The sequence below is a fragment of the Abramis brama genome (assembly GCF_963993115.1).
Source record: "Abramis brama genome assembly, chromosome: 18".
In the NCBI taxonomy this organism is placed as follows: domain Eukaryota; kingdom Metazoa; phylum Chordata; class Actinopteri; order Cypriniformes; family Leuciscidae; genus Abramis; species Abramis brama.
Window position 1 is genome coordinate 27,437,660 of NC_139980.1, and position 495,107 is coordinate 27,932,766.

The following is a 495,107-nucleotide window of genomic DNA, read 5'->3' on the forward strand; positions in this document are numbered from 1 at the left end:
GGTTTATTTCACGATACGCCCAAACCACACCTATGAATAATGAAGCTACTTCAGACCAACCCATTTTAGATTTGCGCCTGGCGCAAGAGTCATTTATCCCGCCGGGAAAATAGCAACAGCGCCAAGACCCGCCCACAAAGTTACTTGCACTTTGCGCTTTGACACTTGCGTTTCAGATCGTTAAAATAGGGCCCTTAGTGTTTGACTGGTCAACATTCACTGACGGGAAAAAAAGCGGCGAGACGTAAATGTTTTTTTTAATAAGAACTATACTTCGCTCATTAATTGTGGTCAGTTTTCCAAAGAGATCAGTGCATCAATGTCAGTATCAATGTCCTTCAACACAATGTCTGTTTTATGCTGAATACAAGCTTTTCAGAGCCAGACCTCTCTTCCTCTGGCACTCTCCATTGTCATTTTCACTCTCTGGCTTGTGACACTTTTGCGGTCTACTGAGTAGACAATGGTTTTTTTGAGCCATTGTTTGGATCTATTTATAACGCGAGAGAGCGGTGAGAGGCAAACAAGCTCTCAGGTCCCATAGGTATTGCTGTAACCAGTGTTTCCAAAGACGTTTGTGTGCCATAAACCTCTAATTAGGTAATTTGGAATAATGGAATATTGTATTTGTTTTGACTAGTCATCATGAGTTCCCCGTTATTTTGTGGTATTGCATGAAATTAAGAACATGCAGCACTGGGAGATTGTTAAAGAATATAACTTTTTTTGTACAATTTATTTTTATAATCAACAGATATACAGCACACACTGCTATAGGAACCAACTGGCAAAGCTTAAAAAAACAAAACAAAAAAAACTGTAGTCTGCACAGTTGAAAATGTTAAATATGATCTGTCAGACTTGGTGTACAGCATAAAAGCGATGCAGACAGCGTTGCCAGCGCAGGAATGGTTTCACAAGCCAGTGATTTGTTATTATAATGAAATCAGAAATATTCATTACAAATTACCATCGCAATAGGGCTTTTGGCTAGCTGCTTGCCATTTCCATATTTAAATCGGCCATATAAACCTAAATCTTATTGACAGTGCATGACAGAAGTGTGTAATTCGGTCACGTTTGATGAAGAAAAGCTCGATTATTTGAGTTCATGGACTACATCGCTGTCTTTCAGGCATGTACAAAACCCTGGTCCACTTAGAATGAGAGAGGGTGGTTCGCTTTCGGGCACAATGGGCCAAGCCCGTCAGTGCAGTGCACAATTATGCAAAATCAACCAGCTACTTACACGACTCGGGCCTTTATTTGCGTGACCTCAGCGTGTCAGAGCATGCATTGTAGCTTTGCAACCCCACACGTTCCAGAGATGCAAGCAGTGGGGTGCAGGATGCAGAGTCTTGCACATTCCTGTGAGGAACGCAGGATGTGTGGGAAAGACCTTGAGGTTGGATCAGCTGATTCATCCTCATGTTTAATTCTTGGTACAGTTTCCATTTGTACTGGGGGTCTGGCTCCATCACACAGGGTTCAGCTCCATCAGAATATAGAGAGTGGCTGCCGTGACTTCTAAATTGCTTTGATTGTGCTCATGCAAATGCATGTAGGATCCTAAATAAAATGGCCTTTGTATGTTGAATTGAGTTTCAAAGACTCAGTGAGAGATATACCGGGACCACCACCACACTAATCAAAGCGAAAACTGGGGCCTTATAGAGAAAGGCATGAACAAGTCAGTGAGAGGGCTTAACTGATCTCTATTTCTTTTAAGGCATTAGAAACGGCCTTTTTTCACCGTTCGTAAACAAGTCATAGATATTAAGAAGAAAAAAGAGCAGCACCATAAATCAATTTGTGTGCAAATATATTTTCGCAAAATGTTTATTGAGTTTTAGCGTTAATGTGGAATCTTTTCAAATTAGCATCCTTAAATTATACTTTAATTAGTGAGTGAGAGTGTGACAGTGGAAATTAGAGCGTCTCAATGACGCACGAGAATAAGCCGAGGGAGTTCGCCGCTCAAATGAGTGTGAGAATTGTGTGGAGGCTAAGAATGTAATTATGCGTTCCATGAAAAAAAAATGCTTGCGGTGGGTCAGTGATGACTTACTTGTCATTTACTGCAAGAGCTAAAAGATTTCTCAGACAGCACTCTGGGCAACAAATCTGGCTAAATTTACAGTAAAAAAAAAAAAAAAAAAAAAAAAACCTGGCAGCTATAGCCAGTTGTCAAAATTACACTGACAACATCCTACGTCAATGACTAAAAGCTTTGCACCCTAAAATATACTAATTACCAAAATAAGTAGTAAAATAGAAGGCCACAAGATAAAAATGGATTATGAACAATGCCTAAAAACCATATAGTCTGAGCAATGTGTTGAACAAAAAAACTAAATCAGGATACAGGACACTAATGCTATAAACAATAACTAAAATAAAATATCATTAAACTTGATGTGAACATCCTTTTACTGTTTTTCACCATAATTCTTACTTACAGTAATACCGTTTACTGTATTTTACAGTATAATTATTGTCATGATAAACTTAATATAATTTTTTCACCGATTGAGGAAAAATAACTTACAGTTAACCAATTAACTGGACTTTTTTTCTGTAGCATTTTACAGTTTTTCCCTTAAAACAAATACAATTCTGAACATTTTACAGTACATTATTTATTTTAGTATCATTTCTTGAAAAGATAGAACAATGTGTAATTATTGGTTGTAGGCAAAATTCATGGATTTAGTGACATTGCAATTTGGAGAAAGAGCAGAAAGCTCAATGGTTGGACAGCAACCAAGTTTAATTTAAAAAGTCATATATATGTTAAAGAAATGTTTTATTTACTACTAAAATAGACAGAACTGGGAATGTAAAACTTTTTTTTGTTTTTTTGTTTGTTTAAAGATCAGTCCAAGAACAATCTGTAAATTCTATTATCTGCATGTTTAAACCATCAGCACATGAACTGTAAATTGTAAATAAATGATCTTTAACCGCAAAGTTTGCTAAATGTAAACTGCACTAACCACAAAGCCCCCTGTCACTCTGGTGGTTGGCTCATATAACTAATGATCACATGACCGGGGAGCAGGTGAGCATATGCTCCCACCACCTGTTTAATATTTAACAGTGGGAACGAGGACTTTGAGGAAGCCCCATGGCATCTGCAGTGTCTGTGTTTCTGTGGTAACGTGATTGTAAGTGCTTGTTGGAAGGCACAAGGTCCAACACAACACAATTAGGCTGGCTGGCAGCAGAGGAGCGAGCTAATGCTGATTATAATTACGTGTTGATCTCATCGCCTCCTCCTCCATCAACAGGCTCGTTTAAAAACAGATATCCGTTAGGATTGTTTTCACACGGAGTTCCCGAACGAGACTGCAGTGATGATGTTGCACTGGGCATTTCGCTTTTGTCGAACACAAAGACATCACAGTGCTAATTATTCAATATAAGTAATAAAATGTGAAAATCATTCTCTATTCACTGCTAGAAACTAGCAATCTAATGAAACTTTTTTTGTTGTCGTTGCAAGAAACAAGTAATTTTTAATGATTTTTATTATAAATTTTTGTAAGACTTTAGTTTAGGATCCAATTCTCACTTTGTTAGCTTGCAAATTACTTGGATGTTGGCTGTTTATTAGTACTTGTAAAGCACATATTAATGCTTTATTCTGCATGACCTTATTCTGTATCCTTAATCCTATCCCATTCCTAAACTTAACAACTGCCTTATTAACTAAGCAGTAGGAGTTTATTAAGGCAAAATTCGTAGTTAATAGTTATAGTGATAATTATACCCTAATCTAAAGTGTGACCTAAATTGTTTATAACAATGATCTAAAAAATAATTAATAAAAACAAATATCTTTCATAAAAAAGTAATAATATTTTGTATTATATTGTGTCTGTTCATATGTTTCATGCAGACAAATATACATGCAAATTAAACACATTCTAAATAAACTATATATATATATATACATATATATATATATATATATATATATATATAGTTTTACATAAATTTACAAACATCATCAAACTCATACATTTACAGAATAAAACATATGTAAAAAAAATTATATATAGAGAGAGAGAGAGAGAGAGAGAGAGAGAGAGAGACACAGAGAGAGAGAGACAGACAGAGAGAGAGAGAGAGAGAGAGAGAGAGAGAGAGAGGTTTACATTCTAAAATAACACACATCATCAATCATATAGAAGCAAAAACATATTTGTACTGTTCAGTGCCGTACATCTGTAATCATCAACAACTTTTCAGCTCTGAACTGTGCTCAAGTCAAACAAGCATCACATACAGCTGTCTGAGTTTATTTTTCCAAACCACAGATGAAAAGAGTGAGCAACTTTAACAAATTATGGTTCTTCTGCCCAGGAGTGGTGAGTGTGACATGCTTTCATGACATGCCTTCCCTATAAATGTGAGCCAAGTGCCCAACCAGAGACAAAACATCAGCTCTTGGCAGGTTACAAGGCTCTCTGCAGTAAGTACCTGTGGGGGTGAGCGACCAGAGCTGGAGAAAGCTAATGTGAGTCCTTCAGGGAACCTCTGCTTTGAACTGGGGTCCTGCCCACACCAGAGCTTCCTTCGCGGAGAGCTCGGGCTGTGCCAATTTGGCATCCTCCCGCACTCACACTGCTCCGCACTGACAGTTAAATTGATTCTGGCACCGCGTCGTGCCACCTGCAGCTAGCCCTCTCCTCACCCATGCGAGGTCCTGTCAAACCAGTCTACTGTCACAGGCAGTGGTGCACGCTTTTCAAAGAGTTGGCTGCAGATGTTAACTCAAGTGGGAAAACGTTTTTGTTTAAAATTATGATGAGGTTTTTGTTGCCTTGACAGATTCAGATCACAAGATGCTTAAAACGAGTGCAATTTGAGATTAGCTTGACACAAATTTCCAGGCAACTACAAGGGTCTCATAAACTATGTTTCATCCAAAGTTGCGAATTTAACTATAATATAACTATAATATAATATAACTATGAATATTGCATAAAACATTTGCAAATAAAGCACCGATTCAATCCCATGTGTTCAAGAGAACAAAATTGTCTCTTCCTGGGAAACTGGTGCAAAATATCTGTAATAAAAATGGACGTTGCTGCAATTAAAGAAGCCACTGTGTTTCTTTTTTGTGCATCATGCGGACGCCTGGTGTTTGGGACAGGTCTGGGAGATAAATACTCAATGACTTGGTTTCAGTCTGATCAAACCAACATTTGAGATGCTGTGCAACTGGTTAGTCCAGTTATCCATTCAGAAAAGTCATGAGTTTTTGCTGTGCATTGAGGGATTTATTCGGTAAATGTGTTTCCATCATCGTCTTATTGGATAACAACAAATTATTATTCACCTCATATCCCAAATGATGCATATTAGGATATCCCAAGAGGTGGATGGAAACATAGCTATATTGCATTCATTCCAATTCAATCTTTCTCAAAGAACAACAAGATCAAAATAAAATAAGTATTGAAGAGCTTTGAATTGATGGTCTACAGAAGAACTATAAGGTTAATGGATAGACATGCAGAACATCTGCCAGTCAAAGTTCCTGGGTCTGGGAAAGTATTCTCTATGAAAGAAGACCTTCATAAATGTCACATCTCTCTGATTCCCATCACATCTAAAATAAGAAGCATGAGAAGTGATGGATATTGGCTACTTTCATCTTTTCGAACAATACTGAATCTCTGTATGGGAGACAGCCTTCATGCCTTAATTGAATTACCATCATGTTATTGGTCTGTGGGATACTGAATGTGCCATACTATGGCGATTCAGACAGTGGCCAACTTCTCCAACCATTTTCCCATGTCTCGGCGCAAGTGAATTGGCACAGGTCCTCAATGTTTTCCCCCTTAGTAATCAGAATTTTTTTGGTCAAGTTGAATGTGTTGAATGATTGAGTTACTGAACATGTTTTATTTTCTGACCAGGCACCCCATTGGGAGTAGCCCCTTGTCCTCAAGCATACGTTGGGTTACTAATAAGACTAAACGTTCGTGCTGGGATAATAGGCCCTTGACAAGTAGAAAGCATAACAACCACAGCAGTCATTTCCTGATCGGTCTTAAGAGCTCTGGTCTTTGCAGGCCAGCATGTCTGGTTGCTGGGCATTGAGTGAGTTAAAAAAAATTACCCAGATTAATCTACCGTCTACACATTTCTGCCTGTCACTTATCTCTTATCAGAGAGGGGCTGGGTCTTTTCCCTTACAGGTTCACCAGATGAAATAATACTGGAGTGCAGCAGGTTTTGGGTGAGGTGGGAGACAACGAACAAATGACTCTGATTCTATACACAGTCACACTTACTAGCTGGAATCTCACGCACATCTGGTGCAGATATGATATATCTCAGTTATTCGATGCATTTGGAGTGTTCGGATGCTTGAACTTTATGTAATGCATTCTTACAACAATATGGCAAATGTTTAGAAGCACAAAAATATGTGTCTGATTGTGAGCTGTCAAACAACTGACAGCCCCTTCACCCATCTACAGTACCTCCTCACCCCGAGGACTTTAAACAAGGTAAAATATTGAAATTAGAAAAACAAAAATTCAATAAATGTAATTTTTAAAAAACCTCACTGTCATACTAAATATTAGCTACATAATTTTTCCCCTTATGCACGCCAAACACTGCATAAGGAAAAATGTACATAAAAAGATTGATATACATATTTTTTTTAAGAGATAGGGATACAAAATCATAGTTTTTGTGTCCTATAAAAAATAATATATCATATTTTATGTTATAAATAATTTTGTTATATTACTTATTTTTATATAAAATGTAATAATAAACTAATTAGATTTGTAAAATAAGTAAATTAAAGATATAGGGATACAAAGAGGGTGACACTTTCTTAATTTTTGTCTCCTATAAAAAAATTATATAGGCCTACTGTATATATTATATTTTATGTTATATTTTTTAATATTACATTTTTATGCAAAATGAAATATAAAACAAATTACATATTATATATATATATATATATTATTTAGTGCCTTTACTCATCTCGGGATTATTTAAAGATTACTTAAATGCACACAACACAAACATTAAGAAAGCTTTGTGGATTTGTGTCAACTCCTCTGGAGAGCCAGGGATAATTGTGTGTGATCTTATGAATGAGAGTTATTCATTTTACAAACCAAGAGGAAAAATGGTGGGAGGTAAGTCAAACTCTTTTTTTTTTTTTCTTTGCCTAATGAAAATCATCACAAGAGAGGTTGTTTGGAAAGCCAAATGGAAGATAACATATGGTTTAGGCCAGGAATATAACAGTGGATATTTTGTTGTTATTTATGAACTCTAGACATCTATGGGGTCCTATTATGCCCTTTTACGATTTTGTTTTTGGGGTGTACTGGAATATGTTTTCATGCTTGATTTAAAAAAAAAAAACTCATTATTTTTCACATATTTTACATTATTACAGCTCCTCTCTCCCCACAGTCTTTCTCAAACGTGACGTCTAGGTCCTGTTTTGATGAAGCCCTTCCATCCAAAATACGAATTGTGCTGTGATTGGTTAGCTGGCCCAGTGTGTTGTGTTTGGCACAGCTTAGCGCGTGTTCGGGAAACGTTCGGCCCATAACTCCATAACTGCGAGTTCTTCTCTGGTGTAAATGTAAATATTACGGCTGTCGTCAATTTCTAAACCAATTCGAGCCTGATTCAGACCCTGACAATGTTAATAAACAAGAGGACTGTGCAGAATGGATTTCATGCACAGACATTGCAAGCACGGATTTCACAGGACGTTTCAGAGTGGTGTGTTTTTTGTAATTAATACATTATATGATGTTATCCACATTTTAATTGTGATATTTGTCAGAAAACTATAGTAATACAAACAGTAATCGGTAACAAAACCATGGTTAAAATTCCTAAGGAGCAGTGAACCGTCTTACAAAAGCGATAGCTTACAGAAGCAACAGAAAACAAGCTGTTCTCCATAAAATGTGCAGCTCACAGATAAATGTTGGGGTTACAATGTTCAGGAACAGTGTTAAAAATAAATTTTAAACACTGTAAGTTTGTCCGCCTTAAGAAGGCCAAACAAAGGGGTTTTGGAACCGGTGTGGGAAAAAAAGCATCTCTTTGACATTCGCAGCAACTCAACCAAGCCTCGTCCCATTTTTTATGTTATCCGTGGGCGGGGATTATTTAAATGAGTAACATTATGACTTTATAAGCAAACGCAGTGAATTCCAAACAAGCCGTTCGTTGTACTGTAGTTCTTGGAAAGTGGATTCTGTTAAATAAAATATCTCCCTTTGGAGTGTACTTAGAGTATAAAAAAGATCTGCAAGGTTACAGCTCAAACAGCAACATTACACAATAGCTAAAGTTGAAGAACTGGAAAAGCATAATAGGACCCCTTTAAGATTAAGTTAATGTATCTACAGCCTCTGATACCCTGTGTTTATATCTGTAGGCTTTGCTCGTCTCCTTAGCTCTGTGGCTTGAAGACATGAACTATTACATTCTTATGCTGAGGACACACTTAACGACTATAGCTGAAACATTCTAAGACTGAACTGAACACACTTACGGACTGTTTCCAAAGACTGGAGCAGATTTTAAACACGACTGTGAACACCGACTGAACACAACTGTGTCTGACTCTGCGCGTTTGGGCATGATCAGTCAAAAGTATCAAATTAAATTCATAATCGGCCTTACAGTCGTTAAGTGTATCCGGGGCTTTAGGGAAAGGCACTAAACATGTAACAGACAACTGCCTGTACAACAAGGAAACTAATAAGCTAAAGCCAGCAGCCCTTAACCCATTTTTTATACTGATTTTCAGTTGTTAGCTTCATTTTAATAAACATTACAAAAGTTGCGATGAAGAAGAAGTTATGCACCCATGTCGGAGAGCGTAGGTTAACACCTCTCCAATTCAACTCCTTGCTTGCCGAGTCAATGGCCTAACCAACTGGTTTGACCATTCTTTGAAATAAGAAATGGTTCTTGAGCTCTAAATCAGCATGTTAGAATGATTTCTGAAGGATCATGTGACACTGAAGACTAGAATAATGGCTGCTGAAAATTCAGCGTTGCCATCATAGTTGATGATAAATAAAATTTTACAATATATTAAAATAGAAAACAAATATTTTAAATTGTAATAATATTTCACAATATAACCATTTTTACTGTATTTTTGAATCCAATAAAGGCAGACGTTGTGAGCATAAGAGACTTCTTGCAAAAACATAAAAAATCTTACCGACCGCAAACTTTTGAACAGTAGTGCACATATTATAATATTATTTCATATATTAACACATACTACTGAAATAAATATGCACTCTTTTTTTGTGCAGCGTGAAACATGCCATAAACACATTGGTCTATGTACGATGTAGACATCAAGGCAGCTCACTAATCTCAGTGTCCATGAAGGAAGGATATAAAAAAAATCCCTCAACCCACACACACACACACACGTCAAACACTCAAAGTGGTCAAACACTCTAATGTCCCGGTCTCTATGATGTTCAGACACTCACTATCTCTGTGAAGTCCTTCTCTCACACACACAAATGCTCCTGTTTCACACACAACGCTGTGTCTCACACACAGCTCTCCCTTTCTTTAATCTCTCCAACCACCTCCCCCAAAAACACTCCTCAGCACGTACACACTCTGCAGACCTCCCTCAGAGCTTGTACTCATCTCATCTCTGAACTGCATGAAAATAAGTTTGAAAGTAACTGAGAGGGAGAGATGGGAAAGGTGAAAAGAGGATGGAGAGACATGAGACGAGTGGGACTTGAGCTGTGAGAGGCTAGAGAGAAATAACGAGAGATGGAGAGAAAGAGAGAAAAGAGGCAGGGCAACTGCAGGGTTAAGTGTATCTGGTGACGGGAAGAGAGAGAAAGCTGTAGCAATGTCCAGCTCGCAAATGAATTGTTCATTCGAGTAAATCTTTTCAATTAATCAGTTGAACCGGTTCGCATAATCAGTCTGAATGATTCGTTTTAAAAATTAAAAAAGTTTAAAAAAGTAAAAATTATTGCAGTTCTCCTCTGAAAAGTGGTGTTGGTGTTAACTAAAAATAAAACTATAAAAAAAATTGTTTTCGTTAATTAAAATAAAATAAAAAATAAATATTATATGTAAAACTTAAACTTAAAAAACAAATGAAAATTAGACATGCTGCTTTGGCAACTAAGATTAAGTACTCAAACGACTAAAAACAAATAAAAATAAATTAAGGCTAAATAGATTTTTTTTTTTAATAAAAGCTTAATGACAAAAGCGCATAACACGATTACTAAAACTTACACTAACATTAAAAAAATGCAGAAAATATAAAAATAAAAGCTATAGTTCAAAATATGATTAAATGCTATATTATATAAATAATACCAAAATAACTCTGTTTCGAACTTGCCAACTTCCAATCATCCAGGTTAACTACTCACCATGTGACAACTGACTTTCAAACATGTTCATCTTCATCCATGTTTATGAGTCACCCAGTCACTGAACTGTGAACCGCTTCTTTCGGTTTGATTCATAAAGAGAGCCGAGAATGGACGAGTAAGCATGTTGAGTGAAACAAGGATTTGACTGTTGGAACATAACATAAATAATGTATAAAAGAAACCATACTGGAAATATGTTTAAGACGGGAGAGCTGGAGCATTTTCTGAAAGACAGAAAAAATAAATAATGCAAATGCATATGGCTTTATTGGAATGATTAAAGAACCACTGAATTGATTCCTTTGACTCGTTTCATTGTTTCATTGCTCAAAAGATTCGATTAACTGAAATGAATTGAACGTCCCATACAGTGAAAGGGAAAAGTAATGGCTTTCCTCCAGAACTCTCTCCTCCACCCTCTCTCAGGGTTGTTCTCATGGCTCTTTGGCCAGGGAGGGAGAGGAGCATCGCTGACTTTCTCGGCCCCTGTGCACAAACCACAGAGAGCTTTTTGTGATGGAAGCCCACGCCTGTCACTTGCATTCGATCCTCCCGGACACGCTGCAGTGGCGGCCTACCAGGGTCGCCCCCAGGGCACCGATCAGGTGACCTTCCCACCACGTCCACAACTCCTTCAGCAGCAGGAACAACAGCATGTCTCGAGGCAGGCACACACGTATTTAACACACACACACACACACACACGCACACACACACACACACACACACACATCTTCCCTTTGTGGATTACATCCACGTTTAGATACATTAAAGCACACTCACACACACACACACACACACACACACACACACGCACACACACACACATTCTCTTTCCCACGGATACACATTGTTCACTTCTCAAGCCTCATTAATTCAGTACATACAAAAAGTAACAAATAAAAAGTACATTCCTTTCTGAACTTAGGAATTATTTCACATTCAAATAGTACATTTACAGGATTGTCTTTATGTTGCTTCAGTGCTATTTTTTTAAACATGATTTATAAAATTAAGTACTCACCATTTTAAAAATCATGTTTAAAAATAGCACAGAAGCAGGCAATTCCCTGCTGTGCACACCTTCTATCTCCAGGCATCTTATGAGGAGACATTAATATGTCGGAATTACCTTCAATTTGTCCATCTGGGATTCTCACTATCTGGATTGACTTCCTCCCATTCAACTTTGTTCTTGACTTCTATTCTTTGAAACTCTCTCATGCAGTGTGAATGAGTTACATGGACGCACTAGGGCTGAGGAGGGTCCGGCCCAGCCGATGAGCTTTTCGTGATAGGCCCTCTCTGACTCCACAATTATGGACTGTTGATATTGTCATCGTCTCAGATGCTAGTGCTATACAGTTGAAATCTTAAATGATCAAAAAATGACCAAGTTTCTGGAAATGATAACTGCTGGTTCTGGAGGAGAGAATTTCAGCACCTAAAGTGCATATTTTCATGATATTGAACATTTGAGAAACTTAACTGTAGGTCAAAAATGTCAACAACAACAAAAAATAATAAAAAGAAATAATACATTGCAGAAAAAGTGTAATGATCTCTGATGTCTGCAGTGAAATAAATGAGATCATTGAGCTTTGTACTGTTTATCTGTGATCAAATATCATATAAATATTTAGAAAATATGGGGGGAAATGCTGAAATATTAAAAACAGATTTCTGTGTAAAAGTTCTAACCTAAACAGGTTTTGTATAAGAATATGATATTGCCACAACAACACACAGAGACACACCTACCCACCACAAAAGGCCTATTTTAGATTAGCAAAAAAATAAAAATAAAAATGAATTAATTCTGTATGATTTAAAAGAATTTCCCCACAAGGTCAAAATAACCGCATTTTTGTCTTTTTCAGTTTTGTTTTTTTGATCACTTAATCAATGCTAATGTTAATGCTAACTGCATAAAATTTGGCACAGGTGTACATTTTACTATTTCACCACCATTTCCTTTAAAAAAATCTATTTTGCACTAGGTACACAAAATAGTTCCTCTCAGCACCTTTTGGACAAAAATGTCCCCATTGAAACCCATTAAAACTGCAATTTTTGTGCACAGTCCTTATGGAGCACCCCCTATTGGCGATGAAAAGTAATGGCAATAAAATTGGTCTGCACTTGCTTCATAAAACCTACAAGTAAAGTCATTGGGTTCAGATTCACGAGTATGCCTGTAAAAAAAAAAAGTTCTTGCAAAAGGCAGGCTGGTGTTTTGGGGCCAGCACAATGAGTCTGTGTGGCAGTGTGCTCACAGCACTTCCCAGTGTTGTACTGAGAGATCCCCTCACTGATAAACAGTGCCCTCTCCACCCTTACACGTCTCTATCAAGATCTGGAACCGCTGACACTTTAGTACCGTTCCCACATTGGCCTGATGCGTATGCATGCAACGCACTAACACACTCCTCTACCACGTCCTCGCATTCAACATGCCCTTAGGAAATCCAAGGGAAGTTACAGTGCAGGCGGTTAAAGCAATGTACCAATGTAAAAATATCCCTTTGTGTGAATGTTTTATCACATCTTTTGGGTTCCTTTGCATGCATGGTTTATAAGATTGATGGGTTGGACTGCGGTGTTAAATTGTTTTTAGGCTGTTTGCTCATAATACACTCCACTAATTAACATTTGATTAACAGTAACTCACTGCAGTGCAGGCTGTAGTGGAACATTAATCCCCTCGGAAATCTGTGGATAGCAGAGTTTAATACTGGGGAGGTGGTTAGAGTGAAGAACAAGTGAATATTTCATGAGATATATGTCTATTCTGCCGCTGTCAGATCAAACATCAGTCTAAAGATGTAGTGTTCACCCAGAAATGAAAATTCTGTCAGCATTTACTCACCCAAAACTGTACAAGTTTCTTTCTTATGTGGAAAAATAAATGGGAGGAAGTCAAGAGGGTCCAATGTTGTTTTGTATAGACAAAATAGTTAAATAGTTAATATCTTTTTGTGTTCCACAGAAAAAAATAAAGTAATTTATATATAAGTTTGGGGTTGGTGAGATTTGTTAATATTTTTGAAAGTAGTCTCTAATGCTCATAAAGGCTGCATTTAATAAAAAAATCAGTAAAAACAGTAATATTGTGAAATATTATCACAATTTAATCACTCTAATATGCTGCTCAAGAAACATTTCTTTTTTATTTTAAAATTGAAAACAGTTGTGTTGCTTAATATTTTTGTGGAAAGCGATATTTTTATTTTTTCAGGATTCTTTGATGAAGAGAAAGCTCAAGAAAAGCCCTTTTTTGTAACATTTTAAATATCTTTACTGTCAATTTGATCAGTACAACGTACCCTTGCTGAATAACAATCTTACTGGCCCTAAATTTTGAATGGTAGTGTAAATTTAAAGTTTGTCACAGCTTTTTTTTAATTGATAAAATGTTTGACGTTTGAGACTGAACCAAATGAACTACAATCAAATCTACAAACATTACAACATGGAAAAAAAGCTTTAGACCAACATAATAAATAAAGGTCTAAAGATGAGGAAGACCAATAAGTAAGAGTGGCCAAAGCCAGAGAAACATCCTTCTTAAACATCCTAGTCACAAACATGACTCTCATTCCTTAAACCAATGATTTACTGCTGTCATATCAGGGTGGAGAAGTCTGTCTGGAGGGGGAAAAAAGTGTCGCCCTTTCATGAAAAATGGAGATCTGACGGAAACGGTGAGGGCGAGCGAGCAGTGCCATGGGGTTGCCGGTGTGTGTAGTGAGGAAGCTCGGGGGAAAGCCTGCATCTGGTCACTAATGAGCCGCTCACAGGCAGCGGCGTTCTCATCAGCTCTGTTTGTTTTCACAGGCCTCTCTGTGTCCACTCCACGATTGTTTTGCTTGGTAGGCCCTGCCGTCGTTCTCAGGCTCTCGGACTCTTATTTATCAAGCGACTGCCCTGTTTTTTTTTCTTTGCCTCGAATTCATTGGGCTAAATATAATCTCTCCTTCCTTCTCGCCCAGTCACTCGCATTGTGACAGACAGTGGTTTCTCAGCAACATCGGTAAGAAGAGATAGATTGGGGGTGTTTCCCATTGCTTTAACCTTCTCTGGCTGTGGTCCAATGAATGCAACACGAACAGGATGTAGTGCAAACATTCTCTCAAATGCGTGTGTGTGGAAAAGATGCGGTTGCTTTTTAGATGGGATTATTAGGATTAATAGCTCCAAAGTAAAAAAAACTTCCTGAACTGGAACTATGAAGCTATGAGAAGTTTTTTTTTATATAGCCTACATGCATTTTTAAATCATTTTTATTGACAATGACCACAAAAACACCTTTTTGACTATTAAAGTTTGTTTAAAAAATGTAAGTAATACTCCATTTTGTCATAATTGACCTTCATGTTGTTCCAAACCCATAAGACTTTTATCCTTGGCTGTAGTTTTCCATAAAATGCAAGAACATATTTTTGTTTTGCAGTAATCACTTGCCGATTGTGCATTATTCATCACTTAGCTATTTTATTCATCATCTATTCAGCAAAAAAAAAGAAAAAAGTTTTATAATATTTTATGGGGTTCTTTTCAAAAATAATAAAAGTAAAATAAAAATAAAAAAAACAAGTATGAAAAAAAAAGACCTTGGATGGACTGCCTATCTGCCCACTTACATTGTGTGGAAAATAAAAATATTATTTTATTTATAGTATCTCACAAAAGTGAGTACACCCCCCACATTTGTGACCCTGGATCACAAAACCAGTCATAAGTCGCACGGGTATATTTGTGGCAATAGCCAACAATACATTGTATGGGTCAAAATTATCGATTTTTCTTTTATGCCAAAAATCATTAGAATATTAAGTAAAGATCATGTTCCATGAAGATATTTTGTAAATTTCCTACTGTAAATATATAAAACATTTATTTTTGTGAGTGAATGCAGCACAATCGCGAACATAAGTGAACAACTTTAAAGGCAATTTTCTCAATTTTTAAATTTTTTTGCACCCTCATATTACAGATTATCAAATAGTCGTATCTCGGCCAAATATTGCCCCATTCTAACAAACCATACATCAATGGAAAGCTTATTTATTCAGTTTTCAGATGATGTATACATCTCAATTTCAAAAAATGTACCCATGTTACTGGTTTTGTGGTCCAGGGTCATATTTCAGCAATTCGACAATACTATAGAAATGAAACTTGGATTACAAACTTTTGACATGTTCACTTAGGGTGTACTCACTTTTGTTGCCAGTAAGTTGAGTTATTTTCAGAGGACAGTAAATATATACTGCTATACAAGCAGCACATTGACTTCTCCAAAATATATCCAAGTTTTATCTTAATGAATAATACATGTAAATGTGAGGCCTTTGAGAACTCTCCTTTACAATTTAAGTTTCTTTCTGGTCATTGACAGACATGAACTAAGGTCGTCTGTTTTTACAGCTTGAAAATACAACCACATGACTTGTGATCAGTAATCCCTCTTATCGTGGACATGTTGTGACTCCCCCTGCCATAATTCCTGATCAGTGATCCTTAAATGCTAATATTACTTCTGTGCTTTTTTGGTCCTTTATAGAAGTCCCGCACATTTCTGTCCACGGTGAACGATCGAAACGCTCGACCAGCTTAGGGATAAAAGTTGGTCCTCAGACCCCTAAAACCCTCCTGAATGCCCTTTCAGGCAGCCAGCGCGGGGGGTTTGGACTCTGATCCACGCTCCTTTTTTACAAGTACCACCGTTCAAACGTGACAGCAGGCCAGCACTTCAGAAGACTGATTCAAAGGTATGGCCATGGGCCGCTGTTCAATGGGTCCTACCCATCACATGCTCTTTGGCTAAATCATCATGACCTGAGATTTCAACCACTCCGCCACACTCTTTCCCAGGCTTTTCTCCTCGTGCATGCTCTGGTGACAGCCAAACCGCCAGCTAGAACAAACCCCCCACCCTCTTCCTTTTTCTCTTCAAACATTTCCTAACCAGACTCGTTCTATGAAAATACATAACCGATGCGTCCCCAAGAGAAAAGAGGGACCGAAAGAGAAAAAAAGAGACTCCATGTTGCATTATGCAATGGAAAGGGGCCGTCGCTGGGCAGACAGTGGCACTCTGTGTGAGAGAGCGTGGGGCACGGCGGGGCGGCGTGGTGCTGGTGTTGCGCTGGGAACGGGGCGATCTTGGTGAGCCGTGGGAGCGACGGCGAGGAGGACAGGGCTCCTGGCGGCACTGTGCTTCTCTCCCCCGGCCCTTTATCTCTCACGCAGGAGAAGTGGGTCAGCTTTTGGGGCCGAGGTACGGTTACATTTGAGAGCCTCCACTGAATGAGCTCGACTCCCTTGATTACAGGGCAACGTTTCATAACGCAATTTATCAGAAGTGTTACAAAAGATGACATGAGAAACTGACGGGAAATCTTTAGGCCCGCAGTAAGTAATCTGGGAACAGGAGCTGATACGAGATCATTTAGTATCATTTGTGTTCAATGAAAATTATGACAATTTGATGTCCTATAATCTCTTTGGATGTAGTACTATAACAGCAGTGCTAAACACTCACTGTTTGTATCACTCTACATTTCTATCCACTAGCTAGCAACTGTAGCAGAACAAAAATAGACAAAAACGGCCTAAATCAATAATTAACTCACGTTACATTAGTTGCTATTGCTTCGTGGTTATATAGTTTTTGTATAAAAGCAATAAAACGATCTCTCGATGCTGTTGTACTGAATTTCAGACATCTGTGATTACCTGCAGCTCTTTAAAATCTATACAATATTAAAGGGAAAGTTCACCATCAAAAATTCGGTCATTTTTTACCTGTATGCCTTTCTTTCTTTCTCCTGCATGCATAAGATTCAGGACTTTCATTTTTTGGGTGAACTATCCCTATAAGTAAGTGAGTAAGTGAGTGAATGAGCGAGTGACTGATTGACTGACAGACAGACTGATAGACAAAGTAATGGTCCAGAAAATGTCAATGATGTATCTCAATGCGCTTCCTGCAAAATCAAGAGCTAAATATTTTGGCATAAATATCTTAGCATAAAAACAATCTTTCTTGGTATACATTACAGACCAGCCTTAAGTTTAAGTTTAGCTTGGCTAAATATCAAGTCAGCATGTCATTTATGCCAGGCTGCTCTTTTAGGCATCATCGCTGGAGTTAAATTTCAGAGCCAAAATGATTGCATTTCAACATGTTTGTCGTCAAAGAGGACGTAGTGCTACAGCGTTTAAAGCGCGTCAATAATCGATTCCATGGCCGCCAAAGGCTTCACCTCCACTTTAACAAGAAGTGAGCAGAGCGGAGGCACAGACCTCTCACTGTGCATCACCGCCGCAGCCTCTCACAGGCTCTAAATCAAAGCTCAGGAGCCATGAATGACAATGTCCCTTTCTTCAGACTCTTCCCTCTGAGGAAGAAAGGCCTGCGAACCCCCAATGTGATCCCTGAGAGGGAACAGCGTGGCCTCCCCCCCCCCCTTCCCACCGCTGAACTCAGTTTATGGCCGGCTGAGGTTGCTCACTTCAAGGTAGTGTTCTTTTGAACAGTGGCGTTGCCGGGGCTCGTGTTACACCTGCCCCCGCTCTAACCTCTCCTCATTCACACGGCCCTCCGGGACAAGGCCCTTCTCTGTCTGCCTGCCCTGCCGCACAAAGCACCCACAAGCCATCACTGCCAGTGCTGTTTGTTAGCCACCATCACCCCAGCACTGTCCGCTCACACAGTGTGTGACTGTGGTGGAAAGGCCCCCCTGACACCCGGCACAGGCAGCCGGGGGGGATTCCAGATCCAATACCCATCGCCATGGCAATCTACGGAAAAGAAGGTTTATGTTTTATTTATGTAAATGTATACCTTGAAGCACTGTAAGTCGATTTGGATAAAAATCTGCCGAATGAGTCAATGTAAAGCTTTATATATAATGTTCAAATTAACCCAAGGAATTGCTTCTTAAAAGTTTCTGATCCAAATGTCATCCATTTGTTTTTTACATGCTTTACAGCTATAGGAATATATATACACTACTGATCATCAGAAATTGAGATCAGTAAGATTTTTTTAAGTCTCATATGCTTACAAAGGCTGCATATTTGATCAAAAATACAGTAAAAACAGTATTGTGAAATATTATTACAATTTAAAATAACTGTTTTCTATTTAAAGCTGAATTTTCAGCATCATTACTCCAGTCTTCAGTGTCACATGATCCTTCAGAAATCATTATAATATGCTGATTTGATTAAACATTTCTTAATATTATCAATTTTGAAAACAACTGTACTGCACTATTTTTCAGGATTCTTTAATGAACAAAGTTCAAACAACATTCATTTAAAATAAAAATTGTTTTGTTATAATGTTACAGTTAAGGTTAGGGTCTTCACTGTGACTTGAGTAATTAAATGCATCTGTGCTGAATAAAAGTATTAATTTAAAAAATATTTCTCATACTGACCCCAACATTTTGAGCAGTAGTGCATGTGGCAATCAGTTTATTTTAAGTCAATTTAAGACATGCTAATTTGTATTCCTTACAGTATCATTAAAGATTCTGGCCATAATTACTCTGCATATTTATTAGTTATTCTGCAAAGTGATTTAATAAACTCATTACAACAGAAGCACAATAAATAGCAAAGTGTGCTATGAGTTATAGACTACTAAAAGTCTTTTGTATAGATGTTCTTTTAAGGAAAGAAATGGCTGCAGAAATTAGATTTCTGCAAGCATAAAGGATTACTTTCATTGGGAACTGCCCAGAAATATATGATATTATCAAATAATATCCCATTACAGTCACATTTCCAAATAAGACTGATTAATACATACAGGAATATGCCAACGCAACACGTCTTTGGATTTCTAGAAATTTGGATTTCTAAAAACAGAATATTGGTTATTGTAAACAACACTGTAAAAAGTGAATAGTTGGATCAACTTAAAAAATTACTTCAATTGGTAACACCTAAAGAAATTAAGTTTTCTCAACTTAAATTATCACGTTTTATCGTGAAAAACGTGATAATTTAAGTTGAGAAAACTTAATTTCTTTAGGTGTTACCAATTGAAGTAATTTTTTTAAGTTTAGAACTAGTCACTGCTAAAAATGATTTTGTGGTGAAATACGACAGGAAAAACAAAAGTCATTTCTACCTAGAATTTAAAAAACAAAGTAAATTCTATTTTAGTACTCAATTTAAGCTTGTAGATATTAAAACGTAAATATCAACGTTACCAAAATCAATTAACACCTACTCAACTTTCTGATACTAGTGTTCCCATCATGCAGTGGGGTATGCATAATCAATAAGGTTGCATTTTTCACTGTTTTCCAGCTGCATTTACACTGTTTTTATGTTAGGTTTAGTAACTTGCTGTTTTGTGACATCTGGAGTTCATTATACTCAAAATGACCCATTCATACTCAAAAATGATCCAATGAAAGTTACCGTTATTGTGTATTGTGTACCAAGTATTGAGATCTCTGTGCTTGGGAGGGTATTGCATAACTTCTATTATGTAAATATGTTATCTACGCAATTCTAATACAGTATATTTACTTAGATGCCCAAAGTAAAGCTCTTTAAAAGCATGGCTAGATTTAGTGTTTTATTATTTGAGTAAAATGTTCATTAAACACAGTTTAGCCAAATAAATTTGAAGTAAAAATTATTCAACAAACTTTAACCAGCCAAGTTAAAGTAATTTATTTATTTGTCAATTTTAGATTATACGTATTCCACATGTGAAATTGACTTGCACAAGAAAAAAATAAGTAAATTTTACTACAAAAGTTTTTTGTAAAAGTCTACATGGCACACATATTATCAAAATATGGCCAAATTGTGATCAATATAAAAGTTGTGCATGCAGATGAGTTACATTTCTGACCCTTAACAATCTGGCACGTCACTTTCACTTGACTATAAAGCAGTATGTGGTCAGAGCTGCAGAAGTTCTTTGCTCTGTAAACAGAACGGCCCGTGAATCTAATCACAAACACAGACAACACAGCGCTGAGCAGGACGGCCTGTTAAAGTATCAGCGGGGTGCCGAGTGCAGACCTGCCGTCGTCCCCAACACACTCCTGTGAGTGATGCTCTGAAGACCCCACGTGCCCTCTGTAAACATCCCCCTGACGGGCCACTGACGGGACAGCCCCGCATTCTCACGAGAAACCCTTGTCGTATCCCACTCTTCACATCCGAGGCAGTTCACACAACTTCCAGAGAGCTGCAAAATCCCCCAAAAGAGTTCCCAGAGCATTTTTAGCTTCTGTTTCTAATATTAGACCTTCTCTGGTCAACTGAGATCAGAGGTCAGCGGAACGCTTGAAATGTAATACAACCGAATGGTTAAATATAGAGGAAGAGACAATTAGGGAGATGAGCGGTCAGCAGCCCAGTGTCTTTCTGCAGTCAGCAGTGGGTCTATTTTCTGCTGCCAGAAGAAGAGAGGAAGGAACAATGTGTTTCCTGTAAATAAAGAGAGGAGTGCGGCTGTCATTGTTTTGACAACGGAAGCTACGTCGATGTTGTTCTTTTTCTGACACCCGTCACATCTACGTGTGAAAAGAAGTGTTCCCTACTGGCCCAGAGGAGGTCAAGAATCAGAATCATTCGCAAGTTGCAAATGAAGATCTCTACTATGATGAAGTTGAAAACAACACTGGGATGAAGCGGTTCAAATGACATCCGTGAAGCCTCATGTGAAAACTTGTCCTGTCTTGATTTCATTTTCAAAGTGATCTAAATCACAATCACAGTTTCAGTGTTGAAATGATGCAAAGTAATATCTAATGCAAATCGCATCAAACATCCAGAAAGAATCGCAGAGAAATATTGTTATATTTAAGATAAGATTTTATATTTATGCTGAAATTTACACTGTACTGTTAAAAAGATTTGGTTTTTAAATTATTAATATTATATAATAAGGATGTATTAAACTAATCTGGAAAAAAAGTGAAAAGTGAATGTGAAAAATGTATATATTTCAAATAAAAAATGTTCTTTTAAACTTTCTTAAAAGATCCTGAAAAAAAATCATGGTTTCCACAAAAATAGTAATCAGCACAACTGTTTTCAACATTGATAATAAGAAATAAATCAGCAAATCAGCATATTAGAATAATTTCTAAAGGATCATGTGACACTGAAGACTGGAGCAATTATTCACAGGACAAAAATATCGCATAAATGCAAATTTAATCACTTTTTGGTCTAATAAATGCAGCCTTGGTGAGCATAAAAAATAAAATAAAATAAAATAAAAACATGAAGAATTTAATTTACCAACCCTAAACTTTTGAACGGTGAGATTTTATCTGAATTTATCTTATCAATTAACTTCTACGACTTACTTTTCACATCATTTAGTGTGAAAAAATAAGTATTCACCAACACCGAAACTATAATTTTACATATACATTTGTGTTAAGCAGACACACTTTCGCTATAAAACCCTATTTTCTGCATGAGCTAATCAAATCATTTTAAATAGTATTTCATTAAAGCTGATAGCAGGGAAACTTGGAAGACTCCAGGAGTTCTTCACCTCCACTGAATCACTGATCTTAATTTCCCACAATGAGCAAAATATCCACAGCACATCCTTCCTGGTGGATGTTCAAGAAGTGATAACCAGAACACCCACGAGCAGGATGTATTGTCTACAAACCCTCTACAAATAGAGCATACCTCCAGGAAACGGTGTCATGAGAAAAAGCGGTGACATAGGTAGGGGAAGATGACCATCAGAATGAAAGCTATATCTGTCACTACAAGCGCACGCCCCCCAAAAAAGAGACACGTATCCTGTAAATAATGAGTCAGCCGTCTCACGCTCATTTGAATCTTATCACTGCTGTATGAAATTGAAAATGATTGTGGTTAAATCTTAAATCAAAGCTATACCAGAGAAGCATTTCTTAAATCAACCTTGAATCAGTTTTGTAGTCTCTGAGGAATGTGCGTTTGTCAATCCCACTCACTCACTTTAAAGGAAACATTGTAGACAATGCATATGTCAAGGCCAAAACAACTGAGGGAAGAATGATTTTTATAACATTTACAAACAGTCAAAAGATGGTTAAATGATTAAAATTTAAGAAGCACATGATTTCAATCTATTATAAAGTAGCAAATCTTGAATGGATCATGTTTTTCAGGTTTACAGTGATATTTTCCCACAGAAACTTGAAAGAACAAGACTTGATACCGTGTTTGTTTACATTGTAAAGTGAGTTTATATATATATATATATATATATATATATATATATATATATATATATATATATATATATATATAATGACAGTAAAAAAGTATAGACCAACTACATTAGTTAACATGAACTAATAATAAACTGCACGTATACAGCATTTATTAATCTTTGTTAATGTTAATTTCAACATTTACTAATACTTTATTAAAATCTTGTTAACATTAGTTAATGCACTGTGAGCTAACATGAACAAACAATGAACAGCTTTATTTTAATTAACTAACATTAACAAAGATTAACAAATACAGTAACAAATGTATTGCTCATTGTTAGTTCATGTCAGTTAATACATTAACTAATGTTAACTAATGAACCTTATTGTAAAGTGTTCCCAAAATGGTAATAGTAGTTCTTTGGTATATAGGCCTGCCAACCATGGTAGTGAATGATTGCCATATTCATGTTATTTAAAAAGCTATTATCTGTAAATCCCATGGTATATGTCAGAGTAAACCAAATGTTGTATCATGATATGCTTTGATACTTTTTTATTGGTAAAAATTTGATTTAATTCATTAAATTTTATGAAAATATTTATTTAATCATTAAAAAATCAATAAATATTTAAAAAAGATGCACTGAATATGGCTCTATTTTCTTACATATAGAAACGCTTATTTTATTCATAAATTGTAACCTATCTATTGTATGCATAGAATTTATTATTTTTGAAGTACTTACAGATTTTTTTCGACTTGACTCATTGACTTGCTTGTATTCTGTCTCCATCTAGTGGCGGCTGAATGTCACTACTCTCTCAATTTTCTCTATTGGACGCTGTGGTTTTACATCCGGGTCGTTGACGTCGGCACTCGGCATTCTATTGGCTGGTGTAACGGTCAACGGAATGGACAACATGTTACAATTCATGAAATTAGTCGGACAGCTTAAAGTAAGTGAAATTCGTAATAGTACAATGTTTTGCAGATTAACATGTATGCTATATTAACGCTTGCTTGTGTTACAGCGCGTACCACGAACAGGATGGGTGTACAGAAATATCAAACAGCCTGAGAGTGTGTCTGATCATATGTACAGAATGTCAATGATGGCATTAACAATAAAGGACATCAGTATCAATAAAGAAAGGTTTGTATGAGGGGGTCATAAAACCGAGGTTTATTTACATATATGTTGACTATTTACCTTTTAACTAACGTTGATGTTCTTCTGTTTATTTGTGAATGCAGGTTGACAGTTTAATCCACAGCACGCGCTTATTCACATAAGGTTGAGAAACAGATGAACAAAATACTAAGTTAGTTATCCTCCTCGGGTTCTTGTGTTACGATTATAAGTAACTTAGCAACGACGCTGTAACGTGTTTTTCGATAATTTCCATAGAATTGTGTATAAATCTATCCAAACAAACAGATGTGAGAGAAACAAAAGTTTGTGTGGCAACAGTTGCTAAAGCATGATTGGTTACTAGAGACTTTAAGGCGGGGTTTTAGAGAGGAGTCAATTCATTTAAGCATTCATACTTGTGAAGTGTATTGAGATTGATTGACTTTTGTGTAGTTCATTTTGATTCATTCACTATTGTTCGGTTCATTAGACTCATTTATCCTTTGTGAAGTTCATTTAGATTCATTCTCATTAAGTTTTATTCACATTTGTGCAGTGCATTGAGATTCCTTCACATTAGCGCTGTTCATTTAGATTCATTCACACTTGTGTAAATCATCTCATTTACATGTGTTCGATTCATTAGGATTCATTCACACTTGTGCAGCTAATTTTGTTTCAATCACACTCGTTCAATTTATTTCTATATTAATTCATGTACTTATTCATACCAGTCAAAGTTCTAATTAAAAAAACAGTTGAGGCTTATGCATAAATGTTCTAGAAAGCTAATTTCAAGATGTAAAATTTCAAAATGTATAAATATCTTTACAATTCTAGAAGTTTAATAAAAACATTTATTTAAACTAAAAAAACAAAGACAATTATTCTAAAATGTGCAAAGTAAATAATAACGAGCAGTTCATTTAGATGCATTCACATAATTGATCATCTCTTCTCTTCACAGATGCATGAAGCTGGCTTTAGTTCATGACTTGGCTGAGTGTATTGTAGGAGATATTGCTCCTGCAGACAATGTTAGCAAAACAGAGAAGCACAGAAGGGAAAATGTATGATGGTTTTAAGTTTAATTTTACATTTAAAATATTTTGTTTGTGTACACATTAAACATTGAGAATCTTTCTCTTTAGGAGGCAATGGTGCATATCACAGGCCTGTTAGATGATGGCTTACGGAAAGAGATTTACAACTTATGGGAGGTCAGTTAATGATCAAAACAAAACCACAGGACCAAGTTCCTCTTTTCTTTTTTTTTGGTTTAGAATGACATTATAAACTGGACTGCATCCCTCATAGGAGTATGAGGCTCAGTCCAGTCCAGAAGCCAAACTGGTGAAAGAGTTCGACCAGCTGGAGATGATAATACAAGCTCATGAATATGAAGAGTTGGAGGGGAAACCTGGAAGACTCCAGGAGTTCTTCACCTCCACTGAAGGTTTGATCTTGTTTTCTAACTTCTACAAGCTCGGGGGCCGGTTTCACAAAGATAGACTTTGACTATGGCTTAGATATAGTAGATAGTCAGACTTCAGATAGACATCTAAATCAGACCGTTGCACAAAGCACTTAAGACTCTGACTATCTTAAGTAGGACTGCACTGCAATGCATTCTGGGTAAAATAAGATACTTTTCAAAACAAAAAATTCAACCGCTCAGTGCAGTTTACCCCAGCGGAAAATACGGGTTTGTTGGAGGAGTATAACAGTTACAAGGACATTTTACTTGGGAAATTTAGCGGAGAATGTAGTAACAAGAAGAAATGTTTAAATTATGAGCCATTTTCCCTTTTCTTTTGGCTGTTTGTAATGTAACTGATTGTTACTGCTGGTTGCCAAGGTAACATAGAGTCTTAGACCTAAGTTAGCCTGGGGGTAAGATGTCTAATTTTTATGGTCTAAATTAAGTCAGTCTTTATTTTTGTGAAACAGTCTAACTTGCATTAGACTAGTCTATGAGCAAATTTTAGACTTGTCTGACACTATAGACCGGTCTAAAATAGCTTTGTGAAACCGGCCCCAGGATCTAATTATATAAGTAATTCTAAGAAGAGCAAGCAAAGTAAATTGTATTAGATATGCCCAAAAGTGGCTGTTCACTCCTATAAAGAACTGCAAATGAACAAATCGATTCTGTCTCACCACACTCTACAAATATTTGCATATTTTTGAATAGGCCATTTTGCAATAACTTAGTTTTCATACTTGCAATTATTGATTTTAATGCAATACCTTTATATTAGGGGTGTAACGGATTGTAGCTGATCCGTACAGACCCGGCCCCACCGTTCGGCACACATGTGATTCGCAGAGTAATTGCAAAGTTTGACCATCATAAAGTGAAAGTTTATCATTTACATTTTATATTTGTTTTTAAGTCCTGCCAATTGAAACACTCAAGCGATTTTAAACCATTCAAGCACAAGAAGATGACAAAGCAACAAAAGACAAAGAGAAAATTGGCTTTAACAAATATTAATTATATTTAATTTATACACTGAAGACTCTGCAGTGCTATTTTACATTTGATTATTCAATTTCTGTACCTGAATACTACTGTTGGAACTACCTGAAAAGTACTGTTTACTTGAATTTTATTAGTTTGGCTAGTAGATTTTGCTGTGGTATTGAAGTACTTAAGGTGTTCTTTAGTTATATTTGTCTCTCCCCCCCACCCACTTTTGTTTGCTGATCCAAAAAATGATCCGATCAATGACTCAAAAAACACAGTATGATCCGAAACCACGTTTTGTGATGTAATTCACCCCTACTTTATATTGAATATTGCTATTAATCTAAATCAGGGGTGTCAAACTCAATTCGGGCCACATTCCTGCAGAGTTTAGCTTCAACCCTAAATAAACACACATGATCCAGCTACTCAAGTCCTTCGGGATTATTTGAAAACTACAGGTGTGTGTGTTTGAGCAGGTTTGGAACTAAACTCTGTGTAGCACAGAACTTGATTTCACCAAGTGCAACGTTCCTGGATCAGCATCTTTGTTGATCTTAGAACAACATTCCAATCAACCAATCAGATTTAAGGGACAAGTTTACAGTTCAAGTTTAGGCTTACAACCAGGGTTAAGTGCTTCTACATCAGTGTGATTCACCTATAATTTCTAGGGATAACTTTAGCGTAGGGTTAAGTTTAGGGGCAGGGATATGGTTAAAACGGAATGTTGTTCCAGGATGAACGCGCCTAATTCTGCAAAATCAGGACGTGCGAGTTTGGCGCCCCGATCTAGACAGATAGAGACCTTTGTCTTTAGGACATACACTAACTCTTTTGACTGCTATATGACTCAGATGTATTTTCCCCTCTCATCACAGGCAGGTTCCATCACCCAGAGGTGTTGAGTCTGGTGAAGAGTCTGAATGAGGAAAGAGCTCGCCACATCGCTGCCAAAGGAGATAATGCTGCTGAGAAGACCACTGACACAAGCTCTCACACCCTAGCAACACCATGATCTCCATTCCCGTCAGGCAATGAAGCTACCTCCACACGTCTGTGCACAAGAGTGTTTATTTTGTCGAGATATTCTGATTTATCTTATTTCATTGTACAGAAGCATGGTTTGTGGTTGTGTGATGTTCCTGTTTGTTTGAATGTTCTGCAGGACATGGTTTGTTTCCACGGTTGTAATTTTATTAATAGAAATCAACCTTTTTATTAAAATATGAGAATATGAAACTGTTTTTTAACCTTTTGTTTTCTTCTGATCAGTATTTTACTGCCTTCCTGTATTACATTCTTTAATAAAAAGAAGATTTTATGACCACTGAACCTGATTTTACTTTGTTAAACGCATCAAAACACAAGGAAAATGTGAGCAACTCGTCCTGCAATAATTCTTAACAACTTTCAAAATATGTTTGTAAACATAATCAGTTCTACAGTTCTGAAATTTTGACAGAAAAAGTGGAAAGCAAAGAGACAACAAAAAAGTGAATCGAAGGTCTTTACAGAGACTTTGCCACATTTTAATGTCTTAATGATGAGAGAATAGTAAAATGAATCCTCATGTTATGGTTTATGATTTCAGTTCAGTTCACCTTTATTTCATGACTGATGAGCCGGGACTTGGTGACTTTGCAAAAAAACGTTTAATGACTAACGTTATCAATGAACGCAGCTCAACACAACACTTTGAAGAAAGATTTTGGTTATGAAATCCTCTTCCTTAAAACAACGATTGACTTAAATGTCAATGTTAAATATGTAAAGCTGCAACATTTTACACAAATGTATGAAAAAAAAAAAACAGGACATAATAATGCTATACATTTTTGGTCAGTGACAATTATTGTTGCCAATTAATAATTCACACCAGGCATATTAGATAAATTAATAGACTGCAGTAAAACATATATCCTTAATTTGCTGCTTGCATCTGTTATCAGCAAACATGTGCTCTAGTTGTGGGGTATACAGCAGGAAAAGGAGCATTAACAGATTTATGACAGGAAAAAAGCAAGTTAAAATCCATTTAGTTAAACATTCTTTCAAGTACTTCAAGGATTTTCAGCCATTATTTTTGGTCCAGGAAATGTATCATGCTTTGTTGCTGTTAACACAATGTTGAGTTAGTATAAATAATGATAAAGTAACGCAGGACTACACCAAAGGCAGTCTCCTTGAAAAACATACATATTTTGAAGAAAAGTTAAAGAATAAACATGCTCCACTTGGTGGTTTTCCTTCCGTACAAAAATAATAAATATTTTGCACGGATAATTCACCAGCATACATCTGAAGGCATGTGTTACTGTGTCGTGGGCCCCCGGAGCAATTTTCACTGTGGTCTCCAGACCACTAGGAGGCATCATAGTTCCACCTGTAGACCTTTAACATCTTCAGCATGAGCGCTCACCACTCTCAGTTACGTTGTTAGTAGGGGTGTCCTGGGCGCTGGCATGGGCCGCTGATGACAGGACCTCTTCAAAACTGCCAGCACCTCCTGTTCCTCCAACCTTTGACTGCTCACAACACAAAACTCTCATAAAATTGGATAGTGTTGACAACAAGCACAGTGAAGTTGAAAACTCCCAATGATAAGCTGATCAATTATTAACAGCACTGAACTAAGGGACAAACAAAGTTAGTGTTTGACCACTAATAAGGTCATTTTATGTCAGGCTTACCTTAATGTTTGAAACTGTGCTTTCGACTTTCTCCTCAAAGGACTTGAAACTAGGTGAGTTCCTGTGGAATAAAGACAATTTCGTTTTACGCGTTTCACCAAACCTAATCAAACTCTAAACTTGGTCCATTCAAAAGGAGTCCTAACATCCTCTCCAGGTTTTTTGTTGTGTGATGAAAAAGTTGGTACATGCAGGTATTACCATTACAGTTATTTAATGCAACAAAACCACGACGGTATAAATCTGACTGTATAAAACACTCAACCTGTAGTGTACTGTTTTATATATGCATATGATATATGTGGTATCACATTTTTTGATGCTTAAATGCAATAAAAGAAAAAACATGCAAAGCAAGCCGTCACACATATTTACCTCATTGTAGGCATGCTCATTGAATGGCGTATAGAATAGCTGTCCCATGAAAGCATGGCCAAGCAAAAGAGAGGTTCAATCATCATCATGGACAAAGAAATACATTGCAAATAAGACACATCAAATGCTAATAATTGAACAGTTATAATTCTAGTTATATTTAAATTTCACTACATCTATACCACCGTTCAAAAGTTTGGGGTCGTTTAGATTTTTGTAATTCATTCCTGTGATGATAGAGCTGAATTTTCAGCATCATTAATACTCAAGTCTTCGGTGTCACATGATCCTTCATTCTAATATGCTGATTAGCTGCTCAAGAAACATTTATTACTATCATCAATGTTGAAAACAGGTGACTTAATATTTTTATAATATTATTTGAAATATAAATCTTTTGTAACAGTAACAATATAGATGTCTTTACTGTCACTTTGTATCAATTTAATGCATCGGTGCTGAATAAAAGTATTAAATTCTTTCAAAAATAAAAATACTGACCCCAAACTTTTGAACGGTTTTGAACTTTTCAATGGACTATACGTATAACTATCCCATAAAGGCAAAGATTTCTGTTATAGCTATACTGGTAGAAAGCTGCATGTGAACTGGGTAACTGTACAGATAATTTTGCACTTTCTGTTTTCTATGCATAGAAACTAAACCACGTCCTTGATAAAAAAACATCTACTCAAAGCAGGTGGAAGAAAGGGGTTCTGCTATTTATCAAAGAGCATTACATGCATTATTTGTCATAAATAGTTCACAAAGAAAAACAACAGATGCTGACTTAGTAAGTGGGAGACAAAGAAATTGTGACTTTGGATCTACATTGATTTGCTGAAAATTAAAAATAAAATAAGACCCGTCTATAATGCTATGCCATAGTCTCAGACATTGAACCATTTCAGATCTCATATGATCTATTCTAAAGAGTTTATGACTCCACACAATGTTATAATCAATGTTAGGCTGACACTCATTGAAATTTTATTGAAATATTCATATTAACCGCTCAGATATTTGAATACCCCTTCAGACCCGTATTGATTATTTATGGGAGTCCTGTCTTTAAGTCAGATTTAGTTTCTGCACCGTCACTGTTCTCATGCATCATGCAGATGCTAAAAGAAAAGCAGCTATTGCTCATCTCTATCTGGGATCTATGAACACAATATCTTACCCAATGGAATGCGACCTTTGGTGCGCATCAGAGATAGGGAAAGAACATTGTAAATCATTTTTGCTGACAGATTATAGGCCATGCAACATTTGGTCATATGAGACTCAAACCACAACAACTGATTTTGTAAATGAATTTTAATACAGAGGTCACAAAAATGATTTGAACACTTAAGTTACACTTAATGTATGAATACCAAAAAATAATAACTGGTGTTAAGTTCATTTTTGGTCGATGCATGAAGTCAGTTTCCCTCAAGTTCACACTTCATTTTGAACAATTGTTTTGTCATGGGAAACCTTGTGAAATTTTCTGCTTTAAAAGTGTGCATCTAATGCAATGGTATTCATACATTTTTAAGTGTGACTTAAGTGTACTTTTTAGGGCCACTGTATATTAAATTTGCTAATGAACATTAACCATTCCCAATTCTGCTATTTTTGGACTGATGAAGTAGGCTGACCGTAGCACTCAGGACTGCACAACAATAAGATTTATCATTATTTAAACAAAATAAAAAGGTCATTTTTGAAGTAGAAGATATTGATGAAATCCTGAGAAGCAAAAAGCATTACTTGTCATCCAGTGTGAACTGTATCATCATGCGCTCTGCTGCTATAGCTAGGAGCCGATGAGCATGCAAGGCTACACATTGTTCTTTGAATGTTCACTGCAAACATGAGGTAGAAAACCCCCCAGACACATGCAGAGAGACAGCGTCACACACTGGCAACCAAACACACATACCTCATGGGATACAGTACCTGAAGGCCAAACATGCTGAAGTAAAATAAGGTAGGAGGTATTGGATCTACAGTAAAATCAACACTACTTTGCTAAAGTAAATGCAGGAGTGAGTAATAAATTAGAACTGGGCTTCATGCATTGATTTTCAGTATTATATCTCTGCAATTCATTAATGAATAAAATTGTTTTAAAATGCACTAATAAGAGCATACAACATAATGAATATCCTTTAACACTTCTGCAAAAGTTCTTATATTTTATCTATATTTCTGACTTACCTAAACATCCTTAAAACAAGAAACTCTCATTTGATATGCATACATAAGATTATTCGAAAAAAATATAAATGCATAACATATATTCTGACAACAGTTCTATTATAGTACAAAATGTTGCTTCTCAATATCTTGTTTTAAGAATATATATATTAAGAAAACTGGGTAATAAAATTATTTTCTGCAGTGTTTAAGATGGCCATCTTTAAAGCATGACCATTATAAAATAACTCAAACAAACTGTCAACAGTCAATCATTTATCACCCTGTTATAGACTATGACACTTCTGAAAGCATCTATTGTCACAGAAAGTCTCAACCATCCAGGAGCCAGTGAAGAAGAGCTGGTAAATTCTTCATGCCATCACAAGCTCTTATTTCCCTTCCAGCTGGATCTGCCTCCAATCTGGCCCACTGAAAGCTGCTTAAATGAGGCTTACATAACACAAACGTGCCTCTCAATCAGACTGTCCGAGGTAAGCGCCTCAAGACCACTGCCATTTCACTGTGCAACATACACAGCATGTGTGAACTATGTGTTTGTGAGAGATCCCTACAGGAAAAAAAAAAAAAACAGGAAATGACAGGACAGCAGAAAGAGGCAGAGGGGGAAGGGACATTGTACCTAATATCCCCGAACTTCCTGGTGATGGTAGTGCCCAAGTTACTGAAGGCAGTTGAGGTCCGCTGTCCTGCCGTGGTCAGGGTCTCAGATGTCTTTTTGTATCTGCCAGAACAGTACAAAAATAACAAATACTGTCAAATGGAACAAAATATTTCATAAAAATATATATTTCTGAAATCTGATATACCCTTTATAGAAATCCTTCTTTAATCCAGAATCCATTTTTTAAACATTACTGAGTTTAACACAATACATAGTACACAATAAATGACCCCATGTACAAGGTATATATACTCAGCAATAAAAGAAGCATCCCTTTTTCAGGATACTGTAGTTTTAATGAAAATTTTATAAAATCCAAATAAGCTTTACAAATCTTTATTGGAAAGGGTTTAACCAATTTTTTTCATGCTTGTTCAAAGAACCAAAAACAATTATTGCCTTTGGAACAGTCCTTAAGACACTAACGGTTTACAGATAGTAGACAAAGACACAGTTCCAATAGGACATTGGAGACTGGAGAACGAGAACAAACTTTAAACCAAGTAGCTTACAGACACAAAAGGTGCCTTTTCTGAATTATAATCAGGAAGAACTTTACTTCACTTTTTCTGTATGATCTCGTCCAAAACAGGAAGAAATGCTGCTTCAATATAGAGAATACAAGAAGAAAGTCCACAAAGGGAACAGTAGATTAATAATGCTAATTTCACTGAAATTTGGTATCTGAAATTTGGTGTTATAACCTTATATTTTAAGGCAGGGCAGGCCAATACAAAAAATCCTCCTCGTTGAGCCCGGATAAGAGTGAGTGACTTCCTATCCTATGCTTTTTCATAAATGTCTGTTTGAGAGTCCCAATCACATTTTAGACAGCAAGTTAATCTAAACCAGTGTACTGAAGTCACAAAATCCTTTTGACCCAAGAGCTCCTCAACAAAACTCCCACCTTTAATAACATTTTACACATACAGTATCCAAAGTGGCACATTCCGATCAGTCACAAGACAAGACAAAAACTTGCGTTTCTCACATAAAGCTATCTTATGACTTCAGAAGACTATAGTACACAAGTCTGGATTAGTTCTATAGTGACGTTATGTTGTTTAATTGTCATTGTCATGTCGTAAAGAAAAAGTCAAGTGTGAACTGTGCCTAAAAAACCTCTTGTGTTCTATGGAAGACAGAAAGTCATACAGGTTTGGAATGACATGATGCTGAATAAATTATGAAAGAATGTTTATTTTTGGGTGAACTAGTCATGCTACAAGGTACATTTCGCAGCTTAATTATGTGAGGTGAATCACATTGATGACATGCTTTGAATAATAGCACATCTAGACTGACACAAGAACAATCTACTGTAGGAGCTGGAAATCTAGTCAATTGATGAGAGTATGAGTCACTCAGACTAATACAGAAATGATCCAGATCGGTCAGAAGACGCCATCTGATCACTTTGTCCCTCTCAGCCCATGGCAACTGCGACATGAGAAGGGCTTTTCATTTGAGATGCTAGTTACCATGACACTGTAGTAACTTAATGACCAGATGAACATGGGAATATAAACAAAGTCAGACATACTTATTAGCATATAAACGTACCCTTTAATGTTATTCTAACGATTATAATGTTAAACAGTCATACAAAAAAAAAGTTTAAGTGTCAAATAATTAAAGCGTCAATAGCGAAAGTTAATTCTGGAGACATAGAATGTTAGTTTATAGAATTGTTCTATAAGCAAACTTTCTAGCACAGATTTGATTTCCAAAAAATAACAAGTCAATCCACCAGAGCTAATGAGAATGGGCAAAAGAGTCTGCTAAATGAATTAATGTACAATAAATAGCTGTTTTTCTGATATCATAAATTCACATAATCTTTGCTTATGAATTGTTTCTATTCATCATGCTTGTAACCTGAGTATTAATCTGTTTAAAACAGTTTTTTTTATCTGTTTATAAAATCTATGAGAAGTGATTTTTAGTAAGCCTCTACACTATTTCCCTTTCATTGACAATAATAGGCCATTTGATCATGTCTATGTTCAGTGTGTAAGTATAAAGCGAAAGAAGGATGTGCAGGAAGCCTTGTCGCAATGACGTAATTACCGTGCAAATGGGCTGAGTGTCTCAGACAGGCGCTGTTTGTATAATGTGAATTGAAGTAGATATGGATCACATCATAATTGCAATAACCTAAATATACATTGACGCAGGGAAACACAGCAGTTTCAAAATGCTCTTTCAGATTGCAAGTCATTCTCAAGAAGGAAGCATTTTAGTAAAAAACAGGGGTAACACTTTATTTTAAGTTGCATGTTACTACATGTACTTAGTATAGTATTAACAGAAAATGATGCTTAACTACAAGTAAACCCTAATCGTAATATAGGAAATACATGTAGTTAAGTAATATTACTAAGTACATATTTGAGTAAGTACAACATAACTATGTCACCTTAAAATTAAGTGAAACTTTACTACTGACGACTCAGACAGTTCAGAATTGGTTCTCTATTTGTCTCCATTTATCATGCACTTTGATCTTTGAAACTTTGCAGACCTTTTACTTTCACAAAAAGCTACATTATACGAAAGGTAATATCTGAGGAACTACTAGTGTTAAAAATTGTTTTTTTTTGTTTGTTCATTTTGGTCATGTGTCAACCACCACTATTTTCCTCTTGAAAAGTTGCATGCCTCTGTAGTCGCAATAAGCCACAACGAAAGATGACATTAATCACAGGGTTTAGCAAACACTACTGTACTTACGCAGTGCTGGTCTGCATGTCGTACCAGCTCTTGCTGAAGTTCTGTCGTAGTTCACTCAAGGGTGTGATCCCTAGTATCTGTTTCAACTCCAAGTGACGTTTTTCTTTGGAGGCCAGGACTTGTTTCAAAGTAGTGATTTCTTCTTCTAACTGACAGAGGGAAAATAGGTCAAGGTTGGGGGCTGAGAAGCTCTTGTGATGCTCTTCAGATTTATATATAACAGCTAGAAAATGTACAACTGAACAACAAATAATGCAGTTTTAATATGAATTGTCCACTCTTTTTGTCCTTTCTGTCTCACACACAAACTGTGATACAGTTAACGTCAGCCTTACATGGCTTAATGGACTGTGAAGATTCTAGGGGGATCAAATAGCCCAGGGAAAAAAACGGAAAAGCTTAGGTCACATGATTTCCAATCAAGGGTGTATGTTCTGGACGAGATAATGCAGACCGTTTGTGCGGCAACAGCACAGTAAATTTCAGTGACTACAGTACAGTAAACTGGATCACGTGTCAGTACTAACCTAACCCAACCTAACTACACTTTTTCACAGATAAAAGTCATTTTTAAGGGTCAGAACAGGTATAAATACTGTATCTCCTTTGCACTTTTTACATTGAGTCACAACATGCAAAGAAGGAAAATGACAGATCTGCAGGATTTGCATAACGTGCGAGACAATTTCTGCTTGAGCTTTGTGGCCTTTGAGTTCACAGACTAACACTCACTGTAAAAAGTGAACAGTTGGATCAACTTAAAAAAATTACTTCAATTGGTAACACCTAAAGAAATTAAGTTTTCTCAACTTAAATTATCACATTTTATCGTGAAAAACGTGATAATTTAAGTTGAGAAAACTTAATTTCTTTAGGTGTTACCAATTGAAGTAATTTTTTTAAGTTGAACCAACTGTTCAAAGGATAAAACAGTTTTTATCTGTTTCTGTTCATATGTTTCTAAGGATAAAACAGCTCTTAATGTGCCTGCACTGCACCTCATTTTCCTAGTTTACAGCACTAAAACATTGGGGAAAGTACCTTAGTCAGTTCATTCTCCATTTCCTCTCGCTCCTCTTCTGTGACAGTGTTGTTGAGGTCCACCTCTGACACCATGTCCTCATCCACTTCCTTTAGAGGCTCTTTGTCCAACAAACCTGGAAATAAATGTACAAAAATAGAGAAGAACTAATGTTATTGTTAACATGTCTCAGTCACATGTACAAATCTATGAGAACACATTCTTTCACAGACATGATTTCACAGAAATATCTTGTGTAAACTCGATCCACCATTGCTAAAAGGATGACAAAAATCTTAAACCGTTTAGCCAAAAAGTCTCAAACTCATCATTAAAGGATAAGGGTGTAATGAATCAGATTAGCTATGTTTTCCATATATTTATTTATGCCACTCCAACCTGAAAATGTATATGGATTTTCAGCATCATTACTGTCTTTAGTGTCACATGATCATTCAGAAATCATTCTAATATGCTAATTTGCTGCTCAAGAAACATTTCTTATTTTTGGGGATACATTTTTCCCCCAGAAATCTTCAAAGACTAGAAAGTTCAAAATAAATGGCATTTATTTCAAATAAAAAATCTTTTGTTAAATTATAAATGTCTTTACTGTCAATTTTGATCAATTTAATGCATCCTTGCTGAATAAAAAGTATTAATTGCTTTTTTTATTAAATCTTACTGATCCCAAATTTTAAATGGTAGTTCATATATGACTTATTTATAAGTTTTCTGAAACCATACAATAACATGAAAATTTTTTCTTTAGCCCACATGTATTCAAATTGTGAGATTGCATTTAAAATGCTGGATGTAAACACCAAGATGTGAATAAAATTGCCATATTTGCATAAAATTAACTTTTTGGAATGGAATCACTACTTTTTGCTATATGATTTTCCACAAAAAATAAATTCAGAACCTGGATGGAAACAGCTAGTTTAAGGTAAACTAAAACACTTAAATGGCATTTGCCAGTATACAGAATCTACACTTCAGTCAGTGTGACAACAGCAATGAAGCCTTTAAACACATTTAACCATCACCTTCTGTACAGTATGTAATTATCCTGCCTCACCCCTGAATGAAGGTGTATTTTTGCAGTTCTAATGAAAGGTTGTACACAAAAAGACGAAAAGACTGAAAACACCTTGCAAACATGCCACATCAATCATCTGAAGGTAACAGTTATAATAGAGCTTTACATGTTTCCTTTAAATGGTTAGTTCACCCAAAAAAGATTTACTCAGCCCTCATTTCGTCAAACCCGTAAGACTTTCGTTCATCTTGGAAACACAAATGAAGTCCGAGAGCTTTCTGTCCCTCCGTTGACAGCTACGCAACTATAACTTTGTTCATCATATAAAGCGATAAGTGTCTCTTCAGAAAATTTTGGACTAAACCACTCAATTCATATGGATTAGTTTTACATCTCTTTATGAACTTTTTGAAGCACCAAACTCAAAGTGGTAGTTGCGTAGCTGTCAACGGAGGGACAGAAATCTCTCAGATTTCATCAAAAATATCTTCATTTTTGTTCCAAAGATGAACTAACCCTGAACTAACCCTTTAAGATCAGTAGATCACATTATGAATCCTATGAAGTTGTCAACTGATTTACAAAATTATGTCATTTTTACAAGCATCATGGAAGTATGTTTTGAGGCAACAAAAGGCTGATTTCATAATAGCTGACATGCTGACACAGAGACTAGTGACCAAAACAGTAGTATTTTCTCATGCATTTGAGGACTAAAACCTAACTTAGTAAAGTAAAGAGAAGAGGACATGAAAGCAGGAATATGGTTTGATTACCATCACTGAAAGCCCAACCCAGTTCCCCAAAATCCTTTAACTCAGAACACCATTATGCGTATCAGTTTCATTTCAGCATTGCAAGACATGCCTGGCATGGCTTACATAAATAAATATTTTACATTAAGTGTGTTTATTGAAGAGTGAAATTACATTGAAATTAAATTACAAAGTCTTATTTGTAAACTCAAACCCCTTTAAAATTAGACTGTGATTTTTTTTTACAATTCACTTAAAACTGTTCTTTAAAAGAATTATGTTGGAGAATCAAAAACTAAACCTCACAATAGCTAGAAAATGATGAAGCACAAATGCATTTGATATGCCTCCGGTAATGTGAATAAACGTTGAGGTTGTTTTTGTCCAGAAGGAAACAAGAGTCACATCTTGGAGGTCTGGTCAGTCATTACTTGGGAAACTGATTAGAGTGCTGTGGTATGAAACGCGTGATACACTTTCAGAGGCTAATGCAATCAGCAGGTAGAAGAGCAGAACGGTTTTAGCAAAAGAAAAGTGCTCAGGAATGAGATCCCAGATCCATCATTTACACCACACACAATGCCTGTACAGAAGATCATATCTTAAAACTAAAGCAAGATGGTTCAGTGCTTGCTATAAGACATTAACTTCAGACTAAGTATGTTATGCATTTCCACTGTTCTTCAAACTATATTTGCTTTCAGCAGTATAACCTACACTCACCTAAAGGATTATTAGGAACACCATACTAATACTGTGTTTGACCCCCTTTCGCCTTCAGAACTGCCTTAATTCTACGTGGCACTGATTCAACAAGGTGCTGAAAGCATTCTTTAGAAATGTTGGCCCATATTGATAGGATAGCATCTTGCAGTTGATGGAGATTTGTGGGATGCACATCCAGGGCACGAAGCTCCCGTTCCACCACATCCCAAAGATGCTCTATTGGGTTGAGATCTGGTGACTGTGGGGGCCATTTTAGTACAGTGAACTCATTGTCATGTTCAAGAAACCAATTTGAAATGATTCGAGCTTTGTGACATGGTGCATTATCCTGCTGGAAGTAGCCATCAGAGGATGGGTACATGGTGGTCATAAAGGGATGGACATGGTCAGAAACAATGCTCAGGTAGGCCGTGGCATTTAAACGATGCCCAATTGGCACTAAGGGGCCTAAAGTGTGCCAAGAAAACATCCCCCACACCATTACACCACCTCCACCAGCCTGCACAGTGGTAACAAGGCATGATGGATCCATGTTCTCATTCTGTTTACGCCAAATTCTGACTCTACCATCTGAATGTCTCAACAGAAATCGAGACTCATCAGACCAGGCAACATTTTTCCAGTCTTCAACTGTCCAATTTTGGTGAGCTTGTGCAAATTGTAGCCTCTTTTTCCTATTTGTAGTGGAGATGAGTGGTACCCTGTGGGGTCTTCTGCTGTTGTAGCCCATCCGCCTCAAGGCTGTGCGTGTTGTGGCTTCACAAATGCTTTGCTGCATACCTCGGTTGTAACGAGTGGTTATTTCAGTCAAAGTTGCTCTTCTATCAGCTTGAATCAGTCGGCCCATTCTCCTCTGACCTCTAGCATCAACAAGGCATTTTCGCCCACAGGACTGCCGCATACTGGATGTTTTTCCCTTTTCACACCATTCTTTGTAAACCCTAGAAATGGTTGTGCGTGAAAATCCCAGTAACTGAGCAGATTGTGAAATACTCAGACCGGCCCGTCTGGCACCAACAACCATGCCACGCTCAAAATTGCTTAAATCACCTTTCTTTCCCATTCTGACATTCAGTTTGGAGTTCAGGAGATTGTCTTGACCAGGACCACACCCCTAAATGCATTGAAGCAACTGCCATGTGATTGGTTGATTAGATAATTGCATTAATGAGAAATTGAACAGGTGACCAAGACTTTGGTTGAGGATCCAAACACAGCTTTCTTGGGGCAATTCAAAACATAAAACATAAAAAACAAGGTCCAAGAGACAGGCAAACATTGAAATACGGGAAAGCAGGAATAAAGACACGATACGGGTAACTCAGAAACGCAGTGTCACACTAAACAAGACTTTGCAATGAATGCCAGAAAACACAGAGTTTATCAAAATAACCTGTAACCACAAAAATAGATTTTCTCCGCACATATTAACGTGATTATTTGTGATACAATTTTAGTGGTGTTTCATGATTAAATTAAGGAGCCATTTACACGCCCCAATTTTAAACTAAAAACGTAAAACTTTTTATGCCTTTTCGTTCATTTACTGTACAATGACAATAACGTTTTGGGGGCCATTTGAAAATGCAAACTTTTGAATTTGGGTTTCAAAGTGCAAGTTTTTGAAAATGATACTGCTATCATCTCCGTGTAAACTAAAGAAACACAATTTTGTGTAAACGGTGACGTCATGCACATGCGTATTACGTGTTCAGTCTATATGCGTGTAGTGTTTCTTTACAAAGTGATGTCGCCAACTACTGGCCTGGCATGCATAATGCCGTCGTTTTTGCGGACCTGAGTGAACGAAGATAATTTTGACAATAGTGTCGTCTGTACGCAAACAATTCAAAGGAAAAACTTTTCAGTTTTTAGTATATCATTGTCCTGTAAACGTACCCTCAATTAATTAATCAGCATATTATATAATTTAACAAAATGTTTTCATTTGGTAACAGACTTACAAAAAACACCATGGACAAATTAGCTTTGACTGTTTTTTTGTCTGGATATAGCCTATTATAATGGAAAACAGTCTCCAACATAGTGCATGTGTGGCTGACATTTATGAAAATAATCAGTATGACAATTCAGAGACACAACATGTCCTCAAAATGACTTTTTCAGAGGAAAATCACTGATATTAAGATATTAAGAAATGAACGCTAACATGACAGTATACACACAAGCAAACACTATTTGAGACACTGCGTACACCTCTAGGTCTTCAGTCTGTAAGATGCTTTATTTGCTTTTAGATATAATACAATTTTTTATAGATTAAAACTGAGGGTTGGATCTTTGAGCATAACTCATAAGAAAAGCAATTATTTCACAGTTCCACCGCCTCATTGTTCAGGTTGCCTAGTAACTTTCCTGATGCCTTGCATCAACCTCCCAATTATCCCATGAATCAGATTCCCTAAATCTATTTAAGGGTCTGTGTCTCGAATAAGAAGAAGTACAGAGGATCATTTTCACGGTAAATATGTAAAATAATAACCTTTCTATTCCATTGCCTTAATACTGTGTCTACAGACACTGAGTGTAATTCTTTTTGAAGGTTTATTACCTGGAAAACGGAGAACTGCGTGATATTGAATTGCTTTATTCAACAGCACCAAGATGAAATGCGGAGATATCAGATTTAAGCCAAGATCATTTGAAAAAATAATGCTATGATACAAAACAATTCTATTTTAACACCAATTAAAATAATAACATGGCTCCTGCTGAAAACCCCCAGCTAAATCCCCATTCTGATGGCAGCTGGTTATACATGGTTTCTAGATCAACCTTGAATCTAGACTAACTGAAGCTGGGAACCTGGCTGAGCTAGATAACCAAAGACAACTTCAAGTGGTTGGTCATCTTGATCATCTACATAAATCTGTATCTTTTCATTAGAAATCATATACGGAAGAAATCATTCTTTCGAGTTGGTTCTTTTTGAATGAATTGGTTAAATCGGTTAGTTGAAACGGACTACTTGAAAGAACCGATTCGCTGAAATGACTAAAATAACAGTAAAATGCAATAGAGAAGAGATAATCACAGAGAAACCTTCGTGTATTTTCTTTCAGTTCTATTTTTGTCATTAACGGGCCAATCAGAGTTCATCTTTCTCATGTTCTTATGTCTGGGTGAGCAAGCAGAGTCGTGTCATGGTGTTCGGTGTGTCATCTGAGTTACTAAGTGTCCCTTTAGGGCAGTGTGCTCGACGGTTCAGCTTCTTCAAGCTCACTGGACTATGCGCTACTATTCTGTCCAACCCTCTCAGTGTCCTCATTTTCCTTCTTGACTCACAAAGAATCACTTCACTGTCCTCAGAGAAAGATTGCAATGTGTGGAGGAGGAGGCCATTCTTATCCTCATCAGATGAAAAAAACATTACTATCACCCACTGAGAGGAATGAAAGACAACAGCTTTTAAATACAAACCAGAGATGAGTGGGGGAAAAAACAAACAATCTTGGGTAAATCTATGTATAACACTGCTGACAACTGCATAAACCAATGAATGACTCATAATACTCAAGTCATAATACCCATAACCATAATACATAATGTTAATATGCTCAGTTGCCTAATAGAAAGAAAAATATAAATAATAGCCCAAGCCAATAATAACAATTGTTCAGCAAGTTGTGTGAATGACTTTTATATTCATCTTGATTCATCAATGACACAAAAACTATCAATGGAAATCCAAATTCTGAACTTAATGCAAATCTTCAAAAAAGTAAAAATAAAACAACAGCTATATTAAATATTAAATCAATTGCATATATTAGTATGAAGGACTAAAAATGACAGAACTAAAAATAAATAAATAAATAAATAAAAGTAGAAATAAATAAATAAATGCAGAAATAATAGTGAAAATAAATACATTTTGGTAATATAAATGGCTATTTCTGGCTATTTTTTTTTATGTATTTATGTATTTATTTATGCATTTCTATATGTATTTATTTATGTATTTGTACATTTATTTATATATTTATGTATTTATATATTTATTTATTTATATATTTATATATGTATTTATTTCTACATTTATTTATTCCTACATTTATTTATTTCTGTATTTCCACATTTCTACATTTATTTATTTCTGTATTTCCACATTTCTACATTTATTTATTTCTGTATTTCCACATTTCTACATTTATTTTTCCCTGCACATGTATGCTAATTGACCAATGGCTAAGCCACGCCCCCTCCACTCACTCGGACAAACAGTCAACATTCGGTAACAGGCGCTTTGGCAGCTGTCACAGAAGGAGAAATTTCACAGGAGGCAATTGATGATTTTTTGGAGACAGAAAGATTATATATCATCTCGATGTCACCAAAAGGGCCTTAAATATGCATTGGAGGGTTATATTAATAATTTTATTGTTGATAAGGTCGATAAGCTGCAGCTCCAGACAAAGATTTACAGTTCACAGTGTAAACGTAGTTTGGTGCTATTTCGCTTCAAACGCTCGCTTTATACGCGCGTCCTATTCGCTTTGGATTCAAAATGTTCAAGCGTCGAACTAGACGCGATACGCGCGAATTTGACCCTCTATTCGCATTTGGTGTGAGCGCAGAAGAACAGGCTGCGATGTCAGATTGCTCTGCTGGAATGTGTGTGTGTGTCAAGAGAGCGGGAGCGATCATTTTGTTCATACAGGACATAATAACTGCAAAGTGTTTAGCCTACTTATATTTGTGTAAAACACAACATTGTGCTTTTGTCAAACTGTAAACTCTTGTCCAACTGTAACTACAACTGTCACCCAACCAAAATCACACACACACGCAGTTTAAAAGCCAAAATGATCAAGAAAAAACATAAAAACGAATATAAACTGACTAACTGCAATGCATTGCAATGGACGTGGAAGCAGAGAAGGGTTAGCTATGCGTACTATGATTGATTGGCTCATCGCGTTTGGGGGCGTGGCTTAGCCATAGGTCAATTAGCATACATGCGCAGGGAAAAATAAATGTAGAAATGTGGAAATACAGAAATAAATAAATGTAGAAATGTGGAAATACAGAAATAAATAAATGTAGAAATGTGGAAATACAGAAATAAATAAATGTAGGAATAAATAAATGTAGAAATAAATACATATATAAATATATAAATAAATAAATATATAAATAAATGTATAAATACATAAATAAATACATATAGAAATGCATAAATAAATAAATAAATAAATACATGTAAAAATACAGAAATAGCCATTTATATTACCAAAATGTATTTATTTTCACTATTATTTTGGCTTTTTTACTATTATTTTGGCTTTTTTGGTATTTATTTCTACTTTTATTTATTTATTTATTTATTTTTCGTTCATTTTTAGTCCTTCATATATTAGTGTTATAGGCCTATTATTATTATAGTATTTTTTTAAAATGTTTTATTAAAATAATATGTAATAACATTTTAATAATAATATGTATATAGGCTATTAGTTTAATATTATATTTTAAATAAGCTTAATAGTTTTTTTATTAATTACATTTTAGTTTAATATTCAGTAATTTTGTTAAGTGCTTTTGTCATTTTATTTAAAATATATTTTTTTAAATTTTGATTTAATTTATTTTAATTTCAGTCTTAGTAATTTTAGTACTTCAACTTACAAACTTATTTTATTATAGTTAAGACAACATTTCTAATTCTCATAAGTTTTTCATCTAACATGTAATTTATTTTAGCCTTATATCAATTAATGGAAATGACTTTTAATAGTTTTAGTTTTACTTAACATGCTAACTTTCATGGCACTAAACAACAAGTCTTAGAAAAGTGTGACAACTGGAACAAATCCTGCTTTTTTCACAAAATAACTTCAATAATGCAACACAATCTATTCGGAGCTTGAAATAAAGCAGTATAATTTAAGAGCATGGTTTCAGTGAAGAATTGCGTCATTTCTGGCCTTGCCGAAGTAATCTGAGGGATTTCTCTTTAGTGATTATCTGACTGGATTTAATTCCGTCTGACTGCTGCACAGAGACACCACGACAGAGTATTTAGTGACTGGCAGGTTCCAGATGGTGAGGATGCAAAGTGTGTGTAATGGGTAGTTTTATAACTCTAAGCTAAGCTACATCCTTCAGATGAAATTAGATGTTTCTGCGACCTACCTGCATGGAAAGTTTCTCTGTCTTCTGTGGTTCAGCAAATTGAAAATAAGAAGAACAATGCATGAAATGATTCATGAGCTGATGATACACCAAATCAAAACAGATTACATATGGCACTCACATTTCAAAGAACATGCAAACAGGGATATTCAACAATATCATTCAAAAACAAAAATACACAGACATGCAAATCAAACCAATGCTGACTCATTCAAGGAACCTCAACATGACATACATTTGAAGAACAACAAAGGGTCTGTGTCTGTCAATCAAATAATATCACAATTCTAGGGTTTAGCAGTGTCTACAAGTTTTAATATGTGCTAAAGTCTCAGACTATTTCCATCTAAAAGCACCTATGTGAAAAAAGCTGTAGACAACCCATCGGCTCAGAGGTGGAAATGAGTGATCTACACACACACACAGACTACAGAGGTTGGGTTTGTCACATTCACTTTCGTTACATTGCACAGCAAGCTCTTACCCCAGTCTAAAGCTTCAGAAGTCAGTACGCTAGAGTACAGCTCTGTGAAGTACGGTTGGCAAAACAAACAGATATTAAAGGTTGAATACACAAATGAACAATGCAGATGCACTGACTTTACTGAACATGTTGATTTAAATACATTTATTTAAAAAAAATTAAACTACAACTACATAGGCTACTACGAAGACACTGTTTTCAGGGTTGTACTTTGCCATCCTATACTATACTATACTATACTATACTATACTATACTATACTATACTATACTATACTATACTATACTATACTGGGTTCAAAAATACATTTGCTGAATTCAGAACTGCATACTAGTATACTACTTGTACTATTACCATATCTTTCTATGACAGAAATAGTAAGAGTAGTATGCTAGTATGTTTGCAAATTCAGCAACTGGCAACATTTCCAGTTCACAAACTGAACTAATAGGTTATACTTATAATTTACTTGTATTTTGTCAGGTCAAAACTTGTATAAAATACACTATTCCATAAATTACCATTTAATTTAACTTTACTGTACTGTACTACTAAACAACACTGCAAAGCTACGTCAAATTCACATTTATTGTTGTAAATGACTCAGTTTTATTTACTGAAATGATTTCATTTACTATACTATACTACTTTTGTTACTCAGTTAGTTTCTGAATGTTTACTGTAATATACTAAATAGGTTTGCTCATGGAGCACATATCAATGGTCTTGTTGTTACAGGTTATGGTCCTTGACCTCAAACATAGACCGGCCTTTCTCGATTCAGAGCAAAAAAGGACCACAGTATACCAACATGTAAGAAGTCTTATTACATTGAGATAGATTGATTGTATTTATATGACTTTTCATTGCCCAACCCTGCAATTAGAGTTTGTTGCACTACATTGGTGGAGCAACGCAGTACCAGGTGCCAACAGGATGTCTATACTACAGTACTACTGTAGCCTACTTATACAGTTCTGTTTAGTTAAAGGCCAGCCAATTCACTGGTACTCCCACTTGAACATATCTGGTCACAAGATTTCAATTATTTAGCTCAGGACAATCACGTGGAAATGAAATGGAAAGGTCACATGGTTGTCCAGATCAGTGCACCTAAAGCAACATGAGAGGGAGGAGCTCCATCTAATTCTCTCATTTGTTTACGTGTTTTGGCAACAGATCCCTGGAAAAACTTGATCACGTGTCTGACTTAAGCTCATGCACATCATTAGAATGAAGCCTAAATGACTAGAGAAGTATGTACAGATAACTTTTAAGTAGCTGATATTTATATAATAGAGTAGACTACTATTGGGCTAGTTATGTTTTAATCCATTATATGTATTTTTCTGGTATGCAAACTTAAAACCAACAAAACGTGCATCTTTATTTGGATCTACTCAAGTTATTTAAAGATACACAAAGTGAAACTATATTTACAGAAGTAGGCTATTCAAACACATTTCCAGGATTTTCACAGAACATAAGACATGAAAGTGATAGGAAAGTAAGCTCACCCTGTTGTCTGGGCTCCATATCAGCGGTACTGTGCAAATGCAGGTCCAGTACACGCATACACACGCACACTCTCAGTTCAGACAGAAATATCGCGTCCTACACAACCGTTTCACACACGCGTCTGCTGTCAAAACCACACCCATTACCAGGGCAGCTTCAGCCACAGACCAATAGGAGCGGCTCTAATTAGCATATTATGATTTAGTAATAGGGCATATTTCATGGTAAATATCATAGACTGTAAAAAAAAGAATTTTTAAATATACACAAGCGAAAGTTGCTACATAAAGACTACAACTGTTGTCCGATTCCTAAAGCACGTAAACTTGTATCCTTGTGGAAGTTGTAGTCCTTATCTAACAAACTGTTAGCAACATGGACTTTTTGTTTTGTTGTAAAAGACAACAGCTTCAAAATCTAGGTTTGATTGTGTGCAATTTATGTTGTAAATTGTAGAACAAAACCGTTAAATACATTTTATTAACGTCAACCACATACTTTTTACTTTTACTACAATCCAAAATAGCTACTCTTCAAGCGCGAATGAAAATCCAGAGGGAACCCATGGCTCAAAAATGATCTTGCGGGGTTGTAGAGCAACAACCTGCTCAATGTAATTTATAATCAATAATTGGTAAGTTATAAAACAAAACAATGATATTAATAAAACCAAGCTAAATTCGTACAGTCTAATAGGATTTATTTATTATTCTTTTTTTATTATTATTACAAAGGAATGCCAGTTTGGCATGCCAAAATGATGATGTCATGAGTGACACGTGTACCTGAGAAGCAGCAAGGAGTTTACTGTCGGTTAAATTGTCCTTGCGGTCAACAGCGCCATCTCCTGGTTAGACACGGAAAAAATAGGCTGGCCTGAGAATGCAATGGAGATATTATATATAAATAATAATAATAATAATAATAATAATTTAGTACAAAAATAGAATAGAATAGAATAGAATAGAATAGAATAGAATAGAGCAGAACATGCTCAGTTTTTAACTGAAGTACTGCTTGTGCCAAGTTATGCTTAATGATGTATAACGAGCTAATATTTATTGATGTGACTATGGGAGCTTTAAGACAATTATTGTAATAAGGAAGGGTTTAAATTGTAATGAGTCAACTATGGCAAGCCGTTTTAGCTTAAATTGTACCCAGCGTTACTTGTCGTAATTGCATTTTTACTAGTAAGAATTCAATTAGAGAGCTCTACAATTCAATTCTACTAGTAGCAATTACAATTAGAGAGCTCTCTTATTCAATTATTACTAGTAAAAATTACAATTAGAGAGCTCTACAAATGAATTTTTACTAGTCATATGTCTCCATTGACTTCCATTCATTTTTAATTACGGAGCTCTACAACTGAATTGTTACTAGTAAGAATTCCAATTAGAGAGCTCTCTATTTCAATTGTTACTACTAAGAATGCAATTGCAGAGCTCTCTAATTCAATTCTTACTAGTAACAAATCCAATTAGAGAGCTCTCTAATTCAGTTGTTACTAAGAATGCAATTGCAGAGCTCTTTAATTCAATTTCAGAGCTCTGCAATTATACATATCTTTAATTCGTTTTTTTACTAGTAAAAATGCAATTAGAGAGCTCTGTAATTGCATTCTTAGTAAGAATTTAATTAGAGAGCTCTCTAATTGTAATTGTTACTAGTAATAATTGAATTGTAGAGCTCTCTAATTGGAATTCTTACTAGTAACAATTCAATTGTAGAGCTCCATAATTAAAGGAGCTGTATGTAAGAAATGTATTTCAATTAATCATAAAATGGCCCTGATATGTCACTAGACATTAAGAAATCATGTTCATTTCAAATACTTATATCACTGACAACAGTAGTCCGGCCAGGATATTGTCATTTAAAAGTGATTGTTGCAGCCCTCAACTGATGTTGATGTTGTCATGTTGTGTTTTGGCCTAAAGCGCCACCCTCCGCCTATCTACCAATCACAAAGTCAGTTGTGTTTCAGCATCCGGGTTGCCAGCTCTGCTGTAGTTACCACAGCTACGTGTCAGCCTACGTTCCTGCTGGATCCTGCAGCCTATCTGGCAACCTCGAGTCAGGGGGAGGGGGAGGGGATACACCGCTCTACAGTAATTTGAAAGTGATTGCAGTACCAGTTTTGGCCACAATCTTACATACAGCTCCTTTAAAAATGAATGGAAGTCAATGGAGACATATGACTAGTAAAAATTCATTTGTAGAGCTCTCTAATTGGAATTGTTACTAGTAAGAATTGAATAAGAGAGCTCTCTAACTGTAATTGCTACTATAGTAAGAATTGAATTGTAGAGCTCTCAAATTTAATTCTTACTAGTAAAAATGCAATTACGAGGAGTAACGCTGGGTACAATTTATGCTAAAACGGCTTGCCATAGTCAACAGCACTTCAAACATGGATATACAAACACAGAGCAGATGATCCCACAAAATAATAGTGTTAAAATAAAAGTATTTAAATGATGTTATTGCTGTTTGCTAAGCTTCACAAGTGTTGGCAACATACAAAATGTCACTCGAGTATTTTTTTTCTGTTATTTTGACCACTAGATGTCAGACTTGTTAAAAACGACCACTTATAAAGAAGCACAGCAATCAGCCCCAAAATTCACATGAAGATATGGATGATTGTGTTACTATACATGGGCACTTTGCTGGCTTATTATTATTATTAATATTAAAAAGTGCTGGGAGAAAACAATGAGCTATGACTGATATGACGGAGATTTTTATGGTATTTTCTAAATAAATATAACTATTTTTGCCATGTCCTCCCATGGCGTTTATATACAAATAAATGTCTATTTGAAAGAGTTAATAAAAAAATAATTTTTGCATGTATTTGTTAATATATTTTTGACCAACATTGTATAAACCTCCATGGTCTCATGTCATCACCACCACCGTATTTGACTAAAATCCCTGAGCAAAAAATTTAATCAAACTAAATCACATTTGGTCACCAAAGAATAATACATTTAGTACATGAAGAACATTGCAGTCATTACATTTTGTCAAATAAAAAAACATTGCGATAAAATTAGATCCCTTGTATAAAGAAGAAGATCCTTGCCTAGATCACAAACTTTGACTTTTTATAAATTGTAACTATAACCACATTCACATTTAGTCATTTAGCATACACTTCATCCAACAAATGAGAAAGCATCATTAATAAGTCAATAATATTTGCAGCACTAAGTTTCAAGAGTAAGAACTACAATATACCAATGTGAGTCACCCTTTTATTGTATTAACCTGACAGAGATTGATATTCGAGTCTGGTTGAGCAGCTGGTACTGGTGTCAACAGGATGTCAGTCAGTCAGCTGACCTCAGGAAGCAAACCCCTAACAAAGTGCTTAGACAGGCAGGAAATTATTTGACTGGAATGTGCATTATCAGAGACGACCAGCAGGGAGGGACAAAGGAGGAATCCTGAGGAAACTGTGACTCAAGTGACATGTTGTAATCTCTGTTTGCTAATGTTGTCCTCTGTGTCCAGATGGTGATCTTCACATACATGGACAAAAGCTGATATTCTAATGGAATGCTTTAGATGCTCAAAACTGAATGTCAGTATCACTGTGCGGATAAGGGTGTGGGTTCAAACTTTACAAGAGACAATCCTTGACTTGCTGTACTAAAAATCCTTTATTTGGTGTTCCCGGGCAAAAATGACTGCCTTTTAAATAGCTTATACATATTTCATTATGCTGTATTATCACCAAATATTGGATTTAATCTTTCTGTCAACTTGCTTTCTTTCATTAAAATTGACTAATAGACCGTAGGTCTCATTGAGCTGAGCTCATGCACCTCTGTTTTTGGTGCATGAGCAAACAAAACCTGTCCTAATGAAAAAAAAAAAAAAAAAACAAGTGGATGAAAAGATTGGATACAATATTTGGAAATACCAAAGCATAATTAGTTATTTATATAAGCAATTTATATAATACATACATACATACATACTATGTATGTATGTGTATGTGTGTGTGTGTGTGTGTGTGTGTGTATGTATGTGTGTATATATATATATATATGTATATGTATATATATATGTATATGTATCAAATTACAAAAAATGTAAAAAGTACACAAATGATCAAATATTTTTGGAAAGTTGTTACACCCTGTGTGAGCAATGTCAGTTTTAGTCCAATGCCATAACATTAAGTAGCATTTTTTGGAAAAAGAATATCCTCTCCGGGTCAAAATTACCAGATTTTGCCGAGTTAGATGTGTTCTTGGGTCAACATATTTTGTTGATCCTTGATCAACATTCCTGTCTGAAAATTTAACCATAACCATATCCCTACCCTACCCCACCCCTAAACCTAACCCTACCCAAAAGTAATCCCTAAAATCAGAGGGAAATGGGAACACTGATGTAGAAGCACCTAACTGTAAGCCTAAACTGAAAACTTGTCCCTCAAATTGGTTGAAATTGGAATGTTGTTCATTGTTGCACTTGTTGAAATCGGTTTCTTCAGAACCCCAATAAGGGTTAAATGGATAGTTCACCCAAAAATGAAAATTCTGTCATCATTTACTCACTCTCATGTCGACCCAAACCTATATAACTTTCTCTCTTGTATGAATTTGGAACAAAAACATTATTAGACCCCACTGACATTCATTATACGGACAAAAAACATTTTTCAAAATATCTTGTTTTGTGTTCCACAGAAGAAAGTCATACAAGTTTTACAAGTTTTAGTCATGGCATTCCGTAATATCAAAATATGCTTTCAGCCTATCATTGTGAAAGCTAGCCTCCCACACAGGTGACGTTTCTAAACTTAGCTCGCAACAGCTGCACCCAGACCGCATAATGACAGGGACAACAGCTCTATAGATGAGAAAAAGAAGACGGTATTTAACTCCAACATATTGGTCAGACTTGCATATTTTAGCTCGCTGCACATGCAAATCACAGCAGAAAGCTTTCATTCAGCAGAGACCACTGTCACCACACTTCCTTGAGGTAGATAGTCATCTGTAGTAGTGAGATTTTGTCGGGTGATAAACTTGTCAGCTTGTTTTTCTGGCCTTGCAATATGATCTAAAATAAACATTAGAATAGCTTCAGTCACATGATCATTCAGAAATCATTCTAATATGCCGATTTGCTGCTCAAGAAACATTTCTGATTATTATCAATGTTGAAAACAGTTGCGCTGCTTCATATTTTTGTTGGAACTCTGATAAATATTTTTCATGGATGAATAGAAAGTTCAATATAACAGCATTTATTTAAAATAGAAATCTTTTCTAACATTATAAATGTCTTTAGTGTCACTATTTATCGATTTAATGCATCCTTGCTGAATAAAGTATTAATGTCTTTTTTTTAAAAAAATGACTGGAGTGTATCTGTGTAGCACAAGCTTTGCATTATGGAATACATGCAGAGTACTTCTTGCTAACCTTAAGTATGAGCAATCATAATAGTGATACTTTTCTTGGTAAACACCACCAATTAAACGCAAGCGAGACCAAATGTTGGCAGCTCCATTTAATTCGCAATTAAAAATGATAAAGACATATTTGCTGTCTGCAGGCCTGAATTGACTTTCTATATCTGAAAATAAAGTGCAGCAGCAAATGTAACAATGAAAAAAAAAAAAAAATTACAATGTGCATTTTTTTTACAAAGAAAACATGAATGTAACACAGGTGTTGTGCTATAGATTCAGACACATAAGTCAGTATATTTAGGGAATCAAATATTACAGGTGTTTGGAAATCAATCACAGCAGATGTGCTCTCAAAATATACAAAATGAACTCATTCATTCGAGTAAATTTCAATCCCATTGGTAAAAGGCACCGTCTGTGGAGACAAAAATAAAAAAACAACACCACCAGATTGACAGTCAAAGCTTTCAGTTGATAATGTTAGCAAGTTAGCAAAACAGCAGACGTTTAACAAGCTAACATTCTGATTTTGACTAATTTCGGTTATGTCTTCCTCAATATATATGTACAGATAATTCAGTTATCTGCACTGGAGTGATAATATAGCAGATGTGACGAAATTCTCCCTGAGAATATCAGTGGCATTCACTACCAGCCTGAGTGCATCTTCATAACTGATTGTCTCCGAAACCCAATTGATGATACCTGGCAAACACTTATAACCAGTTGAATTAGATGGCATTGCACAGGTTTTGTATAGGGCATTTCCCAAAAGAGTATTAGACCAGCAGGTCTACAAGCATCGCCATGCCTTAATACTCATATTCCTGATATTCCAGCCTGACCATGTTGCTATGGTTACAACCTTTCATGCAATGCATTTCCCTGCACTTTCTGGCTATCCTCCAGATCAGCCTTTGTTTGAGTGTTAAATGGCTAGCTCAAATCAACACGGGACAGACGTTGGAGTTGAAGCTTTACGGGTTGCCTTTTGTTTAAATTTCACTGCATGTAGTGGAGCGAATGTAGCATGTCTAATGGTCACGATTATATATTTGTTGGCATGCTACAGTATTCGGTTTTTGTAACAACAGCATGGGATTGAAACAAACCCAACACATGGGAATGGATTACAGTGGATATGAATCTATAACACTGTGCAATATACAGCAGGGTTGCCTATTGGGCTGATAGTCTCGAGCATTGTGTCGCTCAGTGTCTACGTCTCAGTGTGCAAAGCTAAAATATACTACAAATGAACATCAAAGCGTCCATGGACATTAAATTTGAATGAACATTTCTAAGAATTATACACACTCAATTAGAAAATGTGATGCATCTAACAGTTTGTTCAAGACATGCACTATGCTTCCATGTAGGGTTTGAAAGTCTGAGACCACACTTAAAATCTGGCATTTAAAAAACAACATTATTTCACCATTTCTAGGTCACTAGAACATCTCTAATTCAATTTCTGATATTAATTATGTGAACTCGGTCAGATTTTCTTTAAGCCATTGCAGCAAAAGATGCTCTTTGGATCATTCTCAAATCATGCTGGGTAACATGATCATCAGAATTCACTCAAACAATTTTTTACCCCCTTTGGAATAACATGGACAGATAGAGCGCTGACATTAAGACATTGAATGTGTATTAAAACAATTAAAGGTGAATTCTGACTTAATATTGATTTGATAATAAAACAGGACTACTAAAATACTACTACTAAAATATTCTTAAATTCATGCACATTTTGCAGTTCAGCTTTTCACTGTAATTGTTACGGTGATACATTTAAAAAAAATATATAAATATTTAGTTATTTTCTAACGTAATTTGTAATATATACATTAAAAAAAATATGCAATTATTGGTTTTCTAAGTTTCTAATGTTTTTAAATACATTTTTAGAATTGTTTATATATATATATATATATATATATATATACACACACACACATTATAATATATATATATATATATATATATATATATATATATATACATATACATTTTAAAGACTTATTCAAATATTAGTAAATGATGTATACTTATATACATATATAAACATTTAAAAATATATAAAAATTGGTTTGAAAACAAATGTTAATATTATTTATGTGTATTTATATATATATATGTGTGTGTGTGTGTATGTATGTGTATATATAAATAAATATATATATATATAAATATATATATATATATATATATATTATGTATATACTATACACACACACACAAATTTAAAAATTAAGTTAGAAAACAAATGTTTAAATTACAAATTATACTATCAGCATAACAATTAGAGTGAACTAATTTAAATGTAAATACTAAATTAGACAAAAGCAAAATAGGTATCAGACTTTTGGACCCCAGTGTATTTTGTGTTTGGTTTACAGCTTTAGATTTGTGGACACTTTTACATGACACAGTACTGATTTGCATGACCTGGATGACCTATATGTCTTGGCGTGGAGCTCTGGGTTCCGTGTAATACGGGACCTTTTGTTTTCCACAGTGTAGTAGACAGAAACGTGTTTTGTTGATCATGCAAATTCCAGCGGATGTTGGCACAGCATGAAGGGGAGGGAGGGATCGAGAGGGGATAAAGTGGGACAGACATTAATTCAGCAACTCACCATCATCAAGCACTAAACGCTTACAGATTATAACATCTGATGCACGTCATAAATAGATTAAAGAACAATATAATTCACACTGTGAGGCTCCACTGCATTACGCATCCAGCAGGAAATTATTACGAGTCTAGTTCCATTCCTAAAAATGAACTGAATTCAAATCAGTTTGGGGGCTTATAAATAAAACATTCTAAAACAAAATCTCCTCAATTAGTCTTTGATCACGATGCCAAATACGTCATGTGGAGGAGAGCGTCAATGTGCAATTGAAGATATTCACGAGATGCAACGAACAGGAAAACTGCACGTTGTGATTGTTGTATCTAAGTGGCCAGTGTTTGGTCACTTGGCACCCAGGGCTATTTTGGGGTGTCTGTTTGTGTGTCCAGGTCCTGAGCAGGATGACCGAAGCTGAATCAGCACAGCCAGCGACCCGATCCCTGTGAGCGCTTCCTCCTCCGCTTACAGATGTAGTAGATAGGCAGAGCAAACAAGCCTGAAGAGAGATCAGTCACAACACAGGACAGCTCGGTCACACTGCAACCATCAACAACCATCTTTACAGAAAAATAGAAATAAGTTTGGGATCAGTAAGATTTGTTTTATGTTTTTAAAAGAAGTATCTTATGCTCGCCAAGGCTGCATTTATTTGATCCAAAATTGTGTGAAATATTATTACAATTTAAAATAACTGTTTTCTATTTGTATTCTATCTGTGATGCAAAGCTGAATTTTCAGCATCATTACTCGAGTCTTCAATGTCACGTGATCCTTCAGCATGTATCTGAATAAGAAATCTTTTGTAACATTATAAATCTTTACTGACTTTATCAATTTAATACATCCTTGCTGAATAATTAATTTCTTTCAAAAAATAAATAAATAATGTTTTTACTGACCCCAGACATTTGAATGGTAGTGTATAATGTTACAAAAGCTTTCTATTTCAGATAAATGTTGTTCTTTTGAACTTTCTACTCATTAAAGAATCCTGAAAAATCTACAAAACTGTTTTCAACATTGATAATAATCAGAAATGTTTCTTGAGCAGCAAATCAGCATATCAGAATGATTTCTGAAGGATCATGTGACACTGAAGACTGTAGTAATCACAGGAATAAATTTAATTTTTTGTGCATTTTTTTATTTGCAGATCTTATTACCATTCTATAGTAAAACAATCATTAAATTAAAATCTGCATAAATTAAAGGCAATATTTTAACAAATATTATCAATATGTATCTAAATAATTCATTCCATAATATAAAAATATAAATTTCTTGGGCCATACAGTCTTAAATGATACCCAAATATGGCTAAGTCAGTCCTTACTGCCTGTCCAGCATTTGGAAATTTGAAGGAAAAAATGCTGTATTTCACCAACACTATGTAATATCAAGATTCATATGGCTTAATGTCACAACCATTTGTATATTTTTATTATAGGACTGATTTTGTTAATGAGAATATGGGTGGGAGGGGTGCTTAATTGTCATAAATATAATGATAAAAAAGCAAATATAATTATAAAATCTTATTTAGTGGGATGCAATATAACCCAGAGATGTTCCTGACAGGGTTTATAAGATTCACTAAGGAAGTGTTACACAATCCTTACCTACGACCAAAGCCAGAGCTCCGACGACCACCACGAGGACAATGACCACTGGAGCCACCATCACTTTACTCACTGTGGAATGAGCAACAGAAAAGCATTCAGGCTCACAAAAACAAACACATTTAGAATTCTTATCTACTTCTGGACTAAAGAGAAATGGATGGAGTGCATTTGTCTTTCTGAGCAAGTCACTTGGTTAAAGTGAACCCTGTGGAACAAACACTTGTGTCTGTGATGTATGGATGGTTGGGTATCATATGGTTCACTGGACTAGCCTGAGGACACCACACAAACACTGGCTCATGTAATGTACACACACACAGAGATATGCAAACTAAAAGCAGATCATGGAGCCGGTCATATCTCTGCAACATTTCTAACTGCCGTTATCAGGAGGTTTTAAACTAACATGGTCTGGGTTGTGTAAACTGTTCTTTCAGGTTCTCTAGTTGTGTCAGGACATTTTGTTTTTGTGACAAAAAATCTTTAACATAGAAAGAACTTAAATTAGTTTGCATCCAACTTACTACAAACAGAGCCTCGGACCAGCCGGCGCAGGTGGGGTTTCTCAGGCAGGTAGCGGTACTTGCATCCAAACACACTTAGGTTGGAGGTGTGGTCCCCAAAGAAGCGCAGATGCCTATACCTCTCCCCACAGCGATAACAAAAGTTTGTGTTGCACTGTGTGCAGGTCATGTGATCACAGCCCTCCGTTCTCTGAATGTGAATCTGTTGGTATAGAGAAGAAATAATCTTGGCAATGAGTAATCCATTCACAAAGATGCACCATCCAGCCATCTATTTTGTTTTCTTCTTCCACATATTGGTTACATTTCTAGCCAGATCTAAGAGCTAGTGGCGTAGATTTTCCTGAATCTGGGCCAGTGACTAACAATGTTCAATTAGTGAAAGCCTAAGCTAACAAAATGATAATTATTCCAACAAACAATGCACTTCTTCTTTTTATAGGTTGAGAAACTCGCTCTCATAGGAAAGATCTTAGCTAAGCCCTCAGGTATCTGGCTCAGGTATGAAGGTATGTCAAACGCCCATGTTTTGATGTGTCCTCCAAAGCACATGAATGCAAAGCACCAATGTCTGGATAGAAAACAGCAACGCCTTGTAGAGCTTGTTGATCTCTTGAAATTGTGTCAGTGGAAAGAAAATGGTCTCAAGTGAACTTTAATTTAGGATCACTTTGCCCACACCCCAGTCTTGTGACTTCCTGCAATTCCCTGTTTACTAAGACTGTAATTAGAATTAGACAAGAGGAAAGGAAAAGAAAAACAGTCCTTTTTTACTATCTCAAATGGGAACATTCCGTTTTTACACTGACTGTCTCTGTTTATCCGAACTACGTACCTCCTCTTCTTTTTAAATTAGCCATGTTTTATATTTCTGTAGCAAGTCTACTTGTTTTGTAAGTCAAGTTTCTGGCACTAAAAGTGTGATAGATGGGTTTTAAATTTACATTTTCCAACCAGACAGTTGATGTACCCCATTGACTTCCATAGTAGGAAAAAAAATACTGGAAGTCAATAGGGTCCATCAACCGTTTGGTTACCAACATTCTTTAAAATATCTTCTTTTGTGTTCAGCAGAAGAAAGAAACTCATACAGGTTTGAAACAACTTGAGGGTGCGTAAATGATGACAGAGTGTTCATTTTTAAGTGAACTATTCCTTTAAGGCAATAGCTAACATAAATGATATACAATTCTTTTCAAGAATTTCAAGTTGTATGAATTAACATTAATGTATCAAATGGACATGAATGAATGAACAACAGTATATTTATTAATTAACATTAATCTGGATTAATAATTGCTGTAAAATGATATGATAGTGAAATGATAATGAAATGATAGCCAATACACAACCCCAAACTTTTGAATGGTAGTGTAGGTCATTTGCATATAGTTTTGATAATACTTTACAATAAGGTTCAATTTGTTAACATTAATGTATTGGGTATCATAGATTAACAATGGACAACGGCCAATTTTACACCGAGTTTGGGGTTGTGACACTGAAGACTGAAGTAATGGCTGCTGAAAATTCAGCCATCACAGGAATAAATAACATTTGAAAATAAATATATAAAAAACAGTTTTGTAGAGTTCGTTCATTACCTTGCAGCGTGGGCACTTCTGAGCGTTCCTCTGGCCATGTTCGATGACGCTGGCCCAGTGACGCAACAGTTTGTCTCCTTTATTGTAGTCTCGACACTTCAGGCCTTCATGCCAGGGCGCATGGCATTTAAAACACCAGACAAACTGGCACATTGAGCACTGAATCTGAGGGGGAATATTTAAAGACACAACGAACACAGACAGTTTGCTTACTCAAGAATGTCTTTTACCAAACAAAGTCACTCTAAATCAGAGTTTAGGCACATAACTCCAAACAATGTAAGCTAATTAACTGCAGAAAGGACAAAAACCTAACCTTATACTTGTGTTCAATCTTGGTGGACGTCTGTTGGCTACGACCCTTCAGGGAAGTAAACAGGCTGCACTGGGGACACGGTTTTGTGCTGGAGTCCAGTCTGCTCAGCTCCAAGAAGTACTTGTATTTTGCAAGCTCCTCATTGGTCAGGTGGGGAATCACCAAGCTCTCCCCCAAGTAACCACTGCACTCCGTGATGGGACACACCAAGTGTGCCCGACCCACGTGAACCTTAAAAGAAACCCAAATTTACACATGAGTAAAATGCAAACAACCGTCAGCAACATTAAGGAATATGTCAGGTCAGAGGTCACCCTTCCGCCGGAACCCGAATATTTCTTACAAAACCCCATCACTTCACTTCAGAAGGTATTTATTAGCCCAGTGGAGTCGTATGGATTAATTTTATGATGGATGGAAGAGCTTTTTGGAGCTCTATTCAATGCCATTACAAAGCCGGGGAGAGCCAGGATATTATTTAATATAACTCCGATTGTGTTTGGCTGAAAGAAGAAAGTCATTTATACCTAGAATGGCTTGAGCGTGAGTAAATCATGGGATAATTTACCTTATTGGGTGAACCATTCCTTTAATGCAACGTTAAGCCTTTAGATGACTCCATGTGCAGTTAAATATGTAATCCACCCTGTCTGAAAACGGTTAACTGAACAGTGACGTGTGGACAGTGATTTAGCGTTCTTGGAAATCGCGGGTTTTAATCAGTGATTACAAGCTAGTGCACAAGCAGTAGGAAGTCCAACCAATCTGTGTACACAAGCAACTCAAATAGCCACTGTACAACCAACACGATACCCGAGGTACTTCCAAGTCAATGATCAACGTCACCTTCTCAAACAATCACTGGGCTATGGTAAATTGTGACTGAAGATGGCTCAGGTAGGAAGGTACCCTAGGGGCTCGTTCCTACTAGTTTGCACAGGTTGAATGCGGTATGATTTGTTGATAAATGGATATGTGTTCAATGACCTTTCCCAGTCTCCTGGAGGGTTAAGAGATCTCATGGATCAGTGAGATTCATTTCATTCTCATTGTTCATACTACTGCAGAGCTTTGGTGCATCCCTACAGCTGCAGGACTGTGACTATCGGCACCTCCCCTGCGAGAGGATTACGTCCCCACCCCACCCACCTTTGGGGACGACAGGATTACCGAGCACTTCCATCGCAAACAAATAATCTACTCTCAGCTCTCCTATTTTTATGCTGGGATTTCAAGCACACATTTAGTGGACATTATCTGAGGTGACAATAAAAAGAGATGACGAGATGTCTGAAAATTCGAGCAAGTTTTGGATAGTTACAAATCCGCTGGAATAAAATCTGCCATGATATCTGTAAGCAATGCACTCTGGATCAATCTAGACAAGACTGGATTCCGTCTGTCCCTACATGATGTGAGCATCAGGAAAGGTTGACAACAGTTACCACTTTCATTTTACTACTATACTACCACATTGTACATCCCTAAAATATGGCTATGCTAGATAATCACCCTTGTTCTGTGGAAACTCTTGAGTTAGGGTCAATTGTGTAAGAGTTTCACAGAACAATGGTTACTTTTAGCGATGAATCACAACATTATACAGCAAGTGACTAGTCATTTAGGCTAGATTTAAAAAACATTTTTTTTTAGGGGTGGTAAAGTTTAGTCGCTAGAATCATACACATTCAGCCCTTTGTTTTTTGAGCGTTTTGCCACAAGCGTTGTGTTATTAAGATCGTTTCTGCTGCTCTTCGTCAAGCTGCTTTTGAGTACATAAATGCATCTTTAAAAATCTAAGAAAAACAATCAATTAGGGCAAATTGAACCTGAAATCAACCTAATTATACAGGATACATTTACACACAAGAAGACACACTGAGATTGTTTTCAAAAGTACGTCAAAATCACCTTTGTGAGAACAAGGTGTGTCCCAATTTGCACCATTTTGCAGTATAAATAGTGTGAGTAGTATGTTCACATTAAAAAATTCCAACCAGAAAAAGCGCACTTTCAATACCCGAATGATGCACTTATTTATATGGAAAAAAATAAATAAATGTAGATTGTTGGACACTTCATGCACTCAAACTGTTGCAGATTATTATGTAGCCAAAGGGGAGGGTCTATCAGACTATCAGATGACAAAATACCCATTTAAGCCTCACATACTAGATGGATTAATACATATTGCGTTGTGTAAGTGCATAGTGTATACACTCTATAGCACGTCATTTGGGACACAACTTTAGATTACCTAAGCTCTGCTGGAACAGGCTCGTACTAGTTTAGGGACACTGCTTGAGTCATTTATAAATGACGCACTTGACTAATGCAAAAGATAGTCTTAGTAAACAGCACTAACAATGCTCATGTTGAGACAAGGGCTCTCGTGGCTGATTGTCTGGTGTCTTGTTCTCGCAGCAGGTGAGATTCTGCAAGCAGGGTGTGCTTGGAGTTTACTTTGGGATCCTAATGAGATCTGGCACTCCCATGAGAGCCCTTACCTGAGTACGTGGCACCAACTGGTGACAGCAGTGCTCGCACTCCCCCAGGGCCACCCACCAGTCCTTTTTACACCTGTCAGCCTGCTGCTAATGGGCCGACCATACAGCTAGCACAATAACGGCACTCAGCAGTCACCGCATACGTGAACAATCCTCTCAGTATAGAAAGAGAGTCTGAGTTTCAGCCTGCCATGTCACACGCTGGCATCTTGTATCAACTTTGGCATGTTTTCTGATTGACCAGCACCGCCTCTTGAGGTGGGCTATTTTCTCGGGGAGATAATGGATGTGAAATCGAGTGCAGAATTTAAGCATAAATCAGTTTTCTTAATGGTAAACACCCAGTCAACAGTATGAAAGAAACCAAACTGCTGTGGGAAACACTGAAATTTAGTGAGAGACACTTATCTTTCACATCTAGTTTATATTAGTTAATAATATAATCTAATTTAAACACTAACCAGGTATGGATTAACTTAATCTAGAAGAGCATTCCTATCCTTAGATGACTTTTAAGAAAACTATGCTGCATAAACGCAACACACAGCATGAGAAACCATGCTTATCGGTGAGAGGATGAACACCTCAGGGTGTAAATTGTGTGTCCAAACACTTTCAGTATAGCATCCATAAAAAAAGTAACCAAACATTTTTTTCCATTTCCTCAGCAGATTTCTTGCATCACCTAATTTCAGCACTGGATCATATTTTTAATCTAAGGCCCCATGAATATCAATTACAGTAGGTTGTAGGTAACATTCAGTCTAGCAGAAAGTGTATACAGTTGTTCTGCAAGCCTACAAAGGTCAGTAAAGCCGTCTATACAGTACTCCTAGGAAACATTACAAGATTTGATTGCATATAAAAGATCAAATCTAATGAGGCATATACAATCCAGTACAGTATCAACACTGAACTGACTTCAGCTGAACAACAGTCGAAATGCATAATTTTCCTGATATTACTGTAAAGCTGCTTTGTATAAAGCGCTAGGCTATATAAATAAAGTCGACTTGACTTGACAGCAAGGCAAAAAGTGAAAAGCAGACAGACAGACATTTCCAAAATGTTTAGGCATCACCACTGTGGCTTTTAAATGCTACTTTCACAGTGCAAGAGTAAAGATAAATCAAAGACTTTATTAAAATAAAAAAATAAAGCTCTAACACTATACAACTGCAAAGACAGTTTATGAAAACTGACTGTTGTTGGGCCATTTTCTGTCATTTAGTAGCCTGGGTTTCCCCATGCTGCCTTGAGCGCAGCGTGATTTTATTCACGCTGCTAGGCAGCCTGGATACCATGGACTAGATTTTCCCCTCAAAAAGGGAACCAATCACAGAACGGGGAGGGAGCAGCAAGACGATGACAACGTCTATGCGACACACCGAAGCAGTTTGTTTAAATCTATGGATCCAACATGGCATCAAACGCGAAGTTACCTTTCGATGCAACCTTAGATAGTGTTCTAAGTAGTTTAGAACGCAAGTTTATTTCGTCTTCTTCCTCGTCGAATTTCTGTCGCTCTACGTACGTCATCTGGTGTAATTGAAACGATTGGCTATGAGCTACGTACAGGCGCATTTGATAGACATTCGTAGCGCCCAATAAACGGCTCTGGGCATTCGTAAACCACGCCTCAAATACGAGAAAATGAACATGTGGTTCCCAGACCACGTCTCAATGAGAAGATGTCTGACGTTAGCCAGGCTAGTCATTTAGAGTTTTTGAAAAGAACCATGGTTAAGCTGAGCTCCTGTGCATCAGGGTTGGGCTATTGTATACCTTTATGAATTCTCTATAATTTATGAGTTAAAAGGAATCCACTGACATTCAACAGTCACACCAGAGGAATTTCACTACTGAACTCCAGACGGATCATTACAACATCCCTAAATTATACAAATATTTAATTTGGACTAAATCATCCTCATTTAAATTCAGTATTTTTTTTTTAGATAGCTACAGTGTTTTGGCTTAAAAATTAAAAGTGTTTATTGTATTACAAACCACGAATACACACACACACACACACACGCCCATGCATACATATAAAATATGTATACAGTACACATACGTACATTATATATATACACACACATACACATATACATGGAGGGATCTTGAGAAACATTTAAAAAACAAATATCTGAACTATTTATAACTTGATACATTCATGATGCTGAAAATAATCGATGCTTTTGTACATAGAGCAACAATCAAAAAATAGTGCCGACTAAATCTAAGAAGTCACAGTTTATGCATAATAATGAACAAATCACGTAGCAGCCGATCACAGAAGTCCTAATTTATTGTTGAAGTCTATGTAATTGTTCTAAAAACAGTTTTTGATGGCTGTGGCAGTGCTGCTTCACAGGGAATGAATTTAAAAAGACACAAACTCTCAGAAATAGTCCGTGCCAAACGCTGTCAGCACACTAGACAGCTCTGAGAAGTTGTCTCTTTATTCATCTCCTTTGAAACAACGCAGCTAAAAATATTAACTTCAAAAATCGGAATAAATTAGTAGACTCAGACCCACAAATGACATGTTGGAAGAAATATGGTTATGGTTGGCTATGGTTACATGTTTATAGGCAATTTATTCTTACCTATAAACATGTTATCATACGCATTATTTTTTTATTACATAAATTCATATTCAAAATACAAAACAGTTCTGGATCCTGTTTTTGAGCTTAATTCAAATTCAATTCACCTTAGGAATTTCTGAATTCAATTCTGAATGGCCCACAACACTAGCCTGGCTCCGCCCTCCTGCGTACTTCAGCTCAATTTTATTTCCCTTCAGTACTACGTCTGGGATTGTGGTGTATTCTTTGGTTTTCTCCGGCCAAATTTTTGGCGGCCCAATCAGCGAACAGAGGGAGTGGCTGAGAACGATGACGTTGATGTCGTGCGTTAGTTTGAGTTGTAGGGTTACGTCACGACCAAAGGTTAGCGATTGGTTATGGCAGAGTGACTCTGGGCAGATCCAATAGTTTTAAACTTCAACAGAGTACCCGCCTTCAAGGAAGTTAACGCTTGTCAATGGAGAGTGGCCAGACTCTCTGTACAAATGAAATGTACGAGAGTCTGGTAGAACCAGGCTACCACAACACTAATGAACCTCATTCTTTTCAAAATTACGAGACGGATGTTACCACAGTCATCTTTCTGAAAGTTGTGTTGGCATTATAGAGATATACCATATATTATGACTATCCATGTCTCTTTAAACATAAGTAAGCCACTAATGGACTCAGCAGTACAAGCCAGCATTCTGAAATATTACTCCTAAGAATGAACCAAACGCCCTTGCCATAGGCACCTGACATTTAGACTGGTCGCCCCATTTGCCAAGCCCAACACAAAGGGCTGAAATGAGAAACAGAGGCTCTGTGAAGTTAAATATTAGCTATTTAAATGAGTCTTTTGTAGTGCAGACCTCTTGCCATTTCTTTTCAGTAAAAGTGCACATTAACCGTTCACCCATTCGTTTCATCTGGTTACAAACAATATTCATAGCATTTGAGCTTATCTAAATTGCTTTTGAAATCATGTACACCACAGGCCTTAAAATGATTGCAATAAAAGCAGGATTACAAAAAGATACTGGCAATGTCATCTTCAAAAAATAGGAAAAAGTGCCCAAATGATAACTGAAATCATACAACAAAAGCAGAAACTTAACTCAAACTCAGATGTTAAAGGGATAGTTCACCCAAAAAAGAAAGAAGATATTTCAGATAAATAGATAGTTTCTTCAGGTTTTATAAAGGTATATAAGACCTTTTAAGACCAAAATGTAAGGAATAAAGTGATTGTCACAACGTGATTGTCAATATGTTCTCAAAATGTAAATGTCGAGGGAGAACACAACGAGTTGTATTAGCAACACTTCAAAGTTTCAAAATAAAACTTCTTACCGATCTCCATTACTTATTAATCCATTTGAAAATAAAAATAAAATTTGTTTAAGGTTTGAATACCTGCTCACAACCACTAGAATATGGACATACTGCAAAAAAAGCAAAACCTAGGCCCAGTTTCACAGTTTAGATTAAGCCAGGATCAGACCTTAGTTCAGTTAGGGCATTTAAGTGACATGCCTTAGAAAAAAACATTACTGATGTGCATTTTGAGGCAAAACAATGGCAGTAACATATTTTAAGATATATCAGTGCAAGTTGCTTTCAGTTAAAACAGCTCAAACATGCATCTTAGTCTGGAACTAGGCTTAAGCCGTGTCTGTGAACCGGGAGTTAATGTCCGCCATTTTGTTTCTCAAGTAGCCTAATGTAACTTGATTTAAAAATGTTAAGATGTACTGGAAAGCAAGACAAAAATACTGAGGAAGATATTTATTTTTCATGCAACATTTAATGCCATGACTTTATGAATTTAAGGCTTTTTGATTTCAAAGAAAGTTGCAACTTTTTGTCCATAAAATTAAATTCAATGTGGTTAAAAACAAGACAATCTTTCAAAATAACTTCCTTAGTGTTCTACAGAAGAAAGTAAGTCATACAGGGTTGAAATGGCATACGGGTGAGAAAATGATGGCAGAATTTAAATAAAATAATTTCCATCCATCTAGACATAGGCCTAGCCTGCATATGATTGCACGTCACTTAACTCTTCAGGCCTAAAGCTCACGTAGGCAAAGAGAAAGTTTTCAATCAAAAAGTAGCTGGAACCAGAAACTCGCTATGACGCTGTACACAGTTGTAAAGCTGTCATTGGATACTATTCAAACAGACAGGTTTTACAGGTAGCCTAATCAGTCTTTACAGCAAGACCCTGAAAAGCGAAACACACGCTGCAACAATGGGAGGAGTGGCGATGCATCTGCAAGCGGATATACAAAATACAAAACAAAATTATTTTTGGCAGCATCATCTCATAATTGTGCACTCCAGAACACAGTCTAGGCGTGCAGCTAAACAGGCCAAGTGAGATCACCAAACGCAAGTTACCGCTTGGGCATGAATAAGACAAAACTACACCAATACCGTCAGCCACAAAAGACGGCTATCATTATCACATCAACCTCTGTCTGACCCCCGAGATCATTCACAGGGGCAATAAATCTGATTTGAAAGAAGAGAAGCAACAGGCAAGCCAGCGTTACTCGATTATGTCCACAAGATCCCTCCAGAAGGGCAAATTGTTTCTATGTTGCCAGCAAAACGCACACAGACCTTCCAGCCAACAGTCATGTAATGTAATTAGGGCACAGAGAGGCTGAGCTCAGTGATTAAACAATCAATTACAGCACAAGTTCTTCCTCCCCTCGCCAGAGTCATGACTCACTGCAACGGGGTAGAAAAAAAATCTTCTCTAGACCCTCTTCCTCTTTCTAAGAACCTGATATTAAAGAACTGCGTCCAAACTAGGGATGTGATAAACTATGTAGTAATGTAATGTTTTTGGTTAAGGGTGACATGAAGGTCTTAAAGGGATAGTTCACACAAAAATGAATATCCTTTGATCAATTACTCACCCTTATTGTCATGTCAAAACCTGCATGACTTTCTTTCTTCTATAGAACACAAAAGAAAATCGCTTTTTTTAACATCCATACAATGAAAGTCAACGCTGTAAAAAGCATTTTTCATTGCAAGTCGTCAATAAAACAAAGATCATTGGGGTGTGTTTTACATGAAAATACTATTTCAGATTTTCTACTTTAAAAACCTCATGTTTAATTTAATGTGTAACTAACCGTTTCTTTGCAACTGTTTGTGATATTTACTAGCAATTTCTAAGTGAAAACTTTTATAGTAGCCTAAATCCTACACCATTTCTTTTTTCCAATGAAGCAGTCCTATGTTGTTTGAACCACAACATTCTTCAAAATATCTTCTTTTGTGTTCCACAGAAGAAAGCAATTCATACAGGTTTGGAACAACATAAGGGTGAGTAAACAATGACAAAATTTTTCATTTTGGGTGAACTATACCTTTTACAACTTGGGTTGTATGTTGATGTGATCAGATGCATTTCTTAAAGGATTAGTTAACCCCAAAATGAAAATTTCCTAATAATTTACGAACCCCAATGCCATCCAAGATATCCATGTCTTTCTTTCCTCAGTGGGAGAGAAATTATGTTTTTTGAGGAAAACATTTCTGGATTTTTCGTCTAACAATGGACTTCATTGGTTACCATCAATAGTTCGGATTGAGCTGATCAACAAACGGACAGGGAACTACGTCATCACATTGAAAGGTCGCGCCGGCGCCGGCGGAAGTACCGCCCCACTGTTTACAATGCGACCGTACGTAGGAGGATAGTTCAAATAGTATTGTTTGCTATTATATATATAGTAATAGTATTCAGTGAATATGAATATGAATAGTATATGAATAACATTCTGATGATGAATATGAATAGTAGTTCAAATAGTATTTAATTTTTTTTTAAAAATGACCTATCGTTTCGCTAGATAACAACCTCTTCTTCAGCTGTGATCGCGTACAGCCCGTTTAAACACTTCAAAGACTTTTGAAACTGCATTGATTTGGACTTAAAAACGATGGTAACCAATGAAGTCCATTGTTAGAAGAAAAATCCAGAAATGTTTTCCTCAAAAAACATAATTTCTCTCCCACTGAGGAAAGAAAGACATGGATATCTTGGATGGCATTGGGGTGAGTAAATTATTAGGAAATTTTAATTTTGGGGTGAACTAATCCTTTAAGCCGCCTTTTCACTGTCTGCAATCTTTAGATACAATTGTCGCAATTCTAGTCACACAACACAAGTTGAGATATGCATCATCTCCCTTAAGCAGGCAAAAATCAGCTTAAGGCCCCGGTATACTCATGGCGAAGTTCTTTTTTGTTCTTTGATTGAAGTAAATAAAAGTTTGAAATATGTAACTAGCGGTATTAATTTAAAAATGCAACTTTTCCAAGAGGTTTTTACAATGCAAAACCTAAAGTACACCATGCAAATTAAAGCACCACCATTAACAATTTCAAATTAAAATTGTATGGCTGACTTGCACTGTGACTCCATATTAGTTTAAATATACAGTACAAAACAAGTTGCATATTTTCCAAGTTTCACCAAAGCCCTCACAAGACTCATTTAAGCACATGTTGGTGTGTCAAGCATCTTTGAGGAACTCAGAAATATGGTCATTCTTTTTTTCATATCGCACAGACATGACTGTAGTGTACAGTCACAGTGTTACACAATACGGGCCTCTCTGAAGCAAAGGGAGAACTAATGACAAAGTCTGTGATGATCACATAGGCCAGTCTTGGCAGAACACAGTAAATTCATCACTTCTCTAAAGCAGGACAGGACAGGATGAGAACGTTTTCACAAGCACAATAGAGAACCTCTCCATTAACAAACAAAAACATGCTATAATTAGAAGACAAACAATAAGAAAGAGCAAATATCAGGATGACTGACAGGTGATCATCCACCTTGGTGTACATTAAAGACCATAATATGGTAATCATTCAGTACCATATATCACAGTGTTACCATCACTGCACCAGGGTATAAAGACAGGAAAGCATGTATGAAGATCACAGATTCACAGCTTCAGGAGGCTGTGATTCTCATTACTGGCATGTAGAGGCATATTAGGCACAAACAAAGGGACATCACCGAAAACAAGACTTTTTATTCAATGCTGAAAAGAAAGGATAAATTTGCAATGAAATGGGGTGGATGTGGATACCTGCGAGATGATGTATCTTTTCAGACATTCTTCACAAACGGCCTTTTTGCAACAGTGTAGCGGCATGATTTGTTTGTCATCAAGACAAATGCGACATGTTAACACAACAGATAAACTGCTGTCAGCATTATTGTAAGAGTGGTTTATTCCAGACTCCATCAGGTCAGAGACTGTATAGGGCTCTGGATAGGGATCATGGTCCAATTCTGAATTTGGCAAGTCAGGAGGTAAAACCAGTACATCTGATGATGATGATGATGATGATGTGGTCTCATGATCAGATGTTGTTTTCTCAACAGGTATCCTATAATTATCATTGGCAATACAGTATACAGTGCAGTAAACATGCTCTTTTGATTGGCTGGGATCTTCATCACTCTTGAAATCAATATTATAATCAATATGATGATTCCTATCTGGACTTCCCAATCTTGAGTTGCTCTCCATGTCTTTTTGGAGACTTTTTGTGCTACATTGCATCCTTTCATCATACGTTTCATGATCCACATCGTTCAGTTTGATGCCAAATCCTACTTTCTCCAGGTCTTTGGGATCTTCTGCATCTCTGATAGAACCAAAATTCCTTCTTAAAATATCCACGGCTCTTATGTTTTCCCTCTCGTTATTTTCTTTATTATTGCCTCCCGGTTCATGTTTGTGTTTATGAAATTCCAAAACATCCTTCGAGGACAACGATGATGACACCTTCGCCTCGCTGCTGCGGACATCCTGGCCGAAATCAGTGCTCCGTATCCCGCTGGATACATGGACAGATTCCCCGTCGCGTCCGGTATAACCGGGCATATTTTGCGCGGTGACATTCACACGAACGGAAGAGTCATCTTCCATTCCCGAGCGGTCAACTTTCCATTTGTGCCAAACACGCACGGTCCGGTTTCAAACTCACAAACTAAAAACAGAGCGAGTAACTATTATACCACTTCCGGGTCTGAAATCTCAAATCCTACTACGGCGAAGCGTCGGCTTATGAATATTAATTAGGCCACGGTGACGTTCCTTGGTAACGTCCCAATGGCACACATCTGTCTTATGAATATAAATTAGGCGGCTTTGACGTTGTGTCGTTGTCTTCCAATGGCAAAGACCTTGTTTATAAATATTAATAAATCCTTCAGCATAGTATGATTAATAAATTCACAGCTGGGAATTATGCTACTTTTGTTTAGGCTCAAACAAAAGCTAGGTGAAAACTATTGTATATAACCTATTAAATGCGTCACATCAAGACTGCAGGAAACTTTTGAACCTTCTCATCAAATTATTCTTGATCTTAATAATTACCACTTTGAATGTTTTACTACGTGTTAATACAATTTTGTACTTTTTATGTTTTATTCAGTGGATATTATTTTCTAGCCTATATCTGACTTTTTTTTTTCATTCCCAGTAGCCTATATGAATTCTTGATATCAACAATTAAATTTTCACTAGTTAAAATGCTAGATTTTATTAACAATGCAAATTTGTATATCAGGAATTACATTTCCACTTGCCTATAGTACAAATGTTAATTCTTGATATCATATCAACAATGACGTCATCACTCGCAGAAATATGAATTCATGATATCAAGAATTACATTTCTTTTTTGATATCAATAATAACTTTGTTACTAGTAAAAATATAAATTCCTGATATCAAGAACTCCATTTTTTACTAGCTGAAATATTCATTCTTGACATCTGTTAATGTATTTCAACATGTTACATTTGTTATTTCTGATATCAATAATCAGATATCTAAAATGGCTTAGTAACAATCACATTCATCACAATCACATTCACACTAGAGGGAGGTAGAGCGTAAGGTATAGGCTAAACGAATCTCAATTTGCAAGCTGGTTCTGCTTTGGTGCTTCACATGATAAGAATGCCAGAAAAAGAACCACATAAGGAAATGCTGAGTGTGATGTTTCTTTGGAAAAGTAAAAGGTAAATTAACCCAGTAATAGGTCACAGTGGGAATGTTGTACAATACATGCTGAATCATCATTCTGCCCCACCTTGTTGATCTCCTTTAGGATAAAGAGGCCCCTGGGTCCCTGATGATATTTGCACATTCAAAGCATCTTTAAGCCTTGCAAGGTCAGAAATGAAAGCTTTACACTTCATCCATAAGCAAAAAAAGGATATCAAGTAGTTGCCATTGCTACACTCTAAAAAATGCTTGGTTATTCTAAACCAATTTTTGGTCAAATACGGACAAACCCAAACGTTGGATTAAAAATGCAATTTAAAAATTTAACCCAACGGCTGGGTTTGTCCATATTTGACCCAAACTTGGGTTAAAACAACCCAGCATTTTTTAGAGTGTAATGATGTTAATAATATACAATATATTGTGTGTATCATAACTTTTGCACCATGTTACACATTTTAATTTAATTTTATTGATTGAAATGCTTTGGTAAGCTTATATTATATATATATTTTTTTTACATTATGCAAACACATCAAAACACAAGATGGCCATTCTTTCAAAAAGTGCAACTGTTTCCCAAGATGGCTTTTTAAACGGAGCATGTTAGTCAAATCCTAGTCACTATCATGTGGCAATGTATAAAAGCGTGACACAAACCCGTCATTAATTAATAAATCAAAATCACGGGTGTTAGTCATGCTTAAATGTCCATCTGTTAGGAGGATTATTAAAAAAATTCTAAGGAGTGACCATCTGTTATTATCTGTGATGAATCGAAGAGGGGTCACAATGTCACAGAACGCATTCAAGCACGCATCACACATTCAAAGCAAGCGAATCCTGCTCTACACGGAGGCTCGTTTCAGTTGTTGAAGCACAAACAAGCCCCTCCCTGTCTCTTCCTTGAGTCATCTGTATTCATATTTGCTGCCATTGTAGTGCCTATGTGGATATAAAAGGTTGGATACAAAGGTTGCCTGTGAAATACATGCCATCACAATGCCAGGTGCTTCTGGGTGGTTGCCAGGGTGTTGCTATGCAGTTGCTAAGGTGATTTGACTTTTTTTTAGCATGCTGCTTTGTAGTTGCTAGGGTGTTCTGGGTTGTTGCTATGAGGGTTGTTTGCTGTCTTATATCACTATGATATTCTTTTTTGTGTGTGTGTGCTAATTTTTTCTTCTGCCAAGCAAAATGTTATGTCCGATCTACAAAAACAATAGTACCTCTTTTCAACAAGCTGCACAATTTTAGGTTTAATTCATGTCTGTAGATCCTTTAGAAGTGTCGCTTCAAAGTTTAGGAACAACTCCCAAGCAGTATGAGCAGTAGTAGGCCTGATAGTGATTCTTGCATTATTATTAGCAAGCACCACTGATTGTGACTATAATAATTAAAACTTAATATTTTAATTTTAATCTTAATCATTCCATATTTTGGAACTGTCGGGATGGATTTCGCGGGAATATTACATTATTTGCATACGTACCTTAGTCTCCCGTGCTTGTCACGTGGTGCGTAGAATAGCATGAAGCTAAAAGTGACAATGGATGGATCATTCCAGTTGTGAAACAAAGAAACTGTTACAGTATTTCTGTGTCTATACACTTTGAGCCGAAGGCGAAGCACATCCAAAACAATGGGTTTCACCTAAGCATTACACACAAATTTGTGCGTGACATCTGCGTACAAACGTTTTCAGGAACAAACCATGATTCACCAAAAACTTTGGTAGTAAAATTTATTCTAAATTTACAAAAAAACATTAGGAACAATTGAATCCACTCATAGCCTATCCAAAAAGCAATTTCTCTGTGCAGCCTTATAGGCTAATCTTGTTAAGAAGTTATATTTAATCTTAACACGACTATAATTATAGTATATTATATTATATTAGTTTTATATAAAAATATATAATAAAAAAATCTTAAATAGGCCTATATTTCATCATGTAGCCTAGCCTACGTGAAACAGTAAGAAAAGCTGCTTCAGGCGTGAGGTTTCTCTGAATAATGCAGATAGCCATTAGCCGGCTAATGAGAGGACAGTAAGCTGGGTCTGTATAAAAGGTGTTTATTGTGTTTGAACTGGTTTTGAGAATGACACACCTGGCTTATGGCTTTGCTCGAGTGAGCGGCATATGTTTGCCGAGAGTGACGAAAAGCTGTAAAGAAAAAAATGTGCGGAAATATATGGAGATGGTTTGGGCGTGTTTTATGCAAAAGACTAACCTCGTGTACGCGGCCGCTTATACTCCAAATTTACTAACATTAGAACGAGATTAAAGGTGCTGCATGTAACTTTTTGACAATGCTACAGCCAGTTATTTTTCTTGTGCGTTCCATGTTGGAATGTCTGTGTGATCCCGCCCACTGCCAATTTACCCAATAGTACTTCGACACCCCAGGTTGCCAGTTATCGGAAAACAGCCATGGAAGCCAGCAAACAAACTAGATCAGAGATCGCAGATTACCCGACCTAAAAAAGCCTCGGCATCCATCTAAAAATCTCTATGAACGGGAGCATATTAAAACACGGATAAATCAACTCATCAACTTACAAGTGTGTATCTCCTCGCCTTCCATTGTCAATCGCGCTCGCTCCTGTTGCTTGTCCTCAATTTGGAAACCCGCGTAAACGTTGAGTCTGAGGAGGAGGGGGGGGGGGGGCAACTCTCTCAAATATTTTTAATTTGAACTGCAGTACCTATTTCACACCGCTTGCTGTTAATCTTACATACTGCACCTTTAAGAACAAATTCATGTGCGTATGTGCGTATGTGCGTTGCGGATATTTTTTGTGCGAATTTCTCCTGTGCGCACAATTACTAAATAATAATGAATGAGACCCAATGTTATTCCGCGAAACACATGCAGTTTTATTTTTTTTAACCGCTAGAGGGACAAAACTTACATATTGCAGCTTTGATGATCAAATCATAAGGGAAAACTTCAGAAACTTTGCACAGAGAAACCAAAGCAATTAGATGATTCAGCCCTATAATAAGTCATAGCTCCCATCAATGATGTCAAATATTATGCATCATTATAATGATTCAACTACTTATGGGGTCTGTGGCACAAAGCCCAGACTCAGTGTTTGATGGACAGGTATAAAATGGTAAGGTAATGAGAGGGAAAGCTTATGCCATCAAAAAGTGCAGGGAACAGCTTCAGTGTCAGCAGCATTCTTTGGCAAAATCAGGTCTTTCATCCCTATATATCACCTCCTTCCACAGCACAACCTTTCTCTTCTCTTTAAAACACCATACAGTCTTTGTAAAGAATGGAACGTGGAGATAATTGATTCCCGCTTTGCGCGGTGGGTTTTCCGCACATCATCAATAGCTCTAAACGTTGCGCTTTGCAGATTACGACGTGACCTCCACGTGCAGCTCAAAGCGCAGTACGCATACAGTATCTCAGTCATTTCAATTGATCCCCTCCCTTATTCCTTTAGATTTCTTCACTGGGTCTCTGCTGAAGTGGGAACAAAGTGCTCCAACAAAGCCATATTTTTGTTCTCCTTTTTTTATTCCAAGAAAGGTTTCACTGTCTTAACTAGATGCATTTATTCCAAAATCAGCTTGCAGACTCTCAATTACATTCAAAAGCCCCTTTGAAGAGATTTACCGTAGCTCAGGTAACTGCATCACTGATTAGGGGTGTGTGTGTGTGTATATGCGATCTTTAATCACTTGCTTCCCACTGGGCAATTACACAGCACATGACTGTAAAACAAACAAACGCAGCCTGTTAGCCGTAAGCATTTACACAAGAACAAAAGGCTGTGTGCAGAAGGAACATGCACATCACTGCTGATATTCAGGGATTGTGGTGTATGATTGACAGCGGTTCCTTTTTAAGTTGAAGACAGTCATCATTGACAATGTCAAAGCTACAGTCTGTTGCTAGGCGCAGTCGCTAGGTGCTGTATGACACGTTACTATACTTAGACATTACATAAAAAAGCAAAGAAGTGAAGTAAAAGAGAATAGAAGCAAAATAAAGAGTCGTTAACACAGTCTGGTTTTATTTACAGTCATTTTTTAAAAGAAACAGAAATAGAAAAGGCCTATCTAATCAAAACTCAGCACTGAATCCAATGAAAACAACCTGGAAAACTGTTTAAAGCATCTAGTGTCATTTGTTTTAGAATATCTTAATGAGCATTTAATTAACGAGAATGGTTGAGCTACTCTTACACAGTATATCGTCAAATAAAAGCTATATTTTTGAATTCGTTCAAACCACTTCACAAAGTATTTAAACTAGTTTCTAAATCCATATTTTTTATTTACAGTTTTGGTTAGAGCATTGTCGTTGTGACATCACATACACTCCTGGGTAGAAGCATCATGCAAGATGTTTTGGAGGATATTCATTTTCATTCAGGTTTCTTTCAGCTCAATAATTATGATAGTCAAATTTGATATTTAGCATTGTCAAGTCTTGTTTTACATGATGCAGGGTAAATCTCACATAAGTTTAGACTGTGCCTTGCAAGTATATTGAGAACCAGAACATTTTTTTCTTTTATTTGCTTTAACTTTGCCCTGTTTATTCATTATAATATAGTCTAATCAAGCACCTTGTTGAATCAGGATGTATTTACATATGTCTTAAAAGTCACTCAGCAGCCAGACTGATGCAAGATGCTAATCTTTGAGTAGTTTAGGCAATCACGAACCTCCAAACAACAAAAGTTATAAGGGCGAATCTCTTGAAAACATGTCCAGGTCACATTTCACCCCCAAATCCCCAAAAATAAAATAAAAAATGCTACTAAAACACTTATATATAGATGTATACATTATTACTCCAGTTTCAGTGTGACACGATCCCTCAGAAATCATTCTAATATGCTGATTTATTATCAATGTTGGAAACAGTCGTGCTGCTTATATATATATATATATATATATATATTTTTTTTTTTTTTTTTTTTTTTTTTAAATTTTTTTTTTTCAGGATTCTTTGATGAATAAAAAGTTAAAAAAGAACAGCATTTATTTAAAATAGAAATCTTTTGTTACAATATTTACTACCGTTCAAAAGTTTAGGTTCAGTAATTGTTTTAAATAAATGAATACTTTTATTCAGCAAGGATGTGTTAAACTGATAAAAAGTGATAGTAAATATTTATATTTGGAATAAATGCTGTTCTTTTTAATTTTTTATTCATCAATGAATCTAAAAACAAGTATCATGGTTCCAAAAAAATATTAAGCAGCACAACTGTTTCCAACATTGTATCAAATCAGCATATTAGAATGATTTTTGAAGGATCATGTGACACTGAAGACTGGAGTAATGGCTCACAGAAATAATTATATTTTCGAGTATATTAAAATAGAAAACCATTATTTTAAATTGTAATAATATTTCACAATATTGCCTCGATGAGCATAAGAGACTTCTTTTAAAAACATAAAAAATAGTAATGCTTCCAAACTTTTGACCGGTACTGTAATAATCTTAATGTAATAAATAATATTATAATTTATGATAAATTATAAATTAATTCCACATATTAATACAAACAAAATAAAATCTAGTTTTTTATACAGCAAAATATATTCTCTCTATATTTTGATTTTGGGGATGAAATATAACCTAAATATATACGTTTCTGAAAGGTTTTGTGAGATATACCCATACAGGTTTCCTTTCCTAATGTCATCATTCTTATTGAATCGCATTACCCATTCATACGTCACTCCATATTGAGTCGGATGCACAAAGACTACGGGGAATTATTTGCCAGTGAGTTCTGGAGAGTGGTGCGGCTAAAATATCTTTATTAATTATCAAAGCCACTTAGCTTTGCCAGTGCAGTTCACAAGGGGTTTGATTAAACACAGTTCAGTCAGACCCTCTGTTTATGTACAGCCGTTCTGGGTGAGAGCAGATTGCCATTTATTGGAATGTTCACAGGATGTCATTTTAGGCACTTTCTCTACACCAAACCACAGATATATGTCAACCCCACACAGTTACTAGAATCAGTTCAAGGGAAAAGATAATATACAGTGGAGAAATACATATTTCATCATCCATTATCTGTTAAGGAAGGGGAAAATGCGTTATTCAGCTGTGTTTGGCATGGTAGTTTGACCGAAATGAAGACATTTCACGCTTTCACGCATCATACAAGGGCTACAATATGTGCAGTATTTTAGGCGATTGAAAGTGCAGCACAAAAAGAAACTCGTTCCTTGATATTCATTCAGGAAGCCGGTTACAAAAGAAGCCATACAGCGCAGCTGAATCCAGGGGAAACCTCTCACTTAAAAGTTGGGGAACAATTGCGTTAAGAAATTATTTAGAGAGTCCATATTCTTGGGTTCCTGCTACTACACGAAACAAAAAACGTTTTAACCCCAAGTAGACTCCTTCCACACACCTCCTCGTACATCACATCACTAGAAATACTGCATCTCTACCCCTATCCCCCCTCAATATGTACAAGTATATCGAAAAAGAAAGGCCCACTTACACGGCATAACAAATTATTAGTCTACTAGAAAAGAGTGAACACTGGCACACATGTTAAAAAAGGCTTAAAATAGAAAGAAGTTACAATTGGTTTTCTATCCGTTATCTTGTTAACGAGACTCAACACCGTCTTAAAAAACAACAATATTCACAAGTAACCTTTCGGAGTAAGGACAGTCGCTCTAGGCCAACTGTAACCCCTTCCGAGGTCGGCCTATGTCTAGCTGAAAGATATTAAATACGCAACAGATTTTAACACCTCATGCAAACAAATACGGCTGAATCCAATGGTGACGTCGAACCGAACGTCGAAACTCATAGGTTTTTTTTTTTAGGACTGTCTTTAACTCCAAAAAAAATATGAATCTCTTAGCAGCTACTGATTTGTTTTTTTTGTTTTTCTTAACTGTTCTTGGCACTTTCAAGACGAGTACATCCAGGAGAGAGAAGAAAAACTACTTGGGTTGCAATTAAACACCTAAGGTAATCCCAATGCTTGGAATAACCCTTTGTAAACAACCGGAATAATGACTCTCCACTCCATTTACCATTTGAAGGACTGTAGGACTAGATAACTAATATCATACTGACTGGTTAATGAACATTCTTTAAGGATGGATGGATGGATTCCGTGAAAGTCAGTCGGACACACTGACACTATATCCGTTCGGTCCATTGCACGATTCCAAGTCTTTCTTATTGCAGATCTGTCCGCAGACATCGATGCGATCTGTTCCTCTGTTTTGCACTGCTAATGGCCGAGAGAGAGAGAGAGAGAGAGAGAGAGAGACGAGAGTCTGCTGAGGGGGTTCGGCCACACGAGGGCTCTCTCGAGCTCTGGAGGAGGAAGGGCTGGGCGTAGACAAAGAAAATCCACTCGGTTGCTCGAGTCTTTGAGGTTAAAGCGTCGGTTCCGTGTTCCTCCGACAGTCCGTAAGACACTATCATGTTAAGACATTTACGTAGAAAGACAAGTTCAAACATCAGTTCATCATTTTGACTGGGTGATAAGGCAGTTATCCTTTTACTTTGACCTGTGAGAGAAGAAAACAAGTGTTAAAGACTGTTCTAAACAGCATAAGAAATAATGAAATGCAGTAATAAAACATCAGATTGACTGCTTGATTAAGGTCAGCTGGGTGAAACAAAGCATTTTTGTGCATACAAAATATTTGGGCACTTAAACCACATTAAACATTTATGAATGACACTGCATTAGCTAACAAAAAATCAAACCAAAAGGCATTGCTATTAACAAAACACAGCACATGATTTTGAGTGGCAATTTCATTGTACAGTTTGTGTTTGGTGTATAGCATGCAAACGGGTTCAAAATCAAATCCCATCGTAAATGTTTTTTTTTGAGAATTGGACAGAACTGAATTTGACAGAAAATGATCATGCATTCTATATATTCGATATTTTGAGTGGTATGAGTTGCAGATCTCGACTAGACTGACCAGATTTCGACATTAATGGGTGATTTCTGCCACAGCGTATTAGACAAACACTTCTTTATACACAAAATGTGTGCAACTTCATTTATTAATCAAAGATAAATTTGAAATACAATATTTTTTGGAAAAGTGCTCCCTCAGTTAGAATGGGAATGATGCCTCTGAACCACATCAATACAAAACACTAGATTACAGTGTTAAATAAAGACAAAAAATGGACACTTTCAGGTTGTCAAATGTTAGTGGAAGATGTGATGTAGTACGTATGTGGTTATACCTCGAGCATCATTTGTTTGCAGATGACACTTAATTTTATACTTTGAATCTAAGGCAATTCATACATTAAAGTGCCCCTTTTATGCTTTTTCGGATATTACCTTTCATGTTGTGTGTAATATCAAAGATCAAAGGTTACGATAAACTGAGTTATTGTCTCCTAAAAGAAAGAACCAATTCTGAATTGAATGAAATGAGTTGTCAGTAATTCCTGTCTTACTTCCTGCAAAAACCTATGTAGGTTTCGTTTGTAACAAATTTGCATAATGCCAACCTATGTTCTTCATTGGAAGGAGGAGAGAGACGAATCCTTTATTGAACCGTTTCAGACACTGTGAGAAAATAGGTGAACCTGCAATGTATATTATGAGAAAAGTAAAGTGTTTTTTGACCATGGATGCATCTAAACCTATTGTAGGAGACCTTCAAAACAAAATGAGGAACCTTTAAAATAGCATAATAGGTTAGATCTGTATGTTTAAGTCTCCAAGTATGTTTTAGAGCCACTGTAGACCTATTTGTGTTTTTTTTTTGTTGCATTGTGAGTTCAATTTTTTTCTCTCATGTCATCCTGCCCTTCTAACTAATTATTAGCTGTGACCTTTTCCACTTTTCATTATTCTATTCTTCTCCACACTGCATCTCAAAAAAATACACTAAAAAACAACACACACGCACATGCTTTCACAGGAGCACGCGTAGAAAAACCTCCTCCCCGAAATATCAAAATATGCCATCTGCTTATGGATGGACCTGCCATTCAAAGCACTCCAATGAATTATGGAAAAGTGAGAGTCTGACATTTACAAAGGCAAGAGACTCATGACGTGACAGAATGATTTAGTCAGCCAGCCATGTAATAAATACAAAACATTGGCTGAAAGTGAATATTCAGTGCATTTTCAACAAGACACTTTCACCAAATAAGACTAGGGGAGCACCCGTGGGTACAGAGGGGGTGCGGCTCTTTAAGAGAATAATTAATTTTCTCTGTAGTCTTTCTCTGGATTCGGTGTAATCCTCATTAATCCCAATTTTACAGCATCTGTTCCCAGAAGACGAGGACGGAGTTGCATAAAGCATTGTTACCCATCACTGATCTAAGCCCATGTAATTGCACCTTTCTGCAATATACATTGGTGGCAGAAAATGAAAATGCATGGAATAATGAAGCAGCACCCAAAAATATTTCATAATAACAATTAATTTCACTAATAATAATAACAAATGTATTCCGCTGATCAATTACTTTAGTAACACTTAACAATAAAGTTTTATTCATTAACATTATTTAATGCATTAACATGAAGAGTTATTTTAAATTGCAATAATATTTCACAATATTACAGTTTTTACTGTATTTTTGATCAAATAAATGAGGCCTTGGTGATTTCTTTCAAAAAGTCTTTTGAACAATATGTGGATATAACGTGTTATCGTAATATGATTTTTCTGAATTATTTCGTCACAAGCTTCCACAAGGGAAACCTTAATGTGAATTCTCTAGGGACAAACTATAAGTCTGTATTATTGGTAAATCAACTCCATATGGGGTCTCGTTTCTGATCGCATATCACTGGCAGGATTCCATTCAGATTTTTTCCCTGTGTCTAGACTGTGGCGCTGGGCAGCTCAGCTGAGCCCTTCCTTCCCTGGAGGATGGCGGGGAATGTTCCGGCTGGTATTTTGCCGTCAGTGTCACTTGTGTTCCAAAACTAGTGACAGGCACATTTGGAGCCCCGCCATATGTTTTCACATCAGTTGGGCTGATGTCACCCACAGGCCAAAGACGACTTTAGATGAAGCCATAGGGTGAACTAAAGTTGAAGTTTACATATATATTATTTCAGTTAACATTTATTTTATTTCAAGTTACATATATGGTTTTAAGGGCTGTTTACACGACACCGTTTTCAATTTAAAAAAAATTCAATTTCAATAAAAATCAATTTCTGTTCATTTAGGCGGCCTGAAACCGCAAGCTCTTGAAATCAGGTTTTTGAAAACGATACCGTTATCGTCTCCATGTAAACTACAAAAATGCTAAATTTGTGAAAACTAATGTGCTAAAAACTAAAACGAAAAAAAAGAGCATTCGTATTACGTGTTCAGTCTATAGGGGTGTAGTGTTTCTTTACAAAGTGACATCGCCATCTACTGGCCTGGCAGCAGAATACAGCCATTTTAGTCGTTTTCGTGGATCCTTGTGAACGTTGTCGCCTTTATGCGAAAAAAGCAAAGGAAAAACTTTCCATTTTTAGTACATTGTTGTCGTGTAAACATACCCTTAAGTTTTAGTTAACTATAGTATAACCTTGGCTAAAGATGAAGGGTCTCATCTCAAATCCCAAATACACCCCAAGCTTCCATTAATTGGACAAACAGATAGTCACGCCAGAAAAACATGTCATTGCTTGCTCCTGTCATATGCTGGCTGGTTTAGTTTTGATAGTGCCTATATTTACATTAATGGCCTATTAATGGCTTACTTATAGCTTTCTATCCACATTAAAGACACTTACTTTCTTTAAGAGTTGTTTTTATTTTATTTTATTTTTTTGCGAATGGGTGGCAGACTAGAATATAAATCAGATCTGCTGCATAGTTTTGAAGTATTTCCCTAATTTTCAGTGACTCCCCCAAACCCTCCTTTAGTTCGGTTTGGTCTTCCATCAAAGAGCTGTCTCTATTTAGATAAAAGGCCTAAGCTTTGATCGCATTGCTGTCTCACCTCCTGGCATAATGGAGTGCATTGTGGACATAAAGGCTGACTCTATAGAACACAATCACCAATTGATCAGTGTCAATAAGCCAAATCCTCTTAAATCTCCCAACGATCACCCAGTTCCACCTCTGAGCATTCAACTACTTCCTCATAAACATTTAAGCTGCCAACAGAGACAAAGCAAACAGATCACCCCCCCTAATATTGACCAAAGCTATTGTCCCAGCTAGACTGACAATGATATTATTTCTTAGAGATGTTCCACTAGACATACTCCTAAGGGTTTTGTTTTGCTCCTGATCTGTCACGGACCACCACTTTGTGGAATGTCCAGCATGTCCAACAGAGAGTGTTGTGAACCCAGACACAAACACGTGAGAGCACAACTATGGCTGCCGCACAAAACGGTTGGGTCCTTACATTACTTACATATTCCTGTGGTATTCTAATCTGTAAAAAAGTTATTCAAATAATATATTTTTTTTTTGTTCAGTAAGAAATAAAATTAGGATTTATTAATTCAACAAAATCATGTTTTTTTGATAACATGATATACACTTTTGATTGTTTTATTTGACGTAGATAGATAGATAGATAGATAGATAGATAGATAGATAGATAGATAAAACCATTTGTGGTAGTGATACTTACATGTACATTGGTTGTAGTTGCAAATGCGATGTCTTCTGTGGCCCTTGGTAACCGTATGAATCAAACCCTCCTATAAAGTCAACTAAAGAAAAGAGAGGGAAAGAAATGGGGAAAGAACGAGAGGATTATTTAATGCTTTTTAGGGTTGTCGTTCATTCAAATAAGCACCTTTTGGTTTTGTATCCCGTGTGTGTCAGTGTGATAATCATGTGTAGTGGATGAACAGCGACCGTACCCTCTATGAGACTGATATCTTTGGAGGCCGGCTTGTGGCACGCTGCCGGTCAGATAATATGATAGGCTAACATAAGGCAAGCTGACAGGATTAGCCCCCCGGCCCCTCTGTGAGGGCCCACCAGCTGTTTCAGGCCCTGGAAGACCCGGGTATCTGGGCTTTCCACAAAGATGCAAAGGTAATAAAGTGTGTGATAAAGATCCAGGCTTTGGAAATCCAAGGCTGTTTCCTAGACTAACGAACACAGGAGATAAGCTGTGGAATTAGCAGAGAGCTTCTCTCGTGCATCCCAAACAGAAGGAGAGGGGAAGACTGAAATGATTATCATTCTGATGATAGATTTTAGGGGGCATATACCTACAAATCCCCTAATCCACGTAGGTCTCATTGTTGAATTAGACCTTTGTCCTGATCAGTGTTATCTGGGGACCCGCAGAGGTCAGAAGCTTGTTCTGGTGTTATAATACAGAGCGTTCACTTCAGCGAGACACTGTTAGCATTTTACACTCTCAACATATATATGTTATCTGAACTTGATTGGATTTCATTTCATTAATTCTGTAATTTCTTTAAAATTGATTGACAGTCCTAATACAATATTTAATTTTTTTTTTTAATTGGATCCAATGCAGGATACCAGCTGCGCGTTCTCGCTCTCACATTTTATCTCTCCGACAACTTATAATTTTCACTACTTATTGCGCTTAATCAGTCAAATACACGCAAAATGTCAAAATTAATAATGTCAAAATTCCGGTGTTGGCAAGTATTCACAAACACAGTGTGAATGTAGTAGAAAAAGATGTAACAGTAAACGTGTAACAGTATAATGGGTCCATGCGTCAGGTCTTAAAGTGACAGCATCCTAATATACCTGGTGCCAAATTATGAGATAATATTAAACATATGTAGGCCTATATGGCAGTTTTCCCCATGTCACAAATCCCACAATATCCAAAAGAGACGTTTTTGTGACTTGATTAAATAAATGATTTGATTATGATGAGGAGTACGTTTTAAGCCATGAAACTTGCAAGATGTTTTGATGGTACAAAGACCTATTATATGTCAAACGATCAAGGCAAATTTGATTTCACATGTCATGACCCCTTTAAAATGTAGATTACAGCTGTGATGGCAAAGTTGCCATTACTTCAGTCTTCAGTGTGACTTTTGATCAATCTAATGCAATTTCTGTATCATCTTACTGACCCCAAACTTTTAAATGCTAGGGCATATAAAAAAATTCACAAAATAACATTTCAAATGGAAAACATTTAAACATCCAAACATCCAAAAAATGGAAGAAATTTAAACTACTGTGCGCTGCACTTCAGAACATTCTCATGTTAATGTCCTTTATAAATATATCTGCAGGGGGTAAATGTTAAAATAGATTGCCTTGAGGCAGATATGTGCCCTTAAACAGCTTTTAAAACATTTCCCCTTCCCAATGGAACAAATATCTCAAGTTGTTTTACTGCTGAAATTCCTCCTAGCTAGTCCTGCCAAGATAATGGGAAATGCTGGGATCACTGATCCAGTAATGAAGTAAAAAAACAAAGCGGACAGATCGGGGGTCTATGGGCCGCCTTGAGCTACGGCATTAGCATTCAAAGACATACAACAACCATCTCTCGACCTCAACAAAATGACTCAAATAGCTATTTATTCTGCTTTAAGCGACACATCCCAGAAAGAAGCCATTTCAGTGGCACCGGCGCTGCAGGGAATTAGGCTGAGATGGACGTTTTCTCCTCACAGACTCCATATAGCAAAGCTTTACGAGTTTTATTGTTTTGGCTTCGCCTTTCCAAAGCTTTTTCTCCGACAAAGGCATTTGTAAACCGCACGCGGCGCACAAAGACTATCAGCATGAGTTCCCACCTCCCTGCAACCACAAAGCCTGATTGCATATCCCCAGAAGGAAAGCCTTAACCTAATTTCCTTGTTATAGATGCAAAAAGTGTTTCCCTATAACTTGTGCGCACTGACACTTCCTAATTCTCTCGCTCTTGTTTTTTCGTTCTCTCAGAGGCAGACTCATTTAAATACTGTCCTTTCTTTAAATGGGCCCTGGGACGTTACCCTTGATAGTAGCTGTAATTACGTGCGGACCGTGTTGATTGGTTTGAGCTGTTCATTACCTTTGCGGAGGTGCTTCATGCACTATATTAATTAAAGCCGTAATGGCCAATATGGCTTCCTGATTAGTGTTTCTACATGCCTCAGGGACCAAGCCATCAATATAGTTCACCTGCTTGGAGGATTCAGAGCTTCAACCATTATATTCCTCAGTAGAATCTTCCTATGGCCACCTTTGGAACACTATTGATAAAATCTCAATGGACACTAAAATTGCCATGCAGCCGCGTGTCTTTCATCACAAGCGCTCCGCCAGTCACTCAAACCGCTACCCATGGACTGATTGGGAGAGACTTTCAAGAAGGATTTCCAATTACACAGATGTTCTAGAATCTCTCCTGATCACTGATTGAGGCAATCAGGAACCTCATTGGACACCAGGAGCGCTGCTGAATTAAGTTTGAGGAAGTTAACCGAACAGAGTGGCGGCAGAAGTTTTTGCTAATCTAATGTCAATAAACTGGTTTACGTGAGAGGATGAAATTATTTCGTTTTTGAACACATTGCTTAATTGGAGAGTTTTATTCATAAAGCTGAATAAGGCTGTTGCACATAATCTGCAAATTTCTAGGGATTCTGATTTAAGATGTTTTTTTTCACCACAGGAAGTAGGTGAAGCCTCATCAGCATATTAAATTAATGCTCTGCCAAGACGCTTTAAGCTTGACGTCAACTAGTCACTGATCATGGCCTATAGAGGACACAACAGGATAAGAAATCTTTAAAGTCCACATTTACGCTATGTTTCCAATAGTTAAAATGACAAATAAATGCATACTCCGAGAGTGTTCCACAAGATATGTTTCATTTTACCATATGTTTGATTATACAACCTCATCTGGAACGCACCAACAGCTCAAGGTTCTGGCTTATTTGTTCATTAATGATGTCATCAGCTACTTTAATCACATAAATGTCGACTTGAAGTCATTCAACCCATGATATATATTCTCTGAATACTTTTAGCATGCTATTGAATATGGCAGTGTTAATGTTTTGGGTTTTGATGGACTAGATCTGTTATACTGCTGCAGAGAAAGTATAGACTTGCTACTTCTAATAATAGATACACAGACACACTGCTGTGAGCATGTAAGATAGCAGATCTAGGTAGGTGGAGCTGGGGGAGGTGGAGGGTTTCAAAGGAACTCTGATAGCGCACTACAGGACTAGCTTACAGCAAACAATGAACCATACTATTCAAAGGAACGTAGGATCCAGCAGGAACGTAGGCTGCTACAAGGAGCTTCCAATGGCATGTGACGAGTCCTACACAGTACGTTTTTTTTCTGTTAATTATGTTTATGCTTCATGAGAGATGTTTTGCGAAGTAATTATGAATCGCAAAAATTTACTAATGGCGATTAGCCAAATACAATCGTAAAGATGTACGCTTGTATGTGACAGTACATTGTTAGAACACTAGCTGTTAGTCTAACTTGTAACGGTAGGTATTCGGATTCATAACAAGGTCTTTTAGGTTTCGTAACGTTAGACATTTTTTATCTGACACGTTTGTAGCTGCAGCTGTGGTAACTAGAGCAGAGCTGGCAACCCGAATGCACTACTGACACACTACTGACTTCGTGATTAGTAGATAGGTGGAGGGTGGCGCATCAGGCCAAAACACAACATGACAACATCAACATCAGTTGAGGGTTGCAACTTCACTTTTAAATGACAATATCCTGGCCGGACTACCGTTGTCAGTGATATGAGTATTTGAAATGAACATGATTTCTTAATGTCTAGTGACATATCAGGGCCATTTTATGATTAATTGAAATACATTTCTTACATATGGTTCCTTTAAATGTTGAGCAAGCAATTTCAGAGGCAAATCAGCTTGTGCCATGTGGTAATGATGTGATTGCTTGCAGATTGCATGCAAATGACCTATCAGCCTGCGCCCTCTAGAGTTTCATGACTGAACTATATATATCAGGGGCATGCAGGCCAAATAAGCTCCGAATGCTCTGCATACCCAAGCCATAAATATTTACATGCTAATTAATATAAACACAATAAATTACTTGTTTGGGGTGTACCATAAAGGCCACATTTGTTAGGCATCCTCCTTCTTTGTCCTGTATTTTCAATACATTTTATAATTTCATAAGCAGAGTAATCAGAATCATTAAACTTTACTCTGTATGTGTAATGTTCGATAAATGATAAATGACCACATGATAAAATGTTGGTGATATGTAACTGCCTGACATTTTTTCATCTGCTGAATGATGATAATTTTCTTCAAATCTGCCATTTACTGAGGGTTCAGTGTAAGCAGATCCATAACAGCTTTGGCGCCTATACGCTCGGTTGTTATGTATCATCATCATTGTCCCGCATTCTCATTGGCTTGCTGGCATCTGGGGGATTTCATGCACAAGGAAACCTGTGAAGGGAATCCCTTTTAATCCTTTAATTATTTAATTCCTTTATTATTATTTATTATAATATATTATATTTTATATATATATATATATATATATATATATATATATATATATATATATATATATATATATATATATTAATGTTGGAATCGAATAAATCAAATGAATTCAGCCTTAGTGAGCATAAGAGTCTTCTTTCAAAAGCATACATTCTTTAATGCATTCAAAAGCATAAACAAATGATATATATAATGGATCACGCTCTGGCTTGGACCAACATCCCAATGAACTCATGCATAAAACTCAAATACACACAAATATCCTGAACTAATAGAACATCATGCTACACTGGATGTATTCTGCCACAGGGCTCCCTCTTCGTGATCTTAAAGTGTAGTGAAGGGACTCCGTTTAATGAGAGGCTGGCCCTCCAAATACGGCCATGCTTAATTACATACAAAGTAAAGTTTAATGATTCTGATTACTCTGATTGTGAAATTATAAAATGCATTGAAAATACAGGACAAAGAAGGAGGATGCCTAACAAATAAACAGCCACACACACACTTTTACATGCATCTCTTTCTGTTTTAGTTGCTTGGTGATGTGAGAATGATGAGAAAAGGGGAAAATAAGGATTGCCTCTGCAAGAGAACAACAGTATTGATCTTGTATGCCAGGTTTAGGCTGCATATCCTTTGTTATTGTAGCTATATTCCTCAAAAGGCTCTCCCAAGAAAAAGTTGCAAGCATCTGAAGGCAAAACACAGTAAATGAATAGAGTTTCTTTATTCTGTGGAACACAAATGGGGAAATGTTGCCCACTGTTTTCAATATAATGAAAGTGAAACAACAAAAAAAGCACCATAAAAGTATCATAAAAGTGGTGCATATTCCAAGTCTAATGAAGGTATATGATTTGCATTCTCTTTTTGTGTTCCAAAGAAATAAAGTCATACAGGTTTGGTTACATGCGAGTATAAGTAAATGACCAGAATTTTCATTTTGGGTGAACTATTCCTTTTACATATTATCAATCAGTTCATTGTGATTATTATGCTTTCCAGTCTTTTATCAGGACGGAAGGCGATTAAAGAGAATGATTCATGTGTCTCAGAGTGGCAGTGGCTGCAGTGGTGCTAAGTGTGGTTGTCTGAACATTACAATGGGAACAATTTTATTCCTTACTTTAAAACACAAGGCCACAGGCTGGTCGTTTAGGATCAATAAAAGCAATCTTTTAGATTCTGGAACATCTAAATTCAACTGTTTACTGGGGCATTCAAACTAGGCTAAAGATCTGTCACCAAGAGCAGGAAACAAATATTCCCCTACAATGCTAAGGCGTAAAGTGCATGCTCGATATCTGTGAATATAAAAATCTGATATATATATATATATATATATATATATATATATATATATATATATATATATATATATATATATATCTCATGCATCTTTAGAAGTTTAGGTTTTTAACTAAAAATAAGATTAAACAAGTCATATTAGATGCTTCTTTCAAATGGCAATTTAACAAAAACAATTTTTTTTTTTATATATAAAATGTAATATTTTATTTATTCTTTATTTCTCTCTATATAGTTGTTTTTTACATATTTCTATTTAAATAATCCTTATATTCATTTATATATATATATATATAAATCATTATAATATAATTTTTAAATAATTATAAGGAGGAAGTACTGTACCAACTAGGGGACTAAATGCCACTAGATAAAACAAACTGTAATTTGCACCACTGTCTGTTCAAAATAAATGAAAAGAAACCTAGCGTGAGGTACCGAGGTACGCACCGAACTGAGACTTCTGTGTACCGTTACACCCCTAGTATATATATAATGACATACACACAATGTCATTTTAGATTTCATACATAAAAAAACACACTCATGACTCAGTTATGAAGATATACTCACAGCTGTCCTCCTCTTCTGAAATGAGCTTCACAACATAACAGGCATAGATGAACCCAGCAAGCTGTGAAGAGAACAGAAAACAACACTGATTAGAATAATCAGCCGCACTAATCAATTTCCCTATATTAAGGTTAAGAGTAAGGCAACAAATGGAACTGGAATAATAATGTTTCCCAAACATTCCCAGCACTCCTTTTGCGTTGTTCTGACAGACTGTCTGGAAACTTCAAGTTGATGTTGGATCAAAAATTTAAACTAAAAATTTAAGAAACTAGTGGCTCTTTTCAAGTGTAAGCACAAGAAGAAACATTTCCATATGCTAAAAATAAACTTTTATAATATACACACATTTAAAATGTAAAATATTCTTTCTCAAGAAACTGACCAAAATGATTGAGGAATCGAATAAAATGCTCTTTAGAATGACAAATCATGATTTTACTTTGACAAAACCCAACTTACTCTTTCAACAGAAATACATTAACAAAGGAAATAAAACTGTTTGGCAAATCATTTCACGTGGTAATTAAACCAGAATAAGAACCATGGAAGACCATTAGTAGTTCATTCGGTTAATTAGACATAAAAAAAGATAATTTTTTTTAACAGTAGAGAAAACACGTTTATGTTTTGGTCAAATGAGAGAGAATCTGTATTAAAAACAGGAGAGAACGAAGAGATCAAAGATAGAGGGTGGTAGGCATATTTTCATTGATGAAACAGGTGTTGTATCGGCGAGAGCTTCACATCAAACTGAGACACCGCCACAGGAAATGGGTCTTTAGAGCAATGAGGACAGTGCGAAGCAGAAATGTTGGAGCCTCATCGTCTCTGTCGCTCCAAAACACAGCACTTCTGAATCCTGCAAGCACACGGATGCACAAAGCTCCAATTTTCCTGGCTCTGAATCACTCATCAGCGTCCGTGTTTAATGAAAAAGTCGGTCGGAGGCACACTTGGGACTTGAAGAGGGATAAATGTGAAATGATGATGAAAAGATCGTACGAGAATTTCGAGTACTGTAAACACATTTACTGGTCAAACAAAAGGCTTGGATCTACACGGAGCAGACTCTTTAAAAAGCTCAGGGAGCACAGCTGTGGTTTTTAGAAACCCTCTTCATCAGAGAGCCCTGTTGTTGTGTGTTAAACCCATGATTTTATAGAACTGGACTGATTGGACATCTCTGATCGAATCAAGAGAAATTATAGAGTGGGACAGCTTGAAGTCCATTCGTCTGCACCGCAAAATCAAGGTCTACAAGACCAGCACAAACACAAAGTTTACTTGAGTTTATTCCAAGTAATGAGGTAACCAGTTGCTTTTTAAATTTTAACTACACTTATATGTTACTATTATTTAATAACAAATACACAAAAACCTTTCAGTTCCGTATATGTGGGAAGAAAAAGGTGTAGAAACGTTGTAGGAGTTATTTTAGTATGTGCTGAGCCTAGAAAGTGTGTATCATGAGTCAGTCATATACAGAGCACCATATAGTCTTTCCTTCAGCTGTAGTAAATAAATCTTAGTGCTTCAGTAAAATCCAGTTGAATTCATTACTTATAGTTGTTCATACTTAATAATGATTTAAAATATATAATACTAATTCAGATTATAAATAACTATTGTAATATAATATGGTTAATTGATGTTCAGCAAAGCTGAATTTTCAGCATCATTCCAGGCTTCAGTCACATGATTCTTCAGAAATCATTCTCATATGCTGTTTTGATGCTCAAGAAACATCTTTATATTATTTTCAATGTTGAAAACAGGTGTGCTGCTTAATATTTTTGTGGAAACCGTTCTGATGAAAAGAACAGCATTTATTTTAAAATGATTTTTGTAACAATGTAATGCATCCTTGCTGAATAAAAGTATCAATTTCTTTAAAAAAAAAAAAGAAAAGAAAAAAACCTTACTGACCACAAACCTTTAAAAGGTAGTATATGCTGGGTGGATTAAAACTAGCAATAAAAAAAAACAAAAAACAATCAAAGCACTTCCACTATGGACAAGAGAGACACGTTAATGGTAAGAAAAAGTAACACAAAATAACCTTTTATGAGTACCCCAACATGTTATTTTTAATGTGCCACATGCGCTTAGAGCAAATGTACTTCGACATCCTCCTAAAAAGGCCACCCAGACTTGAGCTTATAATTAAGAGGCTGACCGCCATTTGCTTTTCTACGAGATACAAACTCGTGTCCCCTCAGGGGATGCTCTAGAATGCGACCGTGTTTACAAGAGTGTTTATGTATCGTCATTTCTTATCATTTGAGCAGTTCATTTAACTAAACTCACAGAATAAACTGTCCAGGACTGCATTCCCGGTCCAATCCCTCCAGATAATCACAGTGCGGCGGTAAATGGGAGGATTTAGGATTCCGAGAATACCTCAAGGTCTTGCTCTCATTTACACGGAATAATGTACCACTCCCTCCTCCTTCCCAGCGGCAGTGGAGAGCATGAGGCCACACTCACACACATGCAATCCGTACCCAGACAGGGTCATTTACATAATACCGCACTGCTATGTGAAGGACAAGGGCCCAATGTGCTGTCACCTCGGCTCAGCACGTATTGGACCAGACAGTATTCTGGTTCCCAGTTCCTTGGATACAGCAAGCTGCACGGATGAGGAGACAATGGAGGCGGCTAGCAGCCAGCGTCTGTGTGTTTGTGTGGGGAAAGGGGTGGATTAGGGTTCAACATACACAATGCAGGCTGCTCTTTTGATTACCCGATGCTATCATCTGCCCCATTGAGTTTGCAAAAGATGTAAACCAAATTAGTGGGCTGTAATAAAAATAGTCTGTACTAGCTGTGTGATACAGAGCAGAGCAAAAGACTTGGAATGGAATGGTGGCAAACTGTTTACTCCAATATGGCAAAAAAATAGCATGCTAAATAACAGCATGGCTAAAGGAAATATATAAATAAAATGTAATGTAGAACAAATAATGTAGAACCACAAATATCAAAACATACTTCAAAATGTACTTTTAGACCAGAAAAACATTTCCAATATTAAATTACATTTTGGAACAAATATATATATATATATATATATATTGTACAAAACAAATATATATAATGATATAGAAAATTTGTTTATGTAAATATATTACTACTCAGTGCATACATTACTATACAAAAAGTACTAGACACAATACTCACAATGTAAATGGAAGGTCAAGTAAAGCACACTGCATTGTGGGATACTAGGGGTGTGACGAGACGCTTACTCCACGAGACGAGACGAGACACGAGATTGGGTTCACGAGAACGAGACAAGACGAGATTTTTACACAATTTTTAAGAAATCCTCAATGATGAAATATGTGAATGGAAAATAGTCTTTTATTCAACTGAAAATCACAAAATGCAAAACAATTTATGTGCATTTTGAAATCAACTTGTAATGAATGTTATTTTACTTCTATTTTAATGAATTCTATGCAGTAAAGGACATGCAAACACTGCAAAATGTTTTGCTATAAACTCTACTTCTCCCTGTACGATTTCACATGAGAAATCTAACTCCTTTCCACAAATCGAACATAAAAAAATAAAACAGTATAAATAAAATAAATATAAATAACTGAAATAACACTTTAAATGCAAACAGTAAGTGTGTATCCATAATCAAAGTACTGCTCTCTCAAAACTACAAGTTCAAACAGAAACAATTTTTTTCTTCAAGCATGAAAAAGAGATAAATTAACTAAGATAAGCCTAAGATATGGTCATGTTCTTTTTCAAGAATATAAGCATGTAGACGATTTCTGGCAGCAGTGACCTTTGGGCAGGGCTGCACGATATGTGGAAAAGCTGCGATGTGCGATAACATTGTTTAATATTGCGATGTCGATATGACTTTAAGCTATACTGTTCCCATGTCTTAGTGCTTTAATAGGTTCTTTGCGTGATAGGTCAAATGTTTATTACCTGCCTGGTTCAGATTACACTATTTTAGCGCGATTTTGGCACGATCCGTTTCGTGGAGACTCGTAAAGGACAACGGGCGTCGGGACGCAAGATTCGATCGTTTCATTTCGTATAGTGTGTCATAGTGGGCGACAACGCGTCTGTGATGCTTCACGACATCACGACAGAAAGACTAGCATGTTTAATTTTAACGGTCCTCCACGACGGGTTGAGTGTGAGCGAGAGTGAGAGTGAGAGTGCGGTTACAGTGAGTGTGCGTGTGTGCGCGCGCGAGTGAGCGTGTGTGTGTGTGTGTGTGTGCGCGCGAGTGAGTGAGTGAGCGAGGGACAGTGAGTGTGTGTGTGTGCGGAGTGTGTGTGCGATTGGCCCGGCACACAAATGATTTAAAAGTGGCAGGGGCATCTTCAATACAAATTTCACCCTCACGCTCCATCACGCTGACATCACAACAACTCACCGTACAAAGTTTTTTTTTTTTTTTTTTTTTTAACTCACGAGACAAAGTTTCACCTCGACGAGAAATCTCGTCGCGTTTTAATCTCGCGAGATCTCGTAACACGAGATCTCGTCACACCCCTATGGGATACATATTCCACACACTGTAAAAAGTGATCAGTTGACTTAAAAAAAGTGAGGAATCCCACTGCCTTAAAATTGTCAAGAAAATAAACTACATGCGTAATTGAAAAAATAAAGTTATGTTAACTTGACAATTCCACATAACTTAATTTTTCCAATTACGCATGATGTTTATTTACTTATTCATTTTATGGCAACGGGTTTTTAAGTTAAGTCAACTGATCACTTTTTACAGTGCACTCCACTGTCATCTGGATATTCCATGCATGTAGAGATGAGTAATAATAAGAAATGAGAGTAAGAGTTGAATGATGGTGTGCTACTTTAAACAGCTCTCTCTCTCTCACACACACACACACACACACACACACACACACACACACACACACACACACACACACACACACACACACACACACACACACACACACACACACACACACACACACACACTGTTGTATTGTGTACCCTCTTCCTCTGCCATGTCATTCCCAATAGACAAGACTGAATTTAGATTCTATACATGTGAATAATACATGCAGGGTTTCTAAAGAGGTGCTAAATAATTGAGGATGCATCTGGGAGCAAGGATTGATCTCGATGCAAGCGTCTTAAAGTTGAACCTCACGTACAAGCTTGCTCATTCTTCATCACCTGCAGTTTCGATTAACGAGTTTTAATGTTTAATATGTTTATCTTCAAAGCATGGAGCAACTCGATTCACTTCACATTGAAAAAAGGCTTTAGCACGTTAGGAACGCAAATGTTATTGAAGCTACATCCGCTAAAGACTTACACAGAAACAGGCTGCATGTCTTACATGACACAGAATAGCACAATTTTGTGTGCTTGTTACACTGATTTACATCCTATTACAGTCAGAATAAAGAATTTATCTCCCATATAAGTGCCTCTGAATACATTCATTTATCAAAACAAAAGATAGAAAAACAACAAAAATGAAGTGAATTCTGACTTGACAGGAAATAGCTTGATTGTCTCTTCCAGCACAAGGTCATCTTTGATCAGCCTTGTACATCCTCTAAAGCTTGAAATATTTTGGGTAGTTGTACAAAGCTTACACTGTAAAAAAAATCTGTAGAAATTACAGTATTACTGGCAGCTGCTTGCCAGTAACTTACTGTAGATTTAAATTGATGTTATTTAACTGGCAACAGTTTGTTCAAAGTTAAATGAACATTAAACATTAACAAGTCTTTATCTTTACAGAATAAAACTAAAATAACAGCCTCATGCAAAGTTGCCAGTTAAATAACATCAATTTAAATCTACAGTAAGTTACTGGCAAACAGCTGCATAACTACAGCATTTTTTTTACAGTGTAGCCATTAACATAGAACTAGTTTCCACTGAATGATATCTATAATATTAAAAGAAGTGCAGTGCACTTCAACAAATCATTTCACTATTATCCATTTTCTGCAATTTTATGAAGAAGTGACAAGTCTTTTTCATTCCTCTCTCTAACCCTGAGAATTTAAAGGTCTGTTTTTATTTTTTTGCTGCTGTAATAAAATAAAATAAATGTAAGCTATCCAAAATATTACACACTACAGTTCAAAATTTTTATTCAGCAAGGATGCATTACAGTTTTTCTCAATTGTTTACACACATTTTCTGGTACTTGAGACACAATGACCACAACATGTAACTCATTCACCAACCCCCTGAGCCAATCCTGCTGGAACTACAAGCACAATTCCTGCTTTACACTCAAATTGCAGTTCTAAAACACACCTTTTTCAAAACACTACACACAATTCTCTGCTTTTGGCACAATTTTCATGCAGAAAATCTCTTGTTTTCACAAGGAACACACTGCCATTCAGATACACACACTGACTCATCACATGGGCAAACACCCGTCACACAGTTTTACAATTAGCAATCAGAGCTTTAGCATAAAAGGGCAACCGGTCAGCTCTTCAATGGAGCAATGGATGCCAACATTGGATTTTTTTTTTTTTTTTACTGTAACTGTATACAGTCAATTCTTCTGTTGTTTTGTATGTAGATCACTGTATGTACAACTTTGTGTTGGTTGGGATGTACACTGTGTAAATTTTTTTTGTGGGAAAAATAAAATATATTTGTTACCATGTATTTGTGTGTTCTGAGTATAAAAACAATATTCTCAAATATTTTACAACACACTTATGTATGTACTGTCTGTAGAAAGTGTAACACTGAACAAAAAAAGGCCTAAATCATTATGATGAATGGAGAAGAAGTGTTTTGCATTCATCATAGTGTTTTACACTGAGCACATCAGTGTTCAACTGGTTCTTATAAATGTCTATTCATATGATGGTTTGTGTGTGTCATTTGAAAACAAAATACCATTTTGAGAAGAAATAACATTGTTTTGAATGTAAAGTTTAATTTTGCAGGGGAATTGAGGGGATTTGCCAATTGTGTGTGTTTTTTTTGGATTTGTGTGTAGAGTTCTGAGAATATGAGGCATGCTTTCAGAAAATGTGTGTAAACACTCGAGAAAAACTGTAAATTGATCAAATGACAGTAAGGACTTTTGCATTGTTACAAAAATCTATTTCAAATAAATGCTGTTCTTTTGAACTTTCTGTTCATCAAAACAACCAACTGAACATATTAGAATGATTTCTGAAGGATCATGTGACACTGAAGACTGGAGTAATGATGCTGAAAATTCAGCTTTTATTTTACAATATTACTGTTTTTACTGTAGATCAAATACATGCAGCCTTGGTGAGCATGAGAGACTTATAAAAAGTACAAAATCTTGCAGACCCATCGAAACAAATCTTCGGATGACTGCTGTTCTAGCGTTTCTTCACTTTCATTAAGATCTGTTCTTACAGTCTCCTACATAACCTACTTTCTCTTTCACTTTTTTCTGGGCAGAATAGCTTGGCTTAATCAATTTAGGATGTTGACACAGCATCAGTCAACCCATTTCTGTGGCAATGTGGATGCCTGCTTCAAACTGCGCTCTCGCACTTGGCGGCTTGGACTAATTCACATGTCCTTGACTTCTTCCTCGGGCGCCGAGCCTCTCTCCAGGTGGGCTGCTCACTCCTGGCTTTTATAGACTGCGCTAGTGAGCTACTTAACATGCCAACAACCACCCGTGTTCTGACGCACCAAACGTCTTCTGCAATCTTCCAAGTGCAAACACTTATTCTGAGGCAGTCGGCATTGTGTTTTTTTTTTTTTTTAACACAGCATTCTCAGCACAAATCAAGTGAATGCTTTATACACTCTTTATGAAATGATTTAAATAGACAACCGGTAAGAACGGCCGTGTTCTTGTAAAACGCGGACAGCTGACACAAAGAAATGCTGATTATATTGCCGTTGAGGTCTTTTATAGGGCAAGAGGAGAAGTGATGTGTTTTTTATTACTCATCGTGGTAAAGTCAAACAGTTTTTTCAGTAAATCAACCAACACACAATAACGGTAACAACTTTACAGTAAGGTTTCATTTGTTAACATTAGTTAACCCAACTAACTCAGTACATTTGTTACTGTAACAACATTAATAAAAATACAGCTGTTCATTTCATGTTACTTCACAGTGCATATGTTAACAAATACAACGGTAACACTTTACAATAAGGTTCCTTTATTAAACATTAGTAAATGTATTAACTAACATGAACTAACAATGAGCAATACATTTACTACTGTTTTTGTTAATCTTTGTTAATGTTAGTTAATGAAAATAAAGCTGTTCATTGTTTGTTCATGTTAGTTCACAGTGCATTACCTAATGTTAAAGGGTTAGATTACCCAAAAATGAAAATTCTGTCAGTAATTACTCACCCTCATGTTGTTCCAACCGCGTAAGACCTTCGTTCATCTTCGGAACACAAATTAAGATATTTTTGATGAAATCTGAGTGCTGGATTACTTCTCCATAGGCTGCTAGGTGACCGAAACTTGCTGGCCCAGAAAAGTTATTAAAGAGATCGTTAATATAGTCCAAGTGACTACAGTGGCTCAATCTTAAGTATATCAAGCGACGAAAATACTTTTTGTGCGCAAAAACAAACAAAAATAACGACTTTATTCCACTATTCATTTCCTTCTCTCTGGGCCTCTAGTTGGTTCACGTAGTGTTTTAGCGCAGCGCATCTGTGTTACACGTCACCACGTAGGCTCACTATTGGCCGACGCTGGTCATGTGTGTGATGTGTGTTGACGTGCAACACAGACGCGCTGCGCAAAAACACTACGAGGCCCAGAGAGAAGGAAATGAATAGTGGAATAAAGTCGTTATTTTTGTTTGTTTTTGCGCACAAAAAGTATTCTCGTCGCTTGATAAACTTAAGATTGAGCCACTGTAGTCACTTGGACTATATTAACGATCTCTTTAATAACTTTTCTGGGCCAGCAAGTTTCGGCCACCTAGCAGCCTATGGAGAAGTAATCCAGCACTCAGATTTCATCAAAAATATCTTAATTTATGTTCCGAAGATGAACGAAGGTCTTACGCGGTTGGAACAACATGAGGGTGAGTAATTACTGACAGAATTTTCATTTTTGGGTGAACTAACCCTTTAACAAGATTTTAATAAAGTATTAGTAAATGTTGAAATTAACATTAACAAAGATGAACAAATGCTGTATAAGTGCAGTTCATTATTAGTTCATGTTAACTAATGTAGTTAACTATTGAACCTTATTGTAAAGTGTTACCAATACAACTTTTGATTAGAATTATGTATTAGTAAATGTTGAAAATAACATTAACAAAGATTAATAAATAAATAAATGCAGTTCATTATTAGTCCATGTTAACTAATGTAGTTAACAAATGAAACCTTATTGTAAAGTGTTGCCATAATAATAACTGCAACTCGAAATGAAGGTTAAGGGTTTGTTCAAATCCCTAAGTATTAAACTTCCCTGCATAAATCATCTAATAGAGACAAAGACTCGATCTTTTGACTTGGGCCAGTATAGCAACCACCCGAAACATCATCGCAACACTATTTTATTACAGTTTAATGGTACAGTATTTCACTTGTAAAGTATGTTTGATTGGGTCTTTTGCTCTAGGCTACAGAAATAAAAGACATACCATCTTTGACCTTCAACAAATGCCGAAGGAATAAAATAATGAAATATTCAAAGCCTCATTTACAGTTCAGATCATCTAAAATAAATTTCAGAGCATTTTCAATCTGAGGCACAAACACTAATACTTTGTTAAAAAAAAAACATTTCTGGTTTCAGAAAGTCACTTTTTAACCTAGCGCTGCCTTTTAGTCCTCGATAAGAAAACAATTTCAGTGTTGACCTCCTTAGGCATTGTCCACCTGGCTGTTAATCTGAATTAGATGCAGTACATTAGTGCGGCTAAGGCCACGCTATAGCTCAGAGCTAGCAAAGTGAAGTCTTGTTAGCAATGCTAAATGAACCTTTTTAGCTTTTTAAACACGGCTAAGAACTCCCTTCATTCACCGCCTTGAGTTCTCAACTCCTAAAGAGTCATTTTATAAGAAAAATCATGCGAAGAGGGAAAAGAGGTTTTTAAGAAAGTGTTATGGAGGCACGTGAGATCACTGGGGTCATTTTTATATGAGAAAATATGTACTTTGACATATACTATGATACTGAATGAGTGGTATGGTATTGGCCATAGTATTTATATGGCACTCCAAGGTGCATTAAACACTACAGTCTAGCACAGTCAGATGGCCACTTTAAATAAAAGCTAAACTTACTGTATGGACAAAGCAGACAGTCTTTTTTGCCACAGTGCACATTTTTCCATAGTGCACTTGCATCCAATAAATAATTTCAATTTGCACAGAAATTATTGAAATGATCAATAGGATAAATTAATAAATAAATAAACATTATTTAATATAATATTATTATAATATAGAATATTTAATAAAATTATTCGATATTATTTAATGAAATAAATTAAAATGTTTGCTAAATAAATCAGCTAGAATAGAGTATCACAAACAGAGGTTTCTCAGGCAGGCAAGCTAAATTAATGACCAAGTGAGGCATTTTTTTCACTGTGAATTGATCACCTGACACTGCTTACGCATCAAAACCAAAATCAAAAAATGCAGTCGACCCTCTTCCAAATGTTTTTAGCAATTTCTTCTTCATAAATCACAGATAATAGACTTTAACTCAGTATCTATAGCTGCCAATGTTTTTCTAAAGGGCAACAGTCCGTGAGTCAGTTACACACTAAGAGTTTTCGCTTTGTTGACAATTGGCAGAACTCGCCAGTGTTAGTGGGGAAGGAACACAAAAAAGTGAGTAAAGCCAACACTTTCATCTCAACTGCTTTGATTCCCAAACAACACATCACACCCAATTTTCCACTTTCACAATTGAGCAGGCACTTAGCCAGAGGGGATAAGCTTCTCTATGACACAGTAGCACCCAATGTTCATAGATGAAGCTCTGCTGCTGCTGCACTTCTTGAGAAACACACAACACAGACCTTCATAGACTACAGCGCTCCATAAGCATATTGGTGATCTGCCGCACCGAACCTGACATGGCAGGAGAGGAGCGAATGAAGAAATCACACCTCTGTGTCGCCTATGAACTCTCCAAAGAACGGAGACCAGAAAAAAGCAGTTTTAATCCACCCACAGTAAAGGCCTCTTTCTTGAGATGGATATTATACTGTATGTAAAAAGTCTGACATGCAGCAGGATACAGATCAGCTTTCTCCATTTTACTCTTTGCTATTTGGAATTTTTCTTATTAATAACAAATATGATTCACAATAGCTATGTGTTTCTTTTACAAAGAATCTCACGAATGCATAGATAATAATTTATCCCAAAATTTTAAGAAACAAATTACCAATTTCTTCATTAAAAAACAACTTATTTGTTATTACAGTTTTTCTCAATTGTTTACACACAAATTCTGGTACTTGAGACACAATGACCACAACATGTAACTCATTCACCAACCCCCTGAGCCAATCCTGCTGGAACTACAAGCACAATTCCTGCTTTACACTCAAATTGCAGTTCTAAAACACACTTTTTTCAAAACACTACACACAATTATCTGCTTTTGGCACAATTTTCATGCAGAAAATCTCTTGTTTTCACAAGGAACACACTGCCATTCAAATATGCACACTGACTCATCACATGGGCAAACACCCGTCACACAGTTTTACAATTAGCAATCAGAGCTTTAGCATAAAAGGGCAACAGGTCAGCTCTTCAATGGAGCAATGGATGCCAACATTGGATTTTTTTTTTTTTTTTACTGTAACTGTATACAGTCAATTCTTCTGTTGTTTTGTATGTAGATCACTGTATGTACAACTTTGTGTTGGTTGGGATGTACACTGTGTATATTGTTTTTGTGGGAAAAATAAAATATATTTGTTACCATGTATTTGTGTGTTCTGAGTATAAAAACAATATTCTCAAATATTTTACAACACACTTATGTATGTACTGTCTGTAGAAAGTGTAACACTGAACAAAAAAAGGCCTAAATCATTATGATGAATGGAGAAGAAGTGTTTTCCATTCATCATAGTGTTTTACACTGAGCACATCAGTGTTCAACTGGTTCTTATAAATGTCTGTTCATATGATGGTTTGTGTGTGTCATTTAAAAAAAAAAAAACATTTTGAGAAGAAATAACATTGTTTTGAATGTAAAGTTTCATTTTGCAGGAGAATTGAGGGGTTTTGCCCATTGTGTGTGTGTTTTTGGATTTGTGTGTAGAGTTCTGAGAATATGAGGCATGCTTTCAGAAAATGTGTGTAAACAATCGAGAAAAACTGTAATTAATTAATTAATCAAAGATTCATTAATTACATATAAAATACTTTCAGTAAAACCAACAGGACCAAACAAAATGATATAATAATTAATAAATATAAAGTGTCAATAGACATGTTTCTAAATAACTGTCCATTCACATTAAACTGAGAAACCTGACATGCTACTCAATGCATAAACTGTAGGCTATATTTAACAATTCCTTTGAACAATTAAAATAACTGCACACCTTAGCTTTAGCTTTGTGTACAAACAAACAGTATATCAGGCTGTATAAATAATTCAAAATATAAAATACATATCAGGATTATTTACATTACAATAATGAGAATTGGAGAAGGGGGGTGTACCTTAAATTTAAATTTAACAAAATAATTTATTTCTATTGAATTTGGTGTGAAATATGTAAAAAAAAAAAAAAAAAAGGAAAGATTCATATCAACCCATTAAAAATAAAATGATATAATAACAAATATTAGTGTATCTAAAATAATATATAATATAATATAATATAATATAATATAATATAATATAACATAATATAACAATATAATATAATATAATATAATATAATATAATATAATATAATATAATATAATATAATATAATATAATATAATATAATATAAGTAGGTAACATGCTTCATTCATACTTTGATGGATTTATGCATTTCAGCTCTGGTTTCTTTAATTTTTACTGGCTTCTGCAGAGCTGTTTTTCCTTCACTTGATGGTAATTCATATCGTGGCCCTGAGCTCCCAGCTCCATTGTGCCTGGATTGATTGTCTGCTGTAAAAGCCGACTCTCTAAGTAAAGAGCATAATTGCTCTTTGTTTACAGTAATGAATTCAGACATCTCATTGATCTTGACAAAATAATGTTTGAATACCTGCTCTGCATACCGGTTGCCAAGAGTGCCAAAAGCCTGGAGCACGATGGTGCACGCTTGCTTCGCATTTCCGGTTTTACACTCTGGAAAGTGACAAAAGCGCCGCCAGGAGTGATGCTATTGAGTTGTGACTCAATACAGAATGGCATAAAACACACAAATCATAAAGGCAGCCTCATGAGCTTGTTCAGACAGCAGGAGGAATAATTTGCGAACCGAATGAGACACACGACATAATGCTTGGCAGACCTCAGGCCTCCTGATGTGTTAGCGCTCATATTTTAGAAGGCAAAGATGGGTGGTGGGCAGGTGTCCAGCTGAGATCGAGAGGTCAGGCTTCACTTGGAGCAAAGCCGCAACGACTCACGGATAATTGCTTCAGTGACCTCCCGAAGCCCTCCATCAGTAATGGCAATTTTATAACACGCCAGAAATATTTTCTTTCCTGGTGGAGTATAACTGTGTAAGTGAAAGGTTCTATCCTGACAAACAGAGGAACAGACAAAAGGATTTAAAACTGAAGCCTGCAGGTGGTGGGTTGGTTTATATTGGATGGCGTGGCTACTGGAAGGTACAGAGATGTGATTGCTTGGAAAAAAAACCTTGCAAACGATTATAGTAAATAAATTGCATGTTTGTTTTGTCAGGGCTTTGGAATAATCTCTCTATGTCATAACAGATGCATAGAAAAAAAATCTCTGCCTACTATAACAATGACAGATTTGACAGTTATTTGATTTCAGTCTGGCTTGGTTTGAGTCCAGCCGCTAATACCATATGTTATACGTGTTGAACATTGATCTCGTCCAGACTCTGACAGATTAATGACTTGTATGATGAAGAACCATAAGATCCCTGCCTGTCACTCACCTCAGAGTATTCAGATGAGATAAGCTTCCAAGTAATTTACCAGTTCTCTTTCTTGCTGGCTTTCTCTCTCAATGCTCAAAAGATCAGCTTCAAAGACATTATACGTGTGTGTGTGTGTGTGTATGTGTATACAGCCTCTGGTCAGAATTATTGGCACCCTTGCTAAATATGAACAAAGAAATCTGTCAAAATAAATATGCATTATTAATCCTTTTGACCTTTTTTTAAAAATAAAAAAATAAAATCACAAAAAAAACTTTCATTGAAGTAAACCAAATGAAAATGGGGGAAAATCTCATTATGAATTAAATGTTTTTCTCTAATACATATTGGCCACAATTAATAGCACCTCTTTATTAAATATTTTTTTAAACCTCCTTTTGCCAAGATAGCTCTGAGTTTTCTCCAATTATGCCAGATGAGTTTGGAGAACACCTGACAAGAGATCAGACACCATTCCTCCACACAGTATCTCTCCAGATCCTTCAGATTCCCAAGTCCAAGTTGATGCACTCTTCGGTTTTCTAATAGGGTTCAGGTCTGGAGACTGGCACGGTCATGGCAGAACCTTTACTTTGTGCTCAGTGACCAATGTTTGTGTTGATTTGGATCATTGTCATGATGGAATTTCTCTTTATTTAGTTTCATCAGACCATAGAACCAATTCCGTTTGAAGTTCCAGTAGTGTCTTACAACTGAATATGCTGCAATTCTCCAGCTGTGATCCTTGGAGAGTCTTTAGCCACTCAAACTATCCTCCATTAAGACGAGATAACATGTCCTCTTCTATGTAGATTCGTAGCGTTTCCTGTTTATTGGGACTTCGTAATTATTGCCTTGATGGTGGAAATGGGAATTTTCAATGCTTTAGCTATTTTCTTACAGCCACTTTTTCTGTGAAGCTCAACAATCTTTTGCAGCACATCAGAACTATATTCTGGAGAATGGATAATTTCATGTTCTTAGTCACTCTGGTGTGCTGAAAATTGTAAATATAAAGGGGAATATACTTCAGAGATATTTTACTCATAACAATTTCTATGGGTACCAATAATTGTGGCCAAGTGTATTAGAGAAAAACATTTATTTCATAATGTGACCCCATCCCCCAATCATACACACACTTTCATTTGTTTTACTTGTTGAAGTGATTTTTGAATGAAACAACAAAAGGATACACAATGCAGATTCATTGTCACAGCCTTTTTTGATCATATTTACCAAGGGCGCCAATAATTCTGATCACGGCTGTATACAACTAGCTCTTCTCAGCTGATTCTTGTCAACTTCTTGCTCGTGTGGTGTTTGAGTAATAGGGCTCCGCCATTCAGCCTTGGTCTCCGATTTCTCTGACTTATCAGATGAGATGCTCGGCCACGTCAGCCGCACCGGAGATATCAGACCTCCTGTCACTCAGCCGCGGCCCGCATCGTTACTCACTCCGGCAGAATGACGGAGAAAATAGCAAGACAAGAAAGAGAATGAAAGGGGTCAACAAATGGATAAAAAGAAACAAAAATAGACTTTGAATAAGATCACCGGGGGAGTTCGGCCTAGTGTTGACATTTACGAGAGCTGATGGCAATCGCCTGCTACACTGGCATCTGCCAAGCTGATGATTTGCAGGGCACAACTCATCCTCGCCACCAAATTAAGTCTTGAATCGAAATTGGCTATGGCAATAGGTTTCCACAGAGGTCTTGAGGGATTGGCATGTAATGAGGTCGATTGATTTTCTTTTCCTCCGGGTGTTATGTTTTGTCAAAACAGTTACCTATTCTTCTTTTGGCGCTCTATAAATCGTTCATGGACTGACAGCTTAAGAAAGGTTAGTGTTGTTGTTTCAATATAAATGCAAAGGAATGGTCACATCTGCATAATGGCTAATGGGAGATGGATGCATCCGTATTTAAATGCCCTTTTTACGGAGTTTTAAGATGAAAATGGACTCAATAGTGAGATTAGTTGAACCTTCATGTTGAAAAAAGTCCCCATTGTAAAGTATATTATAAATAAATAAATACATTTAAAGTAATTAGTTTAATAAATAAATAAATACCACATGACTCAGAATGACTGCATCAGGGGTGCGTTTCCCGTACAACGACGTAACTCGCGGCTTAACTACCATAGTACGATGCATCGTTGAAGAAATCAACTAGCTAGTCATGACTGTTTCCCGAAACCGTAGTGTCGCAAAGTGGTGGTTCAACCACGTTGGTTTATGACGTCACGCACGTGGTGGAATAACTTCTTTTAATGAATCTGTTTTGATATAAATTACAGACATGGCATCTGAGGACTATTTCTCCTTTTTTTCAGTTAATTTGCTTTATTTCCAGATTCAATCATAGGCTCGTTCTTATAGTAGAGCACGTTCGCACATGCGCTGTCATGATTCTGCCTTCTAGTCTTTGATTTCCCTGGTCTTGAGGCAGGATCATGACAGACCCATGTTTTATGTTCACACACATGGCCTTTTACTGGGCCATGTGCTTGTGTTGTCTCGTTCCTCGCCCCGCCCCCTTATTATCCTCGTTTAGTCATCATTGCTTTACCCTTGTCACCTGTTTCCCTCATTAGTTTCTCCCTATTTAATCCCCTTGTGTTTGCTGTCCTGTGCTGGTTCATTGTCATTCATTGTGTGAAACAATCCGTGAGTAACCTGTTGAAAGTCTTGTCTAGAAAGAAGAGTTTGATCCTGTCTTAGCTGTTAGTTTTTTGTCTTAGTCTAGTCTTGTCAGTCCAAATTAGTTTATCCTGTCTTGTTTTGCCCCCTCGTGGGTTTTGTTTTCCTGTTTATTCTGTCTAGTTGTATCAATAAACCGTGTATATTGCATACTGTCTGCATTTGGGTTCATCTCCTCCGCATCACCATAACATGCGCACTCTTCAAAAACTGTGCTTTAAATCTCTTGACAAACTAAAAGACGTAAATTACATTTGTATGCATTCTTAATAAAAGACACAGGTTGTACTGAATGTCAGCTTGCTTATTTGGCTCAAGATAAGGATTTATTAAGTCCACATGTCATGCAAACTAGAAACTAGCTTCTAACCACAGGTCGAGAGCTGTCGTTCCAAACACAAAACGTTTCGATGCTGTTTGTGAATGTTCGTTGGAACAATGGATTCGGGAAACACTGACTCGTTGAACTATGCTGATAACGACAGAACTTGCGAACGTAGTTGGCTAACAATGCTTTTGAGAAATGCACCCCTGGATGGTTTAGTAGTCACCCAATAACTGAGTACTCAATTAGTGAGTTTGACTAGTTTATTCAGATTTTGTTAGCTCTACAATTATTTAGCTGCTGTAATTTGAAGGTGGTGAATTTGGGTTTTACAGTCAGCACACTACACGCAACTGTCTTTGCATCCACTTTGAAGCAGCACCTTTCATCCTCTTTAAAGCACCTCTGCTGCACTCAAAGCACATAAATAAGCCCTCAATAAATTTCAGATCAATTACTATAGGGCTCCAAATATTTTTTAAATTTTTGGTCTATCATGTTCTACGAGAGTTGCATTTTTTAAAGTTAAAAACACATCTCAAGACTCCTTTCATTCTGTCTGACTGTTTTTAAACACAAGAACACTGCTAACCAAATATGTCTGATCGGTGTCTTAGCACAGACTAGTTGACCCAGCTCTCTTTATTTCAGGAAAAAAGGGTTAAAATATATAACATGGTAAACAACGAGCCATGTCAGAGCTTGAAAAATTGCCTTTGAGCACATAATCCTTTTAGCCTTTCTGCAATGATTGCATCCAATTTGATTCAGTGTTTTTTTATTTTTTTTTATTTGATGGGACACATATTTCCCTCACAAACCTGGCACTCACCTTTCCTTCATTTTCTTATCATTGTCACACATAGCTCAGAACAATAGGCATCGAAATAAACAGTGGAAGGAGAGACGCGTCTATTCAGCTGTTAAAATGAATGTGTGAGCCTGGGATCCCAATCAGTAATCCTGCGAATGCAGAAAGCAAGCAGTATTAAACTGAGCAAGTATGTCCACCCATGAATCTAGCGCACAGGGAGTTATGCAAATTCTACCACTCAATCAACAGGCTTAATACAAAAAAGTTACATAAAATCCGGAAAAGTGGGGCTATTAATATACGATGCAAATATGATGCAAATAGCTTTAAGCTCATTCATTTAATGTTGCCGTTAATGGACCCTCACTAAACAGTTACAGACTAATTAGGGATATACATTCACAATATATTTGTGAAGATCTTGCTGCCAATATAAAATTAAGCTACATTATTTGCTTTTTATTTAGCCATTAAGTTACATCAATATATTAGTTTTGCCTTCCATGCTTATGTGTGTTAAGAAAGATGTTTTTAATTTGAACTTTAGAAGCCGTAAAAACAGCATCAAATCATTTTCAAATTAGTTCAAACTAACTATTTAAATGAATATCATTTCAAAAGTCTGATTCAGTTGCAAATACATGGCATTTCTCATGTATTGAAATGTTTTAGTAAAGACATATGCAGGTAATATTGCAGTTTAATACTAAATAATGTTTTATGGGTGAATATACATTTTACTTTAATTTCGTGCGTTAAACACTTATTGAATCTACTTGGTAACTGTTTGGTTAAAAATACTTGATTCATTAAATAAAAATACCATAAAAAATGTATAAAAAAATTCAGAAGCCAGAGGTTTGGTAAAATAAATATTTTAAAAATACATATATTTTTTATTTAAACAAATTAATTAGTTAAATTAAATAAAACAAGTTAATAAATGCATTTATTTTACATTAATACAAAAAAATAAAAAATAATAAAACAAAGGAAAACATTCTGCAGCAAACTGATATCAAGATATATTCAATATATTGTTAAAAGGCTACATAATAAAGAGATGTTTTGTCTTATACCTAGCCTTGCGGAGCCTAATGATAACCCTACCATCAATAAGATGATGCACTGTAATTAAACAAAGCTTGATTGATTATGAGTGTCATTGAACATGTTCAAGCTCATCAGTATAGCTGCTGCTAATAGAGGCTTTCATTGACTTGTCTGACTGGACTCACGGCTACAGCTGCCTGTTGAGAACTGCGCAGGTTTGGGACAGGTACACTGTAAAAAAAAAATTACATCCCCAAGTCAAAAATTTCAAGTGACCGATAACATCTAAATTTTTCAATTAGTCTGACGTATTATTTCTCATTGAGCCAATGTTAACAGACTATTGCAACAAGAATTTCACTTGGGCCAATTGAAAAATTTAGATGTTATCGGTCACTTGAAATTTGGGAGGGTTAGAAATTTTTTACAGTGCATTATAACGAAAAGGACGTGACTCAAAATCACCAGCTGTCATAAGTCCTATAAACCCGGCATGACCCAGTCATCTTAGTAGAGGCCTGTTATATTCCTCTGCATGAGAACAGACTGAGGCTTGACACAAACCGGGACTAGCTGAGATTTCTGTTAGCATATGTCATGCCGCACAGTCGTGACAGCTGATGCGGAAGTAACCACCATGGATGAGAATACACCCAGCGCCCACATTGAAGAGATTATCATGAGGTGAAATTTTCATAGTCCACATGCTTAAGATGCTTGAAGCTGCTCACTATCATTACTGTATCGTCTCTGTAATAGAGATGGCATTTAATATTTAAAACATCATGCAAGATGAATAAAAAGCAATTGCATTAGATACTGAAGCTCTCATTGCATGTCCTAGTGAGCTGACTTACTGCCTACCTTCTGAAGCAGCATACTAACCATAAAAGAAGGCTGTGACTTTGTTAAATGGTCACACATGACCATTGCAGAATGCAATTTCAACCGGGGGGAACCCCTATCGTCAAGGTTCTGATGCGTTTTGGACTTTTAGTTTGCATTCATCAGTTTCATGTTTTCTTTGTTCTAGTTTCCCACCTCTACAGTATGTGAGTTTGTCTCTGTGTTTACAGATATGATTAATTATTCATTTAATCTGTGTATTGTTAATTAACCTTATTTGCCTTAGTACTTAAGTTCCAGTGTTGTCATTGTTCAGTTGTCCGGTCTCATTAATGCTACGTTGTGTTTGCTTGCCTGCCTTTTGTTGGAGATACCTCTGGATATTATTAAAGACTGTTTAAACCTAATTCTTCATCTTCATGTGTTTTACTACCAGGTATCGTGACCCCTTTATATACACTATATTGCCAAAAGTTTTGGGACATCTTTACATGCACATGAACTTTAATGACATCCCATTCTTCATCCGTAGGGTTTAATATGGAGTTGGCCCACCCTTTGCAGCCGTAATAGCTTCAACTCTTCTGGGAAGGTTTTCCACAAGGTTTAGGAGTGTGTTTATGGGAAATTTTGACCATTCTTCTAGAAGAACATTTGTGAGGTCAGGCACTGATGTTGGACGAGAAGGCCTGGCTCACAGTCTCTGCTATAATTTATCCCAAAGGTGTTTTATAGGGTTGAGGTCAGGACTCTGTGCAGGCCAGTCAAGTTCCTCCACACCAAACTCGCTCATCCATTTCTTTAAGGGCCTTGCTTTGTGCAGTGGTGTGCAGTCATGTTGAAACAGGAAGGGGACCATCACCAAACTGTTCCCACAAAGTTGGATGTCATTGCTTAAATGTCATTAAGCATTAAGAGTTCCTTTTACTGGAACTAAGGGGCCAAGCCCAACCCCTGAAAAACAACCCCACACCATAATCCCCCCTCCACCAAACATTACACTTGGCACAAAGCAGTCAGGCAAGAACCGTTCTCCTGGCAACCACCAAACCCAGACTCGTCCATCGGATTGCCAGAGAACAGATCTCCACTACTCTAGAGTCCAGTGGCGGTGTGCTTTACACCACTGCATCCGACGGTTTGCATTGCACTTGGTGATGTAAGGCTTGGATGCAGATGCTCGGCCATGGAAACCCATTCCTCAACACACTGTTCTTGAGCTAATCTGAAGGCCACACAAAGTTTGGAGGTCTGTAGCTATTGACTCTGCAGAAAGTTGTTGACTTTTGCGCACGGTGCGCCTCAAAATGCGCTGAGCCCGCTCTGTGATTTTACGTGGCCTCCCACTTCGTGGCTGAGTTGCTGTTGTTCCCAATTGCTTCCACTTTGTTATAATACCACTAACAGTTGAACGAAGGAATATTTAGTAGAGAGGAAATTTCAAGAATGGACTTGTTGCACAGGTGGCAAATGTTATACTTTTGTTCAGCAAGGATGCATTAAATTGATCAAAAATGACAATTAAAAACGTGTATAATAATACAATTATACTTCTATTTCAAATAAATGCAGTTCTTTTGAACTTTCTGTTCATCAAATAATCTTGCCATTTTCTTTATTTATAATATATTTTAAAGAATGTTTGTAACCAAACAGTTTTGGTTCCTATTGACTTCCATTCAATTTTTTTTTTTTTTTTGTCCACAATGGTAACATTCTTCAAAATATCTTCTTATATGTTCCACAAAGGAAAGCAAGTCTTACAGGTTTGGAACAACACAGGGGTAAGAAAATGATGACAGAATTTTAATTTTTGTGAGGACTATCCCTTGAATTCAAATTCAAAAATTGATTTGGAATTTTAAAGATATTCTCAATTAAATTCCAAATGGCAACAAACCCTGAAAAGAGAGCAGGTCTTTTGACTAGACTGTCTATGGGAAGCCCTTCTGGTTACACAGTCTGCTCATGGTCAGGCAGATCCCGGGGCCGTGCGACATCAGTGCTGCTCTGGTGTGCTGGACACAGCTCATTTACTGATGCATCCATGCATACGAGAGCCCCCACTCTCCCCTTCATATCTGTGTCTGTGTGAAAGAGAGAGAGAGAGAGCAGAGGTTTGGCCAACTGCCTGCCAACACTCTCTCCTTCTCTTTCACTGTGAAGGAGAAATCTTCCCAGGAACAGTTCCCAACGGCCCAGAGGTGGACTCTCGAAAAATGAATATATGCCAGACATTCAGCTAAACCTCACAAAGGACTTCTGTGTAGAATGTCAGTTTGACGTATGCTTTTTCGGTACATTAGCATTGCGTACGGCAAAAGGGTTTTGTTTCAGGTGAGTCCAATTTTCTGCATATTACACGAGCGGGTACAAGAGAGCCTCCTCCTCTGTCTACACGCTGGTGGATAGCAACACAACAGACCTCACGAGTACTCAGGGCAGGAGGTGAGGGAGAGAGCATTAATCACAGATGAGAAGTGTTATCCCACCATCGGTGCTCTCTTCCCCTCTTATCCTCTGTCTTTCCCATAATGCACTCACTGCAGGCAGCAGCGGATACAAGTGCGCACTCTGTTTCTTCCCAAGCACCTGAGGAAATGAACACACTCTCCTCTAAAGGACCTCCAAAGTTTGTGTCTGCAGAAGGGTTGTTTAGAAACAAGTTTGAAATCCACTGTGGCATCTTCAAATGAGGAGACATTTCACATGAGTGCTGTCATATAATCCTGATCTTTTCTAGAGATTTAGTCATGGGCCAAAAAAAGAATCTTCTTAAAGATAATAATAAATAAACTTACACAGGTACTGACCATGCACAATGCAATAAATTGGCAGGGAACAACATTTTGTGTGTGCAGGGTAACCCACCTACATACTCATGAAATGGCATTTGCAACCTATTTTACCTATATAACGTATATAACGGTGTGTTATAATATGCTATGGACATTATTTACAATTCTAAAGCGATAGTTTACCCAAAAATAAACCCAACATGTATGATTTTCTATCTTCTGTGGAACAGTTTTTTTTTTTGTCCATACAATGAGGGTATAAACAAAATAAACTTTTTCAAAATATCTTCTTTGGAGTTCCAAAGTCATGTAGGTTTGGAATGACATGAGGGGGTGTGAATGATGACAGAATTTTTATTTTGGGCTAAACTAACACTGTCCGATTGCAAACAGTCCATTTCGATTTCCTCTTGACTTAAACATCAATTAGACATTACTGTTCGGTAAGATTTGTAAAAAAAGTTTTTGAGAGATGTCTCTTTATTTGATCAAACTACAGTAATATTGTGATTTTTTTTTTTTTTTTTTCTATTTGAATGTAATTTAAAAATGCTGTGATGGCAAAGCAAATTTTTCAGCATTATTACTCCAGTCTGCAGTGTCACATGATCCTTCAGAAATCATTCTAATGTGCTGATTTGCTGCTCAAGAAACTATATATTTATATTTTATTAAGAAACTAATATTTTTTGTTGAACCTGTGATACATTTCTTTTTCAGGATGAATATTAAGTTAAAAGGAACAACATTTGTTTGGAATAGAAATCTTTCTGACATTATAAATGCCTCTAATGTCTGACTCCAAACTTTTGAACAATAGTGTAAATGATTGCCTACAATTTTGCTCTTTAATATGCAGAAAGGAATAGCCTATCTGCTCTTCTGCATCACTTGATCATTTATAGAAAATAAACACAGATATTTATATCCATCAATTTAAATCAAAGTTTTCTGCGGGCGGATAAAAGCACGTTGATTACACCAGACGAATAGCGCTGAGATTTATAAATAAAGTGCATTCTATAATAAGCTTCATTTGCATAAAAAAGAGGCGTGTCTGCACTGAACAGAAAGACAAATGACTTAACGACTTCATTTAAATACGTATGCTAGTGCATAAACCACCCGGTCAAGTTGAACTGCAGGTGTTTAGTGAATATTATGCAGGTTTTTGCACTGAAATATCATGCTACATTGGTGAATTCCCCCCACAGAGTGCAAGAGGAAGACAAGGAGAGCAAGAGAACCTGGGATTATCACGAAGCGATCGTTGTACGATTCCGATATTAGCTCACACCACGGGCCTTTCATTATCATACAACTCTACTTAATTACTTTCAGACTGACGCTCCCTTACTGTGTAATGATGCATGCAGCCTTACTAATGTCTGAGATGCTTGTAAATGAATGGTCGAAGGCTCCACATCCATTTCGGCTGGAAGAGAAACCTAATTAACTGAAGGTGCCGCACTGTTGCTCTGACGCGAGAAAACAATGGGAGCAAAGGCGCGTCTAGGAGCCTGCTGCAGGTGCCGTTCGGGAAAAAGAAAAGCACAAAGTGGCTGGTCGGCAGGGAAATGACAGCACTCCCTCCCAGATGCCTCCTCTGTAATCCACATAATTATCTCTGTGTGTGTGAAGATCGAGCTGTCATTACTGTAGTTCACATCTACGGCCTTTCAACAAGCCACATCCATCTCCATATTACTGAATCGAATTAACCCCCAGGTTATTTTCATTAATAAATATGAGATAAGAAATTATTACTTGGACACTTTGTGTTCTGTCAAATGACTGTGTTTTATTGAAACAAAAATGTGCTGATCAATTGTGTTCTTGTCAGCTAGATAAAACGAGAAGTGCGGAGAGGGAGCGAGAGAGCGGTTGTCACCATAGTTAACTGATCAAAGAGGCACTTATTCGCTTTAGGAGAAAATAATGAACGAGTCAATTTTTCAACACCCCGATTCCTATGTGGGGAACAAAGACGATCATTATGTATCTGAAGGCTTGAGGGGATGATTGAAAATGTTGTCTATGCATCCAGACACAACTGGGGAGGGTCTGAAACATAAAGAAACACGTTGTGAGGCGGCAAAACAGCACAGAGTCCAGAGAAAACGCATTATGAACGGCAAGACAAAGACTGTTGAAACACTGCATGATGAAGCTCTTGAAGGACTTACATCTGAGCCCTGACAGTCTTGACAAATGCTTTTGATTCTTGTTAGATTTAAACAGCAAACATTACTGTGTGTAAAGGATAATACACATACAGTCATTATCGTTAAAACTTTTATCACCCTGAAAAAGTTTAGTTTGTGATAAATTATGCTGCCTGAAATACATATATAAAACAGTCCAAAAGTTTGGGGTCAGTATGTTTAAAAAATAAGAGAAAATTATTCAGATGGGAAGCATTAAATTGACCAAAAGTGATAAAGTCATTTAGAATATTTCAAATAAATGCAGTTTTTTTTTAAGAATCCTCAAAAATGGATCACAGTTTCCACAAAATATTAAGCAGCACAACTGCTTTCAACATCGAAAATAATAAGAAATGTGTCATAAGCACCAAATCAGCATATTAGAGTGTTTTCATCATGATCATGCGACACTGAAAACTGGAGTAATGAAGCTGAAAATTCAGCTTTACCATCACAGGAATAAATACATTTTTTAATTCACAATATTACTGTTTTGAGCCAATAAATGCAGCCTTGGTGAGCATAAGAGGTTTATATATATATATATATATATATATTTATTGGCCGATTAATGATAAATGGTATGATAAATGTACGAATGATAAATTACATCAGAATTTTATACTTTTTTTGTCCAAATAAGTTAAATAAAACACTATAAATTAAAAACTATTGTTTTAAATTCTACAAGTGAACTCAGGCATCACAAAAGTACAGCATGAAAATGGATATTCATAGTGAGAATTGTATAATTAGATGACAAAAAAGTCATATAAATGAAATATGGGAAATCATTTTAAACAGCCTGAAAACTAGAGAAAAAGAAACTTCAGTAATCTTGGACCTTCAAGAAACTTGGAGCAATAAACTAAGCTTGTCTCAGGTGGGTTCATGAAATGACCCAAATTGTGACTCTCCGCAGGGACACCATGAACAAAATGCTAGCAATAAACCTCAAGCCTTGATATTGTTTTACAGTCCTTTGAACGGCCCGAGCAGCCAGCGGTGGGACTCAACTCAGCACTTCTGCTGACACAGACATATGTCTTGTCCCTTTCAATGCTTCAGAGAGAGCTTAATTCAATCATTGTCTTATTGATCCTGGCCTACTGTAACAGTTTCTGTGTTTAGAAGTCTAAGCATTATTGAACATGCAATGACTTCAACAGTTTCCTACATAATATCTGACAGCCCCTAACAATATTTCTTATTCCGCATATAAAAGTGTGTGTGACCCATAGGAAAGAAAAATCACTAATGAGATCTCTTTAATATCTCCTAGACAGCAATACAATTAAATGAAGGGAAAATGGTGAATTTCTCAAGCTTTTATTATGAAATAAAAAATATTTCTCATTAAATTCTTCCAAGACCATAAGATTTGAGCTTTTACATTCACATTCATTCTATAGCTCTGTACTCTTTCTGCATGTCAACAACTGTCTCATTTTTAACAATTTTTAATCTTCACTGTTCTAAAATTACCAACAAACCAATTTTTGATTTTCATTGCATACACAGTATATATATTTTTTTTTTAATGGATCAAAAGTGCTTTATCACATCACTCACACAGGCTGGGCAAAGCCATTTATCAGATGAACAGGCGATTTATAACAGGCGAAATTTTTTTACAATAAAATACTATTTCAGTCTATCCTTCAAAATTTCACGTTTAATTAAATGTGTTACTTGCCATTTCTTTGTTATTATTTAATTTGTGAAAATTGTTTCTACGCCATTTCTTGTCAGGTTTAGAGAACGTTCCCATAAAATAAAAGATGTGTTTTCAGATGGCAGTCTGAAATTATGTACTTCATCATAAGGTACAGTAAAAAAAAAAAAAAAAAAAACTGCTAGTGAAATCCCTCACATTTACAGTGAGAGGGTGAAGCTCCCTTGGGAAGCAGGTGTGCTTCAATATTGTCATTTCCACAGCGCCACATTCAGATCTGTTTCATCAACACACATGCCTAATTACATGGCATGTGTGAAGTCACTATAAAACACCTCAGCAGCCTAGGGATCCTCTCATACTTCCTCAAGCAATCTAACAGAGCTTCAGCTCTGTAATTACAAGAAAGCAGACAGAAAAAATTAAATAGGGATTTTTTTATATTTACCTATGTGGGTGTATAGCACCGCACCTAAACCGCACATCTTCCTGCAGTAGAAATCAGACCATCGATAAGGGAATAGACCTTATTCACAGCAGCGCCATCTTTGATTTTTAAGGGGAAGTGAGGGATAGACTTCCATCTTTTCACATTATGTAATGTTTTTGAAGTGTTCTACTGACGAAACACTGCAAAAATGTCTTTCTAAGAAATTTCAGTAGACAAAAAACTCTAGACAACATGAGCTGTGGAAAATGATAAGTGATCTAAGAGCCATTGAAAACATGGTAAGTCTATCCCTCACAGCATCGCTTTCATACCTGTGATGGCGCTGCTCTGAATAAGGTCTATAGCGGGGCCTTACTCTACACCACAAAGCCGCTGAAAGCTCCCACCAGGCGCTCTGTCTGCACAGACAAGCAGCAGCCTTTCTCCTCTGCTATTCGCTATACAATATCTCAACAGGAACATCAGTCATAACAGAGGAAGGTCTATAAATATCGGGGCGAATGGAGCCGATACCTGCCTACAGCTCTTTATGAGACACAGGCGGTCACCATTAAAGTTACTGACCCCCAGACATCATGGCTGATAAGGTACAGTATACCAGTCTCGCAAAGAAACACTCTCGCTTACAGCACGTCACGATACAACTTGAGATATTACGTGCAAAAAGCTTGTTATCAGTAACAAAACATCGTTCACAAATGTTGTCTTTGATTAAAACGTGCAGTGCATTTTGGTAGTTGCCAGTCAGATAACATCATCATCAACACGCCAACTATATTTATTGAAGCATATATATTTGTATTGGTAACTGACATGAAATACTTTTGGGAATTCATGTGGTGTGACATTCCTCAATTCATCTAAAACTATATAAAAAAGATTTGGCTAATTTTTAATAATAATAATAATAATAATAATAATAAGAAGAAGAATAGAATAATAATAACAACAATAATACATTTGTAATTAATTATTATAATTATTATAATATATATAGCCTATATATATATATATATATATATATGTGTGTGTGTGTGTGTGTATCATAATTATATATATATATATATATATATATATATAATATTTAACTGCATTATATTACTATAAATAAAAAAATACATAATATAATTATAATATACAATTAATATTTGTATTTGTATACCATCTTTAATACATTTCAAATGTAGATAATACATAACTGTAGATAAAACAAATGAGCTCATATTAATTGAGAGAGTACATGGGCTATTTGTACTATTTGTATAAAAATGAATTTGTCTCACAGCAGGACCATTACAAATGAAGAAGTGAAGGCAAAAAAGATGTTTAAAAATAATTAATTAATTAAGAGACTCATTAAGGTATATTTCATGAGCTAAAAGGTGGTCAAAAGGTCAAAAACGTAAAAACTGTGGGGGAAAAAATGGTGACCAATTGCAGGACATATATTTTCCCGTATACTGTATGGGATAATAAGGGGCAATACAGTATTTTAACCTAAATTCTTTATGTTGATAACATGATATCATAATTTAGGTGCTGACGATGGTCACCAATTGTCCAGATTTTCACAATTTATGACCACAAATTAGCTCATAAAGTATAAATATTTTGTGTCTCCCAATTAAAATAAAAACGGTATAAAATGTGGACTGTATACATAACAATTACACAAGAATTAGAAACAAATCTTGTTTAAAACAGATGATGTATAGAATGTCATACTGCATGATACTGCAGTTGCTATTTGAAATTTCATGTCAACTACCCATTTAACATCTGTAAATGATACCTTTCCAAGTGAAACACAATATTTCTATAAAAAAAGCAGGCTCTGATATTATTGGTTCACATTTTTCCTTGCCCCGGTGGCCTTGGTTACATCAAAAGAAAACAAATGTCTTTTTGTAAGAAATCGAAGGATATTACAGTTAGATTATGAAAACAAAATAACGTGAACTGATGAATCATGCAGTAAACAGGGTCAAATTTAATTTCATGTTGCGTTGGGGAAAAAAAACATGTTTGAAATTAGATTTCGCTGTATGAGAATGAAAGCTGAGGGAGAGTATTGTACAGGCTTGTAATCAGAGAATTGCTGAATCCACATTGGAGGGGGTTCACTTCACTATTGCATTAGAGACGCTGCTTGTGGAAGGGGGGAGTAGAGGCAGGTGTCGCAAGTAATGGAAGAGATAAAGAATAAAGACTCGAAGGAAGGTAGCATGCTGAGCTCCTATTAACAACCCGCATTCAAGCAATATCAGCACTGGAGCTCGGCCAAATTGCTCGATGCTTCTCATACTCTGAAGCATTTCCTGAACCGATATTTACAGACTTGGTGTAATCAACTGGTTTTCTTTTAAACAGACAAAAACAAATGTACTGCGCCGACGACTGCCAAATTTTCCACACTCTAAAGCAGAGCTTCTCATCCTTGGTAACAGTCAATTATATAGTCTAGCTGTCAGTGTACACTAATATTTAATCGCGGCATTTCACGATCGACCAATCAGAAGAGACATATAACAAAGGACCGTAAATACATATTTAATATCAGAAGCCGCGATCACATGCACAGCAAAAGGAAAGAAAAGCCCTGTAAAGGATTACTCACAGCCAGGATAATCTGCAAGGAACTGTGGGCCACCTCCACATACTGGTACTCCAGCAGGCAGCCGGCGATGCTGATGTAGCGATGGTCCTCCGGGGCCCAGGAGGGAGGAGGGGTCACGGGGGTCACCCTGCACCCCGGGCCGTTCTCCATCCACCAGGTGCGATGCATGGAGATGTTAAAGGTCATAATCAGGTCTGTGTCCTGAAGGAGAGAAAAATGAGTCATAAGAGATGCTATACCAATTTTCAATTGAAATTTTAACACTCTATATGCTTCTGTGTCACCATACAAAAGTAGAATGGCACCAGAGATACGAATATATATTTAGAACAATGCCAAAGATCATCATCCAAGCACTTGCTTTTACGGTAAAGTTAGTCCATTTCCCGGCAATCAAATAATTTTAATTATGTATTCAAGCTTACGAGATGTAATACTCTGAACGCGGACTTATTTAACAATGTAGGTCAAATAACAAGCACTCCGGGATATTTCAATCATGCTAAATCCAGTCCACTCTTGTTTAATGGCGGCTAAGAGAGCGATGGATTTCTCCCCAGTAAGAAACCTTAAATTATAACCAATAGAAATGCATGATTTCATTCATTAGTTTATGTTAAAACGCTCATATATTCTGGCTTGCGATCATGGTAATACTTACACCCATGATTTACAAAGTCAGACTGGAAATAGGATCTCTAGGAGCCAGTGAAGGGTTTGTGTTTTGTTGTATCATTAATCAGTTTCAAGCTTTTAACATTTTGAGGCACAATTATTTAAGTGGCGAGACGTCAAAGAGACTCGCAGAGCAATAACCAGCCAACACATACTTATAAATGTGGCATGAGATTAATTCCACAATCAAGTGGTGAAAGAAATCACATATCTCAAATTCCAAATTCACTTTTGTGTGTCATTTTTCAGCCTTAATGATCCACAAGCTGGCGACTGAAGCGTTTGCAATATCCTGGGTCATTTGAGTGAATGCCAGTTACACAAGCGGAGGACTATTTACCAGGGCTTTGCCTTTGAGTATGCAATGAGAACATATTCAAACAAATCCATCAGTCTTAAGAAACACACGCCAAGCCTAGACACAAAGCAGAAGGAAAGACAGAGCCCTTACTCTAACACCTACAGATGCACAGCTGCATTAATGTGATGCACACGCCGAATGCCCCATGAAATCCCTCTAGAGAGCAGCGATTGTGTATTTTAAAGACAGATTTTAGGTCCTACAAGTGTTGAAGCTTTTCCTCCTGAGGGAAAACAACAACAACAACAACAGCATATAAGAGTATAGTTCTTAAGAAGTGCAAAAAAAGAATAAAATGAGAATTGTGTGACGTTTAATCCATGTCTTTTAGCTTTGAGGTCATCTACATGCTAGTGCACTCCTAAAAACTGACAAAATGGAACTTAAGATTTTTGCATTTGCAGTTAAGTCTTTCTCTTCCATTTTGATGACTCATGTTGCACTAACGGTAACCAGACTCTTGTCCAATCAGTGCTCCAATCATTTGAGATGACTGACCCTTTTCTATCACATAGAAAGGCAGCTATACTGTATGCACTACCAGTCAAAAGTTTTGGGTCAGTAAGATTTTTTATTCTTTTATTCAGCAAGGACACAATCAATTGACAGCCAGAAACATAATCAAATAAATGCTAAACTTTCCATTCATCCACATCCAAAATCCACATCCAGCATATATTTTTTAATGTTTTATTTTGATATGACCCGTCCAAACTTAAATATGTCAAATCTGAAGAAAAAAAAACAACGAACAAAAGGAAATAACTACCAAATATCCATGCTAACAAAAGTGTCTCTTTAGCGTTTATCGAAAACTTGCCTCCAGCGTTTTCTGAGGCAGAGTGAATCATCCGAGGGCCCCAAGTCACAGTCCCCATTATGTTTTCTTAAAGGCCGCTGGAGGATCAATCACTCACCCGCCTCCGTAAATGGCTTCACTGTTTGCCCAGCCAGTGTGGGTGATGTGATAAAGCACTTTTAATCCATTTCAAAACGCACACTAACGGCAGACATTTTTGTTGAAGACTTGCCCAACCTCACACTGCAGTGTCTATCTCAGCGTGAGAATGACATTGGCCGTCTGAAAGGCTCCTGAATTACTCTCCCTGAATAAGCCCTGTTCCTCCTTAGAGGGATGCTTAGCACTTCTCGTTCCGTGGAATACAAACCGAGGCCTCAGTGCACCCTTGCTTCTTATTAAAACATACAAAGAACCTGAATGGTTGGATTGATTTGTTTCCACCAAATCAATACCACTTTTACAGCAGTGCAGGGCAAAGCCTTGTTTGTCTACAGAAACACATGTATCACGCTCCAATGACGGACATAAATAGCCATCATGATGCAAAAAGTGAATCACAGCTTTGACTGAATGCGATATCATCCAAGCACACAAAGTACACAAACGCCTTTGGCTTCAAACTTTTTAAAGGAACTAACTGCTATACAACATATTTAGGGTCTGTATGAAGATTCAAGGGGGTCTCTGGAAAATGTAAGATTTTTTTTTAACAAGATATACTTTAAAAATGTATAATCTTTTTGTACAATTTCAATTTTTTTTAATTTTTTTTCAGTGTGAACAGTCAATATGTTTTATATATATAAAAAAACTTCACATTGTATCACATTGTATTTTTTAATTTATTTAACTTATTTAATTTATTTACTTTTCAATCATTTTGCTTTGGTTTCAGGCTATATTTAAAATAAAAATTATTGTATTATTTTTTAATCAGCATGTTGTCTTTATAAACTGCAATATTAAAGGTTGGGTTTAAGTCGTTTAGACGTGTAAATGCAGTTAGTGTTAATTTCGTCATCAATGACATTTTTTCCCTGATGAAGCGAGGCGATAACAAAAATAAAACCGGTTTTGAATGTCAAAAACTATGATGAACATCTATTGACATTTTCGATTTTGGGAAGAGATCCAGTCAGAACTGATATCCTGCGTGGTGGATGCGCACATTTGAATTGTAACGTGCTTATCAACCCAAGACTAAAATCGTATGCTATTTTTTCGACTAAAAGACTAAATGGCATTTTAGACAAAAGACTGACTTAAAACTAAATAAAAATGTGCTGTTAATTTAACAATGAATGCAGTTAAATGTAGGATAGGCAATGTTTTTATAAACACTTTTTGTTATACTGGTTGAAACTCTTCACATCCTTATAGCAATCAATATGTAGTCTATATATATATATATATATATATATATATATATATATATATATACACTCACCTAAAGGATTATTAGGAACACCTGTTCAATTTCTCATTAATGCAATTATCTAATCAACCAATCACATGGCAGTTGCTTCAATGCATTTAGGGGTGTGGTCCTGGTCAAGACAATCTCCTGAACTCCAAACTGAATGTCAGAATGGGAAAGAAATGTGATTTAAGCAATTTTGAGCGTGGCATGGTTGTTGGTGCCAGACGGGCCCGTCTGAGTATTTCACAATCTGCTCAGTTACTGGGATTTTCATGCACAACCATTTCTAGGGTTTACAAAGAATGGTGTGAAAAGGGAAAAACATCCAGTATGCGGCAGTCCTGTGGGCGAAAATGCCTTGTTGATGCTAGAGGTCAGAGGAGAATGGGCCGACTGATTCAAGTTGATAGAAGAGCAACTTTGACTGAAATAACCACTCGTTACAACCGAGGTATGCAGCAAAGCATTTGTGAAGCCACAACACGCACAACCTTGAGGCGGATGGGCTACAACAGCAGAAGACCCCTCCGGGTACCACTCATCTCCACTACAAATAGGAAAAAGAGGCTACAATTTGCACGAGCTCACCAAAATTGGACAGTTGAAGACTGGAAAAATGTTGCCTGGTCTGATGAGTCTCGATTTCTGTTGAGACATTCAGATGGTAGAGTCAGAATTTGGCGTAAACAGAATGAGAACATGGATCCATCATGCCTTGTTACCACTGTGCAGGCTGGTGGTGGTGGTGTAATGGTGTGGGGGATGTTTTCTTGGCATACTTTAGGCCCCTTAGTGCCAACTGGGCATCGTTTAAATGCCACGGCCTACCTGAGCATTGTTTCTGACCATGTCCATCCCTTTATGACCACCATGTACCCATCCTCTGATGGCTACTTCCAGCAGGATAATGCACCATGTCACAAAGCTCGAATCATTTCAAATTGGTTTCTTGAACATGACAATGAGTTCACTGTACTAAAATGGCCCCCACAGTCACCAGATCTCAACCCAATAGAGCATCTTTGGGATGTGGTGGAACGGGAGCTTCGTGCCCTGGATGTGCATCCCACAAATCTCCATCAACTGCAAGATGCTATCCTATCAATATGGGCCAACATTTCTAAAGAATGCTTTCAGCACCTTGTTGAATCAATGCCACGTAGAATTAAGGCAGTTCTGAAGGCGAAAGGGGGTCAAACACAGTATTAGTATGGTGTTCCTACATATATCTTCTGTTTTCTTTCTTTTGGACTTCTCAGGACCAAAACATGTTCGTCCAATCATTGCATTCTGTCTGAATGCAATAATAGGATGTCCTACCTGCCTGTCAATGTACAGTATGTATTTGCATACCTCCGCGCACCCTGCTTGCGCAGACATCATCAGCGAGTGCCGCAAACAAACACCAGCCACCTTTTACAGTCCCTCCTGAACCAGAACATCATGCTTATGCAGTGTTCATGCCATAACTACCGAAATTAAAAGATGGCAACCTGTGACGTTCTACTATGAGCTATTCTACGTACTACATCCTCAGACTCGAATTTATGAGTTTCTATGCCAACATTATCAACACCGAAAATGAATCTGCAGCAGTCAGGTGGTGCAAGTCAGCGCTCTTTAAGTTTGTAAGTTTATGTTCATTATTTATAATGTTATGAGCTTTGAGACATGAGATAATTTAGTAGCGTCTCTAGTGACGCTTTTCAGACTCTGCTCTGGCTGTTGCATGTTCATGTGTTTTGTAGGAGGCGTGGTTTTGGAGAGCGCTCTGATAGGAGGGTGGGATCTTAAGCTTTCAAAGCTAGCTAGCATCTCCGAAATTGCCAACCCTACCTTTAAATAGTATAAATATATAGCTGCCTTTATATTTTAGAAGGAGGTCCCTTGCAAAGGGTTTATTTATTTGAAGGCCCTTATCATTAAAACAGTTTGAAATGCATAGTCAGACCCAAGATGTGCTGGACAGACATTTTCTTTTTCTTACCACAGAAAGAGAAGGACATGGGCTAAATAAAGGGTGCTTTCACATCTATAGTTCGGTTCATTTGGTCCGGACCAAGGGCGAAAAATGATACATTGTAGCATTTTTCAGGCGTTTTGGTTCCTTTTCACACCACACTGATTGCTCTGGTCCAAATCAGTTTATGAGTTGATAAAACGAACCAAAATGCAGTCACGTGACAGCATCCACATCACTTGTTGGCCAGATGTGTCTTGAACGCATTCCCATAACTGCACTTCAATTGGTCAGAATTAACGTGCAGGAAAATTCCAACAGAACTCCCAGAAGTAATCCGGCAGACAACACACCACTGTTTACTATGGAGAGACGACTGCGTGGGCTGATTGTATCCCTGGTCATATTTTATTATATAGTTTGTCTACACCACTTTAGACAAACAATAATATTTGAGAATGAAGCGATATGCGGCTCGAAAATAATGTGTTAATGTACTGCACGCGGCGAAGGCGCATCGCAAGTCACTTCAGGAGGAGGCGTGCATTAATGTTGCTAAACAGTGACATGCTCATCATCCAAAAAAAATTCCAACGATCCATCAGGTAATGTTGTGCCCTTTCTCTCTTTAAAATTGTTTTTGACAAGTTGGGACATAATGGGCCCTATCTTGCACCCAGCGCAATTGACTTTGTACAGCGACGCATGTATCATTCCTATTTTGCACCCGCGCAAAGCGCGTTTTTCCCTCCACAGAAGCACGTCGCTAAACTAGGGAATGAACTTGCGCTCATTGGGCGGTTCAGCGCAAAAAAGGAGGTGTGTTCCGACGCAAACGTTCCTTCATGCTATTTTGCAAGTTTAGAAAACAATTGCGCCACTAACCAGGAAAAAATTGTTTAAAGTCAGTGGCGCGTTGCGCATGTTATTCATATGCTATTTTAAGGGCGCATGCTTGGCCATAATCAATGAAGCGTGTGCACAACGCGCATACACTTTGATTCTCTCATCTACACAGAAGCAGCAGTTTTCATTTTTGCAAATCATACATTATTACGATAGATAGATAGATAGATAGATAGATAGATAGATAGATAGATAGATAGACAATTTATTATAAAAGCATACATCTAGCTTACACATTTACCCAAATTATCATACGCCTTTTTAACCGAAGTTAATTTGGGTGGGTTTCTCCATCCCCAACCTCCCTGACGAGAGCGTTGCTCTCCTCGGCTGTGAACCGCTCCTGGCGCGCGCCTGGCAAATCCGCCGTTTTGATAGGAATCCGCTTTAGAACAAACGCGCCTGCTCTTAAAGGGAATGTGAGATGACGCTCTGATTGGTTTATTTCACGTTACGCCCAAACCACACCTATGAATAATGAAGCTGCTTCAGACCAACCCATTTTAGATTTGCGCCTGGCGCAAGAGTCATTTATCCCGCCGGGAAACTAGCAACAGCGCCAAGACCCGCCCACAAAGTCACTTGCGCTTTGCGCTTTGACACTTGCGTTTCAGATCGTTAAAATAGGGCCCATGGTCATCAGACCAAATTTCTATCAGGCTCCGCACCTCCTCACAACTCCAAGTTTGTCCGCGAGCTGCCATGCTTAAAGTGCAAACTGTCAACAAACATTTCTCCTCATCCCATAATCACAGCGCAGCTGACTACGGCAACTGGTTTAGTCCAAAAATGCACAGTTCTTTGGCAGTTGGTTCTGTTCAAGGTCGGATCACGTTCTCACCACAAACGAACCGCTCCAGAGTTCGTTTGAAAGTGTACCGAGACCACCTCTTCGAGGAGGTCTCGGTACGCTTGTTTGGTACGCTTTTGGTGCGCACCCGAGTGCGATTGCCGCATTCACACCTGTCCAAACGAACCGCACCAATGGGGAAAACGAACTCTAGTGCAGTTCAACCGAACTAAACGAGGCAGGTGTGAAAGCACCCAAAGTGTACATGTTGCCTCACTCTTCTGCTCTGTTGCTTCCTGTCTCTCTAACAGGTGTAATGAACATCAGCCGAGTGGATAAACGCGATCCATCAGCAGTCAAATAGCAGGACAGACTGCTCAACACATCAGTATTTCAATCTGCAAAGCGGCAGGGGTCCCGCAGACAAACACTCCTCCATTATTCTCCGTGCCAGAGTCACCGCGACAAGACGGCCTGAAAGAAGGCCTGGCAGTGAGGGGTTGTCAGGACAGTGTCTGGAGATGGATGAGACCATATTTCAGTAGGAATTATGGGCCGACGTGCCAGCATGCTTTACAGTGAGTGATGGTGGACAGCGGTAAAGGAAGTAGTTGATGCCCTAGGCCAATCAAAACAAAGAACATACTGTATTTAGGATCCTTTAGCTTGATACTGTCGTGATGTTATGTCTCAAAACAGTAAAACATCCCTATTAATCACCAGAGTGTATATTTTAAATAAATATATATATTTTTTAATGTTTTTGATTAAAAAAAATGTAAACAATGTAAAGGTACACTGTTTTTTTATTTATTTATAACTTTTTTCAAAATTAACCAAATTTAAATAATGAGTCAATACATCATCAATCCTTCTTAGATTAATTTTCAGCATCATTACTCCAGTCTTCAGTGTCATGTGATCCTTCAGAAATCATTCTAAATCGTCGATTTGGAGTTAAAGAAACACAGAAATCTTTTGTAACATTATAAATGTCTTTTGATCAATTTATAGCATCCTTGCTGAATAAAAGTAGTGCATTCTTTATTCTGTATTTATTTATAAAAAACTGAGTGAAGACTGAAAACTAGAAACTTTTTGTAATGATTTATGATATTAAATCAGAGCATGGTGCAACAACGCCAAGGTTGTGGGTTCGATTCTCAGCATGCATTGATAAAATCTGTGCTTTGAATGCAATATAAGTCACTTTGGATAAAAGAGCTTGCCAAATGCATTCATGTAAATGAAAAATGAAAAATGTAAATGTAAAATAAAAAAAGCATTTGCAGTAGTTTCATTGACAGGTTTTACACTGAATCACTGTATATGAAAAGAAAAGAAAGGTGGCATATTTCAGCAGAAAGCTCTATAGTCTGGGTCCATCAACCTCATGCAAGTTCAATATAAAGATTCATGAACATATTCAGATCAAAGGAACAAATCATGATTTCTATTTGTTGACCTACGACTATGCTCGAGCATATTTGTATAGTCATGCTGTGAAATGCAATTCAAGAGAGGCATATTGACTACAGATAAAACCCTGGTGTTCCACTAGAAACAAGAGATTTGATTTACTCAGTGAACAAAGGAACATATACACACTGAGAGAAATTATGACCGTCTGAATGTTCCCTACTGTTTCTAATAAAAACATTTCCGCTGGAACAACATCACCATCACCATTACTAAATCACAGAGGACAGTCAGTGCTTTAGGAAATAAATCAGACATAATATTTGCTGATAATTAGTGTGTGCTAAGGCAATTATATAAAACTTAGAGTTTTTCAACAAAGCCAAAGTTTGCTCCATTTTCTATGCACAAATGAAATAAAATTAAATTAGAAAATAAAATAATGTATTCCATTCAGTGGGAAAAATGATTAATTGCTATATAAGTTTTGATAAAAACAATATGAGGGTAACATAACTTTTATGTATGGGTGATTTAGGCTCAATCCCAATTCACCCCTTGCCCCTACCCCTTGGCCCTACCCCTCCGTTTTGCGCGTTCCCGTGAAGGGGTAGGGTTGTCTCAATTCTCTTTTGGTCAGAGGGGTAGGGGGAAGGGCCAGATAGCCCTTGAAAAAAAGATTTTTTCAAAGGGGTATGAGAAATGTACCTGCATACACCGGCTACAGAGGCAACATGGCTGCCAATAATAATTTTCTTTATGTCACATTCAATCTTGTGTTCATATTTGCGGTCATGTTCTTCAAAGAAACTAAAAATTGCTGAAGTTCGTTAACGATAGTCCCGCAAAATATTTTTATGTCTGATAACTGGTGAATGTAATTGCGGCAGGGAATTGGCTTATTTTTTACCGTACGTCTGCAATGAACGCATTGTTTTCTTGTGGTTATATGTGAACACGATATAAACGAACAGTGCTTACACAGTTTCATGCTTTTTGCAACATGATCAACCAGTCTTATATGTTCTTTATCAAACAGGGACACCTGAGGAAACCCGGAGGCTCATTCGTTTTCACGCTGACAACGAGCAACGTTTCCTGAAGTCCAAAAATACTTAGGCGTCAAAGATATCGTCATCTCCGTTGTTTTCTGCGAACTTCAGAAGAAAAATGCAAAAAAATAGCTGTAACCCACGCAATTGAGATGACAACAGCTGACAACGACATCTTAGTTTGTGATAAACATTGGCGCATCTCCTGTGACGTAGGCGCTAGCGACGACGTATAATGACGTGTAACGGTGTAGTAGTGGTGTCCCATTTCTTAGGGGAATATTTTCACCCCTACGCCTTGCCACTCTGTTTCAAGGGGCAAGGGTAAGGGTTAGGGGTAGGCAAAGGGGTATAAAATAGAATTGGGATTGGGCCTTAATCCTTTAAAGCCAAAGGACCAAGAATGATATGCTTTTCCAATCACCACAGTAAAGGGCCTTGTTTTGAAGTCACACTAGTTTTCTTACACATGCAATTTCTTTATGCTTACAAAACCCAGTGGTCGTGTTGGGATAATTCTCCATCATCAGGGATTGTTTGTTGTCGGAAAGCAATCAGAGGGCGTTTGGAGGGGATCAAGATGGGAAGGCTCGGCCCCAGGATGACTGTCAATCATCTATCCATCAGTAAATGGGTTTCTGCAGGCGAGAGTTACAGCAATATTTCCCTCAGGCTAACACCGTGATATCTGGACTGGGGCAGAACAAAATGAAAGATTAAGACTACCAGGGATAGACTTTATTTATTTATTTAGACAGGCCAAGCCTAGTAGATGTGGTTAAAGTATCAGAAAGTGAGAATTTGAGATGGTTTGTTCTTTTCTTTTTGTTGCGTTGTTTACACAAAGATGATAATAAGCATTACGGACTCCCATAATGCCACATGGCTTCGAGATATCTCAAACGCAGCTAGCATCCAGTGTCAGCATGCTATGAAGTGATGTCACCACATGAGAAGTGGTTCGAAATATTAATGGCTTAATGTCACACGAATGTGAATTGTTCGCCCAAAGAAAGGTACTTAAACGTCTTCGTTGCTCCAGCTATGTTTTATTACCAAGGGAAAAGAAGCAAAAAGTTTATAGTGAACCTGCTGCCTCCTTTTACCCAGTGGTAATCAATTAGCATGGAAATTCACAGTCTCAGTGCATCAAATGTTCAATCTCTGGAAAACTTGGCTAAAATATCCATAACTTGAATATACAATACTCCACCTACAGTATAAGACATGCATATTACAGAATAAGTGACAAGAAGGAGTGATTAAAGAGTGTTTAGGAATGATGAAATAAACTACCTTTAAACAGGGTAAAATACTGTAAGTCACAACAAAAGAAAAGAAAAACACTGCACACGCTCCTATATAATAATAATAATAATAATAATAATAATGATTAAATTAATATATTGATAAATACATACATTTACTTTAATTAATTTAGTTTTATTGTTATTATTATTATTAATGAATGAACAAATTAATAAACTAATAAATATATTGACAAATAATTTACATTTATTATATATATTTTATTATTATTAATTATAATACATAAATAAATAAATAAATTTCCTAAAATAAAAATATATTGATTTAATTCAATGAATTAAATAATTTAGGAAATAAATTAATACAAAAATAGAATACATCTCTTTGGTACGAATCATATTTGAAATAGATGTATATGGCACTTACAGGTTACAGGTGTCTGTTCTTGTTGTTTAAAAGATCAGAAGACATGTTAAACATGACATTTGCTTGGCATACAGATCTCACTCACTCTGCTGACTTCTGGAGTCTCTGTTATTGTCACAGCAATTGCATGACCACAGGACCGGCAGCAGGGTCCAGATCATCACACACACTCTAATTGGCTGTCTTCACAAGGAGGTTTACTCTCGGCAGATTGACACACTGGGAGGTCAGCAATAAATGTAACATAAAAAAATGAAATAGAAGTGTTTAGGTCCATGGACACCAACCCAATATTTGTGTTAATGAAGGCTGGAACTATCATTGGTTAGTGTGGAAGTATGGATGAAAAGCCTGACTCCAGGTAAAATATTGGGCATTGCTGGTTGCAATGCATTTTGGGATTGCCTTATCTGCAAAGTATATAACATTGCTTCTACATGCACGCTTGCAATGTGCACGCTTGCAATGTGCACGCTTGCAATGACTTAAAATGTTGCCTGTGTGGGAAGATTCTGGAACAGAGTCAATAGCGAATAAGTAAGTGTTAGATAGGAAACCTGATTTGTACAGGTACCTGCATCCTGCCAGCACAACAGCTTTCGTGTGTAATGAACATGTGCAAAACCAACTGTGCCACAGCTAAAGCAAAAGGTGCATCATTTTAATCAGCATAATCATCATCACTGAATTCATATTTGTTCTGTTTATATTTGTGCAGTAATTTTTTTTCCAATTTGAATTTGAATTTTTAGCAAAGCACTGCTAGCTTGTTTCCACCATGGAATAAAACAATTGAAAAGATAATTGCTACTTTTTATCTGACTTTTTTCTTGCAATTGACTTGTGTGACTTCAGAACTGCATGATATAAACTCACAATTATGACTTCTTTTCTCAGAATTGTGAGATATAAACTCGCAATTCTGAGAAAAAAAGTATGACTTTTTTTCCCCATCAGAACTGGACTTTATAACTCAGAATAGCGAGTTTATATCTAAGTCAAAAGTCAAAAATGCAAGATATAGACTTGCAATTGCAAGATTAAAACTTTTCTGAGACAAATGATAGTCAAATGAAACTTTATAATTTATTCTATACACTTACTGTCAACAATCAGCATTTTTTTTTTTTGAGAACTATCTGAGACAAAGTGGATAGTTGAAACATAACTGAGACAAATTATCCTGAACTATTTGCTTTTTCATACAATTTTTCAATAGGTCCTCTGAGAAAAAGCCCTTTATGCACCTGTACTGTTGCTAGGCGAAAAACACATACCTCAGATGTCTCTGCTGATGTCACCGTCGGCACTGAGAAACACCTTGTCGAGGAGATTCAGGGCACTGGCTTAGGTTCTAATAAAGCTTCCCATGTAAACAAGGGCCCATCACAAGAATCCACTGTGTTTATGATGGATGGATGGATGCACAACAAACATTTTATGCCAGCGGAAGAGTTTTGTTTGTCCACAAGAGCATGAAATTAGCCTGTTTAGCAGAACTGAATTCATTTGGAGCTCCTAAAATAATAGTGCATGCTGCCATGACGCTCCAAAAGGAGCTGTTGCTAATCGACAGACTTTCTTTTCTCATCCCTCGGAGAGAGATGTTTGGAGTGAAAGCAGATGCATCTGTCACAGACCGAGATGTGACATTTGAAAATGTGCGTTAGCAGATGGAGGATTGTTTATATTTATGAATACTGCAGTGCGATGACTACACATTTAGCACTGGAGTGAAGCACGCCCGCGCCACACGTACAAATGTCAGGGAAAGAGCGTGGCGCCTTCGCTAAAAACGAATCTGAATCCTGGCAGAGCAGCTGAAAGTCAAAAGGTGTAGCTTGGTTATAGCCATTGAAATGTACAAAATGAAAAGATTTAGATGCGGTAGAAGAAGACTGTCTTGAAAAATGGGAGCTTCACATGACACATTTCTTTCGAAACCTGCCTTGTACTACAACAAACAGCTTTCGGTTTCAGTCACAAGGGTTTTTGTGTAAAAACAGAAGCTATGTTTTGGTTTTCAAACAGATATATTTGTGATTTGCTTTGATATACATTAAAAAAGATATATATACAGTACAGTATATGAGACCATATTGTAAAATGTAAGGCTACCCTTTTTTTTAGGAAGTCTCTTATACTCACCAAGGCTGCATTTATTTGATCAATACAGTAAAAATAGTAATATTGTACTGTTTACCATTTCAAATGTAAATTATTCCTGTGATGGCAAGTTGAATTTTCAGCATCATTACTCCAGTCTTTATTGTCACATGATCCTTCAGAAATCATTCAAATATTCTGATTTGCATCGGGTCAGAGTTCACTCTTTGGCCGGAACTAGACTCGCGTACGGTCGTTACCAGAAGCCAGTGATTACAGTTTATAAAGTTATAAATATGGATATATTTTTTACAAAAACACATCACTTTGCTTCAGAAGGCCTTTATTAACCCCCTAGAGCCGTACGGATTACATTTATGATGGATGGATGTGCTTTTTTGGACTTCAAAATCTCATAATAGCGCTTGGAAGAGCCAGGATATTTTTTAACATAACTCCGATTGTGTTTAGCTGAAAGAAGAAACTCATATACACCTAGGATGGCTTGAGGGCAAGTAAATTATGGGATAATTACATTTTTTGGGTGAACTAACCCTTTAATATCAATGTTGAAATCAGTCATAATTCTTAATATTAGTTGTAATACTTTTTTTCAGAATTCTTTGATGAATAAAAAGAATTGAAAAGAACAGCATGTATTGTGAAATGGAAATCTTTTGTAACAATGAAAAAGTAGCTTTTGATCCATTTTAATGCATGATTGTTGAATAGATCTATTAATTTATTTAAAAAAAATCTTACTGACAATCTGACTGGCAGTCATTCTTAAAGATCAGATCAGAATTCGGTACAGTGAGAACAAAGCCTGAGATTCAAACGAAAAAGTACCATGGTATTTTTTGAAGTACCTTGGAATACCATGTTAGTACCATGGCCTATATATCCAAGTATGGAGGTATTAGCCTCTGACACCTGGTCCTCAGCACATTGCGTGAGAGGGATAGAATTGAGACAGAAGAAAGAAAACAGAGAAAACATGAGGGGGGTGGAGGAAGCTTCCAAACCAGTCACCGCTCATCAGTTCCTCGGGCGCTATATTGATCGGCTGAGCAGGCTGGATATTAGACAGGTAATTCACTTTTTAGATAGAAGGCGTAGGGGAGCAAGGGCTGCCCCATTTGTTACCCAGGCTAAGGAAATCATTGATACTGCCACACTGTCAGGGGGACCCCTGCGGAGGACAGTGGTTTGATGAGGTGGGACACTCAGACAGAGAGTCTTCTACATCTCCTCCTGAACTCACATGCAAAATGGATCAAGGTGCACACTTTAGATAGTGTTTAACTAGGGACAATTGAGTTTCTACTACTGTAGAGATGGAAATCGTAATGAATTGAATGATTCCAGCTGAGTACTTTGAGAAAGAAATGCAATTCTTACTGAATTTTCTGCCCTCAGCAATCAGTTACCAAATTTCCAACAGAGCAGAATAGCAAACCAAAAATAAATGTAATTTTTAAAAACAATTCTTTCAAAAAGTGTTTACAGTTTTCAGAGGTGACATAAATATAATTTAATGATTTTGTCTTAAATAAAATACTACACAAACAAAAAATGTAACATCATCCATTCATTAATTCATGTAATTATTTTTTATAATTTTTTTTATTAAAATACGAGAAATATTTAAAAAATGTCAAGCTCGAGTTCGTCCATTTAATGGCAGTGAGTGACCAGCATCAAACTTAAGAAAAAAGAAGTATCACAGAATGGTTCCATGCGACATGTGTTGTATATTCAAAGTGTTCTGGGGGTATATGATAGAGTTTGGTAAAAAACAAAAAAACTAAATTTAATGCCTATTTAATGATTTAATTTTCATTTTAGAGTGAACTATCCCTTTAAATATTCTTCAATGAACCATCAATGCCAATACAGAACCTTTATTTTTAAGCGATTCATTTGGTAATCGGACTACACTGGTTGCGCTGTATGTTTTTGATTCACTAAAATGAACCATCTCACAATAGCGATTCATTCAGGAATCAGGTGCCGCTGCATGTTTTTGACTGGCTAAAAAAGCTGGCTCATAAGAAGGATTTCAGTGTAAAATGGAATACACTGGTGTGACAAAGTTTTTAAATCACTAAAAGGACCGGCTCATTAATGGGATTCATTTGGGAATCGGATTACAGAGGTGGCGCTATCGGTTTATGATTCACTAAAAAGAACCGGCTCAAAAGAGCCATTCGTTCGGGAATTGGATAAGTTGCAGCATCACAGCGCAGATAATCAGCGCATTTACAAAATGCATAGAAAAACAATTAAAAATTGAGTGAGTGTTTTAATATGGTGTTGTGTCTCCAGAAAGAAAGCATTAACGGTATGTTACAGTATTTATTTTCTTCTGTATCAGAACCGGTTCTGTAATGTTTACCTCACTGCAGACTGGAGACTCTAAACACCGCATTTATAACATCAGCCATCAATCACCAAACATGTCTTAAAATGCAGTTTCATCACAGACAACCTCAGGGGAAACATATTTGGTAAATATTAAAACCAACTGAATGAATTACATTTTCATTTCCTTGCATTGTACAGATGAAAACGATACGGACACGGTTTTCAATATCCTTAGCTGTGTGTGCAATACAATAATGTCTGTCCAGGAAAATTGACAATGGTTCATGCATTCATTTCAGTATTGACAATATCAATGTTAGGTAGCAAAACTGTTGTTGTGATGTCTAAATCTGATACATTGTTAGCATATTTATTTACAGATATTTCCAATTACAATGTGACAGGTGCCATTGCATAAGTGCCAGTAAATATATTTGATTCTCAACTGGAAAGTTTTGTACGAGTTTTCCAAAAGTCTTTTCAAAAGAAAACTGGGAAAGAGAGAAAACGAAAAGGGTATTAATAAAAATATATTGCTGATTACATCAGAACTAGATATTTCAAAGCAAGAAAACATTACAGGGCGGCTTTTGTGCCATGATGTAATTTGCACTCCAGTGACATAAATGATAGTCAAAATGAGTTCACTTGAGAGGGAATCACATGTTATTTAGCGAACGATGAAGACGGGACAGAAGCACCTTGTATGTGACACAAGCTTTTTAGGTCATTATTGAGAGCAGACCATGGATGATCAAAACAAAAGAAGGGAGCGAAGATGAAAGCGAAAGAAATCAAAAGCCACTGAGCCTCACATGAAAAATAGGGCAAGTTACAGCAAAACTCTTATCTGCATGTCATTTACACAGCAAATAGGAAGAGAATCATGGGAAATGATGGCGAAGAGGAAGTGGAAGAGAAGATGAGAATGGAAGGAGTGTCCCTCTGAAGTCTGCGACTGCTTTGTGGAGGGCGGACGAAAAAGCGTAGGGGATGAGGGTTATAAATGAGACAAGGGCAAAAGAGAAAGAGCTGAAGATGTGGGTTGTTTCATGGATGATACATGGCACTGGCTGACTAATTGCTGTTGAGCTTTCTCTGTGCTGGCTTCTGATTGGTTGCCCGCCGACATCGAGCGCCCGTCATTAGACAGGTTACACACAGGCCAAAAAGCGAGAGACTTTCGGACACAGCCACCTGTGCCGAGAGCAAATTAAATTCCACACTTCCTTTAACTGGTGCGGCACTTTCCCCTAACAACCCATATGGGTAGATGAGCTGGATGCACGTTGTTGAGGCGTCAGAGACATTATCATGCTTCACTAAAGACAAGCACCATATGCAGTGGTTCTGATTGCACTCGGGCTTTGCTGTGGACTCAAATAGCGGCAAAACAGCTGTTGGGAATTGAAGGGAAAAGCATTAAAGTCACATAGCCTGCGTGCTGAACCAATAACTGACTGCTTTCTGCTTTCTGAATAAACATCAGTGTTTCTTTCTTTTGTTTTTGTTGCAGTGTCAAGGCTCAATCCCGTAATTTGGCCATTTAGGGGGTAAGAACTCAAATGGACCATTAAATGAATGGAAAGATCAACAGAGACAAACAGGGGGAACGTGCAGATGGGAGACAGGGTAATCGAGCAGACAAAAGAAGAAAGGAAGGTACAGACATAAACGTTTTAGTGTTGAGGCAGGTTAAATACGTATCCAAATTGTGTGCTTGCCAGACTCGTATACAGGGAAGACAAGGTATGCCTGTAACACAGGGACAGTTGTAACACTGTCAGTTTAACTACTTAATTTAAAGGACAGGGATGAAATGCTATCAAACAGGGCCACCAGCTTCTGAGGAAAGTCGGTAACACTTTATTTTACATATATTACATGTACTTACCATAGTAATAACAGTAAATGATGCATAATTACATGCAACTAACCCTCAGTCAAATCCTAATCCTACCCTAACCCTATAGTAAGTACATGTAGTTGCTTAATAAAACTAAGAACTTAAATATATAATTGCACTGTAACAATGACACCTTAAAATAAAGTGTAAGCGGAAAGTCTAAAGACGAAAATGAAAAATATGTCATCTGTTGTACATGACCCTTCAAAAGTTTGGTGACAGTAAAACATTTAAAATGTTAGAAAAGATTTCTATAAAAAAAACAACAACAACAACATTGTTTTCAACATTCAGTGCGTTTACATGCACCCTCATAATGCGATTAAAATGGGATTTTGACAATATTGCGATTAAACTTTACCAAACTAATTTTTGACTTAAAAAAAAAAAAACATTAAAAAATCTTTCTGATCCCAGACTTTTAAACTGTATTTGTACTTGACAACAGTTTACACATGCAGCTTATGGATAAGTTGTAGATTTCCAAACAACTTTAATTTGTAGCAGTCAAATGTAAGAAAATGATATCAAAAGTTACAGATATTAAAGCAAACAACCATCTCCTAATCAGTTGCTGGGTTCAAGTTGAGTGGAATTGAGAACCCTAAACAGTCTCCTAGTCACTTAGCGGTGCATCAAAGCCGGCCTTTTATATGATCTAATTGAGGTCAGAATGCTGGGCAAATGAAAAGCATGTGATTTTTGTTTTCCTTTTGCAATGCTCTTCAGAGAGCACTGATGATTGTGGTCCATTGTGCTTTTGACTTTGACCATAATGGCCAGTGGTATTAATAGACATCTGGGGAAAATAAAAGCATGCACAAATGATTAATAATATTTTTTAAAAGAATCTTGAAAGCACTGCCAAAAGCTGATGCTTTTATCTACTACCACTTATTTTCCAAAGACTGAATCCCCAAAGAAGTTCTTGCTCAAGGGCACCGTCAGAAGCAGGAAGTGACATCAGTAATACCTCATCTTGTTCACTTCAATTCCTTTTCAGTATCGGAAAAACACTAACCTTTCAGCTGACAGCCCAGATCATTATCCACTAAGATACCTGTGACACTAGAGTACAATTGGTGAAGAAAAGTCCATTTGAAGAACATTTAGGAAAAACAGTTAGCCACTCAATCATCACACCGTCTTGATGTGTCTAATCTGTTCCAAGACGTTACCACAACTTGTTTTTGACCTTTCAAAGCTAGACACCCAAATGTGAGATCTGTCCTTTCCATCAATGAAATCTCAAATAGCACTCATTATGTGAAGCTGTGTGATTGCTTGACACCAGGCAGACATCTGAACCCGAGGTGGTGACCAGGGGACACCAGAGGGCAAAAGGTCAGCTGGCATCTGTTTCGTAGCTATTAAGTCCCCTCGCCACAAAGAGCTGGCAGATTGGGCAGGTGGGGCTTTCAGTCTGACATGAAATAGAAAATTACATCTTAAACACAAGGTTCAAGCTATAGAAGAAGGAACATCTTCATCCCCTAACTCTCAAGTCTGTGCACGGCTCGTTCTGGAGCAGATGCTTAGATGTGGAAAGTGGGTCAAATAGATATATAGCTTCTCTGGAGGGGCTCTGCTGCCTTTCTGAAGTTTTTCCCCTCCTCGCGGGGCTCAAGAGACGCGGCCGCTATGACAGACTTGTGTGCAAACCTCAGTCTCGAAACGTTGCCGGGGTGCAGCTGGACAACATGGATTGAAATGTCAGGCACTTTTTACAACTAGCCTGCGACCTCTCTCACATGAGATCACTTCCATTACAAGCTGAGATTGTTCAACGTATTTCAATGTAAAATCCGTTCAAATAGCCTTTAAACTTGGCTTTTCAGGTAATCTCCGCCAAGTGTTCTGAATCAACAAATGACATTTACAGTACATCTTAAATCACGCATTCTTTAGCGGAAATTGCATTTTTGGATTAAAATTGCAGACTGCTTTGGCTAAGATATACAATATGTAAATTTCAGTAATAATTTACTATTGACAAACTTTTTTGATAAAAAAATACAGTAAAAATAGTAATATAGTGAAATATTATTAAAGTTTGCGTTCCATTTTAATATATGTTAAAGTGTAATTTATTCCTGTAATGGCACAGCTCAATTTTCAGCATCATTACTCCAGTCTTCAGTCACATGATCCATCATAAATCATTCTAATATGCTGATTTGCTGCTTAAAAAAACATTTCTTATTATTGTCAATGTTGAAAACAGTTGTTGGGGTTTTATATTTTTTTGTGAAAACCGTGAGACATTTTTCTTAGGAGTCTATGATGAATAGAAAGTTCAAAAGACCAGCATTTATTTGAAATATAAATCTTTTTTAACATGATAAATGTCTTTACTGTCACTTTTTATCAATGTACTGCATAATTTCTCAATATAATTATAATTTTTTTCCAAATAAGAATAATTAAAAAAAAAATTACTGACCCCAAACTTTTGAACAAGACTAAAAGTCTGGTTCTAGATGAGTTAATCAATAAAACAAACAAAAAATTATGGTATATGGGGAAATTTTGAAACTTCAACACAAAGTGTGCACATCCAAAGGACAAAACAGCTAAATGAGAGTGCTCAACCACAAAAAAGTTGCAAAAAAAAGAAGACAAAAGTTGGCACACCACAGCTCCAAAATAACACAAACAAATTTATTTATGTTCTCACCACATAGATAGATAATAGAAAATAGGAATCAACCCCAGGGACATAAAAGTATCCATAGTGGAAGAAACACCGAGATCATTTATGCAAATCATTGTATTTATGTTCTCCCACTTTTTGTTTGTTGTTTTTCTTGTCAAAAGGGATCATTAGCAAAGCAAGGCTACAGTATTAATTCACTACCTGGGGGCGACCATTAGCTGTATATGCAAATGCCACGGCAGAAAAGTGAAAACTAAAAAAGGGCTCAATGGTACATGTGGGAAGTAGAATAGTATTACATGTTGTTCTGTAGATGAAGTGTCAGCTCCTTGAAGTGCTGGGCAAAGCCATCGGAGAAACACAGAGTAATCTCTCTCCTGTACTCACACGGCAAGGCTCATCAAAAACCAATAACACCATCTCATCATTAGCCTTCTGTAAGATACACGGCTCACACACCGACTAGGGCTCAACTACGTGCCTCTAGATCTCCCAGGGAGACGGCCGTGTCACACTGACGGAGGCTATGAGAACTACTCTGAAATGCAGCGCCAGCTCCGGAGACTGAATTTATTCCAGCAGCAAAGGGCCTATCTGAAGCAGCTTAAGGTCAAACTAATGCCCACCAGACGCAGAACAAAAGGATTTACAGGCACATGCGCAATCTCGGGAATTACGAGCAGCCGGTCTAATACAGTAGTGCGCGCTGTGCAAATTAAATAAATAATCGCTAAGCACAATCGCATGGTGACACAATCCAGAGCAAAGTTCTGAAATATGTCTTACATATTTCTTCCAAGGGAATGCATAATGTTGTGTAAGGGCATTTTATGTTACTAGGCCGGCAAGGGTTGTTCTAAACCTTAAAAAAATACATGATATTCAACAAACAAAAACGCACAGACACAGCTATAAGCATAAGTATAACATAAAAATGGTAACGGCAATATTATGCAAATTTCAGACACTTGGGAGCAAAATGATATAGTAACAATGAATCATAAGAGAACAGACTCAAGCCGTGAATATCTGATGTTTATGTGTGAGTGTGTTTATATTATATATATATATCAGTCGTGTAAAGACGCCACACTAAAAGATAAATCACTCCATCTGTCTTTTGTATGAATTGCACAGTATTTTTCATATTTAGAAAGCTTTTGTTCTAGATGTGAACAAAGGCCCGGCAAAGCAATACAATGCACATGTTTAATATTCATGATGAAGAGTTAATTATTCAGCTTTCATTTTTATGTAACATATTGAACCTTAAAGCTGTTTTGTACTCCACAAAGCCCTGTGAACACAAATCACATAGCATGTTCATGTTGTAATCTCACTGTAATCTCTAGATCTTGAGGGGAAAAACAGGTTGCCATTTGTAAATAAGATTTTAAAGGTGAACTAAGTAACTTTTTTACCTTAACTGAACAGCTTCGGAGTCATTGGAATGGTTATATTACTTATTTCGGGTTGAATGGTGGTCGTTTCGCACCCCCCTGGTGCCCGTGAGCGGAAAATCCGCACTTGCAAGTTTGAGCCGGCGGGCCGCCGGCCGCCGCGTCAGGAAGTATCGCGTGATATCCGGTCTCGCGATGTAAACAATTGCTTTGCGGCCAAAATAAATCTGCTAAAATGCTGTCATTATTGCGCTCCCTCACGCTGTTCGAACCTGAATGAAGAAGACGTTTTAAAGAATGTCCCATCTGCTTTGATGTCGTTGATCTACTAGCCTCTGGTGTCTGAGAATCGCCAACGAGTTTTTCGACAGTGTTGTCAAATATCTATTCCGAAGCTGTGGGGGGAGCTCTAGAGAGAAACCTGCGAGCAAAAAGCGAGAATACAGCGAAGAAATCCCGAAACTACTGAGCCCTGCTTTAACGCTGTCTCCAAAACAAAAATTAACCTCAGTAAACAAACTCAAAGAAAAGAACATATATTAAAAAGAAAAATATATATTTTAATCATTGGTGGTGCTTGTTTTTATTCAAACCTCTCAAGTGAAGTCACCTTTATTTATGTACAGCTTTATACAACACAGATTGTTTCAAAGCAGCTTTACAGTGATAACATGAAAATGATTCAGTGATTCAGTGATTCAGTGATGCAGCGGGGGGATGCCGCTGGGAAAACCAACAATGCAGGTTTGAGAGGTGGCGCCCCGACAAATCTCGCGAGAATCACAACTTGCTCTACGGCACGCCGTCACATACATCAACAACATATGAAGCAGCCTCTATGGAAGACACTAGCACGCATTTCAGACGTGAATCATGGCGGAGTCGACGAAGAAAACGAAGAAAGCGCGGTCGGAAGAGTGCAGAGACGGCTCTGCGCGAGTGGTATTTACGACAGTAACGTTAAATACAAGTACTCCACAGCGACTCTAGGGGGCGCTGTTTGAGAAAAACAGAAACTGCATAGTGTGCCTTTAAACTTCAGTATTTAACTTGCGCTGTTTGTGCTACACACATGAATGATCCTTCAAACCATGCAGTGTGTTCAGGAAAATTATAATTTTTCGGATCAGCAAAAAGTTCAAACGTTATTAAAGACAAGTGAACAGTCAGCAAAGAATAAGAACAAATGCACTAATTACAAGTAAGATAAATACAAAATAACACAGTAATAAATAAAGTAAGATCTAACAGCAGTATTTAGGTACAGAAATGTAATAAATGCATTTCAAGACTGCTGTCACTTTAAGAGCTAACGCACAGATCCAATATAATCATACACATCCGATTTATTTCTAAACTGTTCACATTTATTTAAGACAAAACAGACTGTTTACGTGAATACTAGCCAAGACAGGCAGTTTGACATAATTTTGTGTGTGTGTGTCCATTCAAGCGCAAGAAGACGCGAAAGACAAAAAAAACGTGCAAATGATAAACTTTCACTCTAAAATCATAGTAACTCCCAATCAACCACACAGAAAATCAGGAATGACATAGCAACACCCTGGTAATGTTTTTCACATGCAATCACTACTCACATTTTCTTTAGAAAAAATAATGAAGATTCTACTGAATGAATCCTGCTGACTCAGCAGTGCTGAGCCTAATGATGAACTTTAATGCGACTAAATTAATTACATAATATGGTTATATTAATCATACCAATTACTTGTAGAAATGCTCTTTTTGTTCACACTGAATTAAACAGTCTTTGCCTAGTTGTCTACAGATTTCTTCTCGACTAGCATCCGTCTGCTCTGATAGATCTGGTCTTTTTTTTATTTTATTTTTTTATAATTGACCTCTGGCTGCATTTTAATTTGACTAATGTCACCAATTATTCTCCTGATTTAATGAAGTTATTTGTGCCAGAAATAAATAATAAAAAAATCCCCCAACTCAAGTCTGTTATCATAATTTGTTAAACTGTATTAATCAAAATGGTCTATAGTCAATTGAGGTAAAAGCTTTTCCGCTCCCAGTTTGGACTGAGGCCCAATTTATGAGTGCCATTTAGGAAAGTGAACGGATCAATAATGGCTGTGAACCGGCGCTTGGGTTCAACATACAGTACCATCTCTAAAGGTACAGGAGTAAACCACAAACTAAAAAAGATAGTGTTAATATAGTCTACTAAATTACTGATGAAAATGTTTGTTAAAGTCTTTTTCATCAACGATAACTGAGATGATAAGGAAAATGAGCATCGCGCAATAATAAAGTATTTTAATCAAGACACTATAAGACAACTATAAATATAATTATATCAATAACTATATTAGCATCCACAGCAATGGACCATAACGTTCTGTTTATTATAAGTGTGCTGCAATTATGTCAATAGCATCTTTAATTGCTGGAGCTCTTTAACGTCAGATCGATTCTGATTGGCTGTCAAAAAATAAATAAAAAATGTTGAAAGTGATTGTCTTTGTCATTACATTATAGTTGTGGTGTGGACTTTTCTATTCTCATAAAATTAGAACTATTAAAACTTTATAGTTATAGTTACAGTTATTCTTTGTGTGAACGGCCCTCAAATTTAAAAATGTTTGGGAAACCCCTTTAAAAACAGTCATTTTATTTGTAATTCCATCTGTTGGTGTTAATGGCACTGAATTGACACACTTCAGCTTTAAACTGGGATTGAGAAAGTATTTTAACATGGGGAAAAAAAACTGCACACATCATCTGTAAGCATACCGAAACAGTCTATAAACCAGAGGCGATGATTTATATGGAGCATGCAAAAGTGTTTATTTCTAATGAGGCAAAGAGGATAGACTGTTAGGTGAAGATGAAAGATGGAACATACAGAGTATGTGGATGTGTGTTTGTCCAGGTGGGCTTTAGGTAGGAGAGCGGGATAGGGACACAGCTCATTAATTGGGAAATGGGACTCCTGGCGATGAGGCTAAGGACATCTGTTCCCCTGACAGGACGTTTGCGGCCAATTCTGCACCACATTGCTTAAGGAAATGTTGTGCTTCACATCAGAAAATTAAATTGATCAAGTCTCTTGGCATTATATGCGTTAAAACGAGTCCAAAACAACATAAATGTGCTATCCCATCTGTTGCACGTTTCATTTGCAGCTAATGCTTAAGGAAGGTTTGAGTGGTATGACATTGTGGTGATTATATAAAGGGTCTTTTGTTAGAGATTTTGCGGTCCATCCATTGACAAATACCACTTTGATGCTTCAAAAAGTTCATAAAGAGATCGTAAAATAATCCAAATGAATTGTGCGGTTTAGACATGATCACTTTATATGATGAACAGATTGAATTTAGGCTTTTATTCACATATAAACATTTATCAAGTCACACTTTAGATGGTAAATGGAAGCTCAAGCATGCTTGCTTGATGTGTGAGAACCAATGAGGTTCATTCTCGTGTGTTACTCCGCACGCTTGAGTTTCCGCAAGAACCAATGAGGTTTGTTTTTTGTGCGTCAAGCAAGTACGTTAAATCAGTTCATCAAACAAAGCGATTGTGTATCTTTAGGAAATTTGGACTAAACCACTCAATTCATTTGGTTTATTTTATCTCTTTATGAACTTTTTAAGTGAAAAGTGGTAGTTGCATGGACTGTCAATGGAGGGATAGAAATCTCTCAGATTTCATTAAAATATCTTCATTTGTGTTTCGAAGATGAACGAAAGTCTTGCGGGTTTGGAACGTAATGAGAGTGAGTAAATTATTAAAAATGTTAACCCTATTAAGTTTTGAACACCTTACAGTGATAAAGAAACATTCATGAATGAGAAAATAAAGAGTGGGACGTGCATAATGTTTCAAGGTTTAGTTATTAGGCACAATAAGCTGTGAAAAAATAACTAAATGCAGTAATGCAATCAATTCTCAATGCAATCCAAATTCAGTTTTCTTTATTGGCTTACTGAGCCTGAATGGTCAAATACACACACAATTATGTCAAAATGCCATGTGGAGCTTCCATGTAAACACAATTGGTTATCATGAAATGAAATTTCTCATTTCATGTAATAAGATTTTGGTCATATTGCCCACCCCTAGTGTAAGGCATGCATTCATTTCCATGTGTTTTATTGTAGTTGATGAACCCCTTAAAGACAACAGCTGTTTGCATAGAAAGAAAACATTTTATGTTCATCAAGTTAGTGTTAAAGTGACCTGGTAAAACAGGCAAATGGAATACGCGAAACTGGCGGGTTTTGTGCGACTGCCATTACGCCCCCTCCCCTAACCCCACTTACATCCAAATTGCTGCCATGGGAGACCTTATGAGAATAATGGTAAAATGGCTACACAATCATGCTACTAACACTGCTGACCTACAAATAATTGGGAAATGAGTTAGCTGGGGGCCTGGAGGGGTGTGTATGTGTGTGTTAGCAAAAGAGTTTGTGGTTTGGTTCATTTCGCTGATCTGAACTGCCTCAAGTATTGTGCATCCCTCCTCCAATCACCTTCTGAGGAGCAGGTGCAAGATGGGAAATGGAGAGCTACCCCCTAACCATATGCCACACACACACACACACACATCGCCCCCCTAAACCTGTCTCTCTGTGATAGGCCAAATGAATAAGCCCCAGAAGCCACAAATGAAGGGCTCTGGTGTGCCTGGCATAGAGATGGAGAACAAGAGGGCGTCTGGGCCATGCTGCACCCTGCAGAGCCAAGTTGGACCCCAAGGCGGTGAGGTCAGCGAGCTTCTATAGGGAGGCAGGGGAGTGTGCCGGGACCATTTGCGCCGCAGACAAAGTGACAGGGGCCGAGCGTATCCAACAAGCCCAACCGGCCGGAAATGACACAAAGGCAAACAATTTGGTTTGCTGCCTGAGTAGCACTGGCGCGCGGCGAGCTGTGCACCCTGTTTTAATGGAATCACAGCCACGCACAAAGAAAGAGAGGGGGGTAAACGCAGAGCCTTTGCTTTCTCGGCCCCTGTCAGGCTTTGAGCTGCTAGATAAAATGAAGCCATAAAAACAAATTTTATGTTTAAAAGGCTGAAAATGAAAAAAATATCACGTTTTGAGTTAGATTATACACAGATTGCATCCACATTAAGAGTATGGTCACTTTAAATCTATGATCTCTTTTTTCATCCATGATAAATTTATAATCTTATATTTAAAAAACAACAATGAGGTATACATGAAGAGTATCATGAGTATTGCATTGCGCACAGATTTACAGTGATCAAGCTGTGGGAATCAAATACTTTCTCATAAAATGAGAACTTTAGAGTCATTTTAGATTCACATCTTTCAAAAAAATTTAACAAAATCTTACTGAAATATTACAGCATTAAAAATCTTATTTGTGTGTATGTGTGTGTGTTTGTGAGTAACTTTAATTTACATTTAATTTTTAGCTTGAGAAGCGTCTCCACCATAAATGGTTAAAAATGGCTTTAAGCATCCATGCTTAAACATACAGTATGTGCTCAAAAGACAATAAAATATCCAGCAAGTCATGCTAACACACCAGTAGCTCCTCACATGAACCCTCAAATCAAATCAACACTTGTTTGCAATCATTCAAAACGGCACGTGCGAATGTTCAATGGTTTTTGTGAATTTTACACGAGGATAAACTTGCTAACAAATAATACAGTGCGTCTAGCCCGAGCCTGTGGGATCGAGAGCAGGTTTAGCCAGAGATCCGCGAACCTGAACCTGGATCATCAATCGCATGGTGTAACGGCTTCTGCTGCTGCTTTTAATTTCCCCAGTGCCTCTGAGTCCTGACTCCGTACCGCTGGAAGGAGTTTCACTTTAAAGTGACAAAGGCATTTACTGAGGGAGAAATAATGCCAGTCGATGCCGGACTCTGAGCCGACCTCTCCGATGGGAGAGAGAGTCATCTCTTTGCAGGAGGATGCAAAGTTCTGATCCAAAGCCTCCGGTGTCAGGATCATTTGCATTTAATTCCAATACCAAAATCCGCTCACAAAGTGGAGGTTTAACCATCAGAGTGTGTTATAGGAAGTCATTAAGCCTGGATCAGAACAGCATGCACATGGCCATACCATGTACCACATATGTATATATATATATATATATATATATATATATATATAACATACTCTCTCTCAAGCTATATAAACATAATATGGCCTGGTTTCACAGACAGGGCTTAGACTAACCCAGGATTAGGCCTTAGTTCGATTAGGACATTTAAGTAGCTTTTATAAATGTGCCGTAGATAAAAAAACAAAACATTACTGGTGTGCATCTTGAGACAAAACCATGACACTGACATATTTTAAGATATGTCAGTGCAAGTTGCTTTCAGTTAAAACAGCTCAAACATGTATTTTAGTCTGGGACTAGGCTTTAGCCTTGTTTGTGAAACCAGGGGTAAATATAATACTCACTGGAACATACTGCTGCTGACACGCTAGCTAAGAGTCAAATGGAGGTTGTGGTGATGAATGCTGTCAGCCTTTCGTTATGAAACATTACCTCATCACCAAGACAAGAGATACGACAAGACAACGAACAGCTCAGATTTCATTCGGTGTACTTTGCTAAATTTATATAACAACCCTTGAATAAGCGATATCCATCTCCTTACATGAACCAAATGAATATCTGGATGTTACGCCAATTATAGGTTTCATTCTACAGATTGAAATCCACTTGCCAGCCCGACAGCAAAATTTTGCGCTGTCAAAGTCAGTTTAAGGAAAAAAAGAGCTAATTTTAACACTGTTTCTCATGAAAATTTCAGGCTGCCAAGTCTCTCATTGATTTCCATGGAATCCATAACAGAGTGGTTGTGCCTAGAATACATCTAACTTTCACACCTAATGTGGCAAAATCACAAAATCAACAGATTTCATATTCAGAACAAAGCACCAACCATCCATAACCCAATGACATAGTGAGCACGTAAGTCATCCGAGTCCACGCTATTGTTATGACAAAGGTAATCAATCACTCCTTTGTGCAATTGGCATTCTGGTGCGGACTGGTGGAAGTATGCAAAGATAATGAATGAGAAGTGTGGAGCACATGTCCCGGCCCCAGGAGAGGAACTGTCACTGAGGGGATGTGATGACGGGCATTTGGGCCCTGCTTGAACGAGGAGGGATCACATGACTTGTCTTGTCTGCACGGCTAAGACGAGAAGTGAGGAGAACAGCTTCTTAATAGACTCAACCGGACAATGATTAAACAAAGAAAACGGTATTAGGACAGATTAATGACTGGACTAGTTGACAGATATTATTAATCATGACTATTTGATGGATGTGGATTGATAAGAATGTTAGTAAGAAAATCTTTACTTTGTAAGTTCGTAGCATTGTACATTGATTAAAAAATCTTAATCAACTGAATTACATGGTATGCAGATGAATTAATTTACAATTAAACACATCAATATTTGCTAAGAAAAGACAGATGAAAGAACAGATAAAAAGGCTTTACAAATTCTAGATCCATTCAAATTCACTGAGCTTATCATTTAATAAATTATGATGAAGACAAAATAAAATAAATAATTATTAAGAAATAACATTTATGGAATCTCTTCTTTTTTTTGGTAATAATATATTTTTATAATAAACATATATAAACATATAATTCATGTGCATTTATTGAAAAACTACACACTACCGTAATACAGTTCAAATGTTTGGGGCTGGTAAGATTACAAGGCTGCATTTATTTGAATAAAAATGCAGAAAAACATTAATATCGTGAAATATTGTTACAATAAAAAAAAAAAACACATTTCTATTTTAATATATGTGACCCGTGCTGGCAAAATGAGTCGCAATGAGCAAATTTTCAAAAATGAGTTATTGTTATTTTCACATTATATAATTTGTTGGAATCAGACAAAAAATGAATGAGCTACACCAGTTTGAAGTCGATAGAGTCAGCAAAGTTTAAAAAAGGTTCCAAAACAAAATCACCAAGCAACCATACCTTAAAATCCCTGGTAATCCCAACTAATTTGGCACACACCAAGTCAAAACCAAATATCTATTGGACAAATGTATATATGTATTCAACTTTATTCCCATGATACCACAATTGTTTGATTAACATTAATGACACAGACAGCCTATATTCTGACCTACTGTACCACATGCATCTAATATAGCCTAATGTTACACATCAGATGTTTTTCCCCAACAGTTAGCCAAACGTTCACTTAACACATAACAGATAATGTTTGCGTGAATACTCGCCAAGACAGATATTTTGAAATACTGTAATTCTATGTACATGTATATATCTGGATTGTGCTCTGAGGCGTCTATGTGCTCACGTGTGTCAGTGTCATGTGTCAGTCAGCGAGAGTAATCGTTTTGTTTACATCAGCATGAGTTTGAAAATCATATTTCATTGGTTCAGATTCATGTCGATATGAATATTCACAAGATTGGAATGTTGCACTTTAAAACGATACCAAACTTGTGCTGAGGGACAGCATTTTTCATGGACCAAGGAAATGGTAATCCTCTCAGAAAACATACAAATAAAGATACTTTTAGATGTTTAATTACTATTTGGAGCAGGGATGGCAAGGGCTGAGAACTAATTTTTGTGAAAACCTCAAATTCTACCAAAATTGAAATGTTTCACTTGTTTTGCCTGTAGCTTGTTATTATACTGTGCGCATTTCGACTTATTTTGCCAGCACGAGTCACATATTTTAAAATGTAGTTTATTCCTGTGATGGCAAAGCTGAATTTTCAGCATCATTGCAGTCTTCAGTGTCACATGATCCTTCAGAAATCATTCTAAATTGCTGGTTTGCTGCTCAAGAAACATTTATTATTATAATCAGTGTTGAAAACAGTTGTGTCATGATGCTTTTTCAGGATTCTTTGATGAATAGAAAGTTCAAAATAACTGCACTTATTTGAAAAAAAAAAAAAAAAAAAATGGTATCAATGTAAACGTCTTTACTGTTACTTTTGATATACATTTAATGCAGCATTATTACTAGACACAGGGGCGGTTCTAAGGTCAGTGGATATTCGGGGCTTTAGCCCAAACTGAAATTGGGTATTTTTATTTAATGGAATTAATTAATTATAAAAGCGATTTAAGGGAATAAAGAAAAAGAAAGGCTTATTGTATTAGTGAAATAATTTTAACTATTTGCAAATAATATTTTATTTTTAATTATGCATGCATTCTCTCTAAATGAATCAAGGAAATTTTAGCATATTTTCAATTCAAAAAGGCAAAAAAAAAAAGTTGAGTAATTTGCGTCACCGGATACTGTCGGTAGTTGAACATTATTTCTATTGTAAAACAGTCAAATATTAAATGTTTATCTACTTACATTTTACCAGGCATTCTTTCACTTCTTTAATCATTTTGACATTGATGAGCTAGACCGCTGAACTTTTAGTCATCCTAACAACAAACAGAGCGGTGCGTAATAGAGTGCATCAGAGCAGCATCAAGAATATCAAATATATTGCAGTGAATCTCTTATTTGCATCTTAAGTTTATTGCCAATAATAATGACAGGTTTGCGAAAGTGTAGAACTCGGTGAGCTCGCGCAAAACACATCTTCAGCGCAGCGACTCATTTAAACACCTCTGATTGGCCGATGCGTTCAACAGACATGTCTGTGATTGGCTACAATACTCAACGCTGCAAAAGCACGTCGTAAGTACCTTTAATGCAAAGGGAAAAATATAAATAAAACTGTAATATGCACTTTTCATGATTAGGTAATCGCGGCTGCTGTAATCTTATTCACATTTGTTTTTCTGATTAATTGTTTTGCTCTATGAGAAAGACAAGGTAACAAAGTATTCAGGGCTTTACTAAAAACATTCGGGGCTTAAGCCCCCTTAGCCCAGCCCTAGCGCCGCCCCTGACAAAAGTGATTTAAGATAGCTAATTTAACCGTAGAGTCTAATGGTCTTTGTCCGAACAGCATTAATTCTGAAGCACTATGGTATCCCTGATTAACCCCATAATGGCCAACTTATATTTATCTATAATCAGCTCAATTGCTCAGCCACTGCCAGTTAATTACACCTCTAAGGACATATTAAGCAAGTAGAAAAACTGAGGCGCTAAAATGACGGCCCACTCATACCGCCTCAGGGAACGTGGAGTCCCAATTTGACGTTCAAATCAAATTTGACTGTATAACAATGATGATTGCAAAATAATGGCCTTGAACCCCCTGGAGAACAGTCCAGGTTTGCTAAACTGCCTCTCAAGCAAGTCGAAAATTGGCACAGACTGCGGTGTGTCTCTCAGTTACTTGATCAAGCATTACAGGCAACTCAATGCTAGTTATTTTTTGGAGCACTGGCTTAATTTAGCCTCAAAAACTGTAATAAGATTTGGTTGAATGTGAGGTGTAGGTGGTCTATCAGAGAGTCTTGGATCATTTCCATACATTTACGCATAGCTTGCTGTAGAATTACTCTCTCTCTCTCTCTCTCTTACCTCATGGCTAAGGCTGTGGAATTAAACTCCTTGGGGATTATTGTTATTTTCCACCCTTGAAATGAATGCAGGAGATGCACAGATGAGGCACACAGCCCGCCACATGCACACACAATGAAGATATTATGCTAATGTATGGCATGTCCATTTCCCATGGAGCTCCTCTCATTTACACAAAATGCCATGTGAAAGAAAGGAAACTGCAGTGATGAATGGGGCAAAGAGACTCTGTGCTGCTTGCTGAGACTTGGTTAACCCAAAAACATAAATATAACATAACATATAACATAAATAGCTGTGTCATGCTAATGAAAGAGAGGTTATAAGCTGAGATGTGTCTGCTCTGCAGTTATCGATTTACTTGCAGCTATATGTTGCTTATCTCTGAACATCTGATCTCCCTTCTTGGAGCTGCAGGCACCACAAGTAAGTTAGCTGGTGTTGTGTTTGATAACGTGTAGCAGAAATGTCTCGGTTACGTACTGTATGTAACCCTCGTTCCCTGAAGGAGGGAACGGAGACATATTCGTACGTTACGACTGGTTGGGATCACGCTTAAGGAGCCTGTCATCTTCGAGTATTATTAAAATGAGCCAATGCACATTGGCGTGCGTGAATTGCATCTAACGTTCCGCCGCGCAGTGCGGGTATAAACACGGAAGCGGATGCACGCACCAGTTGTCTTTCGCTTCGGAGCCGAGCGGAGCCCGGGGTCAGCTGTGGTCCAGCAATAGTGACGTAGTCGTACGTTATGACTGACTGGGATCCCTATTAAAACACCACTAGTGCTGCCACCTTCCAGTGCCTAGACAAAAGCCTCCTGATCCTCCCGCATATTAAGGCGGAGATAGGACAGGGCTTAGGCCAGGAAAGTCACTGCTGTCCCACAAGACCACTGGGAAAGCGTTACCTTTCGTTGGAAGGCAAACGCAGTGGAAGCCACATCCTGCCTGCAGGGAAGTAACATGTGGAGAACAACACATATGGACTGAGCGAATTACCGGGCTGTACAACATATGGAATGTCACTGAGGTGGCTCCAGCCAAAACAGGGGGGAGACGCAACCAGTCAGTGATGGCAGAGCAGGCTCTGCCAAGGGAAGACCAGTGCATACGAGTGGTAGGCCAAGCATCGGGCGCTCCGCTACGTCCAACGCCGAACGGGTGTGGAGGAACTCAACAGGGTTCAGCAAAAGGGGAACTCAACTGAAGAAAAATGGAGCACGTATCCAGTCCATAGGAGGGGAATGACGCAGCAAGCCGACACTACAAACCGGGCTAACAGTGAAGCTGGCTTCATGTGAAGGGAGCCCATGGAAAGCAACCAGCTCGACACATAGGCTATTTTCTAGCGAATGTGCTGGTGTCGCCCTGCCCGCAGCTCTAAAAGATCTGCCAGCGAGGCACTCTGTGTCAATGCCCAGGAAGGAGCTGCAGTCTCTCTTTGGAGGAGCTCACTACCCAGTAGGGCACGGTGCACCTTGGGAAAAACACACCAAGATGATGGCAACCACTATGCAGTGGGCCAACCTCTGCATGGAAACAGCCTTCCTTCTGCTGGTTTCCGTAGCAGACAAGAGCTGGATGAGGTCCTGATGCATTGCATTCTGTCCTGAATAACCGCAAGGCGGAAGGAACAGAGAAAAGCCAGGGCTTCCATCGCGACAGACCGCTCCACTGGAGGGATAGCCTTGTAACCCTGCGCCGCTCCTCCATAGTTTGGGACACGGTGGAGGATTCCAGACGAGCCCTACCGCCTCGGCGGCCCTTTTGAACATAGCTGCCATCTCTGGATCTGGCTCGGGCAGCGCTGGTCTCCCAGAGGGAGGCAGCGGAGCCGAGCCGTCATCTCCAGAGCCAACTCTCCCTCCGATGCTGCGATGGACATCCTGTCCTCTGGAGGGGCCCAGAACGAAACAGCTGGTCGGTCCACTACAGAGGGATCAGCTCGTTCCTCGGGGAGCTCCACCGGTTGCAGTGTGAAGGAGGAGTGAGGGATCCATGGGGCTTTGCCGGGCGGATTACCCCTCACTGTAATCCTCAGATCACCCAGCCCATGCGGCACTCCAACCTTCTTCTGGGAAGTTGGCCCAGAAGAAAGACTAGAGCGGGGCATAGGGGTGGGGACTCCACCTTTGCGAACGAACACTGAGATGGTCATGTTCCCGCAGTGAGAACATGAGTCATCCACGAGAGCTGCTTCAGCGTGATGTAAGTCCAAAAAACGTGATGCATCTATCGTGACCGTCAGAAGGGGACAGAGCCCTACCGCACCCGGAAACGTACGGATGGAATGGCATCTTGAAAAAGACGCGAACACACCCGTGTAGCTCTTTTAGGAAATGGGACCCGTCGCCAGAGCACACAGGGGAACAACCGCGGCAACAGTTTTCAGTGAAGCACTCACCACTTCCGCCCTCAAACCGGCCGACAACAAAACACTCTTATTTAAATGCTGTTAAAACAGCAGTTGAGAGCTTCCATAGCTCGCGATCACCACTGCACACACACTGTAGAAACACCAGCACTGGGAGAGTCTTCCTAGAAGAACACCGACACACTCGCTCGTTGTACACACAACACTCTTCAGAGACATCCGAAAACCGATTGGCTCCGAAGCGAATGACTACGTCGAACGTGAGCGACTGAAAGGGAACTTGGATTAACCCTTTTGGGAAAAACAAACATCTTAGAGCAGTTTGGATCATCTTAAAGGGGTCCTATTATGCTTTTTCACTTTTTCAACAACAGTTAGTGTGAAATGTTGGTGTTTCAGCATAAAAAAGATCTGCAAGGTTACAAAGCTCAAAGTCCACTCCAAAGGGTAGTTCACTTTCCAAGAACTACAACGAACAGGTCGTTTGGACTACAACGTGTTTTTCCGGGCTTTGTGAAGTCATAATGTTACTCATTTAAATAATCCCCGCCCACTGAATACACAAAAAAAGTACGAGGCCTGGTTGAGCTAAGAGATGCTGTTTTTTCCACAACTCATTTGTTTGACTTTCCTAAGGCTGACGAACTTAGAGTGGTAAAATTTATTTTAAACTCTGTTCCTGAACAATATAACGTATAAGCACATTTTATGGAGAACAGCTTCCAGAACCTGAATGCAGAAGCTTCTCCTGAAATGGAGCAGTTTCCACTTTGTCTGGACAATTTGTTGTTTGTGGATCACAACCTGTAAGTATGTCTTATTATCTGTAATTGCGTTTTCTACAGTTCCAATTATAAGTTTTATTTTGTTGCTGATACAAATAAATGGTGTAACATCGTATCTAAAATGTGTAAGTAAAAAAAAACAAAAAAAAACCATATCACTCTGAACCGTCCTGTGAAATCCGTGCTTGCAAAGTCTGTGCATTTCGGATCTATTTAACATGTCCTTAAATAAAAGCATTAAAATTAAATGCAAAATTGTATTGACCCCAAAGTTTTGAACAGTAGTAGCCTATATCAAATTATTTTTTAAAAGTCATATTATAGTATTATATGATTTATTACTTTAATATATTACAAAATATTTCTGGAAATAATTATGACTAAAACCTGCCAAGGTTAGGCTAGTCAGTTTTGCAGAATTTAGAGGGCACTTGTTAGCTGGCCCTCCAGCTAAGCCAGTTAAACCCCAGTTTTGCCGGGTTGGGAGACTAAGTAATCCATTTTAAACCAGCAAGCCACTAGACAGGTTTTTTTTTTTTTTTTCAGCAGTTTAGCTAGTCTAGGCTGCTTTTCTTAAGAGAAAGGGTAAGCAAACATCTGGGAGGGCTCTGGCTAATGACTAGTTTTACTCATCAGTGGGATTTCTATCAAGGGCACTAGTGGACAGGAAGACATATGCACTGGGTTCACAGTAAATGTCAAGCAAGCTACAGCTGCTGGGTCCCAGATGGGTGATCTTTAACTGCTGCCATCTCCATGACCTCACCTGGTAAGGTGCCCTCTGGGGAGTCATGGGCGCCCAGTTTCTATTCCGGACCGAGCAAAGACTGAATATCCAGTGTTCCAGGCCACTGGCATCATCCAAAGGAAAAATGAGTATAGATAGAAGTGAAAAAAGGTACTTGTACAAGTTTGCAGCCTTTGAACCACATAAATAAAAAGGGGAAATTGTGAAAAGGAGAGCTGAAGGATAAAGAGAGAAAGAAACAGAGTTGAAATTCAGTTGCATAATTTAAACTAAGAAAGATCACATAAAAATTTTCAGAATTTTTGCAGTCACTCCTCTCAGAAAACACAGACAGAGAACATTGGAGACAGAAACACACCCATTATACTGAGCGCAAAGCATTATCAAAATAGCTGGAAAACAATACAAAAAGATCCAAAAAGAGTGTGAGACTAAGTCAGCTCCAGCTGAGTTACTATTCATGAGAAGTTCAGCTGAACAAAGAATCTGAAAAACTTGTATGATGGGATTCAAAAATATGTTTGTTTTTTTGTGCAGCTAAGAGGACCGACGGCCACTTGTTTTTAATATTTAAAATACAGTATATGATATAGTTAAAGGGTTAGTTCACCCAAAAATGAAAATTCTGTCAGTAATTACTCACCCTCATGTTTTTCCAACCCCGTAAGACCTTCGTTCATCTTCGGAACACAAATTAAGATATTTTTGATTAAATCTGAGAGCTGGATCACTCCTCCATAGGCTTCTAAGGCATTATAACTTGCTGGCCCAGAAAATGTATTAAAGACATCGTTAATATAGTCCAAGTGACTACAGTGGCTCAATCTTAAGTTTATAAAGTGACGAGAATACTTTTTGTGCACAAAAACCCCCCAAAATAACGACTTTATTCCACTATTAATTTCCTTCTTTCTGGGCCTCGAGTTTTTTCACGTAGTATAACTGCGCAGCGCATCTGTGTTGTACGTCACACGTAGGCTCACTATTGGCTGACGCTGGTCATGTGTGTGATGCGTGTGACATACAACACAGAAGCGCTGCGCAGTTATACTACGTGAAAAAACTCGAGGCCCAGAGAGAAGGAAATGAATAGTGGAATAAAGTCGTTATTTTGGGGTTTTTTTGCGCACAAAGAGTATTATAAGCTTAGATTGAGCCACTGTAGTCACTTGGACTATATTAACGATGTCTTTAATACATTATCTGGGCCAGCAAGTTATAATGCCTTAGAAGCCTATGGAGGAGTGATCCAGCTCTCAGATTTAATCAAAAATATCTTAATTTGTGTTCCGAAGATGAACGAAGGTCTTACGGAGTTGGAACAACATGAGGATGAGTAATTACTGACAGAATTTTCATTTTTGGGTGAACTAACCCTTTAAGCAATATCACACTGTTTTCCCCAAATATCAGCTCAATTGCAAATGTACTGCTGATTTTATACAACAGTTTAATTAACAATAATTTAACATTAACTGACTTACATTTAAGGCACAATATTGTTTTTGCTCTATTTCATCAAAGTCACATCTGAACCGCTGCACATCTCCAAGCAAACACACAGCAGTGATTAATGAATCTGCCTTTTTGAATGACTCGGGTGAGTCAATGATTCAATGACCCATTCATAAAGAAAGTGGCTGTATCCGAAATCGCATACTTCCCTACTACATAGTATACTATACGGAAAACAGTATTTGACAAAAGAAGTGTGTCCGAATTTACAGTACTCATAAAAGAGTATGAGGAAAAAAGTGCGCATGAGATGGACACTTTACTATCCCATGAGGCCATGGGAGAGGATTTATAAATGGAAGTGAAGCGACGTAACTGACGCTGGTAGGTCAAATGATAATGACAACATGGAGGACGTATTACGTCCGGATTACATTCATACTACACACATTCATACTATATATCTTTTTCGTGGCCGTGAAGTATTTATTCAAAATAAGTACCTACTCAAGGGAGTATGTGATTTCAGACACAACCACTCACTTGCTTCATTCCTAAATCAATCAAATGTTTTGAATTAATTGATTGAATGGATGATTCAGTGACATGCCGCCACCTACTGGCTGATTTAGTTTAAATATTACAAATTTGACATAAAAGATGACACATTTAATTAGGTTCCTGACACACCATAAGGTGTAAATAAACCTGGGCAAACACTCTTCCATGACCTTCATCAATACAATTCCCCAGAACAGCTGGAACACATAAATGCAGAACCCTTTCAGCTTAACACGCTTATTACAGCCAAATTATAAACATATGTTAAGAGTCTAGGGGGGGTTAGAGACACTTGTCTCAATGGGGGAGAGCTCAATGTCATTAAGTCTTTATTCTTTGTTCAAATCCCCTAAGACACAAACTGAGCCAGACAAACAGGGAAGCACAATACCAAAGCATAACAAATTAATGAACAACTGACCATGTTTACTGTACATGCAGATTCTGGTATGGCCTTTATCCTGAAAGATAGTTACATGATTCATATCTATTGGAACATTCATGAATACATATACATAAACTGACATGCATATTCTATACCTTATGACAGGGCCGGCCCGCGGCATAGGCGGAATAGGCAAATGCTAGGGGCGCCACTCATCCAGGGGCGCCAGAATGAGTGAACGAGTGAATTTTTTTTTTACTTTTTTTTTATTGTTATTATTATTTTTTATTTTATAATACTATTTTAAAACCATTAATTCGAAATACTACCAAATAAAACAAAAAAAGTCCGACACATCAATCTTCCCCCGCCCAGCGAGTGCTTGAAGTGCGTCAGAAACAGAGCGCGCGCGATCAGTTTGTTGGTAATTTGTTGTGTAGCGTGCGCGACGCCGCATCCAATGTAGACAGCATTGCTTTTGTTTGAGGGCGCTTAACACACTCAGGCCCTGTCCCAAATGGCGCACTTCATGCGGACTTTCGGTCTCGTGGACTTGAATTGCGCGTGCTCGCTGAGTCTACGAGTCCGTAGGCCGTCCCATTCAGCATTTTACCGCTCTGAAGTGTGCTCAGCAGCGCCCCCTTTGTACCCTTGAAGCGGTCTTCCGCGAAGCCCGCATAGAAGCAGGCTCCACGCACTTTAACTACCCAGGAATCCTTGCGAAAGGCCAATCAGACAACAGATGGGAGGAGATTTCACTCACGGATAATTGTTGACATGGCTGAGAAGAAAATATTACGGGTTTTATGACCTAAATGTACATTTTACCAGTTGTTACCTACAGTTTATACAAACATTATGGTCATCGACCAGTGGTTGATGTCTCAAACATAATAATAGCGTGTTTAATAATACGATCGTGTTATGATTCATTAAATAAATAGTACCGAATGTCAGGGCTTTACTGAGTCATATGTAAACATAGTATGAATATTGAAACCTGTAAATTGAAAAAATTATGTTTAAATTATGTTTTAAAATTGTAATCTTAGTTCAAATGGAACATTATGTAGCCTATTATTATGTACAACTGTAAACATCATTTAAATAAGCATGATATATCTATTGTTTAATGCCCAGGTGATATGCACAATATCAAAATATAGAACTGTAAAATTAGGATGTGTAGTTGACATGCAAATAAGACATCGGAGCGCAAAAATGTGATTTCTCCTGTCCAACAACAACCAGGCAGTTATTTCTGGAGTGCCGATCGAGTCTGTCCCAAAAATACCTCTCAATGCGCCCTCGTGGACTCGCGCCAAGGGCCCTATAGGTCTGCACTACATGACGTCACCAAAGTGTGGACTCTGAGGAAGTCCACAAGTCCGGAGTGTGCCATTTGGGACAGGGCCTCAGGCTCGTAGAAACGGGCCTGTCAGCTCGCGCCAGTTCTAGACACGGTGAAAGTTTCCTGATTGTGACGGATGGCCGAATTTACATGACACATTATAAATGAGCATTATAGTCTGTGATAGATACAGTGCCAAAAAGAAGAGAAGAGGATAAAAGGGAATAAAGACAGAGGTAAAGTGATGTAGTGAATGAACAGTTTATCTAGGCTAATTGCATAGGAGTAAGATACTATAATTTCATGGCAGTTATTTTTACCTTAAACTTAATGTTAGCAGTTGTTCTGAGTTCTCCAGAGGCCCCAGACTGTGATTTTGTAACAATCATGTCAGTTTTAAGACGCATTTTTTATTATCACTTTTTTATTAATGTTTTATTGAAGTTTCTTCTGCTCATCAAGCCTGCATTCATTTATTTGATCAGAAATACAGAAAAAAAAATTAATATTGTGATATATTATTACAATTTAAAATAATTGGTTTTCAATTTATTATACTTTAAATTATCATTTATTTCTGTGATGCAAAGCTGAATTTTCAGGATCATTACTCCAGTCTTCAGTGTCACACGTGACGTCCAGTAAATAAAATGATCCTTTAGAAATCATTCTAATATTCTGATTTATTATGAGTGTTGGAAACAGTTCTGCTGCCTAATATATTTGATGAATAAAAGGTTAAAAAGAACTGCATTTATTCAAAATAAAAAAATATTTTCTAATAATATAAATCTTCTTTACTATCACTTTTTTTTAATCAATTTAACACATCCTTGCTGAATAAAAGTATTGATTTATTTCAAAAAAAGAAAGAAAAAAATTACTGACCCCAACTTACTGACCAGTAGTGTATATTGTTGTTACAAAAGATTTCTATTTTTAGATTTTCTATATTTTTTTTACTTTTTATTCATCAAAGTATCCTAAAAAAAGTATCACAGGTTATGAAAAAATATTAAGCAGCAGAACTGTTTCCAAATTTGATAATTAATCATCATATTAGAATGATTTCTAAAGGATCATGTGATAGACTGAAGTAATGATCCTGAAAATTCAGCTTTGCATCACAGAAATAAATGATAATTTAAAGTATAATAAATGCAGGCTTGATGAGCAGAAGAAACTTCTTTCAAAAACATTAAAAATAGTAATGTTTCCAAACTTTTGGCCTGTACTGTATATGGCATTTTTAAAATTGATTTGCCAAAATTAGTAATGATATTTATTTACAGGTTTATTAAAAATAGCAACGTTCACATTAAATCTGTATTGTAAAATGCACTATAAAAGATAATGGGGACTTGACTTGAATGCTAGATGTAATGCTCTTGGTATTTGTGTTTAGGCTGTAATGTGTGTGTGTGTATATATATATATATATATATATATATATATATATATATATATATATATATATATATATATATATACTGTATATATAGGCTAAATAATCATGAACACAATGACGGGGTGAAATGGGCTGTGATGCATGGGGCACCAGGTAAAATCTTGCCTAGGGCAGCAAATTGGTCAGGGCCGGCCCTGCCTTATGATGTATTTCATTATTTTTGGACAGAAACTCAATCATTAATTCTCACGCATTATCATACATCTGTCACAGTTATGTTCAGTTAGTTTGTTTTCATGGACTTTCAGTTTGCTTCATCAGTCACATGTGTTCCTTTGTTTGATTTTCCCAGCAGTCATCAGTTGTCATGGACACTCATCTGATCATCACACCTGTTCATTATCATTTCATTATTTCTGTGTATTTAGTTCCACTGTTTTCAGTCTTTGGTTGTCGGTTGATGTTTGCGTGTTTTATGTGTTTACCCCATGTTTTACACACGCACTGTTAAAACTTTGTAAACTTTGTATTGAATCTTGTCTACCTTCATCTTCATCATCCTCGTCTTGTGACAGATTGACCGGCCAAATATGGATTATGGTGCAAGGTTATGCTGCAGCGATTACCCAAAAGGTTGTTGATGTTTTTGTTTTCACGGAGAGATCTGTCATTTTGGCATCACCTGCCCCTTCGACGACGAGACCCTGAAGTCTTTGTGCTGGATAGGGGTGAACTACCACCAACCCATAGACCTCCCAGACAACTCTGGATTAAAATGGAGGGACGCCATCATCCGGTGTCTGGATAGTGTCTAGCCCGGTCCAGAACACAGCCGGACCACGGAGGAACCGTGTGTGTCCCCCGCAGACGGAGAGCTACCACCCGACGCGACGTGTTAGCCAGAGCCAGAGCCCGAGCGCCTCGTCCCATTGACCTGTCGGCTCTGCCTTGGCTCCTTCCACCTTCTGCTCCACAAGACACCCTCGGCCTTTCGACTCTACCGGGTTTCCTCGTCCCACCGGCTCCCCCTTAGTCAGTCGTCACATCACCTCCGGCCTGGCCTTGCGGATCATCTTCTACGCTACGTTCCTCCACCCCTACGGCTGCAGCGGGCTCCTCCTTCCCTTCGGGTATGCCTCCGTCCTTCATTACACAGGCATCACCTCAGTCCTCGGGTAATAATAATAAAATAATAATTTGTTACATTTATATAGCGCTTTTCTGGGTACTCAAAGCGCTTTACATAGATGGGGGGGATCTCCTCAACCACCACCATTGTGCAGCATCCACCTGGATGATGCGACGGCAGCCATATTGCGCCAGAACGCGCACCACAAACCAGGGTAATCTGGCTCTACTTCAGACGCCCGTCGCCGCGGCATTTCCTAGGCCTCCTGTGCCAGCGATGTCGCAGGCTCTCCGTCTGGGCCCTGGGATCCATCGGCTCCACCTCCCCCGGTCGTCCCCCAGTTGACGTCAGCCTTCACTCCACCTTGGCTCCTCCCTCCCTCTGGGTCTGTGCCTTCAGACGGATACCATCATAGCCGCTGGGGTCTTGTTGTCCGTCTGTCACCATTCCTCCACCGCCTGCCATCACCATCCCTTCGCCATCTCCTGTTACCATCCCTGCTCCATTTCCTCACCCTCCTTCTAAGCATCCTCCTTCTCCTCATCAAGTCGCAAGGTTGCGCCTTCTCGGGAGGGAACATCAAGCAGTTCACAAGATTTTAATATGACCACATTCTGATAAAAATCTGATCATCCTTGTGCATGTAAACACAGTCAGTGTGACAGATCCAGAACATGTGGCACAGTCCTAATGAGTGTATACGCTTCAGGCTTACTGCGTCTGACTGAAGAAAAACAAGAGGGGGTCTAAGAAAACGACTCAGTACTTCTTTCTATATAAAGCAAAAGACAAGACACCAAAGGTGACAAAAAAGCTATGATCTGAGATTGTTTGCTCGTTTTTATCAGTAACATGCAAGCAGAGCTTTAGTCTGCAGTGATTTTTTTTATTTATATTTTTGCATACATCTGTTTAACCCAAGAGTACAAATTTATTTTCATAACTCACATTTCTCTGGTGAAATACTGGACACACATACTTAAGAAGAACTGAGTTGAATGTCAGTTGCAAATCTTTGCTTGTTAACATACTGGATATCTATTTCACAGCAGAGCCTTTGATAAAACTGAAAGGTGCGTCAAAATGATCTTGATCAAACAAAGCTGGATTTCTGTTGTTTCATAGCACTCATTACCAACAGATCCTTTCATTCACCAAATTATCTACATATCAAAACCCCATAATAATTAATTAATAATAATTTAATCATTTCAATTCGATAAATGAAATGCATAAAAAAATCATATATTTCTTCAGGTAGCTAAATGACAATGTTATTTGTCATAATAATGTTTCTTTGATGTTCCTTTCAACACAGTTCTCAAAAAACCCAGATACAAAACATGAGCGTGATCATGTTTAAAATAGCCTGATCTGAAAAACTCCAGCTTTTCCCTGTCTGTTCAGCCTCCAGAGCTTGGAGGTGTTTGACAGAGCCTGTGCAACAGATTTATGGCAAAAATATGAACAGCTGTTGGAGTTTAATTTATTTTTTGCCGCTTGGCTGGCTGCTTTCTTTCTTTGTCCAGTATTGGCCCAACCATGTTCTAGGACTATAGCTAAGGATGTTTTTTTTTTTTTTTTTTTCAAACGATGACGTTAGTAAGTGTTCTATTTCCAGTCATATTTGATATACATTTAAATCTGATTCATTCTGGAAATATAAACTACAAACTACATAATGTATTTTCAATATCAATAAACAAACCATTTAGGAAAAGCCCTCCAGTCAAACGCTTTTCCTGGCACTATACAAATTGCTCAGTGAAAAATTCGACCGATTCACAGAAAATGTGAGGCACAACAGGTAGGCTACTGATATCTTTAATGTTCTATGACAAGAAAATGAAGACATTCCTCAGTGGACACTGCAGAAACCAATAAACCATTCAAGTCTCTTAATACCACATCCAGGGGCGCTTTGGTCAAACCTTCTGCACCGAATAAAAGAAAATGAGGAAAAAATATTATTAGGCCCATATTTCTTCTACCTATTAAGATTAATAAATAAATAAATACTGTTGAGATTTTAGTTTTAATTACAGTTATTTTTGCTGCCTGGAAAGAAAAAAGCAATTCTTCCAAGCAATTGCGAATTAAGCTTGACCTTTAGAACAAGCCCTGGTGTTTCACAGTCAATGAACTAATTGCTCTGCATGTGTAATGGGGCACAGAGAAAAAGAACAGTGGAAGAGCAAGAAAGAGAGAGAAGGAGAGAAATAGTGAGACTTACACAACCAGGCATGCAAACGATCTAACACGTGCGCACACACACACACACACACACACACACAAATCACCTTCAATGAAGGCTGATTACCATTCATTTGTTTAGCACACACTCGATCAGCTAAGATCCCAGAGAAAAGACAAATCACAAATGAGATGCCTTTAATTTCTCGTTTGTTTCTCCTAAACAGCAATGAGATTAAATGGAGAAGTCTGCTTCTCAAATGTGTCTTTTGAGAAAAGAAAGCAGTACTCATTTGCCTCCTCTAGTGTTCGTTTACACGACAATGATGTACTCAGAACGGAAAAGTTTTTCACTTGCGCTTTTCAAGTGATTCACATACAGACGGCACTGTCACAGTGATCCGTGAAAACGACTAAAAACGCTGTATTCTGCTACCAGGCCAGTAGTTGGCGATGTCATTTTGTAAAGAAACACTGCACACCTATGGACAGAACACATAATACATAATGCATAAGCCCCCTAGAGTTTCACAACATCTGTGCTCAGATTTGCAAATATAAAGTCAAAGATTTCAATATTACAATTAAACATTTGTATCAAAATTCTTCCATGACTAAATGATCTGGATTATATTACTCATTTTATAGCACTATAATCTTACACTATTTCAGTAGTTTAAAGAGGAACATCTGAAACAACGTTGATCCTTAAAGGTGAAATGACCAATTTCTGTCAACAGTAGCACCAAATAAAATGACAAAAATAATGACACAAGTTTATTGAATTCTCCCTTCATTTCCTATTGGTCAGCCAAACAAATAACCCCGCCCCAAACTCACATCATTGGTTGAGACAATGTTGCTGTGTTGGGCTATTTTGGATGCTCAAATAACGCCACCTTAAACTACAATAGAGCAATAATTGAGGAATACAATTATTAATTTGGGTATAAACATGGTGTCCAATTCATTGTTGTTGTTAATTAAAACTATTAAGAGTTCTTTTCAGTAATTGAAACAAAGTTGCAATAAAATAAATTAAATATAATAGTACAAGAAAACTTACACTTAATTTTTAAGATAAAAATAAAACTAAATTAAAACTAAATATGAATATTAATAAAACAACTAATCAAAATAATAAATACTATAAAAGAATGTAAATAATACTATACTACATGGTCCAACTAATATGACCATCTGTAATCTTAGCTGGAAGAAATTATACAAACAACATAATTATATAAAAACCCCACCACTCTACAACTGCTGTATACTAGATTAGTTCCATCTCAAACTAATGCATCCATTTGACAAAAAATTAACTCTACAGAATACAAATCAACAATAATTTCATACAGCCACCATAAACGGCACACCGTTAATATAGGTTCAATTAGATCACCTTAATGACACTCCTTGATCCATCCACACACAAAGGTCAACAGCTCCTCTAAAAGCCTCATTCTGAATACTTGTATTAGAATTAAACAATTTAACTAGCCCATTGCAATTTCAGTCACACATCTCTTCAAAAGTTCAAATGCGTGCAAGTATTAAATTTGCTATTAACATTTCACTGTTGAGTGATGGCCGTCCGACGCTGGTCACACCAGAGGATGTTGATCAGCGAGTCTTCTGTGAAACAAAGGATGCCTGGTTGGAGTGAAACAGACGTGAAGGTTTATCAAAGACTCACTTCTACTTTCAGAAGAATAAAGCTTTGAAAAATGTGCAAAGACATCCTTGTGTGATCACCTAATGCCCCTGCATTTTCAACAAAGCACTGTTGCTTTGGAGACACTTGAGTCAAGGTTGAACTACATGCCTGCACTTCCTTCAAGATTAAACTCTGAGAACACAAAGTGATTTTTTACTGCTATGCTCTCTACACCTCTATGGTCTGCAGTGGTGAATGCACATTTCATCATATTACAGCATCTGGAGGAACTACTCTCTGTTCAAATGTTGCCTCCCCAGGGATTCTGATTTATGCAGTTCCTGTTTTTACCACCCAGCTTCCTGGTCCCCATGAGAGGGATGGGTGGCCTGGGGCTTTGATTGCATACTGAGCCTTTGGTGCCTGTTTTGGTCTCAAGCTGCTGACACATCTCACTCTGAGTGGCTGAAAGCATGTTGGGAAATGACAAGTGGTAGACTGCACATCCACTGGTCAAGCCCTGACAAATCACTCCATCCTTTCCTCAACTGATAAAGCATGGCAGGCAGACTTCTCAGCATGCATGACTTTCCAGACTGGTTTATGTTGGTTAGTGCTGTGACTGTAATGGAAATACACTACAAAATTACTAAAGTAAAAACTTGCTAATTGGTTAACTGCAAGATAACATGTAGAGAATTTTTTTAAATCAGTATAAATGAACATTGTATTATAATATTACAAAAATAATTTAAATTTAAATAATAAAAAAAGTATATGAATTACCATAATTTACTGTTTAAATATATAACACTCAAGAAGAAAATTTGTAACTATGATAAAATGTACATTACCATTTACATATTTAGAGTCAGTATTTTAAAAAAAAATATTATTTAGGAAATGAACACTTTTTCAGCAATGATGCATTAAATTGATCCAAAGTTACAATATTTTTTTTTTTAAATATTGATGATATTAATAAATGTTTCTTGAGCCCCAAATGAACATATGAGAATGATTTCTGAAGTATCTTGTAACACTGAAGATGGGAGAAATGACTGCTGAAAAATCAGCTTTGTCATCACACAAATAAGTTACATTTTAAATTATATATTACAACAGAAAACAGTTATTTTAAATTGTAAATTAAATTGTGAAATATTTAAATATTTCACAATATTGCCGTTTTACTATATTTTTTGATTAAAGTAGTTCACTTTATAATGAAAATTAGCCCATGATTTACTCACCCTCAAGCATAGGTGTATATGACTTTCTTCTTTCAGACGAATACGAGCTAGAATTTTACTTTGTAACGTGTTAAATATGAATATTGTTCTTACACAAACTCATCACTTTGCTTCGTAAGGCCTTTATTAACCCACCGGAGCCATTTGGAGTTCATTTATGATGGATGGATGCACTTTTTTGAGCTTCAATCTGTTGGTTGCAATCCACTGCCATTATCAAGCTTGGAAGAGCCAGGTCATTTATTAACATAACTTCGATTGCATTCGTCTGAAAGAAGAATGTCATAAGATGGCTTGAGGGTGAGTAAATCATGGGCTAATTTTCATTTTAAAGTGAACTTCTCCTTTAAATAAATCCAGCCCTGGTGAGCAGAAGAGACTTCTTACAAAATCTTACCAACTTTAAGCAGCTTTACAGTAAATCAATTTTTGAAAAATATGATCCATATGATCCATAAATAAACTATAATCAGATGTGATGAATCAAACCTATTTTTAGTTAATTTTTGCAACAAAAAAAATGTAAGTAAAAATATTTTAGTATAAAATATTTTAATATAAATGTATTTTTAGAAAATAAAGTAAAAATGTAAAGTATGTGCTGGTTAAGCCAGTAAAGAAGCTTGTTGGGTGCACCAGCACAACTATATTTACTTAAAAAGCGATCCAAAATACTGATTAAAGAAAAGAAATTGCAGTGTTGCTCTGAATGTTAAAATTCCTAACGGCTTCAAACAACAACAAAGTATATGCATAACTGTGAATATGATAATACGCATCAGTTTAGTACTCATTTCAATGCTCATTTCATAGTTCAGGTATTCCCAAACAACTGCCAATAGTGCATTGAGTATTATAACTTATGACTCAACCCTGCTGAAATACAACATCTGATTGTCTGTGTGGGTGAATAATGGGAGCGAATTCTTTGCTCTGAGGAGATCTGTGGGTTTTTCAGAGAATTTGTGCGTGCTTGTTTGTTTTGCGCTGAGTGACATTGAGGATGACACGCTTACTTCACAAAGAGCGCAACGGGACCCAAACCGAGGCCCCCTGCCGAGATGTGATTGATGGCAGTAGCTTCCAAAACCACAGAAAAGAATCTTTAATGAACAGACTTTCCCTCAAGATCACTGCCAAACGACGAATAGACATAATGACGAAGTAAACTCGGAGTACTGCAGCAAACAATGAGAACAGTTTGGCTCTCAAAAGCATGTTGATTAGGACGAGTGCTACACCGTGCGAACGGTGGCCCCTTGTGCGAGTGAGGCCAGATCTAAATGTAGTCTCGACAAATGAACTGACAGTGTGGAAAATGGAGTTCTCCATCTCAGACGCGGAGGTAAGACCCCCTGCACACATAGCGAACGTCTGAATGGCGAATTAGTGTCACTCCGATCTTAATGGCACATTGAAAAGGGAACTTTCATTGTCATTTCTAATAACACAGGAAGCCCTTAGAGCTCCATGTTCATCAGAAATAAGATTGGGCTGTCACCCTGTTCTCTCCCTTCACATTAACCCAGAACCGCTCCAAATCCTATGAAGTCTAAATGAGAGCTTTGTGGCTTTTAGTCCATGTGTGTGAACTAAAAATTCAAATTTAGTCTTTCTATTCTTGGAAAATTAACTAAAAATATTGATTACTCATCCAATACTAAATCATGAGTCATCAATTTCTTCCTATTGCACTAGGAAATACACCAATGAAGGAGAGAAAACTGCACTTGTCAAGCCATTATATTTGATATTAAACTATGATGATGGAATTTAAAATCTATTGATTTTTTAGAAGGCCGTATTTCAAAAGAAAATCATTATTTATCATTAAATTTGCGCCCTTGTAGCAACATGTGTCCTAAGGCATAGAGTTCAGAAACAGCAGGGTTCAAATTGCTTCAAGTTATTTAGCACATCATTAGACTAAATTAAATATAATAAAATTTGTAAAACTCAAAATACATGTAAAACTCATGTATTTGAAACATATCAAATACATGCTGTTCTATCACACTTTCTATTCATCAAAGAATCCTGAACAAAATATATCACAGTTTCCACAAAAATATCAAGCAGCGCAACTGTTTTTAACACTGACTATAATAAAAATGTTTCATTAGAATGATTTCCTGAGGGATCATGTGACACTAGTAATGATGCTAAAAATCCAGCTTTGCCATCACAGGAATATGAAGAATTTACTAACTGCATATTCACTTTACTAAACAATACAAGTAACAATATATACATGGGAAAAAAAAAAAACATCTCTATTTTTACCCCAAACAACTCCCCCATTCTCATTAAAATAAGCTTGTGGTTTCCACTTTAAAATCCACTAACAAATAAAGTGAGTATTGTCAAACTCACAGACCATGTCATTTTGTTATCTTATTAGGGAAAATAAGTGTTGTGTTCACAGTGGTGCGTTCTGAGAGGCAAACAATTATCTCTATGAGCTTTACTGTCAGCCAATGAACCGCATTAGAGCGAGCAGCTCGCACAGGTGTAGCCCAAACTCACCTGCGCCCCAAATACCTTCCCAAGCATCTCCTCTCTCCATGGCCAAGTGGCAGTGATATGTCCTGATGGGGAATGATAGCCTTATTGAGCCACTGGATAGGCTCAAAGTCATTTGTTTTGAGAAGCCAGGGCTGACAGGCCCAGCTTTTCCCCACCAGCTCCCAATGAAATTGACTTTATCACTTTCACCCCCTGACAGTTTTTCAGACTTCCAACATTTTACTGAATATGAGGACTCGGAGTATGTTGACAGGCTGGGCATTTTAAGCTGCCTTCTTTGTAAGGGGGAAATAAACCCACGGCGACATAGTTCTATGGATTAAGATGCTGTTATTTTGACAGTTAAATCAACAGCTCCACAGCAACTGTGAAATCCTAATATAATACTTATAAATGCATGCTACCAGGCAAACATGTTAGAAGTTTTTAGAATTTGCATTGGGAAGCTATGGAGAATAACTGTTCAGTGTGGACACTAATGCTCAATACGACTTTTTAATGTTTTTTGAAAGAAGTCTTTTCTGCTAACCAAAAATACAGTAATTATTTTTTATTTTTTTGGTGAAATATCATTACACTTTTAAACAACAAAAGTTTGCTATTTTAATATATTTCAAAATCCTTCAGCATCATTACTCCAGTCTTTAGTATCACATGATCCTTCAGAAATCATTCTGATTTGCTGCTCAAGAAACATTTCTTAATATCAATACTGAAACAGTTGTACTTTATATTCTAGTGGAAACCGTGATACATTTTCTTTCAGGGTTCTTTGATAAATAGAACGTTCAAAAGAACAGCATTTATTTAAAATAGAATAGACTGAGAAGCAAAACTGTGTAAAAAAAATCATATCACAATAATTTTGTATTTTCAGAGAATTTGCCTTCGAGTTTTGTGAAGAATGTTTGACACAGTCTGAACATGACTACTATTTTATCTTTTTCCCTAAAACTTAGTTTTCTTAAAAAAGTTGAGTTTGCATGTATAGACAATGTTAAATAGTCAATATGAATGTCAGGTAGCTCATAATATACAACAGCGTTTACTAAACTAGATCCTAAGCAGCAAGGCAAGCACGCAATCTATCCTCAGGGATGGGGTAGACGATGGGGAGCGTCTTTCGGATTGCAAAGCGCGGTGCAATCTGCAACTCTCTTCTCTCGCCAGACTGTCTGTGTTTGCTTATAAACTAGTGGACTGGATGGATGCTGCTGTGCTATTTGCTTTGGGCACCTCCTCAAAATCTCAGCTGTCACTTTTGCTCAACACCACTATCCTAAAGTAATGGCTCCCAAATCCCATTCCAAACATGCACATGTGGACTTGGAGATAGGGGGGTGGGGTTGTGACAGACAAAAAACTCCTGAATATTCACATTAAGATTGATAAAAATATGTGGATAAACAGGAAATGCTTGCACACATACATTGGGCCCACAACATCAAATGTCAGTCATTCTTTGTATTTTTCCTCATTTCTATTAACCTAACCTACAAAACCACACTACTGTTCAAAAAATGTGGGATTGGTGATATTTTTTAGTTTTTTTTAATTAATCTCTTATGCTCACCAAGGCTGCATTTATTTGTTCAAAAATACTATTACAATTTAAAATAACTGTCTTCTCTTTAAATATATTTTAAAATGTAATTTATCCCTGTGATGCAAAGCTGAATTTTCATCATCATTACTCCAGTCTTCAGTGTCACATGATCCTTCAGAAATCATTTAAAGGGGTGGTAAAACGCCTTTTTTCGAAGGCTTGATTGTGTTTGTGGGGTGCACTGTAACATGTGTTCATGCTTCGTTTTAAAAAAATTCACATTATTTTTCACATATTTAACCATTATTCTACACTGCTCTGTCCCTCCTTGTAAAAACGGTCGGATGATTTCCGCGTTCTATTAAGCCCCCCCCCTTCAAAATCCGCAATGGGCTCAGATTGGTTAGCTGGCCCAGTGTGTTGTGATTCGCTTACCGCCAAGTACACGTTGTTCGGAAACGTCACGCCCCCTTACCTTTACCGGTAGTTTGTGCTTCAGTAAACAACGGCGTCAATATTGCCATACCAGTTTGAGCCCGAATCAGACCCAGAGAATGTTAGTGGAGAGGATCGAGCAGAACCTGTTCAAGAACGGCTGTTAAAGGACGTTTCAGAAAGGTATGTTTTTTTAATACTGCAGATCGCTCTATGACACTGTTACTTTTGTATATTTAGAACGATTGTAGCTAAATATCTGTCGCCTGAACTATTAATCCAATACGAACACTAAACATTGGCTTTACAACAGTAGCCAAATTAAACACAAAACCATGTTTAGCATGCCTGTAGATAAACAATACATAAAAGCTATAATCAAAGAATAATTTACACTGATCACATAAACGACAACACAACAACCACGTACATTCCAAGTTCGCTGGTGATATTAAACAGAAGTTTGTATGTGTTTGTCGGATAAGTATGAATTAACGTTAGCATTTAACAAACTGGTTTGTGGAGCCAAACAGCGTTGTGCTTCGTTTACTTCCTTGCTACAACGTACAATTAACAATACGAACTATTACAGGAAAACACAACGACGAAAAATAAATCATACTTACAGGTTGTGGCCCGTAAACAGTTTCTGTTTTTAAAGTTGGAACTGCTCCATCTTTCAGGACTAGCCGTTGTGCGAATCCTTCATCGGAGGAGGGGTTTATGTAAATATTGGGCTTAGTGATGTCAGCAAGCCCGCAGGAATGTCGTGTAGTCCCTACTGGCCGTTTTTTGTAGTTCTTAGAAATTGATTTCTTTAAAAGCAAATATCTCCCTTTGCTTTAAACTTTGAAAGTTGTAACTTTGCAGATGTTGTTTATGCTCAAACAGCAACATACACACTAACTAAAGTTAGAAAAGTGAAATCGTGTTTTACCACCCCTTTAAATATGCTGATGTGCTGCTCAAGAAACATTTCTTATTATTATCCATGTTGAAAACAGTTGAGCTGCTTAATATTTTTGTGGAATGTTTTTTCAAGATTCTTTGATGAATAGAAAGTTTAAAAGAACAGCACAAGTCCGGATGGCTACTGATTTGGCCTACTATCTTGCTCTAATTATTATTATTTTATATTATTGCCTGCCCAATGTGCCAAAGTGATCATTTCCGAATTCGGCATTTGATAATAAATCGACAATAAATCATGAAACTGTTAGTCTTAACTAGCAACGCTATGATTGGGCTCATGTCCACGTTGCGCCTCAGCTAAACGGTTTTGAACAGAATAATCAATGAAAGAAAGATGTTTTACTATATTTGTATGAATTATAGTTTTGTTAAATCTTGGGTATTTAAGTCATTCTAAGCTTAAAAAAAATTTGATTCCGTGCAAAGAAATTTCAATGAAGTGGTTGTTTTGCAAGAGAGTTCGGTGTGGGTGGTCAGAGTACTGGCAACCTGTGAGAAGTGCCGGTACGCAAGAAAAAAAGATGGTAAGCAACAAATTAAAATATACTTTGAGCACTGTTCACAAAGCTTGTCATAAGGCATTCTGGGACTGCATAAACATGCAACGCTGCCTTAGAATGTGAAGGCAGAACAATTAATTTTGCTATCTTTTGGAACGGTTTCCGCATCAAAAGTGCTCTTAAAATGCTATCGCCGTTGGCAGCTCACTAGGTTTTTGCGATACATGTATGTAGATCTAACGTGCCTATTCCTGCACCTTTACTTCCTACTCATATAAGTAACAGAGCGAGTCTTGACTAATATTGAGTCCTGTGTGACCTAAAAAAATGAGAGACTGGGAATTGTCTCTTGTATTTATCTTCATTTGTTTCTGTGTGATCTAAATCTAATTGCCTGTGCTGGTCTCAACGGATTCTCTGCTGCTTAAACACATTACACCCACATTGATAAATCATGAACTGCACTGTCACAAGGAAATCAATTATGCTAAATAATATCCTATAACTTTTCTAACTAATTAAAGTTGCGTTGATGACTTAGGGAGCGGATTCTGCGAGGCGGATCCACAAACTCCATTTGTTTGCCTCTTCAAGTTCTCTCTGTTCCAAAGGAGAGTGTGAAGACATCAATGATACCGAAGTGACTTTCTTCTCCAGCTGACAACGACTGACAAGATCCCTTGTGGGATGTGAAGCTTTGCGAATTCTCCAGTTAAAAAACGAAGGGGGGCGTCTAACGGCAATGAAGACTCACGGAGAGCCTCTCGAGAGGGTTGTGGAGGCTCTCGATTTTTCCCACAAAGCTGTAGCTGTGACAGGCTGCCAGCCCTTCTGACAACGAGTTTCAGAAAGACACATCAGGACTGCCAATCCAGTGGACCAATAGCACCGAAGCCGCAGCACATCAACTGGCCTTCTCTTTATAGACTTGTTCTGTAAACACTGAAAAGGAACTGGGGCCATATTCACAAAGAATTTTAAGGCTAAAAGTAGCTCCTAACTGGCAAATTTAGGAGCAACTCCTAAAAATAATGGGCGTGTCACTCGTAACTTTAGGACTCCTAAATTTTTTGACTAAGAGTAATTCACAAAGCATTTTAGCCCTAAAAGTAGCACCTAAGCCTGGGACAGCTTAAAAGAAGTCGAGAGGACTCCTAACTCACTAAGACCTATTCACAAACCGCTTTTTGTGGCATTTCACGTTGCGATGTTTTGAAATGCGTATGCGGCGGCTACAGGAGCTTCCAATCGCGAGGGAACAATTTTGCATTGTAGGCATAACTAGGGATGCAATAACGCCACCAACAACAACCAAAACTAGTCTACTCATTGCATGTAAACTAATTGTAACGTTTCATTGTGAATCAAATTAAAATGTTCTTCTCTTTGCAAACGTAGGCAGAGGCATATAGTGACAGGTTCATTCAATAATGTTGCAAAGATATTGCATCAATCCATATGTTTCATTAGGCTACTAGGCTATTTGTTTTGCCTTACTCTTTATTCATTTAGACTATTTATTCAGTTATTCATCATCTTCCGTCCTTCGCACTACTTGTGTAGCGCACGCATTCTCAGACCTGTCACCTGTCACTCATCATCGTAGGGGAGGTGTTTGGAATCATTCCCGCGTTACAATCATCAGCCAATCAAGGTGGTCACTTCAGTCAAGCTCGTGCATGAGTAATGACGTCATCCATAGCAACGAAGACTCACTCTTAGTTTAGGAGTTGTCATTTTTCTTTACTAAGAGTAGGTCTGAAAGGGATTGTGAATAACTTTTAAGAGAAAACTCCTAGCTAAAATCTTTTAGTGCGATTTAGGAGTACTCCTAGTGGTAAGATAAAATGCTTTGTGAATATGGCCCCTGATCACTATAAATAGTTTTAAAGGGTGGTTGATTATGATTTCACTTTTTAAACTTTAGTTAGTGTGTAATGTTGCTGTTTGAGCATAAACAACATCTGTAAAGTTACAACACTCAAAGTTCAAAGCAAAGGGATATAAAAAAAAAAAAATTCCTGGGCCCGTATTCATAAAGATTCTAAGAATCCTCTCAGAAAACTCTTAATTTAGCTTAAAAACTTTTACGTAGGAGTCTTATAGCTTAAGAGCAATTCTGGACCGATCTGAGAGCAACTCTGAGTAAGGAAAAGACAAAAACTTTTATCTTAGTAAGGAGGCGGGGTTGACCCCGTTGCTATGTATGACACTATCTTTTGACGACTGTGATTGGTTGGTTGTCCAAGAAGGGGAAAAAAAGTGATTTTAAGTATAGGGTCTATTCTAAGCCTTCACTTTGAAATTACATGCGTAATTTTTCCTATTTGACCGTTCTCACACACACACACACACACACACACACACACACACACACACACACACACACACACACACACATTATATATATATAAATCCTTTTTTTTATTTACCATGCTGTTAATTTCCTATAAGGTATTTGCTTGGCTTAGAATGATAAAAATTGTTCCACTCTTTCCAATTACACTGATTGCTGGCATGTCTATTTAAGTGGTGGTTTGAATGTTGGTTTTAATGTATCAAACATGGAATTTTCCCAGTTGCCAAATATCGTAATGTAGTGATTACTTTCATTTCAGGCGCTATGGCATTTCTGCGCTGTGTTGGAGATATTAGCGTGTCTCTAAAAAGATCTGTCACAAACATGATCCCTGCACGATCTAATCTATAGCGTCTTATTAACTCACTGTCATCCATTGTCTGCAACACATTTCTTCTCCCTCTTCGTCTTTCTGCCATTTTCTCCTCTGCTAAAGAAACTCTTAAGCCTCTTAAAAGTCCTCGTCCGTGCTCCTAACAATTTTGACCTTAAGACCTGTTTTAAGGGTTAAGATGCTTTCTGAATTACTTTTTTCTTTACTAGGATTTTTTCTTTCATTTTAAGAGTAAACGCCCACATTTCTAAGAATTTTCTTAGAATTTTGTCACTAGGAGCTACTCTTTGCATTAAGATTCTTTATGAATACGGGCCCTGGTCCACTTTTAACACAGAACATAAGGATACCGAACCTAAATGCATAGGGATATGTTCACAACTTGATTGGTCGGCTTTTATGATGTATATTTCGAGACTGAACTTACAGAACATCCAAAACAATGTTGTGTGCTGGGCTAAATGCACTCATTGTATGTGCGTAGCCTACATATGATGGCATTTTGACCAGCTGAGAACTCGTGAAGAGCTTATAAAATGTGTAAAGGAGTCAAAAAAGGGACAGGAATCACACAATGAAGATCTGCTGCAAAGAGATGCGGTTCTGGTGCCTGTACTGAACTGTGATGGGCAACATCGCGACTATGACAAGAAAAAACATTCTGTCCTTCTTAGCATCATGTGTTTGGTTCGTTTACATGTCTTTGGTCCATGTTGCATTCATATTTCATTCGAACTGCACTAGAGTTTGTTTGGTGTGCACCAGGATTTGGATGGCAGCGTTCATACTTATTAAAATGAACATAACAGCACTAACAGAGCAATTGCACCAATCGAAACAAACATGCCAAGTGTGAATACACTTTTTTTTTTAGAAAGTTAAAATGAAAACTGAATATATAAAAATAAAAGATCATTCAAAATATTAAATTACATAATACTAAAATTATACTAAATATACTACATTCTATCAGATTTGGAATGGCATGAGGGTCATGATGACAATTTAATTTTTGGGGGGTAAACTAACCCTTTAAACAAAGCAAGAAGTTAAATATTCATGAAACAAAAAGGTGAGGGAAATTTCAGCATTCGCTTAGCAACATCTCTATTGAAATCTATTGTGATTGGAGTCTCCCGTGAGGAGCAATACTGTATATGTGAGTTGAAGTGACACATTTCAAATCATTCATTTTCAGTAGAGGTTCTATCTATTTTCTATTCTATTCTCACAACAGACAATGGCCTTGTGATATGGTCACTGGATTTAATGAACGATATCCCATGAATGATTCCACTAGACTACATTTCTTTCGATAAATCCTCAACCACATCCCTCTACCGGCCTTTTTTTATTATTTTTTATTTTACTTTCCTCACTTATAATCACAATTAACATCACTAACTGTGGGATTTTTTTTTTTAACTAAGACACAAATGGAATGCAAGGTGCAACTAAATAATATCCAGCAGATACAAGAAATATGTCAATGCAAGGTGAAGGTCGCATGGCCTCCTCATCAAAAAGGACAAAAGTGGAAAAAAAAGAGTTGTACAACAAGGAATCTACCCTAAAATAATCCTCTTTGCTATCCTGATCTTGTATGACTTTACTAATATAAAAACCTTGATGTGTGACACATCGGAACCTGATGGAATGAGAGGCTATAACAGAGAAATGATAGCTGAAGCCGGCGATCCGTCTGACATCTTTGACACCATAGCTTGCAAAGCAGATCTAAAGTGAAATGTTCATTCTGTCATCTGAGATGCTTGATAAGATTGCACGTTAATGACATATCAACCAGAAGACCAGATTGACTGCCAGACATTTCTAGGTGTTTTAGAGATTAAAGGATCAATCTCCATTACAGATCTGTGCCCGAGGAAAGGAGTGCAGACATTTGCGTTTTTATCATCAGTAATACACTACATCATTTCTGTCCACCTTATACCTGAAAACACTTTTTGTGAAAACAATCTTTTGACCAATGATGTCACAGAAATACGCAAAAGCATAGCATAGCACACATATCCTCTGCAGACTAAAGCAGGGTGCACACCGTACGATGTTAGCCATTATTTGGCCGTCTGAGGCAAATTTTGCAAATCCTAAAAGATTCCTCTTATCCTAGGCTAAAATCCGCAGTCTTTGATCGCTAGATTGACATGTTCGCCGACGGTAAATAAATGATCACTGTGATAAAATTTTACCTCAGATGAAATTCTGGCAGTGTCAGAAGATTTGACACACAGTCCTGCAGTGTGACTTCTCCTACGCCAACCGTCAAATCAAATACCAATAGAAGCGCAGAAACTAATGACGCAATTAGTGCGACAACAAGAAACCACCGCTTTCTCCAACCACATCATCTTTTTTTTTTTTTTTTTACATTAACACTAGAGATTTTTTTCTTTGCTAGACATCATTTCAATCGCGCATGTAATGCAGCTCATAGTAACCGAACGTGTCACGGATTAATAATGTAAAACTCTGTATGAGTTTTCGTGCGTGCGCCCGTTTTTTAAATTTTTTTTGTGCTGTCTGACATTAATGACAACTGAGATCCTACAGTGTGACATGGCTTACAATGGGGGTCATGTTCATACATTCTGACAAGCAAAGCGATGGGTTTGTGTAAGAAAAATATCCATATTTAAAACTTTATAAACTACAATCACTGGCTTCCGGCAATGGCCATATGCACATTCTTACAAAAACCCATCGCTTCGCTTCAGAAGGCATGTATCAACTCACTGGGGTCGTATGGATTACTTTTAAGATGGATGGATGTACTTTTTGGAGCTTCAAAACTCCACACTATTCAAAAGGGGAAAATTGAGGGGACACTAAAGGGGACACTATTCAATGCTATTACAAAGCTGGGAAGAGCCAGGATATTATTTATTATAACTCGGCTGAAAGAAGAAAGTCAAATAGACCTAGGATGGCTTGAGGGTGAGTAAATTATGGGATAATTTTCATTTTTGGGTAGCGATAATCTTTGGCCTGCAATTATAGACCGTTGTTACATGACCAGTGGCTTGAAGTGCCTATATAAAAGCTTGCACTGACACTGAACTGACGCAGCTGATGATAAACAGAAATCAAAATAAAAGTAGGGGTCTCCTCTGCTGACGTGGAACCATAAGAGTTTTCAGGATAAAAATCATTATTTTTTTTTATTTTTATTTTTTTTTACATTTTTTTATTTATATATATATAAAAATAAAGAGCTCCATGGATCTAGTAATCAAGTGTATTAAGTTAATTGGGTACAGTATTTGAAACTTTAATACGTAACATATTTGCTCGCTATTTCTACACACATGAATAGACAATGGACTATTTAATAAATTATTATTAGCTGAAATGAAGGAGGCAAAGATGGGAAAATAGAGGGTAGAGGGAAAAACTACTGTATATGCAAGAATGCTAAGATGCTTAGATGGACACATTTGTGAGAAAAATCTGCCTGGACACATTTGTGAAAAAATCAAGCCGAGAGATCTCATAAAAAGCCAAGTGTCACACAATCATAACAGACAGATATGCATTTGTATGCACTAGATTTGGTATTTGTTCAAAGGTTACATGCAATTTGTAGGATGGTTTGTATTTATTTGTGAAGTATTATCTTGGCTCATTTATTTATATTTGTAAAACACAATACATATTTGTTACTCCACTGCATTTTCACTCAAACTGACCTTTGTACTTGCACATTGCTTTCTGTTTGTTTGCGAGTCAAGTTTTCCTTTGCAAACCAGATCGAGTTTGTTTGCGAGTCGAGTTTTCCTTTGCGAAGTAGATTGAGTTTGTTTGCAAAATGCTGGATTTGTTAATTTAATTATGGCACATAATTCGCTCCATATATGTATCCGGTTGCTAAGGTGTTCTGAGTGGTTGTCACTGCGTTGTCATGCAGTTGCTAAGGTGTTCTGAGTGGTCGTTAGTGCGTTTCTATGTGGTTGTGGGGGCATTCTGATTGATTGTTATTGCGTTGCTACGTATGTGGTTGCTAAGGTGTTCTGAGTAGTTGTTATTGTGTTGCTATGCAGTTGCTGGGATGCTCTGAGTGGTTGTTATTGCATTGCTATGCAGTTACTGGGGTGTTCTGTGTGGTTGTCAGTGTGTTGCTACGTATGCAGTTGCTAAGGTGTTCTGAGTGGATGTTGATGCAATGCTATGCGTTTGCTTGTATGTTCTGAATGGTTGTCATTATGTTGCTATGGGGTTGCTGAAGTGTTCTGAGTGATTGTTAATGCATTGACATGCGGTTGCTGGTATCTTGATATCTTACACTCAAAAACAGCTAGATGGAGTGCAACAGGATGGAAAAAAATGAAATTCTTAAAGTTGGCAAGCCATCTTAAAAACAAAACAAATTGATGCACCATCCCTTAACTCTTTCCAAGCCATTGACATTTTTCTGGCAATCCATGTTTTCAGTGTTATATAGGGAGTGCTGTTATGCATCTTCTGAAAGAGTACAGAATCCCCAAATCCAAAATTAAGCGAAGAAGCTTAGAAGATTGCTTACGCACATGTAAGCTACTGCGATCATCAAACATTCAACAGCATTTAAATCAAAACTGCCTAATGTTACCGAATGAAGTGTCGAACCCATAAAGAGATATAGGACTGCCCAACCTTTGGGGGTGTTGATGGACTCGATTTACCCGATCTATGTGTAGCCAAGTCAGTAGGGGGCGCTGCTGAGGGTATCTGTAGAGGGTGTAATTTCCCTTTAAAGGGTTAGTTCACCCAAAAATGAAAATTCTGTCAGTAATTACTCACCCTCATGTTGTTCCAACCGCGTAAGACCTTCGTTCATCTTCGGAAGATAAATTAAGATATTTTTGATGAAATCTGAGTGCTGGATCACTTCTCCATAGGCTGCTAGGTGACCGAAACTTGCTGGCCCAGAAAAGTTATTAAAGAGATCGTTAATATAGTCCAAGTGACTACAGTGGCTTAATCTTAAGTATATCAAGCGACGAGAATACTTTTTGTGCGCAAAAACAAACAAAAATAACGACTTTATTCCACTATTCATTTCCTTCTCTCTGGGCCTCGTAGTGTTTTTGCGCTGCGCGTCTGTGTTGCACGTCAACACGCATCACACACATGACCAGCGTCGGCCAATAGTGAGCCTACGTGGTGACGTGCAACACAGACGCGCTGCGCAAAAACACTACGTGAACCAACTAGAGGCCCAGAGAGAAGGAAATGAATAGTGGAATAAAGTCGTTATTTTTGTTTGTTTTTGCGCACAAAAAGTATTTTCGTCGCTTGATATACTTAAGATTGAGCCACTGTAGTCACTTGGACTATATTAACGATCTCTTTAATAACTTTTCTGGGCCAGCAAGTTTCGGTCACCTAGCAGCCTATGGAGAAGTGATCCAGCACTCAGATTTCATCAAAAATATCTTAATTTGTGTTCCGAAGATGAATGAAGGTCTTACGCGGTTGGAACAACATGAGGGTGAGTAATTACTGACAGAATTTTCATTTTTGGGTGAACTAACCCTTTAAATATGCCATTTCCTATGAGTGGAATGGTTGCGGTGCCTGAATTGTTTGGCATGGTCGCTGGAAGAACAAGCTCTGGTAGGTTTATTTTAATAGTGTTATGAGAAGAGTGTTTTAAGGCTCATTTATGATGTTTTGTGATCATCTTGATGTGTTTTTTTAGTGACTATGTTGATTCAAATGGTCCAGGTGTGTGTAATCAAGTTGTTGTCTTTATGTAGTTGATTTGTTTTGACGTGTGGTCTAAATGCCCTAATGCTGGTAAGGTTTGACTGGATGAGTGGTGGACACTGAGTTACCATTGCAGCACATTGCACGTGAGTGTCTGCATGTTATCAAATCAGGTTGTTTTATTGTAGGAAATGATCAGTGAAATACCCTTTTGTATGTATTAAAACAAATGACTCTATTGTAGAAAAGTTGCTTTACAGGCCCTTACGTTGGCTATGTTGAGCGGGATGAGCGATGGATACGAAAGACTCTTGTACTTCCTGTGGCTTTTGAAATCAAGGCAACTAAGGTATTTATTCTTATTGATGTAATGCTGGAATAGCTAGCATATTTTAACATTGTTGATTTGTATTAAATATATGGACAGTGGTTTCTTGGAACTGTTATGATGTGGTGCTAGTTTTCAATGTTATGTTTAGATATAATAATTAGTTGTTTTAATGAGTGTATTTTTGCTTTATTTACTATTGTCTTTTCTTTGTAGAGTTTGATTTGCCTTGTGCAACTGATCACTGTTTTCCCTGCCTTTATTTATTTATTTTTATTTATGGTTTTGTGATTTATCTTTATTTCTTTGTTTTTCTGGCCCAGACATTAATTGGTTGTATTTATATTTTTCATAAGGTTTATTTTGTGAATTAAAGCTAGGTCATTATTTACATGTTCCATTATTGAAACTAAGGGGGGAAGATACTCACTTTGATTCACCAAGTGTGGTGTGGAAAGAGTTTTGTGTGTAATTGTGCATTAAGTTTGCTGTGTAGGAGATTTGATTTATTTTGGGGTTATTGTATTTTTTTTATTGGTTGTGTATATTTTCTTTTTGAAGTTTTGTCTCCCTCCATAGTTACTTGTATTGCCATCCTGTGCTAAGTAAGTTTGGCCAGCTTTTGAGTGGAATCAAATGAGACCAGAATTCATGCATTTAATAAAAACTATGCTTTGATTTGATCGTTACTTTTGCCTTAAGTTTATTAATTTAATTGGATAGCCTAGCGATAGTGATTTGGGATCTCCTACCCAACCAAAATTGGAGTGGCGTAGTCAAGAGCAGTTACAAGCACCCCTATTGCCCCATCACATATATTTTGATCATCATTCTGGATCTGATCTGAACAAAGCCTTTGACAAATGCGATTTTCTCAGCTTTTTGTTCAAAATGTTGCTTACCTACATTCAAGTGTTGTTAAAAAATGCATGAAGCTAGAATAGTTTTTTCACCCTGTTCTTTTGCTGTATTTAATGTTCAGATATTCACACAACAAAATATTCTGTGGGCCATTAAAGTTTTGTGAAAATGATAAAAAATGCTGGCACTGAGGCAAAGAGTTAAAATATCAAAACTAGAAAAGTACAAAAGGAAAAAAGAAAGAAAGATACTATAAAAATCTAGATAGTTAATCTCACTAGGCAAACTGACCCCAAAACTCAGTCCAAGCCCTGTATCCAGCTCTAGAAAGGATTTTAATGTAGACCCAACTGTGACTCTGAAATACTGATAAAAGAACCAATACATGCCTCTCCTGACCTAATGCTAATGCAGGTTGATGATCTGCAACATATTCCTTAAAAAAAAAGCCACTTTTAAATTCATGAACAACACTTAGTAAAATGCTTACAGAGCTTAGATATAAACAGAAAACACTGATACCCAAGCTGATGGATTATACATTGCAAAAGAAGTACAAAATCAGATGTTACCTTTGAAAGGTCACCCACTTCCAAATAGAAACAGATGATGAAGACATTCCAGGCAACCCACAGCACCAACCAAACCGCATACTGTAAAAGAGACAAGAACATGGTGTTTGAAAGATCCATTTCAACCTCAGACCCCCAATAACCACCTAACCAAATAAACATTTGCATTTGCGTGATTAATTGGCATAAGTGGGATATTTTCTCTGTAATTAATTCTCCGATGCGTGTTCCTTAAAACATTCTGCCTCCACAAATCTAGAATCTGCCAAAGAGGCGATATGGGCAGGCGATGCATTTCACGGTGGAAGCAAGAGCCCTGTGTGGGAGTTTGTGAGGGTGGCTCGTTCCCCGGTTCATGAGTTAACGCTTATCGAAATAGCGGGATGTGATTATAAAACGATGAAACATATTCCCCAGCAAAATTGTAGCCGTCGCAGGGGGGTGTCTCTGAAAATGAAGTAAATTTTTGTTAAATAAACACAGGTCTCATCCCGTTTCACATCATTAGGGAATGCCGCAAACTGCTATTATGTTAAACGAATTTGTTCAAAAGATGAGAGTAGAGCGGAGCGCTGAATTTGCTCATGAGCATTAGCAGCTCGTAGCATGTTTTTACTGATTAAAATGTGAGAGGTATGCCGCGTGAGAACTAAGAGGTCTGTTAGGCAGGCAGTGAAATAACACTTATCTGATCCAATTCAAAGTGAGACAGGTGAGTACAAATGAAATACTGAGCGAGGGGAAATGCAAAATCAATCTGAATTACCTGATGGGACTTGAGCGGAAAAACTCGGCCTTTAACGCTTGAAAATGAGCAGTTAGCGACATGCATTTCGAGTAGCTCCCCAAAAGCGGCTCTAATAGATAAATCAATATGGACTTAGCTTTGATAAAAATGGGCATGTGCAAAGACACTTCAACCTCCTGTTACAGATGTACTACCTCTCTGCTAGGATTGTGCACCATTCAGAAATGAACTAAGAATGCCTGCTAAATTTTAATTCAATGCCTGGATTTACAGTTTTTCTCAGTCGCTTTGGTGCATTTCTCACATCACTATTTACATTTGCACAACAGTTAGTTCAACCTCCACAACATTTAGTCATTTGTGCACATCATAGTAGCAGTTTCTCATTCCTTCCAACAAATTGCAAATGCTTTTGGACATGCATCAATTGCTTTCATACAACTCTCTGCTGTTTTATAACATTATCATTTGCTTATGTCATGTCAGTCAAAATGAACTATACTTGTGAATGCTGAATAGTCATTCCATATAAAACTAATAGTCCTCATTTCATTGCTTGAGTCATTACATACAAAAATGTTGAACTAGTTGTCAAAATCTGTCAAGAAAATTTTACACATTTTTTTTAAAATCTTTTTTTCCCCTGAAAATGTCTCCTAAATTGAACAATTTCTCTCGGGTGAATCTCAGATTTCACTGATGAGGAACGTCTGGATGTGCATGCATGATTACAGTACTATGTATGTTGTATGTTCATGTTTGTTGTAAATAAGGGTGTATTTTTTCTTTTGCACAATGCCGTGAACAAATTAGAATTGCAAAGAGCATATGCAGTAAAAATGTGAAACATACATATTCAGTGTCTTGTACTCAGTTACCTCACTAAATACAGTAATGTGTAACTTTACTGTATTTTTAAAATGGCTGTGCAAATAGTATATAGTGCTGTCTTGAGCATTTTCAGGTAGTGTCACCAAGATCTGACTTTTTTGCATTGGAAAACATTTACAGAGTAAACTGTCATAATGAAAACATGACAAAGCCATTTGACTATCTTGTTCATAAACAATGGTGTCAGGACTTTTCATCTTGATGACACTGACACTTTCATTGACATGAATACTTGCTTTTGAGGAATGAGCTATCCATTCTGAGCAAGTGACACGCTTTTGCAGGTTATCAACTAGGTTTTGCAGTTTGTACTAATTGTTTTGAGAACTGCATTAACTGTTGTGCAAATGTAAATAGTGATGTGAGAAATGCACCAAAGCGACTAAGAAAAACTGTAAACTGAGCTACATCATGCAGAATTTGAATGCAAGAAATTCATATCACTAATTTTTAAAGGGATACTCCACCGTTTTTTCATATTAAACTATGTTATTCCCTTAACTAAGACGAGTTGATACATACCTCTCTCGTCTCAGTGCGTGCACTCAATCGCTCTGTCTTGCGGCAAAACTTTGTTAGCACTTAGCTTAGCCCAGTTCATGCAACAAAACGTTGCGTTTTTCTAAGCGTGTAAAATGGATAACTATATTATATGGCGGAATACCATAGCAAGTGCCTGTAAGCACTTCGACTTGGCGCAGTAATATCTTCACTAGAGGGAGCGGGGGCCGGTGAGAGGATTTTTCACGAGTGAAGATATTACTGCGCCAAGTCGAAGTGCTTACAAGCACTTGCTATGGTATTCCGCCATACAATATAGTTATCCATTTTACACGCTTAGAAAAGCGCAACGTTTTGTTTTGTGTCACCGTCCTAGGTCGAGTTACACTACGCGAGTAACTGTATTTAAATAGGGAAAACGTGGAGGTGTTTGGTAGCTTCTCTGCTTGGCCCATATTGAATGAACTGGGCTAAGCTAAGTGCTAACAAAGTTTTGCCGCAAGACAGAGCGATTGAGTGCACGCACTGAGACGAGAGAGGTATGTATCAACTCGTCTTAGTTAAGGGAATAACATAGTTTAATATGAAAAAACGGTGGAGTATCCCTTTAACTAGAAAAGCAAAGATAGTCAGACTTTGTATGTTGGTGTGTTAAAGTCTCTGTTTTGAAAAATTAAAGTTTTAAAAGCTTTCAACTGTGCAAGTGTTTATGCAGACAGAACTATAGATAGATAGATAGATAGATAGATAGCTAGATAGATAGATAGCTAGATGGCTAGCTTTCTTTTCCTGTCATTCCCATTCAACTCCCTATGGGGTGTGACCAATTCTGTTGAAATCCCAACTCATCAAGATCCTCTCTACCAGTGTTAGGCAAGCTACTCAAAATTATAGCTAGCTAAGATACCAATCCAGCACTCTACCGATAAATTAGCATAGCTATGCTGAAAGCTATTATTTAGAGAAGATAGCTAGTTAGCTACAAGCTACATGTCTTACTACATTTAAGCTACTTCATATTTTTTAATGAGCATGGAATAATATAAATAGTCATATAATTTGATCTAATTCATTTGCTAATTGGTTGGTTTCTCCACAACCAACAAATGGACACCCATTTGATTATAAAAAAATTATATATAATTGTCAGGAAAAATGTAATTTGTAATGTTAAAAATTAGTTTGTCGATGCTACCCAGCAATAAAAAAAAAAAAAAAAAAAAAAAAAAACTTTGATAATGAAAAGCTAAATGACTTAAAAACTAACAATACTGAGAAAAATAGTTAAACTAGTTGTAACAACGCTACTGCTCAACACATCTTAAGTGCAAACAATCCTGGGCAGCCCTTTATTAAGTCTTACACATGATTTGTTGCTGAATCTAGTCATTATGATTTTAAAGCTGACCTTGTACAAGAGGGTTGACTCACTCGGGTCAACCCTTGCAATGTAGCTGTTCTTTATTTACAGATTTGCAGTTATATGCAAAGAATCGTGAGCGCCTCAGGCTAGGGGCAAAGATCAACACATCATGATGGTCTTCCAACTAGAATGTGGTTGATGTATCTCCTGTCTTCCATGCTCTGCTGTATAAGAAGGAGCCTCCTCCGCATGTTAGAGCAGGAGGGGGTCTAGACGGAGCAATTGACTTCAATTAAGTCTCATAATCCTGCTTGATATCTCTAACACGCATTTGAGTTGATCCGGAGGGAGGAGGTTATGAACGCGTTCTTGACGAGGGCTGTTTCAGCCTAACCTTTCCCCACAAACAGAGCGCAACAGACCGTTGAGACTCGGAGACGGGAGGAATTTTGCCATCTTGAAATCTGACGTGTTGTCAGGACATTAGATACAGAAGATGTGGGCATGTAGTGGAACCTCATTTGGCCATTTGCCAGCCACTGGAACGTGCCAAGTTGAATTAGAATAAAAATGTATCTGGCCTGACAGCATCCCCAAAACAGATATAAGCAAGAGTAATGTTCGAATGTGAGCAATTTATCTCTGTAGGAGACTCTCTCTCCATCTCTCTGGCCAGCCACTGCTCCTTGACTGAAAAATTGAGCATTGTTTATTCCAAAGGGAGACACATAACACTAAAAAAGGCAATCTGTTTCATCTCAACTGGGTGACATGGTCCGAGTCACATTTGAGTCAATGACCCGGTCCGTCAGTACATTGATATCTCTCTGTTACACTGGCCAGGGTGTTAAATGTCCGTTGTACCTGACTGTAGAGAAAAGCTGTCACAACATGCGGTCTAATCTCATCCGTGCTGAACAACTGTTTCTTCCACAATACCATATATTAGGTATAACATGCTTGATGGACTGGATACAAAAATAATGAATGCGTAAAACTGTCTAACACCATGTCTACACTGGATGCGAGTGGCCAACATAATCTATTATAATCAGCGATTCTGTCTACACTGGATGCAGCGTGATGCAATGAGTCATCGACTGTAAATTGATGCCCCAGAAATCTTCGCTCCCAGTGTAGACACGGTGTAAGGGTGTTTCACATGATTAATTTGATTCAGAACCAGATGCATTTTCTCCCTTAATTGGTTTGGGCATAACACAGTAATCACTCAAATCTGCACCAAAAAGTTGGACCAAAACTACCATAAGGAATACAAAATAAGAGAAAGAAAGCTACAATAAATCCATTGAGCTTTAGTTATAAAAACATTCTGACCAATGAAGGGACAATTTGCTCACATCTCTGCTGAAAAAACAAATCTTAAAACCAGCCTAAATCAGTTTGCTGGTCTCTCAGGCTGGTCTTTTGCCTTGTTTTACACCGGTTTTGAGCACTTCTCAGCTGGTCAGATGCATCCCCATCACTTTTGCCAGGGTCAATATTGTCCCTATCACTTTTTGAAACATCTCGTGGTATGAATGTACCTAATACAAAAGAAACATCTCCAGTTGATCATCAATTCGTTCGTTTGTGTTAAATAAGAGGTGATCTGGAATGTGTTGTTTTTGAAAACATGCCGAGTTCCCGTTGCCGCTGTTATCAGTGGCAGAAGGCAACAGTGTTCTCCTGGTTGCGGAGACTCTCTATTTGTTCCAGTGAATTCACAAAACATGAAACATGAACATTAAACATAAGTTCTATGTCAATAAATTAAACTCAATGTACTACTGATATTGATTACTGGACATCGTAATGTTAATTTTACGATGTTGTTAATGTTAATTTTAATTGTTATGTTAATTTTGGACAAAAATACAGATTGTGATTTAAAACATCTAAGGATTCCCTCCCTTAGTTTGTTAGGGAATACAGACTGTCCATACTCAATGTGAAACTGCTGCAAACAACAATCAGAACATATTTTGGGCCAGATTTACTAAACAGGGCAAATTATTGTCAGAGTGCAATTCCCATGGGCGGCGCTAGGGAGGGGCTAGCAGGTGCTTCAGCACCCCCAAGAAAGACCAAAGCACCCCGATAGCACCCCCAAAAATAATTTCTGGAAGCAATTATATTCAGGCTGTATTTTACTTTTCTTGTTATTTCGAGATATTAAGTCATTATTTCAACATATCTCATTATTTAGACATAATAAGTAGTTATGCACGCGTGTCACCGGATTTACAAATGCACATCTTGCTTGTTGCACGCACACATATAATGTCGAAATAACAAGATATTATGTTGAAATAACATTATTAATAATAATAAATCTTTAAGAATATTTGATTGAATTCTGAATGTTGTGCTTGTTCAATTTAATAAAATTAAAACTTGAATTGTGATAATTAAAATAATTGAATATTAAATATTGAGTGGCAAAGTTTTGCTTATTAATAGTATTTATATTATGATAAGATGGTTTGCGCTGCTGCAAGCTGTTAGTAAATCTTGCCCTTGATGTTAAAGAGCATATGTGGAGCTGGATTTTGGACCAATGAGATTTCAAAGTGGGTGAGACTAGCCAATAAAACAAGACTGAAACCAAACGACTGTCAAAATGTCCTGTTGCTCATCACGGTTGCAAAATGTTAGGACAAAAACGTATTATGGAACAGATTTGCCTGGCTAGGACTAAAAGTGGGACAGTTTTATGACACCAGTGGTATTAATACAAAAAAATGACAGCATAACCTGCAGGGGTGAAAAAGAATATGTCACAAACAGAATATGAAAATATATGTAAACTCACCATGGTCACATATCGCGGTCTGAACTGTACTGTTCCAAAGAGTCCTAGAATCACTGTGATGATGTGGACAAAGTTTGTGAGGATTGGAGCCCACTGGTATCCAAGGAAATCAAATATCTGTCGCTCCAAGATGCTGATCTGGAAACGAGAAATAGAGGAAAAAGACACTGCTTTACAAAGCAAAAACAAAGACAATATATTGACATACAAGCATTTATTAGCATAAAGGCGTAAACAGATTTTGTTTTATGATGACACTCTGATGCCAGCTGGAAGGCAGGGTGAGATGACGGACCGCCAGGCCACATGTGAGAGCACACAGCCTACAGGAAGCCAGAGGAATACCCCTGCCACACAGGCGATTAATTAGGACAGAGACGTGCCGCTCTCTGGAGTCAAACCCCCACCCTTCCACAAACACCAGAGTTGACTTGGAAATTAAAGCTGGCAAGTCCAGCCTCGCAGCTCTGGGTGCTCCAATCTCAGCCACTGATTGGACATGACACTGATGTCAATACCACAAGCTATGGCACTTCCAAAAGCGGACCAGTACAGGGTCATGGTTTTATCCCCAAAGGACCTACAAGCAGCCAGCCTCATAAAGCTAATGCTAATAGAACCCGTGTCTCCAGCTGCATTCACCAACAGGCACGAGAAGCCTTTAACAACCTCAGATGCTCAAGGTCTTTACTGGAAAGGAAACCAAGCAAAAATCTCACCATTGAATCATCTGCTTTGCCGCATGATGTAACAGAGGAAAGTAATGGGCATAGCTTCAAGATGAAGGTTGTAAATGCAGCCGCTGAAAACACGAATGTCATTGTGACCTCAATAGATTCATTTAACAAACAGCTTCTCAAGTGAACATCAATAGAGGCCTCAGAGGATTCAATAGCAGCATGAATATCAAATGACTTAAAGTTGCACATACATGCTCTATATGAGTGTTTCCTACTGGATGATGTTTTTACAGCGGGGAGACCCTGTTCAACCCTGCAGTCCATCCAGCGGATAAAATATATCAGTTTTTGTGAGAAAAACAATTGAAGATTTACTTCATTATTGGAATTACAAAATGAATCATGGTTAATTTAAAGGGGTCTTTTGACATATAAGGGGCAGTTCACACAGAACACGTTTTCATGACCCCTTTAATATAACAACATTCCTAGTTTCTATTAATAAAACAAAGTTTAAAAAAATCTTAGTCAAAAGGGAACCAATGTCTTAAACTACACGTTGTCATATGAGCAGTAATATTACCAATTTGAGTTTCACAAACAGTTCTTGCTTTGACAGATATGAATAAAAACAAAGTCCCGTGGTTCAGTAAGCGAATCAGAAGTTAATTCAGTAACCGCTCTAGCAGATTTAGTGATTCATTCAGTGAAGCATTTGTAGGACTCACAGCTTATTAAAATATAATTTGCAATGGCGTGTAGATTGCATGACAGTGAAGGAAACACTGTTCTTTGTAATTGAGCAGTAGTTCATGCTATAAATCTATCAACAGTAGACAAAGCTAAGGAGTTCATAAATCCGTGCATCTTGTCCATGCAGTTCTGCCCAGTGAGGACCAGTTTGTGACCCCCCCCCCCTCCACCCCCTGGTCTCCCCAAGGGACGTGTCTTCTTTTGTCTGGGTGTTTCCTTTGAGCTTCTGCTAGCATACATCTGGTGAGCGTGTCTGTCCCAAACACTTAAGTCTTCGATCATAATGAAAGGTATTATCCTGACAACACCAAGCAACACCAGCGCACTTCACACAGCACACGTTTTTTGATTAAGAATCGTCACAGCTCTGGGGTGCAGATGAGATTAGTTTTGTGTCAGAATAAAAGTAGTTCCCTTTCCAAATTCCACCCACTTTATTATTTTTTTTTTTTCCACAATTATGTTTGCCTTCCCATTCAGCCTTCAGTGGCATGGTGTGTTTTTATGAATCATGGCATGTGATTTCCCCCTGCACTAGCTCTTGTTTATTTTCACTGTCCTCCATATTTCCTCTATGAAACAGATGGATGAAAAGACAAATGCATTACCATCTGTTTTCTTAAAGGAATAGTTCATAAAAGAAACTTCTGTCATTATTTACTCACCGTGATTTTGTTCCAAACATATAAACTTTCTGAAACACAAAAGACTGTTTATGAAGAATTATTCTGGTAGCTCTTTTTTATGAAATTACAATGCATGGGAACTCAGGTTTTCAATCTTCTAAAAAGCACACCAAATCACCACTTCAAAACAACTTGTGCACTATATTTCAAGTCACACAATATCATTGTGATGAACAGACCAGAAATTAAGATGTACTGTAACTCGGTTGAAATGTTGACATCTGATCTAGCTCTCCTTTGAACGTTTATAAGAGTTTATGAGAGAAGTAGCGATTTGTAATAAAATCATCAATCAGTCAAATATTTCCAATAAATAGACAGATTTTGTTAGCAAACCCGGTCTGAGTGATTTGTTCATGAATTGGACTGAACAGATTCTCAAGTTCAACTCAATAACCCCATAGAGTCAGAGGGAATAACAGTTCGCTAGAGGGAAAGATTATTAGTAAATAATTACTCAAATCTTAAAAAGAAAATTTCATATGCAGAAAAAGGGACGAGGCCTGATTGACTTGCATTAGTTGTTGAAACTCGCAATTATGGTAAGGGGCGTGACATTTCCAAAACATATTCCAAGCAGTTGACCAATCACAACACACTGGTCTAGTCAACCAATCAGAGCACATTGCACTTTTTCGGAAGGAGGGGTTTCATAGAGGCAAGAACTAAACAGGGGTGCGTTTCCCAAAAGCATCGTTAGTCAACTATGTTCGCAAGTTCTGTCGTTACCAGCATAGTTTAACGAGTCAGTATTTCCTGAAACCATCGTTCAAACGAACATTCGCATGTTTGCATGACATGTGGAATTAATAAATCCTTATCTTGAGCAAAATAAACAAGCTGACATTCAGTACAACCTGTGTCTTTTATTTAGAATACATACAAATGTAATTTGCGTCTTTTAGTTTGTCAAGAGATTTAAAGCATAGTTTTTGAAGAGTGCGCATGTGCGAACGTGCTTTACTATAAGAATAAGCCTATGATTGAATCTGGAAATAAAGCAAAATAACTGAGAAAAATAAGAAATAGTCCTCAGATGCCATGTCTGTAATTTATAGCAAAACATCTAGCATTAATTCGATCTCAAACAGATTCATTAAAAGAAGTTATTACTCCACCACGTGCGTGACGTCATAAACCAACATGGTTAAACGACCACTTTGCGACAATACGGTTTCGGGAAACAGTCGTGACTAGCTAGTTGATTTCTTCAACGATACATCTTAACTATGGTAGTTAAGCAGCGAGTTGTGTCGTTGTTCGGGAAACGCACCCCAGAGCGTTACTGACAGTGTGGGAAGAGAGGTGCTGCAACAATGTAAAATATGTAAACAATAATCAGTTTTTTAACATTCAAGCATGAAACCCTTTTCTAGTAGACCCGTTTTTAAGTCTCATGGTCTAATTTTGATACCTTGAATCGCACTTTTGCTGCTTTTTGATGCATGAAAGCATCAGTTTTCATGATAGCATGGAAAAGAGCGACCAGTACAATTCTTCAAACGTTCTGCTTTTGTGTTCCTGTGAAGAACGATAGTACAAGTTTGAAAAAACTTCAGGATGAATACATAATGACATACAATACAAGAATTTGGGCTGGAGTACTTGTTTAATAGGTTGTTTTCCATTATCCACCCACAAAACTTGAGCCAGAGAGCATGATAGCACCACGTTCGATCCATAATACCTTCATTATCAAAGGCTCTTCCAATGAGCCATGCATCACACCAATTCTCAGAAGCACTGTTCGCCTATTGTTATGCAGCAACTACAAGCACACAGAAAAAAAGAAAAACGATTGATTTACCCGACTCAGTGGTTACATTGCTTTAGTGAAGTCTTAAAACTACCACCATCCCTGAAATCAACTAATAAACCACAATGCCATGGTGTTGAAGGGAGACCATATGTGTAACATTGGCAGTCGGTTTTGATTTCTGTTCTTGTTTGTGTCTGGTTATCTGTTTATTAGTTCAGTTTAGTCTTCCTCTGCCCCAGCCTGTTTGTTTCTATGGTTACATATTGATTAGTTAGTTCTATTCAGGTGTGTCTCGTCATCTTGTTAGCTCTCCGGTTTGTATGTGTATTTAAGCCCAGTGTCTATTTCAGTCTTTGTCAGTTTTAAACATTGTACTATGTTGGTTGTTCCGTTCCCGAGTCTTGTTCTTGAGTCTGTATTTGTGAAGCTTTGAGTTTATTTAATAAAAGACTGCTGCACATGGATCCTGCTTCCTCCTTTGCTTCAACCAACGTGACAATATGTCAGCACAAAATACAATCTGCCCTGTCTGCGAATAGGTTGCAAAATGCAAATATGGCTAATTATGTTATATTCTGTTGTTTGGTGAAAGATGGTGTGTTGACAATGTCTTTTAAAACACGTATTAATGGAACTTTCATTCATAGTTCTCTTCTGTCAGGCTTTTGTAGACACCTGCGCTTATTGACAGAATTCCCAAAAGAGCCCTGGCATTAATATGCATGTCCAATGGGGGAAAAAACCTAAAGGGATTTTATGGGGAGGATGCAAGCTCTTGTCTGAGGTGTGGGCCGGGATCACCATTAATGTGGTCCCTGGGCCCCCTTTCATATAAACAGTGATGTAAACAGCATTGTAGGGCAGCTGTGCTCTGAATGAGATTTATCAAGTCATTTTTATACATGAGAAATTAGATCCATAAATATGAGAAGAAAATCCATTAATGTTCAGAAGATAGGCCTTAAAAGATGAAGTGCAAAATCACTGACTAAACACAACAAAAAAGAGAGCAAACATTCAGTACTTCAGTATGCAAAAAAATCATAACACTCATACTAAGGCTCTAAAATTACATTCAAAGCCACTGAAACACTGATATATAAAACCAATAAAAAGTCTGAGGCCGGTAAAATTTTACACGTTTTTGAAAGAAGTCTCTTATGCTCACCAAGGCTACATTTATTTTATCACAATTACAGAAAATATTGCGAAATATAATTACAATTTAAAATAACTGTTTTCTATTTTAGTATATTTTAAAATGTAATTAATTTCAATGATGACAAAGCTGCATTTTCAGCAGCCGTTAGTGTCACATGATCCTTCAGAAATCATTCTAATATGCTGATTTGCTGCTCAACATATCTTATAATTAGCAATGTTGAATGCAGTAGTGCTGCTTAATATTCTTGTGAAAACCATACTTTGTCTAAGATTCTTTGACTAGATTTTTTTTTGTAACAATGTTAAAGTCTTTATTGTCACTTTTAATCAATTAAATGTATCCTTGCTGAATAAAAATATTAATTTCTTTCAATAGAAAAAATCTTACTGACCACAACTTTTGAACAATGTGTTTTCAAAATTACTACAATTTACATCGACTCATTTGGGAGACACTTATATAACTTGTATGTGGGAATGTACACCAGTATGTCAGAATTGAACCCACGACCTTTCTGGCACCATGCTCTATCAGTTATGAGAACACTTCTTCAAGCCATTAAAGTGGTAAACAACTTACAGTTAGCATAATGAACGGTATTACTTGGTGTAAGAATTGTTTACTACAATTCTAAATATTAATAAATGCAATTATTTATTGAACACACTGCTATTGCTGTAATTTTAGAGAAAAAATAAGCCACTTAAGACCATTAGCTACGTTTTACCACGGTCGAGGGGATTTTTGTCTTGTTTTTTTAAATACCCCTTAACCATGGTAAATTGACAACAAGAAGTGAGAGTGTCAAGCTAAAAGCATCACTAAACCAATTCAGTAATGAATATCGAATGCAAAGGTCAGCGTAATCAATTCCTGTAATGATATTTTCCCTTCCTTATGCGCACATAATGTTTTCTCATGATTATTACTTGGCAGCAGAAGCATCCCATTAGCGATTAGCCTGCTATAGCGCACGCTTTCAGTCTGTGATTGAGATTAAAGTTCATTCTCCCTGTGACAAAGCCGAATCTCATTCTCCCAACCTTGTGCTTTCGCTCGCCTCTCTCCCACTCAGTTTCTCTCTGCCTTTCGTCCCATTTATATATTTCTTTCGGTGCGAAGGGAGACGAGCAGCCTTTAATCAGAAAGACAAAAGCCAATCAATCAGTAGGGGCAGGTTGAATAGATAGCTTCACCCGCATTTAAAAGAGGCTGGCCGAGTTATAGCGTTTCCCAGCATTAGCGCCACAGAGCATTAACTACAGATCGAGCATGGGCTAATGAAGAAAGCTCCCATGAAGCACGGCAGAGGGAAGACGCATCTTGGCCTGCCTCCATTGTCCGTCAGTAATCCAATTTCATCTGCTGCTGCCACCAGTGATTTTAATGTTGCTCTGCAGAGATGAGACTGCAAAAATAACAGCAGAATTTAATGGTTAACTAATCTATGACACATTCACTTGGAGTAAGGCTGGGGGTTTTGAGGTATGGAGACATTTAAAGATTGAGATATTGCAAATTGTATTTACACTAAATGTGAGGTCACCAAGTACAAACCCTCAGTTGGTGTGCTGCGTACTTAGCCTGGCAAGCCAGACCTACATCAAGATGTTAGGTCTGGAAACTCACCATAGACGCGGTTTAATCCGAGGGGCGGGATAAACGGCTGTCTTTCAAATTCCCTCTGCACGCAATAGGACAGCGCTTAAACCAACCAGAGCGTTTTCCCAACAGCGGAGCTTAGTTGATAGATGCAACTCTTGCCATATCTGGCCGGCAAAACGACGAACACATCTTCCTTTTTTTAAGAATGACTTAAGTGCCGTTCTTTGCTCTTTTCTCAAAGAAAAACTTAACTCCAAGTCCTCCAGAGTCGCAGCCAAAGCCGATTCGAAAGACCTTTGTTCTCCATCAGCAGCCGTCATTCTTTGTTTTCAAGTGGCAGCCGTCGCAACTCTGTCGTCATATGTTAAGCCCGCCCCCGCCTACTCTATACACGACGTGATTGGCCTGACCCAATTTAGGTTTTTGCAGCTAGAAGGTCTATTGAGAGTTGCTAGACCCACCTGGCTGCGAAATACATTTTGCTGCCGCTAGGGTGCGTCTAGATTTCTAGGCTACTGCGTACTAGAAATCCTTTGACTATGCAACATCAGAGGAACCAGCCAAACATTACAATGGGCGAGATTGTTCATGAACACAAAATTCAAGAGGTCTTCGCTTCAGGCAGTAAAGAGAGTGACAATTGTTTTTCCAAAAGCACTGTGTCTCATTTACTTAGAAACAGTGTATTTGGATAAAGTGCAACTCAGCACCGCACATAAACCTGCTTCTCTGAATGGACTTTATGTACTACAGAAAAAGACAGATTATGATTGCAAATGAATATGGTGCATTTTCTTAAAGATCTATTTCTTTCAATTGCCTCAAAGAAGATTCTCAGGGCCAACTACTGTAAATAAATAATTAAAAGCTATCAAAGAGCATTTGAAACCACCTACAAACTTATCTTTGTACAGTTATATGAAGAAATCTAAACTACACAATGACAATTAGACACATTCAAGGACCCCTGCTGTTCTCCCCTGTGTTTTATGTACAATGGCCATGTTAATGCAACAATTCAAGTGGGCGTTTCAATGAAATATTCATATATTCTAAATGAAGGAATGAAATCGGCTTTGTTTGAAAATAACTGCATTCTTTCAGGAAGGAAGGAAGGAAGGAAAACCATTATTTCACTTTTTTTTAATGTATTTTAAAATTTAATTTATTCCTGTGATGGCAAAGCTGAATTTTCATCATTAGTCCAGTCTTCAGTGTCACATAATACTTCAGAATTCATTCTAATACGCTGATTAGATCCTCAAGAAACATTTTTTTTTTTAATTATTATTTTCTTTTTTTTAAAGTTTTACTGACCCTAAATGTTTAAAGGATAGTGTATATACACATGGGACCAGACATCAGTTCAATCCTACATTAAATGCAGCATGTTGCTACAATTTACATTTAGAAAGGAAGAAAAAAACATTAATTCATTGTGGTCTAAAAAAAGAAAGAAGGTCATACGGCATTAGAACAACACCAGGGTGAGTAAATGATTACTTCATTTTCATAATAGGGTGAACTATCCCTTTAATTAAAAGGGGGAAATCTATGGTATGGCATGAAAGAGCAAAGGAAGGAAAAAGACTCATGAAGGAATTTCAGCTGGAAGCGTTTTAAATGCAGAATGAAAGAGGTGATGGTAGTTAAGAGCTGTGTTCCTCCACTACTGACTACAGTGACAGGAAGCCATCAGTTTTAGGTGATGTACATCATTATGCACTTCTTTTGTTCCTCTTTAGCTGAGAGCACGGCCTGCGGAGGTGCACAAGAAAGACAAGACAAGATGAATCCAACAGTTCAATGGTTCCAGATAAAAGTATGCAAGTATGATGATTTAATGATGACTTAATGGGGATATCTGGTATAGTTTCAGATACAGTGCTGTTATTATGAAATATAGTGGCATATCCATCATATTCAATGAAAAGGTTTGCACAGGACTCATTATGAAATTTCTATAGAAAAAATCTATCCATCTATCTACTGTATCTTAACATACTTTCAATTATATATGTACATGTACGTGTGTGTGTGTGAATATACACACAATATATATATATTCGCAGAGTTGAAAGAGAGGATATATATATATATATATATTTATCCTCTCTTTCAACTCTACGAATTCAGACCAACTATTCAGGCCCGACTGATTTTCTTTTTTTTTGTTTTTGCATTCCTTTTGAAGGCTTGGAAGAATATTTAAATATGATGTACAGCAAAATATGATATAAATCTCACAAATATCCATTATCACACTAAGCAAACACATTCATGCCTTGAATTTTCATAGTCCATCTCAGGATAAATAAACAAACAACTTCAATTCAAGAGCTTCATTTTATCCTGGAAGACTTCCAGGAAATGGTGCAAAAATAAGCACATCAAGTCCATGGCTTGCACAGAGAGCCAGTAAACCAGTGTAATGAATGGCAACATTTACACGCATCCAGCAAGAGGTTACTGAAAATGCACGAGGTTATTTACATAAATAGAGCTGTCTGAACGTGTTCATTACCACACCGGAGACTTGCTATTCGCACAAATCTAGGCATTCCACGCTAAATGACGCATGTTGGGCATTTGAAGAGTAACTGTGTTGTTTGTAATAGACATTGAGGATGACTTCCAGTGTCAGCATGTAACAGATACAATGATGTGTAGTGGAGGGATTCCGTAGAAGCTGTCAGAATGTGTAGCTAAGCTTGAAAAATGGCATTCATTATCTACTTCACACAATGGGCCGTTTCATATTCTTGGCCTCCTGATCTTTGGCCAGAATCCTCAAAGGTCTAAATGGCAGCAAAAGAAAAGCTCTCTGCTAAAGTAATTGTGCTTTACACCCACAGAGCAAAGAAAAAGAGGCCACGGAGGAAACTGCAGACATTAATATACTTAATTTCACAAACTGAAGATTTTGCTGCAAGACAAACAACTAAAAAATGCCAGAGAACTAGATATATGTTCCTCAAAAAATAAAGTCAAGAACCAACTCAAAAGCCATTTCTCAATATGCGTTCTTGTCTGTAATTGTTTTCTTGTGGACTTGTGAAACGTCCCCATTCGCTGCCCAAGTACTGTTCCAATTCAAAGTTAATCAAGGCAAGTACAGTTCAAATCTCCGGATGTGCTCTTGCTCAGGGCCGGAGTGGGGCCACTTTTCAGCCCGGGAGTTTCAGGCCCAAGACCGGCCCACTTTTTCCTTGGTGGAATTCCAAATTAGCACTTTCTCCAAATTGGATAAATGAAGCAACAGTTCAGCTCTTACTATTGTGTAGTTTGTATTAATATCATGGTTCAACAAATAATGTAAAGGTTAAATAATAATTCACTTAGACTTTATAAGAAGCAATTGCGACTTTATTTCAAGCAATTCTGACTTTATATCTTGCAATTCCGACTTTATAACACACAATTGCGACTTTATTTCACGCAATTGCGACTTTATTTCACGCAATTCTGACTTTATATCTCGCAATTCTGACTTTATAACACGCAATTGCGACTTTATTTCACGCAATTCTGACATTATATCTCGCAATTCTGACATTATTTCTCAGAATTGAGAAATAGATGTAGAGACCAGAGATGTAAACTCACAATTGTGAGATAAAAAGTCGCAATTATCTTTTAAAATGTTTTATTCTGTGGCGGAAACAAGCTTCCATACCTCCTGGTCTCTTCCTCCCATCCATCCTCCCTGACGCATACCGTTACGGAAGGGCCGGCCCAGCTATCGGTAGGCGGTGCCGCAGTAGCCTACCTGAGAAAACGTTTTGAAAAAGACGGGCTATGGACCCAACCAACTCTATAGGAGGGGAGGGGAGGGGAGAACTCCCTCACATGGTACAACCCATGCAGACCCAGGTGTCAGAATGCGGAACGTGTGTAGCCTAAGGTAACTAACGTGACAAATGCGAAAAAAAATAAATAAATCCTCGACCGGCCCAAAAGTGAAGCGGCCCACCGGGAATTCTCCCGATTCTCCCGATTACCCACCCCGGGCCTGCTCTTGCTCCACCCCTTTTATGACTTGCGCAAACTTGAGACAGCCAGGAATCCCAGAATGCATCTCGCACCAACCAGTGAGCATCAATACCACTGTTATTGTCACAAAATGCAGTTTTAAGAGTTTTTCAAACATGAATGTAGTTGTTTAAAGCTCAAACCTGTGGTTTATTTATAAAATTAGTGCCTATTTGAAAATTTGCTCCGACGTTTTCGGAGTCATGAGAATTAGGCGATCAACGGACGATCAGTGCTCATGAACCCAGCCCAGGTTTAAGTGGATTAAACACGGAAGATTAAGTTAAGATATTTTAATTAAAAATATCAAAAAAAGAAACGTATGCATTAAAGAGTCGTTCACAATAAGATCAATAAAATACATTTATAAAACAGATTTTTAATCTCAATCAATCTCAACATAATGTAAATCAGGAAGCAATTTGCCATGAATTACTTTTAACACCCATATTTGAGAGCCTCATTAATACAGACCAGTGAAGAAGAGCCTCTTGTTTGCCACCCTGAGGTTTTCAAGGAACCAAGTGGCGAATGTTAATTTCCTTAGTATGGATGGCTCTAGGGGTGGGAGGAGGAGAGCAACTGAATAAAATTCATCAAGATACAGCAATGTTAATGATGATAATCTATTTTAATATTCGTTTGCATTTAAATGAGGCTGGCGAAAGAGCCATTGCCCGAGGGCCAGAAAGATGATCGAGACTGATACGGGAATAGACCACGCAGTGAACTCAAATGTCAACTGAGCGGGATGGAAACTGCCAGCATGCGGAGAGAGCACACTGTGAGAGCTGCCACAATGGCTTTACTAATAAATATGTAAAATATGAACTAGTCAGGGTACAGTAGGAACTCTAGAGATGCATGGAAATTCAATCTAAATGTCATATATCCTTCAGGTTCTTCTGTACGACCACTGAGGCAATTTTAAAAATAGATCCCTGACATAAAACCTACTGTAGGTGATGCTACATAAATGACACAAATACATTAAATGATTCAGTCCTCACTGTGGCAGTGACCTCCATAGCTACAGGGTAAAAAAGTAACCGTAAGCTGATTTCAGTGAAGAAGCCCTCTAATTGGCTGACCTTAAACTGTCATCAGGCTTCATAATTGCTTGACGCTTTATTTATTTCACTTCTCTCACTGAGTGTGTTTGGGGAAAGTGCCACCGCTCATTTAAGCGATTTTGTCAGAGAAGTGCTGGTAAATAGCAGCATTACCAAATTTCCGTGACTGACAGTTTTTCCCGTTCGTGCCAGTTTCTCAAAAGCCCAAAAGCTCTGCTGCCACAAAGAGCTGGAATCCGCTCATGGAAGTTAATGGGAAATAACAGGTCAGAGAAACCTGTTTTCAGGGCTTTAGAGACCATGAAGTCATGGTGTAACAAACACCAGGGCCAGTTGAGCTTCACACTTTCATCTGCTTTTTGAAAAGTACAAAGATGTTTCATAATGGCAGAGTCAAACGCCCATCAATAAAGTTATCTCGAGATATGATACGCTCCCTGAACTCCCTCAAACCCCACTCTGATATGTTGTTATCTAATACAATAATATTCATACATTTCTAAGTGTGGCTTAAGTGTCCAAATACATTTTGGGGCCACTGTATTAGTGCTCAATTTCTATGTATGCAGTGAAATAAATATTTGCCAATCTCTTAAAATAAACTATTGATTTTGAATACGCCAGGCCAAGCTCATGGGACTGGTGCAAAAATCTTATACTAATATGAGACAGTCTTTGCTTTTACCTTCATCTGAGGCATTATATTCTAATACCAAGGCCAATAAAATAATTTCCACTGTGCTTGTGAAATAAAGCTGTTTTTTTTTTAAATTATGTGCAAATATGCATTTGCTGATTAATAGGCTGCGGAATAGGTGGGGAGATAAAATATTTAGCTAATAATAACACACAACAGCAGCGCTGGCTGACTCATCCACCACATACCGTACATTACAGGGTTGATCAACAATAATAAAACTGTTTAATGGGTGTGTTATTAGTGCTAATCAGGTATTACTGGAGTATACTGAAAAAAAACTTTTCACACAATCTCAGGAACTGAACTCTAATGCTCCCGAAGTGTGACGTCATAAACACACACACACAAACTTTTTTTTTTAATTCGTAAAATACATTACTGTAAATACAAACAAAAAACATACATTTCCTTAGCAACTAAGAGCATGTCCAATATACTTATATAATTAAACATATGGGTAGTTAACTTCTAATATACTACTGGTAAGTTGATATGTCTTACAAGATATTGAGAGACATGGAATGTTTTTACTTTTTAAAATGAAATTTCCACAATGCAGGACCATAAAAATGAACAATGAACAGCCAATGTTAGGTGGGCATGACATCTGAGGCTGAGACTAGCTATTCCCAAGCAACAATGTGACTAACTGATATAAATGACTAAAGCTGCATAAACCAGTTCTGATCTACGATACAACAACAATGTTTGTGGTTCTTCTGGATTCACCCATAAAGCATTGTTTGGGTCAAGAAGTTGAGTGCAGTGGGGCGATGTGAATATTCATTATCATTCATACTTATATAAATCTCCTGTGAAAGTCAGACATGTTAAACAGCCAGGGTATTACTAAGGTCACGTTGCCACAAGCCCACATGCACTCTGATGACAGGCACCCTCTGGGGAAGAACATGTGCTGATGGAGATGGCCTATTCCATTCAGCAGAGAAGGGGGGGTGGGGGGCATCTTCCCACACTGTCACCCATAAAGCACCCCTTACACAACCATCATTCTTTATATAGTATCGGAAACAGTTTCTTCTAGACTGCATGGAGATGAAATGGAGAGAAAATGGGACTCATATTTCTCCAGAGAAAAATGTGTCTCTTCCCCTTCAGAGTGATCTCCAAACTGTGCTCAGACATGACCAAAGTCAATATGAACTCAAACATTTCTCTCAAATTATCTGATACACAGAGTATGACAACACTAGTCTCATTTGTGTCTATTTTTTATTTTAAATTATCAAAGGCAGCTACAGCAGATATAGCATATGGCATAAGATAGGATTTTTATTTATTTAACGTTATCTTATCCCTTAAAAGCATAAATTCAGCCTAACGTCAGTAGGGGAATATGAATGATGAGTCACCCTGTTCTTACAGATTCTCACATAAATGAATGGCAGTCTGAGTGAAAGGTCTTGGTTATGCATCATCTCTTTGTTGTGGCATCTGGGTGTCAATTAAGTAGAGCGTCCCTACTGTTAGGGAAGCATTTCAGAAAGAAGAGGCCGCTACTGTGGTGCTTTGATCCTGAGAATTAGACACACAACAGGCCACAAACAAAGCACAGAAGGTTAGGAATCAGTTATAGACAATCAAATTCCAAACTACACCACCCCTAAAAAAGATCTGTAGTCTGAAGAGAGATCTGGCAACCCTTTCTGCAGTTATTTGAAGACCCAAAAAACTTCCCCTCCACTGCCTTACATTTACATCACAGTCATGACCTGTGATTTGGAATGTTTCAATATAGAGAGCATTTGATTGCAAACATATTTGTATATGCAATGAGAGCAAGATGAATCCTCCAAGTTTTTTCCCAACGAGAAAGTATATTTTAAGTGTGTGCATGTGCTAAAATAAAAGTTAACTTGGTCAACTTTTACACTAATATTCAAAAGTCTGGGGCTGGCTGATAGGGTTTTTTTTTTATTTTTTTTAAGAAGTCTCTTATGCTCATCAGGACAAAACTTAAAACAGCAATATTGTGAAATATTATTACAAAAATTTTAATTTAAAAAGCAATTTATTCCTGTGATGGCAAAGCTGAATTTTCAGCGCCATTACTCCAGTCTTCAGCCTCACGTGATCCTTCAGAAATCATTCTAATATGCTGATTTGGTGCTCAAGAAAAGTTTATTATTATCATCAATGTTGAAAACAGTTCTGCTGCTTAATATTATTGTGGAAGCAGTAATATGCTTTATTTTTCAGGATTATAACATTATAACATTACAAATGTCTTTAGTGTCACTTTTGATCAATTAAATGAATTCTTGCTGAATAAAAATATTAATTTCTTTAAAAAAAAAAATCTTACAGATCCCAAACATTTGAAAAATAGTGTATTAGCATAAATACAGTCTCAAAGCTAGCAAACATGGATTTTGCTGCTCCTTTTTCAATTCATGAGATGAACAAGAAACCTCTGAGACTAGCTTTGACAGAAAGTGACATAGACAGGGCATACAAAGGTTAAAACCTATCTGATATCAAAGCAGAAAAATGTCCCTCGTCATAAAGGAGAGGAGATTATGGTAGCTCATCTCTGATCCCTGTGAACGCCTGGGATTTAGGGGCACCTTTTCCGATGATTCCATGACCTTTTCGAAGAGAGAATTATAAAAAAGCACAATGGATTAAGTGAAACAAGGAGAGAGAAAAAAAATCAAGCAAAGTGGCTGTCGACTTTAATTACGAAAAAGCCCTGAAAATGGGTGGATTTTCCACAAAAGTGCTTTGGGACCCTGGGTCTGAAAATTGCGAAAAAAGTTATATTGTGCCCTGGGGCCCTGGCAAAGTCTCGCTATTGTGTTTTGACTTTGGAAAAGTTAACAGCCTGTTCCTAGGTCAAATATATGGGCAGGAGGATCCAGCAGAGGCTGCTATCGAAACTTCCTGAGGCTTAATGATATCACTCCATTGGGAGAGGAATTGATCGTGTGCGTCGACCACGAGTCCACGGGAGAAACTCACTGATTGCTTGATTCATCAATCATCTGACCCTGTCATCGATCAGGCGGAACATTAAGGCAGCCAGCCGATCCCAATTTTGTCCCTTAAACGCCAAAAAGAATCAAAAGAGAGGCAAAATAATGTGGCTTGAACAGTATCATTCAGCAAACAAGACCATGTTTTCAGGGAAACACACTGACTGGCTGCTATCGGTATTCTGCACAAACAACACAAGGCTATCAGTATACTGCAAATTCCCTCCAAATTCAATAAAAAAGTGGATAGAAAATAAGATGAAGAAATACGGTATTTTCTTTCACCTCCCAAGTAATTTCCTTCAGGTAATGTTAGAGGACAGGACCCATATATCCTTCTCATTTTACTGGGGTACAAGTTGGCGTAAGGTAACACAGAGAGATGAAAACTTAGCGCAGAGTAAACTGATGCCGCTCACAAGTCTCGGCTTTGGTTGCGTTTTAATTACAGCTGCACGGCACTATAAACTTGCCAATCATTGTTGTGTAATTTCATCCATCCAATCATTGTGCAAACTAACATATTCCATTTCCCTTGTTGCTGCAGAGGTATTGTTCATGAGATGATTATGATTACATTAACTATTCACTTAGTTAGAGCCCTTGACCTTTACCAATATAATAAAATCTTTAAAACATAGAATACCAAACCTACAGTTATGGATGACATCAGTGCCAAGGGGTTATCAGCACAACAGTATTGACATATGTAATCTTAACCATCATAATACAACATCACTTTATGCATTTTAAATGACATATCACATACATTATTGTATATATATATATATATATATATATATATATATATATATATATATATATATATATATATGTATGTATATGTGTGTGAATAAAAGCCTAAATCTGTTCATCATATAAAGCAAAATAATTCATATGGATAAGTTTTATGATCTCTTTATGAACTTCTTGAAGCTTGAAGTGGTAGCGCAGATTTCATTAAAAATATCTTAATTTGTGTTTCAAAGATGGACAAAAGTCTAACGGGCTTGGAACGACATGAGGGTGAGTAAATGATGAGATAATTTTTATTTTTGGGTGAACTAACCCTTTAAACAATTCTCATTCTCTGGGATTTCATTTAGCTTGTGGTTAGCCTGATAGCTTAGCGCTAGCTGTGTCATTAGGATGAATGGGAATGCTAACATTCAGCAAAACAACATATCCTTGCTTGGGAAAAATACAGTTTGAGATGGTTTGTTGGTCTTAGCATAGTTTAAGGTTGTCTTTGCTGGTCTCCCAGTCTGACCAAGCTAGTGTTCAACTGGTTGGCTAGCTAGACTTACAGCTGATACTTGCCCAAAACTCCTCTAAAACCAGCAAACCAGACGGGACTCAGAAGCTAAAAAAGACCAGCAAATATATTACCATCACTGCATTTTGGAACCACCGCAGTGAGGGCATCTACTATCAACATGTAAAAGCGAGAAAAAAGATGCAGATTCAAAGAGAGGAATACTCATTATGTTATGCACATAATAAGACTAGCTCTTGAGGAAAGCAAAGTGTGTTGCGGGCGGCCATGCTTTCTCCTGTTGAGCTAGCAAAGCACAGAGATCTGAACGGAGTTATTGCTACTGTGATTTCACCCTCCACGTGTCACAGTGTCAGCTACTTCAACCCACCATGATGAGCTGATTGCTGAATGTGAGCACAGCGCATTACTTTATGAGATTAAATGCATTGCACAGGTCTCTGGATCCTGCTTGCTCTCTTTCCATCCAACCCCTAATCATCTAAAAAGCTTTTGCTTTGCTATCTCAAAAACCCCTGCCTGAGAAAATATGCTCCTATTTCTATAATACACAAAACCTCACTGGCATTTAAATGGAAAAACATAATGCGATCTGAAACAACTAAATCATAAAATCGGCTGCCATTTTCACTGATCTTTCATCCGTCTCAACAGGCGAAACTATCAGCTAATGAAGCTAACAGATTTGATTGGAATCAATAATCTCAGGCAGTGGCGTAATGTTATAATAAGCCACTTGAGAGGGAAATGGCAGTGCTCAAATTGATTTCAGTCCTTAATTTTCTCTCACGCAGACGCAGAGCTTCAAACTAAGTGCCAAGTGAGGACAATTCGAGAATGAGACAGGCTACGGAATATGCCGGACTTGCTGTTTATGTCAGTAGAGAAAGACGACACTCCAACTGTTTGAAATATTTTCTAGTTTCACTGCAAAAAATATATTTAATCAGTATTTTGTCTTATTTTCCAATAAAAATATCTAAACTATCCTTAAAAAAGATCAATTTACTTAAAAAGCAAAATGGTGTAAGATAGTAAGTCTTGTATTCAAAGAATATCTCCTGTATTAAAGGGGTCCTATTATGCCCTTTTACGAAGTCTTGATTTTGTTTTTGGGGTGAATTAGAATGTTTTCATGCTTGATTGTTAAAAAAAACAAAAAAAAAAATTGTTTTCACATATTTTACATTATTACAGCACCTCTCTCCCCAGTCTGGCTGAGGTTAAACCACTAGAGTCACATGGATTACTTGTATGATGCATTTACTACCTTTCTCAGGCTTGGTAGTTACATAGGCTGTCAATGGAAGAACAGAAAGCTCTCAGATTTCATGATAAAAATCTTGTGTGAAGATGAACGGAGGCCTTACGGTTTTGGAACGATATGAGGGTGAGTTATTAATGACATAATTTTCATTTTTGGGGGAACTAACCCTTTAAACAAAACTGTACCAATAGATCTTACACGTATACACAGTACTACTAAAATTCTGCATATATTAGTTTGTTAGTTAGTTCCTACTGATAGTCCAGATGGTGAGGAATGTATTACCAAAACTAAAACTGACAATCACTGTCAAACACTTGCACACACATTTCCCCTCAATCAGCGTCATTTAAATAGCATTAGGGGGTTCGTCATTAGATGAGAACTTCCTCTGCTGTGGTGTGTTTTATTGGCAGGAAAATAGATCAGAATCACTTATGAGGAAAAAGTAACCTTAAAAATGTAAATCATCTCATCTTCCATTCCATTACAAAGGGGAAAACAGGAAAGACAAACAGCGATCAATTCAATTCGGCATGATGCTCTATCAAATATGAAATATATTGGCAAGTTAGCACATCTGTGGCTTTAAAACGTCAGCCAACTCTGTTGAAATCTATAGGAAGTGGCAGCGGAGAGAGGACAGGAAGAGAAGGCCAGCACTGCGCCCGGCACAATTAATTACTGTCAGACATGCATGAAACACGTCTCAGACACATGACCTTGAATGGACCACAGCTGTGCACAGCTAGATAACGTCCATGGCTTCAAGCAGCAGCAAAGTGTACGTGTGCAACCTAAATCTGAAGCCCTCACCAGAGCCACATGAAACACCAGACGCTATTAAGATCGGTACTTCATCAAAAAGGTTTTCATCAAAAGCTGTTTTTGAACGCTCATCTGATCCCATGGAATCACACTCTCGTTAATCATATAACAGCAAAGCCCTGGCGACTGGAGGTCACGCTCCCCAGCGGGGGGCCGAGTGTATGTTAACAACAGAGCTCATTAGGAATGCAAACGTTGAGTTAAATGAGATCCAGGGAAAAATAACCTGTGGCATTCAGTAGTAATCACTAGGGTTGAGATTCAGATCCTGAAAAATAATAAAAAAACCATAACAATAGGACTAATATTCATGTTTTTTATTTCCATCAGCGGTTATCACACAATTGTTAGCAAAAAAACCCCCCGTACATTACTACTGAATATAATTTTATCTAACATTAAAACTCCAGCCAATACTGATAAGTTGATAATTACTGGCAGATATAAAATTCTACAAAGTTTTGTCAAAAAAATACAAAAAACACTACAAATTAAAATGAATCATTTTAGACATCAGCAAAAAATAATATTTTTGAGAATACATTATTAAATGATTAGTGTTTTTTTATTCATTCAAGAGCATTAAATGAGCTAGGTAATCAAAATGTTAGAGGAAATGAGAATGCATGATTAAATATCTAATACTAACCAATAAATAGTCGGTAGCACCAATTAAATATCTAATATAGACCAATACAATAAAATCTCTAATAATATTGATATGATACAGATTTATTGTGCATCCCTAGATTCTACAGTGCGAAACACACACGACCAGTGTTGTCCGATTCACAAGAATAGGTTTTATAAGCAGGTTCATTTCCATAAATCAAAAACACTGGCAAATCATTTTGATAAGGTACTGAACTATTAAGACCCACTTACTGAACTGCAAATGATTCATTTCATATCCAACAACATGAAATGAATTAACAATTGTTATTGTGTTTTGCAAACTTAAGGCATGAGACTTTTTCTAATATTCCACAAAAGTATCATATTAACAGTACTAATAGAATCAAAATGAATATGCAATCAATAAATTCTGATTGTGATTTAAGTTCATTTTGAAGTGCATATAGAGAAAGTATACTGGCCACTGACCAGAATTCCACTCTCCTTCCTTTCTCTCTCTGACATTGCCATCCTATAGTTAATTGTTCGCCTTGACTTTCTTTCTCCTCTACCCTAAGGGCAAACGCCGTTGGCCATCCGACCTGTGAGATAAATAAATAAAATGCATACAAATGATTTCCCGCTCATGAAAACAGACAACTAAATGGTTGATATATGGATTGGTAACTCTTTTATGAGGAGAATGGTGGGCTCAAAATTGAATTCCTGCATGATAAATAGCCTGCATTATCTCCCCTTTGCCCGAAGAAGCCATTGGAGCTACTTAAACAGAGTGGTGATGACACTGGAAAAATGCTCACAGATGGACACCCAGAAGGCTAAAAACATTAGCGTGGTCCACTCCATCAATAAAGCCTGCCCATCTCGGAAGGAAATTGGCCGCTCATGGCTGATCTCCCTTCTTAAAAGCATGGCATAGCAGCAGAATTAAGTGCCCGATACCCTGCTGCAGCGTACTTCAGGGGCAGTGCAACTCGAGACTATCAGTCATTTACATCGGGGGGCATTAATAACGGTGACGGCTGTGCGGGAGGAGAGAGGGCCGCAGCGAACGGTTTGAACTTCCCATGTTTGATTTCTATCTTTGTTGAGTGAAAAAGGAAACGAAGCCTCTGGCACAAGCAAAGAGGAGGAAAAATATCACTCATATATTGCTGATATTTATGAAAGCATAATTTTTACCTAGATAAAAACACAGCTAATGACTCTTCCAGATAATTACTATTTGGGCCTTTTATAGTAAAAAACACCCCCACAAATGAGCCTGGTTTCCATAACCCAAATACAGTCTAGACTCTAGTGAGAGGAAAGCAGCTAATGAGGTGTTTCAGACGTAAAGCTTGTACCGAGGTCATCAATTTTTCAAGTCATTTCTCGGATGTTGCTGGTTCACGGGCAAATGCTAATTTGCTTGTAGAAACAGTTGGGGTGGAAAGGAACATTTCACTTGACTCGCGATTTTCTAATAGCGATGCACGTACTGTACCTGCTCAAATCAGAGAGCAGCATAATACAACTTTTTTAGAAACAACTATTTGGCCTAATATTTAATGTCTGAAAGTGTGAAAGATGTAACAGATAATCCATAGAGCACATTAAACATGTAATAGTGTGCGCTAAACACAATCAACACCAGACAAATCACAGAGCAAACTGAGGGCAATTTAGACCTTATGCACTAGAGAAACAAGCGTACATTAACACAAGCCATGTTCAGATCATCACACATTTATATCATCTTTTGATCATTGCTGTCGAGGAGTAATTAGCTAGTGAAGTGTATTTTCTTATTGTAGAGTTAACGAAAGTTAGCATGAGCATTGTAATGTTTAAAGCGGATGTCATAACAAATGTCAGTAGACCGGGAAGATTTTAAAATGAGCGGTTCATTCATAAATCTGTAAGATCTTAGCTTCATGTTGTGGAAATACAAACCGGAAGACAGAACACAATGAGTGCAGCGCTGAAAAGGGGCGGGGCCACAACTGAAAAACTAAACAAGGAGCAGGTGAATGTAATTAATCAAACAATGGCTACGTTTACATGAAATCAAATAATCCGTTAGTAATCGGATTGACGGCTCAATCGGACGGAAAAGCCTTCATATAAACACCTGAATCGATCCGACTGAGCTTGATCCGAATGAAATTTTGATCCGATTGAAAGGGGTGGTTTATTCCTTTTCTAATCCGATCGAGAGAACATGTAAACACTTGATCGGATTGAAAAACGAAATTGAAAAGACGGCGCATGTGCAATGAAGCTGAAATAGTGTAATGACGAATGATGCGTGGAACGAGCTGTTTCTTTCTGTTGAATAAAGTGTCATATAAATGAGTGTCCCGTCATTCTAAACTTCTCCTTTCACTCAGCGTCTGTGAAGTGGAGCAGGACAACGTCCCACGTACCAGTCCTTCCTTGTTTCGGATTCTCATCCATACACGACATAGACGCAGGGAGGGGCATTTTTACTGCATTATACATATAAGCAGCACGGCACAACGGTTCATATGCTCATTGTCTCCAAATTATGACCAGAATGGATAAATATTAAATCTGCTGTTTAAAACAAATAAAGACCCAATGTAGGAGAATGGTTATTATGTGCAAACAGCAGGAAACTATGTTTTCATAAATATCAGCAATATATGAGTGATATTTTTCCTCCTCTTTGCTTGTGCCAGAGGCTTCGTTTCCTGTTTCACTCAACAAAGATAGAAATCAAACATGGGAAGTTCAAACCGTTTGCTGCAGCCCTCTCTCCTCCCGCACAGCCGTCACCGTTATTAATGCCCCCCGATGTAAATGACTGATAGTCTCGAGTTGGGTCTACCCGTCGTGTATGGATTAAGTTAAGTATATATATATATATATATATATATATATATATACTTAACTTAAAAGATGAATATTTTCATCTTTTTATGGAGGGACAGTGAAAATATGTCACAAAAAACCTACACTGCTGGAGTTAATCATATGGAACCAATTCAATCAAGCTGCAGCACCTTTAAAGTCATGTAATTACCGTAGTAAAGAACTTTAGGGAATAGTAAACACCAAGGTTACATTCGATACCTGGCTGGCACACTCAGTTGTTAGATTTAAGACTGAAACAGATATCCAAGAGCCAAGCTTTGATTCTCTGTGTCAATTAAGAGAAAACACTTGTTGTGATTTTACACAACCTCGAATCACTCAAAATCGCAGGCGTTAACTTGTTGATTTGCATTTAATAACCTCAACCTCTGAGGAGGTGAATGAAAAACCCCAGCTCCTGCAGTCTAAATTAATGAAGATTGATATAATTTGGGGAAAATAATACTCTGTGCATGATGGTGGACCTAATCAGGGTCTGGTGCGTCTATCTGCCTGTCCAGTGTGACAGACTGGTTACACTTCAAATCATCTCGAAGATTGAGGTGGGAAATTGGGTCTTATTTCCCCATATGCTGAAAATAATCAGAGTAATTTCACTCTGACGGCTGGAGCCACAATTGCATGATGAAAAGGGAGATGGATAATAAAAATCAAGCTGTCCCATTCTTGCTCTGGAAAGGGCTGGCGTGTGAGCGCACGAGGTGCTGATTGCCTCCCTGTTGCATCCAGTCTACCCGTGACCTTGGAGCATGTGACCTCCATGTGAACGAAACCGAATAATGACAAAGTTTAATGAAGATAATGAATAATTATAAAAATTATTATGTTTCTGAAATGTAATACCAGTGTACTTCTAACAGAATAATATGTGTTATACTGTGTGTATACTGTATAGACTACCGTTCAAAAGTTTAGGGTCGGTATTTAAAAAAAGAAAGAAAATAAATCAATACTTTTATACAGCAAAAATGCATTAAATTGATTAAAAGTGACAGTAAAGGCATTTATAATATTACAAAATACATTTATTTCAAATAACTGTTTTATTTATTTAACTGTTTTCAGTTTTCACTGTTTTCAACTGTGGTAATAAGAAATGTATCTTGAGCACAAAAATTACAATGATTTCTGAAGGATCATGTGACACTGATAACTGGAGTAATGATTGCTGAACATTTAGCTCTGCCCTAACATAAATAAATGACATTTAAAAAATATGTTCAAACAGAAAACAGTTATTTTACTGTATATTACTGTTTTTACTGTATTTTTGATCAGCCTTGGTAAGAATAAGTGACTTCTTTCATTAATTCAATAATTCAATTCAATGTGAATATTTAAAAGTGTTCATTCATCACACTTGAAATGAACGGTCAAATCGAGTGCACTGCATGCTGTGCACAATACATGCACTAATAGTAGAAATATTAGTATGCTATTTCAAACACAGCCTGTAATAAATCATCTTCGACTAAAGAAGGCTTTTACAAAATGCAGCATAAAATATGATGGCGATTCACAGATTGCCATTTAATTGGATGTGAATTACTAGCATATAAATCAGAAAATAATATGATTCAGCTATATCTACACAACATTTAAATAGATCTTGTTGAGCCGCGGAGGAGGCTGGGATATTTTAATATTGAAGAGAGGTAAAGGACTCTCGAACGGGGATGCTGATGACAGAAAGTCTTTGTATGTACGTCATCATAGCATCCAGTACGCCATGACCCTCTCAGCGGCCAGTGCATCTGGCAGGAGACACTCTATGCTTTTCGTCTAATGCAATTTATCAGCCAATTCCATCCATCTTATATAAGCCCGGCGCTTTAAGTCTCATACTACTTATGATATTGCTATGGAGCTAACACACACACACACAAACACACACACACACACACATCCGCAGTCCGATACGAGAGGCCTGCAACTTCCTCTTCTGTTCTGACGGACCAAAACAAAGAAATAATGGATCCGCAGACGAACGAAGGTAGAATCAAATTAAGAGTCATTCATTATTTTAATGGATGATTTAACTTAGTCAACGTTTTGGTTTCAAAGTGTTTACAGCACCGTGTCCATTGTCGACGAATGGATTTTTCATAATAGCCGGTGAGCAAAGACTGCTGAGTGTCAGTTTGTGTAACAAATCGGTCTGTCTTGAGTAGTCAACCTTGATGAAGTCCAGAACAGGGTCTGATTAGTTTTGAACAGCAAACAGGCAGGGTTTTGACCCAGACGCTACCGTAAAGATTGGACATTAAAATCAGCAGAGCTGAGCATCAACCTTTAGTCGACATGCTCCTTCTGAAACGACAGTAAAAGGTCATGAAATAACGCTAAAATTATGTGTGAACCATCTACAGGTTAAAAGGTGTTACTGACAACACATTTTGCTAGGAAGACGTAACTCAACTATGTCAAATTATAGTTCTGGATGATATTATCAATTCTGCTTGATTGCTCCAATTAGACAATGCATAATTGTAAGATAAAGAATATATTGTGTGTAATACAAAGGATATGGAAGGATCATTCCAGGTTTAGCTCAAGTTAAAGTGTAACTCTCACCAAAATGCAACCTAGGGTCTTTTTGTTAATCTACCCAAGGCAAACTTTCGTTTAAAAGCATAATTAGAATGGAAACGCTTTTAAGTTTGACCGTATTTTCGTTTTCGGTCAAATTGCCTTTTGAATGGGAGTGCTTGGGGCACGACTATGATTTCAAAATCGCTATTTTCAAAACACTAAGAAGGCTCGACACAACATGAAACTTTGCTCGAAGTATCACCAGGGGCTCTACACATGAACTCCAGCATTGAGAACATTGTTTGTATACACAGAGTTTACTAAAAAGAAAGATTTTGAACAACTCACTGTAGCTGTGTCTGCCGGCATTTTGACAGTCAAAAATAGTCGATCTCCGAATGTGAATGAACTGACTCTGAATTTTAGTATTGTTTCTTATATGAGGATACTTTTTTAAAATACAAGGTCAATATTGATAGGGTGAGCAAACGTCCTGTTTTCCCAGGACATGTCCTGTTTTCACGTCCTGTCCTGGCCGTCCTGTCTGTTTTTTATAAAGTGATGAAAATGTCCTGGTTTTCGTTATTTTTCATTGGGCCATTAAGCGTGTACTTTAAATACATGATTGTCTTTGCACACAAAACATATGAAACCGGCTTCGCCCCGTCTTGTTATAATCAGCGCGTTCCTCAATCCGCAGCGGCAAGCAGAGAGCGCGTCAGAATGCAGAAGCCTGTGTGTATGTGTGTGTTCATCTCAGCCTCATTGGTCTGTCACTGCTCCTCAATGTCAGAATATTTGAAATGACCAATCAAATCAAAGTAGGCGGACTTTACGTTCACAGAATTTTAGTAGCGTGACTCGACGCTTCAGTTTACGGTCAAGTGTGAGATAAGATGTAAGTAGCTAACAACGTAAAAAAAAAGGCCAAATGTAAATTCACCGATGATTTACAGAGAAAATTCCCGTGTTTTCGTTTCGGTCGGGATCCGTGTAAAGCAGAATGCATGAATTGCAAAGCTGGCACGTACGTGTCAGTGTCAAATAAAGGTGCTATAGCGACCTAGAAGCCCACATAAAGAAAGTATAGGCTACAAGAGAACATCGAGGATTGAAATAGTTTTTTTACTGAAATAGTGTAGTAGATTTTTTATTTTAGTAGTAGATTTTTAACCTATGCTATGGCCATGAAAAGAAATAGTGTCATGTAAAAGGTGTTAAAAGCTAAACGTTTTTTAAATAGTATTCTATTGTTGCGGGCCAAACATTGAATGGAAAGGATACTAATTTATGTATTAAATGCATAAAATTGTGAATGCATTTGTCAAGTATTTCTTGATGCATTCACCCCAACCACGCCCCTACCCCTTAACCACGCCTCCCCAAACCACACCCCGCCCATCAACCACGTCCCCGTCCTGTTTTCTGAAAACTAAAATATGGTCACCCTAAATAATGATTTTTACTAATGACAAAACAACAAATTATCCGTGAATTTATATGGAACTAAGCTTTAGAGGCTTTCCATCTTTACTCTCCTCCCTGTTACAATGCATTTGGAGATCGACTATTTTTGACTGTCAAAATGCCGGCGGACGGAAACAACAACAGCTACAGTGAGTTGTTCAAAAACTTTCTTTTTAGTAAACTCTGTGTACACAAACAATTTTCTCAATGCTCGAGTTCATGTGTAGAGCCCCTGGTGATACTTGAGCAAAGTTTCATGTTGTGTCGAGCCTTCTTAGTGTTTTAAAAATAGCAATTTCACAACTTTGTTGAGACTAAACTCACAGAAGTCTTTGCACTTAGTACACCTTTCATGTAGAGAGATGGTCTCGCTTACCAAGTGCCTCTTTGACTTGTTTACTCTCTCTCTCTCTCTCTCTCTCTCTCTCTCTCTCTCTCTCTCTCTCTCTTTCTCTCTCACACACACACACACACACACACACACACGGTAATAAAGCAAGTGAGAGATAAATTGTGCAGAGAGATAACAGATCAATCAGTCCTGAAGGCTTGACAGCAAGGGACAGTTTGTCTTATTTCCAGCCACCCTCAAGCAGTCAAGTGCTATCAACTCCTGAGCTGTGCTGAGCTTATCCGGGACGCTCAGAGCTCTGGCTCTCTCTCTCTGATTGTCTCACTCTTCAAGCCTGTCTCAATCTTCCTCATCTATAGTTTCCATCTCCTTTGCACACGTTTCCTTTCTCCCAACTTATTCCCTCTTTCCACCACTTCTGTTTGACCCCCAATCTTCCTTGCTCTTGTTCTACCTCCACCACTTCCTCTCTCTCTCTCTCTCTCTCTCTCTCTCTCTCTACAATCATCACTTTATCTGACCCAATGCTCCTCAAAAAGTACACTATTAATAAAAAAATACTGTAATTATTACTATAAATGCATTATATTGTTTGCGGTGAAAATGTGATTTTTATTAAAACCGTGAAGCATGGAGGTGGAAACATCATTCTTTGGGGATGCTTTTCTGCAAAGGGGACAGGACGACTGCACCGTGTTGAGGGGAGGATGGATGGGGCCATGTATCGCGAGATCTTGGCCAACAACCTCCTTCCCTCAGTTAGAGCATTGAAGATGGGTCGAAGCTGGGTCTTCCAGCATGACAACGACCCGAAACACACAGCCAGGGCAACTAAGGAGTGGCTCCGCAAGAAGCATCTCAAGGTCCTGGAGTGGCCTAGCCAGTCTCCAGACTTGAACCCAATAGAAAATCTTTGGAGGGAGCTGAAAGTCTGTATTGCCCAGTTACAGCCCTGAAACCTGAAGGATCTGGAGAAGGTCTGTATGGAGGAGTGGGCCAAAATCCCTGCTGCAGTGTGTGCAAACCTGGTCAAGAACTACAGGAAACGTATGATCTCTGTAATTGCAAACAAAGGTTTCTGTACCAAATATTAAGTTCTGCTTTTCTGATGTATCAAATACTTATGTCATGCAATAAAATGCAAATTAATTACTTAAAAATCATACAATGTGATTTTCTGGATTTTTGTTTTAGATTCCGTCACTCACAGTTGAAGAGTACCTATGATAAAAATTACAGACTTCTACATGCTTTGTAAGTGGGAAAACCTGCAAAATCGGCAGTGTATCGGCAGTGTATTCTCCCCACTGTATATATATATATATATATATATATATATATAGGGTTGGGCAGTAACGGCATACATGTAACGGCGTTATGTAATCAGGATACAAAAAAACTGGTAACTGTAATTTGTTAGTTACGTCAAAAAATTAATCAGATTACGATTATATTTTGTTAAAAGGGAATACTACCAGGATTACAATGGTTTCATACAAAACTAAATAAATTAGTATTTTGACATAAAAACTCTATATTGACAGCTGATGACTCACATAAGCCACCTACTGGTGCATGCACAAACAACACGTCTCCAGTTGTTAAATACGATGCTGTCCGCGGGGAAAAACGGTTTCATGTCGTGGAAATTTTGCAGGTATTTCCCAGTAACGTTATTCTCAAATACACTGCAGTCAATACATTTCATTTCATATCTGATATGGACAAACTGTAAATCATTAGCTTCGATATTGGACCACTGTTTATGAATAAAACTATTGCAAAATAGGCAATCGGTATTTATATTTCGAATGGAACAATATGACACACATTCAATCGTGTCTGCTCCCGTTTATTGGAGTTCACACGGCTTCACTTATCAGCTTACATTAGTGATTTTGGTTGAGAAGTGTGCGCATTTGGAGAAATATAGATTTATTTAACATGTTTACTTCATATTTCTTTATACAGAATATAATTTCCATTAATTATCCACTGAATTATGCGATCTGATAAGCTTGAAACAGTGTGTTTTCTTTCAGGTACGCACATTATGAGTCAGAAAGTGCTCATTCACATCTAATTATGTGGTCATAACTCCTGCCCTTCTAAATGTTGACGTCCTGTATACTTCCTCGTTCTGCTTTAGGTTTTAACTGAATGAACAGTTTAAATGCACATTTAATATTTCATTAGGTAGCCTATGCCAAATGCTGCCAACATACTACCTGCAATACTAGATACGATTTGCAGTGATTTTTAGAATTGCAATGTATTTTTTAGCTTTCTTTAATGTTAACAAAATTCATTGCATCCGTTCTTATTATATTTGCTTGAGAAAAAAAATGCAAATTTGTATTCTGTATTTTTCTGTTGCAGAAACATTTCTTGTGTAAAAATCTGTCAATGGCAGGGAAGTATCTCACTAATGAAGGAAATAAGTCTCTTATGCTCATGTATTTATTTCATTTAATCAAAAATACAGTAAAAACAGTAAAATTGTGAAATATTATTAGAATATTAAAATAAGTGCTTTCAATTTTAAGATTTTAAAATGTACTTTATTACTGTGATGGCAAAGCTTGAATTTTCAGCAGCCATTACTCCAGTTTACATTGTTGAATAATCCTTCAAAAATCATTCTATGATGATTTGCTGCTTGAGAAACATTTCTTATCATTATCAGTGTTGAAAACAGATGTGCTGCTTAATATTTTTGTGAAAGCTGATACATTTTATCACGTCTTTACTGTTGCTTCTGATCAATTTAATGCATTCTTGCAGAATAAAAGAATTGATTTAAAATCTTTAAATTTGATCAAACAGTTATATCCGCCTAAAGAATGAAAAAAGAAGATGAAAAACAGCAAATTGAACTCTACTTTTTTTGCTACTGTACATTTATGACTTCGTTTTAATTCTATGTAAACAACCGCTTCGCTTGACCTCACAACAACAACATTTTCGGATTTATTTCTTTTGCAGTTCTGTTTCAAATGGGGGGAGATACCCACTGTGAATATCAGAGTATATTTACATGGCCTCCGAGCTATTACTTTAGGAAAAAACTAAAAATTATAACAAAATTGCTTTCTTTTTTTGGCTAAAATATATGTAAGCACTTAGTCTTCACTTATTAAAAAAGTCCCCCAGTGTGTCGCTCTTGTAAATGCAACCTGCATTCACAAGTCCTTGTGGTCTTTTAATCATGTACTCTAAATGCATGATAATTTTCCACCATCAACAGTTTTCTGACAGTCTGACACCACTCACGACCTATAAAATGCCGTAAACGCTAGCGTCCGTAGGCCGTCTAGTAATGAATGTGTCAGAAATTTTGCTACTTAATTACCAGTCATGGAAGACCGGAGGATGTGCTATTGCCAATGAACTCGTTTTGGGGTCTGCTTAGCACAGACGTGTACAGATTACAGAGCGAAACTCTAATGACAATTCACAAGGCGAATGGGAATTTGTCCGGCAAGGAAGGCTTTAGAGAATAGAAGACTATTTAACTCTTTATTTCACCCTGTATAAAATTAGATATAAAAAAAAAAAAAAAAAAAAAAAAAAATCTCACCGTTAAACACCTTCAAATGGTCAATGAACTGATAAAACCTTTGAGCAGCTGCTGTGACCTTTCATTTCATAGGTCAAGCAATTAAATAAATTAAACAGGAAGACAATATTGACCCGCTCCTGTCAAGCCTACCAATGAGGGTCACAAGGGCATCAGCTTCATTCTCATTTTCTGCAATTGCTCATGTCCATGTGACATCGCCCAGGGTCAGCACATATTTCCCATAAGTGAAGACTCTATTAATGTCAAGCCCTAAAATGATGATCGATAATCTACAAGTGCATCCTCAAGAAAACGTTGAGTGATGCTACATTACACAATGACCGTTTAAAATTTGTGGACAGAATCCAATTGTCATCATTTACTCACCCTCCTGTCGTTCCAATGAAATACATTCTAATGCATACAATGAAAGTCTATGGGGTCCAGTGTTGCCCTTCGAAATGTGATCTTTCGTGTACATACAGGTTTGGATCAACATGAGGGTGAGTAAATGATGACAGAATTTTATGATAGCAAACACATGTACCATTATTCAGTTCCATACTGGCTTACACAGCTTAGTTAAGCTTATAGAGAATATAAATACCAGAGAATTATGTTAAACAGGGTAAACAAACACAGCATTGTACACATTCTCATCAAGCAAGTCAGAAAAAAATAAAATAAAAATGCAGTCACACAAGTCTAAGCATATGAAATCACTTCAGATCCTGCAAAAAATATTGACAACAGATATTGATGGCACAAAAATATTGATACTGATGTTTTTTTAAAACAAATTATATAATAAATTTGTAATGAGCCAAAAGCTCCATCTGTAACATTTAAAGGAGATGCTCTACTATTCACAGAATTTGAAATTTGTTGTCTGTAATTTGCTTGTTTTGGGAGTTGTGCAATAAAAACACTGACTTCCTGATCTACAAAAAGCCTAATTTACATAAAAAGTAGGCATGTTTGAGCTTAAAATAACATCAATTTAAATATGAGTGCCTAGATGACCTGGATTGCAGGTGGTTTGCAAATAATAGTGTTTTTACTTAACTGTTTAGCGAATTCACCCCAAAAGCAAGAGACCATAAACCATCCACTGAAACAGCTAATGAAAAGAAGTGTACAATATTTTCTTTGTGACTTATAAAAATTATTTAAAAAAAGTCACACTGAATACAGTAATAACAGAAGACCCCAAATACTACAAAACATCGGTCTTTCTTGGCGTCTACAAACCACCAGTCACTTCAATAGCAGTAACTGACTGCTTTCCGTATCTAGAAACTATGACTGCTTTCCACAAAGGCTACCATTTCTTTTCTTCCTGCTTAGTATTATTAGAAGTGAGGTAAAACACCCAAAGCATCATGAGAAATTCATTATTCGCTCTCACAAACTCTGAGAACTCTGTTGTATGTATGTCCATTTTTCAGCCCAGTAGCGACAGTTGTATCTGCTGACAGGGATGCATACGTCTAATCCTCGACAAACTGGGACAGAATGACAGTGCGGCACTGATGTGTGGCGTCCCTGTGAGTATCCACCCCTGTATTCAACGCTAGAGTCATGTCTTCAACTTCACGAAACTCACTGTCACTCTTGCTGAAACTCCCCACCAGTGGGAAAAATAAAACCAACCATGTCACCTCTGAGACTCAAGATACAACCTTGTGGCTACGCTTGCCACCTCCAAAAACAATTCTTACACTAGTGCATTATCACTATAATAAGGCAGAATAGGTACAAAGGACAAAGGTAAAAATGAATTTATTGATTATGTAATATACTGTATAAACTAAACTGAAGCATTTTGGGAAATTAAGTGCTCTTCCAGCATGGCCCATAAAACAAAAAATGTTTTCTTCTATATAAGAAATTGATGGATTGGTGGACAGATAGATAGATGGATGGATGGATGGATGGATAATATAGCAGAACAATAGAACAATGGATGGATGGACAGATGAACAGAAAGATGATAGAATGTTGGATGGATGGATGGATGGATGGATAATATAGCAGAACAATAGAACAATGGATGGATGGACAGATGAACAGAAAGATGATAGAATGTTGGATGTATGGGTGGATGGACGGATAAAATAACAGAACAATAGAACAATGGATGGACAGACGAACAGAAAGATGATAGAATGTTGGATGGATGGATAAAATAACAGAACAATAGAACAATGGATGGATGGACAGACGATAGAACGATGGATGGATGGATGGATGGATGGATGTACAGACGATAGAATGATGGATAATGGATGGATGATAGAATGAAGGATGGACAGAACGATATAACGATGGATGGATGGATGGATGGATGTACAGATGAAAGAACGATGGATGGATGATAGAATGAAGGACGGATAGAAAGATATAACAATGGATGGATGTACAGACGATATAATGATGGATGGATGGATTGATGTACAGACGATAGAATGATGGATGATGGATGGATGATAGAATGAAGGACGGATAGAACGATATAACGACGGATGGATGTACAGACGATAGAACGATGGAAGATGGATGGATGGATGATAGAAAAGGACAGATAGAACGATGGATGATAGAACGATGGATGGATGTACTGACATTAGAATGATGGATGGATGATGGATGGATGGATGATAGAACGATGGATGCCAGTTAAGCCACAAGGAAACTTTTGGTTTAATACACCTCTAGTGAAGTTCTAGGCTATTAGCAAGTTGAGATCTCAATGTAGCTGGACTCGCTGTAGCGTCAGCAGGACACAAGAGAACAATAATGGCAGCTGACATGCCTGACCTTTCCCATTAAAAGAGCCTGGCTGCCTCCACATCTCATTAGCCAGCTCAGCACCTCGCTCTGTGACTGAACCCAGCAACTTCAGCCACCACTCGTTAATTCATTTATGCTCATTAAACACCTCTCTAGCTCTCGTTTCTGGGGTGTATATATACAAGACATTTGTGTGTGGCTTTTTTTTCTTATTTTACAAACCTGTTTTTCTCCCTCAATCTGTCTTTCTCACGCATATGCACAACAAAATGCGTGTGCGGTTTATCACTGATTATACAAGCTTATGCTGTTCCATGTGACACCTTGGCAGGAAATGAGGGGAATTATTTATGTATATATGCATAGAAATGCAAATGTGCAAACATACATTTAAGACACATAAATCACAAAGAAAACATTAAATAGTTCAGGAGTTGTTTAAGGGGTCATATAATTATCTCAAAAACATCTAAGAAAGTATATTCAAAGGATGCATTACATTGATCAGAAGTGACAGTTAAGACTTTTAGATTGTTAAAAAATATAATCAAATAAATGCTATATTTTTGAACTTTCTATTAATCAAAGAATCTTGAAAAACGCATCATGAATTACACAAAAACATAAATTTTTAATCATTTGGGGCAATCGTCAATTTATACCATTTGGGGCTGCCAAAGTGTTTTTACATTCTATGATTTTATCACATATTGAATATTGTTGTACAAGTTGGACATTGACTGGTATGAACACACTCAAATCAATAGAATCACTCTAAAAAATGCCTTAAAAGTCTTTGATAAAAAGCCAATGTCCTTCCATATTTGTAATATTTTACAAAAACATAATCTATTAAGCCTAGAGAATTTTAATCATTTTAAATATGCCTGTTTTGTTTACAAAGTGTTAAATGGATTAGCCCCACCTCCCATGTCGGACTTCTTTAAACCAAAGACTTACAGTGGTGCCAGGACACGGGCCTCCGCTAGAGGTGACTGTGAGGTGCCTTTCAGAAGAACAGCCTTTGGACAAAATGCTCTGTCTGTGAAGGCATGTAAATTATGGAACAGTATCCCCATCACTGTCAGGGAATGTCCTACATTTCATATATTTAAAACCAAACTCAAAGTGTGGTTTAAAGCAAACCAGTCTTGTGACCATTAAGTGACTCTTCTTTTACTTTGTTTATACTTATTCATTTTTGTCATTTTGTATGTTATAATCTCTGTATTTTTGTAATTTGTCTAGGGACTACGGATGTAAATTAGCCCTGTGGCTATAATCCGGCATGTTTACGTCTGTTTTTGTTGTTTCAATGCAGATGTTCATTAATGTGCATTGTCCCTATCAAATAAATAAATAAATAAAAATAAAATAAATCAGGCAGCACAACCATTTTCAACATTGACATTAATAAGGAATGTTTCTTGAGCACCAAATCAGCACGCAGGTATCCGACGGATGAACCGCTAATATTTGATGTAAAAATTATATTTTAAAATCTATTAAAATAGAACAGTTATTTTTTATTTTAATATTTCACAATATTACTGTACTATGCATAAGAGGCATCTTTCAAAAACATATCTAATCTGACCCCAAACTTTTGAATGGTAGTGTACGTATGTTTTCATCTTACATCTCAAAATATGAAGAAAACGTGTTAAAATGTACCAGATTCTATTTCTAACACATAGACTTGCCTTTTATTGGTGGCATGGACAGTTTAACTTCCTGTCACAGGAGAAAAAGTTCAATCCCAATAAACCTGAGTGTAAAATGGCACGGCATGGCATTTTACGTTTTTTGACGGACAATTTTTTACTATAAAATGAAAAAGGTTGCTTCTTTGAAATCCTCACTCCGCAGATTCTTTCCCAGGGGGGCGACAGACAAGCATCATAAGCATGAGGAAATCCATCATTCCTGACCACTTCCCCCAGTTCTACAAGGTCACTATGTCGAAACAGGCAGTCTATGACACTGGCTCTGTCACCTCCAATGCAATCAGAACTTCCCCACAGCGGCGCACAGCTCACAGGTTTCAAGGAAATTATATTTATGAGTGGCAGACAGCGATTATTTTTTCACTGACACAAAGAACAATGCCACTAAAATCCTAGCAGGCTGACTCACAATCATCGTTTGTTTGAGATTCCTAAGATGGGGCGCTTTGGGTATTACGAAGAGACATCCCCAAGTTACCTAATAAATGATGAAGCAGGTTTATGGAAGAAAAAAATGGGTCAACAGAAAAGCATTTCAAACTGGAAAAAAGATTTGTGAATGTGTAAGGCTACTAGTGTTAAATTACTCTTCCCAGCAGGGCTTGACAGAGTGAGCATTTGGCTCGCATTTGCAGCTAAAAGAGTCTAAATCTGCTAAGGGGTAATAACGGGAACGAATTTGCGACAGATGAATGTAACATTTTTGGCAAGCCAAACATGTTAGTCTTTGAGTAACATGTAATTTATTTAAAGGAAGGTTAGGCAATATCGGAGAGGCTAGCAATAGCAAGCTAGGTTTGAAAGCATAATATCCCACCCTCCCTTCAGAGTGTCCAAAAGACATGAACGCGCAACAGCAGAGTCTGATTACCTCATGTTACCTCATGTCTCAAAGCACAAAACATTACAATAGAATAACAAGCATAAGCTTGTTGTTTTGGTTCAGGAGCAACTGTAAAGGAGCTTATGAACATTTGGACTCAAAACTCCAATAGTTTTATCGCCGATCTCCGCCTCATCCCAGAGATCTCCAGAACATCGGAGGCTGCTCACTCTTCCCGGCCGGGCGGAAGTGCACGCAGACGGCGCCGAGAACGTAAACAAAGGCGGGGTAGGCGCGGAGGGCTACGAGCTAAGCTAAAGCTAACACCACACCGGCTCCCTTTACCCAGCATTTTCCTCGCCAATGTCCGTTCTCTGGCAAACAAAATGGACGAAATACGGCTCTCCATCACTAACAACAGACGGATTATGGACTCAAATGTCATGATTTTCACCGAAACATGGCTAAACAACAGCTGCCCGGACAATGCTATTGAGTTAGCAGGACGCCACACACACCGAGCCGACAGGATAGCAGACGACTCCGGCAAGACCAGAGGTGGAGGTTTGTGCATTTATATCAACAATGCTTGGTGCATAAACTCTGCCACTACCGAGAGTCACTGCTCACCCAATGTGGAGTTTTTAATGGTCAAATGCAGACCTTATTATCTCCCCAGAGAGCTCACTTCCATCATACTCACTGCAGTGTATATCCCCCCGGATGCTAATGCTAAGTTAGCTATGAAAGAACTTTACACAGCCATTAGCAAACACCAAACTAAACACCCTGAGGCTGCTTTTATTGTTGCTGGTGACTTCAACCACTCCAATTTAAAGACAGTCCTTCCCAGATTCCACCAACATGTCTCCTGTCACACCAGAGGAGACAAAACTTTGGACCATGTTTATTCCAACATGTCTGGAGCCTACAAAGCAACACCCCTCCCCCACATTGGACAATCAGACCATCTCTCCCTGTTCCTCACACCTCGGTACTCACCACTCATCCAACGTGTGAAACCCACTGTGAGGACAGTAAAAGTGTGGCCAGAGGGGACAGATGCTGTGCTCCAGGACCGGTTCAAAAACACAGACTGGAATATGTTCATCCACACAGACTTGGACCAGTACGCCACATCTGTACTGGACCACATCTCCTTGACTACACATAGTGTCACCACCCAGAAACAGATCACCATGTACCCCAACCAGAAGCCTTGGATGAACCGAGATGTTCGTCTCCTACTGAAGGCCCGCAATACCGCCTTCAGGTCAGGGGATGCACAGGCTTACAGTGCAGCCAGGGCCAAACTGAAGAGGGGCATCAAAAATGCTAAACACCACTACAAAGGGAAGGTAGAAGAACACTTCTCCAACTCCAATCCCCGACGTATGTGGCAAGGTCTCCAGATCATCACAGACTACAGGACCATCAAACCCTCCCCCGCATCCTCTGATGTCCCCTTCCTCAACGAGCTCAACAACTTCTATGCTCGTTTTGAGCGGGGGAATACAACAACTGCAACTAAGGCAGAGGTGACTCCAGACCACCAACCACTGACTCTCTCCCCCACTGATGTAGGAGCGGTGCTGAGCAGGATTAATGTCCACAAGGCTGCAGGTCCTGATGGCATCCCTGGCCGTGTTCTCAGAGCGTGTTCAGTGGAGCTGGCAGGAGTGCTGACGGAGATATTCAATCTGTCCTTGGCCCATGCTGTGGTACCGGCCTGCTTCAAATCCACCTCCATCGTTCCGATACCCAAAAACTCCAACCCATCAAGCCTCAACGACTACCGCCCGGTAGCCCTCACCCCAATCATCACAAAGTGCTTAGAGCGGCTGGTCCTAGCACACCTCAAATCCTGTCTCCCCCCCACCCTGGACCCCCACCAATTTGCATTCCGTCAGAACAGGAGCACAGAGGATGCAGTCTCCATAGCGCTGCACACTGTCCTCTCACACCTGGACAATAAAAACACCTACGCCAGAATGCTGTTTATAGACTTCAGTTCAGCGTTCAACACAATCATCCCCTCACAACTCATCAGGAAACTCACAGACCTAGGCATCAGTTCCCTCATGTGCAACTGGTTACTGGACTTCCTGACCTGCCGGCCCCAACATGTCCGGCTGGATAACCACTGTTCATCCATCATCACAATGAACACCGGTGTACCACAAGGCTGTGTGATGAGTCCCTTCCTCTACTCCCTCCTCACCCATGACTGCAGACCTGTCGATGGTTCCAACACCATCATTAAGTTTGCAGATGACACCACGGTGATCGGCCTCATTAAAGACAGCAATGAGGCCGCCTACAGGGAGGAGGTGGATCGTCTGGCTGAGTGGTGCGACACCAACAACCTGCTGCTCAACACCGAGAAGACCAAAGAGCTCATCGTGGACTTCAGGAGGAATGCTGACCCACATCCACCCATCCACATCAAGGGGACGGCTGTGGAGCGTGTGAACAGCTTCAAGTTCCTGGGAGTCCACATCTCAGAGGATCTCACCTGGACGACCAGCTGCTCCAAGCTGGTCAAGAAGGCTCACCAGCGCCTCTTCTTCTTGAGGACTCTGAGGAAGAACAACCTGTCCTCAGACATCCTGGTGAACTTCCATCGCTGCACCATCGAGAGCATCCTGACCAACTGTATAACAGTCTGGTATGGGAGCTGCTCTGCCTCGGACCGGAAGGCGTTGCAGAGGGTGGTGAAAGCCGCCCAGCGCATCGCTGGAGCACCACTTCCTTCCATAGAGGACATCTATAGGAAGCGGTGTCTGAGAAGGGCCGGGAAAATCATCAAAGACCCCAGTCACCCAGCACACAGACTCTTCACCCTCCTGCCCTCTGGGAGGCGCTACAGGAGCCTCCGGACTAAGACCACCAGGTACCGGAACAGCTTCTATCCTACAGCTGTCAGACTCTGGAATTCTGCCTCCTGACATCTCACCCACATTAAAACTCATAGACTGAACATACACGCACTCTCACAACCACTGACAACAACCCATAACTGAACATACACACAATGGACAAAAAAAACCCCAGTATCCTCATACACACTCATACACAGTGGCTGGACCACCACTTACAGCCACATGCACTTTAATATTACTACTGTATAAATTATTCATATATATCTTACTGTAAATACTGTATAGACAACCATGCTGTACAATACAATACAATAATTATAGTTCTACAGCTGTTATTAATACTTGCATATTGTATATTTATAGTCTGTTATAGTCTTTTATTTATATCCATACGTATAACCTGTTTATAGCCTGTACATAGCTTGTACACTTACTACAGTTATAGCCTGTATATACTTATAGTTATAGCACTCATAACATTCCTTCATACCGTGTACATTGTAACATATCTAAAATATATCTATATTTTGTAATATATCTATATTCTTGCTAAAGCACTTCTGGATGGATGCAAACTGCATTTCGTTGCTTGTACTTGTGACGTGCAATGACAATAAAGTTGAATTCTATTCTATTCTATTCTAAAAGGCTGTTGCTGTTTGTTAACAGCACTCGGTGACTGTCCACAACTCTGCAGCCTTACGGAACGAGCTGATGTGTGATGTCTGCGCGAGATTGGACGAAAATTCTTTCGAAAACCACTTATATTATTGATTGCTATCAGGATGTGAAAAGAGTTTCAACCAGTATAACAAAAAGTGTCAATAATTTTTTTTTTAGAATTGTAGGAGTAAGCGTCAAGCTTGTTCCTAGACCAGGAGAGTAAGATGCTACATCCCTGTTGAAAAAAAAGCTTTAAAACCAGCCTAAGCTAGTTTGTTGGTCTTAGCTGGTCTCTCTGCCTGGAGAGACTGATATATTGGCTGGTATAAGAGGGTTTTGGGCACTGTCTGCTGGTCAGACTGGGAAACCAGCTTGCCAACCAGCTGAAAGCCAGCTTAAACAAGCTAAAACCAATCGCAAACAGCTTAGGCTGGTTTTAACAGTTTGTAAGATGTAAGATTACTAGGGTCTTAGAGGCAGGACCTGAGTAAAAGTCTCCATTTGATTAAACAACTCAGATAGTAAAGAGATCATAATGCTATCGTTGAGACATACATACAATCTGAAGTAGCGGCCCTACTGTGAGTTTAGTCTTAAATGGATTTCTTAATGTTGTGCTAAATGGTATATCTTTAAAACATAGGCTAGCTCAGCGCCCTAGGGTGTAGCCATTGGGTTTGAAAATTTAAGCACACCTCCTACCAAGCACAGAAGCAGTCATGATGGCTGAAAACAATAATTAAAGAACAGACTACTGTATGAAGAGAGAATCTCAGCATGGCTAACTAGCTGAGCTGTCGACACTAGTGTAAGACTGGAAAAACTGGAAGAGAGTGCAACTCTCTGAGAGAACAAAGGAAATTAACATTTGTACTCACTCTTGTGCACCATTCGAGACGCAAGTCTCACCTCAGAATCATCATAATCTACATCTCTTTCCCTCTTCCCCCATTCCTTCTCTCTCATGCTGAGATCACCAAAATTCACCCAAGAATCTATATGGTTGAATGTAAATAATGATCATACAGTATAATACATGTTTGGTATCATTTGAAATGTCTCAGTGCGACTGGTACAAATGTCTCATTCCCATAGAAGTACACCAAAAGGTAGTAAAGTTCTTAAGAGTTTAGAGATAACTTGCACATAGTATGTCTTCCAGGCAAATGGCATCCTGCTCCCAAAAGGTGTAAACTCTGAATGCAAATTCCCATTGTTAGCAAATGTTTCCATAGCCCCTTTCACACAGCGCATTGATCCCGGGAAATTGCCATAAAATTGCTAGAGTGTCTTCTGTGTGAACGCAAACATGTCCCGGGATTGATGCTCTTAAGAAAGTTTGTGTTCGTCATCAACAAAGAAAGAACGAAAAAATGTGTGCAAACTAGAATGAAGCAGAGACCAGGGACCTAAAGCTGAGATTGTTCGCCAGCTTTGTGGAACAGTATGCGATGCGTTAGTGTACGACCGAATCCTAAAAAAAGGCTTGAGCGTGATTTCTCGAGATCGAAAGCGCAGATCGTTAGTAAACCAAACATGCTGCGTAAAAAAATCCACCAAGTGCACGACTACAATGGAAACAGCAGTAGCGGAAGATTAGACGGGGGCCTTTCTACAACACAATCTGACGTCACGTGTCTTTACAGGATCTTTACGGGATGTGTGTGAACGCACTCACAGATTCTGGAAAATCACTGGCAGTGTGAATGAACCTAAATCAAACGATCCCAGGACAAATCCCGGGACACATTGTCCGTGTATTTTCCGGAATCTCTGTGTGAAAGGGGCTCATGTGTAAGAAGTTTCCATCTATATAAAGAAATGCAACAAGAGGCTCAGCGCGATTTGTAACTCAAATTAGCCCGTGATCTACCTAGTTGCTACAGCCTGTTTATAGCTCAGGAGAGTTAAAAAATTAAATAAGTTTGAACTCCAGCACACCACTATCCGACCTTGGGGACAGCAGGAAGGCGTTGTCAATCGCTGAGTGAAGTCAAAAGCAAAAACTATTAATTTGTCAGTTCCACTTTTCAAGCCAAGCCCAGTGACAAAAATCAGCTTTTTAATTTATCTGGTAAAAAGTGTGCCTAATACAGCTAACATATTCCATAAAGGCTTCTCTTCCTGTGCACCAAGAACATAATTACATTTGCACACTGTAATATGAAGCCATTGGCAATGGCCTGAGGCACATTAAAGCATGTGATTTGCCACCGTGTGCCCTGGCTAACAATGCCTTCAGTCCCCATAACCTGCTTCCATCAAAACCGCCTCATGTGGACACCACACATCTGCTCCTCTCACTCTAATAGCTTTGATGGAACCCTATGTTCCTTTAAGAAGTGAAGGAAATTACGCTGGACTCCAGAGCCCTATGGTGCCACTTACTGTGGCTATCTTCTCTTAACAGACAATAATGTCACCTAAATAGAAAAAATGTGGGCATGTGATTGAATTCTCTATTATCATGAGACATAAAGGTGATTTTGTTTGAAAAAGGATACCAGACCCATTATCCTGTGGACTATCCATCCATCTTACTTTAAAAATTAAATACATCATTCAAAACTTTCAAATAACATTTTACTTACATGTAGCTAAAATTCAAAGTCTGCCCTGAAAAACTTTGCTTTTTCTGAAAAGTTATATAGTAATGAATTTCTTAACATTCATTTGAATTCGAATTCCTTACATTCACATTTAAATGGCAATTCTGCATCCTTTTTAGCTTCAAATGCAATTAAAATTCAAAAATGAACTGGTTAAAAGACCCTAGTTAAAGAGAGCAGGTGTTTCCCAGACAATGTTCAAAATAAAGAAGGATGGCTATATAGTATGTGCAAGATATGGGCTTTGACCCGAACAGATGCGGAACAGCCCATCTCATCAGCGAGAGCGGTTCTTCACCTGAGCCACGATGACAGATCACACGTCAGGACGGCCCTCGCAGGTCCTGCAGCGATGGAGACGTCCTTGACCAGGCATGCCAGTGCAGTGTAAGAAAATCTCTTATCATGTTACGATATGCAGAGGCACAGTCGTAATCAGGCTAAGTGCCATGCTCAGGCGTGAACCCTGCTAAAATGCCATTCCAGGCAATCACCCATAAAACACTTTATGGAAAGTAAAGACCAATCTCACTACTAAGTATCGATCGTAAATTATCGTAACATTTGCAGGCAGTCAGCAGAGCGATATTAACCACTGGAAGTTATCAAAGGGTGTGTGTGGCTGTTCTGCTTGGACATGTTCGCATGTCTTGTAAAGCAGCTGTTGGTATTGTAACCGTCTTCAGATTGGATTACATGTTATCTTCATATTACAGCTACAGCTACATGCAATCATAGTTTAAAGGAACAGTTTGTCCAACAAATAATGATTGGGTCATCATTTACTTTACATCATTAGTTTCGTTCCAAACGAGAATGACTTTATTTCTTGCTTGGTGAAAAATGATGACAGGATCTCCTTAATTTATGAAACTGAAACAGTTCTAAAGCAAACAAGAACTGGACAGCAGTAAGCCTATGTATACGTTGAAGGTAAAGGCAAACAAAGAAACGTTAAACCAAGATTTCAGCTTGGTTAAATATTTATGATTCCTCTGGCATCAAAAAGCACTCACCCTAAAAGCTTTTCTTGTAACAATATGTTCTCAGGAAACAGCCTTTTGGATTACAGGACTGAAAGCTTTAAACAAGAGAGTTAATACATTATCACACAATCACTTTACAAACACATACTGTACCAGTACTACAGTATCATGATGGTATATATGGTCAGCGTATTCGTTAACCCACGAATTTAATTCAATATAATTAACATTTATTTTACACACTTAAAGCATTTTCGTATCGCATATTGAATATCGCATTATTTACCGAGTTATAGCATTTTTCTTCGATATCGTGTAGCCCTAGTACTAAGGGCTATTGCTAAATTAAAATTTTGATCAAATTAATTACATATGCTATGTGAAGCATCAAAGGAATCATAACTATTCACATATATAGTACATATTGGCTGAGAAAGCCAAAACATTTTCCTTCCATATTTAACATAAGCCTATTGCTGACCTACAGTCCACAGCAAAAACATTTCACAATCAAGTCAATCTGCCCAGAGTAGATTTAGACTTAACATCCAAGTCAGTGGGAATGATTAATTGTTTTAATTATTTTATTTTTTATTAAATCACATTACTTTGTTTATAATGAACCACACTAAATGATTGTATCAGATTGACAGGCTTTTGATAGAAAGCAAACAGAAGAAACCCACTTAAAAACTCACTCCGGCTTAAAGGACAATTCCGGTGAAAAATGAACCTAGGGGTAATTAACACATGGTTACCGAGTTGATTGTTCCCTGGGATGCGTTTTCATGAAAATCGAATGTAAAGAGTTTTATCTCTAAAAACAGATTAGCTTATAACGCTAGTATATGGGGCACAGAGTAAGTAAAAGTAAATCGCTAGTTAATGCCACTAACAAGGCTCAAAATAGCCTCACACTAACACGGTAGCATAATGAGGGTCCCTACATGCAAACCGAAGCATTGAGAACTTTGTAAGTGTACAGACAGTTTAATAAGAAGAGACTTTATAAAGACAGTACATTACGCGTTTACAGGCAGGCGTCATCTTGGAAAACAGTCTCGACTAATCGAGTCCCGAACGCCGTGCTAAGTGAGCTGGTCGATAGGAATTACGTTTGTGAAATATAACGTAGCGCGGCATTCGTGACTCGGTTACCATGTGTTAATTACCCCTAGGTTCATTTTTCACCGGAATTGTCCTTTAATCACATTTCACTTCTTTGCTGCAAACAACCAAGGAAGGTGACGCCACAATATCATACACTAAATATATTTTCATCAACTACATTATATGCTCTCTATGACAACAGGTTACAATTGACATGTTAAGCATGAAGCAGGATAAGGCTGTGACCTGAAATGTATTACAGTATATATTTATTTTCTATGCAGATGCACTAGAATGATTATTTCTTTACAAATAGAGCTATTCAAATCATCTGGTGAAATTGTTTTCATATCGCAATATAAATCGCAGAAAAACAAAATAACTGCAATGTAGTTGTTTTTTTTTCAATGTCATGCAGCTCCGTACCTGTGACTGAGAATATAGACAATCACAAACTCTCAGTTTCACTTCAACTACGCTTGAAAACACATACAAAGCTATGTAGCAAAAATGCTTTTATTCACAGCAATTCCACTGCCCTGCCTCGCTTCGTTCTGCTGAAGCACATAAGCGCCTTTGTCTCTATTCCCAAGGGATCACATCCTCTAGGCTCTACCGTTGCAGTCAGGTAAAAAAGCTTCTGCTGTGGCAACAACGCAGAGGATTTATCAGACAGGCGATACAAAAGTGTTGTGGGTATTCATATTTCCAAACAATAACACAAGGGACTGTTTATTATTAGATCAAAAACTATATGCAACCGCATTAGGGAGAAGATGTTCTAACAAAGTTTGCTGAAACACAGCCAAACCGCAAAAGATGATGGCTTCATTCCCAGATGCAAAGTGAGGTAACTTTACCGTAAAACGACTTTCACAAAGTGGCCGGATACAAATTGTGGCCGCACACCGCCTGGAGTGACGGTGAATAATTTGAATGACAGCAGCAATGACAGGCAAGCAGGGAATGGGTATGCTGTCAATTTAACAGTATAATTAATTAATGGAACTGATTACACAGCTTGAATATAACAGCACTCACGAGTCACGAATGTGTTGAAATACTTACAATAAAACATGCATTTAAGATGCAGTGTGGAATTTCTGCAGCACTACTTAAAAAATGTAAAACATGTCAACAAAATGAAATGTTTGTTAAAGGGATAGTTCACCCAAAATGTTTAATTCTGTCATACTCACCCTCATGTTGTTCCAAACTTGCATGAGTTTCTTTCTTCTGTATAACACAAAATAATACATTTTGAAGAATGTTGGTAAGCTGACAGTAGCCATTGACTTCCATTGTATTTTTTTAAGTCAATGGCCACCGTCAACAGTTTACCAACATTCTTCAAAATATATTATTTTGTGTTCAACAGAAGAAAGACATTTTTGGATGAACTATCCCTTTAACAAAAGGTTTTTAGATTTTGTCAATAATAATGAAAGAGATAAATATAAATTCACATCATTAAATGATTTTAAATAAAACTTTGGTAACACTTTACAATGACGTTCATTAGTTAACTTTTTTTAAAGAAAAATCTGATTAGTTTTCACAATCACATGTTGTGTTACATGTTCATACATATTTAAATTAATATATAAAATATTTGAGATATTTTCCTCACCAACTTAATTAGTTTAATTTCAATTAGATGGCATTTTAGTATACATTTCATTAAAATTATTATGACATGGCATAATATAGACTAAATCAATATTGTTAATATTAATTAAAAAAAATACCATACGTTCTAAATAAACTATTAATAAAATACTGTGTATAAATGAATATCGCATCAAAGATTTCTCAACACCAAATAAAATTAATAAAATGAACAAAATTAAAATGCACTCAGTTCATCTTGTAGATAAGCCACTTGAAAAGAAAAATGAATCTAATATTGCTAACTTTCTTATGAGATCTTTCTGATCTTATGCCAAAGATTTTTTTCTAAATCATTTGTATTCTCCGCAACCTGTCCCGAAACAGCCATTAATGTGATTTGTGCACTTTATTATGTGAACGCCTTGGTTGGAAAGGCTTTGCCAAGAACATAAAATGCAAATTCAAATCAAATATATTCAGAAAACAAAACCAGCCAAAAGGCATCATGATACACATAATGTATTTCTTGTACTGTTCTGGGCTTTGACGGGTCAAAAGGGCAACTATGAGGAGTCTGGATCCTCCGTGTTCAGCTACTGGGCAGCATTCCAACATTTATACCTATTGTTGCTAGGAGACATTCCCGCTAATGTTTATGGCTTGCCTCAATCAGATGGGAACCTGGCAAATAGCGTGCAGCCCAGCACAGGTATCATCACTGTAACCTTTTGTGCTCTGAAATCTCACGACTACGAAAGAGGCATCCGGGCCGGGAAAAGAAAGGTTAATTTAATGCCAAAAGGAAAGAGAAACGCCTGAAAAATGTCCTGCAGCAAAGACTTATTCCCACCACACCTTTGCAGCAATTGTGTTTATTGGTTTTGTTAAGCTAGGAATGATTTATAACATTTGAAAAGCCATTAATTCTTTCTGCCTTTTTAGATTTGGATTGTGGTGTGGAGAAGCCAATTCAATTCACTAGCCAAATATCAAGGACTTCTTTTCCCAGAAAGGCAGCTCTTCAGTTGCAGTCACAAAGCCAAAGAGCTTCAGTTGTTCGCTTGTGCTATTCTATCTCTATCCTGCTTCTCAATCCGGCATTCTTTGTTGTCAAATTCATGAAAATATTACCAAACAAATCTATATGATTCAACAGTCCAACTTACGTAACACATCAATGGATTTACACCAAACACGGTGGGAATGGTTTCCAGTCACAGGCTTTTTGCCTGTCCACATGGTGCTTTATTCGCATGTTTTATGCGATATTTAAATTTTGTGCACAAGTTGAATTCGCAACTTGTTTGTGAAACTGATGTCACCATAATAGCCAATTAGAACATATTTCATGTTTAATATTCATGTGAGTTTGATTACAACCAATGATATTTATTGCAAAGGAGGGCTATTTGTAGATTGATTGTGAAGTACTGTAATACAAATCAAGCGATCAACGAAATGTTGCACAAAAATCTATTTACATGAAAAAGAGCTGGCACTTGTCGTTTAATTATGCTGAGGTGTAAGAGAGAAAGTTTACCAAAAAGCATGTTAATGCAGCTTTTAATTAGCAAGTTTAAATTCATGGTGAACAAAAACATGGTAGAGTTATGGCATCAATGCTTTGATAAGACAGAATGTAAATATTTGGATTAATTATGCAAACGGCTTCCGAAACCATCTGTCAGTTTTGGAAAATCAAGGTCAAGTCGCAAAGGCATTGCACAGCAATTTAGAGCAATACTCTGCCAATGTGATTGTTGTGTTTGGCAAAGGATCCGTTTCCATCTGTACGCTAGGAATCCGCTTACTTCTAATCTATAAAAAAAGCAGAGTTGTCGCAGCACTTTTACATGCTTATGGACGAACTCAATCATACACAATACACGGCATTAACCTCAAGAAAATCTACATTTGGCAGATCACCTGCATTCAGGAGGGTAATTAATTTCCAGAACACAAACCTTTCTCCTGCATTCAGCTGATTACGATGAAGGAAAACAACAATTAAACCTTTGTCTTTGTGGTGTTCAAAGAGGAAAAATGACAGCAGACATTCATACCTGTCGGAAAACAAAGCAATTATAGAAATGTGTAGTGCCAGGTGTATAATATTTAGAAATAAACTCAGTTCATGACCTCAAGAACAACAGGTGTCTGTCAGTGTCTGGGAAATATGATATTCGCCAATGAGGAAACAATCTAACAAGTAATTTTTCCCTTTTTTACTATTTACCCATTCTATTTTTACTCCCAAGGTAACATTTGTGTTAAAGTCCGCGTGAACCGTAAGTTGCAAACGTCTTTTCTCCAGTGCTGTGACGTATTTCCCAGTGAAAAGGAATATTGAACAGAGGGCAGGGTTTTACTCTAGCGCTCCTCCTCTCCATCTCTCGCTCATTACAGACTAACGATTTGAGGGGAGTGGTTAAGCGTTTCCCAAACCAATTCTTCAAACCTACGTCATCAGAGAAGGGACGCCATTCCAGACCGGAAGTAACTTTTCAGACTTTGATTAAAGATTACGACGGCAAACAATTTTTTTCTGTGTTTTAACTTGCACGGATTAATTGTTCACCATAAGACTAGTAATATGCGCTAACAAAGTAAATAGGGTCAATTTTGATTTCAGTTGGACTTTAACAATCAATCTTGGGTTTATTTGGCTAAACATGTATATTATAAATTGTAAATTTTCAATGCCTAGTGCATCTATTTCTGTAGTTGAATGGACTTTGATTTAATGTGTTACTTTAGTACAATTAATTATACAAAAATAAATGCATAAAAATGAACACATTTAATCATGGTTCACAAAAATAACTCTTTGAATGAACATAAAAAAATCATGGAAATGATTTCCACATGATTAACTTGCTTTATTTCAGCATTATGCAATTCTGTTATTCCAATTTAATGTACTTATGTTGGGTCAACTTAATTTATTAAGGTTGATTCAACTTATTTACTATGGTTGGACACAGCTTAATTTAATGTCAACATTTGTCAGCCCAACTAATTTACTTAATTTGCATCCAACTTATGTGATTGTTATTTTCATCATCCATTAATATTTCATTTATTTTAGTGACACAGAATTAAATTGATAGACTACAGCTAGCTATTTGCTACACTGAAAAAAATGATTCATTGACTTAGTTGAATTTGCTAAAAAAAATTATGTTAATTGGTTCCACATAATTAATTTTAGCTACATTTAAACAAATGTAAAACTTAGTTCAACGTAATGCATTTGTTAAAATGTAGCTAAAATCAATTGTGTGGAACCACTTACGATAAAAACATTTAGTAAATTCAATGAATTTACTGAAATCATTGAATTTACTAAAAAAAATTATCGTAAGTGGTTCCACACAATTGATTTTAGCTACATTTAAACAAATGCATTAATCTGAACTTAGTTCAACGTAATGCATTTGTTTAAATGTAGCTAAAATCAATTATGTGGATCCAATTAACATAATTTTTTTTAGTAAATTCAACTAGTCAATGAATCATTTTTTTCAGTGTAGCAGTAGCACATATTAGCATCTTAAATGCTAAGATTTACATGCTCCTTCAACCAAGGCAGTTAAAAGTAACTGAATCAGTCCACAGCCAAACAAAATGCTCCACACGTCTCCACAATGGTAACCCACTGTAATTTAAATGGTTCTAATAATTCCAATGTAATTGAACATTACACACAATTACACACTATCAAGTCTTCCCCTTTTCTCATTTTCTCAAAAAAAAAACATAAAATCACTTAATTTTAACATTTATTCTCTCTTAATTCAACCATATGCAAAGCATGCTGGGAACTAACAAGCACTGCCCAGTTTCAGTTAATGCAACACAAATCATTCATGTAATCCAACACAAACAGATTAAGTAACCTTAAATTTTACATATTAAGCAGATTGAACACAAACAAATTAAGTTAGGGCAAAATGGCAGTTGGCGTCGCACTATACTGCCACCCGCTGGATGTAATAATTTTTTACTTAACATAAATGGTTTGTGTTTAGACAACACGTTAGGATTTTATACTGTTAAGTTGAGACATAATTACGTGGACCTTAATAGAAAAAAACATTTCAAGTCAACAAACACAATTATTATAAGTAAACTAAATATAAATATATTATGTAAAGTGCACAACCTTCCTAGTTCATTTTTTTGAGTGACAATTCAACAGGCAACTTGCCAAATCACACTTACTGAAAGCCGACAGTACGAATACGGGCTAACTCCGAATGCATTATGGATTGCTGTGGACTGCAGGCCAATGATAGACAATGAAAATAAACAAACAATATATTGCCTTCTTATGTCTATTCAATTCATCTGTCACAATAACATATTTGAATTATCCTTATTCAAGAGGGCTTTTCTTAGAAAACATTGATATATGTGATTAATTGTGATTAGTTTGATTAATCATCCAATTAACTCAATCAAATAATTTAAATAACAAAGAAACAGGCTTGGGGAATAATATTAATGAGATAATCCAGATAGATTTTTGACTATCAACACTATATCTACTGCATAGTTTTTTTCTGGCCAAGTACTGCCCACTTAGACAGAAAAAAAGTCTTTTGATGAACACGTAGGATTACCAACTGTTGTTGATAAGTGTGTGAAGGGGCAGATAAATATAAAATCGATGCAGCCACAACAACAGACCTGCATACAACAAAGTGGTAAAACGTTCCAATTATGATGCTTCAGTTTCCACAAAAGCTTACAGAGATAAGGAAATTAGAGCAAAATCTGAGAGAAGCACATGGTCAGAACTTCCCTCAAGGACATAACAGATGATAAGGCATGTCTAAAAGAAAACTCTTAAATAATTTTATGTTCCAATGCAATGAACTAGGGGAGCCTCTAAGTGCCATCTGAAATTTTCTTCTAGAATGATCTTTTTTATCAAGCTTGTATATTTAAGTTCAGTAATTTCACTTAAATGACAATTCATAGGTAATTTTCATTGCCATTTAAGTGAAATTACTGAACTTAAATATACAAGCTTGATAAAAATGATCATTCTAGAAGAAAATTTCTGATGGCACTTAGAGGCTTTTGCATCTGAACTCTTCATATATATATATATATATATATCATTATCATGAAATAAATGTACTCATAGCGTTATCCAATTTTGGTCATATTGCCCACTCCTACCATAAACCCTGCAACATTAGCAGCAATCTGCTAACATGTAAACAAATCTTCCTGACTGACAAGTTCTCTTGCGGGCAGCCAATTGGAACGGGCGGATTTCACCAGCTGTATTCATCTTAGTATACATTATGCATCATAGGGAGGCTGTCGGAAGCTGAAGCTAAGAGGACAGTTTGACAATGGTTATCAAGTTCTTCATCAGCCATAATAGAATCAAACTATTTTATCAGATGTCCTTCGTATGAATGCATCTTTGAGCAATATCCATGAACAAATCCCTTGAGTATACAATATTCCTTTCTTTGTTTCCATGTCAGAATGTTGGGCCTCCAGGCCAGACTGTTAGACCACAGGCATTTATACATGCCAGACACAAAAACCACCAGTGAGAGAACTCTCATAAATGCTTTAACTATGGACATTTTATTTGTATTATTGCCTTAGGCAATAAAAACTGCCTGGTGATTTAGCAGAGCTGGGTGCATTATGTGTTTTCTATAGCCATTCCTGGAAGAAATGGGTAACAAAGCTAGAGGAGGAAAGAGCTTGGACAATAACTTTTTTTTCTTTTTTTCATAACTCTGACACTACATGCTGATCTACATGCCATCTTTGGTATAAAACAAAGTTGTCGGAGGAAATTATATCAACCCAGTATACAGTATCTCACAGAAGACCCAGTATATCTCACATAATAAAATGGCTGTATTTTTTCCCCAACTTTCCGTGCCAAATTTTTTTTAGTTTTTAGTTTTCTGGAATAAATGTGCTTAATTGGACAACAGGAACACATACAAAACATTTGCAATACAACAATGTGTTTTAAAACCTTCCAATTGGCATCCCAGAATGAACTATCTCGCAGAATAGTAGCAAACATGGGGGAAAGGGGATTGGAAAAGGTCAGAGAAACAAAAAAGAAAAGAGAGGACAAAAAAGAGCTCAGATCAGTGCACCAATAATAAAAAAAAGTTTTACATCAATCAGCACAAAACCCACCCTAATTCTGAAATATATACAAAACAAAAAGCTCATAAGACAACGGCTACTTAAAAGTAACTTGCTCGCCTATGACATCATCCAGCTCAAACTGTATGCTAATGGCATCATCCCGCTCTAAGAGCCACTTCTGGTCATGAACACTGAGTAAGGTCTGATTAATAGACACCAGGTGGTGACATCAACCACTACAGCTGATTCTTCGGGTTAATGACCTGCGTGATACATTAACCTACACACGTCCAGTTGGATTAGTGTAGTCACGCTTGCCAGTTGTCATGTGATCTATCACGCACGTCTGATTCATCATCATGCCAGCTGGTTGGCATGCCGAGACTGTTACTGCCCACTATCCATTACTGTAACTGAAAGAGTGATTCAAAAGGTGTGATAGAGATAGTCCGGGAAGAGTTTACTCGAGAAACTACTGTTGTTGTACAAACACCAGACTGAAATCATCTTTTTAAATGGGACTGGATTGGAAAACATTAAATGTAGAATTCTAACAGTTAAGCTCTGCAGAAGCAATAAGTAATCATTTTCTGCTTTAGTAGGTCAATGAGACTTGGCTTAGCATCTTAAACTTAAAACTCCTAATTGGCTGTCACGACCCGTGGTAGTGGGAAGATAAGCATAAATGATAGTGGCTCCAGGCTAATGACACAAGCCCTGCCTATATGAGCACCATCATCCCTCCGGTGTAATATAACGAGGCAGGGTTTCCACATATAGCCCTACATTATTTCCACTAAGATTACCCATGGCCACATACATCTTAGTGCCGTATCACTGACCACTTGTCAGGTGGACACTTGGGTTCTTGAGTTCCCGGGTTCACTACAGTATTTGCACAATTACAAGTGACATCTCTATAAAATTACATTGAATAACAAAGCACTGTTCCAGTAACCAATTCAAGTTAAAAACCTCTGAGAGTAATCTGAAAGGTTGTAGGTTCAAACCCCTCTATGAACTTTTACCCTAGGTTAGTCCAATCAGACTGTTCTGAGTCACCAATTCATCTGTTTTTGTTAGAAAGTGATGCTGTAATTTAGTAATTAGTTATGAAAGATCTTGGCTGGTAATCTGAAAGGTTGTAGGTTCGAATCCATAAACTATCACCATCACCGCAGGTAGAAATTACTTAAGCATTATCACTTACCAATTGCATGCCACATATAAATGCCAGCGTGCATCTACCACTGCAACAGCCCATCTTGCCCTCTTTCGAGTCCGTGTTTCCACGTGGGTCGCTGTAACTCCACAAAATGATGCCCAGGCAACGGGTTTAAATGGATCTTTCTTCACTCCAAACGCGATAGACGAATCAAATACGCCCTTCCGATGAAAGCATCCCAAGCACTCCACCGTGTAGGGAGAAGATGTGAAGAAAACTGCATGTGTTTGTTAGAAAAGTAGAATTGAGGTGTAACGCAAAGTCAAAGAGACACGGACAACACTTCCCTAAGTTAGTGGAGAAATAACGGTATCTCCAAATCCAGCACTGAAAGACATGTCAATGTGATCTTCCTCGGGTCCGTGTCTGAGAAAACAAAGCCACCCAGTGTGGTTTACGCTCTCATTGCTCCTCCCTCGCGAGAAAGAAACCGAATTAACACGTTTTAAACAGCTATGACTCGTTTTCTTTCTCTGGAAGTCGCGACGCGCGTGTTTAGTTTTCCAGCAGGAAATCCACGGGAATGGTGATATGAGGACAATAATCCAAGCGCGCGTCCTGCAAGAGCCTTTCAGTGCAGCTCAAACGTATCTTCTCGGATCCCTCAACTACTATTGGTCCCTTCCAGTGTTAACTTGCTCAGTCCGGGTGTAGAGGAGGACAAAGAAGCGGCGCATCTTACACCATCTGACGCTCCAGATTGAATGAAGCGCACGCGGCGCTGTTCTCCGCGGGGATGCGACTCGGTTTGTTTCTCACGCAGCGGCTGGTGCTGATGCTGTAACAGAGCTCAGATGAGGACCTGGACGTCCCTCAATGCACCGGATGAGCTCTCTGCTCCCTCTCTCAGTGGGCGTCAGAGCAACGCGATATGGAAATAATGACTGTGTGGAGTTGGGGTCACTCGTCAAGATGCAGATATATAACGGGCTCGGGCTGTAATTGCTTCAATCGCCCTCAGGAAATTCCAGGTCTGAATTTAAACGGCTCTCTCGGGTTTCAAAGTCTACAATGAAAAAACACGTTCTAGTTAGTAATACAACTATTTGTTTATTAATCTTCCATTACTGTTTCTGAAAGGTTCTTTTGACGAGATAAAAAGTTTATTTTCTACAATAACGTTTTTGCTGATTATGAATGGATTTATATTGCGAAAACGACCTGATCCTGCTTACATGGCTACTAACAAAATAATAATAATAATAATAATAATAATAAGGTAACTTTTTAGTTTAGGGTCCAATTCTCACTATTAACTAGTTGCTCGTTAGCATGCATATTACAAAGATATTGGCTGTTTAGTAATAAAGCACAAATTAATGCCTTATTATACATGGCCATATTCTACATCCCTTAATCTTACCCAATAGCTAAACTGAAAACTCCTTATTACTGCTGATTAATAGTTAGTAAGGTAGTTAAGTAGAAAAAGGACTTTTACTGAGGCAAAAGTCGTAGATTAGTTAATAGCAAGAATTGGACCCTGATCTAAAGTGTGACCAATAATAATACTAATAATATAATAGGAAGACATAAAATATTGATTTGTTTACATTACTTTATAATTTTAGCTGTATTAAGAAAAATGTATAAATTACTTAAGTCTATTAAGAAAAATATTCTACAGCACAGGCTACAAAACAATCGGCTAGCAAACAAACACATGCAACAATATTAATAGTAATAGTCTAATAATGGTAAAGTCTTCCGAGGTTATTATCAAACACAGTCAAAGACATGGAAGTATACCATAGCTTTAATATTTCTGAATGATTTTGAAGAATCAGAATCAGATTGAAGAATCAGAATCAGGAATCAAGTATTCATTAGAGCTGTGTAACAACATGCAATAAATACTTTGCATGCTACTTTATATAATGTATATACACTCTAAGGAGCATAACTGTATCCTACTTTTTAATGCTGGTGCAATGCAATCCCAAACAGTCGACATAAACATAAACATAAACACAAGCCCACACCCACAAAAAAATACACACACAATCAGTCTCTCTATCAATGTTTATGACATGCTTTAATTTTCCCAGCAATCTTGAGTGGCAGTACCATATATTTACATTCCGATTTCCGGAGGTAATGACTGCAAGTGAAATTGCGGACCCTTCCTTCCTGTCATGCGTGACAGTCCTCTCTGGTCCAGTTTAATCTCAGATTCATTTCACTTGTACCAGGCAAACCAACAGAATTAGTGATACTACATTTTGTTTGTGTGAATGTTCCAAGCCACATGACTAAGCATATCTGAGTTTTCCAGCCATCACGTCTCTGCTCTTCGCATTTTCCAAGTTTAAACAATGTCCAAGCAAGCAAACTGTTATAAACAAATCCGGTGGACATGAAAGACATTAGCCTTTCAAGACAAAATTAATAATACTACATAATACATAATTAATTAAATACATTCCAGTCCTCCTGGAATGTATTTAAACATGTCATATATAAATAACCTAGTATTTTTTGCATGCATTTGTTTCTTTGTTCTCTTAAAAGTCATTATAACTCTTTGAGACAAATCTTAGATTCAAAGATTTGAATTTATAACATTCACGTCACAAAATTGTAGTTATCCGCCTGAAAGTGTCACACTGCTTGTATCTGATAGCTTTCTCAAATCTTAATCTAGATTGGGCAAACCATTAAAGAATACGAAATGAAGGAGGACTGTCACATCTGTAGCAGCTGTATGGGGAGATATCGATCCTTTAAAAATTCATGAGCTACTGCAGAGCCCGTGACTTCTATCACTTTAAATTGGATACCAGACTGATGCACTTTCTTGCTTTGTGCTTTAGTGAGGTTGAACTTTGGGTTCTCCTAAATGTTTTATTTGATCTGCTCTTATTCAGTATGCCATCATAGCAACTATAACAGTGAAAAATCAGGATATTATTCTTTCAAAGGTTCCTTTGCACCTTGAACACATTCTCATTGGCAGGCTGAGGATGTTAAAGCTGTATTTCTGAAATAACACAATGGCTATGTCACAGATTTATAAGACTGATACGACAGTCGCTGTGGCTTTGAATGCATTTATAGGCCGACTACACCACAAAACATGTCCCTAGTGTTATGCTAATATACTGTATAGCCTGTTTTCCAAAGCAGTTGTTCCACTGCATCTCATATCTAAATCTCTAGAAACTTTGTAGCAGTTTATATCGCAATATTATCAATTGCTCACAGAGATGGAATTCTTATAAAAGATTTGTGACGTGAATAGATGGTTGCCCTGCTAAATAGATGTTTCTCTGAGTCACAAAAGGTTCAGCTATAAGGGCTAAATGATTTGAACTATATACATTAATTAACACACACACACAAAACTGAATCTATTAACTATTAAAAACATTTCTGTTAATTGAAATAAAGCTGAAAAAATAAAATATTAATATTAATTGAAGACTTAACTAAATTAACTATCAATTAAACCTAAATAGCAATATAAAAAGACATATGCACATAATGAAATTACTACAAATTAAATTAAAATGAAAACTTATAATGTAAAATAAAAGCTAATTCATAATTTCAATAAAACTATAATAAAAGCTAAAATAACACACAAAAAAAAAAAGATCTCTTCTGTGAGATCTCCCATAATTGCAACATTATTTATCTATTTTATCTATTTGTTGTTGTTGTTGTCCTTGTCCAAGAACACCCATTCTGCAGGCTTGTATATTAAGCGACTCTATTTGTCACACACCGCAACTATGTGTATGCGTGACTGCAGTGAGGTACAGTATATTAGATGTAATTGGTAATTAGTTCACAAAGCCAGTGTTAACAAACAGTAGCAGTCCTGCTTTACGCTACCTGTCGGTATGTCTTAATAAGTGTAACACTGAAAGCTGATTACATAAGCTCCAATAATGAGGTGTTCAATAACAGCCTACAGAAGGGCTGTTCAATTAATTTTTTAATAAGCCAATGATTGGCCCCTCTGGGTGTTTCAGTGCCCCCTTGTGGATGTGTGATAATATTTCAGCATGCTTTATTACCAACTGCATTAAATGCTGCCATCTATTATATGTCAGGGCTGTCAAATTTCTATATTATAATATAGTGTGTTGATTATAATAGTTTGATTTTTGATTATAAAATACTTACTTTAAGCTTAATGTGTCCCAACTGGACCAAATCTGCAGGATTCCGCATACTCCTTTCCTTTTTGAAATGTATCAAACATATGCAATTATCCAAATATGCATACAGTAAAATTTGAAATAGCAATGCATGGAGCATAATTAAAAGTTATTTTCATAACATGCACAACAGATGTTCATGTTCACCACCCAAAAAGTATGCTGGCATCAGATAAAGCCATCACACAATGTCTGCTGCTGTGTTAGGGAAAGCGCGGCACTTTTGCAGCTCTCTGTTAGTATTAATCATTTAAACCTGCATTCCAAAGGACCATCAGATATTGATGATAATTTCCTGCCCCCAGCTTGTTTGTTGCTCTGTGACAGACTGTTTGATCAAAGTTTGCAAGTGATGCAAGTTGCTGTTTATATGAAGCAATCCACCGAGCACAAGGGGAGGTGAATAACACTCAAAAGTTAAAGAATAGTTCACCCAAAAATTCTGTCATTGTTCTGAACCAGAACTGTAAGCTTTTTTTTTTAATGCATTTTTTCACCTCTTTCCATAAAACAAAAGATCAAAGTGACGTCAAGCTACAAAAGGAAATCTCTCATAAAGATGGTCCATTTGAATTCCAAGCACAAAAGTTGATTGGACCACTTTTATGATTATTTTTGGGTGATTTTTACAGTGGCCGAGAGAGCTCAGCAAATGAAGAAAACACATGTAAATAGAAAAACACCCGCAAATTAAGAAAACATCTTCATCAGTTTCACAACACACATGTGCTCCAAATACTCACAACACATACAAATACAGAAACGCGCTGCAAATAGCACAGACCACAACGGAAATGTTTCCAGGCGACCCCAATAAGTGACGAACCCGGATGGGACATGCTTATTGGTCAATGTCTACATTTTATTTTATTTTTTACTTTTTTTCTTGCAAAACATACAGAGATGACATGTTTATGACATACAACTTTGTATATACAAAATGTATTAGAGATAACAAAGAGCTGAAAAATAAAAATAAAATAGAAAAAATATAGAGAAAAAGAACATGAGGGTAAGATATTAATCTATACATCAGTAACATTGTACACATTTTTGTAATGTTATGTTTAAATAAGTTTCATAATGTCAGGTCCAAAGATAAGACAGCAATTTTTAAAGTTGAGACACTCACACACAAATAAAGCATATTATAAAAACTTTTTTTGGTATAAAATGTATTTATATGTATTTAACAGCAAAAATAAGACATTTCTGTCCTATGCTGATGCTAAACAGAATCAACGTGCTGCGTTGTCATGGGAACTTCCCAGGTGAAAATAATGAGGAAATTACACGAGTTGGCTGAATCCGAAATCGCCCCCTAAACCCTCATTCACGAATCCCTACGTTAGTCCAGTAATACAGTTCACTTGAAGGAGTGAATGAAAACAAGTGAGTGAATTCGGACAGCCGTTGATCGTACATCGGCTGTACACAGCCGGGTTCGTCACTTATTGGGTTCCCCTGAAAACATTTCCGCTGTGGTCTGTGCTATTTGCAGCGCGTCTCTGTATTTGGTTGTGTTGTGAACTTTTGGAGCGCGTTTCTGTATTTGGTTGTGCTGTATTTGGAGCACATATGTGTTGTAAAACTTATGAAGATGTTTTCTTAATTTGCGGTTGTGTTTTCTTAAGTTGCTGCGCGTTGAGCTCTCTCGGCCACTGTAGGTAGTGATTTTTTAAAAATCCTTTTTGTATAATTTCACGGCAAGAGCCGCACTACAAAATTTGTTCAACTTCTGAGTTCCTTCAGGGAAAAAATAACAACAAATACAGAATTTGGCTAAATATACTGTTAAAAAAATGTTGGATTTACTTTGAAACTTTCACTCAGAAATTACATTTTAAGTTTCAATTTTCTCTCCGAAATTGCTAGTATATTTCATAAATAACTACAAAGAAACAAAGTTAGCCTACATTGAATTAAAAATACATTTTTTAAAGACTGAAATTGTACTTTCTTGTAAAATCTTTTTAAAAAAACATTGTAATGACTACGGTGCCAGTGGACTACGGAAGAGGATTAGGGCCAAGTAATACAAAAAAAAAAAAAAACGAAAAAAAAAAACGAGATTAAAGTCATTATAATGCAAGATTAAAATCACAGTTTTTTGAGAAAAAAAAATGTAAATACAATGTTGAGAATAAAATCATTAAATTGTGATTATGAAGTCGTGTTTTGAGAAATCGTGTATTCGAGAATAAACTTGTTATACTTTGGGAATGAACTTGTGTTTTTGAAGAAAAAAAAAAAAGAAAAAAAAAAAGGCTGGTTTCACCTACATTGAGGTTTTGTGGTTTCCCAGAATACCATAATAAACATTATCAATCTTGTTGATTGTGTGTGGAATATGGACAAACGAGACACTTGAGAAGCAGTGGAGGAACTAGACTTTTATACATGGGGTGGCCATGGTGGCTATTTAGGGGGTGGGGGTCCATAGAACGTGAAAGAATATCATGTGTAATACTTATTTGTTTTCATTGTTTTGACAACATGTAACATTGTATTGTAATAAGCTACCAAAATTGTAGATACCCGTGAAATTTCACAATTATCAATTCCAACTAACTTATACCATAGCAAAAACTACAAGCCTAACTAATATAAATTCAAAACAGTCAGTAATAAATAAGAACAGTGCTAAGAATTAAGTGCTTGAAGTTTTTCAGGTCTAACAGTAATTCAGGTACAGAAATTGTATAATCAAACGTAAAATAACATTGAATAATCTTCACTGTAATTAAATATAGATTAATCCTTGCTAAAGCTACAAAAGTTATTCAGTCAAGATCAGTAAGTGATTTTGTTTCTTTTGTTCTTTGATTAACTTCAATGACAAACAATCATCAATAGTCATCAATAATCAAGGTATACATGCATTAAGTCTAAATTCAATCGCTACTCGCTCAGAAAGTGTGTTGATGGATGGCTGAAACACATGCAGTAGATGCTAATGAATTTAAATGTCAAGATTTACCGACATTGATCTCAAAATCTTAAAAACATAAAACACAAGTTTATGAGTTTATTCTCAACATTTTATTTTGACTTTTTTCTCAAAATTTAACAAGCTTTTTTTCTCAAAACACGACGACTTCATTCTCTAAATGTAATGAGTTTATTCTCATTGCACCCGATTTCATCAGACCTGCATGTTTCATATTAAATTGTAATAAATTAAATTGTATTTCGACTTTTTTATACTGTTAGTTTAAGCTCGCATTATAACCATCTCGAGATGGTTTTATTTTTTTATTGCTTGGCCCTATAATCCTCTTCCGTAAATGACAGAAATGTCATATTTAGGAGATTTATTTCTTTAACAGTCGAGCTGTGAGTCTAAACAACCATAGAGTGGTTCACTCAGTTTACTGCTCATATTTGCAAACACAGCTGACCCATCAGCCCGGACATAACACATTACCACCGAATGAGGCCGTTTTCACAACCTCTGCAATTATCCTACACGTTTAAAGTGTACATTTACAGCCTAGTGTTTCAGCACATTTTCTAACCCGAGGCATCCACGTCTGCTTCTATTGATAGGTGCCAGCAAGCTCTGCTAGCTGCCGGTGAACTTGAGAGAGAGATTGGTTGAACTTTCATTGTGACACTCTTAGTGGCGCCTTTTAGCGGAGTGCTTTGAAAATGAATGAATGCCAGGAGAGCGTCTGCAATGCAGTGCTTTTAATTGATGGTACGGTCTCTGAACAAAGAAAGTGTGGTAGGCATGCGGCTCCATTCAGGTGTCCGGCGTACTTTGCTTGAATGGGAATCAGTGATGCATTGGGCTGCCCATCTCAGCACTTTAATATGGGATGTTGCAGACCTGTCAACTCTAATTACACATGAACACATCCAACGGTATTGGGCCGCATTCAATTCTGAGGGATATATTGCCAAAGAGCATGTCGCGTGGCCAAATCTTTATACAACTCAAATAATATTGTGGACTTTACAATGATGGAACGCTTGCAATTTAGCCAGCAGGAGCAATCCCGGATGAGTCACTATCAATATCCGGCTAGCTTTTAGGATGGGATTTTATGGATTGGTGCCGTGGACGAGACCAGCATAACTAGGGTTTACCCAGAGAAAGGCAAAAAAATGTTGTACTTTCTTATATTAAAATGGTCTTTTCTTCTATTGTCCTGCTCTATGATTATGCTCTATGCTCAGTAGTATCAAAACACTTTACACATTGCATTTGCACATCTGTAAATATACATTTTATTTTCATTGTCACTTATTTAACAAACTGGCTTTGGTTTCTGTTATTTGTGCATTATTCTGTGTATTTATTCTTGACACATTTTCACATTGTTTTTATTTTGCTGTTGTTTATTTTGCTGAGATTTGAGAGTTTTTTTTTTGTCAACATCAATAAAACTCGTCATACTTTGCATTTGCTTGGTTTCTGTGTTGTTCTTTTTTTATTATTATACATTTCACAATATATGAATATTATTTCTGGCTCAGTTTTGGGGATTATATTATATTTCGGGCATAATATTGGTCCAGTTGTGAGTGAGTTTTGGGGTAAAGGTGGTGGCAGTTTGGCTCATTTCTGGCTGACATCTGGGGAATCTGGCACTGTTGTGGGCCAGTCATGGCTGATTTCAGGGGACATGGAAGAAGATGTGGGTGAGTTTTGGTCTGCCTCCAGCATGGATCTGGTTTACTTTCGGCAAGTAGCTTTTGGGCCAATCTTGGGCTGTAATTCCATGTGTCTGGGCCAAACTCGCAGCCAAAATTCAACCAGATTAGGTTCAATAACAATTTGCTATCTGGGTTAAATTAAATTCACTTGTATGAATTCTTAAAGGGGTCATATAATGGTGAACATGCACTTTTACAAGTTGATTGTACTAAAATGTGTGTTGGCAGTGCCTGTACACAACCATCATAAAATGATAAAAATCCATCCAGTGTTTTTTTTTAAATCTTCTTATATGTTTTCCCCTCTCTCAAATCAAGCCGTTCGATTTTGTAACGTCACAAAATCGACGCCCCTCCCACGATTGTTGATTGACAGCAGCGTTTCAACACAGACCCGCCCTCGCTTGTGAGCGAGCTATCAATCATAGTCCACGCGGTCATTGTTGATACGCTGGAGCACTGTCATGATGAGAATGGCGTCTTGTGGTGTTCTGTTCTTGGGTGTAATAAGGAACACAGCAGTCATTTTGATGTTCCTAAATCCGAACCGCTGAAGACGCAGTGGCTGAGTTTGTTTTCAAAGGGAATATTCCCCACGATCAACAGCAATGCTTTCATGTTTGCGCGAATCATTTCACACACCAGACTGCTTTACAAACGAGGGTCAGTATAAAGCTGGTTTTGCTAAGAAGCTGCTCCTGAAAAAAGGATCGGTACCAACTATTCGTGTTCCTGCTGAACCTCCAGAAGAAGAAGTGAGTGTAACGTTTTATTAACCTTTATATTAATATTTATATTAATCTTTGCAAATCGCTTGCTGCACGCTTCACGATGAATGCGGCTTGAATGCGGTTTACACTCAGGGTACATTACGGCATGTTTTCTGTGTACGACGTTCTCAATATAATTCATAATCCCACGTTTATAATGAACAACGCGTTATGGTTATTGTGTTATTATTAAAAACGGTGTACGCACAGAACAGAGGAGATAGGTCTGACTGCAGAACTGCAGAACCATACGTCATAGCAGTGTGAGGACGACAGCGCCAGCCTAACAGTCTGATGCCGGAACCGCATACCATACATATCCACCTTACATATACCATACCTAAACCTACCCATCTCCACCCCCTGACCCCTAAACCCACCCCTAAACCTACCCATCTCCACCCCCTGACCCCTAAACCTACCCATCTCCACCCCTTAGATGCTTTTACCCCGCCCACTTCTGGCATCAGACTGTTAGGCTGGCGCTGTCATCCTCACACTGCTATGAAGTATGGTTCTGCGGTTCTGCAGTTGGTTAATATTGAAACAGAGGGGCGGGGTGAGCAAAGCTCATTATCATTTAAAGACACATGCACTTAAACGGCGTGCTGAAAACAGAGCTGTTTTTGACCAGGTAAAATGAGTGTTTTCTTACAATACTAATGAGAATTTTTAATTAAAGTATATTACAAACTTTTAATTTAGACCCTAAAGAATCATATTAGCTTGTACAAAAATGGCATTATATGACCCCTTTAAGGAAATTAATAAATGGGTTCACTCACATAAAAATGGCATTTAGCACACTTGCTCCTGACTTGTTGAGCTGTGGGTGATGATGGTTTAAGTCTCACCGATGTTTTATCTGATGTTTTTCACTGCGTTGTGTTAGACCAGCCTTATGTTTTATCATTAGAACGTATAATGGTTGGTAATTTAAGGAGTGAGGTACCGTACAGCATCTCTTGGACCCTTACCAATTTGCCTATAATAATGGCGGGGGTGCCTTAATCACAACGGTACACTCTATCTTAAAGCACCTTGAAAATCCATCAGGTTATGTTCGATTATTATTTATGGACTTCAGCTCTGCATTTAATTGTATTCTTCCTCAGACAATGTTATGTAAATTACAACAGATGGAAGTGAACCCCTTCATTATTAGATGGTATGGTTCTTTTCTGACAGACAGGAAGCAGCAGGTAAGAGTCAACTCTACTCTTCTGATACTCTGAACATAAGTACAGGTGCCCCTCAAGACTGTGTAAGCTCTCCATTACTTTTTATAATATACACAAATGATTGCCGAAATATCAATAATAACCACATTATTAAATTTTCAGATAATACAGCCATACTTAGTCTACTTACAAAAAATTCTGGCATTTCTATTTATAAACAGGAGATAGAGGAGGTAGTGATGGTGCAATAGGCATAACTTGCTCCTTAATGTAAATAAAACCAAATAAATGATTTTTGACCCCAGGTCTATAGGAGATCACAGCACACTTCAAATTGAAGGTGTACTCTTTGATCAGGTAACAACATATAAGTATTTAGGTATTGGATTGTCAGTTGCAGTGGTCCCATCAAGTGTATGTTTGCTGAAAGATATGTCAGCGTCTATATTTCTTAAGACGACTTAGAGTTCATGGAGTGGACAAGGATATCATGTTACTGTTTTACAAGGCAGCCATTGAATCTATTGTTTGGTATGGTATTGTGGCTTGGTTTGGTAAACTGTCCGTTAAATTAAAATCACGTCTCCAAAAATGTATAAAAAGGGCTGGGAAAATAATTGGCCAAATGCCACCTACTCTTCAGGAGCTTTTCGAGGAGGCGGTGAGGAAACAGGGTTTCAAAATCACCAACGACCCAAAGCACGTCCTGTTTAGTGAGTATGAGCTGATGCATTCAGGCAGAAGGTACAGGACAGGTTACCAAACTGCAAGCTTAACAGGTATAAATTCTCATTTGTGCCACTTTCAATCAAATTAATGAATAATAACAGATAAGGTGTGTGTGTGTGTATCTTATCTTTATTCATTAAAAAAGTCCAAAGCTCCATTTAAATTTTTCATAACATAGTTCATTTTGAATTTTACTTTTAAATCTAATACACACAAAAATATAAATTCATAAAGGCCTCTATTTTGTTCACGTCAACTACTGTACTGTATGTTAATATTCAAGAAACAAATTCACTGTAATTTATTTTTAAAGGACAAAACCATTACAAGGAGAGAGTAAAGCTTATCCCACTGTGTTGAAGAAATAACTTACCCCAAAAAGTGACAAATTAAAAGTCATCATTTACTCGCCTCATGTCGTTCCAAAACATTCATGCTGTTATTTTTCGGTGGAACACAAGTAGAAATTTCGAAGTGTTCACATAACTCTTTCCACACAACATTTCAAAATGACCATGTCAGTCTCTGAAAAACACAAAAAGTACCATAAATGTAGGGGCTTCCCCTAGAACATATCTTTTGAGATATATATGCCAATTTTGAATGAGTTGTTAAAACAGTGTTCTCTGATTAATGAGTACAATTTTGATCCACAACAAATTACACACAAACATGAATTTTAAATTCATGGTGTGCTTTTAAAATTTCAGTTGATTGTATGTTGCTACATTTCACATTATTGTGGTAGGCTATTTGTAGTCCTTGTCAGTAAGAAAAAAAGAGTCATTGCTCAGCAAGGATGCATTTATTTAATCAAAAATATAGTAAAAACTGCAATATTGTGAAACAACTGTTCTCTTTTTAATATATTTTAAGATTTAATTTATTTATGTGATGGCAAAGCTGTGTCACATGGTCCTTCAGAAATCCTTCTAATATGCTGATTTGTTGCTCAAGAAACATTTCTTATTGAAACAGTTGTGCTGCTTAATATCTTTATAGAAACCATGATTATTTTTTGTTCAGGATTCTCTTGTAAAATTATAAATGTATTTACTTTTACATGCAGCCTCTCTGAATGAAATGAACTCATTTAAAAAAAAAAAAAATTGACTCACTGACCCAGACTTTCAAATGGTAAAAAATCTGTTTTTGATAACAATGGCTTTAAAATTAACAATGTATGAGGAATGACTTGGTGTAATATATTGTTATAAAACATAATGAGAGTTTTCAATTAATGTTAACCACACACATACCTTATTTAACTTGAAAACTCCTAAGCTAAAACCCATTCAAAATCTAGAACTGTTGTGGGAAAAAAAAGAGAGATCCTTATTTGTACATCACATTAATATGAATTATATGATCGCATAAATACCCGCCATTAAACGCAAAGCTTAGTTTGCTGTGTGTTACTCATATTCTTACTTGTTTATGGCTTTGTTGTTGCTACAGCAAGCATCCAGATGGCCGGTTGGAAGTGACAAGACTAAATTATGATTGGGTTTGGCATGGCATAACAGGGGTTTGATGCTCTCATAACATCCATAACACCCCTCCCATGTGAAACACAATGACAGAACCCATTAGGCCTATTTTTTTCTCCCCAAATTCCTGTTCTCCAAAAGCATTTGAATCAGGGCCTGACCTCTCCTCCCATTATGGCCATTTAGCGCTGCTTGCTATTGCACTCCAGGCAGACTGTCTTTAAGTATTAATGACTTCATCAGCATTTCTTTTAAATTACCCATTAAGATGCAGTTCTGTCCAATCCTTTACTGCTGGGTCTGCTTCCTCTCACCAACAGCTACAGATCTCTTCATATGAGGAGGAACAAAACCTGACGTCTATTAGGGAGACGAACGCTTCTTTAAGTCTGTGCCTGTGCTGACGGATTATTTCCCAATGAAGCGGCCCAAATGTCTATCATGCCAGGTTAGTAATGCTAGTTTTACTGTACCTTAAATAAGACTAAATGATTTGGAGATCATTGTCAGAGAGTTGTTTCATTTGACATTAGCTAACTGTAAAATCATTGGGTGTCAGACAGGGAATGCTATAAAAGTATATAGCTTTTATATTTTGGTTTTATAGATAAGTTTATGCATCACATTTTCGCTCCGCAACCTGCTGGTTTATTGCTTTCCTTTTTCCAGAACCCACATCTGTATGGCTCACAAAAAGTCATTTCTTTTTCTAAATTAGTTTTTAAATCATTCACGGTGGGAAAGAATTTCTCTACTTTGCATTATTTTTCATCATTATAGGCTCATCGGCTCTATATTTCTTCCTTTTTTTGTTGCTTCCTTTTTGTCTTTTATTTCACAGACAGTGAAATGTGAAATAAATAAAAAAGACTGAGATGATATAAGAAAAAAATCTGCATTATCTTTCATAAAGCTTTTTGAAGAAACACTTCAATTTTGGTCAAGTCAGTATGGTCTGTATTCTCTAAGAGACTGGAAATTTTAAATGTATATTTATCTACTAAAATATTCTTTGTAAACTTCTCCTTTTTTATTTTTTATTTTCAAATTTAAAATTACACTAGCAAATTACTACAACATACGCTGTGGCACTGGCTCAACCAATGGTGTGAGTTTGGGGGTGGGACTAACAGCATGGGTGGGTGTGTTCTGTAATATATTTTTGTATGCATGTCAAGTCACCTTTATTTATATAGCGCTTTTTACAATACAGATTGTTTCAAAGCAGCTTTACATTGATAACAGGAAACTAATGCTAAGTTTGTTTTGGCTGTACAGTGTTCAGTGTTGATTCATCTCTGTTGTAAAAAAGTTATTAATTTAGGTCATTTATCTATACAGAAGCTCTGGAGAAAACAGTGATTTCATTGTCCAGCTCAGTTTAGTTCTGTAATACAATGGTGTCAATGCAGGCAGTTCAGTAATATTGTTGAAAATTAAGTGGCAATAACTGGGGGGGCAATAAACAAACAGTACATGATTATGATTCAGGCTGCATTACAGGTCAGAAGTCAGATTGAATCGGAACATTCAAAATATTTATCCAGTTCCCTCTGCAACATACACAGCACGAAACAAACAGATCAAATGTTCGATTGCGCGAGTTGGTCTTTTTCAAAAGCATACAACACTACCAGTGTAGTCTCATGGGTTGGTTCTTTTTAGTGAATCAAAAACATAGCCTACAGCAAAACTTTTCCCTGAATATTTATTCCTTACAAAAACAAAAATAATAGTTAATGAAATGGTTAAGAAACTGGAATCGTTAAGAGGAATCATAACCAAAACCATTAAATTATTCCCAATTCCCACCCCTAAAATCTAAAAAGGTTTCTGTATCTGCTCTTAATAATATATTGGTTGCTTTGCTTATTTAATGCAATAACTTATGTAGCTTCCACTTTTAGCGTGACGTTCAGTGCACCGCTGATGGAATTGTCTGCAAAACACAATGTTTTTTTTTCTCGCCTTTGCACCATAGATAGAGATAAAGATAGTTTATTCAGACCCTTGGCAAAGTCTTGTCTCAATTCAAGGACTTGAGAAGCTATTCAGGGAGGCAGCATTTAGATGTAAATCTGGATGATATAAAACCCCGCTATTGTGAGATAAGGAGGTCACAGATGTCATCACAGTGTCTTTTATGTGATAGCTGTTCAGAGACGACGAGCTAGGATTGAACCCTGAGGTGACAGCGGTGCACTAAACAGGACAGAATGTGTCTGCGTCAACCTTCTCCGAGAGTTGGCACCGCACGCGCACACAAACACACACGTGCGTACAGAAAAACACCCATGATTCGCATCACGATGCCAGTCATTTTTCCTCCTCATTGCACCCGATTTCATCAGACCTGCATGTTTCATATTGACCTGCAAAAGGGTTGAGAAGGGATGCAAGATTGTACTCCAGCACAGGGGTATTCCAATAAAATAAAAAATAAAAAAGGTATAATAGTTCAACTCGATCTCACGGCAATTCATACAAATTTTACGAGGTTCGTATGAATGACCTACCTCTGACCCCGTAAGAATTCGTATGAATGAACTACCTTTGACCCCGCCCCTAAACCTACCCATCACTGGGCTTTAGACAAATCGTATGAATTCGTTTGAGTGAGGTTGTACGAATTTGTTCGAATTAGACACCTTTTACTCACTCATACGAATTGATTGTGAGATAACATTGAATAATTAACACTTTTAGTGGTATAAGTATAAGGGATAATGTACACCCAGCCGGTTGTTATCTCAGAATAAACCCCCCACAGGGTGATGAGGATGATCTTGCATCAGCCTGAAGGGGGTTTATTCTGAGATAACAACCGGTTGGATGTACATTATCCCGCTTATTACATGGCTACTTGCCACGCAAGTACATAATTAGACACAAAATATTGATCTGAGTTTAAATATTTTATTAGATTTTTAAACGCAAAGTTGAGAGAGCAGTTGCTAGCGCGGCAAGTTCAAACTAGACGGACATTTAAGAGATATAGTATACAGTCATACCACTTATAACACAGCATTTCGCCAGATAAATAATTATGGAGATAGGAGATATTGATTTCAGATTAAACTGTTTTAAAACTGTTTGTATCTTATAATCCAATAGTGTACAAAACAATAGTCACAAAATGGCAGCTGCTGCGTTTGAATGAAACAAGAGAGAGCGAGTCCACGATACTGGATGGCATAATTAAAAAACTGCACACAAAATATTGATTTCACTTTTATTTTTAATATTTCATTAGCTCACCAAATGCAAAACTTCCACAAAGAAAATCCTTTCCTAGGAAGCAAACAGCGCTGCTGACTTCAGTAACGCGGATGAGCCTGTGTTATCTTTTTTCAGTGGTTGTTATCTGGGAATAACATACCACTGTATGACGCGATTGACCAATCAGAATCAAGTATTCCACAGAGCCGTGTAATAATGTTATATACAGGTGAACACCTCTAGCATCACCAAACAGAATAGCAAAAATCATTTATATAAAAATAATTGCTATTTATTATGATATTGTGTACTTAGCTAGCAGTTAATTAGTTAGTTAGTCCCTACCCCAAAATGGTATTTTAATTGTGAAAAAATACAACAAATTCCTCAACATTGCACCCAAACTTAGCTTTAAAAATGTAAGAATTTAACAAAAAATTTAGTTATGTAGCTTTTAGTCTACATGTATTAGCTTTGATGTCATCTAAATGCTAGAATACTCCAAGAAGTTGACTAAACAGTCTTTTAGCAGCTAGATATACATTTTTCTGCAAAAACAGAAAAAAACAAAACAAAAAAATACTTCATGTTTCAATAGCAAATACCTCAACACAAGAAAGAAAACTGTGCTCATTAAGCAATTTTATACAATCTTTAAACATGGAAAGCGTGGTTATATTCTGACATCTCATGCTCTTCCCTATTCCCTGTAATTCAGGGAAGGTAGAGCTGAAATAATAAAATGCAATTTGCTCTTTAAAGGTCAGCTTTCTAAATGTTCCATTTGCACAGTTTATGAAAAAGGGATTGCTTGATTTGCATGAATATTTAACAAGCCACCGTAAACAGCTTACAGACTCACTTTCTTAAATGCATCCATTTACAATACTTATGTACCTCAATCTTAGCCACATTAAAGAGATCTCTGTACAGTACATCATGTTTTTAAAGTATAATATGAAATAGTTAACTATGCAAATGAGCAGAAAATGGTGCTAAAATGGATCAAAATATACATTTCAGAGGTGTGTTGTGTGTATGCGTGTGTGGTTGCCTTCCGCACTCTCACTCGATGACAGCCTGGCTCCTCTTCAGGGGTAACACCCCTGGCCTAAAAAGGCAAAACATAATGCCGTTGCTGCCGGGGACTCTAAGAATAAACCACACAGTCCAGTCACAGATAAGGTTACCTTGAAACCCGTCCTCCCTTCTCTCCCGTGTTTCCTGACCCACACACATCATGGGTTGGTAACAAACATAAGGACAACCTAGGGCTTGATTTGCTCTTTTGACAGCATAGTCTTGTTTTTTCCCTTCCTGCTGGTACTTGGTACCAGTTGGAAGTGTATAGTTTTTTTTTTCCTGTCACTTTAAGCAACAGGTGCCTTTTGGCTTCCTTGTAGGGGGCCCTGGCACAAATCCAAGTTTTATCGGAACTCCAACAGGAAAGGCACAGAGAGACATTGTGGTGCTTTCGATCGGAAAACTATTCTGGACTGGGGAATTGACTCTTGAGATTGTGTTCAGCCTGTTAGTGCATGAGAGAGATGGAAGGTACTGTCAACTTCATTTTCCGGTTACATTTCTAAGTGCATTTAACAATAAGAAGGTGGAAGTCAAGTAAATGTTACTGTACTGCATGTGACAAACTATGCTACTAACAGTATACAGTCAAGTACCTCAAGTTAACTTAGTCTCTTAGTCAAGTTAACCGTATTTTAGATGGCAGCCATCTGCTTTGAAGGGGAATTTTGCAGCCGAAAGCTGCTAAAAATACACCATATCATATGGCTCTATGGGAATCTGTACTCCTTTGAAGCAGGCCTGTGATCTTAGCACAGCTTTTATAAGGTTTTAAGGCAGTCATCAACTGAAATAATCAGCTAGAGAGAAAATATATTTAAAAGAATTGTTCACCTATGATAATTAATTTACATTTCAAATGATTAATGAGCTCGTTTAAACTTCTGTCGTTCCTAACCCATATTATTTTCTGTTTTCTGTGGCACACAAAAGGAGAAATTTTGAATACTGTGCCAGTCACTCTTTTTCATGCAACTGAAGCTTCAAAAAGGACACAAATGCACCATAAAAGTGGTCCATGCATATATAACAGGACTTCTGAATTCGCTGCAACCAGTTTATTGAGTCAGTGAGTTCGACTGAAGAATCAGACTTGTTCGCTTCATGAATAAATAACTCACTGAAAAGCTTTGACACAATAGACTGATTCATTTACAAACAGACAATCGCTGCTTCTCTCAAGAACAGCAGATGTCATGATTATCAGTGAATATCAAGTTTCACAGTTATCTTATGACTTTTAAAGACTTGGAATTACAATAAGTCATGTGGACCACTTGTATGGCTCCGGAAAAGTCCACATTGAAAGCTTAAGGTTTCAGTGTCTCTCAGTATATTTTCTTTGATAGTTGATGTCATTTAGATTTAGAAGTGCTTTTCTAAACACACTGAAATCCTGTCAGCTTCCAAACACACACAAAAAGAAACTTATTCAAAAAGTTTAAAACCTTTTTGAAGTCACTATTAGTGACTTGAGAAAAAAACTATTATTGACGTCAAGGGCCTGCATAAATGAGCCCCAGTCTTGCGTGAAATGGCTTAGTGTGGCAAAGACTTAAAAGTAAATTTGATATACTTATTAAACTGTGAAATGTCTCCCAGATCAGCCTGAATAAATCACATTTAAAGTGACACTTGAGGGAATAGCAGTGCAGAGTGTTTTTTATCCTGACTTCATTGTCTCAACAGCTTTCATTTACTAACCTGGGATTAGTTGCCATGGATATCAACACACGGATCTGAGGAGGACAAGGTTTTATATTAAAATAAGCAATGCAAAAAGGGCTATCTCTTTCCGCCACTGTTCGGTTTACAGCGCGGTGAGTTTTGAAGTGGCATTTGTGCACCGTGTTGCCATGGAAGATTTATCCTAAGCCTTTGGTGTACACAATCTGCGATCTTATGTTTCTGTACAATCAGATACTGAAGCTTGGAGACAATCTGCAGGGGCAAAATCATGATAACATACAGAAAGATGCACCAAAACTCCAAACTAGCTAAGCATAGGGTGTCTACAGAAAGCTTCTTGAGTCAGCATTTGGATGGGATGTCTAATCCTAAGTTTGACCACTGGGACCGATGTGAAGAGATGCAACAGGTGGTCTTAGTGGACACTTTCAGCGTGTGACATCTGTATCAGACCCCCACATGCATAGACACGTCATTATGTGCAAGCCAAGAGTAGAGATAGCAGAAAACACTGCTTGTGTGAGCAACAGGACCAACATAAACAAGAACCACAAACCCGATCTCGGCTCAGATTCACAATGGATCATCCACAAATACATTTCTGTAAACACAATCACAACTGCTTGCGCAAGAATCAATCATTACTATGACTTAAGTCAACAAAATTGGCAAAGATCAATAAAGGGGTCTTGTAAAAGCAGCAGCGTGTAAAAAGGTTACATGTGGCGCATGTTTAGACTCTCTGTGCAGAAATTCAGACTGAGCTGCCGCAAGAATTTATATCCATTTAGAAAAGAGGCTTTTAAGGGGGCTCCGGCCAACAGATGACACAGCGCCAGCATTCCTCATGCAGCCTTGGAGATGTTTTAACGATGAAACATTGCCATTGCAGATTTGTGCACTATCTAAAGACAGCAAGTTCAATTCAATCTCTCTCCCAGGCAATGAATTGATGAAGACAAAAAGCAAACATTCATCTGCTGTCCAGCTGTCTTTGTTCTTACATCCTGTCTACACTGAGTTTTATTAACAACTTTCATCCAGCATTTGTTATACGATATCCCAAAAAGTAAAATATATGTATCAAAAGAAAATGGGTTTTTGTCCATATTATGAAAGTCAATGAGAAAGTCAAGTTCCAGATAGGAGAACTATATGAAATTAATCTTTTTATTGTATATTGTAGGTCTTCTGTTCTTCCAACAAAGTGATTGTCACTTCAAATCAAGGCAAAAATTGATACACTCATGAATACACAAACTGTAGGAAAACTCTTTTTATCTTTGGCTCAACTCTTCCTTTAAATTTCATGGTAGCTAGCTGGTTTGATATTGTTCCAATGTGATCAACCAGCTCTACCCATCATGGACTCCAAAACAACCAAGATGTCAATCCCTCCAGTGACTACTATGAAAACAGGACCTTGTTTTTGCTATAAATGACCAGCTCGAACCAGTTTGAAACCATTTAGAATGTTTTTTTATGGGTTAACCTGTTTTGTACAGCAAAGATCTTGTTTGCACTTATACATTTCTAAAGCTCTATCTGTCCCTACAGCGCGGTCCTCCACCACCACGACTACCATAGTCGAGACCAAAAATGACGTGAGTGCACATCCAGTACGTTCATCCAAGCGCACCATGACTGATGACCTGTACAGCACGTTCAGCTCACCCATGGCCTGGATCCTCGTGCTGGCTCTCATCATAACATGGTCAGCCGTGGCCATCATCATGTTTGACCTGCTCGACACCAAGGATCTTGAAGGTAGGTCTATCTCTCTTATCTTTGTCTAATTCCCTCCGATGGAGAGTTATTTTGGTACAGTTGTCCTGAAGGGTAGGTTGGGCGCAGCAGTCGATTATTACGTAGGCTATCTGATTGGGGGCTTTATAACAGCACATTCACTTTAACTCTTGGTAAAAACAGGACCCAGATGAAGCGTAATTGGGTGCTTGGATGAGCTTTTACAATGTGATAAAGCTCAGAGCTTGTTTTCTGGCTGGAAGTTTATCAGCAGTGCCACAGGGCAAACTTGTGAGGCTTCTAAGAGCGGGAGGGAGGGATATTGACTGGATCCTGATAGCATTGACAGTGACAAAGATAGATAGGGTGTCCCGTTGGCGGGCTGCTATCAGCCACCGCTGCATTCACGCAGAGTGCTGAAAAAGTCCTTGTAGGACACCGTTTTACCTTGTATTACCACCTGATGATACATTAGAGTCCATTGTTGATGCAAGGAAGATGATAGAATGGTTGTGTTTGGTGCTGAATTGCTTGAAGTTGCAGTCATTTGTTTCTCAGTGTGATTCAGTAATTTTCAACAATTTTGAACTCCTTCAACCGTTTAAAAAATTGTCATTGTTTAGAAGGATTTATCACTGTCATTGAGATCACATCACAACTCATTCACAATTCATTCCATCAAAAGCTCTAGAACACAAACACATTAACCCATTTTTGAAAGTATTTCAAAATGGAAACATTAGACTTTCATTTCATGTAGTTCACTACATGAAACACACCACCCCACACTATAGGTGTCACATTTACATTTAATTATTTCTAATAAGTTTCCCTCCTTTTTCCACCCTGTCCATCATCATGTGTCATCCTGTTGCCATCCAATAAAAAGCCCATACATTATACTGTGACGACCCCTGTTTACCACCTGGTAAAGACTCTCTGCCTGCAGTTCAGTGCTAATGCCTGTTTGTGTGTGTGCGTGTGTTTTTCCTGCATGCAAACAGGGAGCAACTGTCACTATCATCTCAAACATTCATTCAGACATGCAAATATACTGAACAATCTAATATGCCTGTCATGAACACGACATCACTTCCTCTAGACTGTCATGCATTCCATTCAGAGTGACACTCCACCTTTGATTTTATCATAATGACAAAGTGAATTGTGGAGCTAAGTTCACTTTGAAAGCAGATCGCACAATGCTTTGTGGTAATAAAAAAAAAGTGATTGCTTCAGATTTTAGACACCTGATCAAATTTTACATTCGTTTCAATCACCTCCAGAAAAAGCCAATCTCCTTTGGAGTGCTTGTATTAGAAAATGCACAACTGCGTTATTAATATTTCTCTATACACTGCAAAGAAGCATTCTTATCTTGCTTTCCATTAGTATATAAATAATTGATCTAAAACGAGATCAATTTACTTTACGCAACATTACATAATGTATCTTGAATTTTTCTAAACCACTGGCAAAGAGTTCTCCTGTTATGAGATATAAATAAAAATATGAGAAATAATATAAGATATATTATTTTTTAAATCTCAATACTAAATTCTGCTTCAAGTACAATAATCTCGTTTTAATATTTAGATATTTAAATGAAAAATACAACTTTTTCCTTTAAGGAAAAATAATTAGAGGAAAAGATTATTAACAGTGTGGAAAAATAAAAAGGTGTTGTGTCAACAGAATGTAAGAGTTCGTCTTTCATAATGCATAAAATAATGGTTTATTTTGGTCTCGAAATGAAACACATTTGCTTTGCAAAATAACACATTTGCTTTACATTCAATGTGAAACTAATTTAAGCTCAAGAGACAAATAAAAGCTTCTCTATTGTGATTTAGATTTAAATTCAGACCTGATATCATGGTATGGGCTGATATAATACAGTATGGCATCATCAAAAACCTTGCGGAACTGATTTTCAGCAAAAATATATTGAACTTTTTAATTCAAACAGCAAACTGTATATTTTTTGTGAGACTTTAAACCATAATTTTATTCGAGCCAGCATGACATCAATAAGCTTTGTGCCAATTGCTCCCTTCCACCCTGTGATGATATCCAACATTCATGAGTTGACGTCTACTTTCCGATATTGCTTTCAATAAGCCTCAAATTATTCAATCAATTAATTTTATTCTAACATCGATAACTATGCTTTGAAAGCACTGTAGCTTGACTTAGTTTATTAACTGTGTGGTATTGAACGGCAACTCCTCCTTGCCATGCAGAATGATTTGATTCTTCTTTTCATTAAATGCATTGAGTAAAACAATGATATTTCACCTGTAGAATATTAATGCAGTATTCTATGTTGCAGATTTCTCATGTTCTTTTCAGGAGAAGGAATATATACTTTAATTTCCCTCTCAATGCACAGCTAAGCCTGGAGAAATGGCCTCGTAGGCTACGCGATGCGGAATCACGGGGAGGAAGTTGGCACTTTGGCCCATCTTAACACAGCCTTGCATTTACAGAGTCTTTACCATTTGACTTCAGGTGGTCTATAACAGTGGTTCTCAACTGGTTTTGCTTATGAACCCATTTTTTTGCAATGAACAGTCCAAAACAGTAATAAAACTGTCTATCCTACAAAACTAAACAGAAATATCCATAACAAAAAAGTTAACTAATAGATTTATTTTACCTTGTGTGGCTAAATTTCAATGGGTTTTTGAGAATGAAGGGATGTTATGCAGCCTTTCCATGTTGCCATCCATCTTTGTTTTGCTAGCAAGTCCCACCAGTTGAGAGCCACTGTTCTACAAAACAATAAAGAGAACATGTATTTCCACTAATTACATTGAATGGCAAGAGTATTGTGATGACAATAAAGGTTTTTTTTTTTTTTATAGGTATAAGATATATCAGAACGAATCTGCCACTGCCTCAGATGGCAGGATTATGTCACATACAAAAATCAACACGTTGTGTAAACATACACATATGATTGGTAACACACTGTAATTCCCTTTACTGTTGGTGAGCTGTGGTCATGAAAAGAAGAGTAGAGCGCAGAGGACTGTGCAATGAAAGTGAAGGGTGAGGCTCTGCTTACTTTCAAGACAGGATTCAAAGACCGTGTTCCCCAGTGCCATGACTGAGATTCTCTGTTGGGAATGATCCCCCTCATGCCTGAGTTTCTAAGATGTGGAATAGTGTCCTCTTTTTGCACTGGAGCCTCAGTCACATGACTGGTCTATGCAACAGTATAAGTCTAAGAACAACATATAGGTGGTGCACATACTCACTTTCTAAGAAACTGCATCAGAGCTCCCCAGAACATATAAAATAAAATTAAAAGTACACAATATTGGTAAAACTAATGTTTGTCTATTATAGCACTTGTAATTGACTGTGATTATGCCAAGTAGGGCATGTTCCTTGATCATATTTCCTAGTTGGTCACAGAGCAACAATCAACCTACCATTTCCCATTCAGGAACATGTCCTACTTGGCAAAATCACAGTCACCATATCATAACCATGAAAAACTGCAGAGCTCGATTTGCAGCTATGCAGAATAATGTCATGTATAATGAGCAAATATATGATTTTTTTTCCACCAAATGACATTCCTGTAAAAAAAAGAAGAAAAAAAAAGAAGTTCTTGTTCAGTATTTTTTCCAATCTCATTTCCCAATATTTTTTATACCCAATTGGATAAATATTATTTTTCAGTATTATTTCTGCATATCTAAACACAAAACACAGTTTGCCAAAGGGGTAAGGACAATGAGAGTAATTCAATAAATATTCATTGGAAGAAGGAAAAAAAATCTGCAATTTTGCTTCTCATGTACATTTATCTTATTTTAATAATGATTAGACAAAAAAAAAAAAAAAAAAACAGATTAAGAAAATGATTTTCTGCATTGATATGAACAGCAACCATTTTACTGTATCACAGATAAGACTGAACCAGCACATTATCACTTATGCAAACAAATAACCATATAATTAAAGTACACACCTAATTGAACATATAAAAACTGCATTGAACTCTCTGTAATTTGTCCTCAAGATATACAATTCAAATTCATTGTGTATTTAGTTAAGCATTCATCTGTATGGTTTTCTGTCCCTTATATTGATTTCAAAGGCTTAGCTGCACTGCCCTGAGGAAAATGTCTATTGTTCCAGATATCTTTTATATCTTAGGAGATTTATTGGAGTTATCTGTTATAGAGACATCAACTTTGTCTCTGATTTTTTTTCTCCTTAAGAGAAATAAAAATGGAAACATGATACAGAAACAACGTATTATGGATATATAGCACATCTCAGATTATTGGTCATGTTTTGATTAGGTATGTTGGCAAAAATCTGGAGGTGTCACATTTGAGATTATTGGGTCTTTCTCTAAATAGAAACATATAAGCAGAAGACATAAGCAAACGTTTCCATTTGCTCTCCTTTTAAACTCATTTTCTGTCTAGAAATACAGAATTAAACAAAACTTATTTGTATTTTTCCTTTCCTACAAGTTTACACGTCACACTCAAGCTCCCAAAAATGTAAAATATTGTCAGTTTTGAGAGTGAAAGCTTATGTAGAATTTCCATAAAGTAGGTTCAAAAGTTAATCAAACAAATGTCACTGAATTCATCAGTATTGCATTAGCATCTCTGTGTAAAGGAGATGTCACAATTACGTTACGGGGCCTGAATTTCAATGCAGCCAGAAGCAGACATGAGAATAGAGTGTGACAATTTAATTTGCTATAATAAATGCTAAACATACAGACCACAATACAGTGACTTACGTAACACATTCACACTATCCTGCTTCTTGTACCAGTTGTTTTTTTCTCTCTTAAAATGTGAATGTTTGCAGTTTCATTTTCACTGTGCCATGGATTAATATGATGTCTCTTTTCAAACCTTCCCTGTGATTTTGTGCTAAGAGTGATTGTGTTTTGTTTATAATGGTGGCTAAATGAGCCTGTTTATCCTGCCTACAGTTCTGAGCATGCTCAGTGAGGGTGACCCAATGAGAGTGTGTGTACAGTATGTGTGTTGCTATCACACACCTCTGCTTCTGTGTCTCTCATCCTAACAGGACCTCAGCCACACCGTGTCAGGAAAACATTAAAGGAAACAGGCAGCCTTAGAGGCAAGCCATCTTATTACATCTTACGCATACAAGCAGCGATTGTGTAGTGACCAACAAATTTGAAAGAGTTATCTAAATTAATAAGCCACAGTTTTAAAAATGTGACTAGAAAAATGTCACTGTAAATGTAATTTCCTCATCCTGAATGGCATCTTCAAGCAGCATTTTTAAGGGATGCAACCCCTTTTCAATGTCAAGGTGACAAGATCTTTAAAGGTGATGCGAGTCTTTTTGTTTAACTTAAAATATAGACTCATTCCCAATTTAATTTGTAAAAAGATCTTTGACCTGTTTACGGTCACTCACATTTTTGAGTTTAGATCTGAACTATGACTATATGGTTGGTTTCTTTGTGGCAGATTATTGCAAAAGTACTTCAAAAAAAGGTATAGAAGTTTACCATAGAAGCAAATGTACACGACTAAACAATTTTTATTTTATACAAAATATATATTTGACAAAATAATTTGGACTCTAAAATTGCTGGAACATCAAAGACATATGTATAATCAACTTGTGTTCCAAATTTACAAAAATTGGTTTGGTACCTAATTTATGATGATTACTAAAATAAGCGCTTCAAGTGTCCCGTTACTGGGATTTAAGAAATCACCCACTTTACCTTTAATTAAGAAAATGTTAGTAAATTATTATAATAATAATAATATTATCTATCACAATTCGATATACCGTTTTGTGCTAATTAACATAATGAAATATGGTTATGCAAGTCATTATCGACCTAATAGGCTTTTTAGATTTACAACATTTTGCAACCAAAACAGCTTTACTGCCCATCTAATGTAGGCTACCTTTACAAGCTAACTTTAACACATGCAGATTATAATAGTTGACCACCAGAATATTTTATAATCATATACTAATTTATTCTAACAGGAAAAGTGAACATCAGGGTGTTTAGAGGCTATAATAGAGGTCTGATGAGTCTGGAGTCTGTGCATGCAGTCACGTCACCTCTGCATAATGGCTTCTGGTAAAATGGCTTTGACTCGGGTCATGCTGTTCACCTGCTGATAACTGCAGACAGACAGGCACTACATGATGATGTGTGAAATACGATGAGTATTCCTGTCGACGGGCAGTGGAAAGCAGGGAATAACCCCAAACTTATCCAAAATGGAAACAAGTTTAACTGACTTGGCAATGGCATTTATATTTGTAGATCCATATATGCGCCTGTCTTTTTGTATGACATGTGGGTGTTAAATCCTTTTCGATGCCGAGTTTGAAATCATCAGATCTTGTCTTGTTATTGAAGATGTCATTCCGGTTCAATAGTACACTGATTATCTGAAAACAAGATAAGCATACAGTACATGGCCAAAAGTATGTGAACACCTGCTTCTAATGAAATGGTTTGGATTGCAGCTACATCATTACTGGAAAAAGCATAAATTGTGGGTTTTCAAACTTTCTGAGACCAAGGACCCTAAAAATAATGATCTAATACTAATGAGGAACCCCGTTCCAAAAATATATGATCTAAAAACCCTTTTGTGAAAGGAAAATGATAGCATGATATAATAAAGGTACATCTTGCCTCCAGAATTAAATCATTGTCTTTTATACTGTCATTAAAAACAATATGTGACAGTATAAACAATATAATGGCAGTATAAACGGCAAATACGAAAACAAGTGTATATGGCTCAAAACATAATACTATAAAACAAGTGCAGTATACAATTTTAGTTTTGAAAACAATAATATAATGAGTTAAAGTGTATCTTTTTCTTCCCACTATGATATATAAAGCTGATATAAGAAATATTTTTTTCACAAGAATATATGCAGACTTGCTTACTGTTAAAAAAAAATACTGTCAATAATATATAAAACTCATGATTGCTTGTCTAAGCAGAATGAAAAAGTAATAATGTCAAATTCAAACAACAACAACTCCCAATTAAATGTTCATGATTTTAAAACGTTTGAGCAGATAATGATGTGGTGTTCAAGTGTTCAGGTATTACATACTTTCGGCCATATATATAGCTTTTGAGCTGGATTTTACACAGATAAAGATTTTGAGTTGCTTATAGAGCATTGACAAACAGACTGATAGTTTAGAAGTTTTTGCTGTTGTTATTAGAGCTGGTTAAATGGCTGTAAGTGAATGTACAGTTTGATGAGTGTATGGAAATATGTCTCAAGATGCCCTGTCTAAAACATGCTCTTAGGGGGTATTCACCACATCAGCCCTGATCCTATGAAGGCGGTGAACGAAGCAATGGATGACACTACCGATTGGATAACGTCAATCTTGACTTTTATGACTAATTTGATAGCACCAGAAGAAGAGGAGGATGAAGGTATATAAACTTGTTGTAGCCTTTCTTTCACAATAGCAGCATGATTACACAAAGTGTTTATTGTAATATCAACAACATCTCAGAAACCACAGACTAACCCACAGCGATTTGATCTGACGAGCCATGTGTACTAATAGGACTTATTAGAAATTTGAGCTGGCTTTTATTGGTCACGTTTTCCCCCTTCTGCAACCTGGTTTAAACCTGGTTTATTGAAGAATAGCATGGATCAAATTGGTGTAAATATTTAGTTTCAAGCAATCTATATTCTGACATAATATTACAAGGTCTGCTAGAAAATTCTAAATGGTGTGTCATAACCAGAAATATTAAAGGAATGGGTCACTATTTTACAGCTTTACTCTCCAAAGAAGAGTTTTGAGAAAGAGGACGAGGAATTTCTACCAGGAACTGTCTGCCACATGTGTGATTCTACAAAATAACAATAAAAACCAAACAAAACAGTATCACATCTCTGTCATTAATCTCGCACATCAAATCTTCTTGGTTTCTTCTGATAATAACCTCAAGTTATGTTAAGTTAAGTTGATTCACAAAGACATATACATAATATGCAGTAACATTTATCCAAGGCAACTTGCAAATGAGAATACAAGGATAAGCAATTGATTGAAAGGGGACAATACAAGTAATGCTACTGTACAGAATTTAATTTGAGTACTAGAAGAGTATAGAATATATAATATAATATATAAAGGCTAGTTGGCTGGAGATGTTTTTTGTTTTTGAATATGAGAAAAATCTAATTCAATATTAATTCTAGGAAAGCAAGTCTTAATGTCTTGCAATTATTTTATTTCTAAAGTAACTTTAAGTTAAGAATTTCTCTAAATATTGTTTTACTGGTAAACAAGACAGCAATACTGATTAAGAAAATTATGTTTGCAGTTTAGTGCAAGAGAACAGATGATGAATCTCAGAAAAAAAAGAGAAGCAAAACAACATGAGACATCTTAATCTCCTCTCTGTAATTTTGGAAGCTAATGAGTCATTGTGGTCTCATTGAGGCCAGCTCATATGGCCCTGTCTTTAACCACAGATGCACTTAGAAAGGTCACAAGAAATGTTTATTAGGTGCTCTATCTCGTCTCCTTTTTATCCTGATTTTGTATCAAGTTTAGTCTAGTAAATTCTCTTTAACTTCCATGACTTCCATGACCTTGAAAATGTATCACATCTGTTACTACACTATCCAGGTTAACAAACAAAACTGCCGTTAAAACTGACACTTTTAATAAAGGCAAATATAAGCCTATTTGCTTTAATCTTCAAGCAAAATCTCCAAAGATAAATAAGGCCTATGAAGATTAAATAAGACCTATGAAATAATGAATCTGACCACAGACCACTGTAATCAATTAGGAAACCTATAACACCAGAAGACTCATTATACAAGAGTTTTAAAGGGATACTCTACCGTTTTTTCATATTAAACTATGTTATTCCCTTAACTAAGACGAGTTGATACATACCTCTCTCGTCTCAGTGCGTGCACTTAATCGCTCTAGCGCGCGGTGACACTTTGAAAGCACTTAGCTTACCCCAGTATATTCTATATCTAGCAGCAATGAATTTAGAAGTGACCAAACACATCAACGTTTTCCCTATTTAAAAACAGTTACACGAGTAGTTATACGACCAAGTATGGTGACACAAAATAAAACGTGGCGCTTTTCTAAGCGGGTTAAAAAGGATAACTATAATGTATGGCGTAATAGCACTTTTGGAAGTACTTCGACTGGCGCAGTAAAAAGTCACGCCTGATCCTCTTCCTCTCACTTCTGTCAATAGTGGAAAGAGGATCAGGCTTGATTTTTTACTGCGCCAGTCGAAGTACTTCCAAAAGTGCTATTCCGCCATACATTATAGTTATCCTTTTTAACCCGCTTAGAAAAGCGCCACGTTTTATTTTGTGTCACCATAATTGGTCGTATAACTACTCGTGTAACTGTTTTTAAATAGGGAAAACGTTGATGTGTTTGGTCACTTCTAAATTCATTGCTGCTAGATACCACTGAATATACTGGGGTAAGCTAAGTGCTTTCAAAGTGTCACCGCGCGCTAGAGCGATTGAGTGCACGCACTGAGATGAGAACTCGTCTTAGATAAGGGAATAACATAGTTTAATATGAAACAGTAGAGTATCCCTTTAAGATCTACATAATTCACATTACTACATTAGTAGTATTTAGCATTGAGCTGCGCACAAACGTTTGAAATCATCAGAAATACATTTTTATAGAGCTGTCAGAAAACAAATGAAGTACACATATGCACAGTGAACACATTCAGATGCATCAATAAAGAGAGCTCAAAACAAAGAGAGGCACAAAAGTGACATTGCCAAGATTGTTGAACCAATAACACGCTTGGCTAAGATTCTTCATAAGTCACCTTGAGGTGCTCTGAATAAATGCATGTGGACTGACTGCCACATTGCTTCAATACCTCCAGTTATAAATGAATGATTTCAGATAAATACATAACATACCAACAGAATAATCTCAGCAAAACAAAAACATTGCAAGTACACAAGGTATACAAACTGATCACAATACTAATATATATATAGTATTGTGATCAGTTTGTATACCTTGTGTACTTGCAATGTTTTTGTTTTATAATATATATATATATATATATATATATATATATATATATATATATATATATATATATATATATATATATATATAGGTCATATGGGTCATTCTTGGGATTCAGTAATATTTCATTCTGGATTTTTTTACATATAATTATTTTTCTAAATATCCCACATCATTAGGCACATCAAACCTCCAACAATTCATATTTTCCCACCTCAGGCATTAAAGACCTTTAATTATTTTCAGTTTTAAATTTTTCCCCTGATTTAACTTTTATTCTATTCTATTATTCAATTTAGATGTTTAATTAAAACCACAATTTTATTGTGTTAACTATTTATTCCTCAAAAGAATAGTTGAGAATAGTGTGACAGGGTCGAAGACTATAATTGGTTTAAAGGGAGACATTGCCTTCAAATTTATATTTTAAATTGGACCTCTATCTCATATTGTGCCCTTCCTTCTGGGTCAATATCTGCATGCACAACACAGTCTTTCTGCTGCTGATGTGGCTGCCATTTCTGACATAGGATGCTTATCAATGGTTAAGTGGACACAATACATCAAATATTCTAAATTATGATTTTAAATCATGATTTTGTTAAGTATATCTTTACTGAAACCATGACTATTTTATATTTTTTATTACATTTATTCATAAATGAAGTAAAACACTCAACCCTGTCACAAATGTTGAACCCAGAAACAATAAATACATATACATGACAGGGTTTTTTGCTCTAAATGGCCACTGCTCCTCTTGTAGTGTAGGAGAGTATGCCATAAATGGCAGTAATGAAATAAGAACATTGTATGGAATAAAATAAAATCTTAATTTTATGTGATGGGGTTGAGTTGTTAAGCTTAACAGTACCCTCCCTGACCATAATACGACTAAAAAATATGAATAAAAAGTATGATACATACCATCTTCTGCACCATGGTTAAAGAGACCTGAATGATGTCATTTCTGATAAATGATGTCACATATGGGTTGAATCTAAATTATTATAGGCTGAGAATGGTTGGCATGACAGGGTTAAGTTCAGACTGACAGACATAACTTTATAGTCTTTTTTTATTCTTTTTTTAATCTTAATTTTCATTTCTTTTTAAAAAAAAATATATTTTTCACAAGAAAGTAACACAAATAAATACTTACAATACTTCCCAAAATTATATACACTATGAAAATTTTGAAAAGTACAAATTCAGTGAATTAACTCAGGGACATGACAAAAAATAATGTTTATACGATAGAAATAAGACATAATTTTATGATAAAAAGTATTTAAATGCAATAATTATTTAATTCCTTATAAATGGACATAGGTGAAGCACCACTGAAATTTTACCGAATCCCAGGAATGACCCATAATAAATATAGGAATGACCCATAATATATATATATATATATATATATATATATATATATATATATATATATATATATATATATATATACAGTACAGGTCAAAAGGGTACAGGTTTGGAAACATTATGATTTTTTTTATATTTTTGAAAGAAGTCTCTAATGCTTATCAAGGCTGCGTTTATTTGATCAAAAATACAGAAAAAACCCCCCAGTAATATTGTGAAATATTATTACAACTTAAAATAATAGTTTTCTATTTGAATATACTTTAAAAAAATAATTTATTCCTGTGATGCAAAGCTGAATTTTCAGCATCATTACTCCAGTCTTCAGTGTCATATGTGACATCCAGTCTATCACATGATCCTTTAGAAATCATTCTAATATTCTGATTTATTATGAGTGTTGGAAACAGTTCTGCTGCCTAATATATTTGATGAATAAAAGGTTAAAAAGAACTGCATTTATTCAAAATTAAAAAAAATTCTAATAATATAAATCTTCTTTACTATCACTTTTTATCAATTTAACACATCCTTGCTGAATAAAAGTATTGATTTATTTCAAAAAAAGAAAGAAAAAAATTACTGACCCCAAATTACTGACCAGTAGTGTATATTGTTGTTGCAAAAGATTTCTATTTTTAAAACATTTTCTTCTTTTTTACTTTTTATTCATCAAAGTATCCTAAAAAAGTATCACAGGTTATGAAAAAATATTAAGCAGCAGAACTGTTTCCAACTTTGATAATGAATCATCATATTAGAATGATTTCTAAAGGATCATGTGATAGACTGAAGTAATGATCCTGAAAATTCAGCTTTGCATCACAGAAATAAATGATAATTTAAAGTATAATAAATTGAAAACCAATTATTTTAAATTGTAATAATATATCACAATATTACTTTTTTTCTGTATTTTTGATCAAATAAATGCAGGCTTGATGAGCAGAAGAAACTTCTTTCAAAAACATTAAAAATAGTAATGTTTCCAAACTTTTGACCTGTACTGTATATATATATATATATATATATATATATATATATATATATATATATACACATAAACATATATATACATATACATACATACATACATACATACATACATACATATATATAACATTGAATTTTCAGGATCATTACTCCAGTCTATCACATGATCCTTTAGAAATCATTATAATATGATGATTCATTATCAAAGTTGGAAACAGTTCTGCTGCTTAATATTTTTTCATAACCTGTGATACTTTTTTAGGATACTTTGATGAATAAAAAGTAAAAAAAAGAAAAAAAGAAGAAAATGTTTTAATATGATGATTCATTATCAAAGTTGGATTAATATTTTATCATAACCTGTGATACTTTTTTAGGATACTTTGATGAATAAAAAAAGAAAAAAAAGAAAAAAAAAAAAAGAAAAGCAAATGTTTTAAAAATATAAATCTTTTGTAACAACAATATACACTACTGGTCAGTAATTTTTTTTCTTTCTTTTTTTTTAAATAAATCAATACTTTTATTCAGCAAGGATGTGTTAAATTGATAAAAAGTGATAGTAAAGAAGATTTATATTATTAGAATTTGTATTTTTATTTTGAATAAATGCAGTTCTTTTTAACCTTTTATTCATCAAATATGTTAGGCAGCAGAACTGTTTCCAACACTCATAATAAATCAGAATATTAGAATGATTTCTAAAGGATCATGTGATAGACTGGATGTCACATACTGTATGACACTGAAGACTGGAGTAATGATGCCGAGTCGTTCACAAGCAGCACGTGCAGATGTTGAACTTCATAAAATCCTTTGCATCGCTAGCAAACGATAGAAATGTATGTATTTCGAGGTTTTCTTTCAAAGGTCTGTAAGTAGGCTAAATATTAATTTAATACGACACTCTTTTGTCTCTCTGTGCAGTGACTTTAGTATTTCGTCAATGTTGATGTCGCAAGGAACCGCTCCAAACGATGTAGTGCGTGAGTGAACTGAATGATTCACTCTGGTTTTTTAAACCCTCCGAACGATTCATTGATAAGAACCGATTCAGATGCGTGAATCATTTGAGAATTGGGCCTCGCTAGTTTCGATTCGAAACTGACAGAAAATACCGAACACATACATATTGTGAGGGAAAATATTTCTCAGACAAAAAATTATCAATAAAATATTAGAAGAGTTTAGATGCACTGTGATTTAAGCCTAACTGTTGAATTTAGTCCCTATGAGATCAAAATTGAAGTAGCCTAGCTATTCTGTTATTTTTGCATTTAGTATGAATATGTGAGCCTTACTGTTATCTATAAGCTAGTGTGCTCCAAAACAATGACAAAATTCGCATTTATGATGAAAATAAATAAATAAACAAATAAATACATACATACATACATGAGGGTAAAGCATTGAAGTGTACAAATAAACAAAATAGTAAGTGTACTAAGTAGCCTACAAACACAATTCTATTGGGCTACATACTGTATAGCCTGGATGATGATGACGTAAAAGTGGAATATTCTGTGCCTAGGATGGTAAAAAGCATATGAATAGGAACCTATTAAGACCTATTATATCCTACATGAATACATTATTATTGTGAGTGAGATACACCATGTTTATGGAATTCCAAACAAACCATTGCCATTTTATCATACTGAATTAACCTTTAATGTTTTTGACAAATGTCACAGCAAGGGATAAAAAATAAAAATAAAATGTTTAATGTAAAAACTGTAGTAGAAAAATGACTCTATGGCTTGAATTACATTGTTCACACCACACAAGAATTTGAATTAGAAAGACAAGAAGAGGAATTCACTGAATTGCAATTAAACAGGTGATGCATTCTGGGAAATAAGTGTTCTTCCGCCTATATATTTATTTATCAAATACAGTGAAATATATAAACTACATGCACATTTTAAACTATGTGGCATTTCAATTGTCAATCTTTAATGTTGTATAATCTTATTTACTAGATTTGATAGTACTGTATACAGTAATGGGAATTTATGAACATATCAAAAACTTACTTTCATAATCATTTCTGGAAATGAAAAATGTAATTTCAATCATGAAAAATATTACTCAGCTCTCTATACAAAATCACCAATATGCTCTGCTTTTCATTTGAGCACCAAAGGATGTATTTACAGATCACACTGGAATAAAACAGGCTCGCCAGATCAATTCGCTCAGCAGACAAACAAGCTGATTAATTAAACATTCTAATTGCACACATGTAAATGCATCATCGGGCATAAAGGTGGCTTCACATGCCGAATAATTTTGAACCTGTTTGTCGCATGCAAATTAAATGTGTAAAAAGTGTGAAATACAAAGATTACAACACTTCTGTGTGTGTGTGTGTGTGTGTGTGTGTGTGTTTGTGTGTGTTTACTGATGTTGACATGCCCTTTTTTTATAGAAGATCTTAGAGGCCAGGAATAAAGTGCTGTGGACTGCAGACAAGCCTTTTCCCTTCTCTGATCCACATTTATAATTTATTCAACCCTCATCAATGTTTCAAAAGATCTATTTTGTAGGTTCTTCTCTAACACTGTCTTCTGTATTCCTTCCTCCTCCGCCAATTTAGGTGATCGTCATTTTGTGAAGAAAAAAGGTTAGTAGCCTATCATTCTCTGTGCTCCTTCACTTTGAACATGCACACATAAGATATGCATCATTTTAAAAGGTGCACTAAAATTCTATTTTAATTGTTTGACATAAATAAATGAATAGTGTTTAAAATCAACATGCGATGAAGAATCCCGTCATATCTGTTAGGGTAGGATTATATACCAAGCGTTTTGCACATCTTAAACATGATCTGACCTTGTGAGGTGTACTTTCTTCTTCATGGTTTTCTGAAGCATTTATTCTCAATTTAAAGTGGACTACGACAGCACTTTAAGGGTGTCAAGTGGTGTTTGGCATAAATAATGATATTCAGACAGTTGTTTTGAGAATTGATACATTACTGCTGAACTAAATAAATATGCAAATCTCCTCGCAAAACACTTCTCACATTAGGTTTGTGGGACTTTCAGCTGTTAATTGAGGAAGTATTAGGGGCAATATTTGAAGAGCAAATCATTAGTTGCCTGAAAGGGTGAATCTTTTGTCAGGTTGTTAAATTTTTTAAAGCCTCACAAAATGTATTAGGCTACAAATTGGGTTCTTGCAAAGCAGTGTACCTTGTCATTGATGATATTAAATAGATAGTTCACTCAAAAAATGAAAATGTTGTTCCGAACCCCTAAGGTTTTCAATCTTCTGTCGAGCACTACAGAATTTTGATAACACTCTTTTCCATTCAGTGCAAAGTGAATGGTGACCATTGGCAATAAGTGTCAAAAATGATTTAAAAAATCCCTAAAAAGCATGTAACAATGTATTGAAATTGTGCTATTTACTATGTTACAGTCTTTAATGTGCCAAATTTGAATATGCACATCAAATCGCACAAATGTGATATGTGAAGAGGAAGATATGAATATGTACACTTTTATGATACTTTTATGGTGCTTTTTTGGTGTCATTTTTGGAGCTTGACAGCCTGTGGGCACCATTAAAGGGAAAATTCTGTCATTAATTACTCACCCTATGAAGATCAAATGAAGATCTTTTTTATGAAATCTGAGAGCTTTTTGTCCCTCCATTGACAGCCTACCACTTTGAGGCTTCAAAAAGTTAAGAGATTGTAAAACTAATCCATATGAATTGAGTGGTTTAGTCCAAATTTTCTGAAGATACTCGATTGCTTTATATGATGAACAGATTTAATTTAGGCTTTTATTCTCATATAAACATTGATCAGAAAACATAAACAAAGCTAAACCAGACCTGCTTGACCTCATTGGTTCTTGTGGAAGCTCAAATGTGCTGCGAAACACAAGATAAACACATTGGTTCCTTTTCAGTCGCTCACGTTCAACGTAGTCGACGTATCGACTGATTTGGATCACGCTTAGGGAGCCTGTCATCTTCGAGTATTGATAAAACGAGCCAATTCACACCTTGGCGTGCAAACTTTGCATCCTCGCTTCGCCCCGCAACGCACCACTTGTTTTTCACTTCGGAGCCGATCGGTCTTCATGACGGTTTCTCTGAAGAGTGTTGATTCATTCAACGAGTCGGTGCTTTTTCTGGAAGTCTCTCCTGGTGCTGGTGGTTCTACAGCGCGAGTGCAGTGGTGGTCGCGAGCCTTCTCAGCTCTCAACTGCTGTTTTAACAGCATTCCTTTTTGTGTTTGTTTGTCTGACGGCCGGTTGAGGGCGCAGAAAGTGAGTGCATCACTGGTACAGGCTGCACCATTCCTGTCAGTGTTGCCTGGATCATTCCCCTGTGTGCTCCGGCACTGGTGAGAGTTTTTCATTTCCTGAAAGAGCAACACGGGTGCGTTTGCGTCTTTTTTAAGATGTCATTCCACCCGTGCGTTTCTGGATGTGGTCGTTCCCTGTTCCCCTCTGACGGTCACATTAGTTGCATCACGTGTTTGGGATTACAGCATGCTGAAGCAGCTTTTGTGAATAGTTCATGTTCAAGACTCACTTTCGTCCGCGAAGGTGGAGTCCACATTACCACGCACCACCCTCGGATGCCGTGTGGGATGGGTGATCAGAGGATCATAGTGATGGCTTCCCCGCCCAGTAACCAATCTCTGTGGGCCCCTCACTTATCTATCACACCGCAGCCGGTGGAGCCCCCCGTTGAGCGTGCTGGTCCCTCTGTAATGCCGATTGCAGCATCGGAGAGTGAGCTGCCCTCTGGAGATGATGACTCGGATGCGTTATCTCCCTCTGGGAGTGTAACGTTGCCTGAGCCAGATCCAGAAATGTCAGCTATGCTGAAACGGGCCGCCGAGGCTGTCGGGCTAGCGTGGAATCCTCCACCGTCTCGGTTGGATGATTGGTTTCTCGGGGCGGGGAGGGCCGCGCTGGTTCTTAGCCCGCCGCCCCAGTGCCTTTCTTTCCCGAAGTGCATGGAGAGCTTACCAGGTCGTGGACGGCACCTTTCTCTGCCTGAGTAGCTCAGTACCCTTGGCGGAGGAGTGGTGAAGGGTTACAAGGCTATTCCTCCAGTGGAGCGGTCTGTTGCGGCACACCTGTGTCCGGCGGCCGCTGCCTCTTGGACGGGGGATCCTCGTCTCCCCTCTAAGACCTGTGAGTTCTCGTCCGTTCTTACAGGCAGAGCTTACAAAGCCTGTGGGCAAGCCGCTTCCTCTTCGCATGCCATTGCATTTTCTTCCGAGAAGACCCCCCAAATGTGTTCGATCACTCCGTGCTTTCTTTCCTGCAAGATGGGTTGGAGTGAGGGCTGTCTCTCTCCACCCTCAAAGTGTATGTTGCTATATTTGCGCACATCATGATGTAGTGGATGGAAATCCATGGGAAAGCACGACTTGATCGTCAGATTCCTGAGGGGAGCGAGGAGACTGAATCCGCCTTGCGCCCCCTCTATACCCTCTTGGGACTTATCTCTGGTGCTACCGCACTGCAGAGACCTCCCTTTGAGCCTGCAGGCAGCTGAGTTCTATCTTTAAAAACAGTTCTCCTGCTTGCTTGGCCTCTATCAAGAGGGTAGGGGACTTTCGCATTTCGGTCGACGAATTGGGCCTGGAATCCGGGCCGGCTAACTCTGACTTTATCCTGAGACTCCGGCCTGGATATGTGCCCAAGGTTCCTACCTCTCCCCTTAAAAGGGACCAGGTGGTGAACCTGTAAGCGCAAGACCCAGCCCTGGCTTTTTTCTGTCCTGTCCGCTCCTGCGGTTAACGTGGACAGAACGCAAAGCCTCAGGACCTCAGTCCAACTCCTGTTACGGAGACCAGCAGAAGGGAAAGGCTGTCTCCAAGCAGAGGTTGGCCCACTGAGAAAAACAAAAAGATAGTGGACACCATTGTCTTGGCGTATCAATCCCAAGATGCACCATGCCCCTCTGGGTTGCGAGCCCACTCCTCTAAAATGAGAGTGTAGCTTCTCCTTGGGCGTTGGCACAGGGTGCTTCGCTGACAGATGTTTGTAGAGCTTTGGGTTGAGCGACACCAAACATGTTCGCTAGAAAAATAGCCTATGTGTCGAGCCGTTTGTTTCCCATGTGCTCCCTTCACATGAAGCCAGTTACACTGTGAGCCCGGTTCAAAGTGTTGGCTTGCTGCGCCATTCCCCTCCTATGGACCAGATACGTGCACAATTTTTGCTCCAGTAGAGTTCCTCTTAGCCGAACCCTGTCGAGTTCCTCCACACCCTTCGGCAACGGACGTGGCTCAGCGTCCGATGCCAGGCCTAGCACTCGTATGCACTGGTGGAACCTGTGCTAGGCTGGGCCCATATGTTGTGATCTGGCGACCCCTATATGTGTATTCTTCCACAGTACGGCTCCCTGCGGCAAGCCTGTGTCTTTCCCTTGGAAGAGCCCCCTCTGCCGTCATTGACCGGTGTGTCTCCCCTCAGTGACATCCCATATGTTGCACTGCCCAGTAACGCCCAGTCCATATGTATATCCTCCACATGTATACCTCCCTACGGGCAGGATGTGGCTTCCGCAGCATTTTCCTTTCCAATGAAAGGGCACGCTTTCCCAGTGTTAACAAGTCTGACTGAGTGGGTCTTGCGGAACAGCAGTGACTTCCCTGGCCTAAGCCCTGTCCTATCTCTGCCTCAATAATGCGGGGGGATCAGGAGACTTTTGTCTAGGCACTAGAAGGTGGCAGCACTAGTGGCGTTTTAATAGGGATCTCAATCAGTTGATACGTCGACTACGTTGAACGTGAACGACTGAAAGGGAACGTCTCGGTAACGTATGTAACCCTCGTTCCCTGAATGAGGGAACGGAGACATAGTCCCGTCGCCACTATTGCTGGACCACCGCTGACTCCGGGCTCTGCTCGGCTCCTCAGCGAAAAACAAGTGGTGCGTGCATCCACTTCCATATTTATAACCGCATTGCAACCGTGGATGCAAAGCTTGCACGCCAAAATATGTGCATTGGCTCGTTTTATCAATACTCGAAGATGACAGGCTCCCTAAGCATGATCCTAATCAGTCGATATGTCGACTATGTCTCCATTCCCTCCTTCAGGGAACGAGGGTTACATACGTAACTGAGAAGTTCTATCAAGGTAACATAACATGCTTAAGCTTCTGTTGGTTTAATAAATGTTTATATGTGAATAAAAGCCTAATTTCAATCTGTTCATAGCATAAAGCTATCCGATTGTGTCTCTTCAGACAATTTTGGACTAAACCACTCATGGTGAGTAAATGATGAAAGAATTTTAATTTTGGGTTAACTATCCTTTATACTGTTAGTTAGTATCATGTGTTAAAGTATGCCAAAACAGCATCATGATGAAGAAGCAGCTGACAAGGGTGCCTAAGATATACTTAGATATTTGTCTAAATTTTCACCATTGTGCTGCATATACAACATCATTTTTTATTTTATTTTTACCATGCATTAAACCTCACATTAACCAACTAACTTAATCACAGTTGTTCTTATATTCTTATGGTCTGTGTATCTCTCCTCTAGGAGAATTCCTGCCACCAAGAAAAAAAGGTCTGTGTCTTGAAGAGAGCTTGATGAGATTGCATTCATTAGAGAATACACAACCCATCAGCATAACAGATGACAGTTTGCTTGAGTCTGTAATTAACACATTTATATTAAAGTTGCATTAAGAGGGCAAGCATTAGAGTATTTTATGGAGAATGGGCATTATGCTGTCATTGATTGCATTTGGAGCCATGCATTCATAATAATTTCCCTTTGTGTTCACACACCCTAATTATGCTCCCCATGCTAATCAGTGTTCCATAAAGCTGCATGTATTTGTCTATTAACATCTTCATGAAATTATCATTAAGCTGGTAATGGTAAGCTCTAAATGGTAAAGCTATTGCAGAAAGCATCTAAACACCATTATCAGTTTCAGCAAATGCAAATGTTTGTGAATAAAAATAGTCCCACATATGTGTAATAAAAGTCTGAATTTGATTATATGGGCAACACATTTGCTGTCATTTGTCATATTAACACTAAAGGGAACTCTGCAAGCCACATAAATTGGTGTGCCCCTGTTTTGCTTTAAAGGTACAGTCCATAATTGTTGACACAGGGACACCTAAGAGACCAGGAAATTAGATGTGTGCTCCTAAGACATATAGGCAGTGTCACTGGAGGAGATTTATAAACCAAGTATTGTTCTTATGATGATGCTATATGCCCCGTTGTGGCACGGTAATTTAAGACACTGTGAACTTCCCTTTTACAATTATTTTTATTGTACACTGTTTAAAGTACCTTCTTAAAGACCCCATGATATGTATTAATGAATGCTTACAGTTTTTCCTATGGTAACAGTAAATTAGGGTGGGACACACTTTTAAAAACCAATAGAGTGATGTATTTTTTTAGGTCAAAGCCTGAAAACAAGTTTTAGCATTTTAGCACTTCCAATTCCAATTCCAAAAAGTCTGAAATAAGGTGTCTGGTTAACACAAGCTCAAGATATTTGTCAGTGTTTATTATGCATGCTTAACCGGTCCTACTCGACCCACTTCGAGCTGGATTCGAACCGGGGTCTCTGGCGTGGGAGGAAGGTGCGATAATAAGGATGTTACAGACCGCAGTCTCTAGCGTGCCTCTTGAGGCAAGGGGAGTGAGGTTTACACGCACAGCTCTTACTTGCCTACGTCCGTTACACAGGATTCATCCATGCACATCTTTTTATATACTCATGTTCCATGGTAATATCTGTAAATCGAAAAAATAAGCTCCCCCTCCGCCTTTCAACAACATCTCTTCTTTAATGAGGATTTAATGCACAGCTGGATAATAAAACCTCCCCTTCCGCAACCTGACAATCACATAAAATCGCAGCAGTTTGCAAACAACAATGCAATGATCCAATCAAATACTGATCGACAAAACCAAGTCTTGCCTTACTTTTTTTTTCTTGTTCAAAAAGCCATTTCCCTTGGTCACCATTGGGAAGAAAAGACAGTCACGATATCTGTTTCATTCCGACTTTAACAGACATTGACTAATGGTGCGGTCACATTAGTAACATTTCAAAGGTCCATTGTTTATTATCAATAGTGTAGTGATATGTGAAGCACAGCTCACACAGAAGTCACTTTCAAACCAATTAACTTTCTTGGTTTGTGACCAACTTGAAACCCTAACAAAATATGCATGGGGAAATCTTTCGCCCTCACATGAAATTCAGTCGTGTGGATTCCATTTGATACTTGTTTTTGGTTCAATAATTTTCCAAACAACAGTAAATGCAACCGAACCTTAAAAGCCACAAAAGTTTGGACAATTTGTTATTCTGACAATATATTGTACCATTAAGAGGCCTAATCAAGCTATGAGCAATATGCAGAGCTCCTTTGTGCATCAACAGTTGTACTAAAAAAAACAAAAAAACTAAGGAACCTATTCGTTTGCATGTCTCCTAAGTATTCAACTATCTAATAGCATACTACTAAAGGGATGCTGTCACAGTAAAATACATAATATGCATAATATATCTGATTATATGTTATGCACTGGATTGTGTATGTCTAGCCAAAATTATTTTGAATCTGTCTCATCCTGTGGGGTTTGAACCCCACACTCTCTACAGCTTCACTGACATTTCTGACAACCTAATGATATAGTTGCAGAGATACGGGCCAAGGAGATCTTAGAAGAGGAAGGGGAGTACGAGGAGGAAGAGGAGGAGGAGGAAGAAGATGAGATGGCTGCTGACGAAGAGGTTGAGGTGGAAGAAGAAGAAAAGGATGATGAAGAAGAAGTAGAAGAAGAAGATGGTGAGGAGATTGAGGAGGAGGAAGACGAATCTGCTGAAGAAGAGGAAGATGAAGAGGAGGAAGCAGCAGAGGAGGCTGAAGAAAAGGAGAAAGAAGAAGCTGATGCTGAGGAGGAAGAGGTAGATGAAGAGGAGGAAGCAGCAGCAGAGGAGGCTGTGGAGGAGAAGAAGGGAAAGGAAGAGGAGGCTGAAGAAAAGGAGAAAGAAGAAGCTGATGCTGAGGAGGAAGAGGAAGATGAAGAGGAGGAAGCAGCAGCAGAGGAGGCTGTGGAGGAAGAGGAGGAGGAGGGAAAGGATGAGGAGGCTGAAGAAAAGGATGAAGTGGAAGCTGATGAGGAGGAGGAAGAGGAAGAGGAGGAAGCAGCAACAGAGGAGCCTGACGAGGAAGAGGAAGGAAAAAAAGCAGAGGCTGAAGAAAAGGAGAAAGAGGAAGCTGATGCTGAGGAGGAAGAAGAACATGAAGAGGATGCTGCTGCTGCTTCTGCTGCTCCCGAAAAGGAAGATGCTTCCATCCCTGCCGAACTAGATGAGGAGAAAGATGAAGCTGCAGAACTTGTCACCTCTAAAGAAGATGAGGCAGCTGAAGATGATGATGAGGAGGACAGAACTGATGCAGATGAAAAGGTTCCTACTGCATCACTAGATGATCAGGATGATGAATCGAGCAAAGCAGAAGAGGAGGATGACGATGGCACCATAGATGATCTAAAATCTGATGCTGAAATCCTCCCACCTTTGCCCACAGAAGAGCAAGACGATGATGTTGAAGTTGTAGCTGATGATTCCTCCTCTAAAGATATCAAAGAAGCAGAAGATGCTCTTGAGGTTGGGGAGGCTGGCCATGAAGAACCACCTCAGGAAGAAGATGATAAAGAAGAATTAGCCGAGCCAGCCCTTAAATTGCCTCCTACTACAGACGATGACAATACTGATGATGACCAAAAAGATGACCAAAGTGAGGAGAAAGATGATGACGATGATGTCCAGGAGGCTGATATCCCCATTGTGCTTGGTATCATAGCAGATGCTGGTGTTACAGTCACTGATGTTGAAGCTCAGGAAATTGGTGAGGAACCTATACTTAAAGTTGATGGTGATGCAGAGATATTAACACCCATAGAGGAGAGTGCTGCTAAAGCTGACGACGCAGTAGCTGATATAGCTGGCTCACAAGATGGCTTAAGCGCTACTGATATCCCATCTGATGACCACGATGATAAGATAGCTAAAGAACTAGCTGACGATCACGGTGAGGGTGTTAAAGACAGTCTTAAAGATGAGACTGGTGTTGGGCTGAAAGACGCTGACTCTGAAAAAGATATAACAAGTGAAGGTGAGGGTGTTACTGAGGAGCCTGAGCTAGCTGATGATGTTGCAGATAAGGAGGAGCAGGAGGCAGAGGGAAAAGAGGAGGGAGATGAACAGATAAGTGGTGAGGATGATGATGGTATTATAGTAACAGCACCTGTAGTTAGTTCCGAACCAGGTGGAGATGACACAACAGTGATGGCTGATGAAGATGATGGCTCTTCACCTGAGAAAGGTACCAAAAATATTTTTAGTTATTGACTCCGAAAGGTTTGTTTGCTTTTCAAAAATGTGTTCATGGCAAAATGACAGATAATGTTGCAGCCAGTGATTTTAGGGTTGGGAACTGAGATAAAAAAAAATATGGTTTATAATGTTTTGTTTCTGTAGTTTTCACACATGCATTTGGATGCAGTCGGAACACCATACTAAAATACTCTGACAGTTGAACTGAACTTTTTCACTGGCACTGCAGCATCATTACTGAATCTACATTGCAAAACAAACAGCGCGACCAATGTAGTTTGATTCCCAAAAGAATCACTTCGAGCTGGTTCTTGTTAGTGAATCAAAAAACACCCAGCACAACCAGTGCAGTCCGTTTCCCGAACAAATGACTCTCTTTTCAGTCGACTCTTTTTAGTGAATTTATTTTTAGTACGTTTTGTCATTAGAATTTTATAAAAAAAATAATGAATGAAATTTGTTTACACATTTTTGTTTGTTTAGTATTGTATTGATTTTAACATATTTAAGGCAAAATTAATATAATATTAATAAAAATTATTTAAAAACCTTTCAAATAAACAAAGTTTGTTTAAACACCTTTTTCAAAAACTGTTTTAAATCATTTGTTTTATATCATTGGGCAGTAACATTGCATTTCCCAACATCACATTCTTTACAAGTACTAAAAGAATACTTGATGGAACCATTAAGGAACCATAATCATTAGCAAAAAATTCTCTAGAATTTTTTATGATTCCCATCGCTAATTGTTATATCAGTCTGCAACCCTGTAAAAGTGATCAGTTGACTTAGCTTTAAAAAAAAATATGGAAACCTGTTGCCTTCAAATTATTAAGTAAATAAACCATGCATGATTGAAAAAAGTAAGTTATGTGGAATTGTCAAGTTCATGTAAATAAATTTTTTTTAATTATGCATGAAGGCTTACTTAATTTTAAGGCAATGGGTTTCCCCACTTTTTTAAGTTAAGTCAACTGATCACTTTTTACTAATTTTGCTTTTTTTAACCAAAGGTTTGCACAATTTTAGCCAAAAACAATAATCATTTAGACGTCACTTTGCTGTCACACAAAAATAGTTTAGTCTAAGTTTGCTACCATACATATCCAAATACGCTGGTAGGAAAGGACCCCATTTGAGTTCTAATTGAATTGAAGTCTAATTCATGCTGGGTGGATCAAAGAACAACACCTGGTGTATTGCTGTTCAGCTGCCAGTGAAACGGTTAGAATCCATGAGAGACTGCTTTCATGTGAGCTGTCACCAAGCGGTTGTCCTGAAAGAGGTCATTCAAGGGTATCAAAGTTCTAGATGATCAAGGAAAAAATGGGAAACTACGCTAAATGAAGGTCAAAATTGGTTACCGAGGCTTAAATGAGTAGTTAAGAATAGTGGTCATAGTCATTGTCTTATAGTAGCGCATAAAGAAATTAATTGGTAAGCTTAGATAATGTATACCGCTTATGCTTTTTACTAATGGTCGTTAAAATAGGGCTGCTTGACTTTACCCTGCTAACCTAATTTAGCTGATTTGATAATTCTCTCTGCGCAAAGCTAAACCAACTGTTCCAGTTCTTAACTCGCTACTGATGTTGCTAATGAATTTTGAAGGATCAGCCTCAATACAATAATTGAAAAAAATGTTCTGTATGTAAATTAAATCTGATTATATCTCTTTGTAAAACACTAATGCAATCTACCCAACAACAAAGGGAAAATCTTAGCTGCGCCAAAATTGCTTGGCAGAGTTCAAGAATAATAGGTCAAATGAAAATAAATTGTTATCCATTGAGGCCTCTGCTGACTTTGTCATGTGTATAACTCATCTATACAACAGCTTCTGAAGCCAAAGAGGATGTGGACATGGAAGAAACGGTTCAAGGTATAGTCTGTTTTCAAAATGCTCAGTATGAAAAGCATCTCACTAGTAAATGTTGAAAGTAGAAATTTCTGTTTTATCACATTAATTGAATTTTAATGGTTACTAAAGGCTTTAAAGTCTTGATAGATTCGAAATAAAATCATGAAGACTTCTTGTGATCTATCTGGCAAGCCTTATAAATATGTTTTCTTTTCTTTCAAAGGCATAACAACCCTGGAAGAAGAGGAAAAAGATGAAAAGGAAGAAAGCGCAGACGAAGTGGAAATTGCAGAAAAAGCGCTAGAACCAGAACCGGTCCCTAAAGGTAACAAACATGGCAACAGTTTGCTTGCATGAAGCATACAAAATGAACCAGAATTAAAATGAGAAAATTCTGCCAACACTAATAAGCTAAAAGGTTATTGACTGTGGAAGAGTGGGGTTCTATACAACATGCAGAGGTCTGATGGTGGTGGATGAGGGGAGAAGAGGGCATGAGTGTGTGTGTGTGTGGCAAGAGATGTGAGGGTTGAGAAGACCCTTAGGACTCAAACTTTGATCTCCAAAGACTTTCTGATGGCTCATTTTTCCATCTACTACACAACAGTAGGATCAATAGGATGATGCTGGTGTGTGTCTACTAGTTTGGTTAAAAGACGCATTTTGCAACTGAACTTATAACTTATAACAAAAAACCTATTTATCTGTTATTTTAATACATTCACATTTATTAATTTAGCAGATGCTTTTATGCAAAACACTTACAAATGAGGAATACAACAAGCAAAGAGGAAATCTTAAAGCTACACTGTGTAAGATTTTCTCCCATCTAGCAGTGAAATTGTATATGACTACCAAATGAATATTACTTTCTAGCCCCTCCCATTCCAAGGGCGTTTTAACTCCTACGGTGGCCGTATTATTCCAAGATTAACATGGCTTCCAGTTCGACTTCGTCCATGAGTGTTCCTTCGAGTGATGAGTTTACTTTAGAAAACTATTACAAATTGCATTTAGTTATTTAGTCAGTTAACATGTAGGTTATGACCTCTATATAAAACGAATAATAGTTTTACGTTTTCGTTATTTTGGTACCATTTCATTGCTAACATCAGCTAGGTTCCCAAACGAATGCAAGATAATCTTAGTAAAGTATCATTGCTATCGTTATTCTGTATATTGTACGAGATTAATTGTTTAAGGCAATGTTTACAGCGTAGGCTACATAATTTCCTCCATGAGCGAGTAATCTCCCCCTCGCATTCGTCACGGTGCCACTGAGTGTAAAAGTACGAAAGGCGAAGCTTGAATTTCCAGGTATGTCCCTCTTTGGCTAATGTATTTTCAGGATGGAGGAGCAACATGGCTGCCGTCATTCGAGCGACTCACTCGTATGTATTCTGAATGGCAGATTCTACGCTTACAGTGGAAGTAATTACACATAATTATAATTTTGAAAGAACAAAGTGTTTTTTGCTAAGAATCAACTTAAAAAATTACACTTTAAAGAGGTCATAAACTTGAGAAGTGCTAGTAATACAAACTAAAGTTTAAGTAATACAAAGTTTATTTATTCAAAATAATTATTTCAATTATATTATATGCCTATGTAACCTAAAATACTCTTTGGCATAATTTTTCTATTTACCTCAACAGTTTTTCTGCATATGTGAGGTCCTCAAAAGGGAAGGAAGAAAAAAAAAGGTTAAGGTAGCGTCAGCTTCTAGAGTTATTTGGCTGAACACCATGAAATCATAAATAATGCACTAAAAGTGTAAAAAGGTATAACCTTGGCCATGTTAAAATTAACATTAAATAAAAGCAGAAAGAGCACAAGGGTCATTTTGTTCTAGTGAGATGCATTCCTCCCTTTCCAATTATTCCTGCTATTTGATTTATTGATATGGTGTTGAACTACAATTTTTCTGAATTCCTCCGGTGGGCAAAAGATCTTACTGGGTATCAGATTAAAATCTGGAGAGGAGATTGGGGATAAAGCAATGTGTGTATTGCAGGATGGAAATCTAATCCCGTGCTGAGACAATGTATGACACAGCAGTATCGCAGACTCAGAGCTGAGATGAGTTCAGAGCACTGCTAGTTCTTCTGTCTGGGAACAGGAGAATGAGGTGTACTTGGATGTACCTGCAGAGACAACAGTGGAACACGGCGAGACTGAGCCTACACTGCACTATATACAGTGAGGAAAATAAGTATTTGAACACCCTGCTATTTGCAAGTTCTCCCACTTAGAAATCATGGAGGGGTCTGAAATTGTCATCGTAGGTGCATGTCCACTGTGAGAGACATAATCTAAAAAAGAAAATCCAGAAATCACAATGTATGATTTTTTAACTATTTATTTGTATGATATAGCTGCAAATAAGTATTTGAACACCTGAGAAAATCAATGTTAATATTTGGTACAGTAGCCTTTGTTTGCAATTACAGAGGTCAAACGTTTCCTGTAGTTTTTCACCAGGTTTGCACACACTGCAGGAGGGATTTTGGCCCACTCCTCCACACAGATCTTCTCTAGATCAGTCAGGTTTCTGGGCTGTCGCTGAGAAACACGGAGTTTGAGCTCCCTCCAAAGATTCTCTATTGGGTTTAGGTCTGGAGACTGGCTAGGCCACGCCAGAACCTTGATATGCTTCTTACAGAGCCACTCCTTGGTTATCCTGGCTGTGTGCTTCGGGTCATTGTCATGTTGGAAGACCCAGCCTCGACCCATCTTCAATGCTCTAACTGAGGGAAGGAGGTTGTTCCCCAAAATCTCGCAATACATGGCCCCGGTCATCCTCTCCTTAATACAGTGCAGTCGCCCTGTCCCATGTGCAGAAAAACACCCCCAAAGCATGATGCTACCACCCCCATGCTTCACAGTAGGGATGGTGTTCTTGGGATGGTACTCATCATTCTTCTTCCTCCAAACACGTTTAGTGGAATTATGACCAAAAAGTTCTATTTTGGTCTCATCTGACCACATGACTTTCTCCCATGACTCCTCTGGATCATCCAAATGGTCATTGGCAAACTTAAGACGGGCCTTGACATGTGCCGGTTTAAGCAGGGGAACCTTCCGTGCCATGCATGATTTCAAACCATGACGTCTTAGTGTATTACCAACAGTAACCTTGGAAACGGTGGTCCCAGCTCTTTTCAGGTCATTGACCAGCTCCTCCCGTGTAGTTCTGGGCTGATTTCTCACCTTTCTTAGGATCATTGAGACCCCACGAGGTGAGATCTTGCATGGAGCCCAAGTCCGAGGGAGATTGACAGTCATGTTTAGCTTCTTCCATTTTCTAATGATTGCTCCAACAGTGGACCTTTTTTCACCAAGCTGCTTGGCAATTTCCCCGTAGCCCTTTCCAGCCTTGTGGAGGTGTACAATTTTGTCTCTAGTGTCTTTGGTCTTGGCCATGTTAGTAGTTGGATTCTTACTGATTGTATGGGGTGGACAGGTGTCTTTATCCAGCTAACGACCTCAAACAGGTGCATCTAATTTAGGATAATAAATGGAGTGGAGGTGGACATTTTAAAGGCAGACTAACAGGTCTTTGAGGGTCAGAATTCTAGCTGATAGACAGGTGTTCAAATACTTATTTGCAGCTGTATCATACAAATAAATAGTTTAAAAAAAAATTTTTTTTTAGATTATGTCTCTCACAGTGGACATGCACCTACGATGACAGTTTCAGACCTCTCCATGATTTCCAAGTGGGAGAACTTGCAAAATAGCAGGGTGTTCAAATACTTATTTTCCTCACTGTATGAAGTTCCGGTACTGGTACTTGTACAGAGAGTTTCAAATACATTTGGTTAAGTAGAAAAGGTCATTATGTTATCAATTCAAGAACACTCAAGCAACCTGGGCTGGACACCCAACCCTGTCCACCCAACCCTGTCCACAACCAAGTGTAGCATTGAATGTGGGCAGGCATTTTTTGACATCACAAAAGGTACTTATGATTTATGGGGATTAAAAAAAAGGAGTGGATGGATTTTTATCATTATAGGGTGGTTGTGTACACAGACTGCCAACACACATTTATGTTCAAACACCATGAAAGTGAATTTTGCAACTGGTTTGGGGAAAACTCACACTTGGATGTAGGCTTGGATGTCCATCGCAGGCTGCAGCGAGATGCTTCTCAGCTTGTTTTGTCCATTAGATCGAAAGATCTGAAAAAAAAAAACATACATTTACCCACCCATAGACCCTCCCCTCCAAGAAATCAGGACAGAAGTGGTTGAAAGGACAAAAGAGACAGATTAAAACACCTGGTGTAAACGGGTATGTATCTGCCTCATCTACGTGATCCGAGCGACCAAAACCAGGTGTAAACAGTGCATTGTTCAGGTCGGATTTGTTGCAGGGGCATTGCTAGGTGGTTGCTGGTGGTATACTGTAACTATAAGCAATTGTTAACCGTATATTTGTAATTAAACTTTTAGACAAGGTTTTGTCAAGACAACAATCAAAGTTTGTCTTGACCAACTTTACTTTTCTAGTTAAATATATTCAAAAGTTTGTTTTTAACCTACAGTGATTTCACAGCAACATACTGATTTATATTCAATCTCCTGCTGTTTGTGCAATGAACATTAAAAATGTATGTCAAGTCTGTGGGCATTTATACATGCTGAATTTAATATGGCTTATGCAGATCTCAAGTTGACCACTGCTTTTATGAAGTGAAATTAATAACACTACGACCAATCACAACAAGCCCCATACGCTTAGCTACCAGTGGAGCTAACTGGTAGATTAGACTCTTGCCGTATCCGGTCGGCAAAACAGCAAAAACGCCCTTCTTGCAAAGGAACGATTCCAGTGCCGTCTTCTGTTCCTCTTTTAGATAAAAAGCCAAGTCTAACTCGTTCATTGTAGCGGCCAAAACCGTTTCAAACAACTGGTGTTCATCCATAGCCATCTTGCAATGTTTACTAATGAGCTCTCCTCTGGCCCGCCTATATCAGATAACCTGATGTGATTGGTGCAGCTCGGCTACAAGGGCATAGTTAATGAGCATCATTACTCAACGTCAGAGTAAACTCGCTGAGCAAATTCAACTTGTGCTCTCACGAGAACTCTGGATTTCCAGGGTAGGTTAGGACTATGTTTTTGGAAGGAATTTTGTTCAAAGATCAACAAAAGATGTTGATCCAGAAACAATTCTTACTTGGCAAAATCACGGTGACCACCTTTGCTCTTAGGTAGGATATATATTAAATAATAGATCTGTTACTAAACTCCAGCTGTTGAAGGTGATAGAAAAAACAAACACAATTTCAGCTATGCTTTCATTAAACTTCCACAGCTACATCCCTGATCACCTCGCGTGTTGGTATAAAGTATTTTATATTATTTTTAATTCACTATTATTCAGTAAATTGGTGGCAGCAATATGATAAAATTGTAATATGTTTAAGGTGCACTGTGTGTGCACCTTTGGCCCCATCATAAAAATAAAAATAATTATTTGGGAGTCTTAAAAATAGGGTTTTGTCCCGCTGATCTGTTTTATTGACAAGTTTAACTCACTTGTTTTTGACTTTAGTACTTTAGTTCTTTAAAATGTTGTGCTCCAAAGAAAATTACAGCAATAACATCACCCCCATTCCATTTACTGCAGAGAGGAGGCCAGAAAAAAATGAGAATCTCTGCCCTGCCTGCAGGCAAGCAGCAGATACTCTGTCATTCCTCTATCAAGAACATCATTAGATATGTTTCACACAACAAAATAAATCCCTGCTGAGAGAAAGAAGCCTGCTGGTAGGGGAGCGAGAGCAAAAACGTGGAACTTGAAGAGATCCATTTTGACCCATGGGGTTGAACAGTCTTCACAAAAAGCACAAACAAAGTACAAAAAAGATCTGAACATCAAAGTTTGCGCGCGTGTGTGTGTGTGTGTGTGTGTAAGCAAGTCTGTGTCTTTTGTCTTTCTATTTTCTTTCTGGACTATAAGACTCACCTTTTGTTTTGTTGGTTTTATTTCTTAAAACAGCTGAGGAAGTGAAGGAAAAAGAAGCAGAGGAACCTGTGGCAAAGGCTGAAAAAGAAGGTCGGTACACAATTACAGTGTAAGTGCTGCTATTTTCTTTAAATGGGGAAACATTATATATATGTATATTATATACTGTATATGCAGGGCCTAAAATTAACACTCGCCAAGCGCCGGTAACATTTTTTAGGAATTCTAAAAATACAATGTTGTGAGAACATGAACAATATTTTATTTTATTTTATTTTATTTTATTTTATTTTATTTTATTTTATTTTATTTTATTTTATTTTATTTTATTATTTTATTTTATTTTATTTTATTTTATTTTATTTTATTTTATTCTATTCTATTCTATTCTATTCTTGTAAACTGTACTCATTTTCACCTCCAGCTTGCTTGCGCAGAAAATAATGACAGTGACTTTAAATACACATGGAGCAGCACTAAACCAGTGCAGATAATGCCTGGTTACACTATATGAAGTTTCAATGGCAAATCAAAGTCATAGGGATAATATCCTATCTTCCAACTTCCAATGCCCCTGCTGATCTTAATCAGTCAGGAGTAAATGCATTTTATTAGCTAATAAACTTCTGCACCAAAGGTCAGTGAGAAAACAAAGGAAGAAAGAATGCATGCTGTTTTAATAACACAGATCATGTATTCGGCTGCAGGGTCGACTGATATCAAAAATGGCATTTGCATTTTAGGTTAAAGGCATTTTGAACGACACCTCCCTGTAATTCCCCGCGAGCATGTAAGCAACACAATCAAAACCGGCTTTTTGAATTTCAATTATTATTCAAAGAGACTTCTTGGAATTCTTGCAGCTGCTAAAAACATTTCCCTGCTTCTCAGCCATTTGCCATTCTTGTTAATCTCTGTTTGTTGGCGGGGTTGTCAACCTGTTTTTATTTTTAGCTGGCTTCCTTCTTGTTGTAATAATCCAATCTCTTTACTGATGCGGTGGCATTTAATCATAAAATGTCACATTAATTCTGACAAATTTATGCAATCCAAACTTATAATGAAGGTGTCATATTTGTATCTTGTGATTTACTACCACCACTTTAAAAATTAATTTTAGTAATAACATTTTGATTTATGGACATAAAATCTGGCATTGGTCTCTGATGGCATAAGCATATTATGGGTTTTAAAGATAATGACATCCATATTTTAAGCTGTAAAAGACATTTATCTCTGTGTTTAGCTGCCAATGTGATCTTTATCATCCTGTGTTGATTTAAACAAGGCTAATCTAATACATCGCTCATTAGACTCTCTTTATTTTAACAGTTTTTCAAAAAAAAAAAAGTCATTTACATCATAATCATTTTTGTATTTAATGGATTTTTGCAATTGATTTGGTTTCGGTATTGACAAGTCTGCCTGTTCTAGCAAAAAAAAAAAAAAAACACAATAACGTCACAGCCGATGATTCATATGAACCAAAGATGGCTAAAATAGGCAGGAAATGAAATGATCACTGTAGTCTATGTCGACAGGACACTCACTATTTTGCATTTGTTTGAATCCAGACAAACAAAAAGAGCCCTCTACATGTCCTTGTATGCATTCAGTAATACATAAAGATCCTCAAAAAGCCCAAGACACTAAACCAAAGGAAGAAAAAGGTATTTGGTATTGACTTGCAAGGTCAATATCATGCATGTTGTTTTAAAATATAAAAAGAAAAAGCATGGGCATATTTTCAACTTTCTGCATAACAGTGCCATTTTATAGCAAATCACACTGGCCATGTCTAAAGCATAGATCTAGTCAGAGACATGCCAATATCTTTGTTCTAACAAATTTTGTGAGCTCTTCATGCAAAAACAACTGACCAAGATGATATTTAGTATTTTGCACATGAAATAAATCGCATGCTTAAAATATAATCATTGATTGGTGAATGATGTGTACCTAAAATCATATATACATCAGTGTTATAGTAGTGGCTGAAGAGGTGGGTGTACTGTGAATTGATCAAGATAACATGCATGCATACACACGGAACAAGGATTGTAAATTATGCGTTTGTGCACATCTGGACCATATGGGTAATTTCTGTATCAGCAGATACAGAAAATCATATTTGAATTAGTTAACTTTAGATATATTTGCTCTTAATGACCCTAACTCCTTACTGTAAACTCATCATACTGCTTTCTACTAAAAGTATTTATTTTTACAATAAAATATGGATGATATATAAAAATGAATTTTCTTGTATATGCTCTCTCTGTATGTGGAACACATTTGTCTTATATTATGTTATTTAGTAAGCAGACAAATGTGTCCACTCAGAGTCGCCATCTAGTGGGATGAATTAAAGCTCTGCAGTAACTCGTCCTTTTTATCCGTTTTTCCTCCAGCTGAACCTGATAAAGTGAAGAAAAGAGGTACTTTTATTCCAGAAAAGACTTTGAATGCAGCTATTATAACTGCTTGTAATACATTTACTGACCACTTCAAGAAGCTAACAATAGATACTTTTAATGTATGTCTTCAAGTATTCAGAATTATGATTGGCCTTGTTCGTATAGGTATATTGATAGTACTTGATAGTATATTGAATAAAACAGTATAGAGCAGTTTAAGTAGAACTGAGTAGCTTTTCCAGTAGCAATTTAGACATTATTAAGTTTGTAAGTATGAGGCCACAGACTTTTAAACAACAGTTCTATGAACATAAATGAATATAAGGTAGCCTACTGTAACGTGTATTGTAGATACAATATGATCTGTTAGATTGTCTATTTTTGCTCATCTAGCTTAGTTCGACTTTCAAAGCATAGTAAATCAATGAAAAATATAACCCATGATCTCCTCTATGACCTATAATAATATAGCAATCTATTTTAGAGGACATCACTGAGGATCTTATATCAGTAAAATAGCTGGATTTTTTTCTCACTTCCAATAACTTTGACAAACACAATAGTGCCCCCTGGTGCATATCTGTTAATCTAGATTTTATTTTTTTTTAAATCAAAACCCCAACACTTAGGTATACTTCAGGATTCTTGACAGAGTATTTCAGCTCTAGTGTGATAATAATATATTGCAATATTAATCATGGCTACTGATCAATCCGGCAAATGCTTTTTTACAAGAACACTCTTTAGGACAGTGTGATTGATTCAGACATCAAGTTTAACACAGTTTTAATCTTCTCTCTCTCTCTCTCTCTCTCTCTCTCTCTCTCTCTCTCTCTCTCTCTCTCTCTCTCTCTCTCTCTCTCTCTCTCTAAACAAAGCCATCTGGTTTGATTCATGTCTGACTCATGTCACAGCTAAAATAGTCAGCCTTGAACGCAGGAGTAGGCCTATGTGATGCATTGTTTTGTTTGTTTAAAGCTGGTTAAGCTCAAGCAGGCAACTGTCGATTTCTACAGTAAACTGCTTGCTTTAGCAGCACAACTCAACAAGCATGTGCAAAAATATGAACTTGAAGTAATTAGACTAATATATTGATAAAGCATATTTACTGTATGTATGCTTGAAAAGATCAACTTGTTCTGTTAAGTTAGCAAAATGGATAAAAGAGGCTAATCAATAAGGCAATAAACTATTAAAAAGCAGAGCCAACAGCATTATGGGACATTTAAAAAAATCCAAATTTTCAATTCAATGCTTTTGATGCAATGTTCCCACAAACTCGGTAAAGACTTTGTGAAATAGGGAAAGTTTGAAAACGTATTTTTAGCTTAGCAAATTTGTAGGAACACATTTGGAGATACTGATATATGTTTGGAGAGATACTGATATGTTTTGATCAGGAAGCAACATTTTTTTTTCTTTTTTTTTTTTTTTTCTTACCAGACGTTGAGACCAAGAGAAAGGAGCCACTGCTTAAACAGAGAAAAGGTGCAGTATATGAGCTCTCACTCAGATCAAAATAATAAAAAACACACTTATATTCAATAGAGACGTGGAGTTTGTTTGTGGAAGAATATTGCACTAAAGGCTTTTTCCTTTCACCTCCTCACTATTTGCTCACCAGAAACAGAGGCTCCAAGAACAAGACTAGAGAAAGCAAAGAAAGGTAGCACAATGTGTTCCTGCTTTTATCATCATGCACTGAAAGATTTGTTTCAAATATTTTGTTATAATAGCCATGAATATTTAAGACTTGACATAATATTTGCTCTCTGGTCCACAGCTCCAAAAGCAAAGGCAGTGGCTGCCAGCATACTCAAAAAGAGAAGTAAGCTCACATGGATCTGATCATACTTATTTAAAGTGATTGTTCACCCTTAAATAAAAGGTCTGTCATTATATAGTCACCCTTATGTTGCACCAAACCTGTGTGACTTTCTTTCTTCCGTGGAACACAAAATATTTTGCTGAATGTTCACAGGCTCTTTTCCATAGATAAGAACGTAGGCCAGTAAGAGCTGTGCATGTAAACCTCACTCCCCTGGCCTCAAGAAGAGAGCTAGTGACTGATGCTAGCAGCTGCGGTATTGAGTGTCCTTGTTAGCTTGCCCGCCTCCCTAGCTGGAGACCACAGTTCGAATCCCGTTTAGGGGTGCGTTTCATGTACAACGACGTAACTCGCTGCTTTACTACAATAGTACGATACATCGTTGAAGAAATCAACTAGCTAGTCACGACTGTTTCCCAAAACTGTTTTGTCGCAAATTGGTCGTTCAACCACTTTGGTTAATGATGTTACGCAGGTGGTGGAGTAATAACTACTTTTAATGAATCTGTTTGAGATTGAATTAATGCTAGATGTTTTGCTATAAATTACAGACATTGCATCTGAGAAATATTTCTAATTTTACTTAGTTATTTTGCTCTATTTCCAGATTCAATCATAGGCTCGTTCTTACGCTCTAGAGCACGAACGCACATGCGCACTCTTCAACAACGACACGTTAAATCACTTGACAAACTAAAAGACGTAAATGACATTTGTATGTATTCTAAATAAAAGATACAGATTGTACTGAATGTCAGCTTGCTTATTTGGCTCAAGATTTGGATTTATTGAGTCCACATGTCATGCAAACAAGAAACTATGCTTCTAACCACAGGTCCAGAGCTGTTTACGAATGTACGTTAGACTCGCTGAACAATGCTGATAACAACGGAACTTGCGACGTAAGTTGGCTAACGATGTTTTCGGGAAACACACCCCAGAGCAGGTCGAGTAGGACTGGTTACATTTGGTGCTGTGACCCAGATGGGAGTGAGGTTTAGGGGGGCAGGTGTAACTGTCGTAGGCCAGTAAGAGCTGTGCGAGTAAACCTCACTCCCTTGAGCTCAACTGACACTACAGCTGCGGTCTTTAGCGTCCTTGTTAGCACGCCCGCCTCCCTCGCCGGAGACCACAGTTTGAACCATAGTGACCCAGATGGGTTCGAATATAGTAAAAAGTGTTCACGTCCTAAACTTGGAATTTTCTGCGAGCAGCGACTTGTACCACATGACTGCTGAACCACCTGACCGGCCACTGCAGATTCATTTTGGTGTTGATAGTGTTAGTTGACTCGTTGAAAATAGTAATTGCCAGGGCATGTATGGGGCGCCTTTTGTAAAGCGGCTCACGCTGAAAATAACAGCAACATTTTGTCACATTTAGCTTCAAACAATGTTTAAAAAACTGGTATGAATTTTTGACGGTCACTTTTTAGCACATTTACAACAATATTTGTCAACTTATTTTAAATAGTTAAATCTAAATATTAAATGTTACACCTAAATGTTAAATCTAAATTATAATCTAAATCTAAATGTTAAATCTAAATATTAAATCTAAATCTAAATGTTAAATTTAAATATTAAATCTAAATCTAAATGTTGAATCTAAATGTTAAATCTAAATCTAAATGTTAAATCTAAATATTAAATCTAAATCTAAATGTTAAATTTAAATATTAAATCTAAATCTAAATGTTAAATTTAAATATTAAATCTAAATCTAAATGTTGAATCTAAATGTTAAATCTAAATCTAAATGTTAAATTTAAATATAAAATCTAAATCTAAATGTTAAATTTAAATATTAAATCTAAATCTAAATGTTAAATCTAAATCTAAATGTTAAATCTAAATGTTAAATCTAAATCTAAATGTTGAATCTAAATGTTAAATCTAAATCTAAATGTTGAATCTAAATGTTTCAGGTGAAACTAAATATTTAACTAATATGCAAATTTAGATTTGATAAATGATAAACATTTAGATTCAACATTTAGATTTAACATTTAGATTCAACATTTAGATTTAGATTTAACATTTAGATTTATATTTAAATTTAACATTTAGATTTAACATTTAGATTTAACATTTAGATTTAGATTTAATATTTAGATTTAACATTTAGATTTAGATTTAGATTTAACATTTAGATTTAGATTTAGATTTAACATTTAGATTTAGATTTAGCATTTAGATTTAACATTTAACATTTAGGTGTAACATTTAATATTTAGATTTAACTATTTAAAATATCTCTAAGCTGACAAATATTGTTGTAAATGTGCTAAAAAGTGACCGTCAAAATTTCATACCAGTTTTTTAAACATTGTTTGAAGCTAAATGTGACAAAATGTTGCTGTTATTCTCAGCGTGAGCCGCTTTACAAACGGCGCCCCATAGGCATGAACGTTATGGTTATTACAACACCTTTACTTTACGGAGAGCTTACGACCTACTAGCTACGTTCTATAGTGCTGTCGAATAAAGTACAGAGTTAGTTACGAAGTAGCTAGTAGTTACTAAGCCTCTGGTGTGGACTTTACGTTACAATTTAAGTAACAACTTACGAATGGCTGGTGCAAACCTACCAGGTCACCATTCATTTTCATTGTATGGAAAAGAGCAGCATGAATATCCTGCTTAACATCTCCTTTGTGTTCTACAGAAGAAAGAAAATCAAAATCAAGTTTTGATCAACCATGAGAATTTTTGGGTGATCTCTTTTAAGTTGATGGCAAATGTTAAAATTCCGTTTGATCTAAAGATATGACAGCAGTGCTTTCCCTTCTCCTAATAACAGGATCTAGAGCCTCAAAGGACGCGGAAGTGTCAGCTGCTCCAGCTCCGATACAGGAGCGTGAGTGCAACTCAAAGCCTTGTGACTTTTTAATATTACAACGTGTTACATTCTCGTAATGCAAAAAGACAGCAGCAATAACACGCAATATACAGTCAGTCTATTGTAACTCTGAATCTTTCTTTTCACAACCCCTTAAAACAGTTCCTATGTGCCGACCAACACCTGTGTACTGCCCAGCGCCCCCTGGCTGGTATGGTGAGTATTGCAGTCACCTATGATTACTGTAACTTAATGAACTTTAACATAAAAGACCTTTAAAAATAATATAAGCATCCTTAAATACCCTGAAATTCACTTTATCCTTTATCTTACAGTGCATCATATAGTTACAAGTAGCCCATTACCACCATCGGCTTTTCCAGGTATTCAAGACTTTGTTAATTCAAATGCATTCATCAAAATAGTTGACATCTGTTTTTACTAACTAAATTATGTGGCTGTCAAATGCCTAAAAATGCTGCCAGTTTCAGTATGTTCAATAGTTCAGTATGCTTAATACATCACTGCCTTATACAAGCTTTTTTAACATTACATTTTTCACTGTATTTTTCAGAATCAGAAGTTCCATTTTTAACAACTCATCAAGCTCCTACTGTAGTGAAAGGTGTTGATATCATAATATTTCTGAATTTTAATTCTATATTTGCCATTTGTCAATTTTGTTAAATCTGATTTAATGTTTCCTTTGCTTTAGAACCGGAAGCTACTAAGGCAAAACCAAAAAAAGACACTCAAAAGAAAGGTATAGTAGTAATTTGTCTTGATTTAGTGCCTGTAGTAAATATGTAGTATTTTTTTCCAGTTACATTGACATGTAAAAAGACCTGAAGCAAGTAATAACCTCTGACCTCCAATTTCAGAACCAGCTGCACCAAAAGAAAAAGCCAAAGCAACTAAGAAGGGTGAGAACTTGTTTAAAATGAAATGGAGACGATGCTTTACTCAATGTTTGCCATCTATCTATCTATCTATCTATCTATCTATCTATCTATCTATCTATCTATCTATCTATCTATCTATCTATCTATCTATCTATCCATCCATCCATCCATCCGAATCTGTGCATTTATATTTGTTTTTGTACATTTGTACTGTATGTGTTCAAGAGCCCACAGTTACTAAAGACAACGTAAAACCTTCAGTGGCAAAGAAAAGTAAGGACAATAGAAAAATGATGGCTAAATTTCCATTTTAGATCTACTTTCATACTAAATAAATCATTTTTTATGACTTAGGGCCAACAGTTGTGAAGGAGAAGCCTAAAAGGACAGGTAATTATGGTTCAGGAACTGACTTACAGTAGCAGTAGTTTTATATTAATGAACCATAACTTATAATTTCCTCTTTTACAGAGCGAGTGATCACAAAAGAAAAGGCAAAACCTACCTCTACTAAGAAAGGTAGATTTTTCAACTTTATTGTATATAATGTAAAATTACATTTATATTATCATAAATTTAAATGCAGTTCATAAAAAAAGATCCTGCGCAATACTACGGTGACCGGGAGGGGACATGTTCGGTTCGGCCACGCGATGTAAAGCCATGGCCTCGAGATCATATGTTGAGGGAACGATATATTTTTCTCGTGGCCATGACTTCATATTTTGAGAGAACGACATCTATTTCTCGTGGCCACGAGTTATGTTGAGGGTACCACACTGGTCAATACTGTAACCATATACAGCAGTCGGAGATGGAGATAACTGATGAAATAACATTTTACTTTGAATTAGGAATGTCATATAAAGATATAGCGCGGTTTCTGGCATTAAGACATGGGTACATATTAAGTGAAAGACACCTGAAGCCCATTCTTAAGTTGAATGGGCTTTTTCGTCAGAAATTTGCTAGCTTGAATGAAATACTCGGGTCACGAATAAAGTCCCGTTTAAGGCAATAAACAAAAACAAATTATGAGAAACTTAATTATGACGTTCCCACGAGTTTATATGTTGTGGCCACGACAAAACTAAGTGAACCGAACATGTCCCCTCCCGGTCACTGTACTACACAGATGCTTTATTAAATGGAGTATAAATAGAGTTGTCAGGCTATCTTAAAAACAATTACCACCAATCTGGCTGCTAAACATACAGGAATCATAAATCCTAAATCTTTATTACATCCTGTTCTTACTATAGAGCCAGCAGTAACAAAGAAGGCAAAAGTTACAACAACCAAATACAAAGGTAACCTCACATACTTATACAGTACAAACAAAAAATACATATTCATATTAATAGCTTAAACGTGAAATGTTTCATACTCAAAAAAACTCTCATAATGTTATGAAAGAAGGAAGAAGTCTTAATCCTTGTGTTATTATCTTGTATTAGCTCATTTAATACTCACAGAAAGAGGTTTAACTGTGTCATAAACTTGGTGTTTATAAATTGGTAACAGTTATAAATATTTCAGACTGGATGATATTTGTCTCGCTTCTATAGGCAGGTGTCTGTTAGCTGCCCCATGGCAATGTCATAAACTGTTCTGCTCAGCTTTTTTTTTAAAGTGTTGGACATGAAGACAGAACCTCAGAGTTTTGCTGAGTGAATAGTTGAATTCTGAAAAAAAAATATTTTTGTTTTGTTTTCCAGTACAAATATCTTAAAACAAGAAAGAAAAAAAAAGAAAAAAAAATTGGGTATGAAAATGTAATATTGTTTTGCCTATGAATTAAGTTTATTTTTCTGTCTCATTTGCATATTTCTCTCTATCTCTTTCTCTTTTTTCTTTTTTTTTCTTAATTTCCATAGATTTTTCAGAAAACAAACCTTAATATCTTCTGCCATTTTGCTTCTCAAGTAAATGTATCTTGATTTAGGAATAGTTAGATATTTGTACTGGAAAATAAAACAAAAGAAAATCAGTTTTTGCAGTGTAAGATGTGAAGATGGGCATTGATAAATACTACTTTTATTTCATAATACATCCTATAAATCTATACTTGTTTGTGTCTCTACATGGGAAGAAGAGAAAGCTGTAAAGCAAGTGAAGCCCACTGCAGAGGGTGAGTTATTTTATTGTAAAGTATTAGGTGATGCTTGCTTAAAGATTTTTAATTTAGCTCATATTTAACCCTCTAATACTGCATATTCAACTATTAAAGTCATCCAACATTGTTAGTGCTGCTTACATTAATTGACTTGTTGAAAAGATTGGCCTTATTATTTGTGCATGGATGTTAAAATGAGCAAAAAAATCAGTCTTGAAGGAGGGACACAAGCGTTATCATTGAAAATGTCTTAGTAACCATGTGGGAGAATTAGCAATTACCTTGTGCTTAAAGGTCCCATTCCATGGATTATTTTTATTATTTTATCATGTTTCCAGGGGTGCCCTTATAATGTTAGTATGTTTTTTAGATCAAAAATTGTTATAATTTAGAAATAAAAGGCATATTTCCTAGCCTGATTTCATTCCCTGGTTTGAACACTCTGTTTGAAGGGGCGTGTCTGCTGTGAGACTTCAGTGTAAACGCCCACTGCTGTGATTGGCTGACATGCTTGCATATGAAATATCTGGCATTACATGTGGAACTATCTGGAAAACTTTTACTATTACAGCTATTATACGTTTTTACTATTACAACTATCGGGATTAACGAATCGTGAGAAGTTTTTTAAGTATTTAGATCTATTTCAATTACATAAAAAATTGCAGTGAGCGTTGAGCAGATGACAGCCTGTTGATCGCGTGAAAAAAGATCTTATCATTGCAACGCAGTTTCTGCACTCACTAATGATTTCACCAATGCAAACATGAGGCATATAAATACAGTAAGAGCTTCGTTGTGCAGTGTAACAGCGTCATTTATTTCATAACGAGTTTTGGCAAGTGTCCAGATAAACTCGCGCTGTGTGATTGATTGACAGCTTGGACGATTGGAAAGGGATTGTTCTTTGATCGCTTTCTGTATATTAATCACAGTTTAAGTAAGATTATTTTCATCCTACTAAGAGAAACGATGTTAAGTTGATCGCTACTTCCATATTAAATCACTACTTACCGCTTGCTGGAATATAGTTGAAATTGCCCCCTTCGTCAGTATGAAACGCTGAGAGAAGCCTGCTTGATATTATCCCAGGTTAGAAAAACAGTCCGTGGTGAAATGGACAGAGCAAACTAACAACTTCGAATTAAACTTTTGCGGTATCCGATTATAGATAAACATCAACCGTCTGTTGACATTTCGCCATCAATACGCCTGTGTTCCTGTGGGCGGAGGTTAGTCTAAACACGGTTCTGGTGATGTCACTAATGAAGGAAGTAGAGGGGTGTAGTCCAATCGAGCCGTTTTTTGTAGTCAACTTCTGTTAAATAAAATATCTCGCTTGGCATTGAACTTTGAGCGTTATAATTTTACAGATATTATTTATACTCTAACAACAACATTACACACTAACTAAACTTTGAAACATGGAATCGCATGCAACGGGACCTTTAAAACACTCAAAACACCTTAGCAATTGCATAACAATGCCTTGACAACCAGCAACAAGACACTGGCATTTTATTCAGAAAATGTAAACATTTAATTAATAATATATTGTTGGGATATTTAGAATATCCTACCTGTTTTTCTTTTTTAATAAAATGTTTATTATAAACTTAATTGTTGTCTCGCTCTGAATGTGTTGAAGACACAAGTTTGTTTGAATGGATATTTCAATCAATAATCCTGCAAAGAACATCTACATTTAGTGAATGATTTTGTTCATCCTGAGAGATAGGTCACTACATTTTAGATTGCTAATGGACTCTTTAGAATTATTACGTGCAAAGCTTATCGACTTCTTGACAGGAAACCAGTATTTAATGTTTATGTGCTTTCAACTTCTTTAGTACATTGATGTCGTGCAAGGACTAACACATAAAATCCTGCAAGAGCTGGCAAATCGACAAGAGTCCAGACTAAAAGTAAAAGTAAAAGTGATAAAACACTTTAAAATAGCGTTTACTGCAAAAACAAAACAAAATCAACTCACTTAAATGAAAGGTTTAAGTATAAATGGTGCCAAAATGACAACCTTCAATGATAAGTGCATGTATGTACTGTATATACACATGCGCACGCACACACACACACACACACACACATTTACATTGTTGTATGTACTATATTGTATAGCATCAATGTAATTTGTTTATGTTTGATCATTAGTCAAGAAGAAGGCCACATCAACACCAAAAGCCAAACAAGCCATTAAAGAAGTTGTTGTGGGTAAGTTTTAATGACTATTTTTAACATTGCATTTGCATTATAAAAAAGCCCAAAAGACGTCTCTGTAATATAATAATAAAAATTATTTTCATGGCTAATAAACCTAAAACTGGATCCATAGAAGGTTTATGTAGAGTTATATTATTGTCTGCTATCAGGATAAAAAAGGCATGCATGACATAATATTGAGGAATTGTTTTTATATTAATTTCCCAATGGATGCGTTGTGTTCACCAGTACGTTTTATTTGCTTTTGTAAAAGCACAGAGAACTTACTGCATAGATGATTGTAAGATGGATCAAGGAAACAAAAAAAACCCTTAGACTCCAGTTGGCATAAGAAAATTGGATCTGTCAAGTAATATAACTTCAGATGAAGTCATGACAGAATTTCTCTATTTTTATGACAGGAGGTGTACCTTACAAGTTCTGCTTCATGACTATATAATCACTTAACTGAGCATGTTTTCCTGACACATTAATAATAGAAATAACTGATTTTAAACTTGATTAAAAGACGTATGCACACTTGAAGTGCAATTATGAAGGTGTTACATTGTAAATGTGTAAATGAAAAAACACATGATAGATAATGTGATGAGCATTATTCTCCTTCACCTCCAGAAAAACCTGTTCCAGCCGAGAAGAAAACATCTGAAGAAACCCAAGGTATGAAGCAGACATGGCTCTGTTTCAAAAACTAGTATGCTTACTATGTACACAGCATTTAAAAGGGACAAGTCAACCAAAAATAAAAATTCTGTCATTATTTATTCACCCTGATGTCATGTCATCTGAGTTTAACTCAAGAATTGGAAACCGGCTTTGTGAAGTGGATCAGCCATGTAATTTGTAAGATCTGACTTAAAATAATGATTTCTACGGCAGTTAACTCATAAATTTGTGATTTTTAAATATTTACAGAAAACGAGAGTTCATTTTACACAAACTATCCCTTTAAAAATGAAAGCAGTGAAATAGAGAAAGCAATTACATAATCCATTATGAGAAGCCCAGTGGAAATGTGGATTATAAACGAATTTAATTCAGTACTGAGAAGTGCTAAAAATATTTTATTTATTTATTTGTATCCTTTTAACCCTTAAATGCATGAATGTTTCGCCAATCATTCTTACGTATTTGGGTCTTTAGCGACCCGGATCTACAGTGCAATGCATAAGTGAATACACCCATGCTAAAGTTGACTAAAAAGAGGAATAAAAAATCATATTTTGGAAATTGAACTTAATGCCTTAATTAAAAAAATTAGGAAAAATCCAACCTTTAAGGACACCAATTTTCTTTGTGAATGAATAATGTATCGTAAATAAATAAATGTTCTTCCTTAAAATACATGGTGCATAAGTGAGTACACCCCTATGTTAAATTCCCATAGAGGCAGGCAGATTTTTATTTTTAAGTATTTTTTTAAAAAAAAATTTAGGATACTATGCATCCTGATAAAGTTCCCTTGGCCTTTGGAATTAAAATAGCCCCACATCATCACATAGCCTTCACCATACCTAGAGATTGGCATGGGGTACTTTCCATAAGATCATCTCTCAATGCAAATCAAACTAGCTTTTAGGCTAACTGAAATAAAATCATGCCAATCTCTAGGTATGGTGAAAGCTATGTGATGATGTGGGGCTATTTTAATTCCAAAGGCCAAGGGAACTTTATCAGGATGCATAGTATCCTAAAAAAAAATAAAAAAAAATACTTAAAAATAAAAATCTGCCTGCCTCTATGGGAATTTAACATAGGGGTGTACTCACTTATGCACCATGTATTTTAAGGAAGAACATTTATTTATTTACGATACATTATTCATTCACAAAGAAAATTGGTGTCCTTAAAGGTTGGATTTTTCCTAATTTTTTAAATTAAGGCATTAAGTTCAATTTCCAAAATATGATTTTTTATTCCTCTTTTTAGTCAACTTTAGCATGGGTGTATTCACTTATGCATTGCACTGTAGATCTAACACGGATGGATCTCTACCTGTCGCAATAATACACAACTCTCCTGATATTAGAGTAACAATTACAGAAGAATAAAATAAAGTATATTTTGTTACCTTTTGGAGCTTGGAAGGGTTCATTTTGAGCAAAAGTTTTATACAATCATCACTGTCCTCGTCAGAGCTTATTTCCCAGTACATTCAGCATCTGGCTCATATTTGCGATCTCAAACATATTCTCAAATCTATCATTTTCAGCATCTTCAAAATCAATTTTGATCGCTGACAGCTTCTTCACCAGATCCATCAAGAGATAGTGACACTAATATTTGATTGCGTTCAGTACTTGCTATGCAGTAAATCGCTGAGCCATTTCAAGTTTGCCTGATGATACTTCCTATTCTTTTGTTTTCTGCCTGCAGTAACTATGAGTGAAATGTCACTTCATCATTGTGTATCAGACATTGCACTTATCAAATATTCAATTGTTGTGCAGAAAAAATATACTTACACTGTTACACACCTCGAGTCGTTCCCAACCCTATACAATTTGTACAAAAAATGTATGGGAAAACAGGCATTCTTTTATAATTTTGTTCTTGTTATATTGTTTATAATGAATTAATTGAGGAATACTAAGAAGGTTGATGTCTAAAGTTAAAAAATGAATGAGGAGGAGGGTAGTGAATGACGTCCTGGGTCACTAAAGACCCGAAGTATGCATTTAAGGGTTAAAAGTATTGCATTGTAAGCTTAGCACTGTTAACGGCAAACATTGTTGTGAGCAGTTTGTAAATCAGTTCCATGTGGAGTGCTTTTTGTGTGGCGTGGAGTTCAAAATCAGTCACTTCTGAGGTTCTATTTCATTTAGAATGCTCCCTAGTAAGGCAGCGAGACATCTCTCTATTTTTTTGGAACAGAGCCCATGTGTTGCCATCATTTTCAGGTTAATCTTTGCTAACCATAATTCTGTCCTCAAATTTCTGTCTTCAGACAAACCAGCTGAGGCACCAGCAAGTAAGTTCCAATGTTTTCTGACGTCCATGAGGTGTGGAGAAGTATTGCGTGAAGCTTGAGATTAAATTTAGCCTGAGTGCTTCGCATAGTGCTGTACCTAATCATTCCAGATGTCAAAAGCAATAATCAAATGCATGCATTTGTGTAAGCAGTTTGAAACATCTGCAGACTACATTTAGAAATGCATTGTTCAGCATACATAGTGATCATGCGTACCTGCATATTGTAGAACTTGGGAGAACTTCAAAAACTTCCAGGCGACATTAAGGTACAATTCCTTATTCACCAAATGTATTAACATCACAGTTTCAATAACTGAGCCACAGTACACATTGTTACTATTCTAGGTTGTCCCACTTAAACCAAAGGGATTAAACTATTTTTAAACAGCATTAGTGAAATTACAAATTAAATTTAGCTATTAATACACTAATGCTGCTTGCTGGTTGGCCCTGTGTGAACTCCTAATGTCACTCTTTCACTAACTCCTGCCTAACACAAATCGCTTGACTTGCTCGTTAGAGACTCAAGGTCAGATTTAATAACCGTTGTGTCAAATTATTTCAGTGAAAACCCTGGGTCTTATTCACAAACCACTTGCCGTCCAATTTAATAAAGCACTATTCACTGCAAAAAATAATAATTTAATCAGTAAATATTTGTCTTATTTTTCTGTAAAAATAGTTAAGCATCCTTAAAGGAATAGTTCACTTAAAAATGAAGATTCTGTCATCATTTCCTCACCCTCAAGTTGTTTCAAACCTGTTTGAATTTCTTTCTTCTGCTGAACACAAAGAAACATATTTTGAAGAATGTTGGTAACCAAACAGTTGATGGACTGCACTGACTTCCATAGTAGTAAATAAATTACTATGGAAGTCAATGGGGTTCATCGACATTCTTCAAAATATCTTCCTTTGTGTTCAGCAGAAGAAAGAAATTCATACAGGTTTGAAACAACTTGAGGGTGATGATTTTTATCTATTTACAGATTCTTTCTTTATTTAATGCAACATGAAGTGGCAAATAAAGTCAAGTCGCCTTTATTTAGTGCTTTATACAATGCAGATTGTTTCAAAGCAGTGATAAATAGAGAAATAACAATCAATTACTACGTTTACATGCAGCCAATAACCCGTTCAAAACCGGAATATTAGCAATAACCCGGTCGCGCATGGCCATGTAAACACTGGCAAAAACCCGAATATGCTCATATCTCGGTTTTTAAAAACCCGAAAATGATCCCTGGGGTACCCCTTTTCTAACCCGAATATTTGGTCATGTAAACGCGTATCGGCATATCCCCATCAAAAGGAACATTGATTTGTGTTCTGCGCATGTTCTATTCGCAAGGAATCTTGGTCTTTTGAGTAGAGATGGCGCATACAAAAACCCGCGTGCAGTATACCGGAAGTAAACAAGAAGTAGAGATAAACACTAGTCAATTTAGTGTTGATTTAGTTTGTTTTTGAAACACATTTTGAAAAAAGAGAATCAGCTATAAGGCAGCCCTGCTGTCAATTCAGTTCAAGTTTAGTTCTCATCCAATCAAATCAATAATGTTACTGAATTTTAATCCCCACGGTTTGTGAATACCCACAAATGCAACATTTGTGTTATTTCAGTGCCACTTACTTGCAACTACTCTTCAGATGGACATTTCTTACAGTTATAGTTCACCAAGGAATTCTCTTTAATGTAAAAATGTGTTTCTCCTTGGGAAATCTCAGGATTTTTGAGGATATGTAATCCCACCAAGGTCTCAAGTGTCTTTTTTTATTCGCAAGCCTGGTTTTCATCCATTTAAAGTAACTTTTGAAGGTCGCCATTACTTTCAAATTCAAGTCTCCAACTCTGCCTCAATGGGTGTTCGCAGATATCTTGGTCTACTGCTTGTAAAAATTATTCCTTTGAGAACTGAGCTTTATCATGTCACCATATAACAAACCTGAAAACGAAATGCCACATTAACAGATATTCTATCCTTAACTGAAAGTATTTGCCATGTCATTTAAAGATTTGCTACAGCAGCACTTGTTATATGTTGAAATGAGTAAATTTTTCTGCAATTTTTCTCTCTAACAACTAATTAGAAGAGCTGAAAGTGGAGGAAAATGTCACGGAGGGCAAAAAGCCAGGTAAATGAATCTAATTCCACACCATACATTGCAATCGTCCACTGTAACAGAGTTTTAGAAACAGTGCAATAATATGTTACATTGAAATATGGAATTTTACATAGCATGTAACCTGTTGCCGGACAAACATCAAGCACAACTTCAACTGAATAGAGATGCTTTATTATAACTGAATAGCTTCAGTTATTGCTTTATATTCTGTTTATCAGTGGGTGTAATGCATTACACCCAACATGCACTACTGTAATTGAATTACTTTTCCCTTAGAAAAGTCAAGTAAGAGAAATTGGTCTCTTAATTGTTCTGTCATTTAGTTACCATTACTTCTGATGTTGCATTGAATACTTCATAGACTATAGAACAATACAAACAATAAAAGAGCAGTTTCATGTCTATCTTTGTAAAGTTCAACTGGTCGAAGTTGAAATGGGATTTAGAGGGTAATTAATTAGTAGTAAGTAATGCAATACTTTTTAAAGAGTAATTAGTACAGTAATCTAATTACACTGTTCAAGATGTAATGTTGTAGTTGCACATATTTTAACTTGAATTTTCCAATTGATTGTGTGTGTGTGTATATATATATATATATATATATATATATATATATATATATATATATATATATATACGGTTCGTGTGTATGTGTATGTTTTGAACTGTTCAGTGTTTTATGTATTTAGTTGTTGTTTTTTGCACATGACAACTGAGAATCACTTGTTCTTTGTGTTACAGGCAAGATACCGTACTTCCAGTGTGTTTTAATGAGCACAAAATCCAGCCAATATCCACTGCGGCCCATGTCCCCTGCTATGAGTCCAGCTATTAACCCCAGCATGATGAGAGCCATGATGGAGCAGAGGGCCGCGTTACTGCAGCAGAAAGCCCGTGCAGCTGGACAGTAATAGTCCGGCTCTGGCAGGTGTAAACTGCTTATGAACCGCTGTAAATACACAGTGCTGCTGAGCTCTCAAGAGCTATTCACCTAAACCATCACAGAGACTAAATAACAAATGGAGGTCACTGGTTTTTCAATGGACGCTCTCCATTCCTCCATAAGTGGCTTTTGAATCTAATCACAGTTTCACAATTTTGACAAAAATGAATATGCAATTACTTCAAAGAAATATAAATAAATTATAATGTACGTTTTGAAATATATTTAATGTCAAAGAAATGTTACTGGGTAGATAAATTTATTTATTTATTTATTTGAGATCTTAAAACAGCTGTTTACATTTGTTGCAGGGAAGATTCTGCTGGGTTTTTTTTTTTCACATTGTAAATAAGACTACTCAGCAGCTAAACAAATTTAGAAGTGGTTAAATAATTTAAGTGTTCCTTTAAATATTCAGATATTTATTTTTTTATATCAGAGTATATGATCTCATTACGGAAAGGAATACTGCAGCACACATTCACTTAGGGCCTTATCTTTTGGCGCAGGCCATTTCCTTTGGCTCACTGGTAATAAGATTATGCGTAGTATGTCTGGGTTCTACCAGGGTCTGGGATCTTTCTGCATTTGTATGCATGGCCATTAGAAAAAAGAAGGACGCCATTTGGACCGAATCCGATTTCTATCTTAACCAATGAAAAGAGCATACATCCTTATAGAATTGAAAGAGACATTAAGAAATTAAGGCACACAAAAGCCTCTAAATAATGAAAGGCTTTCATTTTACTTGACTGAGACTTTTTTTTAGTATCGCTTTAGTTAATTGAAACCCCCTATTGGGGTTATTAGATTTATGGTAGTGAATTCAATAGTGGAATATGTATAATATAACTTTTCATGTACAGGTAAAACCCAAAGCAATTGTGCTATACTTGTGTATATAAAGTATACCGAAAATTCAGTGTTTTACAGTATTTGTCCACCCTGCAATCGTTTTCTCTATTTTTCCTACATTGATCAGTGGTCTTCAATGTTTTTCAAACCGATTGACCCTTTTGTGGATACACAATGTATAAAATCAATTGTATTTTAAGCTTGGCCTAAAATATGCCATTTTAATGCATTTACATTCTTTGTTTTGTTGCTTCATGGATAAGCCATTAAGTAATTATTATTAAGAATATAATATTAGTAATAATTATTGGTAACACTTTACAATAAGGTTTCATTAGTTAACATGAACTAACAATAAACAATACTTCTACAGCATTTATTAATCTTAATGTTAATTTCTACAATTACTAATACATTTTTAAGATCAAAAGTTGCATCTGTTTACATTATTTAATTCACTGTGAACTAAAATGAACATGAATATTTTTTATTAACTAACATTAACAAAGGTTAATAAATTCTGTAAGAATAAATTGCTTATTGTTTGCTCATGTTAGTTAATACATTATGTTAACAAATGAGACCTTATTGTAAAGTGTTACTGAATTATTTGTAATCATTATTGGGATTATTGTATGTTATTTTAAGATTTTTAATGTGGGTTGGACAATTAAATATTTAACTTAGTTTTGCTTACCAGTAAAAAATTACTTTCTAACTTAGTGTTTCTGTGTTGTTTTCCAGTACAAATATCTAAACGTTCTTAAATCAAGATGTATTTACTTAAGAAGCTAAATTACTTGATATTAAGTCTTGGTTTTTTTTGTGTTTTTTTTAAATGAGTGGCAAATAAAGTAAATTCATGCTTAAACCAAGAAACAAAAAAATCTGCCAATGGGGTCAGAAAAACAATCTTGTTTTCACTTTGAATTAAGTTTATTTTTCTGACCCCATTTGCAGATATTTTCTTATTTTTTACTCTTTTTGAACTCAGAAAACAAAATATCTTGAGTCCTTTTGTTTCTCAAATAAATATATCTTGAGTTAAGAATGTTTCGATTTTTGTGCTGAAAAACAAGACAAAAATACAGAGTATACACGCCTGTTGAAGACCCCTTCCCTAGGTAGTCATCAAACAGTGTGTGGATTAACTGTAAAGTACAATAGTATATTATTTGACTTTACTTTGACCAACAGTGATTTTCAAGATGTTAATCTGAAGTCACTGTCCATTCTCAGAGGCATCTTGTTCTTGTAACATTTTGCTCCGAGCTTGATTCAAACCAACGTTTCCGGCATGAGAGGCGGGCGCGCTAACAAGGATACTAAAGACCGCAGCCTCTAGCGTGCCTCTTGAGGCCAGGGGAGTGAGGTTTACTTGCACAGCTTTTACTAGTGGCTCCGTTACACACACCTCCCTAAACCTCACTTCCCTCAGGGTCACGGCACCAACGTAACCCCTACGCACCGCTCCAAACTGGATTTGAACTGCCGTCTCTGGCATGGGAGGTGGGCGCGCTAACAAGGACACTAAAGACCATAGCCTTTTGAGGCCAGGGGAGTGAGGTTTACATGCCCATCTCTTACTAGCCTGCCTATGTTACACTCACCTCCCTAAACCTCACTTCCATCTGGGTCACGGCACCAACGTTACCCCTCCGGTTCTACTCGCACCGTTCCGAAAAGGATTCGAACCGGCGAGTGCACTAACAAGGACGCTAAAGACCGTAGCCTCTAGTATCAGTCGCAACACTCTAAAAAATGCTGGGTTGTTTCAACCCATGTTTGGGTCAAATATGGACAAACCCAACCATTGGGTTTAAAAATGTAATTAAAAAAATGTAAACCAACGGTTGGGTTTGTGCACCACAAGAGGAGTGTAGTTCTCTTCTTGAGCCCAGGGGAGTGAGGTTTAGTCGCACAGGTCCTACTAGCTGGCCTCCATTACATGGGTCTGACAATTTCAACCTGAAATACTTTGTCTTATTCAAGAACACACTGGCGTGTGACATTTATTTTCAGTCATTTAGGGATCGGCAAGACCTAAAATACTGTATGTCCTTGAATGTCTTCTCATAATCAACAGCAGTGAAACAAATAAAAATGACAAGAACAAGAGTGAACAGCTGGCTGATTTTTGAGTGCCGCTGTGCATACGGTCATAGAAAGACTGCATAATGTTAGTACTGTATGTAGTGATCGCAGCAGAAGGCTGTTTCTCTTTAATCAGGACATAGTGAGACAGTTAGCTGTAACTGCCTGACTTTGAACATAGAAGTAGGCCGCAGAAGTAATCTCACTTCGAAGTTACAGCATGCAGCTTCCTGCAGAGAGGACGTCAACTGTACTGTTGATATTCCTAATATATATATATATATATATATATATATATATATATATATATATACACACAATGCAAATATTGATGACCCTGAAAAACATGTATAAAATGGGACACCATTTTTGTCTGACATTGAGAAAAATCACTGTCTTAGCTTAAATGAGAGACAGTTTACAGTGAAAACGCAATGTTTACGAGGTGGAACCTCAATTGTTGATTCTCAGAAGGCTTTGAGCTCCATAGATGTATAAAATCCAAGTGTGGGGCTAAACATTTTATTTTGAGAGGTGACAGAAGTTGTTCTTAAAGTTTTTGAATGTGTTTGGTATTTGCATGACTCCTGAGAATATTGCACATGTCAGTTTCTGATGTGTTCAATTAGCTTGTTACACTGAATTTCAATGGAGGCTGCTAAATGATCTTTCTTTCATAAGACTTGCGCTGATTACATTAGGTTGGGCACCTATAACTTGTCAGCCTTATAAGCTAAATTATGTTTAGCTTATAAAATGATTGATCACCTTTTTCACAAAGTAGTAGGATTTTGTGGTTTGATTTATTGGTTTTACTAGGGCATGTCAGATTGCTCCATTATTTGTCATCACGTCGCAGAGACCTAATTCAGTTCTATGGTAAACTGTCATGTTCTTATGAATGTTGAATAAGATCTGTCAGTAGAACCAAAGGAAATTTTGACTAAATCAATGTTTTGTTTTGTTTTTTTATTCACATATTGCTGAATTCTATGTTGGAGTGGTCAAAATTCTGGTAATAAAGCAATTTCTTTGTGCAAACTTGTCTGTGACAGAATGTCTTTTTTCGTGTACTTATTAAATTGGGTGAAAAAAAATAATATTTATTTTGGAAAATGAATGTCAAGCCAAGTGTGTGAAAGCAATTATAAATAAAAGCTGCCTGTATAATTCAGTCTATTGAGGTTTTGTTATGAATGTAACGTCAAAGTTGAGTGCATGTTTCTTCTTAATTGTTTTACCCCCCAATGCTGTTTTTGACAAATTCATGTTCTACACAAAAATCTATATATTTAATATATCCATACACTGTTGTGGAAATGTGTGCAGTCAGCAAACAAATGGAAGCTAAATATGTTTCATTTACTGAGTACTGACTTACAGTAGCTGAAATGCGTTATCCCAATACTTTTTGTTCACAGTTCAGGGACCTTGGCCTTCTAAACTTTGATACAAACCTTTTGTTTTCCCAGAACGCTGCTGCTGGTGAAACCACAGCTAGCTAATATGAGCTTGACTTTTTGGTCTTAAAAAATGTTAAAAGGTAAGGGACCTTTCACAACAAAAACCAAGGAATCAAATCCACACAGAAGAAAGCCAAGGGCACACCAGGATATGATGAACAACTTTTTTGAAACATTAGCAAGCATTAACTTGTAGCCTGTACCTTTCAGCATAGCCACAACATAGGCTGAATTCAGAACAACATACTAGCATGCATACATGGCAGGTAGTATGAGTAAATAGTAAGAGTTAGTATGCTATTCGGAATTGAGCCTCTGTTTCCAAATACCTTTTAAAAAGTACTACACTGTAAAATGTAATTAGTTGACCTTACTTAAAAAAAAGTATGCAAACTCGTTGCCTCAAAAAAAATAAGCAAAGTAATCTTAAGATTAGTGAGTTAGAAAAGCTTGTTTATTTTAAGTGTGCTGTGCAGTACTAAATCAAGTAGTACCACTAGCATGTTTTTTTATGTTCATGTAACTTAATAGCCATGCTTAGTGTTAACTTAATTTTTTCATTTTGTGTGGATTGCTTGATATAAATTTAACCCCACTTAGAATTACTAAATACCTACAACTTAACACTTTTAGTTCTGCTCACTCATTTTTCAACTTAAATTAAAGAAACCAATTTCTGAGTTAGGTTTACTTTATTAATTATAGCAGCACTGTCCTTGTACAGCATAATATTTAGAATTTCTTAAAAGTTTCCATTACATAAAAAAATATATATTTTTTTGTTTTATTTAGTTTTTAGACACATTGACATCAAGAATCAGCCTGTGAATCTCAACAATGGTGACAATTATAAAGCATGTTGCAGTGCATTCTGGGTGCAACCAATCAAAACTCATTCATGGCTCCCATCATGCATTGCTGCATGAATAAATAATGAGCTTATGATCAGAGGTGATCTGTTTGTCACCATTGCTGAGATTCATACGCTAATTCTTGATGTCTGTGTGTGCCTACATAAAAAAAAAAAAATTGAAGTTTTTTTTATTATTATTATTTATTTTATTATTTGGATTTCATTGAAATGGCTAAAAACATTATGCTGTACAAGGACAGTGCTGCTATAATTAATAAAGTAAACCTAACTCAGAAATTGGGCTCTATATGAGTTCAGTAAATCAGGTCAAATGATTGTGAAATAACGATTATGTTAAAACACAACCAACACCATCATATCACCTTTTCTATTTGTTCATCTGGCTGTTACAACTCAGGTACAGCAGCCAAACAAAATCTAAAATTAATGATATAAGGGTCAAGAGCCCAACTAAAACACACACTGATCACCATAATGGTGGCTTAAAATTACGGTTTTCTCCTTCAGCCAATAGTAGCTATTCAAGGGCGGGTCTTGGCGTGGCCATATATCGCCGTCTAGCAGGACTGATCTGCGCATGCCCACAGGTCATAAACTTACTTTTTCTAAATGAATCCAGCTCAAGTAGACTGAGCTGGTAAGATTTTTCAACCTCAAAGTACAAGTAACTTACTAAAAGCGAGTGTTAATAGCAGGTTGAAAAAAAATGATTAAGGTCAATTTACTATTTTTAATTAAATACCATGTTTGCATTTACAGGCTGCATACAGTACATAGACTGCACAGTATTCAGCAATTCTAGTATTCCAAGTAGTCTTTTTTAAATGTTTATGCTCTTTGCTCATCTCTTAAATGCACAGTATATAAGTTTCGCCACTAGAGGTCGCTTATTCAAAACAATAACAAAAGCGTAGCTTGATGACTACGTGAATGAGCATGGAATTCACGTTCATTGATGACGAGCAAATGTATTAAAGTTTTAATAACGTTTCTGTGGTATGAGAGACTGGGATATTTTACGTTCGTAACTTATTGTTACAGTTTCGTTTGATCACTTAAATTCACATTATTTTATTTTATTCTAATAAAACAGCCGTAAGTGCTGAATATCTACTCATACATATCATTTTATCGGTGGCTAGTATGAGACACGTGTTGCAAATTGCAGGAAGCTAGAACAATATTAGAACATATTAATAAATGGCATGCAGTTCATTTTAAAATATATTGTATGGTGGAGAAAAGGCTGTATTACTGTTAACTACAAATAAAGCTCTTTCTGATTTTGCTGTGTTAGCCACTTGACAGAATGGTGTCTCTGAGGCATGGTACAAACATGTTTCTCGCAGTAGGAAACGAGATTCAAACAGTAAGTCTAACCGTGTTGAGCTATATAGCCTAACAATGATTAGTTTTATGTCAAACGTTAAAAAAACACATAATATATTAAAGCGTCTTTGGTGTTTCCATGGTTTGTACAAAAGTAAAACTGTAAATCGAGGTTAATGCGGATATGGCGTCATTGATAGGCGACGCAGTGACAAGGGCCGTTACACTGGTTAAAATCAGGGGGCCAATGTTTCGGAAAAAACTGAAGCTTCCCCGGGCGCCACCATTGATTAGCAGACCATCACCTGCTGTTAGCATTCCATTGACTCCCATACATTTTGGCATCACTTTGACAGCAAATAACTTTACATCTGAGGCGTTTAAAGACTCCATTTGTCCATTATTTATTTCTAAAGAAACATGTATAAAAGGCTCCGTTACCTTGTATCTTACGTTATGGCCCCGTAGAAGCAGTTTTTGTAAAAATAGGCTAACGACTGCGTCATAACCACGCGACTCTCTGTCGCACAGTAGAGAGATTACCGTATGGACAGGAGGAGAAGCTTGCGGGCAATCGGGGGGACGTGGAGGCAAAATGACAAAATAATTCATCAGAATACTTAGCAAAAGTTGCTCCTGCTCCTAGCTCATGGACACCTCCTACTCACACTCTCCGTCTCTGCAAGTTTCGGAAGGGAAAGATTCAGATTTCTCTTGGCACAGCTACTAGAAGACAGACGGGTTGCTCACGTCACATCTACGTTGTCAAGCTCAGTTTGAGTCTGCGCAGTACGGTCAGCCATCAGGAAGTGAGAGCTTCTAGTTGACTTCACTTTTCTCCGTTGAATCCAATGGGGTCGCTGTGTCCATTTCCTTTACTGTATGGTTAAAATAGCAGATTTTTTTCTGGATTAAAACAATATTGGACACATTTGGGATCAAGTACACAAGTCAACAAAACATATAAAATTGTTATTGTGGTTTTTGGATATTTTAATGCAAAAATCATACATATTGTGCATTTAAGATATGTTATCAACTGTAAATAAACATCTTGGAGATTCACAGAAAGACAGGAGATTCATACCAGCAATTCAGAGCTGATTCTTATAATATTACAACACTGTTGTCTGGATACCCTTGGTAAGTCCATTCATATTTTTAATTGAATCTAATCTGTTTAGGAGAAGCTGGTGAATAAATTCTTACTTTGCCGCTGTAATTCCCTCTATGCCCTCTTCGAGCCCACATCTGTTGAGAGCAACATAAAACGAGTCCACTATTTTAAGCTGAATTCTCTATGGCTGGCTGCCTGGCTATAAAAAAATACACAATCTAAGCCAAGGTTCTGGATTCTAGGCCTCAGTCTGGATAAGTAGTGTGGCTCAAGCAGGTCACATCAGCTTATGAGCAAAGATAACTGGGTCAGCCAGAAAACTATGATCGCAATGTGCTCCATTCTCTGAGCAACTCTATATAAATAATACAGAGAGAGAGGTGGGACTTCTTTTTTCTGTAGTATATGAAAACCAAAGCATTATTGAGGTACACCCATAATATACAGTATGCATAAGTATGTATATTCACACATCTGCCTTCCAATAATATATATATATATATATTTAAATTTATTTTTAGAATTTCTAATTTTCAGCATCACTACTCCAGTCATCAGTGTCAAATGATCCTTCAGGAAACATTCTAATGTGCTGATTTAGTGCTCAAAAACTTTTCTTATTATTATCAAAGTTGAAAACAGTTGTGCTGTGTAATATTTTTGTGGAAACACAAGTACATTTTTTCCCAGGAATAGGAAGTTCAAAACTTCTACATTTTTTAAATCTTTTTTTTTTTTTGTAACAATTGCCTTTACTGTCGGTTTTGATCAATTTCATGCTTCATTGCTAAATAAAACTATTTATTTTACTTAATATTTAAATATTAAATTATTTGAAAAAAATCTTTATGCTTTTTTATTATTATTATTTTAAAGTTCTTATTGCTAAGTAAAAGCAACTTAGCTTTAGTAAAATCCCACAACCTTAAGCTAAATCGGCTTTGTTTAAATGAACAGGTCCATCCTGATATTGGCAATCACTTTTAGTGTGCCTGAAAGAGAAAGCAACTTCATCAACAGGCATGTAATGTTCAACCAAAAACTCATCCTCAAGTTGTTGCTGCTCCTTAAATTGGCTTAGGAATAGATTATTTTAACACACATGAATGTTTATTTAGTTTGTCATTCATCATGCATGCATGAACATCCATGACTCACAAACACCCTACTGTTCCATGAAACCAAGCACTCTCCCTCTATCATGAGCAGCAAAGGTTCCTCGAGGCAGGATCAGTGCTTCTTCTCCATTTAAAATAAGCCGGTTTAGACGAGGGCAAACTCTCCAATATGGAAACTGCTGTCTCGAGAAGACAGCGTGACTGTGAATCTCATATTAGCACTGGCATCCCATGGTCTCGGAAGACAATAAAAGCCCTGGAGATAAATAGGTCTGCACATCCTTACTGAGGAGCGAGCGACTCCTTGCTGGAAGTAAGGCGATGCATGCAGACAGTGACAGTAATATGTTCAGCAGACGTACGACATGGTCTTAAATATAACAAATGCTTTTTAATTAGACTCTCCACTGCAGTATATGACATGCACGTGGTCATCAGAGAGCCTCAGCCTGATTGCACACTTAAGGTGGCGTGAGGTATAGTCTGATGACACCCTCGATAAATAATGCAGGAGGCCAGTGGTTTTGTGCTGCGTTTGTACAGGAGGGCTCAGGGTGTGTCCACAGTAGACCGAGTCAGCAGATGCTCTGAGTGGGCGGCACAGAGTGAGATCAGGACAACAGAAAGATTTTGGCACCAGATTTGTGCACCCTCAGCAAACAAACTGTCCCTTCAGGGTGTTAACGCCGGATCCAAACTTATAGCTGCATGCACACATAAGATGAAAAGGCTTTTTGGATTGTAAGAGCATTTCCTACCTGAACTGAAACCATGTTTATGTGCTCGATGTGTGGTTGTGATACCTCAAATCATGTGACTTGTTGTGGAGAGTTGTGCTTTTACTTTTCTAAGTGACTGAGATTTTCTCCTGGTGAATGATAAATGAACAAAAAAAAATATTTCTGTTATGTTAGGCTGCAGTTTGCAACAGGCTATAGCCTATACACAGATAAAAAAAATATCTGTCTCTTATGGAAGCTTATTTCTGTCACAGAATAAAAAAAGAAAAAGGTAATTGTGACTTTTTATCTCAAAACTCTGACCTTTTCTCACAATTGCGAGTTTACATCTCACAATTCGGACTTTTTTATCTCAGAATTGCGTGATATAAAGTCGCAATTGCGAGTTATAAAGTCAGAATTGTGAGATGAAAACTCGCAATTGTGAGATAAAAAGTCACAATTATCTGTTCAAATGTTTTATTCTGTGGCGGAAACAAGCTTCCATACCTATGCTCAGCAAAGCTGCATTTATTTGATAAAAAAATACAGTAAAACCGTATTGTGAAATATAATTACAATTTAAAATATAATAATATCTAATTCATAGATTTCAAAATGTAATTTATTCCTGTGATCCAGTGTCATGATCCTTCAGAAATCATTCCAACATGCTGATTTGGTGCTCAAGAAACATTTCTTAATATTATCAATGATATATCTTTGATAGGCCTGACGTTAAATGACCAAGTAAGTAAAATTAACAGAAAAAAAGCACGCTGAATTCAAAGACAGAAAGCAATCAATATGTATATCAATATTTATTGGCTGCTTTCGCAGTTTAGTTTCAGTTACATAATTTATCTCAGCATTTTGAAAGGACATATACACATATTTACTTCCATTCAACATGTTCCTTTAAACCACATGTGTTCTGCATGATAATACCTCTACTGCATGGGCTTCTCAGCACTAACACCCTATTATACAATCAAAGTGAAATGGAAAAGATAAGCCAACAATCAAAGAAATACCGAATGCATTGTTCCTGGAGTCTTTAGAAAAGCAGGGAATAATTGTTGTTTTCCTTGACCCAGGGTTGCTTTGGTTGTAATGGCAATATATACGTATCGATAGAAAGCAAGGCTAGAAAAATGGAGACAATTTGATCAACATTCCGATTGCCTAAAATACAAACAAGGCTGTTCATAATGCAGCATGACCAAAAAACATATACAGGAATACAAATAAATTCAAGGTGTATTAAAATACTGATCATGGCATTAACACAGCTCTACTAAATACTGTATACTGAAACAATTTACACCATCGTTTGATTCATTTCTGCTCACTATATCTGAACATCCTCCCATTATTCAGTAAATGTAATAATGACTCCTCCTAATGGCATTCTCTGAACCCAAAGTAGTATGACATCACTCTCTGAGAAATACATTCAGATTCAAAACAGCCAATTTTCAACTTTTTGTCTTCCCTGTTCCTGTTCAGGGTGAAACAGCAATGTGTTTAGAAAGAGTTTTTGCTCCTCGAGATGTTAGAAACCCAGTATAGTCATGACAGTGGGCAGACTTTAGTTTTAGCAAATACAAACTCAAGATCGTCTCCCTTAACACAAGTTACAAAATATAAAAAGTAATAATCTGGACTGTTAACCTGCTTGTTGCTGTGAAGAGGAAAAGTCTAGTATAAATGTAAGTGGAACAGACTGTATGTAGTGTCCGAAGCTACAGATGAAAAAAAAAAATAATAATCTATGCTTTTTTTTTCCTTTTGCTTGTATAAACACTGAAACATACATAATTAATGTATTAACAGCATTTAAAATATAACTAGTATAAACAATTTTAGAGATGTTTATGAATACTGAATACATGGAATTAATAGGCTGATTGTATTGTGCATAATAATAATAAATAATATTGCCAAATAATAGATATAATATAAGATATGTAGCATTATATATAGCATTACCTTATAGCATTTTGAGCTTCCCTCATACTTGAAATATTGAAAAAAAATATATATATATTTTTCATATTTTGCTGGTTTAATCAAACTACGTGTATATATATATATATATATATATATATATATATATATATGCAGATCATATATAGCCTAACTAAAACATTAAGGATCCATAAAGATATATATACTGTATATATATATATATATATATATATACGTAGATCGTATATAAATAAAACATTAAGGATCCATAAAGATTTGTATGTTTCTAAAGCTGCGCATACGTAAAAACGTGTATGTTTTAGATGCTATCAATGCGTCTATATTGTATGTTTCAGCATCTATCTAAATGTACAAAATGAATGTATAAAGACTTCATATGAATACTTGTGGATTGTTATGAAATAAGAAAATAAAAACAGGACCAAACTGAGCCACTGTACAGAAGCTGTGCCCACATAACTTTACATTTTATACCACACAAAAGAGTAAGATAAAAACAGTTTTTTCTAAATTTGACTCTTTAGCTATTTAGACGTTTTGATGATATCGTAAATTTGATCTGGGAAGTAGCATTCGCTCAAAATCAGTGAGGATGTGTAATTATTTGCTTCCATGGAGAAAAATCTGGAAGATTTGTGTGTAGTTTATATTTTAAATGTACATTGTAAATTAATATTGCCCTTGTTCCTTACACAAACACAGAAAGAAAAAATCTCTGAAATCAAATGGTGACATGATCTGTGTTTCGCCCAAATTCACTGGTTTAGGCTTGAAACTAAACTGCTGTAAAATCCTATTGCCAAAAAGACTAATGACAACACAGCATTCCATTAAACAGCTGAGTAATTTAGAGTAAACTATTTTCACACAATCTAAACCATAAACTGACCATACCATGATAAGCACGTGGAAGCATGCATTAGCATGTGTCACTGTACAACACCTTGTTTATGGCTCTGTGTAAACCGCTGTGTTAGTGTTTTATCTTTGTTATTGAAAGCTGAATAATTTAGGCCTTGTCCACACTAATACTTTTCGTTTGAAAGTGCGTGAAAATCGAGGCTTTCAAAACCAATGACACATTTTTAGTTTGATGGCATTGTTAAATTTGTCAAACTTCAGATTGTATTTATTCAAATTGCAGCAAAAGGTGGAAAGTAAACAAACGCCTGACATGACGCATGTCGAAGCGATTTACTCATGAGAAGTTCGCTGTAAAAAAAAAGTTGAGGCCTTAAATTTAAGTACAATCAACTACTGTTTAATGATGTTTAAGTCATTTCAACTTAAATTACATTAAACTGACTTAAAAAATTAGTTGAATTTTGTACAATTGCTTTACTTATTTTGATGAGTTAAAGCAATTTAAAAACATATGTTGTCGACTTACTGATCACATTTTTTTACAGTGTACATGCACATACTGTAAGTCACTTTTGGAAAACTTTTGGAAAACACTACTGTGGACGGAGATCGTTTTTTAAATGAAAAATTTTCAAATGTAACTGGATTAGTGTAGACGTAGCCTTAATTAATACCTTAAAGGGATAGTGCAGCCAAAAATGAGAATTTTGTCTTGGTTTACTCACCCTTGTGTTGTTCCAAACTCGTATGATGACAAATCTTGCTTCAAATGGTGCTCTCCTTTCATTTTTCAAAGGAAAAATTTCAACATAAGGGTTTGGAATGACAGAAGGGTGAGTAAATAAACAGAGAATACAAATTTTTGGGTGAACTATTCCTTAATTCTGAAGTTAGAAAGATGGCAAAGACGGTACTTTGTTGTATTGTATCTGGTCCTTGGTGTGATGCCTTGGAAAACAACTTAACACGGAAATGGTTATGAAATAAAGCGTTATTCCACGGATATACGACATAGTGTAAACAACAAGGCCATCAGTGAAGAATCAGCTAGCCTACTAATGTGACTCAACCCCTCTGGGATATAAGAATACTAAATCGATAACACAGCTTAATTTGTGGTAAAATAATATTAGCAAACACTTGTTAGAAAAATCCGTAAAGGGGTATTTGCTGTGAAACACTGAAACCTGGACAAACTATGGTGTTTTCTTTAATGGAAGTAGCATATCTCTGTCTGACGCTGTCAACAGCTATGCATTCCTTTCGAAATACTCCTGAGCGACTCTTGATTTTTGGGTATTATGGTGAGTTCAAGTCCTTCTGGGAAGTTGGCATTTACGAGTTGGGAAGTCGCAATGTCAGGTGCGTTCAAGTCACTTTTGTCGGAGCAAGATGGCAGTGCACCTTCTCTTAATTAACTACAGCAATGTTTTTAAACTGTATTTCTAGAAAATGTTAGCTTATTCTGTTATAAATAAAAAGCTTGACAATGTAACTGCTAAATACTTATAGGCCTAAGTATTGTTCTAAGTATCTGAGTATTGGTATTCTGCCACATTTCTCACTGATGCCCCCAACTCGTAAACTCGGGGCCCCACTCGTATTTACGACTTTGTGGTGGCGTTACATTAAAAAGCAGAACACATCTCATGCACATTATTTGTCCTTCATTTTCTATAAGTAAAGAAACCTTACTGTATTTTTGTCTGGTTAAATAGGTACACTATCATCTTGCTCTAACGAAAGTGATATGAACGCACCTGACTTTGTTACGACGACTCGTAAATACGAACTTCCCAGGAGGACTACGCACCGCTATAAATGTTGAAAACCCCAAAGCTTGTGAATCTTTATAAGCATGATTATCCATCCTACAGTACCATGTTCTACATAATAACCACGAGAAGCACACACAGGATATTCACAGCCGTCTTTACAGGTTCATGTCACAATTACTCAATCCCTCAATCTCACGTCTAGAACTGAAGTGTATTTACAGATTTGAATTGGCACTTGACAATTACATACGGTCGTCCGCCGTTAGCTCTTTGCTTCAAAAATATCACTTTAACTGGCAGCTCTGCAGTGTTCCTGGAGGCTGTTTGTGTGTTCTTTCGCTTCTTAACATCTCCTTTCTTTGTACATTTTTTTTTCTGCCGATATAGGAACAAGGTGCACTCCTCCCTAGCATATGGGTCTTGACGTTTACTCGTTGCCTGGGAAATTAAGAGCCTTTAGTCCAGCGAAAGCAGCGGCTGCATGTTCTCTTCTTCGCTTTTCACTTTTTCTGGTCGCTTTAGGACACCTGGCTCCACCACGGACTGGGACCTGCGGGTATAAATAAAATATGAATGCCATCTCGGGAACTGGATTTCGAGATGCACAACCGAGAAATAAAAAATTCTGAGTGCATTGAAAATCTAAGCTAGAAAATAAATTAAACCTGGAAATAAACTTTAAAAATTTGAATAATATAAAATGTTATTTATTAATTATTTATTGTATTTATAATTTTTATTGGATTATTATTATAAAGTGCTGCTGACAATAAAACAAATGTGCATACAATTTGATAATATATGATAATATAATAATGGAGAAAAGTTAAATAATAAAAAATTTAAGTAAATAATATAATTATATAAATAATATAAAAAAGTATATATATATATATATATATATATATATATATATATATATGTATATGTATATGTATATGTATATATATATATATATATATGTATATGTATATATATATATATATATATAACCTTAGACATTTGGACCCCAGTGAAACATTTAAGCACACACACAGAGCACTACAAACTCAGTGGTACAAATTAATGATGCATTGTGCATGTCACAATCATTTAAAGTGAAGGATGTGTAATGGAACATGTCATCTTAGTACACTGTGTTGGCCTACTTTTGATTTAGCTCTTTCGTAGAGACATAAGAAGCTTTGAGGACAGCGCGCTGTCGTTCATGCACAGATCTGGGGCACTTTCCTCTGACGGACGCATTTATGTACTCTATGAACCCTGACTGTATTCACACAATTGTGAGATCTAACAAAAGAAATCAGTTTGCAATGCATTTACCTTCAGAATTGTGATATATTTGATGTACTGAATATTAAGAATGAAATAATGTAGGACAGGGTGATTCCATTGGGATTTGAGTGGATTGTGAAAAGTAGGCTATGATCTTTTAGAGGTAACATACAGCCAGTCATTATCATATTTAAATGATATAGTCCTTCAATTAAAGAAGTAAATAATTCTAATTTTTATGTTGACTTTAAAAGTTATATTGTTATAAGTTGCCTTTTTTTGTGTGCAATTCCACACATGAAATACACCACCTGACAGACATCACTGAAATAGGTGTCTTGAAAAATTCCACCTGTCTCAGCAAACAGCAAACAGCACAAAAAATAAGCTTTTGGGAAACTCTGAAATCAGTAACAGCACCTTTAACCAATCATAACATATTCGGTTACTAACGTAACCTTGGTTCCCTGAGAGTAGGGAACGAGCATTGCCTAGCTATACGCAGTGGGGAAACTCCTTTCCTCGAGAATATTGAAGCCTAAATTTAAAACGCAGTGCAGCTGCTGCACAGCAAGCACTATCAAAGCGTCTAGCTCACCGATTGGCTGTGCTGCAGCAACTGCACATCCTATGGCGAAGCAGCTCTGACGCGTGAACCAATGAGACCCAAGCGTGTCAGAGCCCGCCAGAATGGGTGTGGCAAAGCCCACCATAAAATCAGGTTAAATTGACTGAAGCAAAAGACACCTGACAGATTGCAATAGAGTGGCAGGCTACGCAACACTCGTTCCCTACTCTCAGGGAGCCAAGGTTATGTTAGTAACCGAGAACGGTCACTTCGTATTGCGTAGCTATACGCAGTGGGGACGCAATGTAAAACGCTGCACTATAGCAACTGACTCCGTCATGAACTGGAGCCTAGGGCATAAGCCCGAGATTCACAGTACAACATGAGCCACTAATAAAGGTTCCCAAAAGGGAAAGTCAAACGGGGCCTTATGACATAATAGGCAGGCAGGAGCCTCTAGGGGCCAAACTTGCTCCATATGAACACTTTACTTACAGGATAAATTGTGCTTATGACAGTAATTTGTGTAAGACTGAAAAAAGGCCAGACTACTGTCAGGCCAGACTCGTTAAACTGAGAGAACCCGAGCTTGTAAGCAGGGTACCTCCAAATTATAAAATCTGACAAACGTGGAGGGCGAGGACCAACCGGCCGCTGCACATATGTCTTCAATTAGTACACCACTAGACCAGGCCCATGAAGAGGCCATTCCCCTAGTGGAATGGGCTCGAGTGCCTATGGGACATTCCTGACCCAGAGAGGCATAAGCCAGAGAGATGGCCTCCACTATCCATCTGGATAATCTCTGCTTCAAGACCGGTAAACCCTTGGTGCGGCCACCGAAGCACACAAAGAGCTGTTTTGACTGCCTGAACGGTGCAGAACGCTCCTCCCCATCGTTTCCCAAGGGGGGAAGAGCTGATAACATGATAACCTGCGCTCTGAACGGTGTTGAGAGCACCTTGGGTACATAGCCATGCCTCGGCTTGAGAGTGACTCTAGAGTCACCAATCCCAAACTCCAGGCAGGAAGGGCTCATGGAGAGCGCCTGCAAATCGCCTACTCGCTTAACTGATGCCAAGGCCAACAGAAGGGCAGTTTTCAGCAAAAGAGGCTTTAGGTCAGCCGACTGAAGTGGCTTTAATGGACCTTGGAGAGGTCCCAAGCTGGCACAGAAGGGGGCCGAGGGGGGTTCATCCTCCTGGCTCCTTTGAGAAAGCGAACAACGAGCTTGGTTTTCCCTAGCGATTGGCCAGCCACAGGGGTGTGGTAGGCCGCCACGTACACCTTGAGCATGGAGGGGGAGCGTCCCGTGTCCAAAAGCTCTTGAAGGAAAAAGAGTACGACTGGTACCTCACATGAATAGAATTCGAGGTTCCTAGCTGCGCACCAGCTGGAGAACACTGACCATTTCAGGCCGTATAGGTGCCTCGTAGAGGGCGCTCTAGCCTCAGTAATCGTATCTAGGACTCTCTCTGGGAGGTCCCAGTATACCCGTTGAGGGGCCACACATGGAGGGCCCACAGGTCTGGACGAGGGTGCCAAATCGTCCTGTTCGCCTGTGTTACGTCTCCCTCTTAGAGATGTCTAGGGTTAATAGGGTAAGTAACATATAAGTATTGAATTTAAATAAAAAAAAAGAAACCAGGTTCAGTTACTGATAGTTGTAATGATGTGTTATAATGATTCAGACAGAAACAGATATTCTCAAACGATTTTTAGTAATTCATAATAATAATAATAATACACCCGATTGCTTTACAGTGTCCATGTGAGTAAATAAATATTTACAAAATATACAAGTAACATCAATTGAACAAAAACACAGAACACATAAGAGGAGGACAACGAGCGGTGCTAAATCAAAGAAATAAACATAACAAAACAAACTATCTTAACCCTCTTATTACTACTAATCTAACAAAGAAATAAAACACGAAAATAAATCTTCGGCCAACGGATAGCCAACTAAACTACACTAGCTAACAAAACATAAGTACATGAGGTAGCACCCGCTCCTTACCTGATGTATTAAACAAACAAACTCTAACGTGTTGTACAGTGTAGGTCACGTGACATACTGCTATTCCTCCTCTCTGCGTCTGGAGAGATCGCGGACAGCAGTTCACATATCAAAATAATCAAATAATACAAACTTAGGAAAACATAAATAAGAAAGCAATCGAGGAGGCTAGTAACAACACAACACAAATCAAACAAGAAGAAACACACCCCTCTCTTCCTCTCGTCACTTCCAGCTTCTTATAGAAGGAGAGTACTGATTGGCTCCTTCAGGAGAGAACGTCATTGGCTTGTTAAATCATGATTGACATGAAGTTGAACCAATCGAAGTGGACCTAAAAATAAAGGACAGCTCAGAAGAAACAGGAAGGGAAGGTAAAAGAAAACAACCAAAACGATGCAGACGTAACAGCCTGCATGAGGAGGTCCTTCCTCATAGGTACAGAGGGGGGCTACAAGAAGGACTGAGCATCTGCTCCTTCTGATCCGCTCTGACCTGAGGCAACATTGAGACGGGAGGGAACGCATAAAGCGGGCGCATCCCTGTTCTTTGAGAAGAACATTGGGCAGTGAGTGTTGTTCTCTGAAGCAAAGAGGTTGACTGTGTGCAGCCCTCAGAGAGAGCAGGTTGACTCATGCCCAAAGGAGGAGGTTTCTGGCCATGCCATACAGGTTGCCTGACCTGAGGCCACCCTGGCAATTTATGTAGGACACCACCAACATGTTGTCCGTTCGGACTAAGACGTGGTGTCCCCTCCGATCTGGCAGAAACACTTTGAGAGCTAAACAAACCGCTCTAATTTCGAGGCAGTTGATATGTAGTCTCTTCTCCGGGCTTGACCAGAGGCTCGACCTAGGTTGGAGGCATCCGTGAATATCACCTTCCTCCTGGGGGCCACACCCATGGTCACCCTTCCAAGGAGCCAGAGCTCTAATGCAGCCGTGGTTCACTCTGATGAGCAGGCGCCCTGAGCGCCATGCATTAGACCAGCACACGGCGTTTGAGCCAAAGTTATAGGGGGCGCATATGCAGTAAACCCAATTGGAGTACTGACGATGCTGCGGCCATAAGGCCCAAAACCGCTCGCTGGGAGGGGCGCTGGTCCGCCTGAGTAAACAGGGCCGGCGAAGGGGATTGTGATGGAGAATACGAGGCACACGGGGACGTGGCCGGCGTGGGCTCGCTTACAACCATGCGCTCGGGCTGCCATTGGCTGCGCCGTTTCTTCTTCCGTGGCTCGAGGAGGGCTGGAAAAGGAAGAGATGGTAGAGTGGTGTCGCCGTCTTCTTTGAAGAGAGCTAACCGCGTCCGCAGTGTGAAGATGGGCATGCTTTCGCAGTGAGAGCAGCCGCCGGCAGAGAGTGCAGCTTCCACGTGGGCAGCTCCCAGGCACGAGACGCACTCCGAGTGCCCGTCCATCTCGTGCAGAAGGGATCCGCATGAGGTGCAGGGAGAGTGAGGCATTTGGAACAACACTCATGCTCTCTGAAAATTTGCACAGCTGTGAGTCGCGATGGCGAGCACACAGCGCAGTAAAAGGATATAGCATGTCCCCGGATGGCCACAGGAGAACAGCGACAGAAGAGAAGCGGCTTCCTGACGAGAAGAAGGCGCTTGTCTGCTGAGGTAATGCTCGTTCCAGCTGAAAGGCTTGATTCGACAGCGAAGGCTTCGTGATGAGGCAGAGACGTGAAGGTCGCTGAAGGAGATTAAATCTGATTTTATGGTGAAATGGTGAGCTTTTATAGCTATAAGCCACACCCATTCTGGCGGGCTCTGAAGCGCTTGAGTCTCATTGGTTCACGCGTCAGAAGTTTTTCTTAACTTGGAAAAAGTTAAGAAAAATAAAGAATTAATGTGTTCTTGAAAGAAACGCGATTCATCCAATCACTGATTGTGCTGCAGTGACAGACACCCCTGAGAGCCAATAGTGGTGGCGCATTTCAATCGCGCTGGCGCCGCTGTCAGCATGAGCAGGGGAGAGATTGAGTCAGATGAGAACAGATCAGATGAGACAGCAGCACGGAGCATTTCTCCAGAAACTCTTTGCACTAAACGATAATCATAATCTAACGAGATAATAATAAGTGAATATGTGATGCAGTCTCGGTTTGGTGAGTGAAATTTGTTATCATATGAAAGATTTGTCAATTTCAGAAATAATTTGATATGAGCTTAGTTGAGGAGGGCTAAAGCTACCACGTGTAACAATGCTCATTGTATCATGAGTTGAGACAAAGAGTGATTTATGTGTGTCTTTGTGTTTAAAAACTGTCGAAAAGTTAGATTAATGTGTCATTTGAGATGTGCATGTATATGATTTGTTATGGAAATGTTGAATCAGAAATTAATTATTGTGTTTGCAAGGCTGGGTTTTCTTGTTGTCTGTTTTTTTCCTACAGTATGTGAACGTGATCGGCAAGTGTATCCTGTTTTGTGCCATAAATGATCCTTTGGAGATGAATCGTCTGCCTAATGGATGCAAGTAAATGTGCACAAATGGCAAGCTGACCTTCCCTGGAAATCCAGCGTTCTCGCAAGAGCACAATTTGAATTTGCTCAACGAGTTACTCTGGCATTGAGTAATGATGCTCATTAACTATGCCCCTGTAGCCGAGCTGCACCAATCACATTGGTGTATCTGATATAGGCGGGCCAGAGCTAAATAGAAGACGACAGCACTAGTGACAGCGCAGTTACGACAGTGATTGGTCATTATCCAATTGCGTGCAGTGAGATTTTAAAATGCATGCTTGGAGCTAAACAGATGAGGACAGCGCTAGTGACAGTGCAATCACGACAGCGATTGGTTGTAGTGTTATCTAATTGCGTGCAGTGAGATTTTCAAATGCATGCTTGGTAACACCCCTCGAGTTGGGCGATTTTCATTACTCAATGCCAGACCCTTAATCTTTCAGATTTGGGTCTGGATTTCCAGGCTAGAGCTGACCAGTGCCCATGGACTGTTTTCCCTTTGAACCGTAATTTGAAATCATCAACTGGTAGGATATTTCCAATTTTCTTTTGTTTTCGGACTCAAAGGACTTTGATTCGATTTGTGGAATTGATTGATTTTTGCTTCTGAAATGGAGAGACTTTGTTTTTTGTACTTGAACTGATCGAGAGAACTTTGAACAACTCTTTAAACTGAATCATTTGATTCACAAACTCTGATCTTGAGTTGTTTGATTCATGAACTTTGTTCAACTGAATCAATTCATCTTTCCAGCATTTCCAATTCATATTGTTGAACATACTGCTTACTGGTTTATTTAAAAGGTGGTTTATTGCAAGGAATTTTGAATCGCATTGTGTTTTGAGTCAAATCCAATATCTGATTACATTTCTTTTTGTACATTTGGGTTATTGAAAGTATTATTTTGTTTTATTGTTGTAAGTTACTTGGGTCAAAGTGAAAGAAACAGACACAGTACTGAGTTTGAGAGTTTTCTTTCTTCACAAATTGTATGAAACTGTGGAACTTCACCAAACTGAATCGAAGCTTTTAGGCTGTTGAATCACCCATCCTCAAAGAAACAACAAGAGTCGGTGATGTCTGTTTTGATTTACTGACTGTTATAAATTGTTCATATTTGTCATTCATCTTTCTGAAACAAACCACGAAGAGAACTATTTTCTTTATCAATATAATTTTCTCTTTGAATCAGAACAAAATTGTGTCGACTAGGCCCTACCGAATATTATAACTGGGTGTAGCACGTCAAGTCACGTTGCACGCTACATGCTACACAGACATTCCTGGACTCACATTCCTTCTCAGCACAATATGGTAGTGGAAATTTAAAGCACTCAAAGTAAATACTACAATACCGTTGCTTGATTCATCACTGACTGGAAGTAGAAATGTAATGATGCATTTTGTTTGCATGAATCTGACAAGTTCACAACAGTTCTCATTGGTCAGTACAGTCAAATTAAATGCTTATCTCGAATACACATTGTCTTGAGCTATAAAAAAACTGGTATATATATGTAAAATGTATATATATGTGTGTGTGTGTGTGTCTGTGTGTGTGTCTCTGTGTATGTATATGTATTTGTGTATATAGTCAATAACACATGTACTAGGGACGTGGTTTAGCATCATTCATTTCTATTTGGATAATAAAGAGAAACGTAAAATACTGGGGTCTTTTTAGAAAGAAAAAAATGCTCAAAATGCTTTTTTGCACTTCAAAAAAAAGAAAAAAAGAAAAAGAAAAAGAAATTACCTTTGAGTTGAATATGTTCAGTTGAATGCTATGCTCACAACCAATTCAGTGATGAAAGGTTATGGTTAATCACACATCTAAATGTTTATGTGTGAAGTCATTTTCTGCAGTTTTGAAAAGGGGTAAAAAAAAATTATGAAATTCAGACTAATGGGATCATTTCTCACTACAGTAAACCAAAGCCCCAATATATGACCAGTATCCATTAAACTGCATAGCTGGAAATGAAGAGCTATATATAGATCATCACCAGTGAACTGTTCCCACAGCTAAACATGATGAATTATGTTAATAATATAACACTAGAGAATAATGAGTGCAGGATTCCACTGTAGTTGTACACAGATGTGTTATGTGCGGACTTGGAGGTTTCGTTTAATAGCCAAAGCTGTTAAAGTAACTGTTCTTTGATCTTAGCAGTGGAAGAACATCTAAGACATACTTTCCCCCAAATGCTGCGCCCCCCGGATGCTTTGGCATAATTCAAACACTACAAACAGTTGCTTCAAATATGAGCGCAAAGTAAGCCATTGTGATCTAGGCTATATTTGGTAGCCAACGTCTCTCTGCACACATACAGTCCCAGCTGCAGCAAGAAAAGATTAAATGTTTGCCACTGGTAAACCTCCATCATGTGTTTTTGCTTGCATACATAGGCAATGCATCATTTAGCACAGCAACTTCACTCCCTCGTGCTGATTTCATGACCCAGTAAGTCAAGACACCTCACCCTTTCTCGATCAGTCAAACGATGCACAACAAGAGTTCCTAAAGTCGCCCGGTCAATCACCGACTGTAACTTCTCCAAAAATGCTAATTTTATCAAAAAGAGCTGTGTTTAATCATAAAGCCAGGGAGTCGGTTGCTAAGCACTGTAACCAAGAAGAAACAGACAGTATGCTGCTAAAATTTAAGAAACACTGTAGCTTCTTTACACCTCTAGCAAAGCTGCTTATTTTTGTTATCCAGAGCAATTCTCTTGATAATTCCACTTGAGTGAAGACTGCGAGCAAGCAAATGCTGTTTCCATGGCAAGCGACCAAATTATTTCATTAAACAATCATAACAGAAATAAACAACAGACATAATATGGCCAGTGCGGTGACATCACATGCTTGTTTTGGAGAGCACCAGTGTTGTTATTGTTAACTAGCCTGGCTCCGCCCTCCTACGTACTTCCGCTCAATTTTCATTTTCCTTCAGTACTCCGTCTGGATTTGCGGTATATTCGTGGGTTTTCTCCGGCCAAATTTTTACCGGTCCAATCAGCAAACAGAGGGAGTGGCTGAGAACGGTGACGCTGAGGTCGTGCGCTAGTTTGAGCTGTAGGGTTACGTAACGACCAAACGTTAGCGATTGGTTATGGCAGATCCAGAGTGGCTCTGGGCAGATCCAATAGTTTTAAACTTCAACAGAGTACCCGCCTTCAAGGAAGTTAACGCTTGTCAATGGAGAGTGGCCAGTCTCTCTGTACAAATGAAATGTACGAGAGTCTGGCAGGACCAGGCTAATTGTTAACTAATAATAACATTAAAACTATTCAAAAAATTATTTATATTATTTGAAATAAGACTGAAAATATACTTAAACTTTACTTATTAATATACTTATTAACTTTCAAAAAGAAAAATAAAGTTGAAGTTGAAGTGCTAAAATTACTAAAACTAAAATTAGAAACAAAACACCCATTACCATATCTGAATTTCCAACCCGATCTCACAGCAATTTGATTATTCAATTATTTAATACGTTTTATTAAATGAATTGAATTAATGAATAAAAGAATTGTCGTGAGATCGGGTTGGAAATTTTTTTTGTTTAATGGTAATGGGTTGTTTTGTTTCCAACACCCTTTGTAAGCGGTATCACAACAGACTGGGCCATCTGAACAATCAGAGCAGAGTATGCTCTCGGGAAGGAGGGGTTTAGAGAGACGAATTCTTTATCAAACCGTTTAAGACACTGTGAGAAAAGAGGTGATGCTGCAATGTATATTATGAGAATATTTGGCCTTGGATACATGTAAAACTTTTGTAGGAGACCTCCAAAACAAAATTGGGACCCTTTAAGATAGCATAATAGAGGCACTTTAATATTTTGAATGAGCTTTTATCTTTTTATTTTTATTTTATTTTAATTTTTTGTAATTTTGTTACGTACTTTTGTAATTTTCTTTAATTCTTTTTCTTTTTATTTAGCTTTAATTTATTTTCATTTTTAGTAATTTTAGCACTTCAACTTTATTTTTTGTCTAAAGGTGCAATGTGTAATATTTCTGAGGATCTATTGACAGAAATGCAATATAAGATCCATAACTATGTTTTCAGTGGTGTATAAAGACCTTACTTAATGAACCGTTTTATTACCTTAGAATGAGTCATTTATATCTACATAAACGCGGGCACCCCCTTCTATGAAGGTCGACATATTGTGACATCATGTTTCTACCGTAGCCGACAGCGAACAAACAGTGCCGTGTTTCGTCACTAACTTGAATGAGAAGTAGCAGAAGACGCAGCAGAATACTCAGGTTGTCCCTGACTCTGCAAACGTGGAGAAAAACATGCTGTCTGAACGACGCCTCGGACATCGTAACGTTAGCTATTTCCCCTTACCTAGCTGCTTTGATGCTCTTATACATAGCTCTTATACTAACTAGCATGGAAACAAGCTATGGTAAAGTCAGTGAATAAAAGACTAACACAATGATGAACAAGTAAAAATAACAATCGCAATAACGTGGTTTTACTGAATAATTAAGTAAATATAATTTAATATAAAATATAATATAAAGAAACCTCATTGCTTGACTTGCTACTCTCTGCTGACTCAGACTCAGACGGCGACATCTTTCGATCCTACGTCGGCCACCGTAGCTTCTCCTTCGAGTTTGCAAATCGAGGGATAGGCCGTGAGTGACTGACTGTTTGCAATTCGCAAATCTCACCACTAGATGCCGCTAAAAATTACACACTGCACCTTTAATAAGTAAAGTTTAAGTATATTTTCAGTCTTATTTCAAATACCGTAAATTATTTAATATCAATTATTAAATACCATTACGACCTCACTCGTACGAATTCGTACTATTCTTGCTAAATCGAACATATTTTACGAGTTGCCCAATTCGTATGAATTCGTACGAATTACCTACACCTGACCCCGTCCCTAAACCTACCCATCATGTGGGTTTAGACAAATCGTACGAATGTGTATGAATTAGCCACCCTTTACTCACTCGTAAATTCGTACGATTGTCGTGACATAGTGTTGGAATTTCAGCTCCAAAGGCTTCCTCGGTGCTTGATACACAGTGATACGAACAGTAACAATGGCGTCTTTCCAATTCCAATGCCTCATCCTTTAGAAGTGCGTGCAAAGTAGATTTGCTTTCTCAGTGCAGAAAACAGCAACTTCTCCTCATGTCGACAACACGGACCAAACTCTTCCAGGCCTCTGCTACAACTACAGTGTTTGAGGGTCATAGTAGACGTTGTTCATGCAAATTTGTTACAAACCATTTGTATACAAACTGGAATTACTGACAACTCGTTTCAGACAGTTCAGAATTGGTTCTTTTTTCTATTAGGAGACAATTACTCAATTTATTGTGCACTTTGATTTTTGTGATCAACAAAAACACATCTTCGAGATGATCTAGCGGTTAACACATATGCTCTGAAATTGAGTCATGGTGCTTGTGCAGGCGGTGCAAGTTTTAATGCGGTGATTTTGCCCTCACCATTATTTATTGTCCTCTTTTTCCACTATATTTGCAAAAACTTAAATAAAGATGGCAACAGGCAAAAAAAAAAATGAGATAAACTTAAATAAAAAGTAAAAACTGGAAAAATTACAAGAACAAACCTTTTCATGGTTTTGGGGGATAGATCTTTCTCCAGGTCTTTGACAGACAAGGTATAGGATTCGGGGCAGTAGTCCGTCTCCTCGTCATACGCGTGGTCAAGCAAAGTCCTGGCCCAGGTGCCCATGTCGTAAGGAGGCAACATGCCACCCAGCTCAGACGGCAGAATCTCAGGTAAGATCAGCTGGTGCAAGCTGTTCAGATTGTTTCCATGCATGAAAATCTAAATACACAACATAAGAAATATTGTTATTTGCCTGGTTATGTTTTCATACTAACTGTAAGCTGCAGCATTTACTGTTTATCGGTCAGTGTTGCACTTATTTCTATGGCATTACACTGTGCATTTTGTTGCACTGGCCTGTATGAATATGAAAAGCCTATAGTTTAATGTTTACATAAAAAGAACAGCTATGTGATATAAGTGACTAAAGAAAAAACGAAAAACTATAAAAATTAATAATAATTTCTCTCACCCTTTTTCTTGTTTTGTCCTTGAGGAAAGGCCGGATGACTGTGTACAGAGCATGGATGTACCAAGGTTGGTTGACAAAATGAATCCCTCCAAACCTGGCTGGGAAGCTATCCTGTGGGAAATAAATAAATTATATGTATATATAATTATAAAACATTATATTATTATTTAAATATTTTTTTTAATCGAATTTTATTTAATACAATTAAACTGATTCACCTATGCAGTAGAACAAATCAGTTATTTTATGTAAACAAATATGCACATTTTGTAATTCCTAGCATTTGTGAGGAGAAAACAAAATCAGATTTTGTGACACCAATGACTGCCTCTACACCATACAACCTCATACTTTTCCAAATAGAAGATGGTTCACATGAGAGTTACTGATGTTCATTTAAAGTACCTTGAAGTCGTTCACGATTCCACAGAGGATTACACCAAAAAGTGGGCATAATTCCTATTTCTCCTGATATCACACTACTGAAGTTGATACATACTTTGCTGTTCACTAATCTGCCCTGAACAGTAATCCATATTCATAAAGCTGACTGCAAGGGTTCCGGAAAGCTTCATAATGATGCTGTCTTTCGCTAAGCTCACAAAAACCAAGTCTTAAGAAAAAATGACGGTAAAAGACTTCCAAGTCTAGGTTACAGGGTTTAAATTTGAATCAGATAAGTTATGAGAAAAAAGTATCTTATGCTCACCAAGGCTGCATTTATTTGATCATACATACAGTACAAACAGTAATATTGTGAAATATTATTACAATTTAATAAGTTTTCTCTTTGACTATATTTCAAAATGTAAATGGCTGAATTTTTGCATTATTACAGCAGTCTTCAGTGTCACATGATCCTTCAGAAATCAATCAATAAGATTTTTGATAATTGAAAATTAAAGAGAACATATACACTCATTTTAGAGTGCTCTTCTTTCAACAAACAGCCAAATATCGACATTTCTCTTCAATTAGTAACTTAAGTCCTAACATTTGCTGCTAAAATAAAATAAAAATCTTAAAACATATGCAATTTTTTAATTTAGTGTACTTGACCACATCATGGCCTTGTTTAATGCTTCTCATTGACTCTCAAATCATAACAGAACTGTATTGTTGGCGCCACTGGCGTAACGCTAATGGTGGACAGCTGCAAGTAAAAGTAAGCAGGCCGTATAGACACCAAGGCCCTCAGGCCAGCGTCCGGCAGCAGACCACAGGCTTGTGGGCGTTAGATCTGGCACTGGATCTGACACAGAGGCAGGTGATGGTGAAAAGCGCATGGTGATTGGCCAGCGCTTCAGAGGAGGGGCTATGAGGCATTTGCCAGCAGGTGTCAGCACATACGATGATATCTCTGCTCTGGGACCTGCTGCTACCGAGTGAGATAAAGGTCTTAGCTGCATTAAACATGAAGAGCTAAACTCTGGTGTGAGCTTGTGGAACCTGATTGATCTGTGTCCCTGCAGTGTGACAGTGGGAGGAGACAGAGGGAAACGGGGGAGGGGAAGCTGCCACAATGCTCTTTTTCCTGGATTCCAGAATTTAGAATTCACATGATCTGATCCTGTGATGCTGAAAAAGCTTTGTTAAAGGCACACTATGCAAGATTTGTACCTTAATATAACAGCTTTGAAATCATTTAGATGGTAAACAAACTCGTAGTAGGGCGAATCATCCCGATAGCAAAGCGGGGGGGGGGGGACGCCGCTGGCAAAACCAGCAATGCAAGTTTGAAAGGTGGCGCCCTGACAAATCTCGCGAGAATCACAACTTGTTTTACGGCACGACGTCACATACATCAACAACATATGTAGCAGCCTCTATGGAAGACACTAGCACGCATTTCAGACATGAATCATGGCAGAGTCGACGAAGAAAACGGAAGAAAACGCGGTCGGAAGAGTGCAGAGACAGCTCTGCGTGAGTGGTATTTACGACAGTAACGTTAAATACAAGTACTCCACAGCGACTCTAGGGGGCGCTGTTTGAGAAAAACGGAAACTGCATAGTGTGCCTTTAAAGTCCCCCTGTAGTCAATAATTGTATCCCTTAAAACTCATCTTTGATCACCAAAATGGCATATTTACACATTTTTCCTGTGATTTTTATTATTTTATTCATGCCTTAAAATAGCTTGAATGTAACTCTACACCCTTACTTGCTCAGGTAAGATGACATATAATTAGGACAGCCTTCTTTGCTCACTTTCGCTTTTATTCTTGTGCACTGACTCATTCGCTAAGCTAAACAGCCAATCAGAGTTCTCTCTCTCACCAACGGCGCAGACGGACGGCGATTCAACATTCTCAATCGGCCATACCCCTGACGATGTCCATCTAGCGTTGACCGTGTAGAACAAACCACAAAAACTGGGCCAACCAACGCTCAACAACAGTCAGACGTTGGCTGATGGCTGTTGAAGTTATTGAAAACTGTCTCTGTGTAAACAACAAAAACGCGAATCCCTGAAAACAATGATGTCATGCACATGCATATTACGTGTTCAGTCTATAGCGTTTCATCGCCATCTACTGGCCTGGCAGCAGAATACAGCATTTTTAGTCATTTTCATGGATCCGTGTGTACGGGGATCGTTTTGACAATGCTGTCGTCTGTACGCGGAAAACTCAAAGGAAAAGCTTCTCCATTTTAAGCATATTGTTGTCATGTTCTAGAAACACACTAAGGTGAGTAAATGATAATATAATTTTCATTTTTGAGTTAACGATCCATTTAAAACCAGCAGGTTTGCTAAACAAACATGCAAAACAAAAAAGTGGTAGCGGTAAATGGAAATCTGGATGCTTACAAAGCAAATCAATTAAACATAATAATTATAATTAAAATACATGAGTGAAACCATGCTACACTAAGCCAGTGACAAAACATTAAATGAAGTAACTGAAGTCGCTAATTTTTGTTAATGTCAAGGCTTTTTTAATGAACTACTCAAAAATATAACAGACTCTTTGGGAGTGATACAGGTTTATGCATAATTTTCCTGTTTTGGTCAAGTGATGCACTCAAATGGATTGTTGAAAAAGGTTTTAGTTTGCTTGTATTAGCTTGAATACAAATCCATCAAGCACCTAACATAGATTCTGGCAGCATGTCAGATTGACTAGAATGGAGTTAAGCCAGGATAATTGCTCTTAAAAGTGCCTCATTGTACAATCAGGAACCATTTAAAACATCTGCAATGTTAAATAATAACCAGTTTTAAACAGCGCTGCTAAATTACAGTTTATAAAGAATGGATTTGCTTTATGGGGTTGTTTTTAGTCTCTGTATAAGCTGATGGACCGCTGATGTCATCTGTACATTTTGTTTCAGTGGCTTGACATGAAACATTCCTCTCTTTTCTTGTCAGGAGCCACTGATGATGCACAACTGAACTCCAGCAAGGTAATTGAAGAAAAAAAAAAATCCATTTGTTGTAGTCCTTTTGAAAGACGTAGCCTGAGGAAAAGCTAGTATTTTATCATTGTCCCTAACCAAATAATACATACCGTTCCAGTCAGAGTCAGTGAGCTGTCCTAGTTTCAGTGACAGGATTCTTGGATAAGAAACCTGATTTCTAAGAGCCTTTAGAAGAGAAAAACCATGGTTTCTTTACCCTTTACTTTTTGTCTATCAGCATTAAGTGATTATCAGCATTAAGTCTATCAGCATTTACAGTTAACATCCCGTTAGCAATACTTAGACAAATCAACCATAACTGAGCAAACCAGCAATACGAAGCTTCACACTCCGACACATGCCATTGCTCAAGTCAATAATTGGAGCTCTACAGGAGACATTTTATCTACACTTGCCAGATCCAGCCCACTGAGCGTAGCCACGCAAGCCCGGTAACACAAAGATGAAGCTCTACTCACTAGCTGTCAGCTCTGCTACAGATCAGAACAGTCCCGTTATAGTGCAATAAACAGAGCGCGACCATAACTGTGCCACTTTGCAGAGAGCAAAACAATTAGTCTAACTCTAGTCCTGCAGGCCCAGATATGTCTAGTGCCGTTTCCCAGATAAGCAAGACGCGTACAAGCTTTGCTTTCAGGGAGGCAACGGATCTTAGCATCCAGATGAGCCAGTCTGGTGTGAGGGATGCAAACCCATTCCATGTGCAAGTTGCTCTGTTGATTAAATAGGGACTAAGATGTTCCCTGGATCACGCTTCCCTGTGATTGCTTATGGGACATAGGCTGCATGGCACTATAAATATTGTACAAACCTCATGCCCTGCCCTAGCCTAGAAATCTAGACGCACCCTAGTGGCAGCAAATTTTATTTCGCAGCCAGAGTGGTCTAGCAACTCTCCGTTGGCTTTCGAGCTGGAAAAAACAAACTCTAGTCAGCCCAATCACATCGTGTATAGAGTCGGCGGGCGGGCTTAACATAATGACGACAGAGTGGCGATGGTTCCCTGCTACTTGAAAACAAAGAATGGCTGCTGCTGCTGGCGAACAGCGGTCTTTCGAATCGTCTTTGGCCGCGACTCTGGAGGACTTGGAGTTAAGATTTTATTTGAGAAAAGAACAAAGAACGGCACTTCAGTCATTCTTAAAAAAGGAATAGATACAGAAAAAGTTGAATCTAACTAGCTCCGCTGGTGGTTGGATGTAGTGCTATCCTATTGCGTGCAGAGGGAATTTGAAAGAAACCGTTTATCCCGCCCCTCGGATTGAACACTAAAAGAAGATATTTTCGAAACTAAATAGGTTCCAAACAAATTTTTTGAGTTAAAGGTTTGGATGACATGAGGGTGAGTAAATGGTGACAGAAATTATGTTTTTATTAACAAAGTTCGGGAGGAGCACGTTCAGATAATTAACACGAGTGGAGAGCACTCAACAATCAATGATAAGAGGTGCATATATATTCAGCACCTCAATTCATCTCACCTCAATTCGTTGACAGTTTAGCAGCATCCCTCCACCACCCCTTCTCCACACTTCTAGTCCTAACAATTTACATACGGGGTGGGGGGTGGGGGAGACTCTGGGTTCGGGCTGAACTCCGATTACGCATTAAACTTTCCTCCCTCTAATTGTATGTAAGTGTGAACACGTGAATTGTAATTTTGGGTGAACTATCCCTTTAAGAGAAGTTACATTCTATAATACGGCTTTTGAGGGAGATACAAAAGAGAGATTACTTGTGGCGAAGGTGTAATGCTGCTTTAAATCCATCTGTTGTAACGAGTTCAGTCGCCTCTTTCTTTAATGATGGGGAGAAGTACTTCAATCAACAAGACATAAAGGATTCGGCTGTTTCTAGAAGGCTAAATTAGATCCTTCTGCCTATTAAACATTAGTTCAATACCACAGATATATTGCAAGATTTTATATTGGTGTCTATTTACACCAAGTGCAAATGTAAATTACAACTCTCTTTGATGATCTACTTTCATATAAGCCAGGGACACACTTAACGGCCGATTATGAATGTAATTTGATACTTATGACTGATCATGCCCAAACGCACAGAGTCAGAGACAGTTGCGTTCAGTTGGTGTTCACAGTCGTGTTTAAAATCTGCCCCAGTCATTGGAAACAGTCCGTAAGTTCAGTTGAGTCTTATGATGTTTCAGCTAGTCGTTAAGTGTGTCCCTGGCAATAGGGGAGAAAGGGGCTAGTTGTCACAAACTATATCTCAGTACCTATGAGGTTTTGAGTCAACAGTCAATACATTAGAAATATTTTTTTATAAATGTAGTTCTCAAAAACAAAAAAGTACAAACGTGATGTTTTTGCTATATTTGTTGGGTAACGCAATGTAGATGCATGCATTTTCTGTAAAGCTGCTGTGAAACGATACGTATTATAAAAAGCGCTATACAAATAAATGTAAATTGAATTGAACTAACAAGTTATTACAATAAAACCTTGCAATAGGGGTATATTGTCACAAAAGGTCAAGTTATGAGCAATGAACTGTATATGGCAAAAACAGTGAAAACTAGCTACGGTTTTACTGTATTACTGAAGAAATGTTCTGAAAGATATTTTTCATTCAAAGTCATGGCGTTTACTAAACTAAATTGCATACATACACACAACAAATAAAATAAAATCATTGCTTATACTGCAGCTGATATCAGTCCCAGACAAGCAATAAATAAAAAAACTTACAGCACAAGAAATAAACACTATTAATACCCCCCAAAATAGCACATAATAGCACAGAAATAGCTAATAAAATGTATTATTATTTTTAATAAAATAAAATCAATAATTATACTGCGTTAATTTTAAGGTTAACTTTATTTTAAGGTTTACTTTATTTCAAGTGTTAAAGTGCTAAATACACTTATAATTATTATAAGTTAAAATAATTACATTCCTGTAATATTATTTAACAACATACTATAGGGTAAGTATAGGATTAGGATTTGGTTGAGAGTTAGTTAATTATGCATCATTTACAGTTATTACTATGGTAAGTACATGTAACATATGGAACAAGGACACTGTAAAAATAAAGTGTTACCTTATACTCCAACTGACATCAGTCCCAGACAAGCAATAAAACAATGACCTTTTAATGGGAATGCAATGCAACAATGTGATGCATGTCAGTCTGTCAGTACAATGAACTTCCTGTGCTTTTTAAGATGCACTTTAGGTGCCATACATAGAAACACACATACGGACACGGTGTCTGAGTGACATGAGTGCGTGTCTCTCTGTGAGCACAGCCCATCTGGAGGGTCCATAGCATGGCGGTTAGACAGGTTGCCAGGGAAACTCGGCATGGGGTGGGCTGGGGAAGATTGGCCCATTGTGATTGGCTGCCAAGCGTGGGTTATTTCTCAAGACTAAGAGAGACAAAAGGCATGTCCAAAGCAAAGAAGCAAACAACAGAGGCTGAAACAACAAAGCACTGCTCCAGGAAAGCCAGGACCACTTTCTCTCACTTCTATTCGACTCGGGAGTATGTTGCTGTCTATTGATTTTGCTAAGAACAGCCATTTTCTGCACATCAAGTGCTCATTTCTGAGCCACCATTTGCTAGGAAACATATATGATAGATGGCTCTACTGCAAACCAACAATAAAAGCATACTACCTCAAAGAACAGACAATGATCACTGCCTGCAAACCATGAGGTTTTCTAGGAAGAATCCATTAGTTCTGTTTTAACCTTGCAAAACATACATACAGTTTCTGGCACAAAAAGTACATTTAAAAGCAACAGATTCTAGCTCATCAAATGGACTCTGCAGAAAGAAAAAATGAGCAGAGACCATAAGGGACTTGTGTTCGAACTTCGTACTTAGTACTTTCTCCTATTCCTTCAGTCTATGACCTTCCCTTCTGTTTCTGTCACTCTCTCTCTCTTTCATGTGTTCACTCACTGGTATGACAATATGCTAAAACACCAAAAAGCTTACAAAAAAGGTTTTAATGCTTCATTACGTTGATGATTGAGACAGACAGATGTCCATATGAACAATGGCATCAGACTGATGTAACGCTTTACATGACCCTGCACTTTCGGGTCGGAGAGCTGTGCGCTTTTCCCGCGGGCTCTAAACGTCATGTTTAATGACTCAATGTACATACTGTTGGTCTGTCACTGTCAAATAGAACCATAGGGCGTCACACCACTCATTCTAGCATTCTCTCAGTCATTTTCTGACCTAAAAGTGTTTGGGAAACGCTATCAGCATATACTTCTGTTCAAAAGTTTGGGGTCGGTTAGATTTTCTTAATGTTTTTGAAAGAAGTCTCTTATGCTCACCAAAAAATTTGACCACTTTTTATCAACCCAATGAGCACAGCCGTATTGTGCCATCAGCACATTTCACGGCGCGGTTTCTCGACCTTCACTGAGGATGCGTTAAAGCGGACATATAAGACAGTGATATTAGAGATATACTGCCCTAACGTAAGCCATTTCCTTTTCTTCATAGTAAAATGGCAATGACGTACATTAGTTAAAGTATACATAATCTGGAAATTGTAATGCGTGAGCACGGAAAAAACGTTTTTTGTGCGCACGGGAATGTTTCTCATGTGCATGCAAAAGTCTGTATATATTTTTTTATTTTTGCAAAGGTCCCTTAAGGGGCTCCGTAGAACATATTTTAAGATGTAATTCATACTTGTGGTGGAAAAGCTGAATTTTCGGCATCATTACTCCAGTCGTCAGTGTCATATGATCCTTCAGAAATCATTATAATATGCTGATTTGGTGCTCAAGAAATTTATTCTTATTATTTTTTTTAATTTCTTATTATTATCAAAATTGAAAATGGTTGTGCTACTTAAAAGTTTGGTGGAAGCCATGATACATTTGTCTTTCAGGATTGTTTGATGAATAGAAAGTTCAAAATAAAAGCAATTATTTGAAATATATATATTATATTAAAATCTTGTACTGTTACTTTTGATCAATTTAATGCATCCTTGCTGAATAAAATTATTAACATCTTTCAGAAACAAAAAAATAAATAAAGGCAGCGGTTATTTGCACGTGCAACTAGCAATAGATGTTATTTACACTAAGTAAAAATTGCAGAATTTCTTAGCGATAGCTGCTATTTACACTTTAAATAGCAATAGATTCTATTTACACTAAGTGAAAATAGCGATAGATTCTAATTACACCATGTAAAATTAGCAATATTTTCTTTGCAATAAGTGAAAATAGTAGTTAGATGCTATTTATACTAGTAAATAGTATAAATACTGGCAGATACTATTTGCACCTCAGTGTTGTACATTAAATGGTATGCAATAATAACATGGATTGTAAATTATTATATCTATTAAAATTATTAAATGGATGCCGCCTTATTGGAACAATAAAGCTCTCCCTTCACCTACCCCTAACCAATAAACACTTTATTATTAAACACATGTTAGACACTTTATTTCCACTTTTCAAATATTTTCTTTATTTTATTGAAAATAAATGCCGTTCCGATCTGATATGTGATGGGAAAAGGTAGTAGAGCGAGTTCGGATAAAGGTGAATTTGAACTCGGATCGATTTGCGTCAAAACTTTCTGCCACACGCCTTACAATTCAGCATCTTACATAATTTTGCCTGGCCCAACCAGACGCCAGTGGGCGGAGTTAGTGTAAATAGCCTCTGCCAACAAAATAGTCTAAATAGACAGTTTCCGAAAAAGGAAATCGTAATAACTTCAAACTTCTGAATAGTAGTGTATATAAATGCATGCATTCATCAAGTCGATCCTTATAACTTTTTATGCATGCAAATTGGATCAAAAATGCTAAAAATCTGAATTCCTGTAAATATTTACACATGTAAGAGATGACTTCTGCTGACAAGCTAGCTGCTGAGCACTCTTTTGAACTGTAACTAATTAGCTGGGGCTCTTTTCCCTCAATCTACGCTATTGTTTCCCTTTCAAACGGCTACAAAAGCGATGTCCCACTCGATGTGAACAGCACATTGTGGATGCAAGATGCTAATGGCGACGATCAATTATTCACCGGCTAATCTGTCTGAAGAGGCACTGGAATGTGGAATAGGCTCATCATGCACCCGCATTAATATTCAGTCAACAGGCCTCACTCTGCACTGCCTACACGTCATATTAGACCCAAGCCCTCCTCAAAGAAGTGATGTCTAAATGAGAGCTTTCAAGAGGCTGCTGCTTCTAGAAATGTCTATGCGCAGATTATCTCTTGTTAAATGCACAGTGACCATTTTTCTAGCACAATGAACGATTGCTGCTCAGTTCAGTGATGTTAAAATAGTGTAACTAGATTTGTTAATTTTATGCAATGTGAGTGTCCATCCAAAACACACCACCAGTGTTGTGGGTGGTTGTCAGGGTGTTGCTATGCGGTTGCTGAGGTCTCTATGATATCTGTTGCTTAAATTGCTCAGCTCCTCTCAATGTAAGTATGGGACAGTTTTGCTAATCTTATCATATCCTTTATGATGTGTTTGTGTCATTTTGACACGGAGAGGATTTTCGTTTTCCCTAAAATGTTAGTTGATGTTATTACATTGGACTAAAAATTACTGACCTCGCTCACAAAGTGTATAACTACCTCCCAAAATGGTTTGGATTTTTTGTACTTTTGTGATATTTTGTGATCTCTCTTTTTGTCCATACAATGAAAGTCATTGGGGTCCAAAATAACACTGGACCCCACTGACTATAACTGAATGGACTAAAACACTGAGCCATTTCCTACAATATCTTCTTTTATGTTCCACAGAAGAATGAAAGTCATACAGGTTTGGAACGGCATGAGGGCGAGAAAATGATGACTATCCTTTTAAGTGTTTGTTTGAATCCTTAAACCTATGAGCAATTATAATAGAAATGCTTACCCTAGCGAACACCACTAATTAATGTTAAAACTGTGCTGTACTTCATTACAATGAAAGGGACTGGATCTCAAACCGATGCATACTAATAAAAAAGACTTGAATAACAACTCCTAAGCAAACTGGTTCTCAATGCATTGCCTCCTGCTGTTGTACAACCTTATAAACTACTTTTGAGTTGGGTAAATTAAACACAATACTCATTCTTGGTTTCTATGCAGATCGTGTTCCCTTGCATTAGATGATTGGGTCAGCTCCCGTTCATGTTACTCACAAAGAGAATAACAAATGTTTGACAGAAGATTCCTCTACAAGCACCTGTTCAGCCTCACACATGCAGAATTCCCCTAAGCAATTTGTATTAGTTATATCTGATGCATGCTTCATACACATTACATATTTAATACCATAATACATTGCTTCAAAGAACATCGACTGAACCATTTAGATGCATGAAGGAATTCTTTTGGAACATCTATGTTGATTCTCTATATAAACATAGATTAAAAACAAACAGTTGTGTTACCTGCAGGCCCTCAATTGCCAATCTCAGCATGCTTGGAGTTAGCTTGGAAGCTTGCTTGAAAGTGAAGTTACTCCAGTCAATGATCAAGACAAATCCATTTACTTGTAGCTCGGGGTCTTCTATCATCGCCTCCAGAGAAAGTAAAATAGCTCGCAGAATATCCACAAAAGTGTACCTACAGATAAGCACAAGATTGGTATTTAAACTTCTAGAGGGCATAAGCACATCATATATACAATGCTTGAATACATGTAGTAAATCAGGGGTGACCCTAGTTCTCATCACACATTGTTCCTGTGAGAGGATGCCAAGAGCCCTGCCATCCAAGGCAATGGTGCCACTGGCATGGATTCAAAGGCTGTTTGATATGGACTCGAGCACTATGTACTCTTCAGTCTAAAGAGGTGAGACTCCGACAGTTAACGCCATGATTTATTACAACATTAAAACAAAATCTGGAGAAATACATGTACATATATCTTTTAAGTAATCTTAATTTCGTGCACAGTGCATAAACTAATGAATGCATATACAGTGGTCCCAAAAAGGTGACACTATTAAATATGCATGCATGTGACTGCATTACATACAAAATATGTATGATTTAAGTGTCCAAAGATTGTTGAGCCCACTGATGGAGAGTGCTTTACTAAACTCTTGGTTTTGGGCCATAAATTCATGCTGAGTTCAATGGATGAATAAAAATGATTTCATTTGGAACTTTAGGTCACATTTAAGCTCACACACTAGTATACATGTTACAGTATATACACACAACCTCACTCTTAGAAGAAAAGGTGCTTCATATATATAATATTTTAGGGGTTGCCATCATGGGATTATCTTATGAATTTAGTTAATTTATTTTGTTTTAATTCGTTTTTTGAAATGTAATTCAATTTTATGAATTAAACATTGTAAACATACTTTAAACAAGCAATCATTTATACAATTTTCCTTATATAAACTATAAAGTGTTCTTTAAAATTTAGTCAAGAAACCTAGGGTTCTATTTTAAAACCATATTGAACTTTTTTTTCTAAGAGTGGATAGTTAAGGATAGAATGAATCCCTTGATTACACTGCAAGAAATGTATTTATTTAATTAAATAATTTGACATTTATTAGATCATCCAAAGGTCACTTACAGTGCACTTATTGCATGGACAGTGTCCCTGGAGTAACCTGAGATGAAGAGCATTACTCAAGGGCATATTGATGATAGATTAACCCTTGTTGAGTCTGAAGTCTCAGCCAAGCCTATATAGGTCGCTAACCACTAAAATAAAGCATCATAAATGAGGCTAGGCTATATATAGGTTTTTAATTAATAAATGCAACAAAACAAAAGAAAACTCTTACTTGCCAAGTGAAAGTCAGCAAGTTGTACTGTACATGCAGGTAGCCATTTTGACGTGCCAAGAGACCAGAGACCCTTAGACTGTATGAGACTCATGAATGTATGTCAAGGTCATTACATTTTATTATTATTATTATTATTATTATTAGATGATGCATTTTGAGAGAGTTACTGTCTGTTCTTTAAAATAGAAGATAACAGTAAATATTCCAAAGGTACTTGGTGCATCCATATTTAATTTATGTTAATACTACAAATAAAAAACACAATGACATATATGAAGGACAGTCATGTAGAATATTGGGTCGGGTCAAAGGTCATCACCCATTATGGCTTGGATGGACATTGGAACATCAAACCCTCAGTGGTTAAAATATCTCTTAAAGATCTACATATATATTTGATGTAGAAAATGGTATAAATTTTCTTAAAAAATTTATGAAAACAACATTACATTTCTAAAAACCAGGTATGTGTTTTAAAGATTTTCTTGTCAACATCTAAGACATCCTTATTTGTCACTACAAATAGTAATATGTAACATGGCCACTGTGATTTACACTGTTACTGTACCTTTAACTTTAACTTAACATCATGCTCTAGTGAATGACAGAAGACTGATGCTGAAAAGACAGCTCAGACAGAGCGTGTCATTACCCACAATTAGCCAAAATCCAATAGCACCTTACCTGCTCTGATCCCAGTTTGCCGCGAAAAGAACCAGAATCTTCCTCCCGTATCTATCCAAATTGGACAGAACTCCAGGAAATCCATCCTTCAGAGCCTGCTTGATCCCAGGATCGGTGGCCTTCAGGTTCTTGAACATATCTAGGTTCTGTTGCCGGTACTCAAAGTACTGGGCCAGGAGGCGGAAGGCCTCGAAATGGTTAAATTTCCGGGCTCTGAGAAAGCGCAGGATGAAAGCATCGTCTGTCCTGAGAAAGCCAATGTCTGGACGGGTGATGATCATGTCCCTCACCTCCTGTATGTCCTGATGTAAAGTGTCGGGGTTCTCCTTTAACTCCACCTTGGCTTTCTCCAGGGTTTCTGGAGACAGGCCTGCCTGTAAATGAGTCATTGTCCTTGCAATGGACCAAGGCTGACTATACTGTACTATATACTACACTGAATATGCCCTAAGTAATTGTTTATGAAAATGCCAATCATAAAGATCCCTGTCACTGCAGTGCTTTCAAATAAAAACCTGACTTTGGAGATGGTCCTGAGTGTAGCTATGACACTGATAGTTCACCTCATACACTCTATAGTCCTTATGAGTTCACCTGTATCGTGGGTTTTTGATGCTTGTCCTGCAACATAAATTCACATACATTCATTTGGTCGTGCTCATCGATACGTCTATGGCTTAAGCAGGCTGAAATCGTCTTAGTTTGAATGATCAAATCTGAGGCATTGACTCGACCACAAAATCCGTTCATTCATTCCATCCCACCCCAAAAGCATCTAAGAACGAGCATCACGGTTAAAAGCGCTGCTCTATCCTAGCATCGTCAAGCGGGCAGGCAATGCGGCACCCTGCAGCATCTCTTGTCATGAGTCTCCATTTATCGCGCATTTCAAATGTTGCCGTGAATTGGAGTCCGAGCATCATCACGACCCCTCAGCGCTCCGTTTTCATCATATTCGTCCTTCGGAGGAGACGATATGGTGTCGGTCCAGGTCCGTATGGTTCCGGTGATGTGGTGGATGGTTTACGTCAATGCTGCTTCTGCTGTTGCTTCGCTTTGTTGCTGATGAGAGTGACTTCAAGCATCGCTCCGGTGATACAGTCTGTCCGTCATCACATGGCGGAGGAGGGGAGAGCGCTCGCTCGCTCTGTATCCTCTCGAGACTCACTAAATAAAGGTTTGGACATGTTTTGGCACTTACCAGATTTATTTTGTTTCACATAGTTGTTGGTGTATTTTTTTTCCTTGAAAAAAAGTACAACAACAGTATTATTATTAATAATAATAATAATAATAATAAATGATCGTCAATTTATTGATTTTTTTTTTACTGTCGTTATGTTGTTGTTTGGGGATGGCATATCTTAAATTTTGAATAGGCCTATATTAATATTATATAAATATGATGACAAATACAAAGATGCATTTTATAATAATGTAAATAAAAATATTTAATGACAACAGCAACCAATATTATTAATAATAAATTATAATCTATTTATTTGTTATTAATAAAAAATAATGATAATAACGTATTATTATTCTTATTCAAACCAATAATACACTGCACTAAACTGCTGATGTCACTAATGTCAGGTTAGTCGAGTCATACAATACAGTCGCTTTATACAATATAGATTGTTTCAAAGCAGCTTTACAGTGATAACAGGAAAATTGGGCATTTTAAGTTAAGTGTTGATTCAGTTCTGTCATTTTTTTTTAATTTTTTTTTTATGATGTCATCGTCCAGCTCAGTTCAGTTCTCATACAACAGTGTCAGTACAGTCCTATCAATAATATGGTTGAATATTAAAGGGATAGTTCACCCAAAAATGAAAATTCTATCATTGTTTACTCACCCTCAAGTTGTTCCAAACCTGTATGAGTTTCTTTGTTCTACTGAACACAAAGGAAGATATTTGGGAGAATGTTTGTGACCAAACAGATCTCGGTCCCCATTGACTACCATAGTATATATTTTTCCTACTATGGTAGTCAATGGGGACCGAGATCTGTTGATTACAAACATTCTTCCAAATATCTTCCTTTGTGTTCAGCAGAACAAAGAAACTCATACAGGTTTGGAACAACTTGAGGGTGAGTAAACAATGATAGAATTTTCATTTTTGGGTGAACTATCCCTTTAACAATATCCACAGGCAACAGTGGCAAAGAACCTAAACTCCATCAGGTGAAAGAATGGAGAAAAAAACTTTGGAGAAACCAGGCTCAGGAATAAGGAACAAGAAAACAGTTGCTCAATAATCAAATCAAAGTTAAATTCTTTTGTAAAGCATCTTTAAAAAGAAAATAGTGTCATTGTTCAGCTGAGGTTATTTCAATGTTGATTCAGTTCTGTTCAATAACTGTGTAAAGTTCATCAAATAAGAAATGTTCAATTCAGCTATAAAGCAGCTCTGTAGAAAACAGTGATGTCATCGTCCAGCTCAGTTCAGCTATCACCCAGTAGTGTCAGTGCAGTCAAATCAGTAATATTGCTGAAGATTATGTGTCACAAACTCTATCATATAATACTCATACTCTATCTCTAAACATATAAAAATATGTTTTATGTGGTAACATTTAACTAGTATTATCAAATACTTAATCTCAATCTTAATCAAACTGAAAATGTTAGTTCACTTTATTTTTGTGAAGGAAGGGCATTGTGCTTAAGAGGTATTGCCTATGGGTCAAGCACAAGGCTTTGTATTTAAATTAGATGCAGGCTAATTAGGTGTTTGTTGTGATGCCATCAAATTCACAAATGCAGTTGCAAGCAGAATTGCACAGGTTAAACTAGCTGCAGCCAAAGCAGTGAATCAAATCATATTAACCATCGGAATAATAAAACGCATTCAGAAACAGAAGTCGAGCCTTTAAGCTATATGTGACCATCCACTAGTTCAGGCCTGCAAAGCACTCAGTCGGGCTAAAACACATGCATACAAACACATGTTAAATTGAAATGCACACACCACTGAGGACACGCATATGCACATATGGTCAAACAAAAGCATGCACACACACTTACAGGCAAGTACTTGACTGAACGCAATCAAAGCCCTCAAGTACCATCTGTGATGATGCAGTCTCTTTCTATTCTGAGTGGACTGATTCTGTAATAAGGCTGTTTTTATGGATTCTGATGAATTATCCTTAAAATATGAATGCAAATTAAGTCTTTTCAAAGACCATACCTTACACTTTTCAGTTAGGCTGCATATTTTCTGATATCTACCTTTTAGAAGAATATTTACCGTAAAACATTTAATCTATTTCCCTTCTGGTTTATATATTGCCACTAAGATCAGTTGATAGATATATAAATACTGTATATAAACATTCTCATATTTGAGAGACAGACCCTCTGAGAGACATTTAAAACATCGTAAAAAAATGCTTAACATTAAAACATCAGGTCGATCACATAATCAATAGACAGACAGACAGACAGACAGATAGATAGACAGACAGGTAGATAGATATTATAAAGGCTATAATGAGAGTCAGTGGTGACTGATTCTGGATCAGGCATTGTGTTGAGATTATGAAAGTCATACAGCTGGTGCTGGTGGGTGGGGACAGGCAGGCGGGACAGGATAATGTCACGTGATCAGGTGGGGGGAGGGCCGAAGGGCCGGGGGACGGTCACAGCTGAGCATGGAGGGGGAAGGGCTCCCTAGGGACGCTAGATGGAGGGATGATAATTACATTCAGCACTCTGGGAGATGTGGAGGAAATCAAATGAATGGACCTGCTTGCATTTGAAATTACCTTTGTTGCAAAAGAGCAGCTGTCACTTAAAATGGGTCTGCGGCCTTTTTGCCTTTCCTTGGACCGGCTTGATGCCGTTCCTGAAGTAGATAAGGGGTTATGTCACTATTTCGAAAAGACAATGCAATGTTTCACTGAGCCTGAATGCTAAATATTTTTTGCATTATACGATGTTTATCTCAAAGAACACAGCATGCATTTAATGCAAATATTTCTCTAAAAAGCTCTTAAGTAACAGGTGAAAAAAAAAAAAAAAAGATGTTAATATCTCCCACCAGCAAGACATTAACACGGGTGAATTCTCCTTGGGTGAGTCTCAATCAGCTCCCTATTCAGTAGTCTCAGGGCACTGATCAGGGACTCTGACATTTTAAGGGCTGTTTCAATTGCAAAATCTTTTTCGGTGCACTGACAAGTACCTGTTGTTATGATTATTTAAGAGATGATGCAGCATATTATAAGGTTGTTTATAAGAGAGTATGCATATATAATGCATTAAAGGGATACTCCACTTTTTTTGGAAATAGGCTCATTTTACAACTCCCCCAGAGTTAAACAGTTGAGTTTTACCGTTTTCGATATGGTACGAGCCATGGTACGGCAGCAAAGTTTCTTGATTATTACGCAGGAATGAGAGTAGTTCCTAGCCATATCAGCCTAGAAAATCGCAACTTTTCATTTTCCGTCGGAAAAATATCGAAACTCTTTGGTCATTTTTTTGAGAGAGATGCTAATGGTCTTGTCCGATTCAATGATCTATGCTAAGCTATGCTAAAAGTGGTACCGCCAGACCCGGAGATCGGCTCAATGGATTCGGTAAAACTCAACTGTTTAACTCTGGGGGAGTTGTAAAATAAGCCTATTTCCAAAAAAAAGTGGAGTATCCCTTTAAGAATAGCTTATGGCTTCAGAGAAAGTGTTACCAATTTTTACTCTAACAGAATTAATGATCTTGTATAACCCATTTGTTCAAAATTATTTAATCCAACAGAAACCTCTGCAACACTGAAGGTCAATGCCAGGTTAAATGTGAAATGGTATTTGAAATTAAAGTGTCATTCAAAAGGTATTATCCAACACATTTAGAAACAAGGCTTGTGAAACAAGTATTTATAGTATTCAGTGGGGTTAGGCCATGAGATAATGCTTCAAATGATTTGAAGAAATACTTTGAGAATCTCTGTAACATAGGTAGGGGCATGGGAGAAAAACACTGGCAATGTCCAAGAGCTTATCTCGTGCAGGCCAGATGGTGAGTGCATGTGCCCTCAGTCCGTAACTCTCCGTAACACATAAACAATGATTCAACTCTACGACAATTCACACTCATACTAATTGCAATCCTCTTTTAATTAAAGGGTTAGTCAAATTATTCTCATCGCTTGATAAACTTATGGTTGAGCCACTGTAGTCACTTGGACTATTGAAACATTGCCTTTACTAACTTTCTTGGCCGGCAAGTTTCAATTACAGAGAAGCCTATGGAGGAGTGAGACAGCTCTCAGATTTAATCAAAAATATCTTAATTTGTGTTCCGAAGATGAATGAAAGTCTTACGGGGTTGGAACAACATGAGGGTGAGTAATTACTGACAAAATTTTAATTTTTGGGTGAACTAACCCTTTAAGTTGATAACAAACATTTGTCACTGCCTCAATTATATGAACTACTGTAGGCCTATGTCAGATATGACAGTTTCCCAACCCTATTCCTGGAGTCACACTAAGAGAACACATTTTGGATGTCTCCCTTATCTGACCCATTCATTTCAGGCAGTCTTAAATCACCCCCTATACCCTTAAATAGGGCACTATTTGAGGGGACAGCCATTTGTAGAGGTGACTTCAACAATAGTGGATACTATTCTCATTCAATCCCATAATGCACCACAATAATAAGTGTACAACAGATGTACACTCAACGGCTAGAGAATACGCATAATGCACTGTAATAAGGGTAGTGCCGAATTAAATCCTGCGTCTTGCCAGAAGATGGCGCTCAAAGCTGAATCATCCGTCCATTCATTTTCCAAACAGCTGGTCCAATGTGGGTACAGAGTAATATCATACAGGTATACATTTTTTTAACTGATTATTAAATTGTTTAATTAAGGTTTATACATGCTAGTTTCATGACAGAGTTCAAGATAAATCCTTTCATTACAACTGGAGTTGCTAGTTTGCTAAGTTTCAAATGATTATTAAACAGCAAGCACAAACTATGCAAAAGTAGCAGCCATTCCGTGTCCGAATTCACTCACTCGTTTTCATTCACTCCTTCAAGTGGACTATATTAGTGGAGGAATGTAGGGAATAGTGATTGATGGTATAGGGGGCGATTTTGAACACAGCTTTGGAGTCTCTTCTAAAGGGCTGATGAGATGAATCAGTTGTGTTTGAGAATGAGTTCGTGAAAGTGTAGTGTTTTGGTGTGCCTCCAGGAACAGGGTTGGAAAACACTGAGCTATGAGATAGTGGATGGGTAAACTGATGCACTGCTGGGAGCAGCATGACTAGCTCTGAAATATTTTGCCTTTGTTTATCCAGACAGTGATTTAAATGGCTTGAAGTGCACTTTTGTTACTAGAATTTTCTAAGCATTTGGTACAATTATATTTTGAGGGGGCAATACATTACAGTCCTAGGCCATGACCCCTGGCATAACCCGTCATAAATTACACACCAGATGGTAATCTGCCTCTTAGCAGTGGCATGAGCCATTCCTCCGAAGAGTGACATCTGGGCAGACATACACAGCGTTGTATGGTGAGACTAGTTCAATTATACACTTGTGATAAATAGACTGTAAAAACCTGGTCTTGATCCAAAACGCCTATTATATGTTGACAAATAATGTCATGTTTAATTATTGGATGCATTTGTGGAGTTTATTTCCCCAGTGTGGCTTTAGTCTTTGTGTGGTTTAAAAAAAAAGATATTCAGTATCACCTTAATGAATTCCCCTGTATAAATATGCTATAGACCAGCATTGGGCAACATTCAGAATTTATGATGCCCTCGTCCCACCGGATGATGAACTGGAAAGACAGAAGGGGGAATTTATAGAAGCGCGATTCAATTCAAAGAAATTTATAATTTAATTAGTCTTACACAAGTTTTCTGACAAAACATAAATAATTATACATTTAATTTATACTAATTTAGACACACTGATTAAACACATGTCTAGCATTATTGTCAAAACAATTAACCCAGCAATTAAAACAGATTTTAATTTTGCCATACAGCTAAACATTTTCTTATTTGCTTCACTTTGTTTTACATTGAACTGGCAACTTACAGACCCATTTCAAATTTGCCATTTATGTCTAAAATATACTTGTCTGCTCAATTGTGCTCATTAAAAGAATGATCTCAATGAAAAATCTAAGTCAGTATTGAGGCCCCATCATAGCACAGAAATATGCATGGAAAAATTACAAATGACTTACTTCTAGCTTCTGACCAAGGCTGCGTTTACTTAATCTTAGAGCGTTAGATGCTATAGACCATGACATACGGGGGTGGAAAACAGTAAAAGCAAATGTCTTTGTCCATTTTAGTAAAAGCAAATGACTTTGTTCATTTTCACATATCTTGGATTATTTTCAATCCTACTACAAACTTGCACTGGTATTCAGGGACTGGCATTAAGGTGGTTTAGATTGTACCTATCTGACTATTACCATTTTGTTTATTTAAACAGGGAATTATCCAAGTTAACGTCAGTATGGAGTGCCCCAAGGGTCTGTTTTAGGCTCTGCTATTTTCAGGTATATATTTCATCACGACCAAATGAAATCTCTAAATTATCCAAGTTGACAGATTGTGTTAAAGATAGAATACATTGGATGTTTTTCTTATTACATTCAGATATTAAATTGGACCAAAAACCTGTACACAGAATCTTTTAGAATACAATTTACAAGAATGGACTATTACTTTATACAGCAAGATGAATAATTTGCAGTCTGTTCTACATATATCCATATGCTGTAGCTCATAATGTAACTCAGACACAGATCTCAGATTTCTTGAGTATAGCATGACATCATAATGTCACTGGATGTACAAAACTAGTAGTTTATTGACATGGTATTTCTAACTGTACTGTACAAAAAAAGATTTTAAAAGTTGTAAATAAAACAAAGGTTATTGCAGTATGTTGTACAAGAAAATACTATTTCGTTTTTTCTACTTAAAAATGTCATGTTTCATTCAATGTGTTACTTGTAAATTCTTTGTTAAAATAAAGTAAAAATGTTTCAAAGTAAATCCTTGACCAATTTTTTTTTCAGTGTAATAACTTGCATGATTATTGTCTACTTGACCAGATGATGGCAGTATTGTGCTACAACTGTGGATTAACATTAGATGTGGCCAACAAATAGAAATACCTTCACTTTGTATTTGCTCCATGAGTCAGCTGTCATTCCTATATGTCATTAAACAAATCTGTAAAACTCACAATGCACCTCTTCATTCTTTAACAAGACAATAACATTGTAGACATAAACAAAGTATAGGCCTACTTTACGATACTGCTAATCATGTTACATTTGAGGGGTACAACAGTATTTTTGTTACATTCCTGAGGGGTACAGGAATTACATTGAGAATTGTAATTGAGAATTACAGAGAACAGGCTGTCAGGTAATAAAATAAGGGAGTGTAATGAGTCAAACTGCCTCTTAATATCAGCGTAACCTTCAGCTTTAGATCACCTCTGGAGAAAGTGGTGAATGCAGAACTGACCATGTGGAATAAGCCACCATCACTGTAACCCACAGCTCTGCTATGATCAGAGAGGTCCTGCCCTTGTCTGCTTGCGTTTACGGTTAAAATGATGGTCTATCACATCACATCTGAGACGTCAACACAGCAAAACTGTCTGTAGAAGTTTTCATATAGTTTAAATGCCACAAAGCCATAATAGGACTGTAAAACAATTGGTGTATTTCAATACCAATATTTTACATTAAATTGTGGCAAAATACTAGTTTAACTGGACACAAAGCCTTTGACGTCAACAACCAAAGATATGGGAACTGATCAAATTTTGGATTTACAACCCACCAGTCGAAAACCACTGTTTTTTATTTCATAAATATTCCATTTAATCCCAGTACATGCTTTATATTCAGAGTTGATTTAACTCTTGACTTTTGAAGACTTATTATTTCAACATTTCATGTCAGACGGATTCCTTTTTGCTCAGCTTTGCTTTCTTGTACATTGTATAAAGTCAGCATCTCTGAAGGTCTAATGAAGACTTTGTTGCAGTTCTATTCTTTGCCAGAATGCCTTTCTGCAGTCAAAAGCATTAAATCAGGGTGAGTCTTCCATGGGCATCGGTTGACACTGATGTCACAGCCAAAGTGAAAGGCCATTGGCTGCAGAGACACTGGCATGTTCTTGCCTCACAAAGATATAAGAACAATCAGCTTAGGATTCAATAAAGTTTGAAACCCTACTGATGCCTTCATATGGATTAATAAGCGAAGAAATGCCACTCAAGCATGAAACCAAAGGAAAGCCGCAGTTGGGTGTGCTTCCCTGCTTTCACTGAAGTAAGTTTCCCCCTCCCTCTTCCAAACACCCTCATTTTGTAAGGGAATTACACAATCATAGGCTTTTCCCAAAATGACATTGTGCCTGGCTCAATGCCCTTCATACTTATTAGTGGCACCACACCACAGCCAGGAGCTAACAACTACACAAAAAACCTTAGGAACTGCATAGCAACACCCTAGCAACACATTAGCATCATGATGGTAAGTTTAATACTATTTTCAGGGGGAAAAAAACTTAATCTGTAAAAAAAAAATTTTTTTTAAATGTCACCACAACCTGACTTAAATAGTCTGAGAGAAATAAAATAAATAATTATAAATCAAATCAATAGAGTTCAGAGGGCAGAACTCCATATGATTAGAAGAAATGCCTTCAAATGTGTAAAACTGCCTTCAAAATAATTTTACAAAATATTATACAATTTATACACACTCACCGGCCACTTTTGCCTTCAGAACTGCTTTACTTTTTTGTGGCACAGATTTAACAAGGTGCTGGAAACATTCCTCATGCTGCACATCCATGATGTGAATCTCCCGCTCCAGCTCATCCCAAAGGTGCTCTACTGGATTGAGATCTGGTGACTCTGGAGTGTAGTGAACTCACCGTCATGTTCAAGAAACCAGTTTGTTCAGTTCAGTTTATTTATAAAGCACATTTTAAAACGGCCACTGGCTGACCAAAGTGCTGTACACAGAAAATAAAGCTAATAAAAATTAATAACACGACTAATAATAAACAGTTTAAAACAGATCAATCATTGTAAGCTAAAAGCAACAGAAAATAAATAAGTTTTGAGACATGACTTGAACTCAGACAGAGAGGAAGTCGATCTTATATGAAGTGGGAGCTTGTTCCACAGTGTGGGGCCAGCCACTTCAAATGCTCGGTCTCCCCTTGATTTTAGCCGGTTTTTAGGTATCTGAAGAAGAAGTTTCGTTTCAGATCTAAGACTTCTAGTGGGAGAATAAAAATGGAGTAAGTCAGATAGATAAGGAGGTGCTAAATCATTTAGAGATTTATACACCAGTATTAAAATTTTATATTCAATTCTAAAATTTATCGGTAGCCAATGAAGGGATCTCAAAAGTGGGGTGGAATGGTCAAATTTCCTCTTTCCCTTTAGGAATCTCGCCACAGCGTTTTGAACAATCTGTAAGCGGGCTGTTTGGGACTTTTAGGGACAAAGTAATAAGAGCATGGATCGCAGTCTCCAACGAGAGCTTAGGGAGATACAATTTTATTTTCGCTATAGAGTGAAGATAGAAAAAGCTAGATCTAAGCTAGGCAAGCCAAGCTTTTACCTCCTCAAGACACGCTTGTCAGACTTTCTAGAGCACTGTTATTTTTCTTAGACAAAGGCATATCAATATGCATGTCATCAGCATAACAGTAAAATGAGACATTGTGTTACCTAAAAATAGAACCCAGAGGAAGAAGATAAGAAAATAAGACAGGAGCTAAGACAGAAACCTGAGGCACACCGCAAGATAAAGTTCGGAGGGAAGAGGAGAAACATCCCATTTTTACAGAAAAAACTTTAGAGATGATTTGAGCTTTTTGACATGGTACATAATCTTGCTGGAAGTAGCCATCAGAAGATGTGAACACTGTAGCCATAAAGGAATGGACATGGTCTGCAACAATACTCAGATAGGCTGTGGCGTTTAAATGATGACAATTGGTACTAAGTGTGCTAAAATATCCCTCGCACCATTACACCACCAGCAGCCTGAACCATTGATACAAGGCAGGATGGATCCATGCTTTCATGTTGTTTACACCAAATTCTGACCCTACCATCTGAATGTCGCAGCAGAAATCAAGACTCGTCAGACCAGGCAACGTTTTCTAATCTTCTATTGTCCAATTTTGGTGTGTCTTCAGCTGCTGTAGCTCATCTGTTTCAAGGTTGTGTTGTGCATTCAGAGATGCTCTTCTGCAGACCTCGTTTGTAATGAGTGGCTATTTACTATTGTCTTTCTATCAGCTCCAACCAGTCTGGCCGTTCTCCTCTGACCTCTTGCATCAACAATGCCTTAAGATGGTTTTTTTTTGTGAAAATCCCAGTACATCAGCAGTTTATAAAATACTCAGACCAGCTCATCTGGCACCAACAACCATGCCACATTCAAAGTCACTTAAATCACCTTTCTGATGCTCAGTTTGAACTTCAGTAGATCGTCTTGACCAGTGGTTCTCAACTCCAGTCCTCGGGACCCACTGCTCTGCACATTTTGTATGTCTCCCTTATTAAACACACCTGAACCAGATCATCAGCTCATTAGGAGAGACTCCATGAACTGAACTGAGTGTGTCAGATAAGAGAGACATACAAAATGTGCAGAGCAGTGGGTCCCGAGGACTGGAGTTGAGAACCACTGGTCTTGACCATGTCTACATACCTAAATGTAGCTGCTGCCCTGTGATTGGCTGGTTAGATATTTGCACTAACGACCAGTTGAACATGTGTATCTACTAAAGTGGCTGGCAGTGCTGGGTAGATTACTTACAAATTGTTGTCCATTACTGATTCCAAATTACATGAAAACATTTTTTAGTAACGTATTCCATTACATTACACATTTAAGGAAATATAATCTGACAGTGACTTTCAGATTACATTTTACCTAATCGTTTATCACATTGAATTGAACAGGATAATATTGTACCATATTGATAGGAAAATACAAAGAGAAATACAGAAATACATGAAGTGCTTTAAAAAATGTTTTTATTAAAATTAATCATTTTAAAACAAAAACATACATATATATATAGTTTATTCATTTACCTGCATGTCACATCTTCAGTGTCACATGATACTTCGGAAATCATTCTAATATGCTGGTTTGGTGCTCAAGAAACATTTCTTAATATTATTAAGAATGTTGAAAAAAATAAACGTTTCTTGCGCAGCAAATCAGGATATTAGAATGATTATTGAAGGATCATGTGGAAATCACAGAAAAGAAATTACATGTTTAAAATGTATTAAAATAGAAAACATATACATTTAAAAATAAGTTAAGATTATATAAATTATAATATTTTGTATAAATTATATTACACATTTTTTTTCATTTACGTGTCAATCTCATAGGCCCATCATAATTAAAATACAGTATGACATCAAGAAACAACAAGAGAGCCAGTTAATCCTGATCCAGCAAGCAATGCATTCTTCAAGTTCAATCACTCAGTTGTCCTTGAAATCTGAGCCTTTATAAGCACATGGTCTTGGTTAGCGAGACAATGCATGCCACAAAGGGAAGCTACAGTCCATTTACTGTTCCTCAGTTTTCAAACAGAAAGTAACTTTTCCCAAGACTTATGTTTGTGGGTTTTAACAGTCACTGATATGGTGTCAGATCTCTGAGCCATTCTGAGTGACTCAGAATGCAAACTTCTGCATTACTCCAGACAAAAGAGCTATACAAGCTAAAAAGGAAAAAGGAAGTGGCTTACGGCATTCAGTGCTGAGTGTGCATACACAAACAATGCAGTAAGTCACATTTTAACACCACAAAAATGAAACTTGTGTCATTATTTACTGTCAAGAGCCCTTGGACAAATGAGCAATGGCTAAACATCTACACTCCTGGGCCAAAAAATGGCCAAAATATTTATTGGATTTTTTACAGTCTGAACTGTTTTAATCACAAATCACTGGTCAGGAAATAAGAAAAAAATTGCATAAATACTATAGATAAAGCAACAGCACAGAATAGCCACTCCCAACTTGCAGACAGCTTTTTACAGGAAGAAGAGTCAGTGTTGTTTCACTCAACGTTAACGGCTTCAAGCAGTTCATAAGTAGTTGAAAAATGGCTCCCAGTTCGTTTGAGTTTAATGTGAGACCAAATATTCACTAGGGTTCACATCTGGACTCTGAGGAGGTCAAAACATGAGACTGATGGGCTTGTTCTCAAGCCGTTTCTTGGTTGACTTGCAATGTGGGCAGGAGTGTTGTCTTATTGAAAAAGAGCAATTTAGATAACAACTTTCAATTGTGGGAAGCAAGACATTCTGTAATATTCTCCTGTGCTCCAAAGCATTAAATTATCTTTCACAGGGAAGCAGCTCACCAATACCAGCAGTTAAAAAGCTCCCTATACAATGACACCTCTTCCTCCATGTGCTGGAGAAGCATTTATTATTATATTTCTCAGCAGATTTTCAGACACCAATCTGGAGCATCAGTGATTCATCACTTCACACACAACCTCCCATATTCTGCCAAAAACTTCATTCTGTCTTAGATGTTTTTCTGAGACAGCAATGGCTTTTTTTTCTTCTTTTTTTTTCTTTTTTTTTTAAGAAGTGCATTTGCTTAATTGAGCTAAATTCATGACCAATAATTTGTGGTTAAGACAATAAAAAGCTTAGTGTCTAATCATTTTGGGCTTGTCTATGTTTAGCTTTTTACTTCTGCTAATTGTATTTAGGGTTCAAAATTCATTGACGTTGTGTTCATTTGTGAAGACTATCATGATGACAAAGAGTAAGAATCATAAACTTTTGTTGGTTACATGCAGAGATTATTTCTGTAATTTTTATTTCTTTAATCATTCATAAAGCCAATGAGAAAAAAAACAAAAAACAATTGGGTTTTTGTCGATGGAACCAGGGTGGTGCAAACTGTTGGCCAACAAAAATACGTCATCACTGCAGCACTGGGTGTAGTACTGTATAACTACACGATTCAAATAAATACTTATTTAAATTAGTTTAATTTTACATTTAATAAAAAAAAAATGTGTCAAAACACACAGGGTTATAAAAATAAGCCACATGAAAACAGGTCAAGGGCTTTGTAATAATTTCTGTCCTGAACTTAATCAACTGGTATGTAATCCCAAACGTTCATGCAGTTGCTGCCCCAGCTCAAAATTAACCAGCATATTCCATGAATTCCAATTCCCCGGGGGCTGCCATGGTTACACAATCACGACAGTAATCCACAGCTTAAATAGTGCAGTAGGTTAAGCATGCCCATCAAAGCAATAGTTTGACGACTGAACAGGCTCTGATGAGGGTTTGCCCAAGTATAATGAGGCCCTGTAATCAGTGCCGAGTTGACCCATGCCGGTCTCTAGCATTGACCTTCCCTGTTACAGCTCTTTAACTTTTAAAGTAGACACAGGACTGCCAGCCCAGCTGAATATATGTGACAGCAATAACTAGCTAATCGGCCAAAGAGTAATCTGTTATGATTAGACCCTGGGGACTCATATGTTTACAACAAAGGACATTTGATGTTAAAAAGACATTTGTAGTAAGCAATGCATTCTGGGACGATTCCCAAACTGCTAAATTTATATGTAATATAGGCCTAAGGGTAATTTTACAAAATGTCTGACATTCGTTTCTCCCTTACTTTCATGTTGTTTTACTGTGTTAATAAATACATTTTTCTCAACACAAAAACCCCAGTAACTTTGGTTTAAATTTGAGTTGACCCCAGGTTATGCGTCAACCCCAAAACAAAAACAATACAAAAATACTAATTGTGGACGGAACTGAACCCAGCATATGAAATACTTTCCAATATATGTATTAACCCTGTTACCATAATATTGTAAAACAAAACAAAAATATGAATTGGCTATGTGTATCAACCCCATTACCAGTATTTGAAATACTCTCCAAACTATACATCAACCCCATTACAACACCATAATATTTTCCCCAAAACAAACCAAAGCAAACCAAACCACAAAAAACAAAACCTAGCATTTGAAATACTCTCTGTTCCAGGTTAACATCTTCTGCTAACCAATTCTCGAAGAGAGACAAAGCTCTCTGAGATTTATGTGCCTGTCAAACTCTGGCCCAACTCAGTACAGCCCTGTGTGGCCCGTGCTTAAAAAAATCCCATCCCTCCTTTAGTGCCGCCAGTGCAGCAGGGCAAATATTGACCCGTCCCCCTTACAGATGAGTCTCTGTGGGGAACTCTGAGGAACACGATTGGCAGACCACTGATGAATGCTGATTAGAGCATCTCAGTCAGTCGTTAAAACAGCCTGCCAGAGTCACCACGGCACCCCCTTTATCTCAGTGTCAACTTTCTGGCTCCACAAACCATTCTGAGTCATCAAAGGCAGTATAGCACTTGAATGCCAATGACCACATGAGGAGGGGGTCCAGACAAATGAACTGGAGAACATTTCATAAGACCCTCAGTGGAGGCAGTGAGCAGACAGTATCCCTGCGAGGGGTCTGAGTGTGTATGGGGCCTCTGAGTGGGGTGACTTGGACTGGATTTTACGCATGGTTTTCTGTTTAAAAATGTGACCATGTTTACAACTAGTGCGGTGTAGTAAAGATTGACTAGTTATAACTGGTACAACACAACAAACTTTCAAAATGATGAAAGCAAAACTAAATTCTTGTTGATGATTCCAGGATTAGAAAGACATGAAGCACTAAAACAATAAAAAGCTTGCAAAAGCCGTCATATTTTATTTATTTTTTTGTGCAAGGAAGACTGTGGCTACATTCAGCAACATAGAAGAGTGGTCCGATCAGATAAAATGATTTTTCCCTTTAATTTCTAGCAACCTATTTAAAAAAAAAACCTGCAACTAAAAGCATACTTATTTTTATAAAAAGTCTATAGAAAATTATGCAAAATTATTTTGCAAATAAAGTATAAAATGCATTACAATATTTTTTTTTTTTTTTAAAACATTTTTTTTTTAAAGTGCCTTAAAATCAGTATCAGGTTTCACAAGTAAATCTTAAAAAACATGTAATGTTTCACCCCAAAATGAATAAGAATAACTACTTTTTTTTCTTTTTTTTTGCTTAAAATTAAGCATTTAATCACCATAGTATTTGTTATACAGCCTTTTTTGTTTAAATTATTATTAATTTACATATTCTTTTGCAATATTACAGCAAAGACACCATTACGAATAGTGGCATTTACCACTAAATCATGGATCATGATAAATCATGGAGACATTATGATACTGAGAATGTCTAGGGGGAAATGTGGTTAAATGGTCATGAATATAATGAAAATAAATGAAGAAAAAAAATCGTAAGTGTTAAATTAGGCTTCATTTTCTTTACATACGTGAATTTGGAGTTGCTCCACCCCCAGTCTCCCCCCTCTCTTTTTGGTTTTGGGGTGAAGTGAGACATGTTTTCCTGAGGTTCACCCTTTTATTATTATTATTTAAATAAAAATGTTCCCTGATTTCTATTAATAAAAAAAAAAGATTAAACCCCTTTTTTTGGAGTATCCACTCCAGAACTGTAACTTCAGCTCAATCTTCTGGTCTCCCGTCCCTCACCATACACTGCAAGTAGGTCTCTCGATCCAAAAAGTGCATAGCACACACCTGAACCATTTTGCAAAAACTATCACATGTGATGTTTAAGTTGTAGCTCACCATAAAATGGTTAAAATACTTCTCAAAGGCTTTGCTCTGTGGCTGCTTGAATCTAAGAGCAAGTTCATGCAAGTTGTGGGGCTGAATGTCTTCGATATCAAAAGCCTCAGTCATAATGTATTCCAGCTTCCACTCTGACCTTTTTTCCAGGTTTGCTTCTGTGAGATTTAAATAGAACTGCCAAATATCCTGTAGAAGAAAAAAAAAGAGAGTGATTATTACAAGAGATACAACAGAAGAGCCATGCGCTGAGCTGACACCTTGATTAAAACACAGCATGTAATTAGAACTGACACTACCATTAATCATTCAGAAACAAGACTTGCTCAAGGAAGAGACGCATTGGTGGTGCAGGAATGACCTCACACAAAAAACATTTTCACATTTATTAGAATTAAGCCAACTATTAAAGCTCTAAACAACTCAGAATATCATAATTAAAAGACACATTTTGACACAGTGCCTTGCCTAATATATGGAAGCTTTTTTTGCCTCGGAATAAAAAAAATTGTAAAAAAAAAAAAAAGGTAATAGCGTCTTTTTATTTCACAAATCTGACCTTTTTTTTCTTGCAATTGCGAGTTTATATCTCACAATTCTGAGAAAAAAGTCAGAATTGCTAGCTATAAACTTGGAATTAAGAGAATATCTAAATTGCGATATCTAAACTCGCAATTGCAAAAAAAAAATCAGAAACGCGACGTATAAACTCGCACTTGCGAGTTATAATTTTAGAGTTGTCGTTCTTGGTGTGAACGGGCCTTTAAACTCTGAATTGCAAAACAAAAGTTGCGTGAGATAAAAAGCTGCAATTACCTTTTTAACTGTTTTATTCCATGATGGAAGTAAGCTTCCATACTAATAATTATAAATATGTTGTAATAATTCTAAAGGCATGCTAAAAGTAAATATATCAGTGCTTGAACTTGCTAGTAGGTGGAGACTTACCAGTAAACCATAATTCTCAGGGTGGTACAGATACGCACGGAGGCCAGGATTGTTCGAAAATGGCTCCAATAGACTTTTGATAGGTGTAACAGCAGGTGTGACAAATATAGAGTTCACAGGTTTCCCTTGAAAAGATGCATTTATGGCACATAAATCAGTATGGTATATACTGTATATATACACACATATACATGATGTGTATTTTATTTTAACTAAGTCAACAGTTTGGAACTAAAAACATCTTTTGAATATCTTATTTAACATATTAATGTACTGCAGTGTTATGTTACCTTTGTGATCCAGCAGAACCATTATGCTGTCTCGATGAGTGTGACCGTAGAATTGACCCTCAACGACGTCACTGTAGTTGCGAAATATTTTGACCAGTTGTTCATTGTAGCTTTCTCGGATGGCTGTTGTATTTATAGCATAGGGTAGGTAACCGATGGGGACGTGAGCAATTACATAGACCTCAGAGGAACAGATGACAGTGAAATTCAACTCAGCAGTCACTCACACACTGCTGATGTCACTTACATGGACATACCACTTTGCAACTCTTAATTTACAGCCTTATAACGAAATGGCCTCTTATGATCAGTGCAGCGGGCTCTCTCTAAAATTAAACTGTCTTGTAAAAGCAGACAGAATATACTCACCTTCTCCATGTTTTGTCTTGAGAGCTCAAGCGTTTCCTGCAGCCACTGGAACTGCCCAGCAGGATCAGACATATTTACAGTCACTTCATTAGGACTGTAGTACAGGTTTGTGTTGAGACTCACCAGACGTAGGCCAGGTTTGATCACAAGAGAGTAAAAGCCACCTTCATGCAAACAAGTAACATGAAGAGTATTAGCTCACTATATTGTCACAGAGCTAAAGGCCACTGTTAGGCACCATGCATCACAGTAACATAGTGAACTGTGTATATATACACACACACACACACACACACACACACACACACATATATATATATCGGGATGCACCGATATTAACATTTTGGCCGATACCGATAACCGATAATTCTTTATATTTGAAAGCCGATAACCGATATATTGGCCGATAAATCTAAATCCAAATTTTTTGATAATTTCTGAGAGCCTGATTACAAAAACAAAAGTCTCACCATTAAAAGCCATGACACAAACACACAATTATAATGTTCTCATTATAATTTTATGTAGCCCATATGACAGACTTGTGCTGCACATGTTGCACTGAACTGTATTTTCCTTTTTTGAAGTGATTCCAATCATATTTCAAGCAATTCAAAACCATGATGGTGAACAGTGCGCATCTGAAGTGTCTCAGCTCAAGGAAATAATCCATTATTTATCAGCTTTAATATATCGGCCAAACTTTCTTATTGGGCTGATAACACCAAAAATGATCATATATAGGCCTATACCGATATGGTGGCCGATATATTGCGCATCCCTATATATATTAGTGACAAAAACAGTGGCTAGATAAACAGGGATTTTGCATCATACTGTCGTTTGCATCCAAGTATTTTAGCAAGGCTAAAACTTTGCATCGACCAATCAGCATCCAAAATCCCCAAATAATATAGTAATTTAAATGTTCTCATTCATGTCTTCCTTATCTGCAGTTACCTTTTTGCAAAGTTGCTACAGCAGCTGAGTTCAACCATGGAGACCAGAGTTTGGCTACAGCGTCGTAAATTGCATTTTCAGATGTTGGCAACTGATCCTAAAATGATTTAAAGCAAGATTAGACACATACACACACACACAAAAAAAATTGCTATTCAAAATAGCATACTACACTGCACTTTTAGAGTAAAAGGGTTATATATTTAGAAACTTAAAAGGTTATGTCACATGATTCATATATACAGGGTGGGCCATTTATATGGATACACCGTAATAACATGGGAATGGTTGGTGATATTAAAGTCCTGTTTGTGGCACATTAGTATATGTGAGGGGGCAAACTCCTCAAGATGGGTGGTGTGTACTAATATATACTAATGTGCCACAAACAGGACTTTAATATCACCAACCATTCCCATGTTATTACGGTGTATCCATATAAATGGCCCACCCTGTAGAATCCTTTAAGGGTTAATTTTATAGATTTAGTTTCATTGAATGAATTTAGTTTTAATTCATTTTTAATTCAATTCATGTGAATTGAACAGCTCATAAACATACTTAATCACTTGGGGAAAAAAAACTGTTAAACATGAAAGTATTATGCAATCATTTAAGACATTTCTCCTTTTTGAAAAAATTTAGTCAAGAACCCTAGGGTTCTATATAGAACACCATTAAACCTTGTTTTCCTAAGAGTATAGTCTTAATATTTCAGCAGTATGCAGCAATCATACTGTGCCAAATTGAGCCGTACACGACAGAGTACGCCGTTTCAAATACTGATCCCACAATGCAATGCACTCACCATTTCTTTTTTCATAAAGGAAGCAGAGGTAATATCAGTAATGAATATGACGTCTTTTTCTTGATTTATGTTTTCATCAAATTGTCCAAAGATAAGATGTTTTTACGTAAAATGTAATTAAAAATGCTTAACTGGATGCCACTCAATACCCCTTAAAGGGTTAGTTCACCCAGAAAATGAAAATTCTGTCAGTAATTACTCACCCTCATGTTGTTCCAAACCCGTAAGACTTTCGTTCATCTTCGGAACACAAATTAAGATATTTTTGATTAAATCTGAGAGCTGGATCACTCCTCCATAGGCTTCTAAGACATTATAACTTGCTGGCCCAGAAAATGTATTAAAGACATCATTAATATTGTCCAAGTGACTACAGTGGCTCAATCTTAAGTTTATAAAGCGACGAGAATACTTTTTGTGCACAAAAAAACCCACAAAAATAACGACTTTATTCCACTATTCATTTCCTTCTCTCTGGGCCTCGAGTTATTTCACGTAGTGTTTTAGCGCAGTGCGTCTGTGTTGCACGTCACACACATCACACACATGACCAGCGTCGGCCAATAGTGAGCCTACGTGTGACGTACAACACAGATGCGCTGCGCAGTTATACTACGTGAACTAACTCGAGGCCCAGAGAGAAGGAAATGAAAAGTGGAATAAAGTCGTTATTTTTGTGTGGTTTTTTTGTGCACAAAAAGTATTCTCGTCGCTTTATAAACTTAAGATTGAGCCACTGTAGTCACTTGGACTATATTAACGATGTCTTTAATGCATTTTCTGGGCCAGCAAGTTATAATGTCTTAGAAGCCTATGGAGGAGTGATCCAGCTCTCAGATTTAATCAAAAATATCTTAATTTGTGTTCCGAAGATGAACGAAGGTCTTACAGGGTTGGAACAACATGAGGGTGAGTAATTACTGACAGAATTTTAATTTTTGGGTGAACTAACCCTTTAATGAAGAGATATGGAAATGTTTGAATAGTTTTTTTTGTCGCATAATTGTTTAAATGCATTTATATTTTAAAAATAGACAACTTAAAAACATAATACAATAATAAAATATAAACATATATATAAATACACTTTCAGTGTATGCTTTGCAGCAAGCAGTATGCAAATATTCCATTCAAACAACCTAAAAATGTCTGCCCTTTATTTGACCCCAGAACTGTTGTCTTGGCTATAACTCCTAAAGCTCTAGTTGCCCTTGGATTTGAAATACCTGTGGCCAGTAGTCATGGTTTCCCAGGGCAGGGTAAACTGGCAGCTCTGGGAAGAACTGACGTATGGTGTGAGTCATATTGGCAATAACGTTGATCACTATATCAGTGGAAAGCTCTTCTTTTGGGACATGTGGAGGGCTGTCTCTGCAGTGAGGGGCACAACATTTAAATAAAAATTAAGAAATATTGAAGACAAAAACCATGATGTGATCATTAGCTCCCAAATTCAATAATCCCCCACTTTCAAGTAGAACAAATTATACCAACTGATTACACAGAACAGCTGCGAGCCAAAAAATTAGTTTGCTTTATACCCTGTCCATATAATGAAGTCAGGCTGCAGGTCCACTTGTTTCATGTAACTGAACGCTGAGAGAATGAGCTGGTATGGAGAGTCACACAGGAAATCCCCAAACACTCCTGGATCCATTGCAGGAACTCCCTTGGAGGAAAAACAAACTTTGGTGTGGTCTTCTGTGACATGGTAGGTTGGATCCAAGTGCAGGTCTGAGATATGCCAGAATTTAGCTGGAATTTAAAATGGGCAAGTTAAAAGCCATTTGACAAATATGCAAAATACTCCCCTTAAATACTGATGTGTCAAATATTTTGTCCCATTCAGGAGCTATTTCACAGCAAATCAGCCCAATGCTACTTTAAAAGAGCACTGCAATCAACTTGAAATCAATTCTTATATCGACTTCCTCATTCAAATATTTCAAAACTAATCTTGTTAGTTTGTTTGTTTTGACCCAGTAGAAAGATACTATTGAACTCTTACCCATTCATTTTATTTTTACCAGTTTTCCAGCATAATAATACATCATTTTTGTTTAGGGAGAACTGGACCCCAACAAATCCACAAAATATTGAAAATAATAACATTAATTAAAAAAAAAAAAAAAATGACATAGTCAACTTCATAGTCAAATCATATAAATGTAATACACCATTTTAATAATCTTTGCAACTGAAAATTATTTGTGTGTATGTATGCATGTATCTATCTATCTGTCTGTCTGTATGTTTAATAACATATGAATTATATTTTATATTAACATGTCAGCAGCAATCTTGTTCACAATAATTGCTCATAAAATTGTGAAAAATCATTACATATCATCACCCTTATTCAATATCCAAGTTAATATATCATCCTTTTCATATTTGTCTTAACCACAGAAAATCTAATTTCAGCACGACAATATGCTCTTCTTAATGTAATTTAATAAGTAATATGTTTCTTTCAGATGCATTTCCTCAACTGCCATAATTTATTTACTTTGAATGAACTAACCTGATTAAAAGGGTCATTTTAAAAAGTCTGTTTGATTTTAAAGTATATTCATGACACTCAATTGATTATTACAAGATGTTCCATTTATTTGCACTAATATCAGTTCATGCAACATCATTGTCCTGTACATACTAATATTCAAATGTTACAATTTATCAATACACGTACCTTGATGTTAAGAGTATCAAAGTCCCAAACAGAACATAAGGCAAACTGAATGCAAACATGGACAACAACAACAGCTAAATGTACAAGAATATTTTTAAAAGGTATGTTAAAACCGCCAATAAAAGACCAGCCAATGCCAAAACATATGTAAAGTGTGTGCGCGATAGAGCAAATTAATGCATAAAGACAACTTCAGGAGACATGAAGCACCTTTAACAGCTGATCAGGCTCTGAAACACTTACATGCGCTCTGCAGGTGTTTGAAGACATTATTAACCGGCGCAGCAGAAACCTGCAGGTAAAAAACATGACTAAACACGCATAATAGAACGAGTAAAGTCATTCCTGCGCGTCCCTGTTTATATTATTACACCCTCCTTGCGTAAACCATAGACTGTAACGTTAAAAAAAAAAAAAAAAGGTGTAAAGTAAACCAAAACAGGAAATGCAATGGCTAGCTCTCACGTGACGCGTTGTTTGCGCAACCTTCTGCAGTCACGCGCACTGATTGGTCATCACTGATTGGACATCACCTTACTTTAGAATTTTGTTTTTTGAACTTCCGTTTTTGCGGTTCTTCTGTATATTTCTATATGGCTTCGCTGTCGAAGAGTAATTAGCTGGTGAAGTGTATTTGCTTATTGTAGGGTTAGCTAAATTTATCGTGAGTATTGTAATGTTTGAAGCAGGTGTCATTACAAATGTCAGTAGACCGGGAAGATTTTAAAAGAGCGGTTCATTCATAAATCCGTAAGATCACATTCATGTTGTGGAAATTCAAACCGGAAGACAGAACACAAGCGCTGGAAAGGGGATATATTTGCATAAACGTAAAAGGTAGCTTATAAAAACAGCAAATTGTTTTGTTCAACAGAAACTGTACATTGTGAAATTACAAAACAACTAGAACCTGATATTAGTAGGCAACTGAATTCACTTTTGTCAACCATCTTAATACGTACATTAAACTCATGAATGAACACACAAGTCATCATTTTTGACTGGTTATTTATTAAATGATATACACTGACTGAAAGGTATTTTTTTTTAAATGATCAAAAATATTGGTAGTCCATTGTTTCATAGAGAAGATGTGAAGGAACCAAGTGCAAGTTGTGCTTTCAGTAAAGCATCAATGCACATCATATCTGTTGCTGCCCAGTGAAGAAGAAAAAACCTGATATTCCCAAAACTTATGCTTTTTCATAGGTGCGCACAGCCACCACGTCCCCAAAGGTGAGTTTCTGAAATAAAATTGAAATCAGCAAACAATAAGTGCAAGTTATAAATGTAAAATGTTTGTATATTTTCTGAATATATTTAGTTTTGACTGTCTTATAAGTTGATTTGTTATTTTGTTTATCAATGGTGTATATTACGTCCACCTGTTTGTAGGCTACTACCTGTATGTTGTTGTCTTATGCTTGTTCTTACTTTGCACATTTGAGCTTGGGAGAAACTTAATTTCGTTCTGCTGTACACAGTACAACTATTTGTTGTATGGTTGGAATGACAATAAAGCAAGGTGAACTTGAACAAATATCAGTTTATGAATATAAACTAAGGTTGAGTTTATTGACCAAATATAAATATAGGCTACTGAATACTACTGTAAAGAGCCTTACCATCACCATCTTCCCGTCCTTGATCTCACGGACAAAGGTGGTCTCTTTACTATCCCACTTCTGCACATGAACAAGCCGGTCTCCATCCATTACCACCGTGGACTGGTAAAAATAACACATTACTGCTTATTCATCTCAGACAGAAAGCTCTGAAATGGGAATGCATTGTTCCCAGTTGTAACATTCCCCATTAAACCGTGTTATGAAGCATAAACCTACTTTACAGTTTCGGTCATCTGCGGTGGTCTCATCAAACTCCTCACCCAGTGTGAATGAGATCTCAGTGTTCTTAAAAGTACTCTGTGTTTTTTGGACCACTTTATCCCCCTCTTTCGAGATGATGAGGGTCGGTTTAGTCACATTTCCAACTTGTCTTACTGCAAACCCAATACCTTAGAAAGAATCACATTCATTGAAATCTGCTCACTAAACCCAGGGTTTTTAAATTGAAATTTGAAATTAAAACCATAATGGTAACACTTTCATTTGTTAACATTACTAAGTTACACTAGTTAACATGAACTAACAATAAACCATACTTCTACATAATTTTTAAATTGTAATGTTACATTGACTACTACATTTTTAAGATCAAAAGTTGTATCTGCTGACATTAATGCACTGTGAATTAGGTTAATAAATGCTGTTGTTGAAATATATTGCTCATTGTTAGTTGTTGCATTAACTAATGTTAACAAATGAGACCTTATTATACTTACCACCATAATAAATACAAATAAAAATGATCAGAAATAATAAACTACATTAATAATTTTTATTATCATAAAACTTACCTAGAGCTTTCATATACTCATCAAAGTTCTCACTGTTGACCAGTTTCCATGTGCCACAGAAAGCCTCTACCATTTTCAAAACTAAGCTTTTCTGATCAATAAGCAAAGACTAAACGTTATATTAATGCTCTGTAGAATATGTAGCTGCATTTTCTCTTTGCAAAGGATCTTAAGTAGTTTTTTTTCAACTGCATGAAAATGATTAAACATGAGTGGGAGGAGTCAGCATTCCTATTGGCTATTAGTCAGTGAAACAAAACATTTGATTGACTGTTGAGTTTGTAAAAGTTTTTACAAAGTAAATACATTTAGATTATATGCAATAATGATATTTATGCTCTAAATTGTAAATACAGATTTAATTGTAAATAAATCTACAATGCTAGTTTGTAGAAAATCAAATCAAATGCTTTGTTTAACTCCATTAACAGCAACATGTAATGTAATAACATGTAATATTGCACACATATATTAGATATTTCGGCTAGTTTATAAACCTATTTTGTTTTGAAATGATAAATAAAAAAAATCTGATGGGAAATTATGGTGACGTTTTTTGTGCCCACACATTATAAAAGATACCTTTGGTGTCCTCTGCTGGTTACATAAATTACCACCTCTGGTCCACGGTCCAAAAAATTAAAACTACTAAAACTAAGCACAGGATTTATTGTAATTTTTAAACATAGCATAATGCCATTTTATATGTAGCTTACATCAGACAAAATAACACAAGGTTTATGGGCAGGTAAAAAATCAAATAAAATGCAAAAAGACGAAAGAGAGGAAGAACAACATGTTTCCACAATCATATTTTTTCCATTGCCATTGACAAATATCTGAGACAAGCACTTAAGATGACGTCCAAATGACATGACCACAGATGTTTGCAGCGATACATCAGACAGCTAACAATCCAATTCCAGCTCACGCAGGGCAACACTGACAGCACACAAAGGAAGGCTTTTAAACAAAACTAGCAAATATAATGTACAATTCTCTATTTACAAGAAGAAAATATCATATTTCATGTTATTCAGCACTGTTTCTTATCCTCTGGCTAGAATGTTAACAATGCATATCTTTACAATACAAAACACAGAAGATGTGGTGTTGTACAAGGACAGGCAAATATTGTAAGATAAAAAAACTTTACTTACGTCACCAAATGGAATGTTTTTACTTTTTTTGTGCAAAAAGAGACATTTTTGCCACTACATGTCAACATTCAGAGAAAACGCCAGTATGGAAAGTCTTATAACGAAACAAAATGTTCCTTTCAAATGGGAAAGCAGGTCATGTCTTGTTTTCATAAGACACACAAAACAGCCGGTCATTAAGAAAATCATGACAGAGAGTCTTTGGGGAAAAAAAGTCAAAGTCATTGAGGTGAAAATGACCAATCGTAGCTTCAGATGAGTTCCTCTATAGGAATGAGCTGTTTTCTGCTGACCCATGCATGCCTGAATGCCAATCAAAGGTGGTCTTGATGTTGCATAGCACAGAGTGTAACAGTTGTTTGGTCAATGGGCCAAGAGTAGAGGCAGGTCACGTGTGAGTCTCTCATGTTGGTGTTGAGTTATTAGCCCTCTGTCTTTGTCTCCCCTGCGGTTTCTTTAGGTGGGTCGGTCGAGGTTGAGCTCTCTCCGCCCTGTTCCCCATCATCTGTGCAAAGGCCAAAATTAATCTTTATTAAATGAGGTACATGAGTTTGTTTTTAAGCAGACCAAAGCATCCAAAGCAATTCAAACACAAGGAGCAACACTGATTTTCAATCATTGACTCTTTATCTCTGAAGAGAAACATAAAATGTTGACTGTGGAATAAAATAATTCTTATGATTTCTGATCAGTTTTTAGAAAGAAGAGACAGTAATAATGTCGATTTCAGTATTTTTAAAACTTTTTTATTGTTAATTATTATTATTTTTATGAACCCATTGCACTGTGGCTCCCTGTTTGAATTTAAACTACTTTTATGATAATTTTGTTTCTTTTTGGAGCTTGACAGTATTAATCACCATCCGAATTCATTTTAAATAAGAGGAAGACCTCACCCTTTGAACTCGGCTGAAAAGGTCACAGCTCTAATGTTCTTTGTGCTAAAAGACAATTATAATAATGACCACTAGATGGCAGAGAAAGAAAGTCATTCAGGTTGGGAACAGCATGAGGGTGAGTAAATAATGAGGGGATCTTTTTCGGGTAAACTATCCCTCAAAGACGCTGACTTAGGAACAGTATTCTGATTATTATTTAAAACAGGATAAATAATGTATGATTCATCACTCTTCTGCTGAAAACCTCCACGGTCAACACAAACAGCTCATGGAACATAATTTGTTTATGCCCTTGAGGCTTATGGGTAACACAGAGCAGATCAAAAGTGTTTGACTGCAGGCAATTTTTAAAGCAGGTTCAGTCATCTAATCCTGCAAGAAGGCATTTTGAAATCATCTGATCAGAAATGTGTGCTATGAATCAAGGTCATTGCCTAGGGCATTAAATTGTTGATATCACTCTCTTTTTTTAGTTTTTTGAAAATCACAGGTTTTCACCATGCAGCAACCACAGAAACAAAGGAATGACTTTCTGACAGCATCTGGTGACATTCTAACATACAGCCGGCCCTGTGATGACAGCTCAATCAAGCAAAAGCACTTAAGTGTGTTTGTGATGACAGAGTGCTCCTTTCTCTGTTGAAAAGCACCTTTTAAAGAGAGGTGCTTTTGTCAATCACAGCTTAGTCTCGCACAGGAACGGAGCTAGACTCTGACAACATAATGGCCCATTTTATATATCAGAGGTGCAATGTATGGATTAAATTAGACTAGTTAACTTATGCACTGAACTAGTTTTCAGCCCTGTTAATTATTAATCCCATTGCATAAATTTGCTGTTTAATTACACTGCAGTATTTCATTCTGGTTATGTCCTTTTATGTACACCATTTCTTTCATTTTTATTAAATCATTTTAAAATACAACTTTTATTTCTATATCCTTTTTCTTTGCATATTATGTTGTGAAAATATTGTGGAATATTATTACAATATAAAATAAATGTTTATATATATATATATATATATATATATGAAGAGTTCAGATGCAAAAGCCTCTAAGTGCCATCTGAAATTTTCTTTTAGAATGATAATTTTTATCAAGCTCATATATTTAAGTTCAGTAACTTCACTTAAATGGCAATGAAAATTACCTATTAATTGTCATTTAAGTGAAATTACTGAACTTAAATATACAAGCTTGATAAAAATGACAATTCTAGAAGAAAATTTCAGATGGCACTTAGAGGCTTTTGCATCTGAACCCTTCATATATATATATATATATATATATATATATATATATACAGTGAGGAAAATAAGTATTTGAACACCCTGCTATTTTGCAAGTTCTCCCACTTGAAAATCATGGAGGGTGGTGCATGTCCACTGTGAGAGACATAATCTAAAAAAAAAAAATCCAGAAATAACAATATATGATTTTTTAACTATTTATTTGTATGATACAGCTGCAAATAAGTATTTGAACACCTGTCTATCAGCTAGAATTCTGACCCTCAAAGACCTGTTAGTCTGCCTTTAAAATGTCCACCTCCACTCCATTTATTATCCTAAATTAGATGCACCTGTTTGAGGTCGTTAGCTGCATAAAGACACCTGTCCACCCCATACAAACAGTAAGAATCCAACTACTAACATGGCCAAGACCAAAGAGCTGTCCAAAGACACTAGAGACAAAATTGTACACCTCCACAAGGCTGGAAAGGGCTACGGGGAAATTGCCAAGCAGCTTGGTGAAAAAAGGTCCACTGTTGGAGCAATCATTAGAAAATGGAAGAAGCTAAACATGACTGTCAATCTCCCTCGGACTGGGGCTCCATGCAAGATCTCACCTCGTGGGGTCTCAATGATCCTAAGAAAGGTGAGAAATCAGCCCAGAACTACACGGGAGGAGCTGGTCAATGACCTGAAAAGAGCTGGGACCACCGTTTCCAAGGTTACTGTTGGTAATACACTAAGACGTCATGGTTTGAAATCATGCATGGCACGGAAGGTTCCCCTGCTTAAACCAGCACATGTCAAGGCCCGTCTTAAGTTTGCCAATGACCATTTGGATGATCCAGAGGAGTCATGGGAGAAAGTCATGTGGTCAGATGAGACCAAAATAGAACTTTTTGGTCATAATTCCACTAAACGTGTTTGGAGGAAGAAGAATGATGAGTACCATCCCAAGAACACCATCCCTACTGTGAAGCATGGGGGTGGTAGCATCATGCTTTGGGGGTGTTTTTCTGCACATGGGACAGGGCGACTGCACTGTATTAAGGAGAGGATGACCGGGGCCATGTATTGCGAGATTTTGGGGAACAACCTCCTTCCCTCAGTTAGAGCATTAAAGATGGGTCGAGGCTGGGTCTTCCACCATGACAATGACCCGAAGCACACAGCCAGGATAACCAAGGAGTGGCTCTGTAAGAAGCATATCAAGGTTCTGGCGTGGCCTAGCCAGTCTCCAGACCTAAACCCAATAGAGAATATTTGGAGGGAGCTCAAACTCCGTGTTTCTCAGCGACAGCCCAGAAACCTGACTGATCTAGAGAAGATCTGTGTGGAGGAGTGGGCCAAAATCCCTCCTGCAGTGTGTGCAAACCTGGTGAAAAACTACAGGAAACGTTTGACCTCTGTAATTGCAAACAAAGGCTACTGTACCAAATATTAACATTGATTTTCTCAGGTGTTCAAATACTTATTTGCAGCTGTATCATACAAATAAATAGTTAAAAAATCATACATTGTGATTTCTGGATTTTTTTTTTTAGATTATGTCTCTCACAGTGGACATGCACCTACGATGACAATTTCAGACCCCTCCATGATTTCTAAGTGGGAGAACTTGCAAAATAGCAGGGTGTTCAAATACTTATTTTCCTCACTGTATTAATATATTTTAAAATGTAATTAAATTAATCTGATGGAAAAGTTGAATTTTCAGCATTATTACTTTAGTCTCACATGATTATATTATATGATATATGCTAATATGCTGACTTGCTGCTCAAGAAATAATTCTTCTTCTCCTTCTTCAGTTGTGCTGCTATATTTTTGTGGAAACCAAGTTCCTTTTTTCAGGATTCTTTGATGAATAGAAAGCTCAAAAGAACAGTATTTATTTAAAATAGACATATTTTGTAACATTATGTCTTTAATGTTACTGTTGATCAATTGAATGCATCCTTTATGAATAAAAATATGTATTTAAAAATATTAAAAAAGTAATAGGCTACTTAAAATATTTAATACTTATACTCTAGTCTAAATAACATAATAATTGAAGGAATGTTAAGGAATCTCTCACACACTTTTTGACATATTTTCTAATTGAAAGTCACTTGCCGAGTGATAAAGCTGTTGATATCCAGTGAATGCACCAATAAGTAAGAGTAGTCATATTCCATGAGCTAGGAGGGTAGTTTCTTTACTTTTTATTAATTTGTATTGAATCCTTTTCATTATTTTATCCCATATTTTGCCTAGCCCTGTCCATTAATCTCAATGTATATACCAAAAACATGTGTTTGTGAGACCAGCATTCTCGCATCAGCATATACATTGAGACTATATGGACATATAACTGTGGCGTGAAGAAGGGGCGGGTGTACGACACCGGTCTCGAGTCCCACAGTGGAGCTCTGGAAGGATAAAATGAGTGACGACAGTGGAAGATGAGAAAGGACCAGGCCTAAGACATTTATGTTGTGGTTTTATGCTTATATGCGACAGTCGTCCGTGAGGGCTGCTGCTTACTTTCGTTTTAGCTGTGATTAAACTTTGCTGGTTCCCGCCTCCTTCTTCCCTGAACTATGAACATTGTTACAATAATAAGCCTAGTTGAACAGAAAAAAACGATGCAGGACAACATACAGTACCTCCAACTGAAAGCTCGGCTAGTTTATCAGGTAGGTCAGCGGCTCCAGAACCAGCAGTGGAACCTAGAATATCTGGCAATGCATTCCGCCGGCCAGTCCTGCCCGTGGCTGCAAAGTCAGAGACGACAGGTTCCACATCAGTCATCTCTGGTGGTCTTCATAGCATCATCTGAAACAAACGAAATGAAATGCACTCGCTCAGTTACTGACATATGAGGGTTAAATTAGAGGATTATTTAACAGTTCAGCAGTTCTACACTGTAAAATATAATAATAATAATAATAATAATAATTCAACTTATTAAGTTAATAAACTTAAAGATTAAGTTTAAAGAATGTTTGATTTTGCTTTTGTTCTACACAAGCATATTAATTGCTAACTTGAAATATTAACTCATACAATTTGATTTGTAGGATTAGTTTCCTTTTCAAATTCTATGTGATTAATAAAACAAAATATTTCCATAACCAGCTGGGTCACAATTAGAGTTTGACATTCTCTAATGAAAATGGAATGTTGCTTGCCAGTGAAAAAACTTGCTGCTATGATGCTAGGGTGTTATAGGTGGTTGCCAGGGTGTTGCTATGTGGTTGCTTATGTGCTCCGAGTGGTTTTTAGCCCGTTGCCATGCGGTTGCAAGGGTGTTCTGGGTGGTTATTATATTAAAACACCTATAGGTGTTTACTAACTGACCCAAGTCAAAATAGCCCAATCCCAAGTTTTTATGATATTTTTATCCCTAGATAAGGCTTGGGTTTCTTCCATCAAAGCATATCAAATTATTATGTTTTTATTATTATTATTTTTTATCTTAAACTTTGAAAAATCCCAAACTAAACATTAGAAATTAATATTCATATAAACTAATTAATCTCCATATAGTGATAGTAAGGCATGAATCAGCATAATTGTGGGCAATGACAATAGCCCTAAGAGAAATGTATGATATTGTACCTGTTCACTATGATCGTTGTCCCTGATCAGTCAAGAGTACAAAAAGAGCAGCAGTATCAAAATTAGTGGAGCTTGTTCTCCACTGCATCTCTGATGAGACTGTTCTTCTCTCCAGGGAGTGACTGAACCGAGTCGCTGACTATTGCTTTTCTCCCCACACACTGTCTACAGTACCTTCAGCTGCATTACAACATCCCTTATAATTTCCTCATTGCATTGTCACTAAAAGCCCTATTGGGGCATTTTTCACATTTACCTTTCTCTATTCTTCATTCAGTCAATCACACTGTCAACCACATGCAAGATGGAGTAGCTTTGAGGAATTTGGCTAGAATCCCACCTGTGTCAAGGAGGATTGCAAATAACATTCATTGTGCTGGCAGAACAAGACAGAGTTTCCAAACCACTTGGCAATGCCTTCAATCTGCAGACAAACTTGATTGGCCTTTAGTTAAGTGATTGTTTAGTCTGTCAGAGCATTGTTAAATCCGACCTGACTGTACATGTAGTCTGAGGGGAAAATTCACTACTAGAAAAGGCAGATGGGAATGTGGGAAAACAGACTGACTTATAAACTGCACGGTCAGCCCAACCAAATGACCTTTCATTCTCATCCTAATAAAAAAAGATGGCTTTGCTTATCAGATCAAATATAAGATTAAAGAGTGATAATATCTGGGTCAGTTTCTCTGCAGTCTAATACTGTATCAATTAGTGATTCTGTGAGCAAAATCCTGATAACTAATCAATATTTTTATAAATTAAAAAATTATTTCTTCACAACTGAGAATATTTTTCTGTTTTCAGAAAAATCGATATCCTGCCCGGTTGAAACCATTATTTCAAATTAGATGGCGCCACTGCAGCTTAATCATAAAAATTTCCAATCAATTTCCATCCCTGCCCCACTGGTGCTAAATGTAATGGAATCAAAACATCACTTTTGCTAATGAGAGCTATTTAGCTGGATTTAAGATGGATTTTCTTTACATATTCAATCTGGCCAGCAGAGGGCATGCATTGCATCCATGTAAACTGAGATTTCACATGAAGGAGGCTAAAAAATACCCCTGTTTTATTGTATAGATTCAAAGATATTCTATAAAATCAGTGATAAACTACCATGGCTTTTCTTGCACCCCTAAAGTGTAATGCCAATGCAAAATCCCCATAGATGATTGGACCAAGTGTATTTTAAATGCAACTTCAAAAAGTATTTTTTTTTAATTAATCAATGTTATTTTTGCATTTATAATATATATATATATATATATATATATATATATATATATATATATATATATATATATATATATATATATGTATTCATATTTTGAATTAACTGGCTTTTATTTGAATATTTTTTATATTTTATTTATCTTGAATTATTTTTAATATTTTATTCATCTTAAATTATTTTTAAATTATTAATTATTTTAGCTTTATCGTTTATTACTTTTTAAATATTATTAGAAAGTATTATTAGAAACTCTTCCTTCCCAATCACCCTACTACCTGTCCATTGATCCTATCCCTGCTCATCTCCTTCAGGCCATTTCTTCTTCAGTTGTACCTGCACTCACTCCTCTTCACACTAGTACATTTACCACAGCATTTACGCAGGCTCAGATAACCCCACTGCTTAAGAAACCCACTCTAAATCCAGCACTTTAGAAAATTACAGACCGTTATTTCTTCTTCCATTCATTGCAGACACTTGAGCGAGCTTTGTTCAACCAGCTCTCTACCTTTCTCATACAGAACAACCTCCTGGACAACAACCAGTCTGGCTTCAAAAGCGGCCACTCAACTGATACTGCCCTGCTCTCAGTTACTGAAGCCCTGAGACTGGATCTTGCTGGATCTGTCTGCTGCTTTTGACACAGTTAACCACCAGATCCTCCTTTCAACCCTCATGACAAAGGGCATCTCAGGAACTGCACTCCAGTGGTTCAGGTCTTACCTCTCACCCTCTAAGGGGTGAGCTGTCTAAGTAGCAACATCTTGCTACTGGGGTGCCTCAGGGCTCAGTGCTTAGACCACTTCTCTTCTCCATCTACATGTCATCAATGGGATCTGTCATTTGGAAACATTTGTTTTTCCTATCACTGCTATGCTGATGACACACAACTCTATCTCTCATTCCAAAAAGATGATCCGACGGTAGCTGCTCGCATCTCAGCCTGCCTGACAGACATTTCTAGCAGGATAAAGGACCACCACCTTCAACTAAACCTTGCGAAGACAGAACTTGTGGTCTCGGCCAACCCAACACTTCATCACAACCTCTCCATTCGACTAGGTTTGTTAACCATAACTCCTCCCAGGACAGCCAAGAACCTTGGAGTTGTGATTGATGATCAGTTAAGCTTCACAGACCATATTGCTATACAACCTGTAGATTTGCCTTATACCACATTAAGAAGATTAGACCCTTTCTATTAGAGCATGCTACACAACTCCTTGTCCAAGCCCTTGCTCTATCCAGACTGGACTAGATGCTCTCTCGGCAGGCCTTCCAGCATGTACTGTCAAACCTCTGCAACTGATCCGGAATGTGGCAGCGTCTTTAACGAGACAAAGAGAGCACACGTCAAACCCCTCTTCATCAGTTTGCACTAGCTGCCAATAGCCTCTCGCATCAAATTCAAGGCTCTGATGTTTGCCTACAAGACAACCACAGGCTCTGAGTCTGCACCACTATACCTAAACTCACTACTTAAGACTTACGGTATGCGCCCTCCAGAAGCTTGCGTTCGGCAAGTTAACGGTGCCTTGTGGTGCCATCCCAAAGAGACACAAAATCACTCTCACAGACCTTTTGCTTGTCTGATCCCTGCTGTTAGAATGACCTGCCTAACTCAATCAAAGCAGAGTCTTATGGAAATTTCCAAAAAACGGCTGAAGACAGCAAGAAGAATCTTTTTCGTCAACACTTGACCAGTTAATATTAGCACTTACTTGTTCTATTCTGTTCTATTCTACTCTGTTTCTATATTAATTTAATCAACAAAAAAAACCTTGCTACGTGCACTTTGCTAGTCTAATAGGGACTTGACACAGCACTTTCATACTGTTGCCCTCTTGTTGATTTAATTGCTTCTATTGTTTCATTCGTAAGTCGCTTTGGACAAAAGCATCTGCACAATGATTAAATGTACATTTACATATCATTTAGCAGACAGTTTTATCCAAAGCGACTTACAAATGAGGAGAACAATAGAAGCAATCAAACCAACAATAGGGCAACAATATGCAAGTGCCGTGACCAGTCCCAGTTAGTCTAGCACAGTACACACGTTTTTTTAATAGATATAGAATAGTCAGAGTGTTAGTATTAATGGGTCAAGTGTTGCTTAAAAAAAATTAGGGATGCACGATATTGCATTTTGGCCGATATTTGATATGCCGATATTTTCAAACTAATTTTGTCCGATGCCCATACCGATACCGATATATACACATTTCCCCCCTGATATATTTACACTTTAATTTTATTGAAGAGAAATCCAAGTCTCTCTCCTGTACTACCTTTACCATATTACACTCATGTGTTGTAGATAAGGCAATACACAAGACAAACAAAACAACATTTGATTCTACCATAAATGTATAATTTTACAAATGTGGACAGACATTCACCCCTGAAAAATAGGTAAATTATTTCACTTGGAGACTAAATGATATGCCAGTGCCACATTTTATTTTTAAGTTCAGACTTCAAACTTCAGTCCTTAGGAGTAAAATAAATAAAAATAAATTTTCAAATAAAAAATGTACATCTTCTCCTACTTGAACAGGTCTACCAAATGCTCCCCTGTTTTCGGTGCTGATGCGGCGGTGACCCGTTCATGTAATATGTAAGGGTGGCGCTGCCAATAAAGCAACTAAAAGCTGTCACAAAGAAGCGCAAAAGTAATTATCATGAATATGTCAAATATAGCAAGGAGACATTTTAATTGTTTATTAATAAACAAGTGTTTTCTGTGTCGGCTGCAAAGATGAAGTTGACTGACTCGCGATCTTCGGAGTAGGCTAGTGAACGCGCCAGAGAGAAATGCACATTTCGGATTACATAGTTTTCTTTCGTTTTGAATTGTTCTGTTTAAAAATATGATTTCAAACGTTCTGTAGATAATATATATATTTCTTCTCAGGTCTGTGAGGCAAGTAGGCTATGCTGAGTTTCGTTTCATTTATGAGACAAACTCCAGTTCACGCGCGCGCCTCCGTGTCGTGATATCTATTATCTATTATCTGCTTTACTTATTATTTATTAAATCCAGGCAATTGGTTGATGAAACATTGATTAAAATTAAGATACAATTAATACAAAACGAAATTCACTTAGAAAGGCTTTGTGCTTTCTGTTCGAGGTCTCTGTGAAAGTTTTAAAGGAGTCTCTTTTAGTGCCGCTTTCAGAGCAGTCACGTCCGTAACCGAGAACTGTCACTGTTTTTCCTCATAAATGCGAACACGAAAAATAAAATAAAATGAATATTTTATGCTCTGTGGAGAGCATAGTAGCTTGGAGAGCTTACATTAGTAAGCTACAGGACATTGTCTTTCAAAACAAGACCTGCACGAAAGAGAAAAAAAATGACTGCGTAATTGTACCCAGCACTTCTGAAAATGCACTTGCGAATGCGTCTCTGTCCCCAGCACATTTCAAACCAAACTGACGCTCATGCTAGAAATGCCTCCTATGTTCGAAGTTTAAGTTGCTGGCGCTCATGCTATGTTCACAGTCGTCACGTGCACATAGGAAACACGCCACCCTATCGGCAAGGCTCATCGGCAGAAATATTCATATCGGCAGATGCCGATGATGGTCATTTAAAGCTTTTATTGGCCGATACTGATGTTGTGCCGATATCATCGTGCATCCCTAAAAAAAATGCGTTTTCAGCTAATGTAAATGTAATAATTATTTTTAATAGTTTTAGTTAACGATAACAACACAGAAGCACAATTATATTAAATAATAAAATAAATAAAAAGTGTGGCAGAAATCACACATTCATGTCTAAATTTGGTCAGTTGAATTGAGTGTCATGTCACCTTTTCCTGTGGGGAACAGAATGGATTTTCAAAATGTCAAAGCTGCTCTGATCACTCACAATCATGTTTTACTGCAATCTTGTTTGATTTATTCTTTATAGAATTGGAACCTGAAGCATCTTGCACACTAAATAAAACCTCTAGACCAACACATCATATACTTCTGAATAGAACTATGATGTTAAAACTGTTTTCTCTTTAGTCATGTCTTGTCTTGTCAACGGCACAATGTGTGCCAGGTCTGCACTGGTGCCCTCTCAAAAATGAATGTGTGCATGACGCCTCTGCATTCTGCCATGAGAAATAAATGTAACATCAATCAAACTGTATCTTTTCAGCTTCTTCATTTTTTCATCTGCTCTGTCTCTGAGTGTGAAGATCCAGGATGATTAGCGAGGACAAATTTTGCAAAACTATAGCCTACACACTTCTTCCCCTACACTCTTTCTTTTTAAACCTTAACACAGCTCCTTAAACAGGGACTGACCAATTCTAATGTCTATTTCTTGTTTTGTTTTTTTGTTACTCTTCCAAACTCAAGCTAATTGATTTTTAACAGATATAATCTTACAACAGTAAGATTGAAATATGAAGAATGACTTTTGAAATGGGAAATGAATGGTTATATGCTTCTCGGTCAGTATGGTAAAGCCTTTGCTGAAGGCCAAATAATGAAGAAAACATTGCTTGGAAATGTGACAGATTTGCATGCTTCAGTGCGAATTGTTTGGTCAGATCTTGATGCAGAGAGATATGTGGGACACCAAAACATCAGAGACATCTGCTGCCACTGCATCAGCTCAATGTTACTGAACAGCATAACAAAATAAATATAAATTAGTGCTAAATGAAAAGAAATCGATTAAAACTGACATCAACATGAAAGGACGATAACCAACTATACGATATAGTTCTAAATATAAAAGAATAGTCCGCACCAATATAACGGCACAGAGAAACAATTTCACTTTCACAATGAGTTTTTCCAGCTGATGAATGATAAAAACATTGACAGCCAATAATAATCTGTCCTGCTTTCAGAGCTCGAGACTTTAAAGCGGCAGATGACAAAACTGCAGCGCGCGATTCAAATAAACAGAACGATAGTTATCTTTATCTGGGGTGCGTTTCCCAAAGCCAAATATGGTTCACAAGTTCCGTCGTTACCAATAGTTCAATGGAAATTGCGATCATAGTTGGCAAACGATGCTTTTGGGAAACGCAAATAGTTATAGTTGGAAGACACTAGCACGCATTTCAGACGTGAATCATGGCAGAGTCGACAAATAAAATGAAGAAAGTGCGGTCGGAAGAGTGCAGAGGCGGCTCTATTTACGACAGTAACGTTAAATACAAGTACTCCACAGCGACTCTAGGGGGCGCTGTTTGAGAAAAACGGAAACTGCATAGTGTGCCTTTTACCCTATATTTTCATTTTTAAAAAGTCCTGCTCAAAAAAAAAAAATTTAAATCTTTTTTTTATTTGGTTATATGATCTTACCTTGTACAAGCATCCTTAAAGCCCCACTAGGTAGGAATTCCGTTTTGGTCAAACAACGACCCCTAGAGTCGCTGTGGACTACTTGTATTTAACGTTACTGTCGTAAATACCACTCACGCAGAGCAGTCTCTTCCCCCTGTATACCGGTCCCTGTTCAGTCGGATGGAAGCTGTAACGAGTGGAAATAAGGTGTGTCCCCTTTAAAGGGATACTCCACCGTTTTTTCATATTAAACTATGTTATTCCCTTAACTAAGACGAGTTGATACATACCTCTCTCGTCTCAGTGCGTGCACTCAATCGCTCTGTCTTGCGGCGAAACTTTGTTAGCACTTAGCTTAGCCCAGTTCATTCAATATGGGCCAAGCAGAGAAGCTACCAAACACCTCCACGTTTTCCCTATTTAAATACAGTTACTCGCGTAGTGTAACTCGACCTAGGACGGTGACACAAAACAAAACGTTGCGCTTTTCTAAGCGTGTAAAATGGATAACTATATTGTATGGCGGAATACCATAGCAAGTGCTTGTAAGCACTTCGACTTGGCGCAGTAATATCTTCACTCGTGAAAAATCCTCTCACCGGCCCCCGCTCCCTCTAGTGAAGATATTACTGCGCCAAGTCGAAGTGCTTACAAGCACTTGCTATGGTATTCCGCCATACAATATAGTTATCCATTTTACACGCTTAGAAAAGCGCAACGTTTTGTTTTGTGTCACCGTCCTAGGTCGAGTTACACTACGCGAGTAACTGTATTTAAATAGGGAAAACGTGGAGGTGTTTGGTAGCTTCTCTGCTTGGCCCATATTGAATGAACTGGGCTAAGCTAAGTGCTAACAAAGTTTCGCCGCAAGACAGAGCGATTGAGTGCACGCACTGAGACGAGAGAGGTATGTATCAACTCGTCTTAGTTAAGAGAATAACATAGTTTAATATGAAAAAACGGTGGAGTATCCCTTTAAAGTACGATTAAAAACGATACAGACCCCGTCAAGCTATGGCAGACGTGTCATTCAACCTATTGTAAGTCGATGTACCATCACAAGAGTCTTGGAAATATATTATGAAGGTTGAAAAGTTACCTAGTGCTGCTTTAAAACAAGATTTAGGCCTACTTGAGAAGCAAAATAGCATATGCTTTCACATGAAGACTTTAAGAGTTTATTTTTCTTATTCTATTAGCAAATTTCTTGTTAGGTTTAGTTTTTGTAATGTGTATGCTATATTTTGGTTTAGTTTCATTCTATTTTGGTTTCATTTTCTGTCAGTTTCTGTCTGTTCCCATTCGCCTGTTCATAATTAGTTCCCTTAGTTACTCATTCTTGCTCTAGTTTGTTACTAGTTTATTCTTGGTTGCTTCTTGTATTTAAGTTCCTGTGTTTCAGTTCTTGATGTTGGTTCTCATTAACATTAGTATCAAGTTTCCTATGTTCTGCGTATTCTGAATAAGGACTATTTGAGTATGTCTTCGTAATGCTATTTGACCAGCATAAATGATACAGGTTTGCCCTGTTATTATAACTAAAATCTATAAAACTATGTCTGTATAACTATATACAAATTGTGGTAAGAAAAATAAACTTATTAGTTAATTTAATTGCTTTAAGGATGCTCAGCTAAAAAAATTTTTTTACTGGAAGACAGGACAAAAATTCCCCATCAAGACCTCTTGTCTTATTCTATTAACAAATGTCTTGTTATCTAACAAAATAGTGAGGTTTATCCATAAAACAAGAAAAAAACTCCTTAAAATAAATTAAAAAAACAAACAAAAAATGTCTATAGTGGAAAAAATGACAAAAATAATTGTTATCCCAAAGACGGGGGTAAACATTCCTGTTTCGGCTGATGCCACCAAACCCTCTTATTTTTTCCCATGCCTCCCCTCCAACAACCTGCCTCCGCTAAGACATAACTGACTAAACAGATGGTGTCCCAAGTACATTAGGTGCTCCAGAGGAGGGGCAAATGCTCAGCAGCAAAATTAAGAAATTTATCAAACACCACAAGTATGCTGTACTTTTTCATAGTACTTTTCCATAGCTATTTATGGCCTCACCATGCTACGACCTGTGCCACTTAGCTCTTCTCTGTCTCACTCAATCCAGGAATCAGAAGCTACTAAAATCGATGTACACTGTCAATGACACTATACAAAGGCTCCATATGTGTTAATAAGCTCTGTGCCAAATGCACTGAGGCACTATCAGTGATCCTCGGAAACGACACCCGTCACCAACAGTCAACAGCAATGATAACTGATCTGGTTCCTGATGATGCCAGCTGGCTGGTCTAGCCCCCGCTGAACAAGACCACCAGAAGATAACATCTCGGCATGCTGTTGATGGGTTTTGGGCAAGAAAAATGTTGTTATTTTTTCCAGTTTTTTGTTCCAATCACAGTTTTTGTGTTTCAACAAATATGTCCTTTAAATTTAGTCAATATTTTGTCATGTCATTTCAGTCGTATTGTCCAAATTGGCATTTAATTCAAGTCCTCAAAATGACGAAAATAAATCAGACTGCAAACCATGCAAAAATATATGTGAAAATGTAACATTTACTAACATATACAACATGTATTTCAAAGGATTTTTCAACATGAAATAGCAATAATAAAATAAAAACAATATAAACCTGAGATGAAATAATAGCATAATGAGTAAACAGAATTGTTAAAGGGTAACTCTCACCAAAATGCAACCTAGGGTGTTTTTGTTAATCTACCCGAGGCAAACTTTCGTTTAAAAGCATAATTAGAATGGAAACGGCACTTTTAAGTTTGACCGTATTTTCGTTTTCAGTCAAATTGTCTTTTGAATGAGAGTGCTAGGGGCACAACTATGATAGCATCAAAAATTGCCTCAGGTAGATTAACAAAAAGACCCTAGGTTGTATTTTGGCGAGAGTTACCCTTTAAAGGGATAGTTCACCCAAAAATAAAAATTATATCATTGTTCTTTCTTCTGTTGAACATAAAGGAAGATATTTTGACCAAATAGCGGTGAACGGTAACAAAGAATTTTTACTTTTTGTGGATTCGCTTACCCGAAACCCTCTTTAAATGGCAGTGATTTAAAGAAAATTACAGTCGTTTGGCAAATAAATAAATGACAGACAGTTATACACGTATTACCAATGACAAGGAATTTATTCATTTATAGTGTTAATTCATTAGCGAATCCACAAACTCATTCTCTCAAATGGCTTGGGTATATGCACACCCCTGGTATATGCTTCAGGACAATTCTCTGCTGAGAAGAGCTCTGCCACCTGAGACAGAACACTTAGCAACCAGCACCAGAACTGAGCAACAAGGGCAGCAGATCGCTCTATGAGGTCAAGCCCTCTTGTGAACCCGCAACAAAAGAAGTGCAGCTGCTACTGTGCACACCTGTGCCCATGTCTCAATAGGCACTTACCATGTTTACCAGTCACAGAATGGGCCCACAGAGAGGTCTGTGTCTGGTCAAAAAGTCCAGAACAATCATAAACTGTGAGTGGTAAGAACTCTCTCTCTCTCTCTCTCTCTCTATCTATCTATCTATATATATACTTTATATACAGAACTATGCAAAAAGGCTTGGATTCAGCATGTACTCCAGATGTGAAGTTTGTGCACAAAAATGTGCTAAATATAAAGAAGCATTACTTTAAGTGTCAGAACAAACAAGGTTAATCCGGTCTTAATCCATATACGTACAGCCCAGTAACAAGCTTTAAAATAGCACTGACCAACGGGTGAGGCGTTTGCAATTTTCCTTTCCGCACACTTTACCTTCACACTTCACATAGCTCATTTTCTGCTTTAGATATGCAATCTGCGCTTAAATTAAAAAAACAAAACAATTCATGAACACTTCAATCCACCAACATTAATTGCATAAATTTATGTTCAGAATGTTTTTTGTGTGAACAAATTTCTTTAAGCAAATCCTTTAACCAAACAGACACTGCATCTGAAATCGAATACTTCCCTGGCCGTTTATTTACATGACAACTGCGTTTTGGTGGCCCGAGAATGCAAACTTTGAAGTAGGTTTCAAAGTGCAAGTAACCCATTAATAACGGGTTAATAACCCATGAGGCCACGGGGGAGGATTTATGAATGGCAGTGAAGTGATGCAGTAGTAGTGCACAGATGCATGTAGTACATCGGTCATAAAAATAAAATATCATCAAAAAGTTGATTTATTTCAAGAATTCAACTTAACAGGTGAAACTAATATAGTATATAGACTCATTACATGCAAAGTGAGATATTTCAAGCCTTTATTTGTTATAACTTTGATGAGTATGGCTTACAGCTTATGAAACCCACAAAATCAAAATCCCAGAAAATTAGAATATTACATGAAATCACACAGTAATTACACAGTGATACCATGGTCATTGAACCAGGTTTTGGTTCTTTTGGCAGTGTGGGCAGGTGCAAATCCTGCTGGAAAATGAAGTCAGCATCTCCATAAAGCTTGTCTGCTGAAGGAAGCATGAAGTGCTCTGAAAATGTCCTGGTAGACGGCTGTGTTGAGTGGACAGCACAGTGGACCAACACCAGCCGATGACATGGCTCCCCAAACCAACACAGACTGTGGAAACTTCACACTGGACTTCAAGCATCTTGGATTGTGTGCCTCTCCATTCTTCCTCCAGACTCTGGGACCTTGGTTTCCAAATGAGATGCAAAATTTGCTCTCATCAGAAAAGAGGACTTTGGTCCACTGTGCTTTATTAAATCCAGAGTCAACGCAGCCGTCTACCAGGACATTTTCAGAGCACTTCATGTTTCCTTCATTTTCCAGCAGGATTTGCACCTGCCCACATTGCCAAAAGAACCTAAACCTGGTTCAATGACTATGGTATTACTGTGTAATTACTGTGTGATTTCTTCTAATTTTCTGGGATTTTGATTTTGTGGGTTTCATAACTTGCAAATCGGGCTTAAAATCCTGTAGTGTGTACTAGGCTTAAGCTGTAAGCCATAATCATCAAAATTATAACAAATAAAGGCTTGAAATATCTCTATTTGCATGTAATGAGTCTATATAATATATTAGTTTCACCTGTTAAGTTGAATTCTTGAAGTAAATCAACTTTTTGATGATATATGACCAGCACCTGTATTCATACTTTATAGCACACTTCTTTAACGGTCGAGAAAGTTGAAATTACAATGTAGTACCTACTCAGACAGTATGTGATTTCGGACGAACCAAGACTCTTATTTTGTACTGTACTTTATTGAAGTATGAGTAGATCATAGCTTTTATAATAAATCTATAGTACTCAATGGCAAATAAGTATTCAACATCTTGCTTTGCCTAATGAAGCACCAATTTATTTGCTGATCAAAAGTGCATTTAGTTCACGTTTAGAGGGTCTCTGAAATAAAGCACAATTATGAATATAAATAATAATTAAAATTAAAAAGAGTAAACACTTACACTGAATATAAGCACAGAAAAAAAAAAAAAAATCACACAAACAAAAGTCTCATATTTATTGGACCAAATACTCAGGGTCCCTCAGGGCCTTTGTCCAGACAAACAACATAAGAGGGGAAAAAATAGAGCTGGATTTTTCCGAATAATCTCCGCTCTGAGGATCAAGGACAAGGGCCTGATCTCATCTTCCACTCGGCTTCCACGCAGCCTTGACAGTCTGCCACAAGACAACACAACCTTGTAAAGCATGACTTGACAAGAAGCAAGAGTACTTCTCAGTGACATTGTCGCGATGACGGCATTGGGAAATAAATAGCTTGTTCGCACAAGGTTATGTAATAAAACCATTGCTTCTGAGAACTGAACAAAACAGAAACTGAGTCAGAGGAACTGTTTGAGTAGGAGAGACGTCATGCAATTCTCCCAGCACCTAGCATTTAAAGGTCTTGTCTATATACTCATCTGTTCAGCCTGGCTAATAATGCTAATGGCAAACTAACTGCCGATCAATAAAAGTGAGAACAATGTGGCAGATGACCTACAACCGCGTGGGCTAGTGTGATAAGCCTGCGAGAAAGCAGCTTGTCTGATTTGATGGTTCTGCAGTTGTGCAGAGGTGTTTATTTTAGTGCATTTCCCCTCTCTGGGATTTTGTAAGGTCAAGCGATGACAGGACAGCTAGCAATTTATCAAGAGCAATGCCCTGAGGCTAACGCTATAGCATAAAGGTGTTGACTTGCTGGGCCAGGGAGGACTGTCAACATTTGCATGAGGAACACGAATGCATCACTCATAGTCATAAAGTTGGAAAAATCTATGGAAAAATGTAATGTATTATAAACAAAACCTGAACAGTGGTTCGTATGTGGTTAAATATTTAGGCCTACATTTAAGATATACTATATTTGAATTGCAAATAAAATGCATTTGGATTTCGCAGTTTTAACATGAACAAACTTAATGTAATGTACACTCACCTAAAGGATTATTAGGAACACCATACTAATACTGTGTTTGACCCCCTTTCGCCTTCAGAACTGCCTTAATTCTACGTGGCATTGATTCAACAAGGTGCTGAAAGCATTCTTTAGAAATGTTGGCCCAAATTGATAGGATAGCATCTTGCAGTTGATGGAGATTTGTGGGATGCACATCCAGGGCACGAAGCTCCCGTTCCACCACATCCCAAAGATGCTCTATTGGGTTGAGATCTGGTGACTGTGGGGGCCATTTTAGTACAGTGAACTCATTGTCATGTTCAAGAAACCAATTTGAAATGATTCGAGCTTTGTGACATGGTGCATTATCCTGCTGGAAGTAGCCATCAGAGGATGGGTACATGGTGGTCATAAAGGGATGGACATGGTCAGAAACAATGCTCAGGTAGGCCGTGGCATTTAAACGATGCCCAATTGGCACTAAGGGGCCTAAAGTGTGCCAAGAAAACATCCCCCACACCATTACACCACCACCACCAGGCTGCACAGTGGTAACAAGGCATGATGGATCCACGTTCTCATTCTGTTTACGCCAAATTCTGACTCTACCATCTGAATGTCTCAATAGAAATCGAGACTCATCAGACCAGGCAACATTTTTCCAGTCTTCAACTGTCCAATTTTGGTGAGCTCGTGCAAATTGTAGCCTTTTTTTCCTATTTGTAATGGAGATGAGTGGTACCCGGTGGGGTCTTCTGCTGTTGTAGCCCATCCGCCTAAAGGTTGTGCGTGTTGTGGCTTCACAAATGCTTTGCTGCATACCTCGGTTGTAACGAGTGGTTATTTCAGTCAAAGTTGCTCTTCTATCAGCTTGAATCAGTCGGCCCATTCTCCTCTGACCTCTAGCATCAACAAGGCATTTTCGCCCACAGGACTGCCGCATACTGGATGTTATTCCCTTTTCACACCATTCTTTGTAAACCCTAGAAATGGTTGTGCGTGAAAATCCCAGTAACTGAGCAGATTGTGAAATACTCAGACCGGCCCGTCTGGCACCAACAACCATGCCACGCTCAAAATTGCTTAAATCACCTTTCTTTCCCATTCTGACATTCAGTTTGGAGTTCAGGAGATTGTCTTGACCAGGACCACACCCCTAAATGCATTGAAGCAACTGCCATGTGATTGGTTGATTAGATAATTGCATTAATGAGAAATTGAACAGGTGTTCCTAATAATCCTTTAGGTGAGTGTATATTTAGGCTACATGAAACATGTATGAAACAGGTAAGAGTGCAGTTTCTGTTTTGTTTGATTGTATTTAAATCATTAAATATTTTTTTTTAAAATTGCATTTATTCAAAAGGCTTAGAATCAGCATAAACCAGTTATTGTGAAAATGTAATTTTGTTCAGTTAAAAAGTATGAACATGGTTAAAATAGGGCTAGTTGTGAAATTAGTTCAACTGGATGATCGACAAATATGCATTATATGCAGTTTATTAGTTTATGTTTAAACTGTGAAATCCACATGGGTGGAAAGTTTATGCAATTAAAATACATAAATCTTAAATCTAGCCCTAAATATTTATTTGAGTAGGACTTTTTTGGCAATTCAACACTGAACAAATTGTTTCACGGCATAAAAGTAAACGAAAACATTCTTAAAATCAAACCCTGACAATATTTATAATGATTTGTTAATAAAAAACAAACAGAATTTTGATTGTTTCATGCTGTAATTCACTATGCAAAAAAACATTATCATACATCTACATTTTATTTTGCCATGTATCATTTTGTTTGTTTACAATGAGGCAATGTCATCCCATCCATGTTGGAATCTGTTTCTTTGTTGGTGTTTTTTTTTTGCCTTTATTTTAAATTGTAAACTGGAGACAGTGAGAGAGGGAGAATGAAATCAGGACATAACCTGATTTGAACCTGCGTCCCATGAGCCAACAGATCTTTCATGTCTTCAGCATGTCCACAGTTCACTGTGTCACAGCTCTGACAAAACACGGTCGAGTTTGATTGGACACACAGCCTTTAAAAACAACAACAACAAGCATTTTCTCCACTATAAGCCTATGTATGTGCTATCACAAATATACATGATTATGCGACCCATTTTTGTTATGAATCACTGCCCTAGATGGTTTAAAGTACTACAGCTGGACTACATCACCAAAAAAAAATGCACATCCAATAATGAGAATTTTACAATGACGCTGAGACATGTTCAAAAGCTTTCAACTGCAAATGAAACTTATCAATATACGTCAAACAGCTGCAATCCTCATTTATTCTAATTAATGATTCAGCAAAGCATGAAGCAGGAGTGAATACATTGCGTTCCATCTTAATTATTTGCTACATTACTGTTCAAAAGTTTCGGGTCGGTAAGATGTTTTAATGTTTTTGAAAGAAATTTAGCATGCTCAACAAGGCTGCACTTATTTGATAAAAAATACTGTAATATTGTGAAATATTATTACAATTAAAAATAACTGTTTTCTGTTTAAATACATTTTTTTAAATGTAATTTATTCCTGTGAGGGAAAAGCTGAATTTTCAGCATGATTACTCCAGTCTTCAGTGTCACATGATCCTTCAGAAATCATTCTAATATGCTGATTTGCTGCTCAAGAAATATTCCTGATCATTATCAATGTTGAAAACAGATGTGCTGCTTAATATTTTTGTGGAAACTGTGATACAGTTTTGATGAATAAGAAACACATTTATATGAAGTAGAATATATTTGTAACATTATACATGTTTTTACTGTCACTTTTGAGTGTTTCAATTCACAGGCCCAGGGTAAAATAAGGGTGGACCCCAATATACACTCATTTAATCCCTTATCACAGGGCCCAGGACGAGGTTTGTGGTTGTCCTGATGACAGCCTGCCTAACCATCACTCATGGAACCTAGAACAGCCAATAGGACATTGTTTAGGGCATCAGGGTCAAACCCAGATAAATCCAAGCAACCTCGGAACCACTGAGTCTGATCCTTAAAAAAGCTGCCTGACCTCTGAACGAGCTTACTGCGGGACTGTTATGCCTGTGCGTTTCCATTCTCAGGAGGCTTACATGGACACAGATAAGTGGATGAGCAGTGAATAGTAAATCTTCAACACCACTGTCACTACAGAGACCTCACTATCCTTTTTCCACCCTGATGATAAATGCCACATATACATCACGCACTGCTGGTCTTCACTAGAGCTGGAGGGTATGATGGTATATGCATGTTTCATGCCTGTATGACACAGATTGTTTATCTTTACAGTACGATGAATGAGAATGGGGTGTCAAAATGCAAAATTGACAACAAGGTCACAATTAAAGTCGGCATGAAAAGAAAATTGCAATAGTCTTTTCTTCCCTATTGTGATGCATTTCTGAGTGAAAGGCTTTTTTTTTTTTTTAAAGAAGAAATGTATGGTGGGACTTGATTTTGTCCATCAAGAATTGATTGGATGGTTGTGGTTTGCTATTGCTGTGATGTCATGTGAGTGACAGGTTGCCCCGCCCTTGCTCCAGTAAACATGTCATCAGAGAAGAGATGTTGCTTCAAGAGGTAGGGGAAGCTATTTTGATCAAAGATTAAATAAAGATGTGCACAATAAATATTTAATCAATTATGATAAATACTGCAATATTCCATTAAAAACAAGAATGTTCGATTTTGATTTCACGGTTTCTTAAAACCAGCTCAAAGGTAATCCATATGAATTGAGTGCATACGTTTTCTGAAGCCATATGATAACTATAAAAGGAACAGACTAAACATGCGCGCCCACACAAAGACATGACAAAACAGGAGTGTCAGAGCTCTGTCACAAAACCAAGAAATACACTAGACAGAAGTGGGGTTTTTTAATCAGAAGCATTTAAAGTGACCCAGTGTGTATGTAAATACCATGTTTTTTTAGTTTCAGCAAAAATAACTATATCTTCGGAAATATTACAATTTACAATATACCATTACAAAAGCTTTTAGCCATTCCACTCACCCTGAATATTTTCCTTACTGTATGATCATGCCATGTGACTGCAACATAAATGATCTATGGGACTAGCTCTTTGATTTTTGAGGGGGTGTAGGTCAAGACCTCATAACTCTGTGGTGGGTGTACATAATAAATCCAGCTGAACATACTGTACCTTCACTTTTCATTCCCATAACTGTCACACAGCTGTGAAAATATATCAACACTGTGCATATAACAGACATATCCATCTTTGAAACGACAATGTTGTCAAAATATTGTCTCTCAGGATCTTCAAAATAAATATGAAAGCACAAGAACTATTTTTTTATATTTGAGTTGTTTCGGTCCAGGCATCTTTTGATTGATTCTGAGTGCACAAAGCGAGTGCCACGATCACACTGTTTTGACACTGCTCTATTGTGCAGTTTCAGTACCAGATATGATAAAGCTTTTGACAGCTATTGCCTGAGCAAAATCTGAGCCATTATAGTCTTTCCCAGGTCAAAACAAACTCGGCTCTGTTCTAAAATATGCGAGCTGCCCCGCTCTCTACTGCCTATAAAAGGAGCTACCTTCGCATGTTGCTATAATTAGATGTTGATAAGTATGACGTGGTCACGTAATAAGCATATAAATATATAGAATACACAAACATTATTAATAGTAAACAATCATTTTTTAATAATATTGAACTCTTAATTATCAATAGAATCACATAAAATATATAATAATCAACAAATGAAAAATTAAAATGAAAATTTACATCTGTATTCTGTAGACATACCAGTGGATTAGCCTTTTCACACTGTGAAATAACTCGGTTTTGGAGCTGCTGGTTGTCATGACTAATTAAAATAAAAATAGATTTTACACTGAATATCTGAATATTTATAAAAGCCTGAGAAACACCAATTAAGTCATCATATACAACAGCAGGACAATTTTTAATGCCACATATTTTTCATATAAGGTTTCTAAGCACATCTGACAATGGTTCCTTACTTAATTCAAGGTAATCTGGACAACTCCCTAATGCCATGTAGCCTAATGTTTGGCTGTGGGGACGCTATAGTTATATGAACAATTAAACTTTTTCCACTATTATATTTATATGGTATTCCAAGGTATTTCAAAGAACACCATGGTAGTATTACTATGGCACATGTCCAAAAAACAATAACATGGTGATCCTTGTTGCAGTACAAATCGTTCTCAAGCAGCAGGCACAGTGACCTGTAGACGCCTAAATACTTGCTGCTGTCTTTGTTCTAAACAGTTCATGAGTGATAATCCGCTCTAAATGATTCAGCGCATTCGTGAGCTGTTCAAATGATTCCGGCTGATTAAGCGATAGCTATATAAATGAAAAGTTGCATGACTGAAAAAAATAGTATCCCTACTACCTCAGCTTCACCAGTGAGATATATGGCTAACTTCACTATCTGAAGTGACAAATTGGGGATATATTCTTTTTGGGTTGATTCTTTCTACAGGTTACACAGAACTATATATGGTTACTTCAGCAGGTGATGATAAGTGATTATCAATTTGTGCATTCATATTACGGAATAGTACTAAATCTGAGTGCATCAAATACCAAAATAAGTCTTATTAGTGTTTATTAAAATGTGCATACATGTCTACAAATCTAAGAGACTCCATGGTAATAAACGTGTTTTCCCAGAAATGACAGGAAAGCAAATAATTATTTTCATCCATATGCTGAGCAAGCATAACTTCGATCAAGCTATAGAAAAAAAAATATTAGTCTAAATAAATTTGATGAATTTCAATAATGTTCTTACATCTGTTTAATTATGGTCTTCAGTACTTTTTACACATTTTTTCAAGCGCTTTAAAGGGGACATTTCATGGAGAGAAGAAGAAAATTTCTAGAGATGCTACTGCCCAACAATTATGAAAACAGCTGAACACTAGTCTGGGAGCCAGCTAAACTAGCTAATAAGACTGGTTTAAGTTTGCATTTTCAGCTGAGTTACTCATAGCAAACATTTCTACAGAAGGAATTAAAGGCCCACTGAAGTGCTTTGAAACGGGCAGCATTATTCAGTGTGTTGACGCAATTTGCACTGAAACAGGAAGACAGGGCGGGACATAACGAGCAGCTCCTCCCCTTTTTTAAATAGCCAATAGAGTTTTGTTTATATCACAGCTCGGCCAGAGCCGTCGAGCTCGGCAAAGCCGCATTTGGCAGCTTTTGAAAGCCACAGTCTAATAGATTCCCCTTTTAGATTTATTATGAAACTCTTACTAAAGCAAAAGAATGAACATAGTCATGCTGAGGATTTGTAATTTATGTTGGTGCCTGGCACCGGTGTTATCCCTTCTACGCATTAGTGCTGTTTCTAGTGCTGAGTCTGTCTAACCATTTCTCCTCCTAATCTCCTCCATATCGCTTTAAAATATATTCTGTGTGGAATTCAAATGGTCCGATTAGTTTTGTGGTCGATCGTGTCTCTGGACTGGACCAGACTGTGTGCGACACTGTCTGAATCGCTCCTTATTTCCTATATAGTGCATTATGTGCCATTCACCATATCGAAAATAGTAAATGTGTGAACAAGTGGCCGATCTCAGCCGCAGCTTCAGTGTCTATTTATAGTGTAGGGGGCGGGACGCTTTAGATTCTAGAGAGCATTTGATTGGACAGAAAATCTGATAAGAAGCTGAAGTGCAGAGTGATGTCATCAAAATCGTTAATCCATATAAGCAGAAGTGAAAGACTGTCAATTTTAAATGCTTATAAGTTATATCTTCTAAATGTGAATTTTGTCATTGTTTTGGAGCACACTACATCATATATAACCTTAAGACTAACAACTTCATACTAAAAGCCAAAAAAACTTAAATCTTAATTTCATGGGGACTTTAAGGAGGATTTAATGCCATTAATGCTTGGAGGAACAGCCATCACACTATACAACTATCAAAGAGCTCCAGCTGTGTCAGATGAAATTGCTCCAAGCATTCCCTTGTCACATATTTTCACACTTTATTCCACCTCAGACCTTTGAAAATATTGTTTTGACTGCAGCATCCCTAAGATTCAAATGCATCAAAATATTCCTATATTGTAGATGATTTAATTTTCAAGGTCTAAATGAAGTCTGATTAAATCAATTCAACTGGTCACATGTTTGAATAATCCAACACCTTCCGACACATCTGTGCATGGTGAACAAAGCCAATTAGCGCTGCATTACAGCGACGTCTCCAGCCATACCCATAGCTATCAAAGCTGTTTACTGCATCACATCACATGTACGGCCAAAAATAACACAAGCCAAGTCACATCCAATCATCTACAGAGGATCAGATACATACTTAGCAGCAGCAAATTGAAGATGAACTATAGGTTAGCTGGACAACAAAGGTTTTTTTAATCTTTGCCTATTAATAGCAGATGCCAGCTGCTTGAGGGCAAAGCCTGTACGTGTGGGCTAGAAGAACAAAGCACAGATTACATGTGATTCATCTTCTCACGTTTCAAATGCAGACCTTGGTTCCCTGCACAGTGCATCCCCAGGGAATGATTTTCCCATTGGCTATCTGCCTCCCCAAACAAAGATCGTGCTCAATGACGCAACATCAATGTGCACCGGACACTGCTGGAATACCAAAGAAAGGCAAAGTGGCATCAATCAGATCTGACATTATCCAAATCTATATTTGGACTGATGATAGGGAACATCAAGCATTCAACTATCATTCCATATTATTTCTAGGCTTTTACAAGCCAGTTGCAACACAATCATTTCATTTGTAAAATTGTAACAATCAAATATATCAGAAATGGCAATGATTTTTGCATCTGTATTTCAAGGATTGATTGCAATGTTGATTGGTGTGATTAGTTGTACTTGCCAAGGCAAGCATCACTATTAGTATGCTTATACATTTAGAGATTTCATTGTACTATTCATGCTACAAACATGAATGGTATCTCAAATTGTGCAGCTTGTTAAAAAAGGCTTGTGTTATTACTTTGATAATCAATCTAACTTCCAATTTTTGACTGGGCAGATGATAAAGTGGGCCAAAAATCTCATTGGAGGGATCTAGAAACAAGAACATTTCAGAGAAGATTGGCTCTTTCGATTTAAATGAGACAGTTAGCAAATCCCCTGGCAAAGACCTAACAACCACTCCAAATACCATAGCAACTGCCTAGCAAACAGTAAACAATTTATTGGCAAACAGAACCGAGACTACAAGCATCATTCACATTTTCTTCATAAAAAGGTTAGAATCTAGTTGTAGCCTACAAAAGAGTGCAGTAGCCTATTATAAAGCATTAGAACAGTCTCACAGGGATATTCCACTGTGAAATGTTTTTTTTTTTGGTAGAACAATTTTCATGCATCTTAGGGGGTTTCTTTGCTATAGCTTCTTTTAACCGGCTTCAACCAACCATTTTGCTGACTCCAAAGTGAGCAATGATTTCTATATGCGGTAACCAACAACAAGACAGGCAGAGCAATAAAGTAAATGGACTTTCTTTCTTTCACAGAACATTTAAGTAAATCTGCATGAAAGAGATTTCACAAAAAGCAGCCTATAACAAAATTAAAAAATCAATCAGGTTAATTTATCTAAAGCTTTATTTTGTAAATCAATATATGGTACACTTAAACGCTTCTAATCATTAAATGTCCACGTTAGCTTTTTAAAAAAAAACAATTCATCAGCTTGAGAGTCAGTTGGCTCTTCGCTGTTGCTTGGCACAGATTTTGATGCTGATATCCCCCATACAGTATAAAAACACCTTTAAAAGATTTATGACAGGCTGTATAGAAAATGGCAAGAAAGGAGAGGGAGGCAAACTAAGACTGATCAATAGAAATGCAGCCATAAGGAACATGCACACATATAACTTGACTTATATTCAATGAAGAGCCCTAAAATTGTTCCATTAGAGGGGAAATATTATCAGATAACCTTGTACCTAAATATGCAATTTTGCTCATTTTTGCTTTGCTATTATGGATGAATATTTATGAGTAGGTGATGATGGCTCCTAAATCCTAAACTTTAAGAGCTTGAAGAAACTTTAACATCCATGGAAACTTTTCATTGCACAAAAGGTTTTTTATAGTGGGAAAAGGCTTCTTTAGATTGTTGAAATGTCCTTCACACTAAGAAAAAAAATGGTTATTTTGAGAACGGTACACTGAAAGGTTTTTTGGGGAAGCCAACATGGTTCTTCTATGGCATTACTACAAAAACTCCCTTTTGAAGTCATTATTTTTAAGAGAATAGGTTATTTTTAGTGAATCAACACAACCATGTCCGACTCTCAACCTATATGACTATTATGAGCTGGTTCTTTCTAATAAATCAAAAGAAAACAGTGCAACAAATGACTTCAACAAATTATTCCCATGAGCCGGTCCCTTTTAGTGAATCAAAAACAACACAACTAGTAAAGTCTGAAATCAAACACATAACCTTCCACTCACAACTACCTTTGAAATTAAGAGTTTTGCCAGTATTTTATACAAATAAATGAATGCAGTGTGTTACCACATGGTTTGTTTGTTTAGTATTCATCAAATATAGTTAAGGCCAGTTAATGGACTACATTTATGCCGTCTGTAATATTTTCTTTTTTTACAAATATGTATTCCTTAGGCCTACAACAAGAATCATTATGGCACGCTCCATTAAATTCCTAGATATTTATTTATTAGTAAGAGATGCTGATTTCTAGAGCCATGAGCAACGATTTTTGGAGAAACGAGCGACAGCAAATCGCTGTCAGAATGTGAGTGGGGCTTAACACAGGCATCATTAGGTTTATTAAACTCTCACTGTTGCATTTAGCCAAACACGAAATGTAAAATTTAAGACATGTCTTTCAAAACAGCATTGACAGTATTTTATAACACTTCTCAGAATACCTACAGTCTAGGCTTATGACACAAATAGTTTGCCATGCATGAAGACACTGTGCTTTGATAAATAATTCACATCTGTGAGGGTTCCAGTGCACGATCGATAAGAGCTCCATGTGAATGTGATCCCTATATTCTCCCGTCACAGACAATTTATCCAGCGCAAACACAGGCACAGGGTTTATTTGACAGAAAGTGAGAGTTGTAAAGCTTCATAACATGCAACAATCTGTTTTATTTACTTGACATATGGTATGTACAGCTCAGAGCAGACGATAAAATAAGCTGTTGTCTTGGTGCAAGACATTTTGAAGATCAAACTCAAAGCCAGGATATCTTGGTCCCTAGATTGTTGCGGTGTATTTTTAGGTCCAATGTAATGATGCGCTCAAATCCGGCGATTTAAGATAACAAATAACAGATAAGAGTGTGACCCCTGGCACTTTATAACCCTCCGGTGCCAGATTTTTATACAACAAGCCCTGCTATATAGAGCCTAAGATTAGGCCTTATCACTAGAACACTGTGTGGTTTTAACTCCTTAGGAACACCACATGATGTACCCCATATGGTGAGATGAATAAAAGCCCACATGTTAGCAATGTGCACCTCTGCAAAATACCACTGATCCATCAATGTCCCCTGTAGAATACACCCATGCAGTCACAAAAAGAGGTAATACAAAAAAAATCATGTTATATGTAAATTATTAATTTGGCAGAGAGCAAAACATATAATTTTAATGGTAAAAGAAAATACTGTAAAAATGCTATGGTAAAAAACTGTTATGGTTAACAGTAAGTTTCCTTATAGTGAAAAACTGAAATAAATCTAATGGGTTATTTCATGTAATTTTGCTATACCAAATGATTTTCAAAGATTTTCTACCTGTTCTGTTTCTTGATTACATTCCTCTGGTATTTAAGCCCTGAGTTTCCATTGTCCAGTATTGTTTATGTCAACGTCAATATTATAATGGTTGTTTTACATTATTCTCCAGCGATCTCCTGTGTTTTAGTTTGTGGATAATGATAAAGACTATTTTGTTTTGTATTTTGTAATAATAAAGACAATTTACTATTTTGAATCTCCTTTGTTGTACACCTTTATACAGTGACAAACCGTTACAAATACATTATAATGTTCTTTTTTATCATAATTTAATTTTTATATGAAACCAACATGAACCTTACCTATGAAATAACAGTTTAATGATATGGTCAAAATAGAGAGATCACAGATTTTATTTATTAATTTATTTTTCATGTATTATTTTACGTATTTTGGTGCCACCATTACTCAATTCTTTAAAATAAAATAAAATAAAATAAAACAAATAAAATAAAATAAAATAAAATAAAATAAAATAAAATAAAATAAAATAAAATAAAATATTAAATTAAATTAAATTAAATGAACAGTTTTGGTTGGTTCATCCTTTTGGCCACTAGTTGAACACAAAAAATAAATAAATAAATAAACCTGTTATGATCACAAATTTCTGTGCATTTCACTATTTTAAGATGCCACTAGCAGAATCTAGTTGAATTGCAAAAAATAATGATTGTTTTCAAACAATCTGCCATTGGTCGAATAAATTAGATAGGGTCCAAAAAGACTACAAGAAAAAATATTATAAGTTGTTTCAGTATTACATATGTCTATTATACAGTAAATGCCATGTAACTGTGTGGTATTGTAAGTTGAACTGGGTAAAAAGTCACTTTTAAGTAATAACGATCTGTGATTGTTTGTGTTGCATGGGGCAATGTTTTCTATTGTTTGTTCACAGGAGAATATTTATGTAATACATGGACCAATTGGTGGAATGAATGGAGCGTTGAGCTCTCTTGGGATCTCGCCAGTGAAACACTTGAACAGAAGCTGTCATGCCTTTCACTAGAGCCTTGATGATACTCTGAAGGAGGCTGAAACAGAATGAATATCAGCTGTTCAAAGAGAAAATAGAGGCTGCGCTTCTTCAAAGCCAAATTTTGATCTGTTGCATACTGTCAGTTTAAATATTTTTAAATGCCTGCTCTAAAAGACTATGGGTTACAAATAAGCACCTGAAGCTCCCAATGCTTTTTCGTAATAATATGTTTAAATTGATTTGAATTTGTTTAATAATCCTCCTCAAACTCCTGAGGTAAATGTAAAAGAGAAGAAAAAATGTAAAGGTGAAGTGTGTAATTTTGATTGTTTTCAAACATTTTTTCCTGGGGGCCTGCAATTGGTCAATAAACAGACAGACCCGCCTTCAAACTCACACCATTGGTTGAGCTTTTGTTGGCGTGGCTGGAAGGAAACAGAGCAAATGTTTTGAAAAACTTCTTGAGGGAATCAACCTATGATTGGCTTAAAGGTGAACTAAGTAACTTTTTTACCTTAACCGAACAGCTTCGGAGTCATTGGAATAGTTATATGACTTTTTTCGGGTTGAATGGTGGTCGTCTCGCACCCCCCAAGCGTCTGTGAGCCGAAAAACCACCCTTGCAACTTTGGGCCGGCGGAAGCTCAGCGTCAGGAAGTATCGCGTGATATCAGGTCTCGCGATGTAACAAATTGCTTTACGGCAAAAAAATCTGCTAAAATGCTGTCATTATTGCGCTCCCTCACGCTGTTCGAACCCGAATGAAGAAGACGTTTTAAAGAATGTCCCATCTGCTTTGATGTCGTTGATCTACTAGCCTCTGGTATCTGGGAGTCGCCAATGAGTTTTTACAACAGTGTTGTCAAATATCTATTCCGAAGCTGTGGGGGGAGCTCTAGAGAGAAACCTGCGAGCAAAAAGCGAGAATACAGCGAAGAAATTCCCGAAACTGCATAGCCCTGCTTTAAAAATGCTTTCAGTTATTCAGGTTTAACATGCAGACACATCTATAAGATTATTTTAATATACATAAATAAAAACATTGAAGCTGCATTTTACTGTTTCATCATTCTCTTACAGTACTATGATTTTCAAGATATTTCCCATTCAAAAATGCTTTAGATATGATCAATAGAACAACATGTCACTGTCACAATCCTTTCGTATAATTTTAATTATTTCTGGCTTGTGGCATTTTGTCAAAACTATAACTTTACATGTTAAAATAGCCTAAAGAAATAAAACAAGAAGTCTGGGCATCAAATCTGCTTTTCTTCCCTAATTGCCGGTCTTCTGACATGTGTGAAAGCAGACGAGCAAGTGTGAACGTGAAGAAAATAAACTGTACCAAACGATACTGTCAAGTCCCGTGAGCACAATTAACTTCATGAGCAGGCAGACACCGCTGCAAAGTTTATGTTATCATCAACAAGGCCAATTAAAAATAGATTCTCCATGGGCGGCACCCAGCAGGAGATAATCAACTGTACCATGGCACGACATACACACACACACGTTGACCGAAACACATTCTGACGTCGAGATTGATTGATGTGGAAGGGCGGCTTTATCATGAGATTTGATGTATGCTTTTCATAGACACGTCTATCTTTTTTTCTGTATAATTCGGACAAACCTGCCCAAGCAATTAGAAATCATCCACTATTTGGATCCAGAAAACAGAAGATGACCTGTATAAGAATTAAGGCTGTTATATTATTAAGCGTGCTGCAATAAAATGACAGCCTTTGCACCAGATCCTGCCCTCTATCAGTAAATCTTGTGAGGGTTATTGAGCTGTTTTGGGGAAAGATAGGACTTATCAATGTAATTTCATGTGTGATTTAACCCTGCTGGAGGCTCATCTATTGTCACAGTCCAGCAATATGACAATCTTTTGTTTTCAAGAACACCATAGCATACAAAAAAAGAGACAGCACCCATAGCAACGAACAAAGGGCCCTTATACCAGAATGTAAATGCAAAACTCGTTATAGTGGAAAGGACACGGTGCCCGTTTGAGTAAATGCTTCTAGATGAGAAGATAATGAAACTGCTGTGTCTCCTAGGCAACTTTAACCACCTTTAACTTAGCAACTAAATTATCACAAATGTCACAATATCGGATCTGCGCATTCTCTCCATGCAGGGCTTTTAAAGAGGAAAATTAATTAATTCAATTTAGATTAAGAACAGAAATAAAAAAATAAAAAATGTTCATGATAGAAGAATTAATTGTGGTCTATTTGTGTTTTGAAATAACAACTTTTAGAAGGAAGGTGCTACTTAGCCCAGACACTAACTTTGCATTGGCTTTTTGTTATGCATTTATTTACAAAATCATTGTAGATTAATCATTTACATTCAAATTAATATATTACAACTGTAATAATCCTGCTGGAAAATCCAGTTTAAGCTGTTTTGAAACATGCTTCTAGCTGGTCATTATAGCTTGACCAGCAATCATGTTCTAAAAAACAATGTGACTGGACTTACTTAACCTGCATGACCAGCTGACTGCATGATCCAATATGATCAGCATGGACCAGCAACTAAGCATCTCAGATCAGTTAGAAACCAGCTATAATATAATACATTTTACTTCTGTTTTACCAGACTACATCAAATCCTATAATATATTATAGTTCTATTTTAGCATAACCTTTTATTCTTTCATCATGAAAACCTTTCATAAGCGCATTAATTAAATTGCATTCGTTAAATTAATAGATCTAAGAATTTTTTTTTTTTAAATAGTCAATTCCTGTGTGTCAGACGCGTACAGGGTATATTGCATGGTTACAGTGAATATGAACTGGCAGATGACACTCGAATAGGAACAATAGATTTTCCCAACGACAGCTGAGATTATTTAACTACTATCAATACACATTCATAACACGTGGTTCATTCATTTACGTACTGTCCTGTCGTTTAGGCGGCATGTAAATAAACGGATAGTTGTAATGCATCAGTGAGCATCTGTATAGACCAGCGCACATAAAGAACTTCAAAGCGCGCAGTGATGCTCTCCACATACAATTCTGGCTCATCTCTAACCCTCTCTGTCTGTCTTATGACAGTCCTGCAACAGCGCGTTTACTCACTCCGAATACGAAGCGACTCCTCGAAGCAGAGTTATCCGGGAGAACACTCCGAATCAGTACCAACAGAGGCTATCCGCGAGGGGAACTCCGCATATTGAGACCATCTTCGTCGTGATTCTCCTTCTCTGACACTGAGTCCAGCGCGAGCGAGCGCAACTACCCCGCGCGCTGCTGACATCACACGAGAGCGCGCATAGCCAAACACTGCCTGTCAGACAGAGAAAAGTATGTTTTTTTGTCTATTCATAGTGTGTATATGAACTGGCAGATTACACTCGAATGATATAGAATAGAATAGAATAGAATAGAATAGAATAGAATAGAATAGAATAGAATAGAATATAGGCCTATAATATTTTTTGCCACACTTATAGGCTATTTAAAATGTGAATGGGAATAATTACATGCATATTTAAAAGCCTATTTTTGATAATAATAATAATAATAAAAACTATATATTATAGAATGCAGCATAGAATGATTTTTGAAGGATCATGTGACACTGAAGACTGGAGCAATGGCTAATGAAGATTCAGCTTTGCATCACAGAAATAAATTATATTTTAAAGTATGTTCAAATATAAAACCTTTATTTTAAATTGTAATAATATTGTACAATATTACTGTTTTTTTTTTTGTTTTTTTTTGAACAAATAAATGCAGGCTTGATGAGTATAAGAGACTTCTTTCAAAAACAATAAAAAGAGTAATGTTTCTTTACAGTAATGTGAAGTGAAACTTCTCTCAATGGCAAAAGTGTCCCAATTTACCTGAATTCACCCTATATAATATAATATAATATAATATAATATAATATAATATAATATAATATAATATAATATAATATAATATAATATAATATAATATTTTTAACAGACACTAACTCAGTGACCTATCTGCTCTGTCTCTACTACCTTAAACACCTTATGCAACCACAATCATCCCCTTTAACAAACAAGACGGTAACCCTCTGAACTGGCTGAGGATAATCACCTCTGTATCCTGCTCCACATGGCAGCGACTTCATCCCATTTGTCAATTCCAAAAATAAAATGAACTCTGGTGGCCCAAAGGCATGTGTTTAATTATGAAGTGATAGAGGATGTCTGTAGACCAAAAGAGTATTGATCTAAAAGACTGACAAAAAAAGATTATTTTCTGAAAAATTCATGAAGAGGTGATTAACTGTGAAAAAGTCAACCCAGCTCTCTTGAGAAAAGGCAGATGGTGGAGGAACTAGAGGGAGAAATTACAGTTACTAATCTAAATTTGACTATTAAAGCAATATGACTACATCACATGTCTGATTGCTTTGCATAATCCTGATTGGTTTGGTTTGCATGGTATGGTAATTTTACCTATTGTCAGACAAACAACAGGATAAAACGCAACCAAAGCTTTTTAACCCAAAGTTGTTCAAACAAATGACCAGATGCACAGATCAAAACTAGTATTAATTGGAATTTATTTAGAAGAACTAAGTAACTGATGCTGTTCAATTTTTTACTCCCCACACATGTTGCATGGGGCCAACATGGAACCTGTGGACAAACCCACTTACAATCCATATTTCAGCCCATGCAGTAACCTTTTAGAAAGCTGGGTCTTGCGCATGTTGCCCAGTTGGGGCCCACCTGTTGGCAAGTGCAATCCTGCATGAAATCCGTGTGGGCAATTGGCATGGGACCATTATGGAACCCACGAACAATCCCATAGAGCCAATTTTTCAGCCCATTTCAAACCCAAATGGGCCTCACATACAAATGTTGGCTGGGTTAAAGCTGGGACCGAGATGGGTCTTGCACATTTTGCCCAGTTGGGACCCACATAGTGGCAAGAGCAATTTAGCATGAAATCCATGTGGTCAATTGGCATGGGGCCATTATGGAATATGTGGCCAATCCTAAACAGGGCCCAGTTTTTCAGCCCATTTCATATCCATATGGGCCCCACATACATGTGGTGGCTGGGTCAGTTTAAAATAGGCCTATCACTTTTGGGTTCTGATGTGATGGTGACATATACAGTGGCTAGATTAGAATGTCCTTAATCTTCTCTGAGATCCATTAATATAATTAGTAACATCTACTTGGAATACAGACAAGGAGACTTTGAAGGCATGACAACGTTGTACTTAATGAATGTAAGCTTTAAAATGGAAAAGATCAGATTCCAGAAGTACACATTTGCCACTTGTCACTTTTCCTGGGATGGGGAAATGACTGACCAAGTGTATTACAGAACGGTGGCCCTTTCATAAGACATTCTGGGCCAATTACAGCTCTTATGTGAATCACTTCTGCTTCATCCCACAAATAAGCCGATTGAAGTCATTTTTAAATTGGCTGCATGAAAAAGGAAAATATGTTTAATCCTTACAAATAACTACTAAAGAGACAAGATTATGTTGACTTAATGTTGAGAAACATGATCTCGGTGAAAGAATTTTACTGCCATTTAAAATGATGTGCTGTTCTAATAATAGTGCATGCAAATCCGATATTCACATCATGACCAATAACATTTCCCTGATCACATTTCTCAGAACACAGATATTCTAGACCTCCATTTTATTTAATAATTTGCCTCAGCGCCAATTACCATACTTAGCAACAGACTGACTTCCATGACTGTACAGCTGTTTCCATGAACTGACACCAGGCTTACTTGGTTTCTATTTCATTACTGAATTTCTTTTCATGAATTAATGATGTAGGCCTAGATGTTTGATTTCACCATAAGAACATTAATGAGGAAATGTGACCAAGCGTGCATGGCTGTATCGCACAATTTCTGATCACCTTGCTTTTATATTATTAAGTTATTAACTCTTTGGTTCACTCTCACGGAGTTCGCGTGTCAGTCAATTTCTTTCTTTTTTTTTTTCTTTTTTTTTCTTTTTTTTTAGGGGATTTTGTGGTACTAAATTATATTTATGCCATAGTTATAATCCATTTATTCACTTTTTGAGCATGGACCTGAAAGTTAAATTTTCTAACTTAAACTGTCATAAATATTGAATGCTTTGGAGCACAGACTTAAATTTGATCTCTTTTTAAAGACGACACTTGGCAGATTATTGCTGATGTGAAATACGTTAAAAAAATTAACTTGAAAAAAGTTATAAAATGTTACATCTTGTTATGAAAAATGCACAAAAATTCCAATTAAAATTTTTACATGAAATATATATTTTCCAAAACACGTTTTACTATAAAACTGCGAGAAAATCAAAGCTTAAAATCTAAACAAGCCGTGTTCCAAATTTGAGATTGATATCTCAAAAAAATAAGCTCAATAAGCTTTCAGTAAGAATTTGTTTGTGCGCAATACCAAACGTTTCCAATAGATGAAATTCGTCCCCCATTCGTTTCCAATGCAGGCATCCAAGAGTGACTATTTTTATTTATTTTTTCAGGACCATTTAACCTTTTCGAATCATTATCATGTCCATGATTTTGTGTGTGTGTGTGTGTGTGTGTTCACACAACAAGTGCCAAAACCTTTACCAAGTTTAGTAGTCTACCATTCATATAAAGTAAAAAAATTCTAAAAAAACAAACAAACTTTGGTCAAAAATTACCCAACAGCACCAGAGGGTTATGAACAGATGTTACAATATATATATATATATATATATATATATATATATATATATATATATATATATATATATATATATATATATATATATATATATATATATATATATATTTACTGTTTAAGAATGTAGATTTATTTTTTGAATTAGCACTGTTTTGGAAAGTGATTGTTCTTTAATCAACTTTCAAATTAAGCAAGAAACAATAATGAATGCTGTGAAAAACAGGCTGGAAGTTTCCATTCTTAAAGGGACATAAACAAGGTTTGATCTCTGTGTGAAGGGAGCTGTTCATTTTGTAGTCCATAAACCCAGAAAAAAGTTCTCTATTTCATAGGGTTTTGAATAGAGTAGGCTATAGCTTTATGAATAAAATTAGGTCTGCAGTTAACATTTTTTTAAGAGATAATGAAATGGGCTTTCATTCATTTTTTGTTTACGTCTGTCTGTCTGTCTGTCTGTCTGTCTGTCTGTCTATCTATCTATCTATCTATCTATCTATCTATCTATCTATCTATCTATCTATCTATCTATCTATCTATCTATCTATCTATCTATCTATCTATCTATCTATCTATCTATCTATCCCTCATTTTGGGACTTATTAAATATATATATTTAAAACAAACAAACAACAACAAAAAAATTCCAGCAACCTCCTATTAATTTCCCCCCCATTATTTTGTCAGCGTGAAAGGCCGACGTTTTATTTTGAAACGTTCAATGTGAAACTGACCTGTAGTTTCCGGCTTCATCAGACAGCGGAGCAACATTGTAAACACACCGCGTCCATTTTCAAACCAGTCCGGAGAAACGTCGCACATCACCGCTGAACATGGGGGCCGTACTCGGGCTTTGTTCCATGGCCAGTTGGGTGAGTTTACATATTAATATACTGCTGGAATCTAAATATAATCGTATGGATGTGCGAAGAAAAATAACAGACGTTATCGGGTTTTCAGCGAGTTGCGAGCTGATGACATCCGCATCAGCAAAGAGACACAAGAGAAAATGGTGTCTGGGCCTTTCGCGATTCCCTAAATTCATAAAACCCACTGCATCTGTAGAATAATTACCAATAATGACACATAACTTCACATTAATTAATTTTAATATGTTTTAAGCGCGATTTAAATCAGTTGTTTCTGCTTTACGAAATGTAACGTTACAATGTCATATTGGGTGGTTCCCTTGTTGTGATGAAGCAGAATTTTTTTTGTGTTGTTATGTTTTGCTTTTTGCGTGATTTTGGATCACCGAACGTATATATTTCTATTATTCTCGTATTTGCAGGCAAATAATTGTAGATGAAAATGTTTGCTCTTGTGATCATGACAGCTGCTCGTTTGATATGAATTTTTGATTTTGACACATGTCCCCAACACGTGTGATTTGGGGGTTTAAATGGGACTACAACACACTTACAGATGATCTGCCATCATAACATGAGGTTTTCTAAGAAGGTCACATGTTTGTTAGGATTTCAGGTGTTGCGACATCAAAACACCGATCAAATGGCAGCTCATGACATGAGATAGAGAGAGAGTGGAAAACATTAGATTCTGAAGCTATGTTGCACTATTTACTATTCAGTAACATTTCATAATAGCTTGATGAGACACATATGTATGTAGGTATCTGTTATGTATGTATGAATTATAATTCAAAGTTTTGGGTCAGAGATTAGATTTAAGATAAGATAAAAAATATATAAAAATAATAATATAACAAACATTAATTAATACTTTTATTCAGCAATGCAGTAAAAGGTGGCAGTAAAGATTTTTACAGTGTTACAAAAAAACCTAGGCTATTTTAAATAAATGCTACTCTTGAACTTTCTATTCATCAAACCATCCTGAAAAATATATATATTACGTTTCTACAAAAATATTAAGCAGCACAACTGCTTTTAACATTGAAAACAATAATAAATGTTTCTTGAGCAGCAAATCAGCATATTAGAAAGATTTCTGAAGGATCATGTGACACTGAAGACTGTAATGATGCTGAAAATTCAGCTTTACCATCACAGGAATAAAATATTTATATAAAAATGCACTTATTTTAAATTATAATAATATTTTACAGCATTGCATTGTATTATTGTATTTTTGACTTAAAGCTACACTGTGTAGGATTTTCTCCCATCTAGCGGTGAAATTGTTTATGACTACCAACTGAATATTACTTTCTAGCCCCTCCCATTCCGAGTGCGTTTTAACTTCTACGGTGGCCGTATTAATTCAAATCTGCCGGCAGTCGCGAGTAATCTCCCCCTCGCATTCGTCACAGTGCCACTGAGTGTCAAAACGCGAAAGGCGAAGCTTGAATTTCCAGGTATGTCCCTCTTTGGCTAATGTATTTTCAAGATGGAGGCGCAACATGGCTGCCACCATTCGAGCTGCTTGGTCGTATGTATTCTAAATGGCAGATTCTACGCTTACGAGAATAGGCTACTTGATTAGTTGGTACAAGTAATTACACATTAATGAGCACATATATTTTTGAAAGAAGTGTTTTTTGCTAAGAATCAACTTAAAAAATTACACACTGTAGCTTTAATAAATGCAGCCTTGGTGAGCATAAGAGACTTCTTGCAAAAACATTACAAAAACATTAAAAAGTCTTAATGTTCTTAATCTTAACTACTCCAAACTTTAGTAGTGTAAACTTTTTTTTTTTTTTTTTATCCAGACGTTTATTTTAGGAAGGATTTAAAGTTTGAACTAATCACATCTAAACCCTCTGTGTTTGTTATGTAAAGCCAGACAAATTTAGGCACAAGCTTTGTCTGGTTTGTACCCTGTGTACAAGTGAGGGATGAGGCCTCTTTCATTAGTCTATTTTTTTAAGCACTGATATGAGTCACTTTGAAGTCACCATGTTTATGCGTCACCCATCTAGGGGTGGGAGATATTGACAAAAATGATGAATTCGATATCGATATTCAGACGATATTTTTGCCATCCTTCAAAGAAATGTGTGCAAACTGGCAAAGAAGGTCCAGTTGGTCTTTTGACTTGCTGCATTTGACATATTATTATAGGCTATAGAAAAAAAAACAATAAAGGAGCTAACTAAACAGAATCCGAGGTAGCCCCTATTTTTTCCACTTACAAAATAAAAAAAATTAAAAAACGGAACTAGGCACCTCTTGCAACAGTGATTATTAAATCAAACAACAATATTGTTGATGATAAATTCAAAGTAAAAAAAAAAAATATTTTCAAAACGCTATAAATCCATCCATTTCCCCCCCAAAAAGCTATAAATCCATCATTCGCGAGCGCTCTGAGAGCGGCACTAAAAGACTTTCAAACTTTCACAGAGACCTCAAAACAGAAAGCACAAAGCCTTTCTTTAAAACGAATTTAGTTTTGTATTAATTGTATCTTAATTTGAATATTTTTTTCATTAACCAATTTCCTGGATTTAATACATAAAATGTAAATATAGGCTAGCACAACACAAGGTGCTTGAACTGGAGATTATATCATCATGAACCGGACCGTAGCCTAGGCTACTCGCCTCACAGGCCTAAAAAATTTGAAATATATTTACAGAAAGCTGGTTCTAAACAAAACCATCCAAAACAAAATAAAACTATGTAGCCTAATAAATGTGCATTTCTCCGGTGCGTTCACTAGCCTACTGCGAAGATCGCGAGTCAATAGCCTATCGTCAACTTCATCTTTGCAGCCGACACAGAAATGAATAAACAATTAAAATGTTTTATTGCAATATTTTATATATTCATAATCATTACTTTTGCTGGTTCTTTGAGGCAGCTTTTTAGGTTTATGGCGTTTAGGAAAGGAGCTCTTCACGTACAAACACCGTTTCACCAAGGCACAGCGGCCCTTCAGCACATAAGAACAAAAAGAGAAAAAGCACGGACTTGGGCTACTAATTACGAAACTTTGATGTGGTTGAATAGGTGAAACAGTCACAAATTCCTCTGCAACTCAAACCTTCTCAGTACGAGTTATGAAGGAAGAGAACAGCATTACAGTTTTCAGCGCGTCCTCCTCTGATTGCTGTGTTGTGACTGAAAAAGTGCGTGCAGGAGCACATGCGCAAAATGTAGGTTTGTAAAATGTCCTTTTGTAAAATGACATATAATAAAATAAAAATAATTCATATATCATTTTACAAAACGGTTTTGCGCATGTGCTTCTGCGCGCACTATTTCGAATTTACGTATGAATGTGCGTTTTTGACGACACGGGACCATGGGCTGGGCCACTCGGAGGTTGCTTCCAGGAATAGTACTGCCCTACAGTATTAAAAATCGCTACATATAATTGTTTAGAAGGTTATAGTGTGCGTTATTTGTTTTCTCTTTAACTTCTTTCAGCTCTTTTCATGTTTGGGGGGGTCGGATTGTACAAATTATGAAATATTCGATATCCCAATTTTGCATATCGTCCAGACAACAATTTGGATATTATCGTCTAAACGATATATCGCCCACCTCTACACCCATCCCTGCTCATTTTGCAGAATGAAGCTGTTTATAGCTAGGGATGATTTATCGACATCATCATATTGCTTATCGGCTATTGTGACTTTTGTCTCTTATTATATTTTTAATTGTATGCGTCAAAAGAAATATCTATCCATCTTTATACATTATATTATTGCAATGCCTACATTAATTTGCTGCTAGATCTGGATTGGGAGTGTGTGTTTGAAGTTGGCAAAACATCTAAAATGGCTTACATCACCTTTAATGTGTGTTTGTCTCCTGTGTAGATTCCTTGCCTTTGTGGCAGTGCTCCTTGCCTGCTGTGCGGATGCTGCCCAGGTGGAAACAACTCCACTGTCACTCGCTTGATCTATGCCTTCTTCATGCTGATGGGTGTGGGCATTGCTTGCATCATGCTCATGCCAGGCATGGAAGGGCATCTGAAGAAGGTGATACTGAGTGCTTCTTTTATTCTAAACAAGTTTCAATTTGTTGTACCTTATTTGATGTTCAGGGTTGCGACTGAAGCATTCTGGTCATTTGTATGTTTTTTTTTTTTTAATGTCACTGTAGATTCCAGGCTTTTGTGAAGGAGGAATGGGGACGTCCATCCCAGGGGTCGAAGGTCACGTGAACTGCGATGTGCTGGTTGGGTATAAGGCCGTGTATCGCGTGTGCTTTGGAATGGCCATGTTCTTCCTGCTCTTCTCTCTCATCATGGTGAAGGTCAAGAGCAGCCAGGACCCAAGAGCCGCTGTGCATAACGGGTTAGTGTGACCTAGTGGTTGAAGTCTTGACCTGTAACTGAAAGGTTGAACGTTTGAAACCAAGAACTGTGTTCTTGAAGAAGACGGGCATTCAAAACATGCAAACTGATTTCAGAAATGTTAATCCTTCTAAATATTTTGATCTTCTGCAGGTTTTGGTTCTTCAAGTTTGCTGCGGCCACTGCTATCACAGTCGGAGCTTTCTTTATTCCTGAGGGCCCTTTTACAACTGGTAAAGTCTTACTTTATCATCTTAAATATCAAATATACTTGCAATTACATAAATACAATGTATTTGACTTTATACGTCCACTCAACATTGTCAGTAGTGACCTAATTAAACACTAAATGCTAAACGTGTGATATAGTTGTACATTAAATATACATATACATTTTACAATCTGCAGTGGGCTTTTTCGTAAAGCTCACTTAACAGTGGGACTAGGCAGACTCAAGTTGTTCCCTGAATTTATTTGTGAGGTTCTAATGATGATCTTCTGCTGGGCTTCTTCCAGTCTGGTTTTACCTAGGCATGGCTGGAGCATTCTGTTTTATCCTCATCCAGCTGGTGCTCTTGATCGACTTCGCTCACTCTTGGAACGAGTCCTGGGTGGAGAAAATGGAGGAGGGAAACTCTCGCTGCTGGTATGCAGGTATGTATTATGAGAACTTGATTTGTTTTGCCGCCCCCTTTTTTTCCATTAAGCAGCGGTGTAGCTTGACAAAAAAAGTATCAAATCAAATGTTTGGGGTTGTTGAGGTTGTTTTTGAAAGAATGCTCACCTAGGCTGCATTTATTTGTTTAAAATACAGTTAAACAGTTATATTTTGAAATATCATTACAATTTAAAAACTATTTAAATCAGGAATCTATTATTCCTGTGATGGCAAATCTGAATAACTCCAGTCTTGTGTCACATGATCCTTCAGAAATCATTCTAATATGCTGATTTGCTGCTCAAGAAACAGTTCTTATTATTATCAATGTTGAAAACAGTTGTGCTGCTTAATGTTTGTGATACATTTTTATCATGATTTTTTTTTTTTTTTTGATGAATAGAAAGCACAAAAGAGCATCTTTACTGTCACTTCAGATCAATTTAATGTATCCTTGCTGAATACAAGTAATCATTTCCTTTTTTTTTTAAAGTTACTGTCCCCAAACTTTTACATGGTAGTGTATCCTTTACCTAAATATAAGATATTGCCCCTTTTATGTTTAGATATTTCTTGCGATGCTGGTGTATATGCAATCATAAAGAAGATTGATTGCATTCTAACACATTTGTTCTACCGTCCATAGCTCTTCTGTCTGCCACAGCCATCAACTACGCTCTGTCCCTGATGTCTCTGGTCTTGTTCTATGTGTATTACACTCACTCTGATGGCTGCACTGAGAACAAAGTCTTCATCAGCATCAACATGCTGCTGTGCGTTGGTTCATCTGTCTTGTCCATCTTGCCTAAAATCCAGGTAATGAATACAACACATCAGAGGGAGTTTGTGTGACTGGTGTTGGAACTGTGATAATCTCCTAAGATTTAAAGGAATAGCTCACCCAAAAATGAAAATTTGCTGTTAATTTACCATCCAAGATTTAGATGACTTTTTATCCTTTAGTAGAAATGTAAATAAGTTTTTTAGCTGAAACCGTGGTCCTTAGTGATTCATGAAATGCAGACATGCTTCAGGTGAGCATCAAATTTAATTAAATTTCTTTATTAAATTTCTTCATTCTTTCTTTCCTCTCCTCCAGGAGTCCCAGCCCAGGTCTGGTCTCTTGCAGTCCTCTATTGTTACCCTGTACACCATGTATCTGACCTGGTCTGCTATGACCAATGAACCTGGTAAGCATTGTGAAAGATTTGTCTAAAAGAAGATATTCTGTTGTTCATAAAATCGGTCTAAAATATTGATTTTCCCAAAGAACGCAGATGCAACCCCAGCTTGCTTGGCATTATTGGCCTCAACAGCACCAGCCCTGCTGGTCAGGACCGTGTTGTTCAATGGTGGGATGCCCAGGGCATTGTCGGGCTGATCTTGTTCCTGATGTGTGTGCTGTACTCCAGGTAAGAAAGCTTGACATTTGTTAAAAGATATGTCGTATTTTTGATGCTATTTTTCAACACTGCAATCAAATTTCCTTTTATTTCCTCAGCATCCGCAACTCCAGCAATGCTCAGGTGAACAAACTGACCCTCACCAGCGACGAGTCTGCTCTGATCGAGGATGGTCCCGCTCCAGAGAACTTTGAAGTGAGCGATGGCTCCAACCGTGCCGTTGACAACGAGAAGGATGGAGTCACCTACAGCTATTCTTTCTTCCATTTCATGCTCTTCTTGGCTTCCCTGTACATCATGATGACACTGACCAACTGGTACAGGTACGTGCCTATGTGATGATGGTTTTTCATCACTTTCATTTCACAATATATTGGTGACAATTTGGTATCTGTAAATGATCTGTCTGGGTTTGATTAGGCCAATATTAGAAGTAGATCAAGCGCTTATTTAAAAAAACAGGTTTTCTGACAGGATTCCTATTGTATATTATAATGTTTTTGTCTAATTTCGCATGTACAATTCTGTAAATAAAAATATAGGTGTAGTGAATTATAATATTGAATGTTAAAAGACTGACATTACTGTAATTAACATTTTTACCCCCAATATCTACTGACAACCTTGAATAATAAATAATGGATTACGAACTGAAATTATTTACCATAATGTATTTAAAAAATGTTGCCATCATTAAACTGTATTTTTTAATATTTTAACTATTATTAATTTTATATATATTAATATTTATTGTCTATAACCATTTTCATAATGACTGTATAATTATATAATTTTATTTATATTATACTCAAATATACACTACCGTTCAAAAAAAAATCCTGGATAAAATTGATAAAAATAATAAGAAATGTTTCTGGTCCCAGATGTTTGAACAGTAGTGTTTGTATATTTTTAACTGCATTTTTATTTTATTTTTTAAAACTAAAATGAATAACTTGAATGAAAGCTGTTCTATTAATAAAACCATTTGGAAATGCCATAACAGTAATGGTCAGTTATTGCTATCTGCCATTTTGGTGTGTCACTATCTATATTGAAATGGTTATGGTTGGCAAAGTTTACAGAACTAGATGTACCGCATGGCGGTACAAAATATGACCGCCGCTCAGGCCTGCACTGGCTTTCCACAAAAATAAATGACGTGGAGCAATTTGGCTGTATTGCGTGTTTATGTATATACCTAAAAAAAAGTAGTAGTATGTGCATGTCTGTCTGTGTGTGTGTTTGTGTATGTGTGTGTCTGTGTGTGTCTGTGCGTGTATGTATGCGTGCGTACATGTGTGTGCGCGTGTGTGTCTGTGCATGTGGATTTGTATGTGTGTGTCTGTGTGTGTGGATGTCAGTGTGTGTGCATGCTTGCGTTTGTTTGTATTCCTGCATGTGTGTGTGTGACAGTATCATCTTAAACCAGCAACCCTTCGCTCAACACCACCATCTACAGGCCGATGAGTGTACAGTCACTAAATGTGCACATAAATGAATTTATTTTATACCCCCCCATGGATGAAATTCTACGAAACTTAGCATACCCCCAGAGGATGTCAAGTTAATCATACACATGAAATATGGTGCAGTTCTGAACATCTCAACTGAAGATAGGGGCGATTAAAGCAGAATAATATTGCATTTTCATTTTTTATGGGAAGGGGCGCAAATCACAAATGAGTGATTATGGGCTAGGTTGATGTGGGCCCTTAAGACCAACATACCATAAAAATTTCTTCATCCTCGGTGCCACGGTTCAGGTAGTTATTTAGGAAAAACTGAATTTTTTGGGTTTCGGGGGGCCCAGCGCGGGGGGGAGTGGCCCCCGGGGACCAAACGAAATTTTTCCGTAAAAGTCTAGTGGGGCTACATGCCCACCAAATTTCATGTTCCCCGGTGTTTCGGTGTCCCTGGTATCGTTGACGACAAATTCAGTAGATGACGAAAAAAAAAAAAACTTTGACAATCCCTATATGACCGCTTTCGCTAGCTATGCTAGCGGCGGTCATAATTATCTCTGATTTTAATAAACTCTGATTTCCCCCCCCCTGTCAATTTTCTAGCCCTGACTCCACCTATGAGACCATGACCAGCAAGTGGCCCTCTGTGTGGGTGAAGATCACCTCTAGCTGGATCTGCATCTCTCTGTACGTGTGGACCCTGGTGGCTCCACTGGTCCTCACCAACCGTGACTTCGACTGAGAGGATGGAAATAAAAGCTTGCGATTAGAATCCGCCATTACTTTTTGTGAATATCCACATGTATAGGGATAGGAGGGTGTAAATGTAAATACTATGAGTGCTTGGTTCATTCAGCTAACCCTACATGAGTTTTTTTTTTTAATCTAGCATGCTTTTATGTAGGTGTTTATTTGTTTCATGTAAGAGAGACAAAAAAAAAAAAAAAGAACACGGCTTGGGTTGCCTGTGATGTGATGTTAATATTTGCTTTAAGAATGTGTGTTCTTCAATACTAAGGATAATGTAACCTTGTTAAATAATCTCTGTATGGTTTAAAAAATAAATCAAATGTATCTTAAGTTATTTGTGGAGAGTAGTGAAAACGCAGGTAATGTTTTCCCATAAGTCATGAAATTCATAGTTTCCTATAGAACGCACACCGTAGGCTATACAGTGTTGAATTAGCATTTGAAAAAATCTACAGGTAATTGCAGATTTTGTCATACTTTTCGCTTCTCCATTATTTGCACCATGAACATATGACTGTAATATTGACTGTAACAGTGCTAACCCTTTGCAACTTGCACATGTTAGTTGTTTGGCGCAATACTCATTTTATGCTTGTAGCCAATGTGTGTGTTGAACAATGTTTTGCACTGAATTTATCTTTGCTGATAAAACTTTAATAGATGACTTTATCCTCCATTGTATTAGGCATAATGGTAATTTCAATGATGCCAGTACTTGCATACCCCGCTTTTTTTGGATGTCAGTGTTGTTTTCCTTTTGACGTGCATTGTAATAACTCAATTTCGTCTTATTAAAGGTTTAAACCCCAATTATGTCCTGAGTGGAGTTTGAAAATTGCTAACTAAGGAGCTATGAATGTATTTCCTGAGGTAATTTAGTGTTTACGGCTTTCCGCGATTATATGAGATAATGCATTTCGGTAAGTTGTACATTATCTTTCAGCCAAGCCTTCTGATGTTCATTCATGTTTATTTTGTGCTATAGCTAGTAGTGAATTTAAAAATGATCATTTCAAGAGCGCTCTGTGATGTTGCCTCGCTGGAACTGAGGCGCCAACGCCATTCAAAATCGATATTTTCAACTCCGCTCATTCTGAAAAAAACAAAAACACCAGGATTGACCTTTGAGTTCCTTTAATGCTACTGCAAAGCTAATAATGAAAAAGCTCACGGTAACAAGAAATCACTGTATATTGCCCAACATTATGGGACTAACCATAAGTCTTCACGTCTATTTATAGTGACATTAGGATATCAGGCAGGCACTTCTATAACATATACAAAGGATAGCTATGACATTTTTTGAACTGCTCAATAACAACACAGGAAAACACGTGCTTGACAAAACAGCTGCAATGTAAACCAGCAACATAGATGCAGCCCAAACTCCTGATGTAGTGTGGAAAGGACGCTAGCAAGTGAACAGTATCTGTACTATCTAGTAGTGAACAGTAAAAAAAAGAAATCAGTGAAATTAAGGAATGACAAACTCATGGATGGTACCAAAAACAAGTATTCTGGCAAATAAATATCATTTTGATGAATATTTACAAAAAGGTCCGGTCCCTGTTTTCTATGCTAATTCGCTTTCAGATATCAAGCTGTGGCGTGTCGACACATGACAGGTCAGAGTTCAGTTCGCACAGGTAAAACAGCGTGGCCTCGCTCGCCTCTGCCTCTGTGAGGGGCTCCAGACGGATCAGAGAGCTGCGAGGCTTCTCCGTCTCCAGGGCCTCGTCCAACAGATCTGTGGGTTCTTCGGGGCTTTGGGGCAGTAGAGGCAGGCTTAGGTTTTCAACTGCGGAATCCGATGGGGCCTGAGGGGTGCATCCATCCAGGAAGGCCAGCAGAGGGCAGGTCGTGTACTGGATCAGCTGCTTATCTGAATTAAGAAACCGACATGCTTGTAAATGCAGCACAGCGATGGCACACAAATGATTTACAGAGAATTATGCAACAATTACCTATGTCTTCAGGCTCAGACTTCCCTTTGTTGGCTTTGATGATGTTCTCTTTTGTTCCAGTTTCCTGTTAAAGGTAAAACAAAAATTAAAAAAAGCTTTATCAAAAATATGACAACACAGGATAAAATTCAACAGGTCATCATGAAATGTTAAATTATAGCAGCTGAATGACGTGTCACTGAAAATTATTAAACATTTTCAACCCCTCAAAAAAGTACACAAGGCACAGAGAGATTACGGAATCTCCAAACATACCTCTAAGATATCTGTGTCAATGCTGAACTGTTTTCCACACAGCATGGCCTGGAAGTCTTCCAGACTACAGTCAATACTGTCCAGATAGTCCATCAACTCTACTCTGTAGTGATTTAATTGACAATGAAATATTAAATATTTTAATATATTAAATATTTAAAGCAGAAGTACCTGTCAAAAAGATAATACAATATGAAATATTAATTAAATATGCTTAAAGCAGAAGTACCTGTCAAAAATATAATACAATATGAAATATTAATTAAATATGCTTAAAGCAGAAGTACCTGTCAAAATAATACATAAATGAGAGAGAGAGAGCTTGATTTTTTGTTGTTGTTGTTGTTGAACCAATTATTTGGTAGTTTATTTTTAAAGGAATCCCATTTCTACCACATAAGGGGGAAAAAATATTGTTAAAAAAATTATAAATAGACAAAGTCAAAATTATAAGATACTAAGACAATGTGAGGAAAAGGTTAAAATTGAGGTAAAAAGTCAAAATTATAATTATGAGATTAAGTCACAAATGTTAATTATGACTCCCAAAAGCATTATTTTTTTCTGATGTGGCAGAAATAGCTAATTAGAAGCTCTTCCTAATTTTGTTTTGGAGGTCTCCTACAATAGGTTTACATGCATCCAAGGTCAAAATATTATTTTCTCATAATATACATTGCACATCACCTCAAAAAAAAAAAAAAAACGGTTTGTTCGAAGATGAAGTTTCACTAAACCTCTCCTTTCTGCAAGCCTACTCTACTCTGATTGGTCAGATAGCCCAGTCTGTTGTGATTGGTCTAATGCAGCGGTCAGCAAACTTATGGCACACGGAGAGATAATCAATGAAGCAAATGTTTTGTCGGATCTGCATGCCAGCGCAGGTTAAAATCTCACACTTCTTACATTGTTACATAGGTATGTAACAGGAAATTAATAGATCAGAGATTAATAGATAATAGCTCAGAATAGATTCTTTCTTTTAGGAGACATTATCTTTTACATTCACAAGCAGCTATATTTCACACTACATGAAAGGTAACATTTAAAAAAGCATAATAGGGGCACTTTAAATCTTAGCTTCCCTTATATTTTATATGCGCAACTTACTTGCCAAGAAGGTTGATGTTTTGTGAAATGGCGCCGTTTTCACTGAGAATGGAGTCCATCAGCTTTACTGGATCCTCTAAACTTAGACCTGAAGGTTTGTTCAGTTGCAGAGCGATATTAGTCTGTGAAAGGTCAGGGCTGCTTTTGGGTTCTGTTTCTTGCTGAGTGGTTGAATTTGTTACAGTGCCGTTTGTGCTGTCGTTTTTTACAGTCGGGCTGCTTTCCTGCGCGACTTCCATGATTTCAGCATCCCTGAAGGAAATTGAGAAGAACACTCATTTCTAATTTCCCTCCTGCAAAAGACTAGAGGTTTAAATCAACTCCTAAATACTTACCCTTGGTCAACCGGTACAGATAGGCCATCTGTAACTTCTGGATCTTCGTCTGTGACGTCACAGATGATGACGTCATCAGAAATGTCGGAATTGTTCTGTAGTCCATTGAGTCCATTCACTGCGGACTAACAAAGGCAAGGGATAAGTCTCTAATAAACAGATCTTCCAAGTTTCAATATTAATGAGGAATATCGTGTTTATATAAATAAATCGGTCCCCCACCAACGTGAATTTAACTGACGGTGACTCTCACAATTTAAGGTTCATATCCAGGGGCAGGACACTTTCACACAAAGTGAACCCTGCCTTAAATCTCATCAAGAGAGAGAAACGCAAAATAATGAATAGCAACATTACGGTAACAAAATAGCTGACAACAGCACGTTTCTTTCGAGCAAGAAGAGACATAAAATGAATGGAACCAAATCACTCCCGGATGCTTCTACACATACTTTGCTGTGGTCCATGGATTCCTCAAAGAATTGGTGGATGAATTTTGACTTCTTTCCATTACTGTTCAGTGCAAGCGGCCTGTAATCAAGACAGCAAGTAAGGTGCATATTAATAATAAGGTATGGAGTCTATTAACATGTTTTATCCAAAACTAAAATTACATAAAAAATAAAATAAAAAAAACATTCTTTCTCTCTCAAAATTACTAAAAGAATCCTTAAGGAATTGGAACCGGGAAAATTCTAATTCTTACAATTCTCATCTTTAATAGCAAAGATACTTGGTCAAAAATAGCAAAGGTCAACATCATGACTTTTAAATACACTACTGTTCAAACGTTTGGGGTTTGTAGGATTTTTAAATGTATTTGAAAGAAGTCCCTTACGTTCATCATGGCTGCATTTATTTGAACAAAAGCACAGTACAATTATAAAATACCATTATAATTTAAAATAAATGCTTTCTATTTGAATACATTTTAAAATGTAATTTATTCCTATGATGGAAAAGCTGATTATTTAGTATCATTACTTTAGTATCATTGTTTTTTTGTTTGTTGGTAAAAAACAAACAGGATTTTCCAGGATACTTGCATCCTTACTGAATAAAAGTATTAATTTCTCTCTCTCACAAAAAAAAACACGACCCCAGACTTTTGAACAGTGGTTGTGTACTTTTGTTAGATGTAGGCATACTTCTTGGTCTTACCTTTTGCGTTTCAAATTTAACAAACGATTGTTCTGAGCCAATGTGAAGATGAACTGCACCAGCTGGAAGGAGCAATGCAAAAAGTGGCATTAGAATTCAAGCCTGTACATTAGTTTCACACTGTTACATGTGAATGTCAATGGGGCCCATATGGGTTACCCATACTCTTCAAAAGACCTTCTTTTGTGTTCAGCAGAAGAAAGACATTCATACAGGGTTGGAACAACTTGAGGTTGAGTAAATGACGACAGAAATATCCCTTTTAGATCATTTTACATACCCTTTTAAACTGATGTAATATAATAAGATTCTAAATTATGTAAGGCATAGAAAAGACTAAATGATTGAACACATTCTATGCTTTCATTTTATGTTATTCCCTAGATCATTTATTTGGTGTATTTCATTTGATGCTGCAATGGCTGTAACAGTGAGTATACGGTGAAAACCCTCTGTGTATGCGATGTCTTGTTCTGCAATAAAAAGTCAAACGACGACTAATGTTTTTGTTTTTTTTACTATGGGAAAAATGACATGGACAGAGTCATATTTTATTCATATTAAGTATTTTCATGTTACATGGCAAATTTAACATCCATTAATGCAGATTGTCTGAAAGGAAACCCAATATTATCCACTTGATGACTAAAGTTAAGCTTTGCTTTGAAACATTGCAAGAACATTTAAGGACTTTTTAATTGGACATCTACAATTACTTAAATCCCTCATTTTAATTTAAATATACATGCATGTCCTCTTATTTATTTGTGAATTATTATTGGTTATTTCATGACTGACCACATTTCATGTTTTTATAACATTAAAAAGTCCTAACGTACAAATATATTTATTGTAATATTAAAAATGTTATGACATGCTTATCAAAATAAAACTGAAATGAAAAACTTATGTCGACCTTTATTCTTGTACATACAGGTGCTGAATTAAGCAGTACATAAAATATTGAATGAAAAGCCTTTATGTTGCTACATGTAAACGTCTAAAACGTGTTTATTTGACAAATACATCTAATCAACTGTTAAAGACAACAAACACGGTGAGAAAAGAGCACGACTTCAGTGCTCCATTTTCAACTCCTCCCTCGACTTCAAGCGGCAAATCTCGCCGATCGGCGAGTTCTTTTGAGATCTGCCAAACGCCTCGTCGTGAACGTAGACAAAAGTATGCAGCTGACGTCATCCTCGAACTGTATTTGTGGAAGATATACAAATACTGGGTGTACTCCATTCGAGTGGCGCTAGTATTCCACTATGCTGACGGAAGTAAGAATGCGCCGCTTCGTGTCAAAACGGAAGTTGCGTGACGTCATGTGAATAGGGCCTATTGCACTGGTTGCAAAACTGTAGCGCACAGGAAGAACGTACCTCCTTTATGACCTGCTGTTGCTGTGCATGTTTCTGTCTGAGGTCTGACAGCTCCGTCCAAAGAGCCTCATTCTCTCTGAGGGAAAGAGAACAGAAAAGTTTTTGCAGTTGCCAAGACATTCCGAGTGTTTTTTAGGGATGTGTGAGACTAGCCGAACAGTTTAGATACGACTAGACTAAACAATACTGATGCTATTTTTTTTTCCTTTTGCACATTTAATGTTTTTCTTTATATATTTTTACAAAGGCTACGCATATACTAACGTCATGTTAATGTCACATCCTGAAATTAATATATTTTGAAAAGACATGTATATCTGCAGAGGAAAACAAAATCATAGACTAGTCGGTTGCAAAATTTCTGTTTAAATGGTAAAGAAATTAGTCATTGCAGGGCATTATTAAGCACAACTAGTGAATAATCAGTCCATTCCCTTAACTTCTGGATAAATGCACACAGATAAATTTAGCTAATACAGGATCATTTAAAGCACAAGCATAGATTATGATTCTAAAAGCGTATTTCTTAACCTTTTCAGGGTGGCAAGTCTAGCATCCATGGTTTCTTGCTGCTCATGTACATTCTGAACACTTGTCAGAATTTTAGAAAGATCGTCTTGTCTTATTTTGCTCTCTTCAGGCCGTGCATTGGACACCTATATCAAGAATTACAACAATCAACTTAATCTTAAATAATCTTTAAACAGCAAAACCAAATTTGCTAATTAGTTTCAGGTCTTCTATGCATAAAAAACAACAACTGATTTTTGTATTTCTTAATTTTCAACATGAAGATGTCTTGCCTTTCTTTTGATGTTCTCTAGCAGGTCATCTTGACCATGTTTGAAGTATGGATGCTGGAATTCAACTGGTCCATCCCGCTCTTGCTTCACTATGCCTGCATCAATGTGCATCACTTTCCGAAAACCATCTGTTTGCAAGGGAAATGAACAAAGAGACGAAGAAAGGAACGTTGACTTCAGATTACAGACGAACAATGAGGAAGGAGGAGAATTTGTGGAGAAACCACTTACACATGTTGAGCTGTCGGACAAAACTGGCCATGTTGTTGTGCTTAAAAAACTTTGGGAGAATCTCTTTTGCAAACCTTTGTTCATCCAGTACAAGGAAACTGTTCCCTTCCTATAAAGAGAAATAAAGAACCTTGTTAAATAAAGAAAACAGACTTCACAAAGAAATAAAAAAATAATTAGATTAGCATAACATAACATATATATATCAATAATATATATATATATATATATATATATATATATAAATGCCCTATAGGATTAATTTAATAGCAAGAAACAATGGAAATCGTCTAAAGAACTAACGTTGCATATACATTTATGCATTTGGCAGACGCTTTTTTCCAAAACGACTTACATTGCATTTCAAGGTATATTTTACATTCTTATCAGTTCTCAGTTCAGAACTAAAGAACTGTGATTCAGCTTATTGATCAATAAGTGAAAAAAATGAAAACAATTAAGTTATTGGTACAAATCCAAACATTTATATCACAGACAGCACTCTATCATATGTATGATCTGACACACATCCATCATAATAAACAACTGATCACACAGGACCCGGATAACAAACAACTGTGTCACTGAAAGCTAACGTTAAGCTAAAATGCTAACATGTAACGTTAGGTCTTTCGCTTTTATTTACCTGGCTCCAGCAAATAAATTCATTTGTATCCGAATCCTCGACGAGGGTCCAAAGCTTGGTGAGAAATGCTGGGACGTTGGAGTTATGTTTCATATTTGCTGGAATGAAAACGAAACGTTGCAAAGCATAAATAATAAGAATCAGTTAGATTTTTTTTCCTTGGGTTAGACAAAACACGAGTAACAGTGAAAAATAGCGACGCAACTACACAACTTCCTGTTGGATTTCAGAGCGCTGATTGGTCCGTTGCGGGCTTACGTAAGTTTACTCACGTGTATGGGCATCTGTGTGTTGGTGTTAGCCAATGAAAACGCTCCGCTGGGAGGAGAGCGTACTGATTGGTTACGTTTTTACCCAAGATAAATAAAACGACGCCAGCGCTCAAAATGAACTGCGTAGTTCTTCCAGTGTTCCTTGTGTTTTTTATGGCTGTGTGTTGCAAAATCACTATATTAATTCTCAGGAAACATTAAACAAAAGCACAATTGTTATAAAACTTAAATTAGAATATTAATAAAATAAAACCACATTAGCATAAATTTGGTAGATCCAACTGGCCTTTTTTTTGTCCACACTTGTCGGAGTCTACGTGGAACGTGAAATGGAAAATCCGGAGGGAATCTAGTGCGGAGTGATTACGGAACGCAGTGAGGGAAATCAGTTTTGCTCCGTTCCACTCGTTTACGTGATTCCATAACGCATTTTAGCATGTGGTTTGCTTTCCTGATGATGATGGATGCTGAAAGTTTGATGTCTTGGCTTGTTTTGGAACTAATTTCGTTGACGGAGAAGAAACGTACGAACTAACTGTCCATTATTTGTTTAAAATGTAAGTTATTTTTTATTATTTACTTTTTTTTGCACTCTTGTATTAAAAAGATACAATTCCATGAACACATTTACATGCCTCATGGCAACAGCTGAATCACACCTGTGCAGACATGCATGCAGATATTCACTTTTGCTTGTGTGATATTGCTTAATGTTACTTTTACATTTTTGTTGCAGAAATCATGTTTTTTAATTATTTATAATTGTCAATTCTTTAATAAATAGGCTGTTTGTGTTATAACTTAATGCCAGGTGTCAACAGTGCCCCACAAAAGATCAATGTAGTGTATCAATAAAATGTATCTTATGTAAAATGTAAGACACTAGCCAATTTCAAATGTGCATTCATTAATTTTGCTTGATTGAGAAGTTTTATATGAACAAGTAAATGTTTAAAATCACGTTCACTCATATGACATGACAAGACCAGTCATATTTGTAGCATAAAAGTTTATTTTAGATGGAGTGGGTTTCCACATGAGGGCGGCCATGTTGAGATCACATGACCAGCTGAACTCCCTGATTCTTGCTTGTGCAGTAAATTATTTTAAGGTATTTCAACAATGGCTTCTATAAAACGAAATTATTTTTGCAAGATAATGAATCCCTGGAGCTAGTTAAGCCCACGTGTCATATTGACCAGCAAAAAAAAAAAAAAAACGACATGCACCCAGAGAAATGTCTATTGGAGCAAAAGTGTGACAACTAACCCCGGTCTCTTATTTTAACAGCATATCCAGTTCGACATACTGCAGTTTCAGAACATACAGTTTGCACAAGGGCAGCATGTGAGTATTATTAAACTTATAAACTTATCATTTTTAAGATGTCACTTTTAGGTTATTACAGTAAACCATTTGGGATTGGTTTACATTTTGCCATTATAAAGCCACTGTTATGTTAACAATGTAAGGGCGTAATTGCCAGCAACATGTTTAACAGTGGACAGTGGAGTAGATGGAAAAGTATTTTGAATGACTATTAGGGAATTGAGGATAAAATAACCTGTATGATGCATTGTATAAAAGAGTCTGTTGGCACATATTCATGCCTAATTAGAGTCCAGTGCCATATTCTAACACTAGAGGTCAGCATTACACAGCATTGTGTGTACTGATATCAATCTGGTCTGAAAAGTGCAGAAACAGATTGATTATCTGGTGTCATTACATGTGTTGAGGACATTCAGATTGTTCAAGATTGTACATTAAATTACAAATGCATGCTAAATATGAAGTAATATAATGCAAGACGTTGTAATTAAGGAGTAAAAAGGGCAGCGTTCTTCAACAAACATAAGCTCCTGTGGGCAAAAACATGTCAAGATTAAACTGTTGTCCTTCTCAGAGCCCTTTAGTCGGTTCTGAAGAGGATTTTATCTATGCAGCTGCAAAAAAGAGCCTTCAAATGCTGCCCTCCAAAGCCCAGCTCTCACTCTCCCACACGTACACACATGTGATAGTAATTTCAGCATTAGCTGATGTTATAAATAACTGAATATTGTGCTTTTTAAATGCTTAGCACTTGATTTAATTTGTTAAGCCAGCTGCAAAACAAATTGCCTTCTGAGAGAAATAAAAGGCTGTATTTAATTAACCAGACCTGATGTTGGACAGAGAGTAACTGTAAGTGGATTTACAACACTATGGGACGAACATTAAGGTGAGTGTAACAGAGAATGAACTTGACAAGCCTGACTAATGAGAGCAGACAGTAATATCACATCAAACGATTACATCAAAGAGTCTTTCCTAATAGCAATAATTACAACATTCTTTGATTCTTGGTAAGAGAGATTATGGAGACGACAAGAATCAGTGCAAATTATAGTTAGACAGGTGATAGGAAAGTCACTACTGCATAGTATAGAAAATTGCAATATAACACCTGAACTCTTTCTTTCTTTCTTTCTTTCTTTCTTTCTGAACAGATAATGGCCTTATCTGAAGTGTTTGAAAGGACTTTAGGTAGTACATTGTTATTATCATAACAAAGGAAAGGTAAATATTTGGATAAATGGATTTTGGAATTAATCTGATATGAAGTATGACCAATTCTAGATAATAACTGTTTAGCAGCTCTACTGTAGATTGGTGAGATTTACGTTAATACTGAAACTATATATTTATGTCACCAAACAGATTAGCAAAAATAATTACGTAACATTTTAAATGCTAATTATTATCGGGGGGTTTTTGGGACTAATGTAATTCCATCTGCAAGCTCCATTTTGGTTGAGCCATTGTTGTTATGTCAGGATACTCAAACAGAGCTAAGTTTTGAAAGTGCCACAACATTTTACTTATAATTGTATTTGAATATATAGCTGTGATAGGTGCAAATATTATAGCAAAATGAAACCTTTAAAGTGCCCCTATTATGCTATTATTTTGGAGGTCCCCTGCAACAGGTTTACATGCATCCGAGGTAAAAAAACACTTTAATTTTCTCACTGCATGTCACCTCATGTCTCAAAGAGTCTGAAATGGTTAGTTCGAAGATTCAGTCTCTCTAAACCCCTCCTTTCCATGAACCTACTCTTCTCTGGTTTGTGCATTGTGATATGATGGCGTCGGTTTTATTGCATCAATTCCAGCGCGAGTCCTCATGTCATCCTTTTGAAGTGCATGCAAAGTGGGTTCACAGTGCTGAAAACAGTGACAACATAAACCAAACTCTTCCAGGCCGCATCTACAACGGTTTGAGGGCGGGTCAAAGTAGACGTTGTTCGTGGGCTGGATGGAAAAGCCAAGATTTAAAAAATGCACACAAAAAACTTAAGCGCTCAACTGAGTCGGATAAATTTATCCGATAAGAAAACATGCGCATAAACTACGATGGAAACACATTTACCGAATAAATTCCTCAATGACCTCTAAAAAGACACGTGACTTTGCGATGGGACAGCATAACTGGACCAACCAGTGGCCCGATCTCATTGCACAGCATCCGAAATGCTGTTTTTGTTCATTCTGAAATACCTAAGCAAAGTGTATATATACACTCACCTAAAGGATTATTAGGAACACCTGTTCAATTTCTCATTAATGCAATTATCTAATCAACCAATCACATGGCAGTTGCTTCAATGCATTTAGGGGTGTGGTCCTGGTCAAGACAATCTCCTGAACTCCAAACTGAATGTCAGAATGGGAAAGAAAGGTGATTTAAGCAATTTTGAGCGTGGCATGGTTGTTGGTGCCAGACGGGCCGGTCTGAGTATTTCACAATCTGCTCAGTTACTGGGATTTTCACACACAACCATTTCTAGGGTTTACAAAGAATGGTGTGAAAAGGGAAAAACATCCAGTATGCGGCAGTCCTGTGGGCGAAAATGCCTTGTTGATGCTAGAGGTCAGAGGAGAATGGGCCGACTGATTCAAGCTGATAGAAGAGCAACTTTGACTGAAATAACCACTCGTTACAACCGAGGTATGCAGCAAAGCATTTGTGAAGCCACAACACGCACAACCTTGAGGCGGATGGGCTACAACAGCAGAAGACCCCACCGGGTACCACTTATCTCCACTACAAATAGGAAAAAGAGGCTACAATTTGCACGAGCTCACCAAAATTGGACAGTTGAAGACTGGAAAAATGTTGCCTGGTCTGATGAGTCTCGATTTCTGTTGTGACATTCAGATGGTAGAGTCAGAATTTGGCGTAAACAGAATGAGAACATGGATCCATCATGCCTTGTTACCACTGTGCAGGCTGGTGGTGGTGGTGTAATGGTGTGGGGGATGTTTTCTTGGCACACTTTAGGCCCCTTAGTGCCAATTGGGCATCGTTTAAATGCCACGGCCTACCTGAGCATTGTTTCTGACCATGTCCATCCCTTTATGACCACCATGTACCCATCCTCTGATGGCTACTTCCAGCAGGATAATGCACCATGTCACAAAGCTCGAATCATTTCAAATTGGTTTCTTGAACATGACAATGAGTTCACTGTACTAAAATGGCCCCCACAGTCACCAGATCTCAACCCAATAGAGCATCTTTGGGATGTGGTGGAACGGGAGCTTCGTGCCCTGGATGTGCATCCCACAAATCTCCATCAACTGCAAGATGCTATCCTATCAATATGGGCCAACATTTCTAAAGAATGCTTTCAGCACCTTGTTGAATCAATGCCACGTAGAATTAAGGCAGTTCTGAAGGTGAAAGGGGGTCAAACACAGTATTAGTATGGTGTTCCTAATAATCCTTTAGGTGAGTGTGTGTGTGTATATATATATATATATATATATATATATATATATATATATATATAGTGGCTTCTCCTACTGCATCAACTTCCATTTTTTTTAAATATATATATATCACCACCGCGATTTTGTTACTTCGACTGACTGGATAGAAACGGTGCTTTATTCGCAAATGTTTTATGCGATATTCCAATTTTGAGCATATGGTAAATTTGCAACTTTGGATGGAAACATAGCTAATGACTATGACCATAGGCTGGCATTATGCAAGCGTGTTACGTTGTTTTGTAGTGATGTAACAGGAAGTGAGACTAGAATTGCTGACCACTCGTTTCAGCAATTCAGAATTGATTATTTCTTTTAGGAGACAATAACTTTATTTGTCATGCACTTTGATCTTTAAAACTTTGCAAACCTTTTACATTCACAAGCAGCTATATTACACGCAGCTATATTACACACAGCATGTTATATGTAATGTATTAAAAAAAGCATAATAGGGGTGCTTTAAAAAGTGGAAAGGGGATATGATGTTAGATATTTTTGTTGTGTGCAAACACATGCCATGCACAATTGCAAAATGATGCCGAATTGCTCGACGTAAGGTTCATGGCATGCTCATAATGTAAACAAACAAACAATCATAAACAAAAAACAGATGTCGGAGTCATCCGAGGTGGACTGACACACTGTATCATTGAACCCGTTTGCTTGGACAGGCTTGATGTCTTCAGGTAGGTACTGGATGTGAAGCAGTACACTCACTTTCCCTTGCCCTTGCCCTCTCTTTTTGCCTTTTTTTTTTTCTCTTTTCTTTTTTCCAACAGAGTTGGACCAAAAAGCCTGGAAGGAATTGATATTTTCCATTGGATGTAGAACTTGGACCTCTGTTTTATAGTTGTTGTTCCCTCTCATTATTTGATTAATCCTGAAGTCTAAGAGAACCGAAATGAAACAAAGAAAAATATATAAGTGCTGAGCTCAGCAGATTTATTTTTTACCTAATGAATAGATAAGTTTGGATTGTGCCACGCAGAGCTGCCAAGGAGACCATTTTTATTGCTGTTCGAAACATCTTTGATTAAGCGAAGCTGAATGGTTTTGCCTCTCTTTATTAATTGGTGCAGTATTTCCATATTCCACCACACAAATTTAAATCAAATGATCTCATCATACAACTATTTCCTGTTTTAGAGCCAATGTTTTAAACTGCAACAATAAAACACACCTTACCAGTTGGATGTCAGGGAGAAAAACTTTTTTCTTTACTTTGAGGAAGTTCTTTTTAAAGAGAACATAAAAACCATTTTGTTTCTTTCAGCCCGGTGAGACTTGGAAATGGTTATAGACGATATGCTAGCCAGGGGCAATAAAAGGTATGTTTTCACATTTAGCCTCAGCATCAAGGAGTCGCCACGTATGACCTCACGGAACTCAGAATCGAAGGTTAAATTAGGTGAAGAAATTGTTTTTCTCTATTTTTCTAATAAGGGAGGTTTTAATGTTTGAATGACAAGTATTTTCATTATCGCACACCACTCTGCTATGTGTAAATGTTGAATGAATTAAAAATGAAATGATACAAAGGAAAAACTCAATAATATGCACTTTCTTAATGGTGTAAAAATGGAATATGGAAATTAAATATATTGACTTTGAATGGTACTTTTTGTAACGTCTATTCAAATCATCATGTCTTTATCTTTATTCATGGTATTCTGTCTGCAAATATTGGTTATGATGTTAGCCTTTTTCCAATGCACCCAGCTCTTCTGCCACCTCATTAACGCATTAGTCACTATCAAAGAGGGGGAGACGTTCACATCTGGCCTTTGTTTCTTCACTTTTGTAGGCCTATTACATAACCTGAAGCATTTCAGGCCTTTGTTTGAAATCCCTGAGCTTTTACAATTTGTACGCCTGACAATCCTGGTTTCCATTTAAATAACTTCACTTTTCTCAAAATGTCTTTCCCGATTCACCTCCATGATAATGAAGCAATGAAGCAATTTAGTCAGCATGTATTCTGTTTTCACTCCATCGGGGGTTTGCATCATAGCATGCCAAGTGTCATAAAAGTAAAGAGATAAATAATGCAGCCAAGCTCTCTGAACCACCTGGCATGTACATTTATATGCTTCAGTATTAACATTTTTTTGTGCTTTATTGCTCAAAAAACAATTAGCTCTGTGTCATTAGGCCATGGGGATGTGATTGGCCGTATTCTGCAGTTTCACATGACCCAGGTGGAATTCCATTGTGAGCATGAAGATATTGCTACAGTACAGGTATTACAGTGCTAGTCGTTCAGATAAACAAATCTTTTGTTCCATAACCTAGTTAGCTGCCTAAAGGCAAAGCATTTTGATGTATCATGCGTTTACTCCTGACATGAAAGCAGTTCCAAAAAAAAGACTTAGTTTTGTTGCATTCTTAAATACCTTGTTTCAGGCAAATTCTAAAGCAGCATTACATGCGTCCTTGTGGAGAAGGCAATCCCATAATGCATTGCGACAAGCTACCTATGTAGAGCATTTCAAATGGATCCTTTTCTCATTTATGGGGTTCGGAAACGTAAGTCGTCGCAGTTGGGTAAACTTTTATAGTGATTAAAAAGAAATTACAACAAATATCATTTTTGGGGTTTCCATTTGCCCCAATAGTAAAAAAAAAAAAAAAAAATCCATGATAGCATTTCTATGACTTTCCAAAAGATTTTAGAGGTTCCACAGTGTTTAGGATGCTGCCTTAGAAGGTAGCAGTCTACATAGGCAGCAAGTTAGCTCACTATAGGCTTAAATGTTGGACAGATGCTCCATACACTTGAGGGTGCGAAATACCCTCAAGAGAGCAAGTTATGAGGCTTTACCTTGCCAGGTGTTTCTCATTTGGGTTATAGTGAAGAAACGTGAATCCCTCCTCATTGAGAGACCTGGTACAAAGAGTGGATTCAGAGGGAGGTATTTGATGATGCCAGGTTTAAGACTCCTGTTGAGTCTCATATGCATATTCAGCACTTCCCCATAAACACAGAGGCAGTAAATACAGAGGAACACCCAACTGTGTACAAGTTGTAACCACTAAAATATCCCTGGCAGACCGCAAACCAGGAGGTTCGACGAGCTGTGTGTGCTGAGAATGACTTTACATGTGAATTACAATTTAAAATGATCTGCCTGAGAGTGTGGGATTTCTGAGGTTTCAAAGTTCTCATACCTGTCAGAAAATTCATTTAATAATACGGATTGTATGTAATAGGATAGTTCATTGACCCCTGCACTGCAAAAAGTTATATTAGTATTCTTAATCTTCTTAAATCAACTACATTTAATTGAGAAGCAAAATTACTTAAGATATTAAGTCTTGTTTCTAAAAAAAAAAAGGTGTTTGTATTGGCATATAAATATTGGCAGTTTTTTCTTGTTTAAAGCAAAAACTCATGTCATTTTTATAACATTTTCTAAAATAAGCATATATCTTAAGTCATATTGCTTCTCAAGTAAATGTCTTGATTTAAGAATGTTTTAGTCGGGGTTGTTCAAACTTGGTCCTAGAGGGCCACTGTCCTGCAGAGTTTAGCTCCAGCTCGCCTCAACACACACTCTCCCCAAAGCACTTCCCCTCGGGGGAATCCCTGCCACCATTCTGAAGCTTCATCAAGTGGGCGAGGAAAGTTTATATGGACAGACCCTCGACCCCTCACTTTTGACAGAGGGAGCGAGTCTACTCAATAGGTACACTTCAGGCAGATCCATAGACCACAATGCAACATGATTGTGACGTCACAGCAGGTCGCGCCTAATGCATCCTCAGCCCAGACAACTCCAGTGTATGATATTGTAGTTATATTGATATTTAACCGCATTTAATAATTGTAGCTACCTTAAGCAAACTTTTTTTTTACACAGTTATAGTTTAGTGTATTATAATTTTCGTTTGTGTATTTTTTTAGCGAGGGATGGAAATGCAAAATTGGACTTAAACGTTGACCCTTGATTAGCTGGTTCAGGTTTAATAGGGATTGGAGCTAAACTTTGCAGGACAATGGCCCTCCAGGAGAAGAATTGGACACCTCTGGTTTGGATTTGGTGTGGAAAACAAGACAAAAAAATGTTTTTTAGTGTATAGTAAACAATTAAAAATACAATATGAAATAATACGAAATATTTTTTTTAAATGTGCAATTACAATTAAATGATCATTGGAGAAAGATAGTTTTTCCTTGGTTTTTCCAGACGGGGCTAAATGGGCCGTACTAACCAGCCATCTTACTGCAAAATAGAAGTAAGGATAGTCTTATAGTTTACAATATTATTGTATTATATAGTATCGACTATATTGCAAGTGTCTAGTGCAATAATATTGATAAGTCTGCTCTAATGATCACATCCATGTTGCCTTATTTTTAATTTACTTCGACACCAAAAACAAATTGCTTGGCTGTTGTTAATCTTACAGTTACATTGCATGATATTGTTGCTAAAATGAACTAACAACAGTTCCACCGAGAATGGAATTCAACAATCTGTGGCCTAAAATGGAAATAAACTAAACAGCTGCCTGTTTGATCTGCACATTACATTTTTGGATATATAATTTCAACTCTCCACTCTCTGGTAAATTGTTGTGCACATGTGTACAGTCACGTCGCTAACATCTTAACCATCCCTTATCATATCCAGCATAAAGAACTACACACGTTTTTCAAGCTTTTGAAGGTTTTATGCTTTTTGTTCAGGAATGAGTTGTTAAGCTCCAGCCACTTGATCTGGGCAAGTCTGGTCCTCCACCCACTGTCTGGATTTACTTTCTAAGCAAAGCTGTTTTTAATACAGGCTATTTGACATCCAACTCTATCCCCCGTGGTCCACGACTTGTTTTGGCATATGATACGGAGTGTGACCATTTTAGAGGCATCAACTTGGGTGTCCTCTAGGTTTAGAAGAAATACAGCCACTGCTGAACATGAAGGTATAAAACCTGCCAGTTTTTACCACCAGATCTTTGGGTTTGTTAACCCATTCAGACACAGTATCTATTCAAGTGAACATACTTTTCTTTGGTGGGCATTTTATGTTTTTGTCATTTGGTGCCACCCATATCATTATTAGTCGGATGCTGCTAAATATGCTAAACGTTCTGTTGTTAAAAAAAAAAAAAAAAAAACTTCCTCTTTACTTTTGAAAGTATTTTATGCTCCACAAGGATGCTCCCCAAGTTGTGATGCTAATTATTTTTGTGAAAACCGTGATCATTTTTTTTCAGGATACTTTGATGAACGGAAAGTTCAAAAGATCAGTATTTGTTTTAAATATAAATCTTTTAACGTTGTAAATATCTTTACTTTTTATCAATTTCATCAGTCATTGTTGAATATAGTATACATTTCTTTATTTAAATCTTGCCTAGACAATTGTTAGGCTAGTTCGTATGGCCCATGCTGGTAGATACTGTAGCTGTGTATTGTTGTAGATGCTGTATCATTTGGCAGCAAAATGCATATTTCTACATGAACGGCTATTCAAAAGTTACTGTGCATTCTGACATTTTTTGTTTGTTGCAAGCAATATCACAAGTTGTTTCATTATATTATAGTAGTTTTTTTTTTTTTTTATAGGGCTCAGGTTTGTCACTAGTGAAGGCATTGGGGATGTGCATGTTTTTTATGGTGCAATTACAGTCAGTGTTTTCATGATATCATTTTCAGCTGGTCTTCTCATGGCATTTATAGCTCAGGTGATTGCTTCAAAACAACCACAGAACTGAGTGCCCATAAGCAATATTGGCAGATTTCAAGTCGCATATCAGGTACCATTGAGAAGAATAGGATAGTTTTCCAGATATTACAGGCATGTTTAGTGACATTTTATCATAGTATTCTATTATAGAGTTACATTTCTTATGCAAATGTATACTGTATCCTACTCAAAAGCTTGGTGTGATTACAAATCAGATGGAGATGCATCTGAGTCATGCTTTTGTTCTGTACAGAGTACAATAGAACGTTTGAAAGAACGTCATCAGAAGTGTTTCAATGTTGTACAATCGGACACAAATTAGACAAAAGCCATTAACAAATGAATTATTTTTTTTAAAGATGCTGATGATGTTTCAAATAATGTTGGCATTGTGAGTTTATCTTTATTTTCTCACAGTTGTTCAGTTATGTTGGTTCTGAGCAGGTGAGCATGCACAAATATTGGCTTTGGATATGTCAATAATAATGTTCGTTGTCCGTTCATTATCTGCCTTGTAGCCACCTGCTATCATCTCTGAAAAAGTGTGACAGACGGATACAGCTGAAGACGTTCTGTATGGCTTCTTTGTGTGATTACAGATACACTGACAGAGGCCTTTTCATAATCTAGCCTTGAGCTCATTAGTTTTTCTTCTAATGCGATAAATAACTGCTGAAACCCTTTGTTTGTTTGAAATAGTGGACTAAAGTTTAGAGGCCTAAAGACAACTTTTTAATTCAGTACATCCTCTTATTGCCTAAATTAAACATTTCTCACCCTTAATGGAATAAAACAGAAAGAAAGTTTAGTAGTTAATGTCTCTTTTCACATGAGATTATTAGTAAACTATGACTTATATTTTAAATTATTTTCCTCTTTCAATCTGTTATATGTCTTCAAAAGACTTGTATAGGAAATATAGTGTGTAGACTACTTTTATGCTGCTTTTTGTCTTTTTTTTCGGCTTGAAACCCCATGATGACCCATCACCTTCATGGCATGGAAAAGAGTGGTGTCAACATTCTGCTAAACGTCTCCTTTTCTATTTCAAGTAAGTCATATTTGGAACAGCATGAGGGTGAAGTAAATGAAAACAGAAACTACTATAAGTTGCTTATTTCTTTACAATCAAAAAAGAGGAATGGGCATGAAATACTGATTTTCACAGAATTTTTTTATTTATCTATGTACAAAGTGTAATCTCGCGCTCGATCGGCCCAAAACCGGCATCCGGTCTTTACGTGTTACTGTCCTTTTCTCGGGGCAAAGTATTTTTTGATTAAATGCAATACATTTGAATATGTATTCTCTCGTTATTTCATCTGACTCCATAAATGAAAAGGTTTTAATGATATCTGTGCATCAAAAATAATGCCAAAGTCGGTTAGAATAATCAAATGTAACAATTTATTATGTCAGGTAAATGTATCATGCCAATTTCATAATCAATTCAAAGATAATCGATACAAAACATCAAATGCTCTGGAATAGAGAGAAGATGCAAACCCAACATTAAGATATACATGAGGCTGAGAGGTCTCACTCTCAGCCTCACAGGCTAATCTGAAGTACAGAAAGGCCCCGAATCCCCTGCTGCATTTCATTATATAGTCAGGACCTCTTTCACTTGGAAACATCTTTTAACAATGGAAATTTGCATTCAGAAGTTACACCTTTTGGGGAGGTAGGAGACCATTTGTCTAGAGACCACCTTCCTTTGTGTGTCAGTTATCCCTAAACTCTTAAAAACCTTATTACCTTTTGTTTTACTTATTTGGAAATGAGACATTTGTACCAGTTGCAATGAGACATTTCAAATGATACTAAATATGTATAATACTCGATGTTAATCATTCATATATTCTTGGGCGAGTCCTTGGTGATCTTCGCATTGGGGGAGAAGGAGAGGGGGATGAGGGAAAGAGATGTAGATGTCTCAATAGTGCACGAGGAGGAGTTCAAATGTTATTTTCCAGAGAGGTCCTTTGTCCTCTCAGGGTCTGGTCGTTCTTCAACCAGACTGTCCGGCATCTCCTAATTTCTCAATTCCTACAAAAGAGGCTGCAGAGCCATGAATCTAGCACAGCTATGTAGATATAACAATTATATAGTTTAACATCATTATACAAAAATGTCTGACCGAGGAATGCAATGGAATGATGCATTTAACCAATCAGAATCAAGTATTACGGAGAGCTGTGTAATAAAAGTAACTTAGTAATGCTAGAAATTACCACATCTGCCTCATTGCAAAGGAACAATTGGCAATACATCTTATAATGTTTGTAGCGTCACATCAGCATGTCCTCTGTAATTCACAGGTGTTCTTATCCACATACTGTAGCTACTCCCTGTGTTATCAGCTTATCCTGAGTGTCTCTCTTGGAAGCGTGACCTCGATCCCTGGTGCACTTGGGTTTAAGCAGTGTTTGCTCTAATCTCCCAACGTTCTTTCCCATGTTCCTCTCTTGTGGAGATATTTAAGCATTCAACACACTTAAAGCAACACTAAGGAACATTTTTACCTTAAAATAATGTTTCCAAAATCGTATCAGTGGTTCATCAAGTCGTAACACTCTGAAAGGCACTTCTGGATTCACTTTGCAGTTTAACCACACTATGCAAGTTTGCCAAACCGGGTCACATTTCTGTAGTTCGAATGAGACATAAGAAAACTACAAATTTGACTTGCTTTACGTCAAGCGTTACAATAGTCATTATTTAGTTTTCCTTCGTTTCTGATGTCGCAATACATCATACTTTCATGAAATCCTTGTCAGTGGACATCATTCATTCCAAAGCCGGTGCTAGATAAACAGCGAGCGTGCGTGCGACGAAATTATTTATGACAGTGGTAATGGACAATTCTGCTGCCAACCTGTAGGGCGACCGAAGAGGAAAAGTTCCTTAGTGTTGCTTTAGCCTCCAGCTCACATCATGCTGAAGTGGAGGTTATGAGTCAATAGCCATGATTCACCCTGACTTGATGACTTGTTTTTGTCCTTTTGGAAAAATGAAAAAAAAAAAAAAAAAAAAACTTGACAATTATCTGGTATTTGTCAGAAAAGCCTGTTGTTGTCAAACATTGCTTTTTTAACCGAAAAGGAAATTGGGCTCAAATTCAAAAATATGTGCTTTGGAGCCAACCACTTGTACAAATCACAGGGTGTCAAGTATTTCAAAGCATGTGGCAGTGAGTGTTTACTGCCACAGTTGTGTACTGAAACTGTACTAGTCTCATTCATTCTCCTTCTTTACTGTCTCACATTATTATCTTTATCAGTGCTAAATTAGAAACAGTATGATATGTTTGATCGGTTATAAAGATGTTGAATCAATGACTTGCTATGATAAATCTAAGAACTAGTCGCACTCAGCAGATGTTTGGTCATTTGCAGCTTATTCTGGACAATAACTGGACACTTAAACAGGAGTACCAACAATAGTTTTTACATGGTGTTTGGGGGTATGAATTTGTTTCAGCTCTCTGGAATACTTGACTCTGATTGTCAATCTCGGCTAGATCTAGATCTATCTAATCCAGTTAGATATTTTAGTATACTGAAAAATATTTAGGCCCAAATTTAAGAACTGCATATAAATTTACCATCCATTTGGATTACACAGTTTTAACATGAGCTTAATGTATGCATATTTCTTAGTCATGCATAAATGAAACGGTAAAGGTTTTTTCACTCAAAAACAAAAAAACAAACATGGCATAGTTTATTATTAACTATGCATCTACTGTATTTGTTTTTATTTAAATTATCATATTTTTTAAAATGCATTAATTCAAGTAGCTTAGTATCAGCATAAATATGTTCATTATAAAAACAATTATATTTATCAGTTTAAATGTACGAACATAGTGTAGCAAAAATATGGACAAGCAGTTGTGGAACAAGCAATGTTCTATTATTTGTATGATATTGAGACAAATTAGATTTATTGATGATAAATATATAAATCTGGTTGTTGTGCATTTAAAACACATTTAGTTTATTAATACTATTACATAAATCTTATGTATGACTGACAAATATTCGTTTATGTAAAAAAAAAGATTCAAATACTAGCTTTAAGATAGTATTCATTCATACATCAGGCAATAGACTAAAGAACACTGGAAGTTAATTACATGGTCGGAGAGGTTTTCCTGGATTAAATTAATGCATCTAAGAAACAGGAAGTAAGCGCTATACATTTGTCACATGCACAAAAGGCTTTTTATATTCCCTCTCAAAGTCTTTTTATCTATGTGGGGAAATTAAATAATTCATGATGAGCTCAGTGTGAACACTGGCTTCCATCAGTCCCACTGCATTTTTACTTTGTTGGTTGTATCAAAAGTGCAGTGTTTGCCAGATGGCAAAAATAAACCATGTCAAGTGTGATTTCACATAAATGGCTTTAATTCCGTGCCATCTGAACTCAAGCTTGTGTTAATAACAACCACCTTTGTGAACTTTTTGACGCTTGGAAATGTCATTGATGCACTTTAAATAATTGTGATTTGTTCTATAAACATCATTAAAAGGGGTCAAGGATAATCAAAATCTTTTGAGCCGTTGGCGTGTAGATATGATGTAGTTTACTTTGAGCTCATTTCAGCAGTTGTATAGTCCCTATGTGACTTTACAACAATGGGACACTTTTTTCCAATCACTGCATTGGCTACAAATAAAACCAACACTTATTGCCTGTCTTTTGTTTATGGCTTTTGATTAGTAATGAGAAGACCACCCTTATTCATTTCAATTTCATTTGGCGAAATTGCTTTTCGCTTGTAGCACATTGCTCTGACGTTTCTGCAGGCCGGGTAAAGGGTGTAAAATAAAAGCAAGAGCATCTTAACTGTATAACTGTAATAATAGCATTTTGGTGAAACAGATTTGGCAAACGCTCCAGTGCATATTTGTGTTTGTGCTCTAGACATTGTTAAAGGTTTCTATTTACAACATGTTTTTGCAGCATCTGTCTGTTGATCTCTTGAACACAGTGGCCTCAGAGGTGTTTAAAGTCTCCCTGTGGTGAAAATCAAGTTTTTAATGTTGTTTATATGTCTATGTGGTGTTTCTAATATGCTTTAAGACAAACCACGTGCAAATTCTCAAGTCAACACCATTGCTGAGTATTTTCTCCTTAAATCTGCAGTGAAAAAAAAAAGAGAGAAGCCAGGTTATCCCCATATATTTTTATGTTGATATATGAAAAATCGGGTACATGTAGCAATATAGCGGGTGAATTATGTATATGATGCATATTACGATGTTATGATTAACCATATACGCCTTTCTATAACTATAAGTTGTTCTATTGTTAGAAGGCAGCTGTCTGACTCTGAGATGCGAACGGGAACATGGTTTGTGTAACATTAGCAACACATTATTAGCTGTTTGATAACATAGTCAAGCAAAAAGCCAATCATATTAATTACCGTTATGTGTCCGACGTTGTAGGGAGCGATACATTAAGCGCATTACCGTTCTAATACATCGACTTGTATACAAGCCTTTATGAGTGAGTGGAGGCGGGGCTCATTTGCATATTAATGGGTCCGCGTATACTAATTGAAGCAAGGTTGTAGATGCATTCAAGCTATTTTAAGGCATTAATAATTTTTTTTCACAGGGAAAAACGTTTAAATGTGTATAATTGTGGTGATCAAAGATGAGTTTTAAGGGATAGCATTTTAAGTTAGAAACTTTAAGTTAGTCAGAATCCACTCATCACTCAAAATGTATGTTTAAAATGCATGTATGTACGCTAAAGAATCCTTATAACAAATAATCATTATAACAAAGTATAGGCAGTGTAAATAAGAGATTTTTAAAAATATATAATTTTCATATTAAATCATTTTGTAATTATTATTTGTAAAAGTAATGACTTGTAATCTTGTAAATCTTTCACTGTACATCGCTATTCTTGTTGGTGGAGCTCAAGAGCTGTTGCTTGCACATTAAATCTGCACTTTACTAGAGCACCCTTACTAATTTCAGAAGATTTGATTCTGGAACCGTTGCTATGGGGTTGCTAGAGGGTTTTGGGTGTTTGCCTACTGTTCACTTCTCTATGAATTTATTAAAATTATACTGTTCAAAAGTTTTGAGTCGGTAAGATTTTTTAAATGTTTTTGAAAGAAGTATAAGTCAAGACTGTGTGTATTTTTATCTAAAATACAGTAAAAATGCAATATTGTGAAATATTACAAAATAATAATAATATTAGTTTTTTAAATATATATTTACCGTAAATATATATTTTTTTCTGAATTTCTGAATTTCATTCTAATATGCTGATTTACTGCTCAAGAAACATTTCTTATTATTATCAATGTTAAAAACATGTCAGTTTATGCTGCTTAATAATTTTGTGGAAACTTGTGATTTTTTTTCAGGATACTTTGATAAATAGAAAGTTGAAAATAACAGCATTTGATTTAAATATAGATATTTTTGTAACATGTAAGATTCTTTACTGTCACTTTTTTGCATCCATCCTGAATAAAAGTATTAATTTCTTTAAAAAACAAAAAAAAACGTAATGACCCCAAACTTTTGAAGGGTAACGTAGTTATGAGCAACATATATAATGTAACAATGTATTTGAATAAAATAAAAAAAATATATTGAAATGGCCATGGATTGCTTTTTGTTACACTGGTTGCTGTAATATAAGTTGCCTAAAGTGTTCAACACGCAGGGTTCAGAAGTCCACACAACATGTATCTCTTAAAGAAAATTGACACTGATCCTTATGGCTTTCGTGTATATCAACCATATGATCCCAGAGGAATTTTAATAGCTCATCCACTGTGTTCCCGTCACCACATTTGAGACAGTTCCAGTGCAACGTGGTTATTCCTCCAAATGGGATTCTCAAAGAGGAAAAGAAAACGTGTAAAAAAAGGAAGTGCTTGGATCTTAAAACTACAAGTAATTGCATGTTCCTGGCAAAAAGTAGCACTATGTGCCTGTTTAGTTTTGTGTGTGGTTTGCTTGTTTTATACCAACCAGCCGATATGCCTTTAACTTGTGTGCACTTATCGAATTGTAAACGCTGGCAAGCAAGCCTGTATATTCATGTGGCAAGACTGGGGAGAGCAAACATGAGACTACAAGCTCCAGATTTCTGTTGCTGGACGTGATAATGTTTTGACATATAGACACTTCAACCAAACTGTAAACCGTGTTTATGTGAGGACAGATAGTGTCAGGAGGCTTTGTCTGTCTGTCTGTCTGTCTGTCTGTCTGTCTGTCTATCTATTGGTGCATTCCATTTGTTCTCCAATGTGAGAAACTGTCCTCAAACTCAGTGGTCCACACAGTACTAGCTAACCTCTATTTGTGAGCACTTATCTGTCTGTCGTTCTTTGTAACGTTCTATCGATCGTTCTGTGTCTATCTATCTATCTATCTATCTATCTATCTATCTATCTATCTATCTATCTATCTATCTATCTATCTATCTATCTATCTATCTATCTATCTATCTATCTATCTATCTATCTATCTATCTATCTATCTATCTATCTATATCTATCTGTCTATCTATCTGTCTCTTTTGTTCCGTCTGTCTGTCTATTTGTCTGTCTGTCTTTTGATCTATCTATCTGTCTGTCTGTCTGTCTGTCTGTCTGTCTGTCTGTCTGTCTGTCTGTCATGTCTTTTTTATGTTGTCTTCAACAATTATTAGTTTAGCTTTGCTTCATAAGCTGAATGTGAGGATGGTGCTGATCTTTTGGTCTCCGTCTTAATAACGGGTTCCTCTTCGCCAAATCTCCCTGATATGAGCCTTGACTTTCAAAGGGATTTCTTTATTAGTAGTCGAGCAGCAGCATAATCACCAGCTCCCAGGGAAAACCACTGAGTTAAATAATCAACTGTAAACAGCCAGGGAATGTTAATTATGCACTGTCTGCATCCTTAGAGGACAAAACATATTTAACTTGCAATTTTGAACGGCGGAGAAACCCCACACATGGTTGTGTGGGACCACACTAAATTCCACGTTTTCATTGCATTCAATGACATGTCTACACTAAAGTGATGTTTTGGACAATGGCATAAGACGCTGGCCTTCCTCACTGTTGTGCCTTTTGACAAAGGTGTAATTTTAGAGAGTGAATTGTCTCCTTATGCAATTTAGATCCTTTGAGATTATAATCAAGGTAGTTTTGCTTAAATACAGTCACAGCTTTGACCATATTCGTCTCTAAAGGTCCATGTTTTTACCACTCTCTCACATCGCTTGAATTAACCGAACTGCTGACAAAAGCGATATTTCTTGTGCGCAGAACCAAGACAAAACATGTCTCAAATGAATGAAAAATAAAACAGCGCTGTTAGAAGATTGTCACTCAGAGACACAGACATCTGGCTCCTCTGTAGTGTTTGGAGGTCTCTTAAAACATCACCCTGTGATAGCCAGAGGGACAAATGTGACTTAAACCAGCATTTAGGGTTGAAGACAGTTTGTGTTAATATTCGTTTGATAAACATCAATATGGGAAATATCATCTGCTCTTAAATTAAAATTAGCTGTTACTGGAAAGTCACTTGTTGTGTAAGGCTAACTTTTTGATCTCATATGAGAACAGTTAAGTGAGATCTGGTTCAAAGCAAAATGTCACAGTGGACATTGTCACGTGTTTTCCATTTGTCACACGTTATTTGGTGTCCTTTTGTTAGTTTGTGATGTCCATGTCAAGAATGTCCTGAAGCAACTCCCAGATGCGGACAAAAATGAGGAGCTTCCAGCAGAGGTCCTTCTTTTATCAGTTTTATTGTGACAGGCAGAGCCGCCTTAACCTAATGTTAGGCCCTGGGGCTGAGAGGTTTTGTAGGCCCCCCATCCCCTCGATTTATAGAGTCTCATTTTAAAAAAGTGTAATATCTAGGAAATCTACATCACAGAATGCATTAATTTCTTTCGAGACCTACAACAGTGAGTTTTTTAATATTGTTTTCAATTTTAATATTGTTATTAACATATCACTGAGCACATAAACACAAGACACTTTATTTAACAACCACACACAGCAACTAAATTTCAACTTTATAAAATGAGAAGCGATTTTCGCGAGCGACAACCAATAGGAAAGAAGCCTTTCAGTGGAGCTCAGCTCCCGTCACCGTCTCGAGTGCAGGAGACAGAAGAGTTCGAGGGCGATTTCACTGTTTTATATGTTACTAATCACAAACATGGATATAATAAAATGATGCATGGAAAAGAAACTGTCGACAGTCTCAGTGAGTTTATGCTGGATTTAGTGCGTAAATCATTTTGTTTACAAATTAGACGCTTTGCAGTTGTTATATACGTTAAAGATTTTATTTTGGATGTGTTCATTGTGATTATATTGGCTGGGTTTGTAAAAGTTTATAAAATTGAAAGGATCATTGCTTGGTGCATTTGGAAACAAAGCTTGTCTATTTCTAAATGTAATCGCGTGCATCGCTGCTGATTTACGTTGAAAAAAACTTAGATTAAACACACTCGCAACAGACACACCCCAAAGCGGAGACGGAGACGTTACAGCGTTGCCAGCGGCACTGAGCGGACTTTTGCCGCTGTAGTGGACACGCACCGTCCGCCTCATTCGCGCCGCGGGACCTCTAGACGCGCGTAAACGCGTCTTTACATTGACTTAACATTGAAATCACTCGCGCCAGACGCTCTATTCGCGTTTGGTGTGAACGCACCATAACAATAACATTATAGCGACAGCAACGTCCACAAGCGACTAGCGACATACAGCGACAAAATCTGACAAGTTAAAACAATATGACCTTTTCAGCTCATCATGAACCTGAACATGGGAGGCCCCTGAACTTGGGAGGCCCCTGGGCTTCAGCCCAGGTAAGCCCGTGCATTAATGCGGCCTTGGTGACAGGTTACCATGTGTTGGGACAAGCTGCCCCAGTGCTTTATTGTGGACTTCGGCACATCGCTTTTATATCACATAAGAGGGCACAAACACATGTTCTACCCATCTGCCCTTCATAAGATCTTTGTGAAAAAGAAAAAGACAGCAAAACAATACCAAAAACAGCAGAAATTGAAATTATTTAGAAACCAGGAACACAAAATGAGTACAACCAGCCACTGAAAAGTGAAAAATAAGGTAACTCTTCTCTTTTGTTTCTTTGTGTTGCTTTTTAGATTGCATATTTTTCTTTCTTCTGTAGATATTTTTGACATCTTTTTTATTTGATAATTTTAACATGTTATTTTAAGGTGATGTAGTTACATGCTGTTGCATGTACTTACTATAGTAATAACAGGTAATTAGGCATAATTAAGTAACTAACCCTAAACATAACTCTATAGTACATGTAGTTAGTTAATTTTACTCAGTACTTATTTGAGGAAATACAATGTTACTATGTCACCTTAAAATAAAGTGTAACCTTTTATATTTGATCATTTAACAAATATTTTTCCTAACACTTTTTTTTTTCTCTGCCGGTTGGCAGAAAATGATGTCAGATAAGTCTTCTCACTGAAGGTCGATCTGCCCTGGCTTTCTAATGTCTGACCTCAAGCTCTGTTCCAGTGGTTATTTTTAAGTAGTAGGTGAAAGAATTGCAAGTTTTATGTTGTCTGGAATGAATCCATATTTTATTCGGTACAAGGGCACAATTGTGGGAACATTGCGTAAAAAGAGGTTTTTACATACAAGATGTTATTATACCGAGTAACTTGCAATATGACAAGTCTATTGTATTATATTTGTAATAAAAAAGGAATTTTTGCTAGGGGGCCCACTGAATCCTCTTTTATTCATAAATGATTTCCTGAACACTCAAGTCAATTATGTTGCATGACAAAACAACAGTATTATTCTCTTTAACCATGACAGGAAAACTCATCAATGTATGATCTATTCTAATGTTCTTTCTATGTTTTCCAGGTTTCCAGGTTCTACAAAAATTTTGAGCCGATGGGTACCTGTTTTTTAATTTCCTGTCGAGGACCATGCTGTGATTCCTCACAAATTCAATAAGAGCAAAATAACCCTGTGTGATAAACATCAAAGCTGCCACATTCAAAAAGGAAGGACCATATGATGAAAAAAGAGGGTAGGTTTGCATGCCTCAACAACAACGAGAAGAGCATTTTTTGTAGTATGTATTATTGACTTCCACTACTGAGTAATGTTGCACTGATGACAACTGCAATTGCAATTGATGTTTTTATATACTCTCAGCTGCCACTTTATTAGATACACATGTACAACCCCTCGTTAATGCAAATATCTAATCAGCCAATCACATGGCAGCAACTCAATGCATGTAGACATGGTCAAGTTCAAACTGAGCATCAGATTGGGGAAGAAAAGTGATTTAAGTGACTTTGAATGAGGCATGGTTGTTGGTGACAGACTGGCTGGTCTGAATAACTGCTGATATACCAGGATTTTCATGAACAACAATCTCTAGGGTTTACAGAGAATGGTCATAAAAAGAGAAAATATCCAGTGAGTGGCTTTTCTGTGGGTGAAAATGCCTTGTTGATGCCTGAGGTCAGAGGAGAATGGCCAGACTGGTTCAAGCTGTTAGAAAGGCAACAGTAACTCAAATAACCACTCGTTACAACCAAGGTCTGCAGAAGAGCATCTCTGAACGCACACACAACACGTCAAATCTTGAAGCAGAAGAGCTACAGCAGCAGAAGACACACCGCTCCTGTCAGATGAGAACAGCAAACTGAGGCTATAATTCACACGGGCTCACCAAAATTGGACGATAGAATATTGGAAAAACATTGCCTGGTCTGATGTGTCTCGATTTCTGCTGTAACATTCAGACGGTAGGGTCAGAATTTGGCATAAAAAATTAAAGCATGGATCCATCCTGCCTTGTATCAATAGTTCAGGCTGCTGGTGGTGTAATGGTGTGAGGGATATTTTCTTAACACACTTGAGCATCTTTATCTGTCTAAACGCCACAGCCTATCTGAGTATTGTTGCAGACCATGTCCATCCCTTTATGGCCACAGTGTTCACATCTTCTGATGGCTACTTCCAGCAAGATAACACGCCACGTCACAAAGCTCAAATCACCTCAAACTGGTTTCTTGAACAGTTCACTATAATCAAATGGCCTCTACAGTCACCAGATCTCAATCCAATAGAGCACCTTTGGGATGTGCTGGAGGAGCGGGAGATTCACATCATGCATGTGCAGCTGTCAAATCTGCAGCTGTCAAATCTGCAGCAACTGCGTGATGTCATCATGTCAGTATGGAGCACCAGCACCTTGTTCAATCTATGTCACGAAGAATTAAGGCAGTTCTGAAGGCAAAAGGGTCCAACCAAGGCTGCAATTATTTGATCAAAAAATCTGTAAAAACAATAATATTGTGAAATATTACAACAATATTTAATATATTTTACAATGCAATGTATTCATGTGATGATAAAGCTGAATTTTCAGCAGCCATTATAACCGTCTTTAGAGTCATATGATCCTTCAGAAATCATATGTTTGTTGCCCAAGACTTGTTGCCCACTGAAGCTAAGCAGGGTTGAGCCTGGTTAGTACCTGGATGGGAGACCTCCTGGGAAAACTAGGTTGCTGCTGGAAGAGGTGTTAGTGAGGCCAGTATGGGGCGCTCACCCTGTGGTCTTTGTGGGACCTAACGCCCCAGTATAGGGATATATAGGGACAGTAGTGTCCCCAACACTGTACTGTCAAAGAGCACCGTCCTTCGGATGAGACGTTAAACCGAGGTCCTGACTCTGATTGATATATATATATATATATATATATATAATAATTGGCTTCATCACTCTGTCTCCTCTCCACCAATAAGCTGGTGTGTGGTGGGCGTTCTGGCGCAATATGGCTGCCGTCGCATCATCCAGGTGGATGCTGCACATTGGTGGTGGTTGAGGAGATTCCCCCTTCCATGTAAAAGCGATTTGAGTGCCGAGAAAAGCGCTATAAATGTAATGAATTATTATTATTATTATTATATGTTGATTAATACAAATATATATATTATTCCATACTTTTGACCAGTATGTAACCTAATATATTAGTGTCTAGATGTGTTGTTTATCCATCCAATGTGATATTACATTTGTGAACAGATCTGACGGGGTCTTTACTTTCTGTCATTGTTTTCCAGAGCCCCTGGCATGATTTCAACTTCATTAGAGTGCCTTTTTGTCTCAGGTTATATAACAGCATCAGTAAATAATGTTTGGACATTTCTAGAACCTTGTGTTCCACATGTTTAATTCATGAAAAAGTTTCTTACTGGTAGATTTTTTTGCAGAGGACAAAGCTGTTGCTAAGCTCAGGCCTTCACCCACACAGAAATGTGCTAACTGTTCTCCGGCCCTCCACTGGAGACTCTCTCAACATGCAAGAGCATACCTCTGGTCTGTCCAGCTTTATAACACTGTTTTGGCCTGTTGCTAGAAAACCGTCATTATGTGTTGTGAGGACTAAAGCCTCTGTGGACCATGGATAAAGAAGCAGAAAATGGGAGCTGGATCCAAACTCTGTGAGGAGAAGGCATGTTTTGACCCCTCTCTTCGATCAAGGTTGTCCGAATTGGCACAAATGGATCAAAGTGTAATTTAAACAAAAAGAGCATTCTCAGGATTCTCCTTCCTATCCCAGGCAAGCACACTGTGTTTTGCACAGTGCCATATGGTGTTTATTGTTAGCATGCTCAAGCATATGATGCTAGCAAGGTTAGCTAGCCTACACCATGTCCTGACTTTCTGATTTGGGGGTGTGTTGATTTGAGATTCATTACAAAACCTGAGAGGCATTGATCACATTAAGTTGTATTTGTGAATTCTGATGGCACAGTTTAGTTTGCATGCATTTAACTGATAAATACATTAAATATTACTCATTTTAGCTGGCTTATGCTGACAGGCTTGCATAACACAACACTACAACATAAACTACACTTCCCATAATTCTCTTTGGTGGCATAAGAATGATAAAATAGACAAGCAAGCAATCAAAAATGCGGCAGTTGTCCAGTATCATATTAACAGTAGCATTTGTCTCATAAGAATCAGTCCAAACTGTAATATAATAAATAAACTATACTGGTCAAAAGTTTGGGGTCAGCAAGATTTTTTTTAAAATAAATTAATAGTTTTATTCAGCAAGGATGCATTAAACTGATCAAAAGTGACAGTAAAAAAGAATTCCTGAAAAATGCCAGAGTTTCAACAAAAAAAAAAAGTATTAAGCAAAACAACTGTTTTCAACATTGATAATAATAATCATCAGAAATGTTTCTCGAACATCAAATCAGCATATTACAGTAGAATGATTTCTGAAGGATTAGTGACACTGAATACTGGAGTCAGCTTTGCCAACACAGGCATAAATTACATTTTAAAATATATTAAAATTGAAAACAGTTCTTTTAAATTGTAATAATATTTCCCTATATTACTGTTTTTGCTTTATTTTTGATCATATAAATGCAGGCTTGGTGAGTATGAGATTTCATTAAAAAAAAGTACCAACCTGCAAACTTTTGAACAGTAGTGTATTTGCTTTTTATTTTGTAGCAAGGGATAACTGAATAACAAAACCGTGATCTCGTTTGATCATTTGTGAATATTTCACCTTTTTTTCCTTTGCATTTTTCGCATACTAATGACACCATTGTCAAAATGATCCATATTCACATGGATCAGCGAATACGACAAAAAACACTGTATTCTGCTGTCAGGCCAGTAGTTGGCAATGTAACTTGTAAAGAAACACTATGCGCCTATAGATGCACACCTAATAAATGCTCATGACATCAACGTTTTTACAAATTAGCGTTTTTTGTAGTTTACACGGAGACGATAATCGTATAATTTTCAAAAAAGTTTTCAAAAGTTTGCGTTTTCAGGCCCCCAAATAGCCGCTGTTGTGTAAATGAATGGCCAAAACACGTAACGTGGCCCATGAGACAAATGTTAATTCCTGGTGTAAATAGAGCTGTAACTGGCCTTTTCTCAAGCTTCATCTGCTGAACCTAATGTGGATCATCATGAGTCATGTGGGAAATATCTTACCTGATGAATTGAGATTTTTGAGCACTGAAGCAAAACCACAGGAGTAGTGTTAAACATCTCCCAGGGCATTAAATCCAACCAATAGTTAAAGTAATGTGGGTGATGCATGTCTAATTAAGGACTTCATTGTGCTTTGAGGCATATACAAATGTCTAAAATAACTAAATGATGATAATATCAGACACGTGTGTATTCATTCTGTAATCAAGTATAAACCTCTGCAGCACACAGAACACAAATCAAGTAATGATGTTACTTGAAGAAGACAGTTGGTTACTTCATAAAATAATCTTGATTAGGATAGAATGTGCATGATAAACATAAGGCTAAACCAAAACAATATCAAACTTTAATTTAAAGTAAACGTCGCTAAACTGATTACTGCTCCTCTATTAATACTGAATAATGTAGACGTTGAGTTATTGTTTGGCTGTTTTACATCAGTTTAAAGACAGTGACCTCTTTGGTATTCCGTTTTTTTGCGGTGTTCAGATCCGATAAGATCAGATTGCTGGGCTACATTGTGTTTATTATGTTTTGTCATGTGAAAAGATCTTTAACAACAGAACATGGTGAACTTGAAGGAGTAAAGGGTACATGAACAGCTTCACACCCTTGGTCTGACAACAGAAGATGTCTTTAAGGAGCTTTTTGAAGTTATTTGTTCTTGTCTTGCGCATTTGTGAAGCAAGATATCCAGTTACTTTGGTCAAAATCTGACAACAACAATTCCTGTGAAGTCAGGCCAAGGGTCTCTGAATTTCCCAATAGTTGGCAATAACACCTTAGCTTACTTTGGCAGTGGCGGGTGGAATGTCTTGCCATAGGGATAAAGATGATTACATGATATGAATAGGTATATGTACACTAACATTCAAAAGTTGGGGGTCGGTAAGCTTAAAAAAAAAAAAAAAGTTTTTGTAGGAAGTCTCTTATGTTCTCCAAGGCTGAATTTATATGATACAATTACAGCAAAAATGGTAATATTGTGAATTATTATTAAAATGAAAATGTCAGGTATTCTTTTGATGGCAAAGCTGAATTTTCAGCATGATTACTTCAGTTTTCAGTGTCACATGAAGATTTTCTGCTCATGAGACATTTCTGATTATTATCAAAGTTGACAGTTGTGCTGCTTAATATTTTTGTGGAAACTTTTTTTTCCGGGATACTTTGTATTTACTGTCACTTTTGATTAATTTAATGCATCCTTTCTGAATAAAAGTACTACATTCTTTCTTTCAAAAAAAGTCTTACTGACGAACTCCAAACTTTTGAACAGTATTACATTTTGTTCAGTTGAGAATTCGAAGTTCATTTCCACCTCAAGAGTAAAAGTAATTTTTTTATTGCGATTTTAAATCTCCCAATTGCAACTTTGTTTCTCACAATTGTGACTATTTCTTGTAATTCTGACTTTATTTCTCCTAATTGCAACTTCATAATTCACAAAAGCGACTTTTTCTTGCACTTGCTGCTTTTAAAGGTTTTGCTTTCATAGAAATCAGATATGAGATGTACCAGTACGATTCCCAGTCCAGAATAGATTGTAAACGTTTGTTTTTAATGGTATAGATACGTTTTTTTTTTTTTTTTTACCTCAATGATCAGCTATTGCGGCTTCGATTCATAATCTGTAACGGAATGTGTAAGTGCGTATAACTAACTGTTTCTTTCATCTGCTTTTAAAATAGTTTTTTTAGCCTACTGAGATGATGGACAATGATGATGCGTAATAGCATTAGTTGTGTGAGTTCAGCAAATTGCTTCCAGAGCAATATTCAGCAAAGACCCACAGAAAAACTGGAACAGAAAACAACAGATGTGGTTAAGGCCTGGTAGAGTTGTTGTCTAATATACGTCTGAATGCTTAGGTGGTCTATCTTATTCAGTAATGGGAGCTTAAGATTAGGAAATTCCACTTAAATGCAGCAAGAAACGGCAGCAAAGTGCCTCCCGCAGAGTGATGCTGTCGACTCTTGGGAAAAGGAAAGTTTATCTTTTTTTTATTGAGGCTATCATTGGAATTGTATCAGGCCACACAAAAAGAGCACTTAATGCCTTTGTGCAGGCCCTAGCAAACATAAGGCATTTATTAATATGGATTCCAAATGATTAACAGGGCAGTACTGAAGAAGGCAGTCTGGGTTTAGTTGGGAGCTGGAGGAGGGAACGGGCATCAATCAGTTTCTCTGAAAACAGACGTTTCCCTTCTCCCCCCGAAGGCTCTGTGGCAGGTGGTTCACATTTTATACAGCATATAATTGAATAATAATAATAACAACACAAATTCAGTATGAAATGGAAAATTCATCCTGGGAACACAAGTTTCCAACATGATTCCATCCTTGACTGAACCTCATGACACCATGTACGTCAGGTGAGAGTTGGAATGAAAACGCTCATGGGTGATAAATCCCAACACTGTTTTATAGCTGACATGGAATTTTGCTCTTTATAGGACAGCACTGTAATGTAAATGTAATGAAAGTGTTCCTATCTTATCATTTTCCTTTTTTAATCCTTTTTCACATTTTGGGGTAAACTTGGCATTTTAGAAGTTGGCCTATTGTTACTTTGATTAGAGGGAAGTATTGTGCTTATTGTAATGAACTTTAAAGATTTTCTGAGCATGCACGTGTTAAATGTAGAGTTAACAAAAACTGGACTGGAGCATAGAGGAAAGGGAATGGATTGAAAAAATTAACTGCCAACCAATGTATTTCTTTTTTAGACCTAGTTTAAACCCCTGGCAACAGTGGATTTGTATGGAATTCCAAAGTTGACAGAATAATAATAAATAAATAAATACATAGAAGAAATGTAAAAAAAGAAGAAAGAAATACATAAATAAATATACAAAGAATATACACACACACACACACATACACACATATATATATATATCTATATATATATCTATACATATATACATTTATTTATGTATTTATTTACTATTTTGTCAGCTTTGGAATTCCATACATTTGGGGCATTTGAATATAGAATCTGATTGGTTGTGAAATATGGTGTGATATTTTTTTCTGGGAATGTTGTTGTTGGTAGTTGTCAAAACTACGTTTAATGGAAGTCTAAGAATAGCACAGTTTTACGAATTCCCATCATATGCACAAAATTCATATGAAATTATGTATTGTTCAGAGTGCAAATGTGTGTTTTTTGGCCTTACATAAAATAAGCAAGGTCCCAATAAAAGAACCTGGTGTTCTCTTGTAAAATTGTGAATAGCTCAATAATTAATCATTGAATCAATTTTATTATGCCCACTACATTTTACAGCTCAGAGTCTGGATGTATTTGCAGTTACTGGAATCAAAGTTTTATTACAGAGCCAACATACTGTTCCGGTTGTTTCAAAGAAATGCCTTGGTACCTTGTAGGCATTATACAACAACATATTAACAGCAATAGTGAGACAATTAAAGCCCATGTGTTCAATATTTTCAGGCTAACAATTTTTTTATTTTTTTTTATGTTCTTTTAATGATCTGCTGTCAGATTTTTTTACACTGCAACAAAACATTTTTTTCTTAACTAGTGTCTTTTCCAGTAATAATATCATATTTTGATCAATACATTTAAGCAAAATTGCGTTAGTTAGCTTTATACAAGCACATATTATTTGCCAATGTGAAAATAATACACTTCTATCAAAATTACTGAAAGTTCATAAATTTGGATTATGTTAATGTTTTTGAAAGTTTCTTATGCTCGCCAAGGCTGTATGACTATTTTCTATTTTAATGAAATGTAATTTATTCTTGCATTTTCAGCATCATTACAGTCTTCAGTCGCATGATCCTTCAGAAATCATTATAATATGCAGATTTTCTGCTCTTACACATTTCTTATTATATTATCACATTTGAAAACAGTTGTGCTGCTTAATATTTTTGTGGAAACTGTGGTACGTATTTTGAGCATTCTTTGATGAATAGAACGTTTAAAAGAACAGTATTTATTTGAAATTATAAATTACTATACTTTCACTTTGTATGACTTTATTGCATCCTTGCTGAATAAAATATTGATTACTGTATAGTAAAGAACAGTACTGTACCTTTTCATATAACAAGTCTTCAATCCAGATACAATTTTGCTTTCCAATATAAGGGGTCAGGTTTTGGCTCATTAGAATAACCTGTTAGCTCCTATGGATATAATGTATTCATATACAGTATTTTGTTAATATTAATGTAAAGGCTAATTGCTATACTGTGTGTGCTTTCGTGGCGTTGTCATGACATTATTTTCTTGCGGCTCCAGAGTGATTAGTCACACAGCCCTCATAGCTCAGGTGATTTGTTCAAAAACCCACAACGATTGGAAAGCAACTGTCTTTAGATGAATGGGAATGCCATCAGATTGCTTTCTCTAGGTATTGCAGACCGCCTTGCAGGCTTACTCAATTAAAAAAGTCACTTGTGTATTGGTGGACTATGTTACATGAGTTGAAGCTTGCACAGTGCTTAATCATCTTATGAATTAGCATCACATATTTCTGAAGTTCGCTTCTTTCATTTTTAGAACAACAAAGCTCAGAACTCACTTTTCACTTTGATTTAAATAAGCGTTTAATTTGAGAGGCCCTCTGTGGTTTGGCCGCCTACTGCTGTTTGTGCAGCGTAGTGGAGATGCTTTACGACGATAAAGCACGAGAGAAGCTTTAGTGCACTGCATCACCAAATGACTGGTGTTCTGGAGTCAGCCAAGAAATACTATAAAATCGATGTGGTCACCGGTGAAGTTGTGCGGCAGAGAGCTGAGGCTTTGGCTCTTTGCAAAGAGGCAGGCATAAAGAAAAAATTACTGAGTGATTCAATGTGGCACAGTCACCATGTAAAAGCTACGTGTCAACCCCGGTGACCTCTGTAAAACTGTACTCCATGTGCCACTCATATCCGACCTCAACACACAGTGAGAAAAACGCTGCAGGCTATTTAGCGGGTGGTCTCTCGCTCTCGGCCCATTGGTGTGAGAGGGAAGCTCATATATCAAAGAGTTGGTTTGAACCAAGCGTGCCGCACAAGCCCTGAAAAGTGAAGCCAAAACGTCTCGATCGCCCCCCGGTGACTGGTCCTAGTATAGGTCATAAACCCCGCCTCCCCGTGTTATTCAACGGGACGTGAGACCAACTAAACAATTAAATTACACTTCAAATATCTTTTTTCCAAAGGTGGTTTCTTTCATTTGCTGTCGTTCTTATCACGCTGATGTTAGTTCAAGTGTCTGTTTCAAAAATAAGTTGGTTTTTAGTTAGTTACGTGATGCGGTGGTGTAACGTCATGATTGACAGCTGTGATTGACAGGTTCTCTGAGCGAAGTAGTCACTGAAGCACCAACGGACATTTTTTTCTGGATCTTCGGAGGACTGATGAGATTGTATTTACTTTATTTTAACAAGCCTCTTGTCGTACTGCAATCAATTTTTAAAAAAGTGTGCAGAATCCTCTCTCCCTGAGTGCATTCATGCGAGAGTGAGGGCGGAGCGTTGATTTCGCGGCTTTACTTCCTGCTCACTACTGCGCAGGTCTGGTCCCGAAATCGCTACTGCGCAGACTCAAGTTCCAATATGTCAGCGCCATATCGGGACTCTGGCGGCTTCAGTTCTCATCAATGGAAGAGAGCGAAGGGGCGTCGTCCATCTTTTTTTTACAGTCTATGGTTTGAACAGGTAACATCCAGTTACACTGCAAAAAAAAGTATTTTTAGTCTGTTGTTATTTTGTTTCCGGTGGAAATTTCTAAATATATTTCAAACATGGTCAGTTTACTTGTGAATCAAAATTTCTGTAAAATAATTTCAAAACAATTATATTAAAGCTGCAGTCCGCAGTTTTTCCTCTTTGTCGCCATCTCTGTTCGAAATCTGCAATTGCAGTTATTATCGCGGAATTATCAACTTTACATGCGTTGTGCCTCGGCATAGCACAGCGCGGATGAATCCAATGTTTTGAGGAGAATGTATGGCTGTCAATCACCGCGCTGGTGGTGTGGATACTGTCATTCGCAATCACAGATTCTACTTTTTGGAAGAATGACCAATTTTCACCGGAAAATGTTGTCTGAACAACTAAGTAACATCCACTTTTGTTCTGAACAACTAAGGGGAAAAAAGCAGATTAAATCTAACGATCGCTTATCATATCATGTCAAACCGTGTAAATTAAACTTAGTTCTCAAATTGTTAATGTTAACAACATCAGCATTGCGTGACTACATTTAATGCCCTTCCGATATTTATCCTTGTATTCGCATGGGCTGGTTGCAGTGTCTTTTTTTCTCCAAAGTCTGCAGTCTTTCGCAATTTACAACGGGCGAATCTCCAGTTGTCACTGGCGATTGTCATTTGAACCTTTCTGGATCCGCCATCAAATTGATAAGTTTAATTATATCAAGTGCTGTGAGAAAAGGGTATAAATCTCCACCTCCAACATCCTCACACGCAACATAGCCTACTAGCCGAGACTCCTTCTTTATGTGTACAGATGTGACGTAATGACGCAAAGACATGCTCGAATTTCCCGCGGAAATCCACCAGTACCACTGGAATTAAAAAACATTATTACAAGCTTACCGTTTAGAATCGAGCTAAGGCAAGCAGATAGTTTTGAACACTGGCTGGTTATGTACTTGCTCAAAAAGATATTTTGGATAATTTTTAACCCAAAAAAGCTACGGACTGCAGCTTTAAGTTTTTTGGGTTTTTTTGTTTTTCGTACCGCATCAACATTTATTTATTTATTTTTAAAGTATTTCATTTTTGAAATTTTGCTTAATTTGTGTTTGTTTGCTTATGCTTGAAAAAAAAGAAGCACTTTGTTGATGGGATAAGAATGATAGTAAGATTGTTTTCTATTAAAACAATTCCTAAAATCTTAATTTTGCTTAATTATATATACAGCATAATTCAGTGCTGTCAAATTGATTAAGGTATATTTATTTTTTATAAGGTTTTATAAGGACTCGGTGGGGTTGCTGTGTTCCATTTGTGAACCTGACCCTTGACTAGAAATAGCTTTGAGAGATGCAATAAAAAAGGCTCCCTTTCAGCCATATGAATTTCATTCAAATAACAACAAAAACCTGAAACACAAGGAGAAAATAAGCCCTGAGTTTTCCCATGACAGAGGATAAAACATTTTCTGCCACACATGCACACAGTTATGCTAATTTTAAAAAGAAAAAGCTGTTTTTTTGTTGTTGTTTTTTTCAAATTTATTTTTAGGTATTGATGGGCCATGATGGGCCTATTTTAAAAAAGACATGCGTGAAAGCTGTTGACTCTTCTGTCAGACAGCTTTAAGTGCCTGAGAAAAGTGTGTGGTCCTAATTCAGTAGTATATATAAAGCCTGTGGTAAACATAACTTGATGATACTTAACTCGATACATAACTTGATGTTTTGTTCACTGCACACACTCACAACCCAAGCTGTCTTGTCTAGTTACGTATTAAAAACGTATGTTTCCAAAAATGAACATAACTGCTTCAAAATTAGCGTTTTAGCTATGGGTGTGTAGTTTACGTTGTAGAACAAAACGTCAAAGTATAGTCAAGTTATGTTTACCGCAGTCTTTATTTTACACATAAATTGTAAAATCCCTTTACAAATCTCATAGGATCCAGCGGTGAATTAGACTTCTGGGTTCTTACATCATACCTGCACCATTCCATGTCAGTGCAATTATTCTAACAGTTATTTTTTATCAAGTTAGTAAAATAGAAGTCTCTCATCTCAGAAAAATGAACTTTCCTGTCCTATCAGACATTTTACTGTGCTCGTAGCGCACACTCTTCAATTACAAATGCGCAAATGCGGAGGTGCCCGTTGTAGCCTATATATTACTTCACTATAGAGCAGAATTCTTCACTTCACAAATAAATTACGAGCATGCAACTTAGTAGTTACATTGTAAAAGTAATGATATTACCAAAAAATACCAATCAATTAAGTAAGTTTGTGTGTTAGCAAGAATTTGCATGCAGGTATGATGCTCATATTCTTCAGGATCAGTGTCCATAATATGTTTCATTAACAGTTTTATTTACAAACTAGTTTGGGAGTGCTATTTAATACCCTTACCTTATAGCCTACTGTTTAGTCAGTATTAGTCATATTATTACAATTTGTGTGTGTGTGTCAACCATTTTTGCGAAATAAATTTGCTTGGTTTTTATCATTTTTTAGGAATTAGGTCAAATTTAAAAAATGAAATGAAAAATTGGGTCATGGACTCGCGGCTTAATGACCATCGAAAAATTTGTGGGTCCCATGGTCAATCCAGTTGAGAACCACTGCTTTGGACCATGATAGGATTGAGTGATTCAGGTATGAATTCTTCTCACACATGTGTACTATTACAAGATTTACATAAATCTGGTTTGGGACCAATAACTGGGATCACAAGGAACAAGATTGCTATTTTTAGAAAAAGGATATATTTAATCATCGTAATATTAAATAAAATGCGCATTACCTCTTGTGACTAACCACGAGGTTGATTTCCAGAGGTATGTGTCTGCGGGTTGAAAAATGTTAAGCAGTCTCACATGGTTCAGAAGATAAATGGAGGGCATGAAGGTCTCTGGAAAGTGTGAACTGTGATAAATTAGTATTGGATCTTAACTGCCAGTTAGGTGGCATGGCAGCATTCTTGCTTAATTTCTTTTCGTCAAGAGCTTCTGGGGCTTAAAGCATGTGTCATTTTTTTTAATGCAGTGCCGTTCAAAAGTTAGGGGTCAGTATGTTTTTTGAGTGTTTTTTTTTTTTTTTTTTGAAAAAGAAGTCTCTTATACTCACCAGTACAATTATAATTTATTTAAAAATGTTTTTCTAATTTAAAAATATAATGAATTGCTGGAATAATTGCTGGAATCATTACTCCAGTCTTCAGTGTCACATGATCCTTCAGAAATCATTCTAGAATGCTGATTTAGTGCTTAAGAAACATTTATTATCAATGTTGAAAACTGTTTTATGGCATAATATTTTTGTGGAAACTGTGAAATATATATATATATTTTTTTTTTTCAGCATGTACAGTACAGGTCAAAAGTTTGGAAACATTGTTTTTTTTATATTTATGAAAGAAGTCTCTAATGCTTATCAAGGCTGCGTTTATTTGATCAAAATTACAGAAAAAAAAACAGTAATACTGTGAAATATTATTACAACTTAAAATAATTGTTTTCTATTTGAATATACTTTAAAAAATAATTTATTCCTGTGATGCAAAGCTGAATTTTCAGCATCATTACTCCAGTCTTCAGTGTCACATGTGACATCCAGTCTATCACATGATCCTTTAGAAATCATTCTAATAATCTGATTTATTATGAGTGTTGGAAACAGTTCTGCTGCCTAATGTATTTGATGAATAAAAGGTTAAAAAGAACTGCATTTATTCAAAATAAAAAAAAATTCTAATAATATAAATCTTCTTTGCTATCACTTTTTATCAATTTAACACATCCTTGCTGAATAAAAGTATTGATTTATTTCAAAAAAAGAAAGAAAAAAAATTACTGACCCCAAATTACTGACCAGTAGTGTATATTGTTGTTACAAAAGATTTCTATTTCTAAAACATTTGTTTTTTTGTTTTTTTTTTTTTTTACTTTTTATTCATCAAAGTATCCTAAAAAAGTATCACAGGTTATGAAAAAAATATTAAGCAGCAGAACTGTTTCCAACTTTGATAATGAATCATCATATTATAATGATTTCTAAAGGATCATGTGATAGACTGGAGTAATGATCCTGAAAATTCAGCTTTGCATCACAGAAATAAATGATAATTTGAAGTATAATAAATTGAAAACCAATTATTTTAAATTGTAATAATATATCACAATATTAAAAAAAAATTTTTTTGATCAACTAAATGCAGGCTTGATGAGCAGAAGAAACTTCTTTCAAAAACATTAAAAATAGTAATGTTTCCAAACTTTTGACCTGTACTGTATTTAAAATAGAAAGTCTTTAGACCAGGGGTGGGCAAACTTTTTGGCTCAAGGGCCACACTGGGTTTTAAAATTTGACAGAGGGCCGGCCCAGTAGCAGATTATGAAACACGATCTCATGAAAGTGCGTATCTATACCACGAATTTTATTTCTCGTGCCATTTATATGCCAAAAATGTTTTTTTGCGTGCATATGCTACGCACTGTAAACCCCTTGGTTAGGATTAGGGGTGTGGAGTGCGTACCTATTACACGCCATAAAGTGCGTATCATATGCACGCGAAAACTGCGTATCATAAGCACTACAAATACAATTCGTGGTTATTCGCACTTTCATGAGATCGGGCTGAGCACACATTCACGTTGTGGCAACGTCTGGGCGAAATTCAACAACTGAGAGACGACATTCTGACAATGCATTTTTTATGCTATCCCTCATTTAGCATGTTATGTTGTTTTGAGGTTAATTTTTAATTAGTCAGATGTTAGATAATTATAGCCTATACTTTTTAAATATTGTTTATATTTAATGGGCCTAACAGTAAATTAGAAACAAAACACCTGCACTTAGAAGAGTAAAAATGACAGAAGGTTACGTTAATTCAACTTTATTAAAACTGCATATTGCAATCAATTTGCACTTCCAAAAGTCATACATTTGTGGAAAAAAACGAAATAAACGAATATACAAATTTATTTTAAGAATAATAAAATAAAACATAAAAAAGCAAAGGCAGATCAGAACATTTAATGAACAAAACCGGGTTCTGTACATGGAAGACAGGGGAGCGTAACGTTAGTCGAAAGCCGGGCGATAAAGGTCGGTAAACGGAATCAGTCAGGATACATCCACAAATCCAGAGGAGCAAAGAAATAGCAGACAAATCAAAGGAAAAACTAAACAGGTGTGCAAGCGGTTACCAAACATTTTTTTTTCTGTGAGTTTCCAAAAAAGGAAAAAACATTAACGTGCAACAAGTCTGTGCGCTTAAGTCGCTGTCTGTTTGGTTTCTATGGTGACACGTCATTGCTTGTTACGTGACACACCGCAGCCACAACAGCGCTGAATGAATGATGATCTGCTTTCATGTCATTTTTCCTTTTTTACATTTGTTAGCTATGGTATGAAATATCTGATATTCCGATTGTCAAATATATGCAACGCAATATATATATAACGCAAAGTATTGCAAGAAAAAGGCAAAATGAATGCGATCTTAAGACAATTTTTTAAATACTCGACGGGCCGGATTAAACAGCCTAACGGGCTGTATGTGGCCCGCGGGCCGTAGTTTGCCCACCCCTGCTTTAGACACTTTTGACTTTTTTTTTTTTTATGTTGCGGTTCAGGGCTTCCGTAGTAAGCAAACAGTTTTGGTCAGCATTGACATCCACTATATAGACCAAAAAATTAAATAGAAGTCAATGAGACCTGAAACAGTTTGGTTACCAACATTCTTATTTTGTGCTCAGCAGGGAAAAAGTAATACAGTTGTGGATAGCTATGAGGGTGAGTATTAGTAATGTTGACAAAATTTTCATTTTTGGGCAGAGAAGGTACAGTACACTACTATAACATTCATACAGGTTTTGAACAACGAGTAATGATAACAGAATTTTGAATGAACTAAGTAAGGCTTTTGTAGTTGAATCCACTCTGTGGCAGTATCAAAACTTTGCTTTGTTCAAGCATCTCAACCAGCCTGACAAAGCAACATTGACTCAACCACTGGTGTGAGTTACTGGAAAGCCTGACAGCTTTCCCAGTATTTGATAAGGTGTTTATCTGATTGTTTGCGATGTAATTTCTATGCAGTTGCGAAGGTGTTTGAACTTTGAAGTGGTTTCTATAGGTTCACACAGAACGCGTTTTTGCTGTTAAAAATGCAAGACGCAGTTAACGCAATGAGTGCAGCGGTTAAAGATGTCCGTCTAGCACATGTTTACATTGAAAAGCAATGGAAAAGGAGCGCCGTGGAATGGAAAAACGCGTTTTGCTGTGAATAAGGCTGTTGCTTACTACCCCAAGTCAAGAGCTAATCCTCAAATCTTTCAAATGTTTTGATCCACTATATTGCCAAATTGTCCAGTATTGGGACACTCCTCCAGATCATTGAATTCAGGTGATCCAATCACTTCCATGCCCACAGTTGTATAAAATAAAGCACCTAGGCATGCAGACTGCTTCTACAAACATTAATGATAGAATGGGTCGCTCTCAGGAGCTCAGTGAATTCAAGCGTGGTACCGTGATAGGTTGCCAAGTGCAATGCAAAGCGTCAGATGCAGTGGTGTAAAGCATGCCACAACTGGACTCTAGAGCAGTGGATATCTGTTCTCTGGACTGACGTATCACGCTTCTCTGTCTGGCAATCTGATGGACGAGTCTGGGTTTGGCGGTTGCCAGGAGAACGGTACTTACCTGACTGCATTTTGCCAAGTGTAATGTTTGGTGGAGGGGGGATTATGATGTGGGGTTGTTTTTCACGGGTTGGGCTTGGCCCCTTAGTTGCAGTGAAAGGAACTCTTAATGCTTCAGCATACCAAGACATTTTTGGCAATTTCATGCTCCCAACTTTGTGGGAACAGTTGGCGATGGCTTCTTCCTGTTTCAACATGATTGCACACCAGTGCACAAAGCGAGGCCCATAAAGACATGGACGAGCGAGTTTGGTGTGGAGGAACTTGACTGGCCTGCACAGAGTCCTGACCTCAACCTGATTGAACACCTTTGGGATGAATTAGAGAGAAGACTGCGAGCCAGGCCTTCTCGTCCAACATCAGTGCCTGACCTCACAAATGCGCTTCTAGAAAAATGGTAAAAAATTCCCATAAACACACTCCTAAACCTTGTGGAAAGCCTTCCCAGAAGAGTTGAAGCTGTTACGGCTGCAAAGGGTGGGCCAATTCAATATTAAACCCTACGGATTAAGAATGGGATGTCATTAAAGTTCATGTGCATGTAAAGGCAGACGTCTCAAAACCTTTGGCAATATAGTGTATATGGTTATGGGATTTTTTGATGGTTGTATTGCCTGCCAGAATGATTCAACAGATCTCAATAAGCTTTGTGGTTTTAGCATAGCATATATAAAAAGATACAGTATGAACAATAATATGCCATAGCAGTCTTCCAAACATACTTCCCAAACAATCATACTGCCCCTTTCATGCCCCATTTTTTATCGTCAGGTCAAACAGGTAGTCTTGCCCTAAACTCATGCCATTGGTTGGATTGCTGGATGTTGGATTCCTCAAACAAACAGAGATGTTGAAAGTGTTTACACTTTGTGAGCAGTCAGTCATCCTATGAATGGTTCATTTGTAGTTGTCTCTCCATATTAAGCTGCAATTGGAGAATTATTTTAACATTTAAAAAAAAATAGACAATTCACCTTTAAGTACTGAATGGACACTGACAGACCTTTGGAAGTCATGCATATGCTTCTAAACATTACAGTTGTGGTTTTTAAATATTGTGTAAGCCAATATGATTCAGATTAGATCCAACGTGGCAGTTCATAGACAAAGTATCAGAGAGGCAGGGTTGGTCTAACTTTGAGACTTGCACAGTGAAGCGAGAGGGAGAGAGAGAATGCTAGTTTTTTGTAAATGGACTTCAGCAGCACTGTAGAAAGGGAGAAGAAAGTAATTATTGTCAGTCCAGGCATGTTTTGTTTCCTTCTCACATCCATTTCAATAAATGTCCCTGTCCCATCCAGCCGAAAGAACCTTAGCAACAGCAGGAGAGCTGGTTCAGACATTGGCTCCGCGCATACAAATGACCGTAGTGCTTCTTTTCGGACAAGTTCAGGGACAGTTTGTGAATTCCTCAATGTTCTGATATCAAGGCTAATGTTTGTCCCCCACACAAGTATCCGAGGACAGTCTTGTTTTCAAGTTCTCTGTGGTTCTGGACTCTGATGGTAATTCCTCCCAGACAGCTGAGCCTGTGGACCATCTGTCCTTGTTCCACGTCTCCTTTAATCAGATAATTTGGACTGTGTGGCGTGTTCTTCCTTTTTAAAATGAGTGCACAAACACAGGCCTTGCTGTATCTCGCATCATGGTTTCACTCACCACGCCGCCTTGCACGATGGTTTATTCTTAGTAGGGGGATTCAACCCAAGACACCACTCATTAATTTTAGAGCACGTCCCTTTGCCAATTACATGAGGTTTAGTAAGTGGATAAGTAGATAATGAACCGGTCTTTAATGCCTTGTCTTTCCTCAGAACTCTCTGCCTTCTGCGAATGTGCATATGCCAAGTTTTCAGCATTTTTAGAAAACAGTTTTTTTAGGGGGGGGGGGGTGTTGTATTGGAAACAGATTCCTTTTGTCCTCCCAAATTAAGGGGAGAGTAAAATAAAATCTACAATTCAACACAAAAATTGAGACATGCACCAGTGCTCTGATTGTATATATTCTCAGTGGTGCAAATTCAAACATATTCCATTGCATTGGCAGATTATATTCCAGACTTGAAATAATTTTGGGTAAAACTAGTTTACATTTTGTGTTTTGTTTAAACTATTTATCAGTTCTTCTGGATTAGTTCGTTAAAAGAATCGTTCACCCAAAAATTCAAATTCTGACTTTATTTACTAACCTTCTATGCCGTTCCAAACCCACATTTCTTTCTTTTTTCCATGAAACATAATAAGAGAAATTCTGAGGTAAGTTTGATATTTTCCGTGCTGTCAACTCAAGTCACCTTTATTTATATAGCGCTTTATACAATACAGATCATTTGAAAGCTGCTTCACAGTAATAGAAAAATAACAGAATCTTTGCAAACTTCATCAAATATGAGACAAATTCATATTCTGCTGTAAAACAGCTCTAAAAAGACAATAGCATAATTCAGCTCAAGTCAGTTTAGTGTTGATTCAGTTCAGTTCAATAACTGTGTAAAGTTATAATTAAGAGATTAGTGATATAAGATATAAGCAGCACTACAGAAGGCAGTGGTGTCATGTTGAATTACGGTAACTTAGTTCAGTAACAGTGTCAATGTTGCAAAATTCATCAATTATGAAACAAAGTCGGATCCAGCTAGAGGAGCTCTACAGAAGACAATAGTGTCATCATCCAGCTCAATTCAGTTCAAGTTTTGCTCTCATCCCATAGTGTCAGTGCAGTGAAATTGATAATATTACTGAAAATTATATAGAATAAATGAATAACGCCCAGTTTCACAGACAAGGCTTAAGCTAGTCCTGGACTAAAATGCATGTTTGAGCTGTTTTAACTGAAATCAACTTGCACTGACATTTCTTAAAATATGTCAGTGCCGTTGTTTGGTCTCAAGATGCACATCAGTAATGTTTTTTTTCTAAGGCACGTTTATAAAAGCTACTTAAATGTCCTAATTGAACTAAGGCCTAATACTGGCTTAGTCTGTGAAACCTGGCCTAGGTGTCTTTTGCTTGAAAGCCTCAGTCCCCATTCTTTGCACAGTGACTGCATGGAAATAAGCTACAAGTGTTCTTCAATACTACTCAACAACTACTCATTTTGGGTTCCATGAAAGAATGAAAATCTTACAGGTTTGGAACATCATGAGGGTAAGTAAATAATGCCTCTTTTTGTAATCTGTTTGTTTCTATACACCTCTCAGCCCTTGATGCACGAATGAATGCATTCCTCTGCTGTTCACTTCTCCATGGCACATAACTGCACATCACATCAAGGGCCAAGCATCTCTCACCCTCACGCTAAGCATAGCTGGGCTAAGTTTAGATCCAGTTTATATGTAAATCAAGCCTGAATGAAAATCCACTTTTTTTGTGGTCTCACCTTCAAAGTTTGGCTTTTAGTGAGAGTAAAGTCCTGGTAAAAGTTAAAGAAAAGGGGAGGGAATGCACTTTGCAACCCCTCTAGGCTGCTAAATATTCTGGGACACTGGGCAAAACTCAGCTCCGAATAAATTTTCGGAGTGTGTTTTCTCTCGCCTTTTAAAAGAAGTGGTCTTGGAGGTATTGAAATACCTCGCATTGTCATGTGTTGTACAGATGTTGGGTGAAGCAGACAGAACTCAGAGCCTAGAGAAGGGATTGAAGCTGACATGTATTTATCCCATCTACCTTTTTTCAAGCATTCGAATAATAACAGATATCCGTAAGAGTTTTTTGTCTGAACTGATGTCCATCTGTAATCGCTTTCAACAACATATTATTGGCTTTCAATGATGATGTGGGCCGAATTAGTTTGTGTTAGCACCGTTTACAATTTCTCACACGCACCTTTGCTTTGTTCCATTTCTTTTCTGTGTGCTTTCAATGATGTGCGTAGGTTCCGAGCCGTAAACCTCGAAAAAGTTCAAAACAATGAGGATAAGATGCTTTCCGCCAGGACATGGACTTGCGCAGAGAGCACTGAAAATAGAACGCTTCGCTATGGTCGACTGGGCGCAGCCAGTACAAGATGCAGTTCACCAGAGAGCCAACAGGGACAAATCAACACCAGAGCCGAGGTGCAATGTTCTGTAAAGGCCAATCGTCTTGTTTATTTCCTAGCCCGTGTTTTGCACAGACAGATATGTAAATGTTTACACGTGCAGAAGACTGTAGGGCTTGGGGAGACGAGTGAGCCGAGCCCTTCAACTCTGACCTCGGGTGGGTCACCTCCCATTTGGATGGTACTGTATGAACTCGGAGCCCTTTCTGCCTGGTTTCAAGCACAGATGTTCCTGAGACATCGCCTGAGAGCGATAGATCAGGTCCATTTGTCATTTTCTTAATCATTATGTTACGCCCATAGAGTTCGTCCCTGAGGAAGCATCACCATGGAACACACACAAACAGAGACTGCAGCCCAATCCCGAATGTGGTGACAAGCTAGACGGCCTTTTTTTGCGGAGCTCCAGACTAGAGGTGTTGCATATTCCGCATGCCTGAACGCTCACAGGATTACCAATGGGGCAAATAATGGGTTTTGGCTTCGCGACGACAGGCTATTTGAATAGCGATGTCGTGCATCAGTCTTTTTCAAACAACTCTGTGCTCCCAGCGTTAATGTTTACGGATCGCTCGCTGGTGTTTTCCTCCCGGCTACAGACTTTTTAATGAAAACTCTGCTTCTGGCCCTGTGCTAGTGTGTATGATTAAACATCTGTCCCTTTGAAACGCATGTCTGCGAGACGAATTATTCGATACTGGAGGTCGAGGAAGGAGGGGAGCGGAATCTAGCACGGCTGGATGTAAACACTCAGCTCAAATGCCCGGCCGTCCTTCTCAGGCGATAATTATTCCACTGATAGATTGATCGAGTGATGTGTTGTTTGTTAAGAGCACAGGTCGGAACTGCGTGACGTGAGTTGGAGTGGGAATGACAGATTGTTGGATCGCTGTGCTGTCCTGTGTCCACAACATGTGTTTTTTAACTGCTTTTGGGGTGGTCAGGGTTCGCATCGCACGGCAGCGCGATTCAGATCATGTGTGAGGGAAATCGGTTACATCCAAACAGATGCGGGGAGAGAAACATGATTCTTAAATAAAATTTAGAAAGAAAAAAAAAAAACGTTCTACAGTATGTAAATTTCCTATATAAATTAGATTCCACTTTGTTCACAAAAGCGCAATTTGGCCACCACAATTAAAGAGATAGTTCACCCAAAATGTTTAATTCTGTCATAATTTACTCACCCTGAAGTTGTTCCAAACCTGTATGAATTTCTTTCTTCTGCTGAACACAAAAGAAGAACATGTATACAAGAGAATATGGGTAAACAAACAGGTGAAAAAAATCAGGTGCAAACATGCTTCCGTTATACAGTGTTTAGTGATGTAAATTTAGTTTTTCTTTGTTCGCAAAAGCAGTATTTGGCTGCCACAATTAAGTTCAAGTGAGCTTTATTGTCATCCCCATTGACTTCCATAGTATGGGTGAAAAAAATACTATGGAAGTCAGTGGGGCCTTGTTTGGTTACTGACATTCTTCAAAATATCTCCTTTTGTGTTCAACAGAACAGGGTTTGGAACTTTAGGTTGAGTATATGATGACAGAATTTTAATTTTTGGGTGAACTATCCCTTTAATGATTACAATACAGATGCTGTATTTATATTTGGTAAAAAAAAAAAAAAAAAAAATATTTGTAAATTCGTTTTTGCTTTCTTCGTGAAAGCAGTACTTGGCTGCCACAATTAAGTTCAAGTGAGCTTTATTGTCATTCCACTACATGTAGAGACATACAAGGGAATGAAAAAGTGCCTCACTGGACCGCGGCGCTACATATAATCATAGATATATAAACATATAAAACATAAAGAAATATATAAACATATAACCTACATATACATCTACAGTGAACGTGATTTGATCAAGTACAACATGTTCCTGGGTCAACATCTTTGTTGATCCTGGAACAACATTCAAAACAACCAATCAGATTTGAGGGACAAGTTTACAGTTTATGTCAAGTTTAGGCTTACAACTAGGGTTAGGTGCTTCTACATCAGTGTTATTCACCTATCATTTCCCTCTGATTTTAGGGATAAATTAGGGTAGGGTTAGGTTTAGGGGTAGGGATAGGATTAGGACTAAATTATCAGACAGAAATGTTGTTCCAGGATCAGCAAAATGTCCAGGAACATGGCAAGAAACAGTGCAAACAGAGACAGTGCACGATGAGAGAAAAGTAATTAAGTGTCTAGTGCACAACAGGGAGAGATGAGAGTATTACCGAAGCTGGATGGTTTGTAAGGCCCACTCATATGAGTATATGAGTAGCCTACTCGCTGAACATAAAAATTTTATTTTTTTTTAAATGAACAGTCCTTAGGGGACAATAGCAGCAAGAGGTTAAAGGAACAAGCCGACTTTTTGGGACTTTATAGCTTATTCACTGTATCCCACAGAGTGAGATAAGTCCATACATACCTTTTTCATCTCCGCCCAAGTAGTAGTGCTTCGCCTTCTGAGAATATAGTTCCCAGTATGTATATCGTTAGAAGATGGCTGTGTCTCATGTGACCTTGTTATTTGTACACGCTGTGACTATACAAATCACAATATGTAAATAGGAAAATGTTGGTGTTATTTTGTCACTTATTGGGAGCAGTATGCTAGCTGGAGCCATTTACCTCCAGTCTTTGTGCTAAGCTAGGCTAGCGGTTGGTGCATCAGACAGAGTTACGGCATGCACGGAGATGAAAAAGGTATGTATGGATTTATCTAACTGAATGAGCTAAAGTCCCAAAAAGTCGGCATGTTCCTTTAAGTGTGTGGTAGGGTGGGTGTTGAAATATAACAATTACACTACAGATTACACACTGCATTTAAATTTGGTAAAAAGTATGTAAATCAGGCAGATTTTCTATGTAAATATGTAAATTTCTCTCTGTTTATGAATGCAGCATTTGGTTGCCACAATTAACCGTTACATTAAATATGCACTTTGTTGATATTTGGTGAAAAAGTGCAAACTTCTGTACATAAATTAGGCTATTTTTCGATGTAATTTTCTATGTATTTATTTTAGGCAATTTTTTTTGCTATGTTCGCAAATGCTCTATTTGGCTGCTACAATTGACACTATTACAGCCTGCATAAAAAACAAAATTCTTTTAATGGAGATGTTTATGTTGAACATGGTTCAATATAGGCTATTTTTTTTACTGATCACAGTTCATTAAAGGTAGGGTAGGCAATTTTGGAGAGGCAATAGCAAGCTAGCTTTGAAAGCATGAGATCCCACCCTCCCTTCAGAGTGTCTCCAAAGCCACACCTCCTCCAAAAGACATGAACGCGCAACAGCAGAGTCTGATTACCTCATGTTACCTCATGTCTCAAAGCACAAAACATTACAATAATAATGAACGTAAACAACTTACACAGCTCTTACTTGTACCACCTGATTGCTGCAGATTAATTTAAGCGTTGATGGTGTTGACATAGAAACACACAAAAAAAACGTCATGGGTTGCCATCTCGGAATTACGGTTATGACATGGCGTGAACGCAGCATAAGCTTGTTGTTTTAGTTCAGGAGGAACTGTTAAACGTGGTTGCTGTTTGTTTACTGCACTCGGTGATTGGCTGTCCACAACTCTGCATAGCCTTAACGCGCTAATGATGTATGATGTCTGAGCGAGCAGGGTGTGCGGAGGGATGGAAATACATATGTTGACAGGCAGATAGGACATCGGACCGAAAACAATGATTGGACGAAAAAAATTTGGTCCTGAAACTTCCACAGAAGATATATGTGCACTTTTTCATATTTAGACCACATCTGTCATTGATCGCTATCAGGATGTGAAACGAGTTTTAACCAGTATAACAAAAAGAAAAACTCACCCTACCTTTAAAATGATGATCAAATGATAGACAAGAGTGAATGGTGCATTAAAAAAAAAACCTGAATGGTTCAGTGTTATTGATTGTGCCCCCTCAGTGTTATCAGCTTCGCACATGCTGCATTGATATCGCATGCAAATGTAACTTAAGTAATGTGGGCAGCAACTTCCCCCAAACAATTTGGCTAATAGAGGTCTATTAGTGGTGGGTCCCATCAAAGCCATAGAGTGTGGAACAGGAAGTGTTAACATCTGGGCAGCTGGCTTATGGCATGGCAGTGAACTGCGGCACTGAACTCTCTCTCTTTCTCTCATGTTGAGTGAAAACAAACACAACTCTCATGTTTTTGCCTGCTGTATCAGGGTTGAAGAGGTTTGTCTGGCTGTTCTGTGATCGAGCTACAACACGCTTTGCCTCTCTGACGACCCAGTCTGGTTATTGGGGGTCAGGAATGCACTGTGTTTGTTTGATTTGCATCACATTGTGTTCCCCAACATGAAACGGAACTCATTTGGAGACTAATGTGGCGGAAAACTGTCATGCAATTCGACTTGACTGGAAATTCATCTAAGCTGAGCTACATGGACCAAATAAGCTAAATCAGCCATGACTGTTATTTCTGTCGGTATAATATGACTGATTAGTAACATTTTGTCACTTTGTTGTCTAAAATAAATTAGTTTTTACTGTTTTGCTTGATTTAGTTGTCAACGGAATGCTTATGGTGGCCGAAAAAAGGTATTTGAACACTGAAGTATGACATAAAACTGTATAAATATTAATGCATAAAATATCGGACCAATTTAGGGCGAATATTGAGCTAATTTCCCGACCGGAATCAATAAAGTAACTATATATCTACAGTGAGGAAAATAAGTATTTGAACACCCTGCTATTTTGCAAGTTCTCCCACTTGGAAATCATGGAGGGGTCTGAAATTGTCATCGTAGGTGCATGTCCACTGTGAGAGACATAATCTAAAAAAAATAAAATCCAGAAATCACAATATATGATTTTTTAACTATTTATTTGTATGATACAGCTGCAAATAAGTATTTGAACACCTGTCTATCAGCTAGAATTCTGACCCTCAAAGACCTGTTAGTCTGCCTTTAAAATGTCCACCTCCACTCCATTTATTATCCTAAATTAGATGCACCTGTTTGAGGTCGTTAGCTGCATAAAGACACCTGTCCACCCCATACAAACAGTAAGAATCCAACTACTAACATGGCCAAGACCAAAGAGCTGTCCAAAGACACTAGAGACAAAATTGTACACCTCCACAAGGCTGGAAAGGGCTACGGGGAAATTGCCAAGCAGCTTGGTGAAAAAAGGTCCACTGTTGGAGCAATCATTAGAAAATGGAAGAAGCTAAACATGACTGTCAATCTCCCTCGGACTGGGGCTCCATGCAAGATCTCACCTCGTGGGGTCTCAATGATCCTAAGAAAGGTGAGAAATCAGCCCAGAACTACACGGGAGGAGCTGGTCAATGACCTGAAAAGAGCTTGAACCACTGTTTCCAAGGTTACTGTTGGTAATACACTAAGACGTCATGGTTTGAAATCATGCATGGCACGGAAGGTTCCCCTGCTTAAACCAGCACATGTCAAGGCCCACCTTAAGTTTGCCAATGACCATTTGGATGATCCAGAGGAGTCATGGGAGAAAATCATGTGGTCAGATGAGACCAAAATAGAACTTTTTGGTCATAATTCCACTAAACGTGTTTGGAGGAAGAAGAATGATGAGTACCATCCCAAGAACACCATCCCTACTGTGAAGCATGGGGGTGGTAGCATCATGCTTTGGGGGTGTTTTTCTGCACATGGGACAGGGCGACTGCACCGTATTAAGGAGAGGATGACCGGGGCCATGTATTGCGAGATTTTGTGGAACAACCTCCTTCCCTCAGTTAGAGCATTGAAGATGGGTCGAGGCTGGGTCTTCCAACATGACAATGACCCGAAGCACACAGCCAGGATAACCAAGGAGTGGCTCTGTAAGAAGCATATCAAGGTTCTGGCGTGGCCTAGCCAGTCTCCAGACCTAAACCCAATAGAGAATCTTTGGAGGGAGCTCAAACTCCGTGTTTCTCAGCGACAGCCCAGAAACCTGACTGATCTAGAGAAGATCTGTGTGGAGGAGTGGGCCAAAATCCCTCCTGCAGTGTGTGCAAACCTGGTGAAAAACTACAGGAAACATTTGACCTCTGTAATTGCAAACAAAGGCTACTGTACCAAATATTAACATTGATTTTCTCAGGTGTTCAAATACTTATTTGCAGCTGTATCATACAAATAAATAGTTAAAAAATCATACATTGTGATTTCTGGATTTTTTTTATAGATTATGTCTCTCACAGTGGACATGCACCTACGATGACAATTTCAGACCCCTTCATGATTTCTAAGTGGGAGAACTTGCAAAATAGCAGGGTGTTCAAATACTTATTTTCCTCACTGTAAGTGGTAACTGCAAACAAACAATGCCAGAACTATTCTCAGAACTAACTTCTCTTTTTGAGGTGTGACTTCATTATCAAAGTACTTTTCAATGCCACATACATCTGATGTGCTGCAGTTGACCTCGACACAGATAGGCTAAAATTCATTGTTGTTTTGTAAATGTACTTCATGACTAGAGTTACCCTGTAATTGCTATTGGTCAAGTCCAGGATTGGTTTAGTGAAAGTATTTGGCATAATGAAGCAAATGGGAAAAGATTCCATAACAAGAATTTAAATGGCTTTTTAATAATCCAGTTTAATGTGGTCAACCACAATGTTTCTTTTAGAGAAATTTTAAGAATTTTTATATTCCTACATTCCCTAACATAAAATCGTCTCGCTGTCACTTGTATTTAACTTGGATGCTTTAAAGTTCCCTAAATTGTTGACGAGTGCAGATTTCTTTGCTGTTTTGACAGGTTTCGTATTGATCCTTTCGTATTTGACATGCATTTGTAATTGGTTCAGTTTTTTATGCAACTTCAAGGTTGTAAAAAAGTTTTTTGTTGTTGTGTGATGTAACTGTATATGTTTCAAATGCTTAGCAACGCCCCCCAAAAGTTGTTATCAGGGTACACAATCGGAGTAACTGCCAACAGACGTTAGATTTAGCCTAAGATGTAGCCTTACAAAAAGAGTCTTTAGCTCAATTCCTGGAAATCCTTGCCAGTTTGATGATTAGCGTTGCAAGGGTGGGACAGCTTTATTTCTGACCTTTTCTGAGCAAATAACAAAAGCATGACAATGATTAGATGCCATTACCCTGATGATATTGTCAGTGGCAAGCGTTTAATGCGTTTGCTGTGCACAAAAACTCTGCACTTATTTTATTAGTAAGAGATGAATTATTACATTACAGCCACTTCACAGTTTATTATTTGATACGACAAGGTCATTTTTGGCCAAACAAATGGAAGATGTTTTTTTTCTGAGGGCTTTGTCAGAAAATGACTACCAAGGTTCATAAACATACAGTAAACAGTTGCTTATATCTGGTTGCATCACTTGAGTGCTAATGCAACTGGTCATAACTCTGCAAGATTTAAAGGTCGCAATGGGTTTGTCTGATCCTCACAGACACCCTAATCTGAAATGTGTGATTCAGAACATAATGGAAGGAATTATGGGTGTTATTAGGTCTGCGTGCATCTAAACATTGTAGTCATCCCAACTTAGTTATCTCACTAACTTGCACTGGCCAAAATTTACAGCACTGGCCAAGATTAAATTTCAGACACCACATGCTCACTGTAATAAGCATGGGATGCTGCAAAAAAGGCCAGACTTGACATCTCGAGGATCGCTTGTTTTTGTATAACCGTGTTGACATTAATGAGATACTTTGTGCACTTGATTTCCATCTTAAATCTGTGTCCTAATTGTGGTCATGGTCAGCCTCTTTAAGTATACCCTGCATACTTGTACATCATGTACCCTGATGATTTCCTCAGATTTTTTGCTATCGTTGCATCTTACAATTCCTTTGACGACCAGTAGAGGGCAGTGTGACGCGAGACCTTTACATTCAGTCTTGGCTCTTGATTGAGTCCCTGAAAGTACTGAAGTATCTGCACAGTTCATTCTAGGAGTAGAGAATCGTGACTTTCATACGATATTTCTTTAATTATTTTGGAAGAATCTTAAGTTTATTTGCAACTATTTTTTAGGAACACTATTTTACAAATGATTAGTTTATTAATGCCTTATACTGGCAGTTGTGAAGTTCCCCTATAGGGAAAAGCTATGAAGATCAAATGTCTCTTAGGGATTCCTAGTATTTTATTCTTGCCCTTTGAACGCTGCATACCCATGTAGACCATTGCAACCAGCCCTCCACACATTTGCCCATTCTATGTTTACTTACCAGAATCATAAAATAAACACTGCACTGGCTTCACTGTAATCAACCAGTTATGTACACAAGTAGTTTAGTTATTTCATGGAGTGTTTAAAGGGATTTTGCATTCCAGACAGCTGATTAAAAACACACAGTCTCCAACAATATATCCACCTTGTATTCTGGAATATGATAAGTTTTCAATAATCAGGCTGGTCATTATATTTTCCTCATACATATATATATATATATATATATATATATATATATACAGTGAGGAAAATAAGTATTTGAACACCCTGCTATTTTGCAAGTTCTCCCACTTAGAAATCATGGAGGGGTCTGAAATTGTCATCGTAGGTGCATGTCCACTGTGAGAGACATAATCTAAAAAAAAAAAATCCAGAAATTACAATGTATGATTTTTTAACTATTTATTTGTATGATACAGCTGCAAATAAGTATTTGAACACCTGAGAAAATCAATGTTAATATTTGGTACAGTAGCCTTTGTTTGCAATTACAGAGGTCAAACGTTTCCTGTAGTTTTTCACCAGGTTTGCACACACTGCAGGAGGGATTTTGGCCCACTCCTCCACACAGATCTTCTCTAGATCAGTCAGGTTTCTGGGCTGTCGCTGAGAAACACGGAGTTTGAGCTCCCTCCAAAGATTCTCTATTGGGTTTAGGTCTGGAGACTGGCTAGGCCACGCCAGAACCTTGATATGCTTCTTACAGAGCCACTCCTTGGTTATCCTGGCTGTGTGCTTCGGGTCATTGTCATGTTGGAAGACCCAGCCTCGACCCATCTTCAATGCTCTAACTGAGGGAAAGAGGTTGTTCCCCAAAATCTCGCAATACATGGCCCCGGTCATCCTCTCCTTAATACAGTGCAGTCGCCCTGTCCCATGTGCAGAAAAACACCCCAAAGCATGATGCTACCACCCCCATGCTTCACAGTAGGGATGGTGTTCTTGGGATGGTACTCATCATTCTTCTTCCTCCAAACACGTTTAGTGGAATTATGACCAAAAAGTTCTATTTTGGTCTCATTTGACCACATTACTTTCTCCCATGACTCCTCTGGATCATCCAAATGGTCATTGGCAAACTTAAGACGGGCCTTGACATGTGCTGGTTTAAGCAGGGGAACCTTCCGTGCCATGCATGATTTCAAACCATGACGTCTTAGTGTATTACCAACAGTAACCTTGGAAACGGTGGTCCCAGCTCTTTTCAGATCATTGACCAGCTCCTCCCGTGTAGTTCTGGGCTGATTTCTCACCTTTCTTAGGATCATTGAGACCCCACGAGGTGAGATCTTGCATGGAGCCCCAGTCCGAGGGAGATTGACAGTCATGTTTAGCTTCTTCCATTTTCTAATGATTGCTCCAACAGTGGACCTTTTTTCACCAAGCTGCTTGGCAGTTTCCCCGTAGCCCTTTCCAGCCTTGTGGAGGTGTACAATTTTGTCTCTAGTGTCTTTGGACAGCTCTTTGGTCTTGGCCATGTTAGTAGTTGGATTCTTACTGATTGTATGGGGTGGACAGGTGTCTTTATGCAGCTAACGACCTCAAACAGGTGCATCTAATTTAGGATAATAAATGGAGTGGAGGTGGACATTTTAAAGGCAGACTAACAGGTCTTTGAGGGTCAGAATTCTAGCTGATAGACAGGTGTTCAAATACTTATTTGCAGCTGTATCATACAAATAAATAGTTAAAAAATCATATATTGTGATTTCTGGATTTTTTTTTTACGATTATGTCTCTCACAGTGGACATGCACCTACGATGACAATTTCAGACCCCTCCATGATTTCCAAGTGGGAGAACTTGCAAAATAGCAGGGTGTTCAAATAGTTATTTTCCTCACTGTATATATATATATATATATATATATATATGTGTATATATGTATTTATATATTTATATATTTATTTAATATAGAATTTTTGATTGTATTTTTGATTGTTGTTGTATTTATCTTTTGTTTTATTTTAATTTTATATTTAATTTATTGTATTATTGAATTGTATTTCATTTTATATTTGATTTTTAATATTCATAATAAGTTATTATGAATATTGATATGCACAAAGCCTTTGAGTTATTATGTGATTCCAGCTTCTAAACATGGGAAATTAATAATTTCCTCCAATTTTGTAACCACATTTAGATGACGGAGTGAGTGTGCATAACCCGAGTAATATATGAACAACTCCCTGGCAACCTAATAGAGCAGAGGAAAGGGAGGAGAGGCCGCATGTCTTTTTACGAAAAAGAGGAAGACCCCACCCCACCCCCCCTTCCCGTCCCTCTTCTGTCTGGACACTCGTTCTTCTTCCTGTTTAAAGAAAGGGAGGATGAGAAAGACGGGGGTTAAAACTTGAATAGAAAGACTGTGAGACTAAACTAATGCTTTCTTCTTGCTCATCTGACCTTTGGCCCAAATAAAAGGTGTGATAACTGAGGCTGGTCCAGTTTTGACTGAGGTTAATGTGAAGGGACCCCATGGCTTCCACATGTCACATGACGCCAAGCAAAGAGTAAGTTTGAACAGTTTGAAAGAACCTTTCTCAAAATTGCTGACCATGTCTTTTTTAGGCTAACAGGAAAACTTGCTAACAGGATATCCATAATTATCTGCCCATATGTGGCCAAAATATAAAGGTATCAGAGTAAAGGGGTCTATTGTGTGTGTACACTGCACAAAATGGTGTTCTTTTTTTCTAGTACAAATATCAAAAAATTCTTAAAGTCCCCCTGTAGTCAGTAATTCATTGTAGTCACTTAAAACTCATCTTTGATCACCAAAATGATACTTAAATGTTTTTCATTGAAAAAAAATGTTCATGCCTCACAATAGCTTGAATGTAACTCTACACCCTTGCCTCGTTTAGTATACGCGGTTATATGAATATTCAAATTAGCCGCCCCCATCTCCACTCACTCACACCAACTCAGAGATCCACTCGTTGACGATCACACGTTGAACTGATTGGTTACAAGGTAGTTTGTGACATCAGAAACACCAGCGATTTCAAACCGTCTTTGTTTTACTGCAGTTTTAAGGAGAAAATACTCAGCAATAGTGTTGACTCATGAATTTACACATGGTTTGTCTTAAAGTATATTAGAAACACCATATAGACATATAAACAACATTAAAAGCTTGATTTTCACCACAGGGGGACTTTAAAACAAGAAACAATATCTGCCAATGGGGTCTCAAAAAGAATCTTGTTTTTCCTTTGAATTAGGTTTATTTTTCTGACCCCATTGGCAGATATTTTTCCTTGCTTAAGCTGTACTGGAAAACAAGACAAAATTACTGAGGGAGAATATAATTTTTTTTGCATTGTAAGCCTTTGTATAGACCAGAAGAAAGGTTTTAAATGGATGCCCACTCCAGAGGATTGTTTGTGGAAGCCCTTCCTGTTAAAACGCCCACTTATTCTGCCTCATCCTGTTCATCATGGTGAAACAGGCCATGCTTGTTTTAATAGGTTAGTGAATCAGTAGTTGGAAGAACAAATTCCCTGCCAATTGTCATCTGAAAAAAATCTGTCTACGTGGTGGTTGAAAACCAAGATCGCCATAACAGAATGAATCACTTCCCACTATAGTCGACCAGTATTTTCAGGGACGTTGGGCAATTGTGAACTTTCTGAAAGTTAGTGAGACGTATGCTAAACGTTAGCCGCCCGGGGATGCCTTGGTACGTAATCCCTTCTAGGGTCTGCAGGCAATTAGGAGATGTTCTTTAGAGATTGTAGCGTGGCCGCTGCCTTCCAGCTCAGGGAACCGATGACAGATTAATTTGACTTTAGCTCTGCAACTCCGAGGCCCAGACGGCTGGAAATGGCTAGCGTGGGAGAGAGTGGCAGTGTGCGCGGATTTCCTGCCATGCTCTTGCCTCCTGGAGAACGTTCTCCCAGGAGAGGAATGAAAGGCGAACTGAGCTGAGTGCTTCCTCTGTGCAGGGTTGCAGCTGCTTGACTGAGGTTTTTTTTTTTCTTCGACAAGTGCTTTGTCAGCATGCCACAACGGCCCGAGTGGTGTGAAGGGTTTGCAATGACAATGGAAGTCTGACTCGGGCCAAAGAGCGAATAACACTTGAGCATGCTCTAAGCCCTCAGTACTAACATGTCTTTAACTTAAAGAGGTTGTACAGTGACACAATAGAACGAATGAGTGCTCTATACTGAACAAATGTCATAAATGTGAGAAACAGTATCTCAAAGGTTGGTTAAATTCAGGAAGTCATGTTGTTTTTTGCTGAAGGGTGGAATATTAAATGGAAGTATCTAACATTGTATGTGGTCTTAGATGGTTGCATCTTTTGTATCGTGGTTTTATGGTATTGCTTATGCCTTAATAAAAAGCTGAGGGCTCAAACTTCCCCTGAGAAATGAGCCAATGGAGGTTTTGAGCTTCTAGCATTTCCTGTGATGCTAACCACGACATTGATTTACAAATCACAAACAACCACAAATCACGAAGTAAATCGGCATCGTCTGGGTTATATGCATGTCTTTTAACCAAATTTGTTGGAAACTCTGACCTAAAATGATACCCTTCATTAAGTGCAGGGTTGCAATTTGCATTGAAATGTTGTATGTCAGCTCTTTGGTTGTCTTATGTTGACTAAGAAGATCTCTCGGTTTAGTCAGTTTGAAGAAAAGAAATGTTGTGTTACTGTTCAGTGCATATGCAAAAAAAACCAGGCCTGAAAAAAGTATTTACATTTTAATTCAAATATATTTAGATTTTATATATACAATCATGCTCGAAAGTTTGCATACACCTTGCATCATACAAAATGGGAATTTATAAAAATTACCCTGTTCAAAAGTTTACATACCCTTGATTCTTAATACTGTGTGTCGTTACCTGAATGACCTTTGTGATGGTTGTTCTTGAATCCCTTGTTTGTCCTGAGCAGTTAAACTGTCCAATCTTCTTCAGAAAAAAGGTTCTTCTATTCTATAAGAACCAAACTCTTCAGTTTTCCAGCATCTTTTGCATATTTGAACCTTTTCCAGCAGTGACTGTATGATTTTGAGATCCATCTTTTCACACTGAGGACATTTGAGGGACTCAAACACAACTATTAAAAAATGTTAAAACATTCACTGATGCTCCAGAAGGAAATACGATGCATTAAGAGCCGGGGGGTGAAAACTTTTTGAATTTGAAGATCAATGTAAATTGTACTTCATTTTCTTCCAGAAAACATGTAATTATCTTCTGTTGCTTCCGAAGGGCAGTACTAATTCAAAAAATTGGATATTTAAAATTTGGACATCTTCATCCTATTCAAAAGTTTTCACCCCCTGGCTCTTAATAATGCACCGTGTTTCCTTCTGGAGCATCAGTGAATGTTTGAACCTTTTTCAATTGTTGTGTCCCTCAGTTGTCCTCATAGGCCTCGTTTACACTGCAGGTCTTGATGCCCAATTCTGATTTGTTGCCTATATCCGATTTTTTTGACCGTCCGTTTACACGTTCTTTCAATTGTGACCCATATCCAATTCACGTGTTTACACTTGCCATACTATCTGAAACATCGCGCATGCTTAAAGGGTTAAATTATCTTGCACAGATGGACGAACGCAAAATATGATTGATGCTAGCTCTGCGATATGCGAAGTTCGCCAAACATCACCATGATTTGAGGCGGAGGAGGACGAAAAGTGCCATCATTGCAGCCTGTGCATATGCTTCAGATATTGTGTGCGAGAGAGATCTCAGGACTGGTGGGAGCATATTGTGTTTAAATGTTGGCTTTAACGAGGAGCAGTGGGTCCGAAATTTTAGGATGAGCAAGCCAACCTTTGATATGTTGTGTCAACGTTTGTCCACATTACTCTCCTACGACGACACAACGTTTCGTCGGGCCATCCGTCCCTTTGCTGATGCGCGTCGGGGTTTCTCTCGTCATTAAACCGCGGAGACGTTGCCTAATGCCTCAGAAAATTTTTCCTGTTTAAACTGTCATAGAACACATCCGATCTGTGTCACATATGAGCAAAAAATCGGAATTGGGTCACATTTCACTGACAGTATAAACGAGGCCTATGTGCCTAATAGTCTTTTTTTAGTGCAGTACTTTCAGAAAACTTCACAATAATCTGTTGCAGCATAAATTCCCATACTGGGAACAGAATGGACTTGTCTGTACTACAAACCGGTATCTACAATTATCTCAAGCTCCTACATTGTCCGTGAATCTTCAGTTTTGGGGGTGCTTGCAAAAGAGAATGTGGCAGTGTAATGGGATATTTTATTAAGAAGTTGAACAACTAAAGAAATTGTATTAGTTATTGGTGTTGTCTTTGACTTGAACTTTTGTAATCGTACTGTACAACACTGTTTTAATAGCTCAATCAGTCGTTAGATTGAATAAAGTGGACTAAAATGTCTTAACATTTACCTGATAATCTAATCTGGCAAAATAATGCATTTTTTACCCTACATGTTCGCTTGTATATGACTCATTTAGTTCTGCAAAAGTCCAGATAAAGGTTAAGATTCTGAACCCTATATGGACCTTTCGCGTAGATCCAGCATGGGTGACATAATTGGAATAACAACAGCCCATTTTTGGATGACTATGTCATCAACACTTCGAGAACACCAGCACCCACAGAATTTTCTCCACCTGAGCTAAGAGTGCTGATTTTAACATTTTCAAACCCAACAACCTCTAACAGGAAATACATTTATTCCACACCTATAAAACCGGTTCCCATGTGTCACATGATAGAATTAATGGGTTAAGAAAAGCATTACAACTCCTCAGCACCATCAGTATGGATGCACTGAGGGATGTTTGAGGAATGCAATGGTTTTAAACACTGAACAGATGACCGATAACATGTGTTTGTGCGTGATGAGATGAAATTTAAACTACAGTGCTCAAACAAAAGGACAAAATGTTTATTGTAAATGTGAAAATGCTACCTATATAAACCAGTGAACACTGAACAGATGACCGACAACATGTGTTTGTGCGCGATGAGATGAAATTTAAACTACAGAGTTCAAACAAAAGGAAAAAATGTTTATTGTAAATGTGAAAATGCTACCCATGTAAACCAGTGAAAATTGGATTAGTTTGTTCGTTGAAAGAGGCAAACAAAACTGAATTAGACTTGGACCGGCACAACGAAACATTTGAATAATCACACATGGCTCAGTGTTTACCTGTTTATGCTTTCAGATAATCTCAGGGTTGTCTAGATCAGTAGTACTCGAGCATTTTGTACCATGTCTGATGCAGTGGGCCTCATTGGGCTTTAATTATGAGAGGCACAAATTTATATGAAACATTTTTTTTTTACATTGTACATAAAATATGTTAAGTATTTAAAATTTGTAGAATCATGTGGTCCGCGACTATTGGTACAAGTGCAGTTTGAGGAGTGATAAAAACATTGAACTAGCCCTTTAAGATATAACTCTTTGTCTTCTCTTTAAAACTAATTAATTTGCTCACAGATTTATATCAATGATCTAAACTACATGTATGCCATTGTCCATAACTCAAAGTGATTACAAAACATGCCATAAAAATTAAACGAAAATCCAGGATTTGCTTAAATGGGTGGATGCCATGTGACAAACCAATGCTAAAGTTCACAAAAAAAGCCCCTTTGGGCCATTACAAAGATTATTTTATATAGCATCATTATTTCACAGGCACAGAGGAGGTTGTCTTAACTGCATTTGTAATATGCACTGCATAGCTGGAATGAAGAGTAATCACTATTTTTGGAAATGGAATTCTAGTGTCACTTTTCAGTTTGGATAGGCGAAAAAGGTGCAATGTGCTGGCAGACCGCAGCGGCATTTAAGTAAGAGCACCAAATAATCAGACTGTTAAAAGAAATGGGATTCTGGCAAATGCACTCTGAATTAATTCCCTCTCCCTGTCACATCCAATAGACTTTAATGGAATACTGAGAGGTAGAGGAATTCACCAGTGTTCTATATATTAATTTTAAATTGGGTATAAAGAACAAGTTTACTGCATACAGTACCTAACAATGCTATTCTCAGGCTGTTAGCGTATTACAGCATGTGCTGTGGGACTTCTGGAGGGGGCTAGAATCTAGGAACTGGAGAATGGTGCTGTTTTCAATTAGCATGCCAGTCTGAATGGTATGTCCGGCTGACTGGGCTTTACAAGCGGCGAAACACAGGGGTCTATGGGAGTCGTGCATGCCGGCCTCTATCAGCACCCCTGCAACCTGTTCTGAAAAAGAGCCTTGCCTTGCCTTACATACTCCACAAAAGTTCAGTTCACTTACAATATATATGTGACCCTGGATCACAAAACCATCACAAGGGTAATTTTTTTGAAATTGAGAGTTATGCATCATCTGAAAGCTGAATGAATAAGCTTTCCGTTGATTTATTGTTTGTTAGGATAGGACAATATTTGGTCGAGATACGACTAAACATCTGGAATCTGAGGGTGCAAAAAAAAAAATCGAAACATTGAGAAAATGGCCTTTAAAGTTGTCCATTTATGTTCGTGATTGTGCTGCATCCACTCACAAAAATAATGTTTTTATATATTTGCGGTAGGAAATTTACTAAATATCTTCATGGAACATGATCTTTAGTTAATATCCTAATAATTTTTGCCATAAAAGAAAAATCAATAATTTTGTCCTATACAATGTATTGTTGGCTATTGCCACAAATATACCCGTGCAACTTGTGACTGGTTTTGTGTTCCAGGGTCACATATTGCCATACATTACAATTTTGGGATGGATGGATGGATGGATGGATGGATGGATGGATGGATGGATCGATCGATCGATCCATCGATCGATCTACTACGAAGCCAGACGTCTCGCTCCTGCTGAAGTGAATTCCAGGAACAAATAAGGCAGGTCATACAGTTCATTACCAATTAGACGACTTTATTATACCCCTTTAAAATCCAGATTATTTATTCTATAGATTGAGTTCCACCGAGCAATGAGCAAATAAACCGAATTGAAAACAGCCAGACAAGTTCAGCGTCCAGCTGTGATAAATTATATAAAAATTTGAGCATGGAGATAAATGACACTTTAACAGAGCTGATTTACTGTGGAATCAGTTGCCATGATTCGCAAACCTTTTACAACTTCATCAGATATAGTTTGTGTAATGTCATTCAGTTCTTTCTGAGCAATATTGTCAAGTGCTGAAAAGCCTTTTTATTTATTTTAATATGGAAGATTGTTGCTGTCTTACATTGTTTGTCTTAGATTGATTTTCTTTTGGTTTTTCAGAGATATGGCAAGGTGTCAGATGCGTTAAGGTTAACATGATAAAAACATACTGAATTGCTCATGCCCAAGCGCTTCTCTGAGAGAATTTACTTACCAGCACATTAGCCTGGTTAATAATTTTAACCATCATCCCCGGAGCCAAACACGCTTTGGAGTCTGATGCCTTTTCATAAAGCAAAATACTTTGATTTGCCAGGCTTTAAAGGGGCTCTGAGGAAAGAGGAGGCCCTGCATGGTTGTTTGTGAGAGGCAGAATGAGCTTTTTATCCCAGTTTTTTTGGCAGCACAGCCAGCAGTAGAGGCCCTCAAAAGAGTCCATATAGAAGCCCAAATGCTCAGTAGGCTCTTCACATTTTCCCAGGCGAAAAATCCTGTGCTACTTTTGTTCCATTCGTTTGCGCAACCCGGGTAGGACGAGTGAACTTCTCTCTGGATACAGTGTTCATCGCTGATGACAGAACACACATGATTGACCATAATGTTCCAGATTATTTGAAGTAATTGAAACGTGGCCAAATCACTTGGTCAAACAGTGCTTCTTTCATGTCTATGTTATAGGTCATTAACCCTGACAACAAACTAGTTAGTTGTTTTCATCAGTGAAAACTCCAACAGAGGCCTGAAAACCTGTTTGTCCAAGTTTATTTTTTATGTTAATGTGTCTTATCTCACCCGAGTAGTGAACTTGTATAGCCAGAGACTGTATGTTTGTTGGTAATCCGTTATCAACTGCAAACAGCAAAAAATAAAGCTCCATCAGTGATAATGAATGTTAGGCTAGTGCTGAATGTATTAATCCAGAAATTAAATTATGAATAATTTGATGGCGAAATGTCAGACTTAAGGGCAGCTAGCCTGATTACCGGACACTTCTGTACTCATATGTATTGACCTTCAACAGTGATACGTGTACAACTATATGTAAGTTAGAACTGAGTCAGCTCATGAAAAATGATGATGTTTGTCATATACACATGTAAGGAGAGTATAGAAAGCAGCTGATAAAAAGTCCATTAAAAATCTTTTGGTCGCAGGTCGCTTTAGCAAGCCCTAGAGTTCATGCATTATTGATTTAAATTAAAAGTCATCATGAAATGAAAATTCGCTATGTATATTTTCTTATTGTAATTGACCATGTAATTTTAATCAATCTCATAACTCAATCGTCCAGTTGAACGATTTCTCTCTGGCGACCAATACCAGACTTCTCCAATCATTTTGTCCACTTAAACCCGCCCCTTTCTTACGATCATCTGCAAGCATCCAATCAACAACCAATGGATAGAACTAAATCCCACCCTACCAAGATCAGTTACTACTTTTTCATTGTGACTTTACCAATTTTTATTTTATTTTTGTGTGTGTGATTTTGACCAGTTTATTCAGCATCTCTTAAACCTCATTCTAAGCATGCAGATGTTCTGGTACTTCAAAATGGCTGGCAATGAACAGACACGGATTTGAAGTAAGCTTGAGTAAGTCCCTGATCGAGGTAAAAAATGAATTTGCTCATCCATAATTCAGCAGTGTGTATTTTGTGCTTAGAAATGGCTTTTGTTACCTACAGACCAAGTAAAAACAAGGGAGAGTTTTTTTTAAAAAGTGACTAGTGCATGAACTTTCTTCTGCGTCACTCTCCTACCATTCCCGTTTCTCGTAGATTATTGTTTGTCGAAAAAGATTATAGGTTGACTCGTATGATAATTTATCTCTTACTGGAACTCGTTTCCACTGACGTGATCATTAAGTCCCCTCGCAGGTCAACTTAAAACAGAGTCTTCAGGCCTCTCATGCTCTGCCCGGCAATATCTAAGCTGAGGACAGTAGTAAACCTGACACTTGTTCAAGTTGTTAAAGAAATTACTTAATCTCCAGGCAGGGGTGACTCAGTCATCTATGAAAGAGTAACATGGTGCACAAAACAAAAGGCTCGGACAGGATTAAGCTGTCAGTCTCTCATGCTATGGAGCTGGGTGCCGCTCCAGACTAATGACCTGTAACTGGGACTCAGAGGAGAGCTCTTCCCCTGCCCCAGGAAAACCAGTCTCAATTAGACAAAGACCTCCTCTCCGGAAGCTTGCAGGATGGAGTTTACCAAAACATTTACTTCCTTCCATCTAAGTTGCATCTTCCTCTACTTTACAAATTGTTTACAAAGATACAGTACATGATGAACTTTTTTTATTTCTTAAATATTGTGGCGTAATATGATCTCAGGCTGTCAAGAATAGGTTTATTGACTAATAAACTGGAGAGGAATTATATAAATGCTCACTAATGCAATTGTCTCTTAGGTTTGGACCGAAAGCTTAAATGAAGGAATTCTGCAGTCTCAGCAATATTATTTGATCACGTTTTTGGTCAGGCGGTATTTAAATTTCCAACCAACAAACAATTAGGAGTTATCAAGCCGGCAAACAACATAATAATGATGTCAGTGGAAAAGCTGTGGCCAAAAGCTAAAACTGCGGAATATCGGTCAGCTCTTGGATTGTCACTGTTGAAAAGGACTCCTTCATGACTGCACGAAAACTTCGGCATTATTGCTAACAGATGGAGAACAGAAGAAAAGCT

At 37.1% G+C, this 495,107-nt stretch overlaps 11 protein-coding genes and 1 long non-coding RNA gene across 36 annotated transcripts in view; 4 read left to right on the forward strand and 8 right to left on the reverse strand.

The window, feature by feature from the left end:
* The first annotated feature begins 23,528 nt into the window (after positions 1-23,528).
* hddc2 (HD domain containing 2) lies at positions 23,529-27,602 on the forward strand. The gene is made up of 6 exons (XM_084090201.1): positions 23,529-23,629; positions 23,705-23,826; positions 24,773-24,875; positions 24,957-25,025; positions 25,123-25,261; positions 27,157-27,602. The coding sequence occupies exons 1-6, from the start codon at positions 23,585-23,587 to the stop codon at positions 27,291-27,293; spliced, it is 615 nt and encodes a 204-aa protein (XP_083946327.1). The 5' UTR covers positions 23,529-23,584; the 3' UTR covers positions 27,294-27,602.
* A 170-nt stretch (positions 27,603-27,772) lies between these two features.
* On the reverse strand, positions 27,773-46,796 carry tpd52l1 (tpd52 like 1). 6 transcript variants are annotated; one of them, XM_084090195.1, is made up of 10 exons: positions 46,649-46,796; positions 45,133-45,174; positions 44,649-44,672; positions 35,990-36,105; positions 34,949-35,097; positions 32,174-32,275; positions 30,527-30,541; positions 29,344-29,382; positions 28,969-29,029; positions 27,773-28,803 (listed from the first exon to the last, which is right to left on the reverse strand). In XM_084090195.1, exons 1-10 carry the CDS (start codon positions 46,704-46,706, stop codon positions 28,681-28,683), a joined length of 729 nt encoding a protein of 242 aa, XP_083946321.1. In that variant the 5' UTR covers positions 46,707-46,796; the 3' UTR covers positions 27,773-28,680. The 6 variants fall into 6 exon arrangements, with proteins under 6 accessions (XP_083946321.1, XP_083946322.1, XP_083946323.1 ...); XM_084090196.1 differs by lacking the exon at positions 30,527-30,541; XM_084090197.1 differs by lacking the exons at positions 29,344-29,382; positions 30,527-30,541.
* A 7,535-nt stretch (positions 46,797-54,331) lies between these two features.
* rnf217 (ring finger protein 217) lies at positions 54,332-69,912 on the reverse strand. Its single transcript, XM_084091786.1, has 6 exons — positions 69,016-69,912; positions 58,804-59,034; positions 58,488-58,652; positions 56,884-57,085; positions 56,357-56,428; positions 54,332-55,233 (listed from the first exon to the last, which is right to left on the reverse strand). Exons 1-6 carry the CDS (start codon positions 69,862-69,864, stop codon positions 55,154-55,156), a joined length of 1,599 nt encoding a protein of 532 aa, XP_083947912.1. The 5' UTR covers positions 69,865-69,912; the 3' UTR covers positions 54,332-55,153.
* Positions 69,913-74,958: 5,046 nt separating this feature from the next.
* Positions 74,959-242,374, reverse strand: nkain2 (sodium/potassium transporting ATPase interacting 2; the record flags this gene model as incomplete). Of its 3 annotated transcripts, XM_084090533.1 has the most annotated exons (7): positions 241,421-242,374; positions 188,617-188,754; positions 182,299-182,379; positions 118,850-119,050; positions 89,282-89,342; positions 82,560-82,641; positions 74,959-78,484 (listed from the first exon to the last, which is right to left on the reverse strand). In XM_084090533.1, the coding sequence occupies exons 1-7, from the start codon at positions 241,472-241,474 to the stop codon at positions 78,475-78,477; spliced, it is 627 nt and encodes a 208-aa protein (XP_083946659.1). In that variant the 5' UTR covers positions 241,475-242,374. The 3 variants fall into 3 exon arrangements, with proteins under 3 accessions (XP_083946659.1, XP_083946661.1, XP_083946660.1); XM_084090535.1 differs by lacking the exons at positions 188,617-188,754; positions 241,421-242,374 and adding an exon at positions 183,065-183,133; XM_084090534.1 differs by lacking the exon at positions 74,959-78,484 and having other exon boundaries at positions 82,556-82,641.
* Positions 242,375-258,792: 16,418 nt separating this feature from the next.
* Positions 258,793-313,155, forward strand: trdn (triadin). Of its 16 annotated transcripts, none has more exons than XM_084091510.1 (32): positions 258,864-259,206; positions 261,982-262,191; positions 263,060-263,098; positions 267,244-267,297; positions 269,499-269,630; positions 277,230-277,256; positions 282,170-282,196; positions 284,305-285,999; positions 287,851-287,895; positions 288,098-288,199; positions 293,886-293,942; positions 295,427-295,522; positions 296,264-296,290; positions 297,713-297,757; positions 297,894-297,935; positions 298,053-298,097; positions 300,900-300,956; positions 301,101-301,154; positions 301,274-301,321; positions 301,513-301,563; positions 301,654-301,701; positions 301,820-301,861; positions 302,066-302,113; positions 302,195-302,230; positions 302,312-302,359; positions 303,103-303,150; positions 303,933-303,971; positions 306,126-306,185; positions 306,810-306,854; positions 309,142-309,165; positions 311,259-311,303; positions 312,039-313,155. In XM_084091510.1, exons 1-32 carry the CDS (start codon positions 259,191-259,193, stop codon positions 312,206-312,208), a joined length of 3,522 nt encoding a protein of 1,173 aa, XP_083947636.1. In that variant the 5' UTR covers positions 258,864-259,190; the 3' UTR covers positions 312,209-313,155. The 16 variants fall into 16 exon arrangements, with proteins under 16 accessions (XP_083947646.1, XP_083947640.1, XP_083947637.1 ...); XM_084091518.1 differs by having other exon boundaries at positions 311,262-311,303; XM_084091519.1 differs by having other exon boundaries at positions 297,900-297,935.
* A 13,609-nt stretch (positions 313,156-326,764) lies between these two features.
* clvs2 (clavesin 2) lies at positions 326,765-352,925 on the reverse strand. The gene is made up of 5 exons (XM_084090832.1): positions 351,780-352,925; positions 349,731-349,905; positions 338,883-338,993; positions 338,409-338,629; positions 326,765-326,993 (listed from the first exon to the last, which is right to left on the reverse strand). The coding sequence occupies exons 1-5, from the start codon at positions 352,166-352,168 to the stop codon at positions 326,900-326,902; spliced, it is 990 nt and encodes a 329-aa protein (XP_083946958.1). The 5' UTR covers positions 352,169-352,925; the 3' UTR covers positions 326,765-326,899.
* Positions 352,926-367,570: 14,645 nt separating this feature from the next.
* Positions 367,571-374,982, reverse strand: smpdl3a (sphingomyelin phosphodiesterase acid like 3A). Its single transcript, XM_084091526.1, has 8 exons — positions 374,843-374,982; positions 373,449-373,662; positions 373,134-373,278; positions 371,100-371,196; positions 370,140-370,303; positions 369,771-369,951; positions 369,481-369,605; positions 367,571-368,721 (listed from the first exon to the last, which is right to left on the reverse strand). The coding sequence occupies exons 1-8, from the start codon at positions 374,940-374,942 to the stop codon at positions 368,407-368,409; spliced, it is 1,341 nt and encodes a 446-aa protein (XP_083947652.1). The 5' UTR covers positions 374,943-374,982; the 3' UTR covers positions 367,571-368,406.
* A 122-nt stretch (positions 374,983-375,104) lies between these two features.
* Positions 375,105-377,175, reverse strand: fabp7b (fatty acid binding protein 7, brain, b). Its single transcript, XM_084091527.1, has 4 exons — positions 377,019-377,175; positions 376,444-376,616; positions 376,225-376,326; positions 375,105-375,843 (listed from the first exon to the last, which is right to left on the reverse strand). Exons 1-4 carry the CDS (start codon positions 377,089-377,091, stop codon positions 375,793-375,795), a joined length of 399 nt encoding a protein of 132 aa, XP_083947653.1. The 5' UTR covers positions 377,092-377,175; the 3' UTR covers positions 375,105-375,792.
* A 492-nt stretch (positions 377,176-377,667) lies between these two features.
* pkib (protein kinase (cAMP-dependent, catalytic) inhibitor beta) lies at positions 377,668-411,907 on the reverse strand. Its single transcript, XM_084091530.1, has 3 exons — positions 411,760-411,907; positions 382,964-383,132; positions 377,668-378,683 (listed from the first exon to the last, which is right to left on the reverse strand). Exons 2-3 carry the CDS (start codon positions 383,106-383,108, stop codon positions 378,601-378,603), a joined length of 228 nt encoding a protein of 75 aa, XP_083947656.1. The 5' UTR covers positions 383,109-383,132; positions 411,760-411,907; the 3' UTR covers positions 377,668-378,600.
* Positions 411,908-416,095: 4,188 nt separating this feature from the next.
* On the forward strand, positions 416,096-425,684 carry serinc1 (serine incorporator 1). The gene is made up of 10 exons (XM_084091532.1): positions 416,096-416,234; positions 420,119-420,280; positions 420,405-420,598; positions 420,751-420,830; positions 421,114-421,251; positions 421,902-422,071; positions 422,355-422,445; positions 422,526-422,667; positions 422,757-422,981; positions 424,728-425,684. Exons 1-10 carry the CDS (start codon positions 416,196-416,198, stop codon positions 424,864-424,866), a joined length of 1,380 nt encoding a protein of 459 aa, XP_083947658.1. The 5' UTR covers positions 416,096-416,195; the 3' UTR covers positions 424,867-425,684.
* A 307-nt stretch (positions 425,685-425,991) lies between these two features.
* hsf2 (heat shock transcription factor 2) lies at positions 425,992-433,009 on the reverse strand. The gene is made up of 12 exons (XM_084091531.1): positions 432,765-433,009; positions 432,119-432,227; positions 431,888-432,015; positions 431,616-431,740; positions 431,085-431,160; positions 429,700-429,761; positions 428,991-429,069; positions 428,539-428,663; positions 428,204-428,455; positions 427,094-427,196; positions 426,839-426,902; positions 425,992-426,756 (listed from the first exon to the last, which is right to left on the reverse strand). The coding sequence occupies exons 1-12, from the start codon at positions 432,855-432,857 to the stop codon at positions 426,464-426,466; spliced, it is 1,509 nt and encodes a 502-aa protein (XP_083947657.1). The 5' UTR covers positions 432,858-433,009; the 3' UTR covers positions 425,992-426,463.
* An 11,499-nt stretch (positions 433,010-444,508) lies between these two features.
* LOC311068826 overlaps positions 444,509-495,107 on the forward strand; it is an 85,525-nt gene continuing 34,926 nt past the window's right edge. Inside the window, exons 1-3 of one of the 3 annotated variants that reach the window (XR_014603433.1) lie at positions 444,509-444,595; positions 454,466-454,634; positions 491,989-492,142. This is a non-coding gene — a long non-coding RNA (uncharacterized lncRNA). Of the gene's footprint in view, positions 444,596-453,526; positions 453,677-454,465; positions 454,635-491,988; positions 492,143-495,107 lie in introns of those variants that run through there. The other 2 variants (XR_014603435.1, XR_014603434.1) reach the window with 2 other exon arrangements.

Coding starts and splice junctions, on each gene's coding strand:
- fabp7b (XM_084091527.1), bottom strand. CDS start 377,091: ATGGTAGAGGCTTTCTGTGGCACATGGAAACTGGTCAACAGTGAGAAC. Junction 376,617..377,018: donor TGAGTATATGAAAGCTCTAG/GTAAGTTTTATG, acceptor ATTCTTTCTAAG/GTATTGGGTTTGCAGTAAGA. Junction 376,327..376,443: donor CAGATGACCGAAACTGTAAA/GTAGGTTTATGC, acceptor TATTTTTACCAG/TCCACGGTGGTAATGGATGG.
- serinc1 (XM_084091532.1), top strand. CDS start 416,196: ATGGGGGCCGTACTCGGGCTTTGTTCCATGGCCAGTTGG. Junction 420,599..420,750: donor AGAGCCGCTGTGCATAACGG/GTTAGTGTGACC, acceptor GATCTTCTGCAG/GTTTTGGTTCTTCAAGTTTG. Junction 422,982..424,727: donor ACACTGACCAACTGGTACAG/GTACGTGCCTAT, acceptor TCAATTTTCTAG/CCCTGACTCCACCTATGAGA.
- hddc2 (XM_084090201.1), top strand. CDS start 23,585: ATGGACAACATGTTACAATTCATGAAATTAGTCGGACAGCTTAAA. Junction 23,827..24,772: donor ATCAGTATCAATAAAGAAAG/GTTTGTATGAGG, acceptor TTCTCTTCACAG/ATGCATGAAGCTGGCTTTAG. Junction 24,876..24,956: donor AGAAGCACAGAAGGGAAAAT/GTATGATGGTTT, acceptor CTTTCTCTTTAG/GAGGCAATGGTGCATATCAC.
- trdn (XM_084091510.1), top strand. Junction 282,197..284,304: donor CCTGCCACCAAGAAAAAAAG/GTCTGTGTCTTG, acceptor CTAATGATATAG/TTGCAGAGATACGGGCCAAG. Junction 293,943..295,426: donor GGCAAAGGCTGAAAAAGAAG/GTCGGTACACAA, acceptor GTTTGAATCCAG/ACAAACAAAAAGAGCCCTCT.
- rnf217 (XM_084091786.1), bottom strand. CDS start 69,864: ATGGAAGATGACTCTTCCGTTCGTGTGAATGTCACCGCGCAAAATATG. Junction 59,035..69,015: donor AAAGATACATCATCTCGCAG/GTATCCACATCC, acceptor GTTTCTTTTAAG/GTTCACGTGGGTCGGGCACA. Junction 58,653..58,803: donor AGATTGAACACAAGTATAAG/GTTAGGTTTTTG, acceptor ATTCCCCCTCAG/ATTCAGTGCTCAATGTGCCA.
- hsf2 (XM_084091531.1), bottom strand. CDS start 432,857: ATGAAACATAACTCCAACGTCCCAGCATTTCTCACCAAGCTTTGGACC. Junction 431,161..431,615: donor AGACTTGCCACCCTGAAAAG/GTTAAGAAATAC, acceptor TCTTTCCCTCAG/AGAGAATGAGGCTCTTTGGA. Junction 427,197..428,203: donor AACATCAACCTTCTTGGCAA/GTAAGTTGCGCA, acceptor AAATCACTACAG/AGTAGAGTTGATGGACTATC.
- pkib (XM_084091530.1), bottom strand. CDS start 383,108: ATGACTGATGTGGAACCTGTCGTCTCTGACTTTGCAGCCACGGGCAGG. Junction 378,684..382,963: donor AGCCGAGCTTTCAGTTGGAG/GTACTGTATGTT, acceptor GCCTTTGCACAG/ATGATGGGGAACAGGGCGGA.
- smpdl3a (XM_084091526.1), bottom strand. CDS start 374,942: ATGACTTTACTCGTTCTATTATGCGTGTTTAGTCATGTTTTTTACCTG. Junction 373,663..374,842: donor CAAACACCTGCAGAGCGCAT/GTAAGTGTTTCA, acceptor TTTAAATTCCAG/CTAAATTCTGGCATATCTCA. Junction 369,606..369,770: donor GGTTCTGCTGGATCACAAAG/GTAACATAACAC, acceptor CATCTTTTCAAG/GGAAACCTGTGAACTCTATA.
- tpd52l1 (XM_084090195.1), bottom strand. CDS start 46,706: ATGCGTGTACTGGACCTGCATTTGCACAGTACCGCTGATATGGAGCCC. Junction 44,673..45,132: donor TTCTGAAGCTTTAGACTGGG/GTAAGAGCTTGC, acceptor GCTGAACCACAG/AAGACAGAGAAACTTTCCAT. Junction 32,276..34,948: donor GACATGCAGACCAGCACTGC/GTAAGTACAGTA, acceptor CTGTTCTGGCAG/ATACAAAAAGACATCTGAGA.
- clvs2 (XM_084090832.1), bottom strand. CDS start 352,168: ATGACTCATTTACAGGCAGGCCTGTCTCCAGAAACCCTGGAGAAAGCC. Junction 349,906..351,779: donor GCAAACTGGGATCAGAGCAG/GTAAGGTGCTAT, acceptor GCTTATCTGTAG/GTACACTTTTGTGGATATTC. Junction 338,630..338,882: donor AGGACAAAACAAGAAAAAGG/GTGAGAGAAATT, acceptor TTGTGTATTTAG/ATTTTCATGCATGGAAACAA.